Raw genomic sequence first — 507,514 nt, 5'->3', positions numbered from 1 at the left:
GCGTTCACAATCGTTGTCATAGTAATGTGTTACTGTAATGGGCCTAATCTGCCCTTTTGAACCTTTGTTAAATTTAGCATCCAGGTTAATTCAGTTTGTTGAGGTTGGATCTAATACTAACACTATTGGCCTGCCCCCTGGAAAGTTCAGATGTTCATGATTATTATCTCCTAATCTTATTCTTTACTTATTCTGAGTGCCTTATTATGTATTATGCACAGCCCTGCCTTTTTTAAAAATATGATTTTATTTGTTTAAATTTGTTTTGATTTGTATTATTATATATGCATATGATTGATTGGTTGATTGATTGATTGATTGATTGATTGAATGAGTATGTATATAATATATTTTCACAAATCACCAAGAATGTAATAAAATGTTCCTACGTCTTCTCCTATGGGGTTCAAGTTCACCATCAAATATAAAAGTATAGAAACATCACTTTATACTGGAGATTACGCAAGACGTTTCTGTCTCTTTTAGAGGTCATTTCATTATTTTTAGTTATAGACAATATAGTTGGTATTCTAATTCCTTCAAAACAACAATTGCAATATTATATTTAGTTATAATCATCTTCCTCCTCTGCTTGAATGATGGTCTAAATTCAAATGAGGTTTTGTAGTGAGTAGTAGGTGCGGAGAAGCTGTGCCTGACTATCCTCTATGCATAAGCGAATCTCATTAGCAGGAGGCTTATACGGTGCACTCTTCAAGGTCAACTGGAGTCAGTAAAGGTGTCGTACATGGGTCAAAGGAAAATCTGACATATAAAATACAAATAGCTTTGAAGATGATTGTAGATTAAAGAGACAAAGGCCAGTGTGAAAAGTCACCACAAAAGTCACTAAGTCACCACAGAAACTAAATCTATATCAGAATTTGTTTCTCTTTTTAAAAGATTTTTTGGCCTGTTGGCTTTAATAGACAGGAAGCTTAGCGTGAAATGGGGATGAGAGAGAGGGGAAGACATGCAATAAAGTGTCAGTCGAGATTTGAACTCTTATGACACTGCATGTGTCATGTTGTCTTAAACACTCGACCAGCAATGTCAAAAAAACAAAACAATTATATTTACAAATGCTGAAACATGTTCAGCCATTAAGTTTCTTTTAGCCAATCGCGGAACAACCTGCAAACACTGAGGTTACATAGTACAAACTGACAACAGTCCTTCATTCAATTCTGCTTCAGTCCCAAACCCAAAAACTGATTTATAGAATGCATCTGATTTCCTGTGGTGAAAGATGCAGAGAACAACATGAAAGACAGAATATCTTACAGGAGACGAGGACAAGACAGAGATGCAAATGTGAGTTGTGGACGGGCTCATGTGGTGGCGATGGCAGACGAAGCCAGGCGGCACGTTCGGCCTTTAACAGGCTCACTGTAATCTCTTGATGAACTTCCATGTGGAGGAATTGACCAAAAGAGGTCGGACAACAGCACAGGCTATAATGATACAAATATAAATGTTGTATTTCTTGTAAGGATATCCTTTTGACACTTTATTTAGACAAGAACAGGTTTTTAGGCTTGTGGCACATCTCCTTTATCGCACGTGCTTCTTACTCAACATCCAGTAGTTTGTGTTAAATGGTGTGGCCAAGGCGTACACACACTACTCCCAATTTCCATATGTGTAAATTGGTTCGACAGGATGACAAGGGGGTTGTGAAATCCCCCTCGCCAATCCTCTGATGTCGTCATACATTGGAGTCCAAGCCGGTGTCATCCACCTGACATGTCAAAGTTCAGAGGTCAAGTAAGTGGATGCTCCTGGTAAGCATCCTGAGCAGTAAACCTGGCACTGAGGCTCATGTAGAATGGGACATGGACGAGCTACTATGTGGAGATTCTATTTTTACTGATGCTCAACGGTGACAACAACCTACATATTCATAGATGTATTGTCTGAAGGGGGGAAAAAAAATCATCATCTTTCATCTGACGTTCTGCTCTGCAGTTATATTATATTATCCTGCATAAACTATACAGTATAGCTCTGCACCAGAACGCTCCACAAAGCAAGTGAGGCTAATGTTAAAAAAGTGTGACAGTCCCAGTGCGCATATGCGTGAATGAACGTAGCTGTACATACAGGGTAATCTGGAGTAAGCTGCATTATGGACTCGTCTGTAGTGACGCGCGTCAGGGGCCAAAACAAGCTCTAATAGATTTTACATGAAAACCACTCTAGGGGATTATCACCTTACTACATCACCCTTATAATACCACTATACTTTTCTTGGTAGAATTATTCTTCTTAACACGTATTGGGTCTAGATGATTTGACTCAGCCCTTTTTATTAACAGTTGCTTTCTTTGATGCAGAGTCATGGAAATCTGCAGAATGATAATTAGAATACATTGATTTAATATAGGCAGGTTGGAGCGTTTCCGGCCTAACTATGAATCCACTATGGGTTCTAACCCTTCACTGTAGGCCTAACCCTCAGTAATCAGGAGGCGGGATCGAAGTGTGGGCTGTCAATCAGAGCGTGGACCCGCCCAGGCTCTTCTCAGACGGGAAGCGCAGTCTCAGAAGTTAAGCTGCAGCAGGAGAGAGACCGGGCCATAGCATCTCACACAACTTCACATTTCAATCCAAATCCAAAATGTGAAGAATTCGCCTTTGCTGCACCGCTTTGTGAAAGTTGTCGTGCAGGAGAGACCGTGACACGACGTGGATGGATGCTTCAAGGCGCATGAGAAATAGTGGGAGAGGTCCAGAACATATGATTTACGGCAGAAATGGATGCGTCCGTTAAAATCCAGGGCGCGCGCAGAAGCTGACGGAGTAACTGCTTTATTACATTGTTTTTTTTTTATTTGTTTTTTTTTCCCTGCAGAAACACTCTCTGAAAACACCCCGTACCCCGTGCACTTTCAACTCAAACTCAAATCTGATAGAAGGTGTAGACACACTTTATCCCCTCAGAATGGATGAGAACGCCACATGCGTAAAAGTTGACAGCGGCTTGAGCGCGGAGACTCTCAACCTGAGCGTGCTGAACTGGGAGCAAGTGCAGCGCTTGGACTCCATCCTCACCGGGACCATACCCATCCACGGCAGATGGAGCTTCCCCACGCTGGAGGTGAAGCCGCGGGACATTGTCAAAGTGGTCAGGAGTCGCATGGAGGAGAAGGGGATCCATGTCCGTGAGGTGCGTCTGAACGGCTCTGCTGCCAGCTACGTGCTGCACGAGGACAGCGGACTGGGCTGGAAGGACCTGGACCTAATATTCTGTGCGGAGCTGAAAGGAGAAATGGAGTTTAGGATTGTGAAGGACATAGTTCTGGACTCGCTTCTAGACTTTCTGCCAGAGGGAGTCAATAAGGAAAAAATAACGCCAGTGACGTTAAAGGTTAGTGTGCGTCCCTTTTCTTGTACTAGTGATTAGTAGCCTATAATGTGATGTCACAGTTTGGTTTTCTTTTCTTAAGATAACTGTTGTGAGAGTATTCTAATAAGAAAACTGAACCGTCTCAATGATGGTGTGTGGTAAAGGTCATCATTGGTCCTCAGTAAAGCTGTGCAGGGTCTTTTAGGCCAGTGCCATGACCAGATGTCTTATTTAAAATGTATAATACTATCCATTTGTACTGCATGGTATTTATGTGTTTGGAACCACCACTGACCCATTTTGATACAAGCCTAGCAAAAGTAAAATGGTTGAATACAAAAGAGGATACAGTCTAATCCAATTGGAGTAGGAGCCACATTAAGCGGCCAGTACTTTACCTAGAGATTTGCTGCAGACAGTGCAGCTACAGATGTGTGATCAGTAAAACATGTGTTAACAGCTCTTCCAGATTCAGGTTTCTAGTGCTGGTGCAAAATGTCCAGTGGCTCCAGCTTAGGCCATGTTCTTATCACTTGTGTGTAGTAATGGTTCTTACACTTTGTGCAGGAGGCCTATGTGCAGAAGATGGTAAAAGTGTGCAATGACTCGGATCGATGGAGCCTCATCTCTCTCTCCAACAACCGCGGCAAGAATGTGGAGCTCAAGTTTGTGGACTCTCTTCGGAGGCAGTTTGAGTTCAGCGTAGACTCCTTCCAGATCCGCCTGGACTCGCTACTGCTCTTCTACGAATGCTCGGAGCACCCCATGGCGGCCACCTTCCACCCAACCATCCTGGGAGAGAGTGTCTACGGAGACTTCCCCACCGCTCTGGACCATTTACGCAAGCGCCTGATTTGCACCAGGAGTCCAGAGGAGATCCGAGGAGGAGGACTGCTCAAGTACTGCCACCTGCTGGTGCGGGGCTTCCGCGCTGCCTCTGATGGAGAGATGAAATTGCTACAGCGCTATATGTGTTCACGATTCTTCATAGACTTCTCTGATTTGAATGATCAGAGGAGGAAGCTGGAGTCCTACCTTCAGAACCACTTTGTTGACTTAGAAGACAGGAAGTATGACTACCTGGCCACGTTGTACCATGTGGTTCAGGAGAGTACAGTGTGCCTCATGGGTCACGAGAGGCGGCAGACACTCAGTCTCATCTCTTCTCTTGCACTGAGAGTTCTGGCAGAACAAAATGCCATCCCCAATGCTGCCAATGTCACCTGCTTTTACCAACCAGCCCCATATGTTTCTGATGGAAACTTTAATAACTACTACATAGCACAGGTTCAACCTATGTACTCGTGCCCACTATCACCCACTCAACAGTACATTCCACCACCGCAGCATCCCATGTACGCTCCATGGCTGTCCTGCAACTGAACGTAGATCTCTCATGTTATAGGTTATAACTAATCTCTGTCCAGAGGAGCACTCTTGTTTTTGTGTGCAACAAATAAGAAGTTCAATGGGAGCATCATCTCATCTCACCAGCACTGAAACAAAGTATGGCTCAATATCAGCACTGATGCTATTGACGATAACATGTAAAACATAAGACTTGTTTTAGGACTCAAAAACAGAGACATGCCACTTTTTTCAAACCTTTCACATTTACACAATCAGTATTGTGCAGAGCAATGCAAAATAAGGAAGTTGTTTACAAATCCAAAGATCTACTTTAAAACCAAAAACAACAAAACAATGCATGATTTATTTCTGTACAGAAATAATGTCTGTAAGTGCCTAGATAAAACAGAAGGGAAGAGTTATGATGTGATTTCACTTTAGTGAACAGATGAAAGTTTTACAATTTTAAGATGAAAATGTTAGACCAATAAATAGCATGCTTGATAAATAGCATGCTTAGCTTCGCTAAGTTATATCTTAACTCAAGTAATTGTATGTCAATGTTTGAGCTCTTATCTGCAATGCTGCTGGACAAAATACACATCCTGATTACCAAAGAGGAAGTAATGACATAATCTCATGATCTGTAATGAGAAAGGGGAGGGGCAGCAGCCCAGCAGACAAACCCAAAAATAAAATGAGAATCTTGACAAATGTATTGAAAAAGGGTTGGCAGCTAAAGCAGAGGTGCAAGGGAGTAAAGCTCTGTTACCTGCAGTGTAATAGCACTAAAGAGCTTTTAGGAAGGAGAAGAAATATGTGTGGGATGGATATTCTGCTTAGACATATAGATTCTAAATGTACAGACACATGTGTTGCATCACATTCAAATGGAGTTGAAATCACACTGGAAACGCACATACATTTTCTTTATTGTTTTATATTGGATGAACTTAAGTCATATCTTCATGTTGGCTTCTTAAGTGTGATTTCCATATGTGATGAAATGTATGTTCTGAGGTATAAGGCACAAATTATTTTCACATATTAATCTGCTTGTGACTTCTTGTATCAGTTTGGAGCAAAGCACATCTGGAAGCAAAGATTAATTCTGAGGGTGGGACATATTATTGTTAATTCTGTAGAATGCATAAATCCATATTGACACATGGAATAAACCAAAGGCTTTTGTCAACTCAACCGAAGTGCTAGCCTCTGCAGAATGTCTCAGATCTATGTTTTCAGATCTATTTTTCTACCTATCTTTATTTTTGTACAGTTTGTGTTTGGCTGATAGAAGAACTGTTGTTTGTGTCTTATTACTGTGGCTAATGAAGAGCAGCGCATGTGGACACAGTCTGCACGTGAGCTCCGAGCTTCATGTGGATTTCAGTTGCTCTAAAGAGATTGTCGGGCTGTCCTCTAGGGGCGTTCATGAACCGACCCTTTGGATGCAGATACTGAATATTTGGATCAACTAATTAAAAGAAAAAAGATCCATCAGAAATGAGTTTTGCGTCTTTTTTCTTGTTTTGTTTTACTGATACTACTTTGCTGCCCGATTGTTGATGTGTGCGCTCAGTGTCTTGTCTCTCTTGACTTGGTTAACTCGAGTAGGTCATTGCACTCAGGTTAGTGCTCAGTCTCAGGGGCAGAAGTCGCCGCTGCCAACAAGCGACAGACGAGAGCAGAGGATTTCCCTTCGCAGAGACGTCATGAACCCACTTCAGCAAAAGTTCACATGGACAGACCTCACTGACGGTGGAGCCTTTAGATCCCATAAAGACACATGCTCACTGGTTGAGTAGATTGTCCATGGATCCCTCTAATGCCCACGTCACTTGCACTGCTGACGTCGAAGGAAAAGTAATACCTTGAATTGGAGCCTGCAGAACTGGCAACGTGTTTAACTTTTGAGAATTAGATAGAATCAACACAACAGCTTAATCCACGCCTCAGTATAAGCCACCAGATACTTTATATACGGTCAGTTTATAAAAGTAGTTGTAATAATTGTACTAAGCAGTGATAATGATAACAGCTATAGAAGCTGTAGTAGCAGATAGTGATAATGTATGATAGTGGTAACAATATTTTCAATCATGTTTAATAGTAGTAACATAATTATGGTAATAATGTATAATAGTGGTAACAGAGAGTAATAATGTATAATAGTGGTAACAGAGAGTAATAATGTATAATAGTGGTAACAGAGAGTAATCATGTATAATAGTGGTAACAGAGAGTAATAATGTATAATAGTGGTAACAGAGAGTAATAATGTATAATAGTGGTAACAGAGAGTAATAATGTATAATAGTGGTAACAGAGAGTAATCATGTATAATAGTGGTAACAGAGAGTAATAATGTATAATAGTGGTAACAGAGAGTAATAATGTATAATAGTGGTAACAGAGAGTAATCATGTATAATAGTGGTAACAGAGAGTAATAATGTATAATAGTGGTAACAGAGAGTAATCATGTATAATAGTGGTAACAGAGAGTAATAATGTATAATAGTGGTAACAGAGAGTAATCATGTATAATAGTGGTAACAGAGAGTAATCATGTATAATAGTGGTAACAGAGAGTAATCATGTATAATAGTGGTAACAGAGAGTAATCATGTATAATAGTGGTAACAGAGAGTAATCATGTATAATAGTGGTAACAGAGAGTAATCATGTATAATAGTGGTAACAGAGAGTAATCATGTATAATAGTGGTAACAGAGAGTAATCATGTATAATAGTGGTAACAGAGAGTAATCATGTATAATAGTGGTAACAGAGAGTAATAATGTATAATAGTGGTAACAGAGAGTAATCATGTATAATAGTGGTAACAGAGAGTAATAATGTATAATAGTGGTAACAGAGAGTAATCATGTATAATAGTGGTAACAGAGAGTAATAATGTATAATAGTGGTAACAGAGAGTAATCATGTATAATAGTGGTAACAGAGAGTAATCATGTATAATAGTGGTAACAGAGAGTAATCATGTATAATAGTGGTAACAGAGAGTAATCATGTATAATAGTGGTAACAGAGAGTAATCATGTATAATAGTGGTAACAGAGAGTAATAATGTATACTAGTGGTAACAGAGAGTAATCATGTGTTAACTGAACAACAGTTTTTCATCAAACTTTTTATAAAACCTCGGGAGTTTTACCTTTACTACAAATTGCCACCAAATATGTATATGCAAATATACAATGTTAAGCAATAGCCCAATAACCAGAAGGTCAATAATTTAATTCTACTGTCTCTGGGCAAAACATCGCTCCCATAATATACTCCAGTCAAACAATATGGTTAGTTGCTTAAAAAAAACTAAAAACCCTCCCCTGCTTGGAGAAGTTTTAAAATCTCAAATTGTCTCAAACTGGTTAGTGTTTCTATGTGTTTCTACTATAGTGCCCCCTATAGTCTAAAATTATCTCCCATCATTTAAGAGCATCGCGGAAAGCACATTGGCATCACAAAATCACACTTTGATTGTGGTATTATGGTATTATCATAAACATTTAAAAGTAACTGCTTGAATATTAAGTACAGGCAATAATCAACATTCAAACTCTGCAAATGTATACATTATTGGAAGGAAAGCTTTTGCCAGCACAGTCTCCTGAGAACTTAAAGACTAGATATACATTAGACATGCACAAGTCTGCTTCTCCTAGATGTTGTACCGATGTAACTTTTCTAGTGGGGGTCTTGCTTTTCTTGGAATGTTCCAAAGTATGGCATTAACCGCAATCCTGCATTGAATAAGGTGTTTTTATTGCTAATTATGTCCCTTAGAAAATATGCATTCTTTCTTGAACTGGGTCGCCTCTCCACAGATCTAGCCTGTAATTCATGGTGGCATCACCCCCTTGTCTCCATGGAGAGAGATAAGTTTAATGCCATAATGTGGAACATTTCAGGCAAAGAAATAACATTCACAAAGACAAGCAGACTCTTTCCAGAAAACATTTTAGAGAAGAAAAACATTGCGTGACTGCATCCAATTTGAGATGAACCTTTAAGGCTGTGTTCACACTTGCACTTTCACCACATCAAACTAGGACTAAACCGGGACTAAACCCTAAACTAAACCTTTTATAGGTTATGGGACCAAATATCGACAACGCATTCATAAGGAAAGTTCCCCTATCACTATAAAAGGGAAGAATTTCACAAGTGGAATTGTTGTTTTAATTCTCATCATAGCCATTCTAAATCATTAACTTTTTGCACAAGCTCCGATATTTGAAACCAGGTCAATGCGTTACCCTGTCGTTGTATGGAGAGAGAGTGGACACTAAATATATCCCTCTTCTCAGCGACAGTAAGGACATTAGCCCATCTGCGATTAGCATCCAGTGTAAGCATGCTCAGTACACCACACCGATATGGTTACTGCTCAGAGAGTTACCTGCTATTGTACAGTAACACACACCTCCTCCCTTCAGAAAATATATGGTCCACTTCCTTTTAAGTGGCTTAAAGAGAAGGATTTGAGACGAGTTGCACAACAGGGAGAAATGGGTTAACCTAACAAGAGCAGATTACACTCCATCAGTGTCTGGACAGTTCAATTTTAGGAACTATGTCAGGTATTGTTTGGACAAGAATGACAAATCCAGGTTACAAGTTTATTTAACGCAGCATAAAAGCAGATACAACTCCAGTGTGCTGCCTGTACTTCTGTGCCAAATCTAAACTTTTGAAATGTGACACAGTGTTTTGGTTGCTGTCCCAAAAGAGTTCCCTTGGCAGATGTCTCAAAGTAATTAATTAAACATTCATAAGAGTTTACAAAGAAAACTTTATTAAGTTTAGCTTTGGCCCTGGTTTGAACTGAACACGCATCTGTTCCAAAACTCAAAGACAGCCTTCAAAGATCAGTTTTGTATTCAAAAAATAGCTAGGATAAACGATTCACTGAGATGAAAAGGATTCCTGTGTGATTTACAGTGTCACAAGAAGTTGATTTCCAGCAGATTTAGTTCAAATTATAATATCGTAAGTTACTGGCTGTAAGCTATTGGTTTTTGATTGGTGTCTAAACCTTCCAAACCAACATTATTTTCCCAAACGTCCCTTGCTTTTGTTTGCTGAGGCTTTTTACAAATACTTGTAATCACGCTTGAGCCAAATTCCATCTTTAGTTATTAAGCAATGTTATAGTTATAGTGCAACTCTTTGGTTTGGGATGAAAATACTAGTCAGTTGTGGCAATAAATCAGATATGGGCAAATCTTAAGTGTTTATGTGTGCTAGAGTAAATAGAGCAACCAGCTGGAGCATGGCTGTCTGTGTGATACGCTGTACACAAGCCAAAGACAAAATGTGGGAAATGTAAGAAATCCAAAGGGAGCAGGCGTTTACAGGCTTATCTGAAACGAGTCAGACGATTGTATCACGTTACATTTAACTTTTAAGAGACGTCAGCATCATGTCCTGTTCATAAATACATCTGCAAAATGTCTGATGATTCACAACAGGTTATGGGAGGCTCATTTACCATTGTGAACTCTAAGCCAAGGCTGGATGGACTTCTTTGGGAGCCAGGAGGTTCACACATTGGATGCTTTTAGTGTATAAAGTTATATGTTTGGTTTGTCTGTCCCTGGTGTGAGGACTAACTGAGAAAAACAAGCTTTTTCCTAAGCTTCATTCGGAGTTGAGATTAATTAGGCGTTTTGTTCGTTCAAAGACAAAGAGAGTGAATCCTTTTTTGAAATTGTCTGTGTGTTGTTATACTTTTACTTTGCCCCAGGTCACCCTTGAAAAAGAGGTCTCGATCTCAATGTTCTAACCTGGTTGAATAAAGGTTAATAAAAATAATGAATCATAGAAATAAAAATAAAATAAACAACATCATGAATTAAATAAATACAATAGCGATTAACTGTGTCACTTCTGCAAATCACAGAATAGTTTTGATGAAAGTTGACTCGAGTAGTTAACATAAAATTCTCATTGGTTCAGTTTTGCAGTTGAAACACATGAGATGTGTACTGAATATACAGTCGTTGGTTCTTTTTCTTCAGACCGCATAAGGAATCTCGTCCATCCTGAAAAACAACATCTGGTACAATGCTTTCGAGCTCAAATAGCAGAGCAGATTACCATGTTCAACCCCAATATTATGTTATTTGATCTTGAAAATTGCCACTTTCTCTAATGTGTCACAAATGAATGATAACCCTTCGTGACCACATACAGAATTTTCACTTAGCATAATGGTAAAAGCAATGGATTTTTAGACGCTACTAAACTTCATTCAAAACCGGTCTGACAATATAATGTGATAAATGTATTTACCAGCAGTGTAATGGGTTGTTCCACAGAATTTTTTAAACTTTTATTATATTGTTTTTGTGCTAATGAATATGAATAGCGGTCACCAGAGTCTCGCTCTAAAACTTACAAACCAAGTTAGAAATCTGAGGGTAATAATGGACTCAGACTTGAATTTCAATGTCAATTCAATAACATCAGCAGCTTTTTACCATCTAAAAACATTGCCAAAATCAAAAATATAGTGTCTAAACCAGACTTGGAGAGACTTCTCCATGCGTTTGTCTCCAGTAGATTAGACTGCTGTAACGGCCGCTCACTGTAAAACAGCTGCAGTACATCCAGATCGCTGCTGCTCGGGTCCTGACCAGAACCAGGAAGTACATGTTAGTGCCATATGAACCATGTCGGACTCTGAGGACCTCAGGGACTGGGCTCCTGCTGGTGCCAGAGTCAGAACTGAACATGGGGAATCTGCATTTCAGTTTTATGCAGCTAAAATCTGTGAACAAATTGTGCTCTATAAATAAACTTTCCTTGCTAATGTATCTCTATCAACGCTTGTTAAATTTGGCCAGTAACATATAAAGTTGTTGACATTCGATCCCGAGAAGAACAGCTGCCATAGAAAGGCAATAATTTAACACAAACTTACACTGGAAACAAGCTAATCAGGAACAAAATCTTAGTAATTAAGTTCATTATATTACGCTGATGGAAACTAATAATTCTGCTGTTATCGCTGCCACATTCTCTGCTCAGTTCTCATCATGTAATTTGTCATGGCATCTGAGTCTAGCCCTTTAAACGCCACAATGGAGAATAATCTTTGTAACTTGAAACATGCATTTATATTTGTTTCAATGGTTAAAGTGATCAGCATGTAGAAAGGTTAATCTAAGTTTCCACAAGTATGACACAAATGAAGATACTTTTCTGTGCCCAGATTGAGGGATTTTAACTACTTGCTCAACCAAAGTACTGCAGCTTCTCTAACAGATCCTCTTAGTATCTCATGTTTTCTAATTATTACATAGTTTGTTGGATAGTACCTGTGGGAAATATGCGTCATAGTTAGCAATCAGTCAAGTTGTAGTTTGTGAAGAAAAATGGAAAATGTACGTTGAAAATTACAGGAAGTAGAGCTGAACATCAATCACATCACACATGACAAATTGACTGATTAAACAATCATTTAACAAAATACATGTACAATAAAATACTATACAATAAATTACTATAATACTCATTATACAATACCCATTTAAATTACTATTGTGTAATTAATATGGGTATTTATTTACAATGTGGTTGTTAGGTAACAGTTGTGAAATTGCCTCTTCCTCTGTTACATCTGCTGCTCTTGTCCAACCAGGAAGTAGCATTAATGATGCTACCAGGAAGTAGCATTATGAAATTGGGGGACAATATGCAAAAAAAATTACAAAATCTGAAATAAAATCATTCACTTTGCACATTATGCACTTTAACTACACACACTGTACACAACTAGTTCTTGTATGCATTAAGGTATAGGTGCTATTTATGACTATTTCTTGCTTTCTGGAAGAGGAAGGTTGAGTTTTGAAAATGCTGAAACAATCGTAAAATGGCTGTCTACAAGTATCCAAACTGTATATTTCCCAATGCTTCACTTCTGCCAGTTGAATTTAGGAAACTATGGCTGGATAGGACACAGACTCGGTGTAATTGTTTACACAATCCGATCAATGATTGATTTCTGATTTCACATAAATCAAATCAGAACTAGGACCCAGCCTATCTGGCACCAACATGTTCAGAATGTGACCTCTTCCTTCCATCCTGGGTGTTTGGTTAAGAGTTACTGTCATTTACCACTCAATTTACCACCTCTCAATCCATTCAAACCAAACACACTTCCTCCAACTTTTCACGCTGTAGCCCGCATTACTTTTTCAGTATTAGGGTTTGGTCTCAGCACAGAGGCAGTGGAATCTCTCTGCGTCATGAGCTCCAACAGTCAATCTATTCTATCTATGTTTCTGTATTGTAACTTGTTGTTGTTGTTGTTGTTGGAGCAGCAGCATGTTAGTTTGACCTACCTTGAAAAAGAGGAACTTGATGGGATTTCATGGTTGAAAAAAGGTTAAATAAAAAGAAAGAAAGAAAAACTGTACATTTTTGGTAATTTTATATCGTTATACAGATAAACATCACTTACCAGGGAATCATAGCGAGAAAAAAATAATCATATATGTATATATATATATATATATATATATATATATATATATATATATATATATATATATATATATATATATATATATATATATATATATATATATATATATATATATATATATATATATATATATATATATATATATATATATATATATATATATATATATATATATATATATAGTCTGTGCAAGTCAAAAGACCATGCATCCATCTATTTCCAGTCTTAAAGGTTTATTTGACATCACATTTAGATCACCAAGGTGCTCATTTGTGTGACTTTCTGCTCTTCCTCCCTGCACACGAGTGGATGTCTGTTTATGGGGAGGCGGTTGCACAGGTGCCACTTGAGCCCTCACATCCTGGTAAAAGCATTACTGCTAACCTGCCTGTTCTTACCTGGGTAATAATGATAGTTATTATGGAGCTGTAATGGCGAACACACCTGCCAACGCGCCGCTCGTGCCAAAAACACACCTGCACATGGATAAGTGTAGCTCTGCCTGGTGTACGCTAGGAAAAGTCATAAAATGGCTTCCAGTGCAGTGGAATGTGACAATGTTACAGCATCGTTTTTCTTTAGTGCAAATGCTGCAAGATGAAAGATAATTTACTGTGTCCTGTGCGTAAAAAAAAAAGGATAATGCTTTTCGTCTTTGTAGTAATGTACTTGCCGTGTGCTTCAGGGCTTGTGTAAACCCCATCACATGGAAAACTTGGATCGTTTTCTTCAGCTGAAAGATGGACGTTGGATTTGTCACTGAACTGAGCACTAAACATTCTCAGTATCAGCACAAATCAAAAGCACCATATTTGACTCTTAAATACATTTAAAAAAGTATTTTTACATGTAGTTAATATTTTAAATGAGGTCAGTGAGCAGGACTACGCCTCCACCAAACCTCAATTTCCCAGAGGTCTTTTTATAATATGGTTTTGTTCAAGTGGAGGGTCCTGCATTGGCCGGGCGGATCGTCGAGACGGAGCCCCCACACCATCCGTCTGCAGTTTGAGCAGTTTGATCATCAGCATCCATCTCACATCAATAAATAACTTTTTTGATGTGGTTTGGCCTTTGCTAATGAATTAAGCATAATCTGTATCTATCTTTACTCAAGACAAAAATTGGGTACTTCATCCACCATCATTATTAAATAGGACAAAATGTAACCTTTTATGAATAGTTTTATTAATGATATTGACCTTCATCAAAAATTTAAGACCTTATGGTAACAATCTATTTTTTGTGATTTTTTTTCCATTTATTTCTGTGTTAAACTGACATTACATTTGCACAGATTTTTTTTTTTTTCAAATTACAATCGTGGTGAGTATTGACCAGTTAAGTATCAACATTTAAATAATTGTTTTATATTCACAGCTACAGTAGATGTAATGTTTTGTTCTTGAATTTGAGATAAAATATACATCTTCTGGCAATAAAGACGTTACAATTGAGTCAGTGCCTGGACAGGGACTAAACCTATCATAAACGTATAGCGTAGAGTAGATTAGGAAGAATCATTTAGCCGGAGAAGCAAGTGAGGCTTTAGGGACTTGATTTATGTTGAATCATATTCAAAACAAACTTGAGCCTAGACTTGCACTTCCTGTTTTCATTACATGAAGCTGCAGTGGTAAAATGTGACGTTTTAAAATGTGTGTAATGTTTGCAGACTGTCAGTTTAAGATGCGCACGCGGATGATTTGTGTGGACCCGATCGGCCCCTCTGACCTGCACTCATTTTTCTCTTCTGGATACAGCTGTGCATCACCAATCTTGGAGCGTGAACTTTGGCCTGTCATCTGTAACTTTACTGAGCGAGTGAGCATATAACGAGGGTTGTGAAATAAAGTGTGCTACAAACAGGGTCTTGTATTGTTAATAATCGTTATGGCACACCAGACGTAAAGGTACAACAGACAGAGCTGTATTTCTGTTATTTCTATGGGAATATTAACCTAAACAATGCAACAATACAAAAAAATATTAAAAAGTGTATTTCTTGGTGTAAAAATAGCAGGAACGCACACCCTGGCAATAATATTTAGTAAGTTAACAGGAAACCATTTACTGTAAGTTCCAGAGCACAAATTGCTTCTTTGAACAATCATGAACTTCTTGTTTTTGGGGCTCAATATTTATAGTCTATTAATTGTATTTATACTGGTTGGAAATGTTGTTGCAGTAAGATCAGAGCTTTAGTGAGTTTAGTTTAAGTCAAACCTTTGATAAATCTGATACTAACATAGGACTTTGTGTGTGAAGTGTTTTATTTGACTTTGTATTTGTTGCAGCACATGTTTTTCAAAGATAATGCACATGTGGAAAAGGGAGGTATTGTGTTAGTGGCATAAAGTAGTTTCAGTATTTTGTGGAACAATACATTGCACATCAAATCGTGACAGGCCTATTGAATGCTGTGTTTATCACCTTTATTCTGGTTGTGCACAGTACTTTCTCTAATTTTACACTCTGATCTTATGTGGTTGTTGAAAATGTCATTACAGCAAATCATGGTTGGTTTGATAGTGCTATTATTTTGTTTGGTTTTCATTTCTTCGTCAAAAAACACACAAACTATGCGTGAAAACACTTTCTGCGACGCTTGTCAAATGTTCCCTTTGCCCATGCACCAAGAGGAAAGTATGCAGTGCGGTTTTTGCTTGTTGGGCGGTAAAACGGCAAGAAAGACACACAAAAAAAGCTGAAATATACAGTTGTTTTTCTGAGTTTTGACAACACAAATCAAATAATTCATAGATGCGTTAATTCTGACTCACTTTTTTAGATATTTTTAAAGGTTGTTTCCTGTTTAAATTGCAGTATAAATCTATGGTATTCATCATCAATGTTTTACTCCCCTACGAGTTATACAAAAGGGACTTTGGGGGAAATTTTGCTTTATAAATCATATCTGAAGTGGGCGTGTGTACATGTTCTGGGATTTGTAGCGCGTGATAACAAACTATAAAGTCAATTAAACTTAATCTGCAGATGTCTCCAATACAATGAACAATGTTTTTCCTCACTCAGAAAAAGGATCATTAGTAAATGTCTCATTCTACACCAGGGGGGACATTAAACTCGTATATAGACGCTTGGTGCTCAGATGGTGTCTGCGGTTTGGCCCTGTAAGTCGTGAGAATTCAGAGAAGGTGCCGACCAGAAGCTAAACTCGCCGACGTGCTGGTCTTTCAAATGGCAGATTTATTGCCTTCCACTGTGGGCTCTTAGATGACCTCAGCAGGGGCGACGAGTCAAGGGTCAGGGCCGACACACAATAAAGGGAGCAGTGCTGCTGAGAGGAGAGTGTGAAGGGGAGAACGACGTGTTAGCCCAGGAAAAAAAGATCCACGTCAAACAAAAGTGTCTTTTCAGAGGTAGTTGTGCTCGGAATGTGTCCTGACACGTGGATATTCTCTCAAACCAGTGATGAGGTTTACTAAACTTATGATTTGATAGTGTAAAATAACTTCACAACATCCTTAATGTCAGAATACAATTTTCCTATGAATTCACCTTTTCAGCGCAAATAAGTAAATAACTGTTTAACTCATAAATTTAGCATACATTTATGTTGTTTGGATGTACCACAATACACATCTCTGTAGCGATATGTGTTTTATCACACTATACACAGAATCACAATATCAATATTTCACAACCCTAGTGTGGCAAATATGTCTAAAAAGTAGTGACCCGAATAATTACGCAAGAAAGAGTAGGTAAAAAGTATTTGGAGAAACTTTAAATATGATTTGGTTAATGTAATTGGACGGACAAAACCTTAAATAATGCACATGTCGTGGCTACGATAGGGATATGATGTTTAGGTGGATGTCTTCCACATGAATTCCAATTTATGGGTTAAATGAATAATTATTGACTGTATTAGTTTCCAACAACGCCACCCTGGATTGGTGCCAGGGACACATACACAAGTAAGGAAAGCGCAAATCCTTTGAGTGGACCAGGAGACTCAGATATAGGAAAAACAGTTCACAATTTATTAACTCTAAAGATAGAATAAATAAAACATTTGTATTTTTAATAATAAAACTACTACTACTCTCATTCACACATTCACACCTCTAAAACAGTAGACACATTTAAACAATTCACCGAAATAACAAGTAAAATGAAACAGCAGCCCAGATTGTCCCTGCAGGCACTTAGCCCAATTACCCTACCAGGAGGTGGCGCTGGTCCTTAGCAGCAGGCCTGGGACCCGGTACAGTCCCACAGTCCAGCTGGGGGCCAGAGCCGACACTCAAAAACTCCAAACGTTGATATGTTACTCTGTCAATGTAGAAAGGGGCCGGTGCGAACGTGCCCAAACCCACCAAGGGCACTTGGAGGGAAGTTCTGGGTTTGGGGTCAGAGGAGAGACGTTCTGGGTTTGGGGTCGGAGGAGAGACGTTCTGGGTTTGGGGTCGGAGGAGAGACGTTCTGGGTTTGGGGTCAGAGGAGAGGGTTTGGGGTCGGAGGAGAGACGTTCTGGGTTTGGGGTCGGAGGAGAGACGTTCTGGGTTTGGGGTCGGAGGAGAGACGTTCTGGGTTTGGGGTCGGAGGAGAGACGTTCTGGGTTTGGGGTCGGAGGAGAGACGTTCTGGGTTTGGGGTCGGAGGAGAGACCCGCGGGGTTACCAATCCTATAAGGTACAATAGTTTGGGAAATTAACTCTCAGATGGATGTCCAGAACCGTGCGCAGCAAGCGAGGGAGAGAGGAAAAGAGATACATACCGGTGCTCGAATCTGTGCACTATGCGGCTGGGAGGAATCCCGGCGCACAAAGCCTGCACGTAACGTCACGCACTACAAACAGTGCTAAATTAGAGCGAGTTTGATTATAATATAAATCTATGGAAGAGAGGCAGCTTACCGGGGCGTTAAACCTGGGGAGCGTGCGGCACGAGTCATACAACAAGGTTTGAGCAGGGTTTGGTGAGCGCACGATGCGCAAACCAACCTGGTTAACACGCTGGTGTGATCGCTGGCTTTAAGCCTAAACTTTGGGGTGTTTTTGGGGCGATCAGAACGAATGCTCCGGTCCTCGTGCCGCTTGCATTGCTCCCAGGTGGCAGGTGACGTCAGAGGCGAGAAGGGCCAGCGCAGGTGAGGAAGCCTCCTTTTAAAGGCCCAGGTCACAGGCCATAGGCTGTCAGGGGTTATGAGGGCCTACTGCCACACACAGATTCCAGCATTTCCCGACAATAGCCAAAACAAATCATGTCTAAGGGTAAGGTGGAGAGTCAGAAGCATTTAATGTTGTTCATATAAAGTACTGCTACTTCAAGTATGTTGTCTGAAAACTGTGAAAGTGAATTTAAGTACCTCTGACTGTATATTTTGTGGTAAAACTCTCAGTCTAGTGCACGGAAACGTGATTGCGATAGTTTAAGCGATCACACATTGGAGTTATGTTTACAGACGAGGCCCACTGTCACTCCTCCTAAACCTGTTCAGTCCATCTCCCAGTGACCCCCTGCTCAACTTCCTCTGCCCCTCGCTCTCGGCCCCCGGTGCCCCGCGGTTCCCCTCGCTCCACCCCTCGCTCACACTTGTCTCTCCAACCTTGTGGTTACGTCACCGAAAATTTAGTGAGCCAAAGACAAACCAGCAGCAGCCACGGCCGTTACTCTCCACTGACAGGCATCTCAACAACACCCCCGCTGTTCCCGTGGAGACCAGACCCTAGGCACATAAAGGTCCACACCCCCGTGATGCTGAGACCTGTAGGTTTAGTACTGGCCCTGGACATGCTGTGTTAGGGGTTGTCCCACATTCACTCTCACAAACACACTCTCATTCTTACATCTGCACACTTGGACTCTGGAGGCAAAGTGTGTGAAGTGCCTTGCCCAAGGACACAATGACTGTGCACTACCGCTCCCCCGTGGCGCCCGGCATTCCAGTGGTCTCCCGTCCAAGTACTAACCAGGCCATGTGTAGTTTCTGAGGAGGTCGGGCAAATTTGTATGAAAAATGTCATATGGTGGAACATTCCATCCACAAGCAGATGGCAGATCCTCCTCGGTACATAACGCACCTTCAAGGCTCACCCTGAACAGCGGGCTACACACTAACCTACATCTGCTAAAACAGTTTGACAGTCATTATAACTGTCATTATTATAAAGATGGTGTACATAACAGCTTTTTATAACATAATCATGAGAGTGGCTTGAAGCTATAGTGCACTAAACACGCTTCTTAAACCATTAAAGTAACGTATAACTCATTTGCTACACCCGTATCACACCCACTGCATTGTAACTACACTTAGATTGGTCAGTGTTATCCCTCATTTGTACAGGAGTGTTCCATTGTAGAAAAAGTGTCCGGAAGACTACAACTGAATCTTTTTCAACAAATAAACTGAGATTGCGCAATAACATTCTAAAGGAAACATGACAGCCATAACATTTAAAGGCTTATTTCCTATCCCTCTTTCAGCCGCAACTTCCTTTCCCTCTCTTGACTAAACTGTGTAATCTTTCTAACCCCTTTCACATTAGTCACCATAAGCGCAACTGCTGAACAAAAACATCAGGCCTGCGACAGAGCCAGATCTGTGAGCATGAGGGGGGGGAAACGTGGCGCGAGGGGGCTCTATTTTCTAGTGTGGTGTGGTCATGAGTGTTCATTCTACGGGCCACATGAACGGGACCCCATGCTGCAGCGGGTCACTCTGTCTGCGCAATCTGAGCACAGCTGGCGTCTCGCATCTGGTTAAGAGAGGAGAGGAAGAGAAACAGAGGTCGCGAGGGGGACAGGGGGTGATTCAGGGTGATACTGACAGACACTTGCGATGCGTATGGATGCGTACACTTTCAGCTTTACATCCGCGATTGGAGGCAGCTGTGTGGCAGCTTGGGTTTCCTTTGGTCAGAGAGATAAAAGCTTTCCTTACAATATGCGTGTAATCCAGACGCCCACGGTTTAAGAAGTCTCACATTCTGCCGCTATTTAGTCCAGATTTTCACAGCTTTAGACCAGAAGGAAGTAACTACACTTTAGGCTTGGCTTCGGATCAGACACTTTAAGCCTGTTTAAGTGATACAATGCAAAAGTAGTTTGTGAAACGGAGGTAAGAAGCCGAATTGTTGCACCACGTAACTTGAAATTGACTTTCAATTGGCTGGAAGTTGAAACGTTTTTATCTCTAAAACAACGGTGTTCAGATGACAAGCCATTTAAATGTTTTCTACCTTTATTAAGAATATTCCACAGTAGAATCAGAAATGGTTTATTGCCATCGTCAGTTAACAGAAGTCACAAACATAGGAACTTGTCTTGGTGATTCGGTGCAACATAAAACAATGAACAATGAACAATTTGGTATTAAATGTATCAATCTCCATGGAGACAAACGGGTGATGCCATAAGATCCAGGTCACAGTAAGAATGCATGTTTTGTCAAGGTATACTAGATTCAACAATAACACACCTGCAATCTAATAAATGCAAGATATATAAGTTTAATTTGAAAAATGTGGGATATTCAAGGCAAAGCCACAACAATCAGGTATCAGACCCTTTCACTGGAAATGTTACATGATGCACCTTTAAATAAGATCAGATTTTCATTTCAGCGCTCTCAACGTGGAATCACTCACAGAAGCTCTGGAAACTAAAATAACTTATTTCAATAGGTCAGTTTAAAACCATGCTGAAAGGTTTGGATTTGGAACACATTTTTGTAATTGTCGGTGTAATCCCTCATTCGTCCAGGCGTGTTCCATAGTAGAAAAAGCTTCAGTTGTAGTCATCTGGACTCAGTTAGAAAAAATAGACGTTTCGACTCTCATCCAAGAGTCATTGTCAATAAAAATGAAAATTAATAATAATAATTAATAAAAAATTTATTGACAATGACTCTTGGATGAGAGTCGAAACGGCTATTTTTTCTAACTGAGTCCAGATGACTACAACTGAAGCTTTTTCTACTATTTTTGTAATTGTTAAAATGTGTGTTGATGTGTTATGACTGATCTGTGCCGCTTGGCCTTGACTCCCTTGAAAAAGAGATTAGTAATGCCAATAGGACTTTTCCTTACACTACTTTGACACAATGAATACAATCCACTAAGGTGCCATGAGTCTAGTGGAAAAGCTGACTTTATGACTTCTTTTAATTTGTCACAATTTTTGAATGGTTTTCTCCAATTCAAAAATTACCAGTGTGTTCATAGTTCTGGTCCAGTCTAGACCAAAAATGCTGTCTTAATGAAGTCATGAACCACATTCAAACGCAGATAAACACACCTCGACCACTAAAGAGCTGCTGGAGGGAAGCCATGCCAAGAATAGTCACGGAAAGTTCAGACGGACGATGCTCCAGTCCAAAGTTGTGAAAGGGAAACAAACCAACGAGTCGAAAGATGGAAAGAAAAGGGTTGGAGTCTCTGCTACTGCGGGACGAAGGGAAGAGGAGGTACAGAAGACTGAAACAACACACCAGACGCACACAAAAGTAACTGCAAAACATCAAAACACGCATGCCGACATTACACATTTGTTGTATCAAGTAAATTCACAGAACAAAATGCACTTCTTTCTTGTTTTTGCCGACATTTCACCAATTTCTCACGGCATTTAAAGCACGTATAAACTAGGAGTAGAATAAACCAATCAAAATATTCCGCCTTTTCCTCTGTAAAAGAGACTATATCATCAGTATTGACAGTATGATTTACATCGCCCTTTCCCTGTGCAGCTGGAATGAATCAAATTGCCTGAGGAAATGATATAGTGATCTGCCTCACACTGATTACAGCTTGTGTCTCTTCAACATGTCATTTTGTGTCATCTGTTTTCTCTAATAACAGCCATTTAAGTTTATGTACATTTATTTTATTTGAAAAGTAAAACCGGTCCATCCCTTCAGCGACGTGTGTATAGGAGCACATTTCTTTGATTTCTCTTTGATGGGCACTTTCTCTCACGCAGATGTGAATACGACACATGTTGTTGCTCCAGACCGTTTTATTAACTCCATGCTTCGACTGGATCCCATCGGAGCATGAGTCACACATACGGCCGCGAAAGTGCAAAGTCAGCAATGTCCACAGCTCCACTCGGTTATTCAAGCCACGCAAATCACGACGCAGAAACATGTATTGGAAGAAACAATGGCGTCATTTTCATTATGTGTGTAGAATATGAAATACCGGAGCATGCTGAACGAATGATCATGAAAGAATTCAAAGATATGCTGGGATGTTGCTTGATGGGACACTAACTTTTATATTTTATAGCATCTTTTGGTTTAGATTTTCTGCAGGTTTTCCAATTTCTTTTGATATTATCATCAAACTAGTGCTGTGGAAAAAATAGCAACTTGTTATTTTTAAGCCTCCTTTTATCTCAGTGTCAAAATGTTTCTTGGTACTTTTAGTGTTTTGTAACTTAAGTCCATTGTTTGTTTCCTTTGGTTGTTTTTAACGTTGCACCGTGCAATTGGAGCTTTCTGCACATGTTTTCAACCTACAAATTACAGATAAACTAAACTGACTACAGTAAAGTAAATCAATACTCACTCAATTATACTAAAACCAAAACTAGATACTAAATTGAGAGGTTTTCTGGCAAAAGAAGGTTGATTTTGTTTTGCCCCTCATCAGTTTTGATGGTCTGGGACTGGCTTAAATATTGCTCTGATCTAGACAAGGCAAGTTTATTTGTAGAGCACATTTCATACACAAGGCAATTCAAAGTGCTTCACACAACAGAGAAAAATGCATTCAAATCACAAAGAAATCCCAAAACAGTTAAAGAAATAAAAGAGAAGAGTGCAAAGGACAACACCGAAACAAAAGCCACCCTTAACTGTTCACATTAAGGAGTGTGTGTTGTTTGTCCACTGAACTAGCTTAAGTGTTAGAAGAGTCATTTGAATCCTATTTTGCCTCATTGTTTATATCAGAGCAGCGTCAGAACGGAAGAAGCAACTTGTGGTTTGTCCGGTTGACATCATTTAACCTTCTTTTGCCACCTTTCCCGAATCGCTTTAGAAGGAGAATAAGACCACATGGTAATATTGAAGAAACTTTAATCGTTTGTGTTGACAATTACGTTAAAGAATGTTTTTTATTGTCATTAAAGTATTGAAATTGTGTATAAAGCTCTTTCCTTCGCATCAAAATCAAGTTTTACATTTGAATACTGTGACATTGACCTACACACCGATACAATACAACCTATGACGCAAATGACTGTGATGGCCATGGGATCAAAGATAAAGTCAAGCTGGCTGATAACATGTTGACTATAACTTTTTAAAGCCGTCTTCTAGTTAGGATAAGATTATTATCATGTGAGTTAAGTTGTAATTGAGGAGAAGCCCATGTGGCAATTGTTTGTACTCAAACAATTGCCACATGGGCAAGTCATAGTCTGTCTAACTATAGGGCGACTAAAGAGAGTCTAAAACCGCACAGACTGATACAGTGGGGACCATGGAAACTTGGGTACGAGTTGGTTAATGTCGGTTTGTTAACTTCTCCAGTCTCTTGTGTCTACAAACAGGGAAGCACTGATCGCTGCAAACCGCATCAAATAAAAGAATGATTCATGAAACAAAGAATAGTCTGGATGGCGAACATGTGTGCCTGCCTGGGATCTAACAGAGAGCAGAGTAGAAGGAATAGTGAGGGGCCGAGCAGGAATACACACTTCAGAACATGTTTGTAAAGGGTCTTATCTTAAGGTTTTATAGAGATTTGATTATTCGCTGATTCGGACCATTCGAATTGCAATTTAATTTTGTTTGTGAGTTCAAACCAACATAAAACACTCCCTTCACATCATTTAACTTAAGTTGTGCTTTTTTCCTGTTATTTGTATTGAACTTTAACATAGATGGATCATCATTTCACATTTTGTTCATTTTAAACCGCAACATTGAGCTAAAATGACTTAAAACAGAAACAGGTCTATTGACTTCCTGTTCAAAACTGCAGAACAGAAAGTGGATTTTTCTTTACAAGTTTTTATGTTTTTAAAGTGACATTTTAGAACCCGACATGTGTCACTCAGAGTCTCGATTTGTCAAATAATTACAATATTGCAGGAACGTGGGCATGATAGGGGGTATCGTAGAAAAAGGTTCTGTTGTAGTCATCTGGACTCAGTTTAGAAAAAACAAGATGTTTCGACTTTCATCCAAGAGTCATGGTCAATAAGCCAATAAACTTATTGACAATGACTCTTGGATGAGAGTCGAAACGTCTTGTTTTTTCTAAACTGAGTCCAGGTGACTACAACTGAAGCTTTTTCTACGATGGAACACTCCTGGACGAATGAGGAATTACACTGACATGATAGGGGGTAGGTGAAAACAGGAATTTTCTGAGCACTCAAGCCTCAGTTCAGGACAATACAAGATTAACTCAAACATGCATGAATCAATTGAGATACAACTTTGAGTAAACTATGTAGTGATGACCAAACAGTATTGTAACAAGGTTAAAAGCTCATTAAAGTTGATACGTCCCCTTTAATACAAATGCATTTTTGTATCGCATGGAGGGCTTGATTTACAGTTGGATTAACTGTTTGATTATTATTTCAACTGCTTCACTGTGCGTCTGAATAAAACATAGACTCTGTTTCAAAAGAATGCCAATAGTTTAACAAAGCAATAACAGAGCAGCTGGTTCAAGGATCAATTTTCAGACATATGTGGGGAAATTTAAACGTCCCATTGCTTTGACTCGTAGGGGAGAGATATGGCTCAAAAAATAGCATTTCTATTCTATTTATGAATTAAAATGTAAAATCAATTTTAAAACATAAACAAGATACAACTGAATAACGCCAAGTTAGTCTTTTATAAATCCACTGATAAACCCTGTTAGATGTGAACTTTTTAAATGAAACAAAGATGGCAGACCACACTCACCAGCTTGGCACAAATAAATGTATTCATTCAATATATAAATAAATAGTTTCATAGTCACACTTGAATTTTGAGTTTGAAGAAAGAAAGAAAGAAAAAACAATAGAAAATTTAGCATGGTCTTAAATGATCTGAAATCAGAAAATGTATGGATTTGAATATTGCATTAGCTCAGATGTAATTGTTTATATATCTATAGATTATATAAACACTACTAAAGACTATTTTACACAATTGAGCATATATTTAATGGGGCAAGAGCAATGTTCTAACCCTGCTGGCAACACAGTTAGCTTGACAGGCAATGTGCTAAAAGAAGTCAAATAATCAAAGCTTTTTTGCAGTGCAGGGCCATACTGTGGAAACTTCAAGCTATAAAGCATCTGGAACAAGGTATTTTCAAGTTATAAATGTTATTTTGAGTACTTTTGTAACATCACATTTGTAACATAACTTCTTAAACCACTAAACTGCAGAATGACACCTGTGTATGATTGAGCAGCACATGTGGACAGGGCCTGGACTTCATTAGAGTCTGGTTTTAGGGATTGTGTTCTTCAAATGGACAGGAAAGACGAGGATCTGGTCACACGCGAAACTGGGTCAAAATCTGAACACAGCCACGAGGTGTCATTTTCATTTTTTAATGAATAGAATAAAACGTACTGATGATTATTTAAAACACAATGAACACTGTGAGGTTCCCGAATGTTGTCTGCTGTTTAGTCAAGTCTGTCTAGCTGCAGTCAAAAAAAGATTAAAAAGATTAAAAAAAAATAATGATAATTATAATAATAATAATTTAAAATCAGAATAATAATAATGATATTAATAATAATATTAATAATAATAATAATACAAATGGACACTGCACTGAAATCCTGCATTAAAGACAATTTATAGAAACTGATGAAGACATAAAACGTATTCTTGGTTCACAATAATTTAAAACATTTGACTGTGCATTTGACATTTGTGTGTGGATCAGGTCTTCTGTATGAAAGGATCAAGTTTGATTCATTTGATTGATCCATGAGGGCTTGGCATCATAGCTAGTTGATAATACTGCAATACATTTCACATCAATATCACTATGTTTAAGAAACAGCTTGACATTGTGCAACCACATGCATAATAGTTTTCATGAGCTACAGTGAATACTTCCACTATTATGTCATCTCAGTTAATTTCTTCTGAAGACAAAGTATATCAAAACTTTGTCACACTCATGATATCCATGTTGTTAATACTGATGTTACTTAGAGAAATGTGAAATGTGAGAAATGGACTCAGCTGATCACGTCACATCTGTCTTATAGCTCGAGTTCTTTTGAATTGATCATATTTGTTTGAACTGGACAAACCTGTTTTAGTGAAATAAACTCCTTTCAGTGTCATTATGTCCAATTATTTAGATTTGATCACAATGCATGTACAGTTTGTATACTTTAGGACATACTGTATAAAGCGAGCTGATGCTTCGGTCCACACTTCACTGTGATTGGTTAAACGCACCGGTCACTGGCTGTGGATACGAGCAGCCTCAAAATCAGATTTCATAGTTGTGAGATTATTAAAATGAGTACGGTAATCCAATTTCTCTTTCATCATGGCCTCTCTGTTCAGATTTTGCCGTCCGCATGTAACTTTAACAATCCTAAAGGTCCAGAAATGGGACGAAAATCTGATTTTGGTGTGCGTGTAAACATTAACTCATTAAACATTAACTCTGAGCAAGACGAACGACGACCAACAAAAGGAGTGAGCGGAGAAAAGCGTTGGTGTTTGAACATTAAACGGAGAAAGACGGAATGTAATCACCAAAATAGCATTTAATCGTCACAGGAATCAGACCACAATTCAATCATCATCAAAAACATACTGTATCACCCAGGCCTGTCCACAAAGTCAACTACATGACTCTTCCCTGATGCCATGCAGTGGCCGTATAACGCTGTTGGTGGACACTTCTTGGTTGTAGACCTTCTTGGTTGTAGAGCTTCTTGGTTGTAGACACTTCTTGGTTGTAGACCTTCTTGGTTGTAGACACTTCTTGGTTGTAGACCTTCTTGGTTGTAGACACTTCTTAGTTGTAGACCTTCTTGGTTGTAGACACTTCTTGGTTGTAGACACTTCTTGGTTGTAGACCTTCTTGGTTGTAGACACTTCTTGGTTGTAGACCTTCTTGGTTGTAGACACTTCTTGGTTGTAGACACTTCTTGGTTGTAGACACTTCTTGGTTGTAGACACTTCTTAGTTGTAGACACTTCTTGGTTGTAGACCTTCTTGGTTGTAGACACTTCTTGGTTGTAGACCTTCTTGGTTGTAGACACTTCTTGGTTGTAGACCTTCTTGGTTGTAGACACTTCTTAGTTGTAGACCTTCTTGGTTGTAGACACTTCTTGGTTGTAGACCTTCTTGGTTGTAGACCTTCTTGGTTGTAGACACTTCTTGGTTGTAGACACTTCTTGGTTGTAGAGCTTCTTGGTTGTAGACACTTCTTGGTTGTAGAGCTTCTTGGTTGTAGACACTTCTTGGTTGTAGACACTTCTTGGTTGTAGACACTTCTTGGTTGTAGACACTTCTTGGTTGTAGACACTTCTTGGTTGTAGACACTTCTTGGTTGTAGACACTTCTTAGTTGTAGACACTTCTTGGTTGTAGACCTTCTTGGTTGTAGACACTTCTTAGTTGTAGACCTTCTTGGTTGTAGACACTTCTTGGTTGTAGACACTTCTTGGTTGTAGACACTTCTTGGTTGTAGACACTTCTTGGTTGTAGAGCTTCTTGGTTGTAGACACTTCTTGGTTGTAGACCTTCTTGGTTGTAGAGCTTCTTGGTTGTAGACACTTCTTGGTTGTAGAGCTTCTTGGTTGTAGACACTTCTTGGTTGTAGACCTTCTTGGTTGTAGACACTTCTTAGTTGTAGACACTTCTTAGTTGTAGACACTTCTTGGTTGTAGACCTTCTTGGTTGTAGACCTTCTTGGTTGTAGACACTTCTTAGTTGTAGACCTTCTTGGTTGTAGACACTTCTTGGTTGTAGACACTTCTTGGTTGTAGACACTTCTTGGTTGTAGACACTTCTTGGTTGTAGACACTTCTTGGTTGTAGACACTTCTTGGTTGTAGACACTTCTTGGTTGTAGACACTTCTTGGTTGTAGACACTTCTTGGTTGTAGACACTTCTTGGTTGTAGACACTTCTTGGTTGTAGACACTTCTTGGTTGTAGACACTTCTTGGTTGTAGACACTTCTTGGTTGTAGACCTTCTTGGTTGTAGACACTTCTTGGTTGTAGACACTTCTTGGTTGTAGACACTTCTTAGTTGTAGACACTTCTTGGTTGTAGACACTTCTTGGTTGTAGACACTTCTTGGTTGTAGACCTTCTTGGTTGTAGACACTTCTTGGTTGTAGACCTTCTTGGTTGTAGACACTTCTTGGTTGTAGACACTTCTTGGTTGTAGACACTTCTTAGTTGTAGACCTTCTTGGTTGTAGACACTTCTTGGTTGTAGACACTTCTTGGTTGTAGAGCTTCTTGGTTGTAGACACTTCTTGGTTGTAGAGCTTCTTGGTTGTAGACACTTCTTGGTTGTAGACACTTCTTGGTTGTAGACACTTCTTGGTTGTAGACACTTCTTGGTTGTAGACACTTCTTAGTTGTAGACACTTCTTGGTTGTAGACACTTCTTGGTTGTAGACCTTCTTGGTTGTAGACCTTCTTGGTTGTAGACACTTCTTGGTTGTAGACACTTCTTGGTTGTAGACACTTCTTGGTTGTAGACACTTCTTGGTTGTAGACACTTCTTGGTTGTAGACACTTCTTGGTTGTAGAGCTTCTTGGTTGTAGACACTTCTTGGTTGTAGAGCTTCTTGGTTGTAGACACTTCTTGGTTGTAGAGCTTCTTGGTTGTAGACACTTCTTGGTTGTAGACCTTCTTGGTTGTAGACACTTCTTAGTTGTAGACACTTCTTAGTTGTAGACACTTCTTGGTTGTAGACCTTCTTGGTTGTAGACCTTCTTGGTTGTAGACACTTCTTAGTTGTAGACCTTCTTGGTTGTAGACACTTCTTGGTTGTAGACACTTCTTGGTTGTAGACACTTCTTGGTTGTAGACACTTCTTGGTTGTAGACACTTCTTGGTTGTAGACACTTCTTGGTTGTAGACACTTCTTGGTTGTAGACACTTCTTGGTTGTAGACACTTCTTGGTTGTAGACACTTCTTGGTTGTAGACACTTCTTGGTTGTAGACACTTCTTGGTTGTAGACACTTCTTGGTTGTAGACACTTCTTGGTTGTAGACACTTCTTGGTTGTAGACACTTCTTGGTTGTAGAGCTTCTTGGTTGTAGACACTTCTTGGTTGTAGACACTTCTTGGTTGTAGAGCTTCTTGGTTGTAGACACTTCTTGGTTGTAGACCTTCTTGGTTGTAGACACTTCTTGGTTGTAGACACTTCTTGGTTGTAGACACTTCTTGGTTGTAGACACTTCTTAGTTGTAGACACTTCTTGGTTGTAGACACTTCTTGGTTGTAGACACTTCTTGGTTGTAGACACTTCTTGGTTGTAGACACTTCTTGGTTGTAGACACTTCTTAGTTGTAGACACTTCTTAGTTGTAGACACTTCTTAGTTGTAGACACTTCTTGGTTGTAGACACTTCTTAGTTGTAGACCTTCTTGGTTGTAGACCTTCTTGGTTGTAGACCTTCTTGGTTGTAGAGCTTCTTGGTTGTAGACACTTCTTGGTTGTAGACCTTCTTGGTTGTAGACACTTCTTAGTTGTAGACACTTCTTGGTTGTAGACACGTCTTGGTTGTAGACACTTCTTGGTTGTAGACACTTCTTAGTTGTAGACACTTCTTAGTTGTAGACACTTCTTAGTTGTAGACACTTCTTGGTTGTAGACCTTCTTGGTTGTAGACACTTCTTGGTTGTAGACACTTCTTAGTTGTAGACACTTCTTGGTTGTAGACACTTCTTGGTTGTAGACACTTCTTGGTTGTAGACACTTCTTGGTTGTAGACACTTCTTAGTTGTAGACACTTCTTGGTTGTAGACACTTCTTAGTTGTAGACACTTCTTGGTTGTAGACCTTCTTGGTTGTAGACCTTCTTGGTTGTAGACCTTCTTGGTTGTAGAGCTTCTTGGTTGTAGACACTTCTTGGTTGTAGACCTTCTTGGTTGTAGACACTTCTTAGTTGTAGACACTTCTTGGTTGTAGACACTTCTTGGTTGTAGACACGTCTTGGTTGTAGACACTTCTTGGTTGTAGACACTTCTTGGTTGTAGACACTTCTTAGTTGTAGACACTTCTTAGTTGTAGACACTTCTTGGTTGTAGACCTTCTTGGTTGTAGACACTTCTTAGTTGTAGACACTTCTTAGTTGTAGACCTTCTTGGTTGTAGACACTTCTTGGTTGTAGACACTTCTTGGTTGTAGACACTTCTTGGTTGTAGACACTTCTTGGTTGTAGACACTTCTTGGTTGTAGACACTTCTTGGTTGTAGACACTTCTTGGTTGTAGACACTTCTTAGTTGTAGACACTTCTTAGTTGTAGACACTTCTTGGTTGTAGACCTTCTTGGTTGTAGACACTTCTTGGTTGTAGACACTTCTTGGTTGTAGACCTTCTTGGTTGTAGACACTTCTTGGTTGTAGACACTTCTTAGTTGTAGACACTTCTTGGTTGTAGACACTTCTTGGTTGTAGACCTTCTTGGTTGTAGACACTTCTTGGTTGTAGAGCTTCTTGGTTGTAGACACTTCTTGGTTGTAGACCTTCTTGGTTGTAGACACTTCTTGGTTGTAGACACTTCTTAGTTGTAGACACTTCTTGGTTGTAGACACTTCTTGGTTGTAGACCTTCTTGGTTGTAGACCTTCTTGGTTGTAGACACTTCTTAGTTGTAGACACTTCTTAGTTGTAGACACTTCTTGGTTGTAGACACTTCTTGGTTGTAGACCTTCTTGGTTGTAGACCTTCTTGGTTGTAGACCTTCTTGGTTGTAGACACTTCTTGGTTGTAGACACTTCTTGGTTGTAGAGCTTCTTGGTTGTAGACACTTCTTGGTTGTAGACACTTCTTGGTTGTAGACACTTCTTAGTTGTAGACACTTCTTGGTTGTAGACACTTCTTGGTTGTAGACCTTCTTGGTTGTAGACCTTCTTGGTTGTAGACACTTCTTGGTTGTAGAGCTTCTTGGTTGTAGACACTTCTTGGTTGTAGACACTTCTTGGTTGTAGACACTTCTTGGTTGTAGACACTTCTTGGTTGTAGACACTTCTTAGTTGTAGACACTTCTTGGTTGTAGACACTTCTTGGTTGTAGACCTTCTTGGTTGTAGACCTTCTTGGTTGTAGACCTTCTTGGTTGTAGACACTTCTTGGTTGTAGACCTTCTTGGTTGTAGACACTTCTTGGTTGTAGACACTTCTTGGTTGTAGAGCTTCTTGGTTGTAGACAGTTCCTGGTTGTAGACACTTCTTGGTTGTAGACCTTCTTGGTTGTAGACAGTTCTTGGTTGTAGACAGTTCTTGGTTGTAGACCTTCTTGGTTGTAGACCTTCTTGGTTGTAGGCCCTGTGTCGGGGCGTGACGTGGGAGCTTGACCTGCGGTGGATGTGGTCAGGCAGTGGGTCAGGCTGTTGGCAGCACATACAGCTCAGATTGACATTAACAGAACGTGACAGAGCTGAGAGGCTTTGAGCTCTCTCTCTCCACTGCAGAGGATTAGGTGCCCACAGACATCTACCTGTCGTCTTACCTGCCGCGTCCCGCCTCATCAGCACTCATCATCCTGGAGGAAATTGTATTTATGACCACATATTTTCAACCAACAAGAGCAGCTCATCGTGTATTGCATACCTTGTTGCACTAAAATGGATGATGTTTGCAATCATTATTCCGTTTCAGTGTTTCTTAAAGTCACTTAATTCATGCTTAAAAGTGCGCTTTGTAACTTTTCTAGTGAAGGATCAGCTTCCTGTTTGTCTCCATGGAGATGTTATTGCATTGCCTTGAATGTTCCACAGTATGACAGTGGGAATCAGCAGTTTAATTGCACAGCAGCACCGGCTAAGCTAACTGTTTCTCACACCTAATGCTAACTTTCATTAAAATCTTAAATATAAACATGACATAAAACAACCAATTATAATTTAAAGTAAAAGCTGTCTCATCGTTTTTAAGTGAATATTATTTGTTTGTAATTGTAATGTTTGATGCCTCAACAGTAGCATTAGCGTTAGCATTTAAACAGAAAAATGTCTTTTTAGTATTCTTTAAGTTCCAGCACAAGTCACTGCCTGACCTTGTAGTATTTACTCATTAGACTGACTTAGTGAAAGCCCCATAGAAATGAATTAGACAGGAAGTACAGACGCTAACCCTGAGCTAGCCAAGTGTTGTTGTCCACAAAGGCCATGCAGACAAACAGTGCCAGGCCAAGTTATGAGTCATATCAGTGGAGAGGCAACCCCACTCACAATATAAGTGCAGTGTTTAAAGATATTTTTTTAACTAATAAAAATACTTGTGATTGATTAAATGCATGATACTGCCATACTATGGAACTTTCCAGGCAAAGCAAAAGCATCTTTGTGGAGACGAACGCATGACAGACCCTGCACCAGAAAAGGTTACGAATGTACCATTAATCAAAAATAAAATATATTATTCTCTTCAGCAAAATTAACAAGCAACAATGTATTATTATTATTTATAATGGCATTTGTTTCTTGACATGGAACCTGAGCTGACGGCTCCTTTAGTCTCTGGTTTAACCCTGACTTCAACCTCCTTGGAGATTTTCTTGGACAGAGTCAGGGGACAACTGTCTGCCCCCGACCCATGCCCTCATAATGGGCTTATTGGCCCGAGCTAGTCCTGGAGCAGCTGTGAATATAATCTGTGACCGACGTGAACTGAGGAGCCACATGTTGATTGTGCTTTCGAGGCCACAGTCACAGACACTGTCCAGATCAAGGCCGCAGCAGTAAGTTTTGTTTAATGAAGAAACTTTATAGATTTGACATTTGATTTTACCATGCTAATAACTATTAATATTGCCAACAGCCAGAGCAGAGCAATTCATTCTTTGTGACAAAAACACCAATGTCACCGCTGATCTACTTAAAGTGGATTAAAGCAAAAGGCTTCAGTTTCTACATAAACTCTTGGGTCATGTTGGTCAAACTTGGGGGAAAATGTAATATCCTTCAGTTATGCCAGGCCAGTCAAGATTTTTCCGAAAAAATATTATGTTAACATTCTGCAAAGGAAAACACTATTTCCTTTATGACCCAGTGTAATTTAGATGCAGATCTAAAGTTCTAAAGGACCCGCCTTATCGACCAAATAGAACGAGCAATTGCTCCAGAAAATTGCCGTATCTGTGGAACTTTAAAGTGTGCGGGCACTTACTGGATTACATAGAAAATATTAGGTCTTCATAAAACGCAAGTCAACTGACTTTTTCATCCAAAAATCTGTCATCGTCACATCATTGCGGTCTTCCCCTTGCACCTAATATGGACATATTGCGAGGGGACGTTTTTTGAACAGTGTGCCTTTCATTAAGGGCATGAAACAACAGTTTTTTAGGATCAGTGCATAGGTTAGCGTATATCTGCAGACAGGGCCAGGAATGTCCTCATTTAAGAGAGACAGTCTGGAGCACAGAGTCAAGACTCAAGTTTCATCACAACAGACATCACGTGTGTCCTCCACCAGTCGCCTCAGGTCCACACAAGTCCACAGGTGGTGCCTGCACCATGCTACATACCTACAGGAAAAAAAGTTTTTGTCCCCTGTACCTGTGTCCCCAGTACCTGTGTCCCCTGTACCTGTGTCCCCTGTACCTGTGTCCCCTGTACCTGTGTCCCCAGTACCTGTGTCCCCTGTACCTGTGTCCCCAGTACCTGTGTCCCCAGTACCTGTGTCCCCAGTACCTGTCTCCCCAGTACCTGTGTCCCCAGTACCTGTGTCCCCAGTACCTGCGTCCCCAGTACCGTACCTGTGTCCCCTGTACCTGTGTCCCCTGTACCTCTGTCCCCAGTACCAGTGTCCCCTGTACCAGTGTCCCCTGTACCAGTGTCCCCTGTACCTGTGGTAGTTACAAGAATATTGACAATTACTGTTGTAAAAACAATAAAACAGAAAAACTGCCAAATACATTTACATAGAACAAAAAAAAAGGAAAAAGGAAAAGTAGTGAAATAAAGGTGGATGTTTTTTACATGAAGTACATCTACACTATGTTAGAAAACATATATATATATATTTATTTTTACGAAATAAATGAACTAAAAGAAAATGTCTTGTAATTCAGGGTTTCTCAAACTGTGGTACCACTGGTGCTCCTTCTGCAGATCTAAACTTTAGAGTCATCTAGTCCTTCTTTAGAACTACCCATTACAGCACAAGCTGGGTGTGATCAGAACCTTACAACACAGAGCTCAAGGTGTGCCCACCAGCTCAGAGGGCAAGAAGAAAGAGGAAAAACATGTCCGTAATGCCCTCTCAGCCTGTGGTTACCCCGCTTGGGCTCTCAACAGAATGAAGAGAACCAAGAAGCAGGACAAAAGGGAAACAGAACAGAGAAGGAAGGGTGTCTCTATCCCTTATGTGTCTGGCCTGTCGGAAAAATTGCAGAGATTTTTTAGACAACACGAAGTCCCTGTTTATTTTAAACCAGGAAACACTTTAAGACAAAAACTGGTTCACCCTAAGGACAAGTTGCAGACTCAAAAACAGAGCAATGTAGTTTATTCGATCCAATGCAGTGAAGAAAGTTGTAAAGAACGTTACATAGGTGAGACTAAACAGCCTCTACACAAGAGGCTTTATCAGCACAGAAGAAATACAAGTTCAGGACCTCAGAGTGCCGTGCATCTCCATCTTGAAGCCTCTAATCACTCGTTTGAAGATGGTGATGTGAAGGTTTTAAGCAGGGAGAAAAGATGGTTTGAAAGAGGAGTCAAGGAAGCTATTTTTGTTAAAAAAGAAAGACCTTCTTTAAACAGAAATGGAGGGCTAAGGTTTAATCTTCCTGTTATTTATAATGGGTTACTGAACCCCTGGAAAGGTAGAGGACATTCAGATGCTAATCAGGTACTCAGGGTGGTTGAGCCAGGGTCTCACAAAGACAAAGAGGTTTTAACAGCCCATTAAGATTCTGAATAGTCTAGCTCGGTAGATACAAGGGGGGAGTTTCTGTTGAAACAAACAACTCTTTCTACTTCAGGAAGGCTCCTCCCAATGGGTGGGTCTTACCACAGAACAGTATTAATATCGGAGTTCTCGACCTAAATTCTGTTATTGACAATGACTCTTGGATGAGAGTCGAAACGTCTATTTTTTCAAACTGAGTCCAGATGACTACAACTGAAGTTTTTTCTACTATGGAACACGCCTGGACGAATGAGGGATTACACCGACTTCTTTAGAACTACTTAAATCATGGCTATTCTGTCTCCACTAGTGTGATCTGGTTTCCCACTGTTCATCCATGTTGCTTTCTTGTGCTTTAGTGTTGTCCTGATGCGTGTAGACTGAAGCGCCGTGCTCTGTATTGTCCTTTGGCTGCCCGTTGAAGATGTCTTTTTACTATTCTGTCTCCACTAGTGTTTAGGAACTAGCTTTACAGATAGTTAACAGTTGCTCCAATAAACACCAGGAAGCCTCTTGCCGTTTTGGTTATTTACTGAAGCTTTGACTGTAAAACTGTAACATATAAAAATAGCAGCATATTACAATCATGTTACAACATTTTAATGAACACAGCACATGCATAGCTAGATAAAGATATACATTTTAGGTAAATATGATGTAGAAAAGAACAACATTGGCTTAAATACCCCAATAAAAACGTGTGTCAAATTAGCGCTTAGCTTGATGCTAACATGTATTGAAAATGCCATAGACATGCTAATAGCGTCATGTATTTTATCGCAAATTTCACCAATATTCACAACTTTTAGATGATATACAGCAAATAGGTCTACTCCTAACAGTACAATACTTACAGACAGATATTTCGAAGGGCCAAATGACAGTTTAGAGGCTCAAACAATCTAGCACGTGACTGTAGAAAAGTCAATGAGGAAACTACGGAAGCTCTGAGCAGACAAAAAGACATGAACTCAAAACGGAAATCTTTTACCACTGGGGGCAGCACAATGGCCTTGTCCTTTTGTTTAGATCTGGAATATTCTCATTATAGATGTGGTTTAGATCTGGACAAAAGGCCAAATATTTTCTTAGATTGTACTTGATATGAAATTGTATTAAAAAGTATGTTATCATGTAGTTTCTAGAGTTCTACTGTACCTTCTGATGCAAGGTTTCTGTTTTTCCTACACATTTGATCTGAGTCTATCATTTAATAGTCTGGAGGCAGTGGTTTATACTGCAGCAGTGATGCACAGGTCTTCTGAGATAATTACAACACTCTCTTGTTGAAATTACACGGTGGGAGATCTTTTCCCGTATGATAATAATTATATCTATTTATTTATGTAAAACTGTTATCTGAAAATGCTCATTTCGTTCTCATCAGAGCAGAGTGTTGTTTATATCATTTGTGATTTAAAATGGTCCCATCCTCCCACAAAATTAAAGCTGTAAATAGATGCACTGCACGTATAATATAAACCAAAGCCTTTTATCATAGAGTAACTTTAAAAGGTGTGTAAGAGGATGAATTTGAGTTACATTTCCCCACAGGATTTTAGGATTTAATCTATGGTGAAAGGTTGGTAGAAGATTGATATCACAAATGCATTGTTTTGCTGAGAAAGTGGATACAGTAAGTTGCCAGAGCTGAGGATCAACAAGCAAATATCCTTTGGCAGACAAAGATTGGTGAGGGGTTGTGAGACAAGACGCATGACACGGCACACTAGAAAAACACAGCATAAATATTTAGGCACTTTGGAATGACTGACGGGAACATTCAACAAGGGGAAAATTATGTAGAATGTGCCAAAGTGGAAAATAATGAAATTCTAAAACCAAATAAAAGAACGAAATAAGCATAACAATAACATTTTGGAAGGAAATTTGGTGCAGCGTTGCTGTTCTTGTGAGCTTTTGGGCACTTTGGCTGGGGTCGCAGAGAGGGAGGGTTTTTTTCATAGGCTAAACGAGGACACGCACACATGTAGGTCACAGGCGCGTGGGGGGTAGACCCTCTCTCATTTTTATGGAAGCAAAGAAAAACCCTGGCTATAGTGAAAATGACTCAAGTCGTGACCTAATGCCAGATTGAGTGAATCTCCAAACACTCAGGGAAAAGCCACACAAAGTGCTTAAATTCTCCTTAGACACAGCATCTTAAAAAGAACCATATGCAGAGACCGGAGCAGTGAGCTTTCCAGGTATCATCAAACTGTGGAGGACACGTAGCAATTAGCTGTAAAATGAGCAGTGGAAGTGAAGTAATGGTGCCAATTAAAGCAATGTGGATGTAATTTGGGGAAATGTAGTGTATATAACAATATGTTGATTGTAGGATTGGCAAGGCAATACAAAAAACATATTCCACAAAATAAATGAAAATACAAGCATGTTTTTTGTGTTGTTGTTATTGTATTATTCCATTTGTATAAGTTCAGGTGAAAATGACTTTAGTAGTGGCATTGTCAGTGAATGGCTATGTAACATCTCACATCAGGCTGAGGTAACAATGGGTGCAAATTGCAGTCTTATTTGGAGTTTCAGGTATGAGAGAATCACACGTGGCGGTAATTGCAGCTATAAAGTTGCTTAATGTTATTTGCAGAACAATTATTTACAAAATCTATTTTTCAGGAGCTTCAGAAAAACATTCCTTTGTAATATGTTGCTGTGTGTTTTAGATCAACAGAACAATGAACAAAATTATGTGAAAATGTGAGATGATGATCTACTTATGTTAGACTTATATTATTATATTATATAGACAATATTAAAGACCTTTTAAAAAAGCAATAAATGTCAAAATTGTTTCCAAATCCAAAACGTACTTGTAAATATATTACAGGTGTTGTATCATTTGAGAACCTGCGGAGTGGAGCAGTACGGTAAGATTACTGACATAAACATTTTATTTCCAAAAACAAGTGCCATTTGAACAATAAAAGTTGCACACTAGACCTACAATTCTTTGTCTAGCAGTGTTGTCAAAGGTAATAGTGCAATGTAAATAATATTTTCCATCCCACAACTATACTGTTATTACGGTAATAATTATGTGTAAAAGAAATGTCGGCTGGCAAACGTATTGAGCCAATATTTGTGTATTGGATATTTAGTTTAAGCCAACTGTTTAAAAGAAAAACTTAAAGCTTTGTTTTGACACTTTAGTGCACAAATAGTGATTCTGCTCCATTACAGGTTAGTAATAAAACGGATGTCTAAATGCAATACCATTTACATTTAAATGTTTTTTCCTTTGTTACGTGCCATGGAGGTCTAGGGCGGTGACACGTAAAATAAAGATGGTATTTTAGGCACAGAGTAAATCAAAAATGAAAAAAGGTGAGGAGTTAAGATTGAAGAAAAACACATTTATTCAAAATGTGCTGCAAAGGCAAATTGTTTAAACGAAAACAAAGAACAACTAAGGACCCACTTCTTTGTCCCCAGCTGATTAAGAGCTGGTCAGGTCAACTTTGGGACACAGTTTCAAACCAGAGATTATGGTTTTTGCAAACCTATGCAGCTTTTTTCAACGCATTACAGACCAACATTTGAGTGACACATGACATGGAGAAGTCATTGAGAAAAAGTACATACACATAATAACTCATAAGCCTGTTATTTCATGAGTTTAGTTACACTCCTGACTTACTGTGTCTAAACATAAATCATTAGCACTTCTGAATCACTTTCCCAGTACGAAGATCCCTGCCTGAATGTTGAATGTTTTGGTGAAATGTACAGTATTCCCTAAATGGGTTTTAAAAGACTGTGCTGCTCTGGAAGCATGTGGAAAATGGCTGGTCCCAGGTGATTGGCTGTGAATGTGCCCTACAGAAGGAAATTTCCCTCACTCAGATCTGCTGGTGAGTGCACACTGTGTTCCTGCATAAATCATATGTTAATAATACATCTCTCACGAAGGCTTTATAGAGCTTAGAGCAGCAGAGACAGGCCCTGGTTTATGTGTCTTGGAAACAGTACACCTGAAAATGGAATGGACACAGACGTAACGGCGCAAAACATGAACTTAATGAGTAAAGGGGTGAATAATGCAGTATAGTTGCGTAATAGTCTGTTTAAGCTACACAACACACTGCTTTTGCTGAATTGTGGTCACAAGATGAAACTGATTAAACAGACGGGAAGTATAAAAGGAAGTCTCTTGGCCAACATAAAAACGTCTATTTAGTATTGTACAATAACACATGTTATTTTTTTTCTCAAAACAGATAATGTTAGTTTCAAAATTAAGGTGAAAATGTTTATTATATTTATGTTTATTAAATGGCTTAGATTTAAGCAACATATTTTCATTTTGTAAAAGAAATTTGCAGATTTGCATTGAAATTTCGTGGTAACTGCACTACATCAGAATAGAAATTCCAATGTTTGAGTTTAAAGGTTGATTAATATTTTACATATATCCATTTTTACCTGGATACTGTATAATATTTTGATCAATTTGCACCGCACAGGGTTTGTAATGTTTTTAAATGGACTGTGAATCTATTTTCTATTGTTAAGTGTGTCAGTCCACAGTCTAAGCCAGTTTTTCTCCAGATGTGGTCAGAAGAAGTACAGCCATAATGTCTCTGATGACAGCTCTTCCAGATCAGGTTTTAGATTTGGTCTAAAATGTGGCAGACCAGAGACCACACAGATAACAGACTTCATGCAGTTACCCAGGTGATCTGAAGTAAATGAGTCATGACATGAGGGATAGTTCACTGTAACCTACTGTAACTCACCTATTCATGCACTGGCCAGGACCATCCACAAGAGGGAGCTGTGTGGTCCATAACAGGCTGTGTATTCCACATGGGTCTATGGTATTCCAGCCATTAGGTTCTACCATCTAAGAAACACAAAGATTTAAATTAGTAAGTGCAAGTACAACAACATATAAAAATACACCCCTAGTTAACATATAATAAAACAGATAAATTATCCATCACATAGAAAATGATAAAATGTATTCGTATGTATAAATAAAACTCTTAAATGACTGACATGCCATTTGACATGAAGGCGTGTGAAGCCTGTCCACTATTTAATCACGGCTCGATGGCGTCATCTTGTGTCATGTAAAAGACGAGGAGGCAGACTGGTCCCATATTCTAGCCTAATTACAGGCTATATTTTATATTCCTGGGCTAATATATCAGCCTCACGGTCAATACAGACTCGATGTAACATTAAACATGCTGTTATATTTAATGACTTGCACATTCGGTAGACAGATGTCATCAGGGCTGACAAAGCCGGGACCATATGTCCCAGTATGTCCCCCTCTCCTCTGAGCGCGCGCGCGCTCCATGCACGCGCGAGGAGGAGAGCCTCAGTGCGCATGCGCACGCCGCACACCCATCTGGCATCTCAGAGTCTGGGAGACTACAACATGATGCGATTGAGCAGCCGCTGTTGAACGGACTAAAGCATAATTAGTCTATTTTAGTCTGTATTTCTTCTTTGTTCTGCTTTTCTTGCCAAAGTTGGTTTTACTGTCAAACTGGAACCGGCGAGTGACGGCCTGGTCTGACACAAGAAGCGGCTCAGTTACTGAAGGGAGTCGGGCACCTAATTGCACCGGATGTCATTACACGCCCGAACAATTGGAGGACGTAAGTAGCTTCATAATTTCATCAGTGTTGCAACGTCTTCTGGTGCTATTAAAGTTGCCCTGTGCATTTTGAGAGCTGGACGAGCAGAAAGAGCGTGTTCTGGTCTGATTATTCACGATACACCGGCCCTTTGTCAAGAGAAATCAATCTGTCCTCTCGTGTCCAGGAGCGCGTTTACACTGTTTCTCTGCTAATCTCGCGTTATCCTCTGGCAGCACTTGAGCTGAGCACCTTATTGGACCAATGACAATTATACATTTAATCATAACTGTTGATCCAGTGTAACTCGTAGGTTATTATTTTAATGACAATCAAGCCTACTGTTGTAATGATTACGCACCGGCAACGCGTGAACAGCCTGAATGTGCCACGTGTTGAGATAAGCATCAGGTTCGCGGGTCGGTGGGCATTTCGACCTAGTTCTGCGTCTAAGCTCGTTGATCAATTGAATTTAAGCCTCTTGAGCGATGTGAGGGAAACCTGCTGACACATGCAGCGCAGTCTTTTTGTGCCCGGATCACCCGTGCATCCTCTGTTCCCTCATACAAGCAGAGCCTAAGCAAACTGTGAGGCTGCTGCACCTAAACACACTGCATTTGCACTGCTGTCAGGGCCCTGTGCTGTAGGAAGTGGTTACTCTGCACAGGGCTCTTAATAATTGAAAGGACTGCTGATCATGGGATTAATTATAGATTAATAACAGGCGACTGGTGTCCCCTTACAGTGTCTGTGTTGCCAGTGTTATGTGTGGTTGTAAACTCTAATGAAAACTATAATACAGATATTGTATAATGCAGGTCTCTTATTAGTCGGTTTGAAATATTGAGGACAATGATGTTCAAGGCATTACATTATTACACATTTAAAACCCTAAAATGCAAATGTGGAATAAGACACGCACAATGAAACCCGTTCTCCCGTCACAGCTGATCAGATGATATCACATGAGATAAAGTCACGTAACTCTGTCTGACGCTTACTTTCTCCTGTTTTCCTTCAGTGTAAGCAAGACCAACAGCAGAGCAATGGAGGTTGTTACACATTTTGTGAACGACAGTGTAGAATTTTACAAATGGAGCCTTACTATAGCAGGTGAGTTCTCTCTCTTGAGCACATTTTCACACATCTGGTTATGTGATGTAGTTCAGTTCATGTTCACATACGTCTCTGTGTTGCTCCAGACAAAAGGGTGGAGAACTGGCCCATGATGGGGTCTGCCTTTCCCACTCTGGCAATCAGCTGCCTGTACCTGCTCTTCCTGTGGGCCGGCCCCAGATTCATGCAGGATCGGCAGCCGTACACGCTCAGAAAGACGCTTATAGTCTACAACTTCAGTATGGTGGTCCTGAACTTCTATATCGCCAAAGAGGTCTGTGTCGACACTTCTCTCTGACAGGAAAAGGCTCATAGACGGTGTGTTCATTTGATCCGTTATTATTTTATCCCACAGCTTCTAATAGCTTCAAGAGCAGCCAAATACAGCTACCTCTGTCAGCCTGTCAATTACTCCAAGGATGTCAACGAAGTCCGGGTATGAAGCATACCACCTTCCCCACTCGACCCTCTTAACATATAACAAGTGTTAATTATTGTAGGATTAAAGATTAAAAGATCTAGTGACCCCAGGACAAGACTACGGGGAGGTTTAACTCATTTCCACTCTTTCCACTGCCAAAATAACTGGTCACACAGATTGGAAAATGAGCGTGCAAATGTATGCAATTTAAAACAATTAAAGACTAAAACAAATGAGCAATGCAACAAATGAAGTTATTTTGGGATACTCAAATTCCAACTCAATTTTGATCCTATGGAAAACCTTGATACTGTTTCCACTCTGATCACAGAAACATAAATGTATTTTCATTTATGGTACAAATGTTCTAATATGAGAATTCACAAACAATTCAGGAAAGGTCCAATTTTGTCATATGTATGGGATTTTCTCCAGTAAACAAATAATATCTAGTTTCAGTTATGGTTTTATCTTGGATTAGTGTCTTGATATGTATAGTTCTGTTACAATTGGACACAATATAAAGTCATGTTTCTTTCTGCAGATAGCATCGGCTCTTTGGTGGTACTACATCTCTAAAGGAGTGGAGTTTTTGGACACTGTATTCTTCATTTTGAGGAAAAAGTTCAACCAGGTCAGCTTTCTCCACGTCTACCACCACTGCACCATGTTCATCCTGTGGTGGATTGGCATCAAATGGGTTCCTGGTGGACAGGGTGAGTGAGACACCAGCACATTTGGTTTTAGTGTGTATATATGCATCTAGGACTGTATTATGTATGTGTATTTCTAATGATAATGTGTAATCTTCAGCCTTCTTCGGTGCGACCATCAACTCGTCCATCCATGTCTTAATGTATGGATACTATGGCCTCGCAGCTTTGGGACCTCACATGCAGAAGTATCTTTGGTGGAAAAAATATCTCACCATTATTCAGATGGTAAATATTCAATGGAAACAGAATTACTCTTTGCAGTGTCATGACATGAGTTTGTGGTGTGAATTGTCCTGTACTTCCTTTGCCTTGTTCATTCGTGCTTGTCCTTCATGTGTCTTCTTCAGATCCAGTTTCACGTGACCATTGGCCACGCAGGGCACTCGCTCTACACCGGCTGCCCGTTCCCCAACTGGATGCAGTGGGCATTGATTGGCTATGCAGTAACCTTCATCATCCTGTTTGCTAATTTCTACTACCACGCGTACAGAGGCAAACCTGCACACAAGGGGAGCAAACCTGTGGCCAACGGCACCTCAGCGGTCACCAACGGTCACAGCAAAGTGGAAGAGCTGGAGGTGAATGGGAAAAAGCAAAAGAAAGCAAGAAACAAACGGGAGTAAATAAATATGACATGCTACATTGTAACATCAAGGTAATGGAGGAGGAAAGTTAAACCTTATATCGTGTCAGCACTTACAGTGCGATCTGGTGCGTGGTAGCAGTGTGTTTGTAATGTGTGGATGGGCTCTGGATTTCAGAGAGGAGCGATGTTGGGTTTGAAATCTATTTTTTTGAATTAAGAGAAAGCAAATGCTGGACTTGTAGGCTTGATGCTGCTGTGTCCAACTCTGCTTTGGACCAAAATAGGACCAAAGGTTTCACGTGATGCATCTATCAAGAATTCAAAGTTTGTCTAAATTTTATAAAGAGATCAACTCGTCTGAAACCTTAGTTAATTTATCTTCTAGAATGCTGGAAGGGTGTAATGGTATACTTTTTACCTTTCTGCAAATGCTGTACCAAAGGGAATTACCTTTGGTCGGGTAAACTATAAAATATACCCAATTCTGCCATCAGTCTGAACATACTGTGTGTAATTCAGTTTACACAAGGTCATGGACTTGCTGTATTTGACTTATTGCGCTGCATTTACATTTGCTTTTTTGTTTGTGTTTATTGTTAAAATATTTGCGGAAAAGAGAACTGTAGTTTTAAATTGGGGTTTGATTGTAACACTGTTTCATATAAGTCTGCTGTGCATTGTAGCTGAACACAAGTTGTTACAAGTGTCTAAAAGCCAATTGTAGCAAAAGGGACCTTACTCCATCAAGATTTTGTAAAAATAAAGTTTTCTATGTCAGAAAATGTAAGCTCGGCTTCTCCCTGCACATGACACAATAAAGACAATGGCAGCCCCCCACAGCGTTTGGATGAGTGGGTTTGTGTTTGAGAGACCTCATGATCGGCTGGTTCAGGTGTGAGCGTAGCACAGGCCTCTTTGCCCTGCCTAGACAGAGCTGCCTAGACAGAGCTGCTCTAATCTTTGGGTGCAAATTGGCTTTAGCTTCAAAAGAGCTTATTTCCACGTCACACCCAGTAACCTAGGAAACTAGGTCATTAGAAGAGCTGATAATTCGATTCCTATACATTTCCTGAACTATAAAGGGCTTCATGTCTTCCATATGACCTTGTGTCATGCACAATGTTTTAGTTGGGATAAAGTGTGCCAGGAAAAAAGGTCTATAAGACTTCAGTAAATCCTCTTTAGACTCTGTAGAGTTTGAACCAAGTGCATGTGCACTGCTGCACTGCTGCACTGCTGCACCCACTGTGTGTTGCAGGTTATTCCTCTGGATTCAGATTTGGTCTTCAGTTCATTAATTCTTCCTCTGCTCATCCCAGCACTACTTTACCTCATCTTATCTCAGTGCCCCACCACCTGTCTCTGCCTCTGTGGGAGGAGGTGAAGGCTGTGAATGTGAATGATGGATTGGATGTAATTGTCCTGGGGATACAGAAGGATCTAAGCCAGAGTCTAAGAGGATTTCAGACTGTCCTGCGTCCAAGGCTTTTCTATCAAAGGCATTTAGCACAGCTCTAAGTGGCCTTCTGCAGGGAGTGTGAATGCACAGTAATATGCATGGAGTTAATGACTAAAGAAGGGTGTTACTTATTTGTATTGTAGTAGTCTTTTGTAACAATTGTGCTCACTTTCTCCAAGTCATGCTCCATGTGAATCTGTGTGTTAGCAGGTGAAGGGTCAGTTTGGGAGGGTTAAGGGTTAAGTCCTACAAACCCTCCTGCTACTCTCATCCCATTAGCAATTATATGACTAGCCTCACACAGTTGAAACAGTCAGCATTTTATTGGCCCCTGCATAGACCAAGGGCCTCTACTACTGAACTGCTGAGGCGTGTAACGAGCACCCCCTGCTGGGCAAAAACATGACTTATCTTGGGTTTGAAGGCTGCCACTACCAGCCTAACAAAGTCTCTGCTGGTTATACACTGCAACTACAAATGGCAAGACCATTGTATTTAGGATGTGCACACACTGAAACTCAGATGTGTCTCACTGGTCCAATTTCTAATTGAACATCGCCAAGCATTAAATATTAAAATAAAGCCAGTTTCACTTGTTCTTAATGGCGACAGTGATTAGATAACTAATACACACTTAGTAAATGACACTGTTGCTTCCCAGTCACTACACAAACATGAGGAGGAGGCAGCTCCAGGTTTGATGAAGAGGCAGCTCCAGGTTTGATGAAGAGGCAGCTCCAGGTTTGATGAAGAGGCAGCTCAAGGTTTGACGAAGAGGCAGCTCAAGGTTTGATGAAGAGGCAGCTCAAGGTTTGATGAAGAGGCAGCTCAAGGTTTGACGAAGAGGCAGCTCAAGGTTTGATGAAGAGGCAGCTCCAGGTTTGATGAAGAGGCAGCTCCAGGTTTGATGAAGAGGCAGCTCCAGGTTTGATGAAGAGGCAGCTCAAGGTTTGATGAAGAGGCAGCTCAAGGTTTGACGAAGAGGCAGCTCAAGGTTTGATGAAGAGGCAGCTCCAGGTTTGATGAAGAGGCAGCTCCAGGTTTGATGAAGAGGCAGCTCAAGGTTTGACGAAGAGGCAGCTCAAGGTTTGATGAAGAGGCAGCTCCAGGCCTGATGAAGAGGCAGCTCCAGGCCTGATGAAGAGGCAGCTCCAGGTCTGATGAAGAGGCAGCTCAAGGTTTGATGAAGAGGCAGCTCCAGGCCTGATGAAGAGGCAGCTCCAGGCCTGATGAAGAGGCAGCTCCAGGTCCGATGAAGAGGCAGCTCCAGGTCTGATGAAGAGGCAGCTCCAGGTCCGATGAAGAGGCAGCTCCAGGTTTGATGAAGAGGCAGCTCCAGGTTTGATGAAGAGGCAGCTCCAGGTTTGATGAAGAGGCAGCTCCAGGTCTGATGAAGAGGCAGCTCCAAGAGGCAGCTCCAGGTTTGATGAAGAGGCAGCTCCAGGTTTGATGAAGAGGCAGCTCCAGGTTTGATGAAGAGGCAGCTCAAGGTTTGATGAAGAGGCAGCTCAAGGTTTGATGAAGAGGCAGCTCAAGGTTTGATGAAGAGGCAGCTCAAGGTTTGATGAAGAGGCAGCTCAAGGTTTGACGAAGAGGCAGCTCAAGGTTTGATGAAGAGGCAGCTCCAGGTTTGATGAAGAGGCAGCTCAAGGTTTGACGAAGAGGCAGCTCAAGGTTTGATGAAGAGGCAGCTCCAGGTTTGATGAAGAGGCAGCTCCAGGCCTGATGAAGAGGCAGCTCCAGGTTTGATGAAGAGGCAGCTCAAGGTTTGACGAAGAGGCAGCTCAAGGTTTGATGAAGAGGCAGCTCCAGGCCTGATGAAGAGGCAGCTCCAGGCCTGATGAAGAGGCAGCTCCAGGTCTGATGAAGAGGCAGCTCAAGGTTTGATGAAGAGGCAGCTCCAGGCCTGATGAAGAGGCAGCTCCAGGCCTGATGAAGAGGCAGCTCCAGGTCCGATGAAGAGGCAGCTCCAGGTCTGATGAAGAGGCAGCTCCAGGCCTGATGAAGAGGCAGCTCCAGGCCTGATGAAGAGGCAGCTCCAGGCCTGATGAAGAGGCAGCTCCAGGTCTGATGAAGAGGCAGCTCAAGGTTTGATGAAGAGGCAGCTCCAGGCCTGATGAAGAGGCAGCTCCAGGCCTGATGAAGAGGCAGCTCCAGGTTTGATGAAGAGGCAGCTCCAGGTTTGATGAAGAGGCAGCTCCAGGTTTGATGAAGAGGCAGCTCCAGGTCTGATGAAGAGGCAGCTCCAAGAGGCAGCTCCAGGTTTGATGAAGAGGCAGCTCCAGGTTTGATGAAGAGGCAGCTCCAGGTTTGATGAAGAGGCAGCTCAAGGTTTGATGAAGAGGCAGCTCAAGGTTTGATGAAGAGGCAGCTCAAGGTTTGATGAAGAGGCAGCTCAAGGTTTGATGAAGAGGCAGCTCAAGGTTTGATGAAGAGGCAGCTCAAGGTTTGATGAAGAGGCAGCTCAAGGTTTGATGAAGAGGCAGCTCCAGGCTTCAGGTCTGAGACGTGGTGGAGTTGCAGGTTGGCATCTGGCCGGCAGAGGGAGCCCGGGAGCTGAGGTGGAGGAGCGGCTGTTGGAGCGGGTGGTGCTGAAGCTGATGAGTTCAGAGCGAACCGGCGGATGCTGCTGTCACCGGGAGTCCGCAAGTGCAGTACCGACGTGAAGTCACGCTCACGGCGGCCTTAAAGTGAGTTTCTGCCCGACGGTTTGTGCGTCCTCACGTAAACACTGCTCTGTTTTATGAAGTGGCTAAAGTGAAACCCGGCAGGCGAAGAAGAACCGTCGCGTGTCAGCGCTGCAGAGCTGGATTTGTAAAGAGGAGGATGCTTACAAGCTGTACTTCTCCATTTGCACTCGTAGAGATAAAGCCCGAGCAGAAGCAGAAGATGCAGAGCAGAACCGAGCTGTGTGCGGGGGAAGAGGGGGCGATGGCGGAGCGAGACGCGGCTGCGGAAGCCACTGAGGCGGGGTCCGTGACACAGCAAGACCAGGCCTTTCTCGACGAGATGGAGAGGATTCTGGACGAAAACGACGATCTCAAGGTTTGTCACTTTGACCGTCTTTTTCTGTCTGATTTTCCCTTTGATCTGGCACGAGCCTCAGCACATTGTGGAGAAGAAGAGTGGTTTGACAGGCCTCAGGCTCAGGGCGAGGGTGCAGCTGGTGCCAGGGAAACTAACATGCCACTACTGTCAAATGTACCAAAGAGTAGCTACATGTTTGTAACATGGACGCACAGACCCACGTTTAAACCCAAAACTATCAAAACAAAGCCTATCTAATAAGATGGACATAATACATAGCAAACAGGATATTGATCACACCATTATTGATTAGTCATAAATTGAAGGAAGTGACATAGACAGGATCTTCACTGGGAAAAAAAATACATAAACAAAGTGTGTGGCTGTAGAATATATTACCCACATTGTGTTGAAGTTTAGTTTGGTTACATATTACATAGCTTAAGTCACATTTATATTAAATGTAATAGTTTGAATGTATATTTTTATTTGTTAAGTGCATGCTTTCCTGCTCTGTGAAGCAGTTTGATGTACTTTGAGTACAAACTGTGCTCTACAAACATACTGGCCTTGCCTTCAGATGCAATCATCAGAATCTGTTTGTTTCTATCCACAGTGTGAAATAGAGGAGATGAGGGCCGAGATGGACGAGATGCGCGACACGTTCTACGAAGAAGACACGTGTCAGCTGCAGGAGATGAGGCGGGAACTGGAGAGGGCAAATAAAAACTGCCGAATCCTGCAGTACCGCCTGAGGAAAGCCGAGAGGAAGAGGCTACGCTACGCCCAGACAGGAGAGGTCGATGAAGAGCTGCTCAGGAGCCTGGAGCAAGACCTCAAAGTACAGGAGAAAACACTATGCACTTTAAAGAGGACAAACTGTGCTTTAAAACTGGCTTGAATTAATAACACTATGGTGATTGCAGGTAGCTAAGGACGTGTCTGTGAGGTTGCACCATGAGCTCGAGAAGGTGGAGGAGAAACGCACAAAGACTGAAGATGAGAACGAAAAACTTCGACAGAAACTTATCGAGGTGGAAGTGGCCAAACAAGCTCTGCAGAATGAGATGGACAAAACGAAAGAGGTACACTATAAACGTATAGATGATGCATGAGGAAAACGTGGAAACGTGTACGTGGTTGTAACTGGCAACTTGAGTGAAATGCAAAATAGTAAACGTCTTTGCAATTGCAGAAGAGAAGAGGAAGTAAAGACATCCAGAAGGCCGACAAGAAGACTCCTACTGAGGTGACACGTTCTATAAAACATAGATGAGCTCAATGGAAGACAAAATGCAAAAAAACTAGACTCTGGCAGACTAAGCTTATAGCCAAGAGGTGCAGTATGTTATGTAATTCCCTTTCAGCAGAGAAATTTGCTCTAATTAAGGGACGTGTTTGGAAAGCCATCGCAATTACTTGAGTCTCTTGGGCTGACTTAAGCATCCTCTTGATCACATGACACACTCCTGAGCACAGAACTACTTTTCCTGGGAATGACACACCACATTTGGAATATTATGCTACTTTCTGAACATCAGGGTTAGAGGAACACTGTAAGCATATGATAAAAACATGTTTAAATGTAGTAACAGTGTTCACATCATGTTTAATAAGCTATAAAAACAATATCTGACCACATTTGTCTGGAGGTTAAGCTTGAATTTTCATGAATTACCTAAATTTTGCATTTAATTTTGTTTGACTTTGGTAATAAAAAGGTAATAAAATAACTTTGGGGGACTTACAGTTAGAGGCCTGCCCATATGAACTATACTACCGTATTTTCCGGACTATAAGTCGCAAGTATAAGTTTTTTCATAGTTTTGGCTGTGGTACGACTCCAGTGCAACTTATATATGTTTTTTTTCTTCTCTATTTTGCATTTTTTGGCTGGTGCGACTTGTACTCCGATGCGACTTTGTTTGGAAAATACGGTACATGCTATTTCCCTTTGAAAGAATAAGCAACATGAAGACGTTTGACACCTACCTTCAAATATAATACATGTAATTTGACCTACCAAATCTGGCTTTTAAGGAGGACAATGAGGACCTGAAGTGCCAGCTATCTTTAATCAAAGAGGAGTCCGTGCTTATGAGGAAGAAGGCAGCCAAGATCGACAAAGAGAAGGACCGTCTGGAGCAGGAGCTACAGAAGTACCGCTCTTTCTATGGTGAACTGGACAGCACCCACCCCAAAGGAGAGGCCGGGGGTCCCCCCACCACCCGCGAGTCGGAGCTCAAGCTGCGTCTCCGTTTGGTGGAAGAGGAGGCTAACATTCTCGGGAGGAAAATAGTGGAATTAGAGGTAAGAGAGGGTGAATGTTTGTGTCTGGATTTCCTCTGGTTCAAGGACAATCCAGGAGAATGTATGATGTTGCAAGTTAAGAAGTGTGTTGTGCTCTTAACTCTTCTCAACTGTTGAATTTTCATGTGTAGGACCTGAATTCAATGATGATGATAATGCATTGCACCTTTCAATACGTTGACATTGCATTATTCATTCACTCCGTACTCAGCATTCTCATGTAAGGGTGGACAATACTGATGTAAAATGATACGTTATTTATATAATGTTATGTCAATCCAGCAGATTCATCTTAAAACATCAGACTAATGTGAAATGTCTCTCAAACTTTTTACATTTTCATTTTAAATCAGCTCAACTCGAAACGATACACTCAATTACTCTTTTCTCAAGATACGGCTGCTGAGTTTATGTGTATTTAAGTTTATACAACATTCTTAGCTCTATATATTATGTACAAGTGATTGTGTAAATATGTCTGCTGACGAAGAAAAAGATGAAAGACCAATTCATCTCAGAAATATGTCAACGATTGTAACGCAAAAGTAGAAATCATCAAACGTTGTAATGTATTTTTGGGGTTTTGTGTCCTAGGTGGAGAATCGCGGCCTCAGAGCAGAACTGGACGACCTGCGCGGTGAAGGGGAGGGGGCGGGCGGCTCTGGGTGTGGGGTGATGGGGGGCGCGGGCACGGGCAGAGGCCTCGGCGACGACCTGACGGAGCTCCGACAGCAGCTGCAGTTAGTGGAGGACGAAGCGGAGCTGCTCAGGAGGAACCTGGCTGACGTCGAGGAGCAGAACCAGAGAGTGACCACCGAGCTCAACAAGCTGAAGTTCAAGGCCGGGACTCACGAAGGAGGGGCCCGACACGGGGGCGGTTCAGGGATAGACGCGGCGAAGACCGAGGCGCTGCAGGAGGAGCTGAAGGCGGCGCGGCTACAGATCAATGACCTCAGCGGAAAGGTTTGCAACAGTGTCGTACTATTCAAGTCAAAAACTACACTGCCTGTCCCAAAAAAAAAGTGGCCACTCAACTAAGCAAATACAGTTGGTACAGCCCCCTACTGGAGGATGGATGAACTTTCAGCTGCAACACGGCATTTAAACACAACTGAGGCAGTGAGTAGCTTCTCATTTCTGAAAGAGCTATGTGGAAAGACAAATCCGTCATGGAAAAGATGTCAGTGTGTTTGAGAAGGGTCAAATCATTGGCATAAGAAAAAATGTATATATTGTTTTGACAGGCAGTGTATGTTCATGACTGTAGTTCCTGTAGTGAGTGTCAACAGTATCAAATCTTCAGGACTTACATTTAACCTCTCACGTTGTGGATCAAAGCTACAAAGTGTCAGCTTCACAAAGAGTCCAGCCATTTGTTTATTCTCCAAATAGTTCAGAAACAGCTTCAATTTTAATTGGGAAACAAATCTTTAAAACGGCGGAAAAAAACCTTTCCAGATAAGTTTTAGAGTGAGCTTGAGATTTATGGAACAAGTATATGACCAAATGCTAACATAAAGAAATTATTACTATTTATGTTGAAAATTATAGTCTGTAGTTTAAAAAGAGAATATTTTGAATTATCATTGTGACACTCTAATCAGTATGGAATATTGAGCATATGTCAAAATAGAGTTATGTATTGTGACAAAATATAAATATATATGCATTGCCTGGAATGTTCCACAGTATGCAATTAAATGCACATACTGTATCTTGCATCAAATATGAGTTTTCTTTCTGGTCTATTTGTTGGAAATGCCAGAACATTTTGAAAATGTGTTTATGTTCTGAGCTATAATGTAAGTCCCCGTGTTTGCAGGTGATGCAGTTGCAGTATGAGAACCGCGTGCTCCTCTCCAACATGCAGCGCTACGACCTGGCCTCTCACCTGTCCCTGCGGCCGAGCCCGAGGGACAGCGACGCCGATAGCGACACCGGGGGGGCAACCAGTGGCCGGCGCGAGAGTGACGAGGACTCCACTTCCTCCCGGCTCCTCCCGCCCCATCGCAAACGCGAGGGGCCCGTGGGAGGAGAGAGCGACCCCGACGAGGTGAGGCACAGCGGCAGCGGCAGTAGATGCCTGACGCCGACGCGCGGCCTTTACACACCCACCGGGCCGGAGGGCGCTGCCACTTCGCCCTCCGCCCTGTCCCGCTTCCTCCCCGGCGGGCGCTGCGGTCTACGAGAGAGGCAGCAGATGACTGACATCCGAGTGGAGGCCGAGAGACTGATGCGGACCATTGACCGGCTAATTGCAGACACGGCTACGATCATCACAGAGGCCAGGGTTTACGTGAACAACGGAGATCGGATGTTTGGACGAGGGGGCGAGGAAGGGGCAGAGGAGGACGGGAGCAGGATCAGGGAACACGAAATGCTTTATCGTATTAATGCACAAATGAAGGCCTTCAGGAAAGAACTGCAGAGCTTCATCGACAGACTGGAAGTGCCCCGGCCGGACAACAGAGAGGCAGACGAACCCCTGTCGGTAAGAAAAAAAGTGCAAAATCGCTCCCTTGGATTTATATTGTTCTATGATCATTTTGCGGCATTAGAAACAGCACATTAATGTTGTAATCCAACTTTTAATTCTACTTTCACACGTCAGGGGTATCAATTATCATTCAAATTGGAGTTACTAATCACTGTAAACATTGTGACATACGTATTAAAAGTGAGCACTTATCTCCAGTGGTGGAAAGTAACAAAGTACAAAAGTAAAACTACTGTGTGTTACACTTTTTACTTCACTGCATTTGCGAGCAGGCAGATACTTGCTCTTTCTGCTTTTACTCCACTACATTATTTTAACTGAAATGTTGGACTGAAATGTAGAAAAATACTTTGCTTATTACTAGTTAGTTATTAGAGTTATTTTTTGCATGTTGACATTCTGCCTGAAGGGTTTGAGTTCTGGCTTTGAGCAAACAAATATATACATATATTTATGCAACAGGAAAATAGGAAATTGATTCAAATTGCCACTGTCGACGAAAGATATGTACAAGTTTTTTATCAAAATCACCACTTCCTTAAACAGTTCTCAAAATAAATCTGTGTGAAATACTTTTACCTTTTACTCTTAAAGTACATTTTTAAGTGTGCACTTATACTTTTACTATTTTTTTGCTCCTGTATCTTTACTTTTGAGAACTTCTTCCACCACTGTTGATCCCTGAACTTAAAGATCACTTTGTCTGAACAAGCATCTGAACTAGCTTAATGTGGTTCTCTATTAAAATATGTTGTATTCAGAACAGAGGTGGGAGATTTAACGTTTTTGTTTTGGGGATATATATGCAAAATTAGAATGTCGAGTCTATTGTTTATTATTAAAATGATTAAAATGACCTAAAAAAGACAGAAACATCTAGTGTAATCTTTCAAACAAGAGTATAAAGAGATATTTCTGCCTTTTTGTGGTCAATTGTGATACTTGAGCCTCAACCGAGACATTTACTGCCACATTTGAGCACAATCCTGATGCTTTGTGACAATGTAATATCACACTCCCCTGATTAGCAACAGAAAGTTAAAAAAACACTGACTTACCTTAAACGTGCCGCACATTTCTGACCATATATTTCCAATGGGACTGAACGTACGTGTTCACACAGACGTATTTTCCACCTGAGCACTAATTCTGTTTCCCCCTGCCCCATCCACCCAACATCGTATTTATTTTGTCATCGCCGTCTTCGCCCAGATGTTCCAGCCCATTATTTTGCTCATCCTTATCCTCGTGCTCTTCTCCTCCTTGTCTTACGCCACCATCTTTAAACTAGTCTTTCTCTTCACTCTTTTCTTCGTCCTGTAACACACATTTCCCTTTTTTGTTTTGTTTTTCATGCCATTCCCATGTTTTTTTTGTTTGTTTTATCTGTTGTTTCTTATCCCCCTTGCCACGTTATGTTTTGAAAAGGTCTCAAAAAGTGCAAGAAAAGCTCTGCATTTGACAAAACTGCAAACACACCCATCAGCACGGGGTCGAATTCAAATCGCTTCACACCCGGCCAGCTTAAACGCAACGAGGTGAGTACCAGCAATGTAAAACTGCTGCCGAATACAGACTGAAATGTTTCTGTTTTGTTGGTTTATTGTGAAGAGTTACTGTCGTTTCTCAGAGATGTGCAACTCTTTTTCATAACTAGGGTTTTCAAAAATAAAGACATTGTAATTGAGTTTTAATTCTGAAAAAAATCACAAAAGCGGGAACATTTGGCTCTTTCCTGAATATTTTTGGAATGCATTTGATCTGTATAAGAACGTGTATATGGTCAAATTACGTATTTATAATATAGTTATTACTGTGGTACCTTTACCTTAGTGTCACTATCGAGTTTGAAGTTGTAGTATCGTCACTACGCTTGTCCCAGCACTTCCAAATCTATTTTCTCCCTCTAGTGGTAACAGGACGGCCCATATCTATTGTAGGTAATATACTGAGTGTGGACAAAAACCTCAGGCGACCCCGCATCATTCAATCTCAGTCAAGTGTTTGACAAATCAACACGTGCGGCATTAACCCTGTTTAACCTCGCTGCTAAAATGTTGCTATTTACATGTTTGTTATGGTCCTCTTTTGCAGGACGTTCTTCTGTGGGACATCCAGCTGCTGTCCTCAAAGGTAAAGAGAGGGTTTTCCTAATCCTGCCTCTAAACTGCTTAGGGACTGTGCTTGTCATGTGCTAAGGAACACAACAGGTGCAAATTATGACAATGATCCCTGGACTTTCAACTGGAAGGAATTCAAAAGATCACATCCTTTGCCAAATGTCAGATCTTGTCCGGATGCCTCGCGTTTCTCAGTGGGCTTTTGATTATGGCAGTAATTGATGGGAAAGATGAACAGAAACAACTGTAAGAGGATGAGTCAAGAACAGTCATAGGTGTGGATTACATCCGGACATTTCCCCCATTTACCTACTCTAAATATGTGATTTTTCATGTTAATTACTTTCCAATGCACAATTAAACGTTTGTTTCTATTTCATCGTCATATAACCTATTTCATAGTCTATATAGGCCTTTCTATTATAACCCATCACTTTCGTGACTGTGTTTGATGGTTATTAAAGCGCGTGACACACAATGACTCACGGTGTCACCCCTCATGGGGCCCCACCCCACAGAGTCACAGTCCTTTTCAAAAGTGATTGGTGTCCTTAGTTTGTCACAGGACAAAATCTGCCCATGTGTCTGAATGTGGAGTAGCAACAGAGGAGCTGATTGGCCACGCGGGCGCGGCAGCTGTAACATCCATGTAAACACTTTCCCTCTCCGTGCGCTCCGGTAATTATAGCCAGGATGGTGGTGACGACAGTTGTCCCATCGAGACTTCAAATGCTCGAATAAATTTGACATTATGACACTTGACACCGGCACCATTGGCGCGGCCACGTAAACAGTGGAGCGGATATAAAGACAGAGCACGGCTGGATCGGAGAGCTGTTTACTTCTTTTGCGCAACTGACATAACTTAGGCATGTGGAAGCGGGGGGCCCTTTAAATCCAAGCCACAGCTCTACGTAACAAGGCGGAGGAAAAAGCGAAGGGAAGCACGGCAGAGGAGAGTTGACAGTTTGACCACCGGACGAGCATCAGCTGAGAGCAGCACGGTGCAGATAACATCACTGGGGATTTAAACCTGCCGAGCCAAAACAGCCTAGAATAAAACACAGAGACAGGTAAGAACAGAACTAGAGAACTATTCAGTTTGTACTGACTGCAGTAGACTGATGCTCGGATTCATTTGAGTATCATGTAAATTAGGGATATATATATAATACATATATAACCATAACTATATATATATATATATATATATATATATATATATATATATATATAGTTATAGTTATGATATAATTATATTATTAATATTATAATTAAATAATAACATCAAATAATAGATAAATGAATAACAATTGTAAATGCCTAATAATACTAATATTTTTGGACCAACTAAGGAATTAATTTATCGTACACACTATAAACACTTGTGTTGCGTGTCATAAGTTCTGCCCCTCTCTTCTGGTGCAGGTTTACTATGCATAGTTACAAGATTATTAATATCTCAGGTCTTGCATCACAGGTGGGAGGTGGTCTCTAGTACATTCGAGCTCCATTAACCATCATTCAGTTACAGGCAAACAGGAGGGTGAAAGCTGGGGACACCGTTTTGAAGGCAACATGTTCTAAGTGCTACTGGTATCTTTCATGTAAAGTGCGTGTTTGTCCTCATATATTTGTAATTGTCTCAAGAAAAATGATTAACAATGTGGAGATGATCAAGGCATTGTGCATTTGTATTTTAAGTCTTAATTATGTTTGTTGAGTTGTCAGATGCAAATTATGAGGAACGCTGGGCACGTGCCTTGACGACGCCATGTGTGCATTTTTGGGGCCGGCCGGTTAGAAATAAAAGGCCACCACACTGCATGCTTGGGATATTTTCTTCTGATGGTCTGAAGGAGGCAGAAGGTCAAAGTGACCAAAGGTCTAAACAGAGATGTTGTCATGCAGAGAGGCAACACATGCCACATAGGTGGGCTTACGTGCCTGTAGGGTTTGGTTGATGGTATTTGAGTTTGGGAATATTGTGTTTAATGTTTTTTCTTCAAAACTTGTTTTGGTTAAGGTTATGTAGTTACAGGTATTTAAACATATTATTTTATGAATAATATTCAGTCTTTTTCTAATTACCAAACCTCTCTTTTCTGTCCCTTATTTGTCAATATAGAGTTTCCAGGCCATCGATCCACTCGCCCCTGACTGCTAAACCTACAGTGACCCCTGACAGTTCAGTGCAACTGGAGAAAGGGGAAATTGGCATTTTAGAAAGTCCCCCGAGGTGTCGTGTGGCCCTGCGTCATGGCAGCCATTGATCTGGAGCGTGGACTGGAACACACTGGCCGTGGATGGGGACAAGAGAGGCCAGAGCTCATGGACAACTTTGACTCGGAAATGCAAGAATGGGAAGACCAGCTTCAGGACATACAGCAGAAGATTGAAGAGGTGAAATGTTTTTCTTTTTATTTGCAAATGTTGTCAACTATTCATACGGGACTAAATCAAACAAATAGAGTATCAATATTCCCTAAAGTGGAATAAAAGTGAGTTTTGTCCATGTGATAACATGATAATAGTTGAGACTGTACGTTTCATTACCCCTGGAGACCAGTGTTAATTAGAATAATGTGTGGGTCCCATGCTCCGTAATAAACTGTTGGCAGTGCTCTAACTGACTCAACCTTGTGACCTTGTGGAGCAGTGATACAGACAAATGTTAACAAACTAATTAAACAGTAATGCTGACAGACAAGCAGAACTTCCCTCCTGCTCTCTGCCCCTCACTCACTCTGTAACATGGACACAACTCTGAAGTCCGACCCTAAAGGAAGTATGGACAGATGTGATGAAGTACAAATGAGAAACACACATGCAGCAGTGAAATGTGGTATTGGTTGGGCCATTTTATTAACATGTTGGTGTTAAACATTTAGTATGGGTAACATTTGTAAGTCTAAACATGTTTCAAATATTTGCATTATGTTTTCACAGTTGTACACTGAAGTTCAGGCTAGAAGAGGAGCAAATGATGTTACCAGTGACGGCCAGAAGAACAGCGAGGAAATCGACAGCCTCTTTGCAACGGACAACAAGAGTCATCAACACTATTCCAATAGCTGCAATGGGTACAGATACCCTCCCAATAACCAGAATGGCTATGACTACTGTCAGAAAAATGGCATACATGGAGACATTGGAGACATTCTACAGGACTATTTGGGACAGGGGAAGCAAGCAAGCCGGAAGAACAATGGAGCACGCCATGTGGTACGTGTATGCTTATCCTGCTGGCATTTGTGGGTGAGAGGAAACCAGAGCATGTGATTTGAGTCAATGCTGGGCAGTGGGAACATTGATTACAGTAAGCTGGTTCCTTCAGGTCTGACTGAACTGCCAGAGTTCACATACTTTCACTTATTTCTCTTGCCAAACTACTCACACTGGTAATTATGTGGATGGCTTTTCTGTCAAATAGTTTATGCATAACAATGACGGATACAATTAGTTCACTATAATTAGTTAATTATAATTCTGTAGTTGAACTATATTGAGTGCTGATAAAGGGTCAGCTGAGGTTCACTTTGGTCATGTGTCACTATTCAGAATTGTGAGATCAAGTTTTTGTGCTGTTATAATTTTTCAATAAAGTCACAAGTTGAAAACAAGGCTTTTCTTTCTTTACAGCGCTTCAGCGACACTATCAAAGTGAGCTCAGATGTGCCCAGTTACCAAGACGATGTCAAAACCAGACCTGGAATTGAAAGGTAAAAAACATTCATTTTATGTGTGGTATATGCGAAGCACCATCTTTACACCATTTATGAATATTGATTTCTCCACAGAAATGGCCAAGAGCAGTTTTTTGGAAGTTTTGTGGAGAATGAAAACAAGAAGAATCGTGTGTCGCAGGTGAAAAGCTGTCAGTCCAGAGAAGGTTCAATGAATAAAGAGAATGGAGGTGGAAAGCCCCCTTTCAAACCACAACCACGTCCAGGTGGGCTGCCCGAATCTCCAGCTCTGGAGCGGAAGTGCTTTGGTCCAGCTGGGCTTGCAGACATGAAGGGCAGCCCGTCAGTCCTCAGGAAGTTTGGAGCCATGCTCCACGAAAACGAGGGCAAACTGCTCACTGAGTCCGGAGTGGTGTCGCCACCGCCTCAGGCCCCAGAGCCAAAGTGCCCCACCCCCAGCTGTCAGCGCAAGGCACTAGGGGGAAGGATGCCAGGACGTTTGCCTACACAGAGATGCCAAGCTGATTGTGACGTGAGGACAGCAGAGGCAGAGACCAGCCAAGACAGGCCCTCTGCAACAGACTGTGGGCGACAGAACCACAAGGATCAGAGAGGGGGCCACAGCGCCCCCAAAAGCCAACCCAGTCCACAGCCGTCTCAGCGCAGGGCACAAGTGCAGGGCAGTCCCAAACCTCGGGGCCGGGCTCCGAGCGGGGCAGACAAAGACAGAGCAAGGAGGACTGCTGCCCACCAGGGGGAACTCAAAATGGACTACACAGGTGTAAATGGAACTTTGAGGTTGAGGGCCGGTCTAAGGGATGAAGGACTCATTGAGTTACTGGACATGCTGGACATCCGGCATGAGTACAGCTCCAACAGCAGCACTTCACACAGACAGGACAGACAGGACGCTGAGCCGGTAGGTCAAGCTTGCACCTGTTCAGTTAAGTAGACTCAACAATCGATAACGTCTTTATTCTTTCTTCTCGTTCTAGGAGAATTCAGAGTTTTTCGCGGCAAAGCCTAAGAGCTTTTCAAGGCCAGCTCGACCAGCCAATCAAAGGCCTCCATCCAGATGGGCCGGTTGTTCCCCCGCTAGAATCAGCGCCCCATCAGGCCCAATGTATCGGCCTCCAAGCCCCCGGACCAGGACCCCCAGTCCCTTGACCAGAACACCTAGTCCTGCACCCAAACACCGGAACTTCAGCCCCTATTCTCTGCACACTGAGACCGTCATTATGTGATACTCCAGCAGCACGTCTCCTTCTGTAAATAGTGACAGGATGAACTGTACGTAATGTAAATGCCCCAACAACATTCTTTATTCAAGCTGTGGCTTTTCTTGCATTGACCTTGTTTTACCTTTGTTCACACATTCATGTGGGACATTTGTCTTTATTTTTGTATGAGTTCCATGTATTTTCGATTGAAGCATGTAGCCCTGAGGGTGCATGCTCATGCCATGTCTTTAATACTGACAGTTGCCAGCTGAATCTAACAGCACAACAAACTGTGTGTTTACGGTTTAAGTATTGTTATATATTGATATTTAAAATGTTTAAGTAATAACTGTGACACATCAAGAAAATAAAACTTAAATTGTTTTTTCTTGGTAATTAACATGTAAATAAACATGGCATTGATGCAACAGTTTTATTGGCATATATTCTGTTGTTACTGATACAGTGTATGATGAATGCAGGGGGAATATGACATCTGACACCAACAGTTCCAACATGCCGAAGTCAGGTTGTATCCCCTCCACCAATGTTGCTTGTAACATGTCATGACTAACTATCTGCTACTCAAGGGTGAACTTTGTTAGTCAATGATAACTTCCAAATCCTGCTAGAATATGCCCAATCATTAATATCAGTAGCAAACATACATGAGTAGCCAGACGGAAGATTCACTATCACACTATCCAGCTCTGTATATTGCGCCTCATAATGCCGCATCAACACTTTGCGGTTTCCCTGTCACCTTCTGCTACGTGAAAAGTGTGAGAGCACTTCATTCATTTAGAGACAGCTGCAGCCAGTGGTCAGTCATTGGGACCGAGCTGGTAACAATGATGTGACGGAGGTCCGGCAGACAGACCTGCTCACACTGCTCATATACGTTAATACTTTGCTCTGGACGAAGGGACATCAGTGTGAAATGTCATGTAAAAGCTGTCGAGGGTATGCGGAAGTACCTTGGCCCCACGATGCCTCAGCCCTGTCACCCAACCTCAAAGCTATGTGCCACTTCAGACTGAAATAGCAAGCGTGACGTGTGTTTTGGTGCCAGAAATCTTAGCCCGCTGTCTTTGGGGTATAAATAAAGAGAGGGAGGGGGAGATTGACTTTTCTTAATGTTATAGCTAAATGTCTTTTTTGTACTTGTATTACCATTATGTACAATTGAACTGCGAGTCTATTCACATGGTCCTAACTTGAGTGTTAAAACAAAAACGTTATTAAGGAAGTGGTTGTCATTGGGTAATTGTGTGATTATGATTGACTGAACACATTTTGAAAGATTGACATGTATGATGTATGTAACTAACACAATGTATTGTTTTGATTTTTCAGATGCCACTTTTACATTCTTTTGTGGCTCAGAAAGAAGGTGCAAAAATGGGAGTCAGTCTTACAAATTGGCACCTCTGGGAAGGAATTTTAACTAGGTACTTTATCTACTGCCAAGCTCCGACCAAGGCCTCTCCACAGTTTGCACAATGAAACGCTGGTGTGGAGACAATATACAGTATATTTCTGTGACATCTCTACGACTGAGCGGGGCAGAGCCTGGCACAGCGTGTTCTGCACTGGCTGTTCATGAGGTTGACACATGACAGAGGGCAAAGAAAGGAAACACAAGACTGGACAGCTGAAGTATCACCACGGCAACCATGACGTCTGAAGGGACCACACCCACTTACATCCTCAACAAGGAAACACCCTTTAAAAATAGATTGCATCCCAATGATATGCTCCACTCTGAGAGCTGTAACTTTTTTTGCTTGTGGTCGACAGCGTTATTCCATAGTTTTATTATTTAGACTCATGAATCACAACATTCATTCATGTTATCATTATGCAGGTCTTTTTTTTTAACTTTGGTTTAATGTTGCTGCTTGCCCTAGAGGTTAAACTGCAGGCAAAAATCTAAACTATTTCTATTTTCTATACTACATTTCCCACATGTATAGCAGTCACAGGGCCATGATTCATTTGTTTCACTTAATCAAGTTGTTAGAGTCAGCTGTCCCGGTGTGCTGCTGCTCGGTGGTCCAGTGGTTAAGATGGCTGCAGTGCTGTGAGTTTGAATCCTGGTTCCAACAATTTACTGCATGTCCTCCCTTCTCTCTCATCCCCATTTAATGCTCAGCAGTCCTGTCTAATAAAGCATACAAGCTAAAAACATATTTTTTGAAAACCCCAGTATGTACATCTTTAGCCAAACAAAGATGTACATACAGTACGTCTATTATTTTTTTCCAGTTTCACGCTTTAACCTGATACTATCATGTAATAATGTCATACTATCACATCATTTTGTGATAGTATCAGGTTAAAAAACTTCACTTGTTTCTTTCCATGGAATTGTTGTTCCTTTGGTTATAATGTTCAACATCATGTTTAAGGCTTTAACTTTCTATTTCAATGGAATCATGTGACATACCACCTCCAGTATGTTACATACTGTTGCTTTACCTCCAGTATGTTACATACTGTTGTTTTACCTCCAGTATGTTACATACTGTTGCTTTACCTCCAGTATGTTACATACTGTTGCTTTACCTCCAGTATGTTACATACTGTTGTTTTACCTCCAGTATGTTACATACTGTTGCTTTACCTCCAGTATGTTACATACTGTTGTTTTACCTCCAGTATGTTACATACTGTTGCTTTACCTCCAGTATGTTACATACTGTTGCTTTACCTCCAGTATGTTACATACTGTTGCTTTACCTCCAGTATGTTACATACTGTTGCTTTACCTCCAGTATGTTACATACTGTTGCTTTACCTCCAGTATGTTACATACTGTTGCTTTACCTCCAGTATGTTACATACTGTTGTTTTACCTCCAGTATGTTACATACTGTTGTTTTACCTCCAGTATGTTACATACTGTTGCTTTACCTCCAGTATGTTACATACTGTTGCTTTACCTCCAGTATGTTACATACTGTTGCTTTACCTCCAGTATGTTACATACTGTTGCTTTACCTCCAGTATGTTACATAATGTTGCTTTAAGGGAACCATTCTACACCACAAGTTACTATAAACTGACATAAAGGACATAATTCCACTGAATACTGACAGGACTAAAAAGAGATGGTCTTTCATTGTACAATATTCTGATGGAGGCGTTACTAGGCAGACCACCAGTACATGTGTCTCTTCTTCACCACACGAGTGTTTATGAGAGATGCATCTGTGCTGTGTGACATAACGTCTGAAGCCCTTCTCTGCCCACATCCACCTGCCCTGGACGGGCCAATGTTCACAGAGCAGTGTTCTGCCCCCTGTGTCCGGGCCGGGCTCAGCATGTTTCAGTCTGTAAATAGCCCTGACCATCACATGAGTAAGTGCATGTGTGAATCAGAGTGACAGGACCACCATGCAGCAGGGATTCTACAGGTTTTACTGCCCCCTTCTTAGTCTAACGGCTCTAAATTCAAATTTTTCTAATTAAAAGTTAAGGGTCTCTTGGCATTTGCATTATTTTAAGCCATCTATTAGTGGTATGCTTGTTAAGTACTACTGTGTACATGTTCCTCCTTTATCACTGTAGAGGCAAGCACCTGCCATGTACATGACATGTAAGCACACAACAAACAGGAAGCACAGGACGCACTGGCATCTTCAGCAGCAGCACCGCTCTGGCACCTGTCAAAGATTCATCATTCAACTGGTTAACCATTTGTGCAGATCTATCAAAGCCATTCAGCTACATTAGATTTTGTTATATTCATACCCGAACCCCAGCAGGGCGATGGGCCTGACGCTTCCTCATCGTTACTGTTAAACTTCAATGTAAAGAAGAAAAAAAGACATTGGCACAATAGCACTCCCTAGCGAGTGAAATTACATTTTATATGTTGAGGAGTCTAAATTTTATTCTGGGGTTCCAATCAAAAAGCCAATCGGACCCATGCCCTATTTCTTATGGTGTAGCCATAACGATGACAGACACATCCAATCTTATCCCACTTCACACTTGAATGAACTCCTGACTGAGCTTAAATTTGGGGGCTCAAATATCAAAGAGTGGGGCAAGTGATATGGTTTATCTGCGCAAATTCACTGTGAGTTACTCTTATTTTTGGTTGTTTCATGCTGCACCTCATCACCTAAACTCCTAGTATGTATTTTTTTATGAATTCCTCAGTTAGGAGTCCTGGAGGCTTAAATAATGAATAGGGGTCAACCATGTTAGACAGTAAAAGCCCACACTCCACAAGGCCATTTTTCAGCCTCTTTAAGCAAAGCTGATGGTGTGAGTGTCTTGTGTGTGAAGCTTGAGTCATGGTGAGCTGAGCACACCTGTCGGGCCTGTCAGTGCGTCTGCGGCCCTGCCCCTCTCCACTCCTCTCAAATGCCCCAGGATGAGTGAGACAATGCCAGAAGTGGGACCATCAAGGACAGCCGAGGGGACCCTAAAGCGCCCTTTAGAATTCCTGTCCTCTTCATTAAAATAGAATGGGGCCCGAAAATGTGTCTCTTTGAAAGACAAGCTGCCAGTCTCGCTTTTCAAAACAAGAGCGGCCCGTGCTCTCGTGGGATTAGCTGGTGTTGCCTGGCAGAGGTGACTATAGTGGTTTCTATCGTGTGACGAATGACAAATTTTGATATGGTTTCAGCAGAGAGCTCACCAGGGAGCAACTAAAAGCAGCTGTTTACAACACAAGTGTGAAGACCACACACTTTTCAAACCAGGAAAAAATCGTATCACATTTATGACGCTCCTGCATGCGTAGTACAAAGATTTATATTTGTGTGAGTTGAATGATGTTTGTGAATGATTTGGTTCTTTGTTACACAGACAAGTCTAGTTTCATACGTAAGTACGTACGTAACTTTCATAAGGCCTTGAAAGTCCCACAATAGAAACATGTGAGGTGAGTGTGACTGCACATGTCTGTAAACATGTCTGAGGGCTTAAGGCTACATTCAAGGTGACAAAGAGACGCTCCATTATAAACCAGTGTTACATCAACAACTGCCTGATCACTTCCTCGGACCAGTGACAGTCGGATCTGTGATGGAGTGAATCCAGTGCAGCTGCAACAAAGACAACTGTATGATTATGAATAAACAAACACATATTTTGGTGTAGGCAAGTGTCAAGAAATGCAAGGTTGTTCATCAAAATGGATTTTGTCAGGCAGAACATTTAAACACTTTATTATTTGTACAAAACTGTATAAAACTGAGTTATAAAAATATATTAATGGGTTTCAGCCATTCAAACTATTTTGTTTTAAATACTTAATCGTTATGGAAACAGTCCTAGATTTTCAACATTCTGAAACTCATTGAAATTATACTTATGTATCCATTAAATGACGATAGTATATAAAGTATGTGGTATTTTAACAAAAACAACACAAAGACATAATAAAGAGAGATTTAAGTATGTACTTTATACATAGTTCTATAGTAGAGGAGTATTGGCTCTATTCTGAGCTTCTATAAGTGTTCATTTTTCATATTGTGAAAACACACATATAAATTGGGCTGTAATTGTGACTAATTGACTGCTAAGATAATCATTGACTATTTTATTAATTCTTAGTTATTATGTGCTCAGACTACACATGACAAAAGATGTATTATAACAAAGACAGTGTAATTGATCAATCAAACCAGCGACACAGAATCAAAGAATAAACAATAACAAATACTTTAGGTTCTATTAAGGTTCATTAAATACAATTTCCCATCGCCTGCATGCTGCTTTATTTTAGGCCGTGGCTGGAGAGCCGCGGCGCGGTCAAATTGCCGCGCAGTTTCAGGGACCGCGACATTTCCCTTATAGCCCGTTATAGCCTCATGGCTAACCCTAACCCTAACCTTAACCTTAACCCTAACCTTAACCCTAACCCTAACCCTAACCCTAACCCTAACCTTAACCCTAACCCTTACCCTCACCCTAACCTTAACCCTAACCCTAACCCTAACCTTAACCCTAACCCTAACCTTAACCCTCACCCTCACCCTAACCTTAACCTTAACCCTAACCCTAACCCTAACCTTGACCCTAACCCTAACCCTCACCCTAACCTTAACCCTAACCTTAACCCTAACCCTAACCCTAACCCTCACCCTAACCTTAACCCAACCTTAACCCTAACCTTAACCCTAACCCTAACCCTAACCCTCACCCTAACCTTAACCCTAACCCTAACCCTCACCCTCACCCTAACCTTAACCCTAACCCTAACCCTAACCCTAACCCTCACCCTAACCTTAACCCTAACCCTAACCCTCCCCCTCACCCTAACCTTAACCCTAACCCTAACCCTAACCTTAACCCTAACCCTAACCCTCACCCTCACCTTAACCCTAACCCTAACCCTCACCCTCACCTTAACCCTAACCCTAACCCTAACCTTAACCCTAACCCTAACCCTAACCCTCATCCTAACCTTAACCTTAACCCTAACCTTAACCCTAACCCTAACCTTAACCCGGCGCGGTCTAAAACGGCGCTAAAACGCGGTCAAATAGCGACGCAGTTTCAGGAGCCGCGGCGCGCAGACACTCCCTTTATTTTAAAGTTTTATAATAGACTTTTGTTGTTGTAAATATTCTTTATTGAGAAGCCTTCAGTCATCATATATTTAACTTAATCTGGTCAACAACGCATTTTAAAAACCTTAATTTACAATAGAAATAATCATTTAAAAGAAAACGAATCAATAATATAATTGCCTGGTAAGTCGACTGGTAAAATAATCGTTAGCCTTTTATCAACATCATATAACAGTACAGTGATACAACAAGCATTTCTTGAGAGGATCTGATGCAAGGATATTTTAAGCATGAAACACAGCATTAAGGAATCACTAGACTAGAGTATGTGTACACCAGTAGTAAAGGGAATAGTTCTGTGAGATAATGTAACGGCATCCAACTTCATTAAATGTGTCACTGCATGATTGACATGACACACATCAGGGGAGGTTATAAATGGCCCATTGGCAGCGGTCACTTGATAGGCTGTAATAGCGTGAGCTCGATGAGGTTTACAGTATGAAGATGAGGTCATTCTTGGCTCCTATCAGCTGTGAGAGCGTCTGGTCTGTGAAATCAGCCTTTATGGAAACACCAAGACACAACACGCAAAGCTGACAGACACAACCCAGATAGGACACAATGATCCACTGTGACTGTAAGCAAGCGGGGTCACGGGTTAAAAGGAGACAGGTTACTCAGAATGGGCACTTAACCTCGTTATAACGATGTTTCCTCTTCTTTAGTTTACTCAGAGTTGTATTTTGATTGATTTCTGCATGTTTGAGTTAATCCATTTTTTTCCTGAGGCTTGACTGGTCAGAAAATTCTTGTTTTCACCTTCCCCCTATCCCCGACCACATCCCAGTACTTAAGACTATGGCCCTGTCCGAAGACACACAGTGTGCATTTTCTGAAAGTGCATGAAGTGTGTGATTTCACAGGGGCAAGAGCCAGGAGGTAAACATTGGGACAGTTAGAAAGCGCTAAGTTGCTAAGGTACCAGCTCTGTCTCATTTGAAAACATTACAGTGAAATGCATTATGGGGAATGAGCTTTCCTCTCTGCATTGCTGCGCACTTACTTGATGTGCAGAGAGTAGTGTGTGAAGTGTGAGTATTGGGACAAGGCCTCAGTGGGACACATGTAGGTTCTAAAATGTCACGTAGCCACAAAAAATGACAATCCGCTGCTTGTTTGATGTGACGATGAAGAGGCGTGACTTCAATATTCTACAATTAACAAAATATAAAATTATGATCTATGATCTACTTATGTTGTAGTTCAAAACTATAAGTACCTAAAAGAATAATATGTCTCCTTTATTTTAAAATATCTGTATGTATCTGTGTTATCATATTATCATTTGTATATACATATATACATATATATATACATATATATATATATATATATATATATATATATATATATATATATATATATATATATATATGTATGTATATATATATGACAATTGCAATTTATTCACATTTACATTTATAAAGGGATATTGGCATTTTGAGTTTTGGTTTTCCAGACGATTATCCAATCAGAAACAGCATGATAGGGTTAGATAAAATAAACCCTAACCTTCACAGACAGTGGCCTCCTGCAGGTTCTTGTGTGTATCTTTAAACTACAGAGCGCATGTTACAGCTATTACCTTTATAATCAATCCATGTACCAGTATGTGTTTTTTTTTAAGATAACAGACTTTTCTTTTAGGCCTTGGCAAGCAAAACAAGGTCACAACAGACAATTGACACGACACAGTTTTACATCGAGGCCTGATGTGTTGAAAATCTCTCTGATGGACGGTCCGACTGCATATTTTGTGAAGTGTGAAGAATACACGAGTCATGCGAGCAGCTAAAGACCACAGTGTTGTCTCCTGTCTGCATTTTTGACTGGGAAACCACGTCTGGACATATAATTTCATGCATTCCATCACACACAGTCTAGGCCGACAGCTCTTGACCTACTTGGTATATTTTCCTCGTCTCTGTTCAGACAATTACCGTGTGTAAGATGTTACTCGATGCTGTGATACAAAGGTCTCCTCTCACACCTGTCAGCGCTGTAAAGGCGATCAAAACTTGTATTTGTGATTATACGCCCTCTTTGCTGTATATGTGGGGTATTCCTATATTTACATGCGTCGAGATGCAGCAGGAGATATTTAGTGACTCAACAGCACCCACAAATTCACAGAAAGATCTACTTTGATCACTTTTACAGTTTATCATAATACATTTCTGGTCTTGTTTGCAGAAATGTAACCAAATATATTCAATTCTAACAGTATTAACCTCATGATGATTGTGATGTGCTAAAACAGTTACATAATGCCCTGAAGAGTCTGTAATTACTGTCATGTTCAAAAGATGTTTCAACAAAACAATGCACATAAGTTAAAATGCTTGGAATCACATGATCGTTTAGTGATGCTTGTAAATATTTCATAATCCAAAAAAATCTAATTATCACAGTTATTTTTGCATTCCTATTCTGCTGACGGCTCCTGTTTAGCAACATGAACTGTAAAAACTATCTATGACTCTATGAGACATTATTATTTATACTGTATTTGAATTGTAAATCTCAGTAAGATGAAGAACCTTTGTCTAAATGTCATAGATTTTGTTCTTATCTCTGCAACTATACGGTTGGTAATTTATGTTAACGTGAATAACACACAATTGAAATAAATAAAGAATGAATGAACATTTTGCTTCTTGCAGTATGGATATGCAGTTATCACAATATTGATCATTTTGTGGTGGTAAATGCATGTGCAAAGTAAAACATGATTCCTTTTTATTTTGAGAACTTGTAAAGCCTGAAATTGTAATCTTGATAAATAGTTCTGTTGATTTTTAATATGTATTTTGTTAGCTAGAAGGAACTAAAAAAAATGCAGGCAAAATGTCTTGATAAAAGTGCTTAAAAAGTACACTCCTCAGCCAATTCAGTAGGTCTCAAACTTTAAGAAAATAGACTTTTAGAAGATTCCGATACATGAAATTTAGTGAAGTAAAAGTCAAAAGTATCCACTGTAAAATGTATTCAAATCAAGAACAGATACTTAAAACAATAGTTCAAGTTCAGTACTTTTACTTTTGCACTTTCCACCACAGATAATTACATACTATTTTCTCTTTAGTCTCTGTGAATGTCTGTTTTTTCCTGTCCCTAAACACACCAGGCTGATGGCTCTTTGACACAAGGTGAATCTAAATGGAGTCTATGGCAGATAAAGCTCTGGCTGATGCATTGAGAATGCACAGCTCCACATGGGACTATGATGCCGTGTGTAAATAGAACTGTGCAGCTTTCAGATTCACACTGCTTCACTGCTCCTGCAATAAATAATACTGGGTGTCAACTAGTTTTGCCTGCTCTGAACTTCTGAAAGGTCAATTGAAGAGCACAAAATCATACTTTTAGATACAAACAAGAAACAAGACAATAAAATATAGAAATGGGAAGGTAAATTCTAAATAGCTTAAACCAATGTAACATGACAAACACAAAAACTGAAACTATTGCCATTAAAACTTTCCCAGTACAGACTTATTGTTAAGGAAAATTGATGGGGATTCTAACCAAAGTCAGATTCATTTTCAGCTCACAGTGTGTAATTTTCTGTGTTGGTTTGGCAGACACTTGAGGCTGAGATGGTGACAGCAAAGGTAGATCCATCACACTCATCTTTCCTCTGAACCCTAAACACTGAGGATCCAACTGGAGCTCTATGCCATGATCCCTCAGCACCACAACAGTCCCAAACCACAAGCCTGTAAAAATAACTGCAGTCGCATAGGAGAGATGTGGAAAAGTTGGTAATGCTCCCGACGACAGCAGATATATCACTGCAAATGAATCCCATAACTTATGTGAAAGGACACAGCAAACGCTCAGTTATTTTGTGCCATCAACACTTACAAAGATATGTTTATAATGTTTTCAAAAACTGTCATTGACAGTCACCAAAGTTTTGACTTGAATCTTAAAATGTGTATTTGTATTCTCACCTTCAGCTGAAACATGCAACTAATGTGCAAACTGTGAATAGACTAAGCTACAGCAGCCCCTGCTGGCCAGCCGCTTCCAGTGTAAAGCACATAGCAAACAGACCTGTGGATCTCTGCCACTTCTGCTGCCAATAAACACTCAACTCAAGTTTAGTCACTCCAGAAATTCAAAAACAAATGCCCGGTAATAAATAAGACCACTTTAATTATTTGCCAGAACACAAGGATAAAAGGATTATGTTTCACACAGAAATAATTTAACATGTTTAGCAAATTATGACATCAGCAACTGGAATGAGAGAGAGAAACGTGAAGACAAGTCAAGTATGTGTTCACGCCAGGGCTTTGACAGAAGCCTTTCAAAAAGTGCAACAAGAAACAGACCTAAATGTGCCTCACTACATTTAGTCTTCACTTTCCAGTGGTTCTGCCAGTTGCTTTCTTCATAAGCAGTGCACAGGAAAACAGGACTAAAAATAAGCCTTAATAATCTCTTGATCAACATTAGTGTTTGAACAAGAGAATCATACAGGAGAAATAACTAATTGTAATTTAATTTTGGGGGTTAATTAATAGGTTCTCTGTGAAATTATTAATCAGTTGAGCCTAAAAAGAAGTGGTAAGACACATTAGGAAGACTACATAAACATTAGACATTTTCCTTAAAACACAGAAGCCTAAACCTTCACTTAAATTAATTAATAATAATTTAAACCAAGACGTGTTTAAAAAATCATTTTCACATCTCATGGGTGATTCTGATATAGTGCAATATACAATAATACAGTACACCAAGAAAGAAATTTGAAAATGCATTTTTTTTATATATAACCGTAGACATAAAGGTGAATAGATTTGAGCGAGTTTTGTCACCTCAGGGCACAAGAATGTAAAATTGTTATTCCTTCATTTTGTGACACAAGCATGAGCCATAGCCAGGTTTGATTCCAGTCTGCGGAGTTAGACTTCAGTCACAGTGCACTGTCCATCAGGGCTTCGAGAGCGCACAGGTGCAGCGCTGGGCGGGGCTCCTCTCGGGGGCATCCTGGAGGGCTGGTTCTCACTGAGCGTCTGTCTCTGTCTGTGCCTCCTCTGCCTGAGCGTCTGTGCTCTTCCTCTGGCTGTGTCTGGCTCCTCTTCACTGCTGCTGGAGGACACGTCCTTGACGTCTTCCTCTGGAGAGCTGATCAGGAGCTGGGTAAAAGTCTCCTCTAAAGTCGGTGTTGGAGTAAGTATTCTGGTCACAGGACGGCCCAGGAGCGTGGGGGGTCGCACAGGGGGAACAGATGACATGAAGCGAAAAGCTGCAGGTAAAGGCTGGCCCATTGTGTCCAAGCCATCAGCTAGATGTACTCGTTCAACTGGTGGTGTATCGTGTGTGGGCTCGGGGTCTAACCTTAGTCCAGCAACCCCCTTTTTAGGAATATCCACAACATCTCTCTTGATCTTGCGCTGGCGTCCGTGCTCGTTTCGACGGTACTGCACCATGTTCTCCAGATCTGCCACATACAAGAAGCCTGCAATCAGCATCTCTGTGCTTGTTTTGCCTTTGGAGAAGGACTCCTCCAGCTCTCGGCTGGTTCTTTCATCGTACTGCCACCAGCCGTTCCGTCCTTCATAGTACCAAGCATAGTCCTTGTGAGCACCACCCCCGACGCCCCGGCTCAGTCCTGCCGCAGCAGCCTTCAGCTCCTCAGGGGACAGAAGCACAGGCCGCTCCAGGAAGTCCTCGGGCACCTCTTGGCGACACAGGGCACAGCGCTTACTGTGCCAGGACGCACCCTTCACACAGAGGAAACAGAAGACATGACAGCAGGGCAGCTGCACCGGGTGCACACAGCTCTGCAGGCAGATGGCACACTCCGGGGCACTGCCCGGACCAGGGGCGTCCTGTGGCTTAGGACTGAGGCTTTTCAGTGGAGAATCCAGCTTTTCAGAGCCAGCCATTCTGTAACAAGACAAACAGTGAGCAGCTCGATCAATAATGACAGTCAAAAGTTTAGGAAACGCCCTCCTGAAGTATGCAAACGCGGACATATACTAATACTAATATTACAAACATTGCAACAGATACATTTTACTCCAATCCAAGACAGCATTGTTAGCATCCTAAGCCCAGTATAAGTCAGTGTACAGTGTGAGGCTAAAGACGATAGAATTATAATAATCTTTGCGATATTTAAGATGAGGCTAAAATTAGTTTCGCCGCCTGGCTCATATTACGGTAGTTTTATACTTAGCCTTCCAAACATGCTAGCAGCTAGCACTAAACATCAGTACAGAAACTAAAGAACATTAGAAAAATATGACACAGATTACTCACTTAAGCCGTTTCTAATGTGCCTTCTAAGTCAAAGAACAGATCTTTTCTATTGATTTACATTCGCTTCTGATTAAAGATGGTTTGTTGTGTCTACGGCGCCTGTGCTGTCCGCTCCAGACAGCGCTATGTCCGCTCCTGGTTTTACTGTCTCAGGATTGGCTCAGCGCGTGACACGTGCGTCAGTGGCGCAGGTGACGTCACCAGAGGATGAGACGCTCGCTCTTTCTGTCAAATCTTTTCACTTTACTGTCACTTGTTGCTTTGGTTTAAAATGTATCCATAACAATATTATGTTATTCTATCAACAATGCACGCAATTTAGATGTAATTTACTTTTTATTGTAATATTTTACACACACATAGACATCCACTAAACCAAAAATAATTTATGCAAAAAACGTGGGACAGTGCTTTCAGATTTGGCATCAAGCAACTTCGATACAATCATCAATGCCAACCATGAAGGCAAGAACACATATTTACAAAAGAGTATCAGTTGTTAAATAATAACAAATAACAAAAGCATGTTGTTTAAAATAAAGAACAATGCATTTTGATCAACATTACAAATAACTATGATATAACATTGAACATGTAAGTTAAAAAATGTTTCTCTTTTTAAAAATACATTTTCTGAAATAAAACAACAGGGCATCTTGAAGCAGCTCTGTGGATTCAAGACTTGTCTAACACGAGTCTCTTCCCTTCTGGATATTTTCATGCTGCATTTGTGAACACGATGGCTCCGGTCTGACCACTCTCCTACCTCACAGTGCACTGGAAGAGACACTGTGATGATAAGAAAGACACTCACAGGTGGAAAGAGTAAAACATGGTAGAAAAAAGTGAATTAATGGCATCAGTGATTTCACATCTGTGTTTGATATTGCTGTTGAAGGGGGAAAAAAATAGAAATTTAGAATACCTCTCACCTTGCGGGAGGCACTGCATAAGCTGCTCGTCAGGCTTGAACCCCTTTGGACAGGTGAGATAACACTGGCCTTGAAGAGTGTATAAATCTGCTCTGCAGCGCACACACATGTTCCTCCACATGCACAGCTCACAGCCAGCAGGACACTCTAGAATCATATAATATATATTATATCAAAAGATTCATTTGTAATGTCCCTTTAAATACATAAGTAAATGTATGTACCTATACATTCTCGTAGTTCAGGGTTGGCTGTGAGCCCAAATGGACAGCTGTGTTCACATTTGCCCCGGAACAGGAAGCGACCCAAGTGACAACGGGTGCAGAAACTTTCACTGAAGCAGGAGGCACACTCCTCCTTGCATTCTGGAAAATGTGAGTATAGTTATGAACTTTTCCCAAAGAGTCATAAAATGGAGATTCTGTGCAATTGTAGGCCTGTTTATCCTTATATGCATTATATATTAAAGCTCTTTGATGCAGAAGTAACTCTCAGATATTGCTGAAATATCTACTCACTTGTGCAGGTGTTGATGTAGGGAGAGCGTATGCCATAGTGCCCCCGGGGGCAGGAGGACAGACAGACTCCTCTTTGCCTCATCCCATCCAGCTCCAGGTGAAAGAAGAGGCGAGGTTTACAGGACAGGCAACCATTGAGGGCTGAACACGACACACAACCTGAGGGACACGGCCTACCAGCTGTGGAGCTACTTGCTGTGGAACTTCCTATAAGAGACAAAGGGATTCATTAGATACTGTATACACTTCACAGTATAAAACATATTGGCTCCCTGATGGAATAATGTTTCCCAATTTACTGGCAATTACAGGGTTGCCCCCTAACAGCTAATCGGAGTCTGGAACAGTGTACAAAGAGCAGCATGTAATGGAAATCTCTGACCACATTATTTTCTAAAAGTGGAGAGCGCACCACTTATCATCCCCATATGCAGCTTGCATGTTCTGTTTACTGCGTTACTATCAAAACACAGCGTAGTCGAAAACCACATCAAACAGACTGTTGTAAGAATATTTCCATAATACAATACTTACGCCTGTAGCGCAAAATCTTGTCTTGACCCATGATAAGATTCATCAAGTGCAGAATCCAAATCAATGATGATATGAGCATTTTCCTTCACCCGCAAAACGGCATTGGGTCCAGTTTGGAGAATCTTCTCGGATCACATCTCAGGTCCTGTTCGACGGACTCAAAGGGCAGCAGAAATCTCCAAACGCATTCAAACAGACCCTTGCGGAGAGCCGAGCAAGACCGTCTCTGAGCAAAGTTGAAGGTTCGTCTGATGAAAATCCCATGTGCATTCCATAAGATCACTCGAGCCAGCAGAACGCCACTTTGAAGGCAAACGGAGTAGAGACCATCATATGATAGTAGTAGTGGCAAAGTCAGATTGAAGATAAAGTTTGGGTAAGGTGCTGTTGCTTCCTCTTGTTCCCACACACTCTCTGGCTACGTCTCGGCTCTTCCCCTCTCTCGACCCTCCTTCTGGCCCATTATGACACCACTTTGTATCTTGCCCAAGACCCAAGTGGAATCCTGCAACTGATTTTGGCATGAGTTTTGTTTATTGGTCAGCCACAATAACATAATGTGCATTTCTTTTTTTGAAAATACTTACTAGAAAAGTGATGATTTGGAGTATGGAAAAGCTATTTTCCACACTAAGAGAAAAACACGATTTGAAAAGGATAAATACAGTTTAAAAATCTTTTCTCCTATGACAACCGTTTTATATTTGCTTAAATTTGGGCCAACAAACCACCAAGATGAGGTATTTTATTCATTAGACAGGAATCAGGAAATGAAAAAATAACAAGTGCGGTATGATATGACTACCTCCCAACAAGAAATCAAAACTTAGATTCTGCAAGCTCAGGGTAGGTCTGCCTTTCCCACAAAAACACTGCGAAGTGATGAAAAGTCAAGTCCTCCAGCAGATTTGTTATTTGGCATCCCGGCGCATATTATCGCCTGTTTTGGGGAACTCTCTGCTTCTTCATCCACTTCTCCAAAACAAATTGTAACTTCACCGCATTCAGCCTTCCTCTTGTGCCTTTTCTCTCCCCCGAGCAAACCTCACTCTCTTAAATCCATAAAGTTCTACTCTTTAGCCCTTCAAATTTATGAGACACAACACACACTAAAGCCATTAAAAGCCTGCAGATTTGCTCCACTCCTAAAAAACAAACCGTACAGTAAAGGGTGACACAATTTTAAAGCTGTGCAAAGCAATACATGTGCAATTTATTAACAAATAGCACGGCAAGTTACCATAATAAAATGTGTTCCAAAAAGTCCTTTCTTTGATTCTCGGCTATCTGGAAGCATGTCAGAGGAGATATTGTCAATGAGAATTTACATTGCGCCTGATTTATCTCTGCTAGACAAAGCTAAAAGATGCAGCCAGACAGAGGAGCTGGACAGCGCAACACTGGTGCAAATTGTCAACAGGTGCTCTGACACACACAAGGCTACTTCTTTGGATTTTTTTTTTTTTTTTTTTTTAAGCGAATGTTGCTCCTAATCCCTGTAGACTACGAGAAACACAAAGAGCAGGCAATAAAACAGCACCTCGGGGTACCTTGAATGCACAGCCAGCTGCAGCCAAGCAATGTCCATACATCAATCTGCATGTGGTAGGCTTACAGATTTGAGATATGTGCTCGAATAGTGGGAATTGTCAACAGGATGACAAAAACGATAAAAAAAAGGTAAAAGACACTAAAATTGAAAAAGGTGCTGGGGGTTCAAAGATCAAAAGTGTAGGGCCCTCGGCACCCCGCCCCAACCTGTGAACATAAACATGACAAGGCTACGCTCAGTGGGGAGCCAGATCAGATTCTTGAGAAAAATATCCACCAGAGGCCAAAGAACACTTCAACTGCCAAAAAATGAAGGAGGGAACGAAAAGATGGAGAGACTGAAGTGTAAAAAGCCAAGTGAATAATAAAAAGAAAGTTAAAAAAGTAGAATATGAACCACATGGTTACGGTGGGGAGCGCGAGGACGATTACTAATCAGCGTTATGTAATTTATTGGGTTAGTCTTATTGGTCTGAGTAATTCATGGTAGAAAAGGTTTGAAAATCATCAAAAATCTGATAACTAGAATGAGATAACTGAATTAATTATCAACAATACCTAGTCACATGACTCAGTTAATTAGTGTATTCTTGCATTTGGAAGACAACGTGCAATGAATTTTAAAATGACTCTTTCGATCTTTAACATTTCTCTTTCATTTTTGCCTTTGCCACAGTTTGGCCCTTTTTTATTGTGAAAACTCCACAGGTGTGAACCGAAAGAAATCAGATTACTCACATCAGATGTAACTGTTTATGGCATTTCAACAAACTGATCATTCCAGAAATCAGGTAATGATCAAATGTATTATTTGTTGGTATAATATTGATAATTTCTTGTTACATTTCACAAAAGTTGCAGCAGCACTACAATTACATTGCTTATTCAAGGTGATGGTGAGGTACAGGTGCACGGTGGCAGAGCGGTTAGAGCTCCTGCCTCTCAATAACATGCATGTGTGAGGGAAATTAGAATGAATGTGAGAGTGAATGGTGAATCTGTGTTAACCCTGTGTTAACTGGCCCTTCCAGAGTGTTCCCCGCCTAAGGCCCAAAGTCACTGGGATCATCTGCAACTTCTAACAACAACAAGCTGTAGAAAATAAATGATTAATGCATGTGACGTATTCAGAGGAGATGATTATTGAATTATGTCTATTGCATAAAAGGAATCTGCATGCAGTGGTTTAAAATGTGTTTTTCTTTAAAAAAAAATTATGATTTATTGCAGAATATCACATGCAATACATTGATACATCACCATATCGTGATCTTATTGTATCGTACCTAACAATTTAAAAGACTCTGGAATGGTTTTTGTTCCATCACTTGCGCCTGGCAAAGGAGGACGGGAAGACAAATGCTGCAGTGGGGTCTGCAAAGATAAGAGGTGATGAGGATAACATTTCTGCACACAGATAATCTACACAGTATGAAGAATTGTGGAATTTGGAAGGAGGCCGAGGCCACGCTCATCAGAGGTGGTGTGAGGTATGCAACTTAACACGCCAAGCATGACGAGCAGCAAAGAAAAGGGCTTAAAAGATAGGACAAAAAATATTTACTTTATTTTATTCATTAATCCTGTAATACTATCGAAAGACATGGTTTATTTTAATTCACTATTCTCAGTTAAGTTTGAGAAAAATGAGGCCAGAAGTTTAATACCAGTGCAACATGTTTAGTAAAAGAAATAGTTTAATAGTAATAAAACATATCTACAATAACACAAGGATAAAGCCAAAATGAAAAAGATTTAAAATGAAAAGTAAAAGTTGATTAACTTCAATCTTCATCCTCTGGCCTTTTTCAGCATTTTCTATAAAAGAGACACACAAGTATTGTAGTATTATTACTAGAGGAGGCTAGTATTCAGTTACATTTACTCAAATAATAGAAAATAAACTGTACTTTTCAGAGTAGTTTTGATACTTTTACTTGAGTAAAATTGTATTCAAAGTAGCAATACTTTTCCTTGACTAAATGTCTTCCCACTGCGAGTAAGTGACAAGCGCTTTATGTTGTCAATAATAGATGGACATTGTGTTTCTTACAACTTATTTATTATTTGTCTCTCCTTTGGAAATTCCAGAATCTGTGCATTATTTATCCAAACTATTACTCAGTACTCAAGCAGGGGTTTCTCTAAAATTATGAGGGCAATATTGACAAAGAAAGACTATCTATGTGTATCATCATCTCAATAACAATGATCAGACGTGTAAAGAATGCAAAAGTAATGTGCTTATAATGTGCATGTAACTGTCTTGGTTGAGGCCAAAATGCAACACAAAAAGTGAAAGGGCAGAACTATAACAACTTCGACTTCTTCCACGCTATGTTTGCAGGAGAAATACATGGGAAAGTACTAAAGTGACAGTACATTAATTTGGATTTACCTTGGACACTGCGTTCAGATGCTGAGCTCGGATTGTAGCAGATTTTTCCTCGAAAGCTTTATCCTTTGCCTCTTGTGCCAATCCATTCAGGAAAACAAGTGTTAAAAGTTCAATCTAGGGGGAAAAGGGCGCGTTGTACGTTTATTTTCACTTAAACTTCGAGTAAAATGAATGAGGATCAGAACTTACCATCGCCTCCGAAGCTGGCGAGACATTTATGTGCGTTGTCGCTTTGCTTTTTATAATGCCTTTAAGTTTGGGAGCCTTCTTCCACATTTTGTCGATGTGTAAAATATCTCACCTTTACAGAGGAGGGGGTGACAAAGATTTTGTTTATGTTTTTCAAACTCCCGCTTTCCAACTTCCGGGTTTACTTCTACGCGAGTGACTGCCACCTACAGCCCGTGACTGCCACCTACAGCCCAACACGTGTACACCATTTACAGTCATAATTACCGCAAAAGAGGAACTAGGGTTGTGTTCATCACCTACATTCAACAAAACAACTGTAAAGCGAACAATAAAAAGACACCGCGGAGTTTGGGAGTCGTTTTGCCATTATTCGCTCAGGCTTTGCCGCCCCCTGGTGGCCGCTCACTGCCTCTGCGCCGTCAGTGCTTGTCTAGTTTTAAAAGCAACATGGCGGCCGCCGGTAACACAACAAACAGCATGAGAAAGATGCTGCAGTTTATGAAGCTTATCGGACAGCTGAAAGTAAGAATGCACCAGTGATTAATGCCTGCGGACTGTGTGCTTAAATAAACACTACGCCGCACTGCAATATCTGCGTATAGTTATTGTTATTCTTGTTTTTATTGCATGTTTCTATTCTGTTATTGAACTGTGTGTTGCAACGCTGGAGAACCTTTATTTGTCCCAATAGGTTATCTTATATGGGACTATGTTTTACTCACAGCCATTAAACAGCTCTGGGCATATGCAATGTTCACATGCATACAACTAAATATGATTATTATCTGATTTCTGGAGCTTTAAGATTATTTAAATGACATGCACACCGCTAAATATGATACAAGTAATCACTTGGATCATGATTATAAAGAAAAAAAGCTGGTTTAGCTGTTTCCAAGTAATGTTATACTCTTTTAACTCAAAAGATCTGATAATAATTAGTTATATTTATTCTAAAGCGGTAGATGTCCTGTCAGTGTTACGCAGCAGTTTTACTAGTAGTAAATCCTTCAGCACATACATAATACAAATGATTGAATTCAATGGTTTAAATGTGTCTTTTCAGAGAGTCCCGCGGACAGGCTGGGTCTACAGGCAAGTCAAGGAACCAGAGAGTGTGTCAGATCACATGTACCGTATGGCTATGATGTCTCTGACCATCACTGACCCCACAGTGGACCGGGACAGGTCGCCGCGCACACACAGCATCAAACTAACTAGCAGGATATTCATGGTTAAAGTGCAAATGACAGGTTCTCATGTTTTTCTAATTGTTACTCAGTTTGGTGGGTTAGTTCCTGTGGTGAATAAGTGCAGTGAAGATTACAGTTTTTTGTGACAATCAATTAACAAAACAAAGTGTTATCAGATATTATTATTGGTCAAATCATAACAGTAGTGTAATATATATAGATAAAGGGCCAAACTGGGCAACAATAGGCAACATTTTTGTGTAAAATATTAAATGTAACAATGTTAAAACTAATGTAATCCGTCATGGCACCTTAAGTTGAAACACAAATTTTAAATCCACACTTTATCTTCCGATCAACCTTAGGTGCATAAAGCTTGCTCTGGTTCATGACATGGCAGAATGCATTGTAGGAGATATCGCTCCTTCAGATAATGTCAGTAAAGAAGAAAAATATCGGAGAGAAGAGGTGAGTGACGAGTTAAAAGGCAGTTAACTTTCTCAAAACTAGCAATGTTTCTGCCCCTCAGGAAGCAATGAGACGTTTGTCAAGCCTTGTGCCAGATGGACTGAGGCAAGAGATCTACGCACTTTGGGAGGTGTGACATTTGACCTGCATGCATATATTCATGTGGAAATATGGCTTTGTTCCTCACACTCGCATGTGTTTCTGCTGTAGGAGTACGAAACACAAAGCAGCGCAGAGGCCAGGCTGGTCAAACAGTTTGACCTCCTGGAGATGATCCTTCAGGCGCACGAGTACGAGCAGGAGGAGGCGGCGCCCGGGCGGCTGCAGGAGTTCTTCGATTCCACCAGTGGTAACAATGATCACAAACCCACAATTTGATAATAGTCTTTTTCTTGACGATAACTATTGAGTATTAAATATTCTGTTGTTACTAACACTGTTTTTCTTCAATTAGGTCGTTTTCATCACCCAGATGTTGTGGAGTTTGTCAAATGTCTGAATGAGGAGCGAGAATCACCACCAGTGTGAACTCTGGTGGTGAATCAAACTCACAGGAGACAAAAGACAGTACATCACAAACCTCCTGAACATAAAGTTCACTGTGGTTGGATGATAACTCTTTTATACCTCTGCATAAAGCAACTGCAACAAACCTACATCTGCAATAATTAGTGATTCAGGGTAAACAACATCTATTACTCTAGCAACTGGTTTATTTTGACTGTATTCATTTATTGTATTTATTAAAAGGTTGTATTGCTTCAATCACAGTCAGTTAATCCACTGTTATGGTCGAGGCCAACCTCTCGACACTTAACACCAAGCTTTGGCTTAAAAGGCCTGAAAGATTTTATACAGTGTTTTGATCAGTGATGAAAAAAGGTTTGTCGTAATTGAACGTCAACATGAATTTTAATAAACACTTGAATTAAATATTAGATGATCTTAGTCATCCTTCACAACAAAACAGAAATGGTTAGCATATGAAAGACTACATAACATTAACCAGTAACAGATGCATCTATTGAACGCAGGCATTTGATGGAACACCAAGCAGTTCATTATCACAGACTGACCTCCTGAACTCAGATCATTTACATGTTACATTAAAGTCCTGGCTCAGATTACAGCTGCAGAAACATGTACCCATGAGTGTCCTTCACATCGATCCATGTTTCTGTCCAGGAAATAACATTTCAGTTTAACAGTAAACTAAGTCTACTGTAAAATCATTGTATAATGGACCACAGCATCAATTACAACAGGGGTGTCCAAACTATGGCCCGGGGGCCAGATGCGGCCCTCAGACCAATGTTTGTTAGCCCTCAGGCTTCCTGCTAAATTGGCTCAAACAGCCAAAAGTAGTACTTTAGCTGTAAAATTGGGGGGAAATCTGATAATATAACCTAAATAACAACCATTGTTGATGTGATGCAGGCATTAATGTTCCAAGCCTTATTTTATGTAATCAAAATTACATCAAATGTAAAATCCTGAAAGAGTCACTTCATTGTCAGATTGTCTGTGGCCCTCTATTACATATGTTTCAAAATGTGGCCCTCGGTGAAAAGAACTTTGGACACCCTGAGTTACAGTTCATGCATTCAGTTTATGCAGACATGAACCACGAATCATTGTATATGCAGGAACAATGTCACTTTAATGTTGTGTAATGTAGGACACTCGTGTGTGTGATGCTGCACATCAACATTGTTGATAATGAGCATAGCCAATTCCTTAGACCCTCAACTTGTTATAAATGGCAATAAAAAAAATGTTTTCTCCAAAACATAGATCCATATAATAATAATTTAATAAAAATACATCAGTCATAGTCCATATAAAGTAAGTTTGTAATAATATGTTTTAGTAAAAAGGTTAAATTCAGGCTGATGATCTGCATATCAGATGTCTCTTGTGTTTAAAGAGCATTCATTTACATAAAGAGGATCTGAGCTGATACAGCTGTGTTTTAAATGATGATCTCAGATCAGTCACAACCCAAAGCTTCCAGACAACATCACCACCAGGATCACATCCAGCTGATTTTCTTCCCGTTAATGATCCATGTCCTAAATGTGCTGTAATGTAGTGTGGACACTAGAGGGCGCACAGGTAACGATTGTGAGACAGACAAGTACAAGAACACAGAGGTTAATAAATCCAGATTCACATAAAAGCTCCTTTGACATTAAAGCTGTGCTGTTATTTTTTTGGTTAAAACATTAAATTGCATAATAAGTAAATTTCTTGAGGACGTTTAAAGGCTTCTAACGCTGAATAACAGTCAGTGCTGGGGTCAAAGTGCAGCCGGGGCCTGGGCTCTAGCAGGATCCCTCTGGTGCAGGCGTCACGTTGTTGGTGGGCATTTCCTGGTTACTGGCATTTGCTGCAGATGAAAGAACGTCTTCAAAGCTTCCTCTGGGTTCTGTTCCTCCGACCTTTGTCTTTTACAAATAGAAAAAGTTAACACAAAATTAACAAGGTATTGCAGACTGTTTTTGACACCAAAAAGAAAAAACACAGTTATAAAGAAATAACAATTTGTAATTGTCAACACACTATAATGGAGTCTGTCTTTGTGATAGTTCTGTTCAGTTCACCCAGTATTAATAATATAATCTCATTTATAATACATGCATATTTAAATGTGTTTTAAGTGTCAGCTGCATGAACCATTCATAAAATTGTTAACATGCTGCTGTTTATCATCCATCATTATTAATCTTCATTTCTATGTATTTATTTACAAGACCTTTTTGATAAGGATGTGAAACTTGATGCAAAGACTCAATATCAATATCAATAAGTGAAATTCAATTAAAGTGCATATGACAGGTTTTACGATTGTCTAATTTTGTCTTTATTTGGTGTATTTCTCCCTGTGTTACATATAAATTATAGTGTTAAACGAATCCAGTAGGTATTTGTGGAGAAAAGTCAATTACAGGAAGTGACATCACACTAGGGACAGGCACTCCAGTCAAAGTTTATGCAGAATTAAAAAATAAAATGACATTCTAAACATTCATTCAACAAACTAAAGGTACTTTCATATATTTTTATTTATCAAATAAAATAATTGTGACATTAGATTGATACATTTTGCCCAATGGTTGCTGGATAATTTCCTTGTGTGATGTCGTCAATTACAAACAGGAAGTGACATTGTAAACCTAAAAAATATTGCTATTCTGGTATAAAATGTGTATAACTTTTAGTTAAATTAAACATATATAAATCTTAACTGCGTTGAGTCTGCAAACCTGACATAGGCACTTTAAGGAATGAAAGACAGAGCAACAGAGAAACACGGAATTACATAGAAACCATTGTTTTGCACTGCGCTTTGAGAGCCATGACAACAACATAAGGTCGTCATAATCCACTTTTCCGATCTCGTTAGGGCATCATAACATTTATCAGTATATGCATTACCTTGATACTGGACACTGTGGTCTCAACTTTCTCCTCGAAGGACTTGAAGCTGGGAGAGTTCCTGTAAACAGAGAAGCACGCGCGGTCAGCTCTGCGGAGAACCGGCTCAAATCTGTCGTTTCTCTGCATCGGGCGCACTTCACCGAGAGGGGACTTAAAAGAGTTACCTCATGGTGGGCATGCTCATAGACTGTCTGATGGAGTAGCTGTCCCGAGAGCGTAAAGGAAGACGAGTTCACAGTTAGCACAAACACACAAAGACAAGAACAATGTAGTGGCAGCCCTTCACTCTTTGATACTGACATATATTTGGATGTACAGTACTTCTTGTTACACCAAGTTACTGTATCTGGAGTTAAGGCTCTACATGCTGAAAAGATCCTTGTTCAACTGTTGCTTTTGTTCATGAGAATAAAATAGTTTAAGAGGGAAAAAAGTAAAGACAAAAACATAAAATTCCCCAATAAAAACAAACTACTTGAATGGAGCGTCAGGCGCAGAACTGGAGAAGTTAAATACTATTCATAGCTCTCTGTTATTGTAGTGATATTAAGGACACTACAGTTTTTCACAGTTTGTTATCAGCAATATTTGTGTTCATTTATTTAACAGGGCAGCGCACGGTTACATGATGCTCGTACCAGATTAAATCTAATTAGCATCTGCAGTCCTTAAAGGTCCCATAACATGCAAAATCGACTTTTCAGAGCTTTTAACCTTCTTACATTGCTATTTGTGCTTCATATATGTCCAGAGTGTTTTTTTGATTGATTCCCGCAGTGTTTAGCTATAGTACAGACTATCTCCTTTCCTCGAATCTCCAAAATGACGGGCGGTGGGGCAAGACTGTGTCATAAGGGCAAGCACGCGTCACCATATATATATATATATATATATATATATATATATATATATATATATATATCTGTTCTGCGCACGCTGTAGAATAAACACCAGATTTATTTCGGCTCAAAGTAGTGTTGATCTGAAGTTCTATAGTTTCTCACTCACTCGCGCGGCAGGAGCGGCGCAGCGCGGAGCAGACAGCTGTGGGGCTACGTCACGGGTGGGCGGGGCACACGCGCGCTCTGAGACTACGTCACGGGTTGGGCGGGGCACACACGCGCTCTGAGACTACGTCACGGGTGGGCGGGGCACACACGCTCTCTGAGACTACGTCACGGGTGGGCGGGGTACACACGCTCTCTGAGACTACGTCACGGGTGGGCGGGGCACACACGCTCTCTGAGACTACGTCACGGGTGGGCGGGGCACACACGCTCTCTGAGACTACGTCACGGGTGGGCGGGGCACACACGCTCTCTGAGACTACGTCACGGGTGGGCGGGGCACACACGCTCTCTGAGACTACGTCACAGGTGGGCGGGGCACACACGCGCTCTGAGACTACGTCACAGTTTGGGCGGGGGAGCCAGATCGCTCTTCACAAGGGTGGGGGCGAATATCAAACCAAGCCGTTTGCATTTCCGGGTTGGTGAGGGGGTCCAAGGTCTGGGTGATATTTCTTAACTATTATGTTAAGGGTGTTGCACAACACTTATTATTATCAATTATACACTTAGGATAGACTACGAAACGTGAAAAAAGCATCTTATGGCACCTTTAATAAAAGCATCCATTTAGAAAGAATGTCCTTCTTTAATGGACAGTCTGCAGTTGGCCTGGTCGCAGCTCGATCCTGGCAGAGGTGGGCAAGATTTTGTTCTGAAGATGTGCAACATTTGAACATCAAGCGTATAATTTGTAGTAGAAAAGCTACAAAAAGAGCTGATGAAAAACGTGACATTTCTGCACTTCTATGATTACTTTTACAGATATTTAAATTTTTTCTGATGATTAAACCTCAACTAATACTTTTGAAAACACATTTAAATAATACTGTTTGAAAATACAAAAAAAACAAAACAGGAGATAATAATTTTTGCTCAGTGTCGCTCACCAGTACTAGTGTAAAAATAAAATAATGTCAATATAAAGTTAAAACACATACATTTACAAATAAACTCAAAGGATCTACGCACTCAACATTTAAACGTGAGATTCTTATACTGTATGTTTCCTTGAATGTTCCCATGATACATTAGGACACTCGACATCAGTAACAACCTGGTACAATGCATCTCTCCTGATAAGGTTTTAGTGTATTGTGCACTGTCCCTGTCATAAATAAAATAAATAAAATAAATAAAATAAATAAAATAAATAAAATAAATAAAATAAATAAAATAAATAAAATAAATAAAATAAAATAAATAAAATAAATAAAATAAATAAAATAAATAAAATAAATAAAATAAATAAAATAAATAATTAAATACAATAAAATGAAATAATATGAAATACAATGAATACAATAAAATAAACAAAATAAACACAATAAATAAAATAAAATAAATCATTCAACTGGCTGCAGGATGACACAGCTCACTTCTGGCTCAGTGTTAGCTGATGTTAGCCGCTGTAAACTGGACTGTGTGTGCTCGAGTCAGTTACAATGTGGGCCTTACCCTATCGACGCAGACCTGAGGAAGCATGAGGGAGACAGGGCACAGAAGATTTCACAACGTCAAGACCAAAATATGAAAATCAGGTTTCAGAGTTTCAGATTTTAAACGTCACCGCAAGGCAAACCACAGAACCACACTGGACACGTTTATATGGTCAGGAAGAAATCTGAAAACTAGATGAATCAGATGATCCAATAATCGGAGCGTGTGTTTACATGCCCAGGAGAAATCTGATCATTGAAAACATCTGTGGACATGTGTCGGTATATTTGTGGATTTTTAGAGCAAACTGCTGAATTTGGAGAACAAACTGCAACGGATTTTAAAATATCTCTTTAAATATTTAACATTTTATTTTCAGTTTGTCTTTGTCACATTAGTTTGCATAATTTTCCTCGACAAAACCGGCACAGGTGTGAACGATCAGAAGGAAAACAGGATACATGACATTTCAATAAACTCTAGAAATCAGATAACGATAAGATATTTGGTGTGCGTGACGGTTATACTTTTATGTAACAGATTGTATCTTCACTTGTTGAACTGGATGTGCTCCTCCGGGAACAGATACTTTACAGGCCTTTTGTTTCTTCCTTCATGTGTTTACTTACTTTTTACATTTAGTAATATATGGTCGATTAAGTCATTTTAATACGTGCTTAAATTATTTACATTCGCCCCATTTTCCAGTCTCAGTGCTCAAAGATCCCTTCTACAAATCAAGTCTTCAGTAGAAATGAAATCAAACAGACTTCAAAAATCTGCACTGCAACCCAAAACGACTCAGGCTCAGCAGCAGAACATACCTCCGCGGGAAGAGCAACTCAAGACCAACCAGGCTGAAATAAACAACGGTAATCTTCACACAAAGCATTTACAAACACAAACACAGATCTCTACACGTGGATGTGAATGCAAAACACTCGTTTGACTCGCGCGGCCCGTTTGCAGCCGCCGGACAAAGCCGACACAAGACTCATTCTTCCCGACGCACTCCAGCGAACAAAGAGAGGAGCGAGTGAGGGAGGGAGAAGCCAGAGCCAGCAGACAAAGAGAGAGAGAGACTTTTCAGCTTAACGCAGTCTTACATAACACCAGTTTTACCCCGTGTCAGTCAGAAGAGAAGTTTAACATACAGCGGAGGGAAGTTTAACGAGGCCGGGTAGATAAAGATAATTGAAGCTTCCACATTCCGTCGATTCCAATCCATTTATGATAGTTAATTACCTCATGTCTCCAAGTTTCCTGGTGATGGACGTGCCGAGAGTGCTGAAGGCGGATGTAGTTTTCTGCCCGGCTGTGGACAGTGTCTCTGAAGTCTTCTTGTACCTGTGAAGTGAAGACACGACGCTGGACTAAGATTGGGTTGGAAACGAAGAGCTGCAGCTAACGATTCTCTTGCTAATCGATTAAACTGGCGACTATTCTTTTTTGATTGATTGATTAGTTTAGAGTGTGAAATGCACGTGTTGATTTTGGCTAAATTTGACTCAGATGAAGATAAGGTGATGCCATTTGAAGACGTCCTGATAGAGTTTATTTACAGACACTAATTGTTCATGTTTTCCATGTCTTTTTGACATAATTCCTGCTTTGTCTCTGAGTCCTAAAACCTCCTTCATTCAGCAGCACATGGCATGTTCTGGAGTCTGAAAGAACATGATTGTTCGATTGATAAATTAGCCTCTATAATTGATTAGTTGTGATTAATTGATTAACTTGTTTCAGCCTCAACTGGAAACAAAGGTGTTCATTACAATATGAAATGTGGACTATAAATCCAAAGACTGAGGTGGATTGTTCATAAAATCTGGATAAAAAAGTACTTTACATGTTCTCTGTCTTTTTTGAAGTGTAGATCGAACTACAATTACTCATTGTTGCTGCCTACGATTCTTAGTTATTATTTTTTAGTTCTTATGATTATATTGTGACCTGAATAATCACAATTACCCTCAGCAGCAGAACATACCTCCGCGAGAAGAGCAACTCAAGACCAACCAGGCTGAAATATACAACCCTAACCTTCACATAAAGCATTTACAAACACAAATACACGGCATGTGAAATCTCTACATGTGGATAATCCTGACATCCCTGATTAAAAGTATAACTGGAGGCAAACGTCTTATTTCATGTGTTTATCTTTAGTACTTTAGTAAACATTAGCAACTCATTGTACAATCTACAAGAGAATTACGCATGTCAATGAGCTACTTTAAAATTGAGTTTGTATTCCATTTCAATCCAATTTAAAGGGAAAATATTGTGTCAAATCAACTTCAAGGAGCTTTTAACCTTGTCACAAACATTTCCCCTCATCATTAGTTTACTCAAAGTTGTAATTTGTTTAAGTTGATCCTGTCTTGTCCTACACCTGAAGCTCCAGTGCTCCCCTATCCCCGCCCACGTCCCTGGACTTAGTTGTGATAAAAATAAAAACAAATGTTGTAAAACCTCACGTAGTCACTTTTCCAAAATAAAAATATGTACATTTGCTGCTTTCCACGGTGGAACGGTCACTATGAAGAGGCGGAGCTTAGCAGTTCTGCAGTTTAAAACAGGAAGTCAATGAACCTGTTTCTATCATGAACTCGTTTTTGCTCAATAATGCAGTTTACAATGAACAAAACATAAAATGATGATCTACTTATGTTAGCGTTCAATATTCAGTAGCTGCAAAAAAGCCTAATACGTCTCCTTTAATTATGAATAGTAACAAAACCTTTTATGCAATACAATAAAGCTAAAATAACCCATTTAAATAACAACTAAGCATTTAAATTTCCCTTTTACATTTTTGCTTTGTCTTCTTGTAGGTGCATTGACCCTTATTTTATCCATTCAGGTCCTTTGGCTCTGAGCGAGACTTGTGCCTGTTCATTATGGATGAGCCGCTGTGTAAAGTGAGCTTCAGGTTGAGGTGTAATTGGATAAGAAGCGAGGCCACAGGAGACGCTCCACTTGCTCCTCTCTGTTCTTTGGCGGCTCAGATCAGGCCAGCCAATCATCAATTAGTAAATCTCGTATGAAAGAGGAGGGGCCACACACACAACGTGTCAACTGCACGATTTATTTTTACATCTAAACTGGGCAGCACATGATCCTCGCACACGAAACCCAGGGGTGTAATTATGAGGTTGTGCAGAGGTCGTGCAGAGGTCGCACAGAGGTTGCGTAGAGATCGTGCAGAGGTCGCGCAGAGGTCGCACAGCCATTTGCTTTGCTCCTAATCGTGTTTGTGATGTCTGCTTTTGCCTCTGCGACCGAGATTACAAATGCTTTGCAGTTTTGCCCGGGGGATGATGTTCTTTCAACTGGATTTATCACATCTGCGTCGGCAACAGTGATATCATTTTAGCTTACGGGTAAAGAGCGAGGTGTTTTTTTGTGGTCAGTTTGAGAAAGGGCCGTAAAATATATATAAATACTAATTGATGATAAATACAGTATCGGAACTTGATCTATAGCTAGTAACGTTAGAGAAGAAACTATTGTTGTGTGCTTTTTTGACTATAACGACCGTATCAAGCTTTTTCCTTCGTCTCAAAGATGTGCTTCAACTTTGAGGTGCCCTGTATTTACCGTAGGCGGCGCCGTGTTGACACAAAACAGATGAATCATTGAGCCACTTCCAAAAACAACTTACGCCGTGGAGTTAGTCATGTCCTGCCATCCTCGACTGAAGTTGTTCCGTAGTTCGCTCAAAGGAGTCAGGCCCAGCTTGTCTTTGAGCTCGGCGTGTTGTCTTTCTTTGGACGTCAAAACCTGCTTTAGCGTGCTGATCTCCTCTTCCAGCTGCAAGACAAGAAGTCTGTTTCATGGAACAGAGGAATAGACACAAGTGTGTGACAGAGACGGAGCGGAACCTTGTCGAGCTCCTGCTGAATCTCCTCTCTCTCCTCATCCGTCATCATGGAGTTGCTCAGGTTGATTTCTGAAGCCAGATCTTCATCAGCTTCTCGCAGCGGCTGAGGGTCCAGCAGACCTACAGCAGACCAGCCAAGACATTATGAGCCACAGTCCTCTTGTTACCTAAGATGTCACACCCGCGATAAGAGATGTGTCCAGTTAACTGAGCCCTGGCTGTGTTATCTGTGTCCAGACCAGCCCCATTACGGTCTACTTCTGTTTGAATATGTCGTTGTACAGTGTTGTTGAGGTGAGCGGTCTTGGCTGGTCTTTGCTGTGATCGACTTTCTTTCACTCTGCAAAAGTAGGTTATTTTGGTGGAAAAAGTCAAGAGAATAAAGACTTTAAAGCTGACTTTTTTGTATTAGTATATGTTGTGGTTTCCCCCAAAGAGGATCTTGTAAAAGCAGGACTATGTGGCAAAAATGATTGTCTGCATGTAATAAACCAAACCAAATGTACGACCCGAATGCAGCGCTCTGATTGGGTATGTTTGGGTGGTCCACCCCAGGTTCTCTTCAATGTCTGAAAAAAGCAGTTTTAAAGCTGTACTCGCATCTAAAATCAAACTATGGGTCAAAGGGTTTGTGAAAAGTATGAACTAGTGAGGCTTTGGTGGTATGAAAATCAGGTACTAAAAGTTTTTTTTTTTTTTTTTGTAAACAATTCAATCCAACCTACCGGTCAACATGAATTTCAGATTAATATTCCTAAATTAATAGTTGGCCCTTCCTAAAAAAATCCCCTTTTGCAGTATGTCTCATTAACTTTACCTTTAAGGTTTATTTGACATTCACAACATGTTTTTATTTATTTTAGATTAGTTGATGTGGTCATTTAACTGCCACACTCGCTCCAGTTTATCAGATCAACCTTGAGCTGAGTGGATGTATAAATAAGAGCGTCGGCCTTGTTTCTCGGCCACGGCCTGGGAATCAGTCTGCCAGAACCTTTATGACTGTCCAAAGGTTATGTAATGTGTGTAACGCGCTGATCTGGATTACTGTGGATTAGAAGGTCCTGCTCAATGACACACAAACGTACAAGGCAATATGCTCCTACTGTGACTTTTAGTGTGCGAGTTTGGACTGGATTACAGGGTTCTAAAGTCTCGTTCTGCGCTGACTCAACACAAAACTCTAGTCAAATTTAATGAACAAATAAAACAAATACACAATAAATGAGGATAGGCTGCTGATCTTGGCTATCTTAAATCTGATTTACCCAATTGTGTCTTACATTATACTATATTATGTGCAATTCATGTACAATTACTGTGAAATTCATGTGCAATCTTTGTGCTGTTGTGACACATATTCATGTGCAATTACTGTCGTGATCACATGCAATGGTATTTATTTATTTATTTGTCTATGGGAGTTTTTATTTATTTATAGGAGATCTTCTACTGAAAGTGTTTTTCAGACTTCCTATAAGTGATCTGTTCTTCTGTATCTACCTCTGTATCTACCTGCGTTGCACCAATGAAATTTCCCCATGTGGGACAATAAAGGAATATCTTATCTTATCTTATCTTATTATATCATTTCCTTCAGGATCAAACTTGAATCAATAAAGTATCTATATATTCTGCTTTTTGGGGGAATTAATTACCGGGAAATTTGTATTGGATTAAATCAGATCATGATTTTACATGTTGTTCGTCTTAGCGATGCTGTAGAAAGAGTTCCATTGACTTTCTGTTCCAAACTGCAGGACTGATAAGCCTCATTTCACTTTAGTCGACAGACGACTTTCATTTATTTTTACAGTAAGTACAGCCGAAGTCACTGGGATAGGCTCCAGTCACCCGCGACCCCGAAAGGGAACAGGCGGTAGAAAATGGATGGATGGATGGTACAGGGATGTGGGCGGAGATAAGGGATGAGTGACAGCAGTCATTTTCTGAGCGGAACAATACAACAGTTACTCAAACAGTCGAAATACAAATCTCAAAAGTCAGTTTAAACGCGGTCGTAACCTTTTAAAAGCCAATTGAATTAAGCATATTTCCTTTAATTACCGGTAATATGTGTTATATTTTAATTTACCTTTTATTTGACCTGGAAATCCCAATTGAGTAAAGGAACATTCTTTTTTCTAAGAAGGCGTACTGCTGATCGAGATAGCATCTTAAGAGTACATCACTGGTGTAATTGTATAATGTATTCCTGTAAATGAGGGACTGCAGATGGAAACTAGTGATCTATTATCTGAACATCTCTGTATTTGATAAGCTCAATGTCTAAACTAAAACTAAACATAACTAAAACTACACATAAGTAAAGATTTGAGGCAACACGGGCTGAACCGTAATGATAAACAGCGGTAAACTAATTCACCATAATTAGCGCATCCGGCCCGAGGCGTGAGTGACGGATGAAAGAGGCATTCGGGAGGCAAATACGCAGTAAAAGTTGTACTAGTATGTGCGTACGAGGAATGTACGTACTATTACTGGGTCTCGGAGGACATACCTGCGCTCAGATGTCCTCGGCCTTGGCGTGTGCGGCGGAATGAGACGAAATGGTGTTAGTACAAGTCAATCTGCGGTTTGAACCCGTTCTAGCCACTCCACGCAGACGAGAACCACAGACACGGCATTGTAAGAGCGAGAACGAAAACTGTTCCGCACATCACATGGTGTCGGGGAAAATACAACCATTGGACCCCTTCCCCCTTTAGTGTTTGGCACAACGATGTTTTTAAGCTGATGATCACAATAAACTAGGTGAGCGATGAATAGATTTTTTATTCTCTTGATAGTTCACCAGAAATGTGCTAAAATGTCTCTGTAAATTATTGATTAAGGTTCAAGTATTGCACGAATGTGAATGGAAATTGACCATAAAAGTGCAGAAATATCACTTTGTACCCTTTTAGCTTTTGGAATACGCTTGTTGTAGGTGTTTAGAGTAGTTCTGGGGTACTTCTTGAGCATGTTTTTGTGCACTGGGGGGGTCACATGATGCACATTAACAGAAGGTCATGTGTTCTGTGCCTAACTATGTGCAGCATACTGTAAGTGTGTCTTTTCTGAGTTTGAAAATGTTTTAAATGACAGTGGGACTGTGAGGGAGGACGTGACTAATCTGCTTTACCAACACTGAAGACATTTACGTACAGGGAATGCTAAGGTCCAGGACATGGTTGATGGTGGGTTAAGCGTAAAATGGAATAATTTGAGGGAAGTTCGATGAAAGTTACGAGATACGAGAAGAGATTATGAATAAAAATGGAGGAAACACATGATATAAACTTTCAAATAAGCGTATAAGATGATATTTCTGCCCTTTGTGATTCCTTTATAGGTATTTTTGGATTATTAAACCTCAGTTCACAATACAATTTTATTTTTCCTCACAGTTTTTATGTTTGTTATGTGATATTTTTGCTGTCATTTGTGGAACTGCTTTTTTTTAGAACTAACGCTTCTCAAGACAACGTAATCCCCCAGCGTTGAACCCTTTTGTCTGTCCCAAGCCAAACCTAAACACAATCTTTTACTTTTTATCTCGCTAGCTCTTGTGGCACAAGCAAATCAACAATCGTGGTTTAAGATGTGAAAGATTTAAAGGAGAAATTAAACAAAACATAAACTGAAATAAACAGAGCAAATCACAAGTTTAATATTGTTCCTTTCCAATTTACACGCAAAAACTAATGAATTTGTGAAGTTTTGAAATGAATATGTCCAATTTGATTCATAGAAATGTTCTGTTACATAAAGAAAATACAAAAGTGTAACGTTCTATTATCAAGTTCTCCTTTAAAATGCTGCACTAAACTAGTTAAAACCCACTCTGCATTTATAACTGCACAACGAGCGTGTCCTCTAATGGGGGGTTGCTACAGGGTCCACTACATTTGCTACTGTCCCTGTTCACCTGGGCTGTCCAGCTGCATGTCCCAGGTGCAGGACATGTCCCAGTGCTGCGGTGCCTGTCCCCATGGCAACCGCTCTGCTCCTGCCTCCGCCCACAGCTCCCCATTGGGAACCTCCTCCTTCTGAAATACTCCTGAGCAAAGCCAGAGTTTGAAAACACGCTTACTATCAAACGGGCAACCTTTAAAAGTGCACTATGAAATGTTTGTGATGGCGCTGATACTGCGGAACATTCCGGGCAGAGCAACAGCGTCTCAGAGTTCAGGTCGATAGATTGTTCAGTGTGTCTTGTCCTTCTTTATATTTTTCTTTTCTTTGGGGCGACTACAACAGTTCCTTTGTCTTCGCGGATGGATTTGTAACTTGATTAGGCGTATATTTTTTTAAAATCAGATGCCCTTTCTTTGGACTTGATGTACATTCTAAACTAAATAACTATACCCAAGTTCCTGTGTACATTTTATATTTGAAAAGCTATATTTAATGACCAAATCTAAACAAAATCAGGTCCCTTCCCTGAAACGTGGACCTCCAGGTCGAATTGCCCACAATGCAAAGTGCTGCTGAAGGCCACACACTTCACACCGATCACAGCCGATCACAGCACACACAAATCTACTCTCCGTGCACAAGACGTCCCACTGGTGAGGGGGGCACACACGCTGGACCTGGCCGCACCGCTGTAATACTTATTACTACAACTACAACACAACTAAAACAACGATGACTACAACTGTAACAACTACTATTTATTTGTATTATTTTATTGACCTTGTCTAACTAGGAATGTCCCACTGGGATTAAGAATTTCTTATTCCCCCTGGCCCAAGAGGGGAGGAGCCTATTGTACATGTTTTTAGTAATAGGGGAAACTACAAATATGACCACAACTACAACTGATAAATAATGATTATGTTTTGTTCTGTCGGATACTACGTGAATGGAATATATTACCACTGCCAATTATACCAGAGTTTTGAGCTCTCCTCCACCTCAATCTTAAATGAAGGGCCGAATGAAACGTCGTCCACACTACTATTACTTTAACTACTACTATTACATGCTATACTACAACCATTACATACTATAGGCTTACGATTCTCTCATTCACTACTGAAAATACAAAAATCTACCAATTCTGCTCACTAGACCGACCAAATCAGACAAATACTCTTCCCCACAGAACCTGCCTCTAACCAGCGTCTGTGCCTCCACGTCCCCCCTCGGTCACCGGTGGGACGGGCCCGTGCGGCGGCGAGCAGATCCGTTCCATTCCTCTGTGGGTGCGGTCTTACCCGGTGGTCTCTGCTGCGGGCCAGAGTTAACCCATTCTCCGTCGGGACCCATGCTAGCCCAGTCCAGCACGGCTTCGCTCAGAACACTGGAGTACAGCTCTGCAGCGAGGCAAAGACACACCACTGCTACACACTTCTGATGAGACACACAGCATCCTTTCTCTCTGCGCCCGTTACTGCTGACGGAGCACTTTTTAAGGAACAGGACATCTGACTTCTGACCCAAAAGTGGTCTGGGAGATTAACGAGAAACGAAGCATTTCCGTTTGTCAAACCGCTTAGCAAAGATGCCAAGAAAGTCATTTAAACTCAAACGCAGAAGTGGACGGTCACATTCACTACAGTTACTTTGAAAGAGTTTGTGCTTTTCAGAGTACTTTGTATATCTGACTAGTTTAACAGTACTCTTACTTACTTACTTCAGTTTAGGTTTTGGTTCCTCTTCCTACTGTGAGTCTAAGTGACAAAAGCTTCACGCTGACAATATCAAATTTGATTTCAACTTTCACATTTTTGCCCAAAGGAAATTGTTATTCTGTTGACTGGACAAACATTTTCAACAGTGAATAGATTTTACCGCTCATCCAAGAGGCTTAATCCAGTTAGTTGATAGAATTCAATAATCTTTTAATTTGCAATGTACCTGGACGACAGAGGTATTACACAGACCTTAACATCAGGCACAGCTCCTTTGAATATTTAGTCGTCTAACCATTGAGACTAGATAACACTGTCTAGATTATTTATCGCGTTGTGCTTCAAATTACACTAATTTAACACATTATAAATCAGATGTTACGCCCAGACAGTTACTCTTACTTGAGTAATAGTTTCCCCAGATACTTTTTACTCTTTTCTTGAACCACTTTGTACATCTTCTTGAATACTATTGTTTCGAAGTAACATCAGTCGCGCTCATTTCGACTACTCTGCCCTAAAGTATGGATCACCGAGCACTTATTTGAGGATGTTAGTGGTCAAATGCCATTACACCATCCTGTGCTATTTAAAGACTATGGGACAAAGACACCATTGTTGAAAACATGCACAGCCTCCTCTGGTTGTACCGATGCGCAGGCTGCAGTCTGTGTGCACTTTACCAGGAGAAAACACACCACGTTTCTGTCAATATGAAGGCTTCACCTGCTCAAAAGGCGTTTGCATACTTGTAATAACATGAGTATGGCACTACACATGCATCAAAGCGCCTCTTCTTCTGGTGTCAAGCGCTGGAATACCTCGGGTCACAAGATGCCCATTTGGCCCTGTGGTCATGTGCTTAATCAGAGACCAGGGGGATGGTCATATGTTCTGCCAAATCAACTCAAGGGCCAGGACTGTATAGTATTAACCCCCTGGATTTGACACGTTTACATACATATTAAACATACTGTAGCTGCCCGAGTCTCATCAGATTAATGTGGACACTACAGGCCTGTTGGTGGTCAGTCTATAGTGGTATCTTCATCTTCTTTGTTACTATTTAACAGGTGCGCAGCGCAACTACAGACCAGGAATGCAAATGAAGGCAATCATCCACCTATGTAAACAGTTCCAACTTGCACTTACACGCTTGCACTGCTCTCATGTCTGGAAGTTTGTGAAAGGATCAGTAGATATTGTATTTTACATCAACTGTCTCCGTCACGCACCGGTTGACTCGAGTTTCCACGTTGCGGAGTCCGTAAACTTAACAAACGATTATTATGATCGTGTTTATTTTAGAATAATGTAGGAGCTCGACTTAAAAATGGCAAACAAATAAACGTAACGCACGAAAAACAAAGTGTGTAATCCAACGCGTCCCCGCTGCGCACACACGCGACGCTTACAAGTCACATAAACATTGGCTTTGGGCTCGGTAGATTATTCACTTAGCACTTCTTCAAACCCGCAGCAGTTTGACCGAGTCGCGCGCGTGTAAACGTGCGGGGAAACGCGGTACGTGGCGGTGAAATGGTGCCGTTATGTGAGGGAGAAACGCACCTTGTTGTCGGGTTTCCATCGGGGGCGGCCAGGTGCGTCTCTCGGGACAGCCAAGGTGGATGACACGCGCCGCACCGGCAGTCGGCTCGCTCCGGCTGGACTCGGGTTACTTCGGATGTCACGCGCTGGGTCAGTTCGAAGGCGGGGCTTGTGTGGCGCTGACCAATCAATCGTTTTACCGTAATGTGATTAATAATGCGCCCTCTGGATGTTTTCTCGATGAAATCACCACTTTTTTAAAAGGGTAAAATAAAAAAGAAAGTAAAGCAATTGCAGTGATCCAATTAAGTCAAGTGTTTGTCTAAATTATATCGGAAATGAATCTACATACAGCCACATTTTGGATGCCATTCAAATTAAGCATTTTTCTGTATGCATATTACAGTCTGTAGCGTTTATTCATGACTTTATATAACTTCTAATTGCTTGAGCAAGGCTTTGATTCCTGTTTCAGTTTCAATGGAAAATCTTTTGGAGTCTGTTGTGCAATCATGACATCTGCTGAAAAACTGCAGAAGTCACAGCTAAACTTGTTTTTAAACAATTCATGTGTTTGAGCTTCCTGTTACATGCAACAACATATGTTATTTTGGTTTTGCTATGGCAACGGTTCTAATTTTTCATCATTCCGAACCCCATAGATAGAAATATTTGTGTTGTCTTAGAATAATTCGCCTACACACCTTTGACAAAGTCTGATGTTGAACTTTCTGAACTGACAGAAGCTATGACTTGAATGGATGAGTGGCTTCAAAAGCCATGTCTTCTGTTAAACACTTTAAATACAGTTTATATTGTATTTTCAAAATGGCCAACGCTAAAGCCACTCTCAAACTTATATTTTAAAAAGGAGGGGAAAAAAATAATATCCTGGTGTGATTTTGGACTCTACTTTGTCTTTTAAAAAACATTTGAACACTTTGTAGAATTGTGAATTTTAATATTATTAATTTTAAACAAATTAGATTATAGCCAAAAAAAAATGTCTGTACTGCATGTTTTTTTCCCGCACATTCAATATTTGAATCATTATACAAAAGAGCCTAAAAATATTAGGTAAAAAATGTTACTCATATCATCATTGTGTTTTGACAAAAAAAAAAAAAATTGCATGCTCAATTTATACAAGTTCACATGGTCTTTCTCTGCCCCCCTGAATGATTTGATTAAAATCAGATCTTGAACAAAGAGTAACCAGAGCTTCTACTCGAGGTGATTGTGCAGTTCCTCAGAGACGCACAGCTTTCAGTCCACAAGGAAAAGCTGTTGTCACTTGTATCGAAAGTGTGTGATGTGTATGTGTTACATGTTATTTCCAGTCCTGACCTTCCAATAGGCCAATTCTTGCATATTTACATTGTTCATTAATATCCTATAATCATTTTGACTAAAAAAAAAATACATTTAGGACAATACATTTGTTTTAAACATTTGATTTTATTCTCAGACATTGTTAAATAAAATAGTGCATGGCAAAACTAGACATTTTAACTTATCAGTAGAGAATGATGTTCTTGTTTGGGTCATAGTCATCAGTAACACAACAGTAACATACCAGTATTTTATAAATCCCATGCAGTGTCATCCAGTCACTGCTCGACTGTGGATGACTAATTACTTATCATTATGGAACTATATCATCTGTTTATAAAGCATTAAGCACTGCATTTTTATGTGCTTCTGGAACACATTCAGGAAATGTATTAGTAACATAAACCGGTGATTCAGTTTGTATCAAGTTTAGGGATCTGTTTGTTTGGTTGCATAACAGCAGCATTGTGAATATAAGAATTAGATGTTTGTAACTGCAATTCCTGACCTGAGTGCACAAGAAAAGAGATTCAGATGAAGTGGTGTTAAACTTGATCCATCTGTGATTCATAAACACTTAATATGCACCTATGTATTATTGAGTAATGTACTTAACATTTGCAAGTTCCAAGCTTTTAACCACACTTCTACCAAATGAGAGGAACTATAAAATACATGTTTTACTGCTTGTTTATCCATTTGGCCTCAGCAGAAATGTGGTGCAGTCATCTTCAGCAGAGAGAAGCACACAAAAGTTTGACTAAACTTATTTTTGACATTCCAGTTATTCAGAGTTTTGCTTCCTCTGGCAAAAGCAGTTTTCAAACTGCATCTCTGCAGCACAATAATGCAGATGGAGAGCTTTGTGTAGAGAGAACACTAACTCCCTGAGAATATTCGATCCCCGAGTCATTTTCTCTCCCGACGCTGGGCTTTCCAGCTCATTGTAAAATGTCTCTTCTTTAGGGAGGTAAAACTAAACTACCGGTAATGGCACTGCACAGTGCAATATTACAGCTCGTTCTTCTGTTCCGAGTTCTGGATTGAACTCAGTACTTCATCATCAGAAGCAGAAAAAACAAAGTGCATTGTTATTGACGCAGTCCAAGAGCAGCATGTTGCCTTTAGTGTAGCACTGTAAAACATAAGCGGCAGACACACATTCTCGTCTTTGGTGAAGGTCCATGCTGTCAGTTCATTATGAGGTGAGTGACATGCAGTGGCTCAAGCTGCTGCAGCTGATGTGCGACTAAGGCTGAGCCCTGTGTTCACCCGCGCTCATCAGCGTGCCAGTCCTGTTTGAGCTCACACTGAACCACAGGCCAAGGCACAGGGTGGAGGAAACAGGCGCGACGCAGCAGACACACAAGTTAGAGGATAATGGTGGACAGCAGGTGGACGGCAGCCAGACAGACCTTTTAAGACCCTTAAAGCTACTAGACTTTTGCTGCTTACTGCTGCAGACGGATGCTCCCTTACTACTGTAAATGTGTTACAAAGCACTGGCACTAAATTAACTTTAAAGACAATTCCTTTCACTGCAAAAACCACAACACACTTAGCAACATGACATGTATAAATTATACACATACATTTCCCCTCCATCAACAGATCTATTTGAATCTGTTGTTACAGTTTGAGACCCTGTGGAAAACAAAAATAAAATATGTAACAATCATCTTAAACTACCACTCTCATAAATATCTGCAGACTCTTTACCAGTGCTTTACAAACGCCTTTACACTTTTGTGGAGATTTGTTTGTTCTTTAAACTCCAAACACTGTATAGCGCCACCATCTTTCTCAAAAGTAAGTCGATCGATTAACAATAGTATGGCTGCACGGCAATCCGGCCACATGCCCCGTTTTGTATCGGCACAGCTGCCACACAGCAGCTCCTTTATTTCAGATAATGCGGTTTGGCATAAGGGGCACAAGAGCAGGATCTCAGAGCTAAAGGTTATCAAGGTCCAGAGCTTTAAATGACAAAGGCAATTAACATGAAAGACAGAAGTGCTTTCTTTTTCCCCACTCCAGAATCCACTGGGCTTTTTAAAAGTGAATCTTTAAATGGATGGTTTTATATGGCAGCAAAAAGCATGTGATGTGCAGCAAAATTCTCCTCATTTGATACTATTTGTATTTGAACATGGCATGTCTTGATGAAATCCTGCTGTATGTCAGTGTAGAGTTTGTCTTGCATGTTGCTGACTGTTTACAACAAGAAAGATGATCAGATCTGTTTATGAGCCTTTCCCCGCGGCTTGTGCCTCAGGGTTTGCAGCTGTTTTACCTGAGAGGCCGGTAATCACCCTGTATCTTCCATGAGCGTGGCAGACGTTTCGAGATGACTCAGACCGGGAGCTCCCTGAGGTGTGTGGGCGCGGGCCTGTCGCGAGGGGCGTGGTCTAACATGTGGGGGGGCGTGGTTTGCGCGTTTCAGATCCAGCGCCCGGAGCCCTGAGAGTGCTGCTTTTTTCTCTTTTTGCACACATAGTAGACGGGGAAAACGACCAAACCTGCAAGAGAAAGTGACACTTCAGTACAGCCATTTCAACCCAGTTATGGTTCTTTTATCGTCATTTTAATACAGCATTGAGAATTGTTCTTGAAAGTACAAGGCTTTCCAGCAGATCTTCACCAAGTCTACATGTATGACAGCACTATTCCAGGTATGAACGAGGGCTAAACCAAACTACTAATTCTAACTGAGAACTTATCCACAGATGGAAAAAAGAAGGATAAAATTGACTAAATTAAGCAAGCACTAACGCTTGAACGAGTCAGCACATCAAATAATTCCATGCATTGCTACAAGGACAACTTTTTTTAGTGTTTTGTTGACTGCATGCACACTATATTCTACTTATTTTAGACCCTTTATTGTATGTCAACACCTGCATTAAGGAGTCAATTATTCTCATCTCTTTTCACAGTGTGCATTTACTTATATTGTTCAATTATGTGCTACATGCGAGTTCATATTTATTTATCCATTTATTTGTGACATAATTACCTATTACGAAGGCAAGAGCTCCCAGCACCACCACCAGCACAATGACCACTGGTGCTATCAGTATCTTAGACGCTGGAAAACAAATAAACAAACATCATTAAAGTCTTTTTTTTTTTTACAGCAAAACATATGCCGTGTTGTACTGTCCTGAAAATTCAACAAACAATTAAAAGGTTGATTAATTAGATTGTACTTGAAGGGGAACTCGGAGGAACTGCTCAGCGTTTTAAAACAAAAAACAAAAAATCAAAAATGTTACATAACCGTTAAGTGTCAAGTGTTTGCGTGAACTGGAACAATCCCGTTAGTAGCACTTTCCACCATTTACAAAGCCCTCTCTATGACGCAGATGATCCGACTTGGATATTATTCTTGTGGCAACAGGACGACGCGCAGTTCAATAAACGGCAATAAATTACACTTTCCAGGAAGAGTATTTTAACGCAATCCGTGTTGAACGCCGCCGAAAGCATGGACAATTCTTAATCTGGCCCATCGTGCAAGAGGAATCCCGTGGTCACCGATCAAAGGACTTCAGTTTGTCCTATTTTCTTGAGTAATTCTTTATGCCCGAGGCTCAGGCACACGCGACTCCAAGATTGTCATTTGTCTCAGTATTGAACAGCGTCTTAATCAGAATACAGCGAAAATAACCGCTTTTACAATACCAGAAATCCAATATATTTAGCAATATCTGCTCATATTTTTACTGGAATCATCATCATCATCATCATCGCCAGATAAACTTGAAATGAGCACGAAAACAAAAATGTGACTAATAGTTGAAGTCTAGTCGCATTAGATCAGGATTCCGGGTAGAAATATCATGCTTTGGCGTTTTAGTCATGCCTCTTTACATTTTGCTTTAGTAAAAGTACAACGTGCGATACAATCTAATAAACAGTGCGCACATTGACGCTTGTGACTTGTACAAAATGTGTTGCTGGAGGTCTTAGTGTTCCATCTCTTTAGCCTCACGTCACCTTAAAAAGATTTCCAAAAACGGCCGATTTTGTGAAAGTTGAACACAAACGGGCGTAAAGTAACTCACCGCAGACCGAGCCCCTGACAAAGCGCCTCAGGTGGGGTTTACCGGGAAGATAGCGGTATTTACACCCAAACACGCTGAGGTTAGAGGTGTGGTCCCCAAAAAATCTACAAATGCAAAAACATCCAGGTCAGACGCTGTGTATTTGAGCAGGATAAGGTCCCCCGAAGTGAAGGAAACGGACCGTAAATGTCTATAGCGCTCGCCACAGCGGTAACAGAAGTTGGTGTTGCACTGCACGCATGTCATGTGGTCACAGCCCTCTGTCCGCTGAATATGGATCTGCAGAGAAACACAACCATGATAAGTCTTTCACATGAGGAATTAGATACAAGAGGTTTACAGGAAAGGCTCAAAGAACAGCGAGTGCTTCAAAAGGGATGTGTTGAATGCAGCTGAAACTTGTTTGCATAAAGTAGTAGAAACTGTATTGGTTAAACTAGCAATTTTATGACGTTGCATTTATAAACGAGGGCACGTTCAAATTCACGAGAATGCCAAATGTGTGTTACTTTTTGATAGGTAAACGACAACGGCCGGCACCTTGTCCTGTCGCGACAACATTAACATTACCATCAGAGTTGTGCTGCTTCATAAAGTTGTAATAATGTGCCGACTGTAAAAAGATGGTTCTAGTTTGGTTCTCGCTTGATCTTTTACATACAGCATAACATTTGAAGATATAAGATGCACTGTGTTGGGTGAGAGGTTGTAATTAGTGTAGTCACAATATAAAAAACATGATTCTGACGCTAAAGACAAGGCCCTGTATTCGGGATGCAACAATTAACTGACTAGTGGGCATTATTAAATTACTGATTTTCATCAATACTACAGTTAGTAGTTAATTAACTATTCATTTATATTCTCTAGAAGACTTCATTCCCCACATTTCAACCTTTATTTGGTTAAAAATGTATGGTACTATAATATATAATAACCGGTATTCTCAATGTACAAAAGAATAATCTACTTAAGTCCACTAAAATAAATGCTAGCGACAGCCCTACACTGCACTCAATACCATTATGTTACAGAATGGGATTTAACAAAAAATGTTTTTTTTTTTTAATACTAGTGCCAATATAGACCAAAGGCTAAAACTACTGTGCTTAGGAAAAGGTCCAACTTAAATTAAATACCTGCTCAAATGAATATCTAGTTTTGTTATTAGTTTTATAATCTCATTATGATGACTAATAAAAAACTAAAAAGTAAAATGTCAAAAAAATATCATACATCTTTACCTAAAATATAGAATACAATGAAAAAGGGTTGTCAGACGTATCAAAAATCAGATACTAAACAATACTAAAACTAGAAGTGAAACTGGACACTACTCTGAACAAGTATCAGTACTGAAGAAAAGACAAACATGACAGTATTTGACTTTTCCCAATCCACTTGTTGTTACTTTCAATGTCAGTTGGCAGCTTAACAGGTGCATTTACCGCCACCCACTATAGTTGTACGTCTTTAAAGTATGTGTTTCACCCTATAGCGTATTTAAATTAAAAAAAAATTTAAAAAAAAGGACAGAGAAAGAGAGATTGTTGTGTTGCTTTTAATGGGGCATTTACGGCCACCTATTGTAGTTGTAGATCTTCTGTAGTTGTACGTCTTTAAAGTATGTGTTTTACGCTATACTATAAAAAAAAGAGAGAAAGAGGGAGGGAAAGAGAAAAATAGAGAAGAAGAGAGAGAGAAAAATAGAGAAGGAGAGAGAGAGAGAGAAAAAGAGAAAGAGAGAGCTTTCCCCAACAGTTTTAGAATGATCTTGTGCTTTATCAGAACTAGAGTACGGTAAGACCACATGGCATCATAAAGAAACTGTTACTTTGTGTTGAAAACTACAGTTATTGTGTATTCTTTTGCGCATCATCATGGTGGTATCAAAAATCTGTATCGAGCCTTGTCTTTAGTATCAACATCGAGCTTGAAATGTTTTACCACGATTACAATAAACTGAAACCGCCCGACCTTACAGCCTCCAAGAGTTCATCCAGAAACTACTTTACTCCGTTTACAGAAACCGCTCCGTATTTACAGGGCAGCGTTTGCAGCATTCAAGCGCATTTGAAAATCACATATTTTCCACTCTTAAATCCCGTCGAGCTGCTCTTCTGCTGCAACGCGGCTCTCTATAGATCATTGCCCTTGGGGGGATGCGGCGTCTTTGCTGTCGACCGTGCCTTCAGTTCACCGAAGGCACTCCCGGCGTCCCCCCCTTTTCAACTAAACCCAGCGTGACACCAATTTGCGGGCTCCTCGGCTCGAACGCGCTGCTGCAGTATGTGCCTCGCCGAACGGAAAAAGTCACGGAGGGAGGCGGCCGCAGAATGAACACAGATGGGGAAACATTCGCCGCTGTGAGCAAACAGTCACCGTATTCCGGTAATGAGAGTAATTTATGTCTTCCTACAGTCCTGTTGTGTCGGTTAAATTAGATATTGTCTCCTTGGTTATAATGGGAGTGAAAAGGGCGGGCTGTGTTGATAAAAGACAAAATCATAATTTTTCTCTGACTTCGCGAGCGCCTGTTCCTGCACCGTCCTTCTGCCTCTCTTTACTTTTCCATCCATCACGTCCCGGCTCTCTGGCCTGCTAAAACACAACCCGCATTGATATTTTTTCCATCTCCGGTGATCCTAATCTTCCAAACGCGTTCCTTATCGCGGCGCGCCCACCTGCTCGGCTCGTGGGCGAACGCGACGGCGGCGTTACCTTGCACTGTGGGCATTTCTGCGCGTTCCTCTGGCCGTGCTCGATGACGTTGGCCCACGATCGCAGGAGCTTGTCTCCTTTCCTGTACTCGCGGCACTTCAGGCCGTTGTGCCAGGGCGCGTGGCATTTGAAGCACCACAGGAATTGGCAGCTGTCGCACTGAATCTGTGGAAAAGTGCATCATATAAACAAGTCAAACCTTTGAAAATGTGACAATTATGATTTTAATTAGGGCTGCTTGGTAATGGAAATGTGTTACTTGATGCAATTATTTATGTACTGCCAAAAGGTAAATTGCAGAAGAACAGTAGGTTTTGTGATTAATGCTTAAAAGCCACTGAAGCCACTTTTAAACAAGTGGCTTTGCTTCTAGTTTTGTGGAGCAGAACGAGCGCTATTACACAGTTTTTGTATTTGATTGGAGCAGTGATTGTAATCGTATCGAAAATGAATAATATCACAATTGTTGTTCTGGAGATATGCAAACTTTGAATATTGAGTAAATTGTCAATAGTTTATCTTATTGTTCATGCTTTGTATGAAACTTGAATCTCAATCAAGACATTTACAAGTACATTTTAGCACATCTTTTCATAAAATGGCCCACCCATAATTGTAATAGTTGCAATAAAGCTTCACAATGGCATTTCTCCTAAAACTGTAAGCCAGTCTGTGTTAGATTTAAGTCTATTTTTAGTTAGCTTTTTTTCTTGCATATTATTGAACTGTGCGTTGCAACAATGGAATTCCCCCTTGTGGGACAAATAAAAGTTCTAACTTTTATCTTCGCACTTCACACGATAGCGATAAGACATAATTGTGATAATACAACAATAACTGTTAGCCCTGAACACGTGTCATTCAGCATCATAATCATGTGCAATACTGTGACATGTCAATCATCCTGGTGCAATATTCTATGTCCATATAACAGCTGTAAATAAGAGTGTTTTTATTATTTGTATTAAGAGTACAAGAGTTTTTCTACGTTATCCGTTTTTGATCATTTCCTTCTGTGCCTACTCTGTGTTGCAACACTGGAGTTTCCCCATTGTGGGACAAACAAAGGTCATCTTAAAATCATTAGAACCCCATTATAAAACACAAAATGCCAATATACTTTCTGAACCATCCTGAACCAAACCTGTACCTTGTATTTGTGCTCCGAGCGGTTGAGGGTGTGATTCTTGAGCGAGGTGAAGTGGCTGCACTGGGGGCAGGGCTTGGTGCTAGAGTCCAGCTGACTCAGTTCCAGAAAGTACTGATAGCGCGTCACCTCCTCACTGGTCAGAAGCGCCAGCAGCAGCCGCTCCTCCAGGAAACCACTGCAGTCAGGGCTCGGGCAGCTCACGAAGGCTTTGGCCATTCGAACCTGGACAGTGCAGAGGACATTTTAATTGCAGTCGAAATAAGTACAACATAAAAAATAAACATTTACAGCTTGAATGAGGATGTGAAGTTCCTCAGTAGGAAAAAAGGACTTGTGAACTTGAAGGATCGAGAGGATTTGTTTTGTTTCAATATAAAATAAATGAGAATAAAATGCCAATTGTCTTTAATTATTGAGCTACAGAAATGGCGCTTTGTCCCTTGTGTTTTTGCAAAGACTAACATCATTTATTTTCATGTAGTTCCTTGAAGGTAATCATCACATTAGATTAAGCTAGGGTGTGTGTTGTTTTTGTCGGTCTTAAAGAGACATTTCAAAACTATGTGTACCTTTGTGAACAGAACAACAAACCAACCCAACAAACCCTGCCTTCCTTATTCTAGCCACGCTCACACATTATGCTGTGTCATCGATGTTAGGAGTCAAGCTTCTGCCTTTACTGACTGGAATTGAAATTGTCATTGAAATAAACTACAATTTACTTTTTGTTTTAAGGACATTTCAGGACACCGACATCCTCAAGGGGAATGTTGGGCTTTATCTCTTTTTCCAAAATGTCCCTTTCTCCAGTCCATCAGAGCCAGTGGGACCAGAGACAATGACACACAAACATGGGCATCAATAGAGACATGTAAGAAAGGCTAAGCTTTACCTTTAGTTACACCCAGAGCACATTCACACTCTCAGCTAAAGGCCATTACAGGATTTTGAAACGTATCCTGCTCAGACACTGGAGCTGCGTGCGTATTGTTACCACACAACACATGGATGACCACAGACTGGTCGGACTGGTTTGCCCACGGCCTAACGAGCTCTACTTTGCATCAGACCCACCGGTGCTCCTCGTCCTGTCGGAGCCCACAGGAGGAAACACGAGCCACTCTGTGTAGGACGGACGGTTTGACTTCTGCTATGGAACTGCAGTATCGCTTTTAAAACATGGACCATTTCGGTGGAGAATTACAGCTCTGCACGTATACCTCCAAATGTGACTCTGACCTTAACAGCAGCTGTGCTCGTTCTGAAATGGGATTGAAATACATTAAGGGATAAAATCATTCCACCTCGACAGGCCAGTTAAGCCCACGTTATCTCATCCACAGAGCTTATCTAAAGCTCTACTGTTTCAGGCCTTATTTCGAACCTCACGATCAAAATACTACGAGATAAAAGGAGTAATACAGTCAAAATGCAAGGACGCAGCTTTCAGACTAGTCCGACATTAGAGCATTCATCACGAAGCCTTCAGACCAGGACTGCAGAGTTGAACCACCGCAATGACAAGGCACTTAAGGAGAAAAATGGCCGCCCCAGGACACTTACACTGCTTAGAAACAGTAGTTGGCAGTGTGCCCTAAAACTCAGAGTGCTCAGAGTCTAGGTAGATGATAAATGGCCGTAAATGCTTTATCTATTATTAATTATCTCGGCTGAATGGACAGGTAATCAATAGGAGTGACAGCGACTTTTATATTTTTTATATTTCATAGCAGAAATGTAACTAGTCCAATACTGTGTATCATCAACACAGTGTCAATGACTGGTGCTTATTGGCATGTGGGCTGGTTTATATTTAGATTCATGTGGGATAAACGAGACGATAAGCCACATCATGTGACAATACATTATAAAATAAAAGTATATGTATAGACAAATTTTGAATAGGCTGGGTTTGGTCGAGTTTCAGTATCTTGCTTGGGCTGACATGATTAAAATTTAGGAATGACTCCCTGCGGAATAATGTGGTTACTTTGCACTGTTCCTGCATGTACTTTCAACAAAAATGCACAACAAGAATGTTCGTGCCCCAGATTCAGTTAAATTTGGCATGTGTTCTGAGCTGCAGGTTATAACCCTGTAATAACACATGGAGCGTCCTCACAACACGTTCAAGAGCGATCAGAGGGTCTTATTTCATCTCAGCAGAAGTGGTCAGTAAGTACATTTACTGAAGTATTGTACAGTTTTTGAGACAAGTTCTTATCGAGTCATATTCTAATAGTTGAATACTTAGTACTTGAGTTTAAGACCCACTAATCATTACAAAGAAGAAGCTTTTCTTCTGCACAGGTGTGATATGACTGATTACTCAGTTTGCTGTTGTGGCTTTAATCTACTTTAGTGGCCGTTCTGAGTTGGGTTTTTTGCTTTTGTTTTGGAGATAGTAAAGGGAAAGAAATCCCGCACACTGTCAAACTTGCAAAATAAAAGTTTAATAGTAAAGAGGCAACGTTTCGGCGTCTAGGCCTTCGTCAGGCAGAGAGTAAAAAATGTAAGCCATTTCGCCTTTAGAATAAACTTTCAATACAGTACTTAATTTCTACATTGAATACTTCAGTAATTTAAAGGACACATAATACCCATTACTTTTTTATAGGCCTTTTAACGTAGTCTGAAGTATCTTTACTTTGGCATTTCATGTTTTAGAACTTAAAACTATGTATTTATTGAAATTGTGTTTGCATTCCATCTACTGACAGAAGAGGGAATTACCATGGGGAAACTAAACAAAAGCTAGCTTGCCCATACATGCTAATGTAAGCATGCAGTTGTAATAAACATGACGGCAGACAGGCTTTGCACAAATTTAGAGACGATTCCTTGACTTAAAAACAGGACCTCGACCTATGACATCACAAATCTGCAAAATTTTGAATGGAGTGTTTTGTGAGGCTCAGAAGGAAGAGGACTTTCCAAACAGGACGTGTGTGAATGACGCAACTACAACTCCATATGTTTATGATGAAGGAACAATTTTATAAACATGGACACAAGTGCATAATATGTCCTTTAACTTACGTAACAATCTGTCAGAGATACTTTTATTTGTTTTGGAGTCATATTTGCTGTAGTACTCCTTTGACCACCTCTGCACCTGGTATTTGAGAACACTGTGTGCTCCTCTCAAGGCGGGCCAAGATAACCCGGTGCTTGTGCGTGTGTTATTGCCCAAGGGCATCGGAACCAGCTGCACACTGACCGACCCGGGATCTTTTACTGCGTTGCATTTGGGCCCCGCGCCGTCACTCCACCAACCTGAGAGCTGACGTAGAGTTTGAGGCACTCTTCGCACACTGCCATCCCGCAGCAGGGCAAGGGCAGGGTGGTCCTGGGCTCCAGGCAGACCCGGCAGAGCTGCGGCGCGCTCTCCGCGTCGGCCTGCTCCATGGAGAGCCGGTGGGACAGGTCTGCGATCGGATCCACCAGGTCGTCCAGTGTGTACAGGTCCGGCGGCTCTGGGCTCGGACCCGGGCACGTCTCCATCTCCAGCTGAGGGACGGGACACGCGTCATGCTCGGGAAAGGCCAGAGTTTCGGTCGAGTGGTTTGGCAACTCATAATCTCTCAAGTTTTCGTCATTGGCAATGCAGTAAACGGTGCAATACACGTGTTCTTTGGCGTTAGACGACCCCACGGAACCGAGCGCGCTGTCGTTATCATCATCATCATCATCGGTAACACTTTGACGCTCCGCCGGGACACGCGCAGGTCCCTGTACGTGCCCGGTGTCGCTCGGGGTGCGCTCGTTTTGCGCCGCGGCGTCGCCCGACTGGCGACTCGACTTTTTCTCAGCCGCGTCGCCGCTCGTGGCACTGTTTCTCAGGCGGCCGTCGCCCTCCGGCCCGCGCGGAGTCCGGGCGCAAACGTTGAGACAGAGCGACGGGGATTTTGACACGGTTCCGAAATTCCTCCGCAGGATTATCTCCACTGCGCTCGCCCTGCGCTTCTCCCCGCCTCCGCCGCTGTTGCAGTTGTTGTTGTTGTTCCCCTCCGCATCCTTCTCCTCGCCGCCGCCGCGCTCCTCCGCGTCCGGCAGCTCCGCGGAGGAGGACAGCTGCGAGTCCGACACGGTGACACGGCCGCGCAGATCTATCACCGATCGCTCAACTTTGGCGTCGGCGAAGGAAGTTTCAGTCGACAGATTGCGGGACAACTTGGCCCTGCTGCCGTCCTCGAAAGTGCAGATAAAGCTCGGCATCGTGGGTTCACCGGCGGCTATGGGTGCTTCATCTTCCATGCCCGGTGGAGCTCGCCCCATTTAATGCGCCGCCGTCGCCACGCTCGCGCCGCCTCGACTTCCACTCTCCGACCAAAACAAAACAAAGCAGGTAGCAGCGGCTTCCGGGTGCGACGTCAGCGTGCGGCGGACCAATGAGCTGCGCGCTGGCTCTGTGCGCGCGTGCGGCCCGGGGCAGATGAGCGCCTGCGTTTAATCAAGCTAATTAGAAAGTCCAGTGTACACGCGCTACACGGAGTTCTACGTCACAGACTGCGTCCTCCAGCGCAGCGGCCAGTGGCGAGTGAACTGTACTCACAAAAGCACTCAAGTCTTACAGCTGGCCAACTATGACATCATTAAAATCAGATAACCCTATCTCTAGATCTGAGTTTGGTGTGTGTTTACATGCACGAATAATTATAAATCATCATCAGAAACACATGGTTAACCGGGAAACAATAATGCATTTTAAAATGACTCCCTCAATCTTGCATTGCATCTGTCTTTTTGCCATTTTTGCACACATAATCTCCCTTGTGTGGACAACTAGAAGTCAGATTACTCACAACAACTTTACATGTTTACATTGTATTTCAATAGTATTATCTGAGCCTTTACCTCATAAGTGACACTTGAACAAAGCAGAGTCAAATTAAACTGGTCGGGTACATTTTTAGAAATCTGCAGAAATCTGATAATGATCACATTTTTGGCGTGCGTGTGGATACAGCGTTGAAGGCCTTGGGCTATTGGCCTATTCATCAGGGAAATTGATATTAAAGTCAATTCTCCACCTACACAAAAGGAAATGTCATTTATTGATAATGGCCTTATGTCAGTAAAAATCCTTATATGACAAATTTGATCCTACAAATGTTTGGATTTCAGCATTTCTTTGACAACATTCAGTCTATAAACTGTATAACATAGGCATTGTTATGGTTGTTTGTTTGTTTACACAAAGCATGAAAATAACGATAGTACAATTTATACGCTATAATTGCAATTTGTCAAATGTCAGACTAATATCTTTTCATCCCTGTTGTGATGACGTTCTTTCAGAATCCAGTTTTACCAGAGCCTTTACCTCATAAGTGACACTTGAACAAAGCAGAGTCAAATTAATCTGGTCGGGTACATTTTTAGTTCAGGGCTGTTGGCGTGTTTCAAATGATCCTATTTGGGCCAGTGCCTGTGAAAAGCCTTGTTAGCTGTGTTACAATTCCTCATTAATGACACAAGCGCCAGGCAAACTGTAATTAGTTCTCTCGTCCTGGCTCAGCTCAAGTGGGTTTTCATGAAGAATGCCAACAGTGCACACTTTGTCAGCCAGAATAGAAAACTCCTCAGATATTTGATGTAAAATAGCCAGAGAGCGGACGCACATTGGCAGGCTATATTCATTTTTATTTATAATTACTATTATCAGTACTATTATCATACTACTACTATTATTATTAGCTGTAATTTATGGGGTTTAAGATCATTTTAGATGGTGTACTTTTTCACTTGTTCACACACATTGATTGAATTTCCTTTAAGCCTCTAAAGTACACCACCCACACGTCTCCTCTTACTTTTCACCACTCTGTCGACAACAGGGCAAAACAATATCTATTTTCTATGACAGCCGCAGGTAGTGAGTGAGTCACAAACTCTCTTACAGTTTCTTTACAGTCAATTATTTTATTTTGTTGACAGATATTTATAAGCACCTGTACTTGAGAGCATTTGGACCATTCGCTGTAGTCCATATTATAGCCATTTGTTTGGTGTATTCTATAGGGTAAAAAGAGACTTGTGATTTTGTACAGAATAGGGCCGAGAGCCACATGATACATTTTGTGTCCTGATACAGGATCCACAGTTACAGCTAACACATGCCTATCCTTAAAAAGTGTCGTAAATGTTTACTAAAATTACAAAAAAAATGTATTTGACAAATGCTCAACATTTTGACTGAGCGGCAGAACGGAACAGAAATTGATAATGTCATAATCTCAGATGGCGTTTTCCTATTGATTACAAAGGAATTTGCCATGAAATATCGAAAAGGAAAATTCACAAATGTTGAATTTGATGATTTCTCTTAGTGACTAGACCTAAGAACTCACTGACAACAAAAAACCCTGCATTTCAAATATTTAAATGTTTGCTGCCCACCACTTGTATTTAATATTATGGGCTGATGTTTTTTTGGCCCAATTTTTGTCCATGGGGGCTATTGTTTTGCTCAAATTAACTTCAGCAAATAGAAAATAAAAGTAGTTTGTTTCTGTGTTGTTGCTCCGACTGTGCATGGGTCTCTTTCATAAAATGTTCGTATGTACAAAAATGCTACGTACGTCACTTTCCACATTATTTTGGGGATTTAGTAAAATAGAAGTTGACCTAAGATGAGCGGTTTGGTTCGAAAATGCTGAACTTTGTGGGTCAGAGCTTTCAAAGATGAGGCAGGAGGTGATCTGTCAGTGAGTACGCACACTTTTAGTAAGGATTCCACATTACGTTTTATAAATGAGACCCCTGAGTTTAGCTTGTTTGCTACCGACAGTTGGAGATTTAAGACACTTAAAGTCAGCAATTAATTTTCTAAAAACAGCTTTTTTAAAGGCGGTATGGACGATTTTTCGGCGATTTGAGAACGCGGGCGGAAGTGCGCATGCGCACTCCCCCGTGCGGACTGATACAACACACACGTGCGTTTGTTTATTAGCGCAACGGAGCGCATCGCATCTCTCGTCTCCCGTAGATTTCTGTCCACTTCTGCGTCAGCTCGAACTGTCTTTCTCCGTCTTCATTTTGCCCCGTACACTGAGGGAACTATATTATGATAGATCCATGCGCTTAGGCACGCGGAAACGTGGGGACGAGCCTGACGCGGCTGCAGGTGAGCGGTAGGTGCGTTTTATGATTGATACGTGGCAGGACAAATGATTTATCCACGCCACGAGGAAATATGATACAAAATTTGCTGAAAAAAATCGTCCATACCACCTTTAAGGAGAGGAAAGTAATAATGTCAGTGTGTCTGATGCCAAAGTCTGTGTCAGTGATTAATGTGGGCGTTGCTGTTGTTTAGCTGGTTGTCAACAATTGTTTTCCTTGATTTTCTTCTTTTAGATGTACAATCTAAAAATTTTGCAAAGTTGTAGACTTCTATATTTGTTATTAAACCGTAGCAACTCTCAGGTGTTTATAGTTCTTACATAGCTAGAAAATTTCACCACTCACCATTGAATCTCATGCCCTTTATTATGTGCCCACAATGGTCTTAATGTGAAAACACAGTTGATTTATGAGACTTTCCCGATCAACAGATTCAGCCTTAATGCAGTATTCAGCAGCTGTATAACTGCAATACACATCACAAAATTAAAGCTTAGTTACAAATATTGCGATACACTGTCTGTTACAATAAATTGCCGTGTTGTGCCCTATATTGTTGTTTTTATGGGTTTTTATTACACTATTAGATTGTCCAAACTGCTTTGACTGATTCAATTATCTGCGCTTCGCTATGTAATTGAATTTTAAAATACAAATACAGTTTAAAGGTACAATGTTCAGCCATAGTCCTCGAATGTTTGACACCAAGTCCATGTAATACAACAACACAGGCCCTCCCTCAGGCCCATAGCTGCTGCTGAAATCAATTCTGAGTCAGTTTTCAATCTATGCAGCCCTGTTAAAATCCTGTTTACAGTAATATGTTGATTAAAATTATTAGTCTTCGCAGCCCTGAAGTACTGGACTCACTTGGCCCGACAAGAAACGCTGAATCCCACTAGAATACTGTCTCTCTCTCTCTCTCTCTCTCTCTCTGAAGCGTCCTCTTTTTCCCCCTTAAGAAGGAATAAGGTTGGCAATGTGTCAGGCAAAGTCGCTCAAATTAAGTCTTCTCAGCCGCGTGCCCTGCCATATTCCCGGCGGTCACCTTCGAGCCAGTCACCTGTGGAAATCCTTAAACTAACACAGACTCTTTAAGGAACAAGTGAGCAATTACAACTCAGCCCAGAGCCTTTAGGGAGGACATGCACATTAATGTAAGCTTATTTTTGATAGCCGAGGAGTTCACAAACCCCTTTATAAATTGCTGCTCACACATACAAATGAGAATATGAATAGCTGGGGCACTTGAAGCCGAATCAATTTAATGAAGCTGCAGATGTTGCATTTGTCCTACAAAATTGTACTATTTCCAAATCCACAAAGACACTGCCAGCAGACATTTCCATTATTTATACATTTAATCAGCTGCATATTCAGGGGCCTGTATGCTCTGGGTCGTAACTCAAAAGTCTCATAAGAAAGAGATTAACAGAGATTTTGTGAGCTCTAATCATACTTCAGAACAAACTTATAAAAGCATGACTTAATGTTTATTGACACGCTGCTCCGAAAAGTAAATGGCCCTGCACTGTATTTGTTTCCTAAAGGCTTTGGTTTACAAAAAGAGGTGATTAAGAGCGCTAAAGACCTTATGAAAACGGTAAAAGTTTTGTCATTCATCTAACAGCTGTTCATTCATGAAAGCGACTAAGCTCTTTGTGTGAAAGCTCATGAGTTGAAGGTGCACCGCGTGATATTTCTGGTGGGGCTCCAAGTGCGTGTCTTCATGGCAACTGCCTTCCCAGTAATGTTCCACGGTACGGCATTAAACATATCAATCAATCGTTCATTTATTGCTCAGAAAAACCTTGCATTGTTTCTGTGAGGGCCTCTCCACAGATCTGTAACTTGTATGGCAGCGTCACCTGCTCGTCTCCACGGAGATAGTTAAGGTTAATGCAATGCTGTGGAACTTTCCAGACATTGCAATGACATCTCCATGGAGATATTCAGGTAGCAAACCCACCTCCACCTGAAAACATGCATCTGTGTCTTAGTGACTTTATACAAAGATTTGACCCAATTTAGAATATTTATAAGCTGCTAGTTGGAAATAGTTGCAGTATTTTAAACTAAAACACTTCAAAATGTTATTTGTTTAAAGAAATTATCCTTTATATCTTGTTCAGTCTAGCGCAAAAATAACATTGAGTCTTAATTTTCTGCTCCAAATGAGGTTTCCTGGAAGGCTAAATCTTATCTGTAATGCAACAGGCTTTCTTTTTTCCATTATAAATGTTGACAAATTCCCACTGTAATTCAACCACAAGGATCCACAGCAGTATTTTCATCCCTTTTACCTTTAGTTCAAAGAGTGTAAATTAGTCCCTTTCATTTTTAATTAAACTCATTAAACTCATTTGCTAATGCCATCACTGTTTCTTAATTAAACCTGTGAACATAATGGACACCGTGACTAAACCCCCTTTTCCACTGCAATTTAGCCCAAAGACACTCCATCTTTAATCACTTTATTTATTAAAAAGCAATGTGCAGTCTTTGTTGACAATTTAAATATAAATTAATAATGTTAAATTAACCATCGGCTGGACTCCATTTGTTCTCCAACCTTCCGACATAGAATTACATGTTTCTATAGTGCATCTAATTCTCTCATCTCTCCTATCAAAAAGCACTGTACACTTAGAAGAAATAAAACATCCCACTGACGTACACAACATCGTACGGTATTAGTCAACTAGAAAAAACAGTAAACACGGCCACATGTGATTAAAAAACGTCTAGAAGTTCAAAGTTACAGATTTTTACAGTAGCTATTTTCTCCTTTAACTCTTGCAGACATTCCTTGTTACATATAGTCTAGAAATGATCACAGAGTTCACATTGAGGGCTTTGAGTCGAGGAGCGTTTAGTAACTAGTTTATAGTCACACGCGGCATGAGATTAAATAGGTTTCCACACACCTCATGCAAACACACAAATGCCGTTCCGAATCATCCGTAATCGTTTCGTCGATTGTGGCTCCAGCGAGTGTGACCCATTGATCTGTTTCAAAACGAAGCCACGTACAGCGAGTGAAGGAGGGTGGACTTTGAGATCAAGTTTGTGAAAAGGCTGTTAGTCCGTCCCAAAATACACTTTCCCTTCACAATAAAGAAATGTCAAAGTTGTCTGGAAAACAAAAGGCCTCGAATGTTTGGTCCGATGATCACAAGACAAACAAAAGTCACATTTTACAAAGGGATCTTTTTTGCAGAGTGAAAAGGGACAGGGTTAGAAGCCATTTTCATCGTGGGTTTAAATATGGAATGCACAATGAGTGGACTTATAATACTGAGGAGGGAGTTTTTCTGGTGTTGGCACTTCACAGTCAGGAATCAGGTAAATGTTGAGGATGCTTACTTATTTCTGTTTTGTACTATAATATTTCTGGAAGATCACAACTATCTTATAGCTCCATTAGAGTATTTCTCAGCACACTAGGGATGTAATGGTACACAATAATAGTGCAAAAAGAATACATTAATTAATTATAAATAATACTTACTGGTATATTAAATACACAAAACAAAAATAAATAATTGTAATAGAGCTCTTAACAGAGCCATGTAGCTACATTCATTGTAGAGCTACAACCAAAATGTTGTTAGCTCTGGAGCCAGTAAAACTAATAATAATAACACAAAACATTATTTTACGTCTACATTTACTACTACAATAGAACCATTATGTCAGAATGTGCCTGTATGTGTATATTTGGATAATTCAATTCAATAAAAATCAGAACATAAATGTACCGTTACACCCCTAAAGTCAACTTTCTGACAACATCAATGTCAGTCAACTATTATTCAGGCCACTTTGTGATTGTCTATTTGGGGAGGGAGTTTTATATGCACCTGTTTATTTATAAGAGTACACTTATGTTAGTAGTGAAGAGGCTGAATGAGTTTTTGACTTGTGAACCGCACCACAGCCTGCTGAGGCTATATATGACTGTCATTGTACCTGTTCTGAATAAAACTATGTGTAGTATATGGCAGGGAACATCTCAAGGCTTCTGGGAAACTGCAGCACATAACCTATGGCCTGTCCTATCCTGGGATGCCTATTGTTCTACTGTTTCCTTTCCACAAGACAGAAATTCTATTGTAAACATTGTTAAGATTCACATTATTAGTAACAATGGAGTCTGCGTTCTGTACATGCATGTGTTTTCACATTCAGAAGATATCATCCATCTCGAGAGTGCTCACAGCAATGAAAAGAGGTGACATTCCATCATTTGTTTAGATCTGTACGGATTTGTCAATGTAAAGTTGTTTTTATTGTCCATGTGTGTCCGAACTCTTTGGTCATGCTTATCTGCACTCAAGATACCAATACTGTACATTTCACAAGCTTTGTTGAGTGATGGCTTGACTGTAACATGTATAGGTTTAAAACCCATGTGTGTCTTCCCAACTTTGGTTTCCTTCATAATGCAGAAAACAAGTCTGGCCCCAAATGCAGTGTCCAGGTCTGATCCACAGGGGGCAGTGTTTGATCAGGAAATGGCCAGACTCCAGTTTACCACACAGCACATAGAGCAAAGGGAGGAGAAGAAGAAGTCAGCACTGTAGGGGGTTGTACACTTGACTTTTTGTTCAGTCTCGTGGTAAAAAAGGAGCAGAAGCAGGATGTTAAGCGATGGTGACTGGTCCAACGGGAGGCTGGGGTTACTTCGACCTGCACAGACAAACAGAGGCAAGGGCAAAATCATGTCAAAGCTAGTGAAGGCAAGTTCATCTATAAACATGTCAACTCTTAATCTCCTTCTTTCAGTCCTTTGTCCACTTCCACTCACACAGAACAACTATGTATGGTTTAGTACTTGTATGTTACAACTGCTAATACTACTACTGCTATTACAACTATAGAATATGACAAAAACTATTATATTATGTGGTGTTATGTTGTGTATATCAGAATAACAGTTTTGAGAAGCTGTATTCCAGTGCGTAGAAACACAGCAATCATACTTTATTTTCTGGACTATCGCACGGTAGTATAAGTCGCACCAGCCCAAAAAAAAACTATGAAAAAAGGTGCGACTTATAGTCCAGAAAATACGGTAGTGAGTGCATGTAAATGGTCACATTTATATAGCGCTTTTCTACCTTCAAGGCACTCAAAGCGCTTTACGTCAAGGAACCAGTCACCCATCCACGCACATTCACACACCAGATGTACACAGACACTGGGGGCGGGTTGGGTTAAGTGCCTTGCCCAAGGACACAACGGCAGTATTCACATGAGGCAGCTGCGGGCCAGTGGATCTGACCGCTCTGACCGAACAGGGAGTCGAACCGCCGACCTTTGGATCAGAAGACGAGCACTCTACCATGTGCAATGTTTCCTTCTCTAGGAAAGTTTTTTTATCTTTTAAATAAATGCATCACAAACTATGAAACAAGTAACAGTAATTCCATATTCTGTAACTAAATACATTTTCAAAGTATTCTTCCCACCACCGCCACCACTAATACTACTACTACTACAAGAACTACACCAACCCGGTTCGACCCTGCTCTACCCAGGGCATACCAGTGCAAGAGTTTACTTTGTTCCTACTTTCTTTAAATCAAAATTAAGCAACAGGTTATTAAATATTACTAATGCATCTTGTACAATGACATCAATATTTCATGTAAAAATACAATGGTTAATTTACATATAAGTTGCTTGAAACCTCTTTCACTCTGTGTGTTGAAGTGTCGTATTGATCTGGCGTCTTTTGTCTCCCTTAAAAGCAATTTCCTTTGCTATTTCATAAAGGGTACCATTGAAGAAAGTCTACTGCGCTCACAAGAACATGACTTCTTTGATATAGCTTCAGAAGTGAGCTAGGTTCCTCTATAGTCAATACCAAAGCTAATATTGTGTCACCAACCTCAAACAAAAGCCCAAAGGAGGACCCACATGTGCAACTTATGAGATCAAAATATATCTGCATTAAAATCCCCTTTGTAAATAATGAGGAAAGTCATTTATTTCAATTTTTTTCTGTTATTAGAATACACTTTTAGCACTATAACCCTCTCAGTACATACACTATGGCTTATAAACAGCCCAAGATGAAAGCGTGTGGTTACATTTAGTATAATGAGGCCCACCATATTGTAAACATTCAAAGCGGGAAAAAAAATTACGACCGACCAATCAATTTCTCTGTTGACACATTATAAATGTTAGCTGTTTTATTGGAACCGATGGCCTCGCTTTCACCCAGCGTTTAATTACACAGCGTCGATATGTCTTTTTTCAGTGACTAGGCTTATTGGGGAAAATTTCCTACTCATTTTCACCATTTGAAGCTAATCATTAGTCACAATCAAGAGCTAAATTATGAGCCTGTGATGGTTGCTTCACGATGCAGAAAAGATAACGGTGTCTCCAGAGTCTTAAAGGGAAAATGGATGCAGTGTCTGTTCAGAGTTCAGACTACTCGTTCAAGAAAGATATTATAAAAACAAACTACAGGGATATTTTATGTAGTACTTAGGTATTTTAGGATAGTAATGCATTCATAATCTGCAAAACACAAACTATTGCACACAAAATACAATAAAAAGACTATGTAATGTATTGTTTTACCGGTGCGTCGTGAGCTGAACGTGCAGGTTAAAGTCACCACCACTGATCAGAGTCTGGGGCATTAGTATAGAAAGTGGCATCCGTTCCCAGAGGGGCAAACGCTTGTATGGGAATTCAAAAAGATAAAAAGTAAGTTAAAAGCCGTACTGCTGAACATCCATTGAGACAAGCAGCATGTTACGAGTCAGGGAAATACGCTGACACAATACATTGTCTGAGCTATAAAAACACATGAAAACAGGTCTTTTCATTCTAGTATATTTATTGACTGAGATGTTTGGCAGAGTGGTTTCAAATTTGCCCCCCAAAAATGATCTGGATTCAAAAGCTACTGCTCACTTGCATGAGGTGGCTTGGCTATTGTTCTCCATTATAAAACCCACTAGGCAAAAGGCTACGGCACTTGTTTCCCCCCAAAATAACCGAACCACTCTTTTAGCACTGCTTTCTGTAGTTATATCTTTTTTTTTTTTTTATAGGCGCAACTTTTCTCTCAGTTCACTAGTAATTAGGGTTTTATGTTCTCCAGAAACAAGTGCATATTGTTACAAATCCTGCCGGCGGTAATTGTTGTAAAGTTATTTTGTGCGTGGCGTGTGGGTGGGAGTGAGTTTGCCTCAGTAACAGAGGCTCTTCCGTCCTCCTTCGGGATGGTGCAGCTGATGCCTTTTATTGGTCCCTCTGGCCAGAGCCAATAAACAGGAGCGCACGGCAGAAACAGCTGGGGAACAATGATAGCATATTGATGGCGTTTGGGTCTCTTTTACCGCGTGGTTTGCTGCATAAGCTGTCCATCAGATCATATGGTCAGGTCAGCCATATCTGTGTGGGCAGAGCGAGTGCATCTATTATCTCCCATAGTCCATGATTTATGATCTATGTTGTGTTTTCCACAGGGGACGTATAAAACTACACAGTGCTCCTTTATTGGGCTTTGTTTAGGCCCAAGGTTCATCCATCACTCTGAGTTTCTCTTCTTTAGCTCGTTATATTATGACCTGGGTCTCTCTTATTCACAGACCCTTTGATGCAACGTCCAAAAAGTTGTGGCAATTGTGTAAAATGTAACGCTGTGAATTCCAAATAACTTTATATTAACAGTAGAACAACACCATGAATATATCAGGGGTTGAAACTGAATGCATTTTCCTTCTGCCCTACCATTTTTTGAGCCAGCTGTCAAATTAAAATCTAATTCCTGACATAATAATCAATGTTAAAACAATTTAGTTAAAATTGAATATCATTTTGCGTACTATTTATACTGTACACGTTGGATATTTATACTTGCTATGTACTTTTTGACCTTGATGGCATCGGGTCTAAGGTTAGAAGAGATTATTAGTACCGTATTTTCTGCACTATAGGGCGCACTGGATTATAAGGCGCAGTGTCAATGAATGGTCCTTTTCGATCATTTTTCTTAAATGAGGCGCACCAGACTATAAGGCGCATTAAGCAAAACAAAACGTGTACCACACAAAATCGCTTCCAGGTCAGTAAACACAGCCAGAATTCTTCCATATATAAGGCGCACTGGATTATAAGCCGCACTGTAGTTTTTTGAGAAAATTAAAGGCTTTTAAGTGCGCCTTATTGTGCGGAAAATACGGTAGTTATTAATATTCATCAGCTTTTGTTGTTTTTGAAGTGCTCTAAAGTTGGATGTGATATTACTTTTGGTTTATATTTGTAAGTCAAACTTTACAAGCTTATCACTTGTTTTACAGTAGTCTATTTTTCATCCACAATGTTACAATAACTTAAAGGCGGAAGTGCTCATGCGCACTCCCCCGTGTGGACTGATACAACACACACGTGCGTTTGTTTATAAGCGCGATGGATCACAGCGCATCTCTCGTCTCCCGTAGATTTCCGTCTTCTTATGAGTCAGCTCGAACTGTCTTTCTCCGCCTTCATTTTGTCCCGCACACTGAGGGAACTATATTATGATAGATCAATGCGCTTAGACACTGGAAACGTGCTGCTCGTGGGGACGAGCCGCACGCGGCTGCAGGTGAGCGGTAGGTGCGTTTTATGATTGATACGTGGCAGGACTAATCGGCAGTCCACGCCACGAGGAAATGAGACTCAGATTTTGGTCAAAAAAATCGTCCATTCAACCTTTAAATAGGCAAGGAGATGGGTAAAGTGACTTGCTAAATGTCACAATGGCAGTAATGCTAGTAGTATTACTTCCTGACGGTCCCAATCGCCTCACATTCACTACAGTACACACGCTACAGATTTAGAACACTTGTGCTAACAAAGCAGTTTTTAAGGGACATGCTTAATGGTGCATTCAAGTCGTCCCCGGAGGTCGGATCTTCCGCTGTTACGACTTGTACAATTTAAACTGGAACACTTTTACATCTTTCCTGCTTGAAGAACATTTCAGAGCCCGAGTTAGAACATCCTATGTGTTTGGTGAAGGTCAAAAACCGAAGCCTCTGCAGTTATAAACGCTCTGTTATGCTAATGCTGCTAATGCTGCTAACGTCTACGCAAAGCTAATGTCAAAAACAAAAAATCTCTCTCACAATCTATAAATGTAATAACTTAAATGGATCCACACTTTGGATTATTGAGCACTTTCCTAGTTTTTATTACTTGTGATGAATCATTACTGTAATAAATATATCGGTGATTGCTTTTCCGCCACGAAAACTGGAACGCAGCACAAGCTCACAAGAAAAACACAAGCGAAGATGTTATAAAATGTGAATATATGATTATATTTCTGTGATGTAATTTATCTGCATAATAGTGATATTGTATCTGCATCATTAGTCTAAGAGAAGAGCGGGTGTGTGACAAACTGCATTTGTGAAGGGGTCGTAAAGATGGGCCAAAGGATGTTTACCCTAGGAGGGGGGGTGACAGCCCAGAGGAGTTTGGGTAATGTTTACCCAAGGCTTGATCTCTACGGAAAAATACCAAGTGCCTTGATGTGAGGCTGACCAATGAGAAATGTGACCCGCCTATTCCAGAATATCTAATAAAACCAACCATCATGGGAAAAAACGTGTGAGACGCAGGAGGGTCAGCCAGGCTCCTTACAACGGCTTGGCTGACACAGTCCCCGCGTTTTCTCCCATGCATGCCATACAAATGTCTGATATTTCTGTGTCGTTTCATATTCTAAGTTGAATTGTGTTCTCAATGTGTTACGGAATAGCATCGGTGTATGTCTAATTCCATGACAGAAGAAATGTCTAACGAAGCCGTAATTATACAGGACAATGAGGGGAAGTGTCTTGAGAAGTGACACAGGGACACTAGCGGTGCAGTGAGCAGGGATTCAGCCACTGCAAAAACCCTCTCCGTTCCTTACTCAAGTACACGTTTGGGATACCTCTCGTCCTGATGAGAACCCTTATTGACCAGCTGTCCCGTCCACATCAGCGACGCGCTCATTATCTGGCCTGGCCGTGCTGCTTTTCTCAGGACAGACAGCGAGATTGATGCGGGGGACGCCTAAGCCCCGGACTCAGACGCATTTTATGATTTCCTATTGGCTCGGCCCAGACTCTAAGAATAGCTCCCGGTGAAATTGAAATCCATGCCTCCAGTCTCGGGGAAATCACTACATGACGAGCGAGGATCTGCCGTGTACGACTGTAGGATGCAAACTACAAAATCCATTTCCGTTTTTCGGCAACGACAGCCGAGAGACGCAGCAGCAGCAGCAGTAGCGGCGGCGGCAGCAGCAGCGACAAGGATAAAGCACTTTTTCAACTTAACTTGTGAAGGATCGCGCTCCAATGCTTGAGAAGTCTCGGCTGATGAGACCTTGAGCTGATAAGTAACGCTCTCATAGCCAGATGCAGACACAAACTGCCTGCTTAAGCCTGACATAATTAACTACCAGTTTAGACCTTTTTCTCATGAGTCCTTAAATGCTCTCCGCGGTTCATAATTATGTAGGATTAAAAAGTATGTATCTAGTTTAAATGTCAGCATCGTTGATTTCACTCAGTGCAGCAGGTACATAAGGTGAAAGTGGGAAAAAAAATAACAGGAGGTGCTATTATTATGTTATTTAATGTTTTAAGATGGTATTTGCATTTTATGGGCTCTGTTGGAGAAGCATCTGGGCCAGTGCAACAACCAAAAATATCAACAGACTTCAAATGATATAAAATAGATCTGTGTTGAGATGTAACTGCGATACAAATATTGCAAACAGGAATTGTTCCGATGATTGTTAGTTTAAGAACGATTAGATTATTCAAAAGCGGTGTTTATTAGAATTCATACCAAATTACCTAATGTCTTATTTCAAAAAGTGCCCTGTAGCCAAAACAGATATTTTTTTATTCAACTAGACTTAAAAGTTGGATTCAGATGGAACAAACATGCTGAAAATAACTGCTTTGTATTGAGCCAAAAAATATTTTTAAAAGATGATCAAAACAATGCTTTATAACATGTACTGCACAATTTGATGCAGGCTACACGGATTGATACTTTGCTTATTATAACAAGTAAGATAACACATATCTGCTTACCGGTATTTTAAATTGGATTCAATACATAAAACCAAATAAAAATACTTTATTGTCCCACATTGGAGAAGCTTGGACGTCTGCATCATATACAGTAGCACTTAAACATGTCTGTATGAAAAACACACTTAGTCAATGTAATTTGGAGTGCAACAGTGACACATGCAGTAATACTAAAGGATGAGTGATTTTACTACTCTTTCTCTTTGCAAGATCCCGTTTGACAAATTGTAGAGGATGAGATAAAGCATTCTGTGCAGAAATGTTTCCGCTCATAAAATATGTTGTGTATGTATAACTAAAGTGAACTGGATTGGAATGGATTCATACGTTTACAAAATAATACCATGTCACCATTGTTTTATTGTGCTGTGTTTAAGCCAGGGCTAACTGTGGGGTAATTAATACATAGATAAATAAATAGATACTTTATTTATTCCCCTTAAGAGAAATTCAGGCGTCTGGTAACAAAGAAAAACTGATAACTAAATAATAAATGAAAAATGAAATAGAACTGCTAAACATTACAATCAATAGTAATAAAGTCTCAGGTTCAGTTCAGACACAGCTGTTGTACAGTCTCACCAGCCGACCAGACAAACAAATGACCATAACCCTTATAATAACAACAATAAATTACTGATTATTCCCCTATCAAACCTTTAAACATAATCATTTGAAAAGTGTGTGAGTCTACTGTTGTGATCAGTACTTTTTATTACGATTTTATACTTACTAGATGGCCTTTTTACTTTTACTTAAAGATGGGGTTATGACAGAGCACTCTCCCTAAGGTCTATAGATTTATTTGACCGCCATTATACGTTTTATTTTTCCCAATTGTCAATGTCAAATAATTCTTAAATTTGCCACATTTGACACTTGCATCAGCGCTGGCGTCACCTTCCACGTCACCTGCTTCTTCTATTTTAGACTGAAACTGGGGCCGAAAAAATAACAGTTAGAAGGACATTGCACTGTTGCTCTGAACATGTTTTGCAGCGAGAACAACTGTGATGTGTGTCAAAAGCTATTTATATGTAGTTCCTATAGACAGTGGGTCCCTGACAAACAAACATGGGATGACACTGTGGTTGTGGACAGGGATCCAGAATACACACTTCTCATATTCTTTACCATGAGTGGGTCTAGTCGCCGCTTCCTCCTCGAGACAAACAAAACCGTGCAATCAGATTTGTTTATTTCAGTGAAACAGAGGAGCTCATCAGTCTCCTGTCATTTAGAACTAAATCAAACCTCTCGCACCTCGTGCTCAGTTCCTGTGATTTTTTTTCTTTCTTTCATTTTTGCTTGTGATCGAACATATTTGTTTTGATACAAATCAAATCAATCAAATCAATTTATTTTTGTAAGGCCCAAAATCACAACAACAGTTGCCTCTGAGGGCCACAGGGAGAAATGAATCAACAATGTCTGTGGTGGCGATGAAGTCAGACAATGTCTGTGGTGGCGATGAAGTCAGACAATGTCTGTGGTGGCGAGGGACGATGTCCCAGGGTCCTCTGTCCTTAGACTCTCCTTCTCGGCCAGGAAAAACTACAAAAAAAACCTCTTTGGGAAAAAAGCGTAGAAACCTGGAGGAGTTCCAGTGAAGGAGATACAGACAGACCATGTTTGTCCCTGATTGGCTAATCCACCTGTAAATCACGCCCCTCTGAAATTGGGGAGATGAAATCAGTGACTTGACTGATATTGATTTTATACAGAGAAACATCATTCTGGACTTTCCAGACAACTATGGTTGAACTGTGAAAGTCTGTGTGTTTGATGCTGTCCCCTTTATTGGTTTATTTGTGTAAAGTCGTTTCATGCTATTCTCGTAAATATTGAGATCAAATATGCTGCTACAGGGAACACCACCATCTTGGGACTGTTATTGTGGAACGGTCCATCCACAGTATGGCATTAAACTTATCTATCTCCATGGAGACAAGCAGGTGATACTACCAAGTCAGATCTGTGGAGAGGCAAGCATGCGCAGTAAGAATGCATAATAAAGGTACAGTATTACTCCTGTTATAGAAGAAATGCACAGTAAATATGTTTAATGCTAATACTGTGGAACATTCCATGTCTCCATGGAGACAAGCAGGTGGTGGACACTCCATTAGAAAAAGGACATAGTGCACCTTTAAACAAAGATAAGATTGGTTATTTGAATAGACCAGTAAAAGTAATATCTGAGGTGTTTTCTTCACTGCATCTCCAGTGCCTACTCTCTCTTACAGACTGCTGCCATCCTACCACACTAACCTTACATTGCCCTCACTTCAAACGAAAACACATTCATCTGAACTACATATAATTACATTGATGATGCATACTTACATGTACATGGGCTGTAGCTGCAGATGGGAAGTCTTCTGGGGCCCCTGGTAACCGTACGAATCGAAGCCTCCTATAAAATCAACTGCACAAAAACACACAGAGAAAACACCATTAATTAGACTGCGCCCTGATTCGCCGGCAATTTCTACAACACCCAAACTCGATTTCAATCTGTGAAGACATCTCCGCCAATCTATTTTTAGCAGCGAGGACTTTTGCGGTGATATATTTAAGCCTCGAGAATACTCTTAACTGCTAAATTATCTAGGAGCCCTCAACACGTTTGCGCGGCGTGAGCTGCCAGCAGGTGGTTTGCCTTCCAGATTTTCAGACAGCCAACATGGACTTTTGAAGCTGGGAAACTATTTCTTCCCCCTCACTTTGATGTAGTGCAGGCTCATAAAAGGGTACTTCCTAGCCTTGATCAGTGGCATACTTTTTTCCTATTTATTCAGCCAGATTTTGCAACATCAAGTACAATGCTGAAGCTGTCATTGCCAAGATAAAAGACACTATACATTAAGGCGATGCTGGTAAACAAGAAAGCAAATAGGCGTGGCAAAGCGGTGCCTTGTGGTGAAAATATAATTGGGCTCTTATGGATTCTTTAGATCTTAGGCTCAGCTTGGAGGGCACAAAACACAGGCTAATTAAAATATACACCTTAGTAAGCAAACACTGTCCAGTTGAATTACTACTAAGCAAGCAGGCAGTAAAATGAGCTGTATTGTGGGTAATTTGGTGAATAAATGCTGCCAGGCGTTTCCACTTTCTTTTAGTGAAAATATATGCTCACTCCTGCAGTTTATATGGGGCCTGTTACAGCTCACAACAACAAAACCAAGGAACTGACAGTAATACATGCTTCATTTGAAAGCAATCCATAGGTTTTACTGAGCATTACAGATTCATTACATGGATCTCCCAATATGCAGTCAACGTACGTTCAATTAATAAACAGGACATGCAAGTCACTGTCAAAGATTTACAGCAGAGCGACAGTCAAAGCCTGCAGCCGTTTAAGGGCATTGGGACTTTGGATAATACAAATTTGGCAATTACTTGTACAATTTGGTCTTGGTTCATTGAAGTATGTGATGGGGGAGTCACAGATGATGATGTTGACCAAATGCAAAGAACAGCAGTGTTCATGTCCTCTATACAAACCCTTTTATGGTGAAGTGATCGACATAAGTATTGCTTCAAAGGCTAAAATATCTATAATCTTTTCTAGTTCTCCTTGAAATACAATGCTTATATTTCAGTTTATCTGCACATATTTTGAATATTTGGATCACTTCAAGATTTCTCGTAGTAGTAGGTGACTCAATGTATTTTAACACAAAACTCTATGAATCGTTGTCGGATGAACATCGCGATACAGGCTCTAGTACTTGCTTTATAACAGGCATTTCTGGAGCCCTTACAATACAGCTTTACATTTTGTGACTGAAAACGAAAATGTCTCTGGAGCGCTTTAATTTTCACTTTGCTCTACTGCTGTCAGTCACCCTCTTCTGGCAACCGTGGGAAGTGAAAGGTTCAAAAGGCTGTTAGTAGCATCATTGGCAGTGTTGGAGGCGGTGTACCACTTGGTTTCTAGAATCAAATCTCTACATATAGTTGGAGTTGCATAAAGAATTGCCCACATGAATGACACAAAACACTACTCAGGTTATGTTGCTGTTGAAATGCAAACGCCATTAGAACTTGGTTAAAAGCTCAGAAAAGTTGGAGCGCCGTAATAATGGAGCTTTAAAACTTTCCACAGAGTTCCTCGCCGTCACTTCCCAATAAACCTTGCATATCTCTCCTGCTTTATCCGCTTAATGTATGCGTGTGAAATCTTCATTACCGCACTCACCGGGACAACACACACTGCCTCCGTCTGTCTGTTTAACCAGAGCTGTGTTTTAGGATCATTCGCTTCATTACAGTTTTTTCCACCAGACAATACCCATCCATTGGCCACGCTTGATATACTTCCTCTCTTTGTGCGGATCCTTTTGTTAAGAATGTAGCCCGGTGTGAACTGTAAGAGTTTTCCTGCTGATTCATGCTGCAGTCAAATAGTCTGAGCACAGCCCGCTCTCGACCCTTTGAACAAGAGAAAATGGACCCCCCCCAAAATTCGTCTCCGCTGAGAACAGCTGCATTAAAGAAGGGAAACGTGCTGTTCATGAATGATTTGGGAGGAATGTTCTTCTCCAACGGGAAGAACTAATGACAAGTCGTAAAATGACAATGGAGCAAAATGCATTATAGGGATTTGTGAGTTTGGCTTTGTGAGTTTGAATAATGCCTGAATGATTTAAATATTCTCAAAACGCATTTCCAATATTGCATTTGCATATTTATTGCCTAAAATCTTTTGACAAAATATTTGACAAAAATGGCACCTTCATTGTTTATATCCGATCCACCAGCCTGGTGAGATGACAAAGGCAGTGCTCATTCACTTTCCAACGTATTGACTGCAGCAATAACATAAATGCACCTGGATCTGCTTGCCCTGCATCATGGTTTACATTTATCAAACTGTTTAATGAGCCAGACAACCTTCTATCACACGTCATTCCTGCTTTTATACAAACTTGTTTTGTTATGGTAACATTAATGTTGCAACTTATAAGTTTAGTCTCACATGTTAACGTACAAGTCAGTAATGTGTGGAGAAAAAACCTTCAATGAGACAGCAGATGGCCTTGACTTGCAAAGGATTGAGCTGAAGAAGCACTGAAATCTCTCAGTGAATATAGCCCTACAACATGGTTAAAAGTTTAAAACTGTAGTGGATCAAATGCGAGCTTAGCTGAACGTCCAAAAATACTGATGAAAGCTTGACAGTGTTTACACTGTTTACAGTGACACTTTGAATCTGCTGGTCCAGATGGTTAAAGGTATTTCATATTGAAGTATAAAGTAAATAGATACCTTAATCATTTTACATTTTGTTCACTCTAAACTTCAATATTGATTGAAACTTCAATAGACTGATCTAAAACAGCTTAATTATAAAAACAGGTCCATTGACTTGTGATAAGCTCCGCCTCTTCATCGTGACATTTCACTAAAACAAGAGACAGATTGTCATTGACATGTTTTTATAGTTATAAGTGGCAACATTACATTTTAGAACCCAACATTTATCACCCGGACTCTTTTTTTCATATAATCACCACCAGGGAACAGGGAAGTGGGCGGACATAGGAGGTGGGTGAAAACAGGTATTTTTTCTGAGCACTCACAGGACTAACTCAAATTGCAGGAAACAATTAAAACCCAACTTTGAGTACAGGAATGATGTCTGATGATTAGAAACTAAAAAGCATTAAGTATTGAGAGTAACACAGAATTGCTAGCCAAAACGGACACAACAACAGCAACAAAAGAGTGCCATTATTTCTATGTAGAGCCACTGCGCACTCCTTTATTCTGCCCTTGGCTTATATTGTGCGTGCGTCTACCTCCCGCTCAGCTCGGTGCGTGTTTGTTTCTTACTCGATTATGCACCTGTGTATTTGATAGGGACTTGTCTGCAGCCCTGAGACAGACACAGCAGTGAAAATGATGATTAATCTCCCCCTCTCTGCCACTCCACGCCGCTCTCCCGCACAAGCGCACACACGGGCTGAATAATTATCACCGTAATTAGCTTTCTCAGCAACTCCGAATCTTCATGGCTCCTCTGTGGGTTCGAGCTCCTTCACCCAGAGCGCCTTTTCCCGTACACCGCGCACACATTATTGTTCAGCATGCATTAAAGCGGCTTTTCTACAGCCACGGCTCGAGCTGCAGTCGCGCCGTTGCGGGAGGAAAAAGAGAGGTGGGAATTAAGATTTGTGGCGAAAAATAAAAAAAAAGATGTTCCCGATAGTGAGAAAACAGTTTGCAGCGAGATTAAAGGGATTTAAATTGTCTTTACTTTTCATCGTATTGTAATACTCGGGTTAATTAGCCAGATAATTGGGCGCCACGTTGCAATGGTTGCCAAATTGCGAGCCTGCAGGTATGTTTTATCTTAATGGTCACTCAAAAGAACCAATGTCTATGTCTATGTTACTAATGGATGTGCTCATTAACAAAGCAGACTTTTAACTGTGTTCTGTGGGAATTAAACTAAGATTATTTCGCCAGCCATTTATTTAGTATCATATAGTAATAAAGGATCTGACCTTCGTTGTCATACCAACACAAGTGCTATCCATTTATGTCATCGAATTTGACTGTAAAACAACTCACTTTTTGACCGGCCCATTTAGTAACATTTTGTTTTTATGCATGACTTATTTTATCATAGTTTTTTGCTCTTATTACTTGTTTCATATTACACCGTGTCGCTGAGGCAAGTTTGTGAATTTTGTTCACTGACAATGGCAATAAACCTTCTGATTCTGATTCTGAAATAAAATGATTCCAATTTATTTAAAAGGACACGGTGTAACTTTCTGGGGGTGGCATGTGACCTGCACTATTCCATGGACAGTTTGACAAAAAAGAAATGTGAGCAATAAAAACTTCTTTATTTAAGTCTATTTTTTAGGGGCTAAAAGTTGCACGTGGGGCTTTAACTATTGATCAGAAACCAAGGAATGATTAATTGTCTTATGGTTGTTTTCCATTGTTGAAAAAACAAATTACCCCAAGGACAAAGAATCTGAACAAAAAAGCAGTGAAATTCCATGATATAAAGGTGGATATAAAGGATATAAAGGTGGACCCAATGGCATATATACAAGTGTGAATTGTGAATACACTGAATTTCTGAATATATATTTAAATTGTCTATACATTTCCCTGCCAGATAAACGTGTTGCATTTGTGGGACGTTCTCCAGATTCCCAATGCATTTATAAGCTATTAATATTAATGCGCGGGGCAAACTGTGTGCTGATTCCTGTGCTGAATAAGACATGCTTAGATATTGATCGCCGTGACGGTCTAGTCTGCTTTAATGGAATAATTCAAGACACGGCCCCAGGTGCACTTCTCCATCATGTTGATGCTGACAGACCTGCTGCAATAAATACAAGGTTATCACATTGATTTTACACATTTCATTAGAATGTTGTTGTGATATATCACTTATTCAATATTTACTGTCATAAAGATAGACAACCTTTTTTGTCTCGTGGCTCCATAAGCTTTAGCGCAGGAACTATGACTTTTTTAGCTCCTGCTCAGGGGCAAGATCAGGGAACTTTCTGTTAACACAAATACGTTAATAATACCGCTAATAATAATTAACTTTATTGGAAAATATGTTTCATTCTTTTTCTCACTTAGACAGACTTTTTTGATGGACAATGTAATTAACTTGTAGCGCCAAAAATACAGTTAATCTAAAATAACTGTGAATAATTATCTTTTATTGTTAATTTCATTATTTGTTCGAGCTTTTTGTGAATCACAGCCATGGTGGCCATGGTTTACAGAGCTAAAAAGAAGTTAGGAAAAAATACTTATGCATTCCTAACATAGTTGAGTTGTTCTTGTTACTGTTATGTGCAAAAACACCTTTTGTCTCACACTCAGACTATGCCCTACACCGCATATGGGGAAAATACAAAGTTACCTATAGTGTCAAATATTATAACTGCAAAATAAATTTTGAGGGTGTAAATTTTCTACAAAGAACATTTCTTTGAATACTATTAATTGTAACACTTTTTAAAGTCTGAAACCGTTCCAAGTTTCCCTGCTCAGTCCTCACGTGCCACTTTTCTCATACTCCAGGTTGGGAAACAAAGATAATATCATAATGTAATCTCTGAATGTATTTTGCAGAGCCCATATATACATTGTCTCTTACTTGATAACATATAAACAACTGACAACCAATAAGATAAAAAAGTGAAGTTAGATCTAATTATAACTAGGGATGGAAGAATAAACAATAAGATCTTAATTACAATTTAAAGTCAAGACAATATTCGTTTGTGATAAATTTAGTATAATCTATAGATTGTTGTTTTCACTTACGACAACGTACAATTCCATAATCGTTTATAACTATTATTTTAGACAGTTAGCTAGTTTAATAATTATTTTGATATTATTATCGCATTTATATTGGCCATAATAAATGGGACACAAAATGTCAATATTGGCCTAATTATAAGTTATGCCTTGTAAAAAAAACTCTACAAAATAAAGTGTCACTACATTACAGAGTGTTAAAAGCCAGTCTGAATAAATATGTTTGTTAAAAAGGCTAAAGTCAGTGATGGTGCACATGTCGGGGTGTGCATGTTGGGGGGCGGCGCATGTTGGGGGGCGGCGCATGTCGGGGGGGCGGCGCATATCGGGGGGCGGCGCATGTCGGGGGGCGGCGCATGTTGGGGGCGGCGCATGTTGGGGGGCGGCGCATGTCGGGGGGCGGCGCATGTCGGGGAGCAGGGCGCATGTCGGGCGGCGGCGCATGTCGGGGAGCAGGGCGCATGTCGGGGGCGGCGCATGTCGGGGGCGGCGCATGTCGGGGGGCGGCGCATGTCGGGGAGCAGGGCGCATGTCGGGGGGGCGGCGCATGTCGGGGGGCGGCACATGTCGGGGGCGGTGCATGTCAGGCAGCGGCGCATGTCGGGGGGCGGCGTATGTCGGGGAGCAGGGCGCATGTCGGGGGCGGCGCATGTCGGGGGGCGGCGCATTTCGGGGAGCAGGGCGCATGTCGGGGGGCGCCGCATGTCGGGGAGCAGGGCGCATGTCGGGGGCGGCGCATGTCGGGGGGCGGCACATGTCGGGGGCGGCGCATGTCGGGGGGCGGCGCATGTCGGGGAGCAGGGCGCATGTCGGGGGCGGCGCATGTCGGGGGGCGGCGCATGTCGGGGAGCAGGGCGCATGTCGGGGGGCGGCGCATGTCGGGGAGCAGGGCGCATGTCGGGGGGGCGGCGCATGTCGGGGGGCGGCACATGTCGGGGGCGGCGCATGTCAGGCAGCGGCGCATGTCGGGGGGCGGCGCATGTCGGGGGCGGCGCATGTCGGGGGGCGGCGCATGTTGGGGGGCGGCGCATGTCGGGGAGCAGGGCGCATGTCGGGCGGCGGCGCATGTCGGGGGGCGGCGCATGTCGGGGAGCAGGGCGCATGTCGGGGAGCAGGGCGCATGTCGGGGGCGGCGCATGTCGGGGAGCAGGGCGCATGTCGGGGGGGCGGCACATGTCGGGGGGCGGCGCATGTCGGGCAGCGGCGCATGTCGGGGGGCGGCTCATGTCGGGGGGCGGCGCATGTCGGGGGGCGGCGCATGTCGGGGGCCAGTTTGTTCCAGAGTCTGGGACCAGCGACAGAGATATTGTGTGGCACATTTGTGGAGGGGAATAACGTTTGTCACAGCCTCCTTAAAGCGTTTATATGTCTTCCTTTCAATTTTCAATAACAACTCCAAGTGTTCCTTTATAAGTTGTCATTTTCACAATGGCTATTATTATGACCCTTTCACGGCCGCGCAGAATGTTAATGGCAGAATAAGTGTTTCATGTGTTTACATGCGTTTGTGTTCTGTGTATCCTCAGTATCGGGGGCACTTGTCCTCCGCTGGCTCTGACCCACATTATCTCCCCCGCTCTTGTCTTCAGCTCATTGGGAGGGTCCATGCTCCCGTGACAACTGCACCTTAGATGCCCCGCCCCATCTCACCATCCTGACCTGCAGACCCCAATGCTTTTCAACTGCCTGAGGAACTCTTGTTTGGTCTAATGCCTGTTTCATTTGTGCCCATTGAGGCAACTGCTGTCCTGATTTTGGGATTTACAAAAATACAATGAATTGAAAATAGAATAGGCCATCCGTGGCTCTCTCTCACCTCCAGCCCTCGCTCCGTATATCAGGCGAGCACATTCCTCTCCTCTCACGTCGAATATTTACAAAAATATACAGTTTTTGTCACTCATCAACACGCGGCGCACTTGAAAACACGTGATCAGTGCGGCTCTGTACCCAGGACCTCAAACCAGGCAGTAATATTAGGAGTGAGGGTCTCTGGAGTTTTGACATACAAACAGATTACTCTTGTTTGTAAGGCAGTGGTATGGCAGAGGGGCATTGTAAGCTGTTTGTAGAAAGTCCATTGATCTACAAACTTATGAGCGATCTATGGTCACTGTGGTTTTGTAAAGAAGCCTCAAAGTCAATGGAGAAAATTAGCTAAAAATTGCTGTAGACTGTAGCCTTACGGTTCATAGTGACCAAGGCTTTAACTAAGTGTTTCATTCCCTTCACTGAAAACTGTAAAAACCTTGAAAGGCCTGTTTTCAGTTGTCTGTAAGTGGACTTTTTGGTTTGTTTTTAACAGCTATAATTTTCAAGTTCTTGTTGCCTTGAACAAATGTTTTCAGATTGGAAATAGTTCAAAGCATACGGCACATTTTAAATGAATGCTAAAATATTTTATTTAGACAAACAGAACAAACCACAAGCAAACACATAATAACAAGTATGTTCAAATATGTATTAAATCAGTTGAATAAGACATTTCAATTTGAACTTGCAGTATCTACCTATGACTCTGTGCATGCTCCCTCTATTTTGGTAATTTCAAAAGATCCAAGTCAGGCTGCAGGAGCTGTCTTCCTGTCAGTCATGGCCCTGCCTCAAAAAATGGCTTTATTCACAGTCACTCCGTCAACATCAGACGGACGCTAAAAGGACACGAGGAGACGAGGAGAGGAAAGGAGGAGAAAACTCAGGAACAGATTTGATTTAGTTCACACTTTTCATTTCACGCACCCCACAACTCCACACAACCGTCCACCACCACTTTACAAACTCTTCTATAAATTGACTACTGGCTCAACCTAATGTCAACAGTTATAGTCCAGCCGTAGTCAGCGGGGAAACCGGAATCCCTCCGAATTCAAGCACATTCCGAGGCGTTCTCCTTGATTGTTTTTCATTAGAGCTTAATTTAAGATATGATTGGTGAGGTAAGTGAATTTAGATATTCAGTTTACCGGGGGCATTGGTGACGCACTTCTTTTTCTAGCCCTTTGCAGAACTGGACAGTTGTAGTGTGAAATGAGTGAGAGAGAGACATACGGCAAACATTTGAGAGTGGGAAGTGAACCCACAACGCCGAGGTGGTCACATCTTGAGCCGTTACACCACCGGCACGGCACAAAAGCCAGAATACACAGAGCGCATCGGACACCAAAGCCATGAATAGAAAGAAAAAGAAAAGCTAGAAGAAGTAAGTTGCTAAAATGATTGAGGCCATTATAAAAGACACCATGTTGGCTAAATGTGTTAGAATAAATAAATAAAAAACTTTAAATTTCACCAAAAAGGGGACATAATACTCAACCCTGAAACAAATTAACCCTAACACAGGCTGTAATAGTTACTAGAACATAAAAGGCTTTCTGAGTGAGTCACATCATTCCTTATATTGCATAAGTTCATATTTTTATTTGATCATATTTGTATTAAGATGCTTATCAAATCATGCATTTGCTCTCTGCTTGATGCAACTACAGTAAATGCACGTTCGTGTCTGTGGACGTGGCTGAGTTTTACTGAACTGGTTTGAGCCGCGCTCCACGATGGACAATAACGACATGTGAGTCTGAAGATGGATGTTTTCACGAGGAGCAGGGGCTTGTGCAGGATTCAGCTGAAAAGATCTGTGTGTGTGTGTGTGTGTGTGTGACACGAGTGAATGTAAAAGCTGCTGTAGAGTTCACATCGCAGTGTATTCCGCGCTGCTATTTTGAGACCTTTAAAGGCACTCGATCATGTACATTGATCTGAACTATATGTGCCACATTCGAGCAGAAACGCGGATGAATAACAGGCTATGAAAGGACTATTAAACGCTATTAAACTGTTAAAATAAAGGCTAATCCGTTGCTTGATGGCGTCCCTGTGGAAAGGCGTGACGAGACACTCTGTGGAACGTGCTGTTGTTTTGGGTTTGTCCTACTTCTTACAGCTTTTGAACACATATTTACTCATTAAATTATATTTGATCACAATTCAGGTGATTAGTGAATCTGTTTTCTTTCTCCACCAGGAACAAATAGCATTGTTTCATGAGCTTTTATGATATTAATGGTATTCTTTCATCATAAGATTACTCACTGAACTGTACTTATCAGCCATTCTTTGAAACGTTTTGATTCCTAATTCTTGAAACATTTAAAAATGCTACTATTTGTGCTGCCGCTCTGTCTGCAAACATAAAACATAAATGAAGTAAGAGATTCAGCTCTGTAGTAAGTCATTTTAGAGAGTTGACGACGGACAAAACGTGAAATACTTACTGGTACATTACTTAACACCACAAATAGCAACATGTCTCTGACAACCATATTATTGTACGCGTGTATTGAGTGTCATTGATACTTACAGCTGTCTTCTTCCTCTGAGATGAGCTTGACCACATAGCAGGCGTAGATGAAGCCCACCAACTGAAGAGAAAGAGACAGACACATAAATCACTGCCAATGCCAAGGAACAGTGCACAGAAAGCAACATAAGTCTGGAGAGAGATAGATCATGCTGAAAAAAGATGCCCTAACCAGCAGAAAAACAGGTGTTACAAGTGTTACTTTAGCATCCACGCGCAAATAAAACACTCAAATCAATGGGTGCACTGACACGGTTTGGCTTCCACAATGACAGGCGCAAGGCTAGGCTGCGTTAACTCCGCTTTAGTACGCAACCTCGAGGCTAATAACTTATATAAAAATATGTCACCTCCATGTCTGGCTTTCTTTGCGGTGAGGAAAGCTAGATTGCTATAGCTGAAAATTGAATTCCCAGCAGCAAGTCGCATTCATATTACAATGTCACGCCAGAGAGTTCAGATTTGTCTCTAACGTCAACACCACTTTTGGCTTTGCAGTGTGCGGCTTGCAACGAGACATATTTTATTGCCGCTCAAGACAATAAGCGCTATAGGCCTGTGGTGAGCACAGATGGATGTGTTTGAAGTGTAATGTAGTAGGGATGTCAAAAGTATTGGACAAAAACTAGATGCTTGTTTGGAGTATCGATATGGAAACAAATCTTATAAACAGGACAAAATGTGACCTTTCCAGAACAGTTTTAGTATAATCTTGAGCTTTATCAGAACTAGTATAAGAGGAAGTACATAAGAAAAGTAATTTATAAGAAAGAATCATTGTTTTGTGTTAAAAATGACGGCCTATTGATATAATTTGTTTTAATCATTGTGCTATCGAAATCAGTACTGAATATCGAGCCTATTCCTTAGTATCATAATATCAGTAATATAAGAATGTTTTTAATTGTCACTAATCATTAATAAGGAAAAACACAATCAATTCTAATATTGTGACTAACTTATGCCACGGACACAATAACCGTAAAGCGAGATTATCCCAGGAAACCATTTGTTGATGAATATTGTAAAAAACGTACAGTAAAAAATATAGCAGCATGAAACACTTAAGTAAGTTAGTATCTGTAATGAGTCAAATAAGTACACACTCAAATGTGATTGTATTACAAAAAAATTCAGTTAAGTACACACAATAAACTAAATATGTTTTCTGTTTATTTGTTGAAAACCACTGATCTAAAATAATCCAAAATCTTTCAACTTTGAGATAAAACATCACCATTTCTTGATATTTTGCTATGTTCAGTCTGTGATGTAGTGGCCCATGACAGACCACTACATCTTTTATCTCTGCCCCCATTGGTTGCTGGTTTCCAAGGCGACACAGGGTGGCAGGAAGACACTGTCAACATAAGGTCAGTGTTTTAGTGACCTTATTATCTATAGCAGTAATAGAATGACACCAGATAAATACAAATGTTGAAACAAGAGAAAAAAGGTGTGTGGCAATGTGTCCTTTTAAAGGTGCAAACAGAGAAATTCTTTGTTTTTTTCTTTGTCTTTCCTCAGCTGTAGAGATACGTTTTCATTCACCAGAGTCGTCGAGTTAAGAGTGGCCAAATCCTATTGTTTGATGCACATTCACAAAGTAGTAAACTCTTATCTCTGCAGCATTAACAGACCTGCTCGAGTTTTCACATCTATACAATGTTTGACTACGTAAAAAACCTAATCCTCAGGCGGCGTAGTCTTCAGTATGATCACGACGCAGCATGAACGGATGAGTCAGTAATTATTTTCTCAGTCAGTGTATTCAGTTATCTGTGCACAAAAGGCTATATTTGTTTATTGTGTCTTTGGCGTAACTGCAACAGCTACTTACCTGAAAAAAGGCTAGCGTTAATCACGAGGCTGTTCTTAAACAATAATTATAATGAAAGATAATTAACCCTGATGCAGATTACCATATGTGGAGATGTTTATGAAACGTGATATGGATTTTTACAAGCTTTTCCTTGGTATAATTGTGTTCCCTTCTCCATTCTAAAGGAACTGTATGTAAGATTTACATTTTCAAACACATGACTTATCTGAATCCTCAGATGCAAGCGAAACAAATCAAACATCGCTTTTACTTTCACAAGTGTAATGTTGATGTATACGAAATTACAAAAAGAAAGTGACAGGATGGGCTAATGTTAAAATATGATGTTTTTGTTCTGAAGACAATTATCCAATCAGAAAGAGCCTCACATGAGACTTTCACTTGCGTTGCCAGTTCCTACGACTAAAACCATTTGGAAATAAACCTAAAATGCTCCTCTCTGATCTGGCAACACTGTGATTGTATTAAGCTTTTTAAAAAACAACAAGCGGCGCACTGAATGACAATATTAATCAAAACCAAACAGGCTGTGTATACCAACCATGCCAACAATATATAGTGAGAATTGCTTCCTGAACGCATGTATAAATAAACAGTAATTTAGCCGGATTCGAGGGGAAACATGCATTAACCCTCGCTCTTATTTAAGGCCATGTGCCACTATAGGCTTATAATGAGGACAGATCCATGCAGTGGACAGCCGCAAACGTGAGCCACCACATTTACCATTCAGCCGATCTCTCAAGGTCCTGACCCCATTTAGTCTAAATAATGTTCAGCTTCCTAAGTCCCTCGTTTCCTTTCCTACCACTCGTGCCTTGCCTATTCCCTCTCCGGCTTCCTCATTCCATCCTCTCCACTCTTTCCATCCTTATCTTCAATTCGTCTCCCTTTCCAGCCCTGTCACTAAATGAGTCGTAAAAATATAGTGCGTTTCTCAGTGGAGCAATGTTTTTTTTTATTTCAAGTTGAGCCAAATGCTAGACAATGCAGCTGGTGTTGTAGGGATAAACGGCAATGGGGAAATCAATTTGGATAACGCACAAGGCTTTATGTAGCAATAATAGTCTCAACAAACTACAGCTAGAGCCGGATGCGGTGTCGGTTTAGGAAAACACTTTTAAAATGAAGATTTGTGTTGCTTGTGTTGGTGATTTGGAACATGGAACACCTTTTCTATCCATTTTTGAGATGGCAACCAGATGCAGAGTTGTAACTATAATTTTCAAGTCATTCAGCAGAGTGTTGGGGAAATTTGAAATGTCAACTATCGTGACAAAAGACAGAATTCTGGTCATTTGAATACAATTTTTGAAAAAAAGAAGGCTTGGTGGTGCATTGTAAAAAGAGGGGCATTCATTAGTTGCCTTTTGTCTTTTTGTCACCTGCTTGTCTACAGATATTTGTGCTTTGGCTGGAATGTTCCAAAATATGGCAATCCACGTATCATTCATTCATTTGTTTCATTCATTTTATTTATTCCCAATGAGAAAAGTTCTCTTTTTCATGGGTACCCTGTTAAAACACAACACAAAGACACAACAAACAAGCACAGGATACTACAACACAAATAAAACAGTCAATAAAATGAACCAATAGCTAAAAAACATGTATGTATACAATATGAGATAGTCAGTGCTTTAAAATCATTAATTATGCATAACATAATTTAATTTAAAAAGTCTGTGTTTTGTTCCACGGGGAGGGAGCAAAGTTGATGAAAGCCTTTTTTCCTGTCTCTGTGTTAACACGATATGGTTGTAAGATAGAAATGTCCTGAGACCTCAAACGGTGAATACTTGAACTGATGTGCAATAAACTTGATCAACAAACTAGAGCCTTATACACAAACAAAATACAGTGTTGTTCTCTTCTTGCATCCATTCTACTTTAGAATATGATTCACAGTGGTGAGTTCTGTTTCTTTCTCCTGTAATGAACCTCAGAGCTGAACCTCAGAGCTGAACCTCAGAGCTGAACCTTAGAGCTGAACCTCAGAGCTGAACCTCAGAGCTGAACCTTAGAGTTGAACCTTAGAGCTGAACCTTAGAGCTGGACCTCAGAGTTGAACCTTAGAGCTGAACCTCAGAGCTGAACCTTAGAGTTGAACCTTAGAGCTGAACCTTAGAGCTGAACCTCAGAGCTGAACCTCAGAGCTGAACCTCAGAGCTGAACCTCAGAGCTGAACCTTAGAGCTGAACCTTAGAGCTGAACCTTAGAGCTGAACCTCAGAGCTGAATCTCAGAGCTGAACCTCAGAGCTGAACCTTAGAGCTGAACCTCAGAGCTGAACCTTAGAGCTGAACCTTAGAGCTGAACCTTAGAGCTGAACCTCAGAGCTGAACCTCAGAGCTGAACCTCAGAGCTGAACCTTAGAGCTTGACCTTAGAGCTGAACCTTAGAGCTGAACCTCAGAGCTGAACCTCAGAGCTGAACCTCAGAGCTGAACCTTAGAGCTGAACCTCAGAGCTGAACCTTAGAGCTTGACCTTAGAGCTGAACCTTAGAGCTGAACCTCAGAGCTGAACCTCAGAGCTGAACCTCAGAGCTGAACCTCAGAGCTGAACCTCAGAGCTGAACCTCAGAGCTGAACCTTAGAGCTGAACCTCAGAGCTGAACCTTAGAGCTTGACCTTAGAGTTTGACCTCAGAGTTGGACCTTAGAGCTGACTGATAAACTGAGTTCAGAGGTTTTAACACTGGTGCTGTAGAATGCACATATATCATAGAATCTAGAACTGAAAGAAATGTGGCCTGGATGAACTGTTTTCTACAGTGAAGAGGAAACATGTTTTATTTCTGAAGAAGAATGACAATCTGGCTTTAAGATGATTTGTCAGCTCTTGCACGTGTTTGTTGAAGGAGAGTTTATCATCGATCCAGATGCTCAAGTATTTGTAATGGGATACTTGTTCAATCATATTACATCAAGCGTATAGATATATTTTTGGGTCACTAAAGTGTCTCTTTTAGAACACCATACATTTTGTTTCATTTGAATTCATTCATAATTTTAAATTTGCAGTTCTGTTGGAAGGAGTGAAAATCCTCTTGAATATTTTGAATCACTTGTGCACAAGAAGGTGCCTCAGCATACAGAAGAGCATCATCTGCGTACAAGTGGATGCTACTGTGTTATAGATTATGTCCAATTGAGTTTATGTAAATTGTAAATAACAGTGGTCCGAGGACGGAGCCTTGAGGAACTCCTTCATTAAGGTAAGAACATTCAGATGGAAAGCCATCAGCAGAAACAGCTTGAGCTCTATTTGTGAGGTCATCTGAAAACCTTTTTTTAGAATTTGTATTGAACCCAACAGCGTCCAGACGATCCAGAGAATACAGTGATCCACTGACTCAAAGGCCTTTGACAAAATTTGTCAAAGGCCTTTGAGTCAGTGGATGTCAGAATGTGTGGCTGTTGTTGTTGATTTAATCAACAACAACAGCCACACATTCTTCATGACAGTCCAATGCAATAGCAATATCATTTATAACTTTGAGTAGCTGTGACAGTACTATGCCCTGGTCTGAACTGGTACCTATTTAAAATGTAATATTTGGTTATGAAAGCATGCATCTGGTCAGGTCGGGTGGGAGCAGTGATACGTTGTGTGAGGTTTAATTCATTACAATCGTTTTTTAGACTGTCAAAGTTTTGGACAACCAATCGATGTTCATGTCACCTAAAACAAGTAATTCAGGCCTGAAATGTTGTCAAGCGACGTCACCTGCTGGTCTCCATAGAGACAGATACTTTTATTACAGTACTGATAGGCAAAGCAATAGCATCTCATGGAGACAGGCAGAGAAGTCAAATAGTGCAACTTTAAAGTGAGGATATGTAGCCTGCACTCTACAGTTTAAAATGCAATCACAACAGAAAGTGTGTTACCAGAGCCTTCACCTGCTGATAGAAAACACACAACTCTTTCTCATCTCATCTAAAAGGCACTGTACATGAGTTTTGAAATGTGAAAAACAGAACTGTTTATAGCAGACCACATGTTCCGCTCAGTTAACTAATGCATTCCCAGCATCCTAAATATTCATCACAAGCATTTTTCACAAATCTCTGAGCCCAGTCCCAGGTAAAGCTGACAACAATTAGCATGCTAACGGCTCACACACTGCTTTACAAAGAATAAAACACTTTATATTTAGAGGCAGAGAAAGTGGTCTCATTTTCTTTTTTTTTTAAAAGATTTTTTGGCCCGCAGGCTTTATTAGACAGGACAGATGAGTGAGAAATCGGGGATGAGAGAGGGAGGACATGCAGTAAATTGTCAGAGTCGGGATTCAAACTCACGACACTCCGGCCGGCTGCACTTGGAGCCTGGCATACTGTAACTGTACTGGGGCAACAACAACAAAATCTGACTTTATGACATGAAATAAATTGGGTACATGAACTAGTTTTAAAAATCAGGTACAGAGCCTTTAATGGACAGGCCTCAAGTTCAGCTCAGAAACTGGTTCAAGTTCAAGGAAGTTCAAGGAAATGGCAACACAAATGAGAGACTCGTCCGAGGCTCTTTCTGCTTGCGGATCTGATAATCACCTTGAGAACCAAAACACCAAACGACACAACAGAAGACAACTTGCCCATCGCGTACAAGTATTTGCACCAGATGAAATATCTAACGACTCCAACAAGAGAAAGCGACGGCAGCAGCAGGTGCAGCTCTTTGTCTTGAGCGGGCTCATTGCCTCAGAAAACGACTGTGGATGAGTTTTGGTCTGACATTGACGCGGCGCACAGAGCCATGCCCCTCTTCAACACAGCGTTTGATCAGAGCCGTCCACACATCAATATCCTGTTCACATTTGGTTCGGACGTCAGCATAATATCCTGTTTACAATAACTGAGATCGTATCTGCTAATGGGAGTGTAGAGTGTGCCCGGCTTTCTATCTACGTTTAGGTATCAGATGTTTCGTTCAAGTGAGTTTGAATCCAGTCAACGTTTGGCTTGTAAAATGAATGCTATTGCCTGGAGTTGAACCACCAAATGAAAACTTAACGTACGTAACTTTGGCCTTTCGGTTTATGTTTCTTTTTAAGCTATGCATATTTCAGCAGAAGCATCAGCCTCTTCATTTCCCCTTGCCAAGATCCAAGCACCAAAGTTTAGTCATTCAATCATTCATTACACTTCCCTCAATATATGTTTAAAGGTTCCAAATGTGGCGCTATCATCTGCTTTATGTTTGTATGTACAACACCAGCAGATGGTACAAACACTCCTACACTCAAACGTGGAGCGCTGTAGCTGCTAATACCAAAGCTGGTCGTGTGGTTAAGAGTTGTGTAGGCTGAAAGATGCATTACCCCATTTCAAAACCAATATATTTAAATCTATAGCTCTCACAAGTCCCTGCATTGTTTATATTTTCACATGCATTAATTTTCCAGTGCGTGCAGAACAGCGTTTTTAAATGGTAATTTGACGTCGGGGTGGACCGCCAACACGCCCCGGGTTTACACCAGCTAAGATACTTAAATATTAGATGCAGACTGTGTGCAGTGGTCAAATTGTCGCAAAGTCCAGCAGTACAATATTACTTTATGGGTACAATATAACGAAATCTACTCATCAACTAGAATAAAGTCAAGTAGCGTATTTTCCGGACAATCAGTCGCACCGGAGTATAAGTAGCACCAGCCAAAAAATGCAAAATAGAGAAGAAAAAACATATATAAGTCGCACTGGAGTATTTACATTTTTGGGGGATATTTATTTGATCAAATCCAAGACCAAGAACAGTCATTTCCTCTTGAAATGCAGTTTAAAATAATAACAGATTCAAGAACAACATGGTGAATAGGTGTACGTATGCTAACGCTAACATCTTCAGCTACATGAGGCACAGACAGAACTGTGGTAAGTGTCTGGTATGTTAACGTAACATATTAACAGTTATTCAGATAAATATAGCATAAAGAACATGCTAACAAGTTTACCAAAGCATCAGTTTTACCCCAAATCACTTAAATGTCACTTCTAAACAACTCTGCAAACTCCAGAGGTAGAGGAAGTGCTAATTCTTAGCCTGGAGCGCCTTCTTGCGGTTGCCAGTGTGGAAATAACGAATAATATCACATATAAGTCGCTCTGGAGTATAAGTTGCACCCCGGCCAAAACTATGAAAAAAGGTGCGACTTACAGTTCGGAAAATACAGTATCTCCCCGATTAGCACCAGATGACATCAAGACGTGTTTTGAGCGCTCAACAGGGAAACGTACACTGGATATGGCACGTGGTCTTGGATTGTGTCTAATTGGATTTCCGATTGCGATTGTTTCTGCGCAGGACAGAAATGAACGGCAACATAATCCACACTGTCATTGCGACCACCTCTAGAACACGCTCAGTGCACTTTCGTTAGTCCAATTTCAAGTTTCTGCCAGGAAAGAAGAGGTAGAACATGAGGACTTATCACAACACATGTTAAAACCTTCTATAGCACCAAACCGAGATCCACTGAATATGAATTATGTCCAATTAATGTAGCGTTCCAAATCTCGGTCGGCAGCATGGCAAAGTGTAATAGTGTGTAAAACGTCAAAGGTCATTGAGGAATTAACTTGCACAAATGAGCTGCAGGCGCTTGGAACTATTTTTAATGACCCCATGAATAATTGAAGAAGACGTCGCGGAGGAGACAGTTGCAGAGTTTGTGCACTCTGGAGAAATAATGACCAAGTTCCTATCTGCTCCTCTGTTCTTTGTGCTGCTGTTTGCCTGAATCGAATTACCCTGATCCAATGGCGGTTTGGGGAAGAGAGACAGGGCTTCTCTTTTCATTTTGGCAGAGGATTAGAGTTACCTAGTTACAGGCGGGGAAGGTGGGGATGTGTCTGATGAGTGCGAATGGAAATGGTCAGATTGGAGTCAGAGGGAGGTCGGAGCAGCGCCATCCTGTGATCATCTTGACAAGCAATAACTGGTACAACACGGACATTTCACCTGGCTGACACAGCGCCCACAGAGACAAGCGGGCTCTTCTCTTGTGTGTGATGGGACAGGCTTCCAATAGCTCAATATTGTGGGGCAAAAGTATTACATAACAAGAATCTTCAATGCAAGTTCATGTACAAATGAACTGCTTCGAGAGACGTTTTTCTACTACAAACAATATCCTAAAAACGTCAATACTTGAGTCTGGAAGTACTGAAAAGTACAAACTCTGCAGCCTGTATTTGCTATGACTACTTCTGCTGCTAATATCAACTTCTACTACAACTACTGCATTCTACTAGTGGGCAAGATGAGTCATTTCATAAAATGCTGTCTTAGTTAAATAAATACAATGGTTATTGTGCACTAAATGGTGTTGGATATTGAAATAAAGAAATAGAATCTCATAGTCTTTTTGGAGAGTGCTTAACATGTTTTTATATGTATTAGTTGAAGAAAGTACATTGTAGACTTAAAGTGAATGACTGTAAAATGACCCACAAATACCTTTAAACCTGTCTTTACACGATTACGACATACATTTGTTTCATTGGTATTTTATCAGCTCTTTAAAGCAGTTTGAGATAGACATTCAAATTTTGCACATCTTCAAAAAGACATTCACAATATTATTTCTCATTTGATTTGAGGCCCACCTGTATTCATCTTATTCTGGAAGCTGCCTTGGGCGATTCCAGCCGTTGTAATCCTCCTTCCACTTGTATTAGTTAACATAGAGAAAATAAGTTCTACACAGACACAAAGCTGTTTTCTGGCCCAGGGAATCGGTGCATTGTTGACTTGTTGGTGCAAATGAACAATGGACAATCAATCTACTTTATAGCACATTTTAGTAGCTGCAAGACTTTCCCTCATTCTCCACTTAATTCCCGCTCGGCCGGTAGTGCCATTTCAACAGAAGCGCCGTTTTATAGCAAAAAGAGCTAAAAGTGGGTGGGTAGAATAAGGAGACAATATCCCAGCATGCACCAGTAAACTGCACACTGGCCGTGATGGCGGTGGGGGATCTGCATTGAAACTAATGGCGGGTGTTTATTACTTTGACCAGAATGAATTAGCCTTCTGACACGTACATCAGCTTCACATTAGTTAAAGTACAACATGTTTTCACAATTTTATCAAGATCACATAATTTGAATTATCAATATCTGGAAACGTTTTTTCTCACAAGAATCCCCAGAGAAACTTTTAAAGTTTGACATTTGACATTGGAAGGTGGAAGGTTAATCAGATGTCAAGATTTTGCAGATTTAGGACGAACTCTATCCGATAGTTCGTTGCCTTTCATTACCGCAGTTTCTTCCCTGCTGTCCACCGCAAATGAAGTGACGTGGTGCAGGAGTTCTATTCAAGCTAGCAGATGGATAAAAATGACTTGTCACTCACTCAGCGCACGATTGAAAATGACCTATTCATGGGTCCGAAGTGACACCACACACTCGTTGCTGCTGCCATCTTGAGGACAAAAGCCGCATGTTCACTGTGGACTGTTTAAACAAAAAATCTCAAAACAAAGGATTCTTCTTCTGTAACATCCCCAAGACCCAAGACTCAGCTGGTCGTCAGGAATGTTATTACTGTGGTCAGGAGGGACCAGTGGACTTCACTCCAGACAGAGGCTGACCTGTTTTTTCAGGTAGTTAGTCGCTGGCTAAAGCTAGTTTACATATTACTACGTGATTATGCTAATAAATATTAGCCCACTTGCAGACAGATTTAATAAGCATCATTTTCAACTGTCCGGGTGTTATATATTTAGATCAGAAGGTCAGTCACCCGCACACAAAGTCTGTACTCTTGAAAGCGTTGAGGGTTTGTCTGGTGCAGAGGGCTTGTGGACGAGGAAGCTTAGATGTAAATGTCTGCAGAAGTTTGTTGTGGCTGTCGCTGCTTTTAATTGTTAGCGACTCGACGCTGTAGATATGGATCAAAGTCCATCACTTCTGTCTTGAAGTATCAACCCTTTTCATTTTCAGCACTGTTTGTCATGACTATCCAACAGCAGAGAGAGGCAAGAGCATGTGGTGACATGTTCAACATGTGAGAACAAATAAATCACATGACTAGGTGATGAACCCATGAATAGGAAAAACAGATCCAGGTCCAGAGTATAGCATTAAAATTATATCCATGGTGACCAATAAAAACAACCTGTAAAAAAAAAAAAAAAACAACCTCTTCATCATCGACCGCTCTCTGCTGGTCTGTACCTTTAATCACTGAAGCACTGAATCCTGATTTAACCATCTCTTTTGCCTATCTCCAAAGCCAAAATTGCAACACATCCCTTTTTTGACATATCTCCCACGTCTACTTCAAACAATACTTCAGACAACGTGTCACTTTCACGCGCCACATGGCTGCACAGAACAATCCCAAATGCCTGAAAACAATCATTTCCACAATATTCTGCAGGTGCCTGTTGCCATGGTAAACACAGTGACTGTTAGTTCTGCATTGGTGAGTCCGGTGACATTATACAAAGCTATGAACATTGATATAGGCAAAAAGTAAAAGGCATTCTATTTGCTGCTCATGTTCTGCCTTTGCACATTAGTTCACAACACTATTTCGCTCCAGTGCTTGGACAGAACATTGCTCTGTTTGCTATGATAATGACACAAAAGTGCTCCACCAAGCAACCTGCTGCATGATTTTGGCTCAGAGGCAAAACGCCACCTTCCAACCCAGTTTAAGCGAGCGAGTTTTAAAACAGAGTTACAGTTTCATGTTCAGTATTTCAGTATGCGCCGTTTTATAAATAATAAGTCAAATAATCATAAGTGTGACTGCCTTTCAGTCAGATGAGTTCAGTGCCTGCAGTAATAATAATAATAATAATAATAACTTTTATTTATATAGCGCTTTTCAGTGACCCAAAGACGCTGAACATAATAAAAAAGGGGGGGTATTTACAGACAGGGGGGGACAACACGTACAATACACATTAATATACAGATAAAATGAACAAGACAGAAGAAGTAGAGAGAAAAAGATGGGGATGTAACAGGGGGTAGAAGAGTAGGCAATGGGGTAGAGGAGGCTAGGGGTAGGGGAGGTCATATGCCTGGGTGAAGAGGTATGTTTTTAGGCGGGATTTGAATGTTGTGAGTGAGGGAGAGTGGCGGACAGGTTGGGGGAGGGAGTTCCAGAGTCGGGGTGCTGTTCGGGAGAATGCTCTGTCGCCAAAAGTTTTGAGTCGGGATGTTGGTGCAGTCAGGGTGAGAGAGGAGGAGGATCGGAGAGCTCGGGTGGGGCGGTGGGGGATGAGGAGGTCAGACAGGTAGGGGGGGCAAGGTGGTGAAGAGCTTTGAAGGTGAGGAGGAGTATTTTAAAGTTTATGCGCTGCTTGATGGGGAGCCAATGGAGAGAGCGGAGAACGGGAGTGACGGGTGAGGAGGCGGGCAGCGGAGTTTTGGACCATTTGGAGTCTGTGGAGGGAATGGGAGGAGATGCCAGTGAGGAGGGAGTTGCAGTAGTCGAGGCGGGAGGAGATGAAGGCATGGATGAGGGATTCAGCAGCGGGGAGGGTGAGGCAGTGTCGGATTTTGGCGATGCGGCGGAGGTGGAAGTATGAGGTCTTGACGATGTGGCTGACATGGGGAGTGAAGGAGAGGTTAGGGTCCATGATGACACCGAGATTGCGTACCAGGGTAGAGGGGGTGATGGTAATAAAGAAGAGCAGGGCAAAATGTAACTATCGACGCAATATGAAACGGCCAAGATCATTTTAGGGACTTCCAAAGTGAGTCACAAAATGTAATGGTTTTAATATGAGGGGTTTAATATGAGGGTTTTATTATGAGGGATTTATTATGAGACATTTACTTTTGTATGTGATCACTGGAATTCTTAAGGCATGGATAAATGTTTAATTCACAAATGTATTCATTAATAATTGAGGTAGGTCATCCAAGCTAAGAAAAGAAATGTCTTTCAACTGACCGTGTTTAGACTTAGATTACATTCACACATCACATAAAAACTTGGCCTATACAAGGACGACTAAACCTGGACTAGACAAGAACCAGACAAGGACGAGAACAAGATCAAACCTAGTCTACATCAGGACTAAACCAGGATCAAACCAGAACCAAACCATGAGTCAGATTTATCAATCCAGGTGCTAAACAAAAACATTGTGTGGGTAATTTGTGGAATTGATACACAATATTTACTATATATATTTAATATAAGTGTTTACAATTTCTACCCCAAAACTGAGTCAGTAAGTAAATGAGAGAGAACCGCACGGGGCTAAAGTGTGCGTCTGCCACGGCTTCGATGTACATCAGTCGATCTCTATTTATGATACATCACAACAACACGCAGCACGCTGACAAATCCTCTGTGTTCCACCGTTCAAGAAGATCAAATTGCAGAACGAAGTAAGTACAGGCAGTGGGCGTGTATCGTGGGGAATCTGGGGAGCGGTGAAACGGGTCCCGTGATGTCAGAGCGATAGCGTCATGTTCACAGGAGAATAAAGATTGCACAAGTCTCTCTAAATACAATTGAGTTGGTTAAATGAGAAGGTAAAACAATCATAATATGGTTAAAACTTTTGTCTAGCTGATAGAACCAAACATTTTGTTTTGACATTTTACTTTATAGTTCAGTGTTGTGAAATAAGCACAAATGTGTGATGGAACAGATATACATTCAGAAAGTTGAAATACTGTATCTGTCCCCATCATGCGGTAGCTGTGTATTTATAGGCAATTCACCCCTTTGCCTGTATGAATTACATTATTAGCTTACCGCTACTGAAAAATAAAATGGACAAAATACTTCACCAAAATGTTAAGTGCCTGTGGTTAAAAATAGTGCGACCTGAGACAAATGCTCCTCAAACTTAAAAGGCTAATGCTTCACTTAAAACACATAAACTGGCCCATTAGTTTCAGCCATTCGAAAACAATGAACACTCTATGTTCATAGCTGGGGGAGAAATTAGTGGAATGTCAAACAGCTGGAGTTCAATAAGGAAAACCTGTTTGTTCTGCATGGCTTCGGACCATCTCTCCTGGTGGGACGCCGGGGGAAGAGACCTTTACTCGGAGCAAGGACAGACACCGACGCAACTGCTTTTATAGGTCACACTCGCACAAACCAGCGCCGCTCGCCCTCTGCCAAGGAGCAAGGAGAGGCCAAACACAGAGGGAGAGAGGGAGAGCGGACACCAAGACCATTATTTCCCAGAAGGTTTAGCAGTGATAGCTCTACACACTGTTCGGAGCACTTCCTGTACAGTGCGGCTACAGAATACAAGTAATTATGGCTATGCAGATGAGCTCAAGATGGTATCCAAAACAAACAGTTCTAAATCGCTGCGCAAATCAAGCGAGCTTAATATATTTAGCGAGAGCTTGAATGAATAATCTCTATAATACTATATCAAATAATCTCGCTAATTCATTTTAGAGTCACTGTATGTCCAAGTCTTCTGTCACCTAAGCCTTTTCTGTATTAAAAGTAAACTTTCCTGACAGTTGCGCCGGGTCTGTCACGTTAACAAATGTGGAAGTGCGATATGTTGCAGGAAATATTATTATTATCAATATTGAAACTCATTTATTTAAAACTAAACCAACAAAACAACCAAAAGGAAAAATATGAAAATAGCCCAAGGAAACACAATGAGATTTGTTTAGAGGGTCAAAATACTATATACTAATAAGTATTTTGACCTTCTAAACCTCAAATGTTATTGTAGTACAAAAAAATAAAACACAGTTCCCAAATAGCCCAAAGAAATTAAATATGAACAAATATAGAACCCCCCAAATATTGTTTCTGGTGTCACTTATTGAACAATATCTTAAAAGAGAAATGAGTGTGACAGGCTTAAATTGAGCACTGTGTTACAAATACTTTCTTTCTTTGTCTTTTCAGACACTTGGTGTAAATAACCTAATGTCGTCACGATACTACACGCTCAATACTACAAGCTCAATTCTGATTACAGATTTAAAAAAAACAATGATGAAATGTAATTCTTTAGGTCAAGGTTTTATACAAAAACTGCCATTTTCAACACCAAATGACAGTAATTTCTTTATTGAACATTGTGATCTCATAATAGTTCTGATAAAGCTCAAGATCATATTAAAACTCAAACAAAAGATCAAACGTTGTCCTTTTCGTTCCTCGCTCAAATGAGTCTTAGCTTCGACACTGGTTTTAGAATCGATTAGTATCTGATTTTAACCCTATTAACCCTGCGCTATTTTGTTTTAGTTTGAAAGTGAGGAGCTACAACAAAGCCGTTCAAAAATGCTCTGTTTATAATTAAATGTGTACCTAAATGCACAAGACAAATGCAGTTCATGAAATAAGTGAATTCTACACAGTATAATTTAAATGTTGAAGTGCTGCACGACCGTATTCCCCGCCAAGTACAATACAAAGAGCTTGATCACCTTGAATTCTTCTTTTGACAACCATTACTCACACATACACACGTTGCAATTATTCCTGACATATTTCGATTTTCCCTTCTTTGTTTATTATAAATACCTCCAGCTCTTTGATTTGACTCTGAAAGCTGCTTTGTAATAGCCGTGACACACACACAAGCTCACTTTCCCTCCGTGTCAAAAGGCTGCTTCGACCTGTGTGGAGTGTTCTGACTCAAAACAACAGTAGGTAATGTCATTGATTAGTTCCTGCATTCTGCTTATGCTAATCACTTGTATTATTTTCCAGACGGCGCACCAGGCTACCACCAGCACGACGCTGCATCTCACGAGTTATATCGGGATCTTTTGAAGATGAGATTTGTTGCGTGGCAGGACTTTTAGCGGGGTGGAGGAGAGCGAGTGATTGTGTTGTGAACAGTCAGGGGGAAGAGGATGCGAGCCCACACAGAAGCCCCTCTCCTTCTTCCCTGTCGCTCAGCTCCCCAGCGAAACCTTCTGTTCTGCGGTTGCTCAGATCTTCATAATGTGCCCGAGCAACGTGTCACGGAGACGTCTGTGTCGGCTTTTTATCACAGTTTCGTGCACTTCCATTCTCACTTCATCTTCCTGTCTCCTGCCGCTGTTTCTACGTTATAATAAATCTTCTACTTAGTTTACCCGAATCATATTTCATTCTTGCCTATGGTAGCCCAGAAGGGACATGTTGTTGTTTTTATGCAGACCCAGTTGAGTTCATGAAGAGCAGAGTTTATTATTCGTTTGGAAGGATTTAACACAAAAGGAAACTGTTCTTCTCTTTCAGAGGGAGTTTGTATAGATTACAAAGCATTTTTCTAACAGATTTCTCAATATTTTGGTCTTAATTGTTTTGGTCAATGCTTATGTCATAACCTGGTGCCAAGTCACAGCAGTAAATATAACACATTGTAAACAAATACACACAGCAAACTTTGGTGCACATCAATTATTGAATGCTCTAAAATGCCAATAGCTTTGACAAGCCCTCTGTCATAACGCAGCTTCATGTCACGACTGTAAATACACCGAACAGCAAATGCAGTCTTTGATTTGAATATATGTATGTGTTAGGTCCTTAGGATTCATGTGCATTTTTCTAAATCTTACTCAATATTTTAGTTAGGGATGGTAAAATGTTTTTTTGTGATATCAGAGGGTTTCTGAGGATATTTATATTGTTCTGCTCTGCCCCAGACTGTGAGTGCTTATGTGTTCAATTCTAGTTTGTTCTCAAAACTTTTTTTTTAAAGTTATTTAAGTATGCCAGGATTTAAAAAATAATAACACAAATACCAGATTTAGTTAAAAATCCCACATTTTGTTAATTTGTGAACTTTACTATATCTTAACAAAAAATTCTTAACAAACAATTGCTTTTCATCTCAACTCATAATACTTGAATGCTTAAGGCCAATGGTTATGCTAAACAAGGCATCAGTGGTAGAATAAGTGTTAACCTGCACGTTCATTAAAAAGAAGGTCCTGCAGTGCAGCGAGTGTGGGTGGCTTCCCTACGAGCGCTCCAGTTTCCTCCATCAACCAATAATGGTCAAAGGCTAATCCTCCAGCTATGTTCTGACAAAACCTAGCTCAAGACCTGGACACGCAGATGGGTAAAATGCAGAGGACACATTTCCCTACAAGGGCAATAAAGTATACATTAACCTTAAGCACATCTCTTACAGGACAGTTCACATTACATTCATCCAGCAACATACTATCCTCTATACAGTTAGTGACGAACACTCACCCTTCTCTCTATTGGATTGCTGATTGTAACAGTGACCTGACCTTGTGTTCCAGGCAGCACATAAAAATAGTGCTTTCATTACTGCCTTTTTAGAAAAACATACCTCTTTGTGTTGGTGTTGGTCCTTCATTCTCTTCTACATTGCTGTAAACAAGCCTTTGACCCTTTGAAAACTCTGGAATAATTCAAATACCAAACCTGCATACACTTTACAAGAAGTACTAACCTCTACAACACGCCTTCAACAAACCAGTGACAAGACAGTGAGCGAGCTATTTCGTCAAATCCATCTCGTATTCGCTGGACAAACAATAATCTTACATATACAACTGCATTTTGATGAACCTATTAGTGCAGTATCTCACCGTGTAACCCGCGAGTATACGAGCGTGACCCTAACCACAAGCGTCGCCTACTTAGTCACCTGGTCTGCCGAATGAACGGATGTTATTATTAAGGACCCTGACAGCGTTTCCACCAATTATAGAAGAGCAGCCAGTAACCAGAGCGCGCCGGGCCGGCCACAGTCACATATTGGAGTGTGCGCTTATGAAATGTGACACTGTTTCCACACACCAATTACAGTTAGACAGTGCTACAGCTGCGCAGTGGCTTGGCACTCAGCCACACTATAAGTACCAGTATCGATTGACGGAGAGACACCAGAAAACAGCGAGGAGGGAGAGAGAGAGACGCAGAATACAAAACACCTGGAATACTTCTCTCCATGCTGTTTCAGAGTTTCTAAGCACCATGAGCGATGCTAAATGCCTGTTTTGGGAACTAGGCTGCCTGCAAAACACTTGAATATAGAAAATAAATATTTTAGTTTTGGCAAATCTAAACTCGTGAAATGTGTAGAAAGTTTTAGCTTATTATTATCGCAGTCATATATTCTCAATTCTTTATGGCAAATGATTTTCATAAATAAATCATATGAGTTTGCCATCATTATAAGTTTCCATGAATTGGTTTATGGAACTTATTTATTAAACCTGGGCAACCTGATTCTCAACCAGCAAAACCGGTTGTAGATTTTTAAATCACATATAAATACACTGTAATAATATTATAATTGTCAGGTTTGTGCGCGGCTTTAAAACAGCAGAGCGTAGCTTTCAGCTCTTACTTCATAAAACACGTATTATTAAATGCAGACAGCACAAAACTTTTACAAAAGTCTCTCTGAGGTAAAGCACAAGCTTTGCTCTTTCCATACAAAAAGAAAGAAAAAAACTCAGCTTTAAAGTGGCCTGACGTGACAAATGAAGGAAGCTAAGTCTAACACTTTGTCCAAATGTGTGTATAATGGGTAAACAACACTCAATATGCAGCTATTTTAAATCTAATTAAATCTATCATTTTTATTCATATTATTATTTATTGCCATTATCATTATTATTAGTACTATTACTATGATAATTACTATTACTAATATTATTAGTATTACAACAGTGTATTTATATAGCTAATCTAAGATACTCTTGAATCCTACAATAAAACATGGAAAGATGAGTATTAGTAACCCACTTATACTATGTCTGGAAAGTGCTACAAAAACACAAATTCTTTCTTCTACAAAACACTTGCCCAGACAATCGACTGCGCTAGACCTAATAAAACTTTAAGCTGTGCAAATGAATGGAAAAGGCAGTTTCCTTACTTGGAGCATTGGGCGTGTATCTTTTTGATGGAAACGGCTGGTGTAAGGGAAAGGCTGGTGTAGTGGTGTCGAAACTCAAAAGTGTTTGTGTTTAGAGGCAAACAACAGGGATGAAAGTGACTGGCCTCCCTCATTCAGGCTTTGCACGGTATATACTCCTCTCCTGTCTCTTCTGATCCACCTAATTATCACAGTTTGACAGTATTGGAGAGGAGGAAGCGCACAGGGCCAGGTCGCAAAACGAGGGAAGAGGAAAAATCGTTTCAGCAGCAATGAAAGCAGACAGGAGAATCTCCAAGCAGAGTTTTAAAGACGGCTTTTACAGACAATTTACCTAATGAGGATGTATGGCTTTAAGTATCTTCACAGAACTTGGAGGGCTTATGTCTCCCCTATGAGTGAAAAGGGTTGCTCTATATTTTCTGTGCCATTATGAAGGAATAAAACAGCACTTAACTATGTATAAGGGAAATTGCTGTATGACAAAATACCATAACATATTGACACATTGCTCAAACCCCAACCCCTAGCTGACCAACAGGTCTGCAGTTTGATGTTTTTATTTTTATTTCATATTGGCTCATAATTGAAATCACATTTATTTTGAACCATTACTTATATATTACACTGTATGAAACTGTGGAGAAAGTATAAAAAACCTAATATAATTTTGTAGTATTTGCTCTGGAGAAGTGTCTTTGCTCCAGGTTTTTTCATTTATTTATTGTTGTTTGGTGAAAATAAAAAGTGCTCAACATCCAAGCACAAAACAAGATAAGAAATTCAAATGTGTTATTTGACCAGGTGCAGGCAGAAGCCAAGGCTTATTGTGCCGAGCCTTCTCTTCAACTCTCACGATGGTGGACATGTGTCATTTTGAAGTGCACAGTTCATCAACAAAAACAAAACTACATAATACTGGACAGGAAGAGCACAAGTACCATCCACAAGCACTCCAAGTTTCACAACAACAAAATGCATTTTTATTCTGCTAAGATACTTTTAAACTGAAATAAAGAAGTGGCTTGTATGTACTGTAATATAACTCCTCTACTAGATAAACTCTGTTCCCTCAGCGTCTGTCAAACATACACATTCCCCTTAAATTATATTTACTTTCCCTCTGGGTAAACTTTGTCTTCAATGGTTTAGGGATTTGATTATATTTGACTAAATACATAAACTTAGCAGTATACAAGTCTACCAAGTCATAAAACGTTAAACGCTTTGGTTGTATGAACAATGGGTTACTATTGATTGGTTATGATTGGCAGGATGAGCACACATAACATTCTAAAGTTAATTAGTTTTATTGTTTTGTAATGTAATAGAGTGATCATTGAAATCACAATTGTAAGGTGATTAATTGCACAACTCTATTAGCAATGAATATGATTAGTGAGTAATTAGTGATTAGTAAAGCTGCCAGATAAAAGCAAAGCTTTGGTTAACAATAATGCATTCTTTAACATTATCTGTGTGTAGCTACAACATAAGAAAAAAGAGCGTGGCTAGTATGAACAATATTACTGAATCAAATAAGAATAAATAAATAGAGAGAGAAGAAAAGACGAAGGAGGCAGAGAGCGTCAGAACATTTGCTTCACCCAAAGTGAAAGAACAGATGGGTCTACAGACAATCCAGATCATAAAACCAGTCACAGCTGTCCTCACTGCTAATATTGACTCCCAAAGATATTTTTAGATGAAAAACAACGCTCCTTCGAACAAAAGACAGTGTGTGTTTATTACTATAACACAGCAGGAATGTTATCTTATATTTACAACTATCTGTACTCTGTAGTTTTACAACCCCGCAGCAGCAGCCATTATTCAAAATGTCACCATAAATGTTTTAAAACATGTTTCTTTGGGTATTTTGAGCAAAACCTGCACGTTTTATCACTTCCAGTTGATGAAAAAAAAACAAAAAAACATTCTCCACATGGACAAAGTGGCACAATTGGGAAAAAGAACTTTTGATGTAAAATTGCTATTAGTATTAAATTAGAGATGGGCAATATATCGGTTCCAGTATCAGAGGGTTTTAACCGATATCAGTATGGGCCATTATTTTAAAACAATCTGCCAATATTTGGCACTTTGAGAGGCTGTCAAAGTTCATGCTTCAAAATAAATGTGTTTTCTTGGATTGGTTTAATAGCAGTAATGATCTAATTTATATAATATACAATAGGTATGGAGAATGAAAGAAAAGTAATGGAAATATAGAAAAGTGTCCATGTTTCAGGAAACATCAAGACAAAGACATGAGCTCTACTCACAGCCAATAGTATCTGCAGCGAGGAATGGGCCACCTCTATGAATTGGAAGTCCAGCAGACAGCCCGATATAGAGATGTAGCGGTGGTCCTCAGGTGCCCAGGAGGGGGGAGGGGTGATGGGGGTCACCTTGCACCCCGGCCCGTTCTCCATCCACCAGGAGCGGTGCATGGAGAGGTTAAACGTCAGCACCAGGTCAGAGTCCTGCGGAGACAAGCGGAGGAGCGATATTAGCCGCGGAATTACAATGGCGGGACAAAAGGTCGGACAAGAATGAGAGCCGGGCCAACAGTCAAAGCAGCTTTTCACCACCATTTAATTAAATGCGGACCGTGTGTCATAACTGAGTCTGAGGCGAGGGCTTCGGAGCTAAAAATACTTTGCAGATTTATAATTTTAATGATTCAGGATAAGTCTGATTAGATCTTAATCACAGCATGGAGGGGTTTTAAGATTGAAGATGTGGGAATGGAGAAGCTGCAAGGATCAAGTGATTTGTAAAGTCGAATACTGTAAATTTAATGTCATCACTCCATCAGCAAAGGCTCAGTCTAGAATGCAACGGAGACAAGGAGCTGAGAAACTTTATGATCATATTTTGCCAGCACTAAACCTGAAGAAAGAGAGATGATTGCATCAGACGTAAAACCTACTGTCTCAAACATGAAGCAAACAGAAGGACTTCATTTATAAGAAATATAATAAGAGAAAATTAAAAAAAAAAATCCTCTTTGTCCTTTATTACCTTCAATGTAGGTGTTGGTGAGATTGACAGAAATTAATATTCAATACCAGGAATGTGTGAAAAATGTGCTTGTAAATGTATTTGTTTAGGTTCAAGTTTAGTACAAAACAAGAATGAATCATAAAATAAACCACAATTGCAGAAAAATCACTTTGTACCCTTGTTTGGGAGATTACACAGCCATTTCTGTCATTTTCAATATCATTTTTAATAGGTTTAAATACAGAAAATACACAAATTTTGCCTACCTCCGAAATAGCCATTGCAATATTTCCCTTTTTTTTTATATGTCTCTAAAAACAGAGTCTCAGTGAAAATACGAAAAAAAATTTAGCCTTTTGTTGGTCAGATTTAGACATATTGCTGTATTTATTTTATTTCTTAAGGCTTCGAACGAGCTGAAGTACTTTTAGGAATTTATGAGTCTTTGATGGTCTCGTACTATTCTGGCTGACCAGTTTAATTATCTATAATCTACGTTTTTATCCTGATGTTATGCGCAGCCCTGAGAAAGACTTAGAAGCATAGCAAAACAGAAAATTGGCAATGGGGTTTCTTTATGCAGAATGGTAATGGCGTTCGGCCCTGAACACTGCAGGTGCAATGCAGTTGGATTTTGGAGCAAAGTCCTTCTTCGGAGATGCCCCTTCTCTCTCTCTCTCTGTGGTCTTCGCCTTGGTGTAAATAATGCACATATTAACGGCTCTACTTAGCAAGGACGCACATAGATCATCCGAGAGGCAGCTGGGCTAATGACACGCACACAAACCACACCGGCACCACAGCACACACACACAAACTAACACAAACTTACTGGGCTGGAAATGCTGTATTATACGCCAATGGAATATACACTGGAAACTACTTTGGTGATTAAAAAAAAAAAAAGAAAAAGCTCATATCTGTGAAGAACATACCTATAAGCAAAATAACATGGTCAGTGCAAACTAGAAGGCAATTGTAAGAAATACTAATGGTCACGCTGATATGTATACAATGGCTGAGATCGGTTTGAATGATGTGATTTAAAACTATTCAAACTACCGTATTTTCCGGACTATAAGTCGCACCAGCCAAAAAATGCATAACAGAGAAGAAAAAAACATATGTAAGTTGCAAAAGAGTGAAAATAACAAATAATATCACAAATATGTCGGTCCGGTATAAGTAACTATAAGTATAAGTCGCACTTATAGTCCGGAAAATACGGTATATTTGTATTGCATTCAGTAATTCGGCAGTATTAGTCATTGTTGTCACGATACTAAAATATCAAGTACTTTCATCTAGAGCTGGGTTGAAAAAATCGATTTTCCGATTTTTAATCGATTTGCATATTAATGACCGATTATCGATTCGTACGTCCAAAGATCGATTTAAAAAAAAAAAAAATAATACATATATATTTTTTTTAAATTACAATTTTTTTAATTTTTTTTGGAAAAATGCAGTTTCCAGTCTCCAGTTTCAGTACTGGCAGTGTGTGAGCAGTTTTAAAATAAAAATGCTTTTGGTAGCAACCGCTTTTGGGTGAATTCTTAATTATTTTCAAGCATAATAATAATGCAGTGGTTAGTGTCCCAGTAGAATCCACTGTTGCAGATGTAGTCACCTCAATGATGTCCTCCATTTATTGTCCTGAATCATCTTTCTTGAAGGTGGATTGACCCTTAACCTTTTCATCAGTCTTCCATCAGTAACTACCAATACTTGTAAGATTTGCTGTTTAATATTGATATAATACTAGTTTTAATATGTTGCTTCTCTACACAGTCATGAAGTGAAGGAAACGGTTCAAATACATTTTTCATTTTTAATAACATTAACCCCCGGATCGAATCGAAATCGGATCGAATCGGAAATCAGATCGAAATCGGAGCGAATCGGATGGAATCTGAGAAAATCGGAAAAAATCGATTTTGAAACGTAAAAATCAGAATCGAATCGATTCTTGAAATTTGAATCGAAACCCAGCTCTACTTTCATCATTAAACCCTGTGGTCGTATACTAGTTCTGATATATAATGTTTCAATACTTTTCACATCTGTAAATTAACATAATAATAGGGATTTATAAAAAACTAAAGAGACATAAATAATGGTCATTGAGTAGGTTACTGGCCTAGGACTGACTGTGAAGATCAAAAATACAGTATTGGCCAAATTGTTTCACCAAAATAGTGAAGCTACAAAACTTCTAAGTCTGTCCTGAAGTTATTATAAGTTTAAATTTTAAAGCAGGAAAAGGGTAAACTCAACACGGTTTTCAACAATAATACGCTAAATAAAAGTGAAAATATTAGCCAGCTGCCTACACACGTTTTAGCTCTATATTTTTCTTTTGCTTGTACTAGGAATTATGTGTTAAAACACCAAAGCTACACAGTGACAAAAAAATGAAGCTATTGTGGCAGCAATAAACCTGCAAGTCTCCTGCCAGGTGAAATTGACGTTTTTGTCAATAGAGTCTGGTGGCTTTGAAGAGCGCTTCAGGGCTCCAATTCCCAGTTGGAGAAGACTGTTTGATGGCAAAGTAAAGCTGTGAAAATATTCTCATATAGCCTTCCTCAAATTGATGTTTTTGAGAAAATGTTTTGCTCCTAGCACTATTCACCTCGATGTACAGGCGACGTACAGCGCATATGAGCTTCTGTGTGAATGATTGGCTCTGCTGTGATTCTGTAATTACTTTCTGGCACACACGACACGTCAATGGCTTTTCCCTTTTAACACTAACTGCCCTCGCTCTCATAAATAGTGTAATAGTGTAAAGAAAGACTGGTATCCACACTGGAGAACTCACACAAATGGGACAACGTTGAGCCTTTCCTGTATTTGATCGGTATTCAAACTACTGTGAGATAACACAGCGTTATTAAAGAAAGTGCACTTCTTTTGTTGTGAAAATTCCATTCAATTGTTTGAAAAAGTGATAGTAATTCTCATTGTGATATCTAAATCTGTATTGAGCATTACGTTTTTCCATTAGTGTCAAAATTTAGGCAACACTACAACAAACTGTACTGTATAGACAACATTTTAAAGTGTGTAATTGTGTGGGAATTCACTGGCTTTATGTTTATTTTATTTAATATGGAACAGTGCACATTAATGAACATGTGTTAGTTTATGTGCCAGAGTTATGTTAATTTTCAAATGTCGTTGTGTTCTTAGGCAAGACACTTCACCCACATTGCCTAGTGCTATATAAATACACTGTAATAATGACAATAATAACAATAACTGCGCTGTTTTAAAAGGGTCTAGAGGAAAAAGCCATTGCAGTCAGTGTTAGAAGAAGAAGCAACATTTCACAGCAGCGTGCCTTTTGCCAGATTTAGCTTGACGTATTGCAGCCAAGAATGCAAGAGGCAGATCTTTATACAGAGCTTTACCTGCATTTATCTGCCCTCCACGCAAACATTATTGTCGACATTCTTCATATTGCCATTAAAACACTCATCTCCTCCTCTGCTTCTCCTGCCCTCTCTCTATTTTGCTGTAATGAGTAAAAGGCTAATTAAAAAAAGAGCTCTGATTAATGCCATCTTCCTTTTTAAAGTGTAAAATCGTTCAAAATTTCCGCCCGTCCGTCAGCGCTTTGCCCCAAAAGAAGACACATTTTATTCTCAAATGTCTTCCTCTCCCCTATTTTAGATGCCCATTATTTAACATGGTCTCTATCTTTCTAATGGACACTTAAAGACAGACACACAAAAGTAATTATTATTGGAAAAGCCATTTCCTGGACTTTATTAAACGGTACTTAACATAAAGGTCAGGCTGATAATGTGCACTGCCACTTGTGGATCATTGGGACTAAATAGTTTCCAATTACATTAATCTATAAAAAAAAAAAAAAAAAAAGTTGTGGTGGAGACAGCACAGGGAATATTTTGAGTTTTCACTCGATCTTACACTATTCCTGCCACACTCCAGGGTAGTGCGCAGTAAGTAGGTCAGCGTGACGTATGATGTGGATTCAAAAAACGTACAACAGCTCGCCAAGACCAACGCAACGGGAACTATTCTTACACATTCATAAGTAGGTCATTAAGTATATTATTCTACACTTAGACTTAGACCTAAATAATGTATCGACTTGATCTGGATTCAACCAATATAAAGTAAAATCCCAACTTTTAGCGAACTAGGCCAACGACATGTCAGTCACTGCTCAAGAGACAGACGTGGTAATCTTTGAGTTCTAGTTAGAGTTAAATGTTGAAATAGCTGGAGTTATGACTGTAAATAATTGAACCGAATGAATAGCACTACAGGTTCTTTAGAGCTGTAGTGTTAAATGGGGAGAGAGGTGGTAGAGACATTCGCCAAATGACCGTGCAACGCCTTAAAGCACTGCACGCGCCGGCTTTAGCACAACAGTACCTGAAATCATTTGTCGGTTTTATTGTCATCATGTTTTACTGCAATCGAACCGACCAACAAAGACGTTCCTCAAACACTTTGTGCTGCATGAGCCGTTATGTACTTGGAAGGAGCTTATTGCAAATAAACTATTCTCACAGGTTTTATAAGTACCATATGTTCAGGACTATAAGTCACACCAGCCAAAAATGCATAATAGAGAAGAAAAAAACATGTATATGTATGTATGAAATGCGGTTGCAAGTGTGAAAATAACAAATAATATCACATATAAGTCGCTCCGGAGTATAAGTATAGAAGTAGAAATATTAGTATAAGTCGCACCCCGGCCAAAACTATGAAAAACGGTGCAACTTACAGTCTGGAAAATACGGTATATCATCAAGTATATTATTGTACACACACAGTTTAGACTTGGACCTGGATAATGGTTCGACTGGATCAGCGTTCGACCAATAGCAACTTTTTGTGGATGACTCAAATGTCGACGTCAGATTAAAGTTGTATCTTCTGACGTCGTCCTCTGTCTCAAGAGCATTCCAGACTTTGAAATCGTCAAGTTGCAGTTTAGAGCTAAAGGTTGCTGGAGTTAATAAAACAGCACTACAGGTTCTTTTTTTTTACAACTGTAGTGAGAACATCGGCGAACGGTCATGGCCGGGAATCGAACTCACGACACCGTGACGGAAGGAACCACGACCGTCGACTGTATTGTCATCGTATTTCGACGCAAACGAATGGACAAACAAATTCCTCCAACGCTTTCGAACCCGCACGACATTCCCCGTTAAGTAAGACTTCTCGGTGGGATTGGTGAAAAAAAATGGGACACTGAAACTGTCAGTGCAGTACCGAACTTGTCCAATCCAATCAATATTACCTAAACTGACCACAGAAACAGCTAGAGTTGTGATGGTCATTAAAATGGGCTCCCGGCTATTGCGCGGTGCTGTCAGAGTCCGTCCGAGGCCTGGAAATAAAGTTAGGCTGCTGGAAATAATCTTCAGTGTGAAACTATGGTAATAAATCATGCTGTGGAAAATAAGAGTCAAGCTGAGGGACAGATAGAGGTGTGAATCAGATTTGGGAGGAAATGCCAGATGTTATATCGAAAATAACATGACGTGATGAAGTGATGGGGACAGACCAGGCCGCAAATCTGTCCTCGCATATCAAGTCGTAGCTAATAGTCAGGGCTGAATGACTTTGTTAAATATTTCATGCGCTAATACAAAAAGGTATTTAAAACTCTTTACACGCTTATTTGGAATATTGATTTGACTGAAATTACTTATGGCTGCTTCCAATGAATCTCAATACTATTATTATTGTCATATTATCTCAGTTTTACAATTATACTCACGATTCGATAAGATACACGATATACGGCTCATAATACGGCGATAATTGATATATCGCTCATGATATTCTATGATATATATCACTATTTTTGAAAGAACCCAATACATTTTAACGATATTTCTCTTTGTTAAACCTGGACCTGCACAAACTCAAAATGAAATACCGTATTTTCCAGACTATAAGTCGCACCAGAGTATAAGTCGCCAAAAAATGCATAATAGAGAAGAAAAAAACACATATAAGTCGCTCCGGAGTATAAGTATATAAGTATAAATATAAGTATAAGTCGCACTCCGGCCAAAACTATGAAAAGGTGCGACTTATAGTCTGGAAAATACGGTACAGCCATTTCAATCATCAAAACAAGTTTCCTTTCTTTAAGCAACAAAATTGTAGCGCGGTCACAAAATAATTCAGGAAATTATACCAAAACTTACTCATGGCGATATATCGATACAGCATCCCATGATATCGATACTGTATGCCCAAATGAAGCGTCAGGATATATTGATATTTGGATATATTGATATTATGAGTTACTATAAACTTGCCACCTTATGTCATTTTTAGTTCAAATTTCAGACACTTTTTCCTTAAGCGGCAGCTGCACTACTTCGATTTCTGCTCAACTAAAGCAACAATGGGCCAAATTTAACAAATATGAAAGTGACTTTAAAATCACCAGCCTCATGTGTCAATGTCTAACTATTGATGTTCTTTTTATGAGGTTTGACTCCACGCCATTGTTGAGCCGTCAGGCCTCAAAATGAACGCTCCCCCATGTAAACTTCAAACAATAGATGAACAATAGCTTGGTGGTTTTAGGTTGGCATTTTAAATTTGGTCATTAATTAGAAACTTGTGGCTTTGTGAGGTTGTGTAGTAGAACTTCTGTTATCGTAGAAGTAGCTGATGAAGGGCACATTCACATTTGCATATAAACCACATCAAAACTGGAGCTAAACCGGGACTAAACCTAGAGCTAAACTAAAGACTAGAACAGGACCAAACCAAGTCTACATCAGGACTAAACTGGGCTCAAACCAGAACCAAACCATGACAAGCGAGATATGTTGGCTGTGATCCTGAATAGTTTCTACTTTTTGTGCCATTTTTATTGCACTTTGTTGTTTTTATGTCCAGGTTTTGTATTAATGAAAACACACTCACCACCACTTACCAATCTGAGTGCGCTAAACATCCAAATCCAATTCTTTGTTGCCCCCAAACGGGTCAGACCACGCTCCCAGGCCAAGTCATAGAACCAAACAGGTAAACAAGGGGCTGCACGTTAGTAATTCAGCATTGGCACTAAAGTTTTGTAGCTATAAATGCTAAACAAAACGGCTATCATACGCACATTTAACAGCATTTGACATGTTCACTGCGGCAAAAATAAACACCTCAGGAGGGAGGCTATAGTTTGTTTCTCTGCCGATCTGAACACATGGCTACTATTCTTCAAGCTGTTTCTAAATGTCTCTCTTTGTCTGCTCCTAGAGTGATCGAACTACACTTTTACACGCGCCAACAATACGACTACACACGGCCTTCTCCACGTGTGTTATTGACGTCTGGGGGATTGAAACCTCCATGATAGTTCCACGTTTACATGCGTTTTGAACATTGGATTTAAATTGGACTATGCCAGTTTTGCAGTTTACTCCGGCTGCTTGTAATCGTAGTGACAGATGAGAGATATACTGATGGACAGACATTTTTACTGAATTGAAAAAAGTGTAACACTGTAAACCAGAAAATCTGCAATGGCTGAAGCCATTGCTGGAGTGTCTGCGTCAATTAAGGTTCCCATTAGCCCATTAGTAAACGTTTTATAATCCATTAATAATCATGTGTTAATGGGCTCTTTGGCATTTTGGACTTTCCCATTGACTGAAATGTATGCACTGCAGACTGTTTTGGACATTTTAGAACTATGTATTTGGGTCTCAAAGCTCCTGATATGGACACAATGAATGGATACCACTGGAATGCACTCTGGGCGGCATGAAAAAAGGCCATCGCAAAGAAATGAATGACACAAACCTCACCAACGATCAAGCACTGGACTGACATAGTAACACATCAGACAAATGAAAACAATGACATTCAGAGTTAATTTTGAAATGGATACATTTGGCCAACTTTAGAACAAATGGGACCTTTATTTTACTTTAGATGTGCCATGATTATTTTTATTGAAACATTTGCACTCTGGTCTGTTCTGTTTGCTTGTTTTTTTAAGTTTAATCTTTTCATTATTATCATTTTTTAAATATAATAATCATTTGTTATATGTTAATGAGCACTAATAAAACATTGACCAGTATTTAACACTTTATTGAAAACAGTTTGATAAGCTGCTTAGAAATGCTCTTACAAACTTTTGCACATGGTTTATAAACACACATGTCTTTGTTTAATGGCTTATCAATGTTTATAAGGCGTTATAAGCATCTATAAAATGTCTAAGTGCTTAATAATGCATTTATAAAGTGTTGTGTACTGAGGAACTTTATTCTAAAGAGATAAGGGTTGATTGGTATAATTGGCTCATCTTCTTGTGAAGTTGTGCAAACATACTTAAGTATATATCATAATAGCACCTTTTGTCATAAACTGGTATAAACCATGTACAGGTAACACTGTTCCTGCAGTGACAAAAACATACCATGTCGTATTGATCTTACACACCTCTTCTTCGTATTGGATTCTCCTTGCTTATTAAGTCATGCGGATCCCAGTCTCTGCAGTGATAAATTGGTGATTTAACTTGCCATATTGAGCGAGAAATTCTAGCTTGCTAAAAAACCCCACTTGTAACCATCTGGATGCGTGCGTCGGATCAAGCACCCTCGTACACCTCGATATTTCCTGCCTTTTTAATGCACACACTCGAACACACAAACAAAGTGTCTGATTTGGAGTGCTCTGTGGAGGATCATGCACTTGTGCTCTGTGGTCTTTGTCTCTGGCTGTGGGCTGGTGCCGCTCCACTGAACCACATCTGTCGGCCCCGCTGCCTCGGGCCCTGCCTCCACAACGCCGTCCTGCCCTCTGCTCCAACCCAGAACAACCCCCCTCCAAGCTCTTCTCCTCAATTTACCAGCGCTCCGTTCCTGCTTTTGTCTTCCGTTCCCTCGAGATGGAGGAAAGAGAGGTCTGGTCAGCACCCCAATATGATGTACCCTGACAGCGTTGAGTGTAGGTAATGGCCTTTTTAAAGCTAACTGGGTTTCAATTGGAAAGGGGAAGTTGGATAAGAAGGTTTATTAGAGAAAAGCAGAAGAAAAGTATAAAGAAAAGTTTGAATGCCTTTTGAAATGGTTTTTACGTAACTTTCTGCATTATTTGCCAAATCTATTCATTGAGACAGGTGAAAACAATAGTTCATTGTCAGCTTTACAATGTCTTTTTAATCAAATGTACAATGAATAAATATGAATGAACAATAAAACACAATTAAATCAAAAACACAATTCGATTTTGTCTTATTAAATAGCAGAAAAATTTGATTATTTTGGTCATAAAAAATCGCTAATCGCAAAAGTTTGCCATACAGGTGATCTTAGATTAGTAGTGCATATTTGAGGCTGCGTCATTTCCTGGAATTCAGTTGATTTCAAAGTCAATACTGGCCAAAATAGGTCAGTTCTACACTAGAGGGCAGCAGTGTGCCCCAAGCGCCCACTGAACTTCAAATTTTTGTGAAGTGGTTAATACCTTTTAGAAACAGGATGTGCCCCATTTACCAAAGTATAAAAATATTTACTGCTTCATTCAATACTTTCACTGAGACGAGGCCTGGGACGACGTTGAAAATGTGTGTCACGATAATCAAAATAATTATGCTTAACGATAAAATAACAATAATGATTAAAATAGCGAACGGTTTAAAAATGTACGTTTCCCTTTCTAAAACTAAGAATCATTTATTATGGAATGTACTTTGTTCTAAGTGAAAATAACAAACTATCTAGAAGAAAACATCATGAATAAGTGGCTTTTATCAGCACATTCTGGTGGTATAACTGCAATTTTCTTTGTTGGCAAATATCACGATTATACAACATGCACAACAAACAATTATTCTCTACCATTGTTTATAAAATAATAAACACTACTATAGTTTATTGTCACACCCCTGAGACTCATTCAGTGTCAGTACTTTCACTGAGACTCATCCAGGATCAGAAAGTGTCTACAGTCGCTTATGTGTCGTTTTGATGACTCACAAAAGCAGACAGAATAATAGTTTTAATTTTGTGACATACCAAAGTCAAAGAAAAATCTAAATAACTCGCCCTTGTCATCATTATTTGGATATGATGTGAATCGTGATGCGTTTCATGTCGGCAGATTAGAGGCGACGCACACGCCTACGATCAATCAAGTCAAAACTGAAAAACTGAAAAAACTAAAGAAACTGCTAGACCTTTGTAAATACGGAAATGTAAAATTAGCTCATCAGTTTCTCTTTCAATCTTCTCTCTCATATGTTTATGCTTCTGGATGTTTAAAATGTGCACAGTGAACTGATCCCTGAAAGGAAAACAAACAGTAAAACAAACAGTAAATGGCAAATCTAGTTGAAATCTTTATCTTTTCTTTCAAAGCTGTGTCGTAAATACAATTCCCCATTACAATCTGGACTCTTCTGTTTTAGGTGAGAGCGACTATCATCAGCTGTGGCCTTGGTTCACACTGGACACTTTAGAGACACAACCCATCGCTCTCACCTGCTTCAATTATGCAAGTCCGCGATGCGAGATGGAGCGCACGCCGCCACTACAACTTCTTAACACGAGGCAGACGTTGCGGCTCATAAGTTGTGTAAAATTATAAGTGAAATGAATGATTTGCACTCTGGAAAAGCTGTCAACTGGATTTTTTTTACCACGGCATCTTTCTCACTTTTTGGTTCCTGCCATTTCAGCCGAGCCTCGTCACTTTTTGACATGTTGAAATGGTAAAATGTCCGCGGTAAAAATGAAGCCGTGCACATTGTCAATACAGAGTGTTTGCAGTGGTGAGAGCCTTAAGGGGAAAAGTGCCGTGACCATAAATAAATCCACAGAGAATTACATTGCTTGACCTAGATTCTATGATTAGCAGCAAATTACATTCACGCAACGGGGAAAATCTCCACTTGTTTCATTCCAACATCATTTAGCTCTTATTATACCTTTATTTTTTCAATTTCACAAAGTAGAGATGTGAACATTTTAGAGCAACATTAAATGCATTATTTAAATTCAATCTACACTGCAAACAAGTAAATCTACATTTAAAGTGCTGTTTGATCTAGTTTATGTCATATTGACTCACTTACTCGAGTAATGTTCATGAGACAATGTGAGTAAAATAATAAAATAAATAAATAACCAGCTGAAAGTATGGATGAATAATAATAAATTCAACATATAAATAAGTAATAGTTGTTATAGTGAAGGAAAGGCAAGATTAAATTACATTTTTTATATATTTATTTGCTCATAATCTGTCAATCCTTTTGGCCTTGTTTGTACAAAAAAATAATAATAATGTAGGTAAAAGGGAATTCATGATGTGTATTTTAGAACTTCATGTCACAGATTAAGTGTGTATTTTATGTAGTAACTATATTGATGGATATTGAATTTTAATTTTGCTTTATTTTAGGAGGTATTGCTCAGGATAAACCATACATTGAATTATGAAATATTTGTATTTTTAGCAGAATTGCAGTAATTGTAATACTAAAATTGGATAAGTCGATGCCCCTACAATAAGGGATATAACTTTGGAGGATATCTTCTGTCAATGGCTGGCTGGATGTGTGTGCATTGTTTGGACAGTGCGACTAAGGGAAAAGAGTCCCAGATTTTCCCCTTGAGTGCTTCAGCATCTGCTCCCCTCTGTCACTGCAGCCCCGGAGGACATGCACGCACCAATAATACACCAGAGCGGCCAGAACACCCACACCTCCTCCACTGCACATGTGCAACGCCCGCTACGTCGTGCAGTCTAGACAGTGAATCTGACTTAAGGGCAAAGAAAGTAGACAACATTAGCAACATTGGCCTAACTGAGTATTATAGCTATGCCAGACTATCCATTGTGACTCAAGGGGGATAAAAATAGCAATTCCTCTGACTAAAAACAAAAATATCAGATGAAATAAGCCTGTATAGCTTTGTGCCTGTGCCTTAGTGATTACAGTGGCTGTTTTGGACCGCAGTCAGCTCATTAACATGGACAGGAACTATTACAGTAACTATGATTAACTGTGACAAGGCAAATCCATTGTTCATACGTTTGTTAAACCTTGAATTTTGTTGAATTGTAGAGAAAAAAGTATTTGGGGAAAAGGATCTATTATTTGATAAAAGAAAATAGAGAAAGCAAGAGAGAAAAAAGTACAATAGGAGAAAGAAAAAGATACAAATTAAACCTTGAAGTTTAAACTTTTTTGGGGGCAAAAATAATCTGAAAATAAAAAGAGTATTGTGTGAAAAAAGAGAGGAAAAGAGAGAGAGAAAAACAATAGCAGAAATAAAAAAGTACCATAGTTTAAACAAAAAATTATAACAAATATGGCCGCAAGCGGCAATGATCGGCCCTCGCTACGCCGCCGCCACGCCGCAAGAGGAGGGGGCGCTAACGCGCCCCAATTGTCCTTTTATTACGCCTACTGCTGAATCTGTGACGCTGTCACATCTTCTCCCCTTTGTTTTACCATCAAAAAGCAATTTTATTTTGAATTCTTGGCAAAATGTGCGGCTTTGCCGCACAGACACCGTGACTCTTTGAATAAAAATGTGGATACCTTTTGATGGTCCACCCCTGAAGATGAGTCTCACTAAATTTCAGGTTAATAGGGCTAACGCCCTGGGAGGAGTTTGTGAAAGTCTAAAGTGTAAACATGTTCTGGCGATTTCCCCATCGGAATAACATGGGAGGTTTTGGTCATCGCTACGGCAACGCCATAACAATTATGACATGGGTCTCACTGACTTTTTTGATGGGGATGCCAAAATTGAGTTGTGTGTCAAATTTCAGATAATTTCGCAAAACTAAACATTCAACCTCCATATAAAATCTGTAGGGGGCGCTGTGGCGCCAAATAAATTTATTTCACTTCAAGTAGGTTTAGGGCAAAGAGTTTAACAACTGATTCTAATTTGACGCAATTCGGACTTTATCTGCGCAAACGGCAGAAATTTTACATATGGGAGATTTCTGAAATTCTAGCTACAGTTTGCGGCTTCGCCGCTCAGAGACCGTGAGAGGTATCAATGTAATTTGGATAACTTTTGATGTCCCACTCCTCAGTAGCATTTTCACCAAATTTCAGCTTTTTAGGGCCAACGCCCTGGGAGGAGTTCGTAAAAGTACGACGTTTGGAAAAACTCCGAAGTCATATTTAGCCATTTTTGAAGCAATATGGCCGACATTTGGTTGGGCAGACGGCGTTGCCGTAATAATATTTTTTACTTCTCTTGTCACCATCTACCTCTGCGCCAAATTTCATGATTCTACGATCAGATTTTTTTTGGGTCATTTCCCATCCCTCAATGCATTTTTGGTACATTTGGGGGCGCTGACGCGCCAATTTTTTTATTTTAGAAAAGGGAAATAGCCAGAATGTAGAGAGGCACGATTTTTAGAGGTGTGCAAATTTTTGTGACTTTTCGTCAATGTTCACTGGGTGAAAAATGGGGGGGTTGGTCCCGAGAAGAAGAAGAAAGAATTAAAGCCGCAAGCGGCATTCAACGGCCCTCGCGGGCCGCCGGCCTTCCGACTCTGCGCTTTCGACTTGATAAAGATGGCGCCCTTATTGTGTGTTGAATTAAAAAAGAACTTGACAGACGGGGACACATTGGACATGGCCAATCCAGTGCAAATCAACACAAGTGTCAGTCAAATTTGCTGCGCCGCCGCACAGAGACCTTAGCACTTGGAATAAAAATATGGATAACTTTTGATGCCCCGCTTGTGTAGATGATTTTTCCCAAAGTAAAGCTTGATCGAGCTATTGCCCACGGAGGAGTTTGTTAAAGTGTGAAGCGTAAATGTGAACATTTCAAGGATTTGGCGTTTTTCCCATTTGTGACAGTATATTTGCAGCTCCACGGCACAGAGACCGTACCACTTAAAATCAAAATATGACTAACTTTTGATGCCCCGTTTGTGTAGATGATTTTCCCCAAATATGAGCTTGATCGGGCAATCGCCCTAGGAGGAGTTCGTTAAAGTGTGAAGCGTAAAAATGTGGTCATTTTAGAGATTTCGCTGTTTTCACATTTCTGACATATATTTGCGGGTCCGCCACACAGAGACCGTAGCACTTAGAATCAAAATATGGATAAGTTTTGATGCCCCGCTTGTGTAGATGATATTCTCCAAATATGAACTTGATCGGACAATCACCCTAGGAGGAGTTCATTAAAGTGTGAAGCGTAAAAATGTGGTGATTTGAGCGATTCTACGATTTTCCCATAAGGATAACATGGGATGTTTCTGTCAACGCTACGGTTACGCCGTACAAAATATGACTTTGGCTCTCATACTTTTATGATCAGGATGGCAAATTAGAATTTTGTTCAAAATATCATGTCATTTGGAAAAACTCTATTGTTTATAGACCACTCTGAAGGCCAAATAGTCAGAATTCTGGGAAACGTTTGCGGCTCCGTCGCACAGAGACCGTAAAAGTTATCCTTAAAATTTGGATAACTTTAGATGCCCCACTTGTCTAGAGGACGTACACCAATTTTGAGGTTGGTGGGCAAAACGCACTAGGAGGACTTCGTTAAAGTGTAAAACATAAAAATGTGGTAATTTGAGAGAGTTTGTGGTTTTCCCATAGGGATAACATGGGAGGTTTCTGTCATCGCTACGACTACGCAGTAAAAAATTAGGCATTTTTGTGATTGGCTTTTGTGATTGGGACGGCAAAGTAGAATTTTGGGTAAAGTTTAGACAATTTTGGTAAAACTAATTTTTGACCTTCAATGTTAATTTAAAGGTCACTCTGTAGGGGGCGCTATCGCGCCCATTTCAATTTTGTCAGCCTAAACTGGTCCAAACTAGAAAGTTTAACAACTGATTCAAATTTGGTCCTAATCGGACTTGTTTTGATCAAATGGGAACAATTTTTAGATCTGCAATATTCCAAAATAAGTTGTCCAACTTTGCGGCTGCGCCGCACACAGACCGTAAAAGGTATCTCAAAAAATTGGATAACTTTAGATGTCCCACTTGTCCAGAGGACGTACGCCGATTTTGAAGTCGGTGGGCAAAACGCCCTAGGAGGAGTTCGTCAAAGTTTGACGTAAACAAAATGGCTAACTCAGCTTGTTTTCATTTTCAAAGGAAGATGGCGGCCATAGGGTAAGTCTGGGGGCGTGGCCACAATAATATTTTTTTTTGTCCTCACGAGAGGAATGCGTGTCCCGAATTTCGTAGCTTTACGACAAAGTTGACCTCGGGGCGTCTCCCATAGGCGCAATGTATTTTGACTTTTGTCGGTGGCGCTGTCGCGCCATTTTTTAACGAAAAAAAAAATGGCCCAGAAAAAATCAAATTTTTCGCCGATTCTGAATTTTGGGCAAAGTTTGGTGAGTTTTTGAGCATGTTCAGGGGGTCAAATTAGAGCTCAAAAAGCAGAAGAACAAGAAAAATAAAAATAATTAAAGCCGCAAGCGGCATCCAACGGCCCTCGCGGGCCGCCGGCCTTCCGACTCTGCTCTCTGCATTTTACAGAGATGGCGCTAACGCAATTGTCTAAGAACTAAGACAGCGACACATTGGACATGTACAATGCTGTGCTTAACCAGTGCAAATGAACACAAATGTCGGTCAAATGTGCAGCTCCAGCGCACAGAGACCGTGACACTTGGAATAAAAATATGGATAACTTTTGATGCTCCGCTTGTGTAGATTATTTTTCCCAAATATGAGCTTGATCGAGCTATTGCCCACAGAGGAGTTCATTAAAGTGTGAAGCATAAATGTGAACATTTCAAGGATTTGGCGTTTTTCCCATTTGTGACAGTATATTTGCAGCTCCACGGCACAGAGACCGTAGCACTTAAAATCAAAATATGGATAACTTTTGATGCCCCATTTGTGTAGATGATTTCCCCAAATATGAGCTTGATCGGGCAATCGGCCTAGGAGGAGTTGGTGAAAGTGTGAAGCGTGAAAATGTGGTCATTTTGGAGATTTCGCTGTTTTCCCATTTCTGACATATATTTGCGGGTCCGCCACACAGAGACCGTAGCACTTAGAATCAAAATATGGATAAGTTTTGATGCCCCGCTTGTGTAGATGATTTTCCCCAAATATGAGCTTGATCGGACAATCGCCCTAGGAGGAGTTTGTTAAAGTGTGAAGTGTAAAAATGTGGTGATTTGAGCGATTCTACGATTTTCCCATAAGGATAACATGGGATGTTTCTGTCAACGCTACGGTTACGCCGTACAAAATATGACTTTGGCTCTCATACTTGTATGATCAGGATGGCAAATTAGAATTTAGTGCAAAATGTCATGTCATTTGGAAAAACTCTATTGTTTATAGGCCACTCTGAAGGCCAAATAGTCAGAATTCTGGGAAACGTTTGCGGCTCCGTCGCACAGAGACCGTAAAAGTTATCCTTAAAATTTGGATAACTTTAGATGCACCACTTGTCTAGAGGACGTACACCGATTTTGAGGTTGGTGGGCAAAACGCACTAGGAGGAGTTCGTTGAAGTGTAAAACATAAAAATGTGGTAATTTGAGAGATTTTGCGGTTTTCCCATAGGGATAACATGGGAGGTTTCTGTCATCGCTACGACTACGCCGTAAAAATTTAGGCATTTTTGTGATTGGCTTTTGTGATCGGGACGGCAAAATAGAATTTTGGGTAAAGTTTAGACAATTTTGGTAAAACTAATTTTTGACCTTCAATGTTAATTTAAAGGTCACTCTGTAGGGGGCGCTATCGCGGCCATTTCAATTTTGTCAGCCTAAACTGGTCCAAACTAGAAAGTTTAACAACTGATTCAAATTTGGTCCTAATCGGACTGGTTTTGATCAAATGGGAGCAATTTTTAGATCTGCAATATTCCAAAATAAGTTGTCCAACTTTGCGGCTGCGCCGCACACAGACCGTTAAAGGTATCTCAAAAAATTGAATAACTTTAGATGCCCCACTTGTCCAGAGGACGTACGCCGATTTTGAAGTCGGTGGGCAAAACGCCCTAGGAGGAGTTCGTCAAAGTTTGACGTGAACAAAATGACTAACACAGCGTATTTTCATTTTCAAAGGAAGATGGCGGCCATAGGGTAAGTCTGGGGGCGTGGCCACAATGATTTTTTTTGTTCGTCCTCACGAGAGGAATGCGTGTCCCGAATTTCGTAGCTTTACGCCAAAGTTGACCTCGGGGCGTCTCCCATAGGCGCAATGTATTTTGACTTTTGTCGGTGGCGCTGTCGCGCCATTTTTTTACGAAAAAAAAAATGGCCCAGAAAAAATCAGATTTTTCGCCGATTCTGAATTTTGGGCAAAGTTTGGTGAGTTTTTGAGCATGTTCAGGGGGTCAAATTAGAGATCAAAAAGCAGAAGAACAAGAAAAATAAAAATAATTAAAGCCGCAAGCGGCATCCAACGGCCCTCGCGGGCCGCCGGCCTTCCGACTCTGCGCTTTTGACTTGATAAAGATGGCGCCCTTATTGTGTGTTGAATAAAAAAAGAACTTGACAGACGGCGACACATTGGACATGGCCAATCCAGTGCAAATGAACACAAGTGTCAGTCAAATTTGCTGCGCCGCCGCACAGAGACCGTAGCACTTGGAATAAAAATATGGATACCTTTTGATGCCCCGCTTGTGTAGATGATTTTTCCCAAAGTAAAGCTTGATCGAGCTATTGCCCACGGAGGAGTTTGTTAAAGTGTGAAGCGTAAATGTGAACATTTCAAGGATTTGGCGTTTTTCCCATTTGTGACAGTATATTTGCAGCTCCACGGCACAGAGACCGTACCACTTAAAATCAAAATATGGATAACTTTTGATGCCCCGTTTGTGTAGATGATTTTCCCCAAATATGAGCTTGATCGGGCAATCGCCCTAGGAGGAGTTCGTTAAAGTGTGAAGCGTAAAAATGTGGTGATTTTAGAGATTTCGCTGTTTTCCCATTTCTGACATATATTTGCGGGTCCGCCACACAGAGACCGTAGCACTTAGAATCAAAATATGGGTAAGTTTTGATGCCCCGCTTGTGTAGATGATATTCTCCAAATATGAACTTGATCGGACAATCGCCCTAGGAGGAGTTCATTAAAGTGTGAAGCGTAAAAATGTGGTGATTTGAGCGATTCTACGATTTTCCCATAAGGATAACATGGGATGTTTCTGTCAACGCTACGGTTACGCCGTACAAAATATGACTTTGGCTCTCATACTTTTATGATCAGGATGGCAAATTAGAATTTTGTTCAAAATATCATGTCATTTGGAAAAACTCTATTGTTTATAGGCCACTCTGAAGGCCAAATAGTCAGAATTCTGGGAAACGTTTGCGGCTCCGTCGCACAGAGACCGTAAAAGTTATCCTTAAAATTTGGATAACTTTAGATACACCACTTGTCTAGAGGACGTACACCGATTTTGAGGTTGGTGGGCAAAACGCCCTAGGAGGACTTCGTTAAAGTGTAAAACATAAAAATGTGGTAATTTGAGAGATTTTGTGGTTTTCCCATAGGGATAACATGGGAGGTTTCTGTCATCGCTACGACTACGGCGTAAAAATTTAGGCATTTTTGTGATTGGCTTTTGTGATCGGGACGGCAAAATAGAATTTTGGGTAAAGTTTAGACAATTTTGGTAAAACTAATTTTTGACCTTCAATGTTAATTTAAAGGTCACTCTGTAGGGGGCGCTATCACTGCCATTTCAATTTTGTCAGCCTAAACTGGTCCAAACTAGAAAGTTTAACAACTGATTCAAATTTGGTCCTAATCGGACTGGTTTTGATCAAATGGGAGCAATTTTTAGACCTGCAATATTCCAAAATAAGTTGTCCAACTTTGCGGCTGCGCCGCACACAGACCGTAAAAGGTATCTCAAAAAATTGAATAACTTTAGATGCCCCACTTGTCCAGAGGACGTACGCCGATTTTGAAGTCGGTGGGCAAAACGCCCTAGGAGGAGTTCGTCAAAGTTTGACGTAAACAAAATGGCTAACTCAGCTTGTTTTCATTTTCAAAGGAAGATGGCGGCCATAGGGTAAGTTTGGGGGCGTGGCCACAATGTTTTTTTTTGTTTGTCCTCACGAGAGGAATGCGTGTCCCGAATTTCGTAGCTTTACGCCAAAGTTGACCTCGGGGCGTCTCCCATAGTCGCAATGTATTTTGACTTTTGTCGGTGGCGCTGTCGCGCCATTTTTTAACGAAAAAAAAAATGGCCCAGAAAAAATAAAATTTTTCACCGATTCTGAATTTTGGGCAAAGTTTGGTGAGTTTTTGAGCATGTTCAGGGGGTCAAATTAGAGATCAAAGCGCTGAAGAAGAACAAGAAAAATTAAAGCCGCAAGCGGCATCCAACGGCCCTCGCGGGCCGCCGGCCTTCCGACTCTGCTCTCTGCATTTTACAGAGATGGCGCTAACGCAATTGTCTAAGAACTAAGACAGCGACACATTGGACATGTACAATGCTGTGCTTAACCAGTGCAAATGAACACAAATGTCGGTCAAATGTGCAGCTCCAGCGCACAGAGACCGTGACACTTGGAATAAAAATATGGATAACTTTTGATGCTCCGCTTGTGTAGATTATTTTTCCCAAATATGAGCTTGATCGAGCTATTGCCCACAGAGGAGTTCATTAAAGTGTGAAGCATAAATGTGAACATTTCAAGGATTTGGCGTTTTTCCCATTTGTGACAGTATATTTGCAGCTCCACGGCACAGAGACCGTAGCACTTAAAATCAAAATATGGATAACTTTTGATGCCCCATTTGTGTAGATGATTTCCCCAAATATGAGCTTGATCGGGCAATCGGCCTAGGAGGAGTTGGTGAAAGTGTGAAGCGTGAAAATGTGGTCATTTTGGAGATTTCGCTGTTTTCCCATTTCTGACATATATTTGCGGGTCCGCCACACAGAGACCGTAGCACTTAGAATCAAAATATGGATAAGTTTTGATGGCCCGCTTGTGTAGATGATTTTCCCCAAATATGAGCTTGATCGGACAATCGCCCTAGGAGGAGTTTGTTAAAGTGTGAAGTGTAAAAATGTGGTGATTTGAGCGATTCTACGATTTTCCCATAAGGATAACATGGGATGTTTCTGTCAACGCTACGGTTACGCCGTACAAAATATGACTTTGGCTCTCATACTTGTATGATCAGGATGGCAAATTAGAATTTAGTGCAAAATGTCATGTCATTTGGAAAAACTCTATTGTTTATAGGCCACTCTGAAGGCCAAATAGTCAGAATTCTGGGAAACGTTTGCGGCTCCGTCGCACAGAGACCGTAAAAGTTATCCTTAAAATTTGGATAACTTTAGATGCACCACTTGTCTAGAGGACGTACACCGATTTTGAGGTTGGTGGGCAAAACGCACTAGGAGGAGTTCGTTGAAGTATAAAACATAAAAATGTGGTAATTTGAGAGATTTTGCGGTTTTCCCATAGGGATAACATGGGAGGTTTCTGTCATCGCTACGACTACGCCGTAAAAATTTAGGCATTTTTGTGATTGGCTTTTGTGATCGGGACGGCAAAATAGAATTTTGGGTAAAGTTTAGACAATTTTGGTAAAACTAATTTTTGACCTTCAATGTTAATTTAAAGGTCACTCTGTAGGGGGCGCTATCGCGGCCATTTCAATTTTGTCAGCCTAAACTGGTCCAAACTAGAAAGTTTAACAACTGATTCAAATTTGGTCCTAATCGGACTGGTTTTGATCAAATGGGAGCAATTTTTAGATCTGCAATATTCCAAAATAAGTTGTCCAACTTTGCGGCTGCGCCGCACACAGACCGTTAAAGGTATCTCAAAAAATTGAATAACTTTAGATGCCCCACTTGTCCAGAGGACGTACGCCGATTTTGAAGTCGGTGGGCAAAACGCCCTAGGAGGAGTTCGTCAAAGTTTGACGTGAACAAAATGACTAACACAGCGTATTTTCATTTTCAAAGGAAGATGGCGGCCATAGGGTAAGTCTGGGGGCGTGGCCACAATGATTTTTTTTTGTTCGTCCTCACGAGAGGAATGCGTGTCCCGAATTTCGTAGCTTTACGCCAAAGTTGACCTCGGGGCGTCTCCCATAGGCGCAATGTATTTTGACTTTTGTCGGTGGCGCTGTCGCGCCATTTTTTAACGAAAAAAAAAATGGCCCAGAAAAAATCAAATTTTTCGCCGATTCTGAATTTTGGGCAAAGTTTGGTGAGTTTTTGAGCATGTTCAGGGGGTCAAATTAGAGATCAAAAAGCAGAAGAACAAGAAAAATAAAAATAATAATATTTTTAGCAAAAACAATATAGCCGTTTCCACTATAACAACAAATTATACATCGTTTGAAAGCTCTAAGCCTTCCCGATGCCGCCATGGGGTGGAATCATCATTACGAGCGCTTACGCGCTTGTCACTCCCTATTCCGTCGGGATGCCCCGCCCACTCCCCATAGACTTCCATTAATTTGAGCAGATACAAGCATGGCCCATGCCTGCGGCATGGATTCTCGCGTACGGGACGATGCCAGGAGGGTTTTTGGAGGAATGCAGCGCTTCGCGCTGCTGTTGTCAACAATTAGTGAATGGGCTACGCCCATTCACTAATTGTTGACTATTTCTGTCATAGCAGGAGTAAGTATGCATGATCCATGCCTTCGGCATGGGCTAGTTCACTGTACTTGCCAGGGGCGACGGGGTACCAAACATGCGGGCTGCGCCCGCATGTTTGGTCAGACAGTTGCAACGCTGCCTTCGGCAGCGTTGCGGGAGCAATAGGCCCTCCCCCTGCTGGGGCTCGGGCCTAAAAATAATAATATTTTTAGCAAAAACAATATAGCCGTTTCCACTATAACAACAAATTATACATCGTTTGAAAGCTCTAAGCCTTCCCCATGCCGCCATGGGGTGGAATCATCATTACGAGCGCTTACGCGCTCGTCACTCCCCATTCCGTCGGGATGCCCCGCCCACTCCCCATAGACTTCCATTGATTTGAGCAGATACAAGCATGGCCCATGCCTGCGGCATGGATTCTCGCGTACAGGACGATGCCAGGAGGGTTTTTGGAGGAATGCAGCTTCGCGCTGCTGTTGTCACAAATTGTTGACTATTTCTGTCATAGCAGGAGTAAGTATGCATGATCCATGCCTTCGGCATGGGCTAGTTCACTGTACTTGCCAGGGGCGACGGGGCACCAAACATGCGGGCTGCGCCCGCATGTTTGGTCAGACAGTTGCAACGCTGCCTTCGGCAGCGTTGCAACTGACATTTTTCAAATATCATAAACTATACATTATCGGAAAGCGCTCGCGCTTTCCTACCTCATGGTGTGGGTCCCTGGTCACTGACGGGTACTTTCGATAATTTTGAGTGGGCTCCGCCCACTTTGTGTTTTTGGCCCTCTATACAGTAATAATGTTCAATTTTTGCATTACATGCTTATATGCACGGAACATGCAAGAGATGGGGAACGTATTCGTGAGCTACTTAGCGCAAATGAGTGCTTTATATGGGGATGACGACCGCTTCACGGTCGTCATCCCAATGTAAAGTGCTCGTTTAGTGCAAACATTTGCACGGGCTTCGCCCGTTTACAACGGTAATGTTCCATTTTCCTACAACTAATTAGCATGCACGGGGCGTGCATGAGTGGAGGAGTGCGTTAGTGAGTGTTTGGAAGTGGGCGAGCGCTTCGCGCTCGATTTCGTGCGCACTACGTGCGCACTTTCGCAGCCGTGCTTCGCACGGCCTTACGAGACTAATAGGCCTCTCGCCAGCTTGTGGCGCTCGGGCCTAATTAAATTTTTTTTTAAATGACAAAGAGTTACAAAGAAACGGAACCGCTTACTTTTTGTTAGACTCAGGCTCTAAGTGAGTGACAGCTGGATTCAACCAATCACAGTGAAGAAGATTACTTTTGTCACCTCTTAAAATACACTCAAAAATACAAAGTGTACAGTGTGATCTGGCTCAAAGAAAAGACTGATATTACTATTCTCTCCTATTCTTGACCTAATTAAACTGTTCTTCCGACCTCTTTCTTGTTTAGTCCTTTGTCTCTCTCAGTCGTGCCCTCTCTGTACCACTCTGTCTGTTTTTCTATACCAGTCTCATCAGTCACGGAGCATCTCCCTACATTGTTTTGCTGTGATTTCCCCGGGGGTCCAGAAAGGGGCCGTAACCCATAATGCCTAGAGCTCTCCACTGTTAACACATTGGTCCATAGAGTTAGATCGTGTTTGGGGGAGAAGATTGGCTAGGTTCAAAATCCCGACAATGACCATTAGCGCTCATGCTACTCTTAACATAACAACATTAGCCACTGCGGGCTGTAACATCTGTCGGCCAATCAGAGGGCTTGGATGGTCTCCCAGGTGAGACGCTTGGTTGCATAAAGGATGATTGTTGCTAATTTTAGATTTCCTGGAAGCAAAGCATGTGGTGGACATTATAAATTAATGCAAATGTACAAGGGAAGTGAAATCATTACTGTTAAATCTGACAATGAAGACAAATCACTTGTTAGATTTGTGCCTTTTGAATGTTTTATAGCCGAGAAAAGGCAGTAACTTACACATGCCAAGTACAAATTATAAATATTTCAGAGATTGTAGATGGATTTAAGAGGGACGTTAATCCATTGTCAAATCCAGCTCCAAATGCCATTACAAAACGTGAACATATGGACCCCATGACATGTTATTTGTTGTAGTGAAATTATGAATATCACTAATATATAATAAAATATTGTTTATACAGAGAGGGAGGAGACGTTGCATACAACAGCAGTCTCATCAAGCTTTATAACAAATGCAAATAAAAGTGATTTTAACAACTCTTCCCACTCTCGTTGTCAGAATAAATTGTGTTTTATTCGCCTACACGTAATACTATTTAGGCAGTGGTATATTTTGCTTTGGTTGTGCTTCAGACTCTTATATTTGAATGAGATGTGTGTGAGGTTTGACCATGGCTCATGCACATGGAGGTCTGAATGGTCAAAGGAGGGGCCAGTGAGTGACACGGATGCCCATCCTGACAGAGTGAAAGCAGCGGGAGAGATATGGATGGATCAGCAGTAGAGGGACAAATGCTTGTGCTGCAGAGACAAGAACAGGAAGAACAACAAACAAATGCATGTGACAAATGAAGCTCTTTTTCTGACAAAAACACTGCACGTGGAACATAAAAACAGTCACTTCTGTGAGTGCGTAAACCAGAGTCTGGCATGGACATGATTTCATTTCTTTAAACAGGGGGACCCTTAAGAGCAAGCTTTCTGCAAATGAATGAAAGGAATTCTGGGTCTGAGTCATGTTCGGACACTGGGATACAGGCCACGTAAAGACAAATGAATGTGTTGGATCTGCGACTTGTCTCAGCACTTCAATAAATCAAGCCTCTGTCATGTGCCAGTTTTCTCTCGTTGTTTCATAAATCCATTTACAGATTCAGAGGATCTTCTCTGTAGGGTCACAGACACAGACTGATACTGTCACAGACACAGACTGATACAGTCACAGACACAGACTGATACTGTCAAAGACACGGACTGATACTGTCACAGACTGATACAGTCACAGACACAGACTGATACTGTCACAGACACAGACTGATACTGTCACAGACACAGACTGATACAGTCACAGACTGATACGGTCACAGACACAGACTGATACAGTCACAGACTGATACGGTCACAGACACAGACTGATACAGTCACAGACACAGACTGATACTGTCACAGACACAGACTGATACTGTCACAGACTGATACGGTCACAGATACAGACTGATACGGTCACAGACACAGACTGATACAGTCACAGACTGATACGGTCACAGACACAGACTGATACTGTCACAGACACAGACTGATACTGTCACAGACTGATACAGTCACAGACACAGACTGATACTGTCACAGACACAGACTGATACTGTCACAGACACAGACTGATACAGTCACAGACTGATACAGTCACAGACACAGACTGATACTGTCACAGACACAGACTGATACGGTCACAGACACAGACTGATACAGTCACAGACTGATACGGTCACAGACACAGACTGATACTGTCACAGACACAGACTGATACTGTCACAGACTGATACGGTCACAGACACAGACTGATACTGTCACAGACACAGACTGATACTGTCACAGACTGATACGGTCACAGACACAGACTGATACAGTCAAAGACACAGACTGATACGGTCACAGACACAGACACAGACTGATACAGTCACAGACACAGACTGATACTGTCACAGACACAGACTGATACTGTCACAGACACAGACTGATACTGTCACAGACACAGACACAGACTGATACAGTCACAGACACAGACTGATACGGTCACAGACACAGACTGATACTGTCACAGACACAGACACAGACTGATACAGTCACAGACACAGACTGATACGGTCACAGACACAGACTGATACGGTCACAGACACAGACACAGACTGATACAGTCACAGACACAGACTGATACGGTCACAGACACAGACTGATACTGTCACAGACACAGACACAGACTGATACAGTCACAGACACAGACTGATACGGTCACAGACACAGACTGATACAGTCACAGACACAGACTGATACGGTCACAGACACAGACTGATACGGTCACAGACACAGACACAGACTGATACAGTCACAGACACAGACTGATACGGTCACAGACACAGACTGATACTGTCACAGACACATGTGTGTCATGTGTGGCCCAGAATAATGATTGGAATAAACAGCCCATCTCCATGTTTAGGTCAACTTCTGTTTTAATGTGAAACTCTCTTTAAACACAATTATTTTAGGCTAAAATATGTATTTGCTGACACTTCCTCCAACTCTTTTCACTTCAACTCCTCACCACAAGTGTTGTGTTTGCCCCTTGTCTCCCGACTTTGTGCAGAACTTACAGGAGCAAGCTTTATAAATGACCCCTGGCCTGTAACGTTGCCTGATGATGTCACCAGTCCCCATGGATGGAGATTTAATGCCATACTGTGTAATATTCTATGCAAATCACTAACACCTCCATGGAGATAGACACCGGAAGTTATGTACCGCACCTTTAAGTGAAGATAGATAAATCAGATCGACAGACACAGACCCCAGTTTGTTAAATAACACAGAACAGGTCTTGAAACGATTGAAATATGGCATTACAAGGCAAATAACTGAAATTGATATTTGGTGTAACTTGCAGTCGTATTAATTCACAGCGTGTCTTTGTTGTTGATGAACCTGGATAAAAAGTAAGAGAACAAAATCTGCCCACAAGAATAATGCACTTGAAAGCTTCCACAATCAATATTCCCACATTAAAAATGGATCAAACAAATGTGTTTGTTAGAGGCTCAAGAGAAATAGAGTTTTATCAGCGCTTTTCTTGTTTTGGTTCGCCTCTGCTTTTACACCCTGACCTCATTTCATCCTCCAGCACTCTTTACACTTAAGAGACAGAAAGCTACTCCACGGCAGATACAGAGTCCATTAACTGCACCATATCATTGACTACATGGTGAACGGTATCAGCACAAATGCAAACTTAACTTTATCGGTGCATAAGGAACATTAAATATTTAAACCTGAAGCGATGCAAGAGCAAAAAAGTGTATTTATTTAGTTAATCTCACTCATGTCTCATGTGGTTTCTTGAGGCGACATGTTTGAGATGCACAGATTCACTCTCGGATCTGGGCGGTCGCTCACTGAGGGAAATGTGGCCTACTGCAACTCCACAAACACGTTATCCACATTATTCTTACTCAATTTATAGGAGCTATGTAACTTTATTGAGATGTTATTGCTTTGATTAGAATGTTCCACAGTATGGCAGTGTTCTGTAAATTACTTAACAAATTGTGTTCAACGATGAACTTTAAACGGATGCATCTCAACGGAGACAAGCAGGTGATGCTGCCAGGCCAAGTTACAGGTCAGGCGCCTCGTTTATAAAGCTTTCTGGTGCACTCTGCAGTGACACAGAGCAAAGAAGACAATTGTGGAGAGGAGCTGAAGTGAAGAAGAAGTGTTTGGTTCAGGAAATTGTCAGCAAATACATCTTTTAGCCTAAAATACTTTTTTAGAGGGATTATCTCATTCAAACAGAAGTTGTGTCTGTGACAGTATCAGTCTGTGTCTGTAACCGTATCAGTCTGTGTCTGTAACCGTATCAGTCTGTGTCTGTGACTGTATCAGTCTGTGTCTGTGACTGTATCAGTCTGTGTCTGTGACTGTATCAGTCTGTGTCTGTGACTGTATCAGTCTGTGTCTGTGACTGTATCAGTCTGTGTCTGTGACTGTATCAGTCTGTGTCTGTGACTGTATCAGTCTGTGTCTGTGACTGTATCAGTCTGTGTCTGTGACTGTATCAGTCTGTGTCTGTGACTGTATCAGTCTGTGTCTGTGACTGTATCAGTCTGTGTCTGTGACTGTATCAGTCTGTGTCTGTGACAGTATCAGTCTGTGTCTGTGACTGTATCAGTCTGTGTCTGTGACTGTATCAGTCTGTGTCTGTGACTGTATCAGTCTGTGTCTGTAACCGTATCAGTCTGTGTCTGTGACTGTATCAGTCTGTGTCTGTGACTGTATCAGTCTGTGTCTGTGACTGTATCAGTCTGTGTCTGTGACTGTATCAGTCTGTGTCTGTGACTGTATCAGTCTGTGTCTGTGACTGTATCAGTCTGTGTCTGTGACTGTATCAGTCTGTGTCTGTGACTGTATCAGTCTGTGTCTGTGACTGTATCAGTCTGTGTCTGTGACAGTATCAGTCTGTGTCTGTGACTGTATCAGTCTGTGTCTGTGACTGTATCAGTCTGTGTCTGTGACTGTATCAGTCTGTGTCTGTGACTGTATCAGTCTGTGTCTGTGACTGTATCAGTCTGTGTCTGTGACTGTATCAGTCTGTGTCTGTGACTGTATCAGTCTGTGTCTGTGACTGTATCAGTCTGTGTCTGTGACTGTATCAGTCTGTGTCTGTGACCCTACAGAGAAGATCCTCTGAATCTGTAAATGGATTTATGAAACCACCATAGAAAACTGGCATTATATGCACGTATTAATGTGCATAAACGGGGCCATGGTCAAACCTCACATACATCTCATTCAAACATCTGAAGAGTCTGAAGCACAATGAAAACAATATCTGCAAAACAGCCTCCTGCGTAAATAGTATTAGGTCAAGGTGACGGAACAGAATTTATTCTGTACATTTAAAAGTGAATTTGAGATGGATGAGTCGTTAAAATCACTTTTATTTGTATTTGTCCTAAAGCCTCTGATGTGGATGCCTGAAGATGGTGTGGAGAGGGCGTGGAGAGGGGGTGGAGAGGGCGTGGTGAGGGTGTGGAGAGGGCGTGGTGAGGGTGTGGAGAGGGCGTGGAGAGGGTGTGGAGAGGGCGTGGTGAGGGTGTGGAGAGGGCGTGGTGAGGGTGTGGAGAGGGCGTGGTGAGGGTGTGGAGAGGGCGTGGAGAGGGCGTGGTGAGGGTGTGGAGAGGGTGTGGAGAGGGCGTGGTGAGGGCATGGAGAGGGCGTGGTGAGGGTGTGGAGAGGGCGTGGAGAGGGCGTGGTGAGGACGTGGAGAGGACGTGGAGAGGGCGTGGAGAGGGTGTGGTGAGGGCGTGGAGAGGGTGTGGTGAGGGCGTGGAGAGGGCGTGGAGAGGACGTGGAGAGGGTGTGGTGAGGACGTGGAGAGGGCGTGGAGAGGACGTGGAGAGGACGTGGAGAGGGCGTGGTGAGGGTGTGGAGAGGGCGTGGTGAGGGCGTGTTGAGGGCGTGGAGAGGGTGTGGGGAGGGTGATGATGATGTAGGTTTGTGTTTGTGTTTATTCCAGATGCAGGTGGAATATATAAAGCACACATTGAGTGGAAAACAGCACACGGATTGTGTTTTATAAATCTGGACTTAAGGTGGCGTAAGCCTCTAAAGGCCGCTTAGATTACGCCCTGGCTCAAGTCCTACGCCTGTGGAGAAGAGACTCCGCTCGGTTTCAAATTATGATTAATTAATGACATACTGTGGAATATTCCAGTCAAATAACAACCTCTCCATGAGACACCAGAAAAAAAGTTACTCAGTGACCTTTAAATATACTGTAATATGATGTTTTAGTTAAACTGAGGGAAATTAACATGGAAATAACTTGGACATGTGTATGTTGTATTAGGTTTTAACCCCTTTTCAATTTTAGGTAATTTCAAGTGTGTTAATAATAAGTAATTTCTAGTGTGTAACTCAACATATAGACACAAATCCATACTAAGACTATATGATACTTTATCAAAACTAAACTGATTTGAGCAGGTATCACTATTGAAAGTGAACATACTGAATAGCTAATACTATTTTGACTTGTGGATGAGCATTTGGGGCTGATAAATAGTACCACATGTTTATATTGTTACAGTCCGTGTCATGAATGTTCTTGCCTCTTCTTGCGCCTCTTACCCAGTTCAATATTGGGTCAATACCCAGTTCGTGGGTTTATATGACTGAACAAAGCGTAAATAAAAATTCAAATCATGTTACAATTAAAGGTTAACAATGACCAATCAAGGCTAAAATTGGCAAAACAATGCTTTCTTTTTTTCTTCTTCTTTTTCTTCTTACATTTTCCACACACACAAAAAGGACTTCTTATAAACCTGAGTTTTGAACCCCCTTATCCATCTTGGCTTGTTTTTTTGCACAGTGCTTCATCTGAAAAGTGTGCCTCTTCCATTTGGCTAACATGTCATTGTCTGTACCATTCCCACAGACCCACTAAATTCAAGATGTCACCAAGTAGATCCGTTCTCCGATCCCATAACTGTCCCAGAGTCTAATTCCACTCCACAAACAAGAAAATATTGCGGAAGGAAAAGACCGCGGGGGACAAGAGAGGCAGATAAAAATGACGAGCGGAGAAAAGGTGGAGGTTAGAGTGAAAGATTCTGAATACTTACGGCATCTTGGCTCGAGAGATTGAGCGGTTTGGACAGCTGAAGAAATGATAAGCAGAATGGGAGATGACACATTACGGGATGGAAATGAGCACCTCCAACAAGAGAGGAAGAATTGAAGGAAACAGGGAGCAAAAAATGGGAGAATGTAGCAAGCCTTGGCAAGGATCCACGTTAGCGGCGCTGATTTATTCTTTTTATATCAAGGTCAACTCCGGGTGACATTTTTACTGCTGAATTGATCTTAGAATGTGACAAGTTTATACCACACCGTTCAAGACGAGAGGGAAGTCTATTTGCCCTTTTCTGACTACACTTCAATGACAATACTCGGAGTCTGGTTGTCTTGTAAAACTTCTGATCAACGTAGAGGGCATCGGCTCGTGTCTTAATGTTATTTATGGCTGGTAATAGCAAACTGTGGTAGGTTTCGTAGAATAATCTGATTTTAATTGGTGTATTTGACCTAATCCCCGTTGAAGTTTGAAGGACAAATAGGAAGAAAGACAAAGGAGATAAAAAGATGTATGCTTTAGACAGGAGATGTAGTTAAAAAAAACAACTATATATATATATATATATATATATATATATATACACTCCAACAATTCATTAAAAGTTGTATACAAAAGAACATATACATCTTTTAATTGGATCAACAACAAAAAATATATAATTATTTGCTTTTGATTGACAAAAAATAATTGACATTTTATATTTATTCAAGGCCATTTTTAGAGTGATTTGATGACTGCTCTTTCTTGGTGACAAAGTTCTTTCCTTAGCCTGGCCTGGTGGCATTTACCGGGACTCCAAAAAGCAATTACTTAATTACTTATTTATCCATTCATCCATGTAGCTTCTCTTACCGGTGGGACAGGCCCCAAACACCTCCCCAGAGAGGCATCCAGGAGGCATCCAGAACAGATGTCCGAGCCACCTCAGCGGGCTAGTTATTACCCAAAGCTCATGACCATAGGTGAGGGTAGGAACGTAGATTGAACAATAAATCCTTCTTCACCACAACAGTCCGGCTGTTAACTATATCTAGGCAGTATCACTCAACCTGCCTCACAAGCTCAGGCCCAGAGAGGTGATGTTCCATGTCCCCAGAGCCTGTTTCTGTGTCCAGAGATCCGGTCATCAAGGCACCCACCATCGACTGCCACCCAGATCTTACTGCACCAGTCCCTTACGGACTCCACCTCGTTCTTTCAGGCTGTGCCCTGCCAGGCCCCATGGGGAAAGACCACCAGATGATCGTCGTCGAGCATCCACCCTAGGCCTGGCTCCAGGGTGAGGCCCTGGTAACACTAATCCAGGTAACACTGGTAACAGTTTCACTCACAAAGGGCATCCGACCCGTCACCTTGGCCTCGTTGCCTTGGGTGACCCTACCAGGGGCATGAAGCCCCTGACAACATAGCTCCTAGAATTATTCAAGTGCTCAAATCCCTCTGCCACGTTAAGGTGCGTTCAAAGAGGGGTTATTACTTATTTAGTGCTATCTCAATAATGAATGAATGATCCAATTAGTTGTTGCGGCTTTAATGTTAAAGAGCTAAAGCTCAAGCTCAAGTTACAAGCAGTGATGATTATGACCCTACCCCTAACTAACGCACCTCTGTGGGGAAAGCAAACTATTCATTTCAGTGTAAAAGAGCGGCTCTGTCCTCCACTGTTCAAAAACTATAGGAGCAAACATCGAGTTTAGAAGTAGTATTATGCCAAATACAGAGACAAAGAATAAAGTGGTTGAATGGCTTTGTATAGTTACCCAAGAATGTTAACGGCAGATATGGGCTAAATGGTACGCCGATGCTAGCACTGCCTACTGTATTTTATCATCTACAGAACAATGTTTTCTTTTCTGAGGTACTGTCAACATCTGTTAAGACTCAGTTGTGAATTGACTTGAATCAGTTGTGCTTAAAATACACATAATTTGCCAGGAACTCCCCCACGCCAGACCCCGCCCCCTAATACAAAATGTCTTTGTTTATTTGATGTAAATTAACATTATGTTTAATTATCAAAATGATTTGCTTTGGATTAACATTGAGCAAATAAATGGAAAAAAAACGACATACTATCCTTTCACAGGGTAAACAATTTACAGTTGTTGTAGTGTAGATAGAAGATTTGAATGATCCCACAATGACGGTCCATCCAAACTCAGACGCCTACAGTATAACCCCACACACTTGACGCACTATATACAAACAGGATTTGGATAAGCGTCCCACCAGCAGCCCACCCTCCAGGCGCATGATTGACATTTCGCTGTATGCGTTTTCATGGACTACTGACACTTTGCTGTCTAGAACTGTATTTGTGTGTCTGCCCTGTGTGCCAGTCTCCCTTCTCCACAGGCTCGCTCGCCGAAATCTGTCAAGAATGCCACATCAGAAATCTTTTCAAACTTTGTAATTTTCTGGCATTCCTGCTATATTAGATAGTGGAGTGGCGATGTGATAGGAGGAAAGATGGGGAGCGTGACAGAATGATATACTGTGAATCTTTGGGTGAAAACTCAAATTACTGTCACAACAAGGAGGTACACCTTATCTGAATGCTGGCACTCTACGGGGAAACCTCAAGGAAACCTGAGATACATATTTGATAGAGAGGACTTCAAATGCAGAGAGCTGAAGTAGCTAAAAAGCGTCCGCGTACGACAGCTGATGAAAGAGTCCACTTTGAAAAGCAGTTTGCAATTAGATATTACGGATCAGCAAAACAGAGCTTCACAGAGTGCTTAATAACTTCTACTTGTGTTTCTCTTCTATTAATGGGAAATGTTTTGCTCACTGATAATAAATTGCTCCGAAAAATGCTATTTAAAGCTGCACTACGTGTACGTTTTCTTGGGCCTCGGGTCTGCCACCCGCTTGTCTCTGTGGAGTCATATTGCGTTGCTTGTCATTTTCCTCAGGTTGGCCTTAACTTTATATCTCCATGGAGACAAGCAGGGCGCTCTTCTTGGCCAAGTTACATTTAACAATGCATGTTTTACAAGGTATTTTTGAGCAATGAAACCAACAATAATTGAATGAATGCACAATACATTTAATGCCATACTGTGGAACATTCCAGGTAAAGCTATAATATCCAGGGAGACGAGCGGGTGGTGGACCCTTGAAGAGTCACATAGTTCAGTTTTAAGCAAATAGGTTAGAGGTTACCATCTTTGTTTATCAATGGAGTTGTCAAAAGTATTTAAAAATAAGTACAAAGTTTTAGAATGATTTTGTGCTTCATCATTGTTTTTTGTTACTATGGTGGTATCGAAATGGTGAAATTTTTAGTACAGTGACAACACCAGTGCCCAAAGAACCAGGTCAGCCACCTGGATGACCGGTTAATGAATTCCAAGCTGACAATACCAGGATTCACCAGGCTCTAATTGTGAAGAAGTGGTTCAGGGAGCACGAGACTTTATTTTCACACATGGATTGGCAGAATCGACAAAACACTGGACTTAACTCCATTGAGTCTTTGAGGTGCGCGGGGAAAACTTTGTGATGAGGTCCAATTCTTCCTTCATCAAGAGCTTAGGGGAAAAGGTGCACAAAACTGAACAGAAATACACGTTGTGACTTTGGATAAGATCAGTGGAGGGTGAAGTAGCCAAAAGGTTGACTCAAGTAAGAGTTAAAGTTACTTAAAAATAATATAACTCAAGTGGATGAACAAAATAGTGGTAAAAGTGTTTGAGGAAACTATTACTCAAATAAGAGTAACTTTAAGAGTAACTGTCTGGGTGTAACCTCTGATTTATAGTTTGAAGGTAATGACATTTGAAGGATAAAACATTAAATAAAGCACAAAATCTGGTATTTTCATTGGAAATACACAGAAAACTAAAACGTATCCGATGGAGCAGTGCAAATTACACAAACGTTCAAATTCTTTCACATTGTCAACATAAAGCTTTTGTCACTTTTTAAGACGTACTCACAGTGGGAAGAGTACAGTTACATCAAAAATGATTACTAGTAGTAGGAGTAAAACTTTAGTGTCATAAAGTTACTCCAAGAAGTACAATTTCCTGAAGCAGTAACTCAAGTAAATGTAACTAGAACTACCAGCAACTGTGCATAGGATTATTGAACATGCTGCTTTGATTTGGGGTTACGATGTGAAATAAAAACACCAAAAGCAACGAGTGAAACAAAGACTGAGAGATGTAACTTACACGGCTCACTTCATTCTCATTTTCTGATCACAATAATTTGATTTAGTTAAATTTCCTTTTACGCTGTATGAAGAGCTAACAAGTGTTAAACAAGCATGCATTCAGAGCTGCACGGAAAATTACCAGAAAATTCACTCAAAAGTTTGACTCAGTGGAGAGTAAAAATCAAAGACGGGCTCATTTTAATATCATGTTAAGATATTGAATTATTTTAGTGGTGAAATAAGTAAACGCTGCACCACTTAGACGCCATACAGAACTCCTCATATAACAGCGAATCATCCGTGAAGACATATCACATTATCATATAAATTGGGCATGAGACTGTTAGCCACTGCTGCTGCTTCGGTCACCGTTAGAATAATTGATGGAATCACTTACTTTGTCGAGCCCACAGAGTGACCCACAGTGGTCATAACAATGTCCAGCCGGCGTGGCATCTTCACACACGCCAACGCCATAGCTTCACCTCAATCATCTCCTGCTGTCCACACCTTCTACCAAAATGTCCGTCTCCTTAAACTTCACCACCTCTGCTAAGAAGCCCGCCGACACGTCTCCCGCCTCCTCGGTCTGTTTGCTTCTTCAACCTTTTTAGCCGCTCACTTGTCTGCTGTCTTATCTTCAACGAGTGCCGTCGAGCCTTTTGGCAAATTTCACCACTTTTGACGTGCTAATCATTTTGACTTCCCTCTCGCAAAAAACTCATGGGGAATATTTGCACTTCAAACGCAGTACATAACATATTCGGTAAGATGCGTTTGTGCACACTTTTGGCGGCTCTCGACAAACAAAAGTCTGTCACCAAACGGGGAATTGAATGAGATTGTTTACCCGATTCAATGTTTCCCCCTTTCTGAAACAATCAGCCTATTTGTAGCTCGATTAAGGCTCCTAAATAGATTCTCTCTCGGTCTGAGGTTACGCTCGTGATGGAAAGTAAAACTAGCTCCCATGATCAAGTAACGACAATATGAACAATGTCATCAAGACTATATCAAAATTAGGCTGTGTCCTTTTATTATGGAAACATGGCAATAGGGATGTCAAGATTATTAGGTTAATCGATAATCGGTCACAATATAATATTAAAGGCCACAAAAATATAGTCAATATAGTTCAATTTATAGAAAAGTTTAAAAAAAATGTGCGAGTCTTGATCAGGACAGCTCTACCTATGGCTCCATACAGAAAGGCCCTCAGCCAAAGGGACGTTGCAATCCAGCTTTCCTTGTTGATCACTTGTTTTTTTACATATGTCAAATACGTCAAATGGTCATAATAATGTTCTAAAATGAATTTCACTGATAGTCCGATAGCTGAATGAGAGCATTTATTTGGATTCCAAACAAACTTTATACTATAAGGCAGCCTTGCCAGTTTAAATAGTAGTGGTTTTAGTACATCATTTAAATAATTAGGAGTCTATGCAAGATAATACTACCTTGAAACATAGTAAATTCACTTCATCATTCACACCATGACATATGATTCATGAATATTGACAAAGCACCACACTGTTATCAAAGAACCGGGGTCACGTTAAGTAACCTTGAGATTTCTTGAATCCCATTATTTGTTCAGATACTAGAACAGATACCACAAGATGAATATTCATACTTTCCATTCAATCAGGGCAATATCATGTCTAAACCTAAAGCAGATCTTCGATTATAAACCGCTGGCATGTCGGTTGGAAATTGACTATCAAAAAACAACCTTACTTCATATGACCCAAAGATATTCAGCAACTGTTTAAAAGTGCCACGCCAAAAGATAAATGTTTTTCTCGAAATGTAAACAGTTTTATCTAATGAAAGACTGGCATTTTGGCGTATATATTTCGATGGGGCGGCGAGGCATTTAATCTCCTCTGCCCATCCTTTCACCTCCCTGACAGTCCAGTTAGCGCTCTACTTCTCCACTCTGACGACGGGCAAAATCAAGATTAGTCATGTATAAAATAGGATGTGGGCAGTGGAAAATCACTTCAAAGCCTGGGTACAAATGTAAGTCAGCAATGATATGGCCCTAATGATGTGTCTCCTTCAAAAACACAGGACCAAAATGAAGAAAAATGCACCCTGTCGCACTCACTTTAGTCAAATGACCCTAAAGTAATGTCCTAAATCTGCTGTCATCTTGCTGCTCAGATGCATAAAACGTACTTTGTGGATTGCGTTATACCCTACGCAGAAGTAGGCCCTTGACTGGCACACTTTTCTCTGCGCTTGGAAAATGTATTCAGGATAGCGGGAAGGTGATGAGGACCTAGTGTGGATAAGAGTAGAGCAATGGGACACGGCACTTAGCAAAACAACATGAAATAGACTTGATTATAGGGTGAGCCGAGGAAGAGGAGGAGGATTCAGTTACATGGAGACGAAGAGCGGGAGGCGGGAGGCGAATGGATGAAGAGGGAACGGCTAAGAAGGATCAGTGAGAAAAAATGTACAGAAAGGAGATTTTCTGTGCTATTCCTGAAGTGCAAACAGAATCATTACTCTCGTATATCCGTGGGTTGAACTTAAAAACTTTGATATGGCAGAAATTGAAACTCTTACTGAATGAAAGGCTACAAAAAACGACTACTGAGAATAAAGCTCGGGATTATGGCGTTTTATTGCAGTGACTATACCAATTTGTATCGCAGTTTTTAGATGGAGTAACCGTTCACATGAGTTGTTTCTGTTGTTATGCTCTCGTTTCATTTATAGTAGCCTAGTGTTTTGGTCATTAATAATCTATGGTCAGTTTGCCTATAGAGACAGCAAACATGGAACATTTACTTCAAAACATTTGATTTATAACATATGATGCTCATAACTAAACATGGTTACATATCTTATTCATGAATAGTTACAATCTAGCCTAGAAATACTGCATTTTGCTAAGAGCTTTAAGAAAACGTTTCTCATAATCTATGGATCATTAGTTGATATTTTAGGCATTTAAATCACACTGATATTCCTCTAAAAAAAGGAAACAAGTCAGCAGACTTCTGAAAAACAGTGGCGCTGATTTCTACCTGCCCCTTTAGAGTGTGTGACCGTAAATGTCCTCACGACAACGTGCTGTGCTGCCAGACTATAGCACGAAGATAGAAGTGGATTTTGTATTGTTAAGTGTTGTTAAAAGAGTGTATCTTATTGGGTAGTTCAATATTAGGCCCAAAAATGGAGAATGAGATGGAGTTTTTCCTAAAAACAGAGTCCAGATGATACAACTGAATCTTTTTCTACAATGGAACACTCCTGGACAAAGGAGGGATTACACCGACAAGACAAGCTATTTAATGCTTGTTTTAGTTTGTTGAGTAAAATGTTGTGATATTATAAATTGTCTGAGATTTTAAATGTGTGTGAATGTTTTGTGATTTGCGTGCTGTATTGTTTTTCACTTTGCTCCAGGTCACCCTTGAAAAGGAGGTCTAGATCTCAATGTCTTCTTCTCTTTCTTAATATGAAGTAATATGAATATTACGGCTGTAATCGACTGGATCTTCTGAAATGTCTAAACCACTCAGTTTATAAATCCAACCACATTTAACTCTTTTATTTTTATCGTATAATATTTGAATTCAGTCACCATGACTTTTACCTGGCCTTTTCTCATTTTCATTTATACCAAAATATTTTAGAAAAAGATTCAGTTGTAGTCAACGGTGCTGAATCCAACATGTATCACCAATTTATGTTTAAAAATGGGACTTTTCAGAGAATAAAGATTACTCACACATAAACAAATCCCTCTAAATACAACTGAGTGTGTAAATGAGAAGGGAAAACTATTACAACATGACTGAAGGGTCTTAAAAGTAATTCTGCATAATATGTCTCCTTTAAGGGCCATAGACTTTTTGCACCACTTCATCCCGTGTAATTTAGCCTGTCGCTGTGAACGGCCGGCCGCACTGTGTCCTCATTAAACCCGCCTTTGTCTGGCCTGAACAGCCACCTGTGTGTTGTATATGTAGCCTGCCTCCACCTGTGTCGACTCACTTGTTGTATGCGGCGCTCGGGCCCGGTGTAATAATAGCCCTCAGGTCAGTAAACAAGCCCTGGATGTGTAGGTGATGGATCTGCGCGGGCTACAACAGCTGCTCGAGGTGGGACGATAGGAGACTCCCCACCGCTACCTCGCTAACCGGCTAACTGGGTCAAGTTCGCCGCGCCCTTCAGCTTTGTGTGTCGGGTGGCCATTTTATCACGCGCCGATCCCTGATTGGTCGCCGTGGGTAATTGATCGAGGTGGCGCTAATTAACGGGCCGGATCGTGATCATTATAGGCAGCAGCTGGTGTTGGTTTTGGTCAGGGGAACAAAGTGGAGTGCTCGTTCGGTCCAAGAATTACGGTACAATAAAGTTTACAGGGCGCTGGGATAATATATACAGACCAGGGAAAGCAGGCAATCTAATTAACCCCTGAGACACTATTAGGCAGGTTTTTATCATTGCAAAAGGGCAGGAGGGTCTTAAATCTTCTGTGTCATAAACGTTCAATGGTCGTGTTCTCACTGCGGGGAAAAGGAACCTTGTAATGTCGGTTTGTTTATCAGGAAATAAATATGATCAAATGTGTTTTTTTTTGTACCATTGCAAGATACTGTCAGCAATACCAGTCACAAAGGGGTCGTCAAAGCTATTGGTAGAAGACCTCTGGTATAAGGAACAGTCTGGCTGCGTAGTTTCACCTCGTCTATTATAAGAAAGGGGAACTATGTGCTCTCAGTTAATATATTAAGTTCCATCCCAGAGCGACAACCTCAGAGGAGCTGCTATTTTTCAGAAAGCAAATGTGAAGATAAGCTTAAAAAGTAGATGTATCTCTGTTGCATTAAAGTCCAATATAATATGAATATATAGAGTGGATCATGTAAAAAACGCTACGTGTGTGTATGCATGTAAATATGTATATATATCTGTGCATTTGTGCTGTGTGGCATTTCTCTCTGACACATGTGATAGTTTCAGATTAAGTTTAAACCATACCTTAGTTGTTTTGCGGATTTGCTGCCATCTTACATTTATGTTAAAATAAGTAAGGTTAACTGTTAACCTTCAGGCTAAACCCTTTTGGTCTGTAAAATATGGCTATGCATTGACTAATGCAGTATATAGCCTATGCATATGACCAAAGAAAAAAATTAACCTCTAAAGTTTAGAGGTAATTTTTCTTCAGCAATACTAGTTTATGTATACCGTAGTTAGTTTAGAGTCTAAACTAACTACGGTATACATAAACTAGTATTGCAAAACCTCAAACACATATTTGATTAAGTCAGGGTGTTAAGTTACTATCACCTGGAATTGTTTAAATTGTTGTAATGAAATTTAACTTGCATCTAACCATTTCATTTTTAAACTAACGTATATTTTACATTTATGACCATTTATGACTTTTAAACTTGCTAAACAAATGACGATATTCAAATAAATACTTCAAACACCCTTTCAGCTGCCTTCACCTGTCAACAGCATTGTACAAGTTGTTCTAAATGCACAAAACCGATCCTATCATTAAAATGAGCTGCTCGGTGTGGGCTTTCCAAACAGAAGGTATTCAACAGTTAAACACAATAAACAATGAGACGGAACACAACTAACAAGCTTTCCATGGACATATGTGCGTGTGGGAAGTGCGTTCCACCAGGCCATTATGAAGTAAACTACAAACACGAAACACTGCAATGTAAAAGATATATTCAAATTGTAGAGGTGAAAAGCTTACTGAAAATGTTTATAATAAAAATGTACTCAATTACGATGGAGTATAAGGGCCATTCCTAATAACAAATATGAGGACGAGAATAAACTCATAACAATTCAACATTAAATACAACATTTTAAAGATTCAGTTGCCGCCGAAGTGACAGGAAACTTGTTTCAGTTTCAGCACCACGGCCAGAACGCAGATGGGGCGTGGCTTGAAAGAGTTAGTAGTTAACACAATAGATGACAAACTTTAGAATGTGGGTGTTTTAAACATCCCAAATAATCATTTCCCCCCCTGCAGTGACCCCATGTCCTACTCGTTAATGGCCTGCACATGGAGCTCAGCTCTTGGACAGATGAGGGAGTCTCAGGCGATTTTCACCAATCATCTGCTCCCTCTTCACCCTTCTAAAATATACAAAATCATCATTCATATGAGATTTTTGTGTGCATAGATTTTCCCACACAGCACTACAGGCTTGTGGAGCCGGGCGCACTGCACAGCCAGTAGTCCAGACCCTGTACTGTGGGCCTGAGGGCACTGAGGTCGGGTAGCTGGTGTTTTTGTTCTGCAGAATTTGAGATCAAGGACTAAACCCAGTTTAAGCTCTGTGCATTGAACTATAAGCATTTGGAGACTAACCAGGCACAGTTAGAGGATGCCTTTGTAGAGAAAGGTAAAAACTTAATTTGTGTTCATTTTTTTCCAAATATAAGCCTCACAGATGGGATATAATGTGTAAAATGACATACTCTGGTGTTGGGTGCATGTGTGTTGTTGGAGCTGCCCTCATGCCATGGCCATGTTTAAGCACTATATGTCTTTATTAGCTATAGTATCCTCTCATGGCAGTTATCAGCCATGATAGGATACTATCATGGCTGATATCTGCCATGGATTGGACAGTCTCTCCTGTCTAATCCAGGCATTAGACAGGAATAAAAACATATTTGGATTCATTCAACACAGCTCATCTAGTAGTGTGTCTGTTTTACTCTGGCTCAACACTGGTGTTACAGCCTGTGGGCTGAGTAGATGTGCACACTGTAGACAGCTGTTTTGGTGTTCTGTGTGAATAAACAATAAAAAACTAAACTAACACACATGAACACCATTGCATACCCAAAAAATGTATCACCACCAACCACCACTGCTGTCCAGTGTGGGCTGGTGTTTTCAAGTTTGTCCAAGGGATGCCAAAAAGGTTAGAATCAGTGTGTAAAACTGTAGCTTCCCTGTGTGCACATAAGAACGGTGAGAGAGCAATAGAGGATCGGAATATGTGTGAATATTGCACCAAGGCTCCTCCTCCTGTCTGCGGGCGGCTGTGGCACAGAGCACGGCTGCTGTCTGAGCCCCGGGGAGCACTGAGCTCGAGGGTTGATACAACAGTTTATGAATAATGCGGAACAGGAGAGGTGCCACTAAACTGCAGTGGTGATCAGCACACATGTGGGACATAGATTTAAAGGCCAGAACACTTTAACATCAATTGCAGGCCTTTATGTAGGCCTCAGCTTTTTACTCATCCAAGCCCAGTCTTTTACGTCCTGGCCGTGGTGGCCGAAGTGAACTGCTCGCTTCATTTTGAATCAGAACATTGACACCGGCCCCTAAACGGTTAAATATCGACTTTATATTTGGAAAATGACGTCTTTATTTTGACTACAACTTTATTCTTGTAATTAAATGTACAACTATTTTCTGGCTTCAACATAAAATGGTGACTTTAATGTGAAAATGTTATTTCCTCATACTTTTATTTGGAATGGCCCCTACACTCCGTCGTTATCAATCACAAGAACTGCTGCCAAAAGTGCATATGGCAGGTTTTCCTGTTTTCCTAAATATTACTTTGTGTGGTGAAATAGAACCTGTGGCAAATATTTATCGTTTGCATCAGTCAAGTTGCAGTTTGTGAAGATAGTTAAAAATTACTGGAAGAGTTCTATAATCTAAATCCTCCAAGCCACATTCCATACAAAATGCAGGGACAATTTTAACCCAACTGACACATTTTTTTGAGTTTAAATAACTGTTGAACACAAAAGGTGTTATCAGGTATTATTATTAGTTAAATCATAATAATTGCATAATTGGCTCTGTGCACAATGGTGTAAGGCTAGCTCACTGTTAGCGTAGTATGGTTAATAATATAGCAACTTTAGCACAAGCACAAAAGTATCTGGGCAAGTGCAGTTTGAAAAACTGTGCCAAATTGGGTAATGACAGAGACTATTTATATGAATTCAGGACCTTGTTTAGGGTTGCTAGGTAATGGTTGTGGAATTACCTGTACCTATGTCTCATCTGCTGCTCATGTCAAACCAGAAAGTAACATTATAAATATCAATAAATAATGTCAAATGACAAAATGACAATATTTTGACAAATATTAGCGTAATTTAGTAGCACTTTAAATCAGTCTTTTACAAAACGTGGCTAACTACATTCAAGCTGAATTAAGTTGTTTAAAACTACACTGTATTAATGTTGTATTATCTGAGTTCTGGCCAATCAGAGACGGCAATGCTGCGTTGTTCTGTGCATTCCACATTTACTGAACATGCAGAGTAAAAATGACACGGGACAATTGAGAATTATGCTATTCTCATGCCAATGTTCATGACAAAAAGAGCAATCATCATGTGGTTTTATATTACTTACACTATTTCCGTGACTGTGGTGATACACTGTAAATTGAACGCAACATAAAGAAACAGATGTTACATTAGCTTGAACTTGTAAAGCTATCACTGAATAATCTAAACTGAGCGACCATGCACTTATTTATTTTTGTGAATCACCATGCGGCAGTCTGTAATCAGCAATAATCAACATTTCCATCAACTGATTTGTTCTGTTTATGAAAGCGCTGATTGGCCCTAATTAATTGTCCAAGTTGATTATCAGCATTTGAAATTTATTGCGGCGCAACGTCTCTTTCGCTAAATATTTAGAGTGCAGATTTTTAATGATTATATTTTGTAGCGTTGTCAAATTAAACGCACAAATGAGTAGATGTTATTAAGATTCTCCAGTGAGGTTTAGAACGGAGGGTTGTGAATGAACACTAATCTTTTCTGAAGTTTTAACGTGCGCTGTGGATTTATGACGCTATCCCAATTTTGTTTTAAGAACTGTACTCCTGTTTACTCCTGTTTCCTCTTGGAACTTTTTTATTGCTTTCCAGCTTCAGTTTCTAAAGTGTATCTAGAGCACTCTGCTTCAACGCGACCAATATGTACCAAAATATCTAGTCTTGCTGCCCTCTTCCTTTGAAAAACACATTTGGCATTGTGTGGCCCTTTCTCGCTTTATGCACGTCACGTGTTAAGGTAAATATTTTCTGTATCTTGTCTTTTAATATCAAGCTTCACCGACGCTACAGCTTCATTAGGTAGACATGCTAAATTTACTTCCATCTGACATTTCCTTATTATTGTGAATACCATTTATAGCTCTTTATGTAAATCTGTAAAGAGTGACCTATTCATTATATTGCAATACGTCCTCATACAATAGGAATGTCGGCAAACTCAATAACTTGGCAGAAGAGCTTATGAGGATGTTAAAATACTGCATAAGATGTGCCTGGATGGAGATACAGCAATTAGGGGGGAAATAGAAATACAAAAGGGAACATTAAAACAGTAGGAAATGTAACGCCTCCAATGTTTTTTTAATGTCGATTTTATTCTTAAAGGAGACATCAACTTTAATGAGTGTTTTCTCATCATTGTCTTATTTATCAGTTCTGCAGTTCTGAACAGGAAGTCAATTGACCTGTTTCTGTTGCTAAGCCAATTTAGATCAATGTTGCAGTTTACAACGGACAAAATGTAAGATCTACTTAGGTTTTAGTTCAATACTTAGCACTAGGGATGGGGAATACCACAATGTTTGGTATTGATGCCAAGTACTTTGAGGGTATTTTTTTCTATACCAATACCGATACTTGATACTGCTCTAACCTTATGTTTGAAGGCGTTTCAATAAACATAATATATACAAAAAGGAACAAACTGAACACTTGACATAGATGGATCAGTCCAATCTGCTGCTGCTGCTGCTGCTGCTGGAGCGTTTGACACAAAACAATGGGAGGGGGGAAAACAACCTTACATGTCTAAAATGAATGCATAGTCTTATAATGTGCATATGCCAATCAGTATAGATATTTGCAAGTCCGTACTACTAGTAAGCACCTGAAAAAAGCATAATATGTCTCCTTTAAAGGTGTTGGATGTAATGTTTCTGTTAGAGGGTCTGTCACATGCCTGTCGGGGCCTGTCTAATGCCCGGTGGTTAAGACACAGAACACTTATGCTAGGCTCCAAGTGCCGCAGTGTCGTGAGTTCAAATCCCAATTTTGACAGTTTACTTTCATCCCCACTTCACAAAATGGGCACACAAAAAAAATCTTTAAAAAAACAAAAGAGAGACGGGGAAATACAAAGTAGGCCAAATTAACCTTACCTGATTATATGCTTTACCAGCTAAGAATTGAATCTGTCATTACATTCTTTTCAAGTCTCATACGCTTTCCTTTGATGTTCAAAGTTGTCCTTATGTAAGCAAGAACTAGCCTCTATACGTGTAAGCTTAAATCTGCACTCCTTGGTCAAATCTATACCATGAAGACTTGCAATGCATGTCAAAATCTACTCCACTAAGGTCAGTATTTTCTGATAGCTTAAAATAAAACAGCAAATCTGATATGAATCCAGCATTATCATATAAATTGAGGGGATTTCGGTTGTATTTAAATGGGTGTCTCGCTGTGCTTATTCCATAAAGCCTTTCTCTAAGTATGAGTGATGTGGCTGTGTTGACTGTGCTGACTGCGCTGGAGGAGCAGGATACATGACTGGGGTGTAAAGCCAGAATAAAAACCTCTCTGCCTGCCTTACCCGGGACAGATCTCCAACCTCCAGGTAAAAACAGATGATGAAGACGTTCCAGGTCATCCACACCACCAGCCAGGCCGCGTACTGTAAAGAATAACACATGAAACAGGAGTGAGGGGAGCTGTCGATGCCAGAGTAATTCAAAGTGTAGTGAATTCAGAGCTTTCAGATTGTCCAAGGTGTCAAGTTGTCATCTAGATCAGTGTTTCTCAAATTCTGAGGGCTGTCTTTGTTGGTACACAGGAGCATATGCATTAGTATTTGTTTATTTAGAGAGAAATCTATTGTTTTTTTCCCTCTTTTGGGTCGATACATGTTTAGAGGTAACATTCCCGTGGTGTAATCTCCTGCATTCTCTGGTTTCCCTGATATATTCAGAATTTAAATCTGGTGTTTAATGAGTTTGGTCTCACAAATGTGCTTAAAAGGTGCACTATGTAAATTTCCTGGAGCTGTTATTGCTTTGCTTGAGCTCTTATTGAATTAGATTGTTTCCCCAGTAAATTCGAAATGTAGTTCTTAAAGGGGCTGTACCTGATTTTTACTGTGTTGAAACGTGAAAACAGAACAGGTTCATTTTAAACACTTTACAGCAGTCCACATGTATCGCTCACTCACACAATGCCTTCTGCACATCCTAAACATTTGCCATGATGAGTTTATAATCAGTTTTCACAAATCTCTGAGCCCAGAGCGAGTTTTACCATCCCGGGTAAAGCTAACAAACATCAGCATGCTAATGGCGTATTTCCTGCTTCTCGGAGAATAAAGCGCTTTATGTTTAGATGCAAAGAAAGCACTGTGATCTCATTTTTACAATATATATCGTTACTGGGGCAAAACAGATATTACTTTATTACATGCAAAACATCGGGTACATAAACTAGTTCTGTTTTTCTGTAAACATCAGGTACAGAGTCTTTAATGCAATATGTAATTCATATTCCAGGGAACAAAGACAGAAACAGGTAGTTCATATGTAGTGCAAAGTTACGTAAGTTTTGATTGGTATTGTCATTGAAATGTGCTGAAATATCCCTCAGATTTAGCAGCTATAGTTTGCAAATTAAAAGGTAGAATTAGTCTTAGATAAATATGAAAGAGAAGGCAAAGTGACGCCTCACTCTTGATGTTGTTAAGATGCACAGACACAAAACAACACCTACAAATCACATGAATAATAGCAGACGAGAGCTGTTGTTTTTGTAATGTACTTCAAGGCAGCAAAAATAAATGAGGGATTAAGGAGACTGACTATATTAAGCTTAAACGTTTACTTGGCTTTTACATGGATGTAAATACTGTGAGTGCAAGGTCATTGGTGCCGTGGTACAAGTGAGTGGGAGTAGTATTGCCCTGTGGGAACCCAGCTTAAGTTTATGTAACGCGATATACTTTATAATCTTTAACAAAAGGAAAATCTCATTCAGTCTGGTGGTTCTTCGAAAATGCATTGATTTACTCTAACATTATTATATGTCAAATGTACATAACCTCACTTTACTTCATACAGTACAATCTGCCAAAGAATGCTATGAATGAACAATGAAAACCTGTTTGCTCAATACATATTTATAGTTTTTCCAAACGCTTCTGAATAAAGTAAACACAGTCACAGTTTATTTTTTAATGGCCAATGGGTTTATGCGATTTCATTTAAAGGTGTATTATGTATGTATCTGTTCTGGTTCTGAGTGGTGATAAAGGAGGGTAAGCCCGCAGGCTTTTTTAGGTTTTTCTCGTCAATAAATCTGCTTGTAATTGAATAAATTAGACAGATGTGTTTGTCCCATAATGTGGAACATTCTGAGCAAAGCAGAAAAACCTCCACGAAGACAAGCAACGTTACATAAAGAATTACAGCTATTGCCCTGTTTTATGTGTGGACTCTGTTGAGACACTGTTGTGTTCTTGGCAAGACACTTTTCCTCTGCTCATGTCGGTGAAAGAGTGATTGTGGTGCAGATTAGAAACAATCCCAGTGCATACAAATGATTGATCTGTGCTGACAATATATGATCTTTGGACAAAGCTTTGTTCTGTTGTCTGTTTTCACGAGGAGCAGTGTACAGTGTTCTGAGTGCTGTCTTTGGTGTCATCACATTGTGTTTTGGTGATTTGAAATTGGCTATTAGAAATGAATGAGGTGGTAAGGAGTTCTGTCTGTGTCATCTTTGACCACCTAAGGCCCATAGTTGCTGGGCTAATCCCATCATCCACAGCTCCAAACTGAAAAATGAAAAGACAATTTTCCTTAGAACAAAATATGATATTTAAATCTACATTTGTTTTGGTCTCTTTAACGCTGAAATATGATCTGACTTTCCTTCTTGTCCCTTCAGGGCAGAAATAAGATATAAAACAAATGCACACTGTGAAATATCAATTATGGAAAACTTGATAATGTCAGAATACATTTGCAAACCCTCTTGGAAGCAAATCACCTTTGTAGTTAAATCTGATCTTTTATATATAGTAATGGAAAAGAGTCAACTACATTTATAAAGATATGTCACGCTTTTCTTGGTGCAACAGCTTAAAGATGCATTATGTAAATGTTCTAGGGAAGGGATATGACACTTTCTTGTCTAAATTGAGTTCATTGAATATATACAGGGCTCTGTATAAATTGGTACCCTGTGAAATATAAAATGTAAATAAAACTAACAAATGTAGAATAACCAGAAAACACACTTACACATAAGTTATGGGATACAATCATACAAAGCAAGAGCACTGGCATAGTGGCTCATTTTAACTAGTGCTTTAAATTAATTCAAAGGTATATTATAATTTAATGTAAATGGTCTGTGATTTGCTCTACAGGCAGAGAGCAACGTTGCTGAAGGCCTTTTTTCCTGTGTCTGTGTTGTCTCTGTGTGACTGTAAAATAAGAATGTCCTGAGATCTCAGATGATGAATACTTGATCTGATGTTCAGCATATTTGATAAATAATCAGGCGAAATACCAACTAGAGCCTTATACATAAACAAAAGGCAGCGTTGTTCTCTTCTTGCAGCCAATGATTGCCATTCTACTTTAGACTACGGTATATCATTGACAGTGGTGAGTTCTGTCTCCTTCTCTTCCAATGAACCTCAGAGCTGAACCTTAGAGCTGAACCTTAGAGCTGAACCATAGAGCTTGACCTTAGAGCTGAACCTTAGAGCTGAACCTCAGAGCTGAACCTTAGAGCTGAACCTTAGAGCTGAACCTCAGAGCTGAACCTTAGAGCTGAACCTTAGAGCTGAACCTCAGAGCTGAACCTCAGAGCTGAACCTTAGAGCTTGACCTTAGAGCTGAACCTTAGAGCTGAACCTCAGAGCTGAACCTCAGAGCTGAACCTCAGAGCTGAACCTTAGAGCTGAACCTTAGAGCTGAACCTTAGAGTTTGACCTCAGAGTTGAACCTTAGAGCTGAACCTTAGAGCTGAACCTCAGAGCTGAACCTTAGAGCTGAACCTTAGAGCTGAACCTCAGAGCTGAACCTCAGAGCTGAACCTTAGAGCTTGACCTTAGAGCTGAACCTTAGAGCTGAACCTCAGAGCTGAACCTCAGAGCTGAACCTCAGAGCTGAACCTTAGAGCTGAACCTTAGAGCTGAACCTTAGAGTTTGACCTCAGAGTTGAACCTTAGAGCTGAACCTCAGAGCTGACTGATAAACTGAGTTCAGAGGTTTTAACACTGGTGCTGTAGAATGCACATATATAATAGAATCTAGAACTGAAAGAAATGTGGCCTGGATGAACTGTTTTCTACAGTGAAGAGGAAACATGTTTTATTTCTGAAGAAGAATGACAATCTGGCTTTAAGATGATTTGTCAGCTCTTGCACGTGTTTGAAAATGAAACTGAAAATGGTTGAAAGACAGTATTTGTACTCTAGCGCAAGAATAGATACATTTTTGAATCACTAACACGCCCCTTTTGGAGAACATCAAACATTTTGTTTGACTTTAATTTAAATTGACACAGTTTTGTTGGACGGAGTGAAAATCCACTTGAATATGTTGAATCACTTGTGCAGCAGAAGGCGCCCTAGCATACAGAATTGTATCATCACAAGTGGATGGTACTATGTTTTAGATTATGATCAATTGAGTTTATATGAATTGTAAATAAAAATGGTCCAAGAATGAACCCTTGAAAAACACTGTTGTCCTAATAAGAAAATTCAGATTAAAAGCCATCAACCGAAACAGCTTGAGCTCTATTTGAGAGGTAATCTGCAAACCACTTTTTTGAATCTGTATCAAACCCAATAGTATCCAGACGATCCAAGAGAATACAGTGACCTTCAACAGCAGCACATTCTTGGTGACTATTCAGTGCATAAGCAATATAATGTATAACTTAGCTGTGGGATGCTGACCATAAAACATTATATATTCCACAATATGGCATAACATTATTCTATCTCTTTATGAGCGACTGTAATGATGTCAAGTCCAACTGCGGCAGCCGTTGTGCTAGGCAAAAAAGACAAGAACTGCCCGATCTGAGGTCAGTATCAAACACTTTCTCAATTGGGGCTTGGGTAGAAGTTTTAGAAAGATTTAGGGAATATAACTTCATAAAGCTGGCAGGCTATGTGTGTAGAGTGACAACCTCAAAAAGTCTGAAAGTGGGACAGGTTATAGGATCTGGTGGGACGTGGTGGAACAGATGCAACGTGATATGAAGCTGCACTTTATATTGGAGTCAAAGGTTCATCTGCAGCTTTTTCTTCTTTTATTTTTGTACCACAGCTCCAAAGACAAAGTGTACATGACATGCTCTAATATAAAAAAAAACAAAATCATAAAAAATGCAATTATAACATAGTGCAAGAAACATCAAAAACAAGCATTGCTCTTTCCACACAATGCACTCATCTTTTGTCTACACACAGAAAGCAACAACAGCAATCGCTTGTCAGGAGACAGCAAGGGACATCAGCAGGCTAAGATACAGCTCACTGTAAGATATATATATATATTTCTTTTTTTACAGAAACAACTCCTCTAATTGAATACAGCATATAACACGTACTGACATGGACGATAACAAGAAAACTACTACAGTATTTCGCAAAGTTGTATGAAAACTACTTCAGCTAGTTGGAGCTGAATATTGAAGAAGTTCATGTACCAGAGACAGCAGTGAAGACCCCTGACTGATCTGAAGAAGGGCGCACTTACAGGCATCAAAGGCAGAGATGTGAAGCCCCGCGTTTACACATATACAAGTACAAAAATGATATTACTACCATCATGTCCATACTAATGCAGCATCCTGTTCAAACACACATCGTTTTTTTTTTTTATGTAGCATCTACAAGAAGCTGTACAGCATTAATTTAGAAGACAGGGCACATTCATTACAAGAAAATGTTATTTGTGCCGACCAGTTAATTCCCAATTGTTCAGCACAAACCCCAGCCCTTTATAATGGCCTGTCATTATTCTGACAATAATTCTGTCTGGGTTAATTACCCCAAATCTTGTCTGAAATTCCATAGTCAACTACAGTGGTGTTAAAGTGGTGTTCTTTCATCACTAGATGTATTCTGTTTCTCTGTGTCATTCTCCTATAAAACCATGACCAGTCAAAAGCCAGGCTAATGTAATATGCACATTATTCTGTCTCTTGTGCGGCTCAGAATGTATTCAGAGGACCCACAATGGACCGGGCTGCTGCTATCACCACTCACACAAATAAAATAAATCACTTCACATATTCTGCCATGAGAAGAACCAAACAGCAAAACAGAATCAGGAAAATATACAGAAAAGGAAGTTTTTGTTAAGCTTAAAACATGGACGGACAAAGTCAACCTATACAAGTAAAATGAAAGTCAATTTTCAGTAAAAAAGACTGAAAGCAACATAATCATTCGAGTCATAACAACGTCTTAAATGACATTTGTTTAAAGTGCATATGACAGGTTTTCAGGTCTTTCTAATCCAATAATGACTTAGTTTGGCGGGTAGAAGCTGTGGTAAATATTTATCATAGTTTTACATCAGTCAAGTCGCAGTTTGTAGAGACTTTATCCCAAATACAGGGACAATTCACATGCAACCGACAGTTTTCAGACAGTTTAAACAACAATTGAACAAAATAAAGCAGTTATCAGGTATTAATATTTGTCAAATCATAACTATTGTGTAATTCATATAGATTTTGGCCCTTGTGTTTACAATATGGTTGCTAGGAAACATGATTCCAGTCGTCCTAATGCTGTGTTCAGAGTTGGAAAAAACAAATTTTCTGTGAAATTCGCAGCACGTTGACCAATCAGCAGCTTCTTCCAGAGCAGCAGTCACTCATCAGAATAACAATGGCTGCACAAGGCAGCGAGAGGCAGATTTGTGTCTTGGTCAGACGTGTGTCAAAGACGTGGCTCCAGCGCCTGACCTCAAAAGTACAGGCGTCCAACTAGAGGCATCTGAACATAGCATAAGAGGTAAGAACTCAGAACTAGGAGTGATGTTTTCTCAGAGTTTCTGTGTTCCAGTCGTCAAGTCGGAAAAACAATTACGACTATAATATACTGTAGTAGCAAAAAAGGTGCAAACGTGGGTTCTTTTAAGTTAATTCATTGACCCGGACATTGTTGTTACATTTCCAGTTTATAAGACAATGTTTGAGAGTACATTTTTTATTTTGTTTGGATTAGCTCTGTGTAGGCAACATTAGCATAACTGCATATTTATAACTGCAGAAGCTCAGAGGTTCACAGAAACCAAATAATGGTCAAATGTTATATATAATCATGTTCACTAAGTAAGTATAATGTGTGGTATAACCTGTCAAATACACTGCTCTTTCTTTTTTCCCTAAAATAACAACATATACATATTCTTTATAAGTATGTTTGGTTGTAGTCCAATGTTGTACTGATATAAACTGCTCATGATCAAAAAACATACGCTGCCCTGCATATAGTACATACAAACACATGTACAACATACTTAATATCCATATATTCTCTAATACCTGAGTAACTGTAGGTGTAATCGTTGTAATGGACATTGAAATTCAAATAATTGCAGAATCGACCTCACATTAGTAGAGTTTGTAGTCAGTGGAGTGGAGTTTGAACTTGGACATAACTCCTTCAGTGCTGACTCATAGGGAGGTGGTGTGGGAGAAGGTTTTGTTTATGAACCAATACATAATTTCAGAAAAAAATCTTAGCAGTGATGATCGGACGTGTTATCTGAATTAACATTGAGCTTCTGTGTTTCAGTCGTCAAGTCGGAAAAACAATTACGACTATAATATACTGTAGTAGCATGTAATCATGTAATAAAAACAAGTGCAAATGTGGGTTCTTTTAAGTTAATTTATTGACCCGGACATTGTTGTTACATTTCCAGTTTATAAGACAATGTTTGAGAGTACAAAGAGGTAATAGAGCTGAATATGTCTCTCATTCAGTGATGAGAGGAGCTTCACTTTTGTCCCATTTTGTTTTAGTAAAAGCGTAAAACATTTTGAGACAGGTGATGTTTCTGAGCGTACACGAGCTGTAGTAAGAAGGCTTAGGCCATTCATGTGTGTATCATAAATACACTGATTTGCGAATACATTTTTTTAAATGAACTCAAAGTGAACTGTTAACGCTGGGTTTGAACCTCTCCCCGAAGGGCCACCGTAGACAAGATAAGGTGGAACTGCAATCTGCTTCATATCCCCTGCTAATCCAATAATGAGGGAAGTATGGAGTCTGAGAAAATTTGACATCAGAGCTCGGTGTAATAATTTAATTCATGGCTACGATATTCAAATGTTTTTCCTCACAATAATCAGATCGAGTTCTTACTTGCACTTACACCGCATCAAACAGGGACTAAACAGGGGCTAAACCCAGACATAAACCTGGACTGATGCAGAACCAAACCTGGACAATTTTGAATGTAACGTATTTTATTTGTTTTAATGTAATGTATTTATTTATAACAATTGTCTGGTTTGCTTTGATTTGCTTTGACTAGTTTTATTGTTTTGGAATTAGTGAGATCAAATTGAGCACTTATAATACCTTTTTGTTAGTTTTTATCATTTTGTGTTAGAGCAGCACTTTTGAAACTGTTTCTGTTTATAAAATGTGCGATAGAAATACAGTGGATTTGCGTATTTACCTGCCGAGAAAATAGAAGCAAAAGTAGTTGGTTGCATTGTTGGAGCCGATTTTTCCAAGTCATGCATTAGTCTTTCTTGTTCAAGTCCGAGTCCAAGTCCCCGTCAAATCCTGAGCTCATACAAGGCAAGTCTGAGTCCAAGTCACAATTTGAAAACTACAAAAAGCATGGTTAGACTTGAGATGTGTAAGTAGTAAATTTGAGTCTGAGTTCCTGTTCAACGTGTCCAAGACTAAGTCCAAGTCCTCTTACCTGAACCTCAACTTGTGCCATAAGTAACTGCCCAGAGAAACAGTATGAATCCGGGTCAAGTCCCAAGTCCTGGAAGTCCTGGAAGTCCTGGAAGTCCTGGAAGTCCTAAAAGTGACTTGGAAAATGAGTTACATGTCCTACTCTGGAACTCGAGGACTTCTTCTCTGGTTAGTAGGATGAGTCTTGCACAACTTACCCCAGTGACATATCTGGGCCTGAACTGGATGGTTCCGAAAAGGCCCAGGATGACGACGATGATGTGCAGGAAGTTGGTCAGGATGGGAGCCCACTGATAGCCCAGGAAGTCGATCACCTGTCGCTCCAACACCGTGACCTGTACGAGAAAATACAAGAACCCCTGTTACTACATGTACATCTGACATTCTCCATCTGATTCAAAAGTCATTTGTAGGCCGAGCATGGATTTGTCAAATGCAGCCGACAGGTGCAGCAACAAAATGTCAATTCGCCCTCTTTACAACTACAGACTAAAGCCCTCAAGTGCTCTTCAAATCCTCTATTGAGTCATTTCACGCACTGAGCATGGACATCACGCCGCACTGCTAATTTGTCCAAATCCACACATATAATCGACTGCACCAGCTCCACTCCAACATTCTGAGAGAGAGAGGTAACGTTACTATTTGTGTATAAAGAGTCGAGTTACAGGCAGTGGATGTGGGGTTTATATTTCATGACGTACAATGAACAAACAGCACAGTGTTGGATTACATCGTTTACAAGGCTGTATTACAAAGTAGGCCACAACACAACTACCAAGTCAATCAATTTCTAAATTTGATCCAAAAGTAAGAAACTAGGACGGGACTTGCAATTGTCAACAGAGGTTATGGAGCTATCTATGGAAGCCCTGCAGGGACATGCTTTTCTCAGTGAAGAAATCCTCAGAAAATTGGTTAAATGGCGATATTTAGTTCAGTTCATATGTTTTTGAATGTAGAGACATTCCGCTGAATGTAAAGTTTATTCGTTTTTCCCCCTTAATCTTACCTGTATCTTCTCACCTCTAGTTTGAACTATTACACTTTATAATATTTAAAACACACAAATGCAAACCAGACATCAAGGTGGCACACATTGCTTTACTAATCTGAACGCACACATAATAACACCTGAATAGATTTATCCTTTTGTTGTGGCCACCTGTTCTGTGAGCGTTCCTGAAACATATTTTTCTATATTGCTTTGAGATTTGTTAGACAATCTCAAGTCCCCAAAGGGCAACTGCAGCTGGAAACAAAATAATGCTTGAAAGGAGATTTAAACTGACAATGTTGAAGATATCACCACAGAATCATATCAGTACGATACAACTAACACCTGCTGTCTCCATGGAGATGTTCCTGCTTTGCCTGGAAGGTTCAACAGAATGGTCCGCCTCTCCGTGGATCCGACCATTAACTTGACCTGGTGCAGTCACATGAGTTTATTACTATACTCTGGGGCTTTCCAAGCAAAGCGATGACATCCATTTGGCCTTTAGGCATTAGATCGATTAATTAGGCAATGATGTCTTTATCAACCAAATGTTTTATTAGTCGAGTAATTTATATTTTATATTTTTACGGTACATGTTTTTGGGGGATATTGTATTGCTGTTTTATTTCTGTTACTGTTTTATATTGTAATATTGATGTTACTACTGTTAGTAAGCAGTATTTATTATCATTACTATGAATATTCACATTTCTAATATCATTAACAACAACAACAACAACAACAACAACAACAACAACCATAGTTTTATTAGGATTATGGACCCCAGCAGAAAGGAGAAGGCATAGAACGAGTTACTTGAATTCAATACTCAAATATGCTCTTTTCTTGTCTTGTTAGTGCACTTTCAGCTCATACAGGAATATTTCTAGAGCTTTTCCAAATTCCATGTCACATTTAGACAACTAAATTATGCAAAGGGCAAGTTTTTACCAAATGAATTATTTCCACAGCCCTAATCTCCATGGATGAAGGTGATGAAGCCTCCATCAGCAAATTTACATAGCAAAACTTTAAATTCCCCTAACCCATGGGAAGTCAAAATAGCCAATTACAATTCCATTACAATATTTAGTCAAACAACAGTAAACCACATGTGCCCCAAATATTATGCATCTCGTGAAGGGACTTAATTCATGGGCCAATTCCCCTGCGTTAAAGCCTCAGAGAGAGTGATTTTCCATTGTCTTTATAGGAGGTTGATTCCTGATTAGAATATAAATAATAGCTGGGGTTTGCTAAATGACAAATGCGCTAACGGGATAGCGGGGTTAAGAGGATGTATTTTAAAATGAGCGGCTTTTATCATAATGAAGTAATGTGTAATCAGTAATGTATGCGTGTGTGCGTGTGTGTGTGTGTGTGTGTTGGGTTTATTATCATTCAGTCACTGTAGCCTCACGCTGAGATAGTTAATGAAGTCAGCGCAGCGTATGATATGGCACTGCTAAATATATTAACACATGCATCAGGGACAGACAGGGAGGAGGCAAGAGACGCAGGAGGAAACAAAAGAGCAAATAAATAAACTTTAGACTTTTATAAGAAGGAAAATAAAGCAAATTCAAAATGATTATATAGTAATGGAACAAGATATAAATTATGATCAGACACGACCTCCAGCCTCAATGAAAGTTTTATTTTGGCATTTGGATCGTCAGTGTTTTAAGTCAGTCAACTTCAATTGCTGGATGTTTACTTGATATTATATGGTAAAGCTATTTTACAAGTTTTACAAGTTATTTTACAAAAGTTTTGATATTGCAATGTTGGCTAACACAAAAATCAAAATCACGACAAACTAATTATACCACAATAACACCAAAGGCTTCATTCTGACAGAAAAGTATATATATATATATATATATTAAATTTCAGTCTAAATCAGCCTCAATTTAATCTCAATTTAGTCTCTGTTAGAATATTATTTCCGCATTTGTCTAATACGTGTATGAATGTCTTTTAAAATAACTTGAAATTACTGCGACAATGAATCGGCCAAACTTCAAATATTGCAACACTATCAGTATCTCAGCACTTTAAAGGACTGTACCTGATTTGTTTCATGTAATAAAATGGAATCTGTTTGGATATATAGTACAGATATATTATAAAAGCATCAATTTGGGTGTAAATTGGTCACTTTCTTTACTGTGATGGCAAACTCACTCTAGTCTCTGTGAAAAAGCGAGCGAACAATGCAATAATTCCTATTATTGTGCAGCCTTATCAAACACAGCATCTTCATTCAGACATTAAACCACACATAGCAATTTTGAGCTCAGACGAGGTTAAAATCACAGACAATCACGATAATGGGCAAATGCTTAATCCACGGCTTCACCTGAGCAACTGTCTTACAATGTATCTATAAATATTATGCTGCCACATAATCTGTTCAAATTGTGCTTAGTGTCAAGTATTGCCACCTATATTCATTTGTAATTTGCACATTGAAATCCTCAGAACGTTCAACAAATTCCACTTTGAAGAACTGACAGAAACAAATCACGAGAACAAAATGAGTTAAAAACAACACTGGACAAAAGACAATAGGAGAAGCCCCGGGATGGAATAAGATAAGATTCAACCCAAAGCCGAGTGCATCCTCGTTTCCACACAATCGGGTTGGAGTGTTTAAACAGCAGCTCTATCACACCAGCCGTTATTTGCTCTTTGCCTCACTCACACATCCACGCAGCGAGGCACTTCTGGATGGCTGGCTTTAGTGGGCCTAATGGGACACCATATGGCAACACCGATGACTTCTGCAGCCAAATAGCAGGTTAGGCAGCGCGCAGAGGGGTAGAGAGGGCTGGGACATAAAGCGCAGCCCTTTACAGCTTGCTAATGTCCCTATTAAGCTTTAAATAAGAGATGCAGACGTACAGGATATAAGACTTGCTACATGGTCTCAATGGGCTAAATACACAGTGGGATGCAAAACAGTTACAAATGTGTAGTTCCTCATGACATGCCTTGCTTTTCATGATTACAAAAACTAAAATACTGTTTGATTTATATACACATCTCTAACGAGGCCTTTTTGTGCTAATCCTAAAGTCGGATAATTCAAGTACCGTATTTTCTGGACCGTATTATCCGCACCTTTATTCATAGTTAGGCGGGGTGCGACTTATCCTCCAGAACGACTTGTATGTGATATTATTAACTTATTAACGCATGTTGATTATTTTCACACTGACGACCGCAAGAGGGCGCTCTAGGCTCTAGACTCCGGAGCGACTTATAGTCCAGAAAATGCGGTAAACTCTTTTCTAATATAACGTAATTAAAAGTAGAACGAAACACTTCTATAATTAGTCATAAAGGTTACTTCTTTGACCGTTGACAGCTCAAATATTTTAATACGACCCAAAAATAACAAAAAACATTAGTGCAAAGAAAATGTACACACAATAAACACTGAAATGAAGCTACAGTCTTAGATCCCATACAGCTCAATTTATGTCATAAAAAGAGCTAATAGTTTGCCTGTTTTGTTTCAGTAGTATTGCTCATACTTTTGTTTACGAGAAAATACCTTGGAGGGGAGCAATGTCAAACTTTTATTACAAAACCAGGTCCACGTTTTGCTTCCAATAACAGCACACTTGGTTCTGTTAGCATGCTAGTCTCGCTCTGGCCTTTGACAGTTGTGGAAAGAGCTTATGAACTCATCTTGATGAATAATTGCTCGGAATAAGTGAGAAAGTGAAGAATAGATTTGGACCGCTGCAAACAAATTGATTTCAGACAGTAAAAATACAGGTACAGTGCCTTTTAATTTTCTTTTTTGTTCGCTGGTTCAACAGTCCAATAACTTATGTTACTAAGCCTGAATCGTTCTCAGTAAACTATTTGTTCATTATGAATTACAACTGGGTTAACAGATTTTCACACTACAAAGTCATATCTTATTATATATGATTATAATCATATTATAATCTGTCCAACTAGGTCCTAGCTTGTGTCATTAATATTCACATGCATTAATTTTAAGCTGCATATTTGGCTTCAGAACAGATTTTGTCAGACGTGAAGTGAAACTCAGGCGGTCAACCCAAGCACAGCCAATCAGAGCGCGGCGTTTGGCCCTCACTTAAGAGAAATCAATGACTTGTTTTCTAGCTTTAAGTCTCTGTTCATGCTTCATCAAGGCCGATTAATATGTATTTACTACAAAGAGGTACTAAGCAATGTCCAGAAAAGTAAAGTTTGTCCGTTCTTTGCAGCACGTCACCAACATGACCAAACACAACTCCCATTGAGTAAGGTGATAGCAAAAACAACTCAATACCCCCCTCCGTTCCGAGCTGTTCTCCTGAAAAATGTCGGCCCGGGTGCGTCGTACGTCTCCGCGTCGAGGCCGGTCGGCTCCACTTGACGGCACCTGCTGTTACTGGTCACTCCGGGCTCAGCTGGCGGCCCCCTGCGTCCCGGTACGGCGTTTCTTTGTTCGGGGCGGCCTTTATGAGCAGGACAGGCTCTCATCCATTCATGTGCGTCCATTCATTATGTTAAAAGTGTGTCCTTCCGTTGACAATTACATAGCCGTTCCATTGTGCGCGCTTTGCCGACACGCGCGCACGTACATGGGGTTTTAATAGGAGTCAGAGAGGCCTCCTTGCACATTATGGAGACTCCTTGGGGACCACTCTTTCATCAGCAGTAATATAAACAGTCTTCAGTCCAGCTGGGGGCCCCCGACATTACCCCAAACACACGCGCACACAACGCACAGGAGGTAGAAGCACGTATTGATTTCTTGCGGTCGTTATAGCCACATCCTTAAGGGTCAGTCGGCGCAGGCCCATTCTCCTGGCTGGTTTTATTGTTATAACTCGGGTTAATATGGGAGCCACTAAAGAGCAATATTCAAACCAGACCATCTGTTCCCACGCCGCCGTCTTTTTTCTTTTCCGTGTGAAATTCCCATTACGTTGTTCAGCTGGCGCACAACTAACTCCGCACCGCCTGTCAGTACATCAGTCTTTGTAATTAAGTCACTGAGTACCACTGACAGAGGCAAGACAAAGTGTGCGTAGACAAGGCGGAGTCGTGAAGGAAAGATAAAGTTTGCCGGGGAAATCTGTTTGCGATCGTTTGCAAATGTGTTCTCCCATCACAGTGGATTACAGACAAGATGATGTAAGTGAGATTATCTGAAATGTTTGTGTTTGAATATAAGGGAAGCTCAGTCATGTAAAAAATGATTAGAGTGACAAGAGTCCAAAAGTCTAGGCCCTGAACAAAAATTCCAAATGAAATGTGCAGTGGAACATATTGTGATTTTCAATTACACAATTAAAAAAAATCAAGGTAGTGTTGTCACGATACTTAAGTTTCAAACTCGATTTCGATACTAAGGAAAATACCAATTATTATATCATATTAAATTATTATTATATTATTGATACCAATTTTGATAACACAATGATCATTAAAAAAATCTCTTATTCAGGTCAAAATGTCCAGATAACTCTTCTAAAACTGTTCTGAAAAGGCCAAATTTAGCTCTGTTTAAAGTTTTTAGTATCAACATTTGTTCAAATGAGTATCTAGATTAATAGATAATCAAGTTTAATTATCGATTGGTATGTTTTTTATATTATCAAGGTGGTTTTGGCAAATGAAAACCACTTAAGATACATGCGAGTGATCAGAGCCTGGTCTTATTTTACTGCAGTTGTTTGTTTAATAGATTATGACAGACACAGCATTTTTGATTACGCCAAAATCCTGATTTTGAGGTTTTACAGGACAAATACACTAATTTCCCCTACACAAATACTTCAAATGATTTAGATCTGATGTGAGCTAATCATTGAAAATGCTTTACATCATTTTGCTTCCATTCGACATTAAAAATTGATGACGGAGCATTTAAAGTGTCTATTTATCATTATTTATTTATTTATTGAACATACATGATACACACGCCCGAAACACGCCAGATCTATGGGCTAATTCCCATCTGTCTCACATTCCCTTTCACAAACACTCTCTCATCCATACACCAGTGAACACAGACACTGAAGGCAGGAACGCTGAAGTGTCTTGCCCAAGAACACCGTAAAATGATGCCGCCCCGCAAAGGCATCTGGTTTTCACCCATCCGAGGTCAGATCAAGGTGGTTTGGACACATTTACTTGTCATCTGTGTTTGAAGTATCAGACCTTAATAATCTTTTCGTTGTATATCGTTAAATAATATGAAGCTTTTGTGAAGAAATACATGTTTTAAAAAAATAAAACAAATTGTATCGAGGCTTTTGTTGTCCTCGTTCACACTTTTTGACAAGTGCTGCTGTTATCACATAAAAGTGTTTCTAAATCTTGACATTGTAAACTCTTATTTCTTCACCTAAAATGCAAACTTCCTGAATCTGTGTTTGTACTGTAAAACATTTTGAATTAGCGCTTTTGCAGCATCTTAACTGCATATTTCCCCTTCTTCATTGCCCTTGCATGTCAAATAACTGAGGCTCGAAGCGAGGTGTGAAATTTGCTTAAGCCTTTCAGCAGTTCAGGCTTGGGGGACGGGCCATGAGACAGGCGGAGGTGGAGAGAGCACATGGCTAACAGCAGCCGCGTTAAGAGATGTGCCACTTTTTTGATACGTGCGTTTGATGAAAGCGTGGTTGGAGTGCAGGTGCAGCTCAGAGCGGGCCAGCCGGGTCCTACGGGATCTGCTGCGACACACTTTGATGCTGCAGACAAGAGATGTTCATTTCAAGATATGAGACCAGAGCAAGGCTTGGAAGATAAAGAGACGCCAACTATGAAGATTCGATCTAAAAAAAATGGATTGCATGGCTTGAAGGGGACATATTATGTACAAGTGACTTTTCTGAGCTTTTAACTATTTTATAACGGTGTTTTCTCATACTTACATTACTCTGAGTAGTGTTACGGTTGATTCATGAGTGTTTGAGAAATCCTGTATTTTCACCTATCCCCTATCCCCGCCCATATCCCAGTACTTAAGATCATTTACAACATGTAGGGTCCAATGCACCATTACCATTACATGTACCATTTTTCAACAGTAAAACAGAAAATCAGCTGCTTGTGAAATGTCACTATGAAGTACAAAAGTATGGATCCTTTCCACATGAGCATGAATAGATAGATATGTTATTAATTTATTAAGGGGGAAATGGCCCATCTTGCTTTATATAAAATGTAATAAAGTAAATGATGAGATGTTCAAATTGTATATTAAATTGCTTTGTTTCAGATAATACACTGTTCAAATCATGTTCTTTGTTTTATAATAATAGCCGTTGATTCAGTTGTGTTTTATATTTACTTTGTTCTAGATATTTTGTGCTGCTTTTTGGCAATCACGTCCTCTTCTCCCTCATCTCATTCGTAGCTCACATACGTAAACATTTGAATTACGTTTTCAACTCAAACTCTTCATTTCCTCTGCATGGTTCCCTGTTCTTTTCTTATGTTTACCCGCTTCCCACTTGAGAAAACAGACCGTTCCGGCGCAAATATGGATTTATCATTCTCCCTCCTCACCTGGCAGTGTTTTGCATGTTCTTGTGCATATGAGCGTGTTGTGCAGAAAGCAAGTTGATAAGCAGCCGTCTGTCAGTCCGTTAATGCCAGCTCTAAATCCCCCTGGGACCAAAATGTTTATTCCACCTACTGTTTTGTGAGCATCCAGCATAGACTCGCGCTCTTGTTAGAACCACTCTCCCCAGTGCACTGTTTCGCTGAATGCCTGAAACTTTGCATCTGTGCATCCATCACTGTCAGTCCACAACACAGTCCAGTCGTTCAGTTTTCAGCCAAACATTGTTGAGACTTGGAAGGGGGGAAAAATCAACGTAAAATAGATAAAGCTTTGAAAATGATAATGACTTGTTTTGCCGGAGCTAATTAAGGGTTTCGCATGTAAAATTGCGTGTTTTGTTCTAAAAGATCGTTTACTTAAGTGTTTAGTTCTTTCTGCTGCTAAGTGAAAATTATTCTGGCAAGGATGAATGAATATAATTTAAGTTTTGGAGTTTTTTGAACCTTCATTGATCAGACATTTTTTTTTTTTTATGTAGCATAAAATGCTATATTTGGCTTAAAGTGGCTCAGGTGGCACAGTAGCGTCTCATAACTGAAGGGTTGGAGGTTAATTCCAAGTTCTCGGCTTTAATTCATCACACGTTAAATGGAATTCTTACTTGCTGTGAGTGTACATATGGGCAAAACCCAAAATGGCATAAACTTCTCAGACTTCACACACTTTTGTGTCTGTCTGAGCACAGATTACCTTCTGTTGCATCTCTGAAAGGCCCCAGAGTTTTTGGACCGTTCTGCTCATTTGCTCATCAAGTCTTTTTATAGATTAGAAAATTAAGGCGCATACGACAGGTTAGTCCACACATTTCACTAAAAAGAAAAGAAAATGTTGCTTATTTTTCCCCAGATTGACAAATTTGGTGAATTTTGTTTTTTATAATGTTACTTCCTGGTTGGACGAGAGCAGCATATGTGCCATAGGGTAATCCACAACTGTTACCTGGCAACTATACTGTAGAAAAAGGTCAAAAATGTATATAAAATACACAATAGTTATGAATTGACAAATAATGAATCTTGATAACACCTGTATTTTGTGTGTTTTTATTGTTTAGTGTAAATTGGTTGCGTCCGTTTGTCTCTGCCTACAGGGGGCACTATTTAGGGCTCATGCCATTTTTAGTGCTGTCCGAATGTCAAGCAGGTGAAAAATTAGTGTACATTTTCCACAAGTAGTACAAAAGCAGTGTTCACAAGACTGGTCAATAAATACCATAATGCATTGCAAGAGTCAGAAAAACTACAGCAACAGGTCTTTGACTGGGCACAACACGACTGAATGAAGCAGAAGAGCTGTGAAAAGACACTGTTTACGTGAGAATATGAACTAAAAACACAACTGTTATGTTACAAAGTTGATAGCATTAGCTTAGCTTGAGTCACCAGCACAGGCAACAAGTTGAATAATCAAGTCAGGTTAATGTGAGATCCATGACTTTATTGTGATTATTAGTCCATAAACATGTGTGTGGCAGGAACATTTTACATCAATGTATTACATAATGAAAATTAAATTAAATCAGACGCAAGCGTCACATCCGATCACACGGTGATATCAGTGTTCAAATCGCTGTGTGATTGAGTGCACTTTATAGTCTGCTAAAAAGTGCAGGACTATGTAGTAAATGAAGGGTTAGGGACACAGACGCCGCCATTGTCTCTGCATTTTTATGTTGATGAAATAGACAGAGGGATTTTGTTTTAGAGCTCAACTCTACTTCCTGTAATTTTCCATTTTCCTTTCAAGTCTTGTTCACAAACTGCCTCTTGACTGGTGTGAAACTATGATACATATGTACCACAGGGACTCTCCCATCAAACCAAGGCATAATTAGAACATTTTTGTACTTATGCACGCTTCGTAAATAAGTCAGTGCATGTTGTCCTCCGCTGCATTTTACTGATTAAAATTGATTTAACTGAATGAAATCAAACAGAAACAGCAGCATTGTTTGTAATTAACACATCTTTAATTATGACAACTATGGAATCGTTTAGCTGCTCTCAAATGATCTGCGAGACAAAATGGAGGCAAAGTAAGCTTACAGGACTAATTGAGGCGCAGTGGAGAAACGGCGCTAAAGAAGACATGGAGGCAAACCAAAGCAGTGCAGTGTGAGCTCAGGGAAGCTTTTGTCTCTCCACTTGATAATAAGCGATAGAGCCGTATCAAAGAATGATTATTGCTGCACTGGGCGACCATCCCGAGCCGCCACGGAGCCATAAAAGTCTCTTTTATCCTAAACAGGAGCGGAGGAGGGAGAGAGGAGAGGCCGCTCCTGGTGAAGATGTGATGAAAAGATGGTGCGGTGATTAAGATCTCACAATTACAATGAACGCTGCACTGGCAGAGCCCAATGAGAATGTCTCTGAAGCCTCTGTTCCTCTGACACTCGTTCAGCGCCGCTCTGCTCCACACTGTTCCACACTGTTCCCCAGCGCCTGCATCTTCATTTCCTGCCTCTCGCCTTTCTGTTTCGCCTGCCCACCATTACGGTTCATCCCCGTCTTGCATATTTAAAACACGCTCGTCTACTGGTTCAGCGCTCGTAAAAGCAGGTTGACACCTCGCTCACAGACAAAAGAGATGAGAAACCCGCCGATGCAATGAAAAATGTTGTCAAATCCTTTTTCATTTCTTATTATATTGTCTTATTAAAAAACAATAGAATATCATTCACTTAAATGTTCCTTTCCTTTTAATCAGTGCCATTTAATTGGAAGAAATAGTCTTGATGGTCTTGATTAGAAAATTCCCCAGTATTGGCGATTGGAAATGACTAAATCTCGATCTCGATTAATATTGGATAGATTGCCTAGCCCGATTTGAAACTTAATTACTGGCAAGGGTCTGGTTTGAGCGCCAGTGGTGGAAAGTAATAAAAAGTAAACGTACTGAACTTAAATAAAAATGTTATGTACCTGTACTTTACTTAAGTCCTTTTAACAGTAGATACTTTTTCTGTTACTACACTAGATTTGTGAGCAGGTACCTGTACTTTCTACTCCACTACATTTCTAGCCGCACACTAAGGCTGAGGGGTTTGTTTTTTATGTCATTGTTTTTCTATATTTATTTGAGCAAACACAAATAGGCTATTAAGATAAAACGTCCAGGAAATTGCTTCAGATCAGTAAGAAAATTTGAAAACGTTCAAAACAACATTCATGATTTGACCCTTTAATAGTTCTCAACATCAATGTGTATCTGTACTTTTACTTAAGTAGCAAAATGGAGTACCATGTTGAACAGGCTAAAAATGCTACTAAAGGAGCTGATCAAACATAACAGTGAAAGGTTAAGTTGTAAACATTCAAACAAGGTGATATTCCTGCCATTTTGTGATTCATTTAACATTTGTCTAATACTTAAACCTCAATGTTTAAACACGTTTTCACACATTTCGGTTGGATTATAATATTGTAATGGGAAAACTGTAAAACATATTGAGATTTTCCTTTTCGTCAAAATGGCCGACTTCTAATCAGCTAATACTGCTTTATTGTTTACACAGAACATTTCATTCCTGATACTAGGGCTTTATTCAGCATTACACCTTTCCGGAGTCGAACATGGCCACTTTAGGGAGCAGCATTTTTCATTATTGGCCAGGGAGAGATTTGGTAAAACCTTGAGTTGACTTTTGGTCTAAATTGCTGTTCTATTGCTCACTGGTTAAACACAATATCCACTTTCTCATGCATCATCCTCTCTAATCCCATCTTGAGCCCCCGCCCCCCTCCGAGTGTCACTGTTGCATGGCCTGGTCCCGCGGCTGTAGTTCTCCTCAGTCGACTGCTTCACTCTCCATGGCCGGTTCCCCCGACACTTCAGCTGAGAGTTTCGCTCGCTTGTGTGACCTTTAAAAAACTGCTGATCAAATTCTACAGCTCATCCCATTATAAGAGATGTGAGGGGAGGAGGGAGGAGGGAGGAGGGAGGAGGGAGGAGGGAGGAGGGAGGAGGGAGGAGGGAGGAGGGCGGGGTCAGATGGGGTTAGCTCGCCGTAGATATTGAGAGGAGAAAAGCACTTGGTGAAAGTATAGTGGTTTAGCAGTGTGGGGAAGAATGTACTCAAGTGGTATATTGAAGATACTAAAAAGGTAATATGTTTACTCGTTTAATGTAAATGTAAGCCTGGTTCCAAAGCTGTAGCCAACAGTCAAAGTAGCAGTATAGAAACAATAGTGACAGTTAGAGCGACTGTTGCTAATAACTACAGAAATAGTAGAGTTGGGCAATATTGACAAAAATCTCAATTATCCCGATATCCAGACGTTATTATGTAAATCCAACAGAAATTCAATGGGCTTTAGTCACGTGACATACTCGTTGTCACTGCCATGTTGAAGATGTTTCCTCCCTTATGCAAAAAGTTATGAAAAACTGAAAATGAAAAGGGTTGATACTTGAAGAGGACAGAAGTTCTGGGCTTTGATCCTTATCTGTGGCGGCGAGTCGCTGACACTTAAAACCAGCAACAACTTGCACAAGAAACTTTTTCGGACAATTACATCCAAGCTTCCTCGTGCACAAGCCCTCTACACCGGACAAACCCTCAAAGCTTTCAAGAGCTTTGTGTCTGATGTGTGTATAGCACCCAGACAGCTGGAAATTAGGCTCGTTAAAACTGTCTGCAGGTAGGCTAATGTCTATTGGCATAATCTACATAATAATATGTAAACTAGCATTAGCCAGCTGCTAAGACTAAGTGAGTTGGGGATGTTACAGAATAGAAATCCTTTGTTTGAGACTTTTTGTTGAAACAGCCCAAAGTGCAACATGCAGCTTTCATCCTCAAGATGGCAGCAGCACCAAGTGTGTGACGTCACTTCGGACCCAACAATTACAGTAGTTCAGGTTTAATTATCAGACAAATATGAAATATCTGTAGGATTAATCACAAAGGTGCAGAAATATCACTTCTCTTTTTTTATCAGGTCTTGTTGCTTCATATTTTAATATAAACGATATACTCAATATTCAAATGTTGTACTGCAGTAAAAGACGTCCCATTTGTACTGGTTATGTTTAATTGTTTTACAAGAGTAATGCTGTTGATGTGTTGATGAGTGTTGATACACAACTGAATTTGGGATTTGACCCTGTGATGACTCACTACTCCTGAGCTTGTAGACAGCACGGATGTTATTACCATTCTTGCTTCCCCACAAGGTACCAGATCGGACTCCCGGGCGGTGAGGGGTCTTTCTGTGCATAATTTGCATGTTTCTCCTCGTGTGTTTCCTCTGCTTTCTCCCATCAACCCAAACATGCACCACAAGCAAAAACTTGCAGCTAATGTGGTCCTGACTAAGCCTATAGCTCCTCACAATCTGAGGGCTGGGTCAAATGCAGAGGACAACCTTCCCCTAGCCTTAAAATGCATAAGACAGGTTTTCATATTTTTCTAATTATGTCTTTGTTCAATAAAATAGAAAATGTGGTAAATATTTATCACAGTTTTAAATCAGTCAAGTTGCAGTTTGCAAAGATAATAGAAAACTGAAAATTGCAGGAGGTAGAGGCAAGTTCTAAAACAGAATCCCTCTGTGATGTCATCAACAAGCGACATTCCAACTAAATAAATGGACCGTTTACGGTACAGTCACATTTGTCTGAAAGTTTAAACAATCATTTACCAAAATAAAGGTGTTATCAGGTATTGTTATGTGTCAAATCATAACTTATGTGTATTTTGATGGATCCTGTTTATGATGAGGTTGCTAGGTAACATTTGTGCAATTTCCTCTGCTTCCTATGCCACATCTGCTGCTCATGTTCAAACAGGAAGTAACTGTATAAAACGTCACCAAAACTGTAAAACTTGGGAAAATTGGCAAATTATTTAGTATAATCTTAAATAAAATCATGTTCAATGTGTTTAGTACAATGTGTCGTCCGACCTGTCATATGCACTTTAACGCTTTAGTGCAGCTCTGTTTACTGCAGACACATGCCGTCTACTACAGTGAGATTTGAACTCTCAGAAGACACTGCTCGTTTTAATTAACTCTTACGGGAAATAAAGCTAGTAAGTAAGAATTGTGATAAAATGAAATGTACTTGAGTAACATCTTAAAAAACCTCCAACAGCGAGTCAGAGATGGGCATAAACCACCGGCTCCCTGCAGTATTTAAACTTAAAGCACATTTTCTTTGGGTTATCATCATAAACTTTATTTTCCTAATAAAAGTGGGAAAGCCATCATGGTTTACTGTTAACTTAATTAAGGCCCGCCTGCCTACGCGCCATCCCGCTGTGTACTGCAAGAGCCATCTTCTATTGATTCACTTTCACACGACGATCAATTCATCTCCATTGGAAGCTATTAGGGACCATTTGTGGCTACTTAGACCTGGGAGGAAGAAGTTGGAGAGGACTGACGGCCTGAGTGCTGCACAAGATGAAAGATGAAGCAAGGCAAATGGAGCTGGGATAAAAATGGAAAAAGAAAATAATGATCTTAAGGTGAAAATCTCTCTATTAAATATCTAATTTCCTGCGTTCATTGTCATCGCTGCCTCTCCGTCACACGTGGAACAATCCAAATGCCTCAGCTGTAGTAGACCCTGCTCCAACCAAGTCCCACTTAAATTAACATCACAAGATGGTCATTAGGCTGGCATATACTTAAGACTGTAGCCATAAAACATACTGCAGCGCTTTAGTGGCAATAAGCGATAACCGTGACTCATTTCAGCCGTGAGTGTTCGCACAGCCTGACTTCACTGACGTTTCCGTGGAGAGCTATGTTAAGCTCCAGTAGTCTCCTCAGGTGGAGAAAAAAACAGCAATTTCCTGATCTACAAGCTCTCAGAGACCCAGGGAGATCTCTGATTAATTGGCCAGTCCAATATTTAGTTCAGTCTGCTTTTTATCCTCGGCTCAAATGCAGAAAGTACACCGGCGAGACACGACCACACATCAATATCACATTTGCCAATAATGGTCTCCAACAAGACATAGCGCTTTATTAAATAGTAGGAGACGCGAGATATGTAATCTAAAAATAGAAAAATCACTTTGGGCCTGAGGTTGGTAGAGATAAATGTGCTTATTGCAATTACTTATTACAAAATAATTGTCAAGAATAAACTATTTGTAATTTACAGCTAAACGACCACTCAATACTCATCAAAATCGAGCTGTAATAGTAATCAAGAGCCAGGTAAATAAAATAAATGAAGGCTAACAGTGTCACAATATGAAATGTTTCGATTATTGTGAGGAGAAATTAATGAATTTACTTTTAGACATCATGACAAAACAAGAGTGAAATGCTTTGTTAATTTTCCATCACAAGGACTGCGGCTACATTCGCACTCAAATTCAGACTATTATTACATTTTGGGAGATTTTTACAATGATGAAACACGTAAACAGCAAAAACATCAGCTTTCTTTCTGATCATGGCCGCACTGATTACTCGCAGCAGAGTTTGTGATATGCATATCATTTGAACAATCTTAAAGGTCCAGAAATCAGATCGTATTCAGATTTGCGTGTGCCTGTAAACATCGCCTAATCAGTGGTGGAAAGTAAAAGTACAATACTCAAGTAGACTTTCGTGTACAGTGTGTTCTTTACACTTCCCTAGCACTTTTGAACAGGACTGTTTTTTTGGAACTAGTTTTTTATTTAGCACGTTCACAGCCGAATCCTGCTGAAGGGTTCGGGTTCAAGTTTGTAAGAAGTAAACAGAAAACTATCAACAAAAATGGCAAAGCAAAATTATGAAATCAATTCTAGTCCAGAACAACAATCAGTGCAATTATTATAACATGTTTTTAATTGTTCTCGACAGATCACCCTTTATATGTGAACAGCTTTATGAAACCAAACATTCTGAATGATTAAAGTAAAACTCATACATAAACATCCAAATACAAAATGTATATCTTCTGTCCTGCAGAGTTTTTCAAAGCCCTTGTCCACATCTGTGGCAGGTCAGACTGATGGACAGAGGTAGGTGTAGAAAGTACAGTAGATGCACAGAAGTGTTGGAAAGCCCGCAGGCTGTGGTTTGGTCCAGGGTTTTGAAAAGTGATCTACTCACTGGACCCGAGAAACAAAACACACTGCAAGGTTCACAACAGTTGGAGTTTGATAGTAACGCTGTCAAGAATCCTCATAGAGACGCAATGTGAATTTGACATCTCAAACTGCATGTTTATATGTATATAGTCCACTGGGACTTATAGATCAACTGTATTGATCTGCAAGGAAAATGTCTGAATCACAGCATGTCCAATGATGCAATAAAAGCGATCTTAAAACACGAGGAAGTAAAAGCAGGTAGATTTACTAAATGTGGATGCAAATGTACTGAAATTTGTCCCATTTATTGCTGTCACAAATAAATACTTGAAACTTGATTCATAAAATGCCAAATTTGGTAGCACAACAGTAATGCATTTTTAAAAAAAAAAATGTAATTACATTTCTAAAGCAAAATAATTGTAGTTTCTTTAATCCAATGTTCTTATACTAGTTCTGATAGAGATAATAATAATTAAAGCCGCAAGCGGCAATGATCGGCCCTCGCCAAGCCGCCGCCGCTACGCCGCCATGCCGCAAGAGGAGGGGGCGCTAACGCGCCCCAATGGTCCTTTTATCACGCCTACTGCTGAATCTGTGACGCTGTCACATCTTCTCCCCTTTGTTTTACCATCAAAAAGCAATTTTATTTTGAATTCTTGGCAAAATGTGCGGCTTTGCCGCACAGAGACCGTGACTCTTTGAATAAAAATGTGGATAACTTTTGATGGTCCACCCCTGAAGATGAGTCTCACCAAATTTCAGGTTAATAGGGCTAACGCCCTGGGAGGAGTTCGTGAAAGTATAAAGTGTAAACATGTTCTGGCGATTTCCCCATTGGAATAACATGGGAGGTTTTGGTCATCGCTACGGCAAAACCATAACAATTATGACATGGCTCTCATTGACTTTTTTGATGGGGAGGCCAAAATTGAGTTGTGTGTCAAATTTCATAAAATTTCGCACAACTAAACATTTAACCTCCATATAAAATTTGTAGGGGGCGCTGTGGCGCCAAATTAATTTATTTCACTTCAAGTAGGTTTAGGGCAAAGAGTTTAACAACTGATTCTAATTTGACGCAATTCGGACTTCATCTGTGCAAAGGGCAGAAATGTTAAATTTGGGAGATTTCTGAAATTCTAGCTACAGTTTGCGGCTTCGCCGCACAGAGACCGTGACAGGTATCAATGTAAGGTAATGTAATGTAATTTGAATAACTTTTGATGTCCCACTCCTCAGTAGCATTTTCACCAAATTTCAGCTTTTTAGGGCCAACGCCCTGGGAGGAGTTCGTAAAAGTACGACGTTTGGAAAAACTCCCGAGTCATGCTTAGCCATTTTTGAAGCAATATGGCCGACATTTGGTTGGGCCACCGCGTTGCCGTGATAATATTTTTTACTTCTCTTGTCACCATCGACCTCTGTGCCAAATTTCATGATTTTACGATCAGATTTTTTTTGGGGTCATTTCCTATCTCTCAATGCATTTTTTGTACATTTGGGGGCGCTGACGCGCCAATTTGTTTTATTTTAGAAAAGGGAAATAGCCAGAATGTAGAGAGGCACGATTTTTAAAGTTGTGCAAATTTTTGTGACTTTTCGTCAATGTTCACTGGGTGAAAAATAGGGGGGTTGGTCCCGAGAAGAAGAAAGAAAGAAAGAATAATATTCCGATACGAAAACAATGTTTCCCATTTTCCAAATATCATAAACTATACATTTCTCGCGCTTTCCTACCTCATGGTGTGGGTCCCTGGTCACTGACGGGTACTTTCGTTAATATTGAGTGGGCTCCGCCCACTTTGTGTTTTTGGCCCTCTATACAGTAATAATGTTCATTTTTTGCATTACATGCTTATATGCACGGAACATGCAAGAGATGGGGAACGTATTCGTGAGGTACTTAGCGCAAATGAGTGCTTTATATGGGGATGACGACCGCTTCGCGGTTCGCGGTCGTCATCTCAATGTAAAGTGCTCGTTTAGTGCGCACTTTTGCACGGGCTTCGCCCGTTTACAACGGTAATGTTCCATTTTCCTACTACTAATTAGTATGCACGGGGCGTGCATGAGTGGAGGAGTGCGTTAGTGAGTGTTTGGAAGTGGGCGAGCGCTTCGCGCTCGATTTCGTGCGCACTACGTGCGCACTTTCGCAGCCGTGCTTCGCACGGCCTTACGAGATTAATAGGCCTCTCGCCAGCTTGTGGCGCTCGGGCCTAATAATAATATTTTTAGCAAAAACAATATAGCCGTTTCCACTATAACAACAAATGATACATCGTTTGAAAGCTCTAAGCCTTCCCGATGCCGCCATGGGGTGGAATCATCATTACGAGCGCTTATGCGCTCGTCACTCCCTATTCCGTCGGGATGCCCCGCCCACTCCCCATAGACTTCCATTGATTTGAGCAGATACAAGCATGGCCCATGCCTGCGGCATGGATTCTCGCGTACGGGACGATGCCAGGAGGGTTTTTGGAGGAATGCAGCGCTTCACGCTGCTGTTGTCAACAATGAGTGAATGGGCTACGCCCATTCACTCATTGTTTACTATTTCTGTCATAGCAGGAGTAAGTATGCATGATCCATGCCTTCGGCATGGGCTAGTTCACTGTACTTGCCAGGGGCGACGGGTTACCAAACATGCGGGCTGCGCCCGCATGTTTGGTCAGACAGTTGCAACGCTGCCTTCGGCAGCGTTGCGGGAGCAATAGGCCCTCCGCCCTGCTGGGGCTCGGGCCTAAAAATAATAATATTTTTAGCAAAAACAATATAGCCGTTTCCACTATAACAACAAATTATACATCGTTTGAAAGCTCTAAGCCTTCCCGATGCCGCCATGGGGTGGAATGAGTGAATGGGCGTACTCATTGTTGACTATTTCTGTCATAGCAGGAGTAAGTATGCATGATCCATGCCTTCGGCATGGGCTAGTTCACTGTACTTGCCAGGGGCGACGGGGCACCATAATATTCCAATGCGGTCGTCATCCCAATTTAAAGTGCACGTTTAGTGCGCACTTTTGCACGGGCTTTGCCCGTTTACAACGGTAATGTTCCATTTTCCTACTACTAATTAGTATGCACGGGGCGTGCGTGAGTGGAGGAGTGCGTTAGTGAGTGTTTGGAAGTGGGCGAGCGCTTCGCGCTCGATTTCGTGCGCACTACGTGCGCAATTTCGCAGCCGTGCTTCGCACGGCCTTACGGGACTAATAGGCCTCTCGCCAGCTTGTGGCGCTCGGGCCTAATAATAAAACCAGTCAAAAAATCAAGAAATGTCCAATTCGTTTTTTTAGGGTGGTTTTGTTTTTCCGTATTGATACTTTTGTTTTTTTCTTTTCTGACAAACCTAGTGCCAAAATAGAAAAACTAAAATACACACAAAAAATCTATGGGAATAGGATATTAATTCAACCCTAAAAGCGACAGATTTAGTGTGTGCCTCTCTAAAAAGTCCACGGGAGTGCCCTTTTTCAGTAGACGAAAATTAATATTTTAGAACAAAAAAAAACTACTAGATGGATCGCATAGTCTATATTGAAACAAAAAAGAGCCGCAATAACAGCGCTAGCAAATAGGTCGCAATGACAAGGAACACTTCACTATACTGCAGCTATTATCAAACACAAGTCGAACCAGGCCAAGCCTCTGCCACCTGCATAAACCATCATTTACCATCCATACATACTCCATTTGTTTAACTGCTCGGGTGCCCTGTCAACAGAAGGAACGAGCCAGTTAGTGACAAGTAGTGAGTCCCCTGATGTGCAGCACCATGGATCAAGATGGCATGGTGTTAATGAAAGAGTGTGGAGAGGAGCACTTGGAGCTTGTCATTACGGTCACTCATCTCCATACCGAGGCTGGAGACAGGCTACATCTCTACGAGCTCCAGCCGGCCCACAGGCGAAAAACCTCGAATTTGTAACAATCACCCTCAGCACCTGAACAAATTGGATCTTCAGTTTAGATCCAACATATGCCGTCGATGCTTAAAAGAGATGTCGTTAAAAAAGACAGAGGTTACATAACGAGTCGCGGTTGTCGGGTTGAATTTCCAGCTGGGGTTCTCAAAATCTAGACAAAGGGAGCTGTGAAACTATACGCTTACAGAGTGTAAAGAGGTCAAAAGTCAAGCAAAGTTTTAACCTGGTACAGGCTAAAGCATCAAGGACGGACGTGAAATCTTTTATAGAAATGCCAGCGCCCAATAACAAAAATAAATGCGTTATGTGTCATTATTCATATTATAAGACAACATTGGCCGATTAGATGGGGTGTTAGTCCCAAGTAGAGCTGTAAGAAATAGCTCAATCGAATCGAAAACACAATTTTAGAATTTGCAAAGACTGCAATTATTAAAGTAACATTATTTCCTCTACAAACAGAAAAATATTGTGTCTAATCATGTCTGAAAGCATCTAAACCTATAAACATCTGAAATGCATGCTATTCTTGGATTACAGGTCAGATTTCAGTCTTCCTGCAGATGCTCCTGGATGTGCTTATAATGTGAACTCACGATTACAACATTAAGGCGAGATACTCCTGGCAAAATGCACTTTTTCAATTCTCTCAACGTACAAGCGTTCACAAAATTGTCCAATATGCAAGGTAATTTTCCTAAAATGCTTGTTTTCGTCACTAGGAACGTAAAGATCACCCCTCCCTTTAAAGTAGAACCTACACACACCGAACTAACAAAATTCTGACGAAGCATACAGATGGATTTGTTGATATCCATCTGATATTTATTTCTTAAAGTCTAAAAAATTAGCAGAAATTTGACATGCCAATTTTCAATCCATTGAGTTTACTCAAAAACTAAAGATATTCAAAATCTCTGTAAATGTTTTGGATCTAATAAGTTAATAAATGAAACCTTCTATGAATATTTAAAAGGTGCAGTAGGTAACATTTCAGGTGCCTGCCATCAGCTTGTCTCCATGGAGATGTTATTGCTTTGCCTGGAAAGTTCCACAGTACGTTTCTATATCCATGGAGAAAAGCAGGTGACGTCACAAGCTCAACGTCACATCTGTGGAGAGGCGAACCCACTCACAGTAACAAAGCATGTTTTTCCAATATATTTTCAAGCAATCTAAAACACCTTGAATACATCCAAGATAGATATGTTTGAAGTGCAAGTGACTGTTTCTCTAATTGTGACATAATTTGGTGGAACCTGTGTTAAATATTTTCATATATTTACAGTTGAAAAGTAAAAGTTGAAAATAACATGAAGTTGTGCTGAGTTATGAGACAAGGAGGTTGCAGTGCACCTTTAAAATAAATCTCTATAAAAGCAAACAACTAGACACTACTTAAAGATTCACATTTGTCTGGTGGCTTTCACGTAAGAACTATCACTGTTGTTCGCTCTCACATTGAAAGACTGTCGAAGAGCACTTGAGTTTCTCACTAGAAGAGGAGCTTTAATGTGAAGTTACCGCCCTGCAAATGGAGGCTGAGGATCTTTTAAAAGGTATAGGCAACACTTCACTTCACCTATCAAGGCAATGATCCGCGCCGTGTTTGGCCCATTGAGCTAACAGATAATGTCACCAGCTGTGTTGTTTTACATTGAATCTAACTCACAGTGAGCTAAATGTGTCAGCGCTATACATTTATACTTTGATTATTCCTCCGGCTGCCACAGCCACGTTTCAACTGGCCCTGGTCCTCCAGACCGGTTCACTTAGGAGCATTTTGATCATAGCTGTTAATATTAAAAGCACTAGTCAGTGGAGTATGAAAAAGTGTAATAGCAGTAAACACCTAAATTATATATTTGAAAGGACACTTATTAGGCTACCCCAAATAAATTGTCTGTTTGCTGTAACCCGAGTCAACATTTTTCAAGTGGTCGATAGGCAAATTCTTATTTTTTTTTTAAAAAAAGATCCAAATTTTGCCATTTTTTGAGTCAGAGTGACCACCAGGGGTCAGGCTTCAACAGTCAATGACCGAAAACGTCTCTATCAACCCGATCGGGAGACTAAATCTCTATCTCTCTCTAAATCTCAATTTTAAGACATTTCATTCGACCTTTTGTACGCCGCTATCCTTTATTTTGGTAGTGAAGGCGAGCGGGGGGAACAAGCGGGGGACACGGGCGCCGCCATGTTTGTTGTGATGACGCTACTGGGCGTGTGTCAATCCCAGAATGCATTGCGTAAAACACCCTGACAGAGCCTGGCATGTCCTATGGACATTAGAGCGGCGCCAACATGTTTGAGGCAATCTGTCCTCATTAATTCGTGATCTGTTTCGTTACAGACACATGTGGGGTAGTGACTATGCTGACTGCAGTGCGTTATCTTTGCTAAAGGATGATAGATAGAAAAACAAGTGTGATTTAGGTAAGTCCGGTAGGTGAGTTGGCGAAATAATTGAAAAATAAAAGAATTCAACATTTTTTCAACAAAATGCTGATAAAAAAAAAATCCGTCGGCTAGTTTCACACCGGGTAGGTTGGGTTACGGCAAACAGACATATTATTTTGCTCAGCCTTATGCTAATTTAGTTGTCTGAGCTTTTACTCATTACTAACATTTTTCCCTCATCAAAAACATGTGAAGTAGCATTTTTATTCACATTATTTTTAAGAATCTGGTCAGACAGTCCTCTCCCCTTCCGGCAAAAACACAAATCTGGATCTCCTTGATAACTGACATCTTCTTGATCTGTGACATAGTTCTGAGAATCTTTGCTGTTTTTAAGTCCATAAATCCTCACCACACTCACAAACAACCATGTATTTAAACCAGGAAGGCGGCAAGCAGCTGCATTAGCAAACACCATCTTTAAACCACCATTTTTAAGTTCTAAACACTAAATAATACAATACTATATAATACAATAATACAAAACTGTTTTCTTACTTGAGTACATATGGAGTACTTCTTCTTAACTTGATTTCCCTTTCATCCTTAAGGACAGGCAATATTTCAGCATTAGAAAATGACCTTCTCAACATCAGACTTAATTATGTCATCAATGTACAGCTGCTGCTATGTAAATTGACTTTAATCTAATGTGCTTTTGGTGGCGTTAATGAACACTTTTAAACTGCAGCCGGGGGTAAATTAAGGTTATCAGGCAGTTTCCCTCAGGGCAAAACTGCAGCCTATCTGTAATAATATAAGAGTTAGCCTAAAGCACCAGCACTTTTCATTTCGGCCCATTTAAAACCATTCAAGGCATGAATATGGGCAATTTGGAAATCATATGTCTCTTGTGTCTACAACTTTCTATTCAATTGTTCCACAAGCGTTTTGCCCGTCAGTCTCACCGACCATGAGCACTTTGGATCATTGCCTTGTGAATTAAAGGATGATTAATATTCCTGGGCAACATTTCTGTATGTAAACGTGGCATTTAAATGTCAGAAACATCAGCTAATCAGTTTGGTATTTTGTCCCTTCACTGTCTGGGGCTGTCCAGTCTTCAGTCTCACTCTATTTACACCACTGTCACTGTCAAAAAAACGCAGAATGATACAGGCTCGGTACCTGACATTTATTTATTCTGCTTTAAGAAGACGCCCTTTACATCTAGTGCTTGTAAAAGTACACTATTATTACACACATTTTTGTACAATCAGGCACGCTGTTGAACAAGAACTGTGTGGACTAAAACCAGTGGCTGTGACAAACCCAGACATGGTTCAAAATTAGAGTAAAAAGAATGGACTGTTTGAACGGAAACATCCTCAGAAATGTTCAAAATCATATGAATTGGATTTGAGTGGAGAAAGAGTAGGAGCAGGTTATTTGGGGTCCAGATTATGAGCCTAATTAAAACCACGGACATAACCTATTGTAGCTAATGTTATGGCAATCATGAAAGGCTTATGCATAGTAGCCTAATGTGAATCATTTCAAAAGACGTTTTTGTATTTACTAGCAGGGCAAAAAAAACATTGTATTTGGAGGAAAAGGACAATTTTTCTGATTGAATGACCAGCAACAAAGACCAATCTGAATTTCATTATGAATAATAACGGACCTTGCATTTTGTTAAATTGGCTGAGACTGAATAAAGAAATGGGCATAGAACCTTGAAAAGAGGCACAATTGATGGCATGTCCCCTTCCCAAATAAGAAGTGCTATTTTTAGACGTGGCTCTGAGTAGCATCCACACACACTTGATCAGGGGCACACTCAAACCAAACGCTGGAGGACAGGCTCTCGGTGAACCATCAATCGCACATGATTAGCTTCTAATTTTGCGTTTGCGTGGTACGACGGTTCGGAGTAGGCTGATAATGACCCTGATGTGTCATTATTAATAATTACAGATTGTGCCGGATATGCCGTCCCCCCCAGTTATTTACCATGAACAGCCGTGACATTACCTACAACAAACTGCCTCTGCCCGCCTCGTCGTCATCTCCCTCTGAAGTCTGATCTGGGTTCATCAAACTGTGTAGCAGCAAATTGAATGGCTTTGATGGAAAAGGCCTCGTCCATCTGCTTGTCCTCTCTGTGTGCTTTTGAGGGCTACCATTCAAAAAGGTGCCTGTTATATTCTTTGTCTGATCTCTCCAGACCAAACAGGAACAGTGAACAAAGCAAAAGAGGATGTTTGGGTGGCATTCAGTAGCTCTTATTTGGGTCACTTTCTTTGATACACGGGATTGAATTTGTATATGCACAAAAGAAGACGATTTGTTAAAACATTCAAGTGACTTGTCTCTTTATTTCAATCATAGTCTCCAAAACGATTAGAGTTGAGGTGTTGACTTTCCATGCGCCACTCAAATGCGGTGCGCAAACATACTTTCACCCTGATTTCAGCTGGAATATGACGGGGTTAGTAATAGACAAGTGCTTTATTTGTATTGTTAACCGCCTTTAAATGGGTTCTTGTGTAACTTTACATTGGTATATCATGTTTTAGAATCAACAACTTCATGTAGCTGCGGTGTTTCCCACGACAGAATCAGACTTTGGACCCCATCTATTTGCCACAGAGGGAATTACATAGACGATATAAACACATGCTAGCTTGCTTCTGATATGCTTGATTGTGACCTGACAGCAGAAATGCTCAGAACGAGTCTAGCAATGATCTACGCACTTGAAAAGAGCGTAAAAGATCTCAGAGCTCGACCTTTGATGTTACAGATGGGGGGAGTGTTTGATGCTTGGAGGGGAAAGGATTCTAAACAGGATTCCTCAAACTAGCATGAGAAACGCTGAATATAACTCCAAGTTTTTGATGAAGGAACAATGTTATAGCATGATTAAAAAAAAGTAATTCCAATTTAATTTAATTCAATTCAATTTTATTCAATTTTATGTAAATCCAATTTAATTTAGCATAATATGGGTCCATCATCTAAATAGTTTCAGATATGTGTACTTTTCAGGTAACTAACACTCCAATTTTTTCTTTTAGGATTGCTGCTTTTTAAATACCGCATTTTCCGGACTATAAGTTGCACCTTTTTTCATCATTTTGGCCGGGGTGTGATTTATACTTATTTATACTTATATATTTATACTTATACTCCGGAGCAATTTATATGTGATATTATTTTTTATTTTCACACTTGCAACCGCATTTCATACTCCAGTGCAACTTATATATGTTTTTTTCTTCTCTATTATGCATTTGTTGGCTGGTGCGACTTATTGTCCAGAAAATACGGTATACTAATTACATCGGTTGACTGTGCACCAGCTCTGCCTATGTATCCTTCATTTCGGTTCACCCAAATGACTAGTGTACAAGTTCTAAGTTTGTGTACTGGAAGATTTAATTCTTGAAGAGGCGCTACTTTTCCACTACCTGCTATGAAAATGTGTATATGCAGTTCACGGTCTAAAATCAGAAACACATCTTGCAGCTAAATTCTGTATTTGAAGCAGGGCCCTTCCGGCTGTTGCCTTCAGGGAGAGAAAACAGATTACCTGATTTATGAGTTTCTTTGTTGTTTTGTGGCATCGTTTTTATTTACATGTGTGTAGAAGGGGAATGTTCTAATTCTCATACTCGACTAGAGCAGAGGAACCCAAAGGTGCAAGAGTGGAAATACTCATTTGGAGTACGCCACGCAGAACACGCTTAGAGGTAGGTAATTTTATAAACATTACCCATCTGGATCACCAACATTTTTTAATCGCTTAATCGACTACAAGAGGACGTAGTGTGGCACTGGCAAAAGCTCCTAAGCTAAAGAATCCACAAACTGAAGGGAATTAATTAACAAACAAAAACACACTGAAAAGTACTAGTAAACAGCATAATTAACTGTAAAAAGGAAAAACTCACGATTTACTCTCTCAATTCAATTCACCTTACTGCTATGGTTCATATAAATCCTTACAGTACCAATAAAATAATGTGCCGACTAATGTACACTAAGACAGCATTAACCAATTAATCAACTAAAGGTCGATTGATTGATGCCGTTTGACTCATAATTGGTTCTCAAGACGATTATACGAATGAACTCGCTTGCTTTGGGTTTGCCAGATTCTAAAAAACAACTTTGACTCCTCATTCCTCAATATCTAATGGCAGATTCCCAAGTTCCTGTAAGTCATGATTGCAGTAAACTTTTTCAATCGATAGGATGGCAGTTCACTCTGGTGTATCAGAGTTTTTCTTAGCCACTATCTCCACTTCTCTAATTCTCCTTAATTCTAATTCCCGGTTTAGCTGTACACTTTTCTCCCTACTTTCCTTCCGCTGTCTTTCCATTTGGCCTATCTCTGCGTACCTCACGTCCCCTCCCTCTATTACCTGCCTGCTGTGTTGCTGTTCGCGCACACACATCCCAGCATCCTCTTCCTCTGCGAGCTTGTAAATGAATTATCAGGCCCGCCAATGGCTTTCCGTTCTCTTATGGTATCTTAATGGCCGATCTATGCGGGCAGTGCTTTTACGGAGCGGGTGGGATTGCGTGTGGGCGCGAGGGTGTGTGTGGGAGGGGGGGTATCGAATGCCGCATGACAAATAGTAGGTCTATGGAAGAGCCTAAATTGCACCCAAAGGCGTTTGCTTGTGTGTTAAGTATAGCTCACCGGTGCATTTTGATCCGTGCACAATGTTTTATCATGACACAAATCAAGATGAATTTGAGGCACTGTGTTGTGGATTGGAAATGCACACTCCACTTAAGATGGTTTCACAATGGAACATTATCCACATTATTGCAGGTGTAAAGTAAATACAGAACTTAATGGAATAAACTCATTTTTACAAGTTTAAAGGTATTAGCTTAATTGTAATTCAAGGGCAAGGCAAGTTTATTTGTAGAGCACAATTCGTACACAAGGCAATTCAAAGTGCTTCACACAACTGGAAAAGATGCACTAAAATCACAAAGACATGACAGTGTGCAAAGAAATGCACGTTTGTACATGTTTAGTCCTGACTCTGGCACCAGCAGGAGGCCGGTCCATGTTTAGTCCTGACTCTGGCACCAGCAGGAGGCCGGTCCATGTTTAGTCCTGACTCTGGCACCAGCAGGAGGCTGGTCCATGTTTAGTCCTGACTCTGGCACCAGCAGGAGGCTGGTCCATGTTTAGTCCTGACTCTGGCACCAGCAGGAGGCCGGTCCATGTTTAGTCCTGACTCTGGCACCAGCAGGAGGCCGGTCCATGTTTAGTCCTGACTCTGGCACCAGCAGGAGGCCGGTCCATGTTTAGTCCTGACTCTGGCACCAGCAGGAGGCTGGTCCATGTTTAGTCCTGACTCTGGCACCAGCAGGAGGCTGGTCCATGTTTAGTCCTGACTCTGGCACCAGCAGGAGGCCGGTCCCTGAGGTCCTCAGAGTCCGAGATGGTTCATATGGCACTAACATGTCCGAGATGTACTTTGGTGCTAGGCCATGGAGAGACTTGTACACAAGCAGAGCTGCTTTAAGGTCTCTTCTCTGAGCCACAGGAGCCAGTGCAGAGACCTGAGAACAGGACTAATGTGATGGTACTTCCTGGTTCTAGTCAGGACCCGAGCAGCAGCGTTCTGGATGTACTGCAGCTGTTTTACAGCTCGTTTGGAGAGGCCAGTGAGCAGGCCGTTACAGTCTAATCTACTGGAGACAAACACATGGATAAGTCTCTCCAAGTCTGGTTTAGACACTATACTTTTGATGTTTAGATGGTAAAAAGCTGCTGATGTTATTGATTTGATGTCGCTGTTAAAGTTCAAGTCTTGAGTCCATTATTTCCCCCAGATTTCTAACTTGATTTGTAGGTTTTAGAGCGAGACTCTGGAGGTGACCGCTAACACTTTGTCTTTGTTTCTGTGGCCAAAGACGATGATTTCTAACATAAATATAAAATATGAAGAGATTCATATTTGTCAATAGAACATATGTTACAATCTTTTTTAATTATTTTTTAATTCTCTTTTTATATTGTATGATGTTTTAGCAAATGCATCCTTAATGAGTGGACAAAGTAGTAGATTTGTGGGTGAGATATGAGAGGAAGTGACACCAGACAGCTACAGATGGACACGCAGCAGGCCGACCACACACACACACACACACACACACAGACACAGACACACACACACACACACACACACACAGATGGACACACACACACACACAGACACACACAGACACACACATAGCCACACATAGCCACACAGACACACACACACAGACAGACACACAGACACACAGATGGACACACACACCGATGAGGCTTTAAAGAAACTCAAGTGACGGCAACGAAGCAAATCATTTTATATGTGTACGCCGCCCCATCCTCATGCACAATAGCACAATGGGAGCTCCGCGGCTGCATAATGGACGCATTGGAAAAAATAAATTATACATGTGGGAGTAAATGGAGTAAATGGACGACCAAACTTGGCTAATAGAATTGACAAAATGAGGGGAAATGACACCACTGGTCAATTATTTAAGGTGGTAAAAATAGAAAATGAGTCAAACCAAGGACTTTAACTTGGTAACAGCAACTACACAAATATCATAAGTGCATGTAGTATAACCTTGTGCCTTGACTATAGATCCCCTTACAGATATTAGTCAATCTACTTTTAGAATTTTAAATAGAGATAGTCTGATATACCACTTATATATACCACTTATATAACCGATATATAAGGCCGATATTTAACATTTTTGGCTTATTAGCTATTGGCCTTAAATTTCCAGCACAGGCCGATATTTTGTTTAGGCCGACTAACAGCTTTAAGGAAAGATGTGCTTAGTTGTGGATGTCTAAAGATAATTGACTATGTAGAGCAGTGCAATGTATGAACAGTAACTGAGTTTGTATTAATTTCAAATGATATAGTTTGGGAGGAGGTAATGAAAATGTGCCATCGGTTTCCCTGGGTATTCTCTTGTAATATTAGTAAGATAAGATAAGATAAGATATTCCTTTATTGTCCCACATGGGGAAATTTCATTGGTGCAACGCAGGTAGATACAGAGGTAGATACAGAAGAACAGATCACTTATAATAACAATAGGAAGTCTGAAAAACACTTTCAGTAGAAGATCTCCTATAAATAAAAACTCCCATAGACAAATAAATAAATAAATAAATACATAAATACCATTGCATGTGATTACGACAGTAATTGCACATGAATATGTGTCACGACGGCACATAGATTGCACATGAATTTCACAGTAATTGCACATATGACGGAATTGCACATCAGTATTAGGTTAGGTCAGTATTGCGAGTGTTCAGGACTAATAGTGTTTGTTATAAAGTCTGACAGCAGCAGGAAGGAAAGACCTGCGAAACCTTTCCTTCACACAGCGAGGGTGGATCAGTCTCTCACTGAAGCTGCTCTCCAGAGTGGACAGAGTGTCCTGCAGGGGGCGACACTCATGGTCCAGCATAGATGTGAATCTAGCCAGGACCCTTCTGTCCCCCACCTCCTGCACTGAGTCCAGAGCACAGCCCAGGACGGAGCTGGACTTCTTGATGACTTTGTCCAGCCTCTTCCTCTCCCTCTCTGTGATGCTGCTGCTCCAGCAGGCCACACCGTACAGGAGCTGATGCCACCACAGAGTCGTAGAAGGTCTTCAGGAGTGGCCCTGTCACTCCAAAAGACCTGAGTCTCCTCAGGAGGTAGAGCCGACTCTGGCTCTTCCTGTACAGTCTGTGTTATGAGTCCAGTCCAGTTTGTGGTTCAGATGAACACCCAGGTAGTTGTATGAGTCCACTCTCTCAATGTCCCGTCCCTGGATGTTCACTGGTGAGGGGGCAGTGGGGTGGCGTCTGCGGAAATCCACCACCATCTCCTTGGTCTTCCCCGCGTTGATAGTACTTAAATAAGTATAGTCATGACAAAACCAGGTTACCTTAGAATGCCACTTCCATATAAAGTTCTCTGTGTCTAAATTGGACCGCAATCAAGACAACAGCATGTCCCCACAGAGCTACCATACTTGTTTCCATGCTCTATTAAGATAAGTTCATACAGGTGTGAAATTGCAACTTTTATACAAAGGATACAAGCTGAATGATAGACAATATGCTTTTATTTATGACAAAAACATCACTGTCAGTAAGACTGTCTCAGTAACGCAATATTGCAATATGATAACCTAAACCGCACAAGGGCTCAAGCGACCACGGTCACTGCATTTTGCATTTTAATGAGGTTCCGCGCACATGCACAGCATAATTTAACTGTTTGATGATGAACAATTTCATATTTTCACGCCTCTGTACCGAAGAGACTGAGAATATGTAGCAGAGGGCAGTGGTGAGAGAGGAAAAGGCGCCGCTGCCTTTTAAGAAAACTTGGAGCTAAAGTTAACAGCTAAAATTTCTCTTCAGTCAGACTTGGCTCGAGTCTCGTGCACACAGTGTTTTAAGTGCCAACTTTGGGTGTCTTGGCTTTAAATATCAACACACATCAATGAGCCAATAAATGCACCGCGCAGACTTAACAGCGCATTGGCCACTTACTGATAAACAGAAGAGCTGAAGTGTTGCCCTTATATGTACCGGTATACAGTATCCACCCAAAGCCATTCCCCAGAGCGAAGTCTATACAGTGTCTAAAGTATAGACTTGGCTCTGGCGATACAGTGTCTAAAGTATAGACTTAGCTCTGGCGATACAGTGTCTAAAGTATAGACTTGGCTCTGGCGATACAGTGTCTAAAGTATAGACTTAGCTCTGGCGATACAGTGTCTAAAGTATAGACTTGGCTCTGGCGATACAGTGCCTAAAGTATAGACTTAGCTCTGGTGTGTTATGCTTAATAAGAAATACACATTCAGTCACTCTGCGGTGTCCCAGCCAAATTTGGCTGTAATCATCTTGCTCCACAGCCCAGTTAAAATTCTGTAATTAAAGGTTGTCTGCATAAAGATGCAGCAAAATGAAATTATGAATCAATCCTCAACGTAATCCCCAGGTAAACACGTAGTAAAAGTATTACGTTATCAAAAGCATGTGCTGTGCAGTGCTGACTTTATGTCGTATATGGGGAGAACAAAAGTGAAACTTGCTTGCACATTTGTTTTGATTTTTATTTATGTAGCACTTTTCAATACACTCAAAGAGACCTTGATTTTAAGGATTTATGATTACAAGCTTTTTGCATAATATTAACCATTCATTTACATCAAACGGCACCCAGCCCTGAACAGATGTCACTCATGCCTGGCTCTTGTTTTTGTTGTTATTTTCCAGGTACAGCCTTTATGTATGTGCATTATTATATGGCCTATGGCTACATGGCATACTGTAAAATGGCACACCACAGTGCTGCGGCGCATAAAGTTACCGCAAGGGAAATAGTTTCACCACGACAACCCTATTTTTGTCAGTAGTGTTAGCATTAGAATGTCCATGAAAGTTGCTCTAAACGCTTGTACAGGGGCTACACAGGTTAGTTCTGGAAATGTGCTGCCACTTAATTCACGGGCCTCTTTAGTATGTAATGTATTGACATCACATTTACATTTCTAACTCGATTTCAATACTTAGGATTAGAAAAATCAGATTAAACTATACTAAAACTACTATCAAAATTAGATGCTCATTTGAACAAATATTGATAAATGAAAAAATGAAAAAAAAATTGAAAAATAATAATAAATCAGACCTTTTTTGAACAGATTTTAAATTATTTTCAGCTTTATCAGCACTAGCACAAGACCACATTTTAAAAAGAGTGTTTATTTCTTAGTTATCATTGTGGTAGTGAGTATCGATTCCATGTCTTAGCGTCAAAATCAAGTTTGGAATTATGGTATTTTGACAACACTACTAAGGATAAGGATCAATACTCAAAACTCATTTCAATTCCACAATGTTAGTAAGTAATGCATTTTTTATCTTGTAATTCTCATACATCAAGAACACTGTAAAACAAGAAAGCTATAGGGCTATCCATTTTCAGTATATGATTTTTCTCAGTATCAAGACCTGTTCTAATTTGTATCTAGTTCCAATAGTATCTAGCATCCAGTTTTCATCTTGGTATTTATATTTTTGACCTAATGCGTAGTTACTGCATTTTAGTAGAAGCTTAGACTTGATACAGCTTTAGCCTTGGCCAGGAGATTCTCTGAAACCCAGAAACGATTGTGTCAAATTCACATTTTTTTATTCCGAACCATTCCAAAACTTGAGCGTGAAATGCAACAGTTCTGTTTTAAACTAAGTCTCCTTAAATATATGCACATAGAAAGCAGCCGTTGTCATTCCTGTCAGGCCCACATCCAAACCGGACTCTAAAAAGCCTCTAAACACAGGCAGTCGACTTTCTAAATACCCCCGGCTTTCCCTCCTCTCCCGGTGTAATTCAGAAGACAATGGAATTAGTTCAGGTGTACTGTGTCTGGGTTTCTGGCCAAGAGTAAATTATCTTAGTGTCTTGGGCTTGAATGGGGGACATGAAAAGAACCTGTGGTGTCCCGCCTGACAATGGGGCTGCTGCCAAACTTTGTCACCTTATTTAAATGGGCTTCATTGTTGCTCATAGTGCTCATAGCATCAATAGGAGCCAGACGGTTTACCTCTCTCCTGTTCGCTGCAGTTATGAGCAAAGAATGGGGCCGTATTTCCATAATATTACTCCAGTGCTTTGGGTGCCATTGGGCGGCGGAGGAGCACGACGGGCCTTCGCCTCTGGTACTTGTGTTTACGGTGCAGAAACGCCTACAAGCAGATTGCACTTAAGCCATTTATGAAGCAATAAATCTACGAGAGTCTGTGCAGTGGCTGTGTTACCATGGGTCAAAAAGCACACAAACTAAACCGGCTTTTTCCCCTCTGCTCTCATTTATTAGATCTATGATTCATACTGTAAATGGAATTGATAAAAGAGTACGTGCCACAGCGCTGGCAAAAGACTAAGGCCAAATTTGGTGCAGATCGTTTTTGTCAACAATCCATCAGATGTCGGTTTCCTGCCACTTCTAATCAGAACATTGGCAACCGCAATAAACTAACAAGACTTAATTGAAAAAATAAATAAAGATGAAGCATCAATTAGATTAGCCATAAATTAGAGGAAAGAAAAACATTACACACATCCACCAAACAGAAAACAGCAATTGGAGCAGTATTGGTCCTAATATTCAATTGCCAAACAAAAGACAAATGATTAAAAATGACAATAAAAATAAATATATTGTAAACGTCTAAATAAGGGTACAAGGTGATTTTTCTCACCCTTAGTGGGTAATTTGACAGCCACTTAACATTTTTCTGATACTAATACTTCAACTGCTACATTTAAAGACAAGTTTTAAAATAAAAATTAAATTAAAAGATTTTCATCAATATCGCCTACCCATATCTACCAGTCGACACTTTAAAATCAAAGTCATCACCCTGTCAGAGTGACAGGGTGATTTAAGCGCTCTCCTTATTTGTCTTTCTCTCTCTCTCTCTCTTTCTCTCTACTTCTCTTTCTCTCTATTTATTTTTTAAATGTTTACATTTTTTTGACGGTGTGGCTTGGAGCACGTGCTTTGAAGACGTACAACTACAGTAGGTAGTAATGTAACACTCGGATACCAACCGCCATAAAACACCAGAAGACCACCAGATCACAAGAAGAAGATTTAAAAGTAATTACCTCTTAAAGCTATATAAAGCTGTATCCAAATCTAAATCATGACCCTAACAGAAAACCATGACATGCATTTTTGCCATAAATCCCCCTTCTCTGTACCGTTCCCTCTCTTTATTCATCTGGATGAACTGGCTTGACTTAAAAATATATTCTACTTGTGTTGGGTTCTCACTGTCTAAAAACACATCTGTTTGAAGTGTAGAACTAGCCTTGAGCTAACGGCAGCCTACAAAATGCCTTATCAATAACAATTTTAAGAGACATTGCGTGCTCGCATGTGCGCACTTAAGCTAGTCTAATAATGCTGCTCGCGTGTGTGGCCCTCTAAATGCTCGCAGTGTAATGTGATTTACCAGTCACTTCAATCCATCAGTTATACATATGAGTCCATCCCTCTACAAAGCCAACAAGCCACTCCTTGAGATATGTGCCGTCTTAAGCCCGAGGAAACGAGAATCCAACCGCTCCAGCTTTGAGTCGCTATAACAAACAAAACCGCTTTTCAGATCCATATCTAGGTGCACATGCAGAGAGGATAAGAGTGTGTGTGTGTGTGTGTGTGTGTGTGTGTGGTTTCCCACAGTACTTGCTTGTTTTTCATTAACCTAATGGCATGACAAGGGAGTCAGCACTTGAGTTTAGTGGTCGTTTGGGAAAGCATGTGAAGCTAATGCCATGAAAAATGCGTAGAAATGACTTAATCATCAAGTTTTACAATGTCTCTCTGAAGTGTTTACCTCTTCTATCTTTAGCCAAGCTCAGATCCACTTTTCATAGCGCTGCAGCCTGATATACCAGCAGCTTGTTAAGTACACCTCACTGCAATCAGGAAGAACAATTCTACTGTTATTTTTTCTTCCACAGCCGATAAGACATCAGATGTTTGCCTTGCTGTTGTAGTTGATTACCAATATTTGCCGCTGTCCAAGCTCCACTGTTACTTTACGAAGTGGCATTCAAAACATGATGCAATTTTATATCCCAACAGGGCAGGGTAATAAGGCCTACATTTTTAATCATAATTTAAAATCCAAATCCACTTTATTTGTATTGCATATTTTATAATTAGAACCGTTTCCAAAGGGCTACACAGACACAAGTGCTCAATCTGATTTTACTAGTCCTAAAACATGGGATGCATGGTGGCAGAGTGGTTTGATGGTTTGATTGCCGAGCCAGATCAACATCACATGATCTCTCTGGGTGGAATCTGCATGTCCTTCCCATGTTCCCTCCCATATGCATGTGTTGGGTAAATTGGCAACTCTAAAATGCCCTCGTGAATTAATGTGAGAGTGAATGTCCGTCTGTGTATCTTTGTCTCTGTGTTAACTCTGCGACGAGCTAACCCATGTCCAGGATGTACCCAGCCTATGGCCCAAAGTCACTAGGATAGGCTCCAGTCACACACAACCCCTGACAGGAACAAGCGGTAGAAAAATAATGAATTACACAGTCAGAGTTAATGTATCAGAGGAATCAGAGGAAAATTAGCTGCAGTGAAAAAACGTCAATATATCATGAACCCTTTGATATGGCGCATTCCTAATCTTATAATGTCAATATTAAGATGCAAAATCTAAAATACGGCCCACTCAATCACCGTTCAAGGAATTATGGAGTCTCTTTTCCTCGTGGCGTGGACAACCGAGTAGTTCATTCACATGTCAATCATAGGATGCAGCTACTGCACAGCTGCAGCCTCGTTCTGGCTCATCCCCAGGAGAGCAGCACGTTTCCCTGTGCCTAAGCGTATGGATCGATTATAATATAGTTCCCTCAGTGTACGGGGCAAAATGAAGACGGAGAAAGACTGTTCGAGCTGACGCAGAAGATACGGAAATCTACAGGAGACGAGAGATGCGATGCGATCCGTCGCGCTAATAAACAAACGCACGTGCAGCAACGAGGCTTTTGTATGCTTCCGCACGGAGGGAGTGCGCATGCGCACTTCCAATTGAGTTCTCAAATCGGCAAAAAAATCCTCCATTATTCCTTTCAGTTCACACATTACCTTTTTGTAGGGGTGTAATGATACAGGAATCTGACAATTCAGATCAATTCACAATTCAGGACTTCCCTGAGGGGAGTGGCTCAAATAGCCCATGTCAAGGGTGAGAAGGGTCAGCTGTGATCTGACCTGCTCGTCCCCAAGTCCTGGAGACATATGGGTCCTCAGAGATGGAAGTCTGCAGCTGATTACCTTCTCAGCAGAGCGCACAATGGGCTTTAGTCTCTGTTTGTCCCTGGCTGTGGCTCCAGTGTACCACACGGTGATGGAGGAGGTGAGGATGGACTCAATGATGGCCGTGTAAAACTGTATCATCATCTGCACTGAGAGCTTGGCTTTCCTCAGCTGTCACAGGAAATACATCCTCTACTGGTCCTTCTTGATGAGGGAGCTGGTGGTGAGCTCCCACTTGAGGTCATGGGTGATGGTGGTGCCGAGGAAGCAGAAGGATTCCACAGTGGTGATGGGGGAGTCTGTGATAGTAAGGGGGGGCTGGGGGGCTCTGACTTTCCTGAAGTCCCCGATCATCTCCACTGTTTTCTGGGCATTGAGCTCCAGATTGTTACCGCTGCACCAGGACACCAGCCGGTCCACCTCCCTCCTGTAGACGGACTCATGCCCGTCTGAGATGAGCCCGATCAGGGTGGTGTTGTCCGCAAACTAGATCAGATTTACGGTGTCGTGGCTGGAGGTGCAACAGTTTGTGTAAAGGGAGAAGGGCAGGGAGAAAGTACACAGCCATGTGGAGGTCCTGTGCTGGTAGTCCTAGTGTTTGAGGCATTCTTCCCCAGCCGCACCCACTGCCTCTGGTTCGTCAGGAAATAAGTGATCCACAATCAGGCACTTTGAGCTGGGAGGGATTGTCCTGGAGCAGAGCAGGGAGGATTGAGTTGAATGCAGAGCTGGAATCCTCAAAGAGGATCTTGGCATAGGTTCCTGGGAAGTGCAGATGCTGGAGGTTCTAAAAATGTAAACACCAAAGGAAATCTGCATAAACTGCTCAAATATCAAAACAGTTCTAATATCTACTGTCAGCTGTAGTTCTGACATTTATACAAAAACAAATTACATTGTACAAAAGTACAGCAACATTTTAAAATGCAAATGTGGCTTTGTTGCATAAAATGCCCAGTGATCAGTACTGGTGATTAGCATTCAGGTCAAAAGTTTTTGCATCTATAAAAAGGCAAAGTGCAAAGAGTAAACACTCACTTCCTTTCTGTTCCTGTTAGCTGGTACTACGATTTGATTTAAAGCTTTAAATTGACAAATATTTATGAATAACGTTAGCAATCTATCTTATTGCTAACCACAGCGATATAGCCACACACATAGCCGTTTTTGACATCGATAATAAGGTGCAAATTGTCCAGCCCTTGCCCCAACCTAGCACTAATCTCCCTCATTGATTTTGTCTTCCATACAGAGGATATGACCTTACAGGTTGCACTGGGCAGCACAGAGGAGATCCAGATGGCTTAAACACCTGCGTGCTCGGACCTAGGGAGCTCTACGGCAACACACACCGGTTAAGTGGCATTGCACCTCGCCCGCTGCGTCCTCCTCTCAGCTCGCAGACATTCACACTGGTTTCTATTAGCCTGTAGTGAGTGCTATTATTCACCACACACCTGGACACCACTGCACACACGCAGCTCAGAATATATATATATATATATATATATATATATATATATATATATATATATATATATATATATATATATATATATATATATATATATATATATATATATATATATCTGCTGCTAGATAATGCACCGCCATCGCCTTGATGAGGCATGAATCACAACATCCAGTGGGAAAAGCATTTTGCTTCATTTTACACACTTTTTAGCACATATATGGTTTGGATATGTGACTTTTTTTTCTACTGATGCAGTCTGTGACAGCAAAGAGAATGTGTACAAAATGGATCTTGTGAATGAAAAAATAATAATACCACTGTGTAATGTAGGTGGCTATAGACTATTAATGGATTGAGCATTGGTGGTTGAGTGTTTAAAAGCATGTAAGTAGTGAGGAATGTATTCTTTAGTTCAGAAAACACCCAAAACAGTAACATAAAAGCAGTAAATAAGGTGTCATAAAGATTGGAAATTAATAACGATACAGTGTACAAAAATATGAAAAAACAATAAATTAGTACATTGTTCATAGTTCATGTGTTGAACGAGGTGAGCAAAAAAGCTTGTTCTCTCAACATATAAGCTTTAACATGGAGACATTGTCAAATTGGCACCTAAATATTTATAATTGCATTTATTCCAAGGATTTGTTGATGTCTAATTCAAAACCTTTCAAAATCTTACGCTAATTTTCATTAAACTCTAGTTTACTCAAAAATTAATGTTACAAGCCATGTAAACCAGGGTCTATTCATTTGTAAGATGTGGATATCCCAAATATATGGATATCCCCATTAAGCTATTTTGAATGTAACTGAATTTAAACACTGATTGATTTCTGACATTCCTAAGAAAGTTGTAATAGCTACAGTTGATGGAAACCGTGTGGGTCAGCATAAACTTCTTAACTATTTCCTTGTTGATACTTAATATACAAATACAAATGTACATCAATGTTTTGGTTATGTTTATTTTGAGCATCAAAAAACATTGATGAAACACAGGGTGAGTGCACACAAATACAATTAAAATTGTGACTAAATCTGGCTTACAGTTATGGCGGCACTTTAAGATGACGCACCGACACCGCTGCTGCAAAACTTGGCTTCAAAATCATCGTTTGACCCCACTTAATCCCAAAGAGGAAGAAAAAGGGATGCATAAACAAGGATGACACAAGTCTGGAAACACTACGGGACCGAAACAAACAAAGCTGACAGTAAACGGCCCCATTGGAAAACAGCCCGTATCTCAAGCTAACAATGCTAACATGGCTAGCAAACCTGACACGAACACCCGCAGTCCCTCCCGCCGGTGAAACGGGGTCCCGCCGGCCCCGATAAAGATTCTCACGACTTCTTTGTATCGGAGGGGGGAGAGAATATGACAAATCATCAGTTATCGCTCATGATGTCTAAAATAAGACGCGAAATGTATCGTGATATGGTGTCTCTTAAGAGTTGAAATGATAGCAGCCATAGTCTTGGCCATATCTGCTGCAGTAGCCGCTGAGCTGAAAGCAGGAAGAGTAACCGGCGCATGCATGGATTGAAGTTGAGCAGCGTATTTCAAACATTACGGATGATTTGGAGTCAAGATCACGTAGAGCCAAGACTTGTGGGGGTCTCGGAGGGAGAAGAAGGAGAGGACACTGTGTTTTCTGGAGAAGATAATATCTGAGATCATCTCGGGCTCTGGAGTTGAGGTCCCCCCATCACAATTGAAAGAGCACATTGCCTGGGCAAAACAAGACCAGCAGCTGATAAACCACAAAGCCAGATAATGAGGTTTCTTAACGATCCAGTGAAGGGACGTGTCTTGAAGGCTACAAGGGTTAAAGGTGACCTTCAGAAAGTTATCGACAGTACGATCAATACCATCAATCCAATAGCATCGGAAGTGTTAGTGGTAGCATCCTTCAACGTGAATGGCATACTGAACCCAATCGAACAAACAAAAAATGTGAACAAAATTGAAAAAAAGAAAGAATAGACATTATATATTTACAGGAGACACACTTGAATGACACGGAACATAAAAAACTAAATTCTGTAATAAAATGTCCTATTATTCATCATAGAAGGGGAGTTGCAATTTTGATTTCAAACAAGAGTTTTGAATGTAAAGATAAGGAGGGCAGATATGTACTGGTTAAGGGGAATATTAATGGAAAGGTTTTCACTCTTTTAATGTATATGCTCCACCAGTTAGTGACATCACTTTCTATGCTGATTTCATGGAGGGAACCCCACTTTGTGGCGGCGATTGGAATCTTCGCATTCAGCCTACATTAGACGTGTCGAGCTCAAGAGGCACTGAAGGAACAATAAATAAGAAGTTACGTATCTTATTGAAGAATATAGGATAGATTGACATTTGGAGAAAAAACATGCCATGACGGGATGTCCTAAAATGCTACAAGAAATTAAAAGATAAGAGTAGAAATTAATAATCTGACTTTACAGGATATAGTTAAGATGCTCTCTATCAAATAAAGATATTATGAGAGTGGATCAAAATTGGCTAAACTACTATCTCAGAAAATTGAAAATCAACAAGCTGAATTTTTGAAATACGGGACAGGCAAAATGATGCAATCTTAACCAAACAAGACCAAATTCAATCAGCATTGAATCCTTCTATAAATAACGTTTCTCTAAAATTCCAGGAGATAAAGAAGACAATATAACATCATTTCGGGACACCCTCGATTTGCTTGTTATGTCAGAGGAACAAAATAACAAAATTAGGAGCTGAAATAACATTTTTGGAAATACCGTATCTACGACAGATACTCCAAAACTTAATCCACAAAATCAAACTGGATTCATTAAAAAAACGACAAACACAAGTTATCGAGCCAAATATAAAAGCAACAAAACAAAGCCGTAATAGTTAGTTTAGACGCTGAGAAGGCTTTTGATTCTGGTCCTCTGACAGATCCGCTGACCCTGAAAAGGGGGGTCAGGCAGGGCTGTGCCCAGTATCCCATTGGCCCAATGTATTAGACAATCAAAAACAATAATGGTGTTACAATTGATGGGACGGTGTTATGAAGGTGATGTTCTTTTATATTTGACCAAACCAGAAATTTCCATACCCAATGTGATGCATTTTCTTCAAGAAATTGGTCCAACGTCTGGAAACAAAATCAATGTACAAAAAACTGAAATTCTCTCTTACTGGCAAACCCCTCTGACCTTTAGAAAGACCCATTACCCATTTAAATGGCGAACGGAATCGCTTAGATACTTAGGTGTGGTACTTCATAGAGACCTATCAACAATTCTGGAGAAAAAAATATACCCCACTTTTTACTTCTATTAAAAAAGATCTTTAGGTCAAAGGATTGAAATTATAAAGATGAATGTTTTGCCCATATTTCTCTATCTGTTACAGACTCTTCCAATTTCCATTCCCAACCAGGTGTTTGATGAGTGGAATAAAGCAATCTCAGGATTTTTATGTCACGGAAAAACACCCCGTATCCGATTCAAGACTTTAAATAATCAAAAGATAGACAAGGCTGTTTGAAAAAATATTTTTTTATCTCAGATCAGAGCCTTGCTATACTGGTGTGACCCAGAATATTAAGCTCAATGGAAAAAATATTGAGATAAATGTTGTGCAGGAGATTCCTGTGCAGGCCTTACTGGCAGGTGACGGACAGTTGAGTCATTTTCGGGAGGTGGAGAACCCTTACGATAAAAAAATCACACCTAACAGTATAGACTCAAGATTTAAAGTCTGGACAGAAAAAGCTATAACATTGTTTTACCAGATTGTAAAGAAGAATCATATGAAGCTTTGAGGTGTTGAAAGGATCCTTTGGCTTGGACAGATTTTAGTATTTATATAGCAGATTTTAGAGTTATCATAACCAAGAAATTAAAGGTTATGACCGAAACATTAATTAAAGCTTATAAATTTGAACTTTCAAGGGGATTAATATCTAAATTGTACAAATGTATTAACAATCTGAGCAGCCACTCTACTGATTACATTAAGGGTAAACGGGAAACTTTGTTCTGTTGGAAAAGTGTGTCTCTTTTATTTATAACGCCATGTCAAAGTGCCCATTACTCACAGGGAAGTGCAGACTGTTGGAGAGGATGTGGCAGCAGGAGGCGAATCACTAGCATGAGTTCTGGGACTGTCCTGTTGTTCGCAAGTATTGGACTGAGATCAACAAAGCCTTATGGACAATTTATGACACCACCATTCCAATGGATTTCAGAACGATGTATTTGGGCCTCAAGACTCCTGCCATGGACACAATTGGCAGCTATCTCTGGAGCATCATCCTGGCAGCAGCAAAAAAGGCCCTCACAAAAAAACGGATGACACAAAATGCATCGACAATCATGGACTGGACTAGAATTATAATGGACATTTATGGCAAAAATTACATTTGGACTTAACCTGAAAATTGATCAATTAAACAAACTTTGGACTTTGGGTTTCTAGGCCATGATTTTATCTTTTCAATTGTTGGTTTGATGTCTGCTGTTTTCTCTTTCACTGTGTTTTTAGTGTGTTCTTAAATTTAAAAATAAAAACATTTAAATTGAAAATTCAACTATGGGACTAAACCCGGAAGTAAACATGGACAAGGCCAGGATTAAACCAGGTCCAGGCGTGAATACACACTTAGATTCATATTAAGTTCAGTTTAGTGCAACATTTATATGTATGTATATTATCAATATGCAATAATACATCACATTTAACTAAGACAAAAAGCAATAATTTGAAGTAGACCCATTAGTATCAGTAAGAAAACACAGTATATTATTCTTGTGTATGTTCTCAATTGCTGTAAAGCTCTGTCATTTCTGATGCTTGATTTAGCCTCTGTATTTCTCTGATGTGTCTGATGGCACCGCTCACAATTCACACATAGCGGCGGCTGCTGTCGACGGGAGCCGCCATTGATTTGCTTCTGGCCTGTGAATCACAATCAGACTTAGTATCAGGTGTCCTGGCTTAACCTGCTGTCTAGTGAGAAGACTATAGCCCTAAAGAGTATAAACTCTTTTGAATAAATGTCTTTTACATTTCGATGCCCCATAGATCAGGCACCCACCTTAGTCATTATGTATACTATCGATCCTTTAAAATCTCTCTCTGTAATCATGTTTAAAATCACTGAATGAGGGTGACAGGAGGTGAAATTAAGTAGAGTAACAGACTTGGATTTAGATGCTAATGATTTCAAGTCTCAAAATTGGATTGGAGCTACACAAAAATTACAATGCGTGGTGAACTACGAAATGTATAAAATTAAAAAAGTACTGTGCGCTCAACATTTCTTCTAAAAATTAGGTTGTGTCCGTCATAATCAATTACATTAACGAATAATCTAAAATACAGCATTAAACCAGGCACTGACACATGTGTCTGAGGGGTTTTCAATTGCTAAAATCACCAAGACCTTTCATATTTTGTGATATTCTGGGGTGACTCCGTTTCTCAAAATCACATTATGTTCCTCTTTTGCCGCCATACTTGACTTGAAATGTTTTTGTTTTATTTTTTAATAGAAAAGGTTACATAATCCTGCGCCAAAAGAAAGAGCCCATCTTGTAATAGTTTGGTCCTGGGGTCTATATTTAAACTATGTACTCAAAATTCACCTTTCAAACACTCAACTTCATAAAAGTTTCATAATGAGTATGACTTAATAAAGTAAAATTGCAGTTGTGGGGATGCTGCTGGACATTGCCCCTCTGCTCGCTGAATCCTCCTAATCCCTGTCCACCTGGTGTAATAACTATGATTGAGATAATAGCTCATCCACAGAAAAGTTGCTCGACCTTACCACTAACTTTCCCCCTTGAGCGAAGTAATGGCAAAACAAGCTGACAGCACCAGACGGGACCCAGACATCATTCTGCTCAGTCGAGCCCAAAGATCGCAGCTGAAAAGCTCACGTTGGCGCAGAAAGAGACGTGTGTGTGTAAAACGTGTCCGACAGCTCACCTCTACGTTCCCCTTTGGCACCACTTAACATGTTCTGGGCTGTCTTTCTCATGCTAACCATTTTCCCAGGCCTGTCTATAGTCAGAGATATATATGTTCCCACTACGTCCTCTCCTTCATACCACCTTGTATCCATGTCCCCTCTGCGCTACAGCTTTATTTAACAGTCCATCCATCCTCGCCTCCTTCTGTTGCTTCCTTGAACCTTGTCCACTGCACAATTATTTTTTCTTTCCTTCTGCTACACTCTATGCAGTAGGAACGAGTCTGTTTGCTCTACACAAAACCTAAACTATATCCAAAAGTGTAACTAATTTTCAATACCCCCTTTTTTATTCTGGAAGTGAAAATGGGTGAAATGGGGAGGTAGAGGGTATGGACATATATACTTTTTTACCTCTGGAAACCTCTGGGAAATTTGAGCTGCTTTTTTCAGACCTTTAAAAAAAAAAAAAAAAGGTAAAACATGATTTGGGTTTGGACTGGTTCTGACCGGGTTTGGACCGGTTCTAACTGGTTCTGAATGGTTCAGACTGGTTCAGACTGGTTCTGAATGGTTCTGAATGGTTCTGACTGGTTCTGACTTGTTCTGAGTGGTTCTGAATGGTTCTGACTGGTTCAGACTGGTTCTGAATGGTTCTGACTGGTTCTGAATGGTTCTGACTGGTTCTGACTGGTTCAGACTGGTTCTGAATGGTTCGGACTGGTTCAGACTGGTTCTGAATGGTTCTGAGTGGTTCTGAATGGTTCTGACTGGTTCAGACTGGTTCTGAATGGTTCTGACTGGTTCTGAATGGTTCTGACTGGTTCTGACTGGTTCAGACTGGTTCTGAATGGTTCTGACTGGTTCTGACTGGTTCTGAATGGTTCGGACTGGTTCAGACTGGTTCTGAATGGTTCTGACTGGTTCTGAATGGTTCTGACTGGTTCGGACTGGTTCAGACTGGTTCTGAATGGTTCTGACTGGTTCGGACTGGTTCTGACTTGCGAGCACCCTTTTTATGATTTTATATGCAATTTGTCTTCAGTGGTTATTTTGTCCAGCCAATTCTATGGAACATAAAGTTATAAAGTCTTTGGGGGATTGAGTCAAAAAGGTGGGTTATCCCAGACTGCAGACAGTTATTTCTCTACATCTGTGCAACATTGGAGTGAGAATGGACGGAGCTCACAGTTCAAAACAAAACCATGTTCCCCACTCTTGGTTCAGAATTGGTTACAGAGCATAGACTGTAGGGTGGACAGCGCTGCTGTGCTCCAAATAGGATGTGAGCACCGCGGCAAATGGGCTCCTTCAGGTCTCCCATTCACTTTCTATTGAAACATCTGCGCCTCTCAGTAATGGTGCGTTTAGACAGCGGCGTTCAAATTCGCACCGGACTCCCGAGTTGGAAGCCTGTACAGTTGAAGACAGACGCTTTGGATGCTTATATTTTTCAGACACTCCAGCACACATGCGCAGTCGGGTGTTCTCGTGGTGCGATGGCAGACCAGGTTGAGAGAGTGGCTTTGGTGTATTTGTTTTACAAAGTCTAAAAACGGAAGCGATCGGCTCGGCGGCTTGTCTGGGTTCACATACTTCAGAGGTGACCAGAGTTTAGTGGATATCAACATTTGCCCCAAGAGCTGCATCTGGGTAATTTTTTACCGGTGCAGGGTTTGTTTTGGTCCTTCTTCCCGATATTTAAATGCACGGGTAGTCACATGCATGGTCACTGGAGCATGATCTCTAATTGGTTGCTGCGCTGACGCTCAAACGCCCTGGACGCATTGCGTCTGACGCTTGCGTTAGCAACAGGTTTGATTGACAGCTAACAAGGCTCGTTGCTAAGCACTTTTGATTGGCTCACATAATACAAACGAATATTTATGAATAACTAAATGTTCTAGTCTGAAGCAACAGAGCTGAGAACATTGGCCACTTAATCTGTAAATATTGTATTAGGCGGGTATCAAAGGAAAAACAAGAAAATGGACAAATACTGTTCTCTTTGTGTTAAATGGTAGGAGAAGGCTTTGTAATCAAGCCCTAACATGCGCGCTCCCAGACCAGTGGCCTCCCCTTGTTCATGGTGACACTGTGGAGATGTAATCACGCTGAGTGCTGAGAGCGCCGCGGAGGTGTGCCACTTCCAAACGCTTGCGCCGACATCAATCATAAAATCCTTTCTGCCGATTGGACAGCTGACAGTGTGGGCATTACGCATCGTCTCCTTTTATTTCAATCAATCACGTCCCCGACAGTGGGAAGAAAGAATGGCCGACCAATTGCCAAATGATATTGGCTGGCTTTCATTGGACTTGGTGAGTGATTATGGTGGATTCACACTAGAGTTTTAAAAGTTGGAAGGGAAAGTGTGTTAAACTTTGGATGGTAAATGCCGCTGGAAGATGGCACCGCACAGACCTGTTGGGTCTGATAGATATGCACTGCGTAGTAGGGCTGCACAATTTTGATAAAGAATTTGAGTTTTTTGAAAATGATATCACGGATAACTTGAATATACAAGGATGGTTATCCGTAGGGTAAAATCAAGTAGAAAATTAGACAACCTTATGTTCCCCGGTACATAATATGTTATGTTCCCTGAGACGTGGGTTTAGGTTTGGGGTATTTGCTGCTATATTTTATATTGTAAAACCCTACATTTCTGCTCGACTATTGGGGATGTGGAACCTGAACTAGTGGCCTCTTCTATAATTTGAGGAGGTATATAGGTACACACAGCAAAAAACTAAGGCACTCCATATGAAAAATAAACCTTTATTCCCTCAGGGCACAAGGACAAACCCATATCACGGGTAAATTTGCATTTTACTTTTCAAAACTCAGATTAAGTTCAGACTGCACATTTTTATGTCAAAGATGATGATGAACTGCTAGACCGCAATTCTGCATTCAGGAATATAGTTGGAACTAAGGGCGTTTGATTATAAAAGAGTTTTTAACTGCGTTATTTTTCTCAGTAATAAGTATCGTACTTTACAGACTTTTTTCCCACGCCTGCAGTCATTACAACGGTAGGTCTAATTTATAAATTCTACTGGCAAACGGTCACCAGCTGGACTTCAAAACGTTGTGTGTTTTATTACAATCAGACTCATATTCATGGGGAAATGAGTCTAATGAGGAAGTGAATCTAGACGTGGCTGAACGCAAAGCCCGAAAAGTAAGGTCTATACAAAATCACATGAAATGGTATTTATTTATTTATTTGTCTATGGGAGTTTTTATTTATTTATAGGAGATCTTCTACTGAAAGTGTTTTTCAGACTTCCTATAAGTGATCTGTTCTTCTGTATCTACCTCTGTATCTACCTGCGTTGCACCAATGAAATTTCCCCATGTGGGACAATAAAGGAATATCTTATCTTATCTTATCTTATCTTACACGCAGAGCGTGGACATGTGATATATGGCGGTCTGCACTTTAGAACCTGCTGCATTGAAATGAGACGTTCTTGGCCTGGCCTGACCCGTGGGTCAAAAGACAACATGTGCATCACTACCATAGACCGTATTTCTGTGTAAATATCGAGTGTTACAACGTAACACTCACTCGCTAAGCACAAGCTCAGGAGCAGATGAACCAGATGTGAAGACACAGGCACAGTAAATCAGCGGGGGACCGTAAGACAAAATTTAAAATTTGAAAATGCTGTGTGTCTCATATTCACTGAGAAATAATAAAGTCTAATTAGATCACACTAACGTGTACTATATGTGTAAATATCTCATGTTACAACGTGGACACCTACGGTTTATTGACAGGTGCGGACCTTATATGTAAAATGTTTCCTTGTAAATTTCGTGTGCGGGGGCTTTTATTCACGAGCGCTGTATAGCCCGAAAAGTAAGGTCTATACAAAATAATTACTCTTCCCTCTGTCATAACACCATTATAGTTAATATCAATGTCACGCTCATTGCAGCGGTGAAAGAATCAGAAACTCCCCTCTCGTCTCCTTCAGAGTAGCTGCAAAGTTTTATTCTTTGTTCGTTCGGGGAAGTAAACACAAGCAAGACAAGGAATTGGGGCTAAAAAACATTTTTTGTCCATCAAGCTGCTTTTTTAAGTATTTTATTTTTAGTGGAGCGTATTTCATTTTCAGTACAAGGAACTCCATGGAAACCCTGTCTCTAAAATGTCATTCCCTCATCTGCCTGAAGAGTGGGTCCAGCTCGCCTCAGACGGTCCCTCTTCTGCCTGAAGAGTGGCTCCAGCTCCAGTCTCCTTGTGTCCGTCTGTCCGTCTGTGAGAGTCGGATCTCTCCTTCACTGGAACTCCTCCAGGTTTCTACGCTTTTTTCCCAAAGAGGTTTTTTTTGTAGTTTTTCCTGCCCGAGAAGGAGAGTCTAAGGACAGAGGACCCTGGGACATCGTCCCTCGCCACCACAGACATTGTCTGACTCACTCGCCACCACAGACATTGTTGATTCATTTCTCCCTGTGGCCCTCAGAGGCAACTGTTGTTGTGATTTTGGGCCTTACAAAAATAAATTGATTTGATTTGATTGCAAAGGTTCGAGCTAGGAATGCAAACACTCTGATAAACCTTTCTTGTTTTTTCCTGCAGGTTATACCTCTGGCTATAACACAAACCACTACATATAGTCCATACTCTTTGCGCTGAGGTCCTGACAGCGACAGTGGCTCGTCTTCATCTACTTACAACAAAGTGAGCTTCTATTTTGGTGCGTTGCGTCTACAGTTTGGCTGATCGGCTGATAGTGAACCGGGACTGAAAGCTGAGAGCGCATTCATATCTTCTCTTAGCTGCCGTATTCAAAAATACAAGCGATTGCCAGATCTGATTACACTGTGTATGAATGTGTGCTCAGCGTGGAGGGATCGCCGGGCGTAAGTGTCTATGTGAGGGGAGATAAGAGCAAGCAGAGGGCAGGTGTGGGACGTAATGAGACTAAATCAATTCATACCAAGCAGAAGAAAAATAAGGGGGCATTAGGCATCATAGAGGAAAAGCTAAAAGGTACAGATGAAAGTATAATGACTAACACTTTGCATACTGTTGTGGAGAAAATGTATTTCAAATAAGGGCTCAGGCTTTTTTATACTTGCACAACGTTCTTTTAGAGGCAACCTTTCAAGACACTGATTTAATCGTAGGACCTGGCAGCGCAAATGAGAGACTCAGGTGCCGCTCATTCTGCTTCTGGTTGGAGAATCATCTTGAGAAGAAAAACAGCAAAAAACAACATCAACAATTTGGACATCATGGCCAATTTTTTTGTCGATAGAAGGCGTATTGTCGACTTAAGTAGTGGAAATTGTTGGTCAACTAAAGACATGTCCTGTGCATTGATAAGTCAACTAAAAGTGGGCATGGCACTGGCAAAAGCTCTCAAAATAATTATGAGGATTATCTTGGTATGTTTTGGTAATTAATTCAGACTATATTCTGTCAACCAAACAGAAATGTGGTGAAACATGTCTTTAAACATACATGTTGGGGTTTGATTATCAGACAAATGTGAAGTGTCTGTAAAATTTATCACAAAAGAGCAGAAATATCACCTTATACTATTATTTCAAATAGTTATTAATTAGCTCTTTTTACAGCTTTTATTTTCTACTCTAAATGACACACACAATATTCAGATTTTGTATATCTATCATCACTTTTTACTGATACTATAAAACATTTAAGGCATGGAGTGAGTCAGCCAGAGTTGGGGGAAACATTTACATTTGGAAAAAGCAGTTTACTCTTGTGACTGCAGCTTGGGTTAGATATTTTGTCAGATCATATCAATACTTCATAGTTTAGACAGATTTTTTCCACATCACACGCATTTCAGACAAACAATTGATGCACAGGACCTGCCAAGAATGTCTTTAGTCAACTATTGTTATCAGTAAAAGCTATATTGGATTTGAACAAGTAGACCTTATAATTGGGGTTGAATATAGGTCTCCGGATCTTCCACACACGCTCCCTTTAATATTGTGGAAGGTGAGTCAATCTTGTTCCACCAAAAGGCATTTCAAATTGAAACAAAACTGTCTTCAGAATTCACGCAAAGATCGTCAATATCCATATTTCAAGATGTGAGGGAGAAACGGCTTCCTTGAACATATCGCTCAGAGAAATGTGTGCAGCGGATGCCAAATGTGTGCTCGTTTATATGTGCAAGAACAAACAGCCCAATAATATATTTATAGATCAAAATAATGGCACTTTCTGAACGCAGCGACAGCAGACCTTGGCAGGCAGCGCTGGAAATATAATCACAGATGAGGAGGCTCCTGTCAAAACACATTTATGTGCTTTTATTTGATTATGACTCATGACAAACGCCATGAGGCTAACGAAGATTGGGTGTAAAAAGAGCGCTGTTGGTGAGAGGGTCGGGGATGAGAGAAGCCTGCAGGCTGCTGTCCACGTTGGCCACACTTTTATTGATCGGTTTTGCATGAGAAATTTAAGATACACAAGCCCAAATTGAAGCTTTCTCTCCACAACCACAACAACAATTACAAAAAAAACATTAACACTTCAGGCTTTTATCTTTTATTCCAAAACAATAGATGATGTATTAAGCAAAAAATAAATCTTGCACCACTCCGTCAGATATAATGTGATCTTTGATGTTCTAGTTATTGTGGTATAAAAAATTGTGCGCGGTATTTGATATTTTGTCCACTTGAAATGTTAAATCCAATGTCACGTCGACAGTCATTCTTACTTTAGTAATTTCTTGGACTACTACTTTGTATTTCTGCTTGAGTGATATTATTTTGTAGCACCGGTACTCCTGCATGAGTAGAATATTTGGCTACTCTACCCACCAAAGCCAGACAGTAAGACACTAGTTCAATGCAAACTTTAGAAACATGAATTGTATTTATAATTGCATTTAATATTTTTTGTCTATATTGCACCTTGTCTTAGTGATCAGCTAGTTATATATAGTTGGATATGTATAGTTAAAACAAGGACTGGAAGAGGAATTCAGTTCTCCACAAACAAGATATCCTGTCTTATTCTGCGTACAAACTGCTCACTACCGCAATGTGGGAGTCAAAAACTAAATCTGTTAGTAATGAACAAATTTTGAATCTGTGCCCACATACAAAAAAATGGAACGGACCAAAACCTAATCACGTTGCTAGTCTAAAAAATTAGCTTTTCATATGTTTTCCCCAAATTGTGCCGCCCTAACATCTGACTCACGCATTACCCTGTGAATCGGTGACTCTGAATTGCCAGTAACAATAATGAACGGCACATTATCGCTGCCTCGACTCTACCTCCAGCCTCTCTTTGCACCAGGATGTTAGTAGCAGATCCTTTAAGTCCAGTTATCTTATCAGGTTCACTCCCCGGGGCCCGTCCGGCTCATCACAAAGATGCGGAGTTGCCGGTTTAGCACTCGTCCTTGCTTGCACCGCTTTGAGCGGATCGGGACAAGGGTAGAGCTGAAACAACACACCAGAAACCAACACCGGCCTGCGAAAGTCAAGGAAACTTTTGGGAAGGCAAAGCATGCTAAAACAACACGAGCTCGATCTACGTGTAATTGTATTGGTTTATTTAGAGATTATCTGCATGATGTTCACAAAATAAGATTTTTAAGTGTCACTTCCGGGTCAGAGAACAGCAATCAATATAAAGACACTTTTTGTGAACAATTTATAAGGTGAGTTTTGCTTGTTTTGTCAATACTAACTTTAAAAACTACTCTCTAAGCAAAGGGTTATAGATAGAAAAGTGCTGTAGATATGGATGCTGTTATATAAAAGAAAGAATTGAGCTGGTTTTTACCTGATGTTAACTAACCCTACTGTCTTAAAAATATAAAAAACAGAGCTAATTCATTCATTTCAAAGCGTTTGCAGCGGTGCAAGGTTATTTTCTCCATTACCTACTTCATTCTGAGCATCCTAATTATTATTCTTTGAGTTTAAAAGCGCATTTCTTAACTTTCAGGGCAGAGTTTACAGTCAGCGTAAAGCTAACAACGGCTAGCATGCTAACAGGACACATACAGTTTCGAGGAGAATAAAATGCTCTTTAAGTCGTCGCACCGCGCTAATTATATAAAGTGCAACAAAACTGATTATAAATGTTTTACAATCAGCTGACATCCTTGGACCTGGAAACAAGAAATATGCTGAATAAAGTTATTGGCAAGATTATTCGGTTAATTGCTAACGTTATCGGTACAACTAAAAAGTAATTGAGACATCCTTAAGAGTCACATAAATATTTCACTTTATCTAATCTACACTGGCTCGTGAAACATAAATCACACAACATTAGCCAGAAAATTTATGAGAATACGTTTATATTTTCTTTGCCTTTTTGACAGCAATTCTTTCAAACAATCAGAATTTCAACAAATCATTATTCTATTTTATGTCTATATACAGTGTATGTTTTAAAGGGTAATTTCAGGCAAATCAGCTTTAGCTGGATGAAATCTAACTGACAACACCCTGGGGAGAAACCAGTCATTAAGCACTCATTAACGCAGATATTAGCGTTTCTGACACATCACTTCCAAACTGCACTTCATAAAATATATCATCTGGCGTCATGGCAACACTTGAGGCTAATGTCACACACAAGCAGCACTAATGTGGCCTGCCTGTTGGAAATGTTCTTAGTTACGCAGAATTACTCTGGTCAATGTGTGCTGGGTTTCCAAAATAACACGCTTCTAAAAAAGAATAAATGATTTGAAGTGGTGCATTTTGAACACAATTTGGCCGTTGAGAAAATGTGTGTAGTCTGGCCCAACAAATTTACGTAAATGAATGTGAACTCCCTGGTAAAGTTAATAATAGCAAGGCGTCCACTGACTTAAGAAATGTGCAAGTAATTTAATTTGAATTGGGATTGAGATTGAGATTTAGTTTCAGTTCAGTTTCCAAATGTTTCAAGTGTTTTTAATGGAAAAGTCCACAGCCAATCTTCCTCTGTCCTTAAAAGCATGTGGTTTGGAGCAGATTTAAGAATTTGGAGAGAAACGAATTGTTGAAAGTCTTAAAAATCTGTCTTATTGCGTATCATTGTCTTCTTAAATAGTATTGGAAGCAAAGTTTACATATTTTCAATCAGACAAAACTGAATCAAATTGATCAACACAGGGATTTTTTGTCATGTTGTCCAGCTCTACTCTGACTTTTGCTTCTGAAACTCTGAACTAGGGCCAGAGTCGCTTCAACACGAGACACAATAGGTTAATATCACGACGATACATGCCATAATCAATATATTGTAATATATAATCGATACAGCAGTATTTATTTGTTAAACCACTACTTGGACAAACTTAAAATGAACAAACAAACAAACAACTACTCTTGGCGATGTATATATTGATCAAAATTAGCAGGATATATAGATTTTTCGATGTTCTAGCACACCCCTTCTCTGGACGTCCTCAGTGTGTTTTGCTGGATGATCATACCTCTTTAACCTTCATGACACCTTTTTAACCTTCATGTAAATCTTTTTTTCCCCCTCAAATAACTGTAAAGGAAAGTACAGGGCTGTGAGCGGGACCGGAAATGCTAGCATACATTTTCTACACTCAGATGCCACAAATGCAGAACAAAAAAACGGTTACACATTACAAGCATAACTCACTCAAAAAACAGCTTAGAATGAGCTTTTGATCAAAAATAACCGTTATAACATCACTTAAATGTGTATTTCGTCCTTGAATCTGTTTTAATTCGATAACAACGCTCTTTTAACTTATACCAAAAGCTGCTGATTTCTGAAGAAAGTTGTACAATATAAACGAGTCAATTGTGTGAAATATTCCTGTGATTCTGTGCCAGCGGTCCAAAAGCATTTGGAAACAGACCCAGCTCAGCACTTTATTATTCATTCTCCAGTGTCACTGCGGGGTCTTTGTGGCCTAATTATGACAGGTTCACTCCAACACCCACTACTGCGCTCTCAGGCCAAACCCACCGAGACTTTACAGCCACTGATTTCAAAAGCTTCTGTAAAATGCTGTCAAGCACAAAAACCTCTTTGGCTGAGAAATGTTGGACGATTGAAAAGTAACTATTTCTGCCAGCGATATTGTGTTTCGTGTGCCAGTTAGTTTCTTATAATAGTATCAGATTTTATGTAGGGGTGTGATTTCGATCCGGAAATAAACTATAACTTTATAGTGAAGTTTGGCGATACATTGTGACCAGGTAATACTTGCTTTAGTTTAGGGAAATTATACAAACTTAACTGAGACAAATCAAGAAAATCCAGAAAAAAATCAACCTATTTCCACATTTTCATTTTAAAAAGAGTGAATTTCTATTCCAATTACCATTGTGATGATGGTAATAATGATATAACACATTTTTACTCTATTTGAATTCTGTTTTAACGCATACACACACACACACACATAAACACTTACGCAGAAACAAACATACACACACGCAAACACACAAAAAAGTATACACAAAATTGTATAATTTTACTTCCACTGTATACTTTTATACACTGTATACTTTTACTTCAACTTGAGCGCTAAATAGTAGCTTTTTTACCCTGACTTGAGTACATTTTGTGGCTACGTTACTCACCTCTGATAAGAAAAGTATCAAAAGATCTGATTAAAGGATATGAGGTGATATTCCTGCTCTAGTCTTGTCTATTACACCTTTCTGTCTCACCTTTACACCATGAACATCAACTAAGCTAATTACAGGCCTATTTGACTACATTTCTGGTTTGCCAAGATCGCCATCCCTACTTTTTAGTAAAAACAAAGACATTGTAATTCTACTGTAACATTTTAACCACTTGAGGATCACAGTAGTGTTCTCAATTCCTGCTGATACACAGATCACACACAAAAAAAAAGGCAATTTCAAAACATCAATTTGGAGCATGAAAAATGACAGGTAGAGGTGGAAAATCCAGCTCCATCATTTCTTTGTGGTTGAATCCAAAACATGACAAACCATGCGGCGTTTTCATCAACTCAATTTGTGACCAAAAACATGAAAAATCACCCTCATCGATGTGCATACGAAATCACAAACATTTACACACGAACCTCTGTAAATTTTACCGGCGAAATTACTTTTGAGATAAAGAGCATGTGTTGCCCGTGACAACCACCTTTCCAAGTGACATCCAGCGCCCGTGATAGCATTAGTAGTGGAGAAAGTAATGAGACTTGTTCCTTCACGACATTATTAATACTTCATTGGCGCTAGAACAGAACATGGTGCTTTGGAAAGGCAAGCCACAAATGGAATAATTCACAGTGATGCTCCGAGCTGCGAGTTTGCCCGTCTCTACAGGAGGAGAGAAGAGACGAGGGGCAGGAACAGGGTTAAAATGGTTCTTTTGGCCACAAAGAGAAGCGGGTGCAGCGTCTATTGACCCGCGGACGGTAAATATTTAGCAGATAAATCAATAAAGGTCACGCGGACAACAGGGAGATGCTAACCTCTGCTCCTGTCGCCGTGGTGTCAGTGACGGTGGAAAAGGCTGCAGGAGAGGGGCCAAACGTTGATGTCAGGATTACTCGCTTTATCAATAATCATGGACATTCATATGACAGTATTATCACAGAACTGAGAATAATCATCTTGACCATTTCAGATGGCAAACGTATGCATTTGAATTTAATCTAATCTAAATGTAAAGTGCTTTTGTATTGTGATATTTATGTCACTTAAACTGTTCATTATACTGTTCACTGTTCAATATAATGAATGATGTTTAATAATAAATAATGGTAATATATGCAATAGAAATGAAAGAAAATGTAATATTTCTCAGCTGCTTTGTTGTAGCGGCAATAATAGTGACATTACAATTAGTACATTGTGATTCTTCTCACAATAATTGTAACACCACAAATTAGCTTTTCTCTCTCTCCATTTATCCCTTTCTCTTTCTCTCTTTTTTATTTTAACGGTATAGCGTAAAACACATTGAAGACGTACAACTACTGTAGGTGGTGGTAAATGTACCTTTTCAGTTGGTTGCCAACCGCCATTAAAAGCAACACAACAACAACAAAAACACTAAAATTTGATATTGTGAATTATTTTCAATAGTTCATAAACAATTCAAGAACAACTAATCTATGAAACAACATGAAATAATATTCCTGATAAATCATAGTGTACTAAAACATGAAAACCATATTTGGCCCAGAAGTAACGCTGATGCAGATAATGACAAATAAAACAGATTTTTTTTTAATCAAAAAACAATACATTTACATAACTGCTTTAGCTGAGTCATAAGTCCTGTTTTGGAGTCTATGTAGAGTCCTAATAACGATTATTCAATTGCATAAGTAGATGACAATTATTTCAATAATCGATCGATTGTGATTCATCGGTTTAGTTGTTTTAGCCCTAATTACGGTACTATATTTTTAAGTTCAGCAACAGTTCAGGCACTAAATCAAACAGTATTACTCACAGCAGGTCATAAGTTACATTGTATTATTTCGTGCCAACTCAACTTTCTCAGCTCATTTGCACAAAATTGTCGGGGCAAAAACAACAACATTTGTGTTTGTAAACTTTAAGAGTCTGAGAAGTGCAGTATTTGATCAAATGGACATAGTTGTTTGCTTAAAAGGAAAAGGCTTGAATTAAATTGTCTTGCGGGCTCCCTCACCACAGAGCCTTTTAGCCCAATGTCTCAGTCATTTCCAGCTAAATATTTGTGCTTTCCAGTTACATTACTCATCTTTTTTATTTAAATCTTATAAAAGAACTGTTTTTGAAAAGCACAAGCAATTTTACAGCATCTGTATTTACATAATGAAATGAATAGAGCAGAAACAGCGGTATAACCAATTAGATAACAACACAGGTCGGCTGGGGTTTTGTGCAGATATGGTGTTTTACATGGAAATAAACATATAAGCTTTCAGAAATGAGACTGTCAATTAACAATACACAAATTATGATACTCAATATGTTACAATGGTATATTTAATGATTTGGTCTAGCCCTAAATTAGATCTGAAATAGTCCTGCTATAGACCTGGTTTAGCCCTAATTTAGAGCTGAAATAGTCCTGTTATAGACCTGGTTTAGCTCTAATTTAGAGCAGAAATAGTCCTGTTATAGACCTGGTTTAGCCCTAATCTAGAGCAGAAATAGCCCTGTTATAGACCTGGTTTAGCCCTAATCTAGAGCAGAAATAGTCCTGTTATAGACCTGGTTTAGCCCTAATCTAGAGCAGAAATAGCCCTGTTATAGACCTGGTTTAGCCCTAATCTAGAGCAGAAATAGCCCTGTTATAGACCTGGTTTAGCTCTAATTTAGAGAAGAAATAGTCCTGTTACTGGTTTAGCTCTAATCTAGAGCAGAAATAGTCCTGTTATAGACCTGGTTTAGCTCTAATTTAGAGCAGAAATAGTCCTGTTATAGACCTGGTTTAGCTCTAATTTAGAGCAGAAATAGTCCTGTTACTGGTTTAGCTCTAATCTAGAGCAGAAATAGTCCTGTTATAGACCTGGTTTAGCTCTAATTTAGAGCAGAAATAGTCCTGTTATAGACCTGGTTTAGCTCTAATCTAGAGCAGAAATAGTCCTGTTATAGACCTGGTTTAGCTCTAATCTAGAGCAGAAATAGTCCTGTTATAGACCTGGTTTAGCTCTAATCTAGAGCAGAAATAGTCCTGTTATAGACCTGGTTTAGCTCTAATCTAGAGCAGAAATAGTCCTGTTATAGACCTGGTTTAGCTCTAATCTAGAGCAGAAATAGTCCTGTTATAGACCTGGTTTAGCTCTAATCTAGAGCAGAAATAGTCCTGTTATAGACCTGGTTTAGCTCTAATCTAGAGCAGAAATAGTCCTGTTATAGACCTGGTTTAGCTCTAATCTAGAGCAGAAATAGTCCTGTTATAGACCTGGTTTAGCTCTAATCTAGAGCAGAAATAGTCCTGTTATAGACCTGGTTTAGCTCTAATCTAGAGCAGAAATAGTCCTGTTATAGACCTGGTTTAGCTCTAATCTAGAGCAGAAATAGTCCTGTTATAGACCTGGTTTAGCTCTAATCTAGAGCAGAAATAGTCCTGTTATAGACCTGGTTTAGCTCTAATCTAGAGCAGAAATAGTCCTGTTATAGACCTTGGATCTGGTGGTGCTCAAAGCATCAAATATTTTCTTTTGCTGTACTTGGTGTTCACGTTTGAGAGCCACTTTGAAATAAAGTGTATTTTTGAGGAAAAGATATAACTGCAGAATTTCAGGAACATTGTCTCGTTCAACTTGACCTAACCTGGTGCCAGGCATTTATCTTTTTCATCGTTTTGTAAAGGTTTTCAGAGGCTCGAGCTCCTCTCCTAGCAACTATTGACATATTGAGTGGTCAACTGCATGCATCAATTCAGTGTCAAATACAATCATCACTATTTAGAATCCCTATTATTGAAATCATGATGATTTGAAACTATTCAATAGGTACTGCAAGCTAAGATAAATAAAAGAATAGACATGTTTTTAAAGTTCTTGATTTGTAGCTGGTATTCCTGAATATCGTTTATTGGGGGGGAAATTAACACATTTTTAAAAAAATCGGACAGGTGAGCGTGAAATCGGGGATGAGAGCGAAGGGAGGACATACACTAAATTGTCGGAGTCGGGATTCAAATTCACGACACTGAGGCCGGCTGTACGTGGAGCCTGGCATATGTGCTGCCAGGCAAGGCTAAACTGATTTAGCTTAGCTGCATGGATTATGGATTTTTTTTCCCACGGTGGGTGTATTTATTGTGCAAAACGACAAGCAAACTTGTCTCTCCACAGATCCGACCTGTATCTTGAGCTTTACCATTGCTGCATGGATGTTTGTCTTTTAGCTGCAACATGGTATGCAGTGAGCGGCTTCTCATTTCTGAAACAACCATGTGGAAAGACAAATCCGGTGGTCATGGAGTAGACGTGTGTGTGTTTGTGAAAGGTCAAATCATTGGCATCGAACAGAGAACACATCTAAAGAGAAGGGTAAACTAATGTACTACAGATCTGACCCCCAGTGAGAGTGTTTGGGACGAGCTGGAGACGGCTTTGTGCAGCGGTCACTCTCTCACATCATCAATACAAGATCAACTGTTCTGAAAAAGAATGCAACACTGGATGGAAATACATCTTTGAATATTACAGAAGCTTATTGAAACTATGCCACAGTAAATGTGTGCTGTAATCAAAGCTAAAAGTATATTAGAGCGTGACCTTATTTCCCTGTGCCAACTAGATGAAAGCAGTGCACTTTTAAACCTTTTTTAATATTTCTTAAATGTCTCTTGTTCAGTGTAAATGAATACATATTTCTAAAATGATGGGCTGCAACTAAAGGTTAATAAAATACAACTGCCGTAATAAATAACAGATTGGAGCAACAATAATAATGACAGTTAACAGTTTGATTCTGCCTTATTTGAACATTTACCATTTCTTTATCAGTACCTTCAAGGATTTGCAAGTTTGGCACGTTGACATAAAATCCTTGGTGCGGCGTCAAAAAGTGATTCCTTCAGATTTCCATTTGCCTGACTCTTGAGTTACCGCCCATCATATTTGGCTGCCATTTCCAGTCATTACACAAACCTCAGCTGTGTTAAACAACTGATTCATCCATTTATCACCCGTCCCACTCTTCATCTCACTATCTCTCCGTCATCGAGCGGTCCCCCCTCGTTATCCTCCAGCCCCCCTGCGTCTGCTTTTCCAGATCTCCCCATTTTCGTATCGATCCAAACACATTCATCCAACCTAAATGTATCTAAACTATATACCTTCTTGTCCTTTTTTCTTCTTTTTTTTGTCAGTTAACACGCTCCGCTACCTCCGCTGTGCCCACACAACAGCAATCCCCACAGGACACAGAATCAAAGCCCAAAGCCGTGGTTTTCACAGCTCTCAGAATGGTACAAATGACAGAGGAGAAGCTGGGCACGGCCGTGGCAGAGGAAGAGAGGTTCGGATTCACGGGGAAATGGTAGTGATTCATATAACAATCGTTCCAGAAAATGACAACATGGAGTTCAATATAAAGTGCCAAATCGGGACAATACACCTGAATGGCATAACGTGTGGACATTTTTGTTATTATATGTGTGCACATGAGTATCACTTCAAAAATGACTTAATCTGCCTGACGATGTCTCCTTTTTCTGTCTGACATGTATTCAACATCAGTTAAATGAAACAAGATGTCATTCCAATTGAGTGTGTAAAAAAGATGGTTACACCAGAGATTTGAAGACATCTGAGCCTTGGATAGAAAAAAGGCAAAATGCTGTTCAAGCTAAATTATAGCAATTCAATTTGCAATTCTCTTCTAAATACACACTTTAAAACAACTCCATTAAGATTTGACAGAAGACTGAAATATGAACTGATTAGATAATGGTAACCATGCATTTCAGCACATGTTTGAGTCTAAACTACTGGAAACACAATTTTAATACAAAATGACCAGATCATTTGTCTAATTAACTGCAGCCTTTGCGATTTGATAAAATGTACCAACTCAACAGTCATGATAAAACATTTTGAAGTACATAAGACATTGCTACAAATAAATATTACGATAAACAATCATATTTAAACCTAATGCCACTGACACATTCAAACTAAAGCAGTATTTTTCACAGAAGACAGTTTTGAATTATATATTTTTGTAAAAAAGAAACACTTCTATATTACTCAAGTATAAGATTAGTGAAGAATAGTATAATGTAGTATATGTGCAAAAGTAGTATAGTATAGTGTAGCGTCGACTTGTGCAGAGACAGATAGCGCAGTGACGTCTAGGGACGGTCAAACATGGGAAAGAATCAATCTAAAAGCAATGTGCCCATCCAAGAGACATCTGTCACACTGGCAACGTCAAATCAATATGGGAAAGAGTGTCTGGAGTGTCTGCCAGTGTGGTCCAATATATTCAGTTTTCCATCTGGCAGATCACTAAGCACAGACAAAATGTATGATTCATGTCAGCAAAATTGTTAAATTGAATGAATTGAAAATGAAGGTTTTGTGATTTCTGTCATGTCTTTGTAATTTTAATGATTGTTTTTCCTGTTTTTGAATTACCTTGTGTACAAATTGAGCTCTTTCTCTAAAAGACTTACCTTGCCTAGTATTTGTGCAAAAGAAATAATCACACGACAAAAATGGAGCTCTAAAAATATTTTTCCAGCTATTCTCAGTATGATAAGTCGATAGCGTAATTATCGTGGTCGGCCAGAATCTTGTGAAAACCTTTATGCCGAAAACTCTTAATTGACAGTCTCATTTTAATCTCTGCTCTCATGTTTTATCTCCATTTCTATCCTTGTTCCACTCCTGAGCTCTTAGAATATCTATTACACCAAATCTAAGTCTCATTACCAAATAGTGATTCAAAAACGCTGCCAAAGTTAGATCTCCGTCTCCTAACGATGCGGAATGACGCTGCGGGCGGCGCTGACGAGGCCCGCGCCGATATAATTTCAGCTCCTCTTTGATGTAATAAGATCAAAACTGGTGCGCAGGCGGAATGATCAGGATCCAAGTGCACAAACAACAATAGCAACAAGCGCATCAACAGGAAGTAACTCTCCCAGAACAATGGAGGAAAACTAAACCTTCAGGGGTAAATAACAACGCAAGAATGAGAGCGCGGAGCGAGAGAAATGTGGAAAGTATGTTTGTAGCTTGTGTAGGAATCCACAATATGGGAGGAATGTATCTAGCACCAGCACTTAATATTACTTTAATTACTATGTACATTCTACGTACTGTCTCAAAACTGGAACAGAATCTATTTTACGAAAGTGTTGCACCCTTGAATGACACGCCGATACATTCCGTTTTGCAACTTTTATTAAGTCCACGGTTCAGAATAACACATTTGAGGCACGCAGGGTACAACACCCACAACACACCTGGGCCACACTCAACACAAATGAATAGGCGTGGCTGACCTACTTTTAACGCCACACGCCGTCCAGGTACAGCCCCTTTCATGAACGTTCACTCTAATTAAAGTGCTCCGTGCTAACATGTACAATCTAACACACAAAAGTAATAATAATTTAGCAGTGTATTGTACCATCACAATTAAATATCAGCATAATAAACTAGATGAGCAACAAAAGCATTGCAGTTTATGATCCGCAGCTTTAACTTGAATGCAGGAAAAATCTATTAAACGGTCAAAAAGCCCAATCTTTGTAATAGTTTAATAGTAGTAATAATTGTTTAATATTACAGTTAAATTAATCGTGGCCGGTATAAAATTATAAAAAATAATCGCAGTCGTGTTTTGATCATTGTAATTGTTATCTGGACTATACAGTCTCTAAAACAAATACGCAAAGACCTTTTAAATAAAACAATGGCATTAATTAAAACTATTATATAAACTATTTCAGATTTGCTTTAGAAATTCACTTCATTTGCTCTATATTCTTTGCTAAATATGCTCTATCTAGAAGCCTTATATTTCAACCTTTATTTGGCTGATCATGTATCTTAAAAGTCTCAGTTTACAGTAGAAATAATTACTGACTAGTCGACATCTGAAATTGTTGTTAGTGACAGCCCGACTAACAGTGTTTCAGCGCTTTCTTCCTTTAAGCGTCTAGTTTGAAATATTTCTGCATACGCTCGTAAACAGCTACTTTATTTTGGTTAAGGAAAATAGTTAATCCCACCAATGGGAACTTTTTATGTCTACAATAGAATTAAAGGCTCTTTTAAGGTTATTTTACTAATTATATATATATATATATCTATATTTAAACGTCTTAATGGTCTAACTTGGGCCTTCTTATCTTTCGGAACTGCAGTAATATGGCCCTCGTTGATGGTCAGATCCAAACAAGAACACGTTATCATAATGCAAATCTCTCCTTTGTTAGGGCTTGTATGTTTAGCCCAGGTAAATACTGAGACTGCAGGATTTGGCCTTAAACATATTTCCCTTGGTCTGTCAGCAGGACCAAGGTCGATGCACATCTCAGACACTCTGCGCGCCAAATCTGCACCCCAAATCCACCAAGCGACCTTTCTCTCCAGCAGCTCGTCCTGCCCGCTCGTCCTGCCCGCTCGCCCTGCCCGCTCGTCCTGCCCGCTCGTCCTGCCCGCTCGTCCTGCCCGCTTGTCCTGCCCGCTCGCCCTGTGGGAGGCGGGACGCAAGCGGCAGACGTTTTGGAGATGGAGTCAGGACTAAAGGGAATATGTGGGGCTGAACAAGATAAAAATATTAGAAAAAAAGTTTGAAACTACAAACTTTTGGTTTGCTTCTTGTCCTTGTTCTTTTTTAAACCACAAGTAAGATGTTTTACAGACATAATATGATTGAGTGTAGCTCCCAAGCCCAAATAAATGTTTAGATTGGGACAAAAAGTGCATTACATTAAAAGACAAAAATGGCATAGGATGAACTTTGAGTGGAAGGAATGGAAGAAATTCAATAGCCTACTTTTAGAAAATAATCTTAATTCTATATTATTCACTAACCCAACAGCAACAAAAATCATAAAGGATGAAATAGGGCGAAACTTATTTTTAAACAAAAGCATTAGTGAATAAACCCATTGAGCCCATTGATGCCAAAGTTTGTGTTTAGCCACAAGCTGTTGTCGAAAACAGTTGGGAAAAGTAGTGATTGTCTTGTAATGTGCAGATAGAACACTAATCCAAATGTCTTGGGGAGTTTAAGCAGAAAGTTGTAATTGTGTGTAGATAAATCTCTGTAAGAAGTGGCAAAGGTGGGTTCTTTTTTGTAGGGCTGTAGTTGACTAAAGACATTCTTGGTTGGCTAAATATATAACCCGCGGATCAATTAGTCGACTAAAAGGAGTAAAAAAGCCTCAAGTGACTGACCATGTATCTGCCCCAAACTGCAAGACTGCAACTGCACAGGATTTAATTTAAAACAATGATTTTAAGTACAAGGAAACAGTGATAATCCTTTGTACCTTAAAAAAAAAAAAAGAAAAAAGAATCTTGTCTATAACTATTTTAATTTGAGGTGTTTTTTACATTCTTGCAGTCCTTATAATCCAAAGAAATAAATTAGTGTGACTAAGACAACATCCACTAAATGACCAAGTACCTAAAGAATATCACTGCAAAACCCGATATGAGCCTGAGACTGACTCAAATAAATATATTCTCAAAAAAGACCATTCAGAATCTGTTTGGAGATGATTTTAGAGAATGAGTAATGTTTAAGTAGATAACCGACCCTCCAATGGTCCTAAATAAACCTCTGTTGGTTTGGAGATGCTGAAAGTACCCTAGTGTTCTTTAGCTTAACTTTAAATGCATAAACATGTTACTTATAGGCAATGAACCAAAAAATATCAAATTAATTAAAATGAGAGGGAATGCTTTAGTATTGATCATTCCCTGTAACATTATTTTTAACTATGTGTCAAAGTAAAACGAGTGTAGCTTTTTCAGTTGAACTAATCAAATCTTTTGTTATATGTGGAAAAATGAATAAGTCTTACCTGTCATACATTCATGGAGATTTGTTGTGAGATTAAACCCAGAATGACTTGGTCCTGGTTCGTGATCATGACACTTTTGCAACACTGTGGAACATTTCTTAAAAAGGCTGCATCAGGAAATGGAGATTAGCACAAAATCTCAGAAATATCTTGGCATTTATACTGATAAGAATCTGTGTATGTGATAAATAGCAGCATTTCTGAAGTTAAGCTTTGAAAATGCCCCTCGGAATCTTGACCTTATATTCTGTCCATAATTTGACGTTTATATGCGGCGGGACCGTCCACACGACGGCACATCTGGTGGAGCAGTCTTGGATGAAGTGGCTTAGGTTCAAAAGCCAATCTGGGTCATTTGCCTCACTCCCATCTGGTGTTTGTCGACTGAGTGTGCGCAAATTACGGGCAAAACTCTCAAATTTGTCTTTCGATTTGGCCAAGAAGCGCTATGATCACGGTAGAAATGAGAGCTGCATGATATAGTATATCCAAAGTTAATTAACATCACAATAAACATTATTTCATCTGCAAATACCAAAACATCCTGTCTTATAATAAAGCCTGTCAACCCTGTAGTTTAGAGCTCTACAAACTTTATATTATTAAAGTTCTCTCTTAGTTGTGTTTAAATGATCACTTTGAACAGGATACTTATACAAAATCTTGCCAATCTAATTACAGTCACAATGCTTCAAAATTGCAGCTTTGATATTTTTCCAAAATAGTACATTTGAGTAAAAACTTGCAGTAGAATTAAGTGTAGGTTTTATGTTTCACAAGATTGACAACATCAAAAAGGTACTTTTATGCTCCAATAAGCCAATTTAAATGTAATGCTGGGCCTACGTGTTACAAGTCACAAACTGTGCCTTTTCTGGGCGTTACAGACATGTCTGCTTCTACTCATTTAATGCTCCTGAGTGACATCTAATAAAAGCCATCCACAGGTAAGCTTTAGCCATTTATTTTTTCAGACAAACTTGGCACCAACTGTCAAGAGAGATAGAGTATTTCTCACGTCTTATTTGTACAACTACGGTGGCCCTACAGGGACATCCAACAGTCACACTATAACACATTCATACAAGCTCGACCTCAAGTGTGTACGCAAACCGCATCCTTTCAACTAAAACGTCAGTGGATCTCAATTGGCCGGCACAAAAAAAAGCCATTGTTGTAAAATAAAAGAACTTTACAAGTCAGAGTTGGAATCGAAACAATTCTATAATCAAGTACAAAAACCATAGGAGCTGTTAAAGAATGTTCAAGAAAGCATTTTCGCTTTGCCAGAACTTTTTCTGGTAAAGCGTGTGGTTTGGAGCAGAAATCCAAATTTTTGAGGAGCGCCAAATAAAAGTTTGAATGTCACAATGTCAGGTTTTCGTGTCGCAAATATTGTGAGAAGAAAACTCACAATTTAACAATGATTCATGATGTTTAATACCAAGACACTCCAGCCTGTGACCAGCTTTATCAAATCAAAAATTCTGATTAAGTTAAGATACACTTTTTTTTTATCATTGTCAAGTCAACAGCCAGCTTTTTTACATTCAGGTTTAGAGCACAGATACTGAAAGACAAAATGGTCACAATCATCATTTTTAGTTTGTACGGTTATATTGAAACCTGAATAGTCCCGATTTACAATTAACCCATCAATCTTGACAACCCTACCATGCAAAAGACTCTTCCAAAAGGACAAAAACTGTAAAAGATGACTGAAAATGCTTCCAACAACAACCATTATGTACCGCTGCACGAAACAAAGCTCCGTCGCCGTGGCGCTGCAGTGAAAGGGTGCCACTGTAGTAAAGGCAGTGGATGTGATTTCACACTATAGGTGTCAGAATCATTCAGACTTTAGAACAAATAATCCGACTGTGTAAGAGTTCAATTTAAAGCCTCCACTGAGCTGTGCAGGGATATAGATTGAGTCAGCTTTTCCCAGTCTACAGAAAGATGTTTTTTTAAGGGTTTTTTCTAGTTCCTCGTTCCACTCCTCCCGCACTTCCAGACACTGTTTTTGTGATGACACTGCATTTTGATTCTGTATCACGGATTTACTCCCTGTATATGAGTGTCAGAACGCTTTTACAAGACAAGGCAGGATCTCGGGTTGCACGCGGGGAAAAGGAGAAAGAAGCCGCGTGTAGTTTTGTTACAATAAAAACAACCCTTGTGGAAAATTGTGGTTTATGAGAAAGCTTTCCAAAGTAAGGAAGCGAGACAGGGTTGGAGCAGTAAGCAGAGCGCCAACGTAATATGCATGCGGTAGATGTCAAGAAAGGTCAGCGTCTATAGAGCATTTTACAAGCAGTGCCATCAGCAACAAAAGCAGCGATAATTCAAATTTATGTACACGACGCTTAAGACACTAAATTAGTCTCAGGGCAAAGGCCTAGTCCATTTCAACTGTCAGGATTGTGTTGTAAATGGAGGTAAAATGATTAGCGTTATCTAAGATCTAATTCCTCGTCTGCCTCAGCAAGACTTTCAGTGAGTGACAGGAGGATTTAACCAATAACAACAAAGTGTGAACTATAAGAGGAAGCAGATGACTTTAGTTAGTTAGGAAATATAAAGATAATAAGCGTAAATTAATTATGCTAAAAATCAAAACAATGATTTGGCGCCGAAAAAAATTTACTATTTAGCCCACCTGTACTTTATTCCTAACGTTTTCAACTTACCAGCTGCACACAGTTAATAATAAGTTAATTTCAGTTCTTTGTTTAAAGTGGGATCAAACACTCAAACGAGCTGTGCCTGAGGACAAAAGAAGAGAGAGCAGGGCTGAAAGTATTACGCCTGTTAAAAGCTATTTACTGTTAAAACACACAAACACAACATGTACACACATACACACACACACACACACACACCGAAATCAGCTAGAAATTGGTTTTGGAAGAATGAATAATAATAAACATATACAGTATATCAGGCACTATTAAATCAGGGTCATGGTGTTTTTTCCACCAATAGCCCAGTTATAACATTATTTTAACTCACATTCAGAAAACTACACTATTAACATCATTCTGTAACATGATTACATTTGACTCAGTTAGTTAAGTTAAATTAGTTTATTTATCTGAGATAGGGACAGTGCACAATGTACAATAACCAGGTTGTAGCTCAAGTGCTAATGTAGTTATTAGGATGTAGTTATTAGCCTTTGAAGTAGCTCTGAGACAAAACAAGGAAACAGTCCTATATAAAATGAACTCTCTGTAGCCATTATTTTTCACCTTTCCAATTGCCAAAAGCCTATTATTATTAACATTTGCATGAAGCACTTAGCACCTCGCTACATATGCACGCGGCTAATTTGCACAAAAACTCAAGCTGGCGCTAAACTTTGCAGCTGTGCTGTGGCATTTGCTCAGATGGTTTCATCCTTCAGTCACACTTGTGCTGCAAACAGACGGGTCTGAGGAGTCTGTGAGAGCCGAGAGCAGAGCTACAACTGAAAGGTGAAGACGCACCAGGATCTGAAGAGTCTGTGTCTGCCCAGCGCTGTGAGAGTCGAGAGCAGAGCTGCAACTGACACGTGAAGACGCACCAGGATCTGAAGAGTCTGTGTCTGCCCAGCGCTGTGAGAGTCAACCAACATAATAATTGACATTCGTAAAATAGGAAGAATTATCTAGATTTATAGACTGTAGACTAGGTTGGACTTTGATGTGGACGATGTGTGCCATAGTATTATTGGACATATTATGCTGCCTTTTCTCTCTCTCTCTCTCTCTCTCTCTCTCTCTCTGTTGTTTTTTTACAGGGGAAAAAAATACATAAGTAAATAAATATCAGCTTGTTCTGTAACATTTCTATTGCATATGTTGTATTAATTATTATAAGGCTCTAATGTTTACTTGTTTACAGATAAACATTCTCCTCGTCCTAGACATGCACGAACGTCCTCTACACACTCAATGACAGCACAGCAGGTCGATTACTGTTTCCCCTAAAAACCCTATAGTTTATGCGCGGCAGTTCCCACATTCAGAGAGGCCTTTGCCCTTTAGAAAATATATTGCACACGGCTTATCTTCCGTTACCATAATGCGCACAGTGCTAATGTTATTTGCAATTTGGGCTATTTGTGTCTAGCTGATTGAGTGTATTTATATCCTCGCTTCTTTTGTAGACGAAGTGGAAGCCAGACAGATTTAGTGTGGAAGACAGGTTAACTGGGAAAGCAGGTTGCAATTTCTTCCACAAAATACCAGGGCTTTAAAAGATCAATACGCCGAGGATCATGGGTAGATGTGTCCGCGGCACCTCCTGCAGCTACGTGACGCACCTTCAACCATGCAGCATGCCAGACTCAAACCGCTCTCCTTTCACCCTCTGGACTCATTCCAGCATTAAAAAAACACTTTCCCAACCATTTTCCATTTCAGCGCTTGGGTCTTTTCCAAACCTTAATGTATTGACTGCGCTGTGCAGAATTCTGTACTTTATGCTGACACTTTTGGACCGGCATCACTGGCTTTCCCGAGCAGCCAACACCACATTTACCATCATAATAAAACACACTTTTTTTTCTTTCTTTTTTGCGTTATAGTGGTGACTCTAGTGATTTGTGAGTGGTCTAGCAGATGTTCCCGGTATAAAATTGGTTATCTCTGACAGCTTCAAATCAAATTAGATGCAGCACAGCAACATCTGGAAGTCGCTTGTAAATAATGTTGGGAGATTTCATTAGTGATTCTATTTAGACGTGAAATTCGCAGACACTTTTCATCAAACTGGGATTCCGGGCGAGTCAGGGGATAATGGTTTGCCGTGTCAACAAACCAGCAGCTATTTAGGCATTTAGCCGATGTTAAACGCATGGGAAAGCTATTTTGGACATGTGTCGTGTGGGCAATTTTCAGACTGGGTATAGTCACAATTCCACTTCAGATCTTGTGTTTCAATCAGTCTTGCAGAAATATGAGGGCGTGTGGATAGGCTGTCTTATAATTCAAACTCATCAACATAACCACAAAAGCATGTATACACTTGATGTTCATAGGATTGAAATAGAGTTTGGAGGACGCATAGTTTGAGAATACTGTATTGACTTGTAGAGTAAATAACAGCAGGAACAATAGTTTTATGGGCTAAATATATTGTGTGTACATTTTTGCACAAGTGGTACCTTTTTAGCATTTTTTTTTTGTCGTATGATAAGATTTGAGCTGCAGAGGGCCAGATAAGTCACCTCCAAGCCACCGACTGTGTTTATTCTGCCATTCATTTATTGTTGCTCCTGTTTTTATTGGTATTATCCTAAGAGCATCGCACCAGCCTCTGACATCTGATTCTGTTATGATGCGTTCTTACGTGCCGGTATGGAAAACACATCGTTTTTCCAACTCTTTTGTGGCCTCTGCGATTAAACAACTGAATTGGGATGGCAGTGTTTTTTCATGTTTATTGTTGGATTTGACTCGATGAATGCCTCTTTTTAAACTGTGTAATGGACACACTAAATCTATGTTTATGTATGTGTGCCAACTGCTCCATGAATGCTGCTGCCTTTGGGTTCAATAAAGTTGTCTGAATCTGAATATACATTTAGAAAAAAGTTTGCTGGGATCATCCTGTTTTTGGGTTATTTTTTCAGTGGCATAAAGTAGTTATCGTGATATTTAGCTGTAGTAATATAATAATAATAATGCATACTACTTATATAGTGCTTTTCTAGACACTTTTATATTAATTCACAAGGTGGTGGTAAGGTATTTTTGTAGCCACAGCTATCCTGGGGCAAACTGACAGAAGCAAGGCTGCAAATCTACGCCATCGGCCCCTCCGACCAGCATTAGCCATTCACACACACACACACACACACACACACACTAAGCAATGTGGGTGAAATGTCTTGCCTAAGGACACAACCTTTGGCCCCCAACCTGTGTATATCACACTTTTGCAATCGTGTCAGGCCTAACAACATGGTAACTATGCATCAGGAGTGCAAACAAAAGAATCACACTGGAAGATAAACGCACATCTCACACTTTAGCTGGACTTTAAAGTGACTTGTAAACATTTCAGTCTTTTTAGTATGATAAGTTGATGTATGAATCCAAAGCGGAGGGCGGGCACTTCAGTAAAAAAAAAGACCAGGTAATAAAGCTTTAACACATTTCTGCTGAGATCATCTTAGTCCAGAACGCTTCATTATTAATCACACATTATCACACGCTGGCTCACGGTTTCTCTCCTTGTAATAAATATTGAGCTGATCGTGGCTGAGTTTGCTTGCTGTTACTGGTACTGAAAACTCAAAGTTTTTTTTTTAAGAGGGCTGAAACGCTTAATCCAAATTAAATCGAGTAATTTGATTACAAAAAAGCTTGGATAATTGTTTATTGCTTAAATTATTTGTCTAATTTGCATATTTAATTTAAATCACGCACACGTCTGTCTATGGAGCGGAGTTTTGTTGTGTGGGCACAGAGGATGAAACAGAAAGCTCACAGAGACACAGAGGCTTAAGTGAATGGAGCTGCAAAATGACCTCAGTCATCATCTGCAGAGTTACAGTCAAAACAACACAAGGTAAACACATGTGTAGATGTTTCTTATTTTAAATGATGTGACATAAAACACAAATTAATTGATAGCTACTGTTACCATTCAGATTTAACCTGATCAGTTTACAATACAGTCTGGTGACGAGTTAATTAGACATTTATAAAGATTCTAACAGAATAAAATTCATGAATGTTGATTGTTTTCTTTCTTTTCTAGCTGTGACAGACATGGATCCCTTTAGAAATTAACAAGTAAAAGATATCAAAGTGACTGAAATGTGGCAGATGCACTTGTCATGGGCATTTGGCTTGGTGTCGGTCTATAAAAGTAAAATCATGCCGTTTTGGAGACATACTTTTTGTTATATGTTTATAACGATGAACTATATTTGTTGTTTTAAAACATGACTTACTTTTAAAAACTGTTTTACTTAATATAAAACATATAAAAATAAAAAAATACAAATTTAATTAGCTAAACTAATCGATAGATTACTCGATTACCAAACTAATCGATAGCTGCTGCCCTACTTATTAACATTATGACCAGATCCATTTTATAGCTGACAAAGTGCACTGAAAGCACAGCCCACAGCTAACTAAAGTGTTCAGTTGACTGTCAATAACACAGTAATTGCTTTGGGAGAAGCTCACAAACCTCACCTGCTGCAGATATTACTTCTGCTGAACTGCTCACAAACGAATTGTCCCTCAATTTTGAAGCTTTTTTGTTCCAGATGATGTACATTACACTTTTATCTTTGGCTGTAGCTGAAGGCACACTTCTGATGTGGTGCAAGATAGACTTACTCAAAAGTATTTAAAATTGTATCGATTAAATAGAGACATAGGTAACAATTTCAAAATGTTTCACAAGCCTGGTACAATGAGTTGCTTTTTACCAAAAGAGTTAACTGCAAATGGGAACTACATTTATTCCAACAGCCGTGAAGTACCTTAATGGCACTTAGCTTTTGCTCTTATATGGCATTTGCTCTGAATCCATTTGTTGTATTGTACTTCATGGACTATTTTCCACTTTATGTATTTCATGTTTTGTATATTAATTGTTTTGTGTCTGTTTCAATAGCATTTGTTGTGAGATGCTGCAAAACTCCCCAAATTAGACAATAAAGAGAACCTGACCTGGAAAAGACTGTGGAAAAGAAGACATGTCTCTGTGTTGAGCATAGAGCATTAAAGCAGAAATAAGTACAATTTTACCTAATGAAACATGCCTGCGATGGTTAAATATGTATTTCCAGGGTGTTTTGAAGTGTCCGTCGTCTCCCCCTGCTGTTTGGGCAGGACCCCAAAGACAACTCTCCTGAGAAACCCTGGCTCTTTTTTATATTTCTCAATGTGAAATATGTTGGTACATGAATATATTTTCTTATATAAAGAACATTTTATTTTCACAAGGGCGCTGTAGGGGGAGCAGAAAACAGAATGAATATATGAGTCAGGATGTATCAATCTCTGGGTATTATTATTAGATTAGTGCATTAAGCATAATTCGAATTGCAAAAGTTTGACTGAACAATTTTATGGTCAAGCACTGACTTGCAAATTATGTTTAATATTAGGATTCTGTTCAAAATGGGTTTGTCAAAAGGACTGAAAATCAGATACCAATCACTAAGTCAGTGTTGGGAAAGTTCACTTTCTACATGAACTAATTCAGTTCATTGTTCACAAATTTTAAAATTAACTAGTTCAGTTCATAGTTCATAATTCAACATTTTGATTCAACATTTTGAACTGAAAAATAACTTGTTCAGTTCTTTTTTTCAATATTATGCTATAATTGTTCTAAATTATTTCCACAGCCCAAATACAACCACAGGCAGCAATTATTGTATTAGTTTATTGCTGAAACTATGTGTCAGATTTCATTTTCATATCCAATTTTGAATCCTTACCCAGGATTTACATTCACATTGAAGGGACAGACTTCCCCAGAGGCAAAGTTTGCACAGAAAAGCAGATTGTTCCCATCCTCACCGACCTTATCATAAAACTCACGTAACTGGTCGTAGACCCCTGCTGCTCTGTTGCTGTTGCGTCCGTGCTGCTTTTTGTTTTGATGCGCATGCGCAGTGCGGTGCGAACCGCGAAATCTCTGTCCCCGCGATCTATCGCCTCTACAACTTCAGAGCTCTCACACTTGCCAGACACAGGCTCTTTTTGGGCAACTTAACGGTGTTTTTTCGCCTGGAAGTCTCTTGAAATCTGACACTTTATTGAACCAAAATAAAAAGAACAAAGGTGCCGTTCACAGACACCAGAATGAACGCGTTCATATTATCGTTCTGTTCAGTTCACGTTCCCCAAAATTATGAACACGTTCATGAACTTTTGTTCAATGAACGCGTTCAGGCACAACACTGACTAAAGTAGTATCAAAAGTATAATTCATTTTCATTTTCTGAATAGTTTTATAATGATGATTAAAAAAGAAAGTACTATTTCCTTTTGAAATTGTCAATGTTGATTTGTTGTGAGAGTTCCATGACTTAATTTATCATTCTTCAAGTTAGAGGTGGAAAATTTATACAAATGTAGATAATATTTCAATCCAATTCAATGCAATTTATTTTTCAATGTTATTTTAAATAAATGCTACAAAAAGAGATTTCAATTAAAATGAAAAAAGATATGTTGTATACTTTCATATAAGGGTATATGGTGATATTTCTGTACCTTTGAGATTAATTTTACAGACATTTCACATGTATCTGATAATTCAATCTCAACTAATACGTTCAAAGAGAACTAAGTATATTTGATGATAGAGCTCCCCTTGAAGCTCACTTGTGAAAATACACTGTCAGAGAACAGACCCAAAACCTTTATATAAAAATATATATATGTATTTTTTTTAAAAGAGCCAGGGTTTCCCCGGAGAGTTGTCTTTGTGTCGAGGTCAGTGAATGTTGCGTGGCTGGTTTTCTGCCCTGAGACAACAGGGGGCGAAGGTGGACACTTTGAAAGCCCCGTCAAAACATATTTACGGCATATTTACCATCACAGAGACCTACAAAGACTTGTAAAAGAAATGGCTTGGTTCTCCTCTGAATACATTTTGTTGAATTTACATGATATTATCTGACTAGTGTCATCAGGATGCTCAAAGAAAATCTAGATTCCTTTTTGTCAATATTGCCCACACCTAGTTCAAATTCTAAAATTATGTCTGTAACCTGCAATAATCCAAGGCTGAACTATTTTCTGACACGCAACACTTACGGTACTTTTACAGCAGCTTGAAGCGCGGCGTCCGATTCACCAGCGCCACGACCGCTGCGCCACAGTCCGACCCGAGCATTGATGTCTGTAACTTTGAAAGACCGCGTGCTGAAAAGCTCACTGCGTGTGCCTATTTCTTATTGGTGTCAGCCGCAGTCACAGCCAAAGGCCAAGATGTGGTGATGGCGTTGGAGAGGGGAGAGGGATATGATGGAGAGAAAATAGGGCAGATACATCGTAAGTACGGGCATACATAAAGAGACACAGAATCCTGCAATACGACAGAAAATCAATAGGCCATAAAGGGAGTTGCTGTGAGGTCCAGTGAATAGACAGGGCTCAATGGTATTTCAAATAAAAACCAGCATATATTGAAGGGTTTGGTGATTATGCTGCCACCTGCACAATAAGGGCACTAAGAATAAGAAATTGAGATGAACTGGACTGGACGCTGACTGAGCAAAAGTATGTTTATTTCAACATGAACCATTTATCTCTATTTAGCAAGCAATTTCCCCTTCAGCATTTGGAATAATTGAACAGCCAGGAAATGGGGTTCTACCAGAAGTAAAGGAAATCTATTTTTGCATAATTGTAGTGGAGATAAGTGTGAAAAAATAAACAGTATGTTACGGTCTAACGATCTTTGTTTAAGTTAAATGAATGAAAATAACTGGAGCAATGCAGCAATGTCGCACGTCACCTTTTAAAAAAACTTATTTTTGTTTTTTGGGGAACTTTCCTCAACTTTGTCTTTCACTTTTGGGCTTGGTATCAGCGCGAATCGATTCCCAGTTCAGACAATTTGATAAATGTCTCTCCTCATTCTTCGCTTACGTTTCACACTGCTCTCAGTTTAAGTGTGTTGGTGATGGTCTGGGCTTTGCTTGTTATTGCTTTGCTTTCAGGACCAGGTTTTAGCCAATAAACACTTAGCATTCACAAAACAATATGTATCTTCGGGTCAGATCTGGGGAGAGTGGACTCTGCTCACAGTAAGAATGCATGGTTTTCAAGACATTTTTCACACATTTACTGAAAAAAAAGGCAACATCGATATGATTAGACCTGTCACGATAACACATTTCGAAGCACGATATGTTGCTACAGAAAATATCCTGATAAACGACATTGAACTACTTTATGCAACTGAAACTATGACTACCGTAATCCCTGAAAACTCTTTTTTAATGTGCAATATTGTTAAAAACCGCAGCAGTTACATATCTAAATCAAACACTTAAATAGTAAGTTAGTATCTATAAGGTGTCATTATGTTACTTATTCAACTCAAACATTGTCTTATTTACCGTATTTTCCGGACTATAAGTCGCACCAGCCAAAAAATGCATAATAGAGAAAAAAAAACATATATAAGTTGCAGTGGAGTATGAAATGTGGTTGCAAGTGTGAAAATAACAAATAATATCACATAAGTCGCTCCGGAGTGTAAGTATAAATATAAGTATAAGTCTCACCCCGGCCAAAACTATGAAAAAAGCGACTTATACTCCGGAAAATACGGTATATAATACAAATATTTTCTGGACCCAAAAAATATGGAATTTGTAGAACGATAAGGCAATATAGTGATTATTTGGCATGTATGATTGATGCTATATGGCGGAACATTAAATAAAACAATAACCATGGAGACAAGCATGTGGCATACCCTCTACCAGAAAGGTTACACAATGCACCTTAAAGAATATGGATGAATTACATTACTGTATTCACAAAAAGAGAATTCCAAACAAATACTACATTCTACTTCCCTAAAATTGAAACTAAAAAAGAACAAAACTTGAACATTGATGATTTTTTTCTATACTGTACACACATTAAAAAAAAAAAAGTATAAACATTATGTGTGAGAAAAGTGTAAACTCAATACTCTACCACTGGGCTACATCGCACAGGGCCGAGACACAGCGCTCCGTATTCAGGTTGGATCTTCCAGGTGGTAAATTATTCATTTTGTCTTTCAGTGGTGAAAATGTCACTATAATGGACTGCCACACAGACAAACACCCCGTCCCATCCCCTTTAGCCATCGCACAGTCGTCACCATCCTGACCCGCTCCCCAAATCTGCTCCGAGATTGGTTTCCCGCGCCGTTATTTACAGCAGAAGACAGTATAGATTACCCGCGTTCTGTATCATCGCCGACGGCCGGCCTCGACGCATCGGCCCGCGAAACGCCATCCCATTGTAACTATGCACTATGACTGATTGCAAAAGCTATAATTCCCCTCACTCCGTTCAATTACACACACCGCCAACACAATTAAGGGTCCATCAACATAAACGCCCACCAATCGCCGTCAACACGCTCCGACGGGTCGGCCAATCGCGCAGGGGCAGTGGCAGCTTTCCACGAAACACGCCATTGGCCGATTTAGTCATCATGTATGTGACAGCAGCTGGTGGGTGGCCGGGACAGATTTAGTAACAATGAGAGCATCCCACAGTGAGTCACCAGCAACATATGTGGCCCGGTCTGCATGAGCGCGCACGAGGCGACCGCCGTAGCATTTGTTGTTGTACGCTCCCCGCAATTCTATTTATATGGTGAATAATTGTCCTCCAGACTCAGCTATTCCATGTGTGATCGCTGTAAACTTTAGAAACATTGGACCTAAAGGCCACTTTGTCTTGTAAAGGTCACTCGCCTTGTTAAGGCGAGATGAAATGTGAAACTGTGTATAACTAGTATAACCACAGTTCTCAGATGGAAAATTTGCCAAGACAGGAAATAATTGCTCCAACACAATATTGCAATTACACTGTATAACTCACTTCTTCATTTATAAAAAAGTACTTCAAGAGATTGTAGATGCACATAGAGGTTGGCAATAGATTGAAATTTAGATTATATTGTTGGTGTTGTTTTGAATATGTGTAGTAAAATTTGAATATTGAGTGTATCGCAAAACATGAGCTGATTAAAAATAAAATTGTGTGTAAAAAAAAAAAAAAGTGTGTTGTAAATGTTCAAATAAGGGTCATATTTCTGCACGTTTGTGATTCATTGAACCTCAATTTTAAACCTAATTAAATTTAATTAAAACTCAACTCATTAGGGCTGCACCAAGTCATCATCCAATAATCACAACCAATCAATTTTAGAAATAGTTGTCATTTCTCAAGTATTCAAATAACACAAAGTCCAAAACATGTCACGATCTGAGAGAATAGGTTTTATAACTGAGCAAGAATCACATAAAAATGCCGTGGGAAATGTGTACAACCTGATGTACAGGTTCGGACCAGAGGAGACAGATCCTTCCAGGCGGTTACGCCCAGACTCTGGAATGACCTTCCACTCTCTCTTTCTGCGGTCACTGGATTCTGCTGTTGCTGTTGTTGCTTTCAAGGTTCAGCTCAAAACCTTTTAATTACAGTGGTTTTAGGGACTGATTTGACTGTTTATTGTTGTATGCGTATTGCTCACTATGAGTTGTGTGTTTTTATTTTATTCTGTGTTTCAACTGAAGCACTTTGTGACCTCTGTCTGTGGAAGGTGCTATACAAATAAAATGTACTCACTTACTTAGTTACTTCAATCATCTCCACCAGGATGTCCTATGTTCAGTTCTATCCAGGTAAACTTTGGCCTTTTGCGTTCTAAACAACTAATCAATTAATTGAAAGATCAGTCGCTTGACTAATTAGTATTATAGGGTCTTTTCTACAAAAACAAATTCTATTCTGTTGGTTTTCTTTTTATTTCAGCCACAAAAGCAGAACACTCTTCCAGAATCATTCAATTGTGCAATGTTAATGTTAAATTACTAATTAAAGCTTTTGGCTTAATTCTTGGAAGCCTGACTTTTCATAACTGCTTTAATAATAATAATAATAATTGCATTCATCAGGCCGGCCACACCATCCCCCAAGCCTGGATAAATGAAACACGTGCTGTCATGGAAGGGCATCCGGAGTAGCGTTGCCAAATGGTCCTTGCAGTATCTGCTGAAGCCAGCGCACAATGGAAAGACCAACAAAGACAAGACAACAAATACATAATGTTTGTAAAGCCTGGCAGACTTCAGCTTTATATTGATCTGTTCAAACGTTTTATCCTTAAACCTGTTTTGAAGGAGACAGTTTGGAGCCTCTGGAGTGTCTTTTTCAGCTAACTTTCATCTTCTTTACTTTTTCAACAGCACAACACAGAGGCAGAATGGAAAACTGAAGTACTTGTAACATTGCAGCTCGTCTTCTAATTTAGAACGCACAATTTAATTAGACTACATAACATACAGTAAAACACCTTCTGATTAATTCTGACATTACTCTTTTGTGGTAATGAAGTGGATAATGATAAATAAATCCGTAGCGTGACAGATTTTTCTACTGAAGATGCTCCTAATTGCAATACAAAATAGAAAACACTGTACAACACGATCTCGCACCATAAATTTGCCACAAGATTTTCCCAGTGTGTTTACATCCGGCTCTACTGGCAAAAAATAAATAAAATAGTTAAGAGCGAGTGAGTTTTAAAAAGCTGTGCGACAATGACAGCAAAAAAAAGAAGCTAAAATCTAAATAAATCAGAAATTGAGTGGGAAAAACAGTGAATTTACCGCACCATTAAATGATATCTCGCATCTCGAGTTCTTCCCGCTGTGGTTTAGACTACCTCCTGCTGGATCACTGCGGATTTAACTCATTCTCTCTTATAATAAAAAAAACGACGTACACATTTATTGTAAGCGCAGTTATTCTATTCCTGGCAGAAATCCCGTTGTGTCGCCGACGCTGATCCGTGTCTCCACAGATCACCTCCAAAGACGTCAAAACGGCAGAACGCCCCATTACTTTTCTGCTCAGCTGTAGTGGGGTAACTTCTCGTACTAATTACCCTGCTAATGAAGAAACTGTCATTAGCCGTTCTACAAAGACATCAGTTACAGCACATAAAGCACAGCTCGCCGTGCATTGTTTTTACTTGCCCGCGAGGTCAAGTATTAAGTAGATGCAAACATAACCAAAAGCAATTACCCCTCGATGGGGCGAACTGAAGAGTGGAAATGGGGTTGTCTTTTAATTTGTGGTCAATTAGATGACTTAAACAAAAGGGGCTGTTTGCAGTGCGGTTGTAGCCGTGGGTAACCGCAGCCCTAACACAAGATGCTGGATTATTAAAACTCCTAAAACAGGAAAAATCCACTTCTCTGGATGGGCAAACATGGATTTTACTGTCAGGATGCTTTTGCTTCAGGGCTAACTAAGCGTGGCTGGACTTGGGGGGTTTGCAGAGTGGGCTTTGGAGAGCGGTGGTGCTATCAGCTTGTAGTGGTATTATCAGTTGAACGTATGGCATCAAAACAAACCTCTGGTCCTCAGGGAAATGCTCCATCGTTCAATTACAAAGCCTGAGTTCTACATGGTGAGAACATCTAAAAGCATTAACAACTTACCGTATGTTCCGGACTATAAGTCGCACCAGCCAAAAATGCATAATAGAGAAGAAAAAAACATATATAAGTTGCACTGGAGTATGGAATGTGGTTGCAAGTGTGAAAATAACAAATAATATCACTTATAAGTCGCTCCGGAGTATAAGTGTACAAGTATAAATATAAGTATAAGTCGCATACCGGCCAAAACTATGAAAAAAGGTGCGACTTATAGTCCGGAAAATACAGTACTTTATTTCTCACCCATTCAAGCGGATATTTTTCTGTTGAATATTATGTGTTGGATTTAAAAGAAAATAATGTCTTTAAAAAGTGCCAAATAACTTAAATCACACTTGTACATTCACCAAAACATTTGGACTAAACCAGGACTAAACATGGAACTACACCTGGATCAGAACTAAACAATAAGACAAAAATGGGCTCATTTTAAGAACATGACAAGTGTGAACACCCCCATAGTAACGTATATTGCATCTCACGTAAGGATGCCCCGATACAGCTTTGACAGTTACAATACCAATATTTATACTTTTGCTTCAAGTATCACGACCTGCCAATATCAATCGTTACCATTGCAGAACGTGTATTTCCTTAAAACATTGTGCACAAACCGAATGCAAATGTATAACCTTAATATTTATATGATTTATAGAGAGTTTGATGGCCAGTGCCAATACCAATAGTTTGGAATGCCCTGCAGACATTTTTGGACTGATATGTAGCAACGATTTTGATTTGATAATTTTCCCCCAAATTATTACTACAAACTCACCCACAAACCTATTTCCTACTGACTGGATAAGAGAGCAGCGTCGTCTTGTTTTCACACTAAAGTGTTTTTACAAAGCTTTACATTTATTCTTTAAGCAGCACGTCGGCCCCAAACTAAATATCGACCTCTGCTGGAGAAATGAGGCCAATCGCTGATACGCTCCAAAGTGCAAATATCGGCCCACTATATCAGTCGGACGATTTATCAGGCCAATATCTGTCTTTCTCTAACTATCCTTCAAGAAACAACAGAACAGATCGAAACTTTCTGAGACCTCATGAGAGGGAAAAGCCAAAGAAAAAGCGTATCACATCACGTTGTAGTAGCACCAAATAGGACATCGGCTGAACCTTTTTTCCGTTCCACCCACAAGCAAGCCACACAGTCCAACTTTAGAGACACGTTTCCCCGCCGCGTTCGCTCAACACCCGCCAGTCCGTGGACAGACTGAAGTTTTGGCGAGAGTTTGTGGAACTTGTTCCACTATCAGCCGGCGTGTCCCTATTACAGCGGTTAACAGAGCAAAACATGTTGTTGACTACGGCGTGGCATTAGTTCCAGCGCATTAGAGACAACGACTATCACTGTGACAGCATCTCCGCGCGCTCACTCCCCTCACCTCGCCGACACGCGCGCGCCGCTCATTTGTTCCCACAATGCAACGCTCCGCCGTCTTTCGCCTGCGCCGGCCGTCATTCCTCGTTTGATGCGGGCGGGCGTCGTACAATGGATCACTCACGGGCGAGGCCACAAACGAGGGCCGTGTGCGTTAATGTGGCGTGGAAAATTACATTCTTTTTCACGCACTTGATGTGTCAACACAAACAGCGCTATGGTAACAGCTGGCGTGACAATGGGACTTTAGTTACACGTACGCGCTCGACGGAGGAATGTGCGAGACAGGCATTTCCCCACCTGATGTTTAATGCATGTGTGTGTGTGTGTGTGTGTGTGTGTGTGTGTGTGTGTGTGTGTGTGTGTGTGTGTGTGTGTGTGTGTGTGTGTGTGTGTGTGTGTGTGTGTGTGTGTGTGTGTGTGCGTGTGTGTGCGTGTGTGTGTGTGTGTGTGTCTGTGTGTGTCGTACAGTAGATCTCAAAAGATAACGTACTTGGCATTTGTGCTGAAAAGGAGAAAAAAAACAAAAAAAATGCTATTTGCATCAAGGGAAAACAAAGCGACTTAAGACAAAAGATGTTTCTGGAGCAGATAAAGACATCCCGTCATATTACTGCTGATAAAGACGAAGCGTTGACTACAGCTGCTTTGTCTTCTTCAGCGATCCAGAGATTCCTGATCCGCCTCGTAAACATGAACAAAATACTTTCCGTCGCAGAGATTGAAAGACAAATTTAATTTGCGAGGATTGGTAAAACGTGGGCAGTGCAAAATGTACAAAAGCGTTGACCCTGCTGCACGATATGTCACAAAAATATAATGAGATAATGCCAATAACGCTGGGAAATGAATATATATATTGCAACTACACAAGGTTGTACATCTACTGAGATTTACAGTTTATTTGTATGTCAAATGTTTGTCATAATTTAAAGTTTTACCTTAATTTTGTCTTGGTTCAGTCTCTGTTGTTTTTATTTTGAGTCATGTTTGACGAGGAATTTATTAATGTACTTAGAGTAGAGAGTAATTAAAGATCTCAATAATAATCGTAATTATTAAGGTCACAACCAAGAACCAAATAATGATAATTCCAATTTTAGAAGCAAATGTTCAATATATAGCCCAAAAAATAGACTTAAATATAAATAACTTTATTTTATCTGGCTGTTTTTGTCATATTTAACTTGATTTTGTCATTTAGAAAGTTCAGTTTTGTAACAGTAAAATGTCAGACAGGAATGAAAGAAAATAAAGATTTCACCGTTCTTTGGTCTCAATAATCGTTTAATCGTGATGTTTTTTCTCACATTAATCGTAACGCTAAAATTTGATATCGTGACATCCATACTAGTCCTACTACTAATAAAAGTCATTCAAATATTTCAGAACATACTGTATCAAAAAGTATTAAACTATTACGACTACTCCTTCTAATATTATTGTCGCGATACAAAACGCAGTCATCGAATATACCGTGTTTTTCATATCGTTCATATCAGTTCAAGTACAAGCTGCGTTCTTAGGTCGTCTCTGTTGTCGTGGAGACATTTGCCACACAGTTCAATGCTCGGTTCATGGTCAGGAGCACGTACTGTAGATATACTGGAGATGACCTTATTGTTCATGTCGCAGATCGATGGAAACCGTCTTAAATCCACCAAACACGGGGAGAACAGGCGAGCGCACCAACACGAGACCTTCTTGCTGTGAGGCAGGAATAGTAAGCACTCACTCATTCACTGCGTCTTATCTCCAAATGGTAAAGAATGAACCAAAACTACACATCGCTCTAATACACTTTGTGGCCAAAAGCGTTTTCTTCTCTATCTTCTAAGAGAGCAGAATCTTTCTCACGTGAAGCTAATCCCAAACTCATTTTATTCTCACTTCTTTTCTCTCCATTTTACTTCTTTTTTCCACATTTAAACATAAAACAAACATTCCCCATAACTGCGATTGTCTTCGGCAGAGATAATGAAGGCAAAATGTCAGATAACGCTTAATTTAAAGGCTATATTAAACAAACTTAACATTCAGGTGACAGTTTTTTTTTTTTTTTTTTGTATCTTTGCGAACCACTTTTAAAGAAGAAATCTCTGCCGTTGTTCCAAATGTCAGTGGCGTGTAAACAAAGTCAAATCTATAAAGCACACACTGCCCATTTAGACGGCACTCTGGGGACAACATTAGGATCATTCAGCGGATCAGAAAAGTAGAATACATTATCTTTAGCACTGAGCCGGGGCTGAAACATTGCGCCGCACAAGCAAAGCATACAAAGCCGAGCATTATACACCAGGGCCATTCCGTAATTACACATCATGATACAAATAGGCCCTTAATGTGCGGACACAAATCCAATCAGATCCTTGAAGAAGCGACTGTGGTGCTCAGAGTGGATTGGCCGTCCGAACAAATTCAAGTTCTCGCTGTCTCGTGACAAAATATCTTCTGACACGCAAGAATAACCAACTACCGTATTTTCCGGAGTATAAGTTGCACCGGAGTATAAGTCGCACCGGAGTATAAGTCGCACCAGCCAAAATATGCATAAAAGAGAAGAAAAAAACATATAAGTTGCACTGGAGTATGAAATGCGGTTGCAAGTGTGAAAATAACAAATAATATCACATATAAGTCACTCCGGAGTATAAGTATATAAGTATAAATATAAGTATAAGTCGCACCCCGGCCAAAACTATGAAAAAAGGTGCGACGTATTGTCCAGAAAATATACTGCTACAGATATGGAGCTATTCTTACAAGTTCTGAAGGTTTATTCATTTTAAAGCTAATGAAATGTTACCAAACAATGCATTTTACCTACTAACTATCTACTGACAATCTGACTTTTAGACTGAAGACCAGGTCAGAGCAAACACAGAGCAAAAATGTATTTGGCAAACCAGAAATCACTGTAGGAAAGCAACAAAAAGAGTCAATAATAGTCACATTAATTAGACGTTAAAACACTTTCTTCCTCTATTTCTTCTTGTTCACCCTTGACCGCCTGAGCTTGTTCCATCAGTGGCAGTGTTAGATGGAAAGATCGACGATAAGCTCCAGTACAAAACTACCCTGAAATATCTACAAATAAATTGGTTTATTGAAGCCGGTCAGAGAGCCGAGACTATTTTTGCACTATGACTAAGAGACCAAACACAAAGTCGATTTTATTTTTTCTCTCTCTCTGAAATGCAGTTGATAACCCTGTTATTGAGCTTCAAATCTGAGAGCAAATGACCTATTCAGACAATGTCAAAGAAAAGATAAGGAACATGGCATGACTGGGAATAAAATTGACTTTTTGAACTGGAGTGACTGTCCTTACTTTGCCTGTAAACACAATTAAGTACAGCTTTTCTGCAATTTTAGGGAAAGAGGGGGCAATCAAGTTGAACCTAATCCAACCTTTTCCCATTATAGTATAGTACGATACTTCAAAGACACCTGGTTGTTTTCCCATAGCATTATCTGAGCAATATACTTCTATCTGATGCTGCATTAATCACCCTCATCATCAGAACCATAAATAAACACGCATTTCAAGTCGATTAATCGTGCCTGGGACTTCAGAGCGGACCAGAACTTCCCATAGCGCGAGCGACAATTGAAATGAATAGCAGACAGGAGCAGATCCACCCCGGCGTTTGGCCTGGCACTGGTTTGCGGTGACACAGATGGTGATGAAGGAAAGAGGCATACAAAGGCAGACTGGGAGGGGAGTGGCTCCGTGAGTTTTCTGTCACATCGGCGTCTCGTCTCCCGCCTTGTCCCTCCATAAATCACATGATGCACCTACGCCTTCCCTTCATCCATCTGCCCCAGGTTGTCCTCTGCGCCTTCCATCAATCCTCCCAACCGGCTTCACGGCTTAAAGTCTCCAGCCAAAACCGATACATCACCAAAACCATATCAGACCTTGTATCATGACCTTTTACGCATCTGTTAACTCCTAATACAAGACCTCCAGACGATTTATCTTCCTTTATCCGGCGATCAATCACGCCGCACTTTTGTTCCAAGTCGCGTAAACGGCAATAACAAGCTTTTAATCACTCAAGAGCCCGCGCTTCACATCTGATCTGCCGTGATAACTCGCTTTCCAGTTGGCGGCAACAACAAAAAGTGAGCAATCCGACATTTGCTGGAACACACTCAACTGATCGTGCACTTACCAGCTGCATTCCACAGATGAAGGCGAGGGTACACCTGCCACTACAGCACCCCATGGCGTCCGCCTCCTTCTCCCCGGTGGTTCAGGCGCGGTCGAAGCTAACTCCCCGGTCTCCAGCTGGACCCTTGAATCCCCCCCCTCTCCAAAATAAGAGATAGGCAGGGATGAAAACAAAAAAAGAGAGGGGCGACCCCCCAAAGGGATGTCTGGTTGGCTGTCAGCCCGGCCAAAGGGGGACTTGGAGCACAAATACACAAGCTCTGCCCCTGTCTAGAAAAAAAAAACTGAATAACTCCCCCAAATTCAAGGTAAAAGCGCTGGATAGGTGGGCGCACCTGGTTTCCCGCTGGGCAAAAGGTCCCGGGTCAAAAATGGACTGAAGGGGGCTGAGTCTGGTCCGAAATCAGACTTGGTTGGCTTCCCGGGCAAATCCAATTTGATCAAGTGCTGTGAATTTTGATTAACTCTTAACAAAAAAAAGAAGGAGAGCAGTGGGGGGGAAGGAAAAAGAAATGCAACCTCTGTGACGTCACGTGCCCACAAAGCCTTTAATTGTCCACCTAAGGGGCTAGGAAGGAGTCCACTTCACCTCTACTTGCATCCTTGACAGCACGCTCCGAAACGCGCGACTTGAAACTCGAGTTGGGATCACGTTTTCCAGCGGGTGACGTCGTAATTACTCCCAATAACACGCGATTTTAGCTCATCTGAAAAGGGACTAAACTGGAGATAAGAGCGAGAAAAACAAGTGTGTAAGTGTTGCCTCGCTCTTTCATAAGCTGGCTCCTCTCGCCTCCTCCTCTTCTTCCTCCTCTTCTCCTTCTCTCAGGGGAAGTCACAGTGGCATCCTTTTGGGGTTCATCCACGACAAGATTTCACTCTAAAGTTGTATTCCGGCCATTGTAAGACACGTTTCTCCACGCGTAAAAACCGGTGCGTGAATTAGTTTGAACGCTGTTTTTGGACGCGTCAACAGCCTCCGGAGACTGGACCCTTTCCACGTCCCGCGAGGCTCATTCCCCTTCAATTAGCTCCGCGCGACACACGCCCGTCCTCAGCTCCCGCTCCCGCATCCAGCGCCTCCTTTCCGGGGATAAACCTCCACCTCCGCCCGGGGGGATGGACACTCGGGAGGTTCGGTCCGCGCGCGCTCCCGGGATGTGAGAGGAGGAGAAGACGCGGGTCTGGGTGGGAAATGTAACTCAAAGTAAATGTCCGGAGAAGGTTGAGATGAGGAGGGGGGAAAAACAGCGGCGAAGTTGACTGAGTGCTCCCCGCGGCGCGTCTTCAAGGGAGTGGAGACGGAGAGAGGAGGAGAGACAATGGGAACCGGGATGGACTAACGGACCGGAGAGAGAGCCGAGAGGAGCGTCTCCCGCCCGCCAGCTGTCAAGAGGCACTGTGAGCGGCAAGGCGACGCTTCCGGGACGTCTCTTCAACATAAAAGCACCGTGTGGAGCGCGTGTGTGCGGCGAAGCCTGAAGGTGGAGAAGTCACGGGTGGAGGCTGTGGGGAGGCTGAATGTCGATGACAGTTGAGCAAAAGATATTCAGGTTGTTGTGCTATGTTCTAATGAAAAATAAAATAGTAAAATATATATATATATATATATATATATATATATATATATATATATATATATATATATATATATATATATATATATATATATATATATATATATATATATATGTATATATATATATATATATATATATACAGAAAAACAAGAAAAGACATTCAGGGCTTTTGGCTCATTGGTGATTTAATTAGCCATAAATGAATGCCTACCTTATTTTCTTTTGTAGGGTCAATGTTATAGCCAACATTTTAGCATCTGGGTGTGTCTATAATCTAATAACCCAATCAAACAGTGAACCAAGAGATTATTATAAAAAATAGGGACATTGTTTTTAATTGGCATCAAGCCAGTAAGCTAATTTGAAGAATAAATTTGGCTTACCGCTTTATAAAAACATTTGGTATTTGGAAAAGACCCTTTTACAGCTAAGTAGCCAGACTGAACAGCTATATATTGGCTTTTATGTGTCCGCTAAATTAAGTTGTAGTCGATTATAAACGCTTGATTAAAGAGATGTGCCTGAAACGTGCTACAACCTACTTTTCTCTACTCAAAAAACAGGCTTTACAAACCACCAGACCTTGACCTGTCTTGGTCTAACGGCCAAGTCTCCGCAGGCTTTACATTAAGAACTACGGCTCAATGTTATAGCTCAGTGTCAGTACAAAGCCACATTAGCGTGTTGTAGAAAACCACATTTACATGCGTTTACCTCTTAACTGTGCACACTGTACCCAACACTCTTACCTTGAAGGTCCCCCGTCCGGCTCTCCGGGTGCGTCGCCGCTGCGTGCGTGCGCCTTGACGCCGCTGGTGAGGCGCTCGCGCGGCAGGGGAGCGGCGAGGCGCGTTTGCCTCGCGCACGGCACACAAACAGCGGCAGAAGGTCGATGCGCGGCAGCTGCTCCAGAACGTGGCCTTTAACCATCGGTAATCATCAGTGTCACTCGCGGCTCTCGCGCTCTGCCTCCTCCGCGGCTCTCTCCGGCTCACTCTCCATTCACAGCGGGAGCCTGTCTGACTTGTCAAGATAATCATTATATTCCCATTGATTAATTAAAAGCTGCGGGCTCGCTATTAAGTTAGAGTAATTTGAAAGTGGACAGAGTGCGTTTAAAAAATCATGTAGCGCTTTAAACATTTCTCTCAACTATCCGTCAATTACGCCAAAGAATAAAAGTCCTGTGCAGTCAAACGCTTCAAAAGGGTGATTGGCCCCTTTTATGAGTGACACTTAATTTAGCTCCGCTCTCTCAGTTGTTGATCCCACGTTGACTGAGGCTGGGCTCAGGCAAATTAGTCCATGACATTGTTTCCGACCAATTAAAACCACTTTAGGGCTGCACAATATTAAACAATAACAGTGGAAAAACATGCCATGAGATGATTGAAAATAGGCGGATCATGTCTCAGAGCTTTTTATTGTGAGGTGTGATATGGCTGTTAAGTACTATGATTATTATTGCAATGCTGCTAAAACAAATATGTCCATGCCTTAATGTATTCGTCAAAATCTGTCAAAATAAATGCCTAAAAGACTAAAAATTAAGGTTTTTAGTTCTCGGCGGCAAGGTTGACTGAATGAGGAAAATCCTGAATGAAAGCAGCATTTTACATTATTTTCATGTAAACAGTAAGTTATGGAGGAACTTGGTGATGTTGCAGTGTATTTTTTCTTTAAAATGTTATGTGTGTTATAATGTGACATATTATGAAGCTTGGAGTCAAACTAAACAAGTTTGCCTAAATGTAACCACAAATAGTAAAGGATAAATTACATTTACATACAAGACTCTTTTCAAATTCACTGGTCAAAACAAGCAATTCCTACACAACATAATAGAGGAATAGAATAGGGGAATAGGGGAATAGAGAAAAAATACAAATACATATCCACATTTAGGATTGCCACAAAAATGTTTTTTTGTTTGTTTAATTATTACTAATTCAGTGTAGAGCTCACCATCAGGCTCCATGTCGTGTTTGGTTTGTATTTATATTTTTGCAGCATGAAATGAGCTCAACAGCGAGCGTCCCTCACTTGGTTCTATAAAGTAAATGTCCATAATCTTTTCCCATGGAGAAAAGTTCATAATAGATGTCTTAAAGCTTGCTCTGGGATAATCAGCTATATAATACGTAATGACCACAAGACAGATGATTGTATTCAAAATATGTTTCTAAAACTTCTATTCTGCCAAATCTTAAGTTTTACATGACTTTATACTAAACCGCATTATGGACCATATCACATAGCTGCTTATTAGCCCCGTCATCCCTTTTAACTATCAATTTTTAATTATTGCAATTCGTACAGCTACACAAAATAAGCTGTGAAAGAGAAAAAAAATGAGAATACAATTGCATATATAAGCAGTTTTTCAGTTTGTTTTTCGTTTGGTTTCTTCAGTCCGGAGCACACATTTAGGCCCTATTGTGCATTTCTTTCCACTGCAATGTGCACGCGTGTTGGGGGGGTCCATGGAGCAGTACTTTGAGGACACAGAGAGGTGTGGAAGCTATCAGTGCTTCCATAATGGCCCGCTTTCCCTTCCACATCAATCTCTGTCAGCGCGGACTCCTCCCACACGCACGCAAGAAAACAACACACCTAGACGCACAGAAAGACACACAAGCGCAACACAACAGGAGTTTAATTATGCAGCTAATCTTGACTGACAGGAGCAAGTATAATGGTGGACTCCCAGGGGCCACGTGTCACTGCATCCTACCATCTCTGAGACCCGCTCCTATCGTAATATCACCTTCATATTCCACCATTTTCCACTGTCCTCCTGGCAATTTCTCCCCCTCTTCATTGTTTTGCTGTCATCCATCACATGCTTTTTAATAAGAGTTATTGACCAGCGTCCAGAGGGCTCGGACCAAGCAGGCATGGAAATGGTTCTCCTCAGGCAGAGATCCCCGGTGGACACGGGCAGTCATCAGTGAAAATGATGCTTGGATGATTTGATAGATGTCCGTAAAGGCATCGGATCTGCAGTGTGCAGTCGAGGAAAGACATCTACAAGAATATTGTGATAAGAGTTCTTCTTTAGAGTTATACGTGTTATTTTTGATTGGTGTTGTTAGGTTTGTTAATGCATGCAAATGAGTTAGATAATAAGAGAAGAGCATCGTAGTAAAGCTGGGAGAAACGGGAATGAAGCCACACAAACTCATGATTTGGTTTATTCTTGACTAGAGATGTCAAGATGACAAGGTTAAATGATATTCATAATTTGTTAGGTCACAATATCATCATAAAGACTAAAAAAAATATAATTGTGAAATTTTTAGGGGATTTTCTTCTTTTTTTTAATTCAATTTGTCGAAAAGTGACAATTTCTGAACTAAATTATGTCTTTTTTCAGTTCAATTAAAATAAATGTGATGATTTTAGAGGCAAAATCAAGTCCTTTCTGCTCAATCAAAAAATTAAACCTAAAATTGTTCGTATTACAAATGGTTTTATCGTTGTTTTGGTCGTGATGTTACTAACTTTAAATCACAATGTTCATTCTCACATTCTCACAAAAATTTGACCTCATGACATCACTAGTCTTCTTCACAACTCAATGTCATTATCAACAGTTGTTTTTACTGCAACGATTGCGAAAATAACAACGTTTCTGTTAATTATTCCCTGGCTTTACAAATGAGGCCAGACCGATTGGCTTTAAGACAAAAAAGAAAACAGTTTATAAAGTTTAGCTCAAGTAAACATCAGATTACCAGAGAACATTTTGAACAATTTGCTTTAAAAAACAAAACAAAAACAAAACTCTGTTAACATGTCAGGATCAGAGAACAAAAGCAGCGCAGTGCCCGGGGAACATCTTCAGATCTTGAGCCTGGATCTTGCTGAGAAATAGCAGGATGATTTGCCAACTGTGCAAGTTTTAGACTCACAGCGGAAATCAGAATATAAAAGGACACAGTGAGCACGCAATCTCCACACACATCCAACACAAGTACCAACACACACATAAAGAATTAACACTCTGCATCACTCCAGTGTATTCAGTGTTTTGTTTGTACTGTGCCCACGTCTGATTCTTGGGAACAAATGAATAACATATCAAACAAAATACACCTCAACATTTGCTATTACTTTTGTTTTTTCTTTATTTCTTACATGCATGAACCTTCTCCAGCATGTGGTGTGTGTTCTCCTCCTGCTGCATCCCGTTCAGCTCCACCTTAAAAGCAGCCATCTTCCTGGTCTTCCTCTGCATCATCCTCACCTCCAGATCTTCTCCTCCGTCACTCTGTCTCATGCACTTTTAGCTCCACCTGCTTCATGGCCATGTGCAGTTTGTCTTTCTCTTCCTGCATGACATCCTTGAGCTCTTTGATGGTCTGTTGAAGAGTGCAGTCTTGTCCTTCCTCTTGATTTTACATTTGCGTAGCTTGAAATTTCCTTCGAGCGTTGTGCTGCTTCAAGGCTCGCTCATCTTGTTCTTGAGTGTCATTTTTTGCACTCCGAGCAGCTCAGAAATGTCCACCGGCGTTTCATTTGAAAGCGTACACAGTTCCTCTTGTAGACGAGATGTTTCAAGTTTGGCAATATCGACTTTTCTAAATTCCTCCTGAACAACCTGGTCTCATGCTGCTGCTGTGGGTTTTGTGGATGACTGTTGTAAATGTTTCTCCGTTGCCTGCTCTTTTGTGGCTCTCTTCAGGTTTTTCTCATTTCTCTATGTGCAGAACATCTCGCTTGTCCTCTTTAGTGCTGACACCTCGTTTCAGGACAGTTTTCTCTTCTTTCTGAGGCCCTTGATGTTTCCTCAAAGTAATTAACCCATTACTTCAGCGGCAGAAGAAGCACACGGTCACTTTCTACCTTTTTGTCACTTTTGGCTGTCATGTCATATTCTGCCTTTGAGTCGTTTTCTTCTTTCATCGTTTTTAAGATAAGATAAGATAAGAAAATCCTTTATTGTCCACACATGGGGAAATTTCGTTGTCATACGCAGTAGATACAGGGGAAAGGACAAAAAAACACTCTTATAAACAAAACAAGAAACTCTTATTAACAAATTCCTCTCATATCTTAATAGGGAGTGGAGGGAAAATACATAAATAAAATAAAAAGATAAAGATAAAAATAAAATATAATAAAATAATAATAATAAAATAATACAATAAAGTAAAGTAAAAATAGCTAGCATAAGACTAAATAATACTAATACTAATGGTAAGTAAACAAAACACTCTTATTTACATCAGTTATATGCACATGAATGTGGCCTTAATTGCTTGTGAGTACGACAGTAATTGCACATGAATATGACGGTGTTGCCTTTCTTTTCCATCAATTTTGGCCTTTTTATTTCTTTCCGCCTTCATGTGAAATGTGTAAATCTTGGACAGAATTGAAAGCGCATTCAGTCATTTTACAAGAACACAAAAAAGTATTTAACATCGGAGCATGATCAAGGTAGAAAAAGAAATGTTCTTCGTCGGTACAATTACACGTTAATGAGAAATGCAGTAATGACAGCGGACGTTAGGTATTGCAAACATCAAGGACTCAACTAAATATAAGTAATTACAGTTCTTTGATGTTATGTTCAGCGAGAGACAAATGCTCCAAATGTGTGTAAACCCAACCAATTTAACTAGAGTTATCATGGGAAACATTGGGCTAATGTATTCTGTTAAACATTACTCAAGCAGCAGACATTACTTTGGTGATGCAAGTCCGGGACAGTCGTTATTTCAAGCCGAGAAATGACTGTTTGTCTTTGCAGGTGAATGTTAGGAGTAGAAGTATATTGACATTGATGGATAAAAAAATCAAGGCTTGTCCAATAGGCCTGACCGGTACAATAAATGTAGACCTGAGGGTGCGTGTGGCATTGATTGTTTGTCTGTCAGAATTGTCGAAGGTTTACAAAAGGGCCAAATATTAAAGAGACACGGAGACAGATCCTTTACAAAGGCACTGAATAATCAAATATGTGTCTAAATGGGCAGGGAACATTCTGATAACATTGTTTTTGGTTTGTCCAGAGAACAAACTTAAACTGAACTTCAATCAAACAAATTAAAAGGAAGTCTGGCTTTATGCATTAAATTAAACACGTCCATACAAGAAAATGCCTTTGAGCGGGTTTATTTGACACTGATTGATAGCAAATATTGATATATCGATACTGACAGAGGTATTGAAAAGTCTTAGTACTTGTGCAAAACATAAAATGTCTCAAAAAATACAGTTTAATCAATAATATAGTTTATGTTTTTATAATAAGTTGTTCATATTTCATGTTTTTCACACATGCGAGTTCGAAATGCATTTGAGTACAAAACTCACTAGTATCAATATTTGATCAATATCGCAATATTTCCGTTTGTAGCTGCCGATATTAGTATCTGATCAAATAAAAAATCGGTGGTATCATCACTAAAATGCACTGCAAACTGACTCTCCACACACTGGTAAAAACAAGTGCCCACAACGCCTGCCAACTCCCACCTTGACCTATTTATGCAGATTAAGAAGCCTCGTTACCACATTTTAGTGTGAAAATCTACTCAAACTGTGGCTCCTATTTGTATGTGTACAAGTCTCTCCATGACCAGTACAGCTCGGACATGTTAGTGCCATATGAACCATCCCAGACTCTGAGGACCTCAGGGACCGGCCTCCTGCTGGTGCCAGAGTCAGGACTAAACATGGACCGGCCTCCTGCTGGTGCCAGAGTCAGGACTAAACATGGACCGGCCTCCTGCTGGTGCCAGAGTCAGGACTAAACATGGACCGGCCTCCTGCTGGTGCCAGAGTCAGGACTAAACATGGACCGGCCTCCTGCTGGTGCCAGAGTCAGGACTAAACATGGACCGGCCTCCTGCTGGTGCCAGAGTCAGGACTAAACATGGACCGGCCTCCTGCTGGTGCCAGAGTCAGGACTAAACATGGACCAGCCTCCTTCTGGTGCCAGAGTCAGGACTAAACATGGACCGGCCTCCTGCTGGTGCCCAGAGTCAGGACTAAACATGGACCAGCCTCCTGCTGGTGCCAGAGTCAGGACTAAACATGGACCAGCCTCCTGCTGGTGCCAGAGTCAGGACTAAACATGGACCGGCCTCCTGCTGGTGCCAGAGTCAGGACTAAACATGGACCGGCCTCCTGCTGGTGCCAGAGTCAGGACTAAACATGGACCGGCCTCCTGCTGGTGCCAGAGTCAGGACTAAACATGGACCAGCCTCCTGCTGGTGCCAGAGTCAGGACTAAACATGGGGAATTTGCGTATCAGTTTTATGCAGCTAAAATCTGAAACAGTCTCCCTGAAGATGTGAGACAGGTTCTACTCTGACAATGTTCAAATCTGTTTTTTTTCAGCTGTGCATCTGACATTGCACTCTTCTCTTTATGTCTTAAACTGTTTTGTGATTTTAATGCTTCTTTTTCCTGCTGTGTGAAGCACTTTGAATTGCCTTGTGTATGAATTGTGCTCTACAAAGAAACTTGCTTGTATTGTTTTCTTACCTGCCGAGGGACTGTGGATGTAAATGAGCTTTGCAGCTATAATCCGGCATATTTACATTTGTTCAATACAGATGATTCTTAATGTGTATTCTCCCTGCTAAATAAATAAACAAATACAAATACATTTATGTGGCTAATTAATTAATTTCAATGTGCAAAATAAAGACAATCAAAAAAAGTACTGAAGCAAAAAATATATAAATGAAATGTAATAGTAAAATGTTTAGCAAAAACATAACATGGCTTAACTCCAATAGTGTTGTTTTTTCTTAGAGGTGGGCAATATATTGAACATGTTGATATTATTGTCAATGTTGTTTTGAAGATATGCAAAATTGAACGCTTTGTCTAACGTTTATAATAAAAACTGACTAAAAAGTTAAACAAAATTGATATTTCTGCACTTTTGTGGTTCATTTTACAGATAATTCACAATTGTCTGATTATTCCCCCCAAAAAATTAATCACATTTCTTTTGGACTGACACATTCTTTTTTTTAATGTTATCAGGATACTCCAAAAAAAAAACAAAAAAAAAACAAAACTGAGATATTAATTTGATCAATCTCACCCACCAGTAAAAGGAGGGGACCGACGTCATGGAGACCAGAACAGAATGTTTGGTCTCTATATATATTTTTTACCTATCAAATCCACCCAAAATTGTAGCATGTGCATTTGAGCATTAAAACAAACCACCCACAGAATAAACATAAAACATAAATGTTGCCATGCTGTCAGTAGAGCAGTAACATCCACGCTGCCAGCTTTTTCCCGGGCGCACCAATGGCCGCCGCCGCCATCGCCGCCGCGCGCTAGGATCAATAGGGCCCATTTGGATGTGGTTTTGACAGGAGCTGAAGTGACAGACGCGCAGCCACACAGATAGGCCCGGGCTCGGCGGCAGCAGCACCTTCAGATATGGAGATAGTAGGTGAGTATGACTTTATCTGTCGGCAGCAGATGTCAGCAGCGTCTGCCCACTCACGTACACATCCGCGCGCATATACACAAACATACGGCATGGCAGCGCTGTGACACGACGCACCTCCCACACCACGGCCTATCTCGCCATCATCTAAGAGCGCGGGAGGGGGAAAAAAAATATAGACTATAAATGTGGAATATCAGCCCTGGAGTGACTAAGGCAGCGAGGGAGATGGAGACGGGCGGCACGTGGTTTTAGATTTACGTCAGGGTCCAGATGGAGGGAAAGTATAGACGTACTTTTTATTTTCTGTTTGTCGACCTGAACCATTAAAAAGGGCAATACGAGTTCACAAACCAACTGAAAAATGGCAACGTGATGTTTTAGAAGCCGGTTTGAGTCTTGAGGCTTAAGGTTTCAAATAGCGTCATTTCCGGAAGTCGCACTTTCATCGTTTTGGCCGGGGTGCGACTTATACTTATATACTTATACTCCGGGGCGACTTATATGTGATATTATTTGTTATTTTCACACTTGCAACCACATTTCACACTCCAGTGCAACTTATATATGTTTTTTTTCTTCTCTATTATGCATTTTTTGGCTGGTGCGACTTATACTCCGGAAAATACGGTATTGGCAACTAAGTACTGGGATGTGGGCGGGGATAGGTGAAAACAGACAGAACGATGGAGGATTACACAAACAGGTGGGAATGAATTCAAGTTAATTTTGCATAATATGTGCCCGTTTGTTTTGGGGAGAATTGCTCTGATTTGTTTAGATAATGACTGTGAGAACACACTGCTGCATCTTTAACTCTTTATATTTGCATGTTTACTCACTGGTTTGGTTAAAAAGTCACATCTGTCTGATGCTGGCTACGAAGGACATACTGTGAATGACACACTGGTGCAAATGACACTAAAAATGTTCAACATCAACCTCATGTTTCTGGTTGTTGTTCAAACCAGTTGGGGCATTGCTTAACCTTAGCCTAATTACAACAACGGCTTTATTTGATTTTATGGGTCTTTGGGTCAGACCCATCAAGTGCTTGTAAACAGATAATAAATTCATACTTATCATAATGAAACTTAATGCAAGAGTGTTGTCTTTGTTTGTCTTTGTCTCCTTTGTCTGGACCCGGGCCAGGTTGCAGGAGTTGTATATCAGCAGTTTAATATTTAATAACTGCAATATATGTAGTACTTTCACCAACATCATCATTATAACAACAGTCAAAGTAATAAAAAGTGAAATAAGCAGTATTTCCTGAAGTGGAGATGTGAAATTATCCGAGGAAGCCATTAAAACTTCCATGCACTGTTTACACCTGGAGATATTGAGATGGGCAGGATTTAGATTTATTTTGACGTCGGGGGCGAGAAGGAGGAAAGGCACCGACAAGAGCCAGATGGCAGGACAAGAAGAAGAAGTTAAATTGGGATCAAATAAGTGAAACCTAAAAAAAGATTGATTTGAGGTGGTTGTAAAACAAGTGCAAATTAAAGCATGAAGAGACGAGGAACAGCAAATTAACCCAAGTGTTTGCAGAAGTACCGCCGTCTCGCTGAAATGATGTTAGCTGGAAATGGAGCAACAGATTGTAGGAGTGAACGTGATTCTCTGTGCACATCTTGACAGGATTTTACAGTGAATTTGTATAAATAGAAATGCATTTTGACACGCGCAGGAAGTTTGCACACATGGGTGGATGCACTAGTTAGGCTGCAAGAAAGACAAGACGTTTAAATATAGTCTTTATTTGTCACGCTCGCTAATCAGTAACAAACGATATTAAAACTCAATCTGGTCCGTTTCAAAGGTCACAGTTGAGAATTGTGAATGTGATTCTTTAGAACACCTTCTAAAACGACTTGGGAAAAGCCACAGATAATCGTGGCTTTATAACCGAATCATTAGAGTGACTGTTACACCGAGAATGACAAGCGGTTGCAGTATAGTTTGTGAATTGGGAGGCGCTTGCCAGATGTGTGTCATCTGGTGGAATAAATCAAATTTGGAGGATAATTTGGCCCATTTAGTACAGAAAAAAAACTCTGATAGCTTTTTTTAATTCATATTTTTTATGTTGTTTATTTTAGTTTTTGTGGATTCCTGATTCTCCCCAATTAATGTAAAATCAATCAATGTCAAAGTTGGAATGTAAGTTGTGACTGATCGACTTATTCTGGAAGTTGCCACGCGAGTTGCCATTAATTCTGCTTTTCCTTCCGTTTGCAGCTGCCGATTTTGAAAGAAAATAAGTTATATGCACTACAAAGACGTTCTCAAGACAACCAGATAAACAGTGTTTTATTGACAAGTGGGTGTTCATGAAAAGTTAACATTTTCTTTTGGACAAAAAAATACACAAAAATAAAACCTTTTTTCTCCGTTTTGAATTATAAAACCAGAAAAACACATGAAACAGAACACGACCAGAAAGAGAAGGGAAAAGACGACGACAGAAAATGAAGACACGAGGCACAATCATCATGTCAGTTCAGTCCTTGATTGTTGCATGTTTTTTATTTTCAATTTGGTTGTTTTCTTTTGCCACGGAAAATGTAGAAAAGCATGAGTCCTGTGAAGCTGCTTGCATCTCCACAAACCTGACTGGTACTTGTAAAACTGGCTTCCTTTGGCTATAACGTTCCACAGAATGGTGTAAAAAGTATCTATCTTCATGGAAAATGCTCCTGAGTAAGGATTTAACTCTATCTCCATGGAATCATGCAGGTGTCAGTTCCAGAAAGTTACATGTTGCTTTAACCAGAAATGTCAAAACAACAAAAGTGCAGGTCAAAGTTCAGCTATCAGAAGTAAAAGTGGGCGGGGTGGAATGAAGTGACAACCCACATTTCAGAAGAATAATATTCACTAAATCACCCTTATCATCATTCGCTACAACAATTCAATTTAAAATACAAAGAATTGAGATTTTTTTTTGTTAATTTGTTTTTTGCCCGTAGGCTTTATTTGATAGGAAAGAACAGTGTGAAATGGGAGGAGCGAGAAGGGAGAACATACAGTAAACCATCGAAGTCAGGATTCAAACTCACGACACTGCGGCCTGGCGCATGTGTGCTGTGCTTTAACCACTCCACCACCGGGCAGCATCCAAAGATTTAAGATTTAATGTAAGTGTTAAGTAATGAAATCATATTGGGTTCTCAGTTTGGAGCAAAGGATCATGGTCACTGTTGTCCCCTCTTTATGAACAGAACATGAAACAGTGTGAGGACTGCAGCTCTGCTCATTTAGCTCTTGTACTTTATCACCGTGTTGTATCAAGGTGCCAGCGGCGGGGAGAGACACCACGTCCGGTTTTAACAAGCCCAAGGATAACATCTCATAATCTGTGATGGGCTGTGCTCGAGCGGTCTTGAAGGTAGCACTTTTAATCCAATCACACGCCGGATCTCTTACACCGTGAGGAGCCGGACCTCGGCCCTTCTGCTGCTAACAGAACAGAACAGGGAAAGCAATTTTGATTACGTATAGTGTGCACGACATAAAGATGCAGCACCTGATTTTCACAGTTTCTTTAATTGGTGTATCACGTCTCGCTCTAACAAACCCTTTAGCACATGATTAGTCAGAATCAGAAAAGGTTTATTGTCATTGTCAGTGAACAGAATTCACAGCCTAGGAACTTGCTTTGATTATTTGGTGCAACATATAACAATAAACAATAATGAAGAAAAAATATTCTGATTAATATTCTGAAACATTCATTTTTGGCGCATGCAAAGCTTTAAAACAGCTATTTTCCCACATCCAAGTAAACTGGGGCGGACCACTCAAGTACAGCCAATCAGAGTGCTGCTTTCAGCTCGTATTTCATAAAGTTTGTCACAAATGTACTATTCTCTTGGATGGGAAACACAAAAATTGTATTCAGATACAAAATAAGTAACAGTCACACAAAGGTCACACATCAGCACATTCTGTACAAATCAAATCAAACAACAGTTCATTTGGAGTTAAACCATCAATACTCAAAAGTGACTCAAGGTGACACATGTGAGTGTTAGAAAATGCTGCAGTGTGAGAGCTCTAACACGAGCAGCTCTGTGTTCAGGCCTGACTCGCTCAGCAAACAAACAACTGTTGTCCAAAAGCGGCACAGAACAATCACCTCTACAACCTGCTCTTGTCCCAACTACTTTAAAGGAGTTGGATCGTTTAACATTTTGTACACCAGTATTAAATCAGCATATTTATCATAATGTCACAGTTAAGGATTCTGCAGTGGTGATAACTGGTAGGCTATTTTTTTAATAAGTGCTTTTTAAGAGAAGCTTTGTTATATATTTATATCATATAAGTCAACTTCACAAGGACAAACTTTAGTCACTGGATTTAAGAGAACACAATATTACCTCTCAAATCTAGGGTAATAATTTTGGCTAAAGCAAAGAAACTTTAACTGCAGAGCTCAAGACTTTTTCTTGACTAAAGTAATAACTCAAGGTGAATAAAATAATCACAAGCCTAATTACTCAAAATCACTTACTAAGCTCTTGAAACAGAAGACACTTTTGATGTGTGTGGCCTTCAGCTTGATTAAAACTGTCAAGATCAATGCACGTGGTGTTGCAGATACATCCAATAGTAACAGTGCAAAACAACATGTAGAGCTGAGGTGACGTGGCAAAAAAGTGGTGGAAAATAACAGATGCTGAAAGTGTGAATTCAAAGCTTTCCAATGGTGTCTCACTCATGTAGATCTGATAATATTTGAGTAACTTGTGGTCATTTGAATGTATACAACTCTCAAACCCATTCACTGAGAAAACGGCTTCCAAAGTTTCTCACCGGAGTGAGCCCAGAGTCACAGGGGGGCGGAGCTCATTTGCATCTCATTGAGATAAGCCCTCCCCCCTGTCACACTGACACCACCTCCCCCTACAGCTGTCACTGAAGACTCAAGAGGAGTGTTGTTATTGATGGTAACTGGACTTGAGTCAGAATTAGAAGTTACTATATTAAAATGGAAATACTTGGATTATAAAAGGCCCTGAATAGAATCAAAGAATCAGAATGAGAATAGGGTTCATTGCATTTGTCGGTAAACATAATTCACAGGTGATTCAGTGCACCAACAATGGTGCACTGAATGATTCAACACAAACAACAAAAGATAAGATAAGATAGCCTTTAATGTTACAACGCAGTAGATACAGGGGGAAAGGACAGATAATTTATAGGAAGTTTAAAAAAACACCCTCAATAGAAGAACTCTTATAAACAGATGCCAGGGCCAGGTATACGAACTGCAACGGGTCCATGGCTTTGAATATATGAGATATGAGGTAATAGATATGATATGTACACCACCAGAGTCCAATCACATCAGAGATCACATCCTCATCCTCTTCTTCCTCTGTGCACTCTTCTGTGCTGTGAATCTCGGCTCTTGGCATCAAAGCTGTAAACAAATAACAGGACATTTAAGAAATGGCTAACTATTTCACATAAAACACTCATTAACTATTTATTTTTTTTAACACAATGTGAGAGTTTCAATATAAATACCTGAAGTGCTGATAACTCTTGATCTTTGGAAGCCGTCTGAAGAAGGGACTCAGATGCTTCTGCCAGTCCAAGTTCTTGACAAACACTTTGCCATCCGCCGTTCCAACAAGCTGTGGGATATTGAGGTGAGACTCAGGAGAGCCGTTTTCCACTACCTGATGACAAGGGCGACACTGTAAAAAAATGAGAACAGAAGAAACATATCTTAAGCAGAGAGCAGCACTGAAGTTTTGCCAGGCTAATGTTTACACATTACAGTAGTCAAATAATATAAACTAACCTCAGCGATGTCTTCCAAAGTGTCAACCCTGGTCTTCATGTATGCTCGCTTGATAATCTGATGATCTGTGCGTGGCCTGCAGCTTCTGATGTGTGGGAGAAGCTGTTTCCACAGTGATCTGAAGCTTGATGTACAAACTGCAGGCTCACCTGAAAAACAGATGTTGCTTATGGTTAATTATACTCTAATCATTAAAACATGAAAATCACCAAAATAATGTTTTACACTTACCACGCTCCTCAGCAGACTTCACGTAGAGACAGGTCATGTCAGTCAGGGTGTCTTTGCCAATTCTGAAAAGGGGGATAAAAGGATTAGGGTTAACAGTAATATGGGAATAACACGCTTCACAGATAACAGTTCACATTGTGACGTTAACGGTGTATTTAAGATGCAAAACGCGGAGATATTGGGACATCTGACCTCGGCTAGCGATGCTAGCTAGCTCACTTGAGATAACACGGCTCGTAAAAGCAAAACACTTGCAGAACAGCACACCAAAACATAAACATACACTCGAGTTTAAAACCGGCGCACATTAAAGTGATTAAAAGCGGGTGTTTTAGTCGCAAAGCTTACCTGGTTCAGCCGTCCTGTTGTCTCTCCCAACACCGTGCACAGAGAGACACACAGGAAGCTGATAATGGCCAGGCAAGCGCGTGATTGGTTCGAGTGACGCAGTGCGTGCGTGACGTGCAACGTACGTAAGCCACGTGACCAGAAGTGGTATCGGGAGTTGTAGTTTTTTTCTCTTCCCACGCCGAAAAATAACCCGATAACATAGCAAAGTTTAGATTACAACTTAGCTCCGAATAGCTGCGTTTAGCTCCAGGCTGTGGGGCTAACAGCCGGTTTAGTCCACCATAAAACACACACAAAGCACGACCCACACAACCCACGGGCCAACCCACGCCGAAAAATAACCCGATAACATAGCAAAGTTTAGATTACAACTTAGCTCCGAATAGCTGCGTTTAGCTCCAGGCTGTGGGGCTAACAGCCGGTTTAGCACCATAAAAACACACACAAAGCACAACCCACAGCTCAAGAAATACTACATAAGTATATAATTTGTACGGACAAAACGCCGAAAAATAACCCGATAACATAGCAAAGTTTAGCTTACAACTTAGCTCCGAATAGCTGCATTTAGCTCTGGGCTGTGGGGCTAACAGCCGGTTTAGCACCATAAAACAGACACAAAACACAACCCACACAACCCACGGGCCAACCCACGCCGAAAAATAACCCGATAACATGGTGATAACAGCTAGTAGTCACATTAAGCCCGTATTGCAGAGTGCACTGAAGCAACATGTTAGCTTAGCATTAGCTCCACCGGAGCAGACAAGTAAGATTCTAAAGTGATCACGAGACCGCCTTAAAACACAGCGTTAAAGCAATAATTTAGTAGTAAAGTAAAAGTGTACCTGAGTAAACAGTTCCGTTGCAATGTAGTCCAGGAAATGTAAGCTCTGAAGACTGTGCTCTGAAGACTGTGCTCTGCAGACGCTCTGGAGTAATTAGAGGAAAACACGGAGCACGCAGCTGTAGCCATGCGGATCACAGCTGATTGGTGGAAAATGTAAACAACACGTTGGCTAGAAAAAGGTGACGCCCCCCAGGAGAGCAGGAAAAAGACCCGAAAACTCCACATTTTTAACAGCTTAATGTATACGTTTAAGACAACCAATAGTGTTATCTGACGCACACAGGGGCTTATTCATAACTTCAACTAGCACATTCTACAAAAAACGAAAATCACAAATTTGGGGGGAAAAAAGTAAAATGCTGTTTTTCTCAGTTTCACCGAGGCCGACATGGTCCGACAATTGCCGTGGCGAGTCACATATGTACTTTAATTAAGAACATTTTACATTACTTTTAATACATCCGATCTGTAGATATCTATACTTTCTGCTCCTCCACTACATTTTATATTTGACTGAAAAGCAGTACCGTATTTTCCGGACTATAAGTCGCACCAGCTAAAAAATGCATAACAGAGAAGAAAAAAACATATATAAGTCGCACTGGAGTATGAAATGCAGGTGCAAGTGTGAAAATAACAAATAACATCACATATAAGTCGCTCCGGAGTCCAAATATAAGTATACAAGTATAAATATAAGTATAAGTCACACCCCGGACAAAACTATGAAAAAAGGTGTGACTTATTGTCCGGAAAATACAGTACTTTTCTTTATGGTACGAGGTTGAATTAAAATGGCTGAGGGTATTATTTTGCACGTTCATAATTTGAGTCAACGTCCCGAGTTAGCTCAAATAAAAATATACAAAAGGTACATTTTAAAAGGTTACATTTCATTACTTAAGTACTTGCAGACTTTTTATGTGATTTTCTTGAGTTATTTTTGCTTTTGCGTCTGTACCTTTACTTCAGAAGTACTTCCACCACTGTTATTACTGCAGTGCTGCTTTACTGTAAAGATGCAGCATGTAACTTTTCTGGAGGATAGAGGGTTTTGGCTTTTTCTTTGTTCCACAGTATGGCCTAAGCAGGTACCACCAACAGGCAACTTACCGGTCAGATCTGCGGAGAAGCGAGACCACAGGAAGAATCTAGTACGTTTGTCAATGCATTTTTGAGCAATCAATTTTTGTTTTAACCGAATAAATGCTAGATAGATACGTTTAATGCCATACTTTGGAACATTGTGCACCTTTAAACTGATCTCACTCAACAGAGCAAAGTGCAGTAGATCGTGAGTAATTGTTTGAACTTTACATCTGAGAGTTAATGTGATTGAACGGTCACGTAACGGAGAAAACAAATGAATACCATAAGCTGTGATAAAAAACAAAATTAAAAAATCACACATTCTTTGTCCATTGATTTCATAATGTCACCAACTTTGGCACCGAACCAACAAAGTGTGTGAGGGCATTTAACTGCACAACGAGCTGGGACTTTCCCACTTCTTTTACACAAGAAACCAGAGCTAATTGACCCTCATTTTAACTTTTTTTTTTTTTTTTTTTATCTTTAAGCTGTTATCGGAGGCTGCAGGCTTTGACTAATGGTTGTCATTAGTTTTGCAATTAGAGATTTTTCATCCTTTCAGCGGCACAATTCTCACAGTGTTTCTCATGGTGATAAGAGGATGGATAAACAATAATTAAGGCCATCACCGCAAATGAAAACACGTTAAGTTAATATTGCGTTCTAAGGTTGAAGTACTGCCGATACTTCGTGAAATGACTGCCACTTCAAAACAATTAAATTATTGTAATTCAAGTTTTAAGTAAAGAAGAGCATTGTAACACTACCAATATATTACAGTACTTCTTGAAGCTGGACACAACAAAACCTTCATTAAATAACACATTAACTATTAGCAGTTACACATGAAGTACGATTTCCAGTTACCAGGATTAGAAAAAACATCATTGTCAGGACTGTTTTGGTCACCGAATCCCATTAAATCTGGTGTCCAGCGAGGGCTCTCCTGTCCACCTGTCCTTGTTGTAGCTAAAAATACCAGCGTAGAAACAAAATGAAGGATACCGTTTGCTATTTCATTTTTCAGTTTCTTTTGTGCCCTTATTTTAAATTTTTTTCACGGGCTGTTGTAGGTTTATAGTTCAGGTTTCTTAGCGCACAAGCGTTGACTCCCCGCAGTGGCCGTAGTCATTAACAGAACTGCATAAGAAGAATACAATAAAACCATCCAAGCGCTACTAGAAATATTGTTTTTGCACAGCCATAGAGTTCAACGTGGGTCCTTTTCCTGGGCAGCCGTGAAATATGATGCTGTAGAACCGGTCCGTAGGTACAAAGAAAATGATTTATGGCAGCGCGTAGGAATAGGGTTTACGTCATGAAACGGGGGCTAATTCGGTTTTATTTGTGATCCTTGTCTGCAGAAGCGTTGCTCTTTCATAATATTGTACTCGCCTCGCTTGTAGTGCATGTAGTCAGTCATGGGTAAGGGCCTGCGGGCTTTTTACAGAGTGCTATTAGACGCGGAGATTGCAGCAGTAGCTCACAGGGCTCAATACAACCCTAACCCTAATGCGTCATTTTTATCAAGTGCATGGCTTAAGCGCGTAATGTAAATCACAGCGGGCTTTAATCCCCATTATTGGATCGCGCTCTGGGTCAATTTCTATTCGATACCGTGCGCGACTCAGCACTTTGAACGTTCATTTCCAAACGTGCATCGATCGCTGCGTCGACGGTCGGAGGAAATGCAAAGTTGTTGATTATTTTTTCTGCTTTTTCTAATTTGTAAAAAAAAAACAGTCCCGTTGCTTACACAGGCCACAGATTGTAGTCACATTGGGAGTACAGAATCAGAATCAGAATCAGAAAAGGTTTATTGCCATTGTCAATGAACACAATTTGCAAACATAGGAATTTGTCTTGGTGAATTTTGTTTTCACTGATGGTTATATAATCCTAATGTTGATATATTTATTGCTTTGATATTTAATTTTTTGTTTTCATTTTTCAGAATTAACAATCACAAAAACAAGCAATTTTTTTTGTAGGATTGAAAATACTAATTCAGGAGAAATAATAGTCATAAAAACAAAAACAAAAAAAAGTTAAGGCCCACAAGGTCCAAAATAAGAGTCCCATTTAGTCTAGTTTCTGTTAAATTTGTCCGTTTCCAAGTTGAGTTTGTGTATGATTTTTATGGTGTCTGTCCAGTCCTTAATCGTTGGTGCAGTTTGTGACATACATTTTTTACGTGATCCAAACATCCGTCCATTGTGTCTATGACAGAGGTTTTGAGGCCCAAATACATAGTTCTGAAATTGAGTGAGATGGTGGTGTCAAAAATAGTCAGCTGTTCCTCGTTCATTTCTGTCCAATATTTCTGTGCAACAGGACACTCCCAGAATGGTAATGGTGAGCCTCCTGGCAACCACAGAATCTCCACACCTCCTCGTGAATAATGGCCGCTTTGATATGGTGTTATAAAAAGCAGGTTTTCCAACAGAATTCCTTCCAAACATGAGATTTTGTTTACCCTCTTGCTTACCCATTTATTTTATTTATACATTTAGTAAATTGGCTGTCCGGGTCATTAATGCATTTATATACTTTAGATATTATTCCTCTTAAAAGTTCTGATTAAAATTTAATAAAGATTTAGAGTGTTATAATTGCCGTGGCTGTTTTATTTCTTGATTATAATAACTTGTAAATACCTACAAAAGTCCTGTTTCTCCAAGCCAAAGGATTCCTTCAACAAGGTTTTCATTTTAATTTATTTTACAATCTGCTGAAAAACTCTTAAGCCTTTGGTTATCCAAATCTTAACTCTCAGGTCGGGGCTATTTGGCTTAAAACCTTGGTCATAAGCCAACCATTTTAAGATTTCCACATCGTTGTTTCGTTTATATGTTTTGATTAGCTTTTTCCATGTCGTAAGCAGAGATTTTACTTCCTCCAAGTCAGCCGTTTGTCATCTGCCAGTTAGGCCTGTACAGGGACCTCCGGCACAACGTTACACTCGTACTCCGGGACACAACAGTACAGCAACGCTCTGATTTGAAGTACTTTTTCAGACAAGGTAGACACAAACCACCTTTCTCTTTTGGCAATTGTGTTGGCAATTGAGTCTTGAATCGAATAAAGGGCAATGTCAATAGTCTTTTCTTCTTTCAGAATCTGGTTCTTGTATAAAGCAAGGTTTTTAATACTGACCTGTTACTACACCTAATGCTCAGCAGGAGAAATAGTAACAAACACCGAAACTCTTCCTTGAGGTGGAAATGTAGAAGCAGATGTGCACAGCAAATGCTACCACTCAATGCTGGACACTCTTTGCATGTTGATGCTCATGAACGGGTAAAAAGAGGCAGAGTGCATCTAAGTTCTCCTGAGAAAGTTCCCACAATTTTCGTGACGGACTGAGCTACCACTGCCCACAAAACAGACGTTAATGCGATCGACCGCTCGCAAACAAGTCAGGGGATTTTTTACAATTCTGGATCCCCGTGCTGGTTTCTAAACCCAGTAGCATTAGCCCTCAAAAACAGCATGTTATGAATAATCAAGAGGCTTTTGGCTGGTACCCACCCATCCACTACATTTACAAAGGTCAATGCTTCGTTAAAGTCACTGTTGAGTGTGTGTGAACCTTGCAGCGTTTTATTTTAGACAATAATGAGAGAGTAAAACTGGCATTTGAGTTTTCTGATCTCTGGTGAGCGTCTATTGACCACTACTGAATCTAACATCCACCTCCTTTACATATTCTTCATGAGCAGACCAGATGAATAGAATAAACACGGGATATGTTAGAAAAATGAATGATGAAAATTATAAAAGGTGAACTGTTTTCTTGATCAAGGTCAATAGTAAAAAAGTTTGATGTGTAGTATTTTACAAGCTACAGCAAAGGGGGAGGAAGAGTTTAGCCAATACAGAGTTTATCTATTCATATTATCCTTTAATTTAAGGATTGGCTTCACCATTCAGTTGTTTGAAATGACATAACTCCTGGGCCAAGTTATCGCATCGTAGCAACAAGATGAGAAAGATAATTTGATGTTGTTTATCGTTAGTAGTGGTGGTGGTGGAAAGAGTACTGCAAATTTGTTCTCAGGAAAAGTAGTTACATGGCTAAAGATTTACTCAATTTCAAGTACAAGTACAGCTGCCATAACTGTACTTAAGTAAAAGTTAAACGTGCAAATGAAAAATACTACTCAGAGGACTTGTTACTTTTAGTTTTTTTCTTTTTTTAGTCATTTTAAACCACAATTTGCATATTCTTTGAGCTCAGAACAGGTTTTGAGCGTTGGCTGTAGAAAGAAGCAGATAAAGCCGTGAGTTAAGGTGCATTTACCTCCACCTACTGTAGTTGTACGTCTTCAAAGTATGTGTAAAAAAAAAAGGAGAGAAAGAGAGTACTCAATACTCACTTTTTTAAAAAACTAATTACAACGACATGCCAAATGCTAACAATGTTACTCAAGTACAAGTACATGTTTAATCTACTCAAAACAGTATATTTGTAATTAGTTACTTTCCACCCCAGGTTGTTTAGTTGATTAATCGGTCGTTGGAGTCTTCGTCAACCAAAATTTGTATTCGTCGACTGATTATTTTATTTAGATTCTAAGGATTTATCTGGAACAACAGGAAAAAGGGAAGACATTAGGCATTTGGGAGTGAATCAGGAGTTCAATCTGCTACAGTTGTACTTCTCTGTATGAATAGTTGTTTTTCGATCGAAAGTCTTTAGTCGGCTCCAGCTCTAAAGGATGGAAACCACGGCTTCCGGTAAAACGTATTGTTTTGTATGTATTTAATTCAATTCAATGTATTTGATCATAACAGTGGATGCATCGAAGGGCGACAGTGAGAACAGTTAACACATGTGACGTTATCACCCCAATCACTGCAAAAGGGTCCTGGGTTTTACTTCCAGGCAGCACAGGAAGAGAAAGTGTTTTACACCTACGGTAAAATGCAATGTTCTTTCATGACTAACACTGTTCAAATCAGCGTAGCCTTGAAATATACGACAATGGAAAAATCCTAGCAGCATTTTCAAATCCATCTGACATGAAAGATTAAAAAAAAGTGTTTCGATTGTATTGTGCTAAAGACAAACCACACAACGCTGCATTTACAACACATAATTATGGCACATACAATTACAAAAGCTGTTTAACTCTTTCATTTCAACTCTGTCATTTTGGTGAGACAATAGGAGGTCGTTATTAATGTTGACAAATGGCATCTTGTAACACTTGACATTGTAATTTATGGTTTGGTTCTTAGTTTCATTTTGTTCATTTCAAAACAGGCTCCTTCTAGTCTTAACAAAGAGGGCATTTCTGCAAAACGTGTTTATCTTAATACTGAAAGACCACAACAAATAATACACAATGTTGCCGTGTACTTCAATACAAAACCCGGCATCCGGCTGGACTTTATTATGCTACTAGCAACACTATCATAATCTCATATCTCATTTCTGCATGGCTTTACACAATGAATATCTTTTGCAATATATGAGTTTTCCCATTCATAACAACACTCTTTGAACCAGAAACAAAATAAAGTTGATCTAATTATGGCAACTTTAAACCAGGACAAAATGTTCCCAAACTTTGTCAAATGGGACAAAGCTATTAGCTGTACTTATTAAGGCCTTAACGAAGTAGATAGACGATGGGCGGATCGAAGGGATGGAGGACTTTGAATAGAGGGCATTGATTGTTTAAAAATACATGCGTCTGAGGCTGGGATCCAGAAAGTGGCTCCCTTGAATAGTATGTGCGCGCTAAAATAGACCTAACAAGATTGGAGTGGAATACATATCGTCAGACAGGCAATAAGCAATTTGGTGTTCTTAAGCATTATTTATATGTGAATAAAGGGTGGTTAGTTTGTGGTGTGTGAAAATGCTTTGCTGCAGTTGATGTAAGAAGAAGGAAGGCAGATGAAAAAGGATAGTGTCGCCTAAAGGCTCATTTACGTGCTACAATTGAAACACATACGGGTACTAATAGAGGCAGTTTATGGATGCGTTGTAACGGAGCTGTACAAGAGGTGACCACTGGGGACAGTAGTGAACACAACAGTGGAAGCTCACCTTTCCAAAAAGTGACTAGAACAAGCTGCAAAACACATTTATTATTTTCTCACCTCGTTTTCTTGGCACTTTTCCATCAAATTCTGTGGGTGCCTCCATGTTTGTTTTTATAAAGATAATGTTTGTTTCTTCCATTATGGTACATTTTCCAACTGACTTTGAGCACCCTCTGGTAGCTATTTAACGCCTTATATATAAATTAAGTTACAGTAACCGCACTTGGAATGCATGAAGCTGTTAACTCTGAGACTGTAGGAATTAGGACAGGGCCACAATGTCACTTTCTGGTTTTTGACATGGCCAGCAGGAGAGTCAGCTCTGGAATAAAGTCTAAAGAATAAAGGAGTCTAAAGAGTCTGGCGGTAATGATACAAGCCGCCAACAACAACAACCCACAGAGTCTGAGGACTACGAAAAGTCTGAGGAATAAAGTCTGGCGGTAATGCAACAACTTCACAATAACAACAGCAACAACAACAGCCTAAGGAATAAAGTCTCCGGTCTGGAGAGACGGGAGATGGCGGAGGAGAGTGGATCGGCGTGGAGGAGCAGCCTTTTCTGGCTGCACGTGCCCGGAAACGTAAAAAGTCCCTTAGCTCGTCCGAGGGTTCTGGGAATGAGCAGCAGGATGAGGCTGAAGCTATTGATATCCGGAGCAGAGACTGTAAGGTGATCATAAAGCTTGCACAGGATAGTGCATCCTTTAAGGAGTGGAATTCAGTGGCATTGTCAAAGAGCCTAACTGTAGCTGTGGGAGTGATCAAGAGTGCGAGTGTCCTTAGAGATGGCTCGCTGCTGGTCGTGTGCAAGGACGCGGCTCAGCAACGGAAGGCGATTGGAACTAAACGTCTGGGTGGAAAGGACATTCTTGTGTCTGATGCTGAAAGAAACACGGTCAGAGGAGTTATCATAGGTGTCCCTACGGCGACGTCTGTGGATGAAGTTAAGGAGAATTTGACGGGAGCTACGGTGGTGGACGCTAGGCGGTTGAAGGTGACCCGGTCTGGGGTAAGATGTGACAGCTTGTCGGTAATGGTAACACTTGAAGGGAGGTGCCTGCCTAGTAAGGTGTTCATTGGGTACATGTGCTATAGCGTCATGTTCCGCCGCCCCTGCGTTGCTTTAAGTGCCAGCGCTTTGGGCATATTGCAGCGGTCTGTAGAGGGAGGCAAAGATGTGGTAAATGTGCAGGAGATCACGAGTATGGGAAGTGTGACGTGGGAGCAAAACTGAAGCGCTGTAACTGGGGGGAAGAACATAGCTCTGCCTACGGGGATGCAGGTTTAGCAAAAGAGCTGCTGAGGTGCATAAAATAAAGGTCTCTCAAGGTATATCCTATGCAGATGCAGTCAAGAAAGTTTCAAGTAACGAGTTTAGAGTAAATACAGAGAGAGGAGCCAGCGCTGCTCCCAGCCAGGGCGAAATGAGAAAGGCCAGCGTGGCTCCCAAGAAGTGTGAAGGTTTCAAGAGTGGAGGTCCCAAGTGTGCAGGTTCCAGAATTAATGAGAATACCCTGGTTGTGGATAGAGAGGATTTTGTACTCTTTATGGTGGATGTTGTAAACTGTGCTGCTCAGACTCAAAGCAGAACTGAAAGGATCAGGATCATTGCTAAAGCTGCAGGGAGATTCCTTGGAACAAAGGAGCTTGATTGGGCAGATATAGAAAACAGGCTAAAGGCGCTATATGGGAGTCGGAGTGATGGGGGTCTGCTTGTGGGGAGTTGGGGGTGGTCTCCTGTCCTCGCCCAGTCTCGTAGACGCACGGCTACCAAGCAGCGACATCAGTGGAAATATTAAAGCCTATAGAATGAAGCCTAAAGAATAAAGCTGTACGGTGGAAGCACCGAACGTCAAAGAAGGAGAGGAAGATGAAGAAGAGTCTCCCTGGAATAAAGCCGGTTGTTGTTGTTCTTGTTGTTGTTGTTGTTTTATGGCGGTTGACATCCGAGTGTTGCATTACCGCCAGACTTTATTCCTTAGACTTTGTCGTAGTCCTAAAAGTTCTTCTTCCAGTGCCTTGACTTGGCTGGTATCCAAGTGTTACATTACCACCAGACTTTATTCCTTAGACTTTATTCCTTAGGTGTTTTATGTTGTTGTTGTTGTTGTTTTATGGCGGTTGGCATCCAAGTGTTGCATTACCGCCAGACTTTATTCCTCAGACTTTTCGTAGTCCTCAGACTCTGTCGTAGTCCGTAAAAGTACTCCTTCCATTGCTTTGGTGTTACAAAGCCCATGAGGTCATGATATGTCTTTGTGACTAGAATAGTTGTTGTTGTTTCAGAGACCAACCTCTGTGTGGTCACTGTCGGGTGCCAGAGACTGTCGAGCATGTGCTGATTTGCTGTGAGGCTTATGATAGGGAAAGGGCCGGGTTGGCCTTGTGGTTTCGAAATAATGGGCGGGAGTTCAATCTGCGGAACGTTCTGGCGATCCAGTCACAGGGTTTGTGTCAGGCTGTGGTTGCTTACTTATGTAGCACAGGGCTGGGTAAACGTTTATAGAGGTGGGGGGTGTTGGAGACTGAGCCGAGGATGAGGAGCAAGAGGATGTTCTAACGCGCTTGGACTTCATGGGCCTAGAAACGCCAAAGTGATGGAAGAAGGACTTCTAAAGGATAAAACGACAAAGACGTCCCATGACCTCATGGGCTTTGTAAAACAACAAAGATGTCCCATGATCTCATGGGCTTTGTACTTCCAAAGCACCGAACGTCAAAGAGGGCGAGGAAGGTGAAGAAGAGTCTCCCTGGAATAAAGCCGGTTGGTCTCTGACACAACAACTATTCTAGTCACAAAAACACATCATGACCTCATGGGCTTTGTAACGCCAAAGCAATGGGAGGAGTACTTTTACGGACTACGACAGAGTCTGAGGACTACGAAACGTCTGAGGAATAAAGTCTGGCGGTAATGCAACACTCGGATGCCAACCGCCATAAAACAACAACAACAACAACAACAACAACAACAACAACAACAACAACAACAACTATTCTAGTCACAAAGACATATCATGACCTCATGGGCTTTGTAACACCAAAGCAATGGAAGGAGTTCTTTTACGGACTACGACAGTCTGAGGACTACGAAAAGTCTGAGGAATAAAGTCTGGCGGTAATGCAACAATTGGATGCCAACCGCCATAAAACAACAACAACAACAACAACAACAACAACAACAACAACAACAACAACAACCGGCTTTATTCCAGGGAGACTAACGTCATGGCACATGAACCCAATGAACACCTTACTAGGCAGGCACCTCCCTTCAAGTGTTACCATTACCGACAAGCTGTCACATCTTACCCCAGACCGGGTCACCTTCAACCGCCTAGCGTCCACCACCGTAGCTCCAGTCAAATTCTCCTTAACTTCATCCACAGACGTCGCCGTAGGGACACCTACGATAACTCCTCTGACCGTGTTTCTTTCAGCATCAGACACAAGAATGTCCTTTCCACCCAGACGTTTAGTTCCAATCGCCTTCCGTTGCTGAGCCGCGTCCTTGCACACGACCAGCAGCGAGCCATCTCTAAGGACATTCGCACTCTTGATCACTCCCACAGCTACAGTTAGGCTCTTTGACAATGCCACTGAATTCCACTCCTTAAAGGATGCACTATCCTGTGCAAGCTTTATGATCACCTTACAGTCTCTGCTCTCACCCGGATATCAATAGCTTCAGCCTCATCCTGCTGCTCATTCCCAGAACCCTCGGACGAGCTGAGGGACTTTTTACGTTTCCGGGCACGTGCAGCCAGAAAAGGCTGCTCCTCCACGCCGTCCAGAACGTCTTCGACCACCGATCCACTCTCCTCCGCCATCTCCCGTCTCTCCAGATTTCTTTGGTGTTTTTTTTCAGACTTCTTGAGATGTTGTTGTTGTTGTATTCTTTAGAAGTTTGCTTTGACAAAGCCCAAGAGGTACAACTACAGAAGGTGAAGGTAATGTAACACTTAGATACTGCCATAAAACACCAAAGAAGAAGACCTACAACAACAGCTCTCAACAACAAGTCTCAAGAATAAAGAATAGAAGTCTAAAGAATAAAGTCTCAAGAATAAAGAATAGAAGTCTAAAGAATAAAGTCTCAAGAATAAAGAATAGAAGAATAAAGAATAGAACTATAACGAATAAAAGTCTAGAGTGTAAAGTCTGGGGAATAAAGTAGTCTAAAAGAATAAAGTCTGGAGAATAAAGTCTAACTGCAGTGGGTGGCGGTAATGTAACACTTGGATACCAACTGCCATAAAACACCATACCGCCTCCAATAGGCCAAGAGTGCCTATTGGAGGCGGTATTGTTAAAAAATTGGGAGAGAACCGCGTCTCGGGGATGTTTGGGGGATGATTAAGCGGATGCATGGGGTTGAGCGCCGTCATGGGACCCCGGTCCTAATACAGAATGGTGTTGAAGCAGTCAGCGACGTTGACAAAGCTGAACTGTTAGCCAGCACCTTTGTGTCGGTGCACAGCTCTGACAATCTCTCACCTGCGGAAAGGCACTACAGGGAGAGTACTTTGGCCCAGAATTCTGAGCTGATTGGGCACCAGCCTTCGACTCAAGATGACCTTGACCTTCCGTTTAGTTTGTTTGAGCTAAGGAGATCACTTTCTAAGGCGAAACAGACAGCCCCGGGTAAAGATGAGGTGTGCTATGACATGCTCTCTCATTTGACTGATGACACGCTTGGGCTAGTCCTGGGTCTTTTCAACCGTGTTTGGGATTCAGGTTGTGTTCCATCTGCGTGGAAACAGTCTACGGTGGTGCCGGTTCTGAAGCCGGATAGGCCAGCGTCTGACCCTTCAAGTTATAGGCCGATTGCCTTGACATCGCAGCTCGGGAAAACGATGGAGCGCATGGTTACCGAGCGGTTGGATTACTTCTTGGAGAGTCAGGGTTTGCTTCCCGCGCACCAGAGTGGTTTCCGTAGGGGCAGGAACACCATGGATTCCGTGTTGTGTTTGGAATCTGATATCCAGCTGGCCAGGGCTCAGAAAGAAAAGGTTATTGCGGTGCTCTTTGATGTGGAGAAGGCGTACGATATGGTTTGGAAGGATGGGCTCCTCATTAAGCTGTGGAAGTGTGGTGTGAAGGGTAATCTGTTTAACTGGGTCCGGAGCTTTCTGTCTGGCCAGCGTATTCAAACCAGAGTGGGCGCTGCTTACTCTGGGGTCTATGAGGTAGAGAATGGGATCCCGCAGGGGAGTGTGTGTAGCCCTATCTTGTTCAATGTTATGATTAAGGACATCTTTGACGACGTGGATGGGTCTGTTGGGAGGAGCCTTTATGCTGATGATGGCGCTCTATGGGTGAGAGGGAGGAATCTCCGGTTTTACGAGGCGAAACTGCAAAGGGCAATACAGCAGGTGGAGCAGTGGACCCTGAAGTGGGGGTTTAAACTGTCCGTACGGAAGTCTCAAGTGATCTGTTTCTTCAATGGGCATAGGGACGTCTCCCTTCGACTGCATGGGCAGGTGCTCGAACAGGTCAGGGAGGTGAGGTTCTTGGGGGTCACCTTTGACGAGAGGCTTAGTTGGCGTCAGCACATTGATGAGGTCATTGGTAAATGCAAAAGGGTGAATAACTTGCTTCGTTGTCTATCCGGCCAGGACTGGGGGGCCAGCAGAAGGTCGCTCCTGGGTATTTATCGGGCCGTCATGAGGGCGGCTATTGATTATGGCTGTATAGCCTACATGTCTGCGGCTGAGACTAACTTAAAGAAGCTTGATGTGGAGCAAGCCCAGGCCTTGCGCATCTGCTGTAGGGCTTTTAGGACCTCCCCTGTCTCGGCGCTGCAGGTTGAGTTGGGGGAATTGCCGTTACGGCTCCGGAGGCTAGAACTTCTATTGGCTTACTGGGTGAATGTGCAAGGTCATACGAGCTCTCACCCGGTGAGGGACTTTCTCAGGGTTGATGGGGGGCAGAATGAGGCTGGCGGTATGGTTTTTAGCCAGGTAGGAAATGCGAAGGCGCGGCTTGCGGGGGTTGGTGATCTGCGTGTGAGCCCGTCGGTGGCTTTGTCTGCTATAGCTCCGTGGAAGTTTGTCCCGGCTCCTGTTGATGTTAGCTTACATGGCAAGCTTAGAGGAGTCGCTGGGAGGGCACCGCAGTTTGCCGTTCAAGCGCTCATCGATAAGCACTCAGGTGATGTGTTTATTTATACCGACGGGTCTAGGGATCCTGAGAGTGGGCGTACTGGCGCCGCTTATTTTGTGCCTGACCTGGGGCTGGCGGTCAAGAAGAGGTTGACAGATCGCCTTTCTGTTTTCACGTCGGAACTCATAGCGATACGGTTGGCATTGGAATGGGCGGAATCTGCTTTGCAGTGTTGCGGCATTGTGGTGGCCTCTGACAGCCTTTCTGCATTGCAAAGCATTAAATCTGGGAAATCGGATTGCAGACAGGATGTGTTGAATGGCATCTTCTGTCTGATGCTCTCCCTGTCCAGGAAGGATGTGAGGGTTTCCTTCATTTGGGTCCCTGCGCATGTGGGGGTGGATGGTAACGAAATGGCTGATACACTGGCTAAACGTTCCCTTAGGCGGCCATCAATTGATGTGGCGGTTGAGTTAAGCAAATCTGAAATCAAGCCCGTTATCAAGAGTAATGTGGTTGGCCTTTGGCAGGAATTTTGGAGCCACTGTGTTACTGGACGGCATCTCTATCACATACAGGGTAGTGTGGGTCCTTGCGGGTCTATGGGCAGGAACGCGTGGGAGGAAAGGGCCTTCGCCCGCATGAGGATTGGCCATACTGGACTCAATTGGTCACTGAGTAGGATAGGCAAACATCCGACCGGTCTGTGTGGTCACTGTCGGGTGCCGGAGACTGTCGAGCATGTGCTGATTTGCTGTGAGGCTTATGATAGAGAAAGGGCCGGGTTGGCCTTGTATAATGGGCGGGAGTTCAATCTGCGGAACGTTCTGGCGATCCAGTCACAGGGTTTGTGTCAGGCTGTGGTTGCTTACTTATGTAGCACAGGGCTGGGTAAACGTTTATAGAGGTGAGGGGTGTTGGAGACTGAGCCGAGGATGAGGAGCAAGAGGATGTCCTAACGCGCTTTGACTTCATGGGCCTAGAAACGCCAAAGTGATGGAAGAAGGACTTCTAAAGGATAAAACGACAAAGACGTCCCATGACCTCATGGGCTTTGTAAAACAACAAAGACGTCCCATGACCTCATGGGCTTTGTACTTCCAAAGCACCGGGCGTCGGAGAGGGAGAGGAAGATGAAGGGGAGTCTCCCTGGAATAAAGCCGGTTGGTCTCTGAAACAACAACTATTCTAGTCACAAAGACATATCATGACCTCATGGGCTTTGTAACACCAAAGCAATGGAAGGAGTACTTTTACGGACTACGACAGAGTCTGAGGACTACGAAAAGTCTGAGGAATAAAGTCTGGCGGTAATGCAACACTCGGATGCCAACCGCCATAAAACAACAACAACAACAACAACCAAAGAGGAAGAAGAAGAGGAAGAAATAGGACAAATTGTAACTTAGAGGCGACAGTCATGGCTGCATCTAGAGAAGAAGAGTTGTCTCCTGATGAAATGAGGAAGAGACTTTATCAAACATTTAAAAACAAAGGCCTGCTTGATACACTTAAAACACAACTGAGGAAACAGCTGATCCAGGAACTAAAGCACACACCTTTGACACAAGGCAACTTCCCTGCAGTTGTGAAGTGTGATTCTGGTTTGGTCTCAGCTTGTAACAACATAGTGGCTGATTATCTTCATAACTCAGGATATGAGTACAGCCAGTCTGTATTTAATTCAGAATGTGGTCTGAGCCAAGACGAGATCCTTTCAAAACAGGATATCCTCCGGTTTGTAGAAATTGCTCCAGAGTCATCTTTGTACAAAGCCCTGTGTGCTCAAGAAAATTGTGATAAAAGTGTCCTAATGAGTCTCTTGATGCAATTAAGCCACCATTCCATCCATGAACAAGGCACTGATGTGGGCACGCAAACAACCATGTCAAACTATGGGGAATCACAAATGATTGATAAGGACAACCAATGTGGCAGAGGGGATAGGTTTTTCAGTCTACAGTCGAACTTGAAAGAAATTGATGAGCAATTACAAGCTGAAATGAAAAAAAAGTTGCAGCACCTCAAAGACATTGAACTTGCTGAAATGCAGATGGAAGAAAAAGCCAAATATAACATGGAGTTTCTTAAAGTAAAATATGAATTGCAGGAGAAGTATGAAATTAAAACTAAACAGCTCATGGAACAAGAAAAAAGATACAAAGCCCGGTTTAAAAAAAAGCAAGAGAGTGAAGAAAAAAATGTCTACATGAAAAGACAAGCAGTGCGTAAGGAGATTGAAGTAGTGCAGAACAAGGAGAGTGAGCTGAGGAGCAAAATGGAGGCCTTTGAAAAAATGTGTCAGATCCACGAGGAAAAGTTGAAGACAACAGTGGAGTTGCTGAGGAGGAGGGAAGAGGCTGTAAAGACCTTGGAGGACACACTTGACCAAAGACTTCAAAATGAACTTTCTAGGTATCAGCTTGAACTCAGGGAAGAATTTGTCAAGAGGACAGAAACATTTAAAGAAAATGAGATGCGTAATAAAATGGAAACGTCTCGTATTTCAAAGGAGTCAGATGAGCTGAATGCCAAACTGGAAGAGCACGTCCGAGTATGTTCACAGATAAAACGTCTGAAGATTGATCTACACATGGCACAGCAACAGCAGTCTATACTGAATGAACAAAATGAGTTGGTTAAAAAGAAGCTTGAAGCCATGAGTGACTACGCAAGCCTTAAATCTGAGAGAAAGGAGTTACAGAGCCAGCTGCGACTAAAGGACAAACAGCTGGAGGAGACGCTGGAGGAGAAAAGCCAACTGCGTGCAGCTATGCAGAGGATGCAAAGTGCTCAAAGACAGGCTGAGGAAGACTCTGACAAACAGAAACAGGTGCTGCAGAATCAGCTCCAAAGAGAGGTGGAGCACAGTGCTCAGCTCAGGGGACAGCTGATTGAGTGTGAGGAGAAGGCCAAGTGGATGAACAACCACAGGGAGGACATTAAGATGCAACTGCAGCAAACGCAGCACGCTCTCGAAAATGAAGTGCTGCGTAATCCCAAGCCTTCTCTTCCTTGCCACTCCATTCGGGAATTCTGCCTTGACGACCTGGGTCCTCCTGACAGCTATGTGGACAGAAATGTTCTGAAGGCCGAGACGCCTGATGATTTGTCTACAGCAGATGGATCCTTACATGAACACTCCTGGGGGAGCTCACTGGACATGGACCTTGTTGCTGAAGCCAAAGCCCGTATGTTAGAGTTGCAGCGAGAAGCTGAGACGCTTGAGGAAGCTTACAGGAATTACCAACAGAGGGCTGTAGTGTCCAAAATCTCAAACATTAACGATGAAAGCCTCAAGACCAGACGTACATCTCTTCTTCAAGAATCACCCACAAGAAATCTACATCAAAGAGCAACAGAAACAGCCCCACTGACAGCTCTAGCAGTGAACTTTCTGCCCTCCCATCATAAAGCTGATGACTTCCTCTCTGAACTCTGTTCATCTCACAGCCTTCAGCTCAGGAGTACAGCACGAGACACTACCAGCACACCAAAGCTGAAGCCTGCTTTCTCCAGTTTAGAGTCCTCTTCTCAATCAGAGAAGATTAGCCTGGAGGATCCCACAGTGCCAATGCCAGAGCATAGCCACATTCCAGAGCGTCTCCTGGACACTGGCGTCCCAGAAGGCTCCACTGTCCCCTGCCTACAGAGTCCAAAGGACCAGCAAGACCTACCAGCCACGCAAAGCCGTGAGTATTTAATATCTTCATGCAAATCTTCTGTGGTGGAGCAAGAACTAAAAATGGGAGCAAAAAAGAAAGTAAGGGCAAGAACAATGAATGAGAGACCAAGACGATGCGAGAGAAATGGAACTTCGGGAATTGGAGCGACTGGAGAAAGAGCATCTCTTGCAAGTGGAATACCAAGCAACACCAATAGAGAAGGTAACTGATACTGAAAACAGTGAGACAAGAGGAGTAAGAAGCAAAGGGTGATTGGAAAGAGAATCTTCTGGAAAAGTATATGAAGATGGCGCTGGAAGCAAGAAAGAAAGAACATGCAAAAAATAACTCCTGCGCTTCCTGTAATTTTTAACTATTATTTGTCAAATTGTCTTTACAAACTGCAAATTGACGGATGAAAAAGTGATTATTTTCCACATGGATAATCTCACCAACCAAAATCATAATAAGAAAAAAATGAGACCCATTATCATAAAGGCTTTGAATGCAATATTAGAACATTTGCATTCTAAATAAAAAACAAGCTTTGTGCAAAAAGCTGAGAATGAGTAATCCAAACAAGATTGTCTCTATAATGGGGCAGTAAAGTTGCATTTAATGCACAGCTAACACAGTAACAAGCTACATGTTAATTAGGATGCGGCTCCTCAGACTGCAGCGAAAAGTGGTACACAATCTGGAATCGTTTTTAGTCCATATAAAACATTTTATATGGACTAGAAACTGAATGATCCCAGCCTATTAAAAGACTGGATTCATCTTGTCAAACTGAAAGAATAATTTAAAGTATCAGTTAATATCAGAGGTTGTTTGGGGTTAGTGAACAACATCTTGTAACCATTTAGTCATATTGTAAGTTTTTACAATTTGGGTAAAAATAGTGTGTTGACCACAGATTCTTGTCAAATAGTCAATAATCAGCATCTCATGACCTCACAGCGATCAAGGATTTAAAAAAAAATCCCATAATTTTTCATTGTAGCAAATAGCCAAATTAGCAATTTAAAACACAAAAACAACAAATAAAGTATCTACAAAATATTTCATGTACAGCACATATGAAAGGTTCTCATCTTGGTTGTTTAGTACCAGTTGTAAATATTTATCATGGACTTACAGCAGTCAAATTGCATTTTAAAAGCTACAGAAAGTAGAGCTGAGTTCTAAAACAGAATCCTTGTCTATGTCATTAATAAGCAACATTCAATCCAAAACTAAAACAAAAAACGTAGAGATTTTACACACTTTGGACACTGTTTTTGCAAGTTTAAACAATCATTTAACAAAATAAAGATGTCGTCTGATATTATTTATTAAATCATAACATTTGTGTAATTCATATGCATATGTATTTATACATTTATATTGGTTGTTGTTTAGAGTATGGTTGCTGGGTAACAGTTCTACCTATAGCTGTGTCAGGTGGGATTTTACGAAAGGAGAGTTACAACTTGTAAATTCAAATAAAGTCTGTCACTTCTCAGAATTCCTACTTGGAAATTAGGGCAACATTTCAGAACCCTACATTTTTCCAAGTTAGCCTTCTGCGTTTGGACAAAGTTTTACATCTGACAGTTAAAATATTGATCATATGAGTTATTTTCTCTTTATATTTTATTTGCTAACGTCTACACAGCAAAAATGTTGACATGTAAGACACTGTAACACTGCCCGATAAGTGAACTTTATTGGATCCAATCTTCTTTGCTTTTATTGTTTGATTTGAGCCATTACATTCCATACACTGTTGTCTATTTGCTCATAGTTTTTTCAGACTTGACGCTGGAACGAGGACGACTGGAACGCAGCATATGTCATATCAGCTGCTCATGTCCAACCAGCAAGTCACTGGGGAAAAATAGGCTAAACGTTTAGTCAAATCTTATATATAAGCATGGTTATTATGTTTTAGTGAATTGAATACTTGTCTAACCTGTCATATGCACTTCAAGTAATTATTTGGGTATTTCTAAGCCTATATTTTAATACGTTTTACAATGCAGCTGCAGTATCTGTACTTTTTACACCACAATATGTTTGAACTAGATTGAAAAGTGGTTAATAAACACCAGAGTAGCAATAATTCTTCATCAAGGTTACATTTTACACCTTCATAGTTTTTTTCAAGTATTTTCATTGTAAAAACATCTGTAATCAAATAAATACAATAAAGATTTAATGCTATCTCTTGGAACATTACAGGTAATGCAATAACGTGTCCATAGTGAGAGTTGACTCCCCACTAAAAAGCTTACACGTTGCACCTTTGAAATACGTGCATATCTTTCATGTGAGATGTTTTTTCACTTGAATAATATTTCCTGCAAGTCGGCTGCAAAGCGTCAGTGATCTGGGGCCATCTTTCCCGTCTCAAGGACAGTGATTGAAACACAGTAGCCACAAACACACCTCATGCTGATCAACCTTCGCTCACATCTACCGCTGTGGCGTTCCTGAAATAGCCCTGAGTTCGGTGTACTGGGCAGCGGCGCGTGACAAATCAGCCTGTTTACATGTTGATGTGTCCTTCATTACCCGTATAGAGAATGACATTAGTCCCTGATCATTAATTGTAATTCTCGACACTGTGACTTTAATTTCTCCATGCCTCTTGCTCTCCGCGGCGTCTCCATCTGTCGGCCGTCCCTGCCAGCAGTGCGATCGGGCTGGTGTCTACGTACATGCCCCGTCTGATCTGCGGCAGCTCTTCCAGGTCTGTGAACTCGTAACAAGGCGTAGCACGCTTTGGCCGATCCGAACCGTGTCCCGTGAAGAAGATGAAAACCAAAAATCTGAAGAAAAAAAAAACAGAAACAGATCGGAGTATTGATGTTGAAACTTGGCTCCAAAATCCAATGTAGACCTTAAAACGTGGAGGCTACACTGGTGCTTGTTCTGCTTGGTCTGAACAACTCCCTGGACCAAGAGTCAAATAGTAGCAGGGGATTTTATTTTGTTGAATTTAACAGAGAATAAAAACAGAACAAAACAAGACAGAGAGTGAGAAAGGAAAAAGTTGTGAAAAGAAAGTCTAAAGTTTATATCGCCTTTTGTCCCAATGTCCAGCAAATTTGCCCATTTTCAGGTTCAGGCAAAAGTTAATCCTTCTATTTTGTAAATGTCCAAAGTTTTTTCAATCCAGTCCTTTACAGCTCTGTTCCTGTCATCCATTTCCTTGTTACTGCTTTTTTTTTTTTACTGCAATTAAAAGTACATTCCCCAGGTATCCATCTATTGCTTCTATGGTTGGCGTTTTATATCCGTCAAATGAAATGTATTGAAAACAATGCAATGCCTCATGAATCTCAGTCCAGTATTTCTGAATAATGACCAATTGACATCCACAACTTCTCCAGCATTAGCTTCTTATTTCTATGTCTAATATTGGCAGGTACAACACCATTGAGTGTGAACCATTGCTTGTCAAGGTAAAAAGAAAAATCTGTTGGAAAGAAACAATATGAGTTTTCCATGAGTATATTTTTACAGCATTTTTATGATCCATTTAAAAATGCAAGAGGCAGGATTTATTGGCCAACAAAATCTCCCCACCTCCTGAGTATGTCGCAGTTGAAAATTAGATTACGAATAATAAACAGGCTGTATTTGCTTCATGAAACAAAACAAAAGTCTCTGAACAAACTGTCACATCATCTTTTATATCATCTTAAGCTTCACACTTAAGCGTGAAAAGGAGGGAAGAGAGCGGCAAGAGACATTCAACGGTTTATCAGAGCGGGGATCCATTCAATTCCACAACACCAAGGCACAAATGTTCACCTGAAATGAGTTGCAACCTAAAAATAGTGTGCATTGCATTCTCGCCTCTAAATGAGAGAAAAAAGGTGTTTAATTAATATCTTTTTGCCACTCAGTACAAAGAGAATGTGATGTCACTGATAATAGACCTCTGTGGCACCTCGTGTTCCATCGGTCTCACATCCAAGGCCCCGATTTGTTTAGCTTCTGAGATCTGATGATATCCGCATTGACGGGCAGGATTGACCGATCCACCTGTCAATCACGGCCATCTGAACTCACAGAGAGGAAAAACGGTGACCAGACCCACTAACGGACACACCAACATCTGATTATGATCTGCTTTCTGGACCTGATTATTTAGATGACGTGCAAACCTCAAAGGATCATGATCATAAACAAATCAGATGAGTTTGCTGTTAACATATCATTGTAATAAACTCCAAAACTCTATAATAATTTACAGATTTTGGATGCGCACGTAACAACAGCCTGTTTCTCAAACTGTTGATAGGGCCATCTGTAAATATTTGACTAATATTTATTCATTTTTTCGCCACTGTTGGACTGGTCTTTATTTACAACTATACTTTAGATACATTAATTTCTATTTTAGACCACAGTAGAGCTTTTTTGGATCTGGTGGTACTCGGAAAGCCAATATTTTCTTAGGCAGTGTTTGTGTGAAACGTCTGCGAAAATCTCCCCAAAACTATGAAACCCGCACATTTGTAAAACCAATTACTGTTTTTTACCTTGACCTTTTTTCATACTTTTGGCCGGGGTGCGAATTATACTTATACTTATACTTGTATACTTCTACTCCGGAGCAACTTATATGTGAAATGATTTGTTATTTTCACACTTGCAACCACATTCCATACTCCAGTGCAACTTATATATGTTTTTTTCTTCTCTATTATGCATTTTTTGGCTGGTGCGACTTATAGTCCGGAAAATATGGTATTTACCATTACCAATATTCCGTTTTAAACTGATTTGTTAGGGACCAAAAATAACACGTACATTTCCATTTTTCTGGTTAAAACATTACCTCAGCTGTTTATTTGATTATATTTATTCATAACACACATTTCATCTCCATTGGTTTAAACGGCGGCCGATATTTCCAGGCTGGCATTGCCCTCCTCTAAACTGTGTGTCTTAAGTGTTATTCCATCAGTAGTATCCTTAGGCTGGTTTACATTTGCATAATGAAGTCAATAACAGCAGCCTCACTGGAGCGTGCATGGCAACATTATTACTAATTTAATAAGACGCTCGGTCGGGTGTGTGCATGGAGACACCAAAACCAAGATGGATGGCGGCACCGCGAGGTGGCAAAAGCGTGATCAGTAAGAACACGCAGAAGAGCAACGAAATAGAGCTGGAGTAGTGAGGTGGTAAACAAAGGGTAAATGTAGGTTGGAGGACGTCAATTTTAAAGACAGAACTTTGTGTGTGTCTGAAATGGAAAGTGGCGCAGAAGGTGTGATGCTGCACAGAATGCACCAGAGACTGCTGAGATCTTCTGTTTTAATCACAGCGTTCTCCTGGTAAATGCCTGCGGCCGCACACGGGCCCAGCAAAGGTAAATGGATCTATGGTTTAAGATATATCTTTCTATCTGTATGTTAATGCTCAAACTGTAAAGAGGGTTGTACAGTGAAAAGATGTAATGGGTTTTCTATATCACCATGGGTCTGTGATAATCGAGGTATTATATTTACATCTTTGCATTAAAAACCTGCAGAACTGTGCGTCCAAAATGCACCTGGGGCCACAAAGGTACCTTACTCAAACTATTAATAATGATAAAAACAATGACAGTTGTAAAATACCAAGGGCACAGATTTGTATTGTAGAAAAGGACAAAGTTGTGACTATTTAAATTGTACTTGCCCTTTAATGATGTTTTATTACATATTTTAAAGTCAAGTCCCTTTTTGCAATACTTACCTTGGTATTTTACTGTCTCTGTATCGATTTGTGAGACTATAATGGGTAATTTATTGGTAATCAGTAGTTTGAAGTGGATATTTCTGAGTGAAAGTCCCAAGGTGGAGTTGTAGTTAAAGTATATTTGACTTGGGATTGTCCATAACTAGCCTGTATCCACTTTGCTACGTACCCATAATGCATAAAACATTTGATTACGCTTTCTTTAAACTGCCAGGAGATGTATCCACCAAACTCCGCTCCAAATGATTGCTTTTACATCGTGTCGAGTGGGTTTTTGAGTTGCACTACAAACTTTTCAAGCAGCATTTTCTTGTCCTGGTTCAAATAGATTCTATACAACATTGTGAAATAGATTTGTGAATACCTCTTCCCACTCTTTTCCTCCATTTCACACTGCTTACTCTCAAGTATAATCAAGACGGCACGTGCTACAACATAAACTCCAACTATATCTTAAATCTAGGGCTGCAAGGATTAATTGACTAACAAAAAACAATCATATCCATCAGAAGCCTTCAGTCAGTATATTTCAATCTTTATTAGGTCAAAAGTCTATTTCAAAGTCTTAATTTACAATAGAAATACTAGCTGATAAATTGAAAAAAACCAAACAATTGCTGACTAGTTGACTACCGAAATAATCGTTAGTGACAGCCCAATAAACGCATTACTGAAGTGAATAGACTAAGACTGTACATGTGAGACAATGCTTTTACTTGCACTATATCCAGTACAAAGATAAACAGCATTGCTTGCTCTAAACAGGCTTTTGGTTGATTCCGTCCTGATCTTGTGGAGTCTGCAGGTGATATAACCCACTGCAGTCGGCTCTGACCTCAGAAGCCCCTTTCTTCTAATGGATATCTTATACTGTCCAGCACAAACATGCTCTTGTCTTAAGGTTACCGCGGGCTAATTGCCTAGTTGTAGCAAAGAGCAGCCTATGTACACAATACTGCACGATGCACAAAACACATCTGGGAAAATCTGTTTCAAAGTAAAAACAGAAACAAAAGAGGGACCTGTTTTTGTTGTGACTGATTTGAAATTTAAATGGCCCTAAATGCATCTTTGCGACCATGAAAAATATGGTAATAATTTAGTAAGGTTCGCTGACACTCAGTATTAATAGAGGACGTACTTACCCAGAGGAGAGCTTTCATGATTTTTAAAGGTGCTTGTTGATCTCTGAATAATATGTTCTAAGATGTTTTTCATGAATTTATGGATGAATACAAGATGAAAATAATTGTGTGAACATAGCACTAGTTCAACTATGAAGATGCAATTCCTGCCTCTTATTGCCACTGGTGGAAAGTAACAAAGTACAAAAGTAAAAGTACTTTACCTAAGTACATTTATTTAGACCTAGATCTGTACTTCAATTAAGCCATTTTTACAGTATATACTTTCTACACTACACATTTTATTTCTCTGAACTGAAAGGTAAAAGGTACTTTCCAGCTCAAAGGTTTTGAGCTCAAGTATTGGCTTTCAGAAAACAGTAACATAAGATAAGATAAGATATTCCTTTATTGTCCCACATGGGGAAATTTCATTGGTGCAACGCAGGTAGATACAGAGGTAGATACAGAAGAACAGATCACTTATAGGAAGTCTCCTATAAATAAATAAATAAATAAACATGCATATAAAAAACATTAAATCAGTTTTTTTTATGTTTTATTATTGACAATTCTTTATGAAGAATCAATAGTTATCAAAAATCTGCACAAACAAATGTTCTAAAAGTAACATTTTAAACATATAGATGTGATACTTTTACTCGAGTGCTACTGAGCGATACGTCTTGTCAGTTGCTCATTAAATCAAGAATTTGGCAAAGCCCTGCAAGGCGACACAAATTGAATAAAATGAACGGTTTGAAAACCATACAGTAAGACTACGTGCGAGAAGTATAATGTCTTAAGAGTCCCTTGCGCTGGTAACAGAAAATAACGTTAGTTAGTGTTATGTGAGACGGTCGGGCAGCGGGCCGTGGCGAGTCGCTCTGGTCGTAGTCACCGAACAACAACAGAACGGTCCAACAGCCACAGGTGCGTGCTGTGTTTCTTCATCGGCCAAGGCGCTGTCTCCGGAGTCACCACTTCTCACAGATGCTCTGAGCTAAGGCCAGCACCGCCAGCAAACAAGCGAATCTCTCCTTGTACTCGTCCTTCACTTTTTCCCCTTCCAAATGGGCTGTCTGCAGCAGTCAATTATGTTTAATATCAAGTGAAAGGAGACCTATTTCAGATCATTTTTATTTCCCGGGCAACAGCGCTGCGTCTCCCCCCGATACAGAGAGACACGAGCGCTGTTCTTGTTCATTGCATTTAGTTTCATCAGAATTACTTTGGATGGCTGATTTCATCACAGCATTTCTCATGGGTGTGAGCTGCGAGCGCGCGGCGTGCTGTGATCTGACAGAAATAAATGAAATGACAGATAAATAACTAAAAGCCAAACCAACCAAACGAGGCTAAACATAAACATTTATTACCATGTAAATACGGCTATGGCAAGGTTACTGAGGTGTTGTGCAGGAAGCTCTGTGGGTTGGTGCTGTGGCAGGCTTCATGTGGCCATCTTCTCTGCTGGTGCCGGTGGTGGTTATGTTGCCTGTTGTGTGGCTCCAAAACACATGGCGGTCAGTTACGCATTTTCACACAAAAGCGAGACGCAACAGCCAGTTTCTTGATTTGGATGGACACACTGAAGAACGTAGTCTCTTTTTTTATCGTATTAAATGTCTTTGTAAGTCGCTGTGATGGTTAAATTATGTATTTTCGGGGTGTTTTGAAGTGTCCGTCGTCTCCCCCTGCTGTCTCTGGGCGGAAAACTAGCCTTGAAACATCTGCACAAAGACAACTCTCCTGAGAAACCCTGGCTCTTTTTGTTTAATTCTGCAAAGTTATTTTTTTTGTATGTGATTATACTGTCCTTGTTTGACAAAGAAAGAAAGACAACACAGGGGAAATAAAAGCTTTTGTGTTTGTTTTCTGACCATGTGTTTTTACAAGAGAGCTGCAGGGGGAACACTATCATCAAAGTTACTTAGTTCTGCTTTAAGATAAGAGGACAAAATAATTTTTACCACAATGGCGACATTTCTGGGTTGTCGAGAACAGCAGGAGGGTAAAAACACAGCAAGCAATAAGGGCAACAAGTAATAAAAACAAAAACAAGATAAATCATGTTAAACTGTGGAGGTAACGTAAAAAAAAATTAAATTAAAACACAACCTATGTGCAAAGAGTGGCTATGACCATACTTGTGTACAGTGCAGCAAATGGACAGAATAAATAAAGAATTGCACTAAGATGATTCACATTATGTCATGGTATTGCACGTGATTATTACAGGTGGATGATACATCAAACTGCATCATTTTTGCAGTTGAATGTTGATTATATGTAACATTACTTTGGACAAACAAAAAGGTATTTTTCAGAACCTTAGTATTTCAGAGACATTTCCAGACATAAAAGTTTTGTCTTCCACCCACATTCTTCATTGGGATTTGACCTTTTCTCTTAACAAATAACCTCAAGCACTTTCTTTAGACCTCTGAGGCACAAACTGGCCTTGCCAAAATGCTAATGTTGCTACACCTTAGTCCTTAGTGGAAAGTATAGTACAGTTTTTTTTTATTATCATCTATTTATACAGGGAAAACCAAATGAGACCTTTTGTTGGTACCCTGTGAAATACAAAACACAAATAAAGCAAAGAAACTGATGATATCCTGATAAAATGCAAATAAAACATCCAATGAAACAATCAATAAAAGAACACATACCTAAAACTCTCTAAATCAGAATAAAATCTAATCTGCACTGTACAGCAACTCACGGGTTATTTAGTTGTGATGCTTAGATTTGTATGGATTTGTTAAATTCTTTTAAATGCATTTGTTTACATAAGAATGGGCCATAGATCAGGGGTCCCCAACCTTTTTTGCACCACGGACTGGAATAATGTTTTATTTTCACGGACCGGCCAGATAAATATGGCAAAAATAAGTGCATAGAAATAAGAACTCAGCACACGCTGAATCAGAGGGGGCCCTGCGCTTGTTTCTGTACAATGAGGTGGTCCCATCTAGGAGTGATGGGAGACAATGACACCCGCAGTCTGCTCTGTAGTTTTGTCTTGTTGCCGTCATGGCAGAAAAGCACACAGAATGATGTCGCAAATGGTAGTAAGGTTTTTAGTGCTCTTGTGGCGATGTCGGGATATTCTGGCTTGATTTTCATCCAGAATATCAGAGTTGTTGCATCAAACGTATGTTTAAAATCGCCGTCATTTACAATCTCCAACAGCTAATCTTCTTGTTGCACATGCTCGATTCGCCCGGTTTAATCACAAATGGGTTGCGGATCCATTCATGCGCAGTTCACGGATCTTTTGCGCATGGGAAGTAACGCTCAAACTCAAAACAGGTGATCGCCTAGCAGCTGGAGAATGCTGGCCCAGGTGACGTGTCCTCCAAAATCCCCACTAATGTTTGGAACATGTTTATATCAATCGATCCACTCGCCGCCGCAGTTTTGAAGGTTTCATTGCCTTGTTAGCTAGCTTTTCCCCACATATTATGCAGAGCAGACTCGGTGCGTGAGTCACCTGTAGCAACAAACCCGTATTTTAAGTAGGACTCCTGGTATTGTCTATAAAATTTAGCTTTCTTTTTCTTGGAGGTCGTCTGCTCCTCGTCTGCTCCTCACTTGGCCTTTTGCCCTTTGCAAAAATGCTCTCCAAAGACTTTTGTTTTTTACTCACTTTCGCTGGCTTGTGGGTCTACTTTTGAGCAGCGTGTTTGATGCGACGCATCCGCGATGACTTATCATGTATAATGCACGCATCAGTTATGTTATCACGCAGTCTCACCCCCTGCAGGACACTCTGTCCCCTGCAGGACACTCTGTCCCCTGCAGGACACCCTGTCCCCTGCAGGACACTCTGTCCGCTCTGGAGAGCAGCTTCAGTGAGAGACTGATCCACCCTCGCTGTGTGAAGGAGACGTTTCACAGGTCTTTCCTTCCTGCTGCTGTCAGACCTTACAATGAACACTGTTAGTCCTGAACATGTGCAATACTGATGTAACCATGTGCAATACCATCATATGCATGTGCAATACTGAATCAACCATGTGCAATACCTGTAAATAAGAGTGTTCTATTTTGTTTTTTATACGGTTTACTTAGCTGCTAATAGTATTACCTAGTTATTCTATTATCATTATTTTATTATTATTATCTGATTTTTATCTTTATTTTTTTATTTTTATTATCTATTTTATTTTATTCCCCCCTCCATTCCCTATTAAGATAGGAGAGGAGTTTTGTTAATAAGAGTTTTTTGTTTTGTTCATAAGAGTTCTATTAAGAGTGTGTTTTTTGAAACTTCCTATAATCTGTTCTTTCCTCCTGTTTCTACTGCGTTGTATCAACGGAATTTCTCCTTGTGTGGATATTAAAGGATTATCTTATCTTATCTTAGGACAAGAGCAGAGATATAATATACTTGCCATTATATTTAAAGGTCCCATAACATGCGAAATCGACTTTTCAGAGCTTTTAACCTTCTTACATTGCTATTTGTGCTTCATATATGTCCAGAGTGTTATTTTGATTGATTCCCGCAGTTTTTAACTATAGTACAGACTATCTCCTTTCCTCGAATCTCCAAACTGACGGGCGGTGGGTGCAAGACCGTGTCATAAGGGCAAGCACGTGTCACCATCCTGACAGCTCTGAGACTACGTCACAGGTGGGCAGGGCACACGCGCGCTCTCTGAGACTACGTCACGGGTGGGCGGGGGGGACATGCGCTCTGAGACTACGTCACAGGTGGGCGGGGCACACACGCGCTCTGAGACTACGTCACGGGTTGGGCGGGGGAGCCAGATCGCTCTTCACAAGGGTGGGGGCGAATATCAAACCAAGCCGTTTGCATTTCCGGGTTGGTGAGGGGGTCCAAGGTCTGGGTGATATTTCTTAACTATTATGTTAAGGGTGTTGCACAACCCTTATTATTATCAATTATACACTTAGGATAGACTACGAAACGTGAAAAAAAGCATGTTATGGCACCTTTAATGGATTTCATTGGCAATTTCCCATAAGGCTTTTCATGATATATCCACAGACAAGCTCATTAGTGTCATGAGTGACAGGCCAAAGTTACGTCGGAGAATATGCGTCACTGATACATTATTTACTGTTTTTGTAGCAAAGGCCTTACGGACTGGTACCGGTCCCCGGCCTGGTGGTTGAGGACCGCCATAGATTATGTCACAAAACAGTCACCATCATTTAAATAACAGTTGAAAAAATACTACTACTATCTCTCCTGAAGGTTACTCTTGCGAATCATTGGATAATTAGCTCAAGATTACCTTTGCATAAATAACGCCTGACTTTGTGTTTCATTTGCATAAGGTCATCTGTACAATCAAGTATTGATTGGATGTTGAAGTATTTAAACTGGCACCAGGTCCAGGGAGTTTTCCTGGACTTTTGCATTGGCATGTGTGTAAGTGGTGCGTCGGCCTGCCCTACATAAAGCAGACCGGCCCTGCGTTAACACCAGCTGCTGTGTCTATCTCTAATTATAGCCACGGCAGCAGGCTCCCAGGGCCCGGCTGGGGGTCAGGTTACTCCTTCCTTACAGCTTACACACGATTCCCTGGTTTGAAAGTGGCTCTTTGAAAAGAACTAGTGACTAAACACTAAAAAACCCACTTGGGAGAGAGGCGACAATTCAATTATTTACTTTTTACGGTGATGGCAAGGCAAGGCTGGGCTCGCGGGACAGTTTTAATCTCCTGGTGGTTGTGTTGGACGGATATTGAAGCTTACATAAATGTAGTGAAGTGGTACAAAGGGCGCAGCGGCTGACAACTGTTAACCATAATAGGCTCTCGGGGGAGCAAACATTGGACATACGTCAAGTGCCCCAGACCCCTTCGTCCATCTTTACGGCATGATTAATTTGCTGTGATGCGCCGGAGACACTCTGTCCGTCCTTTCCCCCCCTTCTCACTCGCCTCACCTCTGTCCCGCTCGCACAACCTTTCTTAATTTAAGCCATCCCCTCAGCTCGCCTTGCCTCTTCAGTTTTAACTGAGCCTCGTTGGGGGCAGGGTGTTCGGGATCAGGTCAGGCCCCTTTTGGCTGCTCTACCGTGTGTCTCTTACTGTCCGTCTGGCTGCCTTTGGGATTTAACCTCCAGCAACAAAGTAGTATTTAGTGTTTAGGATTCTTTATTTACTCAATCCAAGTTGAAAGGTCGTTAAAAAGTAAAGTGTCGTGGCTTAGCGGTGTACTTTTCTCCTGTGAAGAGTGTTTTTAGACTTGGTGCGAACTATAGCACGGCACGGATTTGAGTTTTTCTTCACTCAACGTTTTCTTCCGTCCAATCACTTTGCACATGAAAGTGTCGAAATTAAACACAGGTTTCTACGGTAACAAAGCTTTTTGGAGAGAAAAGAAAGGACTGAAGGTTCTGAAGGTTGTGAAAGCTTCGGAGCAAACTCAGCGACCAAGGTACAGTCACGTTTTGTATTTTAAAAAGCTCATCTCTGATTTTCACTGTATCGTTTTGATTGTAATATTAGGCGTTTGGGAATGTTTTGATGACTTTAGAGCAAACAGTGACCTCCTGTGATTTAAGGGGTGTTGTGTTGTGAAAGTGGAACTGAAAAAGCACGTTTTGTTTGTGTTTTTACCTTTAATGTAACTTCAACCCTTCAACAAGACACTTTCCATAACCGAAGAAGTAAAAAAAACTACATCAAAACTTTGCGTTCATTGCCCTTTCCTACTCCTAGAAATACTAAATCATGTTTGCTATCACACAACGTTTCTGTAATTTGATATGAGAGCTCTGTCTTTGTTGGCTTCTAGTAACAATTGTGACTCACGATTTCAAATAAACATCAGATCCTCCTCATATTCAAAAAACCTGCCTAAACACTTCTCATAATCCTGATCAAACTCTGCACAAGACGTTCAGCCGAATTGTAAGAAACTTGTCATTTCCCTGCAAAAAGCTGGTGTTTAATGACTCACACAATATTCCCCGCGCTGTCGTCGCCTTTCATTTGCCCTCCGGTGCAGTTAGCAGCCTGCAGCCCACATCGTTCTAATTCTGTTCGTTCCTTGAGCGCAGAGGTGGTGGAGGAGGAGGCATGCGCAGTTGGTGTCCTTTTGTGCAGTGTGAAGTTCAGCGCTTGAATCTATCGACAGGTGGGCAGGTCACAAGGTTTTCAAAAACAACACAAACATAATGTGTATGCAAACCGGATTCTAACTAACGTGCCAAAAGCAAATTCAACAAAGTTACACTGCAGTTGTTACAGATGTTAATCAAATAATATAAATAACACAATCCTGTATGTGTCATGTGAAGCATTTGGAGAAACTAATAAGCACTAATAAGCACGGCTGATATGGATTTTGGGGGCAATATGAGTTGGAGGTGCCAATAACTGATATAACTGTTGATATATTTAGTAATGGCAAATAAATAGTCTATAGACAGCTGATTATACAAAGTGTAATTTTAAATACGGTTTATTAAGTTGACATTTACTGTTATTGTCTTAACAGTGAATTTTACAGCTTGAACATTCTTTTTGACAGACGTAAACTATTGAAGTGACTTACGAGCCTGAGGTGAGTTAATTAATGCTTTCACGTCGTGGTAATTAATATGGGTAAATTCCCACCATTAACACCTCTTTTCATAACTCATTTACATGTTAGTGTCAGTCCAGTAAACACGGATACAGCCGTAATCGCTTGACAGCAGCCAATGAAAGAACACATCATGCTAAGCGCTAACTAAAGTGAAGTAAAGAAATACAGCATGAAAATGGACACACTCACCGCTCAGACAGGCCTCCTCAGATCACAACTCTTCACAAATAAGATTCATTTCATCCTGACTTCAGATGATTGTCTGTTGTGAATCAAATCAAGCATGTTGTTGTAGCAGCGCGTGCTAACGTTAGCTGCCCACAATCTTCTCTGTTCTCCACTGACACTTTGATCAAACATTAAGTCCTATGTTGTCACTGGTGTGATCTGTGCTGAAGTTCACTTTTATTCTTGAGTTTGTAGCTGAGTATTTAAATGCAGCGCTGCCTCAATGAGAGTCATGAATGTTCAGAGCGACACGAACAGGAGCGTCTGAAGCTGCATTCATCTGGATTAAGGCATCTCAGACACAAACAAACTACTGCAGAGAGACATGGAGCTGTACTACATATTGGGGCATCAATCCGTTAGTAAATTGGATGAAATGTTTGTATTCTAGATAAGCTAGTCTAAGCTTTAAAGCGATGGATTGCATGCCCAGGTGGTATCGACTAGTAATATCGACCAACTGATATATCGGTCATGGCCAATGAATAAATGTGTACTGCGTAAAAGTTGGAACCTAAAGGATTTGAGTTGTTTTGGATTATAGACTTTCTGGCTGCTGCAGTGCTTCTTCTGTGATCTAGTGAGGTTTTCGGGACCTGAGACAAGTTCCAAAACAGTTCCCATAATTGCTAAATTATAGCTAATAACATTCATTAAATGATTGTTATCTATTGTAATGTCTTTTACAAAGATAGAGAAAAAACAAACATTCTCCTTTGTCCATGTTGGCCAATATCACTAGAGGCCACTGTCCCTGACCACACTGACCATCTGCCACTGGATTGTGCTGTTCATCATGATTACACATTTTCAAACATTTTCAGAATTTGGCTTGAATACCATCAGTTCATTTTGTCATAGCTTTTGTTGACTCAAACAAAAAACAACTAATAATTAAAAAGTAACTTGACTTAAATGACATACATTTTGGTTAACTAAAACCATGACTATTTTTTAGTCCAAACTCTCCACTTTTCAAATGTCAGTCCCAGAACACCAGATCAAAGTCCAAGGAGCACATCTGTATGATATGCCAAATAAAACAATGCAATACAAGTTATTATAGTTCAAATTTTAAAAAAATTGACTAAAGCATTACACTCGACTGAATAATGGCATTTTCGTTGACTAAAACTGGACTAAATCTTAACTTTAACTGTTATTATTTTTTGACAAAAACAGTCAAAAACTGAATTAAAAATTCAGTCAAAACTTGGCCTGCCGACCAAAACAGTGAAGAGAGCGGTTTTCCACAGAAGCACTTCACACTCATGCGCCCGAGGACATTTGAACTCTGTCGTTGTAAAATCCTGACTGTTTTACCTTCTCCAGATCAATACGTCGGCCCAGCTCACTTGTTTCCAGACCTTCAGTAGATCAATGGTAAAGTTTTAAATCACGCTCTTTCTTTTACCCCCCACACACCACAATTCAGTTCAATGATACTCACGTCAGCTCCACCAAATCGATGGTGAGTCGGCATGCGAGCCAATACAAACACACAATAGAGCAGCGAGTGGGTAGAATTATGTTAAATTGATTTTGTAGTTTGTTATCTGAATGCTACAACAGAAAGGTCAGCCTAAGACCTACTACTGAGCGCAAACACGTCAATGCCGTTCGTTATTTATCTCTAGTGTAGAAATATCTGCATTTCTGACAGCTCTAAACAACTATTAAAAGTACGATGGCATTTAGAGGCCGAAGGGCTCAGCTCCCGCTGACCGCAATGACCTGATGTGAACTATTGTCCTGCCACAGAGAGTAATATCTATTTGACCCAGAAGAAACTTCAGCGGGAAAGTGTGAAAAAGTAAAAGTACTGTAAAGTAAAATGCTTAGGTATCTGTACTATTTATGTACTATAGTATTTTTACAGTAGATACTTTTTGCTTTACTACAGTAGGTCCTTTTTGCTTTACTACATGTGAGAGCAGGTATCTGTACTTTCTACTCTACTACATTTTTGAACTGGACTAAATGTAAAAATACTTTTACTTCAGCATGTTTATGATGCACGGTGGCAAAGGCGGTTAGCGCTCTTGCCTCACAAGAAGGAGGTGTGGAGTCTGCATGTTCTCCCCGTGTTACTGTGGGTTCTCTCCGGGTTCTCTGGCTCCTCCCACCGTCCAAAGACATGCATGTGTTAGGTAAGATTGGTGACTCTAAATTGGCCCTAGTGAATGAATGTGAGAGTGAATGTCTGTAATGTCTATGTCTCTGTGTTAACCCTGCGACCAGTTGGCCACTGTCCAGGATCAAATCAAATCAAATCAATTTATTTTTGTAAGGCCCAAAATCACAACAACAGTTGCCTCTGAGGGCCACAGGGAGAAATGAATCAACAATGTCTGTGGTGGCGATGAAGTCAGACAATGTCTGTGGTGGCGATGAAGTCAGACAATGTCTGTGGTGGCGATGAAGTCAGACAATGTCTGTGGTGGCGAGGGACGATGTCCCAGGGTCCTCTGTCCTTAGACTCTCCTTCTCGGCCAGGAAAAACTAAAAAAAAAAAAAAAAACTCAGGATGTACCCCGCCTAAGGCCCAAAGTCACTGGGATAGGCTCCAGTCACCCACGACCCCGAAAGGGAACAAGTGGTAGAAAATGGATGGATGTTTATGATGCCCAGCCCAAATGTTTTAATTCATGTTCCGGGTTTAAGAGAACTAAATATTTATATACAAATTACCTTGACAATTCAGTCACTTCTGAAGACAGAAAATAGCCATTTTTATTTTTAGACGTTTAGACAGTTCTCTAAATCAGTGACAAATATTTATTTTAGAATATTTGTATGTGATACTTTTACTTTTATACTAGTGTATGTGTACTTTTACTTAAGTAGCACAATTGAGTACTTCAACCGCCACTGAACAACGGACAAAATAAATTAGACTTTTTTGAGAATAAAGTTTGTTAATGTTGGCAATTAGTGCTGCAAGATTAATCAATTATGAAATACATGTGATTATTTTATTATTTTACCATCTCATAGGTCAAATTAAGTCTTTTGGTCCATTCTCTTTTGGAAAATCTAATTGCAATACTTCGGAAGTCGGAAGAATTGCTAATACACGCGTCCCAAATTGTGCAGCCTCATAACCATTTCAACGAAATACATTTGTTTGTAAAAATATCTGATGATAGAGAAGAGGAGAGGCTGGTGAGGCCTGACTCTGCTGCTGCGTGTGAGAAGTGATTAGTTTGAGAGCTATAAAGTCTTCCTGGTTAGTAATAAATCAGACTTTGTAGTCGGTTGCCATGGGATTAAGGCTGGCTAATTAGACGTGGGTTTTCTGTTTGTCACATACAGAGGATGTCAGTCTGGTCCCTTGGCGCAGACCAATCATACCCAATTATCTGCACGGATGCTTGGTTTGAATGATGCATCAGAGTGAAGAGAACAAAGTGACTGAGGTGAAGTGCACCTGCAGCCAAGGCAGCTGGACTTTATCAACAGAATCAATTTCAGCAAGAAATGTGGGGTAAAAAGTGATGCAAAGGTGCAACATAAATCATAAAAAAGATATTTGTGCTCAAAAATGTTCAAGCAGATACATTTGACATTGTATTATTAAAAATCATGTTTTGCTTTTAAAGGTGCACTGTATGACTTTTCTGGTGCAGCGTCTGCCCTCTTCTTGTCTAGAATGTTCCTCAGTATAAACTTCCTCATGGAGACACCACCAGGCCAGGTTGCTCAGACACATTTATTAGAGCAGGGGCGCACAAGCTGGGTCGTTGGCCGAACATAACATAAAGAATAAAAACATAAACAATATAAGAAATAAATAGCCTTGTATAGACCAGTAATAGTTCTATGTGGACACTGTTGCACACATCTGCAGCAGGTCCTGACTGAGTCCATTTCCATGCATTAGCAGCAGGATAAGGTGATATGATTTCACAGACATCACAGACATGTTGATATTGATGCAAAAACTCTATATGAGATTATTATTTTTATAGTTTTAGCTGATCGTAGTAAAACATGTGTTTGTGGTCACAGTCACATTAGTGTGGACACAGTCAGAGCTCACTGCAGCTTCACTCTGTCATGTTCATACTTTATCACACTCTAACTTGTGTTTTTACCTGTGGCTCCTGATCTGTCCAGGTTTGCACTGGTTTGGATGTTTTCCTCACTGAGCTGTCATCACAGAAGTTTGTTTTCTTGTTGTTAGCTCCACATTAGCTCTGCTTTTAGCCCAGCTCTAACATCGACAAAAACGTCTCCTTTCTTTATTCCACGTGTTTCCCAAATCCACGCGTCTCTTTCCCCGCTCAGACCTCTGCTCAAGTCTGTAAAATGCGTGTCGGCAGACTAGGCACGCCTCAGCCCTCGGCACGACGATCCAGACACACACAGCAGTGCTGAGCAGCGTGGGGGAGCTGCCGCAAAGGACTGTGGGACTCGTAGTTTTAGCAATAAAAAGGCTATACATCTATAGGGAACATTTGTTACAAGTCAGATCTGTGCAGAGTCGGCCCCGCTCACTGTATGAATACATCCTTAAGACATTCCCAATCTGAGGGTCGGGACCCCACAGATTCTCATGGGGGATTCTTAGAAAAGAGGTCTGAACTAGATTTTCTTCCCTTTTAATTAAAGGATGTTCCCTTATTGTATACATTATTTATTTTATATAAGTATATATTATATGTTTTATGTAACACTATAACATCTTTACTAACCAGAAAATATGTTGTTTTAACAAAAATTAGTTGTGAAAATAACGCCAGTTTGAAAATAATGTATAATATCACATATAAGTCGCTCCGGAGTATAAGTCGCTCCGGAGTATGAGTCGCTCCGGAGTATAAGTCGCTCCGGAGTATGAGTCGCTCCGGAGTATAAGTCGCTCCGGAGTATAAGTCGCTCCGGAGTATGAGTCGCTCCGGAGTATGAGTCGCTCCGGAGTATAAGTCGCTCCGGAGTATAAGTCGCTCCGGAGTATGAGTCGCTCCGGAGTATAAGTCGCTCCGGAGTATAAGTCGCTCCGGAGTATGAGTCGCTCCGGAGTATGAGTCGCTCCGGAGTATAAGTCGCTCCGGAGTATAAGTCACTCCGGAGTATAAGTCGCTCCGGAGTATAAGTCGTTCTGGAGTATAAGTCGCTCCGGGGGAGTATGAGTCGCTCCGGAGTATGAGTCACTCTGGAATATAAGTCGCTCCGGAGTATAAGTCGCTCTGGAGTATAAGTCACTCTGGAGTATAAGTCGCCAGCCAAACTATGAAAAAAGGTGCGACTAATAGTCCAGAAAATACGGTATGTCATACGTCATTTTATCTCGAGCAGATATTCTTTTGCGCTGTTTCCACGCCCAGTTTTACACAGCACCACTGAGCACCAGTTGTAATGGAAATGCAATCAGGGCTGACACAAGCCAAGAGCCGAGCTGCGTCGGGACTAATGGAAAGAGGGCATTAGTGACTCACACGGCTCTTTCTTACAGGTTTCCAAAGATAAAATGTTTATTCATTATAATTAGACAGCATGTGTGGGTCTTCTTTCTGCTTTTACAGTTTCTGAAGTGGAAATTTACTAATTGTGACCAAAAAAGTTGTATACAACAGTTTGAATCATGTCAATATTTTGTTCATGTGCTGTGCTGATGTGCAAATGGGCAAAATCTTGTGCAACTGCAGCAAACCAATTTCCTCAAGCGGACAGATAAAAGCATCATCTCAGCTGCATTTATTCGTGGTAATATATAATTTGTTGATTCTAACGTGTCGGTCTAAATCACATCTTGTTAGGAGTGCATTGTACTGAGCATTGTGGAGTTAGTGTGGGGCGTTTCCCACTGGTGCTCATAAATAACAGGGCTGTCTATCACCATGTTGTGGCTATCACTTTGGAGATGTACAAGCGGAAATAAATCTTCTTTTGCAGACTCATCATGCATAATGAACACAAACAACCCAACACCGGCTATAATGACATTACTGCTTCCATCCGCCGCCGCCATACAACTATGAGGAATTTCTTTAGAGAAGTCATTTGTCTTGTTGAATGGATTTTTCAAACTTTGAAGGAATTTAATCTTCTCATCACCTGGGGTAATCTGGGTTTGCTCATCTCCTCTCCGTCTTGTTTTTTCCACACACAGACCGCCCTAAATTATTCACCGAGTGCATAAAGCACTGTGTGTATTAATCAGAACAGTAGCTTACATGCGTGCAGTCATTTTTCAAGCCATATACGAGCTCAAAGATGTGCCACTTTCATGCTGTTTTGGCAATTACTCTCTGTCAAGTTCAGATTTGAATCGCATGCGTCGCATAGTGGGAGGCTCTCTTAATACAATCCAGTATGGTGAATTAAACGGGCTGTCGATAGCATCTTAGCGGGCTGTTTTTGCGTCAGCCTTTGCAATTAAAAGACCATGCTCCCACGCGATCACTCTTGATGGTAATGTGAACTTAACTGATAGGTTTTAATGCCTGTTTTTTCACCTCATGGGTTTTTTTAAAAAGGTGAGGTCAGGAGTTCTGTGGCTGCACAAATCTTGCAGGTTCAGCAATAACAGCGCACACAGGGATCTATATCATTATGTCACCAATCAAAAGGGCACACGCCTGGAAAATGGTTACAAGGTGCTTGCGCTGAAAAAGGACATTTAAAGATAATTTGATTAGCTCACAAGTGAAGTTGTACGTGTCATTTCAGCCTTGATTGGTTGTATGTTATGCTCCCAGTCCAAATACATCCAGAAATCAGTGTTTTGCCCATGGCTTCTACTGTAATTTTTCCATTGCCGTGTATCGTGTCACAACCAGGCACAAGCTGTAACTGAGGTTTGCAGAATGTGTGACGTGTGAAGTGTCTGTGTGTGAAAAGTGACTTACTGAGAGACACAATGGGCAAATTCGTCATCCTCTGTGCATATCAACACCCAATCGTTTTGTACAGGGAGTCCACAGCTCATTTACCAAAATCACAAAACATATTTTTAGTTTGTTCTTATCTGTTGATCACTTTGAATCTACCCTTTGGATTTCATATTGTACTTATGGACTATTGAGTTTTTTATGTATTTATTATTTCCCCCTCTGTTTGATAAACGTGGTTGTCATTAAAGTGCATTAAAGCCAGTGCAGTTCCAGAGACATCAATCAGAGACATTTGTATTTTTTCCCTGCATGCCACCAGGAGTATGCACCAAAGTTATCCATTCATTTTGTCCATGCCAGGAGTTTTGAGGCCCAGATACATAGTTCTGATATCGAGCGGGATGATGATGATGCCAAAAACCGTCCGAGCGCTCTCGTCCTCTTTGAACGTGTGCGTTTTCACTTCCAGGTTAGCGCACCAATGGGCAGCCAGACCAAAGACTCGGAGCCCGCCCCCCGAGGCTCTCCGAGGACCTTCCTAGACGAGCTGGTCCTCACCTTCAGCTCCCCCATGGCCTGGCTCCTCGTCATCGCCCTCGTCATCACGTGGTCCGGGGTCGCCATCGTCCTGTTCGACCTCCTCGACTACACCACGCTGGCAGGTGGGAACAGTACACTCTGGGCGGCCTCGCTTTACGATTCATTTCACATTCCTACCACTCAACAATTGCATAACCGATGTTTCCATTGTATCGTGATTATAACATCGTCGACTCTTTACTTATGCATTACCAGTTTTCCACTCTTTTCACCGAGACGTCCATCCATCATTCATATTTAAACACCATTTCACATTCAACATTTACAGCGCATATTTTTTACAAGTGACAGTATCTTGTGAAGGTCATCATTTTCAAATCATTTTCAGTATGCAGACAATGTGAGCCTCGCAGAAAATAAAAGTTAAACGGTTCAGTGTGGTCCTTGGTGCTTCAGTGGTCAGTGATTACGATCGTCTTGCCGACTGAATCCGGCCCAAAACTTTTAAAATCATCTCCCTTCAGACTTATTAAAATATATTACGTAATACTTTGTAGAAACTTGTGCGCACCTGCATATTCACATTCGGTTGGTGCTCTCAGTCTACTCTTTATTATTGAATTGTAGGACTGGGCGATGTTTACAATGTTTGAAATTGTGTTCCTCGTTTCGATCGATCTCTGAACACTTCTATTTAATTTAGTCTTTTCAAAAACAAAATAAACATGGCTTTAAGTAATGATTTCATGAACATAAACTATATAGATTTGATCTGTGGCGTTTAGTATTGGCTGTGGACCTCTCGATTCAAAAACCCAGATTAAGAGTCCTAGGGGTAAGTATAATTCAGGATTAACATCGTGACCAAAACAACAATAAATTTCAACATTTTCTTTCCTTAACACGTCACCGCCCCTCCATATGTGACCTGCTTTATGAAATCAAACTTTGAATGATCAGTTAAGACATAAATAGAAAGCTAAAAAATCACTAAATGTACTTTTTTGAGGAAAGAGTGAGCAGAAAGGACTCAATTTTCCTTCTAAATTCATCACATTTATTTTAATTGAACCGAAAAAGACCGTTTGGAAATTGCCACTTTTCTACAAATTGAATTTAAAAAACAACGTCATTTTCTACCAAAAATGTCACAATTATGATTTTTTTTTTGTCTTTCCAATTTTCCTTTATACGTAACCTATAATCACAATTATGGATTAACCTAATAATCTTGACATCCCTGGACATGCCTGAATCTTGATATCTCGTCCCATGATCGTAATTAGTGAACATTTAACCTTCAAAGTTGACGTGTAGAATGAAGAAAAACAGACATTTAAGATTGTTAGGTCAAAACACTCTTCAAATCCTCAGCTCTTGTTGGTTGCTGTACATTTGTGTACGGCTCAGAATCTATCAAAGTAGAGTCGCAGAAGGCTCAGCGGTGAATCGATGGAGACGCCTGTGGGGAAGACAGGCCGAGCGGGACAATTTAGAGACCTAACAGCTCAAACTGCTGTAGAAGCCAACACTGATAAAACGATTCAGATTGTAGTTATCTGTACATCAGACGGGAGGTTCATTTAATCCAAAGACTGCATTATATCAAGTCATTTTAATGAAATGGTGCGCCTCATAACTTTGCTGACAGAAGGTGTGCCATCTGCTTGTCTGAAGTGGAAATGTTATTGCTTTTCCTGAAATGTTCCACAGTTTGGCACTAAACTTATCCATCGCCATGTAGACAAGCAGGTGATGCCCACCAGGCCAAGTTACAGGTCAGATCTGTGGAGAGATGACCCCGCCGCTCACAGCAAGAATGCATGTGATGTTGTTGTTGTTGTTTTTCATTATAACAACCGAACAAGAAAAGCAAGTTGCATATCCTCCACCAGAAAAGTTATACAGTGCACCTTTGATTTAATGTTTGTTTTTTTAACCTTTATTAACCAGGTAAGAACCCATTGACCAAGTAAAGATATAACAGCACACATATTTTAAAACATTACACATTAAAGATACATTTAAGAAAAGAAACAATACATTTAAAAACACTGACATTGTTTTAAAGATTTACTCTCTTTGTCTTTTATGATCAAACAAAAACCCCTAACTAAGATCATTTCACACAATCTCAACTCTGACTGTAAGGAGTTCCAAGCTGCAGGGGCAGCTTAGGAAAAAGCTTGTTTTCCTCAGTCAATCCTCACACAAAGGACAGACAAACCAAACATGTGAGCCCAGGAAGTAATGATCCTCTGCTCTCTGCACCGGGGCACACAAGAAGGAAGGTGCACAACCAAATATTATCTTATATACTAAAACTATCCAATGTGTAAAACTGGCTCCCAAAGAAATCCATCCAGCCTTGGCTTGGAGTTCAGCTCACACCTTCCACTGCATTATAGTCAACAGTAGTTTGGTGCACCTCCTATAATATGTTGATTTTCACGTTCAAAGACAGGAAAAGCCCTAAATCTAAATTATGAATAAAAAATACATTTAGCAATAGTGACTAAAGAGCTGAAGAAGAGCCTGGTAATACTGTGCCCTAGAGGAAAGTCACATTAGATCAAAGAGAGAAGCCAAACCCAAGTAAGAGTAACGTTACTTTAGAATGGGATGAGACAAAAGAGAAGTAAAGGGTAGTGACCCAAATACATACCAAGTAAGAGTAAAAAGTACTCATAGAAACTAATGCCTAACACTTTGAATGCAAAATGTATGTCAAATCCAATTTATGCTTTGAGTTATTGTAATTGGACAGACAAAACATTAAATGAGGCACAGATTCTGCTATTTCCAACGAATGGACACAAAAACAAATCATAGTTGAAGGTACTGTGTAAAAGTTTGACGCATTTAATGTTGTTCAAATAAATTTTTTGCCACTAAAGAACTACTCACTCAGCATTAAGAGTACTGTAAAATTATGGAAACCACTCTATTCAAGTAAATACAAAAGCGCCACCTTTGCTTTAGGTGTAGAATGAACTGGAAGCTGCATTTAGTCACCTATTTACATCTCCTTTTTCCCATCAAACCCCAGATAATATATGTACACACACTTCTGTATCTAATTACGCAAAACACTTGAAAACTTGGCTCTTTATCCTAATGATATCATTCCCTTAATGCAGCTCTGCAGAAACTTACAGCATATCAATTTCTTCCTACACTCCAATCCGCTTATCTGCAGCTCACGACTTAATTGGCTGTACTGATCAAATTTCATTTTCTGTGATTCAGACTTTAATTACTGCATTGTCATAAGATAAGAGGGTTTTATTTATTTTCCTCAAGATTACATCCGTACATCACTGATTGAAGTGTGTGTAGATCTCCCATCAAACATAGCTGTTTTCAATCTTGTGCGGTTCCAATTATGATTGACAAACTCGCTCATTTGAATCTTCAGACAAGCCGTGCTTTTTCGCTCTCTGCGTAACGTTATCGACAAAGATTCCCCAACGCTAAATCGCTAATTTATTTTGGTGTAACTGAATTTGTTTTGATTTTAGCACAGAAACAAAATCCGCTACACGTCTACAGATCTGCAAATTGGATTAGTCTGTGCACAAAATCCATCTGAACAAATACCAATAATAAACATGCAATAATGGGATTTATATCATATTTTAGGCATCAAATTGAATTACAGCCATAAACGAATCGTGATCAATATTTGAACTTTGCGAGTGGTTCAATTCTGACCCTGATGTACATGTTGACATTTGATGAAAGAGGCATTATCGACTCAAATGCAACTGGACTGATTAGCCTCGTGTAGTTTACCTGTGTCAGCCATTATTCCACTCATATTTATTTGTGGCAGTTGTTGAATGCAATTATGAGTAAAATGACTGAAGTAATTTGTCAAAAGTCGGTGTGGTATAGCGAGATAATTTCAACAGGCTGCCAAAACACATTTTACTGAGCCTGATGTAACCGCTGAGGCACAGTTTGATTTGATGCTTTTGGGAAGGATAAAATGTTAACTTGAAAAATAACCTTCACACGGGCCAAAGACACATAGATATTCTTCATGTTCAACAAAGTGACGGTAGTTCTACAGAATTGATGTTGTAAATCTTATTGATCACCCTGTTGGCTCTTTGTCTCTACATTTATTTAATGGTAATTCAAATATTCAGCATTTAAACAGCCACAAGCCCAAAAAAAAGAGCAGTGAGCCCTGAAATCTAACACTATAATTTGTTGGCAGCAAGACACATTAAAACCAGCACAGATGGAATTTGTATCACAAGCTGCTTAAGTGTCTACAGTGCAAATATTATACACAGTACGACTATTTCAAAGAAGTACCAAGATCAATTGAGTTCTGCTGCTGCAAGAGGACCTTGTGGCCTCGCTAATAACTCCACTTTAACAATAACACATAAACCTGCAGTATATTTGACGTATCTGAATTTGTTTTTGCCACAGAGATAAAAGCTATCACACTTCTATATCTATGTTTTTATTTGTTTATTAATTTGTCGTTTGTTCACCCTTTATTAACCAGAAAAGACTGAGATGTGGAGTCCTGGCTGAAAAGCAGACCCTGTTGCACATGTTACTACTTTGTAAATTAGAATGTAACTTTTCTGTTGGAGGGTCCGTCACCTGCTTGTTTCCATGGAGATGTTATTACTTTGCCTGGAATGTTCCACAGTATATCATAACTATATCTCTTATATATCACACTGCGTGTTGGTGTCACCTGTTTCCATGGAGATACACAAGTTCAACTCTATATAGTGGAACATTCCAGTCTCTGGCAGACTCTACATCAGAAAATGTCCTTTAGGGGGGACACTTCAGGTAAATACATTGCACAATCTGCACCTATCATTTATTATTTAACTGAATCCACACATCCATGGATTTCTATGGAGCATTAAACTTCAGTGGCCGTTTTCTCAAAATGCATTTTCAATTCCATTAGATCTATTTTCGTAATGCTCAAAACAGCAGTTGCCTCGATGGGCGGCAGTTCTTCCCCCCTGTATTGGGACATAATAAAGATCACCTCTCAAAGTAGCATCTACACACACAGAACAGTCTCGTACTCAACAAGATTTTTATAGAACTTCCTGAAGGATTTGTCGATATCCAAGTCCAAGCCTGATTTATTTAAGTGTTAACTGCAAAAAAATAGGTGTGGAAAAAACACACATGCGTTTGTTTATTAGCGCGACGGATCGCATCGCATCTCTCATCTCTCATCTCCGTAGATTTCCGTCTCTTCTGAGACAGCTCAAACTGTCTTTCTCTGTCTTCATTTTGTCCCGTACACTGAGGGAACTATATTATGATAGATCCATGCGCTTAGACACGTGGAAACATGCTGCTCTCCTGGGGATGAGCCACACGCGGCTGCAGGTGAGGTTAGGTGAGTTCTATGATTGATACGTGGCAGGACTAATCGGCAGTCCACGCCACGAGGAAATGAGACTCAGATTTGGACCAAAAAAATCGTCCATTCCACCTTTAACCGTTGGCAATTCTTACACATAAAATGCCTTATTTTTTAATGAATACATGACATTATGAAAAACTTAAAACAACTACACAAGAAGTTTCAGATTGATGTCTCGTTTCTGGACAGACTCTGAGCGTAGGAGGAAAGGCGCTGAAAAATCAAGAAAAACTCCCGCACTCCCTCACTCTTCTTTCATTTTACTATCACAACGTTTCGGTCCCTCTGACCATCATCTGGTATCAAATTGATATCTCTAAATGTAAGATGTTTTCCAATTCCCCTGCAGTGTCTCGCCCGGAGCGCCCCAGTTTTCAAAGACTGAAACATTGTGGCCCTAAATGCACTTGTATGCGGCTGGACACAAAGAGCCGTTACTAATGAATCGCTGTGGAGAAACTGCCACTGTGACTTTTACACGATCGGCGCTGCCTGCAGAATAGCATTAGTTGATTTTCTATAATGATGACCTTTATCGCAGCCATACACCAAGCGTCACCATCACGTCTCTGGTCCATTCTCCTCTATTACACGGATAAACCACTTTTCTCACTCATCTCCTAACGCCTCTCCTCCCTCCTCCGCCCATCCCTTACTTCTTCTCCTCCATCTCCACCTCAACCATCTCATCCAAAGACTACACTTCATACTGTGACGACCCCAAATGTTTATCGCCGGGTAAAACCAAAAACAACTTCTAACATATGGTTTTTCTGCATGATTTCAAAACTGCACGTTGTCTTGTTAATCCCTTTTTTGTCGGGAATGAATTACCGGTACCTGAAATGACTCAGCTCGATAATGTAATTAGTATGATCGCAGCGGGTTGATGATGCGGCTGTCAAAAGAACAAACGGCGCCCTGTCACGCCGTGTTTGGACGACAACTGAGTTTGAAGATTTGGGAGCACAAACACCACCTGCTCGCAGACTAAAACGGTCACTGGCTTTAGCTCATTAGCATGTGTGACGTGCTGTGATTCAGCGCTGACTTGTTCAAGCATTGTTCTTTTTATTGCTTGCTGTTTGCTTTTGGTTAAAAATTCATGAGCATTTGCAGTTTTGTCAAATGAATTCATACTTGTGGTCGGATGTCTCAAATTCAAGGACATAAATTTAGAAAGTTTAGAAAAGTGGGAATCATTTGCAAGAACCAAATCATCTTTGTGTTGTATTCTACGTTTAGGTAATTTTCCTCCAACCTTGGACCCTGTAATTTGAATTATATACATTACATTACCTACACATATTTCTTGGAGGGGGGAGTAATCCAGGGCTTAAAAACTACATTTGCTTGACGGACAGATTTTTTGACCTCTGGGCCGGACTTTCAACACTATTTCATGTCACACAAAATATCCCCAATAATGATAATATAACTAAAGCTGCTGTTGTAAATACAAGAGGCTTTATCAACATTGCTCTATAAAATTACCAATCCAGAATTAAACTAGGACGAGACTAGAACCAACCAGGTCTAGACCAGGACTAACACAGAATTAAACAAGGACCAAACCAGGATTAAACCTGTAAATAACAGAAAATGAATGATAATTTGGCCCGTGAGCCATGAATTGAATGGGCCAGCAGAATCAGCTCGAGGCCTATTTCTAAATTCCAAATAGCTATTTTATACGTTACATTCTACTTTATCAATAATAAAAACAGACTTAATGGAGGAGGCTCTTGACACGGTGTAAAAGTAATAAAAGTGTAGTCTTACAGAGCCTTTAAATGTTACTGCATACTTTGTTTGAAGCCTATTTGAGTGACGTTTGTGTTTGAGCTCAGAAGCTTTTACTGTTTATTAAGGTCTGAAGTGGCTCTAGTGTATTTCAAGTGTTTACCCACAGGTTGTATGGCAGCACATTCTTTAAGAGACATTGCACAGCCGAGAGAAGAGAAAATACCACACAAACGTTCACGACATGAGCTTGAAAAGACTGTTTCATACAAGCTCTGGCTCCTGACATTGAACAACGACATATATTGTTAACGCGATCAACTCAAAAACATTTTTAACAGAATCAAAAGCCATATGGCACAAATATATCTTCTCTATCGCAGTCTGCAGGACACATTACCAGTCAATTTCCTGAGCCGAGAGAACCGCGCTGCAACATCTCACTAAATCTACATCGGAAGATCTTTGAAAAGACTCGTGCAATGGAATTATGAGTCATTTGATGGAGTAAATATTTCGGAGCTGACAATGACAGAAAGCCAGACTGCTTTCTTAATCACAAGCCTTTCTCAAACGGTGACATTTCAATAAAGGGCAATGTTTGTAAATGAGCGGAGAGAAGCAGCGCTGGACAATAGAAGAAACGCGGGTGTGGATTCTCCCTTTGTGCTGGGTGACAATGTGGAGATACTGACACTATAAATAGGCGGCGATAAATACTGCTTTAGAAGAAGACGAGACAACGCAGGGCTTTACAAATGTACAATTTTGAACAAATAAAAACGCCTCTTTTGGAGAACTATTTGCCACGCAGTTTGTGTTTCCTGAGGCTCAGAGGGAAGAGGACTTATTAAACAGGAGTCATCAAATGAACGTGAATGAAGCTAAATACAACTCTAGGTATGTTTTGGATGAGGGAACAATGTTATTTTGAATATCGTTAAAACAGAGAGTCAATTTTGCATAAATGTGTCCTTTAAAATTGAAATGGGAGCAAGTAAACTTAACTTGTCCAATTATCAGATGCAATGTTTGTGGATTTTCCTTAATATTTCTAAGCATAAAATATAAAATACAATGTTATCAATAAGTAAGACTGGCTATTGAACATCAACAGGGAGAAAGACATTAGCCAGAAATTGGCTCAACATGGTAATTTTACATAGGCTTATAATGAAAACTTGATGGAAATTAAACATACATTCAGCATTAATCAAGAAACTGAAGTTAAATTATATCAGCTAAAATATATAAAACGGTAAAAATGATGATATAATCTAAATGTAGATGCACGGACTGAATGAATCTAAACAACGTGAGAGAGGACAGAGAGGAATTCACGGTAAGAAATAGCATCTGCCTGTTATCATCTCTCTCCAGCTCAGATCCGTCTCTATCCACTTGTTTGCCTTCTGTTCCACCCAGAGCTTACCCACAATCCCGTGGGCTTTTCCATTTCATCCCAGCTGCGAAATTTGGATTTTTCATCTGTGTCCTTTGTGCTTTGTCATTTTGATGTGTCTGCTATACGCTACACACTCTGAAAAACACCTCAAAAAGGAGGGGAAAAACATAGTCAAGAGAGCTAAACAAAAGAAAATGGAGGCGACCTAACAGAGGTTTGAAGGATTGTATTATCTTTGATGGATAAACAGAGTGGAGGTGAGGAGGCTACGCTGGGACTTGAAGGGCATGAATCGTAAAGCTATTTTTGGTGTTTTTGGCGCCCCGTGTGGACTGCCAATCAAAGAAATGTCAACGCATTAATGAGCTGTTTGTGACGGAGACGCATAGTCGCACTGCGCCGCGCCGGGGCCAGCCAACGGACGCACAGTCGCCCATGGGAGGCCGAATTATGAGAGATCCAGGACGATGACGCAAAAACAATGGCTTTGGCACTTTGGAGCCCACCTATCTTGCAAAACACGCCCCGCCGATGTGCTAATTCACAGGTTCCTCCGAGACAGAAGAGACACCTGCTCGTGAAGCCGGAGCGCCGCAGCCCGTGGAGACAAATGAGACGGAATGTACATAATGAGAAGAGGAGTGCGGCTGGTCCGGAAAACACAAAGCATTTTTCAGATTTTTTTTTTAACATTATTACTGTGAAAATGATTCTCTCGACGTTTCTGTTTTTTTTTTTTTTCAAGTATTAAAGGAGCGCTGTGCAAACTCAACTTTAATGAGCTTCCTTGTGTAAGACGCTGTGCCTTTAACAGGATCTTTCTCCACGTTGTATTTTAATTGGTTCCTGCATGTTTGAGAAATCCTGTATTCAGGTTTGAATGCTCCGAAGAGTCCTGTTTCCACCTACCCTCTATCCCCGCCCACATCGCTTTCACTTTCACTCTCTGAGGCTGGTGAGGTTCAGTTCTGGTGAGTCCCAGTTTTGTTCCAAAATTTGAACTAAACTTGGATTTAGTTTAGACTTGAACAGGGACCTGGACCTGGATTAGACCAGGACCAAATATAGATGAGTGAACGATGAAGGTTATTTTGTGTTTTTATTACCAAAGCTTTTATTTTACACTGAATATATATTTTCATTTTGTACTGTGTTTTAAATTTCAGTCTCAGTTTAACATCCATATTGAAGCAGCTGAGCTCTTGTTCCCCATGAGCAGTGTCCTGCTACTTCATACATTCTGCTTTGCTTTTAAAATTAGGAATATATTGTGTTATAATGTTTTCAGTATCTGGTTTATATTTTTATTCATATTCATATGAATGCTTAGTTCTGGTACAAAGAGTTATGGTGTACGTTTTCCTGCCCTCTTGTTGCTTTATTGAGTTGAGTGACATAGAGCCGTCTGTGTTGCTCATTTAAACTTCACTTATAACCAACAAGTGACAAAACAGAAAGCAGAGACCACCTTACATTTGATCTTACTCTTACATCTTACACTATTTTATGATGGTCGCAGCAGAATTACCGGCAGATGTGGAATGGCCAATATCGAATCAACAAAACTACTAATCTACTAATCTACTAATCTACTAAACTACTAATCTACTAAACTACTAATCTACTAAACTACTAATCTACTAAACTATTAATCTACTAAACTATTAATCTACTAAACTACTAATCTACTAAACTATTAATCTACTCATTTACTAATCTACTAAACTAATAATCTACTGATCTACTAAACTACTAAACTACTAAACTATTAATCTACTAAATAGACTAATGGAGCCAGGGGTTTAGGTCCTGTCAGATCAAGTGAAGGGCTAGTGTTTGGGTGGTGTGGCTGTGGTGCTTCTGCAGGCCCCGTGTGTAATCAGGCCTGTTCCTCCACCTCTCCAGGCAGAGCTCCGGGTGCAATGTGGAGCCAAAGCCGGCGACAGGAGAGGAGTCTTGGTGTGGGTTTGTAGAAACGCTCCTCTTGTCTCGCATACAACTAGACCCAACAGAACTAGACTGACTGCACTGCTTGGCTTTGCCGTGGCTTTTCCCTGCTCCGATGGCACAGCTCGTGGCATGGACACTTTGAACACAAGCATTGTTCTTATGAATTTTGAATCCTGCACAACATGCAGCTCAGGCCTTGCTCATCGTGTGACATGGCATCAGGCCGGTGCAGAGCGAGCCAGAGTGCGGTGTTAGCTTTGTAGGAAACTGTGTGTAGGATCCGCTCTGTCACGGAGGACTCCAGCGAGGAGATGAGGAGGAGTCCTCTCTAACCCCGGTCAGGTGGATGTCACGTCACATGTTTAAACTTTGTCACCTTAGGCAACACTGGAGAAGGAATTCAAGCTGAACTTTGTGAATGGGTGCGATGTTAGTGATGGGCGTGGCTCCATGCACTGTGACGCACATTATAATGTTGTAGGCTTATATCCAAGTGCTTCTGTGCAAGTGTCGATGCCACGAGCTGTGCCACACAGAGCTGAGTATCTACTAATTATTCTGCTGCGGTCATGAACTTAAAACAGTGTAAGAACATGTAATGTGGTCTCTGCTTTCTGTCTTGTGGCTTGTTGGTGATAAGTGAAGTTTAAATGAACGACACAGATGGCTCTATGTCATTGCACGTATTGACAGCCTGATGACAACTCAATAAAGCCACAAGAGGGCGCTCCAGGAAAAAGTACGCCATAACTCTTTCTATCGGTCAAGCTTTGAACTAAACATTCACATGAATACAAATACAAATATAAACCACGTACTCAAAACGTTCTTACAAAAGTATGATTTTGCAAGTTTTAAAAGCAAAGCAGAAGGTGTGACGCAGCAGGACTCATGGGGAACCGGGGCTCGACTGCACACAGTGCAAGCTGCATATGAAAGCATTGTGTCGTGTAATCGGTGTAATCCATTGATTCAGTTGTATCATCTGGACTAAATGTTTTGACTCTCATCCGAGAGTCATTCTCAATCTGCGAATCGAGCGGGGGAGCTCAGATGTGTATCCTAGTCTGACTAGGACCTGTCCATCTACTCTCTTTGTTTCAGCCCTGTGATCATCAAGTCGAAACCTTTGTTTTTCATCCAGATGATACGACTGAATCTTTTTCTACAATGAAAGCATTGTATTATTTCCCACTGATGTTTGAAAACATTTTCTTTTTTACACAGATTTTTTTGACATCCTCTTCATATTCTATTAATATTGTCCTTGATTGAATCTTTAAAAAAAAAATATCGGTTTGTTGATATAATTAAAATGCAAAAAATGTAATTACATAGATTCAGTGTAAAATAAAAGCTTTGATTATAAAGACAAAATAACCTCCATAGATGAACGCAACAACAATCAGAGGATTCAAACTTTTGTAAAACATTGTAGTCAACATTATAAAAATGAATCATCAACAGCGAGGAGCAGAGCGGCGCAGTGGTTAAACCCTTCAACAACAAGGTCCTGGGTTTGATTCCCAGACTGAGGAATTAGGTTCTTCAGTGTGAAGTTGCATGTTCTTCCTGTGTCTGCATTTTCACTAGCTCCAATTATTTAATTGCACAAGTGCAGTATAATGACAAACAAAGCATTTTATCATAACCAATGCAGTGCAGAATCTTTTGACATACAAACCGATATTGATCATGAAGTTACGGTACTTTGGCCTTAAATTCAAATTTGACTTGAATAAAATCAGACCAAGTTTTCTAAACTTTCTTTGAGTGCAGGAGAACTTCTTGGATATGTACTTGTTCTTATGGCTTCTGTTCGTCGTGTTTAATGTCACCAGACGAGTAGAGAGTAGATAGAGAAGATAGTGTGAGCATGAGTCAGAGCGGGTCAAACTAAAATAGCACTTCTCCTGGTTTTGTCACTTTATACACTCAAATTCAACAGAGGCACTGTAGACCTTGGGCCCAATTACCTGTTCAAGAAAAGCATCAACAAAAACCATAAGATTTGCAGTTTTGCTTTAGAAATTGACTGACTTTCCCATCAGCACAATGTTATAATTAACATTGAAATAAATACAAAACTAAGTGTAAATTTACTACATTTGAAGCAATGTTAGTCATATTACATATCAGATTATCATATTACAGTTTTAGTAAGTGACACAAATGGTGTGTCACATCAGACAAACAGTTATGATAGCGAATGAACAGCATTGATTATGTTGCTATGGTGACTGCATACATTACTGAAAGAAAATCTACTGAGATATAAGTGTGAAGAATAAACCCATTATAATAAGATAGATTGAAGAAGAATGTGTCCAAGGTTGTAATTTTAAAGCATTTATGTCTACTTTGCCTTGACACAAATGCAGCAGATAATAGACATACAGGATGAATAGTGTCAAGTAGATGCACTTTGGGACATTCCAGACAAGGCAAAAACATCGTCATGGTGACGGCAGGTGGCAGAGCCACCGGAGAAGTTCCATGATGCACCTTTAAAAACCTTTACGTGTACTTAATATACGTTCAAACATTTGTATTTTTAAAAAAAGTATAATTTTCACACTTTTTCCTCGTGTATCTCGTGTTCAATAACTTCCACATGTTCCTGGCCCTATCCCAGCCTGCATCGATGCCAAAATTACTTTCAAAAAACAAAACTAATTTAAAACAAAAGAAAGAAGAATCATGTATATTTTTTTCTTATTAAACTTCTTTGTAAATCCCTGTGATGGTTAAAGATGATATTTTATGGGGCATGTGAAGTGGGTGGAGAACCAGGCTTGCATCATTAGGCTAACCCTAACCCAAGGCAACTCTCATTGGAAAGCCTGACTCTTTTTAAATATTTGTCAACGTTAAATGTTTCTATATGTGATTATACAGCCACATTTGAATGATTGAATTTTTTTTGGGGGTATTTTCACAAGGGAACTGCAGTTCTATTGCTACAGTTATTTAGTACCGCTTTAAGAACAGGCATGAAATTCTGGTGCTTTTGTTTTCTGAATCATGCGTAAAACTGGATTAATTGTGTAAATTAGTACATTTTGTGTTTTTTTCTCTATGAGCATAATGTAAAAGCTGCATTTTGTGAAATGACAGACTCACGCTCTCTGCATCTAATCATTATTTTAACGTCAAGGTACACTTTATGTCTTTTGCATTTGACCCATTCTTCAATGGCGCTGGGGGAACCTGGTGAACCTGAAACCTTCTTCCACCCTGTCACCATGTCTCTTCAACCCTGAAGTAAGAGCTGAAAGCAGGGCTCTGATTGGCTGCGCTTGGATGGGCAACAACCCACTTCAATGTGTGAAAAAAAAAACCTGAAGCCTGAAAATGAATGCTTGTGTATATTATAAATGTGCCAAAGGGTTTGTGAGAGCTCGGAAAAGTAAAAAAAAACTACACTTTACACACCACAAGTTTTGTGGTGATAAAATCAGGCACACTAGCTTTATTCACAAAAAATAAAACTGTTTTCTGATGGAAGTCAGTGGGGTTTACTCATGTAATACCTTTTTATATGACAGCAATTAGCATTTTAAAGTCATCTTAAAACATTATTGGTCTTACTTTGCTGCTCTCTTGTCAACATTAATTGCAGAAACTTCCACCAATTCTTTATATGCTTTCTCAGTAGCAGTTAGCGCTGAGTGGCCCATCTATGATCGATCCATTGCCACATAAAGTCCTGCGCCCCTTTTGTTTTCAGGGCAATGACAGATGACTTGTGTTACATGTTTAGATTTACTTAGGAGCTCTGGTACCGTATTGTTCATATTTTACCACCACCAACATTTCAGGCTTGAATGTGTGAAAGCACAATATAAATTAGATTTTATTCTTTTTTAAATCTTCTGCATTCTTCAGATATAATATTATATACATATTTTGTAGATATCCATGGGTTTCAGAATGATGGGAATTTTCATAGTGAAAATGAATTAAATTTATTTTCAAATGTGATATTTGGAGTGTGAACATGTGATTCCAGCGGTGGAAAGGTGCTCTTTGGAGAGCGGTTCTTTTTCCACCTGAAGATAGGGTGATTGTCTGTTGGGTAAACTCTCATAGAAAGTCAGTCAACAAGGCACTCGAAGAAAAGTTGAAAAGCATTTTTTTTCCATTTCGGCCATCAAATTTTGTTGACTGAGTGGTCACATGAACACTGGACATTTTTATGGGTCATTCTATGAAACCGGTGCCTTTTGGCCATTAAAATGTTTAAAATGTTATAGTTTTAAATTATCCACACTATCCACACTAGAAAAGGGCAGCTTTAACTTTCTAAAAAAAATACATTTTGCCACCTAAGAAGCAAAATATTTGTTTATTCTATTTTTCAAAATTGGACCAAAAACGTTTTTTGTGTGACTGGGTGGTATGTCTTAAACTAAAATTACCTAAATGTATTTATTTAATTGTCATCAAAGATAACAAGTAAAAATATGTTCTACAATTTTCCTTTATGAAGGAGCAAAAGAACAAACTAAACAAAGATGTTAAAATCTTAAACTGGTCGGTTTATGACCAAGGTTTTGTACCAAACAGATCTGACCTGAGATTCATTGTCTGGATGAAAAAAGGTGTAAAGGTTTTTCACCAGATTGTAAAAGATAATCACATGAAAAGCTTTGATATGTTGAAAGAATCCTTTGACTCAGAGAAACAGGACTTTAATAAGTATTTATAAAGAAGGAGTTATTATAACCAAGAAAAAACAAAGTACAGTAATGACCATTATAACCCTCTGACTGAAATATTTATCAAGGCTTAAAGATCAGAACTTTCAAAGGGAGTAATATCTACATCGTATCAATGCATTACTAATCTGGACGAATATGAAAGAGATAGTAATGTGTCAGAACCAATTTGGAAATGGACAATTTTGACTTTTATTTTGATTTAATCATGCCATGGATGTTGATTTAATTTTGACATTGTCTGTTGGTTTCTATTTGTATTTGTATTTTCAATTTTGCTCTATATTCGTGTTCTGTGTTTGTTTCATGGTTTATGTTTTATATAAAGAAAAAAAAAAGAATTTTCCCTTTATTATCCCTGAAGTGTCTGACTAAAGTTAAGCTTTAAAAGCCTCATTTACAATTAAACTAAAAAGTTGGGAACTTACTTTTAAATAGTTTTAATATTAAAAATAAGTAAAAAAATAGAAATAGTAGATTTTTTCTAACCATCTAAAGTTAACGTGACAGAGTGGTAAGTCAGAATTGCACACAAACAAATCATAATTATTGTACAGAAAAAAATAGAGCCAATTATTATTAGTATGAGTAAATGCACATTATTTTTATGACATTAAAAAGAAAACACCAAAAGATTTGATAAAAAATATTGTTTTGTTGTTGCCAACATTAAATTCGAACATAGCAAAATGTGCAATTTTAACAGTTTTAGAATTACTAATGCCTTTTAAGTGGAGAACGAGGGACAAGTCTTGCAGCTAAAACATGCTCTAAAGTCGATTAATTTGTGTAAAATGTGACCAACAAGTCAACAATGCACCGATTCCCTGAGGGGCCTGAAAACGGCTTTTTAGGATTACGTGCAATGGCAGCGCCGCGAAACAGACTTCTGGAATAAGTTGAATAGTGTATTTTAGCTGCAACACTTTTCCTCTGTTCTCTATTTTAGTGAACAGAGTTCCCAATAGACTGGAAATGTGATAAGTGCGGATCCAGGGCAAAAAGAGGAAAAAGTGGGTGGGGTGGAATAAGGTGAAAAGACATTACCGTTAGCTCACAAAAACATGAACTATGAACAATCTAGTTGCTGGTACAAACCCATCGACCACATTTAGGTGAAGTCAAAGGGTTGTTTAATTTAAGATAATAATTAGCAAGTAAAACTGATTCGAGTTGAGATTTCTGAACTTGTATGCTTCTTGTAACACCAAAAAACATAATTATTTACATTTTACTTGTGAGGTGAGCAGACAATATCACGCGATAAAGGTATTTTATATACTTGAGGATCAACTGCACCATGAATCTGTGAAGGAAAGTTTGATTTGATGTAAGAGAAAAAAAGACCTCAAAATGTTGCGTATAAGGTATCAAAATCCAAAAATAGTTACATGATATGACTCAGCCACTGAAACAACATTGTGTGATGTGTTTGCATAACTATTAAACTACAAGATCTGTGACATCAAATGAATGGAGCATTATTTGGTCAGACTTGCTATTGGAAAACAAGACCAAATCTGATGTTAATGTTTCTACTTTCTACTTACCTTGAATTTTTTACATTGAATTTGAGTCACATTACTGCATGAGATAATTTTTAGGATTGGACACAAAATTGCCTGAGAGCTCATGTTTTGTGCGCACCATTTTTTATTTGTGATTATACTTGCAGTGTGCTGGTTTTGTTCTTTGGAGTTGCAAATTTACCTCTGAATGTGCAGTGATTGCTGGTGATAGTGGGACTTGCATGCTCCTTCTATGCTCTGGTCCTGTCTGGTCCAGCTGAACACTACACGCTGTTCCTGTGTTGATTTCATGTTTTTGTGCAGGTCTGCCTCCTCCCTCGTCCATCGGAAAAAGGGGAATGAAAGCTCGAGGCAAGTGCTCTCACTTCACATTCAAAGTGCTATTAAATGTTATGCCTGGCGTTAAACTTTACTGCTCTGTGGGGTTCCCTAACTTGAACCCATATAATATAAATGCCATACTGGGGAACATTCTGGGAAAAAGCAGTAAAATCTCGATTGAGACAAGCAGGTGGTGGACCCTCTGCCAGGTCAGTTAGGTCCAGTCATGTTTGGATGGAGTACATTTTACAAGTACAATAAGAGTTGAGCGCTTTCATTACCAGAATTTGACTGTAAACTATGGGAACTGTAGTAAATATTACATATTATATATTTATATGATATGTAATTTGTAATTACAACATGTAAGATGTAATTATATATTTACTTGCACATGAACATGAACTATTGGGACAAAATGGGTCTTTTTAACAAAACGATTGCCTTCAAAATGCAGAGCTTCACTTCCTGCTCTTTTCAGTCCTTAATTAGCCGAGAAATTAGTTTTGAAAAGTAGGAAAAAAATATAAATGGGACCTTGGAGGGTCCCGAAGGTGACAAACGTGACTTTTTTTATATAAACCCCATTCAAAAACAGTAAAGCACAATTTTCCCCCATTATAAATTATTGACATATAATGGGCTCTGATAAATTCAGCTCAAGTTTTCCACTTCATTCCCACTTATGATCTACTGCACGTGTACTTTTATGGTAAAATGGCCTTATCATGTGAAAAATATGCATTTTATATATAAAGTCTGCACATGAGTAGAATATAAGTAGATGAAGAGATCTAAGTTTTGAAAGTAGAAAAAAAAAATATGAATCCATGTGGATTTTGAGGTTTAAGAATGAGGAGCCTCGAGGGTCCTGAAGGTCATGAACTTACCCTTTTGTTCTGGAACTGAACTTGTGAGAACAAACAAACATGGTGAAGAAATATTGAGGTTTGGAAAAAAAAAAGGTTGCTCAAAAGGTGACCAGAGGTTTAAAAAACAAATATAGTTTGTAATATATATATATATATATATATATATATATATATATATATATATATATATACATACATTATATTAAGTAATCTCATTTGGATGGAAATATTGATCAAACCTGTTTAACAAGCAAACGGTACGAGTGAGAGTCTCTTTTTGATCCAAATATCAATTCCTGATTATTAAAACAGTCAACAATCATTTCAATAGTTGCAGTCACTTGTATGTCCCCTGCGATGGGAAAGTTTAATGCCATACTGCGAAACATTCCAGGCACAACAATAATGGAGACATGCAGGTGAGATATCCCTCCACCATGAAAAGTAGGTCGCATTTGAGTGGGCGATATGGCAAAAGAATTATACAGTATCACGATTTTCCTGGAGCTCAATCCCGATTTCAAACTTTAACTGTGTATTTTTCATTGCCTTTAAGAGGTAAATAAAGTCATCTGTGATTGGTTGAATCCAGCTGTCACTCACTCCGAGCCTTACTGAGTCTAACCAATAGGAGAAATGGGTGGGGAAAAGGACGTGTTGGAGCAGACAACTCGATTACTTAAGAGAGTGAATCACAATATGACGAAACCTGTTCTACCTTCACGATAATGCGTTTGAACCTGACCTCTCTCCTCGTTCCTCTGCAGCGGCTCGTCCACTGAAGGCGGCTGTGGCGGCGGCGGCGAGTGCGGTCACATCTGAGGAGAGCTCTGATTGGCTGCAGACGCTGTGGTCGTTCATGATCGGGCTCGTGGCTCCAGATGAGGAGGAAGGTATTCACCAGCTCACTGACCCGTTCACATGTAAGACAGCATCCCTCATGCCACCAAACACTAGAACTCACCAAAGCAGTCGTTTAAGAGTCAGTTAACATGACTAACACGGCAACAATAGAACTTTACACGTGACAACTGGATGGACTCATACTTTAATTAGGGAATGTTATTAAATGTTTTGATTTATTGAAATATTGCAGCACCAGTTACAAAAAAACATGGATTTTGATAAGATTTTTGGACCGAAGACGAATATTTTATGCAGGTTTAATTTGCTAAAGCTGCGACATGGCAGAGTAATAGCAGAATATTTTGCTACATCCTGTTTAAATGTTGATGTTATGTCATCTTTTTTTAAATTCATTTTTTTGTTGTTGAACCTTGAATCATCCATTCAACCTTTAAAGCCGTAGTACGTAACTTTTTTTGAAGCTTTAATTGCTCTGAAAAACATAGAAAACACGACGTTCCTTTACTGCTGCTTGTCGCCATGGAACAGTTGTTCCTTTGGCTATAATAGTTCACATATTTCACAGTATGGCAAAAAACATCCATCTCCATGTTCAAAAGTATGGTCTTAACTTTCTTATTCAGATGGAATAATGCAGGTGACGTCCACTGCCAGAAAGTTACATACTTTTGCTTTAAAAGAACGTGTGTATAAAAAAAAAAGGTAATATCAAGTATACGTATTTAAAAGGGTTAATCATTTAAATTTGTTTTGTTTTGGCTAACAATATATCTAACATTTTGAACCTACAGCTAATACAAGTCAAATGTAGTGAAACGATGCTTTGGTCTGTCTATTTTTCAATCATAAACTATTCACTGACAATTCACCTGCTCACCGCCCTCTCCCACACAACTGACACTAATGCATTTAGACTCTAATACCTTCATATTCAAAAGAGTCCATTTGGATAATTATAGTTAAAAGCGTTATTGTCTTGTCTTATCAATATTCACATTTTAGCACCAATTTGAATCTCTCTTCACACAAAAATGGACATGAATGATAATTATGTATTTTTCAACGCGGCGTCCTTTGAGGAAAAAAACCTCCGACTGTTTAGAAATAGACCCACAGCAATTATAAGAGGATGATTCAGATGATTAGATAAACATGAATGGATGAAGGTTCAGGGAGAAATATATTGAAACTCTCTCCAGTCGTTATGCACTGTAGAGCCGTTATTGCAATTTGAATAACATGGCATTTTGCCGCAAAACACTATTGTAAAAAGGAATCCAATAAACTCAGCAATGTTCTTGTTCAGCTTTTCACAGCGAGGAACTCTGAAGAAGAAGAGAGAGAAGAAGGAAAGAGAGAGGAAGGAAGTGAGGACGAGGACACAGGAGACAAAATAAATAATGTACTGTAATTTATATGATCTTGTATTTTCTGTCTCGTCGTGAATAAAGAGCCATTTTGGAAGGCCATCGGGAAGCTATGAAGAAACTTGTGTAAGTGTGTAACTTTGTTCATGGAAACATGTGAAAATAAAAATAAAATATCCACTGAGCCTGTTTTGCTTACATTCTTACGTCTTCTAAAAGCCTCAGCAATCCCTGTTCATTTTACTTTTGGACTACATTTTGGACAAGGTATAATATGTATGATGTTATAAAAGTCTAAATGAACCACCATGATTGCGTCGAAATCCTTTTTTAAATGTGTAAAAAAAGACTGTTTTGCTCACGTTAGAAATCGGTCTTGGATTCACACATATATGAGACGAATACATGTCAACTACAGAAAACCTTGGCTCTGTTACGGTCTGGATTTACTGTGTATATTCACAGATACAAACTGCTAAACATAAAGATAGAAAGAAGATATATCTGGACATTTTGAGCACCTGTAAAAACTCAGACTTTATCACCAAAACAACAATGACAACGATGCACAATCTGACGTTACTGTTGCTTTTTATCGGGAATCAAGAATGGGTCAAAATTTACCTAGACCTATGGTGAGTATGTCTCATCCCAACTCCACAATGTAGAGCTTATTGTTAGTTTTTTCCATCACCATGACACGTTTCTCCTTTTAAATTTGATGTGTGCAATCATTTGAGTTTCTGGAACATTAAAAACTGAGAAATCTTCCCCCAAAAACAAGCTTTACCACCAAAACGCTCAAACTTTGATCATAGTTTTCTGTGCTCTTTCATTCTTTTGACACTGCAGGTCACAAGTCTTAGTCACTGGTTCTGTGCAGTCTGCGATTGGGGTTCACACATGTAAAGAAGAGATATGTCAGAAAAGAGACATTTACACTGCATATATACTGTAGGATGTCTCTGTAAAGTCTCTATAAAGTCTCTGTACTCTCGTCCTTGTTTGTGATGTGTGACATCCTTTGCTGTTGGATTCTGGGCGCTCACACACTATGTTTGAATTTCTATATTGAAATAGGCTGTGTTAGGGCCAAAGTGCTTTATCATGTGTAAACAGGGCCGTAGTACTGGAAAAACAAGGTCAACTCAATGAACATGTACGTTTGTTTACAAGGCTGTGTGTTCTGTTCTGAAAAGAATATTGACTGTGATGGAGAATCAGTCAGTCAAAGCCATAAATACATATATCTTTTATCCTTGAATGGAGATTATGTGGTCTCCCTATAAAACAGATATTATAGCTTTTGATTCCAAATTTCACTTTCTTTTAAACATTGAAACAAACTCACCTGCTTATTCTTAACTCATATTTTTCATTTGTCCTTGTAAAGTGTGTTTTGTTTTTTTCTAATGTGACCGCTCAGGCTGACATTTTCAGACTTATAAAGTAATAACTGGTATCTTGTAGAGAAGATGAACATTGGTGCCCGAGGACGCAGACATTACGCAGATAAGAAACGATACCCTACAGCAGATCTGTCTCATATCAGCCCGCGTGACTCCAGAGGGACCCGGAGAGAGCCCAGACAAGAAGAAAAGGCCAAATCTGAAAAATTCATCATGCTAGAGATAAAGAGGGCCTGCTGTTCGGTTAAAGAAAACATCCCTGGATACATGGAGAACAAGGAAAAGGAACCGAAATGTGCACATCAGAAAATACAAGCACTACATTGAGTACATGAAATGGCAAAAACTTGTTTGATATAATTGTCTTTGTGTCTCACCAAAGCACGAGTGAATGACACTTTGGTCCAACAAAAAGCACAATTTGTCTTCAATTCTGGAACTATTTTCTCTCTCGACAGGTAAATAAAGATTTGTCAAGATAATGGTATTAATGCTTTTAACTAAAGGTTTGTTGTGTAACTTTGCTGGAGAAAAGTATGCCACCTGCTTGTCTCCATGGCAATGTTTTTGCTTTGCCTGGCATGTTCCCCAGTGTTGTATTAAAGGTCCCATAACATGCAAAATCTACTTTTCAGAGCTTTTAACCTTCTTACATTGCTATTTGTGCTTCATATATGTCCAGAGAGTTTTTTTGATTGATTCCCGCAGTGTTTAGCTATATTACAGACTATCTCCTTTCCTCGAATCTCCAAACTGACGGGCGGTAGGGCAAGACCTCGTCATCATAAACACAAGATACTATACAAGTTTAAAAGTCTAGTAAAACAAAGTGAATATTCAATTATAGTAGTAGTATTTTTATAATGCCCAAAATAAGCAGTTGTCTCAGAGTTTGCCTGTTTTTCTTCAATTTCAATACTTCCTGGTTTGACATGACCAACAAATATGACATAGGTAGAGGTAATTCCACTACTGTTACTTAGTAGCAAGATTGGAAACAAGGACCAAAATCCATTTAAATAGTTATGTTTTGACAAATAATTACACCCGACAACACCTTTATTTGGTTAAATGATTGTTTAAACTGTCATAAAAAGGTGTATGTTGAGTGTAAATGGTTGTGCATTTTTGGTGTAATGGCGCTTTTTGATGACATCACAGCGGTATTGTAGAACTCAACTCAGCACTACTTCCTGTAATTTTCAAATTTAATCGTCAAATTTTCTTCACAAACTCCAAATTGACTGATGAAAAACTGTGATAATTATTTACCACAGGGACTGTCTCACCAAACGTCATAATTAGAGGGAACCTCCGATATGGGCTTTAAAGCCAAAATGTAAATAGATAAATGTAGCAGACCATACACCAGAAAAGGTACATTCTGTACCTCTAAGAAAAAGATATAAATGACAGCAGATTATACGCAAGGAACACTCTGCACCAGTGTAACTGAAACTAGAGGAAAGGTGGCAGAAAGGTCTCTTGTACTTTTACCAATTTCAATTATAAACAGCAGGGAATAAAGAACCAAACAACAACCTAATTTCTGGACTTCCTGCTCTACTTCCAATGTTAGATCTGATGTGAACTTAGAATAGTCCTGTTCTAGTCCTGGTTTAGTCCAGGTTTAGTCACCACATTCAAATCTAGGACTAAATCTGGAACTAAACATGGGCAAAACCAGGGCTAAACTAGAACTCGGACTAAATCAAGTCTACATCTGAATTAAACTGCACTCAAACCACAGAAAGACTGCACCTTCAGTTGATGCTTTTAAGACTTTAAAAACACACTTTTATTCAATGGCATTGAATCTGGCATGAGAATTGTGTGGTCCTCTGACTGTCATTTATGATTTTATATAGCATAACATATACCGGTATTGTACATTTTACAATGTTTTAATTTGTTTTACTTTGATTTGTACGTATTTATTTAAATGTTTTAAACAAAACACAAACATGTCAATGTTTGTGTTTTGTTCTCTGGGCAGCACTTTGGAGACTTAATGTGCTTTACAAATAAAGTTGGGGTTGAATATTCAATTTCTAAAACAGCAGATTGTCATTAAAGCCATGTCAAAACAACCCCGCTTTACCGGCGTGCATAATATTACAAAATCATTGGTCTTTAACAAACAATTTATGCATTAATTGTCTTCTGCACATGCCCAGAATTCATTAAGGGTCATATTTCCAGCACAGGGCGGCATTCTCATCACTCTTTTCTCATTACTCCTATTACATTATTCACCGATGCAATTTCCCAGAGCACATAAAAGCATCTTCATTGCAGCCCATTGTCTGACGGCGACATTAGTGCAAATATAAATAAGGTTACGTTCATGTTTAATTAAAATGGCCCGTCTCGCGATCGGCTTCCCGGGTACAGAGTAATGGAATTAAAATTAAATCATAACTTTATTACGGCGCTAATGGACACATAGGAGCTAACCAGGAGCGGAGCGGAAATCCTTAATAACTTGATGTGTTATTAAGAAATTGAGCTTAAGTACTGGACGTGGTTAAAGTGAATGTGAATTTTTCCATTAGTGAAATAGATGAAGATGGAATGAGGTTTTGTGGAATGAGTTCCTCAAAGAGCTGGAGGGGGCTTGAGTGGTCAGGATCAGAACTTAATGTGACAGTTTCCATGTTGTTCTAACTATTCCTTTGTTTTGCGGGATTGTGCACACAGTAAATATGTATTGTGGTTTCATAACAGTGGATTAGCAGTTTGTGAAGAGGAGTTGAGAGGAAAAGTTACTGCAAGAATAAGTTCTAGATGGGATTAGTTCTGAATAATTGTGTTATCAAATGTACATGTAAGGAATCCACATTTATGGCAGTTATGCATATAGTTAAGACTGTAGAGGTGTTTTCATATCTGTCAATGTATTAAATAACTGAATCAGATGAGTTTTGACTAGGAGGATGATGTGGAGGAGATAAGAATGAGACAAGACAAGATTGTATATGTATTTTGGACGTCTCAAGTATTTATTTTATATTTTTGCGGTGGTCATTGATATCAAGACGTAACTCATCAGAGCTTAACCCTTTTTTTGTCCAAACCAAATGTACCGTATTTTCCGGACTATAAGTCGCACCTTTTTTCATAGTTTTGGCCGGGGTGCGACTTCTACTTATTTATACTTATATACTTATACTTACACTTAGGAAAAACTTATATGTGAAATTTTGTTATTTTCACACTTGCAGCCGCATTTCACACTCCAGTGCAACTTATATATGTTTTTTTCTTCTCTATTATGCATTTTTTGGCTGGTGCGACTTATAGTCCAGAAAATACGTTAAACACAGAGGGGTAAATATCACAAAGTGGCACGAGAGCTTTGTCCCATCTCTCGCTTTGGCCCTTGTTTAGTTGCAGTTGTGGAATTACGCACAGTATGTCACATGTCCAACCAGGAAGTAAAGTTATAAACTTTGTCAAACTCAAGAATGTTTTCACATTCACACACGTAAGATTTGTAGGGCAATCTAAAATCGACTTACATGAAATGCATTTGAGTTAAATTGCTATACTGTGTGCTAACCCTTGACACAATAAGTAGCACCAATTGTTCAAGGGAAAAGGGAAAAGGACACAGGCAAACGGGAACATAAATCACTGGTTGTTACATGATTTTGTATCCCAATTTCTGTAAGTGTCGGTTTGAAAACGTTCACTTGAACAGACTATGCAGGTAGAGCGATTACGTGAAAGAAAAGGAGCAGCATTATCTTGGGAGTCACTATGCAATGAAATAAAAAAGAGTTTATTGCAATTTAAGCTCATTATATTTAAGACCAGTGCCTGCAATTAAAGCAAAAAAGGAAGATATTCTGTTCTTGAAGGAAAGAAATATGCGTATATGTATTTCTTTTAACAAAACAGTCCTTACTGCTGTATTTTCAGTATTTTCAAGGACTTCTGTTTCTATTTACAGTTTCAATTCCCTCATTTCAAAGCACAGTTCAGACAGCCTTCATTGTTGTAGTTTTTATTAGTGCTGGAAGTGGAAATGGCTTTCAAATTCATCAACAGCCTAATGCGATTGAGCCGTGTGCTTAATCTTTGAGTAATTGGCAAAGGGAAAAACTGAGACACAAACACATACCTGGATTGAGATTCCCAGCAGTCAAAGCCATGAATAATGCATTGTCGTTTTTCCTAGCCTGGGGAAGAAGCTTTTAAACATAATTTGTTGCTTTAATTTATTTACACAACCTGGCAACCTCGGCCCTGGGGCAAGGAGGGCTGCAAAGAGGTGAATGTACGGGAAGATGCACATTGACTTCTTCTGTAAGGACTGACACTGACACCGGCATGTCAGGAAGGAACATGGTGACAATATTTCTGCTCATATGTTTTTATGCAAATCCCAGGCTGGTTTTTCTCACACCGTGACTAAGAAAGCCTTTAATATTCAGCGATAAAGCAAAGGACAAGCTGTTTCTACTTATGACGCTTGCTTCACACTGAACATGGAACAGAGCTTTTTACTTCAAGTTTGGACAGTGCTTTTCTCCAATTATATCTACGTACTTCTGTTAACTTTACTGGTGACGGGTCTGTCGCCTGCTTGTCTGCATGGAGACGATATTGCTTTGCCAGAAATGTTCCACAGTAATGCCCGGTGTACACTGACTCCGTGTGCAGTCAAACCAGACGTAGACGGTGCTGGAAATCAATGCGCCCTGTTACACGGACCAGCGAGCAATGCAGCCGTGGGTCCTGGAGCCGCGTGGGCCTGTGGAAAGAGAGCGTAATAAGTCTATCTTTGTCGGAGACTGCAGCGGTTTGGTGCGGCTTTGCGTTCTTGAATCTGTGTTTTTGTCACAAACGGACTGCACTGGGACCAGAGTCAGAGTGCACCAGGCAACAGGGAATGTATCAACCTCCATGTGACGTCACCAAGTTACAGGTCGGATCTGTGGAGGGACAAACACAGGATGAATGCAGGTATTTAAGAGCAATAAAAACCCCAATATGAAAGAAATACCATACCAGAAAGATACGCAAGTTTAATGCCCTACTGTGGAATGTTCCAGGCAAAGCAATAACAGACAAGCAGAGCACCACCAAAACAAGCTTCAAGGTGAACCTTTAATGGCTCAAATGGCTCAAAATACATGAAGAAACAGATTATTCCTTCACTTGCCAGATCTGGAGAACAGAACTCTCCAGACTCAAGAGGCATTAGAAAAGAATGAAGCAACAGGGTGAAGTTAGACAAATAAAGCGCTGCACACTTGACAGTTGGCATTAGCTTGAAGTGCAAAAATGTTCATGTTTTCTTATTATTACGGTTTTTGGTAGACTTGTATTTTTGTTGAATATTATCACAGTTTTACGTGAGAAAGTTGTAAAAAGGTTTAAAAAGGATTTTTTGAAGGAGATTGTAATTCTCAATTCAACAGGCTTTGACTTTGTTGTTGTTGAAACTGACTGACTTGAGTTGCTCCAAAACTTGATGGAATGTGTTAAGTTTAGTTTGCTTACTTTTAAAGCCAAATGTCTGCATTATATTATACTTTCTAAACTATCTTGTTTGTGCTATACAAATGAAGTTGTATGGATTATTGTGTTGAATTTTATTTTCCAATGTTTTTGATTATACTTCGCACATGCCTTTTCTTTTGCTTATCCCTCAATACATTTACCATCACATCTAATCAATTTCAATTATCCAACATAATACATGAACCACACGGTATTTCAGACATGTTACACATTTATTTATTTAAGACAGTAAAGTTGGTGCTATGTATGTCTATTTGCCAAATAATAACCACTGCGTGAATTAGGGAGATATATTGCCATTGTTTACAGCACACTTCAATTTGAGTTTTCAGTGTTTGTCCGATAAGTTGCTGGTCAGATCCCCAGTGTGTCCAACCAGCGCCTCTTGTGTTCTCAAGACACTCAACCGTCTTTGCCTCCAGCTCCGAGTGTCCATGATACATAGTTATTCAAGCCCAGCGATGAACCACAATGCAAAGTTAGATTCCTGATGCTCCGCACTCCGTCTTCTTTATTGAGACCTTCTATTGGGTGTAATGTGCACTTGTGTGGCCCATTACCAGCGCAGAACTCGCTGTGTGGATGTTTAATTCAGAGGGGAGACGGCGGCCGCATCTCCAGTCGCCTTAAGCTCAGATCACTGCGAGCGCCGTGGCTTTCATGTGCTCGCGGTTTGCTCACGCTCGCACTTGATGAACACAGTCTGCATAAACGACTGGGTACAAGTAGCGTGCTCTCTTCTCTAAGGGTACAGCAGGGTACAGCAGTGCAACGGGATTGTAAGTGTAGTATTGTCCCGTCACAAAGCACGCTTGTCCATTATTCCAGTCACAGCGGGAGTTTGGGAAGAGTTTAAAAGAGGAGAAAAGAAAGGTTACTGTATCTTTTAGCATTATTTTCTTGTTGGTTGTTCAAGTCAGGCTTTGTTCCAGTTTCACTTAAAACACTGGCTTTGTAGTGAGTAGTTAAAAGGGTTTTTGAAAAAGCCTAACTCTATAGGGGACCATGAAAGAGATTATTGTATGCAGTGCGGGACAGAGATATTTCCATTCTGATTCAGGGCTGCAGCGAGTGAAACAATTTATTGCGAGTAATTCATGTTTAAAATAATCGTGTTAACTGCTGTCATTTAGTAATCGAGTCATTGTTAACTGGTCTACACATAGCTTCCAAAACAAGCTGAGAAATTAAGTTTTATGACTCAAATTGAGCCGGAAAATGTGTAGATGTGGTGTGAACACACTCCTCCTCCTCCGGGATCCTCAAACAGCTTCACTTCAGCTTCATCTGGGTCAAATTGTATAATAGTTTCATCACATGATTTTTTACATTCAGAAAATAAATTATCACTGGACTAGATCGATTAGCACAATGCTCGTCAGTTGCTCCATTGTTCTTAAGGATAATGGGACTATATTACTTTTGCCTTGAATGTTCCACAGTATGACATTAACTTGAGGCGTTGCGTGCGGGACATTCCACATGACGTCTGTGGAAATGGAGTGGTCTGAAGTGAAGTTTGAGGAGGTCAGTGGAAGCTTGTGTCTTGTTCATATGTATGTACACTTTTAGTAAGAATTGCACGTTTTATAAAAGGCTTGCGATGTGGAGTAGCAGAAGTTGGATTAGTTAGATCATTATTATTGCCAGTTTAGCCAACGAAGTTCCACCAATGAGTTTCTTTTGTTTTGCCTTTGCTTTTTCTCTGTTAGGTGATTAAAAAGTTCACAGTGACTTTATGTTTTGCTTCTGTGTCGTGCTAATTACACGTGTTTGCAACTTATTGGGTCATAGGAGATGTACTTTGCAACACGGCAGAACCTTGTTACTTTATTGCTATGCAGTAGAAACAGTAAATGGTTTCTAAAATACTGTGTTTGCAATATTTCCAGAAAATCAAACAAGTACCATGTAATAACACTAGTGTCTTTTGAGCATGTATAAAAAGACAAACTCTTAAGACAACATTTCTCCAGTTTGCTGTTTTATAATTGCTAACAATCAAGTCAACAGTCATGATTGCAAAATGCCCTCATGCTGGTTAGAGTAATTGCCACTGATTTGGTAACACAATATCCATCCAAATACTACAGCTGGATTCATGTAAAACCCTAAACCACAATATCAAGATCAATACTGTCAAATATTGCCAAACGAGTCCAATATGACTGCACTAACTTCCTGCACACTTCTCGGTGGATATATATTCAATGTTTGTCGACCGGAGCCTGTTTTCCTCTCCTCCTCTGTCACACTCGCTCTGAAAGGTAATCTGGTTCTCCATGGCTCCGTAGTGATCAAAGACACCATCCCGCAACAACGGCCCACGCAGCGCCCCCAACCAGCGGCACACAAGGCGAGACTTACTGTCACTGCACACAAAGCAAATCTGCCAGCCGATTGATGTCGTGTGTACTCCCTTTAAGAAGCTCGGATCCCGCTGCGAAGGAGGGAACGTAAGAACGGACACACAAAAACTGGAAAAAGACGCGAGCTACAGAGTGGAGTGATCGTGCAAAAGGCTCCCACGCCATTACTGATAGAAAATACAATGTTTTTGGTCCCAGCCCACGTCTAATACGCCGCTGTGTGATGTTTACTAGGAGGGATTGTAACACTTTAAGATGATTTTACAGCCAATGAATTTAGATCAAGCTGTGACTTCAGTGTGGTTGCACAATAAATGACAGAGCGGAAAAAGTGCCAGGTTTTACCCGCGACACAAAAGGAGGAGGGTGTCGAAACGTAACATCGAACATGAGCTGTCCCTCTGCTCTGTCTGATTCCGATCAAACATGGAGAACCATCAACCATTGCAGCTGTAATAATTGCTTCATCTTCCTTATGTAGATAATTATTCGTGTTGAACTCTATCCATCTGCCTGTTAGTTTGTATCATTTAATGTTGGGACTCACATCTTCAGGCTAATTCACCCATTGATGAGCGCCTCACAGCAGTCGGGACGGCGGTTCTGAGGAAGGTGACGGATGCTCAACGAAACCTTCCTCCTGCTGGTGCCCAGATTCAGGACAAACGTGGCGAATCTGCGTTACGGTTTAATGCAGCAAAAATCTGGAACAGTCCTCCTGAAGACGTGCGACAGGCCTTCACTCTGGCAGTGTTCAAGTCTAGGCTGAAAACAGTTTTATTTAGCTGTGCATATGACTGATCCCCAGTCCCATCAACACAGTCGAATCCTCTGGGTCCTAAGATCCTGGTTTAAGAAGTGGCGTCCCCAACAAGCTGAGGCCCTACAAATTATTTTTTCTATATGGTCTATCAACTTTGTATGCTAAACTCAGCTCAGTTCATTATTTCTTTGGTTGTGTAACCCTTATTTCTTGATTCTCATCGGTCTCGGAGGCAGTGGGTATTGCTGGTTACAGTTGAGTTTATAATGTAAGGTGTTTCCTGTTATTTTCCTATGCTAGAATAGACCAGCATGGCAGGACAGTGTTTGAGCAGCGTCTCTTTATTTCACGTGCTCTCAACTCAATTCGACTTCCTGTGCGTCAACAAAAAGGGTTGTACTGAAACAATATACAGCATGAATAGTGCAACACACTATAATCAAACCCTCAAATCAATGTCAAATATAAATTCCCCAAATAAATATAAATCAAACAGAAATGAATGTTAAATAAAATCATATGTTACAGTTGTTTCTTACCTCATTGGGTTAAATGCCTCTAAACCATGACGCCTTAATGCTAATTCCCATGTTTACCTTTATTTTGAACTAGAACTAGTGACTGTCTAAAAAATATGAACATCTTCTACCTCTTCTCCTCCAACATGATTAATATGCATTATTAACTTTCTCTCCTAGTCATTCTTCCTCCTGCCACAGAGTTGAGGAGTGTTGCTCTCACTATAAACTAGAAAAAGGAGTGGACGGTTTAGTCACAGAGAGGCGTGAATAAAGTCAACCACATTCACTTGTATTGTGCATTCCCTATCTGTGACAAGCCCATAATAAACAAGTCTAGAACGTCTGGTGCTGTGGAGTGTGTGGCGACACGCGCAGCCTCTCTCCTGATGCGGGACTTGACTTTCATGCTTTAGTCATCTCCGCTGGGCTGCAGCACCACCCTTCCTGGCTCTGCTCCCAAACCACTCTTAAGACTGGTCCAGCTCTCTGCCATTTGTGTCAGTTAGGAATCAAATGACCTCTTACGAATATAAATTGCTAAACACCAGTGTAAAAATAGGATACAAAAATACAGTGCCAATAGTGTGGCTACTGTGAGATCAAGATATTGTTCATTTTAAAGCTAATATCATCTGATTTTCAAACGGTAAAAGGAGGAAAGTGGTACCTAGCCCTTTTGAATCAGACTCTTTGTTTCTGGTTCGCAATCGATCTATCAATAATGCGTTTTCCAAATGCACGCAGACAGTACACAGCGATCAAGTACAAGAATACATCTGGGTACTTGAGCTTTGCGGGTTTTTTCTAAATGAAAGTAAGATGCCGTAAAAAGCAACCTAGAGGACAGTCGGTGGCATCATTTTGGCAGGATAGTCACCTAAATCAATTGAGTGAAAGGCAGTGCTCGCCTGGACAGCCAATCCAATACTCTTCTAAATTGGCCCGGTCCCTGCAGATTCAACTTAGATTTTCCACAAGGCAAGATGCTACAGACGTACAATTAACAATGAAGGCAACTGGATGGACAACTAATCAGACGGAGCAGCAAAAGCACAGAGGTGGTAAGTCAAATTTGGGATGCAATTTCTGTTGAGTGGAGTCCCCCTAAATGCACGTTCATCCATAATGCATGTATTTCAGATCCTCTGTACATGCCTCTGTTATTACGCGTCGCCATGCCATCTGACAAAGATTGAGCAGGTTGTACTCCATGTTTCCATTAGTTGTTGGGATGAGAAGAATCTTTGTGTGTGTGCTAACTGAACAAAACTCAATTATGAGGAGTTATGTAATGATTAATTGGTGGGTTTCAGCTTCCTACGTGTAATCAAATTCTGAAGGTCATTTAAAAGGATGAAATGTTTCGTTTTGAACTATTAGTTGCTGGCATTTTGTTTTTTTCATTCGTGATCATTTTTAATCACAGACCCGAGGACAGTTCAGGAGTAATGCTGAGCTCCAGTCGTCCTCGAAGGCTGGATTTTTCCGAGTTCCAACTTGTAAATTCACGCAAGTCTCAGAATTCATACTTGTACACACAGCCTGAGTTTATCCAAGACAATCCAATACGGTTGCTTCCTGCGTTTGGATAAAGTTTAACATCCAACATTTAATATTTTAACAGTTTATTTCTGTCATCCACCCACTGTTTGTGAACCTAATCCTGTGTTAAAAAAAATACTTAATTGGATCCACATTTTGGTTGATTTTAGCACTTTTCTGTTTTTATTATTTGATTTCAGTTACAGCACATAAATTGCAATGCACTGCTGAGAAAACAACACTCCATGGTCCGAGTTTCGACTTCCCACTTGGACGCAGTTAACCTTGCCAGCAAGATGAATTCTCAAGATTTTTTTAAGAGTTCACAAACTCTTGAGAATCCATCTTGTTAGGCTTCCGTTGATTCGTTTGCAGTCCGCACCAATCACATGGCATTTAGGGCCCAGAGGTGAGACTGGAACCAATCACAGAGCAGCATTGTGGCTTGGAAGGAAGTCAAAACAACCCAAACACGGCTGTACTTATGCCTATTTTCGGAGAAATACAGACTTTTTTGCACATAATTGTGGTTTGTACATTTGTGTATAAGACAGAGAACGGTGCATTTCTGAACACTGGATTGAACCCAATTTAGATTTTGCTGTTGTGACGCTTTGACCAATCGGCGTAAAGTATTTTTATAACGTCTCGACAGCTTTCGGTGGGAGTCTTTCAAGACAGTTTCCTGTGAAGGACTCATTTCAGAGTGAGACACAGATCAAACAGTGAAGAACGCAGCATAATTACTATTGCAAATTACATGTGAATTCAACTACAACCCTATTTGTTTCTTCCCGGTTGTTGCATAAGGCACTGCAATCCACCTCAAAATTTAAAGTATAAAACATTTTGAGAAAAGAGCCCTAAAAGCCTTATGTCTGACTAATGTAATTGTAACCCAAAGTAAATCTCCTTAAAGCATTAAAAAGCCATTTTCACCAGTGTGGCTCAGGCTAATGTTCTCGCTCCCCTGAATGACCTCTCTTCTTTGGGATAAAACCTGGTCCTGGTTCTGTTCCGGCCTCAATAGAACAGATACAGGAGCCCCGTGGCCCCGGCTCCGGTGGGACGGCTGAGCAGAATACCAAAGTGCTGCCTCTTGCCATCCCGGCTGTGATCTGCATTCTGCCGTTACCTGCCACTTAGCTCTTTGCTCTCCCTGCGGCAAGCTGGTTATCGCCATGTCCCCTCGTCTCTGCGTGCCCCTCCCCGCCGCTCTCTCGGCCGCATCAGCAAAGTCATTCCAGCATTTTCCACATATTCATAAAACTGTTGACTTACCAGCTTGTGCATCTGTAGCTGGGGCTGTTGCATGGCATAAAGTACACATGGTGTTCACTAAAATGCAGTGAACCTGAGTATATTTAAAATGTCTTAACTATTTTTAACCACTTTGACAAGTTTATAGTTTTGCTTCCTTGTTGAACATGAGCATGTGACACAGGTAGAGGTAATCCCACAACTGTTACCTAGCAACCTTATTGTAAAAAAAGTCTTCAATCAAGATAAATTACACAGAAATTATGATTTGATGCTTTTTTTCGAACACCTTTATTTCATTAAATGATTGTTTAAACTGTCAGAAAACGATAATTTTAATTATATATTAAAAATTGTTTCTGAAACTTTATCAATTGCTATTTTATGGGGGGGAATGCATGCAACGTTATGGACATTTGTTTGCACATAGCTACTTAGGGATCATCTCAAAATGGGTTGAAGCTGAAAAGACGTAAGATTTTTCCTCTGGGGGGGGGGTGTTGAACCTACATTTCATCTTTTTGTTGCTTTGAAGCTACGATACATCGTTGTGGCACTAATTGTTTTGAAATGCGCTCACGCCGACAACATGGCGAGTGCTGCGCTCAAGGCGCGTACGGCGAGTGCGTACGGGGGAGCACGGCGCGCCGTGGCCAGAACATGCGCGACAGGTAACATTATATGGAGAGTTCATAACTTCTAAATATAAACTTACCAAAGGATGTTCAGGGATGTTCACTAGAGGTGAGCAGGGTCTATCAAGCTACTACCGTTTTATCAACGCGAAAAATGTTATGTGAAGCCAGTCTTAAGTCTTTTGGGGGGGAGGGGGTCCAGAGAGAGACGAAAAAAATAAGTCTTTTCAGCTTCAACCCATTTTGAGATGATCCCTTAGTTGTAGTCATCTGGACTCTCATCCAAGAGTCAAAAATAAGGCATGGATAAACATGAGACCAAGTCTGGAAAACATTAGTTATTTAACCCTAACACTGAAAAAGATACAGAACACCTTCTTTTCAATGGCAGATGATACAACTCAATCTTTTTCTACAGTGGAACTCTCCTGGACGAATGAGGGATTACACCGACATAGCTGCTTAGTTTTTGTCACGCCTTTAAACTCTTTTTCCAAATCCCTATGACAAAAATTAATGAAAAAATGTACTTGAACTTCATGAGGTGGGACTGTCCAGCTCAAGAAGGAAAAGTGGCTCCTGCTGAGATTATGACACCATCACATTAAGAAACTGAAAACCACCAAATGCGTGTGTTTTTGTGTGTTTCTGTTGTTGTTGTTGTTGTGTTGTTGTTGTTGTTGTTGTTGTTGTTGTGTTGTTGCTTATTTTTGTTGATCTATGTTGTGAAAAAACACCAAATTATATTTAATTAATATGATAATGCCATGGACGTATGCAGTGCATTACTTACTCAATTTCTTCTTCTGCAGCCACAGTCGTTCTGGGGCAAACTGACAGAAGCAAGCTGTGCCATCCTTCCCTCCGAACACCGTTGCCAGTCGCTCACACGCCACATTCATACGAGGAAAAGTGTCTTGCCAAAGCGACTAACCACTCTTAAGATTATTATGATTGTTATTGGGATTATGGTGATTATGATGATGATTATTACTATTGTCACACTTATGTCCAACAGTTCTGGAACAACACATGCTCAGCAAGTAAAATCCTGATATTTTATGAATCAGATTTAGTATTATTTGTTATCATTGCTTGCAACACTGTCATCATTCTACTAAGTGCATTGTCCGTACAACTGATTTATACCCACCAGCGAAGCCTTAAATCTCCTATGTCAATATGAAAAACTATATTTCTCTTTATTGGGCTCATATACCGGCCGAGCCAAAACCATTCGTTCCAAATTGAATCAGTCTGAATGCACTTTGGAATGATTTAGAAGTATTGCCGCATAGTGCTTTGGATAAGTACGGGGGCCAGATTGACAGGAAGTAAACCATGTATTTCCACTGTTGCTTTCGCACAACGGTCCGGGGAGGAGGACCCATTTTAATCGCAAAGGTGTCACATTAATTCAGACAAATACGCGCAATCTAGTTTCCCTAATAAAGCTGTCATATTTGCATGCGGCGTCATTTCAGATTAATTCGCACCGCAACCTCGTGGACGCTTAATAAGTTCCGATGTGGCCGACGGCGTGTGTGTGCGTGACACGTGGCATTTCGATGGAACATGTCGCTCGACGTTGGATTATGTGCGCGCGTTAAGAGGAGGGGACCTTGGACTGAGAGCGCCTTGTTCCCCTGCAGTTCTTATCTCGTTGGCATTCATTTGAAAGAGAGCAAAACTACAAGAGGGTTTGGTTAATCCACTTGACTTTGTCTTTTCATCGGCTGTGTCATTTCGAGTGGTTTGATCTATGTGGTATCTGGGGGTGTAAAATTGAACTTTTCATATTTGATATTCTTGATAAGGAAAACGCATAAGTGTGAAAAGTCTTGGTGAATATATATATATAGGCTAGATAGACAACTACCGTATTTTCTGGACTATAAGTCGCACTTTTTTCATAGTTTTGGCCGTGGTGCAACTTATACTTATATAAGTATAATTATACTTATACTCCGGATCGACTTATCTGTGATATTGTTTGTTATTTTCATACTTGCAACCGCATTTCATACTCCAGTGCTACTTATATATGTTTTTTCCTTCTCTATTATGCATGTTATGGCTTTTATACTCCGGTGCGACTTATAGTCCGTAAAATAGTGTATACATCGGTTGGTACCAGCTGACACTTTTATTCATAACTTGTATTTCTAATGCTAACGGCGTTAGGACAAAGACACTCCCTCGAATCTTTCTGGACTGGAGTTGCTAAGTGATTGACAGCATGAGCATCAAACGCTACTTATTTATATGTTTTGAAAGGGAAATACCTCTAAATGTTGCATTAAACAGGGAGCTGAATCCCATCAACCACATTATTAAGTCACTGTTCACTGTGTAAACCTTTTTTTAAAGATAATAATCAGCGTGTAAACCTGGCATCTGAGCTAAAGGCTAGCTACGTAACTTTGAGATTCTCTTCTGCTTTTTGTGACCACTGAACATTCTCTTTTATGTGTGATTGAGGAGACCAGATAAATGACAGAAACATCTTGAAATAAAGGGTTTTCATACTTGGCTTCACCAGACCTTTTGATTACCTACACATTTACTTATGTATCTCTTTTATTTTTATTTTTTAACGTGAAGTTACTTTCTTTTAACAAAATGCTAAACATTTGTATTGTGTATTTCTAATCCATGGACCTCATGTTTGCCTATGTTCGTGTCCTTGCTTCCTAATTATATTAACAATACAAAATATAAATATGAAGAAAACTATGAATGTAAAAATGTACTTCTAAGTTTTGGTGGCTACATGTACATATAGTGTTTTGGCCATAGGTAAAGGAATGTTTAAAATAAGGTGCAGTGGTTTGTTAAATCTCCTCAGTATGAAGTTTATTATCAAGTCAGTTTTGTTCTTTTTTTCCAAGTTATTTCTACACTTGGCAAACTTGTTTACTGTCCAGGGACGCCCCAGTGCCACTTTTCTCCAACCACTCTGGGTTTAAGTATTTATTATTTATGAACATGAGTTGGTTTCAGAAACATGTTGACTTTCCATCTTCTTTCTCAGTGACTCTCTTGACAAACAGAAAGAAAGCCATTTGCAAATTTAATTTCTTGAGCATTAATTAACTTTCCATAACAAAGAAAAAAGACATGAATGTGACTGTTTATCTACTTGGGTGTAATCAGAGAATAGTTGGTCTGATACACTACCAGACAATAGGAAAAACTCATTTTTGTGTCTTCACATTTTTAGATTTTTTTGGGTCAGTTTGCTCTCTCGAGTTTCATACAGAAACAACCACATTGTCCATTCTGCTCCTAAAGTCGTTTTATTATCTCATTGAATCCAACTTTTAATACAACTGTTCTTCTCAGCTGGAAACCGGAGAGTCTGAGGAAACCCACCCAAACAGAACTATTTAAAATTATATGAACTCTAAGATTCTTGCGCCCAACATGATTTAGTTTAGATTGTTAGCGATGGAGCCCTAAGCTAGGTCATAAAACAAATTTTAAGGGTTAAGTCAAAGCATGGCCAAGACTTTTTTGAAGGATGGACATGACATAAAACACGTACTTCATTGCTGTGATTTAGTATTTGTAATCAGTTAAAAACACCAAAGTGCACGTATTATTCAATGCATTATTTTTTCAATTACTTCCCCAAATACTTATATACATATCCTTTTGTACTTTGAGCTATACTATTTTGAAGCAACATGATTCGTACTTTGACAACACCCACCTTCGTTTAATATGGATCAAAGTATATATACCTCAAAAGCACCATTGCACCTGCATGAGCTCTAAATCCTCTCACTGATATTGATGCCGCGGAGGTCGTCGTTGCTCACCACAACAACCGAACAACACATCTTTCCATTTCAATTATGTTTTCGTCAACTTACAACAGTACAAAAGTTTTCTTACGTACACACATCTCAAAAAGCGTGTCGCCGTGGGAGTGGAGTGCCGCTTACAAATCTGGCTGCGGTTCAGTGCCTTTTTCCATTTTGTGTTGTGTTGGTGCTCTTTTTGTTCTTCTGTCATACAACTCACTGCCTCCCAGAAGGAACTGGCTAAACATTTGTCTCTTTCCTTTTGTTTCATCGCTGAGATTGTGCCAAAAGGACTGGCAGCATTGTTTGCATCAATGAAAGTCACGCACATAATAAGCACACCTGTTACACTATTTGCCAAGGCTCTTTAGCTGTTTGTCTGTTCCTATTGTGGATATAGGGAAGTGCACAGTCGGGGATTCAGGCAGTAATCCTTGTATCTCCAAACAATACAATTTAAACAGGATGAGGAGGTCTGGTTGTGATTGCAGTTCAGAATAGATGGAAGCGGTCATTAATGTGTTTGTTATTTACATGTCAGCGGCAAATAAACAGAGCGCTGTGGGTGTGTGACTAAATACATATTTAACCTTTCCATTCCTCAGATATGGTGGTTGTGTATTCTGTGTGGAGTGTGTTGCCCTGCTGATCTGTGCGTTCACTTCAACTTCCCTTCATCACCAAATGCATGTAAAGTAGCTAATAAGAAAATACAATTTCCCCAGGTGTAGAGTGTAAACCTTTAGGGATTAGGTGAAAGAAGAAATGCAAATTCAATCTTAGTGAGTGTATGTTGTGTTATGTTACCAATGATCAATGAATGGTCGTAGAATTAGTCCAGGGGCAAGTAAAGATTGAAAAGCATCGGTGTAATCCCTCATTCAACCAGGAGCGTAGTTGTTTTTTTTATTGTTTTATCACACATTTTGACTTCATTCCGATACTGCCCTGAGCCGTATTAGTCCTGCCCAAAGGGAGGAGTTATAGCCTGAAACGTCCTTTGTTTCCCGATTTCAAGTCGTTATACAACTCGTGCTTACTATTGAAAGACATCCCAGAACATGCAATAAGCAAAGTCCTGGTGCTGACCAAGCCAAGTTCAAGATGTGGTAGGACTCGTGGTCAAATACTCTTGACGAGTTATCCCAGTTACATTGAAGTGTGGGTCAAGTGCAGAGAAAGAACTTAACCATGAAACGATTCGCTCAGAACGATTCACCCAAAAATCGGCTTGATCTGTCGGGAAAGTTCTTTCTTTCATTCTTTCATTCACACAAACATTCATTCACCGGTCACAAAGACACGGGGGCAGTTTAACGGCCGAATGGGGGATTGAACCGCCAACCTGTGGGCCAATGGATCTGACACTCAACAAACATCTTCAAGCCAGGAGCGGGATTCGAACTAGGGATGGCCCGATAAAGATACTGGGACACTGGATACTGGTATTAAAACCACTCATTTATGTTAACTTATAGCAAATATCACAAATGAACTTGTTATAAAATCATCTGCTGCGTGATCGCATAAAAAATACAGCCATGTGTTTTAGCGTAATTGTTCTGAACTCATTAGATTGTTCAAAAAGGCAAATCTGATGCATCAAGGACAATCTGGGAATGACACGTGAGCACACAGAGCGACCGGGGCGATATCTGACCGATACAATACCACTGACATCACGATAACCGATATACCAAATCACCGACCCAAACGCTCTATCTAATTTAAATAAATATGTTTCAAATGTGGCGTCTGAATGTTACCGAAGAAGACAATAATGATCCATGCCTCCGTAATACTGTATTACATATATGCAGTCTTACCCATAATCCTTCCAGTGAAATTAGACTTGTAGAATACAGTAGATTAGAGCCATGTGGAGATCAAACACATGTTATTTTCTCATGTGCATTTGGTTACAAGTCCCGGTGGTGTTTGGGAGGGAAGCAGCTTCAGCATCATCTCATTATCAGCAGCTCTACACTCGCACACAAGCAGCTGCTGCCTGGACTCAAACTGTGAGGATTTCTACCACGACAAAGACCGGCGCTGAAATATACCGCGCAGTGATGAGTGAAAGGCACCAAATCTGCGGCAGTGGATTAATGTGATTTTCAATGACACAAGGAATTAAGTTGGAAAAAACAAAGTGTGAGCATGTGGCGATGTGGCACGAGCCGGTGGATTTCTGAAAGAGAAGAGCTGATCCAACCTGGATGAACTTGAAAGACGGGAAAGCCAGGAGGAAAAGTTTTGAAAAAGGAAAGTCATGCCAAGGTTTTAGGATCACTCCCAAGGAATGCATCAGGCCATCACGGGCGCCAAAAAGGCTTTAAGAATCAGAATCTACTCTGTGACTTACAAAACAAGCTGCTCACGTGTCAGGATACTGCAGTACAAGTCTATGTTTATGCTATAGTCCTATACTAACGCATGAAGAACTAATGGAGGAAGTTATTTGGTGTTGAATATTACCTTATTGCCGACTGTTACTGTTTTTGCTCCATAAATGTGAAAAACAGTCAATAAAAATAAAGTGACAAAAAATTGTATTGTTGTTAAAAAGCTGATGTTTTCATTTTTACGATGGTGTCAAAATTGGTATCGAGAGTTTCTTTGCATAATAAATTATAACAAAAATCATAATTAGCTTCACCTGCAATTGTGAGTTTGGTGCCTTCATTTAAAGTAAGAAACATCGACAAGAGATTATATTATACATTATATGTGATAGTGAAGTGCAGTAATTATTACATTTAGTTTGAAGAAAGTCATGAAGCAACTATTTTGGTAGTTAAGAAAGTAGATGTATTTTATCATTATTATTTACATATTAATATAGTTGTTTACATTTGTTTACAGTGGTTGAAATAAGAAAATCATTGACTATCTTCATTTCAATCATTTATTATTCGTCATTAGATAAATGTGTATATGCTGCATTTAAATCTACAACTGACAAACACTGCATAGCAACTAGGGTTGAAAAATCAGGGTAAAATCTGATAATTTATGAATAGTTTCAACGAAATATAGATAAATTTGAGCAAGAATAAATGCTCAAATTAATCACATGATCAGGACAACTAAAACTACATTCAACAAAATCCACCTCAAATTAACAAAAACATTTACACGTATACATTTATGATTTATGTCATGTGCGCCTTTTTTGTATCAAAATTAGCATTACGACTTGAACTTCAGATTTGTGTTTAATTACGCCGCATATGTTTGACGGGAAAAGTTGAACTAGCAGTGAAGTTGTGTCAGACGTCTGAAGGGAAACAGATGCCACTTGCATTTCACTTATAATTCTCTGTGAAGTAAAAACCTGTTCAATTTGTCTCAACGCATTATTCCTGTCAGTTATGTCTAAATTCCCCTCCCTGTAAAGTCATAAAGTCACGGCGGCAGCAAAGTTGGGCTTTGTTTCCCGCTCCAAACCCAGTGTGTGATAGAAGTTGAGTGTTGTATGTGATGCGTTGGGTGAGAGCGTCAGTGGAAGCATGTGCCAGCGCTCACTGTTGGCTTAGAGCTGAGAGTTGCTGATGTAGACGGTGCAGACTTGGCACGGAGCTGAACTTGGGCAGAAAGCCAAAATGTACCTAAAACTTCTGCTACAAGACTTCTGCATCCATCTGATCTGATTACTATAGTCCAAGGCCAAGTAGAAAGAAGTAGTGACTGCAGTTCTGTGTCACTTCTCGTGCGTTCACGGCCAAAGAATGTCCATTTCAGCCATTTTGGAGCATTACAGTTCTAAGAGTTGTAGTTGTCGAAGAATATCTTTGTCTTTGGATTTCTAGAGCGTGTGAGCTTTGAATCTACATTGTAAAGTTGAACATATTTTTGTGTCACATGTGCAATCGACCAACTGCAGAAAATAAGAAAGATTAGACTTTAATTACATTAAATAAATAATAATAATAAATTAAATGTCACGGGATTAAAAAAAATACAAAACATTTTACAATACAACATTTTTTTTTATCAAATCAGCTAAAACCCCAGTATTTACATTTGGAACACACTATTTCTAAAGAATAGTAGTTCCCTAGCAACATTTATTTTTATGTACAATTTTACAAGTGAACTGAATATGCACCATGCTTTGAGAGAGAGTTCAGTTTGATGGCGATCAGGGATGATTTCCTGTGTCTCTCGGTGGAGCATCTGTGTGGCACTAACACGAGCTCATCACACGACATTCACCCAACAAAGTGTGGGACTGGAAGTCAGGAAGGGGCCACTCAAAAGTCTCTCTGTCGTCTCATTTACGTGCCTCTGGGACTGGGTTCATTTTCGAGAGGAAAAGTACGAGAAAACAGAGTTACCCAGGAATCCAGCATTATATTGTTGGAAAAATGATCATTATTTTTTTAATTTACATTTCATGAGAATATGGATAACAGGGCGAGCTCGAGTGAAACTACACTCCACTAACTGACCCATGACTGGACTTCCATAACCTGAATAAAGCCAAGAAAAGCTGACTTTTAGGCTTTGTTGTTCTGGATTACCCTGTGGGAACGACGATCCCAACGAGAGAGAAACAAAACACAACATTAAAACGTTCACTGCAAACACCTCACATCCCACACAGCCTCTGCTTTTCTGTATGGTTCAGTTTCTTCCTCACTTTAAATTGCTAAAACGTTCTGTTCCGCAGTCAACCCCAGAAAACTGTCTTCCTTCTCTGCAGCATAAACATGAAGCCGACTCAACCCAGGAGCGGTCTCACCCCCTGCAGACAGACACCTCACACGGGGAACGCAGAACATTTCACCTTTTCACTGCGCGCCAAGAGAGAATGAAGAGGAGGAGGCACGGTTCCAAATACCTGGACGGCAGTTGGACGGCTTCTTGTGACCATTCTGTACAGTTTGTTTGTTGCTCTTGACCATTGAAAAGAGCGGGGGCATGTACTGCAGCCAAGCTCTGGACGAAAAATCCATTCAAAGCTGCACAGTGTCGTGAGAGTGTCAATGGCAGGGAGGAAAACGGTGCTAAATACGCTATATCACCTATCTACCACCTTTTTGCAGGTTAGATTCTGTTCCTTCCTTGGACCGTTTTGACACTGGCCACTAACACTGTGTGACACCATCTGATAAAAGAGTTTTGGACATGCTCTGTTCCTGTCGTCAATAAGACCCTTGTCAAACTTCCTACTTGTTACACATCAACTTTGAGGACAAAATGTTCAGACACCACCCACGCTAAAAGGTGCCGAGATGAAGAGACATGCCGCTGGCTTCACCTGTCAGCGCAGGGTTTTTCACGAGGGATTAAATAATTGTAAACAAACTGCTATAGAGTATTACAGTTACTCGGCCCATTATCTTGAGGTTGGAGCACAAGGGATATTTAGTCGACCAAAGAAATACTGGGTCAAAGACATGCCGATCGATTAGTCGACACAAAAGGGGGCTCTGAAAACGATTAGGTGCAGTATTATTATCTGACCGGAACTGCACTCACAAGACTTCATGCAAACACAACTATTTATACAGAAAAGTACAAGGAAAGGCAGATCAAACTCAAACTCAAATCTTCAGCTAAATCACTCCATGCCGTCTCCTTATAAATCCCTAATATCCAAATACATTAATTAGTCGAGTAATACAGATTTTGGTCGACTAAGACACCATCGACCGATTTATCGACTAAACAACTGACAATATAATGATACAGTTTGATTCATGATTGACAAGGCAGACATGAAAACCCAACCATTCTATTTCACATTAGCTTGATTGGTATTTTTATTGCTCTAGACAAACTTCACTTGTCTCCATGGAGATAGACAAATGCCGTATTGTGGAGCATTCAAAGCAAAGTGATAACATGTCTATGGATACAAGAGGACCTCCTCCAGAACCTTTATTCTGCCCAGGTTCATCACAAACCTTCACGTTGGGTGGTAACAGTGCGCGCAAAGATAAATAAACTAAAACACCACGAATCTACAACAGCAACAAAATGCAAGTGAGATCAAACAAGATGCAACTGTAGCTTCAACGTATTAAACAAATAATAACGGTTATAGACCCTTCTTCTCAGATACAAATACAAATAGCCCCCACAGAAAGTTGTGAAGGGCTGCCCTCTGCTGGTTGTCATGGTAACGGTCTACTCATAATGGGGAAATAAAGTAGCTTCGGTAAGAGGATTATGCTTTTTGTGGGAGGCTTTATCTTTTGATTATGTTTGGAATGGGAAAATAGAAGAGCAATATAGACTATGCATCTTATTCTGTCTCAATGATCTGTCACTCAAATAAGAGTTTACGTCACCACGCACGCGCGCACGCACGCACGCGCGCCTATTTTACTTTCTGTTTCTTTTGTTGCGAAAACAGGAACGCAGTAGTTTTTTTTATGAACATATAGGTGAGTAAAGGAAGGTGGGCTTCTGATTCTGATCAGCAACATAAAAGAAGTGTGTGTGTTGGGACAATGTACGTTCATAAACACGTCTGTAAGTCGGATTTGTCCTGTTTTTACATTTGTCCTTTTGGTTGATTCTAATGTGTCTTTTTCTAAACCTATTGAGCTTTAGTTTGGGCAAATGTAAGTGATTAGTAGATTTGGTTTGGTAGGTGGCAGCCATGACTTTACTGGATCGCATAAGGGGAATGAGTGAAGACGCAGCCCGTGAACTGGAAAGTAAGTTCCACAGATTTATCTAAATGATAAAACAAGTGAAGTCAGATTGGTGACATTCACCTGTGAATCAGATGTAGGATTTACATCTGACTCGGACATAAGGTCCCTCAACAGACAAGACCTGCTGGAGCTACTTCCTGGAAAAAACTATCTCAGATTGAGAAAGAACATTTATGAAGATATCTGCAATCCAAAGGTAAACAATAGTGTTTAACTTGTTTACTGTGATTAGCTACATGTGCAGCAGAGTCTAACTTATTATTATTCATATTATTTTAGAAGACTATCAATATATCTTTACATACACCAAATATTAATTATGATAATCATTCCACTGAGTTATTGTATATAATATTTGCTTGTTTTGTTCTCATGGATTTATGAAGGCGAATGAAGACAACTATGCTGCCAATTCAGGTATGTTCACGTCTCAGCATAATCACTCATATTACTCTTTTCAATAATATATTTGCTCCAGGTTCAAGGTCTGCTTCAGAAAATTTCCATATTGGACTTTTTCCTTGTTGGTCAAACCTTTGGCCATATCAAAAACAAGGTTTGAAAACCTATGACACTAATAACATTGAAACTAAAATAATGCTATTCCACTGCTTACTTCTGTTCTGCCACATTTCCAGATCCAGCTCCAGTTTCTCAACCAAAGCATCAGAACATCCCAAAGCTACAATTTGGTGGGGAACCTGCATCACTTGAAACATAACTTAAATATCAACTTTTGTTCTTTGATCACATTTCATTTCAATTTCAGCCAGTGTCCTGTACAAGATGGTGGTCAGTGGTAAAACATTGGACACACATTTGGACATCATAAAGAGGGTAAATGGTCCAGTCCCAGGACTTCGAGTTGATCTTCAGCTGAAAGAGGCCACTTCAGACAATGAGAACCAGGTCCTCATTGTCTTCTGCCCCGTGGTCTCACGCGTTGGGACAGATGTCAATGCAGCGCTGCAAGGAATTCGCAGTAAGAATATTAAATGACGACTCGTTCACTGTTCGTTTCAACCCGGGCGTAGATGTCATTAGTAGTCGCAGTGATCACGTTGAATTATTTACACACCTTTCTTGTGATTTCCTCAGGTGACAAACCCATCATTATTGTCGCGATGCACCACTTGCACACTCCGGCGCAGTTCCCAGCCCCAACAGGCTTGAATGTTGCGCTGGCCGTCAATATTTTCTTTCACGAGACGAAAGGTCTGCTTGAATGCCCACAGAATGAAGAGGCCATAACTGAGATGAGAACAAAACTCCTTGAATTCAACACGAAAAGAGGAATGAGATAACGTTCTTCCCTCACGTTATTAGTTTCTTGCTCTGAAATGAAGTCAAGCAACAGAGGCAGACGCATTTCTATGTTGCTCAGGTCGGGCTAATAATAAATACATACGGTTTATGGGAAATCTTAATTAAAAAGTGGAGGAGTATGGCGGTTTTAAACAAGATGTATCCATAATTCTTTGTTTTACCAATAAATGTCGGTGTAATCCCTCATTCGTCCAGGCGTGTTCCATAGTAGAAAAAGCTTCAGTTGTAGTCATCTCGAAACGTCTATTTTTTCAAACTGAGTCCAGATGACTACAACTGAAGCTTTTTCTACTATTTACCAATAAATGTTTGCTAAATTATTTCTGCCTTTTTTTTCTCTCTCTTCACAACCCATAGTAAACGTCACTGCACGGATAAATATGTGTGGGAAACAAGCATGATTTTATTTCTGTCATACACTTTTATATAGTCACACATTTGGCTCCAAGTCAGACCACAAACAAGAAGCCTATTGTTCATGAGAAATAACTCTAAATAATAGTATTACTTTGAGCTCGCCTTGCAGGTTTTTATGGAATGAACAACTATCAAAGCATATACTGTGCAAAATATACTATAACAATCATATGAGTTCAATCATAGTAAAAAAAAATAAAGTAATAAAATAAAACAATACAATGTTATTTATTTTTGAATTAAATAGTTTTTTTCTTCTTTTTTTGCTATGATTGAACCCATATACTGTTTATTGTATATTTTTCACAGTATAGGAAAACAGGAAAATTAAAACAAATTAAATAAAATTACAAAGCAGGGAATATGCCATCACAAAATAAATAAATAAATTAATTAAATTATTATACCAAGTTATCCGTTAATGAGATCTGTTTAAATGCATTTTTGAACTTGACAAAATAAATTGATTTATGGAGTAAGTTTTAACTCATTCCTCCAGTGAATAAAGTTTGTGAACTTAAAGAACCGACAATGAATAATATAATGCTTTGCAGGTTGTTGGTTGTTTGTTTCCTTGTAAAAGAGGGCGGGACATGCATCCGTCACTCAAATAAAACCCACCAATCCGGAACAGGGGTTTGTCTTGGTTTTACTTTCAGTTTCATTTCTTAAACAATCGCACCCGATGTTGACATTTTGCGACGAGAAACGGAGTAAGTTTGTCTTTTAATAACAGTTTTGTGAAGGTGAGATTAAAAAAAAAGTCTACTTAGTCATTCGTGAGGCTTTTTGACCATCTTTGTGTGTATAATTCTGTTTCGTTACAGTAAAACCATGACATTACTGGAAGAGATCAGAGCGATGAGCAGAGAAGCAGCTCGTCAGATGGAAAGTGAGTTATTTCAATGTTTTTTTAAAGCAGAAACACCAACTAATGTTAATGTGGAGTGAAAATTATGACCATTACAGAAGAGGATATTCGCACGGACCATGACATTCGCTCACTCACCCATAATGACTTGCAAGATCTTCTTCCTGGTCCTTCAAATATCAGACTAAGGAAAAACATCTATGAAGCCATACACAAGAAGGTAAAGAAACATCATAAACGGTACACAATCATGGTTTAATAGAAAAGTAAAGTACATCTGTCGTTTCTCTTTCAGCGTCCAATCCATGCTGTCCTAAATGAGCTCAAAAGTTTTATTCCAGATGATTTATTTAGAGGTATTTGCTTCTATTTCGTAATCCGTTTAAGTTATTTGCTTCCAGTGCATCTAATTTGATACATTTCCAGACGCTACCAGCAGCAATGGAGCTCTTCAAGACTATCTACAGGTGCTCAAAGCGATAAAAAGTGAAGTCAGTCATGTTCAGGAGTTTCTTGATGCCCACATTGAGCTACTGGAGAAATTCAGTCAAAGAGACGACGCACACGCGGAGAAAAGTTGGTGTTATAGACAGTGTGGATTAAAAGCAAATTAAAATGATAAATTACAGTTTGAAACCATTACAGATCAAGCTTTAGTGCCGTTCGTGAACCACTCTGCCACAGCGTCTTCCAATGCTACAGACGGTCATCCAATGGAGCAAAACCTTCATCCACAACAAACACAAGGTAAGCCGTTCTTGACACGATTTGAATGAAGTGTTTGAACTTGTTGTGAGTGTGGTTTCGCTTTCTGTCACAGCTTCTCCTGTGACGCATCATTTTGGTTTCGCTCACACGACTCAACCAATAATGCAAAGTACTCCGATGTCTACAATCAAGGCTGCCACAATGCCATTCCCGTGTCTTTTAGATACCGTCACGTACAAAGTGATCGTCAGTGGCAACACCCTGAACAGACACAAGGACGTATTGGCACAGCTAAAAAGCAATGGCCCGGATTGTTTGCATCTGCAGGAAGCCCAACGTGACGAGGACAGCCAGGTCACCATCGTCTTCTGTCCTGTTGTCTCTCGGGTGGGGACGGATGTCGAGACGGCCCTGCGCTGCATTACAGGTACATTTTGTATATAGATGTTGAAGTGTCATTTCAAAAATAGTCACTTTCTGATACAGCTCAGTAACACGCTTATGGTAATCTATGGGTTTCAACTGAGGACCGTTTCCGTAGCAATTTAGACATTCAAATGGAAGGTTTATTTGTTTTGAAAAAATCCTAAAAAATCCCTTAAAAAAGGAAGTTATCATGTGACCAAAAACAGATAGTGGTGCAAGTGCTTTGTTTGTCTAGTTGTGTGCAAGAGTAACATCTTTCTATTCACAATTAAAGACTAGTGAAAATACAAACTACCAATGCAGAAGTTTGACTTCATTTGAAAAATAAAATGCTTTAAAAACGTGAACTAAAAATAATCAAGATTTAAACGTTGTTATTGTTGATTCTCTCATGATAACAACGATATACTCCTGAAAGAAGTCATATTAGTACAATAAAGGAGAAGTACATATCAACTGTCCATAGATTTTGAACTGATAATGGATTGCAACAAATAAAAACAGTCAAATGTATTAAACGTGGATTTTCTTTGAAATAAAGCATGTATTTGTGCATTACTTATCCTGCCATTATAATGATTCAAGGTATTTTTATGTTTGCAGATGATAAACCAGTCATTCTCGTGACGATGCACCACAACCATACTGCATTTGCTGCTCCATTTGTACGACATGATCTATGCTACAATGTAGTTCTGAAAGTTGATGTTTTCTTTCACGACACTGTCCCTGGGATTCTGAAACTTCCACAAAATAATGAGGCCATAAGCAAAATTCAAACTAAACTGAGGTCATTCGCTGTCAAAAGTAATGCTTTCCGTAAAAACAGTTATGTGTCTGGGAAGTAACTAATTACATGTACCGAAAATACTGTTTTGAGTATTAATTATTAGTATTATTCAGAATACCACAGTCAATTTCCAAAACTTCAAAATTTCTCTTTCTCTTGTCAGTGATAAATAACACCTGGTTCACCAAAAAGAACTGTTTTCATCATGTCACTTTTTGGTAAGATGTTAGGGTTAGTTAGTAAATATTCAGAATAGATTACACTAGCCTGTCAAGTTGATCCAGCAATTCAGTATTCTGTAACTAAATACATTTTCAAAGTATTCTTTCCAACACTGGTAATGGATGTCCTTGCAATGACAATTCCAGCCACTGCCATTTCTGTTAACAGGCTTATTTGAGAAGGTGTCTTGATTACTTCTACTTTCTGTATAGCCTATTTTTTTATTTTTCATGACATTTGGCGACCCATTAAAATAACCACTATGCAAACTATGATCAACTTACTTTATATGTAATCACAAACGCTCAACTAGCAATCTGTCACATAGCCTTGGAAATAAATGATTTGAGGCTACTTTTTACTGATTTGTTTTGAATGTCTACTGCCCCTTTGCTGTGACATAAATAAAGAAGGAATAATATATATTAAAAAAAAATATTGTTCTTTTTTTTACAACCTTTTTGAGGATAGTTTTGTCAACAATACATGGTTTTACATGTCCTTACCACCACTGTTCGGCAGGTGGCAGCACCGCCTCTTCACCGCCGCAAACTAAAGCCAACGAAAACAAACCGGAAGTATGGGATTGTTTACAAACACGAGGCTCCTTTTGCAAGCTTCTCCAACCATATGCGTTAATCTGAAGGAATGCATGCTTATTTATTTTTAACAACACCCTTAAACGGGACTTTCAAGACAAATCATTGCGCGTGACACGTTGTTATTTTCAGTTACGAGTCAACGGAGCTAATCCGTAGCTAACTGCTAGCTCCGCCGCTGATTCGCTTCAACAGGTGACGCACGGGCAGCACAAACTCCTACGCGTGTGTGAACGCTTTCTGCAGCTCTGCGGTCTCTTTTTTAAGTGTCATGCTAGTCCGGCGCGTCTTTTGTAGCCGAGGCTGGACGTGTATAAAGAGTTTCCAGAAGTTCATCGCAGCAGATCAACGAGACGCTTCGAGGCTGAGTCGTTTTACTGCCACGACCTTGTGCCAGAACGTGACAACAACACACCGGTTTGGACCAGAGGTATTTACCGAACAGTGACGTGTGTTAATGTGGAGCTGAACTACACAGGTGTCAAAGCAGTAACATACTATTTTTGATCATTCACAGCCAGATCCTTTTATGTTTGGCATGTTACCTGCAATTGTCACAACAAGTCAAGACATTCCTGCACTTCCCACAGAAGAGGAGGCGGATGGAGCTGCGGCGGTGGTTGAGCAGAAATGTGAAACTAAAGGTATTTCAACAGGGAAAGACGCAACCATTAATGTTGTATCAAACAAAGGAGTTAAATTAAACAGTTGCTGCGATGATGTGCTAAAACAAGCTGCTGTTCTTTTACAATTCAACATTATTTTTAAGCGAAAAGCAATAGAAAAGTATTGGATAAAATAACAATGCTATGGGTAGTGTTAATTAGAATATTTGTTGGTAATATTTTGTACATTTCCAGTAACATGCTGTATTAATTTAGTAGATGAATATGCTGGAATTTGGAGATGAGGCACAGAAAGCTTTATAAACTCTGACTGTGCATACCACACTTGATTAAATGTGTGTAGACTTAATTTGGATATAAATTAACCAAACAATACATTAATTAAAAATAGTAAGGTGCAATTAAACTGTTGGGTTTTTTTTGAGAGAGAGAGAGAATTTGTTACAGACATTCAGTTAAAGTTATCAAAAATAGAAAGTTAAAATTAAATCTCAGTAAAACAATCTGTATTTTTAAACCCCCAGGAAAAACAATACATTATTTTTTTAACTTGACTCACGCAAATATAGTTCCACATATTTACACAAATCATGTACGGATTTACGAGTGAACTGAATATTGCTCAATGACTTGACAAAGAGGCTTTTACAGTAGTTAATAATATCCACAGCAGGAGTGATTTCCTGTGGCTCTCAGTGGAGCAGCGTGGAATGGATACACTGTGAAGCAGACACCACCAACCACTGAAGCAATGAAGGGAGAGAATGATCATGGATAAAAATAAATAAATTAGCCCATTTATCCTTTTTTTCAGATGCAATTCACTTAAGACTTTATAAAAGATATTATTTAAGTGTAAGTGAATGCAGATTAATGTTTTACTTTTCATCAGGTCTATTGGAAAATAAGAACAGAAGGAAGATGTGGAGGGAAAAGAAAAAACTAAAGAAAATGATCAAGGCAGATGAACCGCCGAATACTCTGATGTCTGAGCTTCCTTTTGCTTTGACGAGCCCAACCTCCTGGAGGGAGTTGGAATGTAAGTCTCCATTGCTTATTTGTAATAAACTGTTCAGATTATTTATACGTAAAACGTTCTTGTTTTCAGTCACTAACACAGATCAAAGGAAAACGAAAAGAAAGAGGAGAGAAATTGGAGGGCGAGTTGACAGTGAAGAAGACGCAGGTCAAAAGAAAAAGAAGAAGGAAAGTAATAGACCAAACTACTTTGTCTCCATCCCGATCACTAACCCACAGGTGAGCATCAGAAGTGACTTTAGATTGTACAATAAGGTCATGGAGCAAGGACCAGCTTTTTGGTATAATATAGTAAGGAATAACCATAAGGAAAACCCACAAATGTTGTTGCTGATCATTTCTATTAGTCACTAGGGAATTGAACTTGCGTAGTTACAACAAAAAGCTGCATAACAACAAATAACTGACACGGGACACAATTTTAAACCATGGCTTTTCAGAAACAGAATGAGAAAGGGTTTATTACATAGGAACTTGGTGATCGGTGCAACATAAAACAATGAACAATGAAACAATGAATTTCTCTTATTGGTGCTAAATTTTTAAGGCTTTCAAATGTATTATAAATGTTCTTCTTCCACTCCTAAACTGTTCTGTTGTCGTTGGTGCAGAGCCGCTACAGTCTGTGTTTAAGCTGCTTTAGGTGTTATCTGTAGCTTAACTGTGTGCATGCAAATTACATCATGATATTGGCATTTCTTATCACTGGGAAAAATAAGTAGTATTTGTCTTGTTTTTGAGTATACATTTATTTAAGTCTTATAATAAGCCATTCAAGGCATTCAAAAAGAAAAAAAACCTATATAATTTCTATTTTAAAATGTTCTATCAGCAAATCCTTTTTTAAGGAAGTCAAAATATACTCAAATTAAGAAATCTTAACTTAAGATATTGCCAAGTTTATTACCAAATCAATAGCAAAAATAATAATGAATCATAACCAGATAACATCTACTGACTCATGTAAAGTCATGTTTATAGAGGAGGTCAACAATGTCCAGATCATTCTTTATCCGCTGAGCAAAACAAGACCGGGTTTTTAATCAGTTTACTTGTAGACATCGATTGGTTCAGAGATTGATTTTAGGTCACAATCAGTTCCGTGCTCGGAAAGACACATTTCAGAGAAAAGAAGAACACTTGATTTTCCATTACCTGATGCCGTTGGCTGGCAAAGGCCTAATGTACATTGACCACAAGGTTCTTTCATCCGTAATTGATTTGTCGTTTTAGTCGCCGTGCATTGATCACGTGCTGTTCTCTCTACATAACGTCTCTCCAGCGCGTTGGAAATGTGTTTCAGTTACGAAGCACAAATCTTCCAATAACATGCGATGAACGTCATGTTTTCTCTGATGACAGATAAGCTGCGCCGTGGCGGAGGTCCAGCAGGCCGTGCTTCAGCAGGAGCCCAAACTGTCCAAAGCCATGATCCCGGTCCCGACTCTACACATAACATTATTAGTCACTCATCTCGCCAACCAGGAGCAAGTCGACCTGTGAGTTCACATTTTTACCAGTTAATAGCACTAGGATTATCTGTTTTGGGTGTTGCTGCAATATATATTAGTGTTGGAAGACGAATCCAAGCAAAGTTTGGTGTTTGTGCAACGGTATGCAAATCCACAGTCACTAATTACCCTAATCAAGCTGAAGCTGTTTATGCTCTTTCTTACAAGCTCTTCAGGGTGTAATTTACTTGGATTGCAGCTTGAGTCGTATAAGGAAAGCGATAAATTCACATAAATTGTTTTCCGCGCCAAGGTTCTGAATGTCTCAAATGTGTTACCACTTTACATAAGCAAATCAAGGAATCTTCAATAATTTCTGTGTTGACTTCATAACCGTTGCCAAATATTTCATATAAAAAGTGCTAGAAGATTACAAAAAAAAGACATATTGTGCCTTTTTGTATAGATCTAATCCACGATGCCCATGGATCATTATGTTTTATTTTGGACATCTTAAATCGCAAAAATGATCTAGAACAAGTTTAACAGATGAGTCTGCTTACGTCTGTGTTGAAAACCACCGTGAACAAAGCTGAACAAAGTAAATATCAGCGAGACTCACGTGGAGCGGTGAAGACCTGACCTGGACTGACGGAGCCACGGCGTGTTGTCCGCAGGAGAATAAAGATACTCAAATATGCTCGAATCACTCAAAACACAACTTCAAGTGGTTTAATGAGGAGGAAAAGCAATCATAATATGGTTAGGCTGATTTTGCATTATAGGTCTCCTTTAAGTCTAGGTCTGGGCTTCATGTCTTTACTATTGCATAATTATGTTTTCTGATTGCTTAATTTTATTTTCTCCTTTCACTGTGGTCCCCAACAGTACCAAACAAAACACCAACTCTTGATTTAAAAAATGGTCTTAATAACCTTGTTTGCTGTTTGTTTTGCTCCAGGTAGATCTATTTTTTTACTAAAACACATGGCGTTAGGATATGAAGAGATTAATACATTTAAAAACATTTATAGCATTGTCCTCTGTCCTGGTTTTAGGCCCTGGTTTGGGGACCCCTGTACAACCTTTGTCAGAAACCCAGCCTTTTACAGGGTTCTATACATTAAAAATAAAACCAATGTACCGTCTGTGCCCAGATAAATGTATTCACTCACGAATAGAAAATGTTTCTTTTCTAAATCCCTGGGATCATTCAGATTTATCGACACAATTGGATAATCTGTGGAACGTGTCCAGTGTGCTGATACATAACCCATAATCTACATCAAGTGGAAGATTTTCCATCTCTAATCACTAGATGCTCTTGTTATGTAACACGAGAGGGAAGGAAGTCAGGATTATGATGTGAAGGGATGCGCACGGTGCTTTGGGCGTATTATTCATGTGTTATACTTCCTCTCAGGGCGGCGACCGTGCTGGCCGCGGTCGAGCCCTCATTGGCCGAGCTGCTGGGTGGGCGGGCCCTGGTGCTGCCATTCTCCGGCATCGGTCATTTCAGGAAGGAGGTGGTGTTTATTGGCCTGGCCCCTGGAGAACACAGACACACTCTGGACAGCTTGGCAGGTCAGTCACTGGATGCATATTTCAAGTTAATTTAGTATCATTTTAGCTTCGTCCTGGCGAGTGCATGTTTTTAATAATAAATAAGTGGTGATACTGTAATTGAACACTCGTGGCGTCCCGGAAGATGGCGGGGTCAATCGAGGGGTCATCTGAGGAGACTCTTTTAGGACGTGACTCCCGTAGTAGTGAAGACCGGCTTTTATCCCAGAAGCTTTTCTCGAGAGTAGACGGCTTCAGGAGACGTGAAGGAGACTCCGTGCTTTTATATGGCTTTGGCTGTTATTGCCTCTCACGTTTTGAAGTTTAAATGTAGACTTATCCTCACATCTGCCCCTGAGTGAGCTGAAAACCAAATGGGTCGCATCAATGTAACATTTGATGCTGTTAAAATGCCATTTGTACAAGTGGATCTAGCCCAATAATGGCTATGTGAATGCTTTATTTCTACCATTTGCATAAAAAGTGCGTTAGACCATTTTTTCCCTGTGTGTACTGAAGAATTGCGTGTGTTTGCTTTTGTGCCTTTGGCAGAAAAACATTAAGCCCTCATTTTAAGAGGATTTTCCCTCATTACTTTCACAACGCACTGAAAAATAAGCACATTTACCTAATACCTTATTTCCCAATTGCCACCAACAGCCACATTAAGATATTTTAAATCTATCATTCTTGTTCAGAACTAACCGATTACATTTCTCCACATTACTGTCACCAGCCTGTTTGGATTTGACACTAATTTGGATTTTCTTGTCTACAGATACAGCGCTTTATCATATTCAAATTCTCACACTTTGCATTCGCTCGACAGCCAAGCAAATTCCAAACCATGTTTTATCTCAGAGCTTGAATTAATGTCAAATGCAATAAACCGTACGTCGACGGCTGCAGGGAACATCTTTCTAACTAATTACTGGTGATATCACAAAGTAAAGATTTGCCTTTTTGATGCCGTGTAAGAAGTCCCGATTTCCCTCTTAGATCATAAAAGTTTGTTGTGATAGTGGAGACAGGGCTGGGGAAAGTTTCGATTTTTGTTGTGGTCTTGGGGGTAAAGTCAGGATAAGGCAATAATAAGTCTCCTCTACTTCACCATTATTATTGATTATTGTCTAGCCTTTTAGGCTATAAATACCACTGTGGTTTTCCATGTAATGCTCCTGGGCTTGTGGGTGTGTCAGTGTGTGTCTGTGTGTGTCTGTGTGTGTCAGTGTATGTGTGTGTCTGTGTATGTGTGTGTCTGTGTGTGTCAGTGTATGTGTGTGTCTGTGTCAGTGTGTGTCTGTGTGTGTCAGTGTATGTGTGTGTCTGTGTCAGTGTGTGTCAGTGTGTGTCAGTGTGTGTCAGTGTGTGTCAGTGTGTGTCAGTGTGTGTGTGTGTGTGTGTGTGTGTGTGCACACGTCTTCCAACTTTCACTTTGCCCTGGGGTGATTTGGCAAAAATAAAAATATTTTTCTTGTAATGATCGATCGCTATTTTTCAATTCAATATGCGGATGGGAAATATGGATTTTTCTTTTCAAAAACAATAACAATTGCCTTCAATATTTATTTATTGACCTTTATAATATATCATTATATAATAATATAATTCTCATGAACGTTAGCAATCATTTCCTTTTTAACACAAAAATCTTCCTCCAGATTCTGACCTGTGCACCAAACCTCAGACATTTACTCACTCTTTTTTAGAAAACATGTGAAATAAGTGAAATAAATAAGTGTTCAAGGTTATTCATCATCATAGTGTTCGAGTTATTAAAATCTCTGCGTGAGTGCAGCAGCTGTACTTCTGTCTTCATTTAGTTCAATTGTTAACTGGTGTTATTTCTTTGATTGTAAAATAGATTTTTATTTGGATTCAGGCACAAAAATGTACAACTTAGGCTACCCCAAGGTTTGCTGTAACCCGAGTCAACATTTTTTAAGTGTCTCAGACGGTAGTCAAATTCTTATTTTTTTTACTTTGAAGGCAAAAAAAAAGATCAAAATTTTGTCATTTTTTGAGTCGGAGTGACCACCAGGGTCAGGCTTCAACAGTCAATGACGGAAAACGTCTCTCTCAATCCGATCGAGAGACTAAATTTCACGATTTTAAGATATTTCAATCGACCTTTTGTACGCCACTATCCTTTATTTTGGTAGCTAAGGCAAGCGGGGGGAACATGCGGGGGACACGGGCGCCGCCATGTTTGTTGTGATGACGCTGCTGGGCGTGTTTCAATCCCAGAATGCATTTGCGTAAGTCAAATTTCACACCTTGACAAAGAAACACATGTCCTATGGAGAGTTGAGTGGCGCCGACAGAGGTAAACCAACATGTTTAAAGAAATATGACGACTCCTGTGCGGGTTCTGTTTTGTTACTGATGCATGTGGAGGACTGAAAATGAAGACGTACATGCGTAGCGAAGTGCGTTTTCAGTCCTTTGGGATGACAGATAGGTTTAACAGCGTGATAAAACTATTCAACACGGCGGTTAAGGAAAGACCGGTCGGTGGGTCGGCGAAATAATTGAAAAATAAAAGATTTTGAAGTTTTTTCAACAAAATGCTGATCTTTTTTTTTCAGTCGGCTAGTTTCATAACGGGTCGGTCGGGTTACGGCAAACGGACATATTATTTTGCCTAGCCTTATGTAAAAAAATTAAACTTATGTTCTGAAGTCAAGGGAAGATAAACACTTAAATTGTCAGTGGTCTCCATGACGACCAGCGACTTGATTGCCAAGGCAAAGCAATAACATCACAACATAGGCAAGCGGGTGGCAGAAAAGTGACACAGTGCAGCTTTAATGACGATAATATTGTGTGTTTCAGAGCTATTGCGCAGTCGTTTTGAGGAGCAGGGTCTTCTGGAGGGAGACTGCCGCGGGTTCGAGCCTCACCTCACCATCATGAAGCTTTCCCGCTCATCCAAACTCAAAGCTCAGGTACATTCACACACCGTTAGTGCTGTCCCATACTAAGAAAGGATGAATACAGAATAGTAAAACACTCTTTGGTACCATTCTTTAATAACTACACCTTACCGTATTTTCCGGACTATACGTCGCACCGGAGTATAAGTCACACCAGGCAAAAAATGCATAATAGAGAAGGAAAAAAACATATATAAGTCGCACTGCAGTATGAAATTATGTTGCAAGTGTGAAAATAACAAATAATATCACATATTAGTTGCTCCGGAGTATAAGTATATAAGTATGTACTACTATACTTATATATAAATGTAAGTATATAAGTATAAATGTAAGTATAAGTCGCACCCCAGCCAAAACTATGAAAAAAGGTACAAATACGGTAATTAGCCCAAAATAAAGTATGAGCAAAGACTTAATTTCTAATGAACAAAACTAAAATGATTCAGCCTTAGTAACTGCTTCATTAAGGAGTTAGGGTATAGACTAAGAACCATAGTAATTAAGCCTGAATCATTCTTAATCATTAATTAACTATTTGTTCATTATGAGTAGTCTTTGTTTATGCTTTATTGAACCTAAAAGTTTAGTGTGAGTTAGCTGGAGATGAGCCACTTGTATCTGAGTATGTTTTTAGTTTAGTTTTGCCTTCAGTACACGAGGCGGTCGATCTATTTTAGCTGCTGAACTGTGACCTCTGGACCACGTCGCTCCCATCTTTCCTTCCTGTCTCCATCCTCTGTCGCCTGCCCTCAGATAAGACATAAAAATATGTGAAAAATTGATTAATTGTGTCTAGACGGTGCGTGTGCAAATGTAGCGGTTATAAAAGAACAACAACGTGGCGGTGACGACATTCTCCATTTCAAAATGTCAAGGAACCCAGGAGTGTATCGTTTGATAGTTTATGACAACAGGCGAAAGGGCAACTGTTGCATTGGCTTTGTGGTGGAAGGAAGAAAGGCGGAGATTAGGGGTGGTGTAAAATGGATGAAGGAAGATCGTGAAATTCAAAGTGTTGGATGGAAAAAGGTCAGAAAAACCCACAAAAGACGTTGCTCTTTTTAAAAGTTTGACTATTTGACAAAGTTTTTGCTATAAAAAAAAAAATAATAAATTGTGAATTATTGTCTATTATTTGCTTTTCTAACCAGATAAACCAAAATCCACTCCCTAATCGTACAAATGTGCTCCCTCTGTACAAAAAACTTAATATAATGTAAAATAATGCAGCTTGTTGTTGTGTTCTCTTGTTTATAAGATTACATAAACTGTTTGAAACACAATACTGTAAATAAAAGAATGGATGGATCTTTGCACAACATTTAAACTGCACAATGTAACTTTTATGTTGGAGGGTCCATAGAGACGTTATTGTTTTTCCCTAGAATTAATCAGATGGCATTAAACCACCAAACCAAGTGACAGGCCAGAAAACGTGCACAGTGCACCTATGAATTATATATATTTTGTATAAATGGGGTTAATTTCTAAGAGTACTTGTTTGATATTCAGTTAAACATGTTTCTGTTCTCATTTTTTAGGGCATTAAACGCGTGGACCCGTCGCTTTACTCCGACTACACAGAAAGGTAATGTCTTTTTCTCGTTGTTTTCTTTATTGATATGATTGTTTTTTAAGTTCATTGTGTTAATGTATCTTTGATTGTTGCAGGTTCTTTGGAGACCAGGCGGTTGAGAGAGTCGACCTCTGTTCCATGTTGAAAAAGAAGCAGCAGGACGGCTACTACCACACAGAGACCTCACTGCAGCTCGGTGAGTAAAACACCCAGATGTGCTGTACACTCTCAGTTCTGCCACTAGAGGGAGTAATATGTCCACAGATGTGTTGTTCTTACTGTATGACAAGCAAAGAGAAACAGCTTTCAGTCATTATATGAACAAATTGTGTTTTATTTGCTATTTGCTGCTGGCGTTGCTGTTGTTTGCACATTTATCTCGCTCTGTTTAATGGCCTTTTATGTGTTTGGAAAAACGAGATGCAAAACTGGGCCTAATCAACGCTAGGAGATAGTTGGTGCTCATTAGCATTTAGGACATCGCTGCCCACTGAGAAACATCCTCTCTGCCAATTCTAGCCGTAAATAGCCCTATCTGTTTCACATTAAAAAGCCTCGAGATGCAGTAATTGGTTTGAAAAAGACTCGCTCTGATAGTTGGTTTTAAAGCGTTCATTTTTCTCTACACAGGAATAGTAGAGAAATTGCAATCAATAGAATGTGATGATGACAAATGTACTGTATTGTAGCTTGTTTTCTACTGCTTTGTGGATGGATATGTCATTTTAATTCAGAGGAACCTTTGTTTTTAGAACGGTGGAAAGGTCGATTTTATGGTAACAAAATCCCATGAATTTTTTAATGACTGATTGAGTCCAAATAAAGCAGGGCCCATCTGTCAGAGCCCCCTAAATGATCCCTTAAGCTGTAAAATATTTTAGTTTAATATTAATATTATTATAACTGTACTGGAAAATGTACCAAGTCATAATTCGATACACGCTTAGCCCTAATGCAGCTTTCATGTGCTGTTGGAAAAATCATAAATTTGACTTTCCGAGTGGAAGGAATGGGAATTCTGGAGTAAGGACGAACTAAAAAAATAATAACCTATTTGACTATTTTTGAAGCAAAATTAAGTGTTTTTAATTTAATGTATGGTTAAAAAAAATACATCTTAAGTATAAAGTACTTTTTTATCTGTCAATTTTTGTCACATTTATTTTATTTTGTCATTCAGACAGTTCAGTTTCATAAGCTGTTCACAAACTTGAGAAATAGTAATGTGTTGAACGAGATTTCACACAGTCTCATTAATAATCGTGAACAATTATTCAATCAAGAGGTTTTTTTCTCACAATAATCGTTACACAAAATTTTACTCAAATGCGCCAGGTTGTGACATACAGTACAGACCAAAAGTTTGGACACACACACCGCAGAATGAATGTAAAAGGGCCAACAAGTGCTGAGTATCTCTGGAACTCCTTCAAGACTGATGGGAAACCTCCTTCAAGACTGATGAAGACTATTTCAGGTGACGACCTCTTGAAGCTCATCAAGAGAATGCCAAGAGTGTGTGAAGCAGTAATCAAAGCTAAATGTGGCTACTTTGAAGAACCTAGAATACAAGACATATTTTCAGTTGTTTCACACTTTTTTAAAAAGTATATCATTCCACATATGTAGTTTGATGCCTTCAGTGTGAATCTACAATTTTCATAGTCATGAAAATAAAGAAAACTCTTTGAATGAGAAGGTGTGTTCAAACGTTTGGTCTGTACTGTACATATGTTTTGATTGGTGAAAGTCAATATTGAGTTCACATCAAATTGTTTCAGATAGCAAGATATTTTCTTTCAAATATTAAACTTGGGAGAACAACAGTGAGCAACCTTTGAAATAGTATAATATTGAGCCACAGACATAGAGTGTGTTCTCAGCATCCGACCAAAAGCCTCTGCACAGTGAAAGAGTGAAAGAGCACTGAAGAAATCGTCCCACATGCACATGAAAGTTCTCATGTGTTCTCTAGAGGCAGAAGGGTCTTATGTCATGAAACTACTCTGTTCAAATAAAAAAAAATGATAGAAATTTAGATATATTATTCTTAAAGTAGAACCAAATAACATTTTCACCTTATCGAACGTCTTTGTAATCCCTGGGATGATTAACCATTTTAACACATCGACCAGAAGACAACTCTCCTGACAAACCCAGGCTCTTTTTTTAATATTTTGCTAAGTGAAATATTTTTGTCTGTGATGATTACACATCTTCTATACATACAACATCTTATTATGATAATGAAAGAAAGAAAAAAAAAAAGGCGAAAAATGAAAATAAAGCTTTTGTGCCCATTTTTGTATGGGCACAACGTATGTATTTTCACAAGGAACCAGCAGGGGGCGCCCTATCGTTACTTCGTTATGCTTTAAGAATGCACTTCTAGTATACACAGGTATTTTTGCTTTCTCCACATTGTAACTTGTAAAGGAATCATCTCATTGTAAAAACTTGTGTAATACATGTTTTTGTCGACCGTGTATGTGGAGGGAAGAGCCTGGTGCATTATACTGTAAAGTGCTTTGGGTTTAACGCAGATCGGCTTTGTAATCTTGCTCCGCTTCACTGTATGAAAACGTTTTGAAGCGAAATGTACGCCCAATAAATGCATGTACCGGTATGTGGAAACTAAATATGTGCCAAAGGGTTTTTGAGTTAGAACCATGGGTAATCTACTTGGTCCTTTAACTGTTTAAAAATCACAAAACCTCTGTTTTAATTGCACTTAAGTGTGTATTAGAGATGTATTTTGGTTCAAATCCCGCTCGTCACCCACAGGTTGGTGGTAAGATCACAGCTGCCTCTGGTCAATACTGCCGTTGTGTCCTTGGGCAAGAGACTTAACCTGCCTCACCCCCAGTGTTTGCGTACAACTGGTGTGAATGTGTGTGTGACTGGTTCCTTGAAGGTTGAAAAGTGCTGTATAAATGTGACTATTTACCATTTTACTGCCGTATACTCATCATGTGCAGGCCCACCTCGCTTTAGAAATGTTCCCTGTGACTTTTAGTCTTAATAGCTGCGTTGTTTGTGCACGTGGGGTCGACTGTCACAGTGGTTTGTGGATCAGTGAGCCGTGTGCACAGACTAAGCCTGGCAGTGGTGTGTGGGAGTGAGACATGTTTTCCTCACTTGTCACCATCAGAAAACTGGTGTTTTTGTGTTTTTCTCATTCAAACAAATATGAACGATGCACAGATGTCATGTGACTGTGCAGTGTCATGTGCAGTAAACAGAGAATCATTCAAAAGGCTGTTTGTGTGAGAAGTTCTCAAATACACCAGATATGTACAGGCTGCAACTCCAGCAGTCTCTCCTCATGTGAGAGCGGAAAGCTAAACAATATAAATAAAAAAGAAAACTTATCAGAATCAGCATAGTTCACTACAATGGCCTTGAATGGTTGCCTGGCAACCTATTTTCCTTTCACTGTCATTATGAGCCTGAATCTTTATACCAAGATTACCTGGTTTAGTAACCTGGAACAAAGTAGATATGCATTTTTACACTAACATGCTGCATTTACAGTAACTGCTGGTCTCTTATAATGATCGGATAATAACAATGATGTTTTTAGAGGGGACAACTTCTTCACTGAATGGGGCTGGTTTACCTACATTGTGAGCAAATTATTGAACATCTCTGGCAGTAGCTGTAAAGTTTTTTATATCATGGACTATGTGGAATCATGTGGTTAAAACTGGCATAACAATTGGGCAAAGGTTAAAAATCCTTTCATCTATAATTGCTATATTTCACATATTCAAAGCTAAATGAAATGGTTAATCAGACCATATTCTCTGCACATATTGGCCTGCCATGTGCAGGTCGTGTGCTCCTGTGTGTTGGCAGCTGACTGATCTGGTTCTTGCTGGGTTCATGTTTCCACTGCACAGTGGATACTTTCTGATCTCTGTCGTTGTATTAATCCAATAATCCCATGTACAAGATAATCCAGCGCTCTCACACGCCCCTGGCTGTATACGGGCAACAATGTGCTGTACTAACCTCCCTGCCATAAAAAGCTCACAGCATTTAGGAACAAGTGTGTTATATGTCCTGTCCATGTGTGTTTAGACGTGTGGCAAGAGTCAAAGGCAGGTTACTGTGTATCTTCTCCGTTTTTCCACCAACTCATCAGCGGTAATGTGGCAGTAATGTAAGCAAGAGTCTGTGGTGTGGCCTCTGCTCTCTGCTCTCCACTTGCACTCCACTTTCCACAGCTTTTAGTCTGTAACTGCTGTGAAGGAAATACAGAGGGTTTTTCCAAAGCCTGAGCCTCTTTGACCTTTCCATTTGCTGTACAATTGAGATAAAACTGTTGTGGATGGATAAGATGTGGTCATGACCTTCTGGTATTTACAGACAATAGGTGCAGCTCAGACCTATGTACTTAAAAGTGTCTTATGCATACACTGACTACACTGAGTACACTTCTCAGCAAAGACTAATTACACTGTTGACATTTTGGTTTTGTAAGGTGATCAGCAGCAGTTACACCAGCGCCTGACCACAACTGTAACACTGTCATTGGTAAAGACAATCTAAAGCAGGGGTCACCACTGTGCCCGCGGGCACCCAGGCGCCCTTTGGGCCTTTCTCGCGTGGACCTGTTCTAAATTTAGAACAGCTCTGCCAAAGCGTTCTCGTTTCGCCCAAAAAACTGCTAGGCCTGTTTTATATGAAAGCTGGACATGTTGAGACGGCAACAGATGATATAACCAGCTCCATGTCACTTTTTATTTTTTCAAAATACACCTGGTAATCAAGTAGTTGCGAGCCGCTAGCGACGCCCAACCGCATCTTACATGTGCTCGTGTACAGTGCTGATTCTGCAGTGCGACACGCGGTAAAGTAATGTTATTATTTAAAGACGAGCAAAAGCAGACAAATAATGCACAAAACCTTTGAGAATGTCAGGAGTAACAGAGGAGGAGCGTGCCAGCGCAGGACAGCACCGTGATCAGACCAGGACCAACATAGAACTAAACCAGGTCTAACCCCTGTTTAGTTTAATTTAGTTTAGTTTAGTTTAGTTTAGTTTAAACCAGGACTCACTCAGGACTGAACCAGGTCTAACCCAAACCAGGACTCACACAGGACTGAACCAGGTCTAATCCAAACCAGGACTCACACAGAACTGAACCAGGTCTAACCCAAACCAGGACTCACACAGGACTGAACCAGGTCTAACCCAAACCAGGACTCACACAGAACTGAACCAGGTCTAACCCAAACCAGGACTCACTCAGGACTGAACCAGGTCTAACCCAAACCAGGACTCACACAGAACTGAACCAGGTCTAACCCAAACCAGGACTCACACAGGACTGAACCAGGTCTAACCCAAACCAGGACTCACACAGGACTGAACCAGGTCTAACCCAAACCAGGACTCACACAGAACTGAACCAGGTCTAACCCAAACCAGGACTCACACAGGACTGAACCAGGTCTAACCCAAACCAGGACTCACACAGGACTGAACCAGGACAATAAGATGAATTTACTCATTGAATGAGTTGGTCCTAGATTTAATGCAAAGGTATTAGATTTCCTGATATGTTATTTCTCACTGGTTTAAATATTTAATCAAATATTGACTCATAGTTTAATAGTTATGTGATTTTGTTACGAATCTAATTAAAGGCCCCTTTAGGCTAATTGAACAGGGAGCCCTCTACCAAGTCCGTGCACATATAGTAGCTCTCGACTCTAAAAAGGTTGGTGACCTCTGATCTAAAGGAACGCTATTGTGTCTGTATAGAAATGTCTCTGTTGAAACAGTAAGTCTGTAGTGCTAAATAGTTTTTTCAATATTTGTTTTATTAATAGCTTTTCATTAGTCCTTGCCCAAAGTGCTCAACAGAGAATAATTAAAGTGAATGTGAGGGAATGTCCGCTGGGGGTTCCTAAGTTTAATTAGCCTTTTCAAGTGTTGCTTGACAAGCTACTTATCTCTGGATGTGTCCAACAGCAACACACACACTAAAAGGACCATTAAACAATAAATATAGCTGTTGGGGTGTTGGCTAATCTGTGAATATTGCATTCAAATCTGCAATTTTCTAGTACTTTTTTGTCTTCTCACTTGGTGCAAATTGACTATATATTTGAGCTTTTTCCAGGATCATTTTAGTCAACTAAAAGGCTTGCAAGTCCTCAACTGTGTAACTAGAGACTACAAGTTCACATATTTACACCTCAGTCCGACATTTTTGAAATGTTGAAATGAAATTTTTGACACAATGGATTTTTAAAAAATGTACTACCGTACTTGTTGGCCGTGTCCAACAGATTACAGAATTATACTATCTGTAAATAAAATCAATACTAATAATATTGGAGACAAAAATGTATATTTTAACCATTTTTCTTTTTTTTCTTTTTTTAGAATATTCCGACAACAATATTTAGTCGATATTCGCTGTAAGAAAAATGTCGGGGAGGGGGAAACCAACCACTCTTAATTTAATAAACATTTAAAAGCCTTTATTTTGTATGGGCTAAGTCATTATTTTAATTTGATTACGTGCGTGTAGCGGCTCTCATCAGCCTTTGTCAGGGTGTAATTTGCAGCACTCCACTTCACTTTTTGTAATCAGGAGATGTGCAACACCTGATTATCAAAAGGGAGGAAACAAACGCTAAATGTAGTGAGTTTGATAAGAAAAATACAGAAAAATGTATAGAAAAGAGCTAGGAAGGAAATGAATCCAATATGATATTCAGAAATGTGTTAAGGTTAAATCATATCTATTAAATGTATACATTGAGGTTTGAATGTCAAACTGTGAAATGTCTGAAAATTGGTCATAAAAGTCCATAAATATTACCTTGTACCTTTTTATTTGAAAGTTTACAACATAACTTTATATATTTGTGCCTTTTTTAAAAGCTGTTTTTCTATGATTATTTACTCTATTTTCAAATGTTGCATATCTTTTAAAACAACATTCATGATTATATTTCGATACATTTCCCCCCTGTGCAGCGATATGTCTTTATTCAAGTGTGGTTGGGATTTGTCTTGAATATTGTTTACCGGAACAAGTGCAAAGTTTGACACAAAGCAAATCTAAAATCGCCGTTTTCTCACTTAAAATGACAACAATGGACTGTTTAGGGTCTGCCAAAGATTAGTGTCACTCGCAAATAGCGGGCGGGCGTATTTGCAGCCTCTGTGTACGCAAGCTCGCGGCTAAGAGGATCTACTGCGAGGGTCAGGGTGAGATTACAGGCCAAAGGACAGAGGAGAAGAAGAGTGATGGTCTGGAGATGAGACTGGGACCATGATTAAGCAGAACCAGCTCGGAGTGCGACAGAATAGAGAATGAAGTTAACCAGTCAATGATAAATGAATAGAGAATGCTGGGGACAAAGCCAGCTCTGAAAATGAGAGAGGTGACATTAAACCGACGACAATGGAAGCCATATATCAAGAGAAGAGGTCAGGCCCAGGAAGGAGCTGCGAGACGACGTGAAGCAGAGAAAAAGGACAGGATGAGGGAAGAGGAACTGCAGGATTGGATCAATACATTGAACCAAAAAAAAAGTAAATTGTCTTGAGTCCTGAGGTTATGTGTGTGTCAGATACAATGAGGGTCAGCCCGTCCAAGCACAATGCTTTCTATCGAATGAAGACAATCCAATTGAAAAAGGCTCAAAGACTAAATCCCTTGTTGTGAAGTAGAAAGAAAATAGTGTGAATAATCAAATGAAAATGCTATGGTGTAAATGGAGAAAAAAATGGATTAAGAACAAAAAAATAGAACAATGTTGCATTATAATTTATATTCATATGTATTCAATCAAGGGTTTAAGGCAGGGCTGGGCTACACAACAAAAAACTGACCAAGAGAGGAAAAATTATCTCAATGTTTTATTTCGTTTTACCATTTGAAAATAACCATTGCTTTCAATATGGATTTCCTGAGCATGAACAATACATACTCTATTTTTATCTCCAAAGTCTTAACTCTTTCCCACATGCTTTTACTGACAGAGGATTGTCTGTAGTCCTGTCGATTTACCCTGAGCTTTCAGGATTAGAAATCAAATAATTGCACAGCCCTTGTATAAGTGATGTTTTCTATCAAATAAAGCACATCCAATTGTTAAAGGCTAGAAGAGCAAATCCCCTGTAGACGCTATAAGAGATCAACTCAATAGTGAAGGAAAAAGAGAACACTGGGCTGTTCATTGGAGCTTGTCTGTATGTGACTTTACATTGGAGTTCATCCATGATTCATTTAACATGCTAATGCCGAGGTAAGAAACGCCATCATGTGGAATATGCATTAGTTTTGTATCAACCTCGTAGAACAGTTACTGCAGATGTGAAATGTAGCATAAAAACTGTGCTAAAGAGAAGCACCTTTTTAAAAAATGAAATTAGCAGCAGGAGCAACACTTGGTAAGAGGAAAAGTAGGCAAAAAGGTCAACATTCTTTTCCTCATTATGATCAATCACAATTTCTGGTAAGATTTTATCTTGTTTTATTAAAAACAAATGGATTTCAATATTCATTTCCTGAACAATACAGACTTTTAATCATCAGGCCTTTTAACACAAAATATAGAAAACAATTCTTCCTCCAAACCCTAACCTTTTTACTAACAGAGGATTGGCGACCTCTCGGTTAAAAAAGACAGAAGCTGATCAATGACTATTAGAAAAGGTAAAATCTAAATTTTAAAAAAATGAATATTTGATTAATTGCACTGCCCTAATCAAAAGTACTATAATATTTAAAATTGGCTATGTTTGGATCTTGATGTGACTGAAATCATATCTGAAGAGCTTGGAATAATGCTGTGCCGTGTCTGTGGGGTTTCAGAGCTTGCCTTGAAGACACAGTTGTACTGTAACTTTCTGGACAGTATATGCTCCTATACAAACTCTTCAGACCGTATCTCACAGTATTAACAGTACCGGTAACTCCCTCCAGCTAACTTTCTGCATAATTTAGTTTAGCACTTCAAGCACATCACCACAATCATGAATTTCAAATGAACTGCCTTGAGTTTTTTTTTTATAATCAGTGCTTTTTATTCTTGCTTTGGGGCTTGGCTTTGTCTTGTGACTAAGGTACAGTGACCTCACTGAACAAAGTCCACACTGTTCTTCTTTGCCTCCGTCTTCGCGCTGTAAGATATTTCAAAGGAAGTGTTGTCGTCTATTTACTTTATAAACAAAATAATCTAAATAGTGAGTACATTGAAAGCTATACAGTAGTCAGTTGTGCTTGGAATGTTCCACATTATGGCATTATACTTACCCCTCTCCATAGCAACAAGCGGACATAGTCCAATTAGGTTTTTTAGATATTCGGATATAATTGTATAGTGGTTTCTTATGAACAGAGCTGACCGACACGTGCTGCCACGGTAACACCCGTGACACTTCTGAGGAACTGTCAAAGTCTGATAAAAAACAGAGGTCTGTTCATAAGAAACCAGTTTAAGACAAGCAGACACCATCAGGTCAAGTTACACGTCAGATCTGTGGAGAGGAACCCTTCTCCCTGTAAGATGTTTCTTATGGTATTGATTTGCAATAGAAATGCCAGTAATTTGGTAAATGCAAGGTCTATAAAGGCCTTTTATTGAATTATCCATAATATTATGAAAGTTTCCTTAAATAATCTAAAATTCAAGTTTATTATCTGTTACTGTAAAAAAAAAGCTAAAATTATTAATTAAAAATAAAAAGCATTATAATCCTTCAATCAAGCGTGACAATCAATTGTCCAAATGTATATTATGCGTATTATGTGCCCATCTTCAAAGTAAATACTAAAACTAAAAACAAATAGAAAATTGCTTCCGGTATTGATTTCCTGAACATAAATAATACATGACTTTTTATCATTGCCATTTGACACAGATCCAATACTTTCTGTCCCCAAAGTGGGAACTCTTCTCCAATGACATGCTTTTACAGACCTCTCCATTAAAAAAGACTCACGCTAATCATCGGCGATTATAAATTAATCTTGCTTTAAAATATGTTTAATTGCACAGCCCTAGTATAAAATAATGCCTTACACTTTACAAAACTTTTCACATTTGCCTAATATTTACACCTCAACTAATAAAGATGCATTTCAGCATATTTTTGTCTGACAGCCAAAATGTCTTCTGAGTTCTGATTATCATTATCACTCATTATTACTGCGTTTCTGGAGCTACAGGTGTTGCTTGCAAATCCCTCTTGTTATCTTGCCATTACTCCTACAAAATGAACAATTATTACTTGAGCACTGAAAGGCGATGTGTTGTCAACATATGGAGACCTCATAACAGATGCACAAACGCTATCTGCGCTCGTCAGTAGCCACGCTAGAACCGTGCAATTAACAGCCGTCCTCAGTGTGATTAATGCATGCACGTGTGGTTTTGTGTGGAGTGTTTGAAGTGTAGGGCTGCAGCTGTTGTTTATTTCTGTAATCGAGTAATCTATCAATTATTTTCTTCGATTAATCAAGTAATCTGTTGATTTTTTTCTTTTTTGGCATTCCGTAAACCATTTAAAAGCATATTAAATCATGCTTTTAATAAACTTTATAGTTCATAGTAATAATGAGTAACAAATAAGGAGTTTCTGCTTAAAATAACATATTTTATTACGTACTTAATTTAACTTAAGTATGTCCCCAAAACAGCAACATTTCACTTCACCAGTCCGAACTGTTCTGTTTATATATAGAGAGCTGGAGAAGGCCTGGAGCGTGAAGGTATCGGTGGTGCCCGTAATGATCGGAGAACTTGGGGCAGTGACCCCCAAACTGGAGGAATGGCTTGAACAGATCCCAGGAAAGACATCAGACACATCTCGATTCAGAAAAGTGCAGTGCTATGAACAGCAAAGATACTGCGCGGATAGAGCTGGGTTGAAATAATCGATTTTCCGATTTTTAATTGATTCACAAATATGTGAATCAATTAAAAAAATATATATATATATAATGACCGATTATCGATTCGTACGTCCAAAGATTGATTTAAAAAAAAAAAAAAATTTCAACCTTCAAGAAAGATAATTCAGGACTCCTGGATTATCTTTCTTGAAGGTAGATTGACCCTTAACCTTTTCATCAGTCTTCCATCAGTTTGCTGTTTAATATTGATATAATACTAGTTTTTATATGTTGCTTCTCTACACACTCATGAAGTGAAGGAAACGGTTCAAATACATTTTTCATTTTTAATAACATTAACCCCCGGATCGAATCGAAATCGGATCGAAATCGGAGCGAATCGGATGGGATCTGAGAAATTGGAAAAAATCAATTTTGAAACGTAAAAATTGGAATCGAATTGATTCTTGAAATTTGAATCGAAACCCAGTTTTATGCGCAGAACACTCAAGCTCCCAGGCCTCTGGTAGAGGACCCGCGTAGGGTGAGGAAGAGTTTTTATATACTGTATTTTCCGGACTATAAGTCGCACTGGAGAATAAGTCGCACCAGCCAAAAAAAGCATATATAAGTCGCACTCGAGTATAAGTCGCATTTTTGGGGGAAATTTATTTGATAAAATCCAAGACCAAGAACAGACATTTCATCTTGAAATGCAGTTTAAAATAATATCAGATGAGAGAACATGGTGAATAGGTGTACGTATGCTAACGCTAACACCTTCAGCTACATGAGGCACAGACAGAACTGTGGTAAGTGTCTGGTATGTTAACGTAACATATTAACAGTTATTCAGATAAATATAGCATAAAGAACATGCTAACAAGTTTACCAAAGCATCAGTATTACCCTAAATCACTAAATCCATTAAATTCTTCTTCCTCTGTGTCACTTCTAAACAACTCCCCAAACTCCGGAGGTAGAGGAAGTGCAGATTCTTCTTCTGCGTCGCTTAGAGCCAAGAGCGCCCTCTTGAGGTTGTCAACTAAAGTGCCACAAGTGGTTCCGTGCTCTCCGGGTGCGCAGATTCATGTGTTTTTATTTACCTAAATTAAACAAATCATCGAGGCAGTAAAAAAAAAATCAACGCTTTTTTCTAATTTAATTACTCTATTTGCTCGATTAATCGTTGCAGCCCTAGTGAAGTGGCCTTTGCACATTCCACTTTCATGTCAGTAATTCCCTATCAACCCACCTTGTGCGTTCCAATTCCACAGAGAGATGTTGGTGTTTGTTTAAAAGCTATTGAAGTGCTCATCAGTGCGGGTCCTGAAAGAGCCTTTAAGAGCGACTCAAGCAAGGATTTTTTTTCTAGTTTCTGTACTTCTTTTCCTTGATACAAAATGACAAGAAAATGGCGTGTTAATCTGCAAAGGTGGCCTGTGTTTTTATTGGACTTATTAGAGGCGCAAGGTGCGTCGTGATCAGATAAGTGGCAGCTCATGACCGCAATCACAGCATGAATGTGTCCTTCAGTCAAGACCTAGATTATTCTGGGAAAGCAGCTGTCTATGCAAAGCTAAACGGTATCGCTCTGATAAGTGGCTATGTGAACTATATCACGGTGAAATATCAGTAACATACAGACAGAGGTTGGAAGCCTGAGATAACATGACCAATCTTCTTGGTTTCTATAGCCGTTTCTGTGGCCATGTGAAATATGTTTGCCTTTTTTTTTAGCGTCACATCATATTTGTCTGAACTTCCAGCAAGGCATTAGTACAATTTTGAGTAGTTTGTGTAGTTGTTGAACAGTGGGGATAGAGCAGCTCTTCTACATTGAAATAAATGGATCGCTTCTCACACAGAGGTCCATTAGTGGGTGTTCCCTCAGATACCAACCGTGTCCATAGTATCGACCGTGTCCATAGTGTCATATACACCAAGCCCACATTTAATAAATCCACTTTTTCATTGAGTAAACCCCCTTGTGGCTGATGTTAGTTATGCATCTTTAGCGCCGTTTAATGTTACTGTGCAGACTTATCTCTGTACAAACCAATAAAGATTACAAAATGACAAATTATTTGCTCTATTTCTCAGAGTGTTATCAGTGCAATTTGGCCTAGTGAAAATGTTTCTAGGCCATAGTAAATGTCATTTCCAGAATGAGCCTAGCAATGTTCCTCTGTGAACAGGAATGCTGCATGTTGTTTATGCGTTCAGAATCCATGGCAACCACACAAAACAAAAATGGTTATTGTGAGCAAGCTGTTTTATAACATTACAATATTACAAGTATAAGTATAAATTGGGAAAACACAATACTACATTATAATAATTTATATTAATATATTTAAATAAATCTGATGTATGTCACGCACAATAAGCTTCTTATGATTATTTGAGATCTTTTCAAGCCTTTAGAGATTGTCCCTTTTTAAGAAAATAAGAGCCGCGTTATTCTCTTATGCAATGATCGGACCATCCTTATGTGACCCTCGCTGTAGTCTTTTTTTCTCTGCTGAATTCTTACTATGCATTAACCCATTTATTTTCAATGAAAATGCTAATGTAGGCTGTTCAATATTTATTCTACTAGAACAGATTTGCCCACTACTGTATAAAATAATTAATCATGGCATAAATAACCCAGATAGATGGGGATGTGGCTGTGGGCAGCTGCTGGTGATTCAACATCCATTACTCAAGCTACAGTGACACGAGGGGCGTGGCCTGCCTCCTCTGTCCACAACACTAAATACATAAACAAAGCAGTGTGTCTTTAGATTCCCACCGTTTCCCATTCTCACATTACCCTAAAGCTCACACAATCCAAGCCAATCACACACACACACACACACGCTTATTCCATTCACCCATCCTCCCCTCCTCCGCACCGGCCACTTCACACAAAACAATACAAAAATGACACTCTTATTTTACATTGTCTCCTACACACTGTGCTTGCCTTATCGCACACACACGCACACACTCACTCCTCCTCCCGACTTTGCTGCAAAGTAGAGCGAGAGAGAGCGAGAAGCCACACAGCCCCTCTCTCTCTCTCTCTCTCTCTCTGTCGTCTGCTGCTCGGCTCTGTTCATTCTCCCTCCGGCCGCACGCAGGCACAGACGCAAAGGGGGAAATCTCTCCTCGTCTCTCTCTCCGTCCTCCTCGTGCCTACGCTCCATCCTTGCGTTTCTCAAGAGGATTAGGGAGTGACGGCGAGGAGAAGGCATTGGGATTGTGCGTAGAGAAGACGAGGGGAAGGTGGCGCCATGGGTCAACTGTGCTGCTTCCCTTTTTCCCAAACGGAGGAGAAAATCAGTAAGTGTCTGTCGGTGAGTGGGTGGGGAGCAGCGGCTAATCTGGCGGACCGCTACCGTCAGCCGTCAGCGCGGGGAGATGCACAACGCTGCCTTTGCTTTGTGCTTTGCTCTAGTTATTCAGACCGCGGTGCAGAGAAGTGAGGATTTCTGTTGACGCGTCCATGTGCATCACTTTGTCACGGCCATGAGTTGCCCTTCCTCTGCAAGCAACTGTTAGCGCAGTGGCAGAACTGAATTTACGAACAATGGCATGGGAATGAATGAGAAAATGTACTTTAAAAAAGACAGATTTATATTACGGACCGTTTCTACCGCATGTTGTGTTGTTATGATTATTCAGTTGTGCATTTAATGGATCTTAAACTATCCTTGCTTTTACTGGTGGTGGCAATTATTTTTATATTTTTGCGTGTGCTGTATGTTTCTTATTACTTCAGCAGCCGTTCAACTACAAAAAACTGTCAGAAATCTCAGCTCATTCAACTTTTTGTGGCGTTAGAACTTACAGAATGTTAGTATTCAATATTATTAACATAAAACCATTTAGAAAACCAAATAAACCAACAAAATTGCATCACTTCGATACAACGCTTTTAAGGTTTTTGGATGATGTTGCCAATGATATATGCAAAACCACTAAAATGTACTGCTTTGTATCACTAACTTTGCCAAAGGACGCATTCAAATACCACATCTTCCATTCGTATCACTATAGAAAATGTACTAAGACACTACAACCCTACTTTCGCATACTTCCTGTGCATTTCCCCGTTACCATGTGTGGCATAGATTGGCATGCGACGTCCGTTCCTGTGCAGCGCGTGTAGATTGATGTGGACGTGTGACCTAAAGCCTGGGGGCAGTTGAAGGCGTCTGCGTAAAGGGCACACCACATGTGGATGAGTGATGTAGTGGAAGTCAAATACAGTAACGACTGATGCTGCTGCTGTAATTACTCCTCTAAGTTTCTGTTCTGGGACAGATGGAGAATGGCTTTATTTGGATCTGGGTCGAAGTTAGACTGTGGGATAAGATACTTTTTGTAGTTCTTAATAAGACATTTAGCTGTTTTCATAAAATAATGAACAGTTTTATTAGTTTACCCAGCAGAAAAATGCATCAAAGTTATAGTTTTACGTTTGATCAAGACATCATTTGACAAAATATTCAGAGACAAACATGATGATTTGTTTTCTTGTAAAGTATGTCCTCTATGTGCAAGCATTTCTCTGTTTATACAAAGATTTACTCTAGTTCCTGTTGAAGTTGGATCTCAAGGAGCCAGAGCAAACGTCCCAGGATTAACGTTCTTTAAAATACAATTTGACCTGAATTCATGAATGCAAAACCAACAGTGGCACAGCGTTTCGGAGAGAAGAGAATTTTAGATACATTATAGTCTCCTTGCGATGGCTTATGTAGCAACTGTCTCTTGTTTGAGATTCAAAAAACCTTTCTCAATTAAAAATCCTATACGAAATAAGATCTCACTTCCACCAAGCTTACCCTTTGAGAATTGCTCTTATTAATACGAGGTTACATTGACCCTGTGGTGGGAGAAGTAGAGCTTTTATGCATGAAATATGGTAATTGGGCCACTTGGGATCATTAAAGCCGTACCAGGTAAACTCCATACATTAAAACCTTGTTTGTTGTTTATACATAGAAAAAGACAGACAAAAGCATCAACAATAGAATGAGCTTGGTAATAGCTGTTAGTGCTGGGAAAGTATAGATTTGCGTTAAAGTCAATATATCTGGACAATTCCTCTCGCTGGCTGTATATTTGTTCCCATTACTCTGTTTATTCCACTTTTGTTGTAGTTTTGTTCAGGTGAGGCATTTCCTAGTGACTTGATGTAATGGTAGTTGATGAAAATCCAAGGATAAATGCAGGTATATGCTAAAGTAGTGTATCTTTTGCATAGAAGTTGTGGAACAGCAGCAGGATTTGTCAGGTTGCATATCCTTGAACGTGGACATTAACCTGGGCAGGTGTTTGTATCTGTCTCTTTTTAAAACCAGTGCTGTCATAAAAGCAGACTTTGACACATTGGGCTCAAAATAGCCGGTGTGGGCGCAAATGCATTTGTGTGCTCTGGTGCGGCGGCGAAGGCTGAGGAAAACGCCAAATAATATGTTGAATCAACCTTTTTCAATTGAAAGGGGCTCTGAAACCATTTTCACTGTTGAGATCAAGGATGTTGTCCAACGTGATTATTCAAAGACAGGACAACATGACTAATAATGTGATCATTATTTACACTGTTCAGGGAAAGTAAATAGTCGTTTCAAATAAATATTGAAACGACTTTATCCTACTGACACAGTAAATCTAAAGCATTATTATTCCAGTAAACCCTTATCTAAATGTACGGTGTCGGTAAAACAGTTTATGGCAATAATTAGTCATGAAAATTACTTGCTACGATGCCTTTTCTACAGCATGAATTGTGTTGTCATACCAAAACAAAATATCCAAAGAAAATATACAGACGATAAAGATTGAGCCCTAAAAAGTATTGTTCTTTCTGTCATATATTGAACGATAAGTCGATACAGTGATTCTCGGGACAGGCCTATAAGGGGAACCTGCTGAAAACACATTTTAAAAGGCCTGATTTCATATTGTCTAATCTTTCTTTTAATATATTGTTGACATAATTCTTTACATTTTCTTCATCCAATCCTTTTGAACCATGAATAAAGACGAAGGCTGAAAATGCATTATCAACAATCAATACTCGCTCCCTCCAGTCAGCTGATCCATGCACACACGTCTTTGTCACAATCATTTCTTTAGTTGACCACACCCCTATATTAACTCATACAACCGGAGAATAGTGATATCTGGCACAACCTGGTGATCACGACGCACTTTGCATCTATTCTGCAAACCTCATCTGCACGGCCCTGTCTCTCTATGGCTCCAGCTGCATCGCTCTAAACAGTGGAGCCCCTGTGCCCTTGTTCTGAGAGGAGACGGAGAGAAAGGGATGGAGCTGTGCAAACTAATGAGGGGGTGCAGGGGGGGAAAGCAAAAGCAGTGCAAGCAGGTCGTGTGTGTGCGTTTGTGTGTGTTTGTGAGTGTGCGTCTGGGTAAAGGTTACGCTCGCTTCCCCCTGTGATGTGGTGACAGCGCGGCGAGGCTAATCGTGCGGCGAGTACTGAGCTATGACCAAAGTAACAAGGTGTCAGAGGTGTAAGCTCTGCGGGTGAAGGCGGCCCATTCTCACAGAGCCCCAGAAGCCAAAACATGAGCCCGCTATGATGATGGAGCCAGGCTTTGTCAATAGTTATTCAGTCAAGCTGGTTATGAAGACCATTAGTCACGAAGAAGTCATTGGTAAGGTTAATCCAAAATCAATCTGAACTGCTGACATGCGATCTGGAATTACCCCTCATTTAGCCTGGATGACGTGCAGGATTGCTTTGTGGGTTTTACGCTCAATGATCTTCTATTACCATGTTGTGTCATGTTTCTGCTAATATTTTGTCTGTTCTTAGTTCCTGTCATGTGACGATGAAAGAGGTTAAGTTAATGTCTGACCTAAATGTCTTTGTAAGTGGAAATACACCACAGCATAACAAGTTAGGGCTGTATGTCTGTAGTTGATTTATCGGTCAATGGTGTCTTAGTCGACCAAAATTTGTATTAGTTGATTGATTAATTAATTTTGATAATACAGATTTATATGGGACAACAGCAAACAAAGACTTTGTGTTTTAGCTGAAGATTGAGTGAACTATGAGTTCAATCTGCCTTTTCACACATAAATATGCTGTTTTTGTGTACGTCTCTGTATCAATAGTATTCTTTGCATGAACCCCTTGTGAGTGCAAATGCCCAATGTTCTGAGTATTTGGACTGCTCATTTCAACATAAAGTTGTTATAGATCAAGTACTATCGAGCAAGTACTGTACTTGCGTGTGTCTGTGTGTGTTTGTTTTCTATAGTGTGTTTATCTGCTCGTTTATGTGTTGGTCTGTACCTGGAGGATTGATGCGTCTGTGTCTTATAATGTAAATTGTATATTTCTAACTTCTATATAAAATCCTTGATTGTTTTTTATTCCCCGTTTTAGGCTGATTGTAACAGCTGTCATGGGACTACAGATGAAAAATTACCTTTTGGCTCATTCTGGCATATTTACTGACATTTTTATTAACATGCACGGCCCATGAAATAAATGAGTAAATAAAGCCACAAACAGACAATAAAAAATTTTGTACGTACCTTTGCTTTATAAATGAGACCCCAGGGCTGCACAGACATTCGATAAAATCCATAAAACATTTTTATTTAATATTTTAATGCTGAGCCATCATGTTATATAATGATATTACATGTTGTTATTTCATCAATTGCTTTAGGGGCAACAATATGACATTTGGAATATTATGATATAATGGCACATGTGCTGCAGCTGATTAACTCTGACTGTGGCCCTGTGTTTCTACTACAAGTTTGCAAAGTACGGTATTCAGAAAGGTTGCTGGTTCTTCCTGGTCTGAACTGACTCAACTTTTAACCTAAATATGCACCTCCACCAGACTGCACTGACCTCAATCGGACTGGCTGTTTTGCGCCCAGTCGTAGTCCATACATACTCAATAAAACATGGGAGATTTCACTTATTTATTTGTCTATGCAGGGAGTCAGAATTGTGCAGTCAGAGAAGAACATTTGGAAGAAAAGGAACGACCACATGTGGGGAAGCCAGATGAGCAGGTCAGAGACGAAGAGGAGGAGGAGAAAGAGAGAGAGCGAGAGAGAGACACACGCACACACGCACACGCACACATGCACACACAATTCATCATATTTTCCCTCCAGTGCAGCTCTTGTGCTGGTTTTCCATCTGTGGTGCACCTCCTTGTATTTCAAAAGCAACTGTAAATGTGGATAACTGTAAAATCGCAAAAGATGATTGTGGAAAATCTATATACGTTCTCTAAAATGGTTGTCTTTTGCTCCACTGCATTAGCTGCTGGTTAGTTTTTCAGTACTGTGGCTTTATTACTCCAAATTAGTGTCACACTTCCATCATTTCAAACATGATTTTGATACTATAAGGATCGATACTCGATTTTGAAACCACAATGGTGATGACGATGAGTATTTTCAACACAAAATAATTGGACTTTCTTTGCTACCATGAGGTCTTAGATTGAATGAATCGTTTGAATGAAGCTCCAGATCAGTTCAGGAAAGATCTAATTTGTCCTGTTAATGCGTTTGGGTAACGATTCTTGCTTTAATTAATATCTGGTTTTCAAGCCACCCGTCAGATGTGGATGACAAAATCAAAATGTGAGCAATGACACCTTTTGTTTAACGGAAAACATCAGCCATAAAGTAGAATATTCCTGATTTCAGTTCTGGACTGTGCAGTTTACCTTCAGTACAAAACGAAATACACATGATTATTACGCTTGGGATCTCTGTGACATTTATTGAGCAAAGCATTCAGAAATATTGCTTCATCTTCCTGGTCTACAGCACTGCCAAGTCCGTCAATAAAGTTCAAGCGGTGTCGAGCTGAGTTGTGGTGCTCGTGTGCAGGTTTGAATCCACTCTGAAGTTGCGGAGGTCTGCGTGTGATGCCTCGTAACTATCCTCACAGCGAGGCGAACTCTTCCGAGGCACGTTGGCTCGCCCACAGGGAACAAAGATCGCGGTTCTGTTGCACAAACTCTGAAGGCCTCTGCTTTTTTAGTTGTGCTCGACGAGATGTCCACTTTGTGCGTTTGCAGCTGCTAGAGCACAGTATGTGGTTCACTGCCAAAAAGCCGCGTCCTACGCCAAAGTTAGCGGGAAGTTGTTGTTTTGAAGGCGACGTACAGGAAGTTTATTTGTTGAGCACAATTTGTACACAGTAATTCAAAGGGCTTTACATAACGAGAGAAAATCTGTTGATATCAAAAGGCTAAACTAATGAAGATACCAGTACAAAATCATTAGAACGTTTTGTTTAAAAGAGAAGAGTTGAACAGAAATGTTTTCAGTCTAGATTTGAACATCTTCAAAGCAGATGCATGTCTCACATCTTCAAAGATTGTTTCACATTTTAACTGCTTAAAACTAAAATATGTAGTTATTATGAATGACAGATAATGGCACATCATTAAATGCAAGGACGTTTGGTAGAGGTCTCCAGGTTTGTCTGAATTATACTTATTATTATTATTATACTCGTATTTTGATAAAAGAGCCTGAGATTCAGTCATTTCTAATAGTCAATGGTCAATTCTTTTTACTCATGAGGTCTACAGTCAGTCTTCTGTCAGTAAAAGAATGTGGTTTGGAGCAGAGTTCACGCAGAGTGCAGGGTGAAATTACGGTTGACAATAGCAGTGATTAAAAGTATGTTTTGCTTTTTCAGTTCAAAATACAATCTAATTAAAAATCGAGGTGGTTCAACATGAGGAAAAAACAATCCTGATTATTCTTTCTGGCACGGCTCTGAGCTGTAATTGTTATGTTCAGGAGAGTCACATTTTGCACGTTGATTGGAATGACACAAAACAATGTCGAACTGTAGCTTTGTTGTTAGAGTCATTATTTATTTTCCTTTTTGATCGTCTTCAAAACCTTACCTTGCTCGTATCACAAAGCATCCAACCATTTCTTGGATGCGTAGAATGAAGGTATGTAAGCATATTCCTCTCATGATCATTATGTACATTATGCTGTGGCTGTGGTTAAAATCTGCTGCTCTTTTTGAGTTGGAAATGGCTGAAAACATCACTACACAAATGTACCGTAATCCAATAATACCAAATGTTGCAGACTGCACAAGCAGCTGGTACCTTTATAGTTTAATCATATCATTGTTTTCTATTTGGTTTGGTTTTGTAGAATATCTTAAAGCCATTCCACTGTATTGTCTGACGTCGGGTATGTTAGGGGCGAATGAAGTATACCGTATCTTTCGGAGTATAAGTCGCACCAGCCAAAAAATGCATAATAGAGATGAAATGCGGTTGCAAGTGTGAAAATAACAAATAATATCACATATAAGTTGCTCCGGAGAATAAGTATAGATATAAGTATAAGTCGCACCCCGGCCAAAACTATGAAAAAAAGTGCAACTTATAGTCCGGAAAATACGGTATGTGTATTTTTAGATTTCAAGTTGACAAAAGTTACTGTAAATTTATCAAGTGAGTTACAAACATTAGTAAAAAATAAATCAGGCTTGACTCACTTGAGATTAGTTTTTCGACAGGTTCCAAAGAACAGAAAAAACATTCACATCGGCCGCAAAAACACAACAATGACGTCATTTCAACGTTAAACTTGAGAGTCAATACTTTTAAATTGTGTTTACCTCCAAGCGGCCGCACCCATTTGTAATATCCGGAAGTCTGGCTTATCACTCTGGACTGTGACACATTAGATCTCAGTGATGGAGTTGTTTACTCTGGGCCCTTTGACGTCTTTGCTTGTGTTAAAGTCATTTAGCAGCTGATTTCACGGCTCCGGTCCGATCCCTGTGCGCTGGTCCCTGCCCGTTACCCCGGTATAATGATGTTAACACACCGGGCCCCGCATCCGTTGTGCCATGACACTCGCCACAGATCCCCGAGCTGTCATGACAGATCTCCATCTTGTCTGTGATTTGCGGTGTAGAATAAAAAACCCGTGCCCTTTTGATCTGGAGTCCGGCATCGTGCACAGGACAAACACCACCTGCACCCGGGGCTCCTTCGTGTCCACGCTCTTCTCGCCCACGTCCCTCCAAAGCACTGTTATTTCTGCTTGCACGCATGGTTTTTCCTGCTTCATAATCGCTGTGTTATCAATGAGCACGTTATGGAAAAATCAACAAATGCCACCGGTGTGTTTGAGAAGCCGCAGCAAACGAGGACAAAGATGTTTGAATAATTAGTTTTGGCTTCTTTTAACCTTGACTTTTAAAAAATAAATAGCTATGTAACTTTTGTCTGTCTCCATTGAAATTTGATTAATTTTCGTAGGTTTTTTCACAGTACGGTATTAAACATAATGAACTGATCTCCACTGATCTGACCTGCAGCTTGTGGCACCACCTACTTGTCCTGGATAGATACCGTATTTTCCGGACTATAAGTCGCACTTTTTTTCATAGTTTTGGCCGGGATGCGATTTATACTTATATTTATACTTATATACTTATACCCAAGAACGACTTATATGTGATATTATTTGGATTTCATACTCCAGTGCAACTTGAATATGTTTTTTTTCTTTTATGTTTAATCCTGTACTGTAGAACATTACAAGCAAAGCAATGGCATTTAAGATAAGATAAGATAAGATAAGATAGATAAGATATTCCTTTATTGTCCCACATGGGGAAATTTCATTGGTGCAACGCAGGTAGATACAGAGGTAGATACAGAAGAACAGATCACTTATAGGAAGTCTGAAAAACACTTTCAGTAGACGATCTCCTATAAATAAATAAAAACTCCCATAGACAAATAAATAAATAAATAAATACCATTGCATGTGATCCCGACAGTAATTGCACATGAATATGTGTCACGACAGCACATAGATTGCACATGAATTTCACAGTAATTGCACATGAATTGCACATGAATTCCAACAGCAATTGCACATATGACAGAATTGCACATCAGTATTAGGTTAGGTCAGTATTGCGAGTGTTCAGTACTAACAGTTTTTGTTATAAAGTCTGACAGCAGCAGGAAGGAAAGACCTACGGAACCTTTCCTTCACACATCGAGGGTGGATCAGTCTCTCACTGAAGCTGCTCTCCAGAGCGGAGAGAGTGTCCTGCAGGGGGTGACACTCATGGTCCAGCATAGATGTGAGTTTAGCCAGGACCCTCCTGTCCCCCACCTCCTGCACCGAGTCCAGAGCACAGCCCAGGACGGAGCTGGACTTCTTGATGACTCTGTCCAGCCTCTTCCTCTCCCTCTCTGTGATGCTGCTGCTCCAGCAGGCCACACCCTACAGGAGCTGATGCCACCACAGAGTCATAGAAGGTCTTCAGGAGTGGCCCTGTCACTCCAAAAGACCTGAGTCTCCTCAGGAGGTAGAGCCGACTCTGGCTCTTCCTGTACAGTGCGTCTGTGTTATGAGTCCAGTCCAGTTTGTGGTTCAGATGAACACCCAGGTACTTGTATGAGTCCACTCTCTCAATGTCCCGTCCCTGGATGTTCACTGGTGAGGGGGCAGTTTAGTGGCGTCTGCGGAAATCCACCACCATTTCCTTGGTCTTCCCCGCGTTGATGAGGAGGTGGTTCCGCCAGTCCACAAAGTCCTGCGCCAGTCCTCTGTACTCCGCGTCATCGTCGTCCGTGATGAGTCCGATGATGGCAGAGTCGTCAGAGAACTTTTGCAGGACACAGCTGTCCGTGTCATGTCTGAAGTCTGCAGTGTAAAGGGTGAAGAGAAAGGCGCCCCCACACTGCAGGTCCGAGTGTCAGACACACAGTTCCGGGCTCTCACAAACTGGGGTGGGTCTGTGAGGTAGTCCAGGATCCACTCTGCCAGGTCGTACTCCACACCAGCCGTCTCCAGCTTGTCCTTCAGGAGCAGCGGCTGGATGGTGTTGAAGGCGCTGGAAAGATCGAAGAACAGAATCCTCACAGAGCTGCCAGGCTTTTCCAGGCAGGGAGATGACGGCGTCCTCCACTCCGATGCCAGGCCGATATGCAAACTGCAGCAGGTCCATGGCTGGGCTCACGGTGGAGCGGAGGTGGTCCAGGACTAGCCGCTCCAGTGTCTTCATCAGGTGGGACGTGAGAGCCACCGGCCTGAAGCTGTTGAGGTCTTTGGGGCGCGGTGTCTTAGGCACAGGTACCAGACAGGAGGTCTTCCAGACCTGTGGTACCACCCTCAGCTTCAGGCTCATGTTGAAGACATGCTCCATAACTCCACACAGCTCATCTGCGCAGGACTTAAGGAGCCTGGGGCTGATGTTATTTCCATGGAGACAAGCAGGTGGCATACTTTTTAACCCAGTGGTTTAATGTTTACATAGTTTGTAGACATTAACTGTATTCATGTAGCAAAGAAGTAATTTAGCCAAACTTGTCATCCAAAATTAAAGGCACTGTACGTAACTTTTTATCCAAAAATAGACTAAAGCTAAGTTGTTTCAGTTTTCATTTTAAGTGTTTTTATTGCACTAAAATGTATAAAAACTGTTTCTTATGTACCAGTAGCATAAAACATTATAATTTGCTTTGAGAGTCTGGTTTTAACTTTCTGTTGTTATGGAATGAAGCGGGTGAAGCTTTCCAAATCCTGAAAGTTACATACACATACACAGTGCCTTTAAAGCAGTCATATTATTAACCACATACAATTCCCGTACCTGTCTATAATTTGATAAAGCCTGTTTGGAGCAGTTTTTTTGTGGGGTCAACAGCTCATTTAAAGACTCTCAGTGCTTGACATAAACACTACGTAGTTCAGGTTCATGACATTGACCTGAAAACCATTTGTACTCGAGCCCCATCACCAGCCATTTACTCTACACAGTCTATCTTTACACCACCGTAGCCTGGAGGCAATCTGTCTTTGTCAGGAAATACATGTATCAGACTCGGGCTCAGCAGAGAATTGTCCGCACACGAACCATTACATGTATCTCAAAATGTAATGTAATGTGTCGGCGTCTTTAAACTCGTGTCGTACTCGGAGGACGACCGGTTCTGCTATCACTGTCAGAGAACCACATAATTGGAAGACTCGAGACAGTTAAATCTTAATCTTACCACGCTCTATATTTGACACAAATCAAACGCCGCTTGTTAGTTTAATTACTCGACACAAGCACTGCCGTATTGGGTATTTCATGCTTGGCTATTGACATCCTCTTTACGATCTAATTCATGGCGTTTCAGAAAGAGAATGCGCTGAGGAGGAGAGTGTTTTCTGCTGTGAAATTGTTGCAGGACAAAGACGCACACACTGATCGTCCTCTGAGCTTCTTATGCGCGTTCTGTTCGCTCATCAAACGCACTATTTGTCTGCAAGCACTTACCGCAGCAGCGTTAACAAGCGACCTCTTACAGCCCCCGTATCAAACTGCAGCCACTGTTTCCTGCTCGGCTTCTCGCATATTGATTGGCCTTTTAGCCAGACATTTAATTACCGTGGTTACTGTCCGCTGTGTTGTCTGACGTGTATAGACTGTATCTGTATCTGACTATGTATAGTTTAAGTCCTGAAGCTCTTGCATGGGGTTTGTCTGAGGCTTGGTATTTCCTCAGGAAGTTTGTGCCGCCCCTTTTTGTCTACCGTGTCGTTTGGATCTTATGTTTAAGCGTAACTTTTATAATTAGCTGAAGTGACATGTCGACGTACTAATCTGAGAACCGTCACGGTGAGTGTTTGGTGATGTTGTGCAAAACTAGGTGCACAAACTCTGAAGCGGTGAACATTTGATGGTTTTAAATGTCCCTCTGGTGTGTTTGCAAAGACAACTTCAAACACTAATCTCATACTATGCCTACAACGTCTTAATTCTTTCTGGTTTGGAGTTTGGAATTTTTTTTTAAAGCACCCTCATGGCAATCCTCAAGTTTATGCAGCCCACTATGAAAACTGCATAATATTTATTTTCTCCAGCATTCCGTATTATGATGTAGATTAACAGTGACTGTTGATCAGGTGCTCTGATCACATTATTACCCTGGAGAAACAAACTATGCATAACAATAGTTTGGCTATTCATGAGCTTAATCATATTTCACTTTTGATAACAGTCCAGTGCAGAGTGTTATAATGAAATCAATTAACATTTTGATGTTGGAAATCCTCCATCTGCACTTTCCCCTATAGCTTGCCTTCTCTATTGTGCAGGGATTGCTCATTTTACAGTTTTGAATATATATTGGACTACCTTATCACCAGATTAACCATTACCTCACAGATCTTAATTACATTTTGGCCTAAAGGTCAGCAACACTAAAAGACTAATCTAGAAATAGATGTTACACTCAGGGGAGATTCTCTGAAATGGATGTTCAGTTTGACCTAACATGAGACCAATACTTTTATTTTGAATTCTATGGGTGGGTGGTAACAAAAGTTAATATCTCAATATCTTTTGGAAAGTATCCTGACAACGATATTCATTCATAATAAGATAAGATAAGATAATCCTTTATTGTCCCACATGGGGAAATTCCATTGATGCAACGCAGGTAGATACAGAGATAGATACAGAAGAAAAGAACAAATAACTTATAGGAAGTTTGAAAAACACTCTCAGTAGAAGATCTCTTATAAAAATCTTAGGATGTCCGCCGGGATAACGTGACGATCTCCGGGTAAGACGACTGTTCTCCGCAGTTTCATGAGTTCCTCCTTTGTGTAAACGCGGGGGGGCGCAGGGGGGCCGGGGGGGCTCGGAGCCAGGGCACATCGCGATGACATGAAAACACTCAATCCAGCCGAACAAAGTCAAAACAAGTTGAATTAAAGCGATTCCAGTGCGTGTCCCGATCATTCATGAAGTTCCTCTTTTATATAAACCTGTACCGGCGGCAACCTGTACGTCAGGACGGCCGGAGGGCGCGGGGGGGCCGGGGGCTAGCTCAGAGCTAGCGCATAATATCCTTATTTCAAATTTTATAACATATATTTTTTTCTTTATCATCTCTTTTTGTAGCATTTTGACTGTAATCGATTCCCGGTATTCAAATTTTCCTCCTATCTTCCAAGCGACAGTCACAATATTATCTAAAATTCAATATCTTGCCCACCTCTATTAAATGCAATACAACTCCAAGTCACTCCAAACGTTTTTTATATGTCTTTGTGTTTATTCTTGAAGATAGATGATCAAATCAAAGTGCAAGTTTACTTTTGTTTGGAAATTGGCCGTGACATTGTTATTACAGTGTGTCGCGGCGCAGGACAGCGGGTTAGACATTATACATCCTACTATTTCTGTGCTAATCTGCATAATACACACATGCACTCCTCCTCACAGCATGTACCCATTACCCCCTCGTGTATACATCTGCCTCCTATACGTGCCCCCGTTTGAAATTGGGCAGGAATTATTCACGGCATCTGTACGCGTTTACCGAGGCGGCTATTTCTGCAGAATGTAATGCTTTTTGTAATGGGATCATTGCGGATCTCGTTTTTGCTTTCGCTCGTGTGTGAGCTGCTACACGCATGATAAAAGTGCACGCTCCCATGATGTGAACAACCTCGGCAGAACGTCACCGCTCTCGACGGCAATGAAAAGGTTTATTAGTTTGTCTTGGTGCATTTAATCTAAGGTTTTTCACTCGAGGTTAAGAGTTCGGTTTGGTAGGTTGTCAAAGTGTGTCCAGAAAGTTTGCTCAAACAAACCGTTTTCCTGTAGTTTTGGTTGTTAATGCTAATTGGCACTTAGTCATGTCTAAAATCAATTATATGCTAATGTGACGGTGGCAGGGTTTGTCAGTTCGGGACGGCAGTGGGTAATTAGTGTGTTCATGTGGGAATTTGAATGTTTTCATTAGAGCGCCAGTAGACGGCTCAACACTGCTGTTTATACCCTATTTTCGACATACGCTTCCAGGAATAATAAGATCATTTGTAAATATGCACGGTGTTGCAAAGAATAGACCATACAATTGCAATGTATTTCACACATATGTTTAACAAATGCTCTAAAACTATCGACTAAAGACGAGCCGTTTATTAGACACAAGTGGACTAAAAGGGACACTGACCATTTTTTATATCACCAGCTGTTCCATCACAATCAAGTCAAAATCGCAATTAGATTGATCACAATTAGCAAATAGCAAAGAATAAAGAGAGTTACGTAAAACAATTTAATCTACAAACTCAATATTGTGTTTAATCATGTCTAAACCCTAACCCTGATATTTAGAGCTCTTTGGAAATGCTTGTCATTCTTGGATTAGTTCAGCCGTTCAGAATCATGAACCCATGTTTTTAATTAAAATCTGTTTGCCCCAGGACAGTAAAAGTAGCTCTTAGAATCCAGATCAGACCGCTGTGGCGAAAAGCGCTTATGAAGTCATCGCAGTGAGCAATAAATGTGTACACGAGTTTAAGAGCGTTAAAATGATCTAGTTTTGTTTGTACTGGAACAGCACTTTTAAGTCTTCTCTCAACCTCTCTACCTAACACAAAATAGAACAAATACATATTCATCGTCAACATGATCATCCACGTCATGTCCAACCCTTTACAATATCTAATTTCCTAAATGTTTTTATTGTTGTGTCCTGTTTTTGTGTCATGTTTTGTTCTATTAGTATGTTTTTCAAGAAGCTAATGCGCCTGGACGGGATTAAAATGTGAGCTATGAACAGAATCCTCCTATTAAAACATAAATAACAAGTCTAAATCGCAATGCTTGGCAGAAAAATTGCAAATCGATTTTTTTTTTTTTTTTTCAAAATCGTTCAGCCCAGTCTTTTCATCAAAAGTGCCTCAATTAGGGATGAGAAGATTATTACTTTATTCAATAATTGTGACAATATAATTATAAGAACCAAAAAATAATAATCGTGACCATTTTAGTATTTTCTGTTCAATATATAGCCCTAAATTAGACATAAATGTTGAACTTTTTTTAATCTGGCTGTTTTTGTTACATTTTACTTAAAATTGTTTTTCAGAGAGTTCAATTTTGTAAAGCCGGTCACAAACTTGAGAAATAGTATGTGTTAGACCATGAGAATGAAGGAAAATGAAAGATTTCACTGATGTTTGGTCACAATCTCGATAATCGTGACTAATCGTGACAATAATCGTAACACTGAAATCTGATATCGTGACATCCCTAATGGTTTTATTTGTGCTGAACCTGGAGGTCTTCGGGACATCCTCCTCCTCCTCGCACATCAGTGACAGCTCTGTCTTTCCCTGGAGAGCCGCAGCGGTCGCCATTCTTGCCCCTGTCACCATCGGTCATGTCTCACACGTCCAGGCCTCATGAGACGACCTGAGCGATCCAGTCTGACTTTAATCACTCAGGAGACCATGTGCGTCATTCCTGAATCTTTCCTTTTACATTTCTCATCAGTGCAAAAAGTGCTCAAGTGCTAACCTAGTGTCGAAAAGGAATGAATTGTACGGGTGAGTTAGTTTTCTACAGTGGTCACTTTAACCATTATATATCATTTAAAGCAGGAGTGTCCAAACCTTTTTCACCGAGGGCCACATTTTCAGACTTATACGGAGCAGAGGGCCACAAACAACCCAACAGTGTCAAATTTGTCGAATAACAAAATTAATCATTAAAATTTTGTATATATATTAGATTGCTATAACATCATAATGCTTGAATTTTTCAAATTTCACAGGAAAAAGTATGACATTTTGTTGTTTGGACCAACTTAACAGGAAGCCGTAGGCCGTAGTTTGGACATGTCTGATTGAAAGAAAACAAACAAAACATACTACTGGTAATACTAATCTATTCTCAAACTAGTATTGAAACTAATGTATTGAAATCAGTATTGATGCATTCAAAATATCACATAAATAGGACAAAAATGAACTTATAGCACTAGTATATTAATGAAACGTCCATTACTTTGTGTTAGAATTACATTGTACTGTCCAAAGAAAATTGTTTTAAAGATGGAGCTTTCCAGTTTTTATTTTTGACAATATATTATTTCACAGTTTGATAATGTATGAAGCACTTTTGTCACCTCAAGTGTTGTATAGAGTTTATAAAAAAAAAGGTTGATTGAACGTTTCTCAATCACCACGCTTTATAATTGTCTTGAACTTATCAAGAGACAATACAGATTTATCATCTCCGTGGTATAGCTTTTCCTAAGTATCAAATGGAGTTCAAAAGTAAAGCTTGGGATGTAGTTTAGAGGAAGAATGTGTTTTTATACACCATCCAGCTTTGTTTCCTGCTCTCTTCAGAACACACTCTGGTTTGAAGTAAGAGTGGATAATGGAAACTTTTGTAGCTGCTTGTGAAGTGCTCGTGATGCATTTGAGACAGTGATGGGTTTTCAGGTGAGCAAAGGAACAGGCAAGAGTTTGGAGTTGAGTACACCACACACAAGTTTAAACGTGCCATAAGAGGGAGGTTTTTTTTCTTTTGTATACAACCCTCTCATTGTGTAAGGTGAAACGATAGACATTATGCACTGACAATCTTTTATTTGAAGAATTCTTCCTCAATATTCAGTCTGCGTGGCATCATGGGCAGCGCAACTGATAAAATGTGTTTCTTTGCTTTTTGGGCTTATTTTTGTCCATCAAGCTGTTGTTTTGCTCAAATTAACGTTTCAGTTGTTGCTTCGACTGTGCAGAGCTGAGTTAGTTTGTTTGTTAATGGAATTTGCAGATTTAGGACACTTCAACTGCTGCACAAAGTGACTCGGAAACATCTCATTAAAGGAGAAAAGGGTAATGAGTTCAACTGTGTGTGTGATGCCAAAGTCTGTATCAGTGATAAATGAGAGCAAAACTGCAGTGTATCTGATTTTGTTCTTTTAGATGTCAGGCACAAACTAAATATTTATCGTGGTTGTAGAACTGTGCTATTTGTTGTTAGCAGCAGTTTTGTTTTGAGCTCCTACTGCAAACAATGTCATTACTCACCATTAACTCGTTTTTGTCAGTCACTGCCAACATTCAGACTGCTGCGATGTTCCCTGCATAAGCTCTTTAGCTAAAAACGGTAGTGCATTTTCTATAAGTAAGCAATGCTGCATTCCAGTCGTCCTCGGAAGTCAGAACTCAGACCTCGTAGAGCTGGTTTCTCCAAGTTTCTGTGTTTCCAGCGTCAAGTCGGAAAAAACTACGAGCGATACATGACAGTGTATGGTCTGTAATAACTCCAATCAAACAATGAAACCCAAGAAGAGGCTCAAATCAACCAAAATATGGATCCAATTCAATTCAAATCAACATTTAGATGTGAACTTTTGCTTCGTTGACATTAGCTCCGTTAGCAACATTAGCACCACAGTGTATTTCTAACTGTAGAGGCTCAGCTGCAGCACAGGAGCAGCTTCGCAGACAGCAGGGGGCAGTAGAGAGAAACTAAAGAGAAGATAACACTAGTACTATCAATATTTGAACTGTCGGATGTAAAAATGTATCCAAACGCAGGCAGCAGCCGTGTTGGTTTGGCTCACTCGGATAAACGGATAAAAGAATTTTGAGATGTGACAGTGTGAAGTCATCAAATCCCACCTCGGAGGACAACTGGAACACAGCATTAATACTGGTTATGGTCTAAATGTAAAAGTGACCTGAATCCACACACAAAATCTGACCATGTGGCTTATTATTGAGCTTTCCAAATAATGGTTATACGGTAAAGTGACCAATCGATGCCTAATACGTCAACATGGGTTCAGAAATACAGCTGCAGTGGATATTTTATGCTGGGTTTTCAAACATGTTGAAATGACATTGAAAAGAGAACGAAAGTACTGCTTAAAAGAATAAGAGTTCACTCCTGTTTTTGTTAAAAGTTGAAGTGTCTGGTTCTCATGCCATCACCATGACAACTCCATCAGACATGTGTGAAGACGGACAAAGCAGGTGAGGCAAAGCAACGACTGAGGCTTGGATACAGAGGGATAATGCTGCTGAATTCAAAATTGAACAAATCACCGTATGCGAGTTTAAGTTGAAGGGCAAATATTTGTATTAAGTTTGGAAATGCAGCGTTTGTGGTTTTTGTCATTCGTATTTACTGTCTCCGTCTCATTCCAATGGCTCTTAACATGAAACAAAGGCTAGTTTAAAACAAAACAATGTCCCCAAGTGAGTTACAGGCTGTTGGCATTCACATTCTTGGGTTTGACGATGTAATAAATTAAGGTGGACGGCAAAGGTCATTATTAATCTATCGCCGTGACACAATTTTAAGAAATCTCCAAATGTTGAACTGGATTATTGCTTGTTTGTCAATGAACTTGCACGTAAAACACATTAAAGTTGTCTCTAAATTGATAAACCCATTCCATCCATCCATTTTCTACCGCTTGTTCCCTTCCGGGGTCGCGGGTGACTGGAGCCTATCCCAGTGACTTTGGGCCTTAGGCGGGGTACACCCTGGACAGTGGCCAACTCGTCGCAGGGCCAACAACCCATTCATTTGTCTAAACCTTATACTTTTTCGAATGGAGAAACGGCACATGATCGTAACCGAGTGTATTGTTTTGTGGCCTTTTAAAAATAGCCTCTGTCCTTGTTAGATTGGTCCGAGATTCTAGATGTTAACTTTGCGGTTACAAGCTTCAGAGGAGAAGAGATAAGCAGAGATGTCCTCGCGACTTCCTGGCTGTGTCGAATCAGCCTTATCCGATTTGGCTTTACAACCCCAATAAAGGCCTCCATTTTGCCCAGAACAAGACCTCAACAACTTTCCCACACGCACTTTGAAAGCACAACTCTGCAAAGTCGACCGGGAACAAATTGACGTGGGTTAATATTTACTCGATTTTAAGATGCTGATGTTTTGAAACGTGATTTACAACCTGGGAAAATGGATTATTTCACTGGCTGTTATAAATCCTCCTGCACCTGCATCGCGCCGAGAACGTCTAAAACCTCGAATAACATTTTGAACTGTTGTTTTTCATGCGGCGCCAGGGGTCCGAACACTATCTGTCCAATCACAGCTGTGCACCCTTTCTGTCCTATGCAAACCGACAAAAAAGAGTTCTTCAGCTCAAATGGAACCAAGCTGGGATGTTTTATAACACACAGTGGTGGAAAGTAACAAAGTACACAAGTATAAGTACTGTAATATTTTAGGTATCTCTACTTTACTTTAGTGCATTTTTCAGTGGATACTTTTACTACATTTGTGAGCAGGTATCTGTACTTTATACTTTTCTACGTTTAAATGAAAAGAACTGCAAGTTAAAGTACTGGACTATAAGTTGCACCTTTTTTCATTGTTTTGGCTGGGTTATTGTTTTTTTCTTCTCTATTATGCATTTTTTGGCTGGTGCGACTTATAGTCCGGAAAATACGGTACTTTCCACATGGTTTGAGCATTTTTAGCATATTCGTGTTGAGTTCTGAATTCTGTTGAGTTGGCTCTACTATTACTTTAAGTGTGTGTTACTTAAAAGTTTTTAAAGGGGTAATTTGTATGTGATACTTTTACTTACCTGTATCTGTAATTTTTCTTAGATAACACAATTAAGTACTTTTCAAACAACTGAAAACAGGCAGAATTTAAAGCATAATTATGTCATCATCACCATCATTTATTCATTTGCTGTATGAATCACGCTGAAGTATTTTTGTCTTTGATTTCTTGTGTTCCAGATTTGGCTCAGCGGCCGCTCCATACCAAACGCTCAAGTATGTGCTCTAAGCGTGTCCGTCCGCGCGCCTTTAATCAGAGCTGCGATGATTCATTTCACCGAATCCATGTCTGATTATAGATGGAACTGTATAATCCCTCCCCTCTGTCATATTACTGATGATGAAACCTATTACGTGCGACGTGATCGATTTGCACTGATTTGGCAAACTGAATAACATTGATCCACGATGTAATGTGCGAGAGCCTTGATTCATCCGCTGCACCCGCCCGGCTCCTTTACACACTTTCACGTCGATCAATAGCCCGCTATGCAAAAACACAACTTGGATATTATTCATTTCAAAGCTGTCGTTTCATGTCTCCATTTTGGATAAAAACGATCTGCCTGGTTGATTACAGGAAGTAATTAGACACTGTCCATTTACGGTGCCTTATCTCTGCTCTGTCCGTTTTTATTACTCTGTGTGTGCAAACCTCGGTCACTGTAGATTTCAGTCTTCACCATAACAACCAAAGTCGATATGTTTTCTTGCGGCGGCCGTAAATGCAACAGTATGTGGTCCACGAAATGGTTCTGCAACTCAATACGTGTCTCTCAAAGTGTGAATAATACGATTGAAAGATTAAGCTGCAAAGTGTTAGCTCTTTTATTGTAAGATTTTTGTACGTGGTCCCTGACAAACAAGTTATAAACAGAAATTAAACTAAGTAGTGAGACTGAGGAAACAAAAATCCATCCATTCAAATGTCTGGTTTTATTTTGCCCAAGTAACTGCAGTCAAGTCTTGTGCACTTGTGTACTTTGTGTGGTCAAAATACATTTAAGTTTTGTTGAAGATGAGTTGGTATGTTTAGTGCCCTTATATTACTTCCCACTGGGGATGTTGTGATATAAAAAAAAATGTGTTATGGTTATTATTGTGAGAAAAACATCACAATTTAACTGTTCTGTATAATAAAGGTAGTACTGTGTTTGTAGACGGCGTGATTGCAAAAGTAAAAATGTGTGGGAATCGTAACGCTAAAATCACAAGTAAAAGTGACAAAAACGGCCAGATAAAAAAGTACTTTTAATTAGCTGTAGGTTTTGGACTAGATTGAATTTAAAAATGCTTAATATTGCTTCTAAAATAGTCATGATTATTATTATTTTGTTCTTAAAATGAGCTGAATTATCATTAACATCGACACCCTCCTCGCGTATATTATATTTTGAACACATTTGTTGTTTCTCCATTGGATGTTTGAATAGATTTTTGTTTACATATGTCAATACTCCCCTACATTGTTGGCATTGGAACCTACACTACAGGGCAGTAATGTTTCAGAGGCCACTCACATTATGACTATTATTATGACTTCAGACTGACCACTGCCTCTCCAGGTAATGTCATGAACACCGGGGAGTCAAAGGAGGGCTCACAGTTAATCACTCGCTTCCACGTGGTGCGAGCCGCCGTCCCGAGGGTGAAAGTACCTTATCAAAGAGCAGTCAAAGGGGCGAGTCAGTCAAAGTGACAGGCAGGCTACAGCTAATCAAGTGTGAGCTCGGCGTGGCAGCGGCCGACGCGGCAGTTCTTTCTGACCATGGAGCGTTTTGACAGATATTGACCGCTGCAGACTGAAAAACCTGCTCTGATTTTGTCACAGCACAGTTTAACCCCTCATTCTTATGTTTGCATAAGTCAGTGGCCTGTTATAGTTGTCAAACGTATAGGAAATCAGATACTAATCGATCTCTATAGCATTTGACCAAGTATCGATACTAAAATACTGACCTTGAGCTTTATCAGAACTACTACAGGACCACAAGTAATTACTTTCTGTTGAAACTATTGTCAAACTTATACTTATATTTATACTTATATACTTATATGTGATATTATTTGTTATTTTCACACTTGCAACCGCATTTCATACTCCAGTGCAACTTATATATTTTTTTTCTTCTCCATTATGTATTTTTTGGCTGGTGCGACTTATAGTCCGGAAAATACGGTATGTAATGTTAGTACCGTGACAACAGCCTGTTAGAATAAATGCTATATCGACTTATTGTTTAGTAAATGATGATGGATGTTTTTTGGGATAAATTTTTGTTACTTTTTAGTAGCTGTTGACGGTCGAATAAGTCACTTCTATGACTCATTATTGATACTAACCAAAGTGTTTAATTATCTGCTCATTTAGAAAAGACTCGTCTGGGATTACTCTGCTTCAGGGTTTGTGTGTCGTGGCATGAAGATGTTTCAATAATGTATCTCGATATTCCCTGTGTCATTATTCACACTTTGGAAATGTATTATCGCGACGGGTCTGTTGTTCTCGTGGTTGAGTCGCCTTATGACTGGAAGGTTGGCAGTTCCATCTCATTTTTTGATTCTTGAAAAGTCCTTGGGCAAGACACTTTGAAGTGATGGGTGGGTGATGGGTGGGTGATGGGTGAGGGATGGGTGGGTGATGGGTGAGGGATGGGTGAGGGATGGGTGAGTGATGGGTGAGTGATGGGTGAGGGATGGGTGGGTGATGGGTGGGTGGGTGATGGGTGGGTGATGGGTGAGTGATGGGTGAGTGATGGGTGGGTGATGGGTGGGGGATGGGTGGGTGATGGGTGAGTGATGGGTGAGTGATGGGTGGGTGATGGGTGAGTGATGGGTGGGTGATGGGTGAGTGGTGGGTGGGTGGTGGGTGGGTGATGGGTGAGTGATGGGTGAGTGATGGGTGGGTGAGTGGTGGGTGATGGGTGGGTGATGGGTGAGGGATGGGTGGGTGATGGGTGGGTGATGGGTGGGTGATGGGTGAGTGATGGGTGGGTGATGGGTGGGTGATGGGTGAGGGATGGGTGGGTGATGGGTGGGTGATGGGTGGGTGATGGGTGAGGGATGGGTGGGTGATGGGTGGGTGATGGGTGAGTGATGGGTGGGTGATGGGTGGGTGATGGGTGGGTGATGGGTGAGGGATGGGTGGGTGATGGGTGGGTGATGGGTGGGTGATGGGTGAGGGATGGGTGGGTGATGGGTGGGTGAGTGGTGGGTGATGGGTGAGGGATGGGTGGGTGATGGGTGAGGGATGGGTGGGTGATGGGTGGGTGATGGGTAAGGGATGGGTGGGTGATGGGTGAGTGATGGGTGAGTGATGGGTGAGTGATGGGTGGGTGATGGGTGAGTGATGGGTGGGTGATGGGTGAGTGGTGGGTGGGTGGTGGGTGGGTGATGGGTGAGTGATGGGTGAGTGATGGGTGGGTGAGTGGTGGGTGATGGGTGGGTGATGGGTGAGGGATGGGTGGGTGATGGGTGGGTGATGGGTGAGGGATGGGTGGGTGATGGGTGGGTGATGGGTGGATGATGGGTGAGGGATGGGTGGGTGATGGGTGGGTGATGGGTGGGTGATGGGTGAGGGATGGGTGGGTGATGGGTGGGTGATGGGTGAGTGATGGGTGGGTGATGGGTGGGTGATGGGTGGGTGATGGGTGGGTGATGGGTGGGTGATAGCAGTGACTGAATTAACGTTTACTCGGGAGCTTAATGAGGCTTGACTAATTGTCTTTTTCATTGTTTTTCAAGCCTTTTTGAGTCACAGCACATGTTTTTTGGTTGAAAAGATACCACTGAATGCACACCACATACTAAAATATTACCAAATCAGAAATTTTAAAGTGATTTATATCGCGGCGAATAATGTCTGTGCCAATGTCGAGCAAATTAAACTTGGCACAGGTGGTGGTTTTGCTTTCTTTTTTGGTACGGAAGTATGTTCAGGACAAATCGTTAAATCCATGTGTGAATCTGGACATATTTTGGTCTAAGGCAAGAATTAACAAACAAAAGCTATTTCAGAAGTTCTGCACATAGTGAAATAAAATTAACTAAACTGCATAAATGAATACATAAATAGAATGGACTAATAGGCATAAATCACCAAGATGAAATCAATACAAAAAATCAATGACAAAGGACCACACAGCTCACACTGTTTTAAAAGCCAGAGAAATAATAATGAGTCTGAAAACAAGATTCAAATCACTCCACTGTGGGGGCTGGTCCAATATTAATCCAAGAAAGTATTATTATTATTCTTGTTGAACACACTCGTATAATATTTCTCTGATGTTTAATTCATACCACCCACCAACAGGAGGCGTTATATCGAGCATGTATGATTCCCTTCAGCCATCAGTGGTCATAATGTACTGGCTGATCCATGCACAGTTCACAATGACACAGTGACACTTCTTGCTGAATAATTGGCACAAAGGACGACCCGAATCCTCCCGGGCGCAGCGCCAAGGGTAACCGTCGGCGGTGACGTGTCCTGCGGAGTTCCTCATAGTTTTTAATGTATTCTTGTTGTGTTCATGTTGACAGCGTGCGCCGTCAGTCAGGACGCTGTGAGAATAATCTGCATGTCGTGAATCCAAACGGTGGATAATAAGATAAGATAAGATATTCCTTTATTGTCCCACATGGGGAAATTTCATAATGGTGAACAGGGGTGTGGTGCTTCATTGAGATTGAAAGATGCGTATATCCCCAAATAGTCAAATAAATCTGTACAACTGATACTATATTGTCATGTGCAGTACAGTAGGCCTGGCATGATATTACTTAGCTTTTCTTTGCACTAACACCAACAGTTTTGCTTGCTTCTTTAGGTAAGATTCAGATTTCTGTTGTAGAGGGTTGAAAAATTGACATGAACATCTCATAAATTATACTAAGTGTTCAATTCAGCATTTTTTGTATTATAGCTCATGATTTTGTTTTGTAATTAGGTTATTTTGCCAGTGGTTTTAAGTGGTTTCAGTGTGATTTTTATTGTGATGTGATATTTATTTAAGATGTACCTTATTTTCCGGACTATAAGTCGCACTGGTGTATAAGTCGCACCAGCCAAAAAATTCATAATAAAGAAGGGAAATCTCTTTCGGAAAACTCTTTGATAAAATCCAAGACCACGAAAAGAAATTTCATCTGGAAATCCAATTTAAAATAATAACACATTAAAGAACATGGTGAATAGGTGTACGTATGCTAACGCTAACACCTTCAGCTACATGACACACGGACAACGACCTGTCATAAGTGTCTGGTATGTTAACATAACATATTAACAGATAACTATAGCATAAAGAACATACTAACAAGTTTAGTTTGGTTTAGGTTCAAGTGAATGGACCATAAGATTAACCACAAAAGGACATAATGTATCACTTTATATAGATTACACTAGACGTTTCTGTCTCTTTTTGATGTCTAATTTTTAATAGTTTTTATTATAGCGATGCACTTGATATTGTAATTTTGCATACATCCAAAATTACAATCGCAATATTATACATTTTTCAATATATCTCTTGTACTTCTAGTTGGGGAACACTGGTTTAATACACTCTGGTCCAAATTTGAGGCTTTGTATTGTCGTTTCCATTTAGCACTGGTTGATTTATATTTAAGGGTTTTCAATACGTTTCATCATCTTGACTCTGGAAATATGACTCTTAATTTCTTAGTTTTTTGTGTTAAACTTGTTATACAAACTTGGACCTTGTTTATTCCTGGGTTATGTACATTTTAGTTGATTTGAGACCATAACGACTTACACAGATGATAAAAGATGGAGAAAAGGGCTGCATAAACTTGCTCGAGACTTCTGGGAAACAAACCAACGTTGTAAACAAACCTGAACCCATTAGTTCTCGGTTGCCGTGGTGAGTCAGATGAGCGGTGGGTCTTTAATGCATGGCCTGATCAAACACTTAGGTGACTGCAGTGTGCCTGTTGTACACACACAGAGACACAGAGACACACACACACAGAGACAGAGACGCATGCGCACACGCACACACACACACACACACACACACACTTCTCCATTGCTGCGCTGCACATTTCACTGCCTGCCCTTCTCACATGTTTCAGCCTGAATTATTAAACACCCGCATCGCACAGCTTTATCCTTTTTCTATCCTTTCTGTTCGATGTCTGCCATTTTGTCTGCAGCCGGGCCAAACCGTACCACAGCTCAAGTGTTGACGAAGCGTTGTTTGAGTAATAGCCACTGCTTCTTCTCATCTTCTCACCAGAGATCAATCGTAAATGTGTACAAAGAAAGCAAATTTTCTGTCAACATGATTTGTAGTCATAATCCTGGCCAAAGATGGACCGATATGGGTTTTCCCTTGGCCGAGGTCGATGCCGAGTGTTTAGAATACAGAGAAACCAATAGGACAATTGTATTAAAGCAATGTTCAAACATGTCATTTAAAGGGCACATATAGTGCTAAAGAGATTTTTTTTTTGCTTTAAACCTTGTTCTAACATTGTTCACTCATCAAAAACATACCTGGGGTAGCATTTAACTTCATTTATGCTAGTCAAAAAATCCTCTCCCCTCCGACAGTCAAATACTCTCCTCCTTGATAACAATAACTGGCGTTTCCTCGATAACTGACGTTTCCTTGATAACTAACGTTTCTTCGATAACTGGCGTTTCCTCGATAACTGACGTTTCCTCGATAACTGACGTTTCTTCGATAACTGGCGTTTCCTCGATAACTGACGTTTCCTCGATAACTGACGTTTCTTTGATAACTGGCGTTTCCTTGATAACTAACGTTTCCTCGATAACTGACGTTTCCTCGATAACTGGCGTTTCCTCGATAACTGACGTTTCTTCGATAACTGGCGTTTCCTTGATAACTGACGTTTCCTCGATAACTGACGTTTCCTCGATAACTGGCGTTTCCTCGATAACTGGCGTTTCCTCGATAACTGACGTTTCTTCGATAACTGGCGTTTCCTTGATAACTGACGTTTCCTCGATAACTGACGTTTCTGTGATAACTGGCGTTTCCTCGATAACTGACGTTTCTGTGATAACTGACGTTTCTTCGATAACTGGCGTTTCCTCGATAACTGACGTTTCCTCGATAACTGACGTTTCCTCGATAACTGACGTTTCCTCGATAACTGACGTTTCCTCGATAACTGACGTTTCTTCGATAACTGACGTTTCTTCGATAACTGACGTTTCCTCGATAACTGACGTTTCCTCGATAACTGACGTTTCTTCGATAACTGACGTGCCTCTGAAAATCTTCTTTGCTGTTTTTGAGTCCATAAAACATCGCCAGACTCGTTCTGTGCATTAATGTCGTCTAATCACAATCAGTAATACTGCGTGCTGAGAAAGTTGGTGTCATCTACTGGCTGCAGAAGGAATTACACTGAAACAGCAGAGCTCCAAATATAATTGTATTTATTATCAACATTATTTATTTATTTATTTATTTATTTTTAGTTCTAAAAATTAGAATCCAAACTAAAGATAATTTTAAATGTGTGACGCCCATCCACAATCCAGTTTAACCAAGGCCCTATGAGAGAACAGTGTCTTCTTCACATTAAAGTGTAATAAAGCTTTATCTGTATTCCTTACGCAACAGGTTGGCCAGAACAAATATCGGCCTCTGCTGAAGATTTACAGCCGCCAGCCGCAATACCTGATTTGTTTCATGTAATAAAGTTTAATATGTTTAGCCCCAATAAAAATATCTGTTTTGGGGGGAAAAAGGCATCTCCATTTAAGTATGAAGCATTTCATTCACCTCAAAGCAGGAAGTGCGCTATTAGCATGCTAGTTGTTATTAGCTTTACCGCGACTCGCTCTGGTCTCTTGTTGTGAAAAGCGCTTATAAACTCATTGCGGTGCATAGGTGTGGGGTACCCATAGTGGGTATATGAGCAGCACATGTGGATCGCTGCAAAGAACTATTTTTTCATGTTTTTAAAACGGTGAAAATCAAAGAGATTTGTCAGTCAGGCGCAATATACTCTTCTTTGCTGCTTATGGACTAGTGGACACTTCTGGTATTGCAGTGTTAAATTGGTGTCTTAACTCCCTCCCTTTATTTGACACCTTTTGTCTTGTCGTTTGTTTACTGCGCGAGTGCTGTTTTTACATTTGACTAAAGCGACGTTCTAAATGTGTTTTTCAGGCGGGCGTCGGTCCGAGCCAGACGAGGCGGAGCTTCTGAGGGTCAGCAAGCGATTGGTCGAGGACGCCATCAATCGGGCGCTGCAGCAGTACAAGCAGGAAACGCTTCAGAACGGGGGCGGACCCAACGCCGCGGCGACGCAGCTTCCAGGGAACGGCGAGGAGACAAAAACGGACACTACAGCTAACTCTACCTCCGACCACAGGAAGTGACGTCACCAGAGGGAGAGAAACTTGACGGAGACGGAGCAGCCGCACGGACGAGGAGCAGGAGCCCGCGGGCGTCGGCCTGGACCGGTCACGTGCGCTCAGCGTGGCTAAACGATGCTAATAAAGACAGTGCATGCTAAGTGACACTGACGTCTGACAGTAAGATGTTTCCTCAGTCCTGGTGCGACTCACTAAGCGCTCCTACGTATAGACTCCCACTAAGGGTTCACTGTGACCTGCCTCTCACAAACTGCCCTTGTAGAAAAGAAACTACAGCTGTTTAAACTTTCTTAGACTTTCTAAAATGTTTTCAAGCGTGTGTGATTTATGTTCTGAAGAGGATTTGAAAAGAAAAGCAGCTGCGACTGTGATTCCTTTAAAGTGTGGACTTATGCTGGCTTATTTTTGTTAATTAACTACAACTGTTTGTTTTTTATATCTTTACCTAAGCTTACAATAGAGGATTTTAGACATTGCTTGTAGTTTTGCTTTTCCTCTGCGACAGCATTAATCCTGACAATCACGACAAGCGTCACAACCCATTTCACCACAAGTATTTCTCACCAAAAATATCACCTTCTCGTTCCATAAAGGTGAGGAGGCTGTCGACACTAAATTAGCAACACTATGAGCTGCCAAGATGGTCCTTCCAAGTCGCCTAATCAGTATGAAATACTTCTTCACATCAGTGGGGGAAGACGTACTCCATTTACTTTAGTAAAAGTACAGATACAGGAGCAGTTAGCTTTTAAAAATGTACTATAAATCACACTGATTTTGAGATTTCTTTAGGTATCAAATGGTGATCTTGATGAGTGATGGGCGATGCCACAGATTTTTTTTTATTCAATTTCGATACCAAGTAATACTAGAAAATGCTCAACTATGAACAATTGTAAGCTGGCCATAGTTATTTTTTGTGCGGAGTAAAATATGAACAATGTATTTTAAAAATGCTTATTTTTATTTTTATTTGAAGTATAGATATTTTCACACAGGTAATGACACTTTTCTGTCATTATCGATATGTCGCTATTTGGTATCGATCTTCCCGTCACTAACCTTGATACAGAATTGTCCTGATTATTGGTCATCGGAAGCAATTTTCCTGGTCTTTTATAAAGCCTAATTTTGTTTGCTCAAAACTGACTTTAAACTTTTACAAATGTAGGAAAGATGTCTCCATAAGAACTGTTCTGTCCAGGTAAAAGAGGCTGCGGTGTAGAAAGTACTCCTGCTCTCAAAAGTGTCCCAAAGTGTGCTTAAGTAAAGTACAAATCACTCTCCACCCTGTTCTTCGTTACTTCCCTCCACTGACAATAGCTAATGAATTATGGATGAACTTGAATAAATTAAATCAAACCTTCTATTTTCACAGAGTTGGTGTTAAAAAGCTCGATCTAAGTATTGCGGACGGCGCCGAGCACACACACAGTTATTCATCTGGGGACGCTCGTGCTGCCAAGGTTAATCGGACACAATGGCCTCCAGCGTGTCGTTTTTCAGGGTCTTCCATCGCGCTCATCCTCCTCTCGTTATGTGTTTGGCCTCTGCGCGACGCTAAGTGATGTTGACGCTTTAAATCTGCTGAAGAAAGTAGAACGCTGACTCATTTAAGCGTGTGAAGGTATCTGTTTTTTTAATTTAGAGAAGGAAAAAAAGCACAATTATGTTTTTTAGGTGTAATAAATGTCCGTTTATGTCCGTTTTTTCAAAGCAGGTAATTCTAGATGCTGTTGAATCTGCTCAGAGCGGCCTTCACTCTAAAGTCACTAAAAAGATGGAGGATTTTGTTGCGTTCCAAGAAGTGCTTCAGACTGAGGACGTTCAAGTGTCTGTAAACGAAGCTCACGCCGTGTCGTTCATTGCCAAAGTTTCAAATTAATTGTTTTGGAAAAAGTCGGTGAAATGTCACGACAAACTGAATACGGTGGTTTGCAAATCAATAAACTTTACTTTGGAGTTGTAGATTTTGATTACAGTGACACAGTTGTTGTAACAAAAAGCAGCGCATGTTTTGAATTGGCAACATTTAGCATTAGCAGTTAGCATTACAATAGTGTTTTTAAGCTTTATTGCTCCTATTAAATTCAAAAGAAGTGTTTTCTTTTTCCATATGAAAGTAGAATTATATCCAAATTAATCATTGCTTTACACTTTTTTGATTTGCAAACCATTACCTTCTGTTTCTGAAGATCATTTAAATAAAATGCTTTGTTAGAAATACACCTTAAGACAGAACTGAGCTTATTTCCTTGACTTGCTCGTGCTATAGAATAATAGAAACGCTCAAACATGATGTGCCGTGTAAGATAAGGTTCAAACCGCATTAACGAGCGTGATGTTGAAGAAGCACGCCCACGTTTCGGCTGAACCCGTGTCACATCGTTCTGTCTTAAGGTGGACTTTGATTATTTTGCATTTTGAGCTTTCTATATATTGTCACCGGATCCTTAATCTCCACCAAAATCCCCTTTAATACACACTTTTTGTCGTGTGTGTGTGTGTGTCTGTGTGTGTGTGTGTCTCTGTGTGTGTCTCTGTGTGTGTGTGTGTGTGTGTGTGTGTGTGTGTGTGTGTCTGTGTGTGTGTGTGTCTCTGTGTGTGTCTCTGTGTGTGTGTGTCTCTGTGTGTGTGTCTCTGTGTGTGTGTCTCTGTGTGTGTCTCTGTGTGTGTGTGTCTCTGTGTGTGTGTGTCTCTGTGTGTGTGTGTCTCTGTGTGTGTGTGTCTCTGTGTGTGTGTGTCTCTGTGTGTGTGTGTCTCTGTGTGTGTGTGTCTCTGTGTGTGTCTCTAACATGTTTGTCTCTAACATGTTTGTCTCTAACATGTTTGTTTTTCCATTGGCCCGTGGACTGTATGTATGTATGACTGTATGTATGATATATCCCGGGCGTTGCTATTTGTACTGTGCTGTACTTCGTTCTGCCAGATTTGAACAATAAAACCGGATATGAGTTTCAGGTCGTTATTCTTATCATGGAGATGAACTTTGCATATGTCACACAAACAACTCGACATAAAATAAATGTTATTCACTCTAGACTCAATTTATAGCATTACAGTTTTCACATTTAAATAATCTGTTCGATGACTGTCATTTTAAATAGATCATAATTTTTTATTATTATTTTAGCTTTAGATCATTTTCTGTCAGTTTTTTTGTTTGTTATTGAATGAGACATAATGTGAGTCGATGTGTGAAAGACATGAGCTGCGTTAAAAGCACCGGACTATTAAATATGCAGATACTTCCCACCTCCGCAGTGGCTCCGCTCCCCGTCACCTGAGTCTCGAGTCACGACTGCGGAGGTAGACCCTCAGCTTCAGACCTTATTGGCACGTGTGGCATTTGAGCCCATAATCTGCAGTTATTTTTATCAGGGCTGCTGCACGAGTTGAAAGGCAAGTCCCAGAGCGCAGAGGGGATTCACTGTCCAATGAACTTTTAACTTCATTCAATTATTGAGTTTTAACCCTGTGTGGGCTCCGCCTACATTGATTTGTGTCTGTAATGTAGTGCTAATAAAGCGTTAAAACTGGACAACAAGGTCAGGGAGAAAGGGACTGGACGTGATCGGGCTGAACGGATTATTGATGCGAGAAAAGACAACATTCTATTCAGTTTTCTCATTTGCATTTGACTTTTGCTACTGCCAGTTTTGCAGTTAATAGAGAGTAGATCGAGAGGAGCCAAAAGGTGTACTCAAGTAAGAGTAGAGTTACTTTAAAATGATCGGATTCACATAAGAATAAAAACGTAAAGTAAAAGTAGTCATAGTCATAGTACGGGCGTAACATCAGATTTTTTTTTTTATCTCAAGTTAACATTTAAGGACAAAACCTTAAATAAATCTGATATTTTCAAAGGATAGACACAAAAAAAGAGACAAACTAATCTCATTTAAGGAATGGTGCCAGAAACACAAATCTTCAAATCATTCAATATTGACAACATAAGCTTTTGTCACAGTGGGAAAACGAACCAAAACTTTTACTCAATTCAATTAAAAACATTATTTAATAGCCAATTTCACAACAGCAGGGGCCTCGGTGGGAGTTCTTGAATCGCTGATTTAACCAAGAGAAAGTTAGAGAACCAAACAATGAAGCAATCTGAAGCTGATTAAACAATGTGCATAGGAATTGATGCAAATGGTTAATGTCCCAGCGTCACGTCCTTCTCTGTGTGGGGAAAAAACTACAGAAACCCTGTGCGAAAATAAAGAAACCTCAGGGTGAAAAAGAGATCCTCTTTCCACGGACGGTCCAGGACTGACGGCTTCAATTCGCAGACTGTGGAGCCAGAACCACTCAGGATCTGAAACACGTTATTCATGACAGATCTGTAAACATGTTATACCAATACAATCTGTTTTATGTCACAACGTAACAATAGTCTCTGTCTGGATTAAACACATTTCTAGATGGTGCTTGTCTTTGGAGAAATCTCGCTCCAAAATGAACTGTTAAAATTAGTCTGCAAAGGTTTTCAAAGTGAACTGCTGCTTCAGAAGTATTCCCCTTTAGCTTCTGTGTCCAGTTCAGACAGCAGCAAACCCATACAGAGACTGGAGGATCAGGGACCAGGGCACAGTGTCCTTGCAGACGAGGGGCAGGGAGTATTCTGTTTGCCAAATAAATCAATAGGACTTCAACAACACAAGCGAAACCAGCACCAGAAGACACTCAATCAATGATAATGGCTTTCCTTCTCTCCCCTTGTGTGTTTTGGCATCATTTTACACTCCTCCAGCAGACTAATGATCACCTCCTCCAGCAGACTAATGATCACATTGCGTAAGTAAATGTATTTGCGAGAAGCTATTAGTCCCCTCATGAACCTGAGTCCTTCTAACTGGATAACCTTGGATTGACAGTACGAGGTCGAGAGGTCCATTTCAACATGTAAAGCCTGAAGGTCTTTGGCGTCGCTGCCCCTCTAACGTGACAATGGGCTCGTGCCAGGGTTCTGATGCCAGTGAGCGTTTCATTACGCCTTGGCCACCTGTAGTTTTAGTAGTGACGGGAGAAATGCCTGAAAATCACATTACAAGTGTCTTAGAGTTAAGACGTCACGACTAATAAACAGCTTATAAATAAAAGCTATAAATCGATATTTCGCTAAATGTTCAGCATTTCATCCAGGGTGGAGTTTAGTCTTCTATATTTATTAAATTTTTGGCTTTTTTTTGTTGGTTTTTTTGTTTGCTAATTGTATTGTGTTTCCCTGTCCTATGAAGTAAATAAAATAATATTAAATAAAATAAAATAAATAGAAAAAACAAAATGAAATAACTAAAATAATAAACACATTAAATAAACAAATGTAACAAATGAATCAGTAAATACATTTGATTAATTAATTAAATCAAAATAATACAAATTAAAATAAAAAATACATCAAATACATGATCATTGAGTTAAGGTCGGGGCTTTGGGACCATGAAAACTAATCGGACTAAACTAAACGTCGTACCTTTGGGGGTCCCATCTGCTTCTCAGAATCCACACTTCTCTAACCCAAACTATTATATGAATGTTTTTGGGTTTTTTTTTCCCTTCAGCTTTAAAATGACACAGAACAGAATAACATGGAACACGGAGCATGACACAGAGAGAAAAGGTAACAAAAGACATCCATTTAAGTGAAAGCGCTCATAGTCCAACAAAAACCCACTTAGCCCAAAGCTGTCGTAAGCTGGTGTGTTTGCAATGATGAACTGACAGCAGATATAAATGCTAAGACTTTTTAGGAGACATATTCAACTTTAATGAGCTTTTAACCGTGTTCAGTTCTCCAGAAACAACGGTAACCTGGCAACCACAAACTCTAATCTGGCAACCAAATAAACACAACTGGAATTTACAGCAAAATACCATGTCCATGTCTCCAAGTGAGCAGAGTGTCCCAGCTTTTTAGACTCTTTTTTAATATAAATCTGTGACTGTCCAGCAACAACGCTGTAGAAACAATAAGAAAATGCTCCAAACTAACCTGAGCTATGGCTTTGTGTTTAATTCAGCTGCAGTTTAACAACGCTCTGCAGTGCAGACTGTCCCGACTCTCCTGTTTACCTCTGCGCCCTTGTGCACTCACACACTTTTCACACACACACACACTTTTCACACACACACACACTTTTCACACACACACACTTTTCACACACTCACACACTTTTCACACTCACACACTTTTCACACACTCACACACTTTTCACACACTCACACACTTTTCACACTCACACACTTTTCACACTCACACACTTTTCACACACTTTTCACACTCACACACTTTTCACACACTCACACACTTTTCACACTCACACACTTTTCACACACTCACACACTTTTCACACACTCACACACTTTTCACACTCACACACTTTTCACACTCACACACTTTTCACACACTTTTCACACTCACACACTTTTCACACTCACACACTTTTCACACTCACACACTTTTCACTCACACACTTTTCACACACACACACTTTTCACACTCACACTTTTCACACTCACACACTTTTCACACTCACACTTTTCACACTCACACACTTTTCACACACACACTTTTCACACCCACACACTTTTCACACACACACACACACACACACACTTTTCACACTCACACACTTTTCACACTCACACACTTTTCACACACACACACACACACTTTTCACACTCACACACTTTTCACACACACACACACACACACACACTTTTCACACTCACACACTTTTCACACTCACACACTTTTCACACACACACACTTTTCACACACTCACACACTTTTCACACACACTTTTCACACACACACACACTTTTCACACTCACACACTTTTCACACACACACACTTTTCACACACACACACTTTTCACACTCACACACTTTTCACACTCACACACTTTTCATACTCACACACTTTTCACACACACACACACACTTTTCACACTCACACACTCACACACTTTTCACACACACACACACTTTTCACACTCACACACTTTTCACACTCACACACTTTTCACACTCACACACTTTTCACACACACACACTTTTCACACTCAAACACTTTTCACTTTTCACACTCACGCACTTTTCACACTCACACACTTTTCACACTCACACACTTTTCACACACACACACTTTTCACACTCACACACTTTTCACACTCACACACTTTTCACACACACACACACTTTTCACACTCACACACTTTTCACACTCACACACTTTTCACACTCACACACTTTTCACACACACACACTTTTCACACTCACACACTTTTCACACTCACACACACACACACACACACACACTTTTCACACTCACACACTTTTCACACACAGAAAATGTGAGTAGTGCGAGTATTAGGACAGGGCCAGAGAGAGATCTGAACAGACAATAAAAGCACATGCAAAGGGGGAAAAAGAACAAACTCACTGCATAAATTGTCCGGTATTTAAACACATTTGGTCCAAAGTCTGTGATAAATAAGTACATTTTTAAATAGAGTCTGAAGGTCATTTTTTCCACTTTACGAATGTCAGTTATAATCTGTGTCCAGCCTCTGATGTTGGTTCAGTTTGTGTGATACGTTTGTTTGTTTGTTTGTTTGTTTGTTTGTTTGTTTGTTTGCTGTGGGCTTTTTCACAGCCACCAGAAGTATATGACCGAAAGGTATCCATTTATCGTGTCTATGGCAGGAGTTTTGAAGCCCAGATGGATACACAATTCAAAAAACTGTCTGCAGTTCTTTGTGTGTTTCAGTCCAATATCTCTGAACAGTCAGACAGTCCCAAAACACATGATTGAATTAGCAACAGCCTGTAATCTATATGTCACATTTCAAACAAGTTACATAGTTCATCTTTAAGAGGCACTTCCACGGTGAACGTTCTCATAAGATCTGCAGCATGAAAACTGGTTGTTGAAATGAACAAAGATTTTAGTAATAAGTGTGTATTTAACAGTAGAATATGAAGTACAGATAAGGAACAGAAAGTACACATATGTCCCAAATCTACATAAGTCAAAGTATTGAAGTACACGATAAAAAATATACTTATTAAGTGAGTAAAAAGTATTGTATAACATAATAGACTATAACTATTAAAGAGTAAAATGTAGTGACTTTGATGAATCATTTGTCCTGATTCTTTAGTCTTAATATATTTCTCAAGTTTCTAGACTTTTCACATGCATATTTTGGTTTGCACAAAGTCAAGACTTGAACTCCAAACCTTTAGGCAGAATGTCACCATGAACGTGCTGCGTAGCGTTTACTTTTCTATCCAGTAAAGATTCCTCAGATAAACTGTTTCCACGTTCAGATTTACATATGAGATTCCTAAAATCTAAAACTTTGGAGTTGAAAAAGACATAATTAAATAAAATGGCACCTGAAAAAGTATCGTTTCACACGTGTCATTGTGAAACCGTTTAAACCCATTTGAATTCATCACAGGCATTACATAAACACAAACATTGAGCTTAAACACATTCACACGTCAACAGAGAGAGTGCGTGTTTGGACTGATCATTTATTCTTCCTCTTGTCCTTGAGTGAGAGGTGACAACAGGCCTTAAGTCCCAACATTATGTTCACTCATTACATATGCAAATGAGGCTATGCATATTCATGACTAAACCAAGCAATAATCATCTGTGCTTCTGTTACATGTGCCAATCACATTTGCATATTTGATTAATGACACGACAGATTGTTTCATACAAGCCACAGTTACAAACCGTATTTTAAGTGTGACATAAATGTATAACGAGTATCTGATCACTGGTGTAATTAAGAAGCAAATATATCTTAGTTAGAGGTTTGAATCTTTCCAGAAGCTGAATGTTAATACTTTGGTTAATGTTTTTATTCAGAAACTGTTTTTGTATTTTGTAGTAAGTTTGATTCCGATAAAAACAAGGGATATAGAAGGTGTCCCTCTGGTTTACCAGGCCTGAACCTTGACCTCTGACATCCACCTTCAGAGAGAAAACAGTATTTATGAGTTCTAGACAAGTGGCTATAAAGTCCAAACCAAAGTGAGGATATTTCAGAGCGAGGTCAGGACGATTCCACCATCACAGGCTTGTTTTTCAGTCTCATCCTTCCATCAGACCTGACAGAAAGTAAATATTGTTTTGAGACAATATTGTCAAGGTAACCCATTTTTATCTCAAGAGGTTTGAGGATAGAGTCTGAAACCCATGTAAAAGGATCCAACCCAGACACAGACACAGGCAGAGCAACTTTAAACAGAAGGGGGCTTTTATTGGCTGAGAACAACTAGACATGACGACCCATTTAGGTTAAAAAGGTTACTTATATTTGACATTACAAAATATTCCCTTCTATAATTCAGAACTTTCGAGGGAAATAATATCTAAATTGTATCAATGCAATAATTAGACTAATCCACTAAATATATCAAAAAACAAATGAGGAGTGGGAAAAATAATGTGTGTATATCCCAGTGGAGAACTTCAAAATCACATAATGTAGTAATGTGGTAATGTTGTGTTTTTCAGAATACTCTTTGTTCACAAGGAAATGCAAATCGATGGAGAAACTGTGGCAGGAGGCAAACCATGTGTTATGGGACTGTCCTGTTCACAAATATTGGCCGGACATTAACAAGGCAAATGCAGATAAATTCTTTGGGCCTCAAAACTGCTGCTATGGACAAAAGAAATGGATACCGCTGGAGCGTACTTTTGGCGGCAAGAAAGAAAGGCCATCACAAAGAAATGGATGACACAAAGCGCACGATCAACAGACTTCACATGATGACTTCATTTGGAAATGGACACGTTTGACGGACTAAGTGGGAGTTTTATTTTAAGATAAGATAAGATATTCCTTTATTGTCCCAGATGGGGAAATTTCATGGTTGCAACGCAGGTAGATACAGAGGTAGATACAGAAGAAAAGAACAGATCACTTATAGAAAGTCTGAAAAACACTTTCAGTAGAAGATCTCTTATAGACAAAACCTCCCATCACCCAACAAAGGATGGAGGGGGAAAAATAATAAAGATAAAAATAAATAATTAAATACATAAATACATCAATACATAAATACATAAATACATAAATACCATTGCATGTGATCACAATTTTTTTTTTTTTTTTTTTGATGTGCAGTGCTTTAGTTTATTTTCATGTTTAGTGTGAGTGCTAATATTTTTATTTTGTTTTTTTCTGTCTGGTTGCATTCTCTTCTGTTCTGTGTTTTTTAAATTTTCTTTAAAAATTTAAAATCTAAAATAAAAATAAATAAAAAAATATCTTATTTTTGTCTCTGGAACTATTGTGTTACTTTAGTTTCCATGTTGCCAGGTAAAGTTACTTCTCTTTTGTCACTTTGATCGCAAATAACCGGATAACCAAACTCAAGGAAACACAAAACACAATCTAAGCAGTTTAGTGGACACCGGGACGGACCGGGGACGTCTGATAAAGGACGGGTGTTTGTCTCATGCATGATCAGGATATGTGGAAGTACAAGGTGATGTGTAGAGGGCAATAAAAGGAGAGAAAAGGGGCGGGGCATACCGGTGGTGACACAACAATTCACTTCCACAACAAACAAAGAAACTTATAAGAGAACAACGCTAAGTATAAGTGATTATTATGATCCCCACGTCTGTGTCAGTGATTACTCTTACTTACTGCCCTTGTTTTACCTGGTTTTCTACCGGTGTTTAGACGCTTTTGTTTACAGTCTATAACTACATGTCAAAACGCAGTGGTAGACGTTCAAATGTGTTTCCATAGCTTTTTCCACAATTGAGACGTGTTTTGAGCTGCGACAAGAGAACATTTCATGACTTATTTACTACTTAGTTAAATGTCAAATGCTGTGATGTCATCTGCAAACTGCTGGATGAGAACTGAGGTGAAGCAGTGCGTTTCTCTTTCATGGCGAAGAGCGAAAGGCCTTTAACGAGACCGTGATTGGCCTTTCTGCGCCACCTTATGACAATCTAGATGGTGGCAGGAGACAAGGCCAAAGCAAAAAACTAAATAATGACACAAAAACCCCCCCCATGAATGTGCTGAGACTCACGCCCCAGAAAGCAAAAAAACTAAATAATGAAAAAACACATCGACAAATATGTTTTTTTGATAGTCCAGAATGGTTAAAGACTAAATAAGTAAATACGATACTCGTCCCACAGCATTTGCTCCGTCGTAGCTTTTAGTCCAAACCGCTGCTAGTCACAAGTAATATATTTACCATGTGATCCTCTTCCTTTGTTTTAAGAACATGCTGTGCCTCACTCGTGTTCAGCTTCTTCCACAGGCACAAATTCTTTTATTTTCTATTTCAAATTTTCCATTTTTCCCTTCATCTGCTTTAGTAAACACATTCTGTCTCTCTGTGTCTCTGTCTCTGTGTCTCTCTCTGTGTCTCTGTCTCTGTGTCTCTCTGTGGTCGTCTCTGTGTCTTTCTCCAGATTCATGCCCAGATCATTATAATCCATTAAAAATAGGAGCAAATTACCAGTAATTGTGGGTTGAAAGCTGGTAATTATCACAATAATAAGTTTTAAAAATTGAAGGGAAGAGCGAGTGTTGGGAACAATTACTCACAGTGAGGAGCCAGAGCTGTAATACAACAAAGGTATGACGGCAACGACAACACAACACACACAACACACACACAACACACACAGAACACACACAAACACAGAACACAACACACAACACACACACAAACACAGAAACACAACACACCAGACACACACAGAAACACAGAACACACACAGAACACACAACACACAGAACACAAACACACACACAACACACAGAACACACACAGAACACACAACACACACAGAACACACAACACACAGAACACACACAGAACACACAACACACACAGAACACGCACAACACACACAGAACACACAACACATAAAACACACACAACACACACAGAACACGCACAACACACAGAACACACAACACACACAGAACACGCACAACACACACAGAACACACAACACATAAAACACACACAACACACAGAACACGCACAACACACAGAACACACACAGAACACGCACAACACACACAGAACACACAACACATAAAACACACACAACACACACAACACACACAGAACACGCACAACACACATAACACACAACACACAGAACACACACAGAACAGACACACAACACACAGAACACAGAACACACAGAACACACACAACACACAGAACACAGAACACAGAACACACACAACACACAGAACACAGAACACACAACACACAACACACAGAACACAGAACAAAGAACACACACAACACACAGAACACAGAACACAGAACACACACAACACACAGAACACAGAACACAGAACACACACAACACACAGAACACAGAACACAGAACACACAACACACAGAACACAGAACAAAGAACACACACAACACACAGAACACAGAACACAGAACACACACAGAACACAGAACACAGAACACACAACACACAACACACAACACACAGAACACACACAGAACACACAACACACACAGAACACGCACAACACACAGAACACACACAAAACACACAGAACACACACAGAACACACAACACACACAGAACACGCACAACACACACAGAACACACAACACATAAAACACACACAGAACACGCACAACACACAGAACACACAACACACACAGAACACGCACAACACACACAGAACACACAACACATAAAACACACACAACACACAGAACACGCACAACACACAGAACACACACAGAACACGCACAACACACACAGAACACACAACACATAAAACACACACAACACACACAACACACACAGAACACGCACAACACACAGAACACACACAACACACATAACACAGAACACACAGAACACACACAACACACAGAACACAGAACACAGAACACACAACACACAGAACACAGAACACAGAACACACAACACACAACACACAGAACACACACAACACACAGAACACAGAACACAGAACACACACAACACACAGAACACAGAACACAGAACACAGAACACACACAACACACAGAACACAGAACACAGAACACACACAACACACAGAACACAGAACACAGAACACAGAACACAGAACACACACAACACACAGAACACAGAACACACACAACACACAGAACACAGAACACAGAACACAGAACACAGAACACAGAACACACACAACACACAGAACACAGAACACAGAACACAGAACACACACAACACACAGAACACAGAACACAGAACACACACAACACACAGAACACAGAACACAGAACACAGAACACACACAACACATAGAACACAGAACACAGAACACACACAACACATAGAACACAGAACACAGAACACAGAACACACACAACACACAGAACACAGAACACACAGAACACACACAACACACAGAACACAGAACACAGAACACAGAACACAGAACACACAACACACAACACACAGAACACAGAACACAGAACACAGAACACACACAACACACAGAACACAGAACACAGAACACACAACACACACAACACAGAACACAGAACACAGAACACAGAACACAGAACACAGAACACAGAACACAGAACACAGAACACAGAACACAGAACACAGAACACAGAACACACACAACACACAGAACACAGAACACAGAACACAGAACACAGAACACAGAACACACACAACACACACAGAACACACAACACACACACAACACAGAACACATAAAACACACACAACACACACACAACACATAAAACACAGAACACACAACACACACAGAACACGCACAACACACAGAGCACACACAGAACACACAACACACACAAAACACACAACACACAGAACACACACAGAACACACAACACACACAGAACACGCACAACACACACAGAATACACAACACATAAAACACACACAACACACACAGAACACGCACAACACACAGAACACACAACACACACAGAACACGCACAACACACACAGAACACACAACACATAAAACACACACAACACACAGAACACGCACAACACACAGAACACACACAGAACACGCACAACACACACAGAACACACAACACATAAAACACACACAACACACACAGAACACGCACAACACACATAACACACAACACACAGAACACACACAGAACACACACACAACACACAGAACACAGAACACACAGAACACACACAACACACAGAACACAGAACACAGAACACACACAACACACAGAACACAGAACACACAACACACAACACACAACACACAGAACACAGAACAAAGAACACACACAACACACAGAACACAGAACACAGAACACAGAACACAGAACACACACAACACACAGAACACAGAACACAGAACACACACAACACACAGAACACAGAACACAGAACACACAACACACAGAACACAGAACAAAGAACACACACAACACACAGAACACAGAACACAGAACACAGAACACACACAGAACACAGAACACAGAACACACAACACACAACACACAACACACAACACACAGAACACACACAGAACACACAACACACACAGAACACGCACAACACACAGAAAACACACAAAACACACAGAACACACACAGAACACACAACACACACAGAACACGCACAACACACACAGAACACACAACACATAAAACACACACAGAACACGCACAACACACAGAACACACAACACACACAGAACACGCACAACACACACAGAACACACAACACATAAAACACACACAACACACACAGAACACGCACAACACACAGAACACACACAGAACACGCACAACACACACAGAACACACAACACATAAAACACACACAACACACACAACACACACAGAACACGCACAAGACACAGAACACACAACACACATAACACAGAACACACAGAACACACACAACACACAGAACACAGAACACAGAACACACAACACACAACACACAGAACACAGAACACAGAACACACAACACACAACACACAGAACACACACAACACACAGAACACAGAACACAGAACACAGAACACACACAACACACAGAACACAGAACACAGAACACAGAACACACACAACACACAGAACAGAACACAGAACACAGAACACAGAACACACACAACACACAGAACACAGAACACACAACACACACAACACAGAACACAGAACACAGAACACAGAACAAAGAACACACACAACACACAGAACACAGAACACAGAACACAGAACACACACAACACACAGAACACAGAACACAGAACACACAACACACACAACACAGAACACAGAACACAGAACACACACAATACACAGAACACAGAACACAGAACACAGAACACAGAACACACACAACACACAGAACACAGAACACAGAACACACACAACACACAGAACACAGAACACAGAACACAGAACACAGAACACACACAACACACAGAACACAGAACACAGAACACAGAACACACACAACACACAGAACACAACACAGAACACAGAACACACACAACACACAGAACACAGAACACAGAACACAGAACACAGAACACACACAACACACAGAACACAGAACACAGAACACACACAACACAGAGAACACAGAACACACACACAACACACAGAACACAGAACACAGAACACAGAACACAGAACACACAACACACAGAACACAGAACACACAACACACAACACACAGAACACAGAACACAGAACACAGAACACAGAACACACACAACACACAACACACAGAACACAGAACACACACAACACACAGAACACAGAACACAGAACACAGAACACACACAGAACACAGAACACAGAACACAGAACACACACAACACACAGAACACAGAACACAGAACACAGAACACACACAACACACAGAACACAGAACACAGAACACAGAACACACACAACACACAGAACACAGAACACAGAACACACACAACACACAGAACACAGAACACAGAACACAGAACACAGAACACACACAACACATAGAACACAGAACACAGAACACAGAACACACACAACACATAGAACACAGAACACAGAACACACACAACACACAGAACACAGAACACACAGAACACACAGAACACACACCACACAGAACACAGAACACAGAACACAGAACACAGAACACACAACACACAGAACACAGAACACACAACACAGAACACACAACACACAGAACACACACAACACACAGAACACAGAACACAGAACACACACAACACACAGAACACAGAACACAGAACACAGAACACACACAACACACAGAACACAACACAGAACACAGAACACAGAACACACAACACACACAACACAGAACACAGAACACAGAACACACACAGAACACAGAACACAGAACACAGAACACAGAACACAGAACACAGAACACAGAACACAGAACACACACAACACACAGAACACAGAACACAGAACACAGAACACAGAACACAGAACACACACAACACACAGAACACAACACAGAACACAGAACACACACAACACACAGAACACAGAACACACAACACACACAACACAGAACACAGAACACAGAACACACACAATACACAGAACACAGAACACAGAACACAGAACACAGAACACACACAACACACAGAACACAGAACACAGAACACAGAACACACACAACACACAGAACACAGAACACAGAACACAGAACACACACAACACACAGAACACAACACAGAACACAGAACACAGAACACACACAACACACAGAACACAGAACACAGAACACAGAACACACACAACACACAGAACACAGAACACAGAACACAGAACACAGAACACAGAACACACACAACACAGAGAACACAGAACACACACACAGAACACAGAACACACAACACACAACACACAACACACAACACACAGAACACAGAACACAGAACACAGAACACAGAACACACAACACACAGAACACAGAACACAGAACACAGAACACACACAACACACAGAACACAGAACACAGAACACAGAACACACACAACACACAGAACACAGAACACAGAACACAGAACACAGAACACACACAACACATGGAACACAGAACACAGAACACACACAACACATAGAACACAGAACACAGAACACAGAACACACACAACACACAGAACACAGAACACACAGAACACACACAACACACAGAACACAGAACACAGAACACAGAACACAGAACACACAACACACAGAACACAGAACACAGAACACAGAACACAGAACACACAACACACAGAACACACACAACACACAGAACACAGAACACAGAACACACACAACACACAGAACACAGAACACAGAACACAGAACACACACAACACACAGAACACAACACAGAACACAGAACACAGAACACACAACACACACAACACAGAACACAGAACACAGAACACAGAACACAGAACACAGAACACAGAACACAGAACACACACAACACACAGAACACAGAACACAGAACACAGAACACAGAACACAGAACACACACAACACACAGAACACAACACAGAACACAGAACACACACAACACACAGAACACAGAACACACAACACACACAACACAGAACACAGAACACAGAACACACACAATACACAGAACACAGAACACAGAACACAGAACACAGAACACACACAACACACAGAACACAGAACACAGAACACAGAACACACACAACACACAGAACACAGAACACAGAACACAGAACACACACAACACACAGAACACAACACAGAACACAGAACACAGAACACACACAACACACAGAACACAGAACACAGAACACAGAACACAGAACACACACAACACACAGAACACAGAACACAGAACACAGAACACACACAACACAGAGAACACAGAACACACACACAACACACAGAACACAGAACACAGAACACACAACACACAACACACAGAACACAGAACACAGAACACAGAACACACAACACACAACACACAGAACACAGAACACAGAACACAGAACACACACAACACACAGAACACAGAACACACAACACACAACACACAACACACAGAACACAGAACACAGAACACACACAACACAGAGAACACAGAACACAGAACACACACAACACACAGAACACAGAACACACACAACACACAGAACACAGAACACAGAACACACACAACACACAGAACACAGAACACAGAACACACACAACACACAGAACACAGAACACAGAACACAGAACACAGAACACAGAACACAGAACACACACAACACATAGAACACAGAACACAGAACACAGAACACACACAACACACAGAACACAGAACACACACAACACACAGAACACAGAACACAGAACACAGAACACAGAACACACACAACACACAGAACACAGAACACAGAACACAGAACACAGAACACAGAACACACACAACACACAGAACACAGAACACAGAACACAGAACACAGAACACAGAACACACACAACACACAGAACACAGAACACAGAACACACACAACACACAGAACACAGAACACAGAACACAGAACACAGAACACACACAGAACACTGAACACAGAACACAGAACACACACAACACATAGAACACAGAACACAGAACACAGAACACAGAACACAGAACACAGAACACAGAACACAGAACACAGAACACAGAACACACACAACACACAGAACACAGAACACAGAACACAGAACACAGAACACACACAACACACAGAACACAGAACACAGAACACAGAACACAGAACACAGAACACAGAACACACACAACACACAGAACACAGAACACAGAACACAGAACACACACAACACACAGAACACAGAACACAGAACACAGAACACAGAACACAGAACACAGAACACACACAGAACAAACAGAATGTCTTGATCTGAAAAGAAAAGCAGCACAAAACAAAAACATCTTGGGCTTTTTCAGACCATATTGTCCAGTAATCACCACATCCGTCGCAGCAGAACCTTGAGACACAGATGTAAATGTTGTGGTTCCTGTGAGTCGTGTTTGGTCTGAGCTGCAGGTGGTTCAGACGCTCAGGGGCCAGATGAAGGGCCTCAGGTGCTCCACAGTCACTGTGTCGTGAGAACAGAGCTTCATGAATGTGTCACTGAGCACGACAGCACAATGCACTGTTTAGGTGGACAGCTGGTGCATTTTAGCTTTAGTTTATCTATTATATGTTAAATTATGTTCAGCAGGACAATCATTATAAACTGACTGGAAAAAATCTTCCAATTCATCTTAAAGCCACAAACCACTCAATTGGAGACAGTGAGGTGAAGATTCTAAGCAGGAGTAAAGATGGTTTGAAAGAGTTAAGGAGGCAAACTTTGTTAAAAAGAGAATCCTTCTTTAAGCTGAAATGTAGGCTTAAAATTCAACCTTCCAGTCTCATATAACAGCGTCTTGAAACCAGAGTCCAGACGATACAAATGATTGTTTTTTCTACAATGACGTGTTTATTCTACAGAAGATTAAGTGTTTACCTTATGCATTGTTGCCCGTGCATTTTGAATCATTTTAATTTCAGACGCATGTATTTTTCTGTCGCTGTAATTTACATTTAGTCTGAATACTGTCACTTAGGGGTAAATTTAGACTAAGCAATTGCTGTATTTCAGGACAATAGCTGTGTTTTATTTCAGATTCATTAACAGTGATTTTATCGGCATTAAAGGACCATTGTGTGTCTCGCTTTGTGCGCCGATTTCGTCATTTTCCCTTTCAGCTTTGTCCTGATCCAAGGACACACCCAGGGCCTTGCTGTTGCTAAGTGTGTAATGTGTTACTGCTGATGGCTGACGCTTTGCAAACAGCATCTTTTTACAGTATATTTCATGACACAGCAACATCATCAAACGGCTGCAGATGTGATAAATCATAAAGTAACACAGTTTCCAAGCGTCTGGTGATATCAGGTGTTTTCTTGTTGTTGTTAATTTACTTAATTGACTCTAAATGAATCTTCTGTATTTGTATCTTTCAACCAGCCCGTCTGAGTAACTATATCCACATGAGCTGTTGGGAAGTAACTGAATACATGTACCGAAAACACACATTCAGAGTACTAAAGTTACTCTTTCATTCTGGGATATTCAGAAAACACTCACTTTTCTGACATCAGAGGATTAGATTGTGACATTTCAACATGAAATTTAGGTTTCAAACTGCACTGGATTAGTGAGAGAAATAGAAAACGCTGCTCTTAAAGTGAGTGCAAGCGCGATTGTCTCGGCAGTTGGCTGTTTATTTTTAAATTGACTCGCACAGTGTTATTGTCAGTGCTTCTTGTCCAGTTCTATCTCTATTTCACTTCATCTAAAATGAATCATTACAATAAGATCAGGCAGTGAACAGTGAGTTGTGAATGTCTCTGAACACATGTTAAACAGAACAGCTCAACACCATTACTATTTTAGTTTGTGGCTGTGGCATAAGAGTCTGGAGTGAAGTTTCCCTGTGATGTACATTAAACACACTAATGCGTACTCAGAAAACAGTTCTCTAGTTAGACAGCAACAGAACTAAAATACATTATTAAACACATTTTAATGCAGGTATTATGTATTGTATTCCAAGCAGTGGTTCTAGCATAGCATATCTAATTGTACATGTTAAAAAATATTATTTATGGTGTTCATTTGATTGATGTCCCTTTCTTTATTCTTTTCTTCCCACCATTCAATGACATGCATTTAATATGGACAATAAAATGTTTAGTAATTGACTTCTTTCTGTGCATAACTCCACTTAAGGCCTCCGTACACCTAAAGAAGTGGATCCAAAAAGTCTTCCATATTGTGAGTCTTTCTTAGTCGTCACAGAAAACACACGTTCATTGGTTCCTGGCTGTTGTTGTCACCCAGTACGTCTCACATCTCTTTTCATGAAGTGTGTCACGGTGATCAAACCGCTCGCCTCTAGCTGTGTCTCTCTCTCTAACGTGCACAAATTAAAAGTGCTGTTGAATAATTGCCAGTGTCAAACCGTTACAAGTTCCAACAGCAGGTTCATCTGTCATTTCCCAGGTCAAATGTCTGTTTCTCCTTTGGTCGGACCCCGATGTGTCCACCCGGGCTGCAGACGGAGATCGTGTAGAATCAATACAATCTCACCGTGAGGCAGATTGAATCAAGTAGATTTCATTGAGGACGCGGACACCTCTGGCAGACCCTGCAGGCGCTCAGTGGCGCTCAGTGGCTCTCAGTGGCTCTCAGTGGCTCTCAGTGGCTCTCATTGGCTCTCAGTGGCTCTCAGTGGCGCTCAGTGGCTCTCAGTGGCTCTCAGTGGCGCTCAGTGGCTCTCAGTGGCGCTCAGTGGCGCTCAGTGGCTCTCAGTGGCTCTCAGTGGCTCTCAGTGGCGCTCAGTGGCTCTCAGTGGCGCTCAGTGGCACTCAGTGGCTCTCAGTGGCTCTCAGTGGCTCTCAGTGGCTCTCAGTGGCGCTCAGTGGCACTCAGTGGCTCTCAGTGGCTCTCAGTGGCACTCAGTGGCTCTCAGTGGCTCTCAGTGGCTCTCAGTGGCTCTCAGTGGCGCTCAGTGGCGCTCAGTGGCTCTCAGTGGCTCTCAGTGGCTCTCAGTGGCGCTCAGTGGCTCTCAGTGGCTCTCAGTGGCTCTCAGTGGCGCTCAGTGGCGCTCAGTGGCTCTCAGTGGCGCTCAGTGGCTCTCAGTGGCGCTCAGTGGCTCTCAGTGGCTCTCAGTGGCGCTCAGTGGCGCTCAGTGGCTCTCAGTGGTACTCAGTGGCTCTCAGTGGCTCTCAGTGGCTCTCAGTGGCGCTCAGTGGCGCTCAGTGGCTCTCAGTGGCGCTCAGTGGCTCTCAGTGGCGCTCAGTGGCTCTCAGTGGCTCTCAGTGGCGCTCAGTGGCGCTCAGTGGCTCTCAGTGGCTCTCAGTGGCTCTCAGTGGCGCTCAGTGGCAGAGAGCAGCAGTGGTCTTTTACCAAAACGAAAAGTCTGATATTCTGACGGCAGCTTTTATTTGAATGAATATTGGATTTCCGTGAAGCGGCTGGAGACAGATTGTGTTAAGCAGGTGTTTGAGTGGGCCGTGAGCTGTTGTGATGGTCTCACAACGAGTGGGACCAGCTGTAGTCAGAGAGGTTTTCCATGTCCGTGCAGACTGTGTGATGTCAATAGGAGGCGCTTTTTTATGGAATGGTAATGCACTTTAAAGGTGCACTATATGTAACTGTAACTGAGATGTTGTTGTAGTTTTAACTGAACTTTTCCACATAAATGACATTAAATAAGACATTTTATGCTTTTTTTGTATTAAACTACATACTTTGATCATTATTTTACATTAATTTCACTGTAAATCTTGATATTGATCTAAAGCGGCTTGATCATAGAAACAGGTGCACTGACTTCCTGCTCAAAACTGTAGAAATGAGCAGAAGTATTTCATCGTAGCGAGTAGCACATTTCCATTGTGGCCTAAGTGTTGATATTACTGAAAATGCCTTTGTGACATGTTTTTTGACCCGACATGGCTGATCCAGAGACTGGTGTTTTGTTAAATAATCACAAGTGAGTACAGGGCAGTGGGCGGAGCTAGGGGGTAGGTGAACATGGCAGTGCAGGATTACTCAAACATACATGAATCAATCGAAACAGAAAACACCACAAAGGTTACATAAAAACATGAGAACTGTGCTTTTAATCCAGTCAAAGAGTCTCTCGGGTTAGATGTGTTTCAGGCAGTGGTTCCCTCACGTCTCGCTGCATGAACCGGAGACTTGCCAGACCAATAGTCCTAAACTACAGCCCGACAAATACATCACATGATAAAATGATTACTAACAAACAGCATTTGTTCAGTTCATGTTCCCCCAGTCTTAAAACAAAAGGTTATATTATGCTTCAAAAAGGCTCTTATCTGATCAGACAGAACCTGTAAATGGTAAAAGGTTATTTCAGGTTCTAACAGCTATAGTTCTAACAGATAACTGCTGTACACTGCTGGAAAAGGTGAGTCTGATCAAATTTTGGAGTGTTAATTGAACTATTATATTGTATTTATAAGTTTTATTTACACATGTCAAGGTTTTCCCCCACAAATGGCCAATGTTAATGCAAATGATTGTAAAAAGCTGTAATCCGCTCCCACCGGAGCCCTCGCACCCTGTTCTCCACCGTCAACAAGCTGCTCCAGCCACCGGACATCACTCCACCCTCCTCCCCTGACCTCTGCAACTCTTTCCTCCTTGCCTTCAATGACAAAATTTCCAAAATCAACAGCTCCATGACTGCCGTCTCCATTAACTCCATCACCACCCCCACCCCTGCCCCCCCTCCTCTCCCTGACCACCCACCCTTCCCTCCCCTCACCACCTTCTCCTCTGTTAACTCCTCTCATATCATAGACCTCATCACCGCTTCCAAAACCACCACCTGCTCTCTCGACCCCCTCCCAACGACTCTAACCAAGGCCTGCCTCCCTGCTCTCATCCCCCATCTCACCACCCTCTTCAACCAGTCTTTATCCCTCGGCCATGTTCCTTCCATCTACAAACTGGCCTCCATCACCCCCATCCTCAAAAAACCCACCCTAGACTCCGCCAACCTCTCCAACTACCGCCCCATCTCCAACCTGCCGTTCCTCTCAAAAACGCTGGAACGCATCGTCGCCGCCCAACTTCACACCCACCTCCAGTCAAACAACCTCTATGAACCCCTCCAATCTGGCTTCCGCCCACTTCACAGCACTGAAACAGCCCTGGTCAAAGTACTCAACGATCTCCTCACCTCTGCAGACATCCTGTTACTACTAGACCTCAGCGCAGCCTTTGACACTATAAACCATTCCATCCTCCTACAAAGGCTGCGCCAACTGGGTGTTGAGGGCTCTGCACTTGACTGGCTCACATCCTACCTCACCAACAGGCAAGAGTTCATTTCCCTCTCCGGTCACTCATCCACCCTCTCCCCAGTAACGCAGGGGTCCCCCAGGGCTCAGTCCTCGGCCCCCTCCTCTTCATCTGCTACATCTTCCCCCTTGGTCACATCCTCCGCCAACTCAACCTGGACTTTCACTGCTACGCTGACGACACCCAGATATACCTCACCACCAAATCCACCCAAAACCCTCCCCTCAGCCACATCGAAGCCTGCATCTCTACAATAAAATCATGGCTAACTCTCAACTTCCTCAAACTGAACAGTGACAAAACAGAGCTCCTCCTCATTGGCACCAAATCCACTCTCAATAAAACTGGTCCCTTTTCACTCAGCATCGACACCTCGACCATCACCCCCTCTACCCTGGTACGCAATCTCGGTGTCATCATGGACCCCACCCTCTCCTTCACTCCCCATGTCAGCCACATCGTCAAGACCTCATACTTCCACCTCCGCCGCATCGCCAAAATCCGACACTGCCTCACCCTCCCCGCTGCTGAATCCCTCATCCATGCCTTCATCTCCTCCCGCCTCGACTACTGCAACTCCCTCCTCACTGGCATCTCCTCCCATTCCCTCCATAGACTCCAAATGGTCCAAAACTCCGCTGCCCGCCTCCTCACCCACACCCGCCTCCTCACCCACACCCGGTCCCGTGATCACATCACTCCCGTTCTCCGCTCTCTCCACTGGCTCCCCATCAAGCAGCGCATAAACTTTAAAATACTCCTCCTCACCTTCAAAGCTCTTCACCACCTTGCCCCCCCTACCTGTCTGACCTCCTCATCCCCCACCGCCCCACCCGAGCTCTCCGATCCTCCTCCTCTCTCACCCTGACTGCACCAACATCCCGACTCAAAACTTTTGGCGACAGAGCATTCTCCCGAACAGCACCCCGACTCTGGAACTCCCTCCCCCAACCTGTCCGCCACTCTCCCTCACTCACAACATTCAAATCCCGCCTAAAAACATACCTCTTCACCCAGGCATATGACCTCCCCTACCCCTAGCCTCCTCTACCCCATTGCCTACTCTTCTACCCCCTGTTACATCTTTTTCTCTCTACTTCCTCTGTCTTGTTCATTTTATCTGTATATTAATGTGTATTGTACGTGTTGTCCCCCCCGTCTGTAAATACCCCCCCCCTTTTTTATTATGTTCAGCGTCTTTGGGTCACTGAAAAGCGCTATATAAATAAAAGTTATTAGGCCCGAGCGCCACAAGCTGGCGAGAGGCCTATTAATCTCGTAAGGCCGTGCGAAGCACGGCTGCGAAAGTGCGCACGTAGTGCGCACGAAATCGAGCGCGAAGCGCTCGCCCACTTCCAAACACTCACTAACGCACTCCTCCACTCATGCACGCCCCGTGCATACTAATTAGTTGTAGGAAAATGGAACATTACCGTTGTAAACGGGTGAAGCCCGTGCAAAAGTTCGCACTAAACGAGCACTTTACATTGGGATGACGACCGCGATGACGACCGCGAAGCGGTCGTCATCCCCATATAAAGCACTCATTTGCGCTAAGTAGCTCACGAATACGTTCCCCATCTCTTGCATGTTCCGTGCATATAAGCATGTAATGCAAAAATTGAACATTATTACTGTATAGAGGGCCAAAAACACAAAGTGGGCGGAGCCCACTCAAAATTATCGAAAGTACCCGTCAGTGACCAGGGACCCACACCATGAGGTAGGAAAGCGCGAGCGCTTTCCGAAAATGTATAGTTTATGATATTTGAAAAATGGGAAACATTGTTTTCGCATCGGAATATTATTCTTTCTTTCTTTCTTTCTTTCTTCTTCTTCTCGGGACCAACCCCCCTATTTTTCACCCAGTGAACATTGACGAAAAGTCACAAAAATTTGCACACCTCTAAAAATCGTGCCTCTCTACATTCTGGCTATTTCCCTTTTCTAAAATAAAAAAAATTGGCGCGTCAGCGCCACCAAATGTACCAAAAATGCATTGAGAGATGGGAAATGACCCAAAAAAAATCTGATCGTAGAATCATGAAATTTGGCGCAGAGGTAGATGGTGACAAGAGAAGTAAAAAATATTATTACGGCAATGCCGTCCGCCCAACCAAATGTCGGCCATATTGCTTCAAAAATGGCTAAACATGACTTCGGAGTTTTTCCAAACGTCGTACTTTTACGAACTCCTCCCAGGGCGTTGGCCCTAAAAAGCTGAAATTTGGTGAAAATGCTACTGAGGAGTGGGACATCAAAAGTTATCCAAATTACATTGATACCTCTCACGGTCTCTGAGCGGCGAAGCCGCAAACTGTAGCTAGAATTTCAGAAATCTCCCATATTTAAAATTTCTGCCGTTTGCGCAGATAAAGTCCGAATTGCGTCAAATTAGAATCAGTTGTTAAACTCTTTGCCCTAAACCTACTTGAAGTGAAATAAATTCATTTGGCGCCACAGCGCCCCCTACAGATTTTATATGGAGGTTAAATGTTTAGTTTTGCGAAATTATATGAAATTTGACACACAACTCAATTTTAGCATCCCCATCAAAAAAGTCAATGACTCATGTCATAATTGTTATGGCGTTGCCGTAACGATGACCGAAACCTTTCATGTTTACACTTTAGACTTTCACAAACTCCTCCCAGGGCGTCAGCCCTATTAACCTGAAATTTGGTGAGACTCATCTTCAAGACCATCAAAAGTTATCCACATTTTCATTCAAAGAGTCACGGTGTCTGTGCGGCAAAGCCGCACATTTTGCCAAGAATTCAAAATAAAATAGCTTTTTGATGGTAAAACAAAGGGGAGAAGATGTGACAGCGTCACAGATTCAGCAGTAGGCGTAATAAAAGGACAATTGGGGCTCCTCTTGCGGCGTGGCGGCGGCGTGGCGGCGGCGTGGCGAGGGCCGATCATTGCCGCTTGCGGCTATATTTATTATTATTATTATTAATCCCTCCAGGCCAAACTCATTTCATGACAGATTGACCTGCTGCTGGGAGAAAGAAAAACTCATTTAAAATAAGACTTTGAAATGAGCCGAGACGTCTCCACCTTTAAGGGAAAGTGTTACTTTCAAATTGGCCTTTCGCATAAAGAGCCTCGCAACATTCAAAAGAGCAAAAGGAACTAAATGAGAAAATGGAGATAAATCAATACACAATTTACATGTTTCAAATGCAACAGTGAGAGTTAAAGAAAAAATAAAACAAAAACCACAAAAAACATTCAATTAAAAAAAAAAAACCACTACATTTAATTTAGAAATGTAACAGTGTTTAAATAAAATGTGATTCTGTTTAAGATACTGTACTCATTAACATGCTAAACACATTAAGAAAACAAAAACACATGTATTAAATAACTATTACTAGATGAATTAAACATGAAGAATAAAACAGAAACAAATTCAAATTAAAGAGTTGAAAGCAATCTTTGCAGAAACGTTTTCAATGAGGATTTTGTGGACAACTTTTTCACTTGTGAATTAAATACATTCAGCATCATCTAAATCCTTCTCACGTTAATTTGTCGGTTGGTTTTAACAGACATCTCATGAAATCCACTGCACAAATGTCAGAACCTTCAGCTGCACTTTCCAGAAAAGACAAAAGGTTAAGGGCGGAACAGTGGATCATGAAACTGCCAGAACAGGAACCAGCATGAATCCACTTTATTGACAACACAATCTAAACCACATTTATCGCTGTTAATTGGCCGACAATCATTCATGGACACACACAGCCACACGCAGACACACACAGCCACACACGCAGTCACTCACAGACACACACAGACTCACACAGACACACACAGACTCACACGGACACACACAGCCACACACAGACACACACAGACACACACAGCCACACACAGACACACACAGACACACACAGACTCACACAGACACACACAGACACACACAGCCACACACAGACACACACAGACACACAGACACACACACACACACACACACACACACACAGACACACACAGACACACACAGCCACACAGACACACACACACACACACACACACAGCCACACAGACACACACACACACACACACACACACACACAGCCACACACAGACACACACAGCCACACAGACACACACACACACAGACACACAGCCACACACACAGCCACACACAGACACACACAGCCACACAGACACAGACACACACACACACACACACACACACACAGACACACACAGCCACACAGACACACACAGCCACACACAGCTACACACAGACACACACAGACACACACAGACACACAGACACACACAGTCTCCTCACATGTGCCTTTAGGACAGCACGTTTCCCCATCTCAAACACATTATTGATGTGTTCGGAGTCGCACGGTGAGGAAATGTCACCCGCAAATGGACCGTGTGTGTGACTCTGTGTGTGACTCTGTGTGTGACTCTGTGTGTGACTGTGTGTGTGACTCTGTGTGTGACTGTGTGTGACTGTGTGTGTGACTCTGTGTGTGACTCTGTGTGTGACTCTGTGTGTGACTGTGTGTGACTGTGTGTGTGACTCTGTGTGTGACTCTGTGTGTGACTCTGTGTGTGACTGTGTGTGACTGTGTGTGACTGCGTGTGTGACTGCGTGTGTGACTGCGTGTGTGACTGTGTGTGTGACTGCGTGTGTGACTGTGTGTGACTGCGTGTGTGACTGCGTGTGTGACTGCGTGTGTGACTGTGTGTGTGACTGCGTGTGTGACTGTGTGTGTGACTGCGTGTGTGACTGTGTGTGACTGTCTGTGTGACTGCGTGTGTGACTGCCTGTGTGACTGCGTGTATGTGTGTGTGTGACTGCATGTGTGACTGTGTGTGTGACTGCCTATGTGACTGCGTGTGTGACTGCCTATGTGACTGCGTGTATGTGTGTGTGTGACTGTCTGTGTGACTGCGTGTGTGACAATCTGTGTGACTGTGTGTGACTGCGTGTGTGACTGTGTGTGTGACTGCGTGTGTGACTGCGTGTGTGACTGCCTGTGTGACTGCGTGTGTGACTGCATGTGTGACTGCGTGTGTGACTGTGTGTGTGACTGTCTGTGTGACTACGTGTGTGACTGCGTGTGTGACTGCGTGTGTGACTGCTTGTGTGACTGCGTGTATGTGTGTGTGTGACTGCGTGTGTGAATGCGTGTGTGACTGTGTGTGTGACTGCCTGTGTGACTGCGTGTATGTGTGTGTGTGACTGCGTGTGTGACTGTGTGTGTGACTGCCTATGTGACTGCGTGTATGTGTGTGTGTGACTGCGTGTGTGACTGCCTGTGTAACTGTCTGTGTGACTGCGTGTGTGACAGTCTGTGTGACTGCGTGTGTGACTGCGTGTGTGACTGCCTGTGTGACTGCGTGTATGTGTGTGTGTGACTGCCTATGTGACTGCGTGTATGTGTGTGTGTGAATGCGTGTGTGACTGTGTGTGTGACTGCCTGTGTGACTGCGTGTATGTGTGTGTGTGACTGCGTGTGTGACTGTGTGTGTGACTGCCTATGTGACTGCGTGTATGTGTGTGTGTGACTGCGTGTGTGACTGTGTGTGTGACTGCGTGTGTGACTGCGTGTGTGACTGCGTGTATGTGTGTGTGTGACTGCGTGTGTGACTGTGCGTGTGACTGCCTATGTGACTGCGTGTATGTATGTGTGTGACTGCGTGTGTGACTGCGTGTGTGACTGTGTGTGTGACTGCCTGTGTGACTGCGTGTATGTGTGTGTGTGACTGCGTGTGTGACTGTGTGTGTGACTGCCTATGTGACTGCGTGTATGTGTGTGTGTGACTGTCTGTGTGACTGCGTGTGTGACAGTCTGTGTGACTGTGTGTGTGACTGCGTTTGTGACTGCGTGTGTGACTGTGTGTGTGACTGCGTGTGTGACTGCCTGTGTGACTGCGTGTATGTGCGTGTGTGACTGCGTGTGTGACTGCGTGTGTGACTGCCTGTGTGACTGCTGTGTGACTGTGTGTGTGACTGTCTGTGTGACTGCGTGTGTGACTGCGTGTGTGACTGCGTGTGTGACTGTGTGTGTGACTGCGTGTGTGACTGCGTGTGTGACTGCGTGTGTGACTGCATGTGTGACTGCGTGTGTGACTGTGTGTGTGACTGTCTGTGTGACTACGTGTGTGACTGCGTGTGTGACTGCGTGTGTGACTGCTTGTGTGACTGCGTGTATGTGTGTGTGTGACTGCGTGTGTGAATGCGTGTGTGACTGTGTGTGTGACTGCCTGTGTGACTGCGTGTATGTGTGTGTGTGACTGCGTGTGTGACTGTGTGTGTGACTGCCTATGTGACTGCGTGTATGTGTGTGTGTGACTGCGTGTGTGACTGCCTGTGTAACTGTCTGTGTGACTGCGTGTGTGACAGTCTGTGTGACTGCGTGTGTGACTGCGTGTGTGACTGCCTGTGTGACTGCGTGTATGTGTGTGTGTGACTGCCTATGTGACTGCGTGTATGTGTGTGTGTGAATGCGTGTGTGACTGTGTGTGTGACTGCCTGTGTGACTGCGTGTATGTGTGTGTGTGACTGCGTGTGTGACTGTGTGTGTGACTGCCTATGTGACTGCGTGTATGTGTGTGTGTGACTGCGTGTGTGACTGTGTGTGTGACTGCGTGTGTGACTGCGTGTGTGACTGCGTGTATGTGTGTGTGTGACTGCGTGTGTGACTGTGCGTGTGACTGCCTATGTGACTGCGTGTATGTATGTGTGTGACTGCGTGTGTGACTGCGTGTGTGACTGTGTGTGTGACTGCCTGTGTGACTGCGTGTATGTGTGTGTGTGACTGCGTGTGTGACTGTGTGTGTGACTGCCTATGTGACTGCGTGTATGTGTGTGTGTGACTGTCTGTGTGACTGCGTGTGTGACAGTCTGTGTGACTGTGTGTGTGACTGCGTTTGTGACTGCGTGTGTGACTGTGTGTGTGACTGCGTGTGTGACTGCCTGTGTGACTGCGTGTATGTGCGTGTGTGACTGCGTGTGTGACTGCGTGTGTGACTGCCTGTGTGACTGCTGTGTGACTGTGTGTGTGACTGTCTGTGTGACTGCGTGTGTGACTGCGTGTGTGACTGCGTGTGTGACTGTGTGTGTGACTGCGTGTGTGACTGCGTGTGTGACTGCGTGTGTGACTGCATGTGTGACTGCGTGTGTGACTGTGTGTGTGACTGTCTGTGTGACTACGTGTGTGACTGCGTGTGTGACTGCGTGTGTGACTGCTTGTGTGACTGCGTGTATGTGTGTGTGTGACTGCGTGTGTGAATGCGTGTGTGACTGTGTGTGTGACTGCCTGTGTGACTGCGTGTATGTGTGTGTGTGACTGCGTGTGTGACTGTGTGTGTGACTGCCTATGTGACTGTGTGTATGTGTGTGTGTGACTGCGTGTGTGACTGCCTGTGTAACTGTCTGTGTGACTGCGTGTGTGACAGTCTGTGTGACTGCGTGTGTGACTGCGTGTGTGACTGCCTGTGTGACTGCGTGTATGTGTGTGTGTGACTGCGTGTGTGACTGTGTGTGTGACTGCCTATGTGACTGCGTGTATGTGTGTGTGTGACTGCGTGTGTGACTGTGTGTGTGACTGCCTGTGTGACTGCGTGTATGTGTGTGTGTGACTGCGTGTGTGACTGTGTGTGTGACTGCCTATGTGACTGCGTGTATGTGTGTGACTGCGTGTGTGACTGTGTGTGTGACTGCGTGTGTGACTGCGTGTGTGACTGCGTGTGTGACTGCGTGTATGTGTGTGTGTGACTGCGTGTGTGACTGTGCGTGTGACTGCCTATGTGACTGCGTGTATGTGTGTGTGTGACTGCGTGTGTGACTGCGTGTGTGACTGTGTGTGTGACTGCCTGTGTGACTGCGTGTATGTGTGTGTGTGACTGCGTGTGTGACTGTGTGTGTGACTGCCTATGTGACTGCGTGTATGTGTGTGTTTGACTGTCTGTGTGACTGCGTGTGTGACAGTCTGTGTGACTGTGTGTGTGACTGCGTGTGTGACTGCGTGTGTGACTGTGTGTGTGACTGCGTGTGTGACTGCCTGTGTGACTGCGTGTATGTGCGTGTGTGACTGCGTGTGTGACTGCGTGTGTGACTGCCTGTGTGACTGCTGTGTGACTGTGTGTGTGACTGTCTGTGTGACTGCGTGTGTGACTGCGTGTGTGACTGCGTGTGTGACTGTGTGTGTGACTGCGTGTGTGACTGCGTGGGTGACTGCGTGTGTGACTGCGTGTGTGACTGTGTGTGACTGTGTGTGTGACTGTGTGTGACTGTCTGTGTGACTGCGTGTGTGACTGCGTGTGTAACTGCGTGTGACTGTGTGTGTGACTGTGTGTGACTGTCTGTGTGACTGCGTGTGTGACTGCGTGGGTGACTGCGTGTGACTGTGTGTGACTGTGTGTGTGACTGTGTGTGACTGTCTGTGTGACTGCGTGTGTGACTGCATGTGTGACTGCGTGTGTGACTGCCTGTGTGACTGCGTGTATTTGTGTGTGTGACTGCGTGTGTGACTCTGTGTGTGACTGCGTGTGTGACTGCGTGTGTGACTGCGTGTGTGACTGCGTGTATGTGTGTGTGTGACTGCGTGTGTGACTGTGCGTGTGACTGCCTATGTGACTGCGTGTATGTGTGTGTGTGACTGCGTGTGTGACTGCGTGTGTGACTGTGTGTGTGACTGCCTGTGTGACTGCGTGTATGTGTGTGTGTGACTGCGTGTGTGACTGCGTGTGTGACTGTGTGTGTGACTGCCTATGTGACTGCGTGTATGTGTGTGTGTGACTGTCTGTGTGACTGCGTGTGTGACAGTCTGTGTGACTGTGTGTGTGACTGCGTTTGTGACTGCGTGTGTGACTGTGTGTGTGACTGCGTGTGTGACTGCCTGTGTGACTGCGTGTATGTGCGTGTGTGACTGCGTGTGTGACTGCGTGTGTGACTGCCTGTGTGACTGCTGTGTGACTGTGTGTGTGACTGTCTGTGTGACTGCGTGTGTGACTGCGTGTGTGACTGCGTGTGTGACTGTGTGTGTGACTGCGTGTGTGACTGCGTGTGTGACTGCGTGTGTGACTGCGTGTGTGACTGCGTTTGTGACTGTGTGTGTGACTGTCTGTGTGACTACGTGTGTGACTGCGTGTGTGACTGCGTGTGTGACTGCTTGTGTGACTGCGTGTATGTGTGTGTGTGACTGCGTGTGTGAATGCGTGTGTGACTGTGTGTGTGACTGCCTGTGTGACTGCGTGTATGTGTGTGTGTGACTGCGTGTGTGACTGTGTGTGTGACTGCCTATGTGACTGTGTGTATGTGTGTGTGTGACTGCGTGTGTGACTGCCTGTGTAACTGTCTGTGTGACTGCGTGTGTGACAGTCTGTGTGACTGCGTGTGTGACTGCGTGTGTGACTGCCTGTGTGACTGCGTGTATGTGTGTGTGTGACTGCGTGTGTGACTGCGTGTGTGACTGTGCGTGTGACTGCCTATGTGACTGCGTGTATGTGTGTGTGTGACTGCGTGTGTGACTGCGTGTGTGACTGTGTGTGTGACTGCCTGTGTGACTGCGTGTATGTGTGTGTGTGACTGCGTGTGTGACTGTGTGTGTGACTGCCTATGTGACTGCGTGTATGTGTGTGTGTGACTTTCTGTGTGACTGCGTGTGTGACAGTCTGTGTGACTGTGTGTGTGACTGCGTGTGTGACTGCGTGTGTGACTGTGTGTGACTGCGTGTGTGACTGCCAGTGTGACTGCGTGTATGTGCGTGTGTGACTGCGTGTGTGACTGCCTGTGTGACTGCTGTGTGACTGTGTGTTACTGTCTGTGTGACTGCGTGTGTGACTGCGTGTGTGACTGCGTGTGTGACTGCGTGTGTGACTGCGTGTGTGACTGCGTGGGTGACTGCGTGTGTGACTGCGTGTGTGACTGTGTGTGACTGTGTGTGTGACTGTGTGTGACTGTCTGTGTGACTGCGTGTGTGACTGTGTGTGTGACTGCGTGTGACTGTGTGTGTGACTGTGTGTGACTGTCTGTGTGACTGCGTGTGTGACTGCGTGGGTGACTGCGTGTGACTGTGTGTGACTGTGTGTGTGACTGTGTGTGACTGTCTGTGTGACTGCGTGTGTGACTGCATGTGTGACTGCGTGTGTGACTGCCTGTGTGACTGCGTGTATTTGTGTGTGTGACTGCGTGTGTGACTCTGTGTGTGACTGCGTGTGTGACTGCGTGTGTGACTGCGTGTATGTGTGTGTGTGACTGCGTGTGTGACTGTGCGTGTGACTGCCTATGTGACTGCGTGTATGTGTGTGTGTGACTGCGTGTGTGACTGCGTGTGTGACTGTGTGTGACTGCGTGTGTGACTGTGTGTGACTGCGTGTGTGACTGTGTGTGACCGTGTGTGTGACCGTGTGTGTGACTCTGTGTGTGACTCTGTGTGTGACTCTGTGTGACTGCGTGTGTGACTGTGTGTGTGACTGCGTGTGTGACTGTGTGTGTGACTGCGTGTGTGACTGTGTGTGACTGCGTGTGTGACTGTGTGTGACTGCGTGTGTGACTGCGTGTGTGACTGCGTGTGTGACTGTGTGTGTGACTGCGTGTGTGACTGTGTGTGTGACTGTGTGTGACTGTCTGTGTGACTGCGTGTGTGACTGCGTGTGTGACTGTGTGTGACTGTGTGTGTGACTGTGTGTGACTGTCTGTGTGACTGTGTGTGTGACTGCGTGGATGACTGCGTGTGTGACTGCGTGTGTAACTGCGTGTGACTGTGTGTGTGACTGTGTGTGACTGTCTGTGTGACTGCGTGTGTGACTGCGTGTGTGACTGCGTGGGTGACTGCGTGTGACTGTGTGTGTGACTGTGTGTGACTGTCTGTGTGACTGCGTGTATGTGTGTGTGTGACTGCGTGTGTGACTGTGTGTGTGACTGCCTATGTGACTGCGTGTATGTGTGTGTGTGACTGCGTGTGTGACTCTGTGTGTGACTGCGTGTGTGACTGCGTGTGTGACTGCGTGTGTGACTGCGTGTATGTGTGTGTGTGACTGCGTGTGTGACTGTGCGTGTGACTGCCTATGTGACTGCGTGTATGTGTGTGTGTGACTGCGTGTGTGACTGCGTGTGTGACTGTGTGTGACCGTGTGTGTGACTCTGTGTGTGACTCTGTGTGTGACTCTGTGTGACTGCGTGTGTGACTGCGTGTGTGACTGCGTGTGTGACTGTGTGTGTGACTGCGTGTGTGACTGTGTGTGACTGCGTGTGTGACTGTGTGTGACTGCGTGTGTGACTGCGTGTGTGACTGTGTGTGTGACTGCGTGTGTGACTGCGTGTGTGACTGCGTGTGACTGTTAAAAACAAACAAACAGACAGACAGATAACTTATTTAAAAACTCTTATAAAAAACCTCTTATACTCATTATAGAAATAACACTCTTATTTACAGCTGTTATATGGACAGACAATATCACACTAGGATGATTGCCATTATTATATCAACAGACTGTAGCAGGAATTTGAACCTTTCCCGTAAATTGTATCAATGTTTGTAGAATGTTTTAGTCAAATCACAGCTCTAAAAACGTTGTGTATGTATTGTATACATTTGGGCCACGCGCGGCGGAAACCAGAAAAGGTATTAAAAAATAAAATATTGAATCTTGAAATTACACAAGGTCAACATTTTAGAGATTACAGAAAAAACAAATTTAAAATGAAAATGAACTCAATCAATGTCAATGTTATGATGCAAATAGAATAATTACTATAATACTACAATAATATAATAATTACCTAACACATGGATTTAAGTCAAGTAAGTCACAATGTGTCCAAGGCAAATGCTGATCCAAAAGAGAAAGCAAAACACTTACTATTGCCAACTTTAAAGAGACAGACAGCGACATGGAAAATACTTGGTACATTTTACAACTTTCTTTCCTAAAAGGTGTGATTTGGTCATATTTTAAGTGTGCCACAGATTCTTTTCAACCAAGACAGTGAGCCGAGACTCAAAAGAGGTCAGAAAACACTGCAGTACCACATATCAGCTGCCACTCTTTGCTTTCCATGTATAATTCTGCTTTATAAGTGGTGGATTGTGCAGATGACCAGACCAGTAGTATCACATTAAAAGTGACTCACGACACTGGAGCTGCGTGGACCCGGTTCTACCTGTGACTCAGCTCGGGGGAGAGAAAAACAGAAAAACAACCTCAGCGTGTCAGCGCCGTGTCCAAAAATACAGAAGCATTACAATTGTGACATGTATCAGTGTAAATGTATTTCTCTTGTGTTAGTATTAGTGTCCCTGATTTATGAAGAAGAACTGATGAGTGAAGGTGCGTTACCTGCTTGTCGCCATGGAGATGTTATAGTTGGAATGTGCCACAGTATTTTTAAAGCTCTAAAAATACAATGAAAAACACAGATCAGGGGTCTCATTTATAAAGCGTGCGTAAGTATAAAAATGTTACGCACGCGGCTTTCCACGTTATGTTTGTGAGCTATAAAATGACAACTTTATATACAAATTAGCGACGATCTGTGCCCAAAGAGATGAGAAGCGAGCAAGTTTGTGTAAGTTTGTGTTTTATCGCTACGCACACTTTTAGTAAGAATTCCACGTAAACTTTCATAAATTTAAAATTTTATTTAAAGTGCACACAACGGGTTCTTGTGTTCTCGTGTCTGTGTTCAACGTGTGTCATAGATTTACATCAGAAAAGATAACGGTTGTGAAGAAAATGAAGGAAAAGAAAAGTCGAAAATGACAGGAAGTGGAGCAGAGTCCCTCTGTGATGTCATCAAAAAGCGACGTTCCGCCAAAAATACAGGAACAATTTACGCGCAACTGACGTATGTTTCAGTTTCAGACAGTTTAAACAAACATTTGACCAAACAAAGGCATTAACAAGTATTATCAGTTATTTATTTGTCATTCATGTGGATTTTGGACTTTGTTTACAATGTGGTTGCTAGTTAACAGCTGTGGAATTACCTGTGTCACATCTGCTGCTCACGTCCCACGTGAAGGAAAGGAAGTACAAGTATAAACTACACAAAAATGGTCAAACTGGAGGAAAAGAAGCCCAATCTTAAATTTGTTCTTACTATAATGCAAATTACCACCTTATATCGTCTCCTTTATCAGTGACGCTGGACCATTTGGATGCGCTACAGTGGAAGGTCAAAGTCAAACTGCTGTAATATTCCTGAGTAAGCATCAGAGCAGGTCCTGTGCACTTTGAGCGTCATCATCACCCCTTCGATGGACAGAATTGACCAGTTGCATTGAAGTTTGGGTTTTATAAAAGCGACAAGTAGCCTGTGCTGACGTGATTGAATCGTTTGGAGACTCGTTGTCGGCAATCACAGCACAAGGAGCCGTCTGCGGAGCTGGAGGACCTGTGTGGAAACGCTGGATTACAAATACAAACTTTTTATGGCACGAGGCTCTGTGGAAATGTATGTATGAGATGTATGGAAAACAGCAGCTGCTTCGAGTCAGGAAGTGCAGAGCAAAGTCATATTTACTGTCACTTAAAAGTTAGTCAGAGTAGGAAAACGTACTTCCAGGAGCTCGCATTGTTTGACCTCATTTAAATACTTGGCATAAACAGGGCCAGTTTTTTACTCTCCTGCCAACAAAAGCTACAACTAAAACACATCGAAAACATTTCTAATTCCAAGACACCACAGAATATGCACACACATTCACATTTGTTGTTATTTTGTCATTTAAAAAAAGCCAATTTTAATGTAAACTTTGGTCCCGTTCTAGTCCAAGCTTAATTCGTTTAGTCCTGGTTTAGTCCCAGTTTTGATGTGTGAAGTGTCAGTTTGAGGAATTATGAATAAACAGGTACATATTTATATCCGTCTTGTAATACAGTATACACATGTCAGTATTTAAATATACATTACACACATACATTCTTTGGGTCCACTTCACATGCCGCTATAATGAATAAAAACGATCACACACAGATTTGTGTTAGAGAGCATTTCTCACATGTTCTTTGGTTCATTTCAGCTCATGTGGTAAATATGGCATAGCAACAAATCTGCTGCTCCTTTGTCCATGTCCTTCTCATTATTGTGTCGTTAATGATGCTTAATTGCTTCCTCTGGCCTCATTATCGCTGGCTGTCTGCTTTTCTGCCTCGGATTTGTTTCCGACTAGAACAAGTCATTTCCACTGTTTTCTTCATCTTTCCTGTCATCCGTTTGTTTCCTCTCTGCTGCATTAGGTGATTCTGGATGTAACGAGGTGATGGGCTGGGCTGAATGAGACAAGGTCGCGCGCAAACATTCCCTGCTTCGGTCGCCATGGAGACGCTGGCTGCAGTAAAGCGAGCGTTTGGGGTTTAGCTCTTGGCTCTCTGACACTTCCTTTTTGGCAGTAATTGAATGAGATGGACTTTTTGAATGCGCGTGTGTCGTTTTCTGTGCTGCTGGAGGTTTCTCACGCCGGGTTACGCCACAGAGGACTAAGAAGTGACATTTTCTTATACTAACCACAGAGTTGCAGAAATAAGTGCATGAAAATATTGAAACAACCTAAACGTGATTTGAGTGGACTGTGAGGTAAAGACATAGGGCTCCAACCAGGGCTGTAAAAGGGATGCATCATGTTGCAGATGTTTGTGTTTAATGCAAGCACCGTCACTGTGAAATTGGAAGAATGACCGTATCATAACCTAAATAACACAGTTTGATGTTACACGGATCTAAAATGCATGTTCCAAGCCTTATTAAAGATGGTGGCTCTTCAAACTACGTCAAATGCAACATTTTGAATGGTTCATTTGTCTGTGGTCCTCAGAACGTGGCCCTCAAAATGTGGCCCTCAGAACGTGGCCCTCAAAATGTGGCCCTCAGAACGTGGCCCTCAGAATGTGGCCCTCAAAATGTGGCCCTCAGAATGTGGCCCTCAGAACGTGGCCCTCAGAATGTGGCCCTCAGAATGTGGCCCTCAAAGCGTGGCCCTCAGAATGTGGCCCAAAGAATGTGGCCCTGGGTGAAAAACTTTAGGACAGCTCATGGTGTAAATATTGGTAGAGAATCCACACTTTTCCCCCCCTAATTAGTCTCTTATGGATGTATTTTTATTGTTGGCCACATCTTACAATGCTGCAAAATGAAAAATATAATAAATACAAAAACATGAAATACCGTACTTTCGTTCTCAAGCTTTAACTTTAGAACTTTGACCAACATAAATAAACAAACTGCTGTTATATTTATCTTCTGCTCTTCTTCTCTCCCTTCACCCAGCTAAAAAAGACCGGCTTTTGATTTGTTAACAGATATTTTTTTAAATTTTATTCCTTCAAGAACTGAACTCGGCTTCAAACCACATGCTCAGTTTAGAGGATTGTCAATCAAAAGGACCCAAGCTGATCAATTATCATTTGAAACAATTGCAACTTGATTTGATTCACATTAATTAACATTTTGATCCCCTCCTCAGCCCTAATTGGGCAGGATTGGTTTTCCCCAAAAGATGCGTGTCATTTTCTCACCTCTGGTCGTCGATTTGATCATCTCTCCACATTTTTTGACTGTCTGGAAATCAAACAAATATTGACGGGGATGATTATCACAGAAAACATTGAGACTTGAGAAACTCGCCTCAAACACATTCATATTTGAGGAGAGAACTGCTTTCATAATGAAATCGGGCCTAAAACAGCGGTTGAGGCTCAGTTTTAACCACAGTGTCAATCAAATAGCATTAAAAATAAAAGTTAAACCCCTCCGGAGAGTCAAACGGACTCATTTCTCTCAGAGCAGAAAAACAGCCACGGCAGCAGGCTTCAACGCTGTGGAAAATCCAAATCCATACCATAACACACAAACGCTTGCCACGGCCAAATCTGTGGAGCTCTGTGCTGCGGCGAGCGACGGGCCTTGACCTACATCTCAGCCTGAGTCAAAAACACACATTACACGATTACGACGCGGTTGACCTGCTGTACGTGCAACTTTAATGAGGGCGAATTACGGGGTCAGAATTCACACGATTCGTAGTTCTCCACAAGGACCTGCCGTCAGCGAAAGGTGAAGATGAAGTGACCTAAACGGGATCAAGGAACGTGTGAAGCGTGTGGATGGAGGGCGTACAGGTGAAGCGTGTGGATGGAGGGCGTACAGGTGAAGCGTGTGGATGGAGGGCGTACAGGTGAAGCGTGTCGATGGAGGGCGTACAGGTGAAGCGTGTCGATGGAGGGCGTACAGGTGAAGCGTGTGGATGGAGGGCGTACAGGTGAAGCGTGTGGATGGAGGGCGTACAGGTGAAGCGTGTCGATGGAGGGCGTACAGGTGAAGCGTGTCGATGGAGGGCGTACAGGTGAAGCGTGTCGATGGAGGGCGTACAGGTGAAGCGTGTCGATGGAGGGCGTACAGGTGAAGCGTGTCGATGGAGGGCGTAGAGGTGAAGCGTGTCGATGGAGGGCGTACAGGTGAAGCGTGTCGATGGAGGGCGTAGAGGTGAAGCGTGTCGATGGAGGGCGTACAGGTGAAGCGTGTCGATGGAGGGCGTACAGGTGAAGCGTGTCGATGGAGGGCGTAGAGGTGAAGCGTGTCAATGGAGGGCGTACAGGTGAAGCGTGTCGATGGAGGGCGTACAGGTGAAGTGTGGCGATGGAGGGCATTCAGGTGAAGTGTGTCGATGGAGGGCGTTCAGGTGAAGTGTGGCGATGGAGGGCGTACAGGTGAAGTGTGTCGATGGAGGGCGTACAGGTGAAGTGTGTCGATGGAGGGCGTACAGGCGATGGAGGGCGTTCAGGTGAAGTGTGTCGATGGAGGGCGTTCAGGTGAAGTGTGTCGATGGAGGGCGTTCAGGTGAAGTGTGTCGATGGAGGGCGTACAGGCGATGGAGGGTGCACAGGTGAAGCGTGTCAATGGAGGGCGTACAGGTGAAGCGTGTCGATGGAGGGCGTACAGGCGATGGAGGGCGTACAGGTGAAGTGTGTCGATGGAGGGCGTACAGGTGAAGCGTGTCAATGGAGGGCGTTCGGGTGAAGTGTGTCGATGGAGGGCGTACAGGCGATGGAGGGCGTACAGGTGAAGCGTGTCGATGGAGGGCGTACAGGTGAAGCGTGTCGATGGAGGGCGTACAGGCGATGGAGGGCGTTCAGGTGAAGTGTGTCGATGGAGGACGTTCAGGTGAAGTGTGTCGATGGAGGGCGTACAGGTGAAGCGCGTCGATGGAGGGCGTACAGGTGAAGCGTGTCGATGGAGGGCGTACAGGCGATGGAGGGCGTACAGGTGAAGCGTGTCGATGGAGGGCGTACAGGTGAAGCGTGTCGATGGAGGGCGTACAGGTGAAGCGTGTTGATGGAGGGCGTACAGGCGATGGAGGGCGTTCAGGTGAAGTGTGTCGATGGAGGGCGTTCAGGTGAAGTGTGTCGATGGAGGGCGTACAGGTGAAGCGCGTCGATGGAGGGCGTACAGGTGAAGTGTGTCGATGGAAGGCGTACAGGTGAAGCGTGTCGATGGAGGGCGTACAGGTGAAGCGTGTTGATGGAGGGCGTACAGGTGAAGCGTGTCGATGGAGGGCGTACAGGTGAAGTGTGTCGATGGAGGGCGTACAGGTGAAGTGTGTCGATGGAGGGCGTACAGGTGAAGTGTGTCGATGGAGGGCGTACAGGTGAAGCGTGTTGATGGAGGGCGTACAGGTGAAGCGTGTCGATGGAGGGCGTAGAGGTGAAGCGTGTCAATGGAGGGCGTACAGGTGAAGCGTGTCGATGGAGGGCGTACAGGTGAAGCGTGTCGATGGAGGGCGTACAGGTGAAGCGTGTCGATGGAGGGCGTACAGGTGAAGCGTGTCGATGGAGGGCGTAGAGGTGAAGCGTGTCAATGGAGGGCGTACAGGTGAAGCGTGTCGATGGAGGGCGTACAGGTGAAGCGTGTCGATGGAGGGCGTACAGGCGATGGAGGGCGTTCAGGTGAAGTGTGTCGATGGAGGACGTTCAGGTGAAGTGTGTCGATGGAGGGCGTACAGGTGAAGCGCGTCGATGGAGGGCGTACAGGTGAAGCGTGTCGATGGAGGGCGTACAGGCGATGGAGGGCGTACAGGTGAAGCGTGTCAATGGAGGGCGTACAGGTGAAGCGTGTCGATGGAGGGCGTACAGGTGAAGCGTGTTGATGGAGGGCGTACAGGCGATGGAGGGCGTTCAAGTGAAGTGTGTCGATGGAGGGCGTTCAGGTGAAGTGTGTCGATGGAGGGCGTACAGGTGAAGCGCGTCGATGGAGGGCGTACAGGTGAAGTGTGTCGATGGAAGGCGTACAGGTGAAGCGTGTCGATGGAGGGCGTACAGGTGAAGCGTGTTGATGGAGGGCGTACAGGTGAAGCGTGTCGATGGAGGGCGTACAGGTGAAGTGTGTCGATGGAGGGCGTACAGGTGAAGCGTGTTGATGGAGGGCGTACAGGTGAAGCGTGTCGATGGAGGGCGTAGAGGTGAAGCGTGTCAATGGAGGGCGTACAGGTGAAGCGTGTCGATGGAGGGCGTACAGGTGAAGCGTGTCGATGGAGGGCGTACAGGTGAAGCGTGTCGATGGAGGGCGTACAGGTGAAGCGTGTCGATGGAGGGCGTAGAGGTGAAGCGTGTCAATGGAGGGCGTACAGGTGAAGCGTGTCGATGGAGGGCGTACAGGTGAAGCGTGTCGATGGAGGGCGTACAGGTGAAGCGTGTCGATGGAGGGCGTACAGGTGAAGCGTGTCGATGGAGGGCGTACAGGTGAAGCGTGTCGATGGAGGGCGTACAGGCGATGGAGGGCGTTCAGGTGAAGTGTGTCGATGGAGGGCGTACAGGTGAAGCGTGTGGATGGAGGGCGTACAGGTGAAGCGCGTCGATGGAGGGCGTACAGGTGAAGCGTGTTGATGGAGGGCGCACAGGTGATGGAGGGCGTACAGGTGAAGTGTGGCGATGGAGGGCGTTCAGGTGAAGTGTGGCGATGGAGGGCGTTCAGGTGAAGTGTGTTGATGGAGGGCGTACAGGCGATGGAGGGCGTATAGGTGAAGCGTGTCGATGGAGGGCGTACAGGTGAAGCGTGTTGATGGAGGGCGCACAGGTGAAGCGTGTTGATGGAGGGTGTACAGGCGATGGAGGGCGTACAGGTGAAGTGTGGCGATGGAGGGCGTTCAGGTGAAGTGTGGCGATGGAGGGCGTTCAGGTGAAGTGTGGCGATGGAGGACGTACAGGTGAAGTGTGTCGATGGAGGGCGTACAGGCGATGGAGGGCGTTCAGGTGAAGTGTGTCGATGGAGGGCGTTCAGGTGAAGCGTGCCGATGGAGGGCGTACAGGTGAAGCGTGTCGATGGAGGGCGTAGAGGTGAAGCGTGTCAATGGAGGGCGCACAGGTGAAGCGTGTTGATGGAGGGTGTACAGGCGATGGAGGGCGTTCAGGTGAAGTGTGTCGATGGAGGGCGTACAGGTGAAGTGTGGCGATGGAGGGCATTCAGGTGAAGTGTGGCGATGGAGGGCGTTCAGGTGAAGTCTGGCGATGGAGGGCGTACAGGTGAAGTGTGTCGATGAAGGGCGTACAGGTGAAGTGTGTCGATGGAGGGCGTACAGGCGATGGAGGGCGTTCAGGTGAAGTGTGTCGATGGAGGGCGTTCAGGTGAAGTGTGTCGATGGAGGGCGTTCAGGTGAAGTGTGTCGATGGAGGGCGTACAGGCGATGGAGGGTGCACAGGTGAAGCGTGTCAATGGAGGGCGTACAGGTGAAGCGTGTCGATGGAGGGCGTACAGGCGATGGAGGGCGTACAGGTGAAGTGTGTCGATGGAGGGCGTACAGGTGAAGCGTGTCAATGGAGGGCGTTCGGGTGAAGTGTGTCGATGGAGGGCGTACAGGCGATGGAGGGCGTACAGGTGAAGCGTGTCGATGGAGGGCGTACAGGTGAAGCGTGTTGATGGAGGGCGTACAGGTGAAGCGTGTCGATGGAGGGCGTAGAGGTGAAGCGTGTCAATGGAGGGCGTACAGGTGAAGCGTGTCGATGGAGGGCGTACAGGTGAAGCGTGTCGATGGAGGGCGTACAGGTGAAGCGTGTCGATGGAGGGCGTACAGGTGAAGCGTGTCGATGGAGGGCGTAGAGGTGAAGCGTGTCAATGGAGGGCGTACAGGTGAAGCGTGTCGATGGAGGGCGTACAGGTGAAGCGTGTCGATGGAGGGCGTACAGGTGAAGCGTGTCGATGGAGGTCGTACAGGTGAAGCGTGTCGATGGAGGGCGTACAGGTGAAGCGTGTCGATGGAGGGCGTACAGGCGATGGAGGGCGTTCAGGTGAAGTGTGTCGATGGAGGGCGTACAGGTGAAGCGTGTAGATGGAGGGCGTACAGGTGAAGCGCGTCGATGGAGGGCGTACAGGTGAAGCGTGTTGATGGAGGGCGCACAGGTGATGGAGGGCGTACAGGTGAAGTGTGGCGATGGAGGGCGTTCAGGTGAAGTGTGGCGATGGAGGGCGTTCAGGTGAAGTGTGTTGATGGAGGGCGTACAGGCGATGGAGGGCGTACAGGTGAAGAGTGTCGATGGAGGGCGCACAGGTGAAGCGTGTCGATGGAGGGCGTACAGGTGAAGTGTGTCGATGGAGGGCGTACAGGTGAAGTGTGTCGATGGAGGGCGTACAGGTGAAGTGTGTCGATGGAGGGCGTACAGGTGAAGCGTGTTGATGGAGGGCGTACAGGTGAAGCGTGTCGATGGAGGGCGTAGAGGTGAAGCGTGTCAATGGAGGGCGTACAGGTGAAGCGTGTCGATGGAGGGCGTACAGGTGAAGCGTGTCGATGGAGGGCGTACAGGTCAAGCGTGTCGATGGAGGGCGTACAGGTGAAGCGTGTCGATGGAGGGCGTAGAGGTGAAGCGTGTCAATGGAGGGCGTACAGGTGAAGCGTGTCGATGGAGGGCGTACAGGTGAAGCGTGTCGATGGAGGGCGTACAGGCGATGGAGGGCGTTCAGGTGAAGTGTGTCGATGGAGGACGTTCAGGTGAAGTGTGTCGATGGAGGGCGTACAGGTGAAGCGCGTCGATGGAGGGCGTACAGGTGAAGCGTGTCGATGGAGGGCGTACAGGCGATGGAGGGCGTACAGGTGAAGCGTGTCGATGGAGGGCGTACAGGTGAAGCGTGTCGATGGAGGGCGTACAGGTGAAGCGTGTTGATGGAGGGCGTACAGGCGATGGAGGGCGTTCAAGTGAAGTGTGTCGATGGAGGGCGTTCAGGTGAAGTGTGTCGATGGAGGGCGTACAGGTGAAGCGCGTCGATGGAGGGCGTACAGGTGAAGTGTGTCGATGGAAGGCGTACAGGTGAAGCGTGTCGATGGAGGGCGTACAGGTGAAGCGTGTTGATGGAGGGCGTACAGGTGAAGCGTGTCGATGGAGGGCGTACAGGTGAAGTGTGTCGATGGAGGGCGTACAGGTGAAGCGTGTTAATGGAGGGCGTACAGGTGAAGCGTGTCGATGGAGGGCGTAGAGGTGAAGCGTGTCAATGGAGGGCGTACAGGTGAAGCGTGTCGATGGAGGGCGTACAGGTGAAGCGTGTCGATGGAGGGCGTACAGGTGAAGCGTGTCGATGGAGGGCGTACAGGTGAAGCGTGTCGATGGAGGGCGTAGAGGTGAAGCGTGTCAATGGAGGGCGTACAGGTGAAGCGTGTCGATGGAGGGCGTACAGGTGAAGCGTGTCGATGGAGGGCGTACAGGTGAAGCGTGTCGATGGAGGGCGTACAGGTGAAGCGTGTCGATGGAGGGCGTACAGGTGAAGCGTGTCGATGGAGGGCGTACAGGCGATGGAGGGCGTTCAGGTGAAGTGTGTCGATGGAGGGCGTACAGGTGAAGCGTGTGGATGGAGGGCGTACAGGTGAAGCGCGTCGATGGAGGGCGTACAGGTGAAGCGTGTTGATGGAGGGCGCACAGGTGATGGAGGGCGTACAGGTGAAGTGTGGCGATGGAGGGCGTTCAGGTGAAGTGTGGCGATGGAGGGCGTTCAGGTGAAGTGTGTTGATGGAGGGCGTACAGGCGATGGAGGGCGTATAGGTGAAGCGTGTCGATGGAGGGCGTACAGGTGAAGCGTGTTGATGGAGGGCGCACAGGTGAAGCGTGTTGATGGAGGGTGTACAGGCGATGGAGGGCGTACAGGTGAAGTGTGGCGATGGAGGGCGTTCAGGTGAACTGTGGCGATGGAGGGCGTTCAGGTGAAGTGTGGCGATGGAGGACGTACAGGTGAAGTGTGTCGATGGAGGGCGTACAGGCGATGGAGGGCGTTCAGGTGAAGTGTGTCGATGGAGGGCGTTCAGGTGAAGCGTGTCGATGGAGGGCGTACAGGTGAAGCGTGTCGATGGAGGGCGTAGAGGTGAAGCGTGTCAATGGAGGGCGCACAGGTGAAGCGTGTTGATGGAGGGTGTACAGGCGATGGAGGGCGATGGAGGGCATTCAGGTGAAGTGTGGCGATGGAGGGCGTTCAGGTGAAGTCTGGCGATGGAGGGCGTACAGGTGAAGTGTGTCGATGGAGGGCGTACAGGTGAAGTGTGTCGATGGAGGGCGTACAGGCGATGGAGGGCGTTCAGGTGAAGTGTGTCGATGGAGGGCGTTCAGGTGAAGTGTGTCGATGGAGGGCGTTCAGGTGAAGTGTGTCGATGGAGGGCGTACAGGCGATGGAGGGTGCACAGGTGAAGCGTGTCAATGGAGGGCGTACAGGTGAAGCGTGTCGATGGAGGGCGTACAGGCGATGGAGGGCGTACAGGTGAAGTGTGTCGATGGAGGGCGTACAGGTGAAGCGTGTCAATGGAGGGCGTTCGGGTGAAGTGTGTCGATGGAGGGCGTACAGGCGATGGAGGGCGTACAGGTGAAGCGTGTCGATGGAGGGCGTACAGGTGAAGCGTGTTGATGGAGGGCGTACAGGTGAAGCGTGTCGATGGAGGGCGTAGAGGTGAAGCGTGTCAATGGAGGGCGTACAGGTGAAGCGTGTCGATGGAGGGCGTACAGGTGAAGCGTGTCGATGGAGGGCGTACAGGTGAAGCGTGTCGATGGAGGGCGTACAGGTGAAGCGTGTCGATGGAGGGCGTAGAGGTGAAGCGTGTCAATGGAGGGCGTACAGGTGAAGCGTGTCGATGGAGGGCGTACAGGTGAAGCGTGTCGATGGAGGGCGTACAGGTGAAGCGTGTCGATGGAGGGCGTACAGGTGAAGCGTGTCGATGGAGGGCGTACAGGTGAAGCGTGTCGATGGAGGGCGTACAGGCGATGGAGGGCGTTCAGGTGAAGTGTGTCGATGGAGGGCGTACAGGTGAAGCGTGTGGATGGAGGGCGTACAGGTGAAGCGCGTCGATGGAGGGCGTACAGGTGAAGCGTGTTGATGGAGGGCGCACAGGTGATGGAGGGCGTACAGGTGAAGTGTGGCGATGGAGGGCGTTCAGGTGAAGTGTGGCGATGGAGGGCGTTCAGGTGAAGTGTGTTGATGGAGGGCGTACAGGCGATGGAGGGCGTACAGGTGAAGAGTGTCGATGGAGGGCGCACAGGTGAAGCGTGTTGATGGAGGGTGTACAGGCGATGGAGGGCGTACAGGTGAAGTGTGGCGATGGAGGGCGTTCAGGTGAAGTGTGGCGATGGAGGGCGTTCAGGTGAAGTGTGGCGATGGAGGGCGTACAGGTGAAGTGTGTCGATGGAGGGCGTACAGGCGATGGAGGGCGTTCAGGTGAAGTGTGTCGATGGAGGGCGTTCAGGTGAAGCGTGTCGATGGAGGGCGTACAGGTGAAGCGTGTCGATGGAGGGCGTAGAGGTGAAGCGTGTCAATGGAGGGCGTACAGGTGAAGCGTGTCGATGGAGGGCGTACAGGTGAAGCGTGTCGATAGAGGGCGTACAGGTGAAGCGTGTCGATGGAGGGCGTACAGGTGAAGCGTGTCGATGGAGGGCGTACAGGTGAAGTGTGTCGATGGAGGGCGTACAGGTGAAGCGTGTTGATGGAGGGCGTACAGGTGATGGAGGGCGTACAGGTGAAGTGTGGCGATGGAGGGCGTTCAGGTGAAGTGTGGCGATGGAGGGCGTTCAGGTGAAGTGTGTTGATGGAGGGCGTACAGGTGAAGCGCGTCGATGGAGGGCGTACAGGTGAAGCGTGTTGATGGAGGGCGCACAGGTGATGGAGGGCGTACAGGTGAAGTGTGGCGATGGAGTGCGTACAGGTGAAGTGTGTTGATGGAGGGCGTACAGGCGAAGTGTGTCGATGGAGGGCGTACAGGTGAAGCGTGTTGATGGAGGGCGTACAGGTGAAGTGTGTCGATGGAGGGCGTAGAGGTGAAGCGTGTTGATGGAGGGCGTACAGGTGAAGTGTGTCGATGGAGGGCGTACAGGTGAAGTGTGTCGATGGAGGGCGTACAGGTGAAGTGTGTCGATGGAGGGCGTACAGGTGAAGTGTGTCGATGGAGGGCGTACAGGTGAAGTGTGTCGATGGAGGGCGTACAGGTGAAGTGTGTCGATGGAGGGCGTACAGGTGAAGCGTGTTGATGGAGGGCGTACAGGTGAAGCGTGTTGATGGAGGGCGTACAGGCGATGGAGGGCGTACAGGTGAAGCGTGTCGATGGAGGGCGTACAGGCGATGGAGGGCGTTCAGGTGAAGTGTGTCGATGGAGGGCGTTCAGGTGAAGTGTGTCGATGGAGGGCGTACAGGTGAAGCGCGTCGATGGAGGGCGTACAGGTGAAGCGTGTCGATGGAGGGCGTACAGGCGATGGAGGGCGTACAGGTGAAGCGTGTCGATGGAGGGCGTACAGGTGAAGCGTGTCGATGGAGGGCGTACAGGTGAAGCGTGTTGATGGAGGGCGTACAGGCGATGGAGGGCGTTCAGGTGAAGTGTGTCGATGGAGGGCGTTCAGGTGAAGTGTGTCGATGGAGGGCGTACAGGTGAAGCGCGTCGATGGAGGGCGTACAGGTGAAGTGTGTCGATGGAGGGCGTACAGGTGAAGCGTGTCGATGGAGGGCGTACAGGTGAAGCGTGTTGATGGAGGGCGTACAGGTGAAGCGTGTCGATGGAGGGCGTACAGGTGAAGTGTGTCGATGGAGGGCGTACAGGTGAAGTGTGTCGATGGAGGGCGTACAGGTGAAGTGTGTCGATGGAGGGCGTACAGGTGAAGCGTGTTGATGGAGGGCGTACAGGTGAAGCGTGTCGATGGAGGGCGTAGAGGTGAAGCGTGTCAATGGAGGGCGTACAGGTGAAGCGTGTCGATGGAGGGCGTACAGGTGAAGCGTGTCGATGGAGGGCGTACAGGTGAAGCGTGTCGATGGAGGGCGTACAGGTGAAGCGTGTCGATGGAGGGCGTAGAGGTGAAGCGTGTCAATGGAGGGCGTACAGGTGAAGCGTGTTGATGGAGGGCGTACAGGTGAAGCGTGTCGATGGAGGGCGTACAGGTGAAGCGTGTCGATGGAGGGCGTACAGGTGAAGCGTGTCGATGGAGGGCGTACAGGTGAAGCGTGTCGATGGAGGGCGTACAGGCGATGGAGGGCGTTCAGGTGAAGTGTGTCGATGGAGGGCGTACAGGTGAAGCGTGTGGATGGAGGGCGTACAGGTGAAGCGTACAGGTGAAGCGTGTCGATGGAGGGCGTACAGGCGATGGAGGGCGTTCAGGTGAAGTGTGTCGATGGTGGGCGTACAGGTGAAGCGTGTTGATGGAGGGCGCACAGGTGATGGAGGGCGTACAGGTGAAGTGTGGCGATGGAGGGCGTTCAGGTGAAGTGTGGCGATGGAGGGCGTTCAGGTGAAGTGTGGCGATGGAGGGCGTTCAGGTGAAGTGTGTTGATGGAGGGCGTACAGGCGATGGAGGGCGTACAGGTGAAGAGTGTCGATGGAGGGCGCACAGGTGAAGTGTGTCGATGGAGGGCGTTCAGGTGAAGTGTGTCGATGGAGGGCGTTCAGGTGAAGTGTGTCGATGGAGGGCGTACAGGTGAAGCGCGTCGATGGAGGGCGTACAGGTGAAGTGTGTCGATGGAGGGCGTACAGTTGAAGCGTGTCGATGGAGGGCGTACAGGTGAAGCGTGTTGATGGAGGGCGTACAGGTGAAGCGTGTCGATGGAGGGCGTACAGGTGAAGCGTGTCGATGGAGGGCGTACAGGTGAAGTGTGTCGATGGAGGGCGTACAGGTGAAGTGTGTCGATGGAGGGCGTACAGGTGAAGCGTGTTGATGGAGGGCGTACAGGTGAAGCGTGTCGATGGAGGGCGTAGAGGTGAAGCGTGTCAATGGAGGGCGTACAGGTGAAGCGTGTCGATGGAGGGCGTACAGGTGAAGCGTGTCGATGGAGGGCGTACAGGTGAAGCGTGTCGATGGAGGGCGTACAGGTGAAGCGTGTCGATGGAGGGCGTAGAGGTGAAGCGTGTCAATGGAGGGCGTACAGGTGAAGCGTGTTGATGGAGGGCGTACAGGTGAAGCGTGTCGATGGAGGGCGTACAGGTGAAGCGTGTCGATGGAGGGCGTACAGGTGAAGCGTGTCGATGGAGGGCGTACAGGTGAAGCGTGTCGATGGAGGGCGTACAGGCGATGGAGGGCGTTCAGGTGAAGTGTGTCGATGGAGGGCGTACAGGTGAAGCGTGTGGATGGAGGGCGTACAGGTGAAGCGCGTCGATGGAGGGCGTACAGGTGAAGCGTGTTGATGGAGGGCGCACAGGTGATGGAGGGCGTACAGGTGAAGTGTGGCGATGGAGGGCGTTCAGGTGAAGTGTGGCGATGGAGGGCGTTCAGGTGAAGTGTGTTGATGGAGGGCGTACAGGCGATGGAGGGCGTACAGGTGAAGAGTGTCGATGGAGGGCGCACAGGTGAAGTGTGTCGATGGAGGGCGTTCAGGTGAAGTGTGTCGATGGAGGGCGTTCAGGTGAAGTGTGTCGATGGAGGGCGTACAGGTGAAGCGCGTCGATGGAGGGCGTACAGGTGAAGTGTGTCGATGGAGGGCGTACAGGTGAAGCGTGTCGATGGAGGGCGTACAGGTGAAGCGTGTCGATGGAGGGCGTACAGGTGAAGCGTGTCGATGGAGGGCGTACAGGTGAAGTGTGTCGATGGAGGGCGTACAGGTGAAGTGTGTCGATGGAGGGCGTACAGGTGAAGTGTGTCGATGGAGGGCGTACAGGTGAAGCGTGTTGATGGAGGGCGTACAGGTGAAGCGTGTCGATGGAGGGCGTAGAGGTGAAGCGTGTCAATGGAGGGCGTACAGGTGAAGCGTGTCGATGGAGGGCGTACAGGTGAAGCGTGTCGATGGAGGGCGTACAGGTGAAGCGTGTCGATGGAGGGCGTACAGGTGAAGCGTGTCGATGGAGGGCGTAGAGGTGAAGCGTGTCAATGGAGGGCGTACAGGTGAAGCGTGTCGATGGAGGGCGTACAGGTGAAGCGTGTCGATGGAGGGCGTACAGGTGAAGCGTGTCGATGGAGGGCGTACAGGTGAAGCGTGTCGATGGAGGGCGTACAGGTGAAGCGTGTCGATGGAGGGCGTACAGGCGATGGAGGGCGTTTAGGTGAAGTGTGTCGATGGAGGGCGTACAGGTGAAGCGTGTGGATGGAGGGCGTACAGGTGAAGCGCGTCGATGGAGGGCGTACAGGTGAAGCGTGTTGATGGAGGGCGCACAGGTGATGGAGGGCGTACAGGTGAAGTGTGGCGATGGAGGGCGTTCAGGTGAAGTGTGGCGATGGAGGGCGTTCAGGTGAAGTGTGTTGATGGAGGGCGTACAGGCGATGGAGGGCGTACAGGTGAAGAGTGTCGATGGAGGGCGCACAGGTGAAGCGTGTTGATGGAGGGTGTACAGGCGATGGAGGGCGTACAGGTGAAGTGTGGCGATGGAGGGCGTTCAGGTGAAGTGTGGCGATGGAGGGCGTTCAGGTGAAGTGTGGCGATGGAGGGCGTACAGGTGAAGTGTGTCGATGGAGGGCGTACAGGCGATGGAGGGCGTTCAGGTGAAGTGTGTCGATGGAGGGCGTTCAGGTGAAGCGTGTCGATGGAGGGCGTACAGGTGAAGCGTGTCGATGGAGGGCGTAGAGGTGAAGCGTGTCAATGGAGGG

At 40.9% G+C, this 507,514-nt stretch overlaps 14 protein-coding genes and 2 pseudogenes across 34 annotated transcripts; 10 read left to right on the top strand and 6 right to left on the bottom strand.

Annotated features, from left to right (window-relative positions):
- Positions 1–2,560: 2,560 nt before the first annotated feature.
- On the top strand, positions 2,561–6,206 carry LOC140356319 (terminal nucleotidyltransferase 5A-like). Its single transcript, XM_072441188.1, has 2 exons — positions 2,561–3,370; positions 3,917–6,206. The coding sequence occupies exons 1-2, from the start codon at positions 2,945–2,947 to the stop codon at positions 4,730–4,732; spliced, it is 1,242 nt and encodes a 413-aa protein (XP_072297289.1). The 5' UTR covers positions 2,561–2,944; the 3' UTR covers positions 4,733–6,206.
- A 34,452-nt stretch (positions 6,207–40,658) lies between these two features.
- LOC140356231 (very long chain fatty acid elongase 4-like) lies at positions 40,659–44,589 on the top strand. Its single transcript, XM_072441054.1, has 7 exons — positions 40,659–40,934; positions 41,935–42,026; positions 42,116–42,303; positions 42,385–42,465; positions 42,995–43,166; positions 43,264–43,391; positions 43,514–44,589. The coding sequence occupies exons 2-7, from the start codon at positions 41,960–41,962 to the stop codon at positions 43,787–43,789; spliced, it is 912 nt and encodes a 303-aa protein (XP_072297155.1). The 5' UTR covers positions 40,659–40,934; positions 41,935–41,959; the 3' UTR covers positions 43,790–44,589.
- A 3,150-nt stretch (positions 44,590–47,739) lies between these two features.
- LOC140356188 (microtubule cross-linking factor 3-like) lies at positions 47,740–54,569 on the top strand. The gene is made up of 8 exons (XM_072440992.1): positions 47,740–48,256; positions 48,855–49,079; positions 49,165–49,323; positions 49,434–49,487; positions 50,279–50,548; positions 51,143–51,511; positions 52,371–53,039; positions 54,258–54,569. The coding sequence occupies exons 1-8, from the start codon at positions 48,038–48,040 to the stop codon at positions 54,366–54,368; spliced, it is 2,076 nt and encodes a 691-aa protein (XP_072297093.1). The 5' UTR covers positions 47,740–48,037; the 3' UTR covers positions 54,369–54,569.
- A 593-nt stretch (positions 54,570–55,162) lies between these two features.
- On the top strand, positions 55,163–60,492 carry LOC140356196 (uncharacterized). 2 transcript variants are annotated; one of them, XM_072441012.1, is made up of 6 exons: positions 55,163–55,178; positions 57,294–57,568; positions 58,115–58,390; positions 58,808–58,887; positions 58,966–59,770; positions 59,847–60,492. In XM_072441012.1, the coding sequence occupies exons 2-6, from the start codon at positions 57,425–57,427 to the stop codon at positions 60,093–60,095; spliced, it is 1,554 nt and encodes a 517-aa protein (XP_072297113.1). In that variant the 5' UTR covers positions 55,163–55,178; positions 57,294–57,424; the 3' UTR covers positions 60,096–60,492. The 2 variants fall into 2 exon arrangements, with proteins under 2 accessions (XP_072297113.1, XP_072297105.1); XM_072441004.1 differs by lacking the exon at positions 55,163–55,178 and adding an exon at positions 55,707–56,238.
- Positions 60,493–70,812: 10,320 nt separating this feature from the next.
- Positions 70,813–73,064, bottom strand: LOC140356183 (E3 ubiquitin-protein ligase rnf146-like). The gene is made up of 2 exons (XM_072440978.1): positions 72,950–73,064; positions 70,813–72,574 (listed from the first exon to the last, which is right to left on the bottom strand). Exon 2 carries the CDS (start codon positions 72,571–72,573, stop codon positions 71,587–71,589), a length of 987 nt encoding a protein of 328 aa, XP_072297079.1. The 5' UTR covers position 72,574; positions 72,950–73,064; the 3' UTR covers positions 70,813–71,586.
- Positions 73,065–73,533: 469 nt separating this feature from the next.
- On the bottom strand, positions 73,534–75,390 carry LOC140365116 (R-spondin-3-like; annotated as a pseudogene).
- Positions 75,391–78,117: 2,727 nt separating this feature from the next.
- cenpw (centromere protein W) lies at positions 78,118–79,260 on the bottom strand. Its single transcript, XM_072451389.1, has 3 exons — positions 79,072–79,260; positions 78,883–78,996; positions 78,118–78,302 (listed from the first exon to the last, which is right to left on the bottom strand). The coding sequence occupies exons 1-3, from the start codon at positions 79,156–79,158 to the stop codon at positions 78,276–78,278; spliced, it is 228 nt and encodes a 75-aa protein (XP_072307490.1). The 5' UTR covers positions 79,159–79,260; the 3' UTR covers positions 78,118–78,275.
- Positions 79,261–79,500: 240 nt separating this feature from the next.
- On the top strand, positions 79,501–81,668 carry hddc2 (HD domain containing 2). The gene is made up of 6 exons (XM_072440966.1): positions 79,501–79,596; positions 80,141–80,262; positions 80,633–80,735; positions 80,797–80,865; positions 80,946–81,084; positions 81,190–81,668. Exons 1-6 carry the CDS (start codon positions 79,522–79,524, stop codon positions 81,261–81,263), a joined length of 582 nt encoding a protein of 193 aa, XP_072297067.1. The 5' UTR covers positions 79,501–79,521; the 3' UTR covers positions 81,264–81,668.
- Positions 81,629–97,919, bottom strand: tpd52l1 (tpd52 like 1). 9 transcript variants are annotated; one of them, XM_072440884.1, is made up of 11 exons: positions 97,781–97,919; positions 95,795–95,893; positions 94,501–94,632; positions 93,091–93,111; positions 90,571–90,689; positions 90,351–90,499; positions 87,929–88,030; positions 86,702–86,716; positions 84,341–84,379; positions 84,174–84,234; positions 81,629–83,182 (listed from the first exon to the last, which is right to left on the bottom strand). In XM_072440884.1, exons 1-11 carry the CDS (start codon positions 97,797–97,799, stop codon positions 83,060–83,062), a joined length of 879 nt encoding a protein of 292 aa, XP_072296985.1. In that variant the 5' UTR covers positions 97,800–97,919; the 3' UTR covers positions 81,629–83,059. The 9 variants fall into 9 exon arrangements, with proteins under 9 accessions (XP_072296985.1, XP_072297013.1, XP_072297003.1 ...); XM_072440912.1 differs by lacking the exon at positions 94,501–94,632; XM_072440902.1 differs by lacking the exon at positions 95,795–95,893 and having other exon boundaries at positions 97,781–97,902.
- Positions 97,920–99,197: 1,278 nt separating this feature from the next.
- rnf217 (ring finger protein 217) lies at positions 99,198–111,407 on the bottom strand. Its single transcript, XM_072440873.1, has 7 exons — positions 110,306–111,407; positions 107,030–107,251; positions 105,880–106,044; positions 103,340–103,437; positions 103,159–103,262; positions 102,108–102,179; positions 99,198–101,610 (listed from the first exon to the last, which is right to left on the bottom strand). The coding sequence occupies exons 1-7, from the start codon at positions 111,305–111,307 to the stop codon at positions 101,531–101,533; spliced, it is 1,743 nt and encodes a 580-aa protein (XP_072296974.1). The 5' UTR covers positions 111,308–111,407; the 3' UTR covers positions 99,198–101,530.
- Positions 111,408–117,850: 6,443 nt separating this feature from the next.
- Positions 117,851–298,564, bottom strand: nkain2 (sodium/potassium transporting ATPase interacting 2). Its single transcript, XM_072441066.1, has 7 exons — positions 298,396–298,564; positions 212,988–213,125; positions 204,415–204,495; positions 158,912–159,112; positions 137,951–138,011; positions 127,615–127,696; positions 117,851–118,849 (listed from the first exon to the last, which is right to left on the bottom strand). The coding sequence occupies exons 1-7, from the start codon at positions 298,447–298,449 to the stop codon at positions 118,840–118,842; spliced, it is 627 nt and encodes a 208-aa protein (XP_072297167.1). The 5' UTR covers positions 298,450–298,564; the 3' UTR covers positions 117,851–118,839.
- LOC140356210 (A-kinase anchor protein 7-like) lies at positions 269,735–456,163 on the top strand. Of its 3 annotated transcripts, XM_072441040.1 has the most exons (10): positions 269,735–269,738; positions 406,240–406,372; positions 406,442–406,590; positions 407,734–407,870; positions 409,246–409,406; positions 412,221–412,333; positions 413,866–413,912; positions 413,996–414,096; positions 447,372–447,407; positions 455,369–456,163. In XM_072441040.1, exons 2-10 carry the CDS (start codon positions 406,255–406,257, stop codon positions 455,578–455,580), a joined length of 1,074 nt encoding a protein of 357 aa, XP_072297141.1. In that variant the 5' UTR covers positions 269,735–269,738; positions 406,240–406,254; the 3' UTR covers positions 455,581–456,163. The 3 variants fall into 3 exon arrangements, with proteins under 3 accessions (XP_072297141.1, XP_072297126.1, XP_072297134.1); XM_072441025.1 differs by lacking the exon at positions 269,735–269,738 and having other exon boundaries at positions 406,193–406,372; XM_072441033.1 differs by lacking the exons at positions 269,735–269,738; positions 447,372–447,407 and having other exon boundaries at positions 406,193–406,372.
- LOC140363550 (centriole and centriolar satellite protein ofd1-like) lies at positions 330,330–332,956 on the top strand (annotated as a pseudogene).
- Positions 345,430–374,925, top strand: trdn (triadin). 9 transcript variants are annotated; one of them, XM_072441109.1, is made up of 7 exons: positions 345,430–345,875; positions 348,591–348,641; positions 354,567–354,759; positions 365,113–365,172; positions 371,711–371,758; positions 373,368–373,493; positions 374,774–374,925. In XM_072441109.1, the coding sequence occupies exons 2-7, from the start codon at positions 348,639–348,641 to the stop codon at positions 374,794–374,796; spliced, it is 453 nt and encodes a 150-aa protein (XP_072297210.1). In that variant the 5' UTR covers positions 345,430–345,875; positions 348,591–348,638; the 3' UTR covers positions 374,797–374,925. The 9 variants fall into 9 exon arrangements, with proteins under 9 accessions (XP_072297210.1, XP_072297243.1, XP_072297177.1 ...); XM_072441076.1 differs by having other exon boundaries at positions 345,438–345,875; positions 373,368–373,523; XM_072441092.1 differs by lacking the exon at positions 348,591–348,641 and adding an exon at positions 346,974–347,006 and having other exon boundaries at positions 345,438–345,875; positions 373,368–373,523.
- LOC140365079 (uncharacterized) lies at positions 399,068–400,890 on the top strand. 2 transcript variants are annotated; one of them, XM_072451382.1, is made up of 8 exons: positions 399,068–399,160; positions 399,282–399,348; positions 399,420–399,544; positions 399,735–399,765; positions 399,827–399,904; positions 399,987–400,040; positions 400,118–400,330; positions 400,447–400,890. In XM_072451382.1, the coding sequence occupies exons 2-8, from the start codon at positions 399,291–399,293 to the stop codon at positions 400,650–400,652; spliced, it is 765 nt and encodes a 254-aa protein (XP_072307483.1). In that variant the 5' UTR covers positions 399,068–399,160; positions 399,282–399,290; the 3' UTR covers positions 400,653–400,890. The 2 variants fall into 2 exon arrangements, with proteins under 2 accessions (XP_072307483.1, XP_072307488.1); XM_072451387.1 differs by lacking the exon at positions 399,068–399,160 and having other exon boundaries at positions 399,263–399,348.
- LOC140365063 (uncharacterized) lies at positions 401,779–404,530 on the top strand. The gene is made up of 8 exons (XM_072451377.1): positions 401,779–401,837; positions 401,919–401,983; positions 402,061–402,182; positions 402,258–402,318; positions 402,389–402,538; positions 402,608–402,709; positions 402,783–403,097; positions 403,700–404,530. Exons 2-8 carry the CDS (start codon positions 401,926–401,928, stop codon positions 403,942–403,944), a joined length of 1,053 nt encoding a protein of 350 aa, XP_072307478.1. The 5' UTR covers positions 401,779–401,837; positions 401,919–401,925; the 3' UTR covers positions 403,945–404,530.
- Positions 456,164–507,514: the final 51,351 nt, after the last annotated feature.

Source organism: Eucyclogobius newberryi, unplaced genomic scaffold (assembly GCF_026437365.1).
Source record: "Eucyclogobius newberryi isolate DKJ021-1_F unplaced genomic scaffold, fEucNew1.0.hap1 SCAF_1, whole genome shotgun sequence".
Taxonomy (NCBI): Eukaryota; Metazoa; Chordata; class Actinopteri; order Gobiiformes; family Gobiidae; genus Eucyclogobius; species Eucyclogobius newberryi.
The sequence above is the reverse complement of the archived record's forward strand: the minus strand, read 5'-3'. Positions and strand labels throughout refer to the sequence as shown.

Coding starts and splice junctions, on each gene's coding strand:
- LOC140356319 (XM_072441188.1), top strand. CDS start 2,945: ATGGATGAGAACGCCACATGCGTAAAAGTTGACAGCGGCTTGAGCGCG. Junction 3,371..3,916: donor TAACGCCAGTGACGTTAAAG/GTTAGTGTGCGT, acceptor CACTTTGTGCAG/GAGGCCTATGTGCAGAAGAT.
- LOC140356231 (XM_072441054.1), top strand. CDS start 41,960: ATGGAGGTTGTTACACATTTTGTGAACGACAGTGTAGAATTTTACAAA. Junction 42,027..42,115: donor ATGGAGCCTTACTATAGCAG/GTGAGTTCTCTC, acceptor GTGTTGCTCCAG/ACAAAAGGGTGGAGAACTGG. Junction 42,466..42,994: donor AGGATGTCAACGAAGTCCGG/GTATGAAGCATA, acceptor TTCTTTCTGCAG/ATAGCATCGGCTCTTTGGTG.
- LOC140356188 (XM_072440992.1), top strand. CDS start 48,038: ATGCTTACAAGCTGTACTTCTCCATTTGCACTCGTAGAGATAAAGCCC. Junction 51,512..52,370: donor TCAATGACCTCAGCGGAAAG/GTTTGCAACAGT, acceptor CCGTGTTTGCAG/GTGATGCAGTTGCAGTATGA. Junction 53,040..54,257: donor AGGCAGACGAACCCCTGTCG/GTAAGAAAAAAA, acceptor GTCTTCGCCCAG/ATGTTCCAGCCCATTATTTT.
- LOC140356196 (XM_072441012.1), top strand. CDS start 57,425: ATGGCAGCCATTGATCTGGAGCGTGGACTGGAACACACTGGCCGTGGA. Junction 58,391..58,807: donor ACAATGGAGCACGCCATGTG/GTACGTGTATGC, acceptor CTTTCTTTACAG/CGCTTCAGCGACACTATCAA. Junction 59,771..59,846: donor ACAGACAGGACGCTGAGCCG/GTAGGTCAAGCT, acceptor TTCTCGTTCTAG/GAGAATTCAGAGTTTTTCGC.
- LOC140356183 (XM_072440978.1), bottom strand. CDS start 72,573: ATGGCTGGCTCTGAAAAGCTGGATTCTCCACTGAAAAGCCTCAGTCCT.
- cenpw (XM_072451389.1), bottom strand. CDS start 79,158: ATGTGGAAGAAGGCTCCCAAACTTAAAGGCATTATAAAAAGCAAAGCG. Junction 78,997..79,071: donor CGCCAGCTTCGGAGGCGATG/GTAAGTTCTGAT, acceptor TTTTCCCCCTAG/ATTGAACTTTTAACACTTGT. Junction 78,303..78,882: donor ATCTGAACGCAGTGTCCAAG/GTAAATCCAAAT, acceptor TCTCTTTTATAG/AAAATGCTGAAAAAGGCCAG.
- hddc2 (XM_072440966.1), top strand. CDS start 79,522: ATGGCGGCCGCCGGTAACACAACAAACAGCATGAGAAAGATGCTGCAG. Junction 80,736..80,796: donor AAAAATATCGGAGAGAAGAG/GTGAGTGACGAG, acceptor TCTGCCCCTCAG/GAAGCAATGAGACGTTTGTC. Junction 80,866..80,945: donor AGATCTACGCACTTTGGGAG/GTGTGACATTTG, acceptor TTTCTGCTGTAG/GAGTACGAAACACAAAGCAG.
- tpd52l1 (XM_072440884.1), bottom strand. Junction 93,112..94,500: donor CATGCAGCTGGACAGCCCAG/GTGAACAGGGAC, acceptor GCACACGCCAAG/GCCGAGGACATCTGAGCGCA. Junction 84,235..84,340: donor ATGAGCATGCCCACCATGAG/GTAACTCTTTTA, acceptor CTCTGTTTACAG/GAACTCTCCCAGCTTCAAGT.
- rnf217 (XM_072440873.1), bottom strand. CDS start 111,307: ATGGGGCGAGCTCCACCGGGCATGGAAGATGAAGCACCCATAGCCGCC. Junction 107,252..110,305: donor AACTCTACGTCAGCTCTCAG/GTTGGTGGAGTG, acceptor TGCACTGTCCAG/GTTCGAATGGCCAAAGCCTT. Junction 102,180..103,158: donor TGTCAGGGGCTCGGTCTGCG/GTGAGTTACTTT, acceptor TTTGTTTTCCAG/CGTCTAAGATACTGATAGCA.
- nkain2 (XM_072441066.1), bottom strand. CDS start 298,449: ATGGGGTGCTGTAGTGGCAGGTGTACCCTCGCCTTCATCTGTGGAATG. Junction 213,126..298,395: donor TCATCTGTGGAATGCAGCTG/GTAAGTGCACGA, acceptor TTTCTCGTACAG/GTCACGGTGTTGGAGCGACA. Junction 204,496..212,987: donor GGCCCAGATATGTCACTGGG/GTAAGTTGTGCA, acceptor TATTCTTTACAG/TACGCGGCCTGGCTGGTGGT.
- trdn (XM_072441076.1), top strand. Junction 354,760..365,112: donor CGACTACACCACGCTGGCAG/GTGGGAACAGTA, acceptor CCACCTCTCCAG/GCAGAGCTCCGGGTGCAATG. Junction 365,173..371,710: donor GGAGAGGAGTCTTGGTGTGG/GTTTGTAGAAAC, acceptor GTTTTTGTGCAG/GTCTGCCTCCTCCCTCGTCC.
- LOC140365079 (XM_072451382.1), top strand. CDS start 399,291: ATGACTTTACTGGATCGCATAAGGGGAATGAGTGAAGACGCAGCCCGT. Junction 399,349..399,419: donor CGCAGCCCGTGAACTGGAAA/GTAAGTTCCACA, acceptor CCTGTGAATCAG/ATGTAGGATTTACATCTGAC. Junction 399,766..399,826: donor CAACTATGCTGCCAATTCAG/GTATGTTCACGT, acceptor TATTTGCTCCAG/GTTCAAGGTCTGCTTCAGAA.
- LOC140365063 (XM_072451377.1), top strand. CDS start 401,926: ATGACATTACTGGAAGAGATCAGAGCGATGAGCAGAGAAGCAGCTCGT. Junction 402,183..402,257: donor ATGAAGCCATACACAAGAAG/GTAAAGAAACAT, acceptor TTTCTCTTTCAG/CGTCCAATCCATGCTGTCCT. Junction 402,539..402,607: donor CGACGCACACGCGGAGAAAA/GTTGGTGTTATA, acceptor AAACCATTACAG/ATCAAGCTTTAGTGCCGTTC.
- LOC140356210 (XM_072441025.1), top strand. CDS start 406,207: ATGTTTTACTTTTCATCAGGTCTATTGGAAAATAAGAACAGAAGGAAG. Junction 406,591..407,733: donor TCCCGATCACTAACCCACAG/GTGAGCATCAGA, acceptor CTCTGATGACAG/ATAAGCTGCGCCGTGGCGGA. Junction 409,407..412,220: donor CACTCTGGACAGCTTGGCAG/GTCAGTCACTGG, acceptor TGTGTGTTTCAG/AGCTATTGCGCAGTCGTTTT.